The sequence below is a fragment of the Chrysemys picta genome, chromosome 14, assembly GCF_011386835.1.
Source record: "Chrysemys picta bellii isolate R12L10 chromosome 14, ASM1138683v2, whole genome shotgun sequence".
Taxonomy (NCBI): domain Eukaryota; kingdom Metazoa; phylum Chordata; order Testudines; family Emydidae; genus Chrysemys; species Chrysemys picta.
Genome location: NC_088804.1, coordinates 30,172,963 through 30,749,678, shown reverse-complemented (window position 1 = coordinate 30,749,678; position 576,716 = coordinate 30,172,963). Strand labels below are relative to the sequence as shown.

Here is a 576,716-nt window from a genome sequence, read left to right as displayed (position 1 = left end):
ACCTGAAGGCTGTGTGATTAAATCCAAAACCAGTTGGAAAGGGATCGTTTTTTCCAGACATAGTCCATAAGTGGTAAGCACAGAAATGTAGTTTGAGAGGCATTAGTAATTGGCACTGCTAGTAAATCTGGAGAGAAATCATGTTTATACCAATGAAGGACTTTCAAGTTGCATTTCAATTTTTTCATTCTATTCTACCCGCTAGCGCTCCCCTCACCCATAACTGCAAGGGTAATTTTTTTCAGGCTTTTACAGGGGTCCCAGGCCATTCTCCCTGACCATGCAGCTCCATTGATTTCAGTGGCATTTGTCATGGGAGCAGAAGTTCCATATACATGGAACAGTTTGCAGGATTGGGACCTAGAACCAGGAGCAAAAGATGTGAACATTTTGGTACTTTCTAAAGCGTAATTTAGTCAGTCTTCACACCATAATTGTAGGCTTTAACTTAATTTTCCTTATCTTGTAAATATCACATTTTCACATCATAAATGATACTTATGCATAGCTTTGTCTACCAGTACTAATTGCAACCACTGATAACATTGTACCAGATCTTATTCCTCCATCAGTGGGGTCTACCCACAGATGCTAGGATTAACATGATTTCTAAAAGTTTGACCTTAACTTTTTACACAAAACACCAGGATTCAGAGCACAAATCCTTGCCTCATATAGACAAGAAAGACAAAAACAATACCAAGTAATCTGCAGCAGCTTGATGTAAGGGTTACTGCACTGGAAAATACCTCGTCAAGGCTTAGGAGCATGACAGCTGCTCTTAGAAAACACTATATGCCAGGGTGGATGAACAGAAAATAAAGCCCTTGTTAAAAATGTAAGCTTCATTGATGTATGAGAAATGATAAACAAAATGGGCATTTTTTTCCCTCAGAAAGACTTTCTGAGCTTTAATGGAATGACTCAGTCTCCAGACTGCAGTTTACCTCTTGTCCTCACCACCAAGGGGACTTGCAGCTTCTGGCTGCTAAAACCAGGGACATCAAATGTAAATATTCTATCTTGGTATATTTCAACGAGGTCTGTTTTCTGCCACCCTTACTCTGACTGAGCAGTTCCATTGATTTCAATTTGATTAGTAATCAATGATTACTCATAGAGTAAGGTACTATGCAGTGGGAGTAAGAACAGCTGAAAATAGCTCTGAGTGGCTTTAACATAGCATTCTTAAAGGAAATATTAGACTCTATCCTGTTACCATTGAAATCAATGGGAGATTTGCCAAGCATTTCAATGGATTGGACCTCTAATGAGAAATTCTAAAGAAATATGATAAATCTTTGACATAAAAGGTGCCAGATTCTGCCTTTGGAAGCTAATGCACAACTCTGTTTAAAATCACTTAGAACTGAGCGAGTACATCCAAGACCAGAATGTTGTTTATATGACTAGCTTAATTAAGGGCTTGATCCTGTGGCCACTGTGCATGTGTAATTAACAATGGAGGTGGTTACCACTGAATAATGCACAGAGGAGTTTATATGCCTAAAACCTAAAAATATATTAATCAGGAAAGTCTTTCAAATAATACATAAATTGATGCGTTTAATGTTTTATATTGTAATTTTATTTATGAAAGGGTGTGGGGGCCAGATTAGGATCTCAAAGCACCCCAAAGAGGTAAGGGCTATAATCTGATATTTTAAAGTACCTTGATATCAGCAGAAATTTTGGATATGTAGGGAACAAAGCCTTAAAACAATGTGCATTGATTAGGGCTAGTCAAAAATACCAGGTTGTTGTCTGTGGGAAATTTTGGGAAAATATATTTTAAAACAAAATCTAGCAAAAAATAATAAACCATAAATACATGTTTTCAAAATCTTTGAGAAAAACACAAAATTCTCCATTTCTATTAAGAGATTTCAATTTTCATTTAAAAAAAATGTATTTTGTTTATTGAAACACACATATATGTGTTTGGGCTGTTTTTTCAACAACAAAAATTCAGGCAAACTTTCCCATTAAAAATGGCTTTTCAACCAAGGTTAAAATGTTAATTGAAAAAAAAATTATATTAGAAAAAATGCAGGTCTGGGCTATAGCTGGTAGAAAGAAATCTTCTCCACATGCTTAATTTTAAGCACATGTGTAGTCCTAATGAAGTTAAGCACAGGCATATATCTTTCCAAGATCAGGGTCATAGTGAATCCCTACAGGATACTCTAACCAATCTTCTTAGCATGATCAGAAGAAAAAAGTGTTACAATAGAAACTACATGGAATTTTTTTTGGGGGGAAGTATGTAAGGTATGGAGATAAAGTAAGCAAAAGTTCTGAGAAATACTTGGCAATTATCATAAAACGACAGTGCTGAAAGGAGGCCAAGGTGGGCGAGAATGCAAATCCATGATTAGTCAGAATGTGGATATTGTATCACTCTAGTGTAATACAACAGAAAAGCTTATAGGTAATGTTACATCTTATTACAATTTTCCTCATTCTACTAGTAATATGCATTAATATGAGAAATAAAAGGCACATTACTATGACAGTGACATGATGTGAGCAATTTTATTGAAGTAGAAAGCGAAGAATGATAATATACAATAATTATTTTATTGATGTGCAGGAAATGAATTATTCATGGCTTCAAAGTATCTGTGGATAATTCTAATTACCTGCTTTTAAAGTATATGAGATCCACTGAAAATACATTAACAACTTTGATTGAACACCTGCTATCTTATAGCAGCTAGCAGGTACCATACCCCAAACCATTTGACACTGAGGTCAATGGGATTGGGCCTTCTGTGCATATATTTTTAATTTACTGTTGGACTATGAACTCATAATGTGATGTAATCAAACTAATACAATAATGTAGAGTAAGCAATACTCATAAAAGTTCAGGCTGGGATTTTCAAATGATCGTAAGGGCAGTTAAGCTCTTACTTTCATTGTCCGGCTATGCTGGAAAGAAGGCTGGGGATACTGGATGTGGTTTAATTAGGCTTCGACTTTATTAACTCTCTGGGAGTACGTGGCACAGGTAACTCCACGATCATTTCAATATCTACCCAGAGTCTCTATCAACCCCCTTTTCCATCCTGGTCCCCAGCCAACACTGTCACAGTCAGGTTGTGGGCAGCCAGGCCTAGTGGTCAGAGATAGGGTCCACAGTCACAGGACAGGAGTCAAGAGTCAGCTGGGTCAGGATTCTGGGAGATCACAAGCAGGAGACAAACTGGAGATCAGAACCACAAGAAGTCACTAGAAGGCAAGCTGGGTTGGGATGCCAAAAATTCAAGACACAGGAGCAGGGTGGATCCCAGGTGCATGGGCAACTTCCTGTTCCAGTACTGGGTTTATATAGAAGCTATGGACCCCCAGCATTCTGCCAATCAGGTTTCAGAACTGGAGTCTTTTGCCAGGGTTCAGCTTGTGCCCTTGCAACTGTTAGCAGGTCCCTGGGTGACAGGTTGGCGCTTACTAACTCCTATGTGTCCTATAGATCAAAGTTGAAGAACTGTGATTCCTGACAAACCTGATTCTGGGACCTTATCATCTTCACCCACTCAAAATGATAGTTAAGGGGGAGGTTGATTCCCTGGCATGTCAGTCAGAGGAGCCTCAACCTTCCCTGTTTCTGCTCCTTTAAATTCTTTATCAAACAATTTATCTGATCACTGTATCCCTTCCCTATGGAATACCTGCACTGGACACCCACCTCACTTGCATAATGAGTTGCAACATCATGGCCTTGTTCTATGCTCCCCCAGCTAATCCTCTCCTCCCAAATCCACTGTGGGGAAGACAAAAAAAAAACATGTTACCAATCTGGCAGTGAGGGAAAAATTCCTTTCCCCCTGCACCATTCTTATTTTCTGCTGACTCTTAAACCTTTGCTCCTCCTTCTTTTCTTCCTCCTGCACCTCATTTGACTACCACCATGTTTCCCTGCCAGGACAGTTCCCATCTTTTGTTTCCACACAGGCATTTTGTGCACTTTCTGAAGTATGTTTTCCCCAATTTTTTCCTCCAAATTTCATTAGTATCATCATGGTTGGCTTGGTCCAAGCCCCATTTAACCTTGTCCTTAAATCTCAGGCTAACTTCCCTACCTGTGAGGCTCCACTACTTTATTATTTGTTCCACAACCCATATTTTGTCCCCACATTGGACTTTTCACCCAGATGTCTATTACAAGCAAACTACGTTGTTACGCAATCTGCTCTCCCGGGATCACTTTACAGTCTCTTCCTTTTTTAGATCTCTTCCTCTTGTCAGGAAGTAATTGATCTGGGACCTGTTAGCACAGCTCTTGTATATAATTAAGTGCTCCTCGCTCTTTACAAAAGTATATGTTAGTCAGAGTCCATGGCCCGATAGTAGATAACTAAAATATCTTCACCAGCCTAATTTCTGGTTTCAAAGCCGCACCCTCTATGACAATTATCATAGCCCTCACCTTGTTCTCCCACATCTTTATTAAAATCTGCTCTGATAATATAGTACTCAGCTTGTGTTACTTCACTTATTACTGGAATTCCCCCTTCTCAATCGTACAACGAACTTGTGGCATGTATTCACATATAACTTTAAATATTTGTTCTCTGCTCAGTACTAGTCTAAGTTTCATCAGCTGGTCACTCTTCCCTTGGATGTCCACTATCTTATCTTGTAATATTTCTGCTACGATTATTCCTAATCCATCCCTCATTTCTACTGAGCTATGATATATTATCTTGCAACTCTTCCTTATGTTCATGAATTTTGATCCCTTTTATTTTGTTTATGTATCTAGTCAATGTGCACTCTTTCTTTTCAGTGTCTCACCCTCCTCTCTTGATTTCCCAGTCATTGTTCCCACTTTCAGGGACACTAAACCTAGTTCGTGGGCTTGCTTCTTTAGCCGTATTCACCTAGAACACAGTAGCCTTTTCCCATTTTCCACAGCGGTCAGGCAAATTAGTCACATGTCACTTCCGGGGGAATACCCTGGCACTGTAGTGGTATACTCCCTAAAGATGAAGGCCCATAAAGCATGTGTGACTGGCACACTTTTACAAACCAGCTGGCCAGGCCTGATGTTCTTGGTTTGAAATCAGAGATCTTTCTCCTATATGGACTGCATACCATGGCTAATGAGCCCCATCTGCCCAGGATAATCTGGTTATAAGGCACCAGACAACCACTTTTTACACTTCTACTTTCCGTTAAAGAAACCTCTACCACAAGAAGGCAAGTGGTAGTTTGTCTATCAGAGGCTATATATTATGCTGGCCACATAATGAGGCATTTTCTAGGGTGTGAGATCTCTTCCTCAAACCCGCCTTGTCCATGACAATTTTATAGGAGGCCACACTGAAGCTATACATTTTCTTTTTAAAGTATCTTACGGGCTTCACAGGGGATAGAGAAAACCGCAGGACTCCTAGCCCAATGAAAAGGGATGGAATAAAAGGATCAGACCCCAGGGTAGGAAATTGCAGTTTGCAAGCAGGTCTTCAGCAATTCAGCATGGAGCCAGTTTGTTTGCTTTGGCTTTGTGCAGAAGACGGCTTTTTTTCTTTCTTGTGCAGCGGGAATATATGGGCTGTCAGGGCTCATTTATGTTCCACACTTAATAATAAATATTGACAGCATCTCTTCTCAAGAAGCAGCAGCTTTCTACCTCCTGTCTCGATCCAAAATTCTTAAATTTGAAATCGTTATAATTACAGAGATTTTCAAGCCACCAGCCTCTGCTATTATGTGGCTGCCATGGAGGAAAAAAGTTCCCCCTTGTTCTCCGGTGTTATTTATTCTGTTTCTCTCTCTTTGTTTGTGTTCCTTACAGGAGAACTTCACAGTTAAAAACATTTTAAATGACTCATTTATGCTTACTCTAACTTTTTTGTATGCAGAAATGAGAAGTTAAATCCATGCCTGAAAACAAGATGCCTTTTTCCCCATCTGCCTCTTAGCACTGCTTGCTTAATGGTCTAAAATCACCTTCCTGGGCATGATTCTCCACTCAGTTCTACCAGCGTAAATCAGAATTAAACACCATTTTAATGAATGGGAGCTGTGGGCGCTCCATCCCTGAGAATCCAGCCACCTGATTCTGAGCACAGTTTTCAAAGTGCACCCTGTTAAGACCTGATGGGAAAAATATGTGCCAGAGAATGTCATTTGCACTGCACAGCAAGAAGTTTCATTTGTCCTAAAAAAAACCAGATTATACTATATATTCTTGAGAAGCAACTACTGACACTCTATTAACTATTTACATATACAGAATCTAACTTTCCAGAGTCATAGAGTTAATCAAGTTGCATTCTCATCAGTCATACATCCCCATTATTAACATCTTTAACTTGAATTGGTATTTTCATTTCCCCAAGCTATTACATATGCTCAAGAAGACACATACTCTTTGTTTCTAGATAGATCGTTTGTTTCCTGCGCATCCTGAAAATTCCAGTATAGGGCTGCTCTATATTGGACATAAACATCTAATCATAAATTACCATTAAAGAAGCAACACACTATGGATATGACAGTCTAAATCAGACAACACTTGCTGTTCCTACAGTATGTTCAATCTCCACTAAATCAAATAATTTTAGTTTTATAGGGAACGGTTTCATTTATCATTTTATTTGGTTAATTAAATATTGGCTTCCTTGTGAAGGTACCTTTAAAAGTATTTGCTAAGCCAGATGGTAATAGCTCAAAATATGGTAAATGTCAAGAGATACTAAAGCTTTTGAATGAAAGGTCAGATAACTTTTCTGTGTATACTTGCTTTATTCAATGATTGTTTAACCATTCAGTAATGAAGCTGAACTCAAGCTTCTCTTTTATTTACGTGTTTAATCAAGCAGGCAAAATAGAATTATTAAACAAACATAAAACTATCCAAGAGTTTTGATACAGAGACAACAAAATCATAGTTTAAAAAATACCAAATCAAGTTAATATTTGCAAGACTCGATGGAGTAACCCTGAAAATTGCAGTCTTCTACATTAGTGCCATCTCAGTACAGCTCTAGCAGTAACAATTCAAGCTTCCATACATCCACACTCAGATATATTTGAGAGGGTTAAAGACATTTCTGTCTTTAAACCCAGTTCTTGGTCTTTCTGCTCCCAAACAAGAGTGAACTTTAGTGTGAATTGTGATAGAGGAGCTTTTGGAATACGGATATTAATCCACTAGAAAATAGGCTGAGACCATCAATCCATGTCATCTAAACCATCAAGAAGCCATCAGGAGATAATTATTTTCTCCACTACCTATCAGTGCTGTATTTCAACTGATGACCCAGACATAGAAAATTATATATCTTATCAATCCATGAGCAATACACTCACCCACTCTTTAAAAAAAAAATCACAGTTGACAAATATGCTTCCTTACCTAATTTACTAAATATAAAAGTTAAGGAGAGGGTTAAATCTTACCCTTTTTTCTAAAAAACACACTTACCCAAAAATACATACAGCTTTTGAGAAGCCCTTCTTTACTTAAGGGACCACCAGCAATCTGAAAACATTATATAGGAAAGGGGGAGCAACAATAACATGAAACAGGTGTGCATACGCTTGGCAAATAATGACCAAGCATTTTAGCACACATAACCATAATAGTGATTACGGCCCGTTCAGTGGGGCTCAAGGCCAGAAGTCTGCTTGCACACAGCCAATTGCAGACCAGGGCCTAATTCCATAGCTCAACAGGGTGATGTTAGAGTCTATAAACAAAAGACGACTCATGCCACCTGCCTTCCATCAGCAATTACTGACTAATATTTGTTATGTGTAATCAGAAAAATGGTGTGATTTTTGTGGCAAAAAAGAAAAGAAAAAAATATTAAAAAACAGCCTTCCTTTCTAAAGCTGGAATATCTTAAGTGATATTTTCAAATGATTAATATAACCATCTGTTTTTTGGAATGGAAGAGGGTTCACAAATTAAATTACTATCAACTTTGTATACACACACATCAGTATTAAAAAAAGAGAGATACATAAATTGTATTGCTACAGGAATTATACCTTTGCTTTGATTAGAGTCCAGAACATATAAAGGGGTTGAATGGGCAGACTGAGGGAAGCCCCAGGCTGTACTAATAAAAGGGTTATGGTGATTGCCTTAGTTCATATGAGCTAAAGCAAATGAATTATATTACAGAAGCCATATAGCTGAGAGATGACAATTAATCTATAGCAGCTATTTGCTTAACACAACCTGTAGCTTGGTATAACTCATTGAAAATTATATTTCAACAGCATAAAATGTCAGAGAAATATAATTTAGCCACCTTCTGTAAACATTCTTTATTGCCTGTGGGCTCTAAACTGCATTTGTAAGTCCAACTGTTTTTTTCTATAAAATTCTCATAGTTCAGTTAATGTGAAAATATAAACATTTACTCATTTATGGGATTCAGAATTGAATAGAACAAGTTTCCAAATATTACAGATGGAACATCACAGAGAGGTAGTACCGCTGGAAGTGACCATTCAGAATACAGTGGGGGAATAAGGCAGATTGTCCTCGCGGTCATGTTCCAATGACCTGCACATCTGTATTAACAGGTATATAGAGTGTACCACTTTGCATCTTTTGCACATGGTTTCTATTGCTTCTGTCTAGTTTATCCACATTTTGTTTTGCAGGAGTCTTTAATTTATTATTACAGGCCAGTCTTATCTTATGCTGGGGTTACGTTCCGCTGTCAGCACGTAAAGCGAAAATCGCGTATAGTCATTGAGTGTAATGGCGGGCGAAATCGCCCGCACTAAAGGTACAATATTTAAATTGTTCTTTTTCTCTTTTTGTTTGTTTTTTGTTTTTTTTTTCCGACCGTGCAAAGCTGAATTTGTGCATGTTAAATGCGTGTAAGATGAGACTCACCTGTATAATAGTTAAAGATAGTGGTTTGGGTATTTTTGTGTGTATATGGACCATAGGGGAAGGACAGCTAAAGTCTGAAAACAAAAATTTTGATAGATGGTAGGCATTAAAGCTTAGCTTTACAAGAACGTTAAAATCTATTTCATCTTCCTGACACTGAATTAAAAATGAGGTTGGAGCAGGACCATAAGTGTTGAGAGGAGTGAAGCAATTTAATGTGGCAGAGTTCAAAGGAAGTGGTTATGCATTTATAAATTGGCACAGAATATCCTTTGGAGATATTTTGCACTTAGTAAGGTGGATATCATAAATTAGCTCTATTTCTTTATTGAGGGTATGTTCCATGTGAATGGACCTGCTAGTTTACTAAAATGTATATATACACTATTATAAAGGTATTCTGACTACAACTTCCATTCATAAATTGACCATTCGGCTTAATTTTGGATATGACACGAACATGATACCTTTGTTAAAACGGAAATAACCCAGCCGATTGTACAATATTCCATTAGAGTAAAATACATAGGTTGGTTGAGCAGAAAGGAAATTCTACTCAGGAATTGCACAACAAATTCTTCTAATCTAATTGCAGTGGCATAAAACTGAATATAGATTAAATGGAAAATGCTCAACTCTTAATATCAGCATAGTCTGATAGTGTAGGACTGTTTTTGTTAACTTTTCCCATCTTTCAATTTTGCAGGTTCTGGAAAGATATCTGGAAAAATAATAGAAGAAAATAATACCAAAGGAATAAATTGTCCCAAACAACTTGTCATGTTGTGGTGACTAGAATGTGGTGACTGCAAAAACTTTGGGATCTATGAACTCCCCAAAAGTAGGTGACTCATTTAAACACTTTATTCTGCAGTTACCCTGATTTGGAAAAGTCTATCAGAAGCCCCACTAATGGAGATTTCCTTTTAGTGCAAGAGCTATAGCACCACCCACATTTTTGGAGCATGAGTTCTATCCCTCCTTGAGACTGAAGTCCTAGAGGTTTATTACAGTAGCAAACACAAAGTCCTATATTGACATAGATATGTTATAATAAGGGGAAATGAAAAGAGAGTGAAGTTGGTAGAGGCCAGAGTGAAGTTTCATTGTACATAGAGGACAGTTCAGTTGGAGCCAACACATGGGAGTTCCAGCATGAAGCTGTGCTTCATGAGACCCCATCTGCAATGATGTGAAGTAGATTTGGGCAGGCACTAGGGAAGGGTCTAGTCAATGTACTATGACTATTACAAGTGGTTGACATATTTTAAAATTGAAAACATAAATGGGAAAATAAAATCTCCATCTTTTAACCAACTGTAGCGCTGGTCATTTTTTTTCTAAAATTGGAATTTTGATTTTAAAAAACAAACAAACATAAAAACAACAACAAAATTTGAAGGAAGTGTAAGTTTCATCTTTTTTTCCCCTTGTATACAGCTCTAGAAACTATGGCAATCAACAGGTCAATCCCAATGAGAGTTGGGACAGCAAAGTACTAATATAGCCTATGTTTGCAATAAAGATTGCACGGGCATCAATAAATACCTCAACTGTGTTCTTTTGTCAAGTGGTCATACCAGGCTGAGGTTTTCATTGTCCCAACCTCTATGGAGAATGGCTACCAAAAACTAATTTACTCAGATTTCCTGGAGGATTTGGACATTAGAGAATAAAGACACAAGTATTTTCTATTGTAGTCTATATCATGGACCAAACTGTTTTTCTATATACCTGGACAACACCACAGAAATCACAGAGGTTGCCTGGAGGTAACTGAGGACAGAAATTGGCCCCATGTCTCTCTCTATAATATATCCAATCATATATATAATGTGGACTGGTAAATCTTATTGTGCAGAGGACTAAAAAATATACATCTGTGATATGCCCAAGATTAGAAAACTCTTTCATGTATGTGGCCCTTCACACATTACACCACTGCTCTGGTATCTGCACTAGCTTCCAGTTATGTTCCAAGTGGAAATAAGTGTTAGTTTTGACTGTGAAAGTCCTTTTATGGTACCAGAGCAATTGCACTCTGCAGAAAACAAGTTGTTTAAGCTAACAGACCCAGGGTTTACAATGGAAAGGGCAGCTGGCAAATAATTTTCATGATGAGTCTTTGACAGGATCCATCACACGCACATTTGTTGACCTTCAGTGACCACTCGCTTTTTCAGGCTTTTCTTGGAAGGGTAGGTTGAGGGAGAATTTTAATTTATTTTTTGGTGGAATTTTAATTGTCAAATATCCTTTATATGATAAATTAGCACTGGGAAATAAATATTTACTCTTCTTTATGACCTCAATAGAACATAGATGGATATCTTCAATAAACACAATTTATATATATATATGGATAGAAATGAAAAAAAGTATTACTATAGATCTTTAAAGGCATCCCCCTGTACATGCTATCTCCCTAAAGAGGACATATCAACTATTTGACAGTAAAACAGATTATATTAATCTATGCACTAGAGGAATTAGATGTAAATCAAATTTTTGGAAAATATTGAAGTCAATCATACTCAGATCTGGATCAAGAATCAAGCATCGGGGACATAAATTAAGGCAACAAAAAGATAAAAATATAGAACTACAGTTTAGAACTGGTGGAATTACTTTATAGATCTATACCTCTAAAACCTTCTACCAAGGGACTGACAGAGCATCATTTTCTCTGATTCAGGAAGTGAGTCAAATGGCCTTCTAGGAGAATGATATTCCTGGCTCATGGATTAGACAGCAGGTGGCATCTCTAGACACAACTAGGGTTACCTTTCCTTTCAGAACCCGACCATATCACCGTCTTGATACAAACTCCACAGCTCATGGAGTGAAAGAATCCCCCAATGTGGCAGCACATTGCACTACAACCAAATCCTGCTTACAGAAAAGCCATGGCTAAATAAAGGAACACATTATTGCTTTGTGTACATTAGATTACAGAACAACTTTCTCAATTTAAAAGATATATATAATTATAGAATAGAATCCAAGATATCTATTTCCCTTGTTATCTTAATAAATAGCACAAAAAGGTATCTTCTACATTTAACCTCAAAGATAGACCACAATTACCTTAATTCTGTAGAGGAAAAAATGGTGCCTGTGTGTGCATATTATATAACGTGTGTGCATATCTCACACACACACACACACACCAGTATCAAAGCTCATACAGATCACCTTGAGAACTGTAATGGAAATCCTAATTATTTAACTTTGGTTGAAGAATAACTTTAAATTTCAATCTGAACAATGTAAGGTTCATTTTAGAAAATAGAGAGTAAGTGATTTTTTTATATACACAGATTTATCATCAATTGCATTATGAAACTGCCACCCCTGGAGTTTATTTGTTCTAAAATTGAAGATGTTTGTTTTGTAAGAAGCACTAGGAAGTATTGTTTTCTGAAAATATTGTTAAGGGAAAATATGTATCAAATATGTAGAATGTGCAAAATATATACACACATAATATATAAGAATAATATAATAATTAACAATAAATCTAAATTTGTTTAACATGAAATGAAGGCCTGCTCCAGAAGTCATTTCCAAGACCAGCTTCTGAACAGAGGGAGTTTTTCCTGAATGAGTGCAGTTTTAGGCTAAGTGAATGCCTTACACATTCTGGTACCCACTAACCCACAGGCAGATTGTATACCTTCATGTCTTTGCAGTACTTTGCCAGAGGATGACTTTATTGTTTCAGAATCACTGATACGTTGCTGATACTACATCATTCCCAAGACTACCACCCCTTGAGGCAGACATTTTAGGAATTAAATGAACACATGTGAAAATCAGCAGATCTGGGAGATTTACCTGGTTAAGTGTGGGTGAGTAGCCACAATGGGGATGTAATATTGGGTATCATCAACCTCCTGAGGACAACTTTCCCATTTAATTCATATGTTACACAAGTATAAACAGTAGGGGCAACAAAATTGAAGTCTGCAGTACCCCACATGACAAAGCTGATAGGTGAGATGAGCAATTGTACAAATCTACCTCATATCTCTCACACAAAAAGCAACTCCAACCACTCCCCATCATTAGTTACTGCCAAAGGATTCCATAACACATCATGGTACCAAAACCACAGAGATCTAAAATAATTTTCATGGAGCTTTTATCCTCATCTGTTGGCAAGAGGGGTTCATCAACCAATGCAGTTGCTGTCACTGTACCCTTCTTAACTCAGGGAGGGTTCCACAAATGCTTCTACAGTTAACCTGTCATAACCTTTTGAAGCAGCTTGCCCCCCAAAATAGGAAGATCTTAGACATGGGATGGTAACTAGTGATATAATGCACATTCTTGAGCAGAGACCTCACAAACCCTTTAAGAATTGGTGGTGCTCTTCCCCAGACAGGGAAATGTTGACAATCCCAGCTAGCAATGTACATGGTGCCTCTTCACTGACTGTCACAAGCCTATCATCAGGACATAGGTTTAATCCCCATGTTGCAGCTTGAAGCAACCACTGCACTTCCAGAACCTCAGTGATCAACACCAGCCAAAACTTACACACAAAAGACTTGGTGTTTGTCAGGAGTTATATATTTATGATCTAACAACTAGAGCTTTATGTTCTGCTTTGCCATCTAAAACTGGAGTCATTTTGAAATAAGAATTTATAGCCCTTGCAAGTAATGCAACCAGAAAATGTCATACCATAATCATGATAGATTATTTTGTTCAAAAGATGATCCTGAGAATTATTAGTACTCTTATAGTCCTATGCCTATCTATACCTTGTTTCTTTCAGCGCCCAATTATAACAAAAGTTGAAGGAGTATGGAGCATTTTTTTTCTCTCCCCCCATTGTTTGGCCTTCTGAATCTATATTTAGCAGGATTAGTCTTCATTCACATAATTCAAATGATACTTAAGATTGTTCTCATAAATTATATGAAGTTTAAAGCTGATATTTCCTCTAGGTAGACAACAAAATATATGTTTGCATGCATTTGGTATTCTCCTAGCATATTCTCCTTGATAATGGCTTCTTTTTACTATTGAAAATCATTAATATCAATCTTCTGCAAAATCAGCAGACAGCTTATCAATTTTCCCCATTGAATTTCATTCAATTTTAGTAGTTCCCAATTAAATCTCAATTAAATCCAATTTATTTCCATTAATTTAATTACTTCTCATCTCTATCAATAGCCTTTGTTAATTTCAATTACTTTCAATAAACCTTCAATTAAATCCTTTTACCTCTAATTCATTTCCATAAATTTCAATCAGCTTTTTCTGAATTAATTTGATAGCCGTAAAACCAATGTCACAGATATGGTGTCAGACAGACTCTTTTCACTCAACTATGTAGATATTTAAACTTATTGAAAAAGTTGCAAAGAATAGAATTTAATGGGTCCATGAAATGTAATAGGGTTCTCTAGAATGACTTGCAACATCTGTAGAACGTAATAACGAATATTTGTTATCTCTTTTTGAACGATCAGTTAGAATTCTAGGTGGAAAGGTCATGCCCCTCCAGATTTACACATCGAGAGTACCAACTACTTGTGGATTTCTCCATCTCATTCAAACAGTTGTCTCAGTGGCACAGTCCCATCTCCCAACCTCAGTGTCAGGAACTCAGTTGGCTCTGGCAGCAGTTTCCTAGCAACCCAGTGAGCTTGACTGGGCCCATTCCCCTCACTAAGTGACTGTGCTCTCTGATTGGATAGAAGGGCCACCTGATCCCTATTTAAGACTAGCAGCAACAGCAGCACTGTGGCTGCTCAGTGTGGTCCATGCCTGCAGCTGTGCCAGACTTGCTTCCTCTCCAGCCTTTGCTCCATTCTTTGCCTGATCTGCTCCAGTCCTAGCCATCCCTGCCTCCTCTAAACCCCTGATTCCTAACTCCTGGCTCTGACTTTTGGCTTGCCTCCTGACCATGCCTCCAGTTCTGCCCTCTGATTCTGTTCTTACTGCTAGGCCAGACTCCCACTCCAACCACTAGGTTGCATCACCTACACCTTGTTGTGTGACACCCAGATGCCATGCAGACTCGCCCATGTGTCCAGGGACCTGTTATGGGAAAAGAGAAGGGACTGGGTGGGCTGAGGATAGACAGACTGGTACTGTATTGGATGGGGTATATATTTGTCCCACCACACCCCTGGCCCTGTAGTAATTAGGGAAAGATAACATATGGTGATTTAAGGATCCACCCCCCTCCCCACCCCTGAGAGCAAATGGAATTAAGATTCCCTGAAAAGGCACATTCCCAGGGTGCAGTGATCACAGTGCAGCGACAAAAGTCCTTTGTGCTAGGTTCTACATCCCTGGGATCTAGGCAAATCATCTGAGCCTTGGATGCTATGTTGACAGCAACTCTTTCCCTCAGCCTCCCCCTCTGAAACCATGGAGGGAGTCCATAGTCACCCCTACTTCCATGAGACTTATCCACAAGTTACAATAGGGAGGGGTGATCTAACAACAGGCTTATCGTGCTCAATTCAATTCTATTGAATGGAGGGGAGAAAAAAAAACTAAACAAATCTGAAACTTTTCAAAGGATATAATTTTCTAATAAATAACATAGGATGTCTCCAGAAAAGTAATTTATCCCGTTCAAATCAATGGGAAACTGTGCACCTTACATCACTAGGCAATTGGACAAATCAACAACCATAAATACACATTAAGAATTGTATCTCCTTTGAAGTGATGTATAATTTAGGGATCTGGCTTCCTCCTCTCCACCCAACCCCCCTACGCCCCATTGAACTTTTTATAGTTTACCTTGATGGTGTTTTGGAAATTTTGGACTCACCCTTATGGAAAAAGCCTCATCAATTTTAAAAGAATGTGTTAAATCTTCTATAGAAACATCACATAAAATTAAATAGAAAATTATATTCCTGATACAGAGTAATATGGAACACAATTATAGAAAGATGCTCTTTCTCTATTAAATTGTGTAAGTTTTTAGAGTCATTTCTATAACCACCCTACTGAGTCCCACCAGACCCCCACCAAACCCTGAGTTCCACAGGTATTCTATAGAAGGGGGCAGGTGGCCTTGTGGATCATGTTAGAAAATATTTTGGGTAGAAAACTTTTCCTTCCTGCAGGATCTCCCCATGGTTTTCTCTACGGCTTTCCTTCTTTCCAGAGAGAGAATACAAACCTATGGATTTTAAGATGGCAAGATCTACCACATTTCCATATTAAGATGAGGAATTTGCATTTCATTTGTTAATTTTCTGCACTGAAAGAGATTTCTTATGCTCTGTATTTCAGGGAAAGTATCATTTGAACTAGGAATAACATGTATAACAAAATGTGCTCCAGGCAAAGTGTCACATGACATAAGAACATGTATACCATATGCAGCCCCTGGGAGAGACTGAGATGTGATGGTCTATGATACCTTCAGCATATGAATGACATCCAGAACTAGGTCACCTTCTAAATAATATGCACAAAGCACATCTCCTTGCTGAGCACAACACTTGGGTGAATTTGCATGAAAAGCAGTTGGCTCAAGGTCAGCCCATGTAAGAGCAAGGTAGTAGAGGGAGAAGCACTTAGACCAGTGTTTCCCAAACTTGTTCCGCCGCTTGTGCAGGGAAAGCCCCTGGCGGGCCGGGCCGGTTTGTTTATCTGCCGCGTCCGCAGGTTTGGCTGATCGCGGGGTCCCAGTGGCCACGGTTCGCTGCTCCAGGCCAATGGGAGCTGCTGCAAGCAGCGCAGGCCGAGGGACGTACTGGCCACTCCTTCCAGCAGCTCCCATTGGCCTAGAGCAGCAAACTGCAGCCATTGGGAGCTGCGATCAGCCAAACCTGCAGATGCGGCAGGTAAACAAACCGGCCCGGCCCACCAGGGGCTTTCCTTGCACAAGCAGCGGAACAAGTTTGGGAACCACTGATTTAGACAAATTCCCCCATTGAAAGTCTCTCTCCTTTAGTGGTCAAAGGGATGGGCAATCTCAGGGTCCTATTGAATTATTTGGTATTGCTGTTATTAGATGCTTAAATTGCAACAGAATTGCTGTTATTAGATGCTTAAATTGCCAGAAAAAAAAAAAACTTTATCTATCTCTGCCTAGCTGCATAACCATTCCCTTTCTCTACTGATGTCACCAATAGCCATGATGTTCCATGTGTTGGTCATCTTCTGGCTAGACTATCACAGTGGTGCAAACTATGGTGATCACCTAAAAATTAAAGCTGGTATAACTTACATTAACCTGCTTCCTATATGTATAAGGCTGAGGAGAATGTATTACAGCAGTGCTCTCCACTACCAGTTCCAGGTCTATTTCAAGATCTCAGTTCTTACATGTACTAGGGCCTAGTTATCTCAGAGGTTGTGTCTTTCATAGCTTCTTCTATGACCAAGAAGGGATCCATTGCTAATAAAACCCAGATTTGAATATATATGGTGCTAAGAGCAGGTGTCCTCTCCTCAGAAGACCCATGACTATGGAATTCATTAATATACCAGTGTCTTCCAATTTTTAGAGTGCAATGAAATCTTCACCTATGTACAGTCTGAGAATCTTAAAAATTCATCTGTTCTGCTGGGGAATTCTTACCCATAAATGATTTCCTGAAAACCCTTTTTTCCTGCCAGACATCTGGAAATTTAAAGCTCCAAGACATATGCAGGAGTTTCCCAAATAACTGTAGTGAGTCTCCTGAGGACACACTGTTAGGCTATATTAAAAGTCTGTTGAAGCCAGTGAATATTTTTTCCACTGACTTGAATGGGAGTTGGATCGTACCCTCCTCAATTATACACTGGGATTTGTCAACTATAAAAATCAGACTTTAATTGAGGTTGGCGGTGGTTGCAGGACAATTCTTCCTTTCAGAGGAATGATATATTTCTTAATTTTTAGGGTGCCCAGATACTACAACGAGGGACTTATTAGAAACCATTTATAACACTAATAATGAACTGAGGTAAAGCAGTAATAGGATTGTGAATCATGAGGTCTGGGTTCTTTTCCTGGCTCTGCTCCAGACTTCCTGATTGCCCTTACACAGGGAAACTATATTTTTGGGTGCCCAACTTTTTAAAGAGGCACCCAAAATTGCTGTCCTCTTTTTAAAATGGCATCTTTAATCTCTGTTAACTTTCATTTTCCCATCTGTAAAATAAGGACAATCATTCTTTGATACCTCACAGGGATGTTTTGAGGCTTATTCATCAATGTTTGTGAAGCCCTCTGATAGAACAGTGATAAATAAATAGAGAAGTATAACAAATTGTGTTCCAGTAAATGTTCCCCGTGATTTAGGCCATATACCATAGTACTAGTATTGAAGGTGCACTCTCCCAGATTTTTTAAAATGGTGCTTGTAAGCTATGCTTTTAATCTGTGAGCCTCCTCATATTATAATTTAGCTACAAATAGTGTGGGTGATAAAGTTTTAAATAAGAACATTAACCATGACAAAGAAAGAAATGAAAAAGAAACAAAGACATTGCCCCATGTGTACTGTATAATGAGTTGCTGTCCTCATTTTTCACCTGAAACTAATCGTTACAGTGCTGCAGTGAACAGTGCCTCATCTATACATATATATCATTTCTCCAAAGGATGCTCTAGAGAGGATGTAGATCAATATGAATTCATTTTTTCTGGTAATGGAAAATATTTGAACTGTTCAGTTATCAGATGCCAAAGAGGACTACAGGGGGTATCATGCTTGTGTTTCTCCCTATTGCCCTGACAATTTCAGGTGCATGTAAACCTCCAGCTTCACATACACTCTTGACAGGTGTGCTAAAGAGACCTGAATTATTTACACTGTTGAGCAGGTAAAATGATATGTGATTAGCAAGTGAGCAAAAATTCTCATTAAATACAACCCGCTCCTGCCAAAAAGCATTCTACTGAACGTAGTGCATGTATCTGAAAACACCCACAACTCTGAGACAAGGAAATAAAGCTAAAAAAATATGAAGTTTAAAATGTTCTCTCTCCTTTATTTCACATTATAAACATATCAGAAATGTTCTCACGATTACATAGGAATCAATGGTAAAATAATCCATACTATTTTATTTTAAACATTATCAAGCACCCAAGGTAGGTAACTTGTCAGCAGAATTATTAAAAATGGCTGGTAACCACACTATTGATCTCCTGTGGAAAATTAGCAGTGATGTACGAATGACTAGAAATTGACTAGACAACTGGATGAAAGGAATCTTTCTACCCTTACCAAAGAAAGGAGACATAACAGAGTGTAATAATAGTCATATCATCTCGCTGATATCACATGTGGGCAAAGTTTGCTCTACATAATCCAGGATTGCATGAAGTGAATGATAGAAGCAGAACTACCAACACAACAAGTAGGTTTCAGAGCAGGATGAGGTCCTTGCGATTAATTTAGTAATGACCATCCATCACATCATTCAAAAATGCAGAGTATAATCACCCGTTTCACTGACTACTCCAAAACGTTTGATACCATCCAACATGACTATCTTTGGAGGATGCTGTCAGACATGGGGATTCCAAAGTACCTCATTTAATTCATTGCAAATCTCTACCATCAACAGCAGACCCAGATGCAAGCAACAGCAGGTGACAGTGAGTGGTTTGTCACTGGGCAGGGTGAGACAAGACAACTGTATTCTCTCCCCTAAGCCTTTTCAATATTCACACAGAATTTAGTATGAGACAAACTCTGGAAGGTGTTGACAAAGTGGAAGGAGTTGAGATTTCCATAGATTGATGCCTCTTAACTGACCACACATACATTGATGACACAACACTTTTTGCTACAAACACTGGTGCAATGCAACAAATATTAGAGTCTGTAAAAAACATTAGTAAGAAATATGGACTGTTCCTCACTGTGGCTAAAACTAAGTGCATGCTTGTTGACACCGTTAACAAAAATATGATACAAGTAGTCATCATGATTCATGGTCAAGCTGTAGAGGCAGTAGATTAGTTTAATTTTCTGGGTTTATACCTAGCCTAGCTGTTCCAAAGAAATCTGAAGAACACTAGGAATGGCTCACTCACCCATGGCCTGTCTTTCAAAAGTTTGGGAAAAACATGGAATCTCATAATGTATGAAGGTTTGACAGGCAAAAAGCTTAATTTTTTCCATAGTGATTTATGGATGTGTATCATAGGAAATGAATGCTGCTGATAAGAAAATTGAAGCATTTGAGATGTGGTGCTGGCAAAGAATCTTGCCCATCCCCTGGATGGAAAAGAAGATGAATGTTTATATTAGAAATGTTATAGGAAAGAGGCAGACCATGCTGTCAGAAATCAACAGGAGCAAACTTATGTACCTCGGGGATATCAGTTGCAGGGGTGGACATAACTTCAAGAAAATTATCATGGAAGGAATGGTGGCAGGTCATCATAGTGGAAGATGACCAGTGAGGAGATGGATTGATGGTGTGTGGCAGATAATAGGACATCAGAAGCTGAGTGCTTCAACCTAGTGATGGGCCAAGAAGGCTTCCAAAAATTCTGCTACGATATCACCAATAATCAATATATGTATTTTACTTCTCAGGAATCAGATTGTTAATAAGAACTTATAAGTGCCTTAATAAGTTTGGGAAAGGTTGAGTTCTAATCATATCATATGTTATTTGCTAACTCACAATATTATCTTATTAATTATAAATATCCAGAAATAGACACATTTACTGGAAGATATTTCTCTTTGTGAGACACTTTCAAGACTTTAAAACCATCATAATGGGGAATGAAGCAATAATACAATATTTATACAAATGGAAACGCCAAGAAAATCTGCAGTACATTAAAGTAGCACTAACATTTGCCACAACTATGAGCCACAAATATCAGCTGTATTGCTATTAGAAGGCTTAGACAATTAGAATACTGAATGAGAAACAAAAACAGGATAGAATAGAATTAAGTACCTTTCTGTTCCCAGTATCATGTACATACTTTATGAAACAAATCAGTAGTGCAACTCCAGCATAGACATATGAAAGAGTAGTCTACAGAGTTGCACACACTAATCTCATTAGAAGTCAATGGGAATTAGGGTGGGGTGCCCAAGTCTCTTAAGCCCCTTTGAAAATTCCAGAAAAGAATAACTCAGACATATGTCTATGCCATATACAAATGGCTGTTACATATCCTATTGATATTCGTTTACACCATTTTGAACACACAGTCCTGGATGCAGGAATGTTTTAAAGGAAGAAAGAGTATTGGCCATAACACTTTTTTTGGTCTAAACTTCTTCTGGGACACGAACAGCAGGAGTAGACAAACTCCTCAAAAGATTTTCATGACAAACAGCCTGTAGTAAAGTATAGATACAGGTCTGAGCCAAAAGGCTGGGTTCAAATACCCTCAGTTTTGAATGTGTTAATATCTAGACCCAAACTCTGATTTTAGTAATGAAATGGGGGGGGGGGGGGTAGAATAATTATATAGCATATATTTAATGGGAGCAGAATTGTCTGCAAATAGGATTTTATGGGGCATATTTATGGTTTAAATTGTAATCATTTTAATCTGTTCATATATATTTTATTCCTAACTAACACTCTGCATTCATGTACCTCCTTCAGCAAATCAGAAATAATTATCTGTGATTTCCAAAAGTCTATTTTATACACCTGGACTCATCTTCTCTATAGCAGAGCTTAAAATATGAAGATATGTTTATGAAATGACAATTTATTGGATTTGAATCATTGAAGTTGAAAATTAGCTTGGACCTACCTCAATGCAATGTCATATGGTAGAGGGGGCTACTTATTAAATGTTGGAGTACTTCAGATTCAGTTTTAGCAACTTGAATATCAGTTTTAAATTATCTAAATGAAAGGAAAGGTTGGTAACTCAATTTGAATAGTAACATTTCACTTCCCTTGGGGAAAGGCCTATGGAAATGTATAGAGATGAAACAAAAAAATGGTTTCTAGAAATTATTGTAAAAGCTTGAGGAATGTTTTACCCATAGTTGTTGGGGTTTTTTGTTGTTGTTGTTGTGTTGTGGGGGTTTGTTTTGTTTTGTTAATCATCCCAGAGAAATTCTGTAGAGGAATAAAATACTCTACTAGTTACATGCTACGTTTGGTTCAAAAAGCCCAGAGGGGAGATATCAATATCATTCTATGTTAAATTCTACAGGATTTTTCCATACATTGGGAAAAGAAAAACAAATCTTGTTTTTGAACAGATGTTTTATCAAAAAACGCTTAGTCTCAAAAATGGCTAAATTCTTGCTTCATTTACATGCATGCAACAAGCCAGAAAGGACTCTGGGGCATTTAGGGCCTAATCCAAACCCTAATAGAAAGAATCCCTTATTGCCTAATTATCAGTAGTTCTAAGCATCCAGAGTTCCCACTGAAGTCCATAGGTTTGTATTCCTATGGAAGGAAAGCCGCAGAGAAAACCATGGGGAGATCCGGCAGGAAGGAAAAGTTTTCTACCCAAAATATTTTCTAACATGATCCACAAGGCCACCTGCTCCCTTCTATAGAATACCTGTGGAACTCAGGGTTTGGCAGGAGTAATGTTGTGCAGGAGGAGCTACGTTAAATGGTATCTCCCCTTCAAAACTGCAGTGGAGTGTTAGTGTTGTCTAAGGCAACATTAACCCCCACAAATTGCTCCCCTCCACAGAGTCTGAGTGCAGTAGGTTCAGCAAGCCAGCATCAGTACATCCAACCAGGCTCATGGTGGGATCTGCAGGGCAATGTGGAAAGAAGGCATCTCTCCCCAGCTGGGCACACTTCATGGGATTTGGGAGTAGGAACCCCTCAGAAACTTTATGGCCCTACTCCCCTTCCCCATGGTAATCTTGGTAATCCCCCATGTATATAAATTTAACTAACACTATATGCATTTTTAATGGCAATGTGGAGTCATATCAGAAGCAGGCACCATTGTATTTAAAATAAACGGTAAGTACAATAGAATTATAAAACAAATTAGAATAATTTACAAGGAATGTAGGGGGAATAAGCAAGGTGAAAAACTCTCTGAAGAGAGGGACTGGATTACAGTTTAGAAAAGGTAGCTGTGTAATCAGTAAAAAATGTTTTATTTGCATTGTACAGTCTTTTGGTTTCTTTTGAATCACAAACTCCAAAGTAAAAGCACGAGTCTCATCACGTTGCTTCGTTTTAGCAATCAGGATTGTAGGTCAATGAAGAACGAAGTAGAACAACATTATGTGACAAATGTAATGCGACAGGAAAATTTTAAAGGAGAACCTACTAATTTGGAATCACTAATTGCTACCATTCAAAAAGCCCCATTACTTTAATAGTGGATTTTCAAATCTGAATTTTAGGCATATTTTTTAACCAGATTGAGTGTCAACTTCAAATGAGTAATTTGCATTTTTAAAAAATATTTCTCATCAACATAGAGTACTATTTATCACCTGGCAGGTAATAATTTATTACCCCTACCTTTAGTACTGCTGAATATTTTATCCCAAAGAATATATTAAATCAAAAGAACACAACATTTTATGTTAATGCAATCTTTGTAAGGCTTTAGCTAAAATTTCAAGTGCTGATAATTACAAACAAACGTCTGCAACAGGATTCCTGAAAATTTGGATTTTATTTATTTAGTTACATTTCCCCCCCCCCCCCCAGGGTCTGAACTTGTCCCAGTGAACAGAAGGATGTTCAGCGGCATGTAACACTTGGGGTATTTTGACTATATGAGCTAAATCACTAGCCTGGATTCTTGAAAATACCTCTGGAAAAAATTGGTCAATATGCATATGCACCAAATGCAAACATTTTACAAAACGTTTCCATTTGCAGGTAACTTTAAACTCAAACTCTCTAGTTTATAGACTAAAGTGGTCACTTTTCAATCACGCAGTTTTTTAATAAAACATTAGTATTTTAAAATGAGAAGAAGCAAAAGTTTTATAGGGTCACAGAAATTGCTCTGTGAAAGTTAATGCAAGGTGCTAATAAGCTCATTCTCTCTGTGTCAGCCCTGGAAGGGCTCTTGGAATGGGAATGATTAAAATGTTTGGATGAAGCAGTAGCATGTGCATACAATAAGTGGAATAGGAAGTGCAAATGCAACTGACTATGAAGCAGTACGAATTCACAAAACCACAGAGATAACAGAAAATAGTATCAGACAGGGGCTGGCAGTGAGGAACAATTAATTTAGAAAGGACTTTATGAAATATATTACTTTATCATCAGAGCCGTTAAAAACATGGAATTTTTAAGTTACCATCTTGTCCTGCGATGCTCAGCGACCTCTCATAAGTGCTCAACTTCCACATACAAATAATGTGTGCCTGTATACATACTCCTCCCAGAATATTAATGTCAAAGTTCATATGACATTGCTAACAATGCATAGAGGACATATTTGTGTGAGTAACAAACAAAAAAAAAAAGATGTTAACGCTCATCTTTCTCATTCTGATCCCTGTGGAAATGGAAACCATTGAAGAATCATATTTCTCTATTTTTTGTTATCTAAAAGGAGAACACATGCTCAGGAGACATGGGAAATTTATGTTTTTGTCTTGGCAGTCCTTCAGAAAACAGAGTGATTACACAATTCAAACTGGATTTGTTATAAGCTACATTTTTTTGACTCCTCCAAACTTACCGAAACTCTCTATCATTAATAACTGTGATTTAAAATATGGACATTCTATGGCTCTCGTTTGCTGCTAGGACAAGTGCATACATTTAATACAATGAACACTTTAATAGTCAGAATTATATGTACAAATTAATTTTTTTTTCCCAATGATATTTGTTCAGTTTTGAGTTTGTGAAAAATCATGACATAGTAGTATCAGCCCACAGCGGCACAACCACTTGGCATAGTTTGTAGCAGTCCTGTGAGTCTGAACTATATTGGGGACTGAGATGATACTGAAACTGGATCAAGTTATCACAAGTGGCCAGTGCTGAACACATTGTGGTCAAAACTGAGAATCTGTACCCTGGTCTTACTTTTAGATGTCCTTTCTTCATTGTGTGTGTTACAGATGTCGGTCTAACACACTAAAAATTAGCACTTCAGTTATTTTTTTAAAGTGTGTGTCAGTACTATGACACTGGCTGCATATATGCAGCACCTTCAAAGAAACACTCAAATATAACCTCATAAAAACACGATTAACACACAAACATATTCTGCACTTTTTTCAAATTGTTATCATAGTTTTAATTGGAAAGAAGATAACTGAACACCAGTCAGCAATGGCTGACAGTCATCTTCCTTCCAATTAAAACTGAAAAAATCACTTGGAAAAGATGATTGATGCAACACTTATGGATGTTACACATTCATATGAAATTGATTTTTTCTTCTTTTTTAGTAGAACATTTTCCTTGGGGGATATGGGGAAATCATTTCCTGATCAGCTCCGCTCTCAGGTAGTAATGAACTTGGACTCACAATACCCTTTGTGAGTTAGTTGAATCTTATCTCCATTTACAGAAAGACCAAGTGAGGAACAGGGGAGCTGCAACCAATATTTTCAAAAGTTGTCTCTGAATTTGGTTGCTTATGTTTCTGGATGCCCCCAAAGGTGTCTCAAGTTGTGAAACAAACAAAAAAATAAAAATGAGGCACCAAACTCAGCACCTGGCTGATTGTGACTTGCCAAAGTCATTCAACTGGACTATGGTAGAACCACAAAGGATGCAAATTCCATGACTCTAAGCAGTTCTGTACCTTTCCCATGACACTATCCGCTCTCTCTATTAGATGGTGTATTATGTCTTTTCCATCTTCAATTTATATAATGACAATCCTAAAACAGAAAAAGGATATTCAATCTCACTTCAGTTAAGATATGCTTATGGATCAAATTCTTCTCCAAGGAGAGATGCCTCCAAAACAGGAGGTCAAATCAAAACTCTGTTAAAGTGTGCATATTTTTCTGGTAATCACATATTTCCCCACCTCCTAACTTTACCTTCCCCTGTACAATCAATTATGCCAAGAGCTGGATTAATCCATACCGGGGTGTGCACACACATGTATGTTTTGGACCCATTGCCAGATCATTGCGTGCCTGTTTAAAAACATAGAACTTATGCCCCTTGACCTTGGTTTAGGTTTCCAGGCAGAAGCCTACACACACACAGTGCACTGACAATTTTGGTTATGTGTATATACATTACTTAAGCACATTTTCCCCCTTAAATCCAACTCTTCTCCCCCTCCCCCCCCGAAGAGATTTCCTAAAGGATTTAGTCAAGATTCAAGTACCATCACAATCCAAGTACCTTCACTATGTATAATTTTCATTTTCTTTTTGCCCTGAACTTTGAATGATAAATAGATTCTGAGAATTTTATTTTTTGTGGATAGTTGGTTTGGAACATTTTTAAAGCTAGAAATATTAGAAGCCCTCAAATCCCTCACTTCAACACCACCGTATGTTATCAGCTCTATTTTTCAGAACATCATACAGCGGCTTTCAATTCTCTGGGCTGATGTGCTAATGTTATCATGCATCACCCAGCTTCCGTGGAGTACATAACCATTTCTAATCTCGCACATCTTTAGGTTTGTCATAGTCAATATATGTGATGTTTGCTTCAATATTAATTGCACAAATTTCAGGCAGGATTAGGCAGCATAAGAAAAAAAACCAGACAAACCGAGAGGAAAAGGTTTCTTAAGCTCTTTTAGCAGCTTAGAAGTAAATCATAAAATGTCAAGCTACAGAAATTGGCTCAGATAAATATGATTTTTCCTGAATTAGTTCACTAAGCTTTTATCCTTCCTGAACATTTTCAGTCAATCCTAAATGCTTTAAGTGCCTGCTTTAATATTGAACAGTTATGCTACGACACATACAAAAGATTGAAGGTAGCAGTTATTCTAGATGTGAAAGAGGTTTTGTTTGTCTTCGTTTAGACTAGGAAAGTAAAGAATTTATCTGGCATTTGGAAGGAAAAAAAGCTAGAGAATTTATTTTATGAATTTGTTCCATTCAGACCCTTAAGTGATTGCATTAGATGCAGTCTTCTGTTATTTACATATTTCTAGAGCTTTATATCTTAAATATCATGGCTATTTAATTGTACATTTTTGCATTTTACCACAATATAGTTAAGTTTATGTTAGGAATTTAATTATAGACCCATGTTTTCAGGGGGTTAGAACTTACAGCAGCTTCAAAAATTCCACACCAGCTGTCACTTGGCATTCAAAAAGGAATTTTTTTCCTCTTGATGCACATGGGTAAGTCGCATTAATGCTTAGGTGAGCTATGCACATGCATCTAGAGGAGACTATATCCCTAAGACTTAGAAGGCAAGTGTTACAAACCAAATAGTCAAAAAATAATAATTAAAAAAAATCCTAATAGAAAATACAAAGTTAATTGACAACTTTCCTTCAGTGTTCTGATTTTTTAAAAATAAATGTTAAAATAAATGTCATATTTGTCTCATCCTTACTCAGGCAAAATGCCCATAGACTTTTGCATTCAGTGGAAGTTTGATCTAAATAAGGACTGCAAGTCTGGGCTCCAAATTTGGAAACTCAGTTCAGTCCCCTGGGGATAAAGGTCCACATCACAGAAACCTCTTCCACAATTGGCCCCGATGCTGCATGCTGGCCCATATAGAATGCTGTGCCGAGCATTGCTGAATTGGGGCCTTAGAGGGCAATCTCAGCAAGGAAATCAAGGATTGAAGGGCATGGGGACAGAGTTCTTCTTTCTTCAAGAAGAGGTCAAGTCAAGGTTAAGGTTGTTGGAAGGGTATGTGAGGAAAGTTATTTCGCTCATGGGTAGGGTACTCCAGCTTATGTTCTCTAACCCTGCAGGTTCATCATCATCTGCAGCACCACAAATGCTCTCAGAGATCAAGGCCTCTTAGGGTATGTCTACACTACGGGATTAATCCGAATTTATATCATTCGAATTTGGGAAACGGATTGTATAAAGTCGAATGTATGCGACCACACTAAGCACATTAATTCGGCGGGTGTGCGTCCATGTACTGGGGCTAGCGTCGATTTCTGGAGCGTTGCACTGTGGGTAGCTATCCCATAGTTCCCGCAGTCTCCCCCGCCCATTGGAATTCTGGGTTGAGATCCCAGTGCCTGATGGGACAAAAAACATTGTCGCAGGTGGTTCTGGGTACAGCCTCACCCCTCCCTCCCTCCCTGCATGAAAGCAACGGACGGCAGACAACCATTTCGCGCTTTTTTTCCTGGGTGAACACTGCAGACTCCATACCACGGCAAGCATGGAGTCCGCTCAGCTCAAGACAGCAGTCATGAACATTGTAAACACCTCGCGCGTTCTCGTGGAGTTTATGCTGAGCCAGGACCAGAAAAACGAGGCGAGGAGGCAGCGGCGGCGGCAGCGCAGTGACAAGCGTGATGAGGACATGGACATGGACACAGAATTTTCTCAAACCGCAGGCCCTGGTGCTTTGGAGATCATGTTGTTAATGGGGCAGGTTCTATCCATGGAACGCCGATTCTGGGCAAGGGAAAGTACAGACTGGTGGGCCCGCATAGTGTTGCAGGTGTGGGATGATTCCCAGTGGCTGCGGAACTTTCGCATGCATAAGGGCACTTTCATGGAACTTTGTGACTTGCTGTCCCCTGCTCTGAAACGCCAGAATACCAAGATGAGAGCAGCCCTCACAGTTGAGAAGCGAGTGGCGATAGCCCTGTGGAAGCTTGCAATGCCAGACAGCTACCGGTCAGTCGGGAATCAATTTGGAGTGGGCAAATCTACTGTGGGGGCTGCTGTGATGCAAGTAGCCAAAGCAATCACTCAGGTGCTGCTACGAAAGGTAGTGACTCTGGGAAATGTGCAGGTCATAGTGGATGGCTTTGCTGCAATGGGATTCCCTAACTGTGGTGAGGCGATAGATGGAACCCATATCCCTATCTTGGCACCGGAGCACCAGGGTACCCAGTACATAAACCGCAAGGGGTACTTTTCAATGGTGCTGCAAGCACTTGTGGATCACAAGGGACGTTTCACCAACATCAACGTGGGCTGGCCGGGAAGGGTTCATGACGCTCGCGTCTTCAGGAACACTACTCTGTTTAAAGGGCTGCAGCAAGGGACTTACTTTCCGGACCAGAAAATAACCATTGGGGATGTTGAAATGCCAATAGTTATTCTTGGGGACCCAGCCTACCCCTTAATGCCATGGCTCATGAAGCCATACACAGGCAGCCTGGACAGGAGTCAGGAGCTGTTCAACTACAGGCTGAGCAAGTGCAGAATGGTGGTAGAATGTACATTTGGCCGTTTAAAAGGTCACTGGCGATTGTTACTGACTCGCTCAGACCTCAGCCAAACCAATCTCCCCATTGTTATTTCTGCTTGCTGTGTGCTCCACAATCTCTGTGAAAGTAAGGGTGAGACCTTTATGGCGGGGTGGGAGGCTGAGGCAAATCGCCTGGCTGCTGATTATGCGCAGCCAGACACCAGGGCGATTAGAAGAGCACACCAGGAAGCGCTGTGCATCAGAGAAGCTTTGAAAACCAGTTTCATGACTGGCCAGGCTACAGTGTGAAATATCTGTTTGTTTCTCCTTCATGAAAACCCGCCCCCTTTATTGACTCATTCTCTGTAAGGAACCCACCCTCCCCCTTCCCCCAGCTTGCTTTCAAACCAAATAAAGTCATTATTGTTTAAAAATCATTTATTCTTTATTAATAGATTATAAAAAGAGGGAGGGAACCCTGGTGGGGTTCGGGAGGAGGATCGGCGGGAAGGAAAAGGCCACTAAAAAAACATTAAAAAACGTACAGCCTTTTGCTTGGGCTGTCCACTGGGGTGGAATGGGAAGGTGTACGGAGCCTCCCCCCACCGCGTTCTTACACGTCTGGGTGAGGAGGCTATGGAACATGGTGGGGGGGGAGGGTGGTTATACAGAGGCTGTAGTGGCACTCTGTTATCCTGCTGCCGTTCCTGAAGCTCCACCAGATGCCGGAGCATGTCTGTTTGCTCACGCAGCAGCCCCAGCGTTGCATCCTGCCTTCTCTGATCTTCCTGCCGCCACCTCTCATCTCGAGCATCTCTCCTCTCCTCACGTTGGTCCCTCCTGTCCTCACGTTCACTGGCTTCTTTCCTATACTTTGAAACCGTGTCCTTCCACTCATTCAGATGAGCTCTGTCACTGCGGGTGGATTCCATGATTTCTGCAAACATCTCGTCTCGCGTCTTCTTTTTCTGACGCCTTATCTGCGATAGCCTTCGGGACGGAGGAGGGAGGCTTGAAGAATTTGCAGCTGCTGGGAGGGAAAAAGGAGAGAATTTTTTTAAAAGATACATTTTGCAGAACAATGCTTATACTCTTTCACGGTGCCCAACACTATTCACATTACATAGCACATGTGATTTCTGTGCAAGGTCACATTTTGCCTCTTAATATTGAGTGCCTGTGGCTTTGCTGCTAGAGATCACAGATGCAGGTCCGGGCAACAGAATTCGTCTTGCATGCGGCCATGGTAAGCCATTGTCTTTCGGCTTCTGCGCCCTCCTTTCCCACATACCAAGCAAAGCCCGTTGAGTGCTGTGGTTTTCCTGTTAACATTCAGCAGCAGAAAACAAACTAACCCCCCCCCCAATCCAATTCTCTGGATGATCGCTTTATCCGCCCCCCCCGCCCCCCACCGCGTGGCTGGTATCAGGGAAGATCCCTGCAGGAACCAAACTAACACGCCTCACCCCGCCATGAATTCTCTGGGATGATCGCTTTACCCCTCCCCCCACCGCGTGGCTGGTATCAGGGAAGATCCCTGCTAGCCAAACGCGAAAAGCTCTGGGCCAATTCCCCACTCCCTGCACTTGGCTAACTGCAGGGAAGGATTTCTTTTCAGCCACAGGCAAACAGCCCAGTAGGAACTGCCACCTCTGTCCCCTTAATTAAATTCCCATATTTCAACCAGGTTACCATGAGCGATATCACTCTCCTGAGGATTACACAGCAAGATAAAGAACGGATGTTGCTTGAATGCCAGCAAACACCGGGACCCTGCCAGGCTTTGTCATGCAATGATACCAGATTACTTGCTGCAAGCATGGCGCGGGTCAAGTGTCCTACCATAGAGGACGGAATAAGGCTGCACTGCCCAGAAACCTTGTGCCAAGGCTTTTGGAGTACCTCCAGGAGAGCTTCATGGAGATGTCCCTGGAGGATTTCCGCTCCATCCCCAGACACGTTAACAGACTTTTCCAGTAGCTGTACTGGCTGTGAATGCATCCCAAGTCCTCAGGGCAAAGTAATCATTAAAAACCCTTGCTTTTAAAACAAGATTTATATTTTAAAAGGTAAACTCACCTCAGATCCCTTCCATGGGGTCGTGGTCTTGGATACTGGGTTAGGAGGGTTGGGAGGGTACTTCAGTCAGGCTGAGAAAAAGATCCTGGCTGTTGGGGAGAATGGAGTGCTGGGTGCTCTCTGCAAGCTCGTCCTCCTCCTCCTCCTCCTCCTCTTCCCCGTCCGCAGAATCCTCAGGTGTAGCTGATGAGATTATCCTCGCCTCGGAATCCACGGTCAGAGGTGGGGTAGTGATGGCGGCCCCCCCTAGAACTGCATGCAGCTCGTCGTAGAAGCGGCATGTCCGTGGCTCTGACCCGGAGCGACCGTTTGCCTCCTTTGTTTTTTGATAGGCTTGTCTGAGCTCCTTGACTTTCACGTGGCACTGATCTGAGTCCCTATTGTGGCCTCTCTCCATCATGCCATTGGAGATTTTTTCAAAAGTTTTTGCATTTCGTCTTTTTGAATGAAGTTCTGCTAGCACTGAATTCTCTCCCCATATAGCGATCAGATCCAGTACCTCCCGTACGGTCCATGCTGGTGCTCTTTTTCGATTATCGGCCTGCATGGTTACCTGTGCTGATGAGCTATCTGTGGTCACCTGTGCTCTCCACGCTGGGCAAACAGGAAATGAAATTCAAATGTTCGCAGGGCTTTTCCTGTCTACCTGGCCAGTGCATCCGAGTTCAGATTGCTGTCCAGAGCGGTCACAATGGTGCACTGTGGGATAGCTCCCGGAGGCCAATACCATTGAATTGCAGCCACACAAACCCTAATTCAAAATGATAAAATCGATTTTGGCGCTACTCCGCTCGTCGGGGTGGAGTACAGAAATCGATTTAAAGAGCCCTTTATTTCGAATTAAATGGCTTCGTTGTGTGGACGGGTGCAGGGTTAATTCGATTTAACGCTGCTAAATCCGAATTAAAGTCGTAGTGTAGACCAGGCCTCAGTCATGTTTGCCTCCCTCTGCTAAGGCCTACCACCAAGGGTAACTAGTGCAGGGTCAGTGCCTCCTATATCTCTACTCTCAACTGTCAGATCCTTTCCACAGCTCTGAATAAAGTCTGGAGCTGACAGTGGGGAGAGAAGCCATTGATTAGGCCAATAGATTCATACTATTCATAATATGTATGTTCAATCCCGCCTTGATTCAATGGGTGTATATGTGAATCACTGTACATGGCATGATGTGTGTGTGTAGGATGGGGATCCCACTTCTATTTAGTGCTTTGAGGCCCATCCAAAAGTCATTATTCCTCAACTAAATTTACCCATATTGTGCCTGCAGTGTGAAAAGATTTCCATGGCTGGTAGCCCATTACTACACCCTTCACCAGCAATACATTCACACAGAGAAAAACAACTATAGTAGCAAAGTAGTCGTTACACACAGATATAGAACTCTGGTGCCACACACAGAAATATTAGTTATACTGTATAGGTATTTGAAGTGGGAAGCCAGTCATCTTACTCAACATGGTCTGCTTTGCAGCTCTGTTTGCTTTTATGGAGTACAGAGGTCTCTAAGAGGTGGGGCCCAGGGAGCTTTCCCCTCCTCCCCTATCCCCTGGCTCCTCTAATAGTGACCAAATATAACCCCAGTCCTTTTGTTTTTATGGAGTCAATGGCAGGTCCAGGCTACCCTCTTTAATGGCTACAGACTCTCAGAAGAAATTGAGGCAAGTCCATATCCCTGCTCCTTTTCTGTACAATTAGCAGAGGTTGGCCCATTGCCACACCCGATTAAAGATGTATCTAGGTCCTTTGAGGCACTACAATCCCCCAGAACTCATGGGGGCATTGCATCTCAGGTATGTCATCTCCAGGAGCTTGTACAGGGTCAGTGTGCTTCCAATACCCCACACTACAGGGCTGTTTTAAAGTCACAACCTAGATCTGGGTTACAAATTTAGCCCAAATTGTAATCATTTGTGAAATTCTGAAATCAAACAAAAATGGAAAGGCTAAGATATTAAACTATGAATGAGAATGTGTTACTTGTACATGTGGATTATATTTATAATCCCATACACGTCTTTTCATGTGTACATGAGTACTCCATTTATATTTCTCCAAAAAGCTGAACTCCTCATTGGAGACAAAATATTAAGGGTATTAAAATTTTTATTTAATGGTCAAACCCCTGTTCAGCGTTCCTAAGAATAAAATTTAAGATTTGTAGAAAATAGAATGTTTTCTTCAAACTTCAAATGCTCAGTTTTAAATTCCTGGATTTAATTTGTAATCCAAACCCATTTTTTTCCTAAAACTTAAAAGAAAAATAAACACAAGCCCCCTGGATTAAAACCTTTTGTATTCAAAATACATCTTGCTTTGTTTTGTGGATTCTAATAGTCCCTGGATTCTCTTTCTGGAACTTTGAAATGATCTATTTTTCATAGGTATTTAGTGAACATTCCATCACATGTCAACTTATTTTCTTGAACAGGTTTTCTTTCTTAAAAATAAAATCTCTTCCAAAATTTAATGAAAAAAATAAGAAAAAATAATATTTAAAGGAATGCTTAACTCCGTATATCTAACATGTTCTGGTGTCTCCTTTGGCTAACAAATGAAAAAACAGCCCTGATCCAAAGTCCATTTGAGTCAATAAAAAGACTCTCATTGAATCAGGCTCAGGGGGAAAACATATGAGACTCTAAGAAACTACATTTCACATAACATAGTAATTTACTCACTGGACCAAACATAATGAATATAATGGGCAAAATCAGAAGCAAGCTGAATCTAAAGCTGATCCCGTAAGTTTGAATTTCTATTCTTTTTTAGCATTTTAGCAGTTTATCACTCAACATGAATGTCATTATACTGAATATAATAGAAATAGATCTCTTTTCAAGCGCATGAGGAGAGGATGGAAAAATATAGTATTTTTTCTGTTTTATCTGACAGGTTTAGAAACAAGGGTTCTCAACTGTTTTATTGTACTTTAACAATAAAATTGTTAGCAATAAATCACTTTTTAGAAATCATAGATAGATAGACTTTTTGAAATAATATCTAATATTTTGCTGTAGATCATTCCTTTGGGAAGATGCCTTTGCCATTAGCTATCAACTAGAATAAAGTTCAAGAATCAATTTGCATAGATCTCCAAGACACTCTATTATCATTCCCTGCATCGCTAACAGTTTTATAAAAGGAAAGGCATGAGATTCATAAACAGAAAATCCCTTGTGATGTCATAAGAATTTCATTTATTTTGTGGCAGAAATATTCTATTGAGTGTGCTTTGGAACTCATCCACTGGGATGTGCAGATAAACATTCATATAATGCTTCGAGAAGAGACTTGTTGTGATTAGCCTTTACCATGATAATACTGAATCAACATGGTCTATTACGTTTGTGAACTACAGAATAAAAGCTCCCAAGTCATCTTGTGCTATGAGGAGATTAATGGAAGTATTGGCCCAGCTAACTTGACCGGCTGCTTTTTTCTGCTTATATTTCTAATAGGAGAAAGCACACATTAAAGAAATGGAATAAGTCAGCAGTGAGCAAACCGTTTTTTCCAGATGCCTCAGAATTTCAGAAACATGCCTCTCCCCTAAACATCTGGACAATCACAGATGTTAAATGAATGGATGCCTTCTGAGCATTAATGAAAGAAACAAGATTTTTTTTTCTGATCCTACCTCAAAATGAAACACGTTGCAGATAATAAGGCAGAAATGTCAAGTAGAGGGGACAACTATGCAATATTTGCAGTTTGCTGGGACTAGGACAAGAAACAAAAATAATGGGGTGAGTGGTGGGGAGAATGAGTCATAAAAGACACAAGCTCCAAAAGCGTAGCTCAGTAATTGCAGCACTCCAGGGCTAGAATGGGAAGAATTTACCTCTATCGGAACCACACCACAAGTAGTATCCTGGTGTGTGCTATTAAGATACACATCTGGGACCTCCTCCTGTTGAAGTCAGTGGGAGTTTTGTAATGGATTTAAAATGAAGAAAGACAAGGTTCCTAAACAAGGGGCCTGCTCCAATTTCTCCAAATCCCTTGTATAAGATACTGTTTTCAGTACACATAATGTAAAAAGTGATTTGAATATAGAAGACTATTAGGAAACATCAAATACATGGTGATTATAAAAAGGACAATATCTGCCAATAGTTGCTACAAATAGTATTTACTATTGTTATAGATACCTGTGTAAATCATCTTCTTGCAACTGTTTGCAAATTCTGTCTTTCATAAAAGCAAGCCAATAGACTTTTTCAAAATCAAGTCTGGAGAGTAGGCTGACTTTATGACATGGAATGTAATACTTTTCTTTGCCATTTTTCATATTGTTCTATATTCTTTGGAAGATATGGACACAGTGACAACTCACTTTAGTCACAATCAGATAAAATGTCATAAAAATAAAAAATCATGATAAAAATTTAAAGAGAAGATGGGTGAGGTAATATCTTTGAGTTGAAGAAGAGCTCTGTGTAAGCTTGAAAGCTTGTCTCGTTCACCAACAAAAGTTGGTCTAACTAAAGATATGACCCACCTTGTCTCCATCCTGGGACCAACATGGCTACAACAATGCTGCATAATACAAATTTGACACAACTATGTGACAGACCAGGAAATGGAACTCAGAATCCTGAACCCCATTCTCTTGTTGTGACCACTTACTGAAAAGAATTGCATTGGTGGCTTTCTGATGAAGGAAGGGTATGACAATTTGGGAATTTGTCCTTACAACTTATGTATTGTAGTTGATATCATAAAGATATCATGAAGTGTTACTATCTTAACTACTTCATCATGAAAGCCTCTTTGTATGTATCTCCCCCTCACACATCCCATCTCAGACTGGGGACAATAGGAAGGTACTTAACTTTTAATGATGGTACTTGGTCAAAATAACATGCTACAGAGTAGCTGCATGCTTGGAAATCAGTTTTATCTTACCCCTCTAAAGAGAGGGAGGGAAAGGGTTTTTTTTTTAGTTAGTTTGTGTCACAACATGAATGTGATCGTATTAAATAAAATAGAAATGGATCTCTCTTTCAAGTGCGTAAGAAGAGGATGGATAAAATATAGGGTGTTTTTTTCTGATTTACTTGACAGATTTAAAGACCAGGGTTCTCAAGGCAGCCCTGTTTTATTGTACTTTAACAGCAATGAAAATGTTAGCAATAAATCATCTATCACTTGTTATAAATAATCATGTATATGTTAAGTAAAATAACTTTAGTTTTCATTTCAAAAGGGGTTAACTATTTCACTGTAGATCAGCCCTGTTGGAAGGGCTTGATCCAGACAGACTGAACAAAGGTAGCCAGATGTTGGAAAGGGAAGCCTATAAACCCAAGAAAAGGGTTTATAGGAAAGTCAGATAGGAAAAGGAAGCACTGGGCAAGAGCTGAATAAGAGAAGTCCATGAAGGCCAAACAACCTAGTATGTAGCAGCTGCATGAGGCAGGAGACCCTGCCCAAGGGGAGGATGAGCTAATGAGAGGCATTGGGTTTAGATTGTGTTTTATGTTCTATATGATCTGTATTCTCTTGTGATTTATATAATTATGTAAAAGAACAGCTGTTGGACCATGGGTAAAGTGTGTCATGTGTTAAATGCTTCTGCCTCTGGAAATAGTTCAGCTATTAACCAGAAGTTTCACACCTTTAGGGTGGAGTTGTGGGAGAGGGTGTTTTTAAATACAGGGAAGCCTGAAGGATCAGCAATGTGTCCAGAGGGGCGAGGCAGCTGGACAATGGGTAACACTTCTCAAAAGGGAGTGCAAGACAGAAAGTCTGTGCCCCGAGCGTGTGCCTAGGGACGCCAAGTCGGAACTCGGTTCGGGTTCTGGTGGCTTAAAACACCCAGCGATCCAGGGACTCAGAGGCTTGGGTTCCCCTTACAGCAGTCTGGTGGGGAGTGAGCAAGGGGGTGTCCTCTCCGATCTGTGATCCTTTCCTACTTCCTCTTCTAATCTCCACATTGCTACTCTGCTTCACAATTCCTAGCACTTGCTCTGAAGGGATTTCAAAAGATCGTTTCAAATATATGACTTTTAATATTGCAGACTTTTGGATGTCTTTTGGAAAGAAAATGAGAACTCTGAAAAGTTCATCAAATGGTACGAAAAACAGCCACCAAAACAATTATCTATATGTATTCTAATTCTACAGATCAATCCATGATGTCCTTGTAAAGATCATCCTAGTCTTCTATCCTTCTTTCAGATTTGTGTAATAGAATGAAACGGTAGCTCACATTGCTTTTCAAGCACAACCATGCCAATTAAGGTATCTAAATTACTGGATAATTGATTGCATTTTGACCTTTGAGAACTAATTTAGGGAATAAAATGGCAGCTCATTAAGGGCTCAAGAAAAACAATCCTTGTCTAAAAGTTACATTAATCCTTCACACAGAACAAGTATAAAAATTTCCATATAATTGCAGACATCACACTTTACTTATCAACATTTGTTCATTTTTCAAATCTTAAATTCAAAAATGTAAAATCCTAAAAATCCCATTCTTTTAACTGAAGATAGACATTTTAATATCAGCCTAATTTACTATGATATTCAGGGGTCCTCCAAGGCAAAGGTATATTTATATACCTTTTAGACGATCAATTTATATGATCCAAATTAGATATACCAAGAATATTGAATAACAAAAGTTAGAGACAGAAAAGACCAACTCAGTCACTTTAAATATCATTACATTGTCCAAAGGCAGTGTTGATTCCTAAAGTATATTTTTGGGTATTTTGTCCTATCTGGTTTTAAAAGACCCCAAAATGGAGCTTCCACTATTTTCAATGGGGGCAGTATTCTACAATCTCATATTTAGCAACATTCCATCCCATAGCTTTCAGTTATTTCCCCCCTGATGCAAACAAAATTGTTATCATTCCTTGAAGTTTGCAGTCTTCACATAGTAGGTGGGCAGAAATTCTGCAGTCAGTATAGTGTGATTCAAGTCTAGCTGCTGACGGACCCCCATAAGTTCAAGTGCTATCTCAGAACCCCCAAAACATACCATACTCAGCATCCAGTGCAAACAATTAGAGAGGTAGTAACACCGTGTTTAGAAGTAGAACTAGGCAAACTATTTGCAAACAGTGTATTCAATAATTTATATATCTATGATAAACAGATAGGAAAGAGGTTGCAAATGCCAGTAGAGTGAGTGTGAGTGTTATTTAGAAGAAAGCAACAGAGGGTCCTGTGGCACCTTTAAGACTAACAGAAGTATTGGGAGCATAAGCTTTTGTGGGTAAGAACCTCACTTCTTCAGATGCAAGTGAGGTTCTTACCCACGAAAGCTTATGCTCCCAATACTTCTGTTAGTCTTAAAGGTGCCATAGGACCCTCTGTTGCTTTTTACAGATTCAGACTAACACGGCTACCCCTCTGATACTTTATTTAGAAGACTGTTTATATCAAATTCACCCCAGAATAAAGGACACAGAAAAGCTGTATGCGCCAAAACAGGTTACCGTGCAAGGCTTCTGCAAGTAGTGAATTTCACTAGTTGTGAATTCTGTGCTGCTGCATTCATCCATCTGTTTAGAAGCACACAATGTTTTCTGAAATGTCTGAAACTTTCAAAAGTGAATAAATACTGACCACTGAAGCTAATTCTGGTTAAGTCCATGTGTCATCTAGCACATTCATGTATTCTTCAAATGAGTGCTGAAATAATTTTGAACATCTGAGAAAGATTTAAAATGGAACCTATCATGTGCATACAGTGCATCATGAGGTGTGGTATGATTTTTATAGAATATAATTTCAATACAACTAATTTATTACAGCTTCATATTATAAAATCCTCAAGTGGAAAAAAAACTTTTTTTTTTTAAAGCAAAGGCAAAGGCCATTTAGGTGCCATACAATACACTTCAGGCAGATACATTTTAAATCACAGATAATGAAAAAGAAAAGTGTTCTAGTGTCTAATATCTACAAGCCATTGAAAGCCTCATTTCACGTCTGTTAAATTAAAACAATATTTTCCTCTCTTACCATTAAATAATACTGTAGATCTTTAACATGCACATTCTTGTAATGCATTGGCTTTTGGCCACTGTAGCTTTTTGGTATATACTTAATGCTTTCAGCTATATTGAATCTGAAATGTACATAGACTGCTGTGATTGACCAAACACATGTATATTGCGGTTGTGTGAAAAGTAAATGACATTGTCCGTTATATTACCTCCTACTCAGTTTCCTTACATTTTGAAATACAAAAAACCCACAACCTCATTAATAATAAAGACACTGAAAACAGCCCATGAATATCTGAATAACTGATATGAAGTAAAAACTCCAAAAGGAGGAAAACTTGGGAGAAGATAGATTTCCCTCCCCTTATATGGGCAGGGATTTGGTCCTCAGAATTTGAATATCTTAGGGGATCTTCTGAAAGCAAATGACCATCTGTGTGGATTTCAGAGGGGTAGCCGTGTTACTCTGTATCAGCAAAAGCAACGAGAAGTCCTTGTGGCACCTTAGAGACTAACACATTTATTTGCGCATAAGCTTTTGTGGGCTATAACCCACTTTATCAGATGCAGGGAGTAGAAAATACAGTAGGCAGGTACATATACACAGCACATGAAAAGATGGGAGTTGCCTTACCAAGTGTGTGGGGGGGTCAGTGCTAACGAGGCCAATTCAATTAGGGTGGATGTGGCCCATTTCCAACAGTTGACAAGTTGATATTCACCCCTTCTTATCAACTGTTGGAAATGGGCCACATCCACTCTAATTGAATTGGCCTCATAAGCACTGACCATCCCCCCCACACACTTGGTAAGGCAACTCCCATCTTTTCATGTGCTGTGTATATATACCTGCTACTGTATTTTCCATTCCATGCATCTGATGAAGTGGGTTATAGCCCATGAAAGCTTATGTCCAAACAAATGTGTTAGTCTCTAAGGTGCCACAAGGACTCGTTGTTTCATCTGTGCAGAGGCAGCGTTCATCCAACAAGCTCTAGAATCCTCTGTGTCCCCTCAACTGCAGCTTCTTGGGAGTTCAACTCCAATATGCTGTGGTCCAGGGACTAAACAGCCGGAGTCTGCTTCTGGAATCACCTTTAAGGCTGTAGTAACTTACTGGAATATTCTCTGTGGAGCTGATAGGGTAGGAGGGGATGATGCAAGGCCCCTCCTGTTACATGAATTTTCCATGTCTGTATATATGTGGTTAATGGACAAGGTGCCAGTAGATGGTACTGAAGAATATGCAGAGTATCTGTGTCCTGAGTTTTGTAGTAACAGTTAAACTTTGTGGTTGTATACTGCAGATGGCTTCCACTGTGGAGTTCTTTGCATGTCTGACCCATCCCACTCCAGAATTTTGCAGCGTCTTTCATCTTGGCACTCTCCCATATTTACACAAACACACAGAGGTAGGCAGGGTCAGATTCATGAACAACAGGTCCCATCTGCACATGAATCCCAAGGATATTGTCCAGTCCAAAATAATTGACCTTAACACTTTCATTTTCAGCCAATAATAGCAAACACTTTCATGTTTATCGAGTATATCAGAATTCATACAGCTCATGAACTCCAATGACATACATCAAGTGATGGAAAATTTTACAAGAGTCTGAGACATTTCAGTATTGCTGTAGTGTTTCCTGTCACAGAGCCAAACTTTATAAATGATTACCATAATTGTAAAATATTCACCTTCCAGATTCAATGCAAACAGAATTAATGTTGTAAACTCAGAAGGATGAAGAATGTTGTAAACTCTCTTAGGGGTGAGAAGAGAACTTCTTGGTACAGAAGATGCCTGCAGAACATGTTTGTTAGATTGTAACAATTTATCATACCTGTTTATTTTATGCTTACCAAAACTAGCATGATCTTGAGGTATTCACCACATCAACTCCGCAAATATAAAAGATTCCACTTGTACTGGACAGTAAGCATCTCTTCACCTTGTTAGAAATTTATGATATGTTACAAGCAGAGATTTCAACACAATTAAAGCCATTTTGACAATTTCAACTCCATCTTCCTTCTTTCTTTTTTTTTAAACTATTTTCTTCAGTCTTCATCATCTCATGAAATGAAGTTCTTTAAATGTATTTCTATACTTTGCTTCAATGGACCTTCCAGGTCTGATCCTGCTCCCCTGGAAGCCAATGTTAAAACTCTCATTGATTTCAAAGCAGCATGAATAAGTTCCTCATTCAATTTAGCCATTCCTCCCATCCTTAAGTTCCTGTACCAATTGGTAAATGGGGAATTTTTTAATCTTTCTCAATTCAGTCCATATTGCTGCAAATTTTTGTAGTCACATTTAACTTATTTTCTTTCCCCCATAAACGGGGGAAAAAAATCAGCATTTACTGTATTAAAATCTCCAGGAGTTAGGGGTTCCTTTAGGGTTCCCTATGCTAGACCTTTCCCAAGGCAATAATATCCTTCCTGTGTTAGGACGACTAGTAACTGCACTTCAGAAGGGGACATACATAGGCCTTCAACAGTACAACTAAAATCCCTCTATGTGAAATTCCTTCCCATTTGCAGAGCTTCCTAAGTCTTCAAAATATCTGAGGAATCTGCAATCTTCTTGAGGACATGCAATAAGCAGAGACAGAGGATAAAGTGGAAGTTAAGTGGCAAATAAGCATCAGGGACTGTTGGGTTCTTAGTACTTCTGAAAAGCTGATACTTTAGGTGCTTTAGTAAGAATTTGAGTCTAAGGCCTTGGCTACACTTGCAGATGTACAGCGCTGTGAGTTAAACCTGACTTCGTGCAGCTGAGTAGTGAGAGCGCTGCAGTCTGTCCACACTGACAGCTGCCCAGCGCACTATCGTGGCCACATTTGCGGCAATTGCAGCGCTACTGGGAGCGGTGCATTATGGGCAGCTATCCCACAGAGCACCTTTTCCCATTCTGGCGCCGTGGGTTGTGGGAAGGGGGCGTGGCTGTGGGGGATTCTGGGTCCTGTCCCAATGCCCCATGATGCATCGCTTCGCATCCCAGAAATCCCTTTGTTTCTGTCCACCTTTGGCGCCATCTTTCAACGGTTTCTGTGCAGCGTGATCTGTCTGCGGGAAATGGAGTCCGAACTGCTGAGGCATATGCTGACGAGTCTCGCCAGCACGTCACGTTTGGCTATCGAACTATTCCTTAAGATCCAAAGTGACAGTGAGAGTGAGGGTGAGGATTCCGACGATGCTATCGAGACGCGTAAAGCGTACGACACAAAATTGCTTGTGGCATTCACGGACATGCTTAGCACCGTGGAACGCTGCTTTTGGGTTCGGGAAACAAGCACCGAGTGGTGGGATCACATCGTCATGGAAGTCTGGGATGAGGAGCAGTGGCTGAAGAACTTTCGGATGAGAAAAGCCACTTTCATGGGACTATGTGAGGAGCTTGCCCCCACCCTGCGGCGCAAGGACACGAGATTGAGAGCTGCCCTGCCAGTGGAGAAGCGGGTGGCTATTGCAGTCTGGAAGCTGGCAACTCCAGACAGCTACCGGTCAGTTGCAAATCAGTGGGAGTGGGAAAGTCGACTATTGGAATCGTGTTGATGCAAGTTTTCAAGGCCATTAATCGCATCCTACTCAGAAGAACCGTGACTCTGGGTAACGCGCAGGAAATAGTGGATGGCTTTGCACAAATGGGGTTCCCTAACTGTGGAGGGGCGATAGATGGAACGCACATTCCTATTCTGGCACCATCCCACCTAGGATCCGAGTACGTTAATCGGAAGGGGTATTTCTCTATGGTTCTCCAGGTGCTTGTGGATCACCATGGGCGTTTCATTGACATTAACACAGGCTGGCCTGGAAAGATGCATGATGCATGCATCTTTCAGAACACTTGGCTGTTCAGGAAGATGCAGGCCAGGACTTTTTTCCCAGAGCGGAAGATCACAGTAGGGAAAGTTGAAAGGCCCATTGTGATCCTTGGAGATCCCGCTTATGCCGTGGCTCATGAAACCATACACAGGGAGCCTTGACAGCAGCAAGGAATGGTTCAACTACAGGCTGAGCCGGTGCCGAATGACTGTGGAGTGTGCCTTTGGCCATTTAAAGGCCCGCTGGCGATCTCTGTATGGGAAGCTGGACTTGGCTGAAAGCAGCATCCCCGCGGTTATATCCGCGTGCTGTGCCCTCCATAATATTTGTGAAGGGAGGGGTGAAAGCTTCACTCAGGCATGGACCTCCGAGGTTCAACACCTGGAGGCTGAAATTGCACAGCCAGAGAGCAGGGCTATTACAGGGGCCCAGCACGGGGCTGCAAGGATTAGGGATGCCTTGAGGGAGCAATTTGAGGCTGAAAACCAGCAGTGATATCTGGTGCCCTGCACAGGAGTGAAGTGCAGTAGTTCCAATCTTTAGGAATTAGTGTCTGCTTAGCAGACAAGCAGACTTGCAGTGCCTGTTTATTTTCTGGGCTAAGGAGTCTTTTACTTTATGCAATAATAAAGAATGTTTTCAAAGCCAAAGAATCCATTTATTGAAAAGAAAAAAGGGGTGAAGTGGGGAACAGTGCAATCACAGATTCGTGTATGTCCTGTCTGGTGTGCTGTGCAGTGAGTGCTGCACTTCAGGGCAGCTATACTGCATAGTGATGGGGGTTGAGTGCAGAGGATAAGTGTCGTGGTCTTCAGGGTTGGATGGTGAAGATACTGGTGTTGGAGGCAGCGGGTGGCGTGAAGAACACGGAAGTTGGGGAAAGTGGGTTGGAGGTGACAGTGGGGGCACAACGGAAAGAGTTTTGGGACAAGGGCTGTAGGGGGGGTGGCGTTTGCATTTTCGGTACTGCTCCTCTTTCTGCATGGCTACCAGCTCCTGGATAGCATCTGCTTGGTGCTCCAGCATGCTGATGAGCCTATCAGTGCTTTGCTGCCGGTGCATGGTGCTTTGCCACCAGTGCGCTGCATTTTCCTGGCGGATCCTGCTTTCTCTCTCCCTCCAGTTCTGTACCTTCTCGTTCCCTTTAATAGATTGCCGCATCACTTCTTGCGGCATATCTTCTTTGCTTTTTCGCGGTCTCTTCCTGAGTCTTTGCAGTCTCCGAGCAGGTGATAAGAGGGACGGCTGAAGTCTCAAGGTTGATGCAGCTGTATAGGCAAAACATAACATTTAACAGAGGCAGCATTGTTTATACCAGACAGAGTAATGATTCCCCCCGCACTTACGGAGTAGAAAACACACAGGGTCTACACAATAGCATAATTTTCCCGTCCGAAACAGAGCACACATATCCCACGGGAGCCTCAAATGGTGAGTAGTGGGGACTGATTGTTTCAGGGCTGCACTGTCCTCTGGGTTTCTATGCCTTGGGGAGAGCCAACAGCTTCAGGGGGCACCTACACTGAACACTGTCCCAACATTTTCCACAGGAGTTCGTCCTGGACGATATCTCGCTGCTGAGGGTGATCTGGGAAGCAAGGGAGGGTCTTCTACTGCAATGCGGCTTCTGCCCTGGCCCATATGCAGCTTGCCTGTGTGCAGCAATGGTCCCCCCACCCCTCGTGGCACAGTAGAACGGACACGTTAGCCTGGCTGGGACAAGGATCATGGTGGCTCTCCCTATAAACCTGCGCAAGCGCATTGCACACGTTCTGGATGAGACATTCGAAGAGATTACCGAGGCTGATTACCGCGATGTGATAAACCACATCAATGCACTGTTCCGCATCTAGGCATGCATGCTTAACCCTCCACTCCCAAAGAGCCCGCACCGAAAAAATTCCTTCCCGAAAAAACAAACAAACACTTACCGGGAACCTGCTCTTGTGTTTGTCCTCCACCAAGTACCGGCCGCTGCGACTGGTTACCATCCTGGCTCGAGAAGAGCTCCTGGCTGCATGGCTCCGGCCCACCACCATCACTCCCGTTTTCCTCCTCCTCCTCCTCCTCCTCTTCCCCCCCCCACCGGCTCTGAAGTGTCCATGGTGGTGCTCGGAGTGGAGGTGGGGTTAATCCCAAGTATCGCATCCAGCTCCTTGTAGAATCTGCAGGTCGCAGGGGGAGCACCCGAGCGGCCGTTTGCGTCACGGGCTTGGCGGTAGGCACTCCGCAGCTCCTTGACTTTAATCCTGCACTGCAGGGCGTCACGGTCATGGCCCCTTTCCATCATGTCCTTTGATACCTTCCCGAAGGTATCATAATTCCTATGGCTGGAGCGCAGCTGGGACTGGACAGTTTCCTCCCCCCAAACACTGATGAGGTCCAGCAACTCGCCATTGCTCCATGCTGGGGCTCGCTTGGTGCGTGGAGGCATGGTCACCTGGAAAGATTTGCTGATAGCACTCCACGCCACACCGGGCTGAGCAAATAGGAAGGGGATTTTTAAAATTCCCGGGGAATGTAAAGGGTCGGTTACATGGTTGGTTACCTGAGGCCAGGGCAGTAGAGTTTGAACTGATGACCAGAGTGGCTAGAACAGGCATTGTGGGATACTGTCGAATAATTCTGGAGGCCATTCACAGCGCATTGGGTGGCCACACTGGCGCTGCAGCAGCAGCGCTGCACTCACTATTCCTTTTGGAGAGGTAGAGTACATGCAGCGCTGCAACCAAGGAGATACAGCGCTGCAAATGCCTTGCCAGTGTGGACGGGGAGTGAGTTACAGCGCTGGGGGCGGCTTTAGAACGCTGCAACTCGCAAGTGTAGCCAAGGCCTAAATCTATGCTCCAGGGTTTTTTTTTAAATCTTGGTAAATGTTTTGAAAAACATCCATATAAATACTTTCTGCCACTGACAGACCAATAAATGCAACTTGGTGGTTTTTTGTTTTGTTTTTTTTATGGATTGGTCCACTGATTGTGAACACAGCTAGGGGACAGCATTCCCCAAATATTCATGTAAATCTTAACATAAAAGCAAATTAAGAGAGCCAGAGAGAAAGCCAGACACCCTTCACAACCAGAAGTGAACACGAACACAAACTTCGTGAGGAAACTTAAATGTTGCTAACCAAAACTAGCATGATCTTGTGATTTTGAGGAATGATGTCTGAGAAGACAAGGTCAGCATAGCTCAAGAAGGAAAAGATTCACAATTTTCTAGCATCGCTTATCTGCTATCATCCCCTAATTGCTGTGCCTTGATCAAGGCCGGCTCCAGCATTTCATCCAAGCAATCGCGATCAACAGCGGCAATTGGAAAAAATAAAAAGCCATGATCAGCAGCGGCAGTTCAGCGGCAGGTCCTTCGCTCCTAGAGGGAGTGAGGGACCTGCCACCCCCAAATTGCCGCAGGTGCCGCCCCTCTCTCTTGGCCACCCCAAGCACCTGCTTGTTAAGCTGGTGCCTGGAGCCGGCCCTGGCCTTGATGTGAGGTGCAGAGGCCCTGTGGCTTCTTTAGTTCCCTTCTTGATTACAAGAGTTGTGCTCATCCAATTAGGGAACAGAAACTTCATATTACATGACCAATCACAACTAAACTAACACAATTTGAAGTTTAATCAAGTCCTGGCAGATACTGCATCCCCATGCAATATCTTTGGGGACCATATTGTATTAAGTTTATGCATCACTCTATGCCAGGGACTGTATGCAAGGTTACCACAGCTCCTCCAGGAACCCAAAACAGTATGGGGTGATTAAGGTGAATCACTTAAGTTGTAAACACTATAGATAGTTACTGCCCCTGGGGACACTTGTATATACTGGCTCAAAATAGGTTTTTCAGAGACCGACAGAAAAGGAAGGGGCTTTTGGCATGAAAAGGCTGTGTTTAGACTTATTCAGGGTCTTCCCGATCCAGCAAAAGTACAGGGCTATCTGACCAAGGGGGAACCCATCCCTTGTGGAAGGACTGGAAAGACTTTGGCCTACTAGGTTTCCATAAGGCTGATGTTCTTATACGTAGGGCTTTCATCGTTTTGAATACGTTTTCTCTATAATGCTTTTAGCTTAACAATAAAGGTGTTTGCACAGAAACAGCTGTGCAGTAATTTGTAATTACTGGCAACACACTGTTCATAGCCCTCAGAGAGAAAGCAAAGCACAGGTGCCAGACATTAAACTGGCTGGATTGCAGGGGATATTGCAGCATAAGAGTCGTGTAGCCTTAAAGCCCCCAGTCAGGAGAAAAAGAGATGTAGATCTCCACCCAAGAGAGGTGAGGGCTGGGAACTATAAGTGGGTGCCCTCGAGGGACTATGGAGCAGGAATACTGGTACAGTTACTCTGATACAAGTAATAAAAACTTGCAAACTGAATATTCCAGAGAATAAAACATTCTAATTGGAAATTCAAACAATAAATATATCCAAAGAATCTGCAGTCTCCTCAGTAAAGTATTCACTACCAGTAATTCACTCTGATCTAATAGTTATATGCCACATATGATGAAGATAGCGAAGAACTAAGAATGAATACCATAGACAATGAAAGATACTGTACCTCCTGTATTTCAGGGCATGTTAGAAAAATCAGACACATTGGAAGAAGCTCAAACCACCATTATGAATAAGACAAGCTCTACAAATATCTACAAAGCCAGTACATTCTTCTCCTTTGGGACTCACCTCTGCCACAGGGACTACAAAGCGCCACCAGCTTACAAAGACTGAGCAGGTTGTGAGCTGAGACCTCTTCCTTATTGTATATTGAGTTTTTTGTTTTACTATTAACTTGACCTTCTCTGCATCTCATCATGAATTAGAACGGGGTCGGCAACGTTTGGCACGCGGTTCGCCAGGGTAAGCACCCTAGCGGGCCGGGCCAGTTTATTTACCTGCTGACACGGCAGGTTCGGCCGATCACGGACCCCACTCGCCGGGGTTCGCCATCCCGGGCCAATGGGGGCAGCGGGAAGCCGCGGCCAGCACCTTCCTCGCCCGCGCCGTTTCCCGCCGCCCCCATTGACCCAGGACGGCGAACCGCGGCAAGTGGGGGCCGCGATCGGCCGAACCTGCCGCGTCAGCAGGTAAATAAACTGGCCCGGCCCGCTAGGGTGCTTACCCTGGCGAGCCGCGTGCCAAATGTTGCCGACCCCTGGCCTAAACCATTGAAGTGTTAATAAGTTGAAGAAACAATTACTCTTTGGTCAGAAAATAAAATAAATGAAAATCAGAAAACCAATATTTATACACTCTAATGCTGGGTACACCTAAGGCTAGCTCAGCCAGTATGGGAGAAAAGCTGCCAAGTTGATTCAGCAACTACATAGGTTTGTTATCTTCTGTGGTTGAAATCAAAGGACACGTCAGCACCTGAAAAAGTATTACAGAGGCTTAAACAAATCTTTATTCACAACAAGAGACAAACAATCCTTTAGCAGAGTTTTCTATAGGAACTGTAAATAATCTTATACCCATCATATAAGGGGAGCTTTTCTAACAAAGGATATTTTTTGTAAGGAGTAGACTCATGATACGTTTGTTTGAAGCCCAGGACAAAGAGAATGGCCCCTTAACCATTTGCTTCTAACTATATACAACCTGTAAGCTGGAAAGCTTCTCTTTTCATCCCAGAATGCAATACACGACTTTGATAGGCATTAGAGTATACATGCAGGGCCTCGTAATCTTAAATCCACAAACATTACAATACTGCCAGCCTTTTATTCACATTTGCTTACACAATATAGATAGAGAAAAATTAAAATGATCTGTTCTTCTCATGATACGCAGCTGCAGCTTCCCATCAGCATTATTTGCCATTACTAGTACACATTGGGGACAGGCTAAAGTCCCACTTCTGCTTCCACTGAAGTTTCTGAGAGTTTTGTCTTTGTTTTTAGTAGGATCTCAGTATGCCCCTTACATCCTCAAACTTCATTTTGAAACTCACATTAACCAGTTTGTCATTTACATTTTTGCATAGAATATATACTCTCTCCATTTACTATTCTGATAATAGTGCAAGTTCTTTGAATACCCGATTCAGTCTATAGACGCGATTTAAATGAACTACGGTACAAGTGTTTTCTTGTGTGCAGCTGCCCAGATGCATGTTACATATTACAAAATTTGGGAATCTCTAAAGCCAAATGTTATGGATAAAGAATCCATCCAAATGTTATTAAAATCATGAACATAAAAGAGAAAAAAAATATTATTTCTTGTGCCCAAACTTCAACACAATGGTTCTATAGAGTGGGGAGACAGTACAGTAACTGCTGTCAAACCTATAATGTCCTTTTTTTAAAAAATTATTAAAGAACTATAGCCCTCTCCGCTAGCTGGGTTGCATAAAAGAGCAATACCAATTTTATAGCATTTCCATCAAAGGCTTATTTTAAGCACAGCAGTTCATATGATGTGTTACTAATCTAATTGCTAGCTTCAGCAGTTGCAACAAGACTTTAAGTGGAAATTTGTAATAATTCACACACCCACACGTGCCTACCTTATTCCATCTATAAAAAAAAGACTAACATGGCTTCGTTTTATATATATGTGACTATAGTATCTCTTTTGTTTCCATTTTGAGTTATGAATGTCAAGGGACATAGTTGTTAGTGAGCTAGCCTCTGGGTCAGAGAAGCAAACACAATTGCTGACATGGTTTTGCAGTATTAAGTGGTGCTGCACTGCTATGGAGAGAACTGGGCAAAATCTACCAGAAAAACAAAACAAAACAAAACAAAACCAGACATAAACATTCACATTTACACTATTCACAAGATTTTTTCATTCACTTTCTACAAACAGATGCATGAGGGAACTTCAGTTTGGAAGAACTTGCTGACCATGCCTCCAAACTAAAGGTCTGAAAACTTGTGTGATTACATGTTAACATGAATATTGTGTTAGTAGTGTTTGGTGGCCATCTTGAAAACACTGCGTGTGTTTGGCAGTTATTGAATCAGAGATCAGAAACAATAACATTTCACCAACCATACAGCATATATAGTGAATGTGAAATAGCAAATACTCAAACCAATAGAGCTCCACACAAGAGTCCATTTTCAGTGCATAACAAGAAGCAATTTTACTGATCCTACAAAAAAGCTGCATATTGTTGAATGCAAACTACTGACATCTTATCTATTAACTATTTGCATATATACAGAAATTCCTTTTTCATGGAGTAGTCCTGTAACACTTCTAACAGTTCAAGGCTGAAATATGCTAATAAATTTTAATGCAGAAGGGATCCTTATGATCATTTAGTCTGACATCTTGCATAACACAGGCCAAAAAACCTCACCTAGTAATTTCAGCATCGAGCCCATAATTTCTGTTTGAGTATAGCATATTTTTAAAAAAAACAGATATCCAGTCTTGACTGAAAGTGATGGAGAATTCACCACACCCCTAGGTAAATTGTTCCAAAGATTACACATCCTCAGTGTTAAAAAAATGTGTTTTATTTCTAGTCTGAATGTGTCTAGTGCAGAGCATCCAACCATTGGATCTCATATTTATTCTGCCCTCTACTATCAGTAATCTCTTCCCTGTGTAGGTACTTGTAGACATCATTGACAAACTGTTTATTAAATCATTTCAAATAACTAACAATTTAAAACCTGGAATCTATATATGGTTAATTTGTTACCAGAAAAAGGGGGAACTTCCTAGAAGAAATTGTTCGTTACAGTCAATTCACCGAGATCCAGTTGGAGAGGCTATCCTTTGGATGAGAAGTTAAACTGAGATATCTTGGGTCCTGCTCTGGTAGCTGGAAACACACAGTCCCATGACATATTTAGAGAAGTTAAAAATTCAAGTATTCTGTAAAACTTGTTTTATAAGAGAAGGAACAAGAGTGTGAAGACTCAGCTGGCTTTATGCACAGTACCTCACCAGAAGTAAAGGAGATGCGTACGCCTGTTAGAGTAGGAACTGGTGTCAAGGTATGGCCAGCTCTTCCTAGTTGCACAACCGGTTAGCCTGAACTGGTCCTATGTATATGATCAGAGCATGGATTCTCAATGCATAGGACCTCCAGACATAGTGCCTATTGCTTTTGGAACTCTTTACATAGAGCCTTGTCTTCCAAAATCTCTTTCATCTCTGATACTGTAGCTTCGTTTTTTGAAACATGGGTGATGTCAAGCTGATAGTTGTGGATTTAAGAAAGGACTGCAATCCCTCCCCTTCATACCCATCTGCAGCATTGCACTATTGGATTGCTGCATTTTCTTTGACTTCCTGTTAAGATTTCAAAGTACGGCCAGAAACAGTCCATTGGTCATTCTAATGCTCCCTCCTAATTTAATATGGCAGCCCTTATGTGCCCAATGGGAGATTACTGGTAATTAAATTGAGAAGGTAATCGGAATTACTTTTGACGGCACACAAGTCACCATACTCCTCCTGAATAGGGAAGAATCCCTGTTGTTTGAAGATGCCCAATGGTTTTTGGCTTATCTTTACTAGAGTATTGTAAGCTTATGTTGACCCAAAACTGACTTTTGAATAGTTGTCATGTTTTTCAAGAAAATTATATGATTTTCATAAGGGGTTAAGCAGAAATGCTAGTCTGGGCTTCCTCTTTCAGTTCCTGTGTGATCTAAACGTTGAAAATTCTCATCAATATATGGTTGTCAGTGCCTAGAATAATCAGTGTTAGTTACCATATGATAATGGTAAAATAGAGTCAACAAAACTGACTGTAAGGTTCACTCAAGACTAGAGAACAGCTGTGGAACAATGACGTACACTGGGGATGGTGCAGAGCTGCTGGGGGAGCACGGGAAAGTACCATCGCTCCCCAGTCGGCCCACTTTCCAGAGGGATTATGTAGGCTGCCTTCAGGCTAGTGAAGCCTGCTCTCTCCAGTGCACCTAGGCCATTCCACAGGCTAGATCCAAAAAGGGGGTGCGAAGCCATAACCCTGCAGACTTACCCTCACTGAGGAGATGTTCACCCTCCTGAGGCATTTCCCCAAACACAGTGGTGGCAATTATAAACTGTCCCTTTAACATGCACAAGGTAAGAGAGAGGTTCCTTGAGCCCTCCCCATCCCATACACCTAGACAAGCACCAATCGCAATCTAGCCAATTGTGAATGGCATGTGGAGGGAACATCTAGATAGCATATAAACTTGTATTTGCTGTGGGTACATTACAGCATGACACTGGTTCAAATATAGCAGAGTATTTTTAATATTCAGATTAATTTTCATAACTGCTATGTGTTTGTAATGCAATTAGGTGTGGAAGCAGAGAAAGAACTGACAGGAAGGGGATTGCAATGCATGACAGTTTGTTAGCAAGAGTCAGGCTAATTGTAACCCTAATAACGCGAGATTTGTAGAAGCGAGTGTGTGAGGCGAGTGGGAAAGAACAGTGTGAGAAGTTGTCGCGACCTTGTGTAGATAATGTGTAGATAATATGGAATGTAGACTAAGAGTCTACATTAGTAAGCAAAACAAGATATCAGAATGACCTATGTATAAACAAAATGCAGCTGTTGCTCATTATTGTCTGTAACAAAAAGTATAAATGCTTGCTGTAGTTGTTTACCTGTTGAGAGATCTCTATGCAATTAATAGAAAGAAAATAAAGTATCTGACTTGCTGTACCCAAACAAAAAGTGAGAACTCTGTTATTCTCCGACATAGGGATAGCTAAATTATTGGCTCCTCTCTTGGGTTTTGTTACTTTGCTTGAGGGGACCAACATAACAGTAAGTGAGAATATAGGATATCTCAGCTCTAAGAAGAACAATGTTTTCTCTCATACACTGAGCTCAGAAGGCTATAGGAGCACCAGAAACTCTAATCACTGTGGTTGTGCTTAGTGCAAAACACAGCGTCTCCCTTGTTTTTCTATCTTGAAGTTTGCCTAATAGTCTGAGAACAGAGTCTTATTAATGTAAATGAAGTTCAAATAGTATATTGCATGAAATTCTTTTTAGTACTGCATTTCTTTGGAAAACAGCCTACAAACTGGATTAATCCACTGCACTGTATTTTCTGTAAGCATCTACCCAAAGTGACTTTTTAAACAGATTGCTGAGTAAACTTTAAATGAAAGCAGCCAATAAAGATACTTCTGCTGTAAAAAATGTGTTTCGTATGTAGTTAATTTCACACTTATTTGCACTGGAAAATTAAATTTTTACTTATCAACGTACCACAGAAATACTGGGGGAAACTCCACTCTGATGTTCAGAGAAGACTTTTTTGTGACTGCTTTAGGCAAACTATATTAAAATTAATTGATAATTAGGAAACTGGCATCCTAATTCCAGCAAAGTTGTCCATTATTGTAACTGTATGGTCCATCACAGGTCTGTTTCATCACAAAGGAACCAAGCAACTATTCCTTTTTAAAAAAAAAAATTAGACTTAGGAGCCTAAGTCACTTAGGCACTTTTCAAAATGTTACCTTAGTCTACTTTCCTGGAAGATCGAAAACTTCCTTTGACTGCAATGAGAAAGCGAGAATAATTTGTGGGTGCATAGAAAACAAAAAATGAATTATCTGTAATTTAAAACAAAATAATCAGGACTGTCTCTTGGAAGAATTAAATGGCTATAAGTATTGATAGGAAATTTGCTTCATTTTTAGCTAGCTTTAAAACCAAGAGACACTCCTGATAATTCTGTTTTGAAATTCTAAGTATGTTTTCAATTCTAAATATTACTGACAGGGATGCTATTCTACCTACTGTTTTCAGGACCTTCGCATAAAACATGTCTGATATTTAATACATAATAAATGAATTTTTGCTGGCATAACTTGAGGTTCATGTTGCAGATCAATTAGGTTTAAGCATTGCTGGCAGTCGTGCAAATTCTGATTAATTTTTAAATGCCGATCAACAACTTCTTGTGCATATCTTTTTCTGAATATGGTGGAATTTAATGTTGACATTGGCTTAATAGTTTTGCTCTTGATTCTCCTAAATACCCTATTGGTTTGAGGCCACAATGAGAATGTAATTATCAGTTCTTAAGGGACTGCCTACAGGCCAACAGGAAGATTCTACCCCAGAAACATTCACTCAAAACTTAGTTTTTGGATTAATTTTTATGGAAATGTATCTGTGTGTGGTTGGGAGATGGAAGTGGTTGCTGTTTTGTTTGTAAGATATTTTCTAGGTTTAAGGCCCTGGTTTTCTGTGTGGATACCTTTTCCTTTTGGATTTGTGTTGCCCTATGATTTTAAACTACTGTGGGAAGGAGGGATGAGAATGCAGAGAGAGAGAGAGAGAGAGAGAGAAAAGAGAGCGCATGTGTATTAAAAAAATAAAAATAAAAAGCCCTGGTAGTGAAAAAATTATTTTGCTATGCCATACGACCTTTGATGAGATTGTGAGATGGGGACCACTTGTTTGCACAATACTTAGCACAAATAATAAGACATGGGGAATAAGAAAGCCAGAAAGTGCAGGCAAAGTGACATAAATTAAATAATAAATTAATTATTATACATGAACAGCCCTCCACAAAGACCTTTAAATACATAGTTCCATATATAGTCATCCCTATAACTAGTGGAGACTGAAAGACATTCTCAGCTACATTCTGATGATTCTTAGTCCTACATCAAATGCTTTGGTGTCATTACTCTCCCAGTGCATGATAGAGATAAAAAATGTGGATGATGAACACCAAAAGCTGGATGAAGATCAAGTGGCTTGGGTGCAGTCCAGTTAAATAGAAAGCAATACTTGTTTACAAGGGAAGCATTTGTAGGAATGGACAGAAGCAGCTTGGGTGAGCTCTCTCTATTGAGCATGTAGATGGAGCATTTTGGTGAAAGCTCAATGGTTTCAATATCCCAGGAGATTCATCCTTGACCTGGGTGGCTTGTTCAGCCCCTCTTCTCCTTAGATGTCACATTCCCCAGCAATAGATAGAGGATGGGCTTTGCCTTAGCATATTTCTGAAGAACCCGTGTGTTCAGGGAATGACATATTCCTTGGGATCAGAGTACAGTATGTGGTCCGCTCACCTTATCCAATAATACTTAAAGCTTCTTCCTCCTCCACCTCTCCAGTGAAATTCAGGACATCATCAGCGAAAGAGAGGAAAGGTTCTTTACAAAGACTTCTCAACTAGAGATGGGTGAAATTATTTTTTAACAAAATACTAAATTAATCAAAAAGTGCTGGGGGGGGGCACAAAGCATTTGTGGATTTGGGTCGAATTTGACTAATAGTTTCAACCAGTTTTTTTTTTTTTCCAGAAATGAAGAGTTTGAAATTTTCAAAATGATGATTTTGAATTAAAAAACCCATCATTTTAAATCAATATTTTGTTTCAGAAAAGTCATTTTGAATCAGTGCTTGAAGTGTTGAACCTAGCAAAAAAAATTTGTTTTGGCAAAAAAATTGAATCGATTCCGTTTCTGTTTGAAACTAATCATTTTTTCCCCCTGATTTTTCAGTTTGGCAACCAAAAATAAAAATAAAAATCAATTATACACTCTCTTCTTGATGCTTTTCAAAGAGGAAGCAGCATCTCCTTCCTTAAAGTCAGGTTTGACAAAGCCCTGTCTGGGATGATTTAGTTGGAGATTGGTCCTGCTTTGAGCAGGGGGTTGGACTAGATGACCTCCTGAGGTCCCTTCCATCCCTGATATTCTATGATTCTATGAATCTGATGAAATAGACAACCAGCCTGGAAGAGCCCATCACAGTGTTAAAAAGCTTAGCAGATCTCAACAACAAAGATGCAAGATTCTGTAAGCCTATAGTTATTCTGGCAAACCAGTTTGCTCTCTCGTTTCTTACCATTTATACATATATCTAATGGACTGCCTAAAGGATATATTATTCATTTTCATTTGTTACTGATGCCCGTATTGCTCCATGAGGGGCAGTGAAATGGAAGTTATGAAAGATAATCGATAACAAGCAACTAATGTACCCACAGTGTTGCCATTAGATATATTTCTTCTGCAACATCAGTTCTCTTATATAATTTAAAGAATTTTTTGTTGTTGTTTTGCTAAGCAGAGCTGCTGACCTAACCACAGCACTCAATATCACTTTACTAGCAAGTGGTCAGGTTTGATTATTTATTATTACTTTATATTTAAGGCCTTACCAAGTTCACGGTCCATTTTGGTCAATTTCATGGTCATAAGATTTTTAAAATTCTAAATGTCATGATTTCAGCTATTTAAATCTGAAATTTCATGGTGTTGTAATTCTAGGGGTCCTGACCCAAAAAAGGAGTTGTTCAGGGGTCACAAGTTTACTGTAGGGAGATTGTGGTACTGCTACCCTGACTTCTGCGCAGCTGCTGGCATCAGTGCTGCCTCCAGAACTGGGTGCCCGGCCAACAGTTGCTGCCCTCCGGCCGCCCAGCTCTGAAGGCAGCACAGAAATATGGACCCCCCCTAAAATAACCTTGTGGCCCTGCTGCAACTCCTTTTTGGGTCAGGACCCCCAATTTGAGAAACGCAGGTTTCGCCTGTGAAATCTGTATAGTATAGGGCAGGGGTCGGCAACATTTGGCACGCGGCTCGCCAAGGTAAGCACATCCCTCGGCCCACGCCGCTTCCCGCCGCCCCCATTGGCCTGGGACGGTGAACCGCGGCGAGTGGGGGCCGCGATCGGCTGAACCTGCCACGTCAGCAGGTAAATAAACTGGCCCGGCCCGCTAGGTTGCTTACCCTGGCGAGCCGCGTGCCGAACGTTGCCGACCCCTGGTATAGGGTAAAAACACACAAAGGACCAGATTTTACAGGGGGGAGGGAGAGACCAGATTTCACGGTCCATGATGCATTTTTCATGGCTGTGAATTTGGTAGGGCCCTATCTATATTAAAGGCCTGCGCGCACACGCACACGCACACAAAAAAGAGGTTAGGGCAATGCCCAAATGGACGGAAAATTATCAGTGTAGGAGAGAAGACAATCATGAGTGATTTCTAACTTTACCTGTAGAAGCATATATTGACACTGCAATTGTATGTGTGATTGCAGCACTTGTAGACATATTCAAGCTAGCTTTAGATAGCATGAGTAACAATATCAGTGAAACTGAGCAGCACGGGATTCAGTATGGGCTAAACAAGCCCAAGTGGAACCACAGGCACTCACTCCCATGGCTAGCCCAAGTTGAATTCTGTGCTGGTCCGATTTCACTGCTATTGGTCCTTGTGATAGCTAAATTAAAGCTAGCTTGGGTACATCTACAGATGCTCCAATCACATCTCCAATTAAAGTATAGATATGCTATAGTAGCACTGTTGTAAGACCTAATCATTAATGTCTGTAAATACTATGAGACCTGGAGATAGAAAGATGCAGTAGAAATGCAAATAATTATTAGTACTAGCCAAGAAAATCAATGATGCTATGAGAATATTGTTTATAAGCATGCTTATACAGGTTGAATGTTATCTTCATATCTTGTGAGATTTTACTTAAGTCTTTTTCCAATTTGCAAGGCAGTAATTTTTCTTCCTTTTCCACAGGGCCACAGCAGGTTAAATACTGAAGAAGCTTCCACGTTGAAAATGTTTTGAGGAAAATGCATCCTAGATGTAAATTCCACTAGAATTCCAGTGGAATTACTCAAGCGATTAAATTTGATCCTATATCTACATCAAACTACAAATTAATATTTTATGGGGTTTTTTTTTTTTGGTTAACCTTTGTTTGCGAACATATATCCTTACCTTTTTTAAAAAAAAATATTTATTTTAAATAACTACAGCTTTTTTGATGTGGAACCTGGTGAATGTTTTCAAATTTGGCACTGCTTAAATTTTACTTTATGGTCTCCATGCCCAAGTAGTCCATGGCAGAGCCTTCCTCCAAGATTCTCTGTAGGTATCTCACCAACAAATATAGATCTACGGGAAAAGTCTTTACTGGTGCTTTTATAGTAGTCAGCCCTCAAAGCAGATCCAGGAATTTGCACGGCCCATTCTCACCCTCTACTACCTTGCACTTGTTATTTCCACCTGATTCAAATGATGCTATGATCATGTTGTTTATAAGCATGCTTATACAGATTGTCTCATCATGAATGTTACCTTCATGTCTTGTGAGATTTACTTAAGTCTCTCCCCTATGAGGGATGATTTTTTAAAAATGGGTTTGTTTAGTCTGGAGAAGAGAAGACTAAGTGGGGGACATGATAACAGTTTTCAAGTACATAAAAGGTTGTTACATGGAGGAGGGAGAAAAAATGTTCTCTTTAACCTCTGAGGATAGGACAAGAAGCAATAGGCATAAAATGCAGCAAGGGCGGTTTAGGTTGGACATTAGGAAAAACTTCCTTTCAGGGTGGTTAAGCACTGGAATAAATTGCTTACAGAGGTTGTGGAATTTCTGTCATTCGAGATTTTTTAAGAGCAGGTTAGACAAAGATCTATCGGGGACGATCTAGATCAGGGATCGGCAACCTTTGGCACGTGGTTCGCCAGAGTAAGCACCCTGGCAGGTCGGGCCGGTTTGTTTACCTGCCACGTCCACAGGTTCGGCCGATCATGGCTCCCATTGGCTGTGGTTCTCCGCTCCAGGCCATTGGAGACGGCGGGAAGCAGCGGCCAGCACATCCCTCAGCCCACGCCGCTTCCTATGCCAAAGGTTGCCGGCCCCTCATCTAGATAATACCGAGTGCAGGTGACTGGACTAGAAGACCTCTCGAGGTCCCTTCCCGGTTCCCTCCAGTCCTACAGTTCTATTGTTCTATGATTAATCCCCACTACAGTAAACATGGCACAATACCCAAATTAACATATCCACTACTCAGAGAGGCGGTGAATCCTACCAGGGCCGGCTCTGGCTTTTTTGCCGCCCTAGGCAAAAAAGCCACCCGCCGTGCCCCCCCCTCCACCCACCCCAGTGCGGCAGGGGAGGGCGCCGAGCCTGGCCACGGGCCCGCAATCCCCACCCGGCTGGAGCGCCGGGGGGAGGGCGGCGAGCCCGCCGCGGCCCCGCTCTTCCCGACCGGCCGGAGTGCCGGGTGGAGGGCGGTGAGCCCGGCCGGGTCCCCGCTCTTCCCGACCGGCCGGAGCGCCGGGGGGAGGGCGGCGAGCCTGGCCGGGGGCCCCGCTCTCCCCGACCGGAGCGCCGGGGGAGGGCGGTGAGCCCGCTGCGGCTCCGCTCTCCCTGGCGGCCGGAGCGCCGCGGGGAGGGCGGCGAGCCGAGTCGCAGCCCCACTCTTGGGCCAGGGCGCCCCGCCGTGCCGCCCCCCTCCAGGCGCCACCCCAAGCACATGCTTGGTGGGCTGGTGCCTGGGGCCGGCCCTGAATCCTACAGAGTTTTGAATATGTGGTTCCAGCATGGCTAGATATTGCTACCTGGGGGTTAGACTCATAAACCATACTTTCCAGCTTTTATTGGCTTGTTTATTTATGCTGCCCTGGGTCACAAGCATCTAGCATAGAATTTAATTATACATAAAATCAGATTAAACTTCATATCATCTCAGGCAATAAAAACAAAACAGAGAACAACTGCATACTCTATATGATCTATACTAAGACAAAGTAAGAGTACTAAGAAGTCTAAGGCCTGTAAAATCAAGGCTATAAAATGACTGCCTAAATGGCAGGGAAGCAATTTGTATGAAAAAGTACAATCCCTTTGCGTAAGTTTTTATACCAGTGCATTACTATATACAAATGACACTGTGGTATTTGCAACACTAAAAGCTGTAGAAAAACATAAAATAGGAGCAAGTAAAAAGAAAGATGTTAAAACTACCTAGTTTCCACAGTTCCCTAAGATGATTAGTAAACAAATGCCCAGCCTGTGGTACTTATTTTTAATAATGTTTTTGTTATTATTAATCATTTACATTATAGTAGTATCCAGAACTGCCAGTCTGGATACTACTATCCGGTCACAACAGTAGGATCGCATTGTGCTGGACACTGTACAAACAGACATGAAAAGACATCAATTACAGATCTTTGTAGTCCCTGATTGCTATCTGTCACTACATACATTATTTTATTATATACAAAGTAAAAGTTCTAGTGAGAATAAGAGCCAAAGCCAGTAATTTTTAATACAATCATTGTTCATTGCTACATAAAACTTGAGCCGTGCACTTCCCGGGGGTTACAGTAAAAGCCAGGAGACTGCAACTGTCTAGTTTCAACCCTTAGTGGGTTTAACAAGAAACTCAGTGAGCAGCTTAATGTATTCTCTTCAGGCAAGGTGGAACAATGCTGAGTAAAGTCAAAGAGTCAGAACATTTTCCATTACGCCCTATTTGCCAACTGGTTATGGTGAGTAGAGTCTGGTGCTTCTCGAAAAATAAAAGAATTTTTAAAATGTTCTGTATAGTGGTTGCACTTTGGTGTCAGTTTCCCTGGATTATAGCAGAGCAGTAGCTCTGCTTTAGTTAAGGTTGAGTATCACTTTCTATTTAAAAAAAACTATTAACTAAATAACTTGATCTTGGCAAACGCAATAGCCCCTAGGCATGGCCTGAAATATAGGGAACAATATAAATGCTGTGGGAAACTCAGCTACTAGCATGTTTTTAAGGAAATGGCCAGTGTATAAAGAAAACTCATGGAAGTCACCAGATTGAGAAATCTGGAATTCACACACCCCTATCCTTGGTCAATATAAGGAGCTGCAATGCTGATGCTCCAACACATAACTTAGAACAGTGGCCACTGCTGCTCTGCACCCCTGTATGGAGTGCTAGGTCCACTTGATCCATGTAGTTGTGAACCTAAAGGGTCCACCCAAAGTTAAGCCTCAAACCTTCCGTTCATGCCTACCTCTTTAGGACCATCTCTCACAGTGCAGGAAGGATGCAGAGAGCTCTCCACCAGGGTATTCCTCTTTCAGCCATTGCATAATGCCCCCTCTATGGGGCTTGAGTTGTGCTGAGGGCCAAGTCTGGTCTCTCCACTTTCATACTCATCTCACACACAGCTAATTAGAAAAATACAAAATATGACTACTCTATATAATGAATTAGAAGCCAAATAAGTTCATCCCTGGTGTAACAATAAAATGTGAGAGGAGGGAAGGAGGGAGAGAGAGACAAGGTCAACCCTTTACAAGTTGAACCAGGGAGATATATATGATCTCTGCATCTCTGTCCAGGACTGAGTTCTGACTCCATTTCAGTTTACAAGTTCTCCCACTCTAGCTATTCTGATTGTAGTCTTAGAGGTAGTAAATTCTTCTAATATTTTGGTCACATAAAAGTTATGGCAAAGGATTTCAAAATATATACAGATTTTTAGATGCCCAACTTAAAGAAGTCTGCTTTTCAAAAGTTTTAAAAGTAGCTAGTCATTTTAGATGCCTCTATTTTGGAGCATTCCAAGTTGGCATCAAAAAATGAAGGTACCTTAAATCACTACTCACTTTTGACAATATTGTCTTACAAACAGATTTGGAAAAATGAAGGGCAGCTGAAAACCCCTGTGTTAAGAGACAGGAGGATGGATATTTTACTGAACACTGCTGCTTAACTGGGACAATTGTAACATTCAGATATATCACTAAAAATCCCAACAAAACATATAAGAGGTTTAGAAAACCTGATCTATAAGGAATAACTGAGGGAACTGGGCATGTCTAGCTGACAGAAGAGAAAGATGACGGGAACATAATAGTCTTCAAATATATGAGGTTGTTACAAAAATGACAGTAAGCAATTGAGAGGCTAGGACAAGAAGTAATCAGCTTAATTTGTACCAAAGGAGATTTAGGTACAGTTAGAAATATCTTCCTAATAAGGATAGTTAATCACTGGAACAGGTTACGTAGGGAGGCTGTGGATCCTCATCCTCGGAGATTTTTAAGAACAGGTTAGACCAGGGGTCGGCAACGTTTGGCACGTGGCTCGCCAGGGTAAGCACCCTAGCGGGCTGGGCCAGTTTATTTACCTGCTGACATGGCAGGTTCGGCCGATTGCGGCCCCCAGTCGCCACGGTTTGCCGTCCTGGGCCAATGGGGGCGGCGGAAAGCCATGGCCAGCACATCCCTCGCCCGCGCCGCTTCCGCCGCCCCCATTGGCCCGGGACGGCGAACCACAGCGAGTGGGGGCCGCAATTGGCTGAACCTGCCGTGTCAGCAGGTAAATAAACTGGCCCGGCCCACTAGGGTGCTTACCCTGGCGATCAGCGTGCCAAACGTTGCCGACCCCGGGGTTAGGCAAACATCTGTCAGGATGGTCTAATTATACTTAATTCTGTCTCAGCCCAGGAAGGGGTGGCGAAGGGGTGGGATGGGGACTAGTTGACTTTTGAGGCCATCTCCCAGCCCTATGTTTCTACGATTCTATAACTTCTAATGATAATCAACCGACACATATGACAATTTCTGGACTATTGTCTCTGTAGGCTGACAATACAATATGGCTTTTTTGTATTTGAGAAAGTGATGTGGAAAAGCAGAGGTATGTTGATTAGCCAGTTTCTAACATGCTGCTACGGGAGCTCTGCCAAGTATCAAGTTTTGTGTGACACAGCTTCTGTCACCCACTCACAAACTATAGTATTTCAGTCACATTGCCAATGGGCTTGTTTGCTGCTCTCAATCAGACGTAACTAACCTGGTACTGGATTGTAAGTAACTTTCCTACTGCATGGTAATAATCACAACAATGAGGTATACACAAAATGAACAACAGTGATGGTGTATAGAAAAACAAAGTAACAATGCTGACATACACTGAAATGAGGGGGAGACTTTTCTGTGGTAGAGAGTAAGAGCATCTTTTAAGTTTCTACATATTTTGATTCTTCCTTGTGTTGTCAAAGAAGATGTAAAATGCTACCAAACCAGTTCAGTGAAAGGGAGTGGAGAATCAGGGCCTAAATAGGTATGTTTTACTAGAAAAAAAGTAATCCTAGAGCAAAGCCACAAACAGTGATCAATATAAGGTCTGAACAGAGCACCATCAAGTTGAGAAATCATTAATAAAGATCTTAATGGTTCAAACTTTTTATACTGGTTCCTGCCTCCAGACTGCACATTTTTGAATCTACTAGATAAGCTGGGAGGATGTCTACAGTGTCTGAAACAGTAAGTGTCTGGAAACAGTAAGACTTCCGTTGTGATTTAAACATAAATAAATAAATAAGCCTGATACTGCAGCTCTTGCTCACGTGAGTAGATTGGGTCAATTATGCTCTCAATTTACTCTGGATTTAGACCATTGTAATTTTATTTAAATCAATTGAGTAACTATTATTAGACTGAATTAAGTCAGTCCTTAGGTATTAGAATGATGCATGATAAGGAAACACTAGAGACAGACAGACTGGAATTAGGCTCATTTAATTGTGATCAGAATCTGGCACAAAGGGCTGTAACATCAGACTCTAAAGAGATATAAAATACATACCAATATTATCTTTGTTCATATACTATACATCAAATGCAACACTTTAAATAAAAAAAGAAAATAACTGTACATGACACACTGTTCTACAGAAACAACAGTGAGGCACCAAAATTGCTATATTTTCTTGCAAAGGTTTAAACACATTTTTAACTCTATGCGCTGAATGAATTCAATGGGACTGCTCACCGTACATAAAGTTAAGACCATACAAGACTGGGGCGTTAATCTGCATTCCAGTATCTAATTTCATAGCAATATAAAAAGAAATACCAGACATAATTACACGAGATCTTGTTTTCATTGATGTCAGTGGGAGATATTGATTTCAATGCTGGGTGTATTGGGCCCAGTATGAACACCAGTGCATGGATTTATGCAGTGATCACTAGTATTTGCTTAGTAGGGGAGATTTTGAAAAACTTGAAATAGCTAAGCAATTTTTGTGCCTATATTTGAGTTTTAAAACCATGGATATCGCACTATGTGGCAAATGAGGAGTGAGGGGAGGAATACATAAAAGGAACATCCATAGGATTTGTAAGCAAAAGTAAAAGTTTCCCCTGTCAGGGGCTTTATCTCAGTTTGCCTAAACTAGTGATAAAGCCGCCACAGTCTTTCAAACTCTCATCAGAGGTAGCTGCCTCAAAATCTTCACAAAGAAAACAGTGGCATAAACAGCTTTCTGGAGAGGGACAATGTGAAATCTCCCCCAATGGGAGTTTTGCCTTTGACTTCTATGGGGCCAGAATTTCACCCATAGGCCCTATGTGCTTCCCTCTTGGTCTCTCTCTACTTTATGGGAAGGGAGCTCTTTTTGTAGTACACCCACAAATTGGTTGTGAATCAGCTAAGGTTGCTACCTATCTGGTATAGCTGAGCCGAAACCCACAAAAACAAGGAAATGGAAAGCCATGCCACTGAAGAATACTTACCCACCACCCACAGGCATGCACCTCACATAAGGTGAGTAGGATTTGGCATATTTTCATTTTCATTTTTCTTGACTATAAGGACTAAGAATTATCCAGCATCTGTTTCTTTCTACCCACTGAGTCAATCCTATCTTACATGCATTTTATAGGTCTCTATTTAGACTCTGTCCCCAAAACACTGAGGTGATGAGGGTAGTTTGTGGGAAGGAGCCAGATGATATGGCAAAGTTTATATCAGCCACTTTGTCACTCACGTGTTAGGATCTCAATTGCTCCTAGATGATCAACTGGCAACTGTGGTGTTCAGTGATCACCTCAGTGCTTAAGGTGCTTGCAAGAGATCTCCTTTACTTTGTGTCCAGTTCCCAGTGGCTGAGTGTAACAGTAACAAGAGCTTCAGTGTCTCTCTGTCTGGGAAGATCAGTCCTTAAAGGAACAATCCCCAGTACCACATCTTCCCTGGCACCAATGCCACAGAAGTGACCTGAACTGCTTTTTTTCCATAGAAGAGTGATCAGGAGAATGCAACTCTCTCTTTCATTTTGAACCTCATTACCATTTTAGTTTGTCATCTCTAGAGTGGAAAACTGCAGTATCCTCTATATGGGGCTACCCCTTAAATCCTTTTAGAGGATGAAGCTAGTCCACAATGCAACACCTGGCTTCTTAAATGAATCTCATTGAAAGCACATGATATACATTGGCTGTTTGTAGACTTCCGATAAAGTCAACCTGGAAAATCTGGTTTTGGCTTATAAAGGCCTAAATTAATTTCTAAAAGACCTCCTCTCTCCCCAAATCATAGCACTGCTATTCCCAAAACAGGAGTTCCCTGAGCTGTAGCCTCCTTGGTTTGAAGAAAAGGGGCTACTGGCAGGAGATTCTCACTAAGGGCCTCTTGACTTTGGACCTTGCTCCCTCTTCATGGCCAAAATAGCCTGAACCTATTGATCTCAGAACGTGCTGCAAAGCTCAGACTTGTGCCTGGACATTAGAAGAGGGCTGAGGTGTGCTGAAGGTAGGGCTGTTTTGGAGGAGCTGAAAGATGGGGATTTCTTGGTGTTTCTGGCTGAAGGGCTGTATGGTGTAGGAGGTGCTGCCCTTTTCTACAGGTTTTTTTGTTTGGGTGCTTTTGGTTAAACAGATTGTGCCCATGATTGACATCCTTCATACAAGTTAAAGCAAAATAATAAAAGCCAGGAATTGCAAAAATGATCACTGATTTTTGGTGCCTCATATTGGACCCCAAATTTCTCTTCTGCACTACTGGGGTTTAGAATACTAAACAGTTAGCCTAGGACACGTATTACTTATGTCATACAATATTATGTCATTGTTTCGCATTGTGAACATCTACCAAGGACTATGCTTAATTCAACAAACTCATTTTGTAAGAGACCCAGGATTATTTGAATTCATTTTTCCAAAAATGAAAGGCTAAGCAGGTTTCCCAACCATCCCCCTTTGTCCCTAACATATTTAATCTTTTCTGAACTCAAGTTTACCTTTTATATTGTTTTACAAAAACTGAAATAATTCTTACTTTTCAGAAGAAAACAGTTTCACTCACAAAGAACAAGTTAACGTTTCTCTCCTGCTTTTTTTATTTCAAAAGGTGGCTGAGATGATTATAATTTGGCAGTTTCTTTAACTACTTCAAATGTTTCATTGTTTAAAGAAAGTTTCAATCTGCCTTCACAATTCCACCGCTGCTTATGCGCAAGTGCAGTGTCTTTAATGTGGCTGCTGAGACAGTATATGCTGTTCCTGCATCTTTTGTCAGCATTTGACACCACAGATCACCCATAAATTCCTTTTATTTTATTTGGAATTTTGCATTGGTATCAGTCACGGCCTATGACATTGGTGTCAGTCACGGCCGATTGCGGCCCCCACTCGCCGCAGTTCACCGTCCCGGGCCAATGGGGGTGGCTGGAAGCAGCAGCCAGCACATCTCTAGCCCGGGCCACTTCCCGCCGCCCCCATTGGCCCGGGACGGTGAACCGCGGCCAGTGGGGGCTGCGATCGGCCAAACCTGCTGTGTCAGCAGGTAAATAAACTGGTCCGGCCTGCTAGGGTGCTTACCCTGGCGAGCCATGTGCCAAACGTTGCCGACCCCTGTTATAGATCCTTTAAATCAATTATATTGACTGTATGCACAACTGTCTTTCAGCTTATTCACTTATGGATATCTTTATAGTTTCTTAAGCCTAAAACAGACAAAATCTGAGGTTGTCTTGGTTCATTCCTGATGCAGAAATTTCATCCTAATCTGCAAGGTTTGCCTCTGAAATTACTAGTCTACTCCTTTGTACCTTAGAGGTACAAAGACATTCACAACCTTGTATATTACTGTAGATTTTCATGGGGATTTTGTGAAATTCCATATTTCAACCCCATAGCCCTTCTCTTCCCCTGCCCCCTAAGTACCAGCACTACTATGATAACATTGCCAGCCAAAAAATATCATACAATTCCTTTAAACACAGGAAAGCAGACTAATATCAGGACCAAAACTTGCATCTCTTTATGGCCAACACATGAGGCTGCTGTTACAGGACAGTGCCTCTGCTGATTCTGAAAATCAGGCTCCTTTAAAATGTCTCTCTTTGAAGGCATCTCAGATTTGAACAACTTGGCCACTGTGTTCTGTCCTGTTCTGAACTTGCATATTCCCCAAGTTAGCACCTCTACCATGCTAGCTCTAATAGTCAAAGATGTCATCCACTGGAAGAAGCAACACAAATATTTGTGGTTTTGGCAAATTAATTCAATTGAATTTCTTCAACTTGCTTCCAGATGCAAAGACAAAACAGTAAAGGGGTTACTTTTTTAAAAAGTAATTTTATAGAGGGCTCAATCGTAGAGTCTATATCCAATCCTTACTTAGGAAATGCAATTTCCTTCAAAGAAGGCCCTGAACATTTAATTAAAGTAATAATAAAATAATAATAATAAAAGACAGAGGCAGGAAATTAGGCTGATTTTTCATAGATTTTAAAACCTGAGGGACTACTATCATCATCATCATCATCATCTAGTTACACTGCATAGCACAGACCACAGGTTTTCATCCAGTAACTCCTGCATCCAGGGTCGGTGCTACTATTTAGGCCAACTAGGCAGTTGCCTAGGGCGCCAAGATTTGGGGGTGCCAAAAAGTGGCGCCCCCAATTTTTTTTAAAGTGTTCCAGCGGCCGCTGCACTGGGAGGGAAAGGGACTCTGAGCCGCCGCCAGCAGCCCAGGGGTTCCCCTGGGTCTGCGAGCCGCCGGCAGCATTCCCCTGGTCGGGGGGTGGGCGAGGTGGAAGTTTCGCCTAGGGCGCAAAATATCCTTGCACCAGCCCTGCCTGCATCGAGTCCTGTAACTTGTGGTCATACTAGAGTATCTTTTAGAAAGGTTATTGAAATTCCATTGAATGTCAACAGAATTAGATGCTTTATTCTCTTTGGCCGCTTTGAAAATCCGAGCTTTCATGTTTAAAAGTTCTTTGCTGAACAGGAATTTCTATCTTAGGTAAATTTCCCATTGATATCACTGGAGTTTTGCTTAGAAATGTTATATATCAATTCCCTCTCTTCTTACTCATACACAGTCTCTAATGTGTCTCTTATTTCTTAACAGAAATGGAAAGTTTCCATTTGACATATAATTATTGTTAGATTTAATATTTTATGGTTATATTCCTAAAAAAAAAGCACAGCCACAAATTCCCATTAAAGTCAGGATGCATGGAGCATTTAAATGGTAATCTGGGAGACTAGCCTGGCCAATAGCCCCATTTAACCTGATCAGATGCACACAATGACCAGAATGGGAGTGGTTGACTGGACAAGGGGAATGACACTTCTGCAGTCAAGTAAGTACGCATATTACCATCCACCTGTACAGGGATATTTTGTCAGACCAGCAAAATGCCTGGACCACTATCAATAATTGGGATATCAATTATTATGCTTATGGTCAAAAACAGCTAAATCAGTAGGTCTTAGTAGGACTCTGCAATGGCCTTAGCATAACTAAGCAAGCAGCATGGGGGAGGGAGGTTGGGGGAGACCCTGACCTTCTCTTTCTTGATAAGATCTCTGTTGAAATTGCTGAGGCATGTGTTTTAGAAAAACAGGAAGCTTATTTATATCTGCCATTTGGGATGTGTTTGTCAGGGCACTCAAGAAATGCGGGCTGTGCAAAAACTCATCTGTCTAATTAATGGTTTGAGGAAACCTCTTGTTTAAACTTTGAAATTGTTTGCTTAACACATTTTTTTTTATTGACATATTATTACACTAACCGAAATAAATAAGGAGAGAAAGTATTGGGTAGTTGGATTCTTCAGGAACACTTTGTAGACATATCAGAAGGACCCCAAAGGCAGCTGAAAGACTGGCCAGTCAGACAGCTGTCGTACCACTTGAAGACCACTCCAGACTTTGGTAATTATTGATTTTGGGGTGTTTTACTAACCTGTTCTGGATGTGTATAAATCCTGGACACTAAATTAAGTGAAATCTTGTAGTGTACTGTTGTGCCAGTTATCTATCGATCGGACGGCCTTGTCCCCATTGATTTATTTCCTCCCTTGCCTCACCAAGAGTAATAGTTACCAAGAGCTTTGGGTTTTTAGAACCACAGTAGCACACCAGGCAAGTACTAGTTATCACTAGCTTTATACTTAGTGTTTTTCATCCCAAGGGATGTCTCCAAGGATATGTCTACACTTCAGTGTAAACCCTGGATTAGTAGACCTCTAGTTAGCAGACCTGGATTTATGAACCTAGGGCTTGAGGGCCTACACTCATTTGTAATCCTAGGTTAGCAATTGTTGAACCCTGCATTGCAACCTGGGGCTTCTGCATCTACATTACATTATGCGGGCCTGAGTCAAACCACCCATATCCTAGCCTTATGAATATCATGAGCTTCAGTACTGAGATAGAAGTTATTATCTCCATTACATCTGGGAAAAGTCAGGAAGGGGAAAATTAATGGACTTGGCAAAGGTAACAGAATAAGTCAACGGCAGCACCAGATACAAGAAATAGTTCTTAGAGCAGCTGGAAATCAGTAGACTTAATATAGAACACACTAATTCCATTGCATGTTGCAATAACCTGCAGCATGCTGGGTTGACCCCACCTACCACACCCTGACATTGTATGGAAAGAGGCAGATGGAGACAACTGACATGGTCTATCAGAGTACATTGTGCCTTGCCAATGTGCTCATAGGTGGGGACTGAGCCAAAAGTTTAGCCTTTAGAATTTAAATCCTGAAAACAAAATATATATTGCTGTTGTTTTGGGGGGATGATTGTGTTCAAAGCTGTAATAAATCCTTAGGGAAAGTTTACCAGATAAGGACACTGACTCTTTTACAACATTCTTACTCTGAATTGTACACCTGCTGTACACCACAACTATGGTGCAACAGCACCACAGTTATGTGGTGGAAATAAATAAATACAAGTTTTGTAGGTTTTCCTACTACCTGGTTATATGTGAGCAGCCTTATAATTTTTGTCAAGAAAAGGTCTTAAAAGTCTAAAAAAATAGTGGATCTTTTAATAATTTGGCAAATTTATTCCTCCTTTCTATATGGGGCACCTTCCCTAGCAGAGTCAGCTGGTGCTCTGCCTGTCTTATGTATACTTGTATATTCCAATTTAGGGCAAATATTAGTGCACTCATTTTAACATGTACATCTCATGTTAAAAACATGAGTGTCTGTGGGCTCAATTCACTCCTGATTTGGGCAGGGAATGCAAATGCCACCCCTATGCACCAACAGGGGCACACTCTCCCACAGGAAGTCAGGTGGTGCTTAACTAACGGTCCCTCTCCTCCTCATCTCCCCCTGACATTCCACTGGGGGAAGCATGTTAAACATTGTCTCAGTGGAAGCTATGGAACAATGAGAGGCAGAATTATGACTCGCTCTTACAAGTGTGTACTACCTGGCTCACCAGTCACAGCACAGTGGGGAGAGCCGGCACCACACGGCTCATGCAGTGCATCACTTCTGCTATAATGAACATATATAACTTCAATTTCAGAGCAGCTAGGCAGGCTGAGAGTTGTGATGACTGTTCCTTATTGGCTCAGAATAACTCACATCCTACTACTTTTGTTACCCCAGCCCCTCCCCTCATGTTCTGATCCACTTGTCATATCTAACCTATTGACTGTAAGCTCTTTGGGGGTGGCACTATCATTCCGTCTGTGTTTGAACAGAACAAGGCAGGAAATCAGGCAGTGAAATAGGGCCCAGAGTCGCAATCCCCTTCCTGATCTGCTGCTGGGGGAAGCTCCTTAACTCAGGGCAGACTGTAATGCTGGCCTTGGTAAGAATGACCAGCTGGTTGTTGCCTTGGATGAAATGGGTTTCAGGCACTTTTTGCAAAAATCGTGCTCGTGTCATTGATGGTTTCTCCTTTTATGCGAAGTGCCAAGTGACTTGGATTTTTTGTAAGTCATACTTTTTGTAGTATAAGTTTCTCTCCTGTGATTTAAGAGATTTTACTGAGATGGGTTAGAAATAAAATAAACTTGTCGCTATTGTTTGGAAATATAATATAGTTATTTTGACTAAAACAACAACAACAACAACCCTTAAATTTGTTTTAAGATCAGATTGCAAAAATCTCACTGTTCTTATCAAATCATTTGCTCTTTGTACCGGGATGCGTCTTACCCACAAAATGGATACTTCTGCACATAATTAGCCATTGTACATGCAAATATAGGATATTTTGTGTGCACAAGTGGATGTGTTGTGCATGTGCTTTGAGATCCTTTGAAAATCTGGACAACCATTTCTTTTGTTTTTGGTAGTATTTTGAATTAATTCTTCTACACATAAAAAAATTCAGCACTATATAATTGTTTGATAAAGTTACTGAGCCAGATTCTGCCCCCTACTCACTCCTATGGAAACTTCAGTATTTAGGCCAATTTACCTTCAAGGCTACCACTTCTGTGGTGGTGTCTTCAGTTCAGTAAAGGAATGAAACATGTTAAAGTTTAAGCATGTGCTTAAGTCAGTGGTGCTTAATTATGTGCTTAAATGTTCTGCTGAATCGAGGGCAGGTGCATTCCACTCTGATAAACTTCAAATTTTAAAAATATCAAGTTTTCTAACACTTAAATATAGTTTCAGATTTGCTGAAAGAGCTAACACTTGTTTGATAAAGCATAGTGATAAAAAGTAGAAAATTGGTATTTATAAAGTGAAATGTCTATGAACTGAATCATAGTGATACTTCAAATTAAAGAATAACTCCAAACAGCCTATTTTGGAGGGGAAAAAATCTGTAAAAAGTAATATTACTGTACAGAGAGTGAAAGCTGAGATACTAAACCAAAGTAAAAAGAAAAATATTGAGGAGTTCTACAAGAATTAATAAAAAGAGAAATACCAATCTCAAAAGTTGTGCCATCATAAACTCCTTCATATCTAGGATACTTAGTTTTTATTTGATCTCTAGGCCTGCATGCTTCCTGAAATGTTTTCTAGAGTTCAGTTATATTGGAAAGTAAGATTATATGGCTATTGAGTTCATTTTCCTAGTACAGAATACCAAACTGAGTTGCAATATTTGACAGATTTATGACTATTTGCTGAGATATTTTTGCAAAATTGCAGAATAGCAGGCATTTTAATCTACTCTGTGGCAAGCCCTCATAAAGTAAACAGTTTAAGAACTGGAGTATATTACAAAGAGGCGTTTAATTTTTATTTTATGCCTTACTCTATCTACCAAAAGGTATATTTGAATAAAATTTTAAAATAATATAGCGTACTGTCCATTGGTTATCCTACAGAAAATGACTAGCCCTCACCGTACCTAAGTCTAACTGCATGAATGCATCAGTAAATAAAAGCAAAACATTCACTGGCTGTTCTACTATGTGTGGACACTCGTGAAGACACAGATTGATGGTTTGTTATTATGAAAAAATTGACATTTACCAAGGGATTACAGCATGATATTTCAGAGTTTTCCAGCATGTGCTCAGTACATAGTGATAGCAAGTCATAGATCTGAAGAGAAAGAAAATATTGCATTTCTATATAATATTGTGTGGGCCTGCAACTGCACATGCAAAAATCAATGAGCAACATGATGGCTGTTTGTTGGCCATCTCAGTTCCGTTTGTAACAGAAGGATGTCCGCATAACAAAACCACCATCATGACTTGCTCTAAATTATACCCTTGCTGGCAATCTCAGCAGAAAAAATGAGGACTGTAGAGGAACGGAAGTTGAACTAATCACTGATCGCTTGAGGTGATTGCCTCCCTATCCATTTTGAGACACACCAAAAGCTTTAGGTAACTATTCCTTAGAGAAATATAGTTGTTTTCCAGTGAAATGCCACTGGTGCCTTCATGAGGACTAAATTCATTTGTGTTCTTTAAGTAGTGGTAATAGTAGAAGTAGTAAAGCCAAACAAAACAATTCAATCTTTACATACATCCCAAAACACTACATTAAAAGAATATTAAGGTTGCAAACTCAAGCACTGAAAAGTTAACCTTAATTTTGACATTTCCTATCCATGCACACCTAATTTGTCCCATACACTTTATGACACAGGGTTGTTGTTTTTTTTAAAACCACATACCATTGTTTCCCACAAAACCCTGTCTCATTCAGTGCACAGGATGGACTATTCTCTGAGAATGAATCAATTATGTAGTGAATGATGCTGTTGTCTACAAGACCCCTGTTCTCGGTTCTGGTATTTGGCACTTCAGCAGCCTCTAGGAGGAGTAATTGCAAGCAAAGTCCTGCTCTATCTCTGTAAGACTTAGTTGGACCATGCTCAGTGACTCTGTACAAATGACACATGCACAATTCATTTGACACATAAGAGTTGTCGGGGAATGGAGCATTGCTCAATGAAGACAGAATCTTCAAAGTATTTAGCTGTCAAATAACAAGTATCTACTAAACAAGTGCAAAACACAATTTTTTTCAGAAGTTATAACTTGTCCAAATTTGGGTGATTATTGTGGGGGTAGCAAAAGGAACATCCCTTCCACTAAGATGAGCATCTGCCAAATTTCAAGTCCCTACTATAAAAGCATAGGAGCAATCTGAGCTTCGTAAATAAACTATTATAAGATTTATTTTTAACATGGGCAAAACAACATATTTTCTCTAATTTGATCTTGGAAAAGATTGAAAGGTCCCCAAAAAGTTTCAGCCTGAGGCAGACACCTGGCATAGAAAATTTGAGGCCAAATAGTAAGTTTGGTGAAGTTATACGTAACTGAAAACAGGGGCCAACAATGAAAAATATTGGGCAACCTTAACTATAGACATTACTGTCTGTATCTCGGCCCCAATCTCATAAGTGTTTATACACCTTCTTATCATGAGCCTCTGGTATTAAGTGCAATGGGAGTATTTATGTGTACATAGGTACTTTACTTTATAAGCGTTTGCTGTTCTTTAGAGCATTGATTACCTTTTGCACTAAGGTTCATTCCTTTGAGTGGAACAAAGTACTTGTTGGTATATTTTATAGATAAAAATCTATCTGTCCCCAACCGTATTCCCTCTTTTTAAGGTTTACAACCATTGACTAAAGAGGCTTATTGAAATAATAAAATATAATGATGATAATTAATAAATAATTTAGATCATAAAGATGCTCTTTTGCTGTATAGGCATGCAGGCATGCGTGGCTGTCCTTCACTGTCAATATCTGAAGGCGGCCATGCCTCTTTGCTGTCAAGCACCTGGAACAGAAGTCTGTACAAGGGGGAAATTAGCTGTCTCTAGGGTTCAAACCCTCAGGCAAGGTAGAGCAGCAAACAATTCAGGGGCCCAGGCCCTTAGGTAGGGTGGGGCACCAAGCAGTCTAGAGCTCCAGCCCTCAAGCAGGGTAGAGCAGGTAAGCATCTAGGAGCCCAGCCTTCAGGCAGGGGTGAGCACCAAACACCATATAGGGTTCAGGCAGTAGAATGACACAGGCCTCCTGACCTATGGTGGGGTGGCAGAGGGTAGGGGGAAAACAGGCCCACCTGACTCCACCGTGTCCCAACCCAGGGCCCTAAGAGTGTCGGAATGGTCCACCACTGGATCAGAGGAGATCTGCCCGCAACACACTGACCAAGCCAGCACTCAACCAGATAGTTGTCTAGTTTCCCTGAGCTACTTCCTACTCTCCCCAGGTTTGATTCCTCAGTGCGGTGAGTGTCTCGTGTCTCCTCAGGGTATACCACTAGTGGCAACCCCAGCAGCTCCTCAGTGTTGGTTGAGTCTGGCAGTTCTGGTAGCTCAGTCGAGTCCTCAGGATAACTGAAGTCTTCAACAGGCTCCTGCATCAGCAGCGGGGAGCACACATCCATCTCCTTTGGCAGCTGCTACTCAACTGAGCTACAGGGTCAGGGCCGGCTCCAGGCACCAGTGCAGCAAGCAAGTGCTTGGGACAGCCAAGGGGAAGGGACGGCATGTCCGGCTCTTCAGCGGCAATTCGGCGGTGGGTCCCTCGGTCCCTCTCAGAGGGAAGGACCTGCTACCGAAGTGCCGCCGAAGAAGAAAGCAATCGCGGCTTTCCCCACCCCCCGCCGCTTGGGGCGACAAAAACCCTGGAGCCAGCCCTGTACAGGGTCAGCCTTTTATACTTCCTGTTCCTGTCCCACCCCTCTGCTTATGGCATGGTGAGTATGTCCTTCCTTGTTCCAACCACCAGAGGGTACCCGGCCATCCCTCACTGTCAATCTCCAAGGGCGGCCACACCTCTTTGTTACATTCTGATATGTCTTAAATACTTGGTATGAATGGTCTGAAATGTTTAGGGAATAAAAAGACCTATTGCTCTGTTAAGACCATTTCAAACCATTCAGTCTGGCTCTAAATGTTCATAACTGGCTGCATATGCTTTACATCTTTGTGAAGTTCTAATGATTTCAATAAATACATCTAGTGATTTAACTACATCATGGTTATAAAGATCTGCCAATGTGGCTCCCTTTGCAGATTTGGAGCTATATTTTATGCTGTAGCTGGGATCCAAGTATCTTGTTTTAGAAACACCCTGGGTAACATCTCCCTTGTAAAAAAACACCACCATGCATAGGGAAAGTCAATGGGACTTGTGCTCTTAAGTCACTTACATGATTTTGAAAATTCCACTCCAACTAATTCAGCCTCACACAATCACCATATGTTGTTTTGGCAAGTCTGTTTATTTTGCAGTTAGAGGAATTCCAGCCTTCATTCAAACCGTGGGTGACTGGTGTTCACATCACAAAAGTTATGGGTACAATCAGCACCCTTGTTGTCAGACTCAGGACCAAGAACAAGGACTAACATGACATGGAGACTAAATTACCTTTTTAGCTCTCTAGTGGTCCTTTCTAGGTCAGATTTAGTTAGAATTGATGTTCAGCCTGGGAAAGCTCATTCTACAGTTTGGGCAGTATGGTACATGGCTCAATGGATTATCAGAATTTCTTTTACCAGGGCTATCACAAACACTACATTCGCCTTAAAAAATCAATCAATCAATCAATCAACCAACCAACCAAAACCCCTTAATATGTTCTTGAAACATTGAAAATACTAGGTCACCCATCTCTCTTAAATAACTCTCCCCAGGAACATTTAGATCAGTGGTTCCCAAACTTGTTCCGCCGCTTGTGCAGGGAAAGACCCTGGTGGTCCAGGCAGGTTTGTGTACCCACCACATCCGCATGTTTGGCCGATCGCAGCTCCCAGTGGCCGCGGTTCGCTGCTCCAGGCCATTGGGAGCTGCTGGAAGCGGTGCGGGCCGAGGAACATACTGGCTGCTTCTAGCAGCTCCCATTGGCCTGGAGCAGCAAACCGTGGCCAGTGGGAGCAGCGATCAGCTGAACCTGCAGATGCAGCAGGTACACAAACCGGCCTGGACTACCAGGGGCTTTCCCGGCACAAGTGGCGGAACAAGTTTGGGAACCACTGATTTAGATAATAATGATCAGGAGTATAACCAAGTTACTAAATACAGTCATGCAAGAATAAATATTGATGTGCCTTATATTATTAAAACACAAATCCTGCATATGGTTTACTACAGCCATTATCAACAGTGAAACAGCTCTGTTTTGTACGGTAAGAATGCTTCATTTGACTGAAGTTATATGGAGCTTAATGGAATCCAATGTCACTTTTTCAATGCTTGACCATAAAGCTGTTATATATTATTTTTGTCAGGAATGTCAATTAATCTCCAGGACCATATACTTAATTTGTGTGTGTTAACTCCAAGTTACATCTTCTCAGTCAATTTCCAGTATATCTTTCTCTGTACAATAAGTCAGTGTACTGAAAAGGGATATATATTAAATAATTCCACTATAAAGTAGCAATCTTTATCATTTTCATGCAGTTCACTTGTTTCTTAGTGCCTTCTTTTTTCTTATTATCTCTTGTGTGTGATTTTTCTCCTTTAGCATTTTGAATAAAATGAAAGGAAAATAACAATCCCAAAAAGCTCACGCCAGTTGGCAGGAAAATTAAAAATCGCAGATTCAAAAGTACTTTCTCAGTTCATGAAAACATCTCTAATGAGACAGATGAAAATATGAATTGCTCCTAATGAGCTCAAAATTGCACACACTTTCCTTAGTTTAATTTTGTAAGCCTTTACAGATATTTTGTGCTATGCTTATTATAAAACAAGAAGTGGCCACAAGGCTGTGATAAACCAATTTGTGAGATTAAAGTACTGAACTTGAATGGTTTTCATTAACTTCTAAGTCATAAGTTGAAGTTAGTATAAAATATAATTCCTTTTGTATTCAGAGGAGGCCTAATTCTCCACTGCATTCCACCTTTTGGAGTCATTTGCACCTGTTCAGCGTGAATGCAAAGAGGATGTAAGATGCTACCATTCTGACTTGCCAGCATTTTACTTTCACTTGATAAAGGTGTAAAGGCAGGGGAGAATAACACCTTACATGCAGTGGGAATTTCCATAATTAGTGGCCAGCTGTATGCATTGCAGACCCAGCGCAAACCCTTACAGCACACGGGCCAAACCAAACTAAACTATGGCATGGAGTGTGACACCTTAATCTGGTTTCAAGGAGGCTTAAACTGCATTGGTGCAAATTGTGGCTTTTATCAGCTTTGTCTGTGAATACTAGGGGTCTGTACCATTGGCAGCAACCAGGGCAAATAGGCAGTATAGACAAAACTTAATAATCAGAGCACCTGATTCTCCGGCTGTAATACTCTAGCACTGCTCCAAAATAACACCACTGATGTCAATGGAGTTGCACCTACATAACAATGGTTGACACAGTGAAGAATAAGGTCTGTTGGTCTGTTGACATCACACCCGCAAGGAGTGTTAATGAATATCCGATGTGTGGAGTTTATGATAAGGCATAGAGAGAGAAAAAATATGTGAGAGAGAAGCTTACAGCAAAGTACACATCATACACAGTACTTGAAATCTAATTCCCAGTGCAGTTCCAAAAAAAACTTTGAAAAGTAGTTCAGTGGGTCTTATTTTAACCACGCATTTGTTAGAAATGTCCTATTAAATTGACAGAATTGGCAATTGTAATTTGCTACATTTTTTAGATAAAGCTTAATTTATTACTAAACACTAGGAATTGCTAATTAGTGGAAGTAGTTAGAAATTATGGGTTTCAATAAAAATCTGCATTTTATTATAAAGCAGTCACATAAGATCATTACATTAGCCTGATCAGAGAGAGCAAACTAAAGAGCTGAATCATTTTAACAGTGAACAACAAAATTATCAGATGATTTTTAAAATCTACTTAACCTTTGAATCTTAACTGACATATTATATGTCTAGTAATCCAGTACACTCTCAAAAAATTCCTCAGATGACCTTCTGGATGTCAGCCAATTATCACTTGCATATTGAACTCTGGCTTCTGTTCTCAATCTCCTGTGACATTGATCCAGATTCTCATTATGTTCTCATTCTCCTGAAGATGCACTCAAAAACCTCAGGGAATCACTTCCATTCCTCTTCCATGGAAAGCAAAAGAATGTTGTACTATTATCTCACCAAGTATTAGAACATCATTTTGCCATAATAAGGTAAAATCCTGCCCATAGTGAAGTCAATACAAAACCCCCATTGACTTCAATGAGGCCAGGATTTCACACCTGTAGTTTCCGGACCACAAAAATCTTGCGTCAGCTGCTGCAGCTTCACTGGTGCTGGTACCCAAATTAGCTATATTAAAGCTAGCTCAGGTATGTCTACACTAGCTGTAATCACACTACCAGGCTGCAGTGCAGACAAACCCTCAGAGTCCAATGGACAGCAAATTATCCTTTAGTAGGGCTGTCAGAAATAAATGTTACAATCAGCCTGGAAACAATGGCTTTAAATTACAAACAAAAGATGAATCAAGAGTCCTAACTTAACCTGAAAGGGCAGTCCAGTATAGGGGTATGAAGGTCCACTACAGGGATGCTTCACCTCAGCATCAAGGGAACTCTTCAGGCCATCTGCAGCATCCTCCACCACAGCTCAGTCCTTTTATCATCTTGTTTCGACTCATCCACATGGCCCCTTGTTTGCAGGCCAATCCCAAATATCTGCCTGCCAGAGCCACTGCCGCACCCATGCCAGCTAAAGGCTCCTTCCTAGCCTGGCACTCAGCCTTTCAGTCCTAGCTCCCAGCTGCTGGGCCTTCTCTCCAACACCAATTCCCAGGCTGCTGCCTCTGGCTTGTTGCTCGTACTCACAAGCCTACTCCTCAGACAGTTCTCTTCTGACCTCTAGCAGACCTTCTCTTTTCTAAAATGGAGGAATTATGGAGCCCTTTACTGCATGAATATTGCACTGGGGTTAACAGAGTGCCCAGTAATGAGCCAGTACTAGAGGCCTACCACTGACATCAGGACATCATTTTGCTAGGTAATGAACAAACAGTCCATGAGACAATTCCTGCCATGAAGAGTTTACAGTCTACATAGAAGAGACAGAGGAAATACTATTATTCCCATTTTGTGATGAAGAACAGAGGCATAGAGAAATAAGGGCTAAACTGTGGTTTTGCCACAAGCCCTGAGTAAGAGAAGGAGCAGACCAGGCATCATATTGTGACTCAAGGAATTAAAATAAAAATCTGTTTTATGATCATATTTGACAAGAAATTTCAAATACAGGAATTGATATTTTGCCTTTGAAAACAGATAATGCTGTCGCATTTGTAGCATTCCTTACAATTAGCGCAAGGAATATGGTGCTCCAGTTAGTTGATTCCATAGACATTTACAAATATTTTAATGGCAACCATGACACTCAGCTTTTTCTTTTAATTTAAAGTCTCAAGCACTTTTTATACTTTGTATAGTGCTATCTATCTCCTTCATGAAAAGGATGTACAAGCTTTAATAAAGGCCTACAACACACTGAAGAAACTTAGAGCTGAAGACGATGAATAGAAAGTAACATTTAACAGGGCAAATATTTTCTAATGTCATTGGACATTAAGTGTGCTGTCTTGACAGTGGTTTACGAGTTCCCCCAGTGCCAAAGTGTTTCTTTTTAAATGTTACTGAGTTAGGTATCAGGTCCACTCTCTGAGGACTTACACTTGTTCTCTCTAAGTTCACAGTAAGAAAAATCTCATGGACATACTCAATTTCTAGAAGCCTAAAAATATTTCACAGGCTAAAACTTGTGTGAATATTAGAAATATTTAACAACTTAGGAATAATCTTTTATAAAATCTATTAAAAATAAGAGAAATATAAAACAAACAAGCAACAAATGAGTGATGTCAAACAACTTCAGTAATATTGTAGGAGGTGCAATATGTGTCATTGAGAAACAGAGGAGTCCATACATATTACACAGGACATGTAGTTCCCTGTTCCAAATAAACACATTCATCCAAGCAAAAAATTCCAAACCTAAATGGAATTACACACTAACTTCAGAAGGTTAGTGAAATGGCTTCAGCTTGACTCTGGTTGCTACTGAAAAAGCAAACCCAGAACAATACCCATACTTTGCATATGATTTTCTTTTTCTAATGAGTAGTTATATTTGTTAATTGGTTTCAGGAAAAATATGTCTGCCAATTGCATTAAATGGCATCTATGTTTGGCCTTTAAAAGCCTCGTAAATGAATACTGTTGGCAGAACAATTAGCATTTAAAATCTAGAATGACCTTAAATCTGTACATCTTTGTGATTAGTTTGGACTTTAATATCAGGTATAGGACCAAAAACTGCCTTAGTTGCCAAGATTAAAAGCTTCCAGCACCAGCAAAAGGACATTGGGTAATAGGGTGAAACATGTGCAATGAAACATAAAGGACAAACTTGTATGATTATGTTTGATTTGTGTTGACTTAGCAACCAAGCAGAAGGGCCTTCTTGAGCAATGAGCATGGGAAATGAGAGTAGAAATTGACTTTTTTGGTATCATATGGAGTTACTAGAATGTTTGGAGAAGGGGCCTAAATGACTTAGCCCCAGAAGGTATTTTAAGCTACAGTATATGAATAAACCTACTGTAGATACATTTATTCACACAACCTATTTGGTATGTTGATACATTCTGTTTCCAAGGAAATCACTGGGGTGTTGTTTTTTAAATCCCCCAAACAAATCTGTATTGCAAATGAAACAGCTGGTAGACAAAACAAGATGGTATGCTTGAATTCTTTGAAAGCTCACCCAAAGAAAATAGCTGCAATACACTACGCTAATCACAAATATGCAGATATGCAATCTAATCAAAATCATATTGTGAGGTGATTTTGTTTTAAGTGACACGAATTGGTTGTATTGTAGATCATCTATATTTATTGTATAAAATTTTCTAATTTTGTAATAAAGGGCTCAATTAAACTATCATATTGCCAGAAAAATGAGAGATTTTATTGTAACTTTCTGATCATATTAAAATGAACTATCCTTTCAACAAAAGCTGCACACATCAAATATAGGGCACAATTCCAAAGGTGAATTCTGTTACCTAATTTTCAGTCTTCTAGACCTATCTTTGTTGATTATTTACAGTAAAACAAGAAGTGTTAAAATACTACCAGGCAGATATAACTTGGTCACTCCATAGAGATGTTCTCAGTTTGTATATATCTGTATATTTCGATCACACCATTTGGTTTAGTGCAGGGGTCGGCAATGTTTGGCACGCGGCTCGCCAGGGTAAGCACCCTAGCAGGCCGGGCCAGTTTATTTACCTGCTGACGTGGCAGGTTCGGCCGATCCCGGCCCCCACTCGCCGCGGTTCGCCGTCCTGGGCCAATGGGGGCAGCGGGAAGCGGCGCGGGCCGAGGGATGTGCTGGCCGAGGCTTCCCCCATTGGCCCGGGATGGCGAACCGCGGCAAGTGGGGGCCGTGATCGGCCGAACCTGCCGCATCAGCAGGTAAATAAACTGTCCCGGCCCGCATGGGTGCTTACCCTGGCGGGCCGTGTGCCGAACGTTGCCGACCCCTCGTTTAGTGTTTTGTATTTGATGTGTCTCATTTTCTGTTTTTAAAGAATATAAAATAGCTGCTAGTTAACATGAACTAATCACTTGCAAACACTTTAATACAATGCCCAATATGCACAAATTACTCATGCTACCACCAACCCTATTTCTTACATTGCAGCAACTATAAAAGAAAGTGAGCAAGTCTTTAAAATCACACACAAAAAAAGAAGAGAATATTTTGATTCAGATTGGTGGATACAATGATCCTTTCTATCCATCCATAAAGACTAGTTTCTGCCACCTTTTTTTCAGCAAGTATTCCTACCAAAACCAGAAGGCTGAGTCCTAATAGTCTTGTGATTATTTGTACTGCTGTTGCACCCAGGAATCCCAGTCATTGAGCAGGACAACACTGTGCTAGGTGCTGTACAAACACAAAACTAGTATTATACATGATACCTCCCTCTGACAAAGGAGGATTGTTACGCAATATGTTTTGTAGTGCTTGATCCAGTCTAGTATCGCACAAGTTATGACCAGTGTATTAATCGACCCTCTTTTCTACCTTAGTATATATGCAGAACAATCTTAGCCCAGCTAGGGAGAGAGGATTATGTCTAACATCATGTTTGTGCATTAACTAGTTTATGCAACCATGACAAGTGCTACATATATATTTTTCAGGTAGTAACTGTTTCTATCTAGCTGATATAAATACTAAAAAATAGAAAACCAACAGATACACAGCAACAGCCCAGCCAGATATGCCAGTTTAATATAAATAGAGATTATGAAGGTGACTGTGCACAACTTCAGAATGCTAAAATATTTAAGGACTCCTGGGGAGATTAAGGGTCAGCCGACGTCCAGTCTGACAGACATAAAAATATTGAACTCACAAGTTTGACGGATCACAGTATTATATTCTTCTGTCACATACCAGGCAAATCCCAATCTCATACGAGACTTTACCTGCCTATATGGAAGATGCCCTTTAGCAGCCTACAGTACCGATGTTCTCGGTTAGCCTCCTTTGAACCTGATAAAATTTTGGATGTGTTAGGCTGAGATCTCATAACATATTTTCTCATCAGACCTGGTCAGTTTTTGGATTGGAAACCGCAAAAGAAAACAGACACTGCTGAATTCTCAGGGAGTCAATGCTTTCAGGTTTTGCAAGGCTCTAGTATTAGCAGGGCCGGCTCTGGCGTTTTTGCCGCCCTAGGCAAAAAAGCCACCCGCCGCCCTTCCCCCCCCCCCCCAGCGCGGCAGGGGAGGGCACTGAGCCCGGACGTGGGCCCGCAATCCCCGACCAGCCGGAGCGCTGGAGGGAGGGCGGCGAGCCCGGCCGGGGCTCTCCACTCTCCCCAGTGGCCAGAGTGCCGGAAGCAGGGCAGAGAGCCCCCAACCGGCCGGAGCGCCGGGGGGAGGGCGGTGAGCCTGCCACGGCCGGAGCGCCGGGGCGAGGGCGGCGAGCCCGCCACAGCTGGAGCGCTGGGGCGAGGGCGGCGAGCCCGGCCACGGCATTCCGCTCTCCCCGACCGGCCGGAGCCCCGGGGCGAGGGCGGCGAGCCCGGCCAGGGCCCCGCCGCGCCACCCCCGGCCAGGTGCCGCCCCAAGCACATGCTTGGTGGGCAGGTGCCTGGAGCCGGCCCTGAGTATTAAAACAAGTGTCCTGGCTAAATTCCAACATAGAAAAATCAAATCCTGCCTACCTAAATCTCTTCTGTAACTGAAGAAGTTATTCAGTTACAGAAGGGATTTAGTGTAGATTTGTTGTTACAGATTCACCTTTCATCACAGAAGTGAATGAAGCGATTCAGAGGCAGATTCAATCCACTGAAGTCAATAGCCATAGCATTTGTGTAACTGAAAGAAGAGTTTAGAGTCCATTGTAAAATATTTTGAAATCATTTAAAATAAATGTTTTATTTACGTGTGGTGTCATTTCTGATTGATTTAGTAATATTATGTTCATCATTTGCTGGCTCAATGTGGTGTTGTACTCAGTCACTATCATCTTCACAATCTGTCAGTTCTACTTCCTTTGTTTACCTGTCTCAGACTGGAACTAAAGTAGCAATGGGGTGAGGGGAGAAGAGATTTGTTCCATTACATCATGAACATACTCAGTCTTCCAAACAGAATGAATATGTTAAGGTCCATAAGGTTCCCCAGGAGAGTGGGTGTTTGAATAGATAGTTCTTATACACCCTGGGGAGCCAAACAGATTGAAAGTGGTGGGCTGAATAGTAAGAGTTCAGTATGAAAAAGGAGAGGAAGAGTTAGCAAACAGAGCTGATGCTGAGAAGCTAGAAAGAGGCACGTGTTGTGATGGTTTCAGGGGAATTGAAAGACAACTTCATCAAGTCAAACGGCTATCGTCAGGGATTCATTTGTGCCAGGACTTGCCAAGGCTGAGCTCCAGCACCTTTATGCTTGGCAGTTCATAGCCCGTGCCCCTCTGCGCTTGCTGCATCGATTATGAATGTAAACCAAAAAATTGTTTGTGCCCCGACACCTCGTTCATTACAAATCAATCACTTGCTATAATATTTGTAGTGTTGGTACTGCAGTCAAGCAACAAACAAGATAGGGGAAGAGATCTTAGATCAGAAAACCTAGGCTTGAAATAAAGTGAAAGGCCAAGTTATGGAGGAGGCAAGGGAGAGAACAACTAGGCAACTGAGTCTAGAAGAAAACAGAGGATTTTATGCAAGAAAGCCTAGCATCCTAGAAGCACAAGAACTGGCAACAATCAAGCCACAGGAACTTAGCCAAAGAAAGACAAAGAAAGCACCCAGCAGAGAAGAGAGCTGAGGAAGGCAAGACAGCTGCAAAGAAGATCATTTAGAGCTGATATACTCCCTCCAATCATAATTACATATCTGGTGAGCACAGAAGCCCAATGGCTTTTTTCATTCCTGGGAGCTGTTAAAATTCCATCTGTGCAGAATATATGTAGGCAGGACTGCAATGTTATGGAAAACCATGCCTGGACAAGACGAGAGGAACCAAATGAACAGAATTCCATTTGTCAGTTAAAGCTGCTAGAAGTGAAACCATATTATACATTTTAAATTATAGTTAATGAAAGACGAGGAAAAAATTGTGTAACTTTGGTCAAAGTTGTCTTGCTTTTTGTTTTTGGTAGTGTAAATTTCTAAAGTTAACAATTAAGAAAATAAAAACAATTGAAGCATCTCTATATAAAGATGGATAGAAATTTCTTTGAAGATTTCAACACCCCTATACCTTCATCTCTCAATTTTGGCTGAAATATACATATATTAAACAGGGATTGTGTAAGGAGGTTATAATATTGTCCAAGGAAATCATTGTTTCTTTTCAGGAACCTGTTATAGATTTAAGTCCATGTATCTATAAATTGTATACCTAGAACTCTTCAAAAAATGGTGTGCCCAGATAAGCAATCTTCATTGCCATCAATTTACGCAATATTATTGTATTTCCTAAAGTTGAATTTCATCACATTTGATTCTGATTGTCCATCTCTTTGCAAATTGGAACAATATCTCATTTTTAATTACAAAGAGCCAGGATGTTTTTAAGTGCTTGGAACCCAAAGTTAGGGCCAGATTTTCAGAAGTGCCCAGGACTCAGCAATTCCCATTGAGAACACTAATTTAAATGGTGCCTAAACTGGAACTCAGCCCCTCAGAAAATTTGGCCTCTCTTTTCTATTGCTCAGATAGTGGTTAAATGCACTAGTTTACTGAATTTCACTATATTTTATGCTTGCGTAAAATAGGTTTAAAAATACTTTTCCCTATCCCTGTTGATTTTGTGACAATCCTCCATATGGCACTATTTTGGAAAAGCTCAGCAGAAAGATGAAAATAACATAAAATACCAAAAGGAGGCATATGTTTTTTTTTAATGGAACTTTCAGGAAATTGTTTTTATTTTGACTTGTGTTTAAATTAGATTCTTAGGAGCTCAAAAATGCAAGCCCCTCAAATTTCTTGATTAAGGTATAATCAAGTCCCAGACTGCAGAGAAACATTTTTCACACCGCAATACAATAATGATAATAAAAAGTAAGTAAAAATATTTTGCGGTCCATTCAAAAGCATCTGGCGGACCAGATTTGGCCCATGGTCCACCTATTGCTTCAGGAAGAGGTAGTCAATGTCTGATAGCAAGGGAAGGATTCAGATTATTATTGAAATAATAGCTGTGACGGTTCTCAGGATACCCAGTACTGAAAGTCACCTTGCTCTCTCCCCCCCCACCCCGCCTCCAGTGGGAGAGAGATCTACTTTTGCTTAACTGGGCATCAATTCCCTGACATCCCCAGCCTGCTAGCCACACAATCACTCTCCTCTGGCTCTGCCAGCCTTATTTTGCCTTGCAGGTTAACAATAGATACACCAAGTCTCCAAGTTCCTTTGAAGTGTTCACCTGTAGTGTCCAGCCCCTTATCCACTGAACACTCAGTGGATACCAGGTCTGCTGTCCTCAAGGGAACAGTGTGCACATCAGCTTGTATGATTCAACTCAGGATCAGCACCTTGCTTAATAACACAGCACTTACCTATATTCATAGTAAAAACAAGGATAAATTTATTCCCAAATATTCAAGAGCTAGTGAAAAAGGATATAAAACAAAGTCATAACATGCTTTCTGGAGACTAAACTTAACTTACACTAACCTTCTGTCTAAAGAAGTCTTGTCACACTCAAAGTCTTCTGCAGAGTTTCCAACCAAGGCCGGTTGCGATCCTTTTTCATTAATGTAATTGCGCTGCTCATTTACTTTCTAGGTTCAGGATGGAGGGTTGTATCTAGTGTGTGTAAATACTGAAAATATGTCTTAGTCTGTATCGAGGCAGGGTTAACAGACAGACAGGTTTTCTGTCAGGCAAGTAATGTTTATTCCCCTGTCTGCCTGTTGAGATGTAAATTAAGAATTGTAAATTACCACAACTATCCATTTACATAATAAGTCAACGGGGGGTGGGGGGCTGAGTGATGGGGCTTATATTGTCTCTGAGTACAGACAATGAAATTTGGGGATAAAAGAAGACAACCCCCCAGCCTTTCAGAAGTGGTGTGCTGAGTCTTCATTTATTCACTCTAATTTAAGGTTTCGTGTGCCAGTAATACATTTCAACACTTTTAGAAGGTCTCTTTCTATAAGTCTATAATATATAACTAAACTATTGTATGTAAAGTAAATAAGGTTTTTAAAAATTTTAAGAAGCTTCATTTAAAATTAAATCAAAATGCAGAGCCTCCCGGACCGGTGGCCAGGACCTGGGCAGTGAGAGTGCCACTGAAAATCAGCTCGTGTGCTGCCTTCGACACGCGTGCCATAGGTTGCCTACCCCTGCACTAGACAATATATATACATACGATTTGTTACAATATTAAAGATCAGTGTGATCCTGGCTTTTATTTAAGACCTAACGTGACATCCTCTGGTGAACCAGAGCATACATACAAGAACTAGGATATTTTTGTAACCATTTTGCTACTTGGCATTAAGGGGTTCTTGGGACTCAATACCACAGGCTGAAAAAGGCACTTCCATTATTTTTAGGTACTTACCGCATTTTGGAAAGTTGTCTTTTGGTAAGCATAGTTATATTCTTAACATAAGCCTGAGAGTAAATTTTTTGGAAAGTTTAATAAATCAATTTGTTAAGCTTAGAATTAACTAAATATAGGAAGAGAGGCTTTGTCTCCTCCCTCACCCATCCTAAGATATTGTACAGATATGTTTCGCATTTTAAGCACAAACCATCCCTTTTTACCTTTCAAAGTAGAAGAGCAATCTATAATTTTTTTTCTGCTTTCAGGCCTCAAAGAACCTCACCACAAGACTTCATTTTTGAAAAATTTCTCACCTTTACTAAGACTGCTGCTGCTCTCCCAATGCTAGCAATGGTGAAAGCACTAACATAGGCTAGGCTCCAGGCAACCATTGATATTTTTAAGTACTGTATCATCTAAATCTGCTAGAATCAGATACACACCACACAGTAATGGCCACTGGCATCTTATTGAGCCTGCTAATACTGGTGGAGCTTCAAGAAAACCTAGGATAGACAGGATCAAGTACAGTTAAGAACTGAAAAGGCAGATTCGGCCCTCGCCCCAAAGGGTTGGGCAATTTTTTGCTGCAGAATTCCAGAGTTACCTCACAGATTAGGATAAAATCCTGAATTTTATGCATGCGCAAGCGCGCGCACACACACACACACACACACACACACACACACACACACACACACACACACACACACACACTTATTTGATTTATTTATTCTCAACTTTCTGCCTCAGGCATTTGTGGGATTTTATTCCTTCCTTCTTAGTATAACTTTTGTTCATTAGTAGAGCAGGTCAACATTTTTTTTCCCCAGTGTAAACGCTTTGTGGCAGAAAATGCAGTTTCATTAAAATTGAAATGTTTAGCAGGAACATGTTTCTTATGACAATTTTAGCCTGAAAAATGTTAAAATTATTAGTTTCAACTTCTTCTTTTTAATAATGTCAAAATGTTTTAGATTAACATAAGAATTTTTTTGTTTTGACATTATCATTTTGATTCATTTTTTTATATTATACTGTAGGAAAATACACATTATATATGTAATATTTTATAGTATAACATTTTGATATCAAAACAAATCATTTTGATTGTTTGAAATCAAAAGTTCAAAATTCCAGCACATAGAAAATTCTGACTTTTTGTTCTAATTCAGAATGAAAACACATTTCACAGTGCAGGAGTTTCCCACAGAATGGAATGTCCATTTTCTGATCACCTCTACTCATTAATAATTCATTGTTGTTGCTGAAACATCACTTCAAATCTTAGCTCCTGAATGAGCCTATTGTGGCTGGTTATATTCTAGAACTATGAAATTTATAGTGGAGCTGAGGAGCTTGTATGTTTGCATGTCATAACATTTGGTGATAAATGTGAATTAAGATTGGTTTGGATGTCAGTGTTGGCTTAAGTGTCAATTTTCTTTAATTTTACTAACTATTAACAAAAGGAGGAGTACAGCACACTTCACTCTAGGTTCACAATGATTTGGGTTTATAAATAGGGCACTACCAAATTCACGGTCATAGGATTTTTAAAATAATAAATTTCATGATATTAGCTATTTAAATCTGAAATTTCACAGTGTTGTAATTGTAGGGGTTCTGACCCAAAAAGGAGTTGTTTGTGTGTATGGGGGGGGGGTGTCAACGTTATGGGGGGGGTCCTACCCTTACATTTGCACTGCTGCTGGCAGCGGCACTGCCTTCAGAGCTGGGTAGCTGGAGAGCAGTGGCAGCTGCAAGTCGGGAGCCCAGCTCCGAAAGCAGAGCCACCAGCAACAGTGCAGATGTAATGGTGGCATGGTATTGTATAGCCACCCTTACTTCTGCACTGCTGCTGATCGGGTACCGCCTTCAGAGCTGTATACCCAGCCAACAGCCGCTACTCTCCCGTTACCCAGCTCTGAAGTCAGTGCAGAAGAATACTGTGACCCCCCTAAAATAACCTTGTGATCCCCCTGCAACTCCCTTTTGGGTCAGGATCCCCAATTTGAGAAATGTTGGTCTCCCCCATGAAATCTGTATAGTATAGGGTAAAAGCAAACAAAAGACCATATTTCACGGTCCGTGATGCATTTTTCATGGCCGTGAATTTGGTAGTGTCCTATTTATAAATCCTGGAAGTATCAGAGTAAAGTTTGCAACAGTTCTGTTACAACTGTGTAAAAAAAGTGCAGTTCAATTATATTAGATATTCTGTGCTGGGCTGCCCAAAATTAAGGTTGCTTTCTGAACTTTAACTGAATTTTCTGATTTAAGTGCAAATCAAATCTCATTTTTAATATTGCATTAACATAGCTCTCTGAATTTAATCCATAATATATTCTATGTGGTAACTTGAGCACTTCTATAATCAATGCCATTTAGCATAGTGAATTGATACAATTTCATTACTTATTAATAGTGGGAAAAGTGCTGGGATGAAATATTCCTTACACAGGCCTTTTAGCAAAACCAACTTTTATTATGAGTTAATTCGCTAGAGTATGTGGGTTTCATTAAGAATTTCTCTTCACAGCCCAGAGCCAAATTCTGCTCAGTTACACCAGAACACCACTATTAACATTAGCTTAATTATTTCAGATTTGCACCAGTGTAACTGAAGCACAGTGGGATATAAATGGCAGAAGAAGAGGGGGGTGCTCTGAGCTGTGATACAGTTTAGCTTTGGCTCAGTTTCACAATTCCTACAGCACTGTCTCCTAATTAACGTGGGACATGACACTGCATCCCTCTCACAAGTCTTATGCACATTTCATGTTATATGATCACTCAGTGGGCACGTGTGTTTCTTGGAGAGCCACAATGTCAATGTGATGGTCTTGAGAGTCCTCGAGACGTAATCTGCTTTTTCCCTGGACATCCCTTCTACATTAAATTGGTATATTCAGAGGACTGGCCCAACTGTTCTTTTTTGGTCCTGGAAAGGGCAGTTTGAAGAAGTATAATAATTGCTACTTTCACTGGAAGGTCGGTAAAATGATGTCCTGGGGCCAATTGATGATATTGGTATGTTGGTGGATGTGCACAAAACACAGAGCACAAAAAAACACCACACTTAACAGAAGCACATGAAGGTTGTAGTCTTGATCCCACTTAACATGTGGCCTGATCCCATCTTCCCTTCCCTTCCTCATCTGCCCATCTACATAGGTGACTTTAACAGCCAACACGAGGACTGGGGATACTGCTCAAATGACACAGCCAGGGAGCAGATCACAGAATGAGTCTCCCTTGAAGACCTCCACCTGCTCTATGATCCGAAGCAACCTGGATCTTTTTGGTCTGCGAGGTGGACAACGGATCACAACTCTGACTTCTGTTTTGTAACCTGTAATAGTGCAGGTGTCCCACTGGCCACAACAAGAACCATCTTGAGTCACTTCCCGCATAGCCAACATTGCCCAATCATCCTACACTTCAGAAACAGAAACTCTGAGCCCACAGCTCAAACAGATGCCTAAAAACTTTGGTCGTTTTACAAACATCCTAAAATCGACCACTAAGAAGTACATCCCTCATGGCCACCACCAGGTTTTCACCCCCTGCTGAACAAAGAAATCCAAGTCTCTCCTGAGGGAATATGGAAAGGGTGACAACTCAGATAAAGCCACTGCGCTGCTTGAGTCCTTGAATTCGGCGTGCCTGGAAAGGTGAAAAGAAACTGTTGAAAGCCTGGCTTTCACCCATTCGAGTCATAAGGCATGGGCTCTTTTGTGGCAACTTGGAGGATCCCAGCCAGTAATAAGATGCTCAGCAAAGGGACAGCAAATGCTGTTGCCTCTCATCTTCTTTCTAACGGAAAGACTTCAACAGACAAGATTACACGCCAGCAGGAACTTTACAGAAACCTTCAACAATGCCCAGAGGAATCCCCACTCTCTTCCCCATATTCTGTTGAGGAGATCAATGATGGAAACCAAAAGCCAGAAAGTTGCAGGGGTTGATGGCATTCCTCCAGAGTTTCTCAAGAATCTGGGGAGATGGGGACGGGAATTGTTGGTGGAGCTTTTTACTGCCGTGCATAGAACCGGAGAAATGCCAACAAGCTGGAAAAAGGCAATAGTGGCTGCCCTACTGAAGCCTGGGAAACCCCCAGAGGATGCAGTCAGCTACCACCCCATCTCTCTCCTCTCAACCACCAGCAAGCTCATGGAACGGGTGCTGCTCCACCATCTATCTGATATTATTGAAGATGTCCTTCCAGCGGAGCAGGCAGGATTTTGCCTGAAGAGGAACTTCTGTGACCAAGTAGCTTCACTTACTAACCACATTGAGGCAGGATTCCAACATAAGTTGAAGACCGGAATCGCCCTTGTTGATCTATCCTCGGCATACGACACTGTCTCGAGACAGGGCCTCCTCCTCAAGGTCTCCCACATCATTCACTGCCGCCGAACGATCTGCCACTTGGTGGCAATGACTGCCGCTTTAAGGTACACATTAATGGCCAGATCAGTAGAACAAGAACTCTTACCTCGGGCATCCCTCAGGGCCCTGTCCTGGCCCCAATACTTTTTAATCTATACATTGCAGATATACCAGGGACGGAGTCAAGGAAATTAATGTATGCAGATGATATTGCTCTAGCTGTTCAGCATACAAGCCTCCATACCATCGGCTGCACCCTAACCCAAAATCTTAGCACAACGGCTGATTATTTCCCATGCTGGAAACTTAGGCCTAATCCAAAAAAACCCCATGGTAACTGCTTTCCATCTGAACAATAAATTGGCTAATACCAAACTTGATGTGCAGTTCTGCAGTGAGAACATCAGCCACGAAGCTAATCCAAAGTATCTTGGCATTACACTGGATAAGAGTCTGACCTTTCAACAACATCTCAAGAACACCCGCGATCAGGTCTCATGTCATGCTTATCAGAAAACTGGCCGGAACATCATGGGGCTCCAGTCCACGGACCTTATGAACCACAACAATTGGTATATTCTGCAGCTGAATATCATGCACCAGTGTGCTCTCATAGCAGTCACACTAAACTCCTTGACACTCAACTCAATAATGATATGTGAATAGTATCAGGGATGCTCAAATCTACTCCAGTTGACTGGCTCCCGGTCCTATCGCACATCCAGCCTCTTCAGATTAGAAGAGCTGCTCAGACCTCTCGCTGTCTTAATCATGTCAATGCAAATACAACGATCCCACTGCACCATGACCCACAGAACCTTCCAATGATGAGATTAAAATCCCGCAACCCTCTATGGAACCGTATCAAGGTCCTTACACCCAACTTTGATGCTGAGGCTCAATGGAGAGTCACATGGAGCACTTCAACCACTCAAAACAAACAGCTCGTCATTGATCCTGTTGCGGAACCACCGGGTTTTGATTTGTATCAGAAAGACTGGTGCAGATGGGAGATGTGGACAAACCCTGTGTAAATGGAAAATGATGCAATCACCTGTATGCGACTGTGGTCACCAGGCACAAATGATAGAGCACATCATATCTGAATGTCCCCTTCGTTCTTTTGCCAGGGGCCTAAAGACATTCACCAGCTCACTGCTGTGGCAATGTGCTGGCTATCAAACTTAGATATATATTTGTAGTTGTTGCTACCTACCCAAAGCCATACAAAAGAAGAAGTTGACTTAGTGGGCAATATGGCATATATGACACAGAACATGTGTGTGTGTGTGTGTGTGTGTGTGTACACTGCTTGTCACAATGACTTCAGCAATCCTGTTTGCAAGTGTTGAAAAAACTTATGTGAGTGAAGCCTGTAGAACTGGGTCTTGAGGTAGAGGTTCTGAGTTTTGGGGGCCAGGACCTTGGTTGGTACAAAATCTGCTGACCTCAAAGCCTCGTCAATAATTAATACCAAGTGAGAATCTTGTCCTTTATACTCATGTTTTGCAAAATGAGTCTCAGGGAATTGATGCTCTGAACTGAATTTTTCCTCTCAATTTGTTGATCAATCATATTGCCAATGTTACATGGATATATGCAGTTCCCACTGGGGAGCTATGAAATACATTTTTGGTCACCAAACATACTAGATCATTAGATATTTTATTTTTTTCTTAAGAACCAAATTTAGGTCCAAAAATAGCTTGAAAGCAAGACCCAAGCATGAAAGTATAAAAAGTTTTGTTCATAGGAACTACATATGGATTAGGGAACACAATTATCTCCCACGGGTTATCTCTGTTACTGAAGAAATATATCCCCTCCAAGCAATTTTGTGTCACAAGGGATCAGTGGTACAGACTACACAAGTCAACAGAACTAAGGACTTAATAAGTATTATATAATAAACCCCATCACTGTAGTATTGAGCACTTCATCAAGAATCTCTCCTCACAATGCTCCTGTGACCCACATTTCTCATATGGGGGATCGAGGCACAGAAAAAGTAAATTACTTGCTAAAATATATATATCTATATATCGCTCAATGTTCGACCGGGGAACTAAACCCCAGTTACTTGACTCCCAGTCCAGTCACGGACTGCCTTGACAAAGCTATTTGTCCTCACTACAGGATTGTGCTTGTGCTAGCTCGTTCGCGAGCTCCAAGCTTTTCATAGCATTTAGGGCCAGGCCTACTTTTTATAAATATGCATAATACAGATTCAGTTTGCAGTTAAAAACAGGATGTTGCGGGTTTTAATTGTTAATTTCAAACACTTCCTATATGCAAAGTTTAAGCAAATTAAATTAAATCAAGATTTACTTATGCAAACATAGAAAGAAAATAGAATTTCATTATGCTATAGAGAATGATTAAAAAACACTTTAATTCTCAGAAAGGCCTTCATGTTTAAAAATGGATATTCAGTACCAATGGGGAAGGCAGATCCTAAGGTCTGTGAGAATATTTGCATGACAAAAAGGTATACTTTCCTGCCTAGAGATCTCATGAGGGATTTGTGTGGGATTTCATTCATGAACTCCTCAGACACTAAGGTGAGTACAAAGAAAATATTATGCAGCATAATAAGGCAGCTATAAAAGCCTATCAGCAGCCTTCGTACGTGATACCTCCTCTACCTTTGCCAACACAGCTGCTTGAGAAGTCTGCCAAGGAGAGATAGAAAGGAAGTGGGAGAGACATGACAATGCTGCTGGGGAAATATATATATTTCTATGTCTTGGCATCTCTAATCTGCATTTGGCAAAGAGAATTTTTTTAAAAAAGGACAAGTGAGAATGCACAGAGGCAGACAGGCTTTTGGCAGTTAATTTAGAAAGTTAAGATATTTAATTAAAAAGCATGACTATTTCAAATGAGCAACATTTAGCAGGCAATAGAATGCAAAATTTTGGTTGCATTAAAAACAAAGTTATAACGGTCACTGATTTCAATGGGACCAAGGATTTGGCCCATCATTTGTAGGCCTGCATATATACCCTTTTAAAATGAAATAGGATGTTTCAAATCTGGGGGGTGTGGTAGTTCAGGACAAAATATGACTCTGTCCCTTTTTCTGGCAGAAACCTAGTGCAAATGTAACACTGACAGACCCCGGTCATCTCTGGGCGGGATCGAACCTGGGGCCTCTGTAGCTTAGAGCATGAGCCTCTACTACAGGGATCGGCAACCTTTGGCACACGACTCACCAGGGTAAGCACCCTGGCGGGCCGGGCTGGTTTGTTTACCTGCCGCATCTGCAGGTTCAGCCGATCGCGGCTCCCACTGGCCGTGGTTCACCACTTCAGGCCAATGGGAGCGGCGGGAAATGGTGGCCAGCACATCCCTCGGCCTGCGCCGCTTCCCACAGCCCCCATTGTCCTGGGACAGCAAACCGCAGCCAGTTGGAGCCGCGATCGGCTGAACCTGTGGACACAGCAGGTAAACAAACCAGCCCGGTCCACCAGGGTACTTTCCCTGGCGAGCTGCGTGCTAAAAGTTGCCAATCCCTGCTTTACTGCATGAGCTAAAAGCCATATGGCCCTTAGCTAAGACTGTAGAGCAAACTCATTAATATCTCTCTCTAAGTAGTCTCAGTGCCGCTAGATGGGACAGAACACTACACCCAGGAGATGTATGGTTACACAAAGAGACCTTTAAAAGGAAGTGGCATTGTAAAGTTCAAGAGAGTTGCTAGAATACGCCGGTGATACAAATATAGAACCCAGTTCACCTGGGACTTTCACATATGAATTTACAGTACATCTCCCAACTTCCTCTAATGATCTCTATGCAGATTCTAATTCAAAGCCAAATTCTGCTGCTCCTGCACAGCAAGGGATCAGGGGAGAAGACTGCAGAATCCTAAATTCACATTGTGCAAACTCCACATAAGAGCATACGTATATACTGGGGGCCTCCAGTGGTGCACTTTGTACCAGTTGAGCAAGGTAATTTTCCTTCTGTACCTGGCACTGGTGAGGTCACTGGAGTACTGTGTCCAGTTCTGAGCACCATACTTTAGGAAGATTGTGAACAAATTTGAGAGAGTCCAGAGAAGAGCAAACAACACGATCGAAGGATCAAACGGTCAGTTTTTCTAAACCTATGAGGGAAGGTTAAAAGCTGGGCATATTTAGTCTTGAGAAAAGAAGACAGAGAGGACCTGATGCATCAAAGAGGACTGTAATCAGTTGTTCTCCATGTCCACTCAAGGGAGAACAAGTACTATTGGGTTTAACCTGGAGTGTGAGAGATTTAGATTAGGTATTAGGAAAAATCTTTCCAACTATAAGGATATTTAAATTCTGGAAAAAGGCTTCCAAGGGAGGTTGTATTTGGACAAACACCTGTCAAGGATGATCCGTGCTGGGGGCTGGACTTGATGGCCTCATGAGGTCCCTTCCATATCTACAGTTCTATAATTAATATTATCTACCCTATATAATAAAATTTTCAGTGGAGAAGCTTAATACGATGGTTGTATAATTCACAAGATTAATATTTGTATTATGTTTCTAAGTTTCATATTATAAATTTGCATCTCTTACCTGATATGATACTTTGTCTCCAAATCCAGAAATAAATATTAAATGTGCAACCATCTAATTATTAGTCCACACTGAATACAAGATCATTCCAATTTGAAGGTTTTAGGCTCTTTGCTATGGTAAGAGATATTCTCCCTATCCATAACGCTTTAATATGTTTTACATCAAGGATTTGTAATATGACTTTTTCCCTTTGAGATAGTGAATTTAATTGATTTATTCATCCAATTTAAATGCTTTAGCAATTCTTTTGTCCTATCATCTTTTTAATATTTGCAAAGGCTCCATAAACCTACCCACTATAAACTCTGGGTTATAGTCACTCATCTCTGGACATTTTCTATCAAATATTTCATAAAACACTAGCCAACTTTAAATAAAAAATAAACTCCACAGTTGCACTTTTTCTTTTGTCATAACGTGATTTTTCCTAAAAATTAAAAAGAGTAGGCATTCTTTTGAATGTCATTAACTGTCAAATTACTGCATTCTATGAAGCTTTTATCTTGTTTAAATTTTTGCTTCTGCATATAATTGAAATCTCATTCATTGAAACTTTGTTGTAATGAATAAACATTACACGTTCAGAAACATCTCTAAACACATCTACTCTGATTAGTTTTCTTTGTTTACTAAATGCTAAGGAAGCTTAATCTAGTGTGTTAAAATACCAGTTATTTAGCATCAAAATCTTCATGATATATTTTGCTGTACATTAATACATGCATGCCAGGTGCCTAATCCAAAGCCCTGAAATCACCAGGATTTTTTTTCCATTTATCTTAATGGGTTTGGAACAGATCCTAATCTTGAACTTGATACAAACTACTATTGAACCAGTAGCAGCCAGCCTGGAGCAAAGCAGACCTAGAGACAGGATTCCCCACACTGCTACATATTATGGGTACATGTTTTGTCCGAGAATACTTCATATTGGGCTCAGGGTTGAAGTATTTACTGTGTAAAACCATACTGATGCCAATGGAATCTTTGAGATAGACATTCAGGACAAATACACAGAGGAGAGAGATGGGATGGAGCCACAGATGTCTCCTTGTAGGGATGAGAGTTTGGCAATGGGAAAATGGAGGGACCATTCTTTCCACCTCACTGTTATGGGGGTAGAAAAGAGGGTATTTTCCCATCACTGTGAGCCCCATACTCTTCTGTATAACAACAGTTTTGGAGCTGACAGAGACACTATCTTGAGTAATACAACTCAGACAGTCTCCTGACTGAAAGCCAACCAGACAGGACGATTAAAAAACTGGCATGTCTGATAGTGTCTACTCCAGGGGTCGGCAATGTTTAGCACGCGGCTCGCCAGGGTAAGCACTCTGGTGGGCCAGGCCAGTTTATTTACCTGCTGACGTGGAAGTTCGGCCAATTGCAGCCCCCACTGGCCGCGGTTCGCTGCCCCAGGCCAATGGGGGTGGCGAAAAGGCCAGCACATTTCTCGCGCGTGCCATTTCTCGCCGCCCTCATTAGCCCGGGACGGTGAACTGCGGCGAGTGGGTGTCGCGATCGGCCGAACCTGCCGTATCAGCAGGTAAATAAACTGGCCCCGTCCCGTCAGGGTGCTTACCCTGGCGAGCCACGTGCCAAACGTTGCCGACCCCTTGTCTACTCTGACATCATTCTTCTATCCTATGACTAAAGGACAGTTAGGGGGAGGGGCAGGATCCTAGTTCTCTGGGAAGGAAATCCTGGGCTAGTGTTATTCTTCCAAAACATAGGTTACCCTCCAGATTTGCATTCTCCCTTGTGCCCAGAGAGCTGAACTGTATTGTGTAGCTCCAGCAGGCTCCATGAATTTCTTATACCAGAGCTAGAATTCTTGCTTCTCACATTGTTGTTAGAGTACTTCAGTTGCAAATATTTACTCAGTCAATGTCATACAAGCTCTTCAATTCGATCACATTGAAGAGTGCCAGGTGATTCATGTGGTACACTCATGTACAGTGCCTCAGAACAAAAAAATCTGTCTAGTGTTCTGAAGTCTAATCCCAGATTGAATATTTGCCACTAACATGGAGATTTCAGTAATGTGAGTCAGATCAAAGATGTGTGACTGCTTCTGGATTTATCAACCTTTGGAGGGTCTAGGTACCAATTTTTTAGACAGGCTTCCAAAAACATTAATGCAATATTTGCAAACACGACATCGAGGTCGCAAAAGTACGTGTGCACATGTGTGCCCACACACAACGGCCACTTGTACATATAAAGGATCACTTAGGTTTGTACAGTGGGGCATCGTGTATATCGGTGTCCATTTGCATGCATAAAAATGAGACTCTGCATGTACAAATAGGTATGAAAATGCATCAGCAGAATATGAATTCAAAGACCCTTCACAATGTGGGATTCTAACCATCTGATTTATCAACTAGTTGTTCTGTGTTACTTTCATAAGTTGGAGAAAGGGATGAACCAAGTACATTATATATGAAACTTGTAGGCACACAGTGTGACGCTATACCCCATAATGCTTTATGGGAATATGACATAACTGGAATATGTTTTGTGCTGCCTGTTCCATGTAGCATATCTCTGTAAAGGTTATGGTCTAGTATATCTATTCATCCTATTTGTACACATATATCATTTTGTACTTGAGGTTAAGAATATGGGCTGTATACTTGCTTGATTTCTAAGTAAGCTTTGTGAGGCATTTGGTCAGCTTCTTTAGGAAGGAATTCGCAAGGTTAAGTACCCAATCAGGAAGCACTTGGGGAACAATGCAACTTGGAATGCTCCAATCCATATAAGAAGTCTTCCTGCAGACATACAAGATACCATGTAAACAATGGCTTCTGCCTGTAAAGACTGAGTCATGCATGGACATGTGACTTGCCCAGGTGACTCCAGAACTCCATCTTGGAGCTGGACTTTGCATAGGAGTGAGGAGGGGGTCTCCACCCACAAGAGAAAGTCTATTTAAACCCCTGGCAGACCCCATCCATTTGTCTTCAGCTGGCTAAAGAGAGAGCCTCTCCACCCCCCAGGATACTTGAAAGAAACTGGAACAAAGGACAGTGTGCAAGGGGTGTGAGTGATTGCTGGACCCAGGCTAAAAGGAGATTAGTCTGTAAAAGGGAGCATTCTGGAACTGGTGAGGATCTTATCTGTATTCAGTTTGATTAGACATAGATTTGCACATTTTATTTTATTTTGCTTGGTGACTTACTTTGTTCTGTCTGTTACTACTTGGAACCACTTAAATCCTATTTTCTGTATTTAATACAATCACTTTTTACTTATTAATTAACTCAGAGTATGTATTAATACCTGGGAGAGCAAACAACTGTGCATCTCTCTCTATCAGTGTTATAGAGGGCGAACAATTTATGAGTTTACCCCATATAAGATTTATACAGGGTAAACCGGATTTATTTGGGTTTAGACCCCATTGGGTGTTGGGCATCTGAGTGTTAAAGACAGGAACACTTCTGTTAGCTTCTTTCAGGTAAACCTGCAGCTTTGGGGCAAGTAATTCAGACCCTGGATCTGTGTTGGAGCAGACGAGTGTGTCTGGCTCGGCAAGACAGGGTACTGGGGTCCCAAGCTGGCAGGGAAAGCAGGGGTAGAAGTAGTCTTGGCAAATCAGGTGACAACTCCCAGGGTGTTTCTGTGATCCAACCCATCACACACAGATACTACTTTAACGTTACATAAATGTTACCAAGTACCAGATTTTAATTTACAACCTATATGCTGAAAACAACTACATTTTATAACACACAGTATTCAGAGATATTTTTCAAGTGTTAGGATTATACCTGGTCAGGAATTTTTTTTTAAATTGATCTCATGATGCCAATTTGTTGAAAACAAATCTCTTCTCAAGAAGACACCAATTTCAATGAAAGTTTTGTCAGGGAGCATTTCTCAGGCCCAGAATGTAACTTCTGGTCAATGTAAGAGAATCAGTCATTCTGGCCCAATGAATATTAAACAAATTGGAACAGCTGTACTGGGCAAGAGAAAGAGAGTGAGAGATTGACTCTGCATCCCAGAAGGCAGCCCAGAATAGCTTAGTGGTTAGGTAAAGTTCAAGTCCCTGCTGTGCCTGATTCATTCCGGGACTTGAACATGGGGAACCCACGGCTTAGGTAAGTGCCCCAACAATATTCTAGGGTCTCTTTCTTTGTTGTTTTGTCAAAAATATCTCAATTTTGTCCCAATGTGGAACAGGAAAAATTTTTTAGTCACAACAATTATCATGGAACAGGTAAACCATTTCCTGCCCAGCTCTTGTTCAGATTTGTTAAGAGAATTTTAAAAAAATGCCATGTGCAGATTAGTAGTTGACTTTTCAAAGTCAGCTATTGGGCAATACCTACTTTTCATTTCTTCACATAACCACCATTGAAGCCTTTTAAGTGTACAGTAATGCCTATTATCCATTATCCAGGTTTTCAGTGTGTAATAATTATGTCATCACAAGTTGCTTTGATCTGAAACATACGTTAACAACTGAAAGCAATTTCAAAAACCTGATTTTAGCCTATTAAGCTATTTTAAAGTTGCATGACCGCTAATGAAACTGAACAGAAGAACTTTTTAAGTGAAATATTTATTGTCATAATATTATCTAACTTGTCATAAAAATAATTGAGATGTTTGGCTTCAATGAGACTTGGAATGCTGTGCGGTACTAATATACAGTTGTCTTACGGAATATTGCACAGAGAGAGAGCATAAAATAGTGCAATGATGTTCACTAGTCCTTTACCCTAATGTGAACTTTGAAGGAAAGATCAAAAGAACAGTTTATGCCCTTCATTCCTTCTTTGAGATGCATAAAAAAGCAATAATTTTTGTGCTACTTAATTTCTGCACGAGAAAACACAGTTAAATTGACGGTACTAGGAGAGTTACGACTCAAGCTTCACTTCACTTCCTATGGTCTTACCAAAGTCCTCCAACAAAAAACAGGAAGCCAAGAACTGGGGCCAGATCCTCACTGGTTTGAATCTGTATAACTCCATGGAAGTCACAATGTATCCTAGTTCAGGTTGTGCCCTCTGCATTTCTAACATTAAAAAAATCAGTATTGCTACTTTTTAAAAATTATCTATGAAACATAAGGATTTGATCCTGTGTACTGATGAGAATCACCAAATCCTCTTGTACTCAGTACCTTTTAGAACTGTGGCATTGAGTAGTATGTCTTTAAGGGCTGAGCTTCCCAGACTGTGTCTGGGTGAGGCACTGAAAAAGCTCATGCAGTTATGCATAATCTCTTTTCAGCACCTTAAATAGTGATTGCTGAACACCATATGGTATCAGGAGTGAAAAGCAACTAAGAAAAACAACCTGAGTGGAAGAGTGGAACAGTTAAAAGACCCACTAGAGTTGACATATCCTGGAAACATGGAAGGTAACTGAAGACTGTTTAAACAGCGCTTCTCTCTGTATGTGTCGGCAAAAAAGAAGGCAGCCAGAAGCCCTACTTCTGACTAGACCTAGTGAAAAAATGATCAACCTGAAACGATTTACTAATTTGACATAAATTTGACAATCATTTCAGCCAATTTTTGGAGTGGAGGGGATGGGAAGCAGAGACTTCATTATAATCTTTAGCCCAGTAGTTAGGAAACTCACCTGAGCCATGGTAGACCCAGGTTCAAACCCCCATCCACCCCAGCCCTTGCCTGATGTAGAAAAGGGATTTGATTTGGGGACTCCCATATTGCAAGAGAGTGCTCTAGCTACCAGACTAAGAAATATTCTGGGTCAGTCTCAAACTCTCCTGTTGAAGCTGTTCCATTCCGTTAAAATATATACCTATAAGAGCAGAGATATGAAATTCTCTGTCCCTCTAACCATCAGGCTACAGGGCCAGGGATAGAATGACTCAATGACTATTCAAGTATTTTACACGAAGTGGAACAATGTCAACATGAGGTATTCAGAGAACCTTTCTCCACTCCACCCCGTAACTCAGAGGGCTAGGCACTCTTCTGCCATGTTGGAAACCCTAGTTCACAGCCTCCCCTCTCCCTCATCATTTATACCAAACAGAGTGCTAGCTCCAGTATCCCAGCTGATCTCAACTGTGACAGGAACAGGAACAGAGGTGGTTTCAGGTAGGTAGCCATTTAGAGCTTTAACGGTCAAAGCCAATCCCTTAAAACCTCACTTGGAAATTCATAGGACTGGAGTACAACATTTTGTCAGAGTATGTTCCAGGAATATTTCACTACATAGCTTCTTTGGCTTTTTGCTACATCCATTACTAAATAAATCACCCATCCCCCACCTCTCTTCCCTGCAAGAGAGATCCATTACTCTGCACTGTACACTCTCAGTCTCCTCTATAGATATTACTGTCAGCACTGAGCCCAGGCCTGAACTCCTTACTAAGGCAGTAGGACTTTACTCAGAAAACGAAGGTATGTGGTACCACATTGGACTTAGCATGAACAACAAACCTTATATAGCTGTGATATGGTAAGATCACTTTTCATTTTCTCAGTAATTAAATTGCTTGTTAAGAAGTCTTGGCAGCTAGTTCATTATGAATTCTCCTCACTATATATGATTTTTACTATACAAAGTCACATTGAAGTGAAACAGATACATGCACCATTGATTTTAATAGGACTTTGTACTGTAAGAATAATATGCAGGTACAGTATATTACACTGAAAAAAAACAAGAAAAACACCACATATTAACCCTGCTAATGTGGTAAGAGTATCATATAACCCTGAAGGCCAAAAGTTTTAATGCCTATAGGCATCAGGGTGACCAGATAGAAAGTATGAAAAATCAGGACAGGAGGTGGAGGGTAATAGGTGCCTATATAAAAAAAAGCCCAGAATATCGGGACTGTGCCTATAAAATCGGGACATCTGGTCACTTTAATAGGCATCCAAAATATGCACTAATTGCCCAGAAAGTTATTATGTGGGCAGTTTAATTGATATTAGAAGACAGACCCCAAAAAAGCCAGATCTGACACTTAACACTTAAATTCAGCTCTAACAGCAAATTAACAGCAATTAACCGCAGATGTACACCTATACTCAGGTCCGGCTCCAGGCACCAGCCCACCAAGCATGTGCTTGGGGCGGCGCCTGGAAGGGGGCGGCGCGACGGGGCCCCAGCCAGGCTCGCCGCCCTCCCCCCGGCGCTTCAGCCGGTCGGGGAGAGCGGGGCCCCGGCCGGGCTCTCCGCCCTCCTCCCAGCGCTCTGGCTGCCGGGGGCTCTCCACCATCCCCCCGGCACTCTGGCCGCCGGGGAGAGCGGAGAGCCCCAGCCGGGCTCTCCGCCCTGCTCCCGGCACTCTGGCCGCCGGGGAGAGCGGAGAGCCCCGGCTGGGCTCTCCACCCTCGTCCCGGTGCTCTGGCCGGTCGGGGATTGCGGGCCCGCGGCTGGGCTCGGCACCCTCCCCGGCCGCGCTGGGGGGGGGGAGCGGCGGGTGGCTGCGGGTGGCTTTTTTGTCTAGGGCAGCAAAAAAGCCAGAGCCGGCCCTGCCTATACTTGCAGGGAGTCCCACTGAAAGTTAATGAAAACTCCCTGTCTGCACAACACTCCACTCCCATTGTGCGGTTTCAGGATTTGGTCCTAAAATAATATCTTCAGTTCAATCCAGAATGAAGAATGCTGCATCCAAGTGAAACTCAATTTTTATTACCGAAACTTAAGAGATTCTCTCTATTTCACAAAAGATGGAGCCTTTACTGGTTCTACTATGATAAAAAAAATAAAAACATATATACCCTTTCTTTGGAGGAAAAAACAACTACTTGACATAAATGTTCTATGTCCAAATTATATATGTGTAACACATACATAATTTGATCTAATTTCAGCAGGGTTCTTTGCATCATTATACATTGTACAGTACACTGTATTTTTCCTTCCGCTAATGGACATTGCTAATAAATCAATGGGACAATGTGTATGATGTGTTTGCAAATCTGACAGTTATTTGAACTTTAGTGAATTTTCTCAAGAGACTAATTACTATTTAGGCACTCAGAAGTACCTCCCAGGGAGCTTAACTGGCTGTTGTAAATTAAACTAGAAGGCCATATCATATTAATTGGAGTGGAAGTGCAAATAATTGACCTTATCTTTTGCTGAAGTAAGGGCATATAGTGTGACTTCATCCCTGGAAGGAGAAGACCCTAATGATGACTAGACACACGAGGAGGCAGTACATGTATGTTGCCCAAAGTATGATAAAATAATTATAGCCTGGAATGACTGGACCAGGGGTAATTTGATAGTTCAACTGATTTTTATCTTTGCAGATGTGGCTTCTCATTTCTGAAACTGTTGACCTCCAAACTGTTACATTTTTAAAAAAACTCTTTCCCAAAGCATCTCCCTCCATTATGGTCTCTGCTGAACATGGCTCCATGGGGATGTTTAACATTATTTCTTTTAAAGATCAAAAGAAAGAATTACATTTCACCCTGGCAACATCCATCTCAATTGATCCAGGTAGAATCCAGTACTCTGCATCCAATCCTCTCCTGTATCAAAAACATCACAGATATCATCATGTCTACAAATAAGAGTGTTCTGCACCTCTTTACTGGATTCCATCTTCAGCTTCTTTCCTCTGTATCTCAACTAGAAATAACTGAAATCATCAACAATTCAGGGCCAGATCCATCCCTGGTATAAGCAGAAGTCTACTGAGGAGGGTTTCTGTGTAATGTGGAGAGAGATTGAGTTCTGCTCCCTCAAATGCCTTGGGAGCAAACCAGGGAAAAGGTCTTAGGATCTATGACTACATACAAATGGTGTCCAGACTCCCCATGTTGGGAGAAACAGTCTCTATTCCTGGCCATGGACTAGCTGTATGGCAGCTCTACTGCCTGTCTCTGGGCTGAATTCCATACCCCCAAATCTGGCAAAGTAACCCATATATGATCCTTTATGTGTTCCCTTCACCTGCTGCAGATGACTAGGCACACGAGGAGAACTTGGCCAGATCCTGGGAAAGAGGTGTGACACTACTGCCGAAGCAGCTGAGCTGCTCTTCCACATTGAATAAGCAAGATCTATACACAGATCCAACAGGCCACCTCACCCTCATTTGAAAACACATCTCCTAGTAACAGTCCTAGGTTATTGTGGTGTTTGTTGCCTAACTTCCTGTGTGAGCCTGTGGTAAATGTGACTTTTGAAAAACATTCCTAGTTAAGTTACAGCACCAGCTGTTCTGCTACAGCAGTAGGGCCTTTGCCACTGCCCTATAATTGGTGTCAACTGATGAGCAATTAAAGGTGCAGCAGCAGAGGCCTTCTCAGAAGGAAAAAAAACCTCCAATATTCAAGCTTAACTGCCCAAATAGGCTTTGAGGCCAAGCTCAGCATCCAAAGGGAGCTCTTTCCCACAGCTGATTTAGGCAGCCCGCAGTGAATCTATCATACGAAATTCGCCTGCCACAGCTAATGAACCCATTCTAGCAAGTATAAAATAAATTGGCATGCTGTCTCCGCAGACAATGTTTTAACTTGGGTCTGTCCCTTCTGAAGGATAATGGTTCACTATGATAGCAATAGGTTTAGAAAATGAAATTCACAACCCTAATACATATTTAAATATAAACATTCCTGAGAAAATACCCTACATAGGACTAAAAATAAGTCCTCAATCTATGGTGGGGACAAATCAAAGAAGCAAAGCATTCTATTATGCAAATCGCTGTAATTTATCGTGTCATGATTTTCCTAATCTCCCAAAAATAAACAGCATTTGTGATTAATTAATAAGTGAGGTGAATCAGCATTTGCATCCAGGTTTGAGTTTCTCCATAACCTGATTCTCTACTTCGTTACATAAGCTTTGTCATGCTGCAAGTCCCACTGACATCAATGGAGTTACAATGATGTAAAGTAGATGAGAGTCAGGCCCTGTATTTCAAAGACCATTCAATTTTTTTCTGCAGTAATTATGTCTTTGTTGATTTTTTTTTGTTGTCCTCTAGACATCTTTGAATGGCCGCTGTGTTACATTTCAGCAGTAGCTCCATTTCAGTGGTGTATGAAGCATGTATCCTTGAAAGGTCTGATCTTAATCCTATTGAAAAAACATAAATCAAAGTTCCTAATTTACTAAAGCCAGGGTCAAATATGCAACTTATTTGCAAACTAGGAGTTTGTTATAAGCTGGATTCATTGCAGTTTATTAATATTTCTGGGTTTGGTTTGCTGCTATTAGAACCTTCCCGCAGAAGCCAATTCTGATAGCCAGCTTTGCCTCTCTTGTGTACAACCATAATAGCTAATTCAGACCACTTTCTAAGAGGAAGGCAAGACTACTAGCCTATTCTCTCACATCCATGTAAATCAATGGAGTTACAACTATAGGAACAAGGAGAATTCAGCCTTACATTTCTGCATTTGTTTCCTAATCAATGAGCATGCTTTCCAAGTAAAGTCCAATGTACAAGGTCCTACGGGAGAATTTGTATCCTCGAGTGTCATGCCATTCCCATATTGCTACACATATAACTGATGATATGGGATTGAAGACTTCAAAACTGGACCAGAGCCTTAGTTCTACTGAAGTTCATAAACTATGCCATTTATACCAGCAGAGAATATGACCCTCAAAGCCAGATTCTGATTAAAGTTAAAACTCATGTAAATCATAAGTGACTCTATTGTAGTCAATGAAGTCACATAGGGCATGATTCTCTTCTTATTCTCCACAATCATCAGGGGAGAGGTAGGAGCTTGGTATGTCATCTCTCTAAATGCACTACTACAAGAAGTAAGCTAATTTTTAAACAATGACAATCTTCAGCAAGATTTATGTCAAAAGTGTCAGCTCTCTTTTAGAGGATCAAATTCTATTTGCACTCCTCATAGTGAGGGCTACTAATTTGTTTGGCATGATATGTTATGTCAAGTTATTACTTCTTCCTTATACCAGATAGTTTGAAAACACTTGCCAGCAGTTAGTGATTTTAATACTCTATATTTTTCAGTTTGTCCTCTCTTGCATCTGAATTTCTATACACCATGGGAGAGGATAAACAGTTATGTGGGGTAAAGCTGGGATCAGCTCTTCCTCCAAATCAGTGTAAAACTACAAATGGAAAAAAAGAGTAACTTATGACCAATGCAGTTTTTTCCTCCTACACATCAGTGTGCATCCGGGGAAATCATTTTAGATCTCCATCGAGGAAGAAAAAATGCAGCTAAATGCTTTATATACTGTATGAGTACATTACTTTTACTACAACTAATGTGATTCTGCATCATTTCCTCAAATCAAAAATAGTACATTTATTCACTGAAATGTCACACACGAGGCCAGCAAACTCTGCCCATAATCAGCAATGAGAGGATGTATTTGAGTAACTTCCAAGTTTTGAAATTCACTTTCAGATACATATTTTTGAAAGATTATATGTTCTGTGAATGTGCCTTTTTTTCTTCTTTCTATTACCTCTGGTTATCGAGCTAGACAAGAAGAAATTGTCAAGCTATGTGGCCTCACTAGAGAGAGGGGAAAAAATAATATGGAGTAATTCAAGCACCAGATTGTTCTGCAGGGATCCACACATGAAGAAAGCTATTCAAATGCTGCTCTCCTCCTTCTTATAATGAAGCATATTTGTGCATACAGGACCAGCCTTTTCAAAGCACCTTTCTGCCCATCTCTGGACACCATTGCAAACTCTGCAAGGTTGCAAATGGGCTCTATTTAAAGGGTTGAAGCAGAGGGCTTTTGGATGCATTCAACTCTACTCCCTGGGCAAAAGCAGGAAATTCTCCAAAAAGTTACAACTTCAGGCTAAAGTATTACCTTTTCTGCCAAGCACCTTTTTAGAATCAATCCCATGTGCAAGGTGAGATGGCAGAGTCCCTGGCAGTATCGTTTCTTTCTTTTTCTGTCTGAGGGAGACATGGCTGCCTATCATGTAAGATATCCACACTATGTGATTGTTGTGACTGTTGCTATGTTCTCCCATTCCGCCCTGACTGGCAATCCCACTTGCTGGTTCTCTGTTGATGGTGACTAAATTGATGGCTCTCTATCTGTCAACACCAGTTTAATGTCAGGCTAGTGAGAGCTCATGGATCATATAGAAGGTCTAGTCCTGTATAAGTTTCAGATGGTGATTGTCCCTAGATATTGATTCTTCTTTGTTTCCACCTCAAAAGCTGGTGTAAGCTCAAAAGCTTGTCTCGCTCACCACCAGATGTTGGTCCAATGAAAAATATGTCCTCATTAACCTTGTCCCTTTAATACCCTGAGACCAATACATCTACAACAACACTGCATTAAATGAATACAATGTTGTTTGTTTATATTAATTAGAAGAGGGTAACTGAGCAATATTTAAGTAGAACACCACATTTTTAATGTGACTGCAGGAGAAAGTTTTTGGTTGTAGGTTGCAATAGTGATGAAGAGAGGTTGCCGTGATCTTTGAAAATATAATCTCAAACTACAATGCTACATCTAGAGTCAATGCCAATCTTATTTATTTAGTGAACAGCTAATTGGATTCACAGCATAAACCAGTACTGTAAATAAAGCAGAAAAAAGGTACTTTTTTATTAGAGGTGAATCAAACCAAATTGGACACGTTTGTGTAGTTCAGTTGATTTAGAAACCAGATATTCACAAAATGTCTAATAAAATGAATGGAGAAAATACATTTAGAGGGAAATTTTGAAAGAGGGAGCACCTATCATCTCAGCATTTCAGAATGTGCTTTCCACAGCTCTAATCACTGTAAGTTGTACTAAGGAATGACCCTCTCAAGATGGGAGAAAGCAACTCACTGCACTACTGCTAATTTTGGAATCATTCTACCAGCTAGGTATAGGGTCACTTGTTACCATTCCCCCCCCCCCGCCCCCAATTCAATTAATCAAACTGTTTAAGCAGCAAAGCAAACCATTATTAGATACCACAGCACACCCTTTGAACACTGGTGGAAAGCACACGTCTGCATAAACAAATCTGTGCATCACTCTGATAATGAAGTATGGAAATCCATTATTTCAATATACAGTAATATATTCCAATACACTTAAATAAATAAACAAAGAAACCTCTTATACGTGTCTGAAACTGGGTTTTGGAACAACATGGCAAAAGAAACTCAGCTGAGAGAGATGGAATAGTTACAGAAGTTAATAAAGATTGTCCTTTTAACCTACTGAATACTTTTATAAGATCTAATCCGACATGAGGAACAAAACAGTAAATGTTTGCAGGATCCAGATGATAAGATTATGTATGTTTTAATTTTGCCCTAAGGTAGGAATTTTTTTAAAAAGTTATCCGGGACTCAGACTTGCTGGAGACAAATACACAGTCTGAAACTATCAAAGTGAAAGGCAACAAAAAAGCTTTCAAAACAGAAACAAAAAACAAACAAACAAAGGAGCCAATGCTTTATAAAACTGTCATGAAACACAGACATATTGACAATGATCTTTTTTGTACGTTTAAATTTCCCCATAGTCTTATATCTTTCATCTGCACTGTTGGAATATGTAATTTCATAACCATTTTCACTGCTGGTGAATAAAAATGTATCCAACATAGTAGTAATTAATTCAGAAAACCCCACATTTAGCACCAACAATCTGACATTCTCCTGTGTGTCATGCTGTTCTGACAAACTTGATTTCTACAGTATGCCAGACTATAGGCTGTTTTAAGAGCTGATAAAATTTCTCTGCATTTTATAGATCTTGGTGTGTTTTTTCTCCCTCTCTAAACAAAATAAATATTTCAATGGGGAGGCAAAATAGGGTTATTTTTGAATGTGGAAACCAACTACATTTAAACAGCTGCATTCTCATTCCACAGATTCAGAACTAGTTGCATATTAATAAGATAGTGATTGAGATTTTGACCATATGATTCACAATTTCTGGGGTGCTCTTATTACATATGTCACCATTCTGTAATTCTTTAGACATATTCAGCCATGTATATATCATCAAGAAGATCAGATATTTATAATATCTTTTAGTATGAAAATACTCTACAAACTTCAGCCCCTTTCCTGTAAAGACTTATGCACAATACCACTGAAGCTAAAGGCCAACTCACACTGCACAAAGTTAAGGATATAAACAAGTCTTTGCAAGATCAGTGTTTTCACTACTGAAGTTCAACCACCTTGAGGTAGAAACCAGTATCTGGTGAATAGGACATAGTAATACTTTCCAGCAGTTAAGGAACAGAAAAGTAATCTATCCAACAAAACAATAGGGTGAGAATTTAGATTGGAAGAAGGTAATGGTTCAATTTGAAATTTCACCATGAGAGCAGGATTAACATTCCTACTTCAATGAAGAGGGATTCAAGTACCAAATGTGCAACTATCACTTTTTCATGTAGCAGGTGGATCAAAATTACCCGTGCCCCATAGCTAGCCATTTAGGAAAGGCAATTTAATATCTAAGTAATCTTGCATACATAAATAGACATTGCAGAGTTATTGGCAGTTATTACATGATATATACAATTAAAAAGAAATAAACATCTCCTACCTTTTTACTTAGGAAACTATTAAGAAGTTGTTGCAACAGCTGTTGCATATTAATCCATCATAATCCCTCTACATTCTGTCATTAGTTACACAATAAAATCAGAGCTTCTTGAAAGCTAAAAGTAAAGATGTGTGAAATGGTTCTGATTATGCATTTAGTTTATGACAAATGATGCTGTTTATTTCATTCTCCCTGATTCTATTCACACCTGGCAAATTCAAACCTGATATTAGATTAAAGTGTTTCCCTTTGAACATCTCTAACTTAAGGATCTTTTCACAGAGAGGCCCTATACTGAAGTACTGATGGTCCTTGATATCAGGAAATTCACTTCTCTCTTCATCTAATGTGTTAAGAACATATCCTGGACAGCAGCAGGGCAACAAACCTACTCTCTATAGAAAGGACTGTGTGGTGAAGTCAGATTGCAGTATGAGTTCTCATGGCCTTTTAATACCTCACGCCTATGTTACTAAAAAAGGGAGCAATCTCCTTCTTTACTTTTCTCTTCATTCTACGTGCTTTAATGACATGCTTCACCTAGATCATTCACTATTCTAGTATCAAAAAGATCTTTCCATGCCAATGTCTATTGTAGAATTGTTTAAACTGGAACTGGTTGATGCTCCTATAGACCTTCCCAGATCCACAGCTAATGTAAATCAGTATAGTTCCATTGACCTGAATGCTGTCACTCCAATTTACTTCAGGATGAGAATCTGGCCCCCATACACAGCTGGTGTAAGTCAGCATAGCTCCATTGACTTTAATAGATAGGTGCCAATTTACATCAGGCTGAGAATATGACCCCACATGCAGATGGAACCCGAAGAAAGGCAGACCAGTTGTTCTCTAAGCAGAAAGGTGGGTCACATGGAAACCTAAGTGGGGGACAGTGATGGACTGTGGGGGTGTATGCCCTATCACCCACTAGTTAGAGTCAACTTAAACAGGAAGGGGGAGTACCTCATTGTACAAGTCAAGAAGAAGGGAAGCACTACTGACGCAAGTCAAAGCCACTTTTTTTTTTTTTTTTTTTTTTTTTTTAAACTCCTGCCCTTAGTTCCAACTACAAAAGTTTGAACACAAGTCTGCAGTGGCATGAACCATACCAGCTGCATCTTCTTTATGGCTTCCCATCAGTTAAGATTCAGCTGGCCAAAACGTAATGTTACTATATTAGACTTTTGGTATCACCCTGGAAGAGAAACAGAAAAGGGTAGCTGCTGAGGACTCCCTCTAACTCCACAATTCGTGATTATCAGACAGACTAGGCAACAAAGGTAGAAAGAACCAAGGGGAAGTAGAGAGACTGGAGGACAAGCAGAGCAAGAAGAGGGGTTTTGATCCTTGTAAGGCTGAAGATCAGAGGGATGGGGAACTAGTGAAAGGAAAGGAGGGTAGGCGAGAGCTCAGGAGGAGTGGAAGTTGGGAAGAGAGGGAAGAGAAAAAGACAATCTGTTGCATTTCCTGAAGAGAGAGCTTGAAAGATCAGCTGTTAAACCCAGATGTCTTTATATGAAGAACTGGATATCCAGAATCCCCATTAGATATTTGAGAGACACAGGCCCAGAAAAAGGTGACAAAAGAGATTTTTTCTATATAAAGGAGAAAGAAATTATGGTGACAGACACCCAGTTTAGGGAAGAGTGGTCTGACTGACTCTGGCTCACCTAGTAGCTAATCCTTCTTCAGCTTTGTAAGGGAGGAGGTGTGATCCTAAAAGCATCCCAGTGCCAGAGGGCAAGGGACTTACCTATCAGGGAATGAGTTCCAACTGGCCTAATTCAGTGTACCCCAAATCATGATAACTATAATCTGTGTCTAAAAGATGTCCTGTAAAATATCACTGGAAAACTACCGTAATAATTCTCTGATCATTAATATTCTTGCATGAGGCATACACAGGGTATGTACAAGTTACAAATAATTGCTGGAATTATGACTAAAATGTGTTTAAACTAGGCATGTCTGGAGGAGTTGCTAAACAGGTCTGCCTTAGACAACGGAATACGTATCTGACTGGCTGACCAGCCCTATCTTCAGGCAAAGACAACGAAGGTCAATTTTTACATAGTAGGTAACAAAGCTATTAAGTTAACAAGTGGGGGAAGAAAGACCATGGAGATTCCTTCACCACTAGACTCCAGGTTGAGTACCTTGCAACTTGAATAAACTTTACTTCGGGGGGAGGAGGGGGGAAGAAGAGTAACCCTCAGAAGAATATATTGCAAAGGTTTATTGGTCTATAGTGACATAGGGGGTTGAACCTCAACTGAAAAAGCAATTGAATCAACTGATTTTACACAATATTACTGTATAATAACAGTGTCTAGAGTGAAGTCTTTTTCTGAAAGCTAATGACATACTGGTAATTAAGATCATTGTGAAATGTATGTATTGTGAAGGGGTGTACAAACCCCACAGCTGGCAACAAAGGGTTAAGGAAGTGCTCTGGGCTCAGCCAGCCCACCCCACTACACCTGTAGGAAATGTTCCAAATGGAGGAAGAGTTAAAAGGCAAGGGAACAGCTCATCTGGGAGCAGACAAGGGAATAGAGCAGACCTGCAACCTGCAGTTCCAGCAGAGAAGAGCTGAGCTGAGGAAAAGATAGAATCTCTCTCCACAACAACTGCCCAACGGTCCCTCCCTCAGGGAAAGGAGGACCTGTTACAGAGAAAGCCTGAGACAGAAGCATTCCCATCTCCCTCACATACGGAGTCTGAGTTTTGTTAATTCCCCTTTACTTTGTTTGGAGTACCCCAGAAGCGGAAGGTCCTTGGACTGATCTGTCCTAGGAGGGTGGGCTGTACCATGGGAAGAGGTAGATACCACCCAAGAGCTACCACACTACACACAGCTGCCAGAAAGTGCCTTGTGATGACCAGATGCTCTTCATGCTGCCGAAACACAGATGGAGACTTTGACAATCTGGGAGCACGGGGAGGGAGAGGACGTTGATAGGAAGTGGCAGAGAAAGGGCAGCCTTAAGCAGCCCCGGCTGTCAGATCACAGATAGCCCTCAAAGGGCCATGGGTCAGAGCCCGGTGGAGTGGGAGGGCCCAGGCTCCCCTACCAACAACCCCCTTGCAAGTCACGGGTTTAAGCCGTGACCAATAGGCGATGCTCCCCTACCAACCAACTCCTGATTGAGGACTGTCACTGTATGAACAATATATGAGGAAATATGGCTACTTAATGATATTGTGCTTTAAGCCCACGGGCCCTTCCCTACCTGTCCCCAATGAGATTAAGCAAGGTAAAACAATGGAAGCCTGATTAACATAGAAATCAGCAACATGATGGGAAATCCACAGGAAAGGAAGAACAGGATGAGATCATCCTGCCTATTGAAACAAAGTCATTGAAATTTGGATGATATAAGCAAGGAGAGAAGTCATCTTTGGCATCCATCACTAGACAGACACAAGAGGCCAGAGCTCTTGCAATCTGAGAAAGCTGAGTTCTTCAACCAAGTCTCTAGAAACTGAATATAGATGAGAGATCTTTTACTTAGGAAGAAAAGAGAAACCAGAATCTTGTACTTGTGGAATGTTCTGTCTGAGGAAAAGTCAACATCATCCCTGTTACAGAGATGCTAAGGAAGCAAATCTTACTTGAGAGGAATAGTACAGAGGAAAATGGGGAATTCTTAACCTTGTGTTGTACTCCTTTTTATATATCGTGCAGTAACTTTTTTTAATATACAGATTACACTGATTTATTGTGTTCTTAATCAATTGCCGGAGGCACCTTGAGTTTAAGATATAGAAAGACAAGAGGCATCTAACTCAAAAAAAAAAAAAAATCCGGGCTTTTGAAAACATAGCTCTAAGCACTTTCTCTCACAAGGCATCAAGAAGACATGAACAATATTTTCTATATTGTCAGACAGCCATCATTTAGCTTAATCCTTCAACATACAGTGAAGTATAACCGCCTTGCTTTCCCATCAACAGGTCAACTAAGGATCGGGAGAAGGGTTCATAGTATGGGTCTTGATCAATCAAGCCAGGTATTGTCCACCTCCTTTGTGGCACCATCCCACCTGAACCCACCCTAGGTTACAGCGTTCGGGAACAGTGGCAGATTCCTTTGGAATAATGCTGTCATGAAGCAGGAACGGAAGGTTTCTGTGTGATGGCCTAGTTCCCTTCGGGCGCTCTGTGGTCTGATTTCTTTTGCATATATTGGTTGGAGGAGAAATCTCACCTCCTCTGTCAGAAGAAAGTGTAGGTATGAAACCCCAATTAATTTTTCTTTCTACTGGTTCACTCTCCTGCCCCACTCCTGAATAAAGTCTCTGGTAGAGGCACAGTGGTCGGTCGTTTCTGTTTATATTTTGCTAAAAGAAGATACCGATGCTAATTAAAATACTTATCAAACACAGTCATTAAAGTGTACAAGGTGTTGGTTCTTAGTGCAAATCTATAGGGGAGTGTGCTACCTATACCCTACTGGCAGGAACAGTACATTTATTTCCATCCAACATTTAGAAACACTTCCCCACTTAGATCTGTTTTGTATTGTTGTGCTTAGTTTATCAGATGCTGCAGTATCAATGTTATGGTTGCTAATAAATACAACAAAATCCCACAAAAACAAACTATGTTATGAGAATATTAAAGTTGCAAAGTTAAGCACTCCAAAGTCAAGAGTCTCAACATTAAAAAAGCACCTTTGCCCCTTTTCACGTATGTGTAATATAGATTTTAAAGTTCTATTTCTTAATTTTATGCAATAATATCACACAGCTTTTTCTACAACAGTATGTTTGGACTCTCCCATTATTGCATACTACTCTATGCAGAGCAGGCAACGCTGTCAGGTGTAAGTGTACTTGATGTGCCATGAAAACCCAATTCAACTCCCACTTAAATGAAATATGGCCATTGACATCAATGGGTATTGGATTGGGCCAGGCCTGAAAAAGGATTGTTTGTCACTAAAGCATAAAAGTGCATAATTGCTTGTTTGCTCTTATTAATATGCCAGGTATAAACCTCTTCAGAAGCAGTATTAAAAATGTTAGTTTTATTATATTATTGGCTAAATTATTAAATATTAGTTTTATTACTTATTGGCTAAATTATTTACCAAGCCATATTTTTAAAAACAACAAAAGTCAATTAAAATACATTTTTAAAAATAAACAAGAGGTGAATATTCATAACAAGATGTGTTATATAGAAACAGCTGAATGCCCTAAAATGTGTATTTGTTTATATATGTATATACTTTTATGACTTGAAAGTAAGAACATAAAAAGCAAAGATATTGAATCCTCAAGATGGAGAGGAACTGTTTTCAGGTTCACTATAATCTTTTTCTGATAAATTTAAGACTTTTCAGCAGCATTTTCACTTTATTCACACTGTGCTGCCTCAATGCACTTCCATCCCAATCTGGAAAATAGATCCCATGCTGGTGCCATTTAGACAATTACATTTTTCATCTTGTCAGACTGGAAGTTCATTGGTTTAGATTTCTGAATTCATGCCAAATCAGAGGGATTTCATGGAAAACATTGATGCTTTTGTAGTAATCAGAACAGAATATAGCTTCACGTTCATGTTTTTGCTGAAGGTTTGGCAGTAATCTTCTTTTCAGAAATCCAATTATTTTCATTCATGTGTAAAGAAAGAGATACACAGAGTGGATTGCCAAGACAAAAATAAAAAATAAAAATAAAAATCCTGGATTAGTATCACTGGCCTTTCAGATTTAGGACTGCATTTTACATCCGCCTATGAGAAGATTAACCATACTTCCTCTGATTAAATGGGGTCTGTTTTTTAAATGTATGTGCACACCCGGATTGTCTACACTGCAATCATGTGGTGTAGCTGCAGCTCAGATAGACATACCCAAGATGAGCTAGCTTTAACCTAGCTAGCTTGGGTACCAATAACAATGAAGCTGTGGCAGTGCACACCTATGCAGAGGCTATACTATTATTTATGGGGCTAGCTCGTGCGTGTGGTTTCCATTGCTCCAGTACCTGAGCTAGCTAGGTTAAAGCTATCTCAGGTGTGGCCACATGAGCTACAATCACATACATATAGACAAACCAAGATAATGTTAATCAAATAATATTTGTTTAGGGGAAAGAGACATGGTTATATGATTGACCACAAAAAAATTTAATCTATTAATAGCATATTTCTATGCTTAAAATCAATACACAGAGATTATAAACTGTAAGAAATTATAAAATGTAACATTAGTCTCATGCACCCATCTATCTAGGCATTTATGGTAGGTTCATTACCATGGTATCTGAAAATCAAATATCTCCATATACAACTAAACTGATATACAAATACCAGGGTATATTATTCAGTTAAATACAGATATGGAGGTATTGTTCAGCTTTACATTTATATTCTTCCCTCCCCTTCCCCCCCATATCAGCTTTCTTTGCATCATTTTATTATTTATAAAGCTGAAGGTAATCCATTTCAAAAGTGACTAATGCTGACCATCCATCTTCTGGAATTCAGGCCCTCTAAGGGGTCAAGGTGGGCACCCAAAAATTAAGACTCCCAAATCACTTGACACTTTGAAATATCTTGGCCAATGTGGACGTAGTGTGACAAGACCAAATCTTGTGGTATTGGGGCCTGAGGCATAAAGAAAGCCAGATTGATCGGAAAAAAAAATGTATTTGGTGTATTGGTTCTACTCTGGTTAGGACTTAGGTGGAACATTAATCTTCATTTCATAATTACATAGACAGTCATCTCAAGCACCATTTTTAAATGTCATAGCTCCCTGTCCTAGAACAGGAAAGCTATAATAAGAAAATTGTACTACTAATAATGGCCTGCATCATGTCCCAGAATTCCACCTATGCAGATTGGACCCTCCATAGAGAGATCTACCTCTTTCCATACAGAGGTAGGACCAAGCCACCTCCACACCACTGTTCTCCTGACCTTATGCCCAAAAGATTTCTTGGCACTCTGGGAACATGGCCACTGTTGCCAGGTCCATTCTTTAGGCACAATGGAATTTTCTATCACAAGGCTAGAGGCTCACTTGTTCAGGAGACAGAGCTTTCCCAGGACTGGTCCAAAGCTGTAGAACTCTTTCTTGAAGCAACTAAGAAATACCTCAAAAATTTCATCACTATCCTGTTGAAGTCCAATGGACACTTCTTTGACCTGGCCTTCAGAAATCACAGAACAAAATGCATTCAAAAGAAAACACTACATGCAGTTTCTCACAGGGAAGAGGAATGAAGAAGAATCTACTCAGGACAGATGCTAATCACATTGTTTAATGTATCTTTGGAAAGTGCTAATACACCATGGTGATGGGTATGGAATAAAGACTAGAACAGAAGCCTAACTTAGGACACGTTTGAAAATATTGGCCTAAGTGATTTGCCCAAGGTCAAAGATCAAGGGCAATTTAGATGCCCTGACTTAGACAACTGTCAGATGGTAGCCAAAAGCACTCAAAACATACAGTATTTCTTAAGTACTGACTTCCTTTCAGTGAGTTACTGCTTCATTCTTTTATTAGGAAACAGTATAATTAATCACTTCCTTTATGAGATGGTGTAGAACCAGAGCTATTGTTTTAATTGTTTTCAGCTGTCGGAAGAAATTCTTCCCCATTATAGAGAACATGAATAAAGCTAGACAATTTTATGCATGTTTTTATAATGTGTTTTCATAAAATATTGTATATATTCAAGTAATAACCTCCCAGTGGCATTTCATCTACAAAGTATAAACATATTTAATGTTTGTTGACTATTACTATTCAATGCCACGTTAATAAAAAACAAATCAAAACACAGGAATGAGCATCGAATAATGTTAATTATGTCAAGTATACATTTATTGGGAAATAAACATCTAGTAAATGAGTTGAGCTGGTCCAAAGGTTTCAACTGTAGCATAATACCAGGTAATTCAAATCCTGAGTACGTTGTTAGGACACATCAACTTAATGTATACTTCAAATTCATTTATACTGGCATAAGATATTACAAAACTATTTCTAAAAACACTCAGCTTAGAGAATTGTTGTAATACGTTTTACTGCAACTGCCGTAGGATATAAAATACACACAAATGCTCAAGAAAAGATGATTGAACTAAAGTCTAGTGGTATTTGAAAAAAATATACTGGGCACTGGCTGACAATGTTTGTACAGAAGTACCCATAAGGTAACAAAAATAAATATGTGGATGATACTATCTAATATTTGGCACTGGTATCTATTATTGATGGACAAATCTCAGCAAGTTTTATGTTTTGCAAACTTCTAAAAACATTTCTAACAGTTTGAACTTGTAAAATGCACTCACAATTTTGTCAGCCCATACACTGGGCTTCCAGAATGTAAAACACAGCGACAGACTTTCTTTATATGCCCCAAACTCTTATTCTATATGCATTTGGTAATGGTGGAGGGATGGGAGAGGTTAGATCTTAGAAAGGGTAGTGAAGGAGTTGTTCAGAACTGGTTTGGGAGATAGGGACTAGCAAATGGATATTTCAGATAAGGAAAACTGCTGTTTCCCCAGCCATAACATGATAAGTGTGCCTTGGGTACACAATATGCTTCTCCAAAAAATTCAAGCTGTCACCACTAAATCCATGCACCATACTGTGGCTGGATCAGTAAACATCAGATACTATAAGCACTGTGATTTGTGGAGCCCTCTAGTGCCTGGTTTAGGTAAGGTAGCCTGATCAAGCCTCTGTAAAGACCTTTACAGAATTCTTTGACAACTCTATATTCAGAAAGAAATGTCCCTACATGCAGAAGACAAACACAATGCCTATGTACCACTTAAGTCCTAATGATGTCCTAATCTGCAGGCTTAAGAGGGATTTAAGTGGAGTTTAGGGTATTCTGCACAGGGATAAACTTCACTCTCAGTGCCTTTGCTTAGCCTAAACTGGAAATCTATCATAGGACTATCCCATCCTAAAACCCACATTCTCATTACATGGCTAAGCACTCAACACACAGTCAAGAAATGAAGGTTGTACAGTACGTGCAAGTTTGACTCAACTCTCTTGTGCATAATCATTACAGTGTTTAATTGCATGAAAATATTTCTTGAATAAAGCCATTATCATTATCTAAGCCCTGTCTTATTAAATATGATCTTCACATGATGTGTATGTTCACTATACAGCTACATTAGTCATGCACACATGTGCAACATAGCCTACTTTGCTTCCAATCGTTGTCAAAACATGCTATCACCTAGATCCAAAAAAGAAAGCTACTCTTCCAAAGCGACACCTAACCCGGCCAAGCCAAGAAATAATGGAAACTCACTATAAAACCCATTGCCCTAATACTGTTAGGACAGTAGACTACAGCCTGCACATACAGAAAGGAGAGGGAGAAGAGACTGACATCTGAGATTTGTATGGTCATCAATACTGATTACTGATTCACATTAATTGAAAGCAGAGTGCAATTGGCAGCACAAGGATTAGGAAGAGATTAAGGCAAATCCTGAGCGATCCTATCTTCTATTCCAACTCTCCCCCCCGCCCCCCCCAAAAAAAACCTTAAAGAACTCCAACCCCAAAAATATTTCAGAGGGTAAAACGGTGGTGGGCAAATTAATTTTTTTATTCTTTGTGGTGTTCCCATTGTAAACAAGTTGGGCTGCTTCTGTTTCACGGGGATCCAATTTGGGGTTGAATTAGGCTGGGGGTTGTGCTTAGCAAATTGACTAGGATCTCTTCTAAATTTTCTCTCATGCCCAAGTTAATACGTTGGACAATATTAAGTCTTTATTAGCACAATAGTGCTTGTTGGCAGCCATCTATCCATTTAGGAACAAGATTAGCAATTAGTTACTGTTACACATATAGCAACACATTTCAGTCACTACTAGACAATGCTAGATATGGACCATTGAGAGGAATGAAAGCATACCTGTTTTCCAATGTCCTTGAATAAAAATACTGTTACATCTGTCTAGGGAATGAAGCAGGATATAATGTTTACAATATTTTCCACAGTGGCCCCACTGAGTTGTCTTTTTCAGCATGATAGCGGGTGCCAATACTACATTAAGTAATGTTAATTTCTGTTGATATTTGTATCTTAAACAAGTTTCAATGGCAAGAATTTTGTGGTAGTAGCAGGTCTGAGCAAAATAAGTGCAATTTCCTTTTAAATCCACTTTATATTCAATTTAATCTTCCAGTACTGTCTTTTTCTGTTCCAATTTAATTTTAATATTGAGACATACAATGATTCAGTAGTAAACATGACTGCCTGACTTTATGATATTATATGAATTGTCATAAAGAATGCTTTCTAGTTTAATTGAAGTGACAGGTATGTAACAGATTCTGTAAAAAATAAAGTCACAATATGCCATAATATTTCACAATGTTCTACAACTGACAAGTGGTACACTAATTACTGCTCACACTGAAACACTAAATACCATTTTCGTATATTTACTCTGCTAAGCAATCTATTATTTCGATGCATCCTTTGCCGGAAATGGAATTGCCTAGATAGAGAGCAACAGAGTGATGGATTTATTAATCTTCTGTACACACACACACACACACACACACACACAAAAAATGTTGAGCTAATGTGATAAATTAAGCCGCCGATGCCTCATGGAACAGATTCTATTTAGAAACAATTCTACTTATATATTTGTTGGTGTTTCTCTTTCCAATTTTTTTATCATCATCATCACCACCACCACCACAGACTCTAACCTGGAAACATTATCTTTGCTTCTAGAGGGCTCATCTATTCCAGTTGCTTATTTGCCAAATGAAATCATAATCGACTGGCTAAATGAAATTCAGCCCTTTGCAGAAAGCTTTGAGGCCTGTGAACCACATAAGTCTCATTGAAGAGATTAAAAAAAAAAACAACCCAAAAAACAGTTGTTTCAGGGGCACATATGTGGTGCATAGGTTTACGCAGGTTGTCTGCAGAGGGCTGAATTTAATTCTTGGGTGATTTGCTCAATATGCAATTTTCAGATGTGCCTAACTTTGTAATATCAAAGCCAATATTTTACAAATTGAGCAAAGGCACTTATCTTCAGTTAGGATCATATGCATGCCAAGTTTAAATTCTGCACACCCCCAGAAAAAGTGTTTCTCTTTGTGTAGTGGACATAAGTAGACCTACATGATTCATACTCCTTTTACAGCCTCTGGAGTGAATTTCACATCCTTTATTTTTCAACTGAGCCATTTTCAATAACTTTCCAACACGTCTCTCTTCGTAGTTATTAGAACTGTATTTGGCAGAAGGAAATGTATTCATTTTTCTTTTAAAATAATAAATTGTTTTGTTTTCTGGTTCTCTTTTCTTTTCCTTTTGTTATTATTATTATAATATTTGCTATTATTCAGACCATAAACTCTTTGGGACAGAGTCAGTCTCTTGCTATGTATATGTGCACTGCATAACGAGGTTCTGATCCAGTGCTTCCATAATACAAAATAATAAATCATGTTTCTTTTATCAATGAGAGTAATCTTTATTAGAGCAGGATGAAAATTATATTTTCCAGTAACATTTTTAAATAGTTTGTTTTGTTTGTTTTAGTCAAAAATTTCCATGACATTTTTCAGATTTACATGAAAAATTGAATATTGACACAAAATTCAATTTTGGGATGGTCAATTTTCGATTCATACAGAAACTTTGAGAGAAATTTAGTTAATTAGACGAGTGGGTCTAGCAAAATGCTTCATAAAAATATAAAGAGTATGTACTGATTATTTTAGAACTATATACCTGTAAACATAAAAAGTGTTTACTGATGAAGTCAACGTGGATGAGAAGCAATGTTACCATGTTTCCAAACAAACAAAAGAGAAATGCTGCAGGGACTACACTCCCTTTTCTGTTTAGTTACAGCAGTTAGTTTTAACCCCCCAAATATAGAAATAAATCTGTTTCTGATATTCTGGTCTATAAAGTGAACAGTATCCATTTAAATTAAAAAAAAAATTCCTAACAGCATCTTTGCTTTAGAGGCTGAACTGGTCTGGTGACAAAACATACCAGGAAGAGGTTTCACAGAAGAATTAAAACAAGCACAGATTTATGTTTTAAAAGGAAATTGAATGCAAGAATACACTTATGGAGTGTGTAATTATGGAGCTGGAGGATGAAGTTTTTATTCCCCCCCCCCCCTTTAAATGCAAAGGAAACTCCATGCCAGGGAAAGCTGGAAGTAGCTGCCATTTTGTGTTTCAATTCAGAAGGAGAATGTTCGAGATTTGCCATCTTTTAGGATGATTTTATATATTATTCCTTCTCTTTCTCACTACATCTGAAAATAAAATGTCAGCTAGATGGCAAAAGAGGGTTCTTTTGTGTAAAGAAAAAAATCAAATTAAGCCAGACCTTTTATCCTATTTTCTTTAAACCTGCAATGCTTAGGAACATGTGTTTGGAATTTATCATTTTGCACCTAAACACATCATCACCTTTGTAGCTGACTCTTTCTAACTCTGAAGGCAGATCAGGGATATTTCGTTTCTAGCAGTATCTCAATTTAACATTGTCCCACCATGCTTCCAATTTGTCCCTATGTTTTCATTGCTGGCAGCCTTTGTAGCTCCTACTATAAACTTTTAGTCCCCATTCTAGTGCAACTGCATCCTCTTTCTTCTTGCAAAATAGAGAGCTTTCTTCTTAGTATCATTCAATTCTTTGCAGGCTTCAGGATGTTATTTGTATTGGTCTGTTTGCTTTGCTTTATAATCTCCAATTCATTTACTGAAGAGACTGAGTCTTTCTTCATGCCATTCTGCCAAAGTTTAGGCCAGCAGAGCTGCCTGAGCAAAAGCTCTATCACTGTAAGACAGAGGAGGAGCCAAATGACAGGGCAGTCTCCTTCCTCCCCAGGTCATCAACATCCTGAGTGTGTTAGTCTTCAGGATATATTGCAAGAAGCACCTTTTCTCCTTGTCTATGAGGAGATGGGTATGGGACTCTGGGGACTGTGTCTGGTGGATCAAATCATTTCTGTTACATTTATGTTGTCACTGGGTTGATTTGGTCTAGAGAAATTGACAGGTCTAGTAATTTAAGGTATTTTTAAAAGCTTTGTCAAGCATTGGATGGCTGCTTTAACAGAAAAAAAATGCAAACAAAAAATATCTTTCAGCAGGATACCTACATGTCTATCTATCATTTGTCCAGTTTGTATTATACTTTATTTTACTTCAGCCATCTGGTCCTGACTGTTCAGCTCTGAGTAGAACACAGTTTTTAGTTTAAAATAGCCTCTTAATATTAAGTCATTCCATAAACAGCTGAAGTACTGACTTTTCACTGAGAAAACCCTACTCATACTGTGCGTTCGGTGACACATTGGATGCATTCTGACAAATGTGTCTAGCATGACAAACCATAGTGAAGTGGCAAACCTGTAGTTCAGAGGGCTTTTCAAAATGCATTACACTTTCTTTAAATATACAGCATCTAAAAGATTGTCTTCACCTTTCCAGTATCTTTCCATGATACAGTGAATTCCACCACCATTTGTGCAGTGCGTTACTTGTAATTATTGTTATATGCACAGTCTTATTAAGTACTATATTGCCCCTTTACACATGTGTTTCACATGGTCTGCATATTTTACTTTATTCTGCAACTGAAACAAGTGTGTGTACTTTATAGGCCTCATCAGGGTATGTCTGGTTAAAGAATGGCTTAGAAACCTCAAACCTTTAACTTCAACAACATAAGCTGTGTGCTCATTTTGAAAAATAATGTATTGGTCAAGTTATATGAATACAGTGTCTTATTTTTAAGTGAGCAAAGCCTATTTGAAACTATCAAATGGAATTGCACATATCAATATCTATTCTCTGGTTCAGGAAATTGGATACTTGAGTGTGATCTATATTGTTCACAATGGATGCACTGAAATCACTAGCATTAAGAGGAGAAATAGTTTTTTTTTTAAAACTACTGGACTCTGTACACTTGATACTCTTGTTTTCCTTCTCTGTATTTATGCTACTCTTCATTCAACTTTCTAGCTAGCATGTATTCCTTCTGTTAGGAGGAGCACGAGAAAACACGCATCAACTGGACATTTTAATTCACGTATTGCTAGAAGAAAGTTCTAGATACCTGAGCCTAATATCACATTTATGGTGTTGTAGAATGATGGTTCAAGAGTAGCAATTATGGATGTTTGATATATTTCTATTATGGTAAAAGTAATATTCATGCATGCTATAGAAAAATTTGTAAGAGTGTATAAATGATCTTGGTATTGTGAAAGCAGCAGCCAAGCATCCATATAGGCGGCTGTAACACGTCTTTCTTTGGAATCTAAACCTCAGCTGTATTCAAACTCCTGGACTCAATTTCCATATTCTTCATATGACACTGATCATTACTAGTCTAAGTAAATAATCAGACTGATTGACTCAGCAGGCATTCTCAGTGGCAATACTCCAGCTGCTGATACAGAGATAGGGAAATTCTTTGATGGATGTTTTTGACACTTTATGGCACTGGAATCTATTTTGATTTTGTTACAGAATCTATTCTGATGTTTGTGCTTGTGGGATCCATGAAACTTTTTGGTCCGTTTACTGGATAGAAACCTTTCCAGATGCAGGTATCCTTCTGTTATCTCTTCAATAAGAAAATGTTAGCTGGTCAAACGGAGAGGTGAGTTTGATTTTTTTTTTAAATATTATTTGTTTGGTTGAGGAGGATACTCCTGTTCAACCTACTTCAGAAAACTTCACATTGCCATTGAAGAGGGTGTATCTGTAGCATATAATTCTGTACTTGATACAGTGATTTATATTCTGATGGCTCTCAGTTTCTCTGACCAAACTGAAAAGTATTGAATTTGGTTACAGGCAGTACTAATTTGGAGAAGTCAGATAAGCTGATGCATGATCATATCAGAGGGATGTATGTTGTTCATCTTGGATATCATCCACACTTTGTCCAGCTGAGGCTACTATGATGGATATATCAAAATTGAATACAATAAAGCAGAACATACCTATCTTTTCCTTTTCTACAGCTGTATGGTGTATGTTAACTGTAGCTCCTACAATGAAATGCTGCATCTTGTTCTGAACATTATTTCACTCCTACTACACTGAGTGTAGGGGAGGAGGTGGCTAGGCAGACCTGTTCCCCAAATCCTTCCCAGATAGCTGATTTAATTATTTCTACCCCTTTCTTATTACCATTCAGCAGCAGGAACAAATAGGCTCCTGCTCCCACTGCTGCTGTAACTTGTGTACTGGCATTTAATCTAAAGGGTTCAGAAGTAACCCAGAGAGCACTGATCCCAAAGAAATATACATTACCCCTTGAAAGGCCATCAGATTGCCTTTACCACTCCCAAGAAATTGGTCCAGGAAAGAAGGGAAGTCCAGATCACGTACAGAAAAAAAAAATCACGGGGGCCAGTGTGAGTGAGTGAGAGAGAAAGAGACACACGAGAGTGATATGCTCAATATTCAATCATCAGTCAATATACATATTTGTGGGTCCAAATGTCATCCACATATTAAGATTCTCAAATACAAGCATCAAGGTATCAGCCTTTGCCCATAGACAATATGTGGTTCTGTTTTTCATCTCATCAGCTCATGGAACTCCTACTGATCGCAATAAAGGCCATGTATCTAGACTAAGAGGAGCATTTTGGACAAAGTAAGAATCAATCTGAACCTTCAACTAAACTTTCCAAATTTGCCATGTCCATCACCACCAATAATTACATCTCCTTTACTCCCCTCTGAAATTACATCCCCCATCTATGACCAAATTTATCCCTATAACTGTAAACTGGTGCTCTTCATTTTAGCATTATAGATTATTTACATTAGAGACACAATTATGACACTTATTTTATAGAAAATGTTATTTCTAGGGTAAAGTTCTGAATTTTGTATGTCATTTTGTGAACTATTTTCCTCTGCATCTTTGATTTGGGGTTCTCATCACACATTTCAAATTTCACAGGTGGCGGAATACTATAGGTATATTTATTGTATAGAAATCAAACTATTACCTTCATGACAAAATATCACTAAGTTGTAGTGTTAATATTTTTCCTGATATTCATAATATTTTGAATGAGGAAAATAACAGCATGTGATCTAGAATTTAATCACTGAAGAATTTGTAGCCTTTCCATAGTCAAGTGATCTCTGTCACATTAGAACAATGACAAGAATGATGAACTTCAAAGGGTTACATACTTTGAATGGAAATGGAAAGGGCAAAAAGAGAACCCTCAATCTAGAAAGACCTAAGAAATTTTATAAATCTACTCACAACTGAATGGATTTAGAATTTCAAGCTACAAGAATGTTGTATGCAGTGTGCAACACTCCCCCTCCCCCTCTTTGACAAAACAGTGTTTCATATATGTTCTCACATATATGGAAAAATACACTCTAAAAAAAGTAGCATTAAGAAGACTTCAGCTTGTGGAGGCTATTAGGACTAATTGATCGATATTTCCAAAATCTGAGTGTTTGTTCCAATACCACACATTCTTGCATTTAAAACAATATAGAAAAGTTGTAATAACTTTTGTCATCACTAGGGGCTGATTGAAAAAAGTTGCACTGGGTATTTCCCTCCCTGGATTTCTTTTTAACTGTGTGTTTGTTTGTTTGTTTAGCAGCACCAGTTATCACCATCTGAACAGAAACAATGAAACATTTTGTCTAGGAGAGAAAGATTCTAAGGAAGGTGAAGTCAATAAGACTACTCACTGTGCATAAAGTTAAGCAAATGCATACGTTTTTTGTAGGATCAGGGACCAATTCATTTCTATTTCTGTAAAAGTAGCATTCCCTCCTCCCAGAGTTTTAAGTCAGCAGCATACATTGGGTATAAGCATAACGCCGCGGTTGAATAAGATTTTGGAGCTAAAAAGAAATTAAACACTTTTCTTCCATTTAAGTAGGATTGATCAAATGTTTGAGTCAGCCTGTTAACATCTAGCCAATATTTTAGAAATAAGTTAAAAGTAAGGTTAATATCTATACTTGTCCAGAACCCTCTGCCTACGTATGTGTTCTTATAATTACATTTACCTATTTTTAAAAAAAATTATGTTTACTTCTGCCGTTGCTGTACGAAAATCACACAGAAACTGATACACAGTATAAAGTCTGTTCCCTGCAGTGTATTAGTATTTTGTTGCAATTATTGAAAATTTGTAAAACAAGGTGGGTTAACTAGTTTTTAATGAGAAACATGCCATATAATCTGGTAGTATTTTTTTAATATTACCTAATTGGATGAAAGTAATTCCTAAAATTAAGTTTATAGTCCAAATACTCATTCATGAAGGTAAAATTGGGAGTTTAGAATTTATTATCCAATAGTCATGTTTCCACAAACTGTTTCCATCAGTCAAGTCACTCACTAGACTATTCATGGGAAATGAAAACAAAAGGAGCACCAATATGTGCTAAGCAAATTCAGCTTTTTATTCGAGTTCAGACTGACTTGGCATTTCTGAGCTATTTCACCCAGTTCCATTCTCTGTATACTTTTATGGAGGTTGTGATTCATATGCATATCACTAATTTAAGTGAAGGTTATGTGAATGTCTCATCTCCACATGGTCTGCATATGGATTTACATTGAGGATAAAGCATTTATGTATTCACGCAGACAAATGCATATACACACTGTAACTGCCTCTCTTACACAAATTGTTCCTATTTTCTTAACTCAGTTACTTAAGGCCATAGATTGATTTCAATGGGACTACTGAGGAAAAGTTAACAGAATATAGCCTTTACTAATTTATAGTGCAGCCCTTGATATATTCTTGATAATTTCACTCCTTGAGTTATTAAGCCTAATGACCATCTAAATAATCCCATGAAGTGTTGCATTCTGGCTAACTTGGTAATAAAGCATTTTAAACTATGCCAATTAAAATTCACATCTCTTGAATTATAAATTCTCCATGTGAACAATGAGTTTAAGCGGCATTGTTACAAAGTAAATTAATCTCAGAAGTGGTTTATATATCATCCAATTGTCTTATTTTCTTTTTTGTTTCTACTCTTTTATTTGTTATAATTTAGATAATACATGTTTGCATGTAATAATCCTTTGAAAGGAGAATTGTTTTTGTTCTAGACTAGCACCACTAATGAACAAAGTCAAATGTCAAAACAGGTGCTGAAGTCCCCAACCTTGCAAACACTTAATTCACATAAGTAATTCTAGGTACATGCATCAGTGTTTAAGCAGACTAAACAATTGCTTAGGACCCCGAGCAGCTCAATGGGCCTCCCATTCACTTTTTTAGTATGTGTTGGTGGGGCATCCCAAAATATTTATGTTTAGGGCCTCCAATGGGCTAGCACCACCTCTTGCAGGATCCTGGTTAAAACTATGTAAAAAGATTCACAGTAAACATAAATGTTATAAAGGCACAAACCAGACTATTGGGATTATATTTTGTTATATTAATAGTTATACATGATGAATATCTCCCCTCATGTCACAGGGACAAATGTTCCTCAAGATCACTGTTAGAGGTGAGTGAAATTTTCTCAACAAATTGTTTTTCCATCAAAAATGCATTTTTTGGGGGGGGATCCTTCAGCAAATACTTTTGGTTGAAAACAAATTTAAGGAGAGTCAAAACATTTTATTTTGACTTTGACTTGAAAATGGTGTTTCAATTTCAAATGTGGCCAACACGAAAAGGTGAAATACTCAGAATGGCCCAATCAAAATTGAAACCAGGGGGAAAAAAAGTTTTGAGTCTACCCAGAATGGTTTGGTCAATTTTAAATGATTTTTTTTTTAGTTTTCCAATTCAACCAAAAAGCTAAAAAAAAAAGATTTGTTTCAGTTTCAACAAAATCAGAATTTCTGGGTGGATGTTTTAGTGCAGCCTCTGAACTGAAAACCCCCATTATTCACTCATGTCTATTCACTGTATACTCAAAAGAATTAGGAGGACGATTTTTGAAAGCACCTGAATGATTTAGGAGAACAAGTTGATGGGTCTTTTGCTTTTAACACTGCTAGACACTATTTTTGAAAATCCTACCCTACATATGAGTGGGATTATCAAAAGTGCCCCCAATGAGTTAGGCACTTAACTCTTTTTGACTTTCAATACTAGTTGGGTGCCCAACTCCTTTGGGGCTTCTGATTTCTCACCTATTTCCCCCACCCCACCCACTCCATCGTATTAAAAGATAGCACTTATTGAAGGCCTGATATGTCCTGTGATGTTTTCTTACATTGGGAGTGGCTGAGAAAACAAATCTCCTTACAAGTCAGATTAGTCAATTTGTATTCACACCTCTGGCCACAAGTTGTAGATTTCACCCTCTTTCAGTAACAGGAAAACACATCCCTCACCCATTCGTTTACATATAGAAAATTAAAATTCCTTCGGTGCTAGCTAGAATATAGAATTTCCTCACTACACTGAGCAATAAAGAATCCATTCCTACATGTGCAGCTTTTCATCCAACAAGAGAAATTCAGAAGATCAGCAACACTTTCTGGTGACTGACATCTCAAATTCATAAGCTCACAAGTCAAAAACCATGATCACTGGAAATGTGTTACTGTAGTTGACATGAGATTCCCTATGTGCTGGCCATTTAGAAGACATGTGGAGAAACAGATATTTGCCACCTCGTGTTAGGTGTAATGAGTGTGTCAGGCCCAACAGGAGTTACAGAAGGGTGGGTCCTCTGCCAGCTGACACGGAGGGGCTCTGAGGGTCACAATTTCCTATAAGCAAATAAATGCAAAGGAGTACTGCACATAATGCAATAAACCTACTTATCTGTCTTAGGTAAAGTTAGCAAAACTTTATATGGCCACTGCTTATACTGTAAAGTAAAGTAAAGTACATTGGGAAATACTAGCTAAATGAGAAAAATGGTAGGGGTTGTAGTTATGCCTATCAACATCTTAGTAACAACTCATCAATATTAGTTAATTGCACGCACCCTTCTCTGCCTTTTTATTTTTAAAACAGAAGACTACATTTAAAACGAAAAATAGATAAAAAAGGAAAGTGAAAAACAACCCATCATTGACATATTTATGACATTGATTACTGCACACAGAGAGGTAAACAACCAACAAGGAATCCAGTAAAATGGGATATGTTATTGCTCCAAGTGAAATACTTAGTTAGTTCACTGCTATTTTTGCCTGTTTATTATTTATGGCCTTTGGGCAATTGACACAATATGATGTTTCTGACAGAAGGAAGCCAGCAGGTATGATTCTGTGTTAAGCTGCAAGGAGCTATCTGTAGATGTGCTTTTAAAAGTTACAATTTCATCTAAATGATCACAGGTCGTGCATTTCTTTGAATTATTCTGGTGAGCCCTGCATTGATAATAAGATGGCTTGATGCAGCTCTTACAAACAACTTGTAAGGATTAGGAAGTTGTCAAAAAGATATCATTAGAGGCTTAGTGATTACTTTCCTACAGTAAGTCACTTTAAATTAGAAACTAATGTGTTTCTTTCTTTGATGGCTTTTCTAGTTATCTGCAGGTGAAAGAATATCATCCACAAAAGAAATTTGATTTTGTTTGTCATTACTTTTTAATTTGTTTTTGAAACCTCTTCCAGACATCTTCACAGGTTTTCTAATTCATCTTGTAGGCTTTAAAGCACACAGATGGAAAAGTGATTTCAAATGTTAAATCCTAGGAGTGATCCTGAATATACATAGTATTGCTTTTTGTGTAGTACCAAGTTGAGTGTTTACTAGACACTACAGTCAGTCTACTGGCCCTACAGGAATAATACATAAAATAAACTGTTTTAAATTTAAACACAAAAAAGTAGATTTATTCTTTTATGAGAAGAAAAAAACCAAGTCAAAACACAGCTACCATCATTTCTGCCCCACAGATTTCCTTGGGTGTAAGTACTCATGTTAGAGGGCGGGGAACAGCATATTTAGTGTCCCTACTGAAGCGAAACCAGAAAGCTTATTAAAAATGTTTATTTTGGTAAAGAATGAAGAGAACTAGTCTGTTCTTTCCCCCACAGAAGTCAATGGCCAATCTCCCATGGAACCCATCAGGAGAAGGAGCAAGTCCACTAGGCAGCTGCATTTACAGTTACAAACCATAACATTTTGAAACTAAAACGTTTTTAAATTAGTTCTCAGCCTGCCAAGATGAAGCATCAGGATTTGTGTTTCCCTAACATGAGTTAGTGACATCACATATACCTGATCCAAATGAGGACCACTTTTCTGTTTTCAGTACTTGTGATGCCACTGGCTCCTGCTGGGGAAACACAAAACATTACCTGTAAGTTGACCCCTTTACTTTTGTTTCATGATAGCATCTTTCCTGCTTTACTCCATTGTGTTCTGTGTGTCCCCCTCAGAAATCACAAAAGACAAAGAAACAAAGAAATCCTCCTGGTGAGGATTTGTACCGCCAGGAAAGAGGGTAACGTGGACACTCACAGCCGATTTAATTGCTGCGGTGGCTGTAGGTCGACCTAACTTAAGTCACCTTAATTTTGTAGTGTATTCAAGCCCTCAGAGTGTCACAGCTAAATGCACGGTGATAAATAGTTAACACAAATGTCAAGGGACCATTCGAGATGAGGTGGCCCAATACCACCCTCCAGTCACAGGGGGGTGTTAACAAGCTGCTTCACCTTGAATAGTCCTTTGAAACATGTGTTAACTACTTATGCTAAACAATCGGATCCACCTTGCATTTTGCGGTGACACTCCGAGTACCCTTCCCAGACTTGAAGAAGGGCTCAGTGTGAGCTCAAAAGCTTGTCTCTCTCTTTCTCTTTCTCCAACAAAAGTTGTTCCAATAAAAGATGTTACCTCGCCTATCTTGTGTCTCTAATATCCTGGGACCAACACTGCTACAACTACACTGCACACAAACAAAAATCTTGGCCTGTCTAACATCTCATTGAAATCTATCTACCAAGTCAAGCTAAACATGGCTAAAACAGAGCTCCTAATCTCCCTTCCTGCAAGAAGAAAAGACCTCCCCCTCACTATCCTTTCTCAATCCCTGTGGATAACTTCCTGTCCTAGGACCAGGACCTGAGTATCATCTTTGAGTTAGACCTCTCTCTCTCTCTAGGTCCTCACATCTAAGCTCTAACTAAGTCTTGCTGATCCTTTCTGCATAATCTCTCTATAGCCATCCTATCTGTCCACATGGCTAAAACTCTTATCCAGGCTCTCCATCTTGCATCTTGATTACTGCTACATCTCTCTCTCTGGCCTTCACAAATGCAATCTTGCCCCACTCATGTCCAGTCAGAATGCTTTTGAAAAGATCATTTCCCAAGCCTGATACTTTGACCATGACACAAGGGGCAGATTAACTCTTCACTGGGCCCTACCCAAATACATACAGTCTGGTGTATCTCTGTCCTATCCAGGGCAATCGGTGACTGGCTCCTGCTGCAACTCTGAAAGGACTTCAAATCTATTCCAAGGAAGCTAAATAATATTTTTTCATGCTTTGGCTCATATCATTCATATTCAAGTCTTTCAAAAAGCTATAGCTCCCCTAGTGAAGTATTTTCTAGGAATTGACTATTATTAAACCAGCAGAAGACACTGCTATGACAGTATACCAGAGGTTAGCTTTCTGTCCTGTCAGACTTTGTTGGGGAAATAAAGGAAAGAAAAATATCAATACACAGAGAATAGCTGAAAATTAAACTGTTTCATGTGACATGGTCTAATTACTACTAGGCTCAAAGGTATTGTCTTTGTACAAGATGTGGTGTGCTGTACTCATTTTAAAAAAACAAAATATCTGCTAAAGTCTTTCCGGGTTATTGAAAATAGCAGAGAATAAAGACAGCTTGCATTGGTAGTTCTATGATATTATTAAACTTTACAACAAACAACAAGAAAACAAAGAACCCACTCTTTCTGGGAATCTAATTTGCTGTGTTTCTCTGAAATGTAAGAGGAAATCAAATGTCCTGAGTATGAACAGAAAAAAGGAAAAAACAAACAAACAAAAGAAAAAAAAATAAACACTCAACTTTGTGCCTGTATGTAATCTAGTCACAGACAGAATTTGATTTTTTTTAAATAATTTTGACAGCTACCGCTATTGCTTTTCATTTTAAGCATTTTCTATTTTTTTCTATGTACATCTTCACAATTGTGTAAAATTATGCATTTTGAGATTTTTTCTATTTTTATTAATTTACATTTTTACAATTGCAGGAAATTATGGGGGGGGGGGCGGGACAGACAACTATTCAATGACAGTGGACATTGAGATTCAAATTGTTAAAGCTTTATAACCTTTAAAACACAAGTCAATCACCACACAAAATATACAAAGTAAAAAATCCTTAAATCAAATTATAATAAGTTGTCTAGCAGCATTTTTCTTACTTTGCCTGTCTGTACATTTTGATAATCATCCATGGAAATATTTGTAATCAATTTGAGCGTATATTGTGAAATCAACGTTTACTGATGATCTAACCCTTCCAAGCCTTATCACAGAGCTGATAGTCAGTTACCATTATGGTAACCACATGTCCGCCATCTTGCTTGAGCTTCACGCACAACCCTGTAACTAATAATGAAATGAAGCTTTTTGATAACATTAGCAAGTCACTCAGTGCTGTACATAGCAAAACGTTTCCTTCCTCACTCCCACAATTTTTAAGTCTCATGACAAATCCACCTGGGGCATGTTCTAAGGCTCATGAGCCATAGGACTAGGTCAAAATCTGGACCACATTTATCATCGTCATAGGTTCCCATTGCATAGGGCAGTCAAAGTTGTCCACTTCCCTCACTGCGGCAATACCCTGGTACAAAGGGCAGAAAAGCAGCCCTGCAACAGTCCTGGGAAAGTAGCAGGGCATGGGCAAGCCAGAAGAGACATGGAAGGGGTCCCCTACAATGTCCATGATGACCATTGCAACGAGGGGCACAAGTAAAGGTAGCCCCCAAGTCCAAACCTCTTTGAGCTAGTGCAAGGATGAATTACCCCCTCCCCCCCACCCCACCCCACTGAATGTGAATCATTGTCACCACATCCTGGCACTTTCACTTGCATGTAGAGAGCGTGACAACCACACTTTCTCTTCGCACAGAAAGAGTTTAAGGTGTGGGGGAGGATACATGGGTGATTGAATGCATGAGTCAGTGTGTATGTTTCTTCTTCCTGGCTGGCCAGTCTCTCTCTTTTCTGCCTGGCTGGGGGTGGGGGGCGGGGGACATCTGTTCCTGAATCTCCAAAGATTACTGTAGGATTACTGGGTTCTCTGCAGAGGAGGATTGATTCCATTGTATAAAAAAGTAAGTGCCATTAGCTGGTGTTTAAAACCTCACAGCTGAAAACAGAGCAGATGGGAGATAGGAAGGGGAAAACCAGACAGAAGCTGTTCTCTGGAGAAGCTTTTCCAAAGAAGCTATATCCTGAGTAGTTTTGGAAGCTTAGAATAAAATGCAAAGAGACAAACCACATGGGTAGGGGGAGGGGAAGAGCTGCAAAGGCTTCTGGGAAGCCTGCAGCGCTATAAAAGCGGATCACAAATGCAGAGTAAATGAAAGAAGGCTGCTGGTGTCTCAAGGCCACAAAACTGGCCAAGCTCGAGTGTGGGATTGAAGAACCTGACCACAGGAAAACCCCATCCATGAGAAAACAAGCAGTTTAAATGTACATTACATTCGTGCGTAACCAGCAGCCAGAGCGTGAGGATTAGGGTGTTTGATTAACCTCTCAGTTATCCTGCTGTAAGTCACTGAAGTCCACACAGAGTTATATTGCAAAGTCGAAATCTAAAATATTCTTCGCAGCATGCGTTTCCCCTCTCCTCTTTCCCTTGCAGGGTTCCTCTGTCATTCAGGGGAGAAATTATACTTCACTTACTTTGAGTGAATTCACACAATGATGGCGTTTAAGGATGTCCTCAGTGGACCTGCCTGGAAGGGAATCATCTCTACAGACAACATTTCTTTCCCCTTGCACTGCCTGCAGCTAAGACTCTGACGGCTGCTGCACTTGACAGAAATTGTAAAATTCAAGGCAATATTGAGTGCCTTAGCAATTCCTGCCAAAATTTCAGTCTTCAGCTAAAATATTTTGGCTAGGCATGTGTACGTTCAGGCCTGTTTTATCCTCAAGATGCATATACTCAGGATGGAGGTAACTTGTACATATGTCATGATTTGCCTTTTGGGAACTGTAAGTGTCTAGAAGTGCAATAGCTGCAGGCAATCTTTTTAACAGGCAGAATTCAGCACAGTGTGCCATGGGAGATGTGTGCACACACACCACTCTCATGGAGACTTCACATTTGTTCCTTTTTGTTTTGTTGTTTTCTTAATCCAAAACAAAAGTCAGACTGGAGGAAAGTGTCTGTTTGGTCTTTAGTATCGGGGGTAGCTGTGTTAGTCTGTATCCACAAAAAACAACAAGGAGTCCGGTGGCACCTTAAACACTAACAGATTTATTTGGGCATAAGCTTTTGTGGGTAAAAAAAAACTCACTTCTTCGGATGCATGGAGTGAAAATTACAAATGCAGGTATTTGGTCTTTGTGCGAGCAAACACACAGCAGTTCCCCAATAGCATCTCCCAGAATATTGAAGAGCAATGTTCTATTTGATCTTTGACACCTAGAACCCCCAAACATGTCCTCAAGCTTCATACTCCCTTCGGGCCCAACCCCATTCTCGTTATAGTCAACAAGACTCTAAGGTACTTATATGGCCTCCATTACCATTATAATCTTTAATGTATTTATCCTTTCCACTCTCCTGTAAGGTAGGAAATGAGGGTTGTTCCTGCAACACTTACTGCTGGAGTATCTCACTACCTCTACAAAGACTAATCATGATAGCAGACACCACTTCCAATCTCGCACTCCTTGCACATCCAAGACTCTATCTTCAACAGGGAGTTCTGGTCATGCACAGAATGGAGAATCATGACTTCATTGCCAAAAAATATAGGGTTTAATTTGCAATAAACAAGACAGCTTCTGTATGTTAAATACGCATTGATTTTTTAAAATTGATTTATCATGCATTAATAGCAACACAGTACACATTTACTCATAAAAAAGGTTTAATGCCCCGATTTTTCCTTAATAAATTGGTATTTCATTAACATAAAACAATCATTTTAACCTAGATTAAAATTAATACACTGAATGCATTTGGATCATTTAATTAAATCTGTTACCCAAATCCCACTCTTGTCCCCTCGCCAAAGTGAGCAGTACTACTTAACTGATCATGTCACCTCTTTCACTCTTCCCCTCCACCAGCTTTGGCAATGCTTTTTGGCTATGCTGCATGTTTAGCTCTTCAAACTTAATGAATTTCTGACAAAAATGTCAAGGTTTCAGATTCCAAAGACTGGGGTTACTTGCCCAACTCACAGGCTCTTGCCTCGACGAGAGGTGGTCTGATCTTAGTAAGAAATAAACACAAGTTTGAAAGCTGCATACAGGGTTTGTGTGATTAAATACGTTTACTGACCAGCAGACTCAATTGCTGTGACTATCCTCTACATACCACCTGGAAAAAATATACCCTGTAGTCTAAACAGCTGGCAGCATTCTATAGAACTCCAACTACTGAATAGACTTGTGTGTGTGTTATTGACAAACTGTTGCCACTTCGCTTCACTGGAACCTAGAAATAAATTGCACACGGTGCACTATAAGCTTCTGTCTCTCAGTGCCATTTGTACTAAATCAACACTCAGGTTCTCATTACAACAATATGTTTTTCCTTAGGGTGGAAAATATCTACAGCCATTATATCAGGTTTATCCACAGCCTGTCCCACAGGTAGGTGGATACCATGTAGATTGGGTTAATTGCAAGATTGTCACCGTTTCTGGATCAACAGCTGTAGCAAATGGAGACATTACAATTAGCTAGATCAATCTGCAAAAGTAGATTTAGCATCAGGAAATTAATGTACTGGCAGGATAAAAATATAATGGATTGTGTGGGTGGTAACTTTGCTGTGTGTCTTAAACTGTAAATATTTGAATATAAGTTATCCTGTTAATTTGTTTTTTCCATCATTAACAAGATAAACACATTGCCTAAGATACATTGCCGGTATTGAAATCATATAAATCAGAAGAACACATAAGTGATCAACACTTGAGTCAGATGTGGGTACAGAATTCACATTACACTCAACAAGAACTGCCCTAAATTAATAAATACAAAGTGCTACAATATTCTAGAGTAATGGTATAAAGCGCCACATCTTACACGAGCAATAATGCAATGCTTTGGTGCTATCACTGTACCATATTCTTTTTATTAAGTGTGTGTTCATAAAAAACTGTCTATTTCCTTTTCAAAGTACACATATATATGAATCAGAATTTTTAGCAGTAACACTAGTTTCAATGGAGCCAGAATTTCACTGTTAGTCTAAACTACCGTATCTGTTGGTGACAAGCAGAACCTCTGAATATCCTTAGATTTAAAGGTTCTAAAGTATTTTCTAAATGGTTTGGCATATCATTATGGGATTTCATCATCTGTCAAGTGTTCAAATCTCCATTTAATCTGATACCCACATCTATTAATCAGCTGGCACACTTCAGTAAACATGGCTCTTATCACTGTCACCCTTTCTAGTTAGCTATACCCACTGGATTTATTTTGATCATTAGCTTTTTACAAAAGCAAGTCAAAGCATGATTTCTTTATAGATATTGATGTGTTCAGTTTCTTGATGCCAATTACTTTAGACATTCGGAGTATTTAACTGATGCTTAGAAATAACTCAGTTTTAAGCACCAATATCCAGGATAGTAATGACTAGCAAAATACATTACACATTAGTGTGATCAAAATTATACCATAAATATAGTAAAATATTTAGACATTTATTAGAACTATCTTAAATCCACCTGTTAACAAATGTAGGTTGAAGATTCGAGTAGAAAATAGTGAATTAATGAAATCCCACCCACAGGCCAAAAACCTGCTTACTAATTGAGCCATGGCAAATAGATTCCTTGAAGTTTACACCCTCCAAAGGTGGTGGTTCTAGGAATGTTAATGTAGCATCCTCCCCAAAGATATCTGTTTCTAGCACTTTTGAAGTACAGTTCTTTTCTGAAAAGTGATTTTCTATATGGCATAGTGTTGTTTCCAAAGGGGACTTTTCAAAGCAGCCAGGATGTGTGCACTGATTCCCAAGGGTAAGGAGAGATCAGAATTGAATCTGTTTGCTTATTGTATACCTATATAAAAGAGACTATTTCATACTCACAAGTAGTTTTGAAAGCAATTATTCATTTTTTTCCAAGTTAGGGAAGGGGCATGATAATTTTTTTGTTTAGATAACACATTGCTGGATGCATTAAAAATGCAATAGAGTTTTGTCCAACTTACAAATGGCACATGAAACAATTCACTCAGTTCTAGACTAAATTTTTTCTTTCCATTTCACACTGTAAGTCATCTGTACTATGGCTCTCTGATGCCTATCCTGAACTCATCTCACAAAGGAACAATGGGATTTCTACATGTGATTGAGTGTAATGACGACTGTAGAAGAGAATTTTGCCAAAGGTTAGAAGATCAGTTACTTTACTTCATATTTTGCTTCATACCAATTGGTATGAAGCTTCAAAACATTCCAGAAGGAAGTATCATTTCACAGCAATTTCTCTCTTAAGTGAAAATAAAATTGCTAGGAAGATATTCAGAAAACCTGAGAGGTCAATGCATATTATGTTTCAATACTAAGAGAAACCAGTGCTGAGAGTTACAGACCTTGTAGGTGTGTAGATCCTGGTGTGTGCTGGTAATAATTGTGAAACACAACCCTAGATACTGGTGTTTTTTCTGGACTGATTTAACTTAAAAAAATATCACCACAGTGTTGATGTTCTTATGACTATCACAATGGGAAGATAGTGTTGTATATAACACTATCAAACTGGTGAAAAGCAGTGTCTTCCCCCTGTGATAGTATATCATAAATACATTAATGGAGTTGACATAATACCTAAATATAAAAATACATATTTTTAATGCGTTAAACCTGAGGAGTGTTTAGACTTGTTATTGGCACAAAGTATTTAGATATGTAAGATTTATTTAACAAGCAATCCATATAGCAAGTTAATTAGATAGCATGCTTAATATCTAATTTTCTGTAGTTGTGTGGTTAAATGCTAATTAAATTGCTAAGCATTCCTCACAAGTGTAATGTAATAATAGGAATATAGTCACACACTTATTGGTTCTGCAGATTTGAATTAATTACATGACAAGTAGATTTATCTTTTATATACTTATACCTCAATAGGTACCTCTTCCAACAATCAACTGGGATTTAATTTCCACACAACTACCTTATTAGTTCTAAATTAAATATGTTTAGGACAGTAGCACTTCAGACTTGCAGATTCTCTAGTTAATGGTAACTTGCTTTTGTTTCTCATTTTTTATTCAGCCTTTTGATTCTGAGAAGGGATTAAAATTAGGAATAGCAAATGAACCTCAAAAGGTTTAATTCCTATAAGCACCCCAAAAGCATGAATGCTTACTCAGGGCCAAATTAAGAAACTCTGGGACCTAAGCACACCTGAACTGCCATCCCCCTGGTTCCCCTCTATGTCAAAGCTCCACCCAAAGCTTTTTCGATTGGCATCAGATTTCAGAGTTAAGATGAATGAGGCAGTTCACACCTCTTTCAGATGTTTCACACCATCTTCAGGGTACATCTACACTGCAATTGGAGATATAGCTGCAGCTTTAGGCATCTGGTGCTAGCATTAATCGAGCTAGCACAACTAAAAACAGCAGTGAAGATATGGCACCATCGACCTGAACATAGTATACAAAGGATCTCACACAAATGGATTACTGGGCAACAAAATGGCAGATGAAATTCAATGTTGATAAATGCAAAGTAATGAACATTGGAAAACATAATCCCAACTATACACATAAAATGATCAGGCCTAAATTAGCTGTTGCCACTCAAGAACGAGATCTTGGCGTCATTGTGGATAGTTCTCTTGAAACATCCACTAAATGGCAACTACAACAGTAGTCAAAAAGGTGAACAGAATGTTGGGAATCATTAAGAAAGGGATAGATAATAAGACAGAAAATATCATATTGTCTCTATATTCATCCATGGTACACCAACATTTTGAATACTGCATGCAGATCTGATCACCTATCTCAAAAAAAAAAAAGATATACAGGAATTGGAAAAGGTACAGAAAGGAGCAACAAAAATTATTAGGGGTATGGAACAGCATCCATTTGAGGAAAGATTAAAGAGACTGGGATTTTTCATCTTGGAAAAGAAACGACTAAGGGGGGATATGATAGAGGTCTATAAAATCATGACTGGTGTGGAGAAAATAATACTTCCTTATTTTATTTATTCCTCATAACACAAGAGCTAGGGTTCACCAAATGTAATTAATAGGCAGCAGGTTTAAAACAAACAAAAGGAAGTATTTCTTCATACAACACAGTCAACCTGTGGAACTCTTTGCTGGAGGATGTTGTGAAGGCAAAGACTATAACAGGGTTCAACAAAAGAACTAGATAAGTTCATGGAGGATAGGTCCATCAATGGCTATTAGTCAGGATGGGCAGGGATGCAAACCCATGCTCTGAAGTGTCCCAATCTCTGTTTGCCAGAAGGTGGGAATGGCCGACAGGCTTGATGATTACCTGTTCTGTTTATTCCCTCTGAAACATCTTAGCATTGGCCACTGTTGGACGACAAGATACTGGGCTAGACTGACCATTGGTCTGAGCCAGTATGGCTATTCTTATGTTCTTATGTTCAATAATGTGAATAAATACACAAGGTTCCAATCCATGCAGATGCATCTTCATTGCTATTTTTAGCTTTGGTAGCTAGATTAAAGCTAGCATGGGTATGCCAAACTGAAATCACACCTCTGATTACAGTGTACCCATACCCTCAGACAGGCATCAGTTACACCTGTTGTATACCTATATAAAGATACTATTTTATACTCAAGTAGTTTTGAAAGAAATGATTCTCTTTTTTCCAAGTTGGGGAAGGAGCATGATAATTCTTTTGTTTAGATAACCCATTGTTGAATGCATTAAAAAGGCAATAGAGTTTTGGCCAACTTCAAATGGAACATGAAACTATTCACTCAGTCCTAGACTAATTTTTTCTTTCCAATTCACACTGTAAGTCATCTGTACTATGGCTCTCTGATGCCTATCCTGAATTCATCCCATAAAGGAACAATGGGATTTCTACATGTGATTAAGTGTAATGAAGACTGTAGAGGAGAATTTTGCCGAAAGGTTAGAAGATCAGTTTCTTTGCTTCATACCAATTGATATGAAGCTTCAAAACATTCCAGAAGGAAGTATCATACACCTGGGTCATATGTTCAAGCTTTTCTTTGCATCCATGAGAGCTAGATACACACATACACATTTTTAAATGAGAGGAGATTCTAATCTAAACCTGTGACTCCAAGCGCTGTAGTCCTAGGCACAAGACTACAATGGCTATGCTTTAATTTGGCCCTGGGCTTACCTGAACCATCCAAGTCCACTGGTGCGGGAAGTAAGGGTGCAGAGGGTAAGGGGTGCTGCACCCCAGATTTTGAGCCCGGGGGCCCAGCCACCAGCCCCATGCCCTTGCCACTGACCCCAGTCGGCCACTGGCCCACTCGGCCACAGGTCCCATTCGGCTGCCAGCCCCATGGCCAGGGGCTCCATGGCCGACCTGGGGTCTAGCTTGGTTGCTAGCCCTGGGGACTCTTATGCCAGCCCTGGGGGCTCTTATGCCAGCCCATGGCTGGACGGGACCATGTGGAGTCCTGGCTGCCAGCCCCACGCCTGGGGCTCTGCACCCACCCCTAGCTGTGGCCCCAGACTCCGCCACCTTACCCCAGTCTGCATCACCGCTCCTGGAGCCACAGCCCTGCTCCTGACCCCTGGTGTAGTGGTGGTGGTGAAGGGCATGGACAGGGGTATGAGGGGTGTAGCTCTGCACCCCCAGTCCAAAAACTGTTCCAGTGCCACTGTCCAAGTTATCTGCATTTGAAAAATTGTGGTGCTGATCTCATAAGAATAGGCTTTTGGTGCTTTTGATCCTGATGGGATAGACAGTGCTAGGAGATAGTCTCATTTCAGACACCTCATCCCACAGTTGAAACCACTATGATGCCTCCCAGGGGCACGGGGTTCTGAGACACTGCACTAGCACCTGCTCTGGGCATGAGGAAGCCTTGTCTGTGCCTTCCGGGGGCTCAGTTCCCTGACTCCACTGGCCACAGCAACACAAGCACTCTCCTCTAGATCTCCCAGGCCCCACTGTCATTGTACAGGTTAGTGATTGGCACATCCTAAACCTGAAGCCGTCCAAGAGTCTCCTTGGAATGTCTAGCCCCTGTCCACTAGACACTCATATTTGCAGATTCACTGCTTCCAACAAAACAGTACACCCCAGCTTACCAGTTTCACCTCAGTCCACCTCTCTGCTTAATACACAGCACTTAGATATGTTTACAGTAAATTCAAGAATAATTTGTATTAACAAAAGCATTGAGATTCAAGTAAAAGTATTGGAAACAAATGGTTATATATACAATAAAATTATAACACTCATTCTAGAGCCTAGACTTAATTAACAAGGTACTCATGTCTTGTAGAGTATTGCTCGCCCAAAATCCTTGCAGCATTTTACAGCCAGGTGGGCTGTGATGCTCCTTTCATAAGACAAGCATGCTGTCAGTTTGCCTCCTAGGTGAAAGATTCAGTGTCTTTTTGTATTACCAGATAGACCAAGCCAATCCTTTGTCTTTATTCATAATCAGGACCCGCCTCCCGGCTATTTATTCCTGTAGATTTCCTCTCTTTTAGATTTTGCCATCTCTTAATTTGCATCTGACTCAGTATACAAATAGACATACTTTGTGAGAAGCAACAGAGAGTCCTGTGGCACCTTTAAGACTAACAGATGTGTTGGAGCATAAGCTTTCGTGGGTGAATACCCACTTCGTCAGACGCATAGGTCTGACGAAGTGGGTATTCACCCACGAAAGCTTATGCTCCAACACATCTGTTAGTCTTAAAGGTGCCACAGGACTCTCTGTTGCTTTTTACAGATCCAGACTAACATGGCTACCCCTCTGATACTTCGTGAGGTATATGATACACAAATGGCCAAACAGGGAGATAGATGTCATTTACCTCTTGGTAACCTGCCTCAACTCCAAGACTTTAAGAACATATTTTTTAGTATAGATACATAATTTTTTTAAATACTATCTCTGCATACATTTTGCAATGATTATGACAACCAGTGGACCACTGGCTCTTGGTACAGACCTCAAATGAGACCCTCTGGTGAACTATTATGCAGATATCCAACTCAGAGGATCCCTTTAAAACTCTATTCACCCCTTATCCTCTGCCTGTTGGCACCAGTGGGTCCCTGGCTCACAACCACATACTGTATTTGGAGGAGTGGTTTCTAATATGGTAATTTATAAATTGAATTAGGAGGCCTAACTTGCTCTTTTGCAGAATGTGAAGAACTGAGAAGGATTAAATATGGTACCCTAAGAACCATTAGTCACACTGAAAAAGGATGTGGTACTTTTCAGTCAAGCAGAGCCTGTTTCAAAGGTCTGTCAAGTAGGTGCTACTGATCTGGTGGGTAGGCAGCTATCCTGTCAAGTTTAATCTCATTTATTTCTTCTTCTTTTTTTTTAAAAAAAAGAGTATAGTTTAGTCTAGTTTGTTATGACAGAACCTTGAAAATTTTAACCCATCATTAGTATTAAAGGAAAAATCACAAAGAATCCTTCAGAAATTTCAGGTTCAGCATGATTAACTCACAGCTCCCAGGCTTGGGTTCATGAAACCCATGACCAGGGATCCCTTGATGTCTACAAGGACCCCAGGCCAATTTAAGGCTATAATGGTGGTGCTGCCAACACTGCCACCAAAAATATTTTCTCCAAGCTTCCTGGCTCAGCAGCCTGAGGAGCTGTTGTGTGTAGTCAGGGCCGGCTCTAACTTTTTTGCTGCCCCAAGCAGCAAAAAAAGCGCCGCCCCGCCGTAACACCCCCCCCCACCGAGTGCCGCGCCGCCAAATCCCCCCCCACTGAGTGCCGCGCTGCCGAAACCCCCCCGCCGAGCGCCGCCGAACAACCACCGCCCCCCTGCCGAACGGCCCCCCCACCCCCGCCACGCTGCTGAACACCCCCTGCCAAGCGCCACACCGCCGAACAGCCCCCGCCCCCCTGCCGCACTGCTGAACATCCCTCCCCTGCGCGGAGCGCCACCGAACACCCCTCGCCCCCCGCCGAGCGCCGCCGAACGCCCCCACCCCCCGCGGAGTGCCACACCGCCAAAACCCCCGCCGAGCACTGCGCCACCGAACAGCCCCCGCCCCACCCGCCGCACTGCCAAACACCCCCGCCCCCCGTGGAGCACCGCGCTGCCGAACACCTCCACCCCCCGCGCAGTGCTGCACTCCTGAAGCCCCCCCCCATGCGGAGCACCGCCAAACACACCACGCCGCGTTGCCCCCGCCACCCCAAAATTGGCCGCCCCTTACCAGGTGCCGCCCCAAGCACGTGCTTGGTTGCCTGGTGCCTGGAGCCGGCCCTGTGTGTAGTGAACTAAGAGCAAGAGACTCTCACCAGTCCAATCCGAGATCTGACTCACTTGATTTTAGTCAAGTTATTTACCCTATTTTCTTTATCTGTAAGAGAGAGAGAAAATGTATTGCCAACCTCCCAACTGGGCTTCCGATCCCAACTGGGGTTGGGATGATCAGAGTTTCCAAATTATTACAAATTCTAAAACTCATCAGAACACGAATACAACTATCTGAGAACTGGGAATCTATGTACGGACATCAGAAGGAGAACGTTGGCTGTAGTCCTGCAGCAGGAGGCTGGTGGTTACCTGAGCATCCTTTCTCTCCAGTTTTAGTATAATGCAGACCGTTTAATTTTGGGAAAGCCCCAGATTATTACATTTATCATATTCAAAACTCTGAGGCCCTATGCACAATACCAGGGTAAAGACTGGGTTACACTGAGAGTCAGGAGATAAACACTGTTTCATGGGCCCACCCAAAATTGTTAAAGACAACTCTGCAGTCGAACTGGCATGCAGTGTTTGGATCTGAGTCTGATCCTGAACAACACAACGTCTATTCCTTAACTTCAGTGAAAGCACGTTTGATACACACACACACACACACACACACACGTCCAGAAAGAACTACCACTTTCAAAAAAGTCCATTTTTAAAGGTATGATCCTCCAGCAGCATGAACTCGGAACTGAATCAAATGATAGAAGTTAGAGATATCTTGAATCTTCAGGGGAAAGAGCAGATAGAACAAGGCGGCCAAACTGTGGCTTATGAGCTGCACTCGGCTCTTTTACAGTTAAAGTGTGGCTCACAGAGGCCCCCACGCCGCCCCCATTCTCTGCCTACCAGAGTGATGGGAGGGGAAGGGGGGGGAAGAGCTCAGGTCTTCTGTCCTGCAGGGAGGTTGGTCTCAGGGCTTTAGCCCCACAGGGTTGGGTGGGGGCAATAGACTCGAGGCAAAAGCCCCAAGCCCCAGCAGGCGTCGCCTTGGAGGGGGGCACGTTGTGCATCTCTCGAGGTTCTCAAACTCCTGAAGAGTATCTTATTCAACTTGGAGGGTCAGTAAGTTTGGCCACCTGTCAGATAGAGGAAGCATCAGACCCTAAAACTGATAGCGCTCTTTATCTTGGCCAAGAAGAAATGAGCTTCCTGCAGCTCAAAGTCAGAACAGGAACCTCTGGTCTCTAAACATTCTGTTAGATCTTCTATTGCTACTTATTCATATCATCCACCCTCAGGGAAAAATCAGTTACCTGATGCTATTTAACCTCATTGCTGGGACCTGCTGTAGAGTTACTGGTTGCCTTGCATACGATTTTAACCTTGTGCTTGCCAGGCATTGTGCAGGGATCATATACTTCATAATGCTAATATATTTTGTGTGTTTGATAAGATATGCATTTTTGATCACATAGTGCATAAAGTGCTTTGGAAAATGGGGGAGTTTACTGATGACTTCCAACTAAAATTTGCTATCATTAATCTGCAGCAATGACATCTTTCTGGGGATCTAGCAAAAAGTAAGATGCATTAGATATGGTACTAGATTTGGTGGGGGGAGAGAGGAGTTATCTAGCAACTTGCATCCATGATTGGAGGCTAGAATCTAACCTTGGTATTCCAAAGGGAACATTTTCCCTGAAATGCTACTTCTCAAAGGTTAACAATTAGAGTAGAAAATGTATTCTATTGGATGGAATTTTAAAAAATACAAACATACCCTATGTTCACATTACTTGGGAGTACATATTTCTGTTAAATTTCCTGTAAAGGAAGTTCAATATATCATAACATTTGTAATTAGTTATTTCAACAAAGCATGCCCAGTATGTTAAATATTTATTATTTTATTATATCAAAAGCAGAGATTTGTATAGTATAGGAGATAATCGCATCCCCATGTGATTAATCCATGATTATTTAAGCAACAATAACATTCCATATAGGCTGTTCGACTTTTAAGTCATGTTTATATTTTTAATAGGCATACAGCTAGATTTAACAAGAAGAATATCAAATTAATGCACTGTGTTTGATTGCTTAGTGAAGATATAGCCTGTTTAAAGCAGATTTCACTAATTTATCTGCATACTGTAAGATCACATTTCCTTTGCTACTAATTACCACCTTTTTTTGTTTGATTTTTATGGTGTGTGGATGGCCCTTGCCTCCTATTTGATAAATGCTGTCTTCTCACCATTTAAACCATGGAGATTAAAGACAATTATATTCTCCATGTCACAAAGACAACAAGCAGACATTTTAGATATTAAAAAGTTATTCTCGTAGTATGCTATGATCTGATTGGGTCAGGCAATTACAGCCTTAGATAATTAAAATTCCTACTTGCCAGGGGAGCAGTCTTCCCGCCCAGAAGCTGAATAACCACTGACTACTACTAAATTTCCATTAAAAAACAAAAGACATTGCCTTCCCGCAGAACAAGAAGAAAATTAAGGCTCTGGGATTATATCTAAAAGGCTTGTAAAATGTAGCCCTTATGTTACACATTATACAATATGGATTTTTTTCCCCCTGCAGTGTTTGGGGCAGAGTGAACCAATGCTGAAGGGAGCAGGAGCCTCCAACTAAAAAAAAAAAAAAAAGCTGCTTCAAATACAAATTCACACATCTCCTCACTCATTAATTAATAATTTTGCACAGCACAGGTGATTGGAAGAAGATTCCAAACATAGAAAGACTGAGCCAAAACAGTTATAGAGGGAAAAAATCCTTATAGATTTGCTTGCAAGGATGATCAAGACTCATAGAAATAAGAGATAGAAAAGACCTCCTGGTAGTAGGTTATATATTCCATTCCTCTGAAGTTACAAAAGATTATGAAATATAGGCTATATTTTCTAGTACTTCATCCAGTCTGGTTATAATTATCTCAAGTGATGGGTCTTGCATCATTCCCTTTTGAAGTCTGCTCTGTAATCTAATAAATTAATAGAAATTAATAATTAATATGTAGCACTTACATACCACTTTACATGCTCAAAGAGTTCTACAAATCTGACCATTCTCTGTTTGAGACAATATGTTCCTGCTATGATCCTGTTTACACTAGGGAAGTTTTCTACAAACCTCATCAGGTCCAGTCGATATGGTATTAAAATGTCTGCAGCATAAGCCAATTTATCTGCCCCAGGGTTCCCAATGTTACTAACACCAAGGGAGGTTGAACCAGTGATAGCCTCATTGGGTGCAGAGTTGGAATGTAGACAGGGTCCATGGGGTGAGAGATACTTTGTATAAAGTTTTATCTTATTTATTTTTATTTCAACACAGCCAACAAAGCTATAATCTGTGGTTTTATCAGGGCTCTTAAAAACAGAAATAACTAATCAGGTCTTTTTGGAATACTGGCTCTATGCTGCCCCACTTGGCCAGTACATGACTGCCACCATCTTACCTATGACTTACTATTTTAGACACACCCTTCTGTAATTCCATTTGTTAAGAAACTCCCTCACCCTGGATGAAAATTCTTCAAGGGGAATTTCCTCCAACCGAAATGCTCTTATCCCATCAGATTGAGTCCCATGTATTATTTCAGGATGAGCAAGCATGGCACGTTTTACTAGCAACAGTGCCAGTTACCATATGACATCATGTTCTTTTTCTCACACATACTTTTGTTTGTAACAGAACAGCAGTCGTTTTTGGCTCCTCCTATATATGTAAAACACCTCTTCACATGAGGTGATTGGCATAATGACCCATTTTTCCACTGACGTTTCCTATTGTTTTTATTTTCATATGCCATGTTTCACTAAATCAAATTTTAATCTCTGAACACGCTGTTTTGGAGAAGGCCTAATTTTTTTCTATAACTCTGATTTGATCACTTTCAATCCTGTGCTGTCTGTGTGCATGCAACAGTCAGCTTTAATTCTGTGGGCTACAGTTTAACAGTAGGATCCTGAAAACTCATGCAAATTCAAATTCACAGGCAGGGTTTATATATCAGATTAGTAAAGGAGTTGGGGCTCATGTGAAGGTGAACACAGGATTTTGTGCATACAAACTACTTACAAATTTAGGATGCAGTCTATAGATACACACAACTTTAAACACATGAGTAATACCACTGTAGGACCACTTGTGTGTTTAAAGTGCGGATTTATGCCCTAAACCTTGCAATTCATGCCTTAAGTGCAAGGTTAGGTATAAGGTTTTTGAAAGGAAGCCTTTCTTCTTTCCGAAAAGAAAGTCCATGATACATTATGTGAACTGGAAATGGATTTGTACAGCTGTAGTCAGGAAGATATAAGATGTTTGTTTATAGCCTTCTTTTATTCCTGTTTTGAAAAGATAAACTATGATTTGCCAAAGGAGAACCCCCTTTTAACCATCTGAGAGTTTTTAATCTCATAGACATATCTAACTAACCTTACTTTTCACACTTCTCACATTACTTTTACAGTGATAAGTGTTTAGAATAATCATTGTCTCCGTTGTGTAACTGTACACAACAAACAAGCATATAAAATTCAAAGAGTTCCAAATTATTTTGTTCCTGTGAGATTCCTCGTTTAGACTAGAAAGAAACAATTCATATTTTCATAGACTATCTATACATCTACAATTATCTATCGATAAAAACCATGAATTAATTCCTACCCCCCACCAAATATAACTATATTAGTAAATGCAGCTGTTAAGTCCCTCCCCTCCCCCCCCCACTTGAAGTTTTAGCAAAAAATTGAAACATTTCAAATTTTGACAACCAGGTCATGTAACTGTTAGCCATGATCTAGTCAGTTACAAAAGGCATTCTCCATTCCTTATCTTCACAATTTTGCTACAGAGTTTGTTCTTCATAGCCACTATAAGTGCCATCATATGTGTATAGAATACAGAGCTCAAAAGAGAGGGGACATCCAGGAATGGACTTCCAGCTATCTCAACTTAGAATCATACCACTTGAATTCAAGCTTTATGTAGAGAGAATGTAGTCTATGAATAGAGTTTCACAAAAGGCTCATGGGACATATTACAGGGAGTTCGCCAGATAGATTTGGCTTCACTGCATGGAGGTATTATCTTTAGACTCCAGCAAGCAAGCTGGTTGAAGCAGTTCTGCTTTGCATAAATAATTAAATAGTCAGCGGAGCAGGGACTTGAGTCTGCCCTCTCCCACTTGAGTGCCTTACCCACTGGACTAGAGTGCCATTCTCTGACACAACTTTCAGGCTAGATTCACAAAGGGACTTTGACGCCACACATACAACCAGAGGTGGAGGAGCCCCAGCCCCTTTTAACCATTAGTCTAGTGGTTAAGGCACTCACCTGGTAGGGGGAAGCCCCAAATTCTAATCCGTGCTCCACATCAGGCAGAGGGGGAAAGTCAACCCCTCTCACACATCCTGGGTGAGTACCCTAACCACTGGGCTAATAGTTATATTTACGGGCTCCTCCACCTCCTGTTTTGTATCGGGGGTAGCCGTGTTAGTCTGTATCTACAAAAACAACAAGGAGTCTGGTGGCACCTTAAAGACTAACAGATTTATTTGGGCATAAGCTTTCGTAGGTAAAAACCTCACTTCTTCGGATGCATAGAGTGAAAGTTACAGATGCAGGCATTATATACTGGCACATGGAGAGCAGGGAATTACTTCGCAAGTGGAGAACCAGTGTTGACAGGGCCAATTCAATCAGGGTGGATGTAGTCCACTCCCAATAATAGATGAGGAGGTGTCAATCCAGGAGAGGAAAAGCTGCTTCTGTAATGAGCCAGCCACTCCCAGACCCTATTCAAGCCCAGATTAATGGTGTTAAATTTGCAAATGAATTTTAGTTCTGCTGTTTCTCTTTAAGTGTTTTGTGTATATCAAAGTCCCCTTGTGAATCTAGCCTGGTTTTGTTTTCTGTCTGAAACTATTTTGCGAATTTGCCAATAGTTTTGGGTCAACTGAATCTGCATTTTTCAAGTAATAAACTTTTCACACACACACACACACACACACACACACACACACACACACACACACACACACACACACACACACACACACACAAATAATCACCCAGTTCTATGCATGGAGTGAGGGCTACAGTGTGACTCATCACAAGCTAGATAAATCAGTTTCCGAGTGTCATAACACACCAGCTGTTGCTTGCATTTATTAAAAGCAATGTCTCACTTCCCTGAGCATTTCCTAGGCTCATTTCCGAGTTGCAATTTATGCAATTACTTTAACTTAATTTTTTTTTAAATGACCATAATAATTTTACAAACCTAAAAGAACTTCTGGAGTTCAGAAGTACTTTGAGGTTGGGATCCTGGCATTATATTTTCAAACTTTCCTAGAGGTGTGAGATCCTATATTATCCATGCTGTGTCCAGATAGGGTGAGTTTTAACAGCTCGACGTGGGCTAAGACTGCTTCTCTTAGGGCTTATTTGCCTTGAATAGTATGACGTCTTTCTCCCCAGAGACTGTAGGTGTTTCTTGTATAGTGACCCCAATGATTAATATTTCATCAAGTGCAAAAAAGACTTAAAAAATAATAGTAAGGGCAAGATCTTTTGACCTGCAGCCAGCCATTAGATATGAAAGAGGTATGTGTATTGTAAATGGATGTAAAAGTAATTTGCATAGAATCATATCTTCTCATCTGAATGTACCTGAAGCCCTAGATCTCTACCTTTGAGTCACAGTTATGATTCTCAATGACTTTGTTGGCAACAAGGCAAATAAAATTTGCACTACACTTTGCATTATGAAATCGCACAATACAAACTTGAGGTGTATAACTGATTGTTACATATATCAAATTACAAATGCACAGTTCTCTCTAAATTTTTCACAAGGGTGACCTTGCATAATTTCTTATGCATTCTGGAGCTGGGTTAAATATAAATTTATCATTTTACATTCAGATGGTAACAGTTACAAAGCTGCTGACTCATAAAAATTGCAAATATAGCAAGAGACCTGGATCTTAACTTGATTCATGATTTAGTGAACTTTTATGATAATTCATATAAGTTATTGAATTACTCTGTACTTTATATGTAGACTTGAACATACCTCCACTGGTTTGACCAGTGAATATTACTTTCTGAGATTGGCCTGCTTTATAATAATATTCCTCATTTAACTATCACCTTTCATCTAAAGATCTCAAAGCTCTGTACAAACATCAATCATTTAAATACTCCTCACACTTTTGCAAGGAAGTAATATATCATTATCGTCATTTTAGAGATGGATAGATTATGCCAGAGAAGTTAAATGACACACTGAGTGAGTGCAAAAAGCCAAGAATAGAATCTGGGAGTCCACAACCACAAGACATGCACTCCCTTTGGAAAATTTGTTTCAGCATCCAGACAAATTCATATTGACCTGCACATCAATAAAATTCATTTAAATACTAACAAGGACTGCTATAATTCTAGTCCTTAAACCACTATATTATGTAGGAACTTAAATGTCTCATTTCATTATTATAGGAATATAGATACTGCGATGCCAGATCAGATCAATGGTACATCTAGTCCAGCATCTTGTCCAAGTCCTTGTCTAAACTAGAAAAGTTAGAATCCATATTAAAACAAGTGCCAGCAATAATGCAGCTCATGGTAGATTTTTGTGGCAGGGCACTAAAAACACCTAAAGATTGCCTATACTAGTGCCTTAGCATTGATTCTACTACATCAGGGGCTCTCAACCTTTCAAAACTACTGTACCTCTTTCAGGAGTCTGATTTGTCTTATGTACCCCAAGCTTACAAAATCAGACATAAAAATATGGTGTTATAGCACACTATTACTGAAAAATCACTTCCTTTCTCATTTTACTATATAATTATAAAATAAATCAACTGGAAAATAAATATTGTACTTACATTTCACTGTATAGTATACAGAACAGTATAAACAAGTCATTGTCTGAATGCAATTTTAGTTTGTACTGACTTCGCTAGTGCTTTTTACTTGCCTAGTTTTACAACAGGCTACACATCTAGATGAGTTAATGTACCTCCTGGAAAGCCTTTGCATGTACATGAACCCCTGATGGAGAACCACTGTACTACATCATTGCTGGCTTTTGCTGCACTATGGATACTATTTGTTTTCAAATGGAGTAACCTCACCCTACTACCTATCAATTAATGGCTGGCTGATGCCTGACCCTTGAGTGTTATATCTCTTACAATTTTCAGTCATAACTCTGGATATTTACACAATCCATATAAAGTGCCCAATATGTGTTGTCTTAAACAAAAAGTAACTAGCCTCTGGACCTCACTGCTATAACATATCATTGAGACCAAGAGGTTAGCAGAAATCAAAAAAGTATTTCCTTTTATCAGTAATGAAAGGTATCAAATTTCAAAAGTGTCTCTTTATTCTTGTGTCATGAGGAATACTGAACAGGAGCAGGGCCAGCCCACAACATTTTGCACCTGAGGCAGGGAGCTAAAATGACACTCCCATACCCCCTCGCTTGGGCCAAACTTTGAAAGGTCTCATTTCTGCCTTCTTCCTGTTCTGCTCCTCTCATGGTACTGCTCTGCTATCTACCCCAATAAAGGAGAACTAACAACTTAAAATGCCTTGTTCAAAAATTGTAAGTAACACTTAACTTTCAAACGCCTGAACAGCAAATGTAACTTTTCTTGTCTGCATAGTAAACACTGGCATTTTTATCTGTTTGAATAATCAAAGTGGTGCTTCTTGGTTGCAAAGATTTGAATTGCTTTGTGAAGGTCCACATCTAGGCTAGCTCATGCTCTATTGAGACTGTTGCAAGGCCGACCAGCCTCTCCTGTGTCATTGTGGAGCGTAGAGGTGTTTTTATTAACTTCATCTTGGAGAAGCTGCGTTCTCCACTGGCAACTGTTACGGGAAGTGTTAGAAGTATGCACAGAGCAACAAAAGCATTTGGAAAGAGGGTGGTCATCTTATTTGTGCACATATATTCCAGAACAGCCTTTGGAGTTGAAATGTATCTTGAAAGGGCTTTCAGTTCATCACTCGCATCAATATTGCGCATGTCATCATGTGTCAACGCTGTCTCTAGTGCCCTGCATTGCTTGTGTAGGTCTTCTTCAGGTATAGTGAGGAGTTTGGGAATAGCATACAACATCCCAAATATACTGCTGTGTTCCTTAAGCTGCATGAAACATTCTTCAACTGACTGTATTGCACAATCTAGCACCTGGTTAAAGAATTCAACTTTGGATTGTTGTTTTGGGGTCTCTTATGGGATTATCCCGTGCCTCGTAATCAAAATGTCTTCTTCGGTGACTCTTGTATTCCTGAATGAGTGGGAAAATAGCTTCAGTGTGAAGTTCCTCTGCCAACTTCTGTGCACTCTTCAGAACGTTTTGAAATCCCTAATCTGACCAGTAAGACTGTATGTATGACTTTGCTTTGTCCAGTTGTTCCATTGCTCCAGATATATCAAGGTCAACAGCTTGGAGTCTCTTGCTTACAACATTTATTTCAAACAGTATGTCATGCCACAACACTAAGCCACACAGAAATTTGAAGTTATGTATGTATCTGGTGATTCCATTTCCCTCTGCCACTGTTCTCCCATGAACAGTTCCTGTCATAGCATTATCCTCCATAATGGCAACTATGGCATCATCTATTTTCTCAATTTGATGTTTGATAGGCTTTATCGCCTCCACTCGACTTTCCCATCATGTGGCATTCAGTGGTTTCAGTGTCACAGTGGATGTTCCCAGATGTTGCTTCAAAATTTGCCATCGATAAGATGATGCAGAGAAAAATACATAGATGCTTTGAATTACATTAAAAAATTCAGCAGCCTCACTGGAAGCTGATGCTGCCTCACTGACCACCAAGTTCAATGAATGAGAACCACATCGGACAAAAAAAAGCTTGAGGGTGTAACTCTCGGATCCGTATCTGCACTCCTCTGTTCTTTCCTCTCATGTTGGCACCATTATCGTAGCCCTGACCTTTCATGTCAGCTATCGGAATTCCCATATCTTCCAGCTTTTTAAGAAGCACATTTGTCATACCAGCTCCTGTAGTATCATCAGTGTCAATAAATTCTAGAAAAGGTTCTCTGACAGTCACCATTGCAGGGACATTTTCACTAGGTTCTGTTGTTGTTACAAAACACACCATTAAAGTCATTTGTTCCATATGGCTGATGTCAGATGTGCAGTCCAGAATAACAAAGTAATATCTTGTTGACTTCAGATCTGCCACAATCTTCTGTTTGACTTTTGTTGCCAGTAACTGTATGATCTCATTTTGAATTGTTTTTCCAAGGTAGTGGTGTGTGTACATTTCTTGGGTGGTGACTCTTCTTAGATGCTTCTGGAGTACAACATCAAACTCAGCCATCAGCTCCACAATTTTAAGGAAGTTTCCATTGTTTGGCACATACAGCTGATCTGAAGTGCCATGCAGTGCTAGGTTTTGGGTAGCAAGCATTCTCACAATGGCAATGAGCCTTTTCAGAATATTTTGCCAGTAAAGAGACACTGATGCAATCTTCTGTTGATACTGGTCATCTATGGTGGCCTTTAACCTTAGTCTCATCTCAAGCTCTTTCCACCTATGAAATGCTGTCTGATGAATGCCTTCTCATGGCATGCCAGATTTCTAGCCAGATTTTTCCAGTCTTTTGTTCCTGTAGAATCTAATGTGGCTGGAACATTAGACTGGAAGAGTTTACAACAAACACAGTATGCAGCATTCTGGGTTTTTGAGTACATAAACCACGGCCTCTCCACTTTGTCACCATTGGGGATTTCACGCCAGTAATGTGTTGGATGGAAACTTCTATTTTCATTGTCTTTAGGGAACATGAAGTTTTTCACTTGCTGTGGCCCACGCAGTACAAGGAAGTCCCTCAGGCGACTGCTCAGGTGGGTCCACAGTCCTGGATCATCTAGACTTAAGGAACTAAACTCAGCAGCAGCTGTTTCTTGCACCTTCACCACACTCTTCTCTGATCTACACTTTTCTTCAGGAATGTGCATGGTTACATCCATTTGAGATGGAGATATGGATGCTGCAGTAGCTGTCAGGTCACCTGCACTCTAACCTGAAGATCAGGCATCTCCTCACTACTCACATCCTCACTGGGACCAGAAGGCTCACCGTGAACATTTGTGTCTATGTATCTCAGGGGAGCTCCTTCCTGTTTAGATAGAAAAGCTTCTTTTGCTTTCTTTCTTTTTCTGAATGCTGCCCCAGAGGGGCGTTTTCTTCTTTCACTCATGACTGAGGCCTTGTCTACACTACGAGAGTAGTTCGATTTTACTTGCATCGAATTTTTGGAATCGATATTGCAAAGTCGAACGTGTGTGTCCACACTAAGGACAGTAATTCGACTTTGTGAGTCCACACTAACGGTGAAAGCGTCGACATTCGAAGCGGTGCACTGTGGTCAGCTATCCCACAGTTCCCGCAGTCCCCTCTGCCCATTGGAATTCTGGGTGTAGCCGCAAAAGCCTTCTGGGTAACAAAATGTGTCCAGGGTGCTTTTGGGTAACTGTCGTCATCCGTCCATCACTCCCGCCCTCCCTCCCTGAAAGCGCCGGTGGGAAATCAGTTTGCGCACTTTTCCAGTCATTGACAGCGCGGACGCCACAGCACTGCGAGCATGGAGCATGCTGCGACCATCGCTGCAGTTGTGGCCGCTCTCAACGCCTCGCAGCTTATCATACAGGTTTCCCTGAGGCAGATGCAGAAAAGTCAGGCGAGGAGGCTACGGCACCGCGGTGATGGCCTGAAGTCTGAGAGTAGCACAGACCTCTCAGAAAGCACGGGACCCAGCGCCGAGAACATCACGGTGGCAATGGGTCATGTTGATGCTGTGGAACGGCGATTCTGGGCACGGGAAACAAGCACTGAGTGGTGGGACCGCATAGTGCTGCAGGTCTGGGATGAATCCCAGTGGCTGCGAAACTTTCGCATGCGGAAGGGAACTTTCCTGGAACTTTGTGAGTTGCTGTCCCCTGCCCTGAAGCGCAATGACACCCGGTTGCGAGCTGCACTGACTGTCCAGAAGCGAGTGGCCATAGCCCTCTGGAAGCTTGCAACGCCAGACAGCTACCGGTCAGTGTCAAACCAGTTTGGGGTGGGCAAATCTACCGTGGGGGTGGTTGTGATGCAAGTAGCAAAGGCAATCGTTGATGTACTGCTGCCAAAGGTAGTGACCCTGGGAAACGTGGAGGCGATCATAGATGGCTTCGCAGCGACGGGATTCCCAAATTGTGGTGGGGCCATAGATGGAACTCACATCCCTATTCTGGCACCGGACCACCAGGCCACCCAGTACATTAACTGAAAGGGCTACTTTTCCATGGTGCTGCAAGCACTGGTGGACCACAGGGGACGTTTTACCAACATCTACGTGGGATGGCCGGGCAAGGTTCATGACGCTCGTGTTTTCAGGAACTCTGGTCTGTTTAGACGGCTGCAGCAAGGTATTTACTTCCCGGACCACAAAATAACTGTTGGGGATGTGGAGATGCCTATAGTCATCCTCGGGGACCCAGCCTACCCGCTAATGCCCTGGCTCATGAAGCCCTATACTGGCACCCTGGACACTGAAAAAGAACTCTTCAACTACCGGCTGAGCAAGTGCAGAATGGTGGTGGAGTGTGCTTTTGGCCGTCTCAAGGGGAGATGGAGAAGCTTACTGACTCGCTGTGATCTCAGCGAAACCAATATCCCCATTGTTATAGCAGCCTGCTGTGTGCTCCACAATCTCTGTGAGAGCAAGGGGGAGACCTTTATGGCGGGGTGGGAGGTTGAGGAAAATAGCCTGGCTGCTGATTATGCACAGCCAGACAGCCGGGCGATTAGAAGAGACCAGCGGGAAGCGCTGTGCATCCGGGAGGCTTTGAAAGCTAAGTTCCTGAATGAGCAGGGTAACCTGTGACTTTAAAGTTTGTGTACAGAGAAGCTGAACCTGCCCCCGTTTCTTTACCCAGTTAATGTTGACTATCCTATCCAGTTACATACCCCCTTCACCCCCCTTCCAACACACGTTTCGAAATAAAAATAGTTCTACTTTGTTAATGCACACCGTTTTCTTTAATACTGTTTTTGCGGGAATTTTTTAAAACTCGGACGCAGACTGTGGTGCGGAGCGGGTGTAGTATAGTGACGCGAATGAAGCTTCTAAACTCAAGGATTGACAGGCTCCGCTGCGGTGGGATGGTTGTTTCAACGGAGCCTGTCACCCCTCCTGATCGGGACTGTGTGTATGGGGGGGGCTATGTGACTTTGTGGCAGGGGGAGGACGGTTACAGATCCCCTGCTGCATGGCTCTGTGATCCTGCATAAGGACCGCTGCTTAAGATCTGTAACTGCCCTCCCCCACCACAAAGTCACAGAGCAACCCACCCCCCACCACATAACATGAAAACCACCTCCCAGACTAACCAGGGTAACTAGTCACTGCATCACTGCACTGTGTATGTGCCCTGCTGCTGTACCTGCCCCCGACTATGTACCCTGCCAAAGGAGACTGTCCTGTCCAATTACCAACCCCCTTTCCCCTCCTCCTCCAAAAGAACATGATTGAAACAGTAGTTAACAGAAACGTATTTTTTATTATCAACTACACATGGAACTGGGAGGTGAAACTTGGACGGGGGCTTGTGTCAGGCGGGAAGGAAAGAACTTTTCAAATTTTGGGGAATGAGAGCCTTCTGCTACTAGAGCTCTCTGCAGGGGTGGAGTGACAGTTAGCACGGACTCTGCCGCCTCTCCTTCTTTGCACTTTGGGTGAGGTGGGTATGGGACTTGGTGGCGGGGGAGGGCGGTTAGAGATAGACTGCAGCAGGGCTCTGTCCTCCTGCCTCCGTTCCTGCAGAACATCCACAAGGCGCCGGAGCGTGTCTGTTTGCTCCCTCAGTAGTCCAAGCAGCATTTGAGTCGCCTGCTGGTCTTCCTGCCGCCACCTCTCCTCCCGATCCATGTTGGCTTGGTGCATTTGGGTCAAGTTCTCCCGCCACTGGGTCTCCTGTGCTGCCTGGGCTCGGGAACAGGCCATAAGCTCCGAGAACATGTCCTCCCGTGTCCTCTTCTTCCTACGCCTAATCTGCGCTAGCCTCTGGGAGTGTGATGCCAGGCTAGGTTGTGAGACAGTCGCAGATGGGGCTGTGGAAATGGGAAAAAGGGAGTGAATTCCTCAGAAAGATAAATGTAGTTGTGAACAAAGAACATAGTCTTTCTTGTGAACAAGACCATGCACAGCACCTATCACATGCGCACTCAGCACAAGGTCGAATTCTCGGCCTTCGCATTCAGTGCCTGGGGTCTTGCACAGCACATTTGAGAAGCGGGGCAGCACAATGGAATTTCTGTTGCAGGCAGACATGGTAGGCCGTAGACTTGTGGCAGTGTAAAACTTTTATATTACCACTGGCCTCATTTCACATTTAAAGCAATGTCAGTCCCTGCTGCCAGCAATCCGGCAAGCGGGAACTCTGCCCCTGTCCCACCCCCTCGCAGCTGTCCCCGGGAACGATCCCTTTCGGCTGCCCCTCTCCCGCCTCCACCGCGTGGCTGCAAACCAGCGGTTACAGTTCTGTAAAGGAACGGGCAAGCAGTCCCAACACTAACATTCCCCTACCTAATTCAAAGCAGGTCACCATGAGCGACATCACCCTGATGAGGATCTCTGAGAGCGAGAGAGAGAGAATGCTCCGGGAAAAGCTCCAAAGACCAGGGCCGTATGCCGCCCTGCTGTGCAGAGCAATGATTCCCGAGTACTTGATAGTCTTGTGGCGCGGCAACGTGTCGTACTTCGGAGGACCCAATAAGGCCGCTCTCCCCAGGAACCTCATGCAACGGCTTTCCAATTACCTCCAGGAGAGCTTCATCGAGATGTCCCAGGAGGATTACTGCTCTATCCCCGGACATATAGACCGCATTTTACTGTAGCTGCAGTAGCAGGGACTAAACAGTTGAGCGGCTTGGGCAGGACAATCACGGAAAACCGGACATTGCTAGATTTTTTTTCAAAACTTGCACTGCCCATGACTGAACCGTTAAGCGCCTAGGGCAAAGTAATCATGAACAACCCATTGTTTTAATTGTTAATATTCCTGTTCTGTTAAAAATAAATGTTTAGATGTTTACAACACTTACTGGCTGATCCTTCCCCAGATTCTGTGTCCGGGGTAACGGCTGGGGACGTTTGGTAGGGGATCTCTGTAAGGGTGATGAAGAGATCCTGGCTGTCGGGGAAATCAGCGTTGTGAGCGCTGCCGACTGCCTCGCCCTCCTCATCTCCTTCCTCATCTTCCCAGTCCCCTAACATGTCCGAGGAACCGGCCGTGGACACTATCCCATCCTCAGAGTCCACGGTCACTGGTGGGGTAGTGGTGGCGGCCGCACCGAGGATGGAATGCAGTGCCTCGTAGAAACGGGATGTCTGGGGATGGGATCCGGAGCGTCCGTTTGCCTCTTTGGTCTTCTGGTAGCCTTGTCTCAGCTCCTTGATTTTCACGCGGCACTGCGTTGCATCCCGGCTGTATCCTCTCTCTGACATGTCTTTAGAGATCTTCTCATAGATCTTTGCATTCCGTTTCTTGGAGCGCAGCTCAGAAAGCACGGACTCATCGCCCCACACAGCGATGAGATCCAAGACTTCCCGATCAGTCCATGCTGGGGCCCTCTTTCTATTCACAGACTGCACGGCCATCACTGCTGGAGAGCTCTGCATCGTTGCCAGTGCTGCTGTGATCACCACGATGTCCAGACAGGAAATGAGATTCAAACTGGCCAGACAGGAAAAGGAATTCAAATTCAAATTTTCCCGGGGCTTTTCCTGTGTGGCTGGTCAGAGCATCCGAGCTCGTACTGCTGTCCAGAGCATCAACAGAGTGGTGCACTGTGGGATAGCTCCCGGAGCTATTAGCGTCGATTTCCATCCACACCTAGCCTAATTCGACATGGCCATGTCGAATTTAGCGCTACTCCCCTCGTCGGGGAGAAGTACAGAAGTCGAATTAAAGAGACCTCTATGTCGAACTAAATAGCATCGGAGTGTGGACGGGTGCAGGGTTAATTCGATGTAATGGCGCTAACTTCGACATAAACGCCTAGTGTAGACCAGGCCTGATGTTCTGTGCCAGCTATAGTGCCTCTCAACACTCAATTGAAGGGGAAAAATAAGCAGGCTGGTACCAGGGCCTGAGTGAGGGAAGATATCAGCGTCTTAAGGGCCTAACTGTCTCCTACTACTTCTGTTGACTGCCTGTTCTCAAGTGGGTTGAGGGAAGCTGCAGGAAAAAGGAAGCTCCCTGAGAAGCTGGTGTTAATCAGTCCAGGCTCCTGGGGGTGCTGGAGAAGTACATAAGAGGCTCCTCCTCCTCTCTCTCCCTGCAGCTCCTGCTGCTTTCTGTTATTCCCTCTCTCCTTTTCTCCTGCCTGCCTGTTATGTCTCTTGTGCCTTCGTTCGTCCAGCACAGCACTCCACCATCTCTGTGCATCTAGAGCAGAGAGAATACATATGCACCAGGAGCAGACATAATTTTCTACCCTCTGGGTCCTAGTGGCGCTTCCCCACAGTCTGGCACCTGAGGCGGACGCCTCAGTTCGCCGCATGGTAAGGCCAGCCCTGAACCGGAGCAACTTATTTGCCTTCTGTTTCTTATTGCTACACCATATACCTTAACCATAGTCACTCATCACAGCTGGGATTTTCAAAAGAAAATAAGTCTCCTTTCAAAGTCCTAGGACTCCTCTCCAAACTAAAAACAAATCTTTGTCCTAATCTTTTCAGACACTCCTCAAACAAAGTTTCTTTGTGCATCTAATCAAAGGGACGCCTGTCTCCCAAACCCTTCTATTTCCAACATAGTTTCCCGAGATAAGGTGACAAGAAAGACCATATTTCAGGTGTACGCTCAGTTTATAAATATACACCAAACAAAAAAACAAAAACAAAAGAATCACCACCCCACACATACACCAACTATGTTGTGACGCAGACAGGTGTGCTACACTGTGTAACATTGACAAACTACATAAGTAAGGAAATGGATTCATGTACATACTCTCGTCTTTCATCCACAGGCACACGCCTCTCCATAACCACAGTTACCAGACATCAAAGCCCACACACCCTAACCTTAACTCTACTCCCTAAACCTTCCCTTTCTACCCAGCTTTTTACCAAATGAACCTCTTAATATTCCTAAATGGTGGATGTTTTATGCATGTGTGAGTTGATTTGGGAGAAGATCATTTGGTAAAAGGTGTGATGGAAGTCTGGTATCCCGGGGGCAGAGTTAAGGTTGTGGTGTATGGGTTATGTTAGTTGTGGTAATAGGGTACATATCAATACATATGTACAAATGATAAATATATATCTATGTACCTGTATATATACATATAAAACTATTAACTTTGAAAGTTTTAGGTCAATAGTGAAAGAATGCTAAATTTGGATGCTTATCTAGAGGCACCTTAAAAGGGTCTGATTTTATGAAAGTGCTAAGTGCCTGCTTTCTGAAACCAAGTTCATTCTAAAGTGTATCAAATTAGGCACCAAAAATTTGAGCCATCCAAAAATCACTAGTCACTTTTGAAAGTGTTTTATCACTACATATTGAACACACAGACAATATAAAGTGGTCACCCATTTTAAAAATCCAACTAGTTCTACAGTTCATTTTGCACATATCCTATGCAAAAGGCAGGGAGAAACTGTGGTCTCTCAGATACAAATATGTGGTGACTTTAGAATATTGCCCACTATATTTGTAAAACCCATTGATATTAGTTCTATAAATAATTCTAAAAATGTAACAAAAGTTACCCCGAAACAAAATATAATGAGGGCAAACAACCAAGGAAAGGATAATTGGATTTTTCTCAGGCTATGCTCATCTGCAGACTATAAATGCTGTCTGGTTACACTTGAATATTGTCAATTTGCATGTAGCTAGGAGCACCACGAACATATTAGATCATGACTCCTGACACTAAGTGCTCTTTTAGACTTCTAGCATTTCATACTGGAATTAGTTGACTGGGCATACTTAAACACATAAAACTATCATTTTGTAGGGCTATAAATCAGAGGAAATTATTCCTAATACACTTTTAAATTTGAGTGTATATGTATTTGATCAAGTGTTTTCAGTAAGCAAAAGCTAACTACACGCTATATGTGCAATAGATGCTTATGCCTTGCCTGGTGACAAACAATCACTGAGACATTGGTATTCAGACAGTAAAGTGCTTGTCAAGATCAAAATGCTAATCATTGCTTGCTGGGAAATTCAGTTGCTCCCAGCTGTAGTGAAAGCAGCATGTAGCTAGGAGCAGCTGCAGCATATTATTAGTACCTAAGTCTTAACTGGAGTAGTATCCCTGTGCAAGATATATCAGAAAATGGTCACCAATGAGTCCAGGAAAATGTACAGACCACGTAAATACAGTGCTTGTACTAACCATTAAAAATATCCAGAACTGGTATCAGAAGTCCTGTAATTCTTAAATTAGATCATAGTTTCATCCAGCAGCAAAACTAATGCATTTTCTGGGATTTCCTGTAATGCTTCCCCCTCCTTATCTCCCCCGCCCCCAATAAACCTACTGCATCCATCGAAGATAAAAGTCATAAATGCCATTCAGTTAGCTGGTTTAAGGTTTGGAAGGTAAATTATAATAAAACAAATGCCTTTCTCATCTTTGTATTTTGCATGATATTCTTCCCACGGGGGGTGAGGAGGAGAGAGAGCAAAATTACATTTTCATTAAATCTCTGCCTCTTTAGAAATAATATATAAAATTAAAATCTATAAATATTTAATCAAAAAATGAATATGTGAAAATGCTTTGTATGTCAGAACATAGCCAGAAATGAGTCCAGGGATACAAAAACTGTTCTCATAAAATTTCTAGCAATGTTAGACACTGAAACAATCATAAGAAAAAAATAGATGATGTACCACAGGATACAAACTATGGCCCTTTTCCACAGTCAGAGCTATGCAGGTGGATCCATGTGCCAGTGTGAAGCTCCATTGACTTTAATGGCACTCCATACAGGTATAACTCTGCCTGCATGGCACTGGCTGCAGAATCAGGGACTAAAACATCACTCACACTATCATGCAAAACAGGAATTGCTTGGACACACTAAACTACCATACACATTACCTCCAGATCGGCAATTATGTTTATTATGTAATTGTGTTGAAATCAGTCTATTCTAATCCTAGCTACCTGTCAGAAAGTCATTGTGGCCACAAAGACCTAATAAAAGGCTTTTTTATTAAAAAACATTCTTATAAACATGTAACTTTTAAATGTACAATAAAATATTGCATCAAATCCCAACTCTCACAGAACTGATCAGGTCAGCCAAGCATATTGCCTCCACCAGCCTCCCCTCCTCTGAGTACCAGCCACTATCTGCCAGAATTGTGGGGAAATCTGCCTCCTCAATCAAAGCTAACCACAGGAAGGAGCCTTTTCACCTGCAGAGGGATGTCACATTATCCCCCACAAACTTAGCATCCCATGCCTAGTCGAGATCCAAGATGATAATACTTTTCCCTAGCTAAACTCATTTATTAGAGAGATGCTGCTCAGGAATCTAACATTAGGAGTGTCATGTGATATTTGGTTGGGTCCACAAGCAAAAGTTAGATGAGAGTTCCCTGCCACACACAGTCTGCCCCTTTAGCCTCATGAACCCCAAATATCCAACCAGTCTATGCCACACTTCCATTGTGGTGCTGACTCCCTCCAGAATCTGAGTTCAAAACTGTGCCCATCATGCCATTAGACACTTTGTAGGCAATATCTCTGTTTCAGTTTGATGGGTTTTCTACAATGTGATAGTGAATTATACTTAACTGGATTGAAATATTAGAATACTTTATCTTTCCATATTCTGTATTCATTTGTACTTCGAGGCATTTTCATAGAATCATAGAATAGCAGGGTTGGAAGGGACCTCAGGAGGTCATCTAGTCCAACCTCCAGCTCAAAGCAGGATCAATTCCCAACTAAATCATCCAGGCGAGGGCTTTCTCAAGCCTGACCTTAAAAACCTCTAAGGAAGGAGATTCCACCACCTCCCTAGATAACCCATTCCAGTGCTTCACCACCCTCCTAGTGAAAAAGTTTTTCCTAATATCCAACCTAAACCTCCCCTGCTGCAACTTGAGACCATTACTCCTTGTTCTGTCATCAGGTACCACTGATATGTTCATGTTCATGTTCAAGGCTGATGGCATATCACTGATATGACACAAATCTGCCCTTCATACAGAGGGAGGAGGGGAGAAAAGAAAAGAAAACTAGTTGCAAAGGAACAGAGAAAATCTGAATGTAACATCAATGAAACTTATTATACCTGCAGGACCAAAAAGTTATTCCCACCCCACAACCCCAGTGACACACCATAAGAATGTCTAATAGCAAGAAAAAAATAACACTTCTTCTGGAAAATTATGGTTAGTGTCTACTAAACAAGTATCACAAACACGAGGAAAGGGAACTATCTATATTCATCTAGAACACTTTTGTTCCCATCATGGTGGAATTAGGCATTTACAGTAATGGTAATCCCTCATGAAGAAAGAAAGTTTTCACTAACAAAGTACCCAATAATACTTCTAATCATTCACCCAATAAAATAATTAAGACTACATGTGGGCCAGAGAGAGAATAATCAAGTAACACCACCTAATGCAGATTTTCTAAGTAATCAAGCAACATCTAAAATGAGTTATACTTATAATATTGAATATTTTAAGAGAGAAAAAAATTGCGTAACTATGATGGTCTACTCTGTTGCTAGAGACATGTTTCCAGGACACACTGAGCTTACCTTTTCAAGTATTTAATATTAAAGACAGTTGCATTAAACAATGGAGAAGATTGTTTCAAAATTATCTGTTATTCCATCTCAGAGTTAATTCACAGCATGCTTATTAATTGCTGATAATAAATGGTTTCTTTGGGATTGTTATTTGATCTGCAAAGAATGGAAATATAGTTAGATGGATATAAGACCCAGTTCAGTCTACCTTGAATAGGAAGACTGAAGTCAGACTGAAGTTAGTGGATTCTCTTGTTTAAGGAGCACCAATCTGGGCTTGTACAAAATACTGTAATTATCACAGTCGCTATTCTGTAGTTATGTTTACAAAAATTGATTATACTCACTGTTTTATGTGCTTTAACTTCCCAACACATTGACCTTTGGGGCTGACTTACTATTCTCTCTCTCTCTCTCCCCCTTTTGAGTTGGCTTCAAGGGAAGTATATAAAGGAGTTAGTCATACTAGTGGGAATAGAGATTGGGCAACTTGAATCGTGCAATTGAAGTAAAGCACTCCCGCTGAGTTTAGCCCCGGAGTAACCACACATCTCTGTTATTTCTCCTACACTTACATTATATAATGTATTTTTTTCCCTTTAAGTACTTAAAGAAAAAAAAAAGTGGTCTTGCACTCATAATAAAATCAACGGGACTTCTATATAGAAAAGCCTTGAAGGATCAGGCCCTTAATTTTGTCAGACTCTCTAACAGTGTTACTACTCAACATTGTAATGTAGGGAGATAATTGTATTGCAACTAAATTTTCTATCGCTCCCTAATTTTGAGTGTGGTAGTTGAAGAACATCCATCCCAGAGGACATGCTTGTTCTTGCACTTTAAATAAGCCATTTCGCAAATTAATTTTCTACATAATTCTCAATAAATGCATGCTAACTAGATGCTATAAACATGTTCCATTGAGCTTCAGTGCATCTACTGTATATCTTTATACACAGTGTTTTTCCATATAAGTTCCATGATGAACTATATTGTCCCTTGAAGTAGTCTAAATATCAGATATTATACCTCTAAAATGTTTCTTTATAGATTAACATCTATATCATTCTGATGTTATTTCTGAAAGGAACATCAAGTATGTTTTCAAAGACAGCGTTACATTTCCTTGGGTATTTGCATGTTGAATTCAAAGACTAAAACTGACATGTTATTCTGGCAACAGGCAATTTTTTGAATAATCAGATCTTGAGCGCCATTCTGAGCTGCTTGAACAGTAATATGTTATAGCAGAATTGCTCAGTGTCAACTACTACAAAATTTATAACTCATTCTATGAAGGTGAAGTCACTTGTTTTCCTCTCTTGTTTACGTGAAGAGATGCATCCAATTTTTTCTTTAATTTTATTTTAAGTTAGCCCAGTCATTTGACTGTTTTAGAGCAGCAAAGCACTTTTATGACAAAGCAAATAAGCAATTCCAACAAACAGATTTTAAACTAGATTTGGATGGTTCTTTTGACACTATATAGTTTTGCAGGTCCAATAAGTCACCAGAATTATCTGGAAGAGACTAGAACTATTAAGCAGCCTCAGTAATATTATGTAGGAATAACAAATATATAACTGCTAATTAAATCTACTAAATGTCTTTCTTTTGACCTTGTCCCGAAGTTCAAATACAGACTTGAAAACCTCTGAAGCTGTGAAGCAGGGAGTAATTTTGGATTTGAGATTGGGGGCAAACCCTTCTCTAAACAAGTTTCAAATCCCTTAATAGTTTAGGACTAGTCTATGACCCTGATCCAGTAACATACTTAATGAGATTAAGTACATGCTTACATTTAAGCATGTACTTATGCCTTGATGGACTGGTGTCTAGGGAACCACCAGTTGACCTCTGTCCATTAAGGAAATTAAGATCAGTAGCTTTGAATCTGATGACTACATCTCAAGAAAGCTCATGACCAGGGGCAGCTCTATGTATTTTGCTGCCCCAAGCATGGCAGTCAGGCGGCTTTCGGCGGCGCACCTGCAGGAGACTGCTGGTAACGCGGATTTGGCGCCATGCCTGCCGGGGGTCCCGCAGCTTCGGTGTACCCACCGCCGAAGCCGCGGGACTGGTGGACCTCCCACAGGCATGCCGCCAAAGGGTTCCTAACTGCCGCCCTCACAGCGACCGGCAGGCCGCCCCCGGCACGCACTTGGTGCGCTGGTGCCCGGAGCCACCCCTGACCATGACCCACGCTTTGATCACTTGAAGATTATGATTCAAATCCTTCACTGTAGTGCAGCCATTTTGTGCTGTACTGTCAGTGGGATCTGGCTTTAAAGCTGGTTTAACCAGTCCATGGAGGTTCATATAAGGGGCTAAAGGAAATCCTCCCACAGGACAGAGCTAATGAAAAGACTGTTATGCCACTTCCCTGCTGCCAGTATACCAGGGAAAAGGTGTTGAGGCCTGGGAGCCTATGCAGATGGTGATCCTTGCTACATTTTTGGTCCCCATGGGCATTGCAGCCCAATGTAAGTGAGAGGAGTATGCAAGTTGCTTTAGCAGAAAACACGGGAATTCAGTTGCACAAGGGTCAGTAGAGAGAAATATTAAAAAAAAAGACTTAAGGTGTTGGAGGGAGGAAAAGTTTTGGTTTGGTCACATGTGTTGGCTGACAGGCTTGTGTGCGCTAGGATGGAATTTGGTGCTATTTTTCTTTAATAAGGTCTACATTTGCATGTAACAGAAAAACCTTAGGATACACATCTTTGTGTGTGCTTTAAAAAGTCAAACTAGGATTTCTTTGAAACACAGGATGTTTATTCATGAATATAAATTCCACTCAGTAAGGAACTGACTGCATTCATTAACAGATTTGCATAAAATGCTCAGATTTTGTGGTGAATACACTGATTTTCCAAGATGTTTTGCAGAAGGAAATTTGAAATATTAATATATTGTGCCTGGCAGGGAGGAATACATCAAATTTTGCAGTATTAAAGTTTAAGAAAATACAAATAAAAAGGTATTCTATTTCCTTGTAGTTTATATGTGAATGGACAAAGTGCACAGAAAAGGTAAGTATTTTATGAGTTAGGAATTTCCAGACAGTAAAAAACAAACACCACCATCCTTCTCCCTACTCACCAAGTATTCTGAAAAGGTCCTTACAGTTTTTGTCATCAACCAGATTTAATTTCAGCTCTGACTAATGTTCCCAGATTATAATACAGAAATTTCCTCCTATTTCAATGATCGCTGACAATCACAAAATAAATTGATGTTGGAACACAGTTCATTTTTATCATCTGAATAGGTTTTCCTCTCTTTCAGGGAAGAAGGTGTTATTCTCGTTTGATACAAAGGATTTCCTCCCCACCCCCAAAAGTGTTAGTGATGTTTGTATATTAAAAGGGACCAGATCCCTCGCTTTTTAAACTATATGTGTACTAATATATATGATTTAAAAAACAAACAAAAGTAAGTATTTTTCCCCACACAACGCAGTAAACCTGTGGAACTCCTTGTCAGAGGATGTTGTGAAGGCCAAGACTATCAGGGTTAAAAAAAGAACTAGATAAGTTAATGGAGGATAGGTCTATCAATGCCTATTAACCAGGAATGGTGTCTCTAGCCTCTATTTGCCAGAAGCTGGTAATGGACAACAGAGGATGGATCACTTCATGATTACCTGTTCTGTTCATTCCCTCTGGGACACATGGCATTGGTCACTGTTGGAAGACGGGCTACTGGGCAGGATGGACCTTTGGTCTGACCCAGTATGGCCTTTCTTATGTTATGTACTAATGAATTACTGTGATAAAGTTTTAACAGACAATGTAAATCAGTGAAAGCTCATAAGTGATCAAATAGGAGATAGGATTTCAGAATAAGTAATGATTATGCTAACAAATGGAATGAGCTATCAGGTAATGCTTTTTTTAAATGTAAGAAAAATGTTACATCAACCAGTGACGTTAAAAGAAAATGGTGCCGTACAGAATACGAAACAGCATGCATCTGAATGGTTAACAATTCATCCTACATTTAGCAGTTTACAAATAGGTCTTTGTAGCTTATTTTCTGAAATAACAGTTCACACACACAAAACTTGATAGACCAGAAGAAAAAAAAAATTCCATAACTAGAACTGTTTGGGAATTTTTTGGTGAAATGCTTTTCCACTTGAACATGCTGATTAAGCAAAACTGAACAACTTTTTTTGCAAATATATATTGGTTTTCACAAAAGGTTTCTCAGGTCCAGATTGGAATTACTTTTCAAAGTGGAAGAGAACCATCCCAGAATAGCCAGTAGACCAATGGTCTTCCTCATCCCAGCTGAATGCCCTAACAACCAGAATAGTGTCAGTGTCTCTCTGGTCCATTTAGTTATTAATGTGGAACAGCTTCAACAGGAGAGACTGAACCTGGAGCCTGGTGATTAGGGCATTTGTGAGACCGAGATTTGTGAGACCCAGAGTCTAGCTCCTGCTTCAAATCAGTCAGAGCAGTGACTTGGTCTTTGAATGTTTCAGTTAGCTGAAATTTTTTTTTGCTTTGGAACAACCCAAAATTTGTTCATAATTATTATTATTAGGTTCACCAAGTGACCAACTATGAACAGTTATTTGCATAGCTCTACTTTGGAGCATGTTAGTCAATTCAGACTCCTTCAAGTTCAGAATCTACTGAGTCTGTCCTCCTCCAAGTACAGATGATCAGTTGATACTGTTGACATTTTTAGTTAAGCATCTGCCTAAATGCCTTGTGGAGGGGGGAAAAACGTCTAAAGAACAAACAAGAAAATAGCTCTATGCAAAATATGTTTCACTTGAAAGATATGTACATATTTATAAAAGTGCAATTTTTCCATAACAATCAGGCATGGGAAGGTAAGAGCATCAGCTGAAAAATACAAGCAGATGGTAATTAAGATGCACAAGCAATGAAAACATCTAAAAGTAATAACACCAGTACCAGAACCAGGATGATATTCAATGAAACTGTCACATCAAGAGTTAGAGGAAAGGAAGGATTGACCAGTGGCTAGGGTGCTAGTCTGGGATTCAGAAAACAAAGCTTTAACTCCCTGTTCTGTCAGACTTCCTGTGTGATCTTTAGCAAGTGACTTGAAATTGCAAGTTAGGCAATAAGGCACTTTTGAAAATCCCACTAACTTAGCTCCATTTTTAGGCACCAAAATACCTTTAAGAATCTGGCCTTTAATCTCTCTCTGTCCCTCACTCCCCTATCTGTAAAATGGGAATAGTAGCACTTCACTTCTTTACAAGGGTGTTAGGATGATAAACACAAAGTTTGTGAGGGTCTCAGATACTTACATGTCCCTGATTACCATTGTATCTTAGGGCTTGGCTACACTTGTGAGTTAGAGAGCATTAAAGCAGCCCCAGGCGCCCTAACTCACTACCCGTCCACACTGGCAAGGCACGTAGAACACTCTGACTCCAGGGCTAGAGCGCTCCTGGTACTCCACCTCAGCAAGAAGATTAACATTTGGTGCGCATTGGCTGAAACGCTCGGGCATCAGTGTAAAGAAGGTGTTGCATTACTGCGCTCTGATCAGCCTCCGGAAACATCTCATAATCTCCTTAAGTCAAGTGGCCACTCTTGTCATTGTTTTGGAATCCCTGCAGGCATGCCAATATGCCCTTTGGAAGCTCTGTTTCTGACAGTCGGCATGCTTATCTGCTCCAAGACAAAGCAACCATTACTGTGGAATGCTGTGTGAGAGAGAGAGAGAGAGAAAGCCTGGGGGGCGGGGGGGGGGAAGAGGAGGGTCTGTTGCTGTCTGAACTTACAAGACAGCATGCTGACAACCCCTCAGCCCCCCACCCCAAAAAAACCCCACTCTTTCCCCCCACATTACACACAACACACTCCCTGTCACACTCCACCGCACCCACCTCATTTGAAAACCACAATGCACTGCTCTCTATGGCCATTGCAAGAGCTGCTAATGTGGCTCTGCCAGTGTGCTTGCAGCTGTCAGTGTGGACAGATTGCAGCACTTTCCCTACATGCTCTATGAAGGCTGGTTTAACTCAAATCGCTCTACATCTGCAAGTGTAGCCATACCTTTAGACAGAAGTTTTGGAATAGAATTTCAAATCTCGATAATCTTTGTTGTTTAATTTTTAAAACCACTAACAGAGTGGCCCTTTAAGGGTAATGTTGAATAGCTTGTAGCATTAAGGATTTGACATCCTCATTTTCAGAAAGCATCTTTCACCATACTTAGTTTGATGAGACAAGCGATTTGAAAAAAGAGTTGTGTGGACCATTAGGTGAGAAGGTTCAATATTCTTACTCATTTTAATTAAAAAGACCTAATCTAAAGTTACAAAGAAAACAATGGGTGTTCTCCTTCTATCAAAGAAAGTTAGATTCTTTTGATCCAAAGTTAAAAAAATAATAAAACGCTGTCTTCTAAGCTGCCAATTGCAGGTGTTATTTTAACGTTTGTTTGCACATTTCCATCTTGAAGTTAGTTTGTCACACTTGACACTACAGGCTGCTGCTATCACTACTTTAATGCTCCAATGGAGCCCAGTTGGATCCATTTCTTGGAAGTGGATGAAACTTCTTTTTAGTCAGTAAATGCACTGCTATTTTTCTAGCTCTCCTTTTGTTTTATACTATATATCATATGCCTCATGACTGGTACATCTTCTACATCCAATAATTCTATTATGTGCCCCAATGTAGAATTATAAATTTTGTCACACTAGTTAATTTGAATACCCAAGGGTCCTGTAGAGCAGTGGTTCCCAAACTTGTTGTTCTGCTTGTGCAGGGAAAGCCCCTGGCGGGCCGGGCTGGTTTGTTTACCTGCCGCATCTGCAAGTTCGGCTGATCAGGGCTCCCGGTGGGTGCGGTTCGCCGCTCCAGGCCAATGGGGGCTGCGGGAAGCAGCACGGGCCGAGGGACGTATTGGCTGCTGCTTCCCGTAGCTCCCATTGGCCTGGAGCAGCAAACCGCGGCCAATGGGAGCCACGATCGGCTGAACCTGCAGGTGCAGCAGGTAAACAAACTGGCCCGGCCCACGAGGGGTTTTCCCTGCACAAGCAGTGGAACAAGTTTGGGAAACACTGCTGTAGAGAATTAGACAAGAGTTAAGTTCTCAGTACTTATCCCCTCATCTTTTCATTTTAGTTCCTGTGTTGCACTTGTACAGCAGCCCTGGCCAGTCCTCTGATCCATCGCCTCTTTTTTTTGATAGAGGTTCTATTGGTTTCTCATGAAGGATCAGGACAGCTGGAGATTGCTTTACATTTCCCCTCCTTCATGATAACTTTGGTGTTCCTAAGACCATTTAGGCTGTGACCATGTGAGTCCCAAGCAGCATAGATCCAATGAAGCTGCACTGTCAGGGCCAAGAGCAAGATCCACATTGAACTAGGGCTGAGGATCCTCCACTGCCTAGCACTAGATATAGTCATTTAACACCTGTGCAAGGTGAGGGTTATGCGTGCAAAGCACTAGAGAATCAGGGGCAGTGAGTCTGTTTGCAGTGCAGTTGTCTGCACATAGTTGTGGCACATTGACTCATTACATTATGCAGAATTAGCAGTAGGAGTGCAGAAATCCAGTGTAATTCAATCCCAATAATTTTATGCCTGTATAAAGGTTTAAAGTGACAAAGGACAATTTGATAGCGATAGAGAACGTAATTCCGCATGCACTCAGAACCTCAGGAAACCATTGAGAGCCCACTGATGCTATAATTGGTGATGAATGCTGATGCATTAGAACTAGAGCTCAAAAAAGGAGAGTGGCAAAGGGACTAGATGGGGATTGAGGAGATTTGGGTTCAACTTCCTGCTGGGCCACAGACTCCCTGTATGACCTGAGCAAATAAGAGCTTGCCTACACTGCAGGTTATGTCGGTATAATTCATATGTCACTCGGGAGGTGCAGCTGCACCACTGTAGTACTTTAGTGTAGACTAGCCCTTTAAACACTTAAATCCCATCCCAGCAAAGCACTTAATCATGTGCTTAACTGTAAATATGTGAATGGCACTACTGCAGTCAACCATGTGACTAAGTGCTTTGATAGAGTGGAACTTTATTTGCCTTTGGAAACAGAGGCATAATCTGTATATTTCCTTTCTTCAACCCTCTCTTTTTCTTTTGATTGTAAATTATTCCAAGCAGAGACCTTCAAAATGTTGATAGCAATGGAATTGTGTGGGGAGTAAGGAACCATTCAAAGCAAATCAAGTAGCCATGGTGCTAATCCCCAGAGTGGGGCTTCTTGCCATAACAGAAATAATAATAATAATAATAAAAAACTATAGTGAAACTCTGGAAAATATATAGGCTGAAGGTAAGAAGTCAAGTGAATATGCCTATTTTATTAGTGTGAGCTTCAAGCCAGGTGGAGCTGACCTTCCTGTCTTTTATATATGGTGGTAGAACGTTTCATTGGCTGAATCCTTGAGTTCTATACCTTTAATATACCCCATATTTTTGATTTACTTAACTGAAGCTGCTACTATTCTCTTAAATACATGATGTGAGGCAAATGGTCACTAAAAAAAACACAAACCCACCCCCCTCCACCACAGTGGGACACTTTCACTAATGCTTTCCAACTGGAATTGAACAGGAGAGCAGAGAAAAAATGCTGGCACCTCATACAGGAAATCTGTGCCAACCATTCGTTTGAACAAGATGAAGTCCATGTGCTATTCATTTTACGACAATATTTATACACAAATTTCCCATAGGGATTATTCCCTCCCCTTTTACTCAATTGTAAAATCCACGTTATGTGGCTACATATACCTGCCATCATGTAAGTATTTGAGGGGAGAGGAAGAGAATCAGGACTGGATTACTTTTCCCAAAGTAATATTTGTTAATGTTGCATTGTGCCAATATTATGGAACAGTGCCTATATTCACTGTGACAAGTGATGTAATCACAAAGCTACGTCTTTAGGGAATGATAGTTTTGCCCATCTGTCCAGGACTAGAAAATAGACAATACTTATGGCACAGTATTTCATTTCCCATGTGTTAGCTGCTCAATTTTAGCATTAACAGACTATCACATTCCATGGTAAGACTATTTTATGAGGTGTACACTGCACTGAGGACATGCAAAATCATGGCCAAAGAATACATGTTTAATACAGATGTAATCAGGACACCCAGAACTATTTATGGTTTGGCCTAGTTCTAAGGTTGCTATTAGTCTGCTTAGCGTGCAGTACGTTGCATGTAAAAGCAAAGCAGAATTCAATCTCGATATTTGGATACCAAATTGTAATGTGCTTCTCTGGCAAATCTGAAACTAGAGTAGAGTTCATGCCACAAACTCCAACTGAAACTTTCCTAGCATTCAAGGGATTTGGGAGCCAGGGTTTTGGTTTGGGTACCACTCTACAAGAAAAAACATTGTATTAAGGGGCTTTCTGCTCTGGTAGTACATAAAATAGTGTCTTCGGTGATTGTAGCAATCACCATTAAATAAGATGTCATGTTCTAATCAGGGTATTTTCTTCAGCAAGGAATGATTAGTTATAGATGAAACTCAAAAAGGTTTGAGGATAAGTTCAGCTAAAAAAAAAAAAAACCAAAACACACACCCCACAAGTATATGGCTTATGCAAAAGTTATCAGAAATAAGCATTCTGAATCTAGCCCCCTCCCCCGTCTCCCTGTCCTCACCCCCACAAAATTTCACTTTGTATCTCATCTATTTTATTTGACCTATTCATAAGAAATTATTACAGTAGTGCTCATTTTCACCATAACTACCAGAGGTCCTTGGCCAACAACTATTCCCCTAGAAGAGTAAATGTGAGTCCCAAACAGTGCTGCAATATCCATTATAAACCTCATTGGTAAAGTGTAATCTCAGCCATTTTTATACTAGGCTAAAACTGGCATAAGTTGCAAAGCCCAGGCGACACACACACGAGGCAGAGAAAAAAAAAAACAACGAACTTCATGGGAAGACAGTAAGCATGGTCTCTTTTGCACTTAACACAACATACAAGAAATCACAGGTCTGGTGAGATCCAAAAGAACATGTTTAATGAACATTAATATGTAAGGCTTAGCTACACTGTTTCAGGGTACAAATCAACAGGGAATAGGAAGGAATGCTGTGTCGAGTAGACCATACAGCCTTGCAGAATTGACTAGCTGAACCACAAGGAGTTTCAACTTCTCCTGAAGAATCAGATACTGGTAGAATACTCAATGGGGAACACTAGACTTAAAGCCATAGTCGGAAGCTGCTGTGGGAAATCCTGTACAGGCATTCCTTAAAACATGTTCCCATATTTGTGAAACTGAAGACAGACAATTCACATTATTTTTCAAACTTGGATCCATTAGTATTTTATTGTAGAGATGATATGCCAATCACTTACATTCTAAAAAGTCCTTCAAGAAGCTCCATTTTGAATAATATATGTAAGAGCATTTTACCTGTACTACTCATATTATTGATCTAACACCATTAAGGTTTACAGCATTTTTTAAAATCCATTACCTTCCTGTGTATTAGCTCTCACTAGCAAAAAGCACACCACTTTCTCTGTTAAAGCTGGGCAGACATCAACACAAAAGGCAATTCTATCTGCTGTAGTGTCTGCCTGACGGCTTGATAATGTCAATCAATAAGTAAATTCACTTTCTTACAGTTACTTGTAAAAAAGAAGTCTGCTATTGATTCATATGCAAATAGAGAGATACAAAAATCAGAAATGAAAAGTATTCTGACATTAATGCTTGGAATAGAAATACATTTATTAAAGTGTACTTTACAAAGGACACGGTGGCTGGAGAATACCAGTGTGGATTTACTACACTGCCCCCTTTCCTGTATGAGCAGCAGGTCACCACAAACACTGGCGAATCATGGAAGAAAGGCCTGTCGAGTTTCAGATAAGGCTGGCACTTGATGATGATAAATTACTTACTAAGTGCTTTTGTTGAACCATTAGGGAAATCCTTTCCTCTTGCCTCCCTTTCCATTCACCCAGCAGGGAACACTAAATCCTTATTTTAAAAATCTCACACACAATTTTAAAAGGACCACAGTTAAATAGCAGTCAGGTCAATATATGGATACAAGCTCGGGATGAATTGCTCTGCAAAAAAAAAAAAAAAAAAAAAAAAAATCCACACACAAAATCACTGTTACAAGCATGAAAGTGCTTGGACCTTCTTCAGCATTTGATTGCCATGAGCAATTTTGCTGTCTGAGTGGAAGTTTGCAGTTAAACTATTACAGCAAAATGGGTGAACCTCAAAGTATTCAGAGTTCAAGAGCTATGAGTTAAGTTTAGAGGCCTATCTGAACCTCCTGTGAGAGCTCTTGTGGTGTTTCCAGGAAATATTGGAAATTCCTAAGTCTACTCTTTTGGGGAATGTCTGCCTGATATCCTGAGGAGAAAGACCAGAGAATGTGAAAAATGGGAAGAAAGCAAACTAAATATTTCCAAACTCTCAAATTGCAATTCAGTTCTCATTCAATTCAAGCTTTGAGTAGAGGCAAAGAACAGTAAGTCTAATGATTTGGGATTCTGGTTAAGATAAATAAGTATCTGCCTAGTTAGGATGGAAGTCTCATAAGAATAGGGTCTCCCCTAAGATCACCTGCAATTTTACTACTTGTCCAAGGTGGAAGTTGTACAGAAAGCAGCCTTGCTTATGGCATTTCCACAATTCCAGCTGGAAACCAGAAGTGCAATTACACTTATCTGAAACTTTCAGATACCTCCAAAGGACTCACTTAAATCCATACTCTCAACCTTCTCTGTCCAGCTCTTCTGTGTAGCCCCAAATGGTGCCATTAAGAGCAATTCAGATTAGCTCCACAGTGAAGAACTTTTTTCTACTGCCTTCCTAACTCAGACCCAGGACATCAAATAGCTATACAGTCCACTCCCCCGCCCCCCACTGAAAAACCACCTGTAGCATCTGGTCTGGGCAATGGCCTCTCTGCAGGGCTTTGGACAGTGGACTTGCATAGTTATTGGAATCACTGATCACAATGCTAGTTTCCACTGCATAAGAAATGGATAGTATTGAGCCCTATGTGAAAGACATTTGCAAAAAATGAGTGACTGACTGTTCTTCAGAACTAAATATAGCAATTCAATGCAATACAAAAAATTGTATTACATAGCAGTTTTCTCTTTAGTATAGTCAAATATCAAACCAACATAACAGAGCACATATGTAGCAGTAAACTTCAAAATGGAGGATAATATACACTCTAACCCATTAAAGATGAAATGTACTATCAGCTTGAATGACAATGGGAGTATGGCATACAGTATCCATTAGTGCATTAATACTACATGAAGCCATTACATTGTTTCCACCTATTAACATAACTGGTGATAATATTGGGGGTGGGGAATCAATATTTTTGACATCTCAAGGGGGAGAGGAAGCTGTACATGTACTTTTAGAATATTTCACACTATGGCATGACTGCAAGACCTATAATGATGCAAAAATACAGAACAAGGTTACATATGTTGGTGTCCAGGGGTCTATTTGAGGAATAAGGCAGTATTCAGAATAAATAGGAGTATCACAATCCAGCCCTACATTTTTCAGCGGTACAAAGCTGTGAGCGCACATGCATACACATGTCTGAATATGTACAGACAGGGTGACAATATCTTTGTCTTCAGACTGTAAAGTGCCTTGAACAATAAAAAAGGCCAAGATTTTCAAACATAGCTGCCTAAAGCACCGTATGAATTCAAATACAGATGCCTTAGTTGTCAGTCCTTAATAGGGAGATCAGCTAAAGTTATCAAAGCTTAAAGACCGATTATTAGTCTAGCACAACAATATGTATATTCAAATATGCTTTTAATGCATCTTCATACGGACATAAGAGAACAACAAGGTTAGTTCCCCCTGGTGCTGTAAGACTATTGTATGGTATCATGATGTGGCGAAGGTTGTCAATTTCTGAAACTGTGTCTGGGCACAATTGCCACAATTATGCATGCAAACATGTGTGCATACAAATAGGAAAATATGGACTGCTACTTTAACACCAGGCATTCCAGCTGTCACTTCAAATTTGATTGGCATGTGCATATCAATTTGATATTTTCAAGACCAGAAAATCATTAGAACTACCCTATCTTAAGACACTCTGTGATAAGTCGAGTTTTTAGTTTGAGAATGCCATTTTGCAGCTGGTGTTATGTCAACTGAAGGTTGACCGAGGGAAAAAAAAAAAAAAAAAAAACAACACACAACCAACCAGACATGATTGGTTCTTTTCTGACTTCAGTAGGCTTTGTGTGAGGCTTTTACTGCCCTGTTGCTTAATTACATAATTGGAGGTTATTAGGAGTAGGTTTTCCTTTTTAATGGTATGAACTGTGCTCCATGAGATCACAGTGTAACGCCCATTTAGAATACTGTAAAAAGACAGGATTCCTTGCAACCCTGAAAAATATATTTGGTTACATTGCCATAGTGTGAATTTATATTCTAGACTAGACTGGGCTCCCATTAAATTCAATGGATGTTTCACTATCGCCTTCAATGGCAACAGAATTGGGCCAGACACTAGTAAGTAAAATGTTAATTTTAAAAGGTTTATAAAAAAAACAGAGTGACTCCACAGACTTTATTTTAAAAGGTCATCAAGTACCATTGTGGCACATTTAGTATTACCTCTGTGCTCTATGAGAGAAAGTAGGTTTTTACACAATCTGGATAGAACCTATAATGCTGATTTCACAGGGCAAGACAATACTTTTTAAACCAAGATGACAGATGCTTGGGTGAAATCCTGGCCTGTGTGTACTCAAATGGCTAATCTCCCATGACTTCACAAAGGCCATTATTTCACCTCTTAACCTTACCTATTTGATTGCAGTGCTGGGGGTGGGAAGGGGAAAAGAAAAGGCAGGGAAGGGCCAGTGTGTAGAGGGACAGCTTAGAATCACAACTCATTAAAATGTCAGGGTAAAATCCATACAGCTAATTTGGACATTTGCCCTGATATTTAGTATTTCAAACATTTTTGTTAATTTAGACTCCTAGAATAGAAACATTTCAAAAAGCAATATTGAATACAGGAGAAAACCCAACAGTTTAGCAAATTCAAAACCAATAATTTCTGCTTAGGATAATGCTGACCACCCTAACTGCTTCAGCTACTGAGGAAGAAATAGTCTAGATGCAAAATAATATTCATCAGTCATTATGTTGCACACATGTCATCAACACTATTGAACTCTTAGGGCAATAAATGTTTTCCCCTGTGTTATTTTAATGTATGTACACCCATAATCTATATTCAGACAATTTACTGCTACTTTATACTTGCATAATGATAATATTCAAGTATATTGGAATCTAGCTCCAGATAGTTCAACTTTCTAGTGCTGTTTCCCTGCTATATCATAAACATTATTCCCTCATCACCTCCTTCAGATGAAAAAGAAAAAACACATTGTTGATCAATTCTCGGTAAGTAATGGAATGAAGCCATTGTTAAGTGTTTGGCAACTAGGACTATCGTGAATTAGTATGCTCCATTTGGAAAGTTTTCCATTACCAAGGTAGAAATTTAAAACTAGATTGTCCATAAATAACAGATTGGAAATCTTTCTGCATTTTTCAGGACACAGGGCGAGAGCCTACACTGAAAAGTTCTCATCAGTTAAGGTTTCAAAACAGTTAACACTTAATGTTCTTATTTATGGTGAGGTTGAGATTTTACGCTCAGCTCATACCAAGGGCAGCACCCAGCTCCAGGAGCAGACCAGGGAATGAACTGTGATCAGGTGTCAGAACTTGCTCCTAGCTTCAAGCATGAGACAATTCAGAGATTTTGAAGTCAGGAATTTCATTCGATCATCTAGTCTGACCTCCTGTAGAGAACAGGTTCTAGAATTTCATCAAATTATTCCTGTGCTGAATCCACAGAGGGATCCACTGTTGAATGCCAGAATCTGGCTGTCCCTAACACACACATACACAGCTAGGGCTAGACATCTGGGAGGGAAGTGTTTTATGCACCCTCCTAACCCACTATAGCAGCCAAGCAAGATGGAAAAAAGTGACCAAGCAGCACGGCAATGGGGCCAGGCCAGTGCCCAGGGCAACTGCCCAGCTCACCTGCCTCTAAACCAGCCCTGTGAATTGCCCTACAAGTGATGCTCCCTTGAAGGCATGTAACATAGTATATAATCTTGCCCCAAATTTGTTTAGAAATACAAATTATACAATCTTACTTTGCCCTTACCCTTTAGAAGGGTGTGCAGTGTTTCTGGGCCAGATCACGCAGAGAGAAGATTTGAGGAAGATCAATTGAATGAAAAACCCAGTCACAACTAAACCCCTTCTCTAAAAGAGAGGTGAAATGGGTCAGAGCCTCCTGACAGACCCTTCTGGCAGGAATACACCCCTGCAGACCCCATCAGCCATTCCAAAGTCACTCACCAAGACTTCCATCACCAAATAACCCCAAAACCTCCTCCTTTTTTCCATACCGAGGCTTCAGCCTCACCCAACTATAGCATTGAAGACAAGTCCAAATATAACTTTAAAAGTTCTCACATGACTCTTGTGATTTGCAGTCCACCTAGTCTTTTCTTACTTCTCTCACAGCTCACCCTTCTGGTTAGGGACCAGTGGATTTCCCCAGCATCACCTGATAAATTCAGAAAGACAAACAAGCAATCCTGGGGTTAGACAATAGTCACACATAATTAGTATCTATCTCATCTCTCTTTAAATCTAACCTAGGCTTCCTTCCACCCCACTATTGAGTCCCTCAGATAGAGCAGTAGACTTCAGGGCAATTCCTCAGAGCATCTCTCAGTTTCTCCCAGGAGCACTTTTCCGTTCCTTTATTAGGGAACTCTCAGCCCCCCCAGGGAACATGCAGCAGACTGCTTTAAAGCTTTTCTTCATTTGAGGACTCTAGCAGTCCTTTATGGTTGACCCTGCCTGAGCTTCCCTACTGCAGGAAACTTCCCTTCTCTAATACAGGTGATCCTACCAAGAAATGCCCCTTTCCCACTATGGTTTCCTCTTTACTTTACTCTGAGCTCCTTTATTTATGAGAAGCTCCTACTCCCAACCCAGCTGGGACTGACAACAAACTGAGCTGGCTCCAGGTGGGACCAAATGAGCTAAATAGGCTCTAGTGGGAGGCAGCTAATTAGTCACAGAGGGCTGCTGTGGTTCCCTCTTAAAGGGGCAAGGCACCCTGTAACAAGAGAAATGAAAACCTCTGGTGCAGTGGTGGGCAACCTGCAGCCCACAGGCCACATGCAGCCCATCAGGGTAATCTGATTGCAGTCTGTGAGACATTTTGTTGACATTGACTATGCACAGGCATGCCCCCCACCTCACCCCCGAGCTCCTGGTGACTGCAGTTCACTGTTCCTGGCCAATGGGAGCTGCGTGAAGTGGCGGGCAGCATGAGAGCCTCTTAGGCCTCACCTAAAATCTTTTCAAAAATAAATACTTGTTTTTTTCCCCCCATGCATGCATTCTAAATATAAAGCATTTTTTAATGAAATGTACGGTCTGGTCCTCTGTTTTGCACGCATGCGCATATGGCAGAGCCTGGTCCTGAGAGGGGCTGAATGCTTTTTTTGCAAGGTCAGTAGGAGTTGAGGGCACTCGTCACCTCCTTAGGAGCCTGATCCAAAGCCCACTTAAGTCATTGTAAAGACTCCAGTTGGCTTCAACAATTTTTGGATCAGGCCTAGCCCATAACTAATGGTATTTTCCATGAAACCAGCTAAGGCTAGTAGGCAAGGAGCAGTAAACCTGGAAATCTAAGCTCACTACTTTCAAGAGATAGTTTGCTTTCAATCACTGATAGGCCAAATAAAATTTCCAGCTCCAACAACAATGCATTCACTGGTTCACTAAATGTGGGCCTTTTATAATGAATAAACCTCTAATTAGATTTATTTTCAGTATCTAATTTACATTGTAGGATGTTTGTTTTTTGAGTTCCTGAATTTAAGCAATGGAAGAAAAAGGAAACTTTGATACATTTTTAATTAAACTGATAGTATCTTTTTAAAGGCTAAAATACCTATAGTAAAAAGGACCCAAGTAATAATAGACAGGTTGTATAAGGCTTAGCAGGAAGGCTATTATAGCATTCCTTCTTAAGCACATTGCTTGCTTTGTGAAAGAGCCAGACTGCTTTTGTAAAGATGTGTATTTGGTATCTGATTGCTTCTGTGAAGAACATTTAAAGAAGGTTAGTCACCTCTGGCGCTAAAAAGCATTGTGTGTTAAAAGTTCCACAATACACCGCTGATCTATGCTTCAAAATGGGAGAGCTGTAAACCTTTTCTACTGCATTAAATAGCTTGCCATCTCATGCTCTGTCTCTGAACCTGGGCTTTGCCCCCGCACGCACTAACTTCTGTACTATCAAATATGACTTTACTGTTCAATAACATTATAATTCCAGTGTACCAGTCAGTCTATTATAAAATATTAGCAATATCCCACAAACGGCCATATTTTCGGAGTGGCTCTTAATCCTGTTCATGGAAAACTTAGTTATGTTAGTCACTGCACGTGTGTACAGAAATAGGTTTGTGTGGGTAAACTAGGTAGCAAATAAGGGGGCAAAGGGGAGTGGGAGTCAGGCACCTTTCAGTGGAAGCTGACACATAATTCCCCTTTAGCCAGCCCCTTTGAAAACTTCACACTATGTGACCAGCCAGCGGTAAATATTTTGTTTCATGCATACAAACTTTGACTCTGCCATCAGAGCCACACCCAAAGATCCTTATACCCACATGGAGCATGCCTGCAGTTACTGCAGCTTTTCATGGGTGCAGGGGTCTGCCCACCCAGCCCCGATCTCAGGATCAAGCCCTCAGAGATGAGGATGGGATCATTTGAACTATTCTAAAGGGTCCAATCGTCAGCTAGTGTAAATCAGGATTCTGACAGACACTGCAACCACATGCAGCATCTTTGAGGACCAAATTGTATTTTAAGTTTAAGTTTAAAGCATGAAACCCTCAAAACGCCATTACATTAGATAGGCTTTGGAATATTCATAGCCCTGTATATCAATACAGGTGATGTGTAGCTGTGTGTTCCTGGCCTACTGGGGGTGGTTTTCCTGCAGAATCCGGAATGCATATTCTCCAACTTTGGTTATGCAGCCTTTTTAAGTTTTACTCTAAGGAGAAGACCATTGACTGGTGATTACCTGTTACAGGAAGCCAGAGATCAAAAGCAGAGGCTCTATACAGAAATGGCTGAACTGACCTAAGGGAATTCTTGTTCTTGATCTGAAACCTGACATGAACTAGTAACCAAGAGAGCAAACCCTGCTGAGAGTTTTGAAAGACTGACACACCCGCAGAGTCCTGTGCTGGAACTGAAGAGTGGTAGCTTCTGGTAAGTCTTTAGCATGCATGTGACATGTTTATTGTTTTTTATGTTTTCTCTGTAATGCTTTTGTCCTATAAATAAATGTACTTTGCTTTGGAAGAGCTGTATGGTAACATGGAACTGCTGTCACATGCTGGTCATTGTCCACAAAGTGATAATTTTTAGACAGACTGGCTTGCAGGAGCTGTCTCATATCTGGTAGGGTTCTGCACAGCCTTTAAATCCCTGGTCCGAAGGAAGCGTGACACAGATCTCTGCCCAGAAACTGGTGACTGCTGGAGGTCTCAGACCTGACTGGGCATTCCTGGAGTGGACTACGGTGGAGGAATACAGGTGCAGTTACTTTGAAACTGTGACAATCATAGCTCCATTGAAGTCCATTTAGCTACCCCAGCTGAGTATCTAGCCCAGGGGTCGGCAACGTTTGGCACGCGGCTTGCCAGGGTAAGCACCCTGGCAGGCCGGGCCAGTTTATTTACCTGCTGACGCAGCAGGTTCAGCGGATCGTGGCCCCCACGGGCCGCGGTTCACCGTCCCGGGCCAATGGGGGCGGCGGGAAGTCACAGCCCAGCACATCCCTCACTCGTGCCGTTTCCCGCCGCCCCCATTGGCCCGGGACGGTGAACCACGGCCAGTGGGGGCCGCAATTGGCCGAACCTGCTGCGTCAGCAGGTAAATAAACTGGCCCGGCCTGCCAGGGTGCTGACCCTGGCAAGCCGCGTGTCAAACATTGCTGACTCCGATCTAGCCCAAAGTCTTTGTTTCTTTACATAATAAGGGAAAACTTCCCCTTCACCCATACGGTGAATCTGTATTGTTAATTCTGTGCAGAGAAAAATCTACTGGCATCAGTGTGAGTTCTGTGCATGGATCAAGTGCAGAACATACAATAGTGAACCACAATGCAGAATGAAAAGGAAGATTTTTCAATAATTTTCCTTTTGCCACCTTTCTCTCCCTGGTTGCATGAAATAGTCCAATGATCAGTGCCAAAAGAAGCCATCACAATAGTCCATGTAATATTTATTTACCACTCATCCAGCATGGTCTGAGTGTCAGAGCCTAACTCCCATTCAACACAATGGGAGTTTGATGTATGGAGGGGCTGTGAGATATTGTTTATTATGTCACTAGAAAGCAAATCACTATTGATTTTGTATTTTCACTGGGATTATTCTTTCTATGACAGTTTTCCACTAACTTGATATTTTGGAGGAAGTACCCTAAGACTAAATAACTGAGTGCTTTATGTTATAAGTAATTGCAAAGAAAAGAAAGTCATTTATTTCCAGGCCTGTCATTTCTTATCTTAATGAGCCATAAATTGATAGATTAAGCAAGCTAAAATTATGAGTAAGAGCTGGTTTCAAAGATATTTTCCCATTTATGGAGCTTAATAAAAAAAAATTCAAGTGCAAATTTATTCATCGTGACCTTCAGTTCGAGGACTAACCTGAGATTCTTCTACGAGAAGCAAAAAGGAGTGATGATTTCAAACAACATTCAAACAATTGAGATGTTGTGTATAATCCATGGTGCAATGCCTAAGAATGATTTTATCTTTACTTACCCTGCGGCTCTCACATTACCATATAGGTGTGAATGATGGGAGAAGTGTATGAAAGCCATAAGATGGGAGGCTCCTGAAACTGCCCTCTACTGCTAGGAACTGCAGTAATATCTCACAACTGAAGGAATTATTTGTACCTGAAGGCAAGTTTCTTGCCCTGCTCTTGATCCTGATGGTAGTCAGTACTAGTATTTATAAAACAATGAGGTACTTTCCACATTAATACTAACACTGTCCCTACCATCTGGCCATCTTCACTATCTCTCCCTCAACCTCCTTGCAAAATACTTATCTGGAGTGGCTGTTGAGGAAGAGTACAGACAAAAATGCTCTTCTGCTAGGAACACGAGAGAGAGAGAGAAGGCTGTTATGGGTGTCCGTCCCCCCCCCCCAACCTTCTGGCCTCTGATGCTGCCAACACCAGCTTTATCTTCCTGCAAGCATCCATTCTTTGATGCTGCTAGCATCTTCTCTCTCCTACTCTAGTTTAGCTGATTCCCACTGCAAACACTAGCTCCAATCAACTGACCTCATTGGACATCATTGGACCTTCTGACATGGCCTAATGTTTTTTAATGTGACCAAATATTAAGCAATAATATATTAAGGGGGGAAAACAAAACAAACAAAATAGAGGTAAATGTGTTTTAATACATAACAGATATAGGGCTATTCCAGATTTTTCAGTAATTTTATATTGTATTAAGGATATTTTTGACATTTTAAAAATTCTATTTCATACATTTTATGTTTCAAGAACATGATACTAATACAGACAGCATATTTTCTCACATGACCGGTATGTACACAGGTTTGAAGAGGGCACTAACAGGAAAATTCCTTTGTTTTTGTAGTGTGTTGAAAATGGTGTTAAATTGTAATCTATTACTTTACATTTCAGGGGTTTCCCTGGTCTTCGTTGCAGTGTAAGGGGCTCTGTAGGGAAGGGTGAAATGCGGCTCTAGTAGCAGTCATTTTGCCAATAGCCAGCCTATGGTAAGATGATGTGAGTTTTGCCTTTCTGTCTTAGGGAGCAGCCTTCTTTGTGTCTCTCTCTATGTTTTTGGGGTTCTTATGTGTTATCATTCTGAACTCTAAGAATGAAAGTAGCATTACTAGCGACCTTCCAGCAAGAGTACTTTGTTTTTATCTAATGTCTCTGTGTGTTTGCCATGAACATAACAGCTTTGTTTAAAACAAAAACCAATCACTCTCTAGGGTCATACTGCTATCTGGTTCCTACTATCAGTTCAGAACCAGGCAAAAAGGTATACAAAAGTGGTGAATTTATTACAAACATTGATTTCAAAAGCCATCATATTTTCCCCACACTGTAGTGTTAGCTTAGGAAAACATAAGTAAGCCAATTTGGGCAAAGCAGGGCACACTTTTTCCATCCTTGACAGCACGCACAGCCAATTCCCCATCCTTCAGAGCACACAACACATTTGTCCCATTATCGGCAGTAATAAAGTCAATATACAGAGACCAAACAGTAAGCTACTCAGCAAGCATGTCAATGCTTTTACAAAGCATTTACTTTAGAGTTTTTCAACCCTGTACATGTAGCATGTTGTTGTGACTGCTGTAGAATGAGAAGAAACTAACACATGTTGAGTCATACCAGGGGTAGGCAACCTATGGCACGCATGCCGAAGGCGGCACGCAAGCTGATTTTCAGTGGCACTCACACTGCCCGGATCCTGGCTTCTGGCCCAGGCGGCTCTGCATTTTAATTTAATTTTAAATGAAGCTTCTTAAACATTTTAAAAACCTTATTTACTTTACATACAACAATAGTTTAGTTATATATTATAGACTTATAGAAAGAGACCTTCTAAAAACGTTAAAATGTATTACTGGCACGCAAAACCTTAAATTAGAGTGAATAAATGAAGACTCGGCACACCACTTCTGAAATGTTGCCGACCCCTGAGTCATACATATGAAGTGAGAAGCTTTTCTCCGTGGTCAGACACGTCTGATGCTTTTACACATCAGCGGCTCTGAAAACCATGAACAATGCTCAGCAGAGTTTTACCCATCTATTTATTATGTGGAAGTTTGGACCCGAATATGCCATGAATTGAAGAGTTCTGTTATCCTTCACCAACACCACTGCCAGTCACCATTTAAGTACTCCACTTCCAGCATTATACATTTTATATGCAGTGTCCAAACTTCAGACAGATTTGTGCTGTATTGGTTATTTATTATTTTAAATATTTTGATTCAGTTTTAGAGCAGATGAAGTAAGAATGTACAAAGCCTTCTCACACCTAAGCTCTGATCTGGCAACGGAACTCACCCTGCCCCAATTAAGTTAATGGGGCCCTATAAGGGTACAGGAGTCCACCCATGCAGAGCTCATTACATTTTAAGGACTGATATTTGTATAACTGTAAGAATAGTGGATCAAATGATTTAAACACATTTTTTTTTGCAATTTTGGAAGGGATTTTTATTTTGGAATGGCTTACTTTTCCTTAACATTGGCGCATATTGGTTACTATTTGTCCAGACATTTGGGAAGGAACCTTTATTTGCGTGAATGAGGGGGGATGTTTGTCTGGCTGCCCTATATATGGCTGTGTGTTTGGGACTGGTAAGCATGGGGTAGAAAGGTATGGGGGAAGGAATAGACTAGAAGAGTGGTTTAGGATTCACTCACTCTCTCGATTAAATCCATACAACATTTGCGTGAACAGCACTGTGTACGAGGAGGGAAGATACGGTCAGGAGGGATGCCTGAGCTGCACAGATGATTCCTTCCACACACCCATCATGATTACCGTACTGTAGGTAAGGTAAAGGGAGTGAGGAAGAACAATCAAACTGGGGGGGCAGAGGGCTGTTTCCTGCAACCTTCTAAATCAGCAAGAGGAGAAAAGGAGATGGGTGACATTTGGCTAATAGGTGATATACCATCATAAAATCCTTAGATTATGACTTGCAAGGCATTTTAAGTAGATGAATGTGGGCGTACTTTATTTTTTTTCCAGACTGAATGACAGAAGCATCTTACACAAGGATGAAATTTCTCAGGCAGTTTCCTGCTGTTGATGAATACCAAATATAGCTAGGCATGAGGCACGCTTTACAGCTTGTTAGGAACTTTGTCAATAATAAAGTTCTTTGGCTTTTCTCAGGCCTTGGCTACATTGGCGCTTTACAGTGCTGCAACTTGCTGCGCTCAGGGGTGTGAAAACGTCCCCCCTCCCCCCCCGAGCACAGAGAGTGCAGCGCTGTAAAGTGCCAGTGTAATAGTGTAATCAGAGCCTGCAGCACCGCACGCTCGCTCGCAGCGCTGCAAGCTACTCCCCTCGGAGAGATGGAGTACATATAGCGCTGCGAGAGTTCTGTCGCAGCGCTGGCGGCGCGACTACACTCACGCTTCACAGCACTGCCACGGCAGCGCTGTGAATTCCCGAGTGTAGCCAAGGCCTCAGTCGTCAGATACCTTGTAGGGAGGCTAGCCTTTCATTGTCCCCTTTGCCAAACAAGTCTTTCCCAATACAGCCAACTACTGCACCAAGCATTCACAATTACTAATGTATAACAAAAAACTCCAAACAAACAGTAAGGGATGTGGGCAGAATGACAAAACAGGAACAGAATTAAAGCTATATGTGGTATATGGTACTTGTAATGATAAAGTGCATGTCTGATGGCAAAGGAGTGGCTTAACTTTTCATTTCCTTGCTTTAATGTATTTGTATTACGTATGTGTTACATAGCAAATTTAAGTGATTCACAACTTTTAAAAAAAATTAATTGAACTTTGAATGTGTGTGTGTCTCTCTCTCTCTCTCTCTGAAGGAGTCAAGTAATTATAACAAAGTATATGCAATATGTGAAGACAAGAGATTTGTTCTACATAAACATATTTTATTGAGAAACAGGCTGAATAATTTATTTTCATTGGTCCCTCCAAAGGGTTTTCACAGTCTGTATTAAGTGTGGAGAGGAAAGAGTGACAATTTACTTCTTATGGCTCTTTAAAGTGAACAATGATCATCATTACAGCTAGTGAAATTTTAACAGCTATTTCTCTTCTTTAGTATTTGTTGTTTACAGCTGGCTTTAAGATTAAGGGGAATAAAAAGTAAAAATAAATAAGTGCTTAAATTCACAAGGCTAATATAGATACATAAGTCAAAGTGACAGGTCATGTGATGTCTTCTGATACCTTAGGCTTCTTTAGGTTGCTCCATTGGTCAGTAAACAGCAGTGCAGTAAGGCATATATTTTTCACTTAGGTTGCCAATATTTTATCCAAACAATGAGTTGATAACATTCAGAATTACTCTGCTGTTCATTTGTATCACTGACTGTGCTACACTTTAGTTAAAGCCAGCTTAACAAAACAGCAACAGCATGATTAAGTAAGGTGCATGATATTTTCAGCTGTTTACATCTTGTCAGTTTCTGATGTGTAATACATAAATCTTAATGTCTAATAAATTATCACCTGTGCTTAATTGTTTTTTTGGAAAACAGTCAACTTTTACGTTTGGGAATTTTTTTCTGGGTTATTTATTTCATTTTTCCAGTGAAAAATTGTGTAATGAGCTGGTGTCGAGAAAATGACATCTATAGGGAAACATATTTTATATATTCTTATGTTAACCAAAAGATGTAACTAGATAATATTATTCCACTGTGTATTAGAAATTATATAACAAGGACATTAAGGGTTAGATCGTGTCCTTAGGTACAGCCCTGGAAATCAGTTGATGTGTAAACTGTGCCATCCCAAAAATAGCCTTCGGAGGCATTAGGACCCGGAGTTAAATCAAAACTTCTCTCCTGCATCTTCCTTGCTCTAGCAAATTCAATGTGCTGCTGGACTTTGCCAGAAGCCACTTAATATGCCCACCTTGCACTGGATCATCTGCACTGACCAGTAGATCCCTAGGGTGAAGCTCAGGCTCTGTCTATTCTTCACCCCTCCCACTTTCTGCCCTGGAGAAGGACTAAGTCGGTGCACGATTTGATTTGGCAATCTCAGATGGCCTATGCATCTTTGGGACCAAAACTGGCTCCCTGATCAACTACCCCCCAACCCCACCAGTTCACCAAGCTAAAAGTATATACAGCAAATAAAATAACCCATATTCTTCACTTCTCCCCCATCAGAGGCCCTGTGCTGTGGTAGTCTTCTCTCAATCTGAGTAGAGCTGGACATTGTCCACTCTGAGGTTCATCAATAACATATCATAAACCAGAGAAAGATAGCTTGAGAAGGGTTGTTGGTTGTTTTAATGTCTCTTCCAATGATTAGTCTTACTAGTTTCTTTCTGATAACATTTAAATACATAACTTGTGTTCTGTCTTCCCTGCTTTTCTATCTTTCTAACACCACGCTGAAGCCTAATCTCAAACTCCTTCTTTACACTTACACACACAATGTAATCTTACAACAAACACTACCTTCTATTTTAAGCATCTGTTATCCCTCACGTTAGTGTTTATGGGCCTGATGCCCAACTGGTGTATACTGACATAACTCCATGTCAATGGAGTCGTGTTGATTTGCACTCAATGAGGATCCGAGCCAATATTTTTAACCTAGGTTTAGTTCTCATTCCATCTTCATTTTGGATCTATTAGATGTGGTTTAGAATAAGCGCTACAGGTGAAAGTAAATTCACAAGTTGAATTACATCTGCACAAAATTGCTATTTTACCTATGTCCTCTAAAGAGTGTACTGTGGGTTTAATCTGATTATATATATATATATATATATAAAAAAACTGTAGTAAGAACATGTGACAAAGCTGGAAATGTATTACAGCAAGAAAACTAAGTCCAAAGCAGGCTTCACTTGAGTCAGACAAACACATTGCCTTCAGTTACTACTGCTTCATGATAGTTTTTACTTTTCAACTAAAAATGTGAATCATAGTTAGAAAGCAAAAGACGACATCAAAAGCATCAATCATTTCTAATAGTTCAGATCTGAGTGGTAATTGTGGCAACAAAATAACAATCTCTACATAAAACTCAACAATTTTAACCCTCATTACATCTATTTTTCCGGAAAAAGACTGGGGAAACCCAGTGGTGAGATACAAGCCTGCTCTATTCCAGCTGAAGAAAACATGATGACTATATCGAAATTGTCTCCCCTGGCTATGCTGAGAGCTAATCATCCATAAGACTAGATTTGTCAGAAAAAGGCAATCCGTTGAAGAAAGTTGAAAGTAAGATCCAATCTTCAAAATTTGAGTTGCATTAGGTTTGCACTGAGTCCCAGTGGAGATAATTAGGTCTGCAAGTGTAATCATCCGATGCAATATAACAGCCTTTGTTCTCTCCAGGCAGTACTTATTTCAGTTCACTATCTGAGAAATGGGAATATTCAATGTCAATAATCAATTGACCTAAATAAAGAAATATCTTGAAATTCAAGGACTTCAGAGGCTTTGTAAAAATCTGGTAGTCTGGGAACAGGTGAAACAGATTCTTTTGGCCATAATAATTTGATTGTATCATATCAGTAATTAAAAGTGTAAAGTGTGGTGCGTTACACAGTCTCTGCTTATATGAGATGTAAACAGAATCCCAAGGGTAGACTTACTGTGAAACTTACTTTAAAATGTCTTTTTTTTTTTGGTAAGATCTAGTATAAGCAATATTTATTCATGAAATTTATTGCTAAAAAAAAGAGCCAGACGTTGGCTTTTTCAAGCTACGGGTTTCATGCAGCCTGGGGAGAGAATATGTAGTTCTTCAGGCCTTTGAAAGGATGGTCTCCCTGACGACAGACCAACTCCTCTGGTTGACCCAGAAGAAGAGAGGGAGGAAAGTTTTGTCATCATCTCTCCCTTCCCTTCCTCTTTCAAACTGCTAGCACAAGCAGGAAATCATGTTTCATTTCCCCAAAGGCTTCTTAGCCCCTAATGAAGGGGAAATTTAATCTGAAAGCAAAGGATTATGTTTCTGGAAAATCTGAAGAAGTTTCAAACTGGTCATTTTTTTCCATTACACCGTACATAAATCATTAAGAACATCATAATTCTTACAATGATCATTGTGATGAAGTTCCTCCTCTACCTTAGTGGGTCCTACACTTATTGGCGGATTTGCTCATCTCACAGATTCACCCTGTGGGTCGGGAAACAGCCCAGAGATCTTCCCCTCTGGTAGAAGCCACAGTCCAGGTCAATTCCTCCTGTGTCTGAACAGGAGTTGGAAGGTTTGAGGGGAACCCGGGCCTGCCCGCTACTCTGGGTTCCAGCCCAGGGCCCTGTGGACTGCAGCTGTCTAGAGTGCCTCCTGGTACAGCTACGCGATAGCTACAACTCCCTGGGCTACTTCCCCATGGCCTCTTCCCAACACTTTCTTTATCGTCACCACAGGACCTTTCTACTGGTGTCTGATAATGCTTGTACTCCTCAATCCTCCAGCAATACACCTTCTCACTCTCAGCTCGTAGTGCCTCTTGCTCCCAGCTCTTTGCATGCACGCTACAAACTGATGTGAGGTCCTTTTTAACTCAGATGCCCTGATTATCCAGCCTGTGCTAATTGATTCTACCAGTTTCTTCTTAATTGGCTTCAGGTGTCCTAATTAGCCTGCCTGCCTTAATTGGTTCCAGCAAGTTCCTGCTTCTTCTGGAACTGCCCCTGTTACCTTACTCAGGGAAAAGGGATCTACTTAATCTGGGACTAATATATCTGCCTTCTAACATTCTCCTGTAGCCATCTGGCCTGACCCTGTCACAACATGTAATTAGACTCAGCTCAAGTTTTCAAACTTTGTGTAGGTACTTAGCTTCAGGCACTTAAATAAACAAGGCACTTAAACTGATTTTTCAAGGTGCTGAACACTGAACTCCCTTTAAAGTTCATGGGAGTTGGGTGCCTTCCCAGGGGCTGTATGAGTGTATTTGTGCACATAAGAATTTCCCTTCCCCTCTCCTTCCACTTGTGTATTTGCAAACCACTGGGCTCATATTGCTATTATCAATCCTTGTGCAATGCAACAAACATGTGGGGTTTCACTGGCAGCAGCAATTGAACCAGGGAACTCAATCTAAAAACATTTGCCTAATCTAAAAGACCTAGGTTTATTATTTCAAAGACTGTAGATGCATAGTCCTTCATGTAGTACAGCCACTAGAAGGAGACAGAGTTACACTTTGAAAGCATTAGTTACATGAGAAAAAATGTCAACAACATGTATAGTGTGCAGCAATTTGTTTAGGAAATTCAAAAGATTAAAATGGTGAGAATCTTTGAGGCTGCTGCTCACTTGCATTGTCTGAGTTAATAGTTTTTCCTATGAAATAGAAGTGGAACATGCAGTATTTTTTCCATGGGGTCTAATCATGATTTGTAGAGCTGCCATTTAACATTTCTGATTCAGATTCTTTCTATTGATTCATCTTAATACCATATTTACCTTTTTACTATAGTCACAAACTGAGTTGATAATCCTTCCGTTTGATATATAATTCATGACTCTCATTGGTTATTTTGCTATGGACTTCAAAGGGAGGAGGGCTAGCCTGGATTTTTAGTTGTGCTCTAAATGCATTCCATAGGGTCTGATCCTACATGCTTTGCGTGCCCATAACTCCCATTGAATTCCAGCTGGGAGTGATGGGTGCACAAGGAAGGCAGGACTGGGCTCTGTATTACTGATTCTGCTTCCCTGAAACTTGTTTCTTGAGGCAAATCTCCCTTTCCCAGTTACATCAAGCAGAGTTTTGCCTGAAAAGGTCTCCAACACTGGGCCTGTGTAATCTAGGGGGAGGGACAGCTCAGTGGTTTGAGCATTGGCTTGCTAAACCCAGGATTGTGAGTTCAATCCTTGAGGGGGCAATTTGGGGATTGGTCCTGCTTTGAGCAGGAGGTTGGACTAGATGATCTCCTGAGGTCCCTTCCAACCCTGATATTCTATGAATAACTATATATTCTAATAATTTAGTCTCCAATCCCACCAATGTAACCCACTGGTGAGTGTGTGTTACAGGTATCCCCTCAGTGTCAATTTTCAGAGGATATGAGTTGTTATAATACACAACTCCAGAGCTTGGGTCTTTAGCTCAAACTGTAGTATCTTGTGCTTTTAGTTTAGAGCATGCCCAGTTCAATCCCTAGTGTGTCAGCCCAGCACATGGGGCGGCTGTTGCACCAGAACTTATGCAACGTATGCTTAACTTTACTCACATGCATAGTCCCACCGAAATCAAGATAACTACTCACATGCTTAAAATCTAGCACGTGTAAATATTTGTAGGATCAGGCCTTCACAGTCATAATCATCTTATCTCTCAGTCAAGGAGAATTTGGCTAGAATTCAGATGAGACTAGTAAAATGCATTTCAATTAAAGCTAGGGGAAAGAAAGTTTGCCCATTAGAGTATCAGTGTCTTCTTGCTTTATATTTCTTAAATTGCAGTCTGACAGTTTTGCTTGTTGTTCCTGGAATGGCCCAAATTCATCTCAGGTTAATTTGATCCAAGAAATTAATAGCAAAATAATTGATCTGGAAAAATAAAATAACTGTTGCACAGAAGTGTTTTATTTAATAGCATTCTTTGTTTCTTTAAATAGTCTCTGCCACTGCCTTAAGAAATATATCACTTATCGATAGTATGCTGATCACGCACAGGAATTTCTTTAAACAATGCATTATTTTAGTAAATGTTCTAATTCATTGTAAACGGCACTGTATATTTACACACTTGCCAAATTATATTAAAAAATAGCTTGGTCTTTCCTATCAGCTGAGTATGTTTGCAGAAAACCAAACATGACTAAAAATGGCTGGTATGCATGACACCCCTCTTTACTTTACCTACTTTTGTTGTAGCAATGGATTTTCTTAAACCATTTACCAAAGAGACTAATCTTACGTATAAGAGGAAACAGAAGATGTATTCAAGCAAAGAAAATAGCAGTGCAGAGCAATGACCTGAAGTTTTTGTTTTAATTATTAATAGCACTAGCTTCACCTCTTCTCACAGCACATCAGTTTCATCTCAGTTACTATTCATCTGCAGTGCAAATCCTAAATCACACTACCAACCATGACTGGTATGTATTTTTAACTAGCATTTCACTTTGTAAAAAGAATCTATTTCCTGTTTGGGAGGTACCATGGTGATTGACATGGTGTAAAAAGAAAGAGGAATGGTGTCTTTGCATTACCAAATTCTTATAACCTGAGATATGGTGGAGTAGCTGCCCAAAATGAATGCTTAATTGGACTTCAGAAAGAGGAACCCCCGCATTACTGACCCCTTATCTCATTCTCCAGGCAAAGCACGGCTGCATAAGTCACTGGATACTGTGTGATAAGGAAAGGAATAAAAATATTCTTACCAGGAAACTTCCTGAAGTTGTGAACATCCAGCAGGCAGGCCTTACTCATTACACTTGTTTTTTCCAATTTCCATCTGTGTTAAAATCATTGCACCAAGTTCACCCATGCCATATAATAAATTGTATTTGGGAAGGGAGGCAACTGTGACCTCACAGCTAGGATCAAAATCTCACACAATGCTAAAAGCTATTTCACATAATGGAGGGCTGAAGATCACATAATGTTTAAGATCATTGCTGGTTTAAATAGAATATGAGCAAATGTTGCTCTTTCTATGCACCAACACCTCACAAAGAGACATTAAAATAGGAGGCCTTTTGATAATTAGGGGCACATATAAATTTCAGTGCCTACTGTAGCTGCTATAGAGGCCCACAGCTGCTGTTTTGCAAAGATTCTTTTGTATGCTTATGACATTTTAGATTGTTACTACTCGATTAGCAGCAAATATGTGATGATTCATATTGTAAAAATCACATACAAAATAATCCACGGAAAATCTTGAAAATTCTTTGCTACTTTCCACAAACTTCGCATTTTTTTCCTGTAATTTTCTATTGGTTCTGCTTACTTCTCAGTTCTTAAAGTAATTTTGTACCTAGTGACCTAAGTAATTCTACTATACAAAGCAGTGGGAAATGGACATTAAGAAAAAACTAAATACCTACTTCATTCTTGTTATTAGCAAAAGTTTCAAGACAACACCACTGAAACAACACTACCACTAAATGAGTTGGAAACCAAATTAATTTGCAAACAAAAGGTATTTAATATCAGACTCTCTTTTCATAAACATATAATATCACCTTGCCAATATCTCGGTTTTCCCAGGCTAGATATGTTGCACAGTTACTAAGAAAAACAAAGGATAATCCTCATTTGTGCCTGGTGCACTAAGCAGGATGATCTAGCTTGGCTGAGGGAAAGCCACTCAGGTTGCAGATGGTAGAGGAAGGTCTTTTCTCTAAGCACCCACTTGACCTGCCTTGTCCCCCAAATTCTGAAATTTCTGACAGACTGAAGGACGTGTTGAGTGACCTATGGTATTTCCTTACAAAACAGCTTCAACACGTGTTACCCAGTCCTGCGCCCACTGATTTCCCTGGGCGCAGAGGCAAGCCCATAGAATATTAATATGTACAACAGTGGTTCTCAAACTTTTGTACTGGTGACCCCTTTCACATAGCAAGCCTCTGAATGTGACCCCCCCCCTTATAATTTAAAAACACCTTTTTATATATTGAACACCATTATAAATGCTGGAAGCAAAGTGGGGTTTTGGGTGGAGGCTGACAGCTTGCGACTCCCCATGTAATAACCTCGCGACTCTCAGAGGGGTCCTGACCTCCAGTTTGAGAACCCCTGATGTACAACATATTATATATAAAGGCTTCTGCCAAGCCAAATACTTTGGGCTACTGGAGATTTAGAACCTGGCGTCATGTCTATCAGAGTTTAGTCTGAATATATATTTGTTTCATTGATTTGTATACAACAATCACCCTAGCAGCTGATTGCTTATACAGCTGTAAACCATTACTTAACAAATGGGGTTGAGTGGGGAGAAGGGGAAGAAATAACACCAAAGCCAAACCAAATAAATATGTCTGTATCATAGTTGAATGAAAATACCAGTGAACAGCGAAGGGGAGTGAATTCCAAAAGTGAGGTTCCTAAAATGACAAAGTGCCAAACCAGGAGAGCTTTGCAAGTCAATGGGAGTTAGACGCCTATCTCACTTAGCAGCTTTTGCAAAATCCCACTCTGCCCCTGTCTGCAACTTTAGGCATCTAAATACTTTTGTGAATCTGGCTCTAGGAACCTAAGCTTCATTAACAGCCAATGGGATTTATTGTTCTTAATGCCTCAGTTGCTTTTGAAAATTGTATGGGTCTTGCTATGAATTATTTTTACATCAGCTTCAGAGGTGTTGGTAATTTTGCACAGCTCTTATTAGTTATGCATTTTTTGGCTTTCTTCTAATTCACATGACATATTTATTAGGTATAACATCTAGACTCTGATCACAAGTATACCTCATATTTCAGATACAAGAGAGACTAACTTACTGTTTCGAGCTTAGGGGAGTATATAGTGATGCTTGTTTATAAAATGAGTATTTGAGTAAGTGTTGTATGCTATAGTTAGCCAGGGAAAAAACAAACAACATTAGACTTCTTCTTTGACAAATATTGATATATATAATGAAACATGAAAAATACCCAAAGATGTGGGAGCTTTAAAAAAAGATTTTGTCTATCCTCTCCCTTTTACATTACGTAGCGGTCTTTCAGCTTGTGAACCTACAGGGAATTTAATTATAGTTAATTACTGTTATTTTAAAATATGTCTGTTCCCACTAATCAGCATTATTTCCAGTGGGTCTTGCTGTGATTTTTCATAAAGGCAGGAACTGAGAGATTTTAAAGTGACAGGCCTGTAAAACAAACCGTTCTTTTGTTTTTCCTACACACAGTGGGGAACTTCCCATAGTCAATGGAAAAAAAATATTCATTTTATTTTGCTTTCCTCACATTTCCATCGTGCAGCCTGTTTCGAACCAGAATGCATGGCACAGCACAGCAGTTCCTTCTGGGTCAGGCCAGAGGCGGGAGGGGTGGGGGAGAAAAGGTGGGGAGGTAAGAGGAGAAAGGCCTCTCAGCTGTCCATCATCTGCTCTCAGCCAGAACACAAAGTGATTTCCCCTCGTGGCTGAGAACTCTTTGGTTGAGAAGTGCAAAAAAGAGGGCATGCTAGGGTTCAAATGTCACCCTACCCAAAGAGGGTATAGAATGTGGCGTGTCTCAGAGAAGTAAAAGGGATTGGGGAATGAGAGGGTAATGCACAATGACATTGCAGAGGAAGAAAAGCATTGCAAATAGAAAGAAAGGAAGAGCCATTAGTGTGAAGAACAGAAAGAAAGACAGGCTAAGAAAAGGCAAGAGAAAGGGAAGGATGGGAGGAGAGGAGAGTCACAAAAATTAGATTTTTGTCAAGGGCCTGCAACCATATTTTAAGCTAAAAGAATAAAGATAACACCCAAAAGCAACATATCCTGGTAGCAAGAGACAGATATCCAGAGTTCTCACTGACCCACTACTACTCTTTCAACAGCCTAACTGTACCAGGTCTAGACATCTTATGTAAACCAAGACTCTGCCAGGACCCCACAATTCCAAGGCCTATGATCCCAAGTAGGGGAAAAAAAGACTAGGAAAGGGGGGCAATGTTAAAAAGAGAGAGGGGGGAGAATGGGATATTACACTAAAATGAAAACAATTTTGGAGAAATTTTTCTTTTGTTTCAAAATATTTGGGGAAAACAGAGAAAACCAACAACAACAAGTTTTCACACCTGCATTTCTGGTTCATTGAAAGGCCATTTTACCATCAAAAAAGAAACTGATAAAAATTTCAGCCAGTTCTAAGTCCCATAGGATGGCTCACAGGGGCAAGGCTTTGCAGAATTGGACCTATAGGATTGATTTATGCTCAGTCTCACACCCAGAGACACCTGGGAGCATTACATTGGACCCTTTCAGATCCTAGGGCAAGGGTGGAGCATGATGTTTTTCCACAATGACATCTTTTGGCTGATCCAAAACACTCTATTTTTGCTTCTCTAGCTCAGACACTGTCTGACAGAAGAGGGAAAGCTATTAAAATCCCTGCTTCCTTTCTCTTTCCTTTTCCTCTTCTCACATCCTCTATCACATATGTCATCAGTTTGGCTTCCATCTTACTCCTTCCCAAGTCACTTTCAGCTGAAAAATCAAGCTGCAGAGCTAGTGAGATCATTCTGTCATGAGTCCTTAATGGCATTATTGGGTTCAAAACCCACTCAATGAACTTCCACCTAGGATTTAGAGATTTCAGCTCTGGCTGATGTGATTTTCTTTCAACACTGAACACATAACAAGGATACCACTCATAGCAGCAGACACTCTATCTAGAGTCTAATTAAACAGCCACCAACAAAAGATTTCAAAAAGATGTCAAAGACTACAAGTCAAAGACTTGTTCTGGCAACAATTTCAGCATCTGCCAGCTGTCTTCAGCAGATTACAGATGAACAACTAAAGGATGAGACTTGCTAAAAACTTACTCAACTCTGCCAAAGAAGTTCAGGTTAAAGCAATCAACTTCCAAAAGACATAATACCATATGGACTGAAATGAACTTCACATTGTTGATGGCCTGCTTCTGAAAGAATAACACACTCTTATCCCAATGGTACTTCAGAAAGAGATGCTCTCCAATCCCTGAGGGACATTCAAGGTATAAACAAGTGCAGCACATGAACACAACAAGTCATATAGTGGCTCAGTCTGAGTAGGCAAATTCAGACCTCAGTAAAGGGTTGTGAGATATGTAACCAGGGAAAAAGGGAGCAGAGAACTAACACCTGAACTACTACTCTCTACAAAGCTACCTGGCAGACCTTGGCAGCAGATAGCCACAGATATATTTTTTTCCCTGGAAAAGACCCACATACATTATAGTAGTCAATTATTTCACCCATAACATCAATAGAGCTTAAAACTAGGTAGCCCAACAGGAAAAAAAGCTTAAAAACAGGAGGCTGAAATAATAATTCCTCAGCAAAAAGAAAGAAAAAATGCAATGATCCACACCGAACAAAAAGCACTACCTGAACTGAGATCAGGGAACAAAGTTTGGCTCAGAAGCTCCCAAACACTAAGCACTGTTCAAAGTATAGTATATCCCATTGGCCCGGGATGGCGAACTGCGGCCAGTGGGGGCCGCGATTGGCCAAACCTGCCACGTAAGCAGGTAAATAAAACTGGCCCGGCCCGCCAGGTTGCTTACCCTGGTGAGCTGCATGCCGAACGTTGCCGACCCCTGTTCTACAGTCTCAGCGGTAGAAATTTAAACATTATCTTTAGATGCCCTAATAAATGGATTCAGGTTCATGATGAAAAGGAGGTCTAGAAGGCCAAACAGAAGACAGCTCCCAAGTTAAAACTGGCAAGCTTAGATGAGTGCTGTTTGCCTGAGGATGCAGCTGAAGTGAACAGTTTGATATAGCTCTACGTAGTTCCAGCTCAAGTATGTTTCACTGGAAACAATTCCTAGGAATTATGTAAACAAAACTAATATTATTCATTCCACTCCATCCTCCCCATTTTTGAGCATGAAAGTTCATCTCTAAATTTACTGAAAATTCTGTAGTCTGCCTGGCAAAATGTTACAGTGATAAATTCATCATTTCATGTTTGGGAGCTAAAATAAAACACAGCTTTTGAGATAAGAAAATTATCAGATCAAAAATGGTTTTCAGGCTAAAGGTTCAGTGACAATGCTGCTTGTCATACATAGGTAAGTGATCCCATTGGGACTGACCCTATACATTTACCTACTGAACTCAACGGGGGTTACAAACACTGTAGCATCAGGGCCATTCACTTTGATGGGATTACTCACATAAGTAAGGCAAAGCACAATTTGCCCCCAAATTAGAAAGATGAATCATACCTCAGGAAAGATGAAGGTCGTGAAATAATTTTTTAAAAGGAGGGAAGAAACCTTTTATTTCTATAGAAAAGAGGCCCGAGTTTAGCTTGTAATGGTTCCTTATCATCAAAATAATAATAATTTAAAAAAGTGGGAGTTTTATACGGTTTCAGAAACAAATATTGAAGGAAAATGTTATATGATTGAAAAGAGGGGGGTACTGATTTAAAATGTTTCCACCTTCACTATCATTATGCCTTTCTCTTTCTTTTTTAAAATAAAAATAAAAACCACTTTCCTATTTTAATAATAAGAAGAAACATTTTAAGAGCATACGGAGAGCCTAGCATACAATGCTTATTTTTTAAGAAGCTAAAAAGTAGCAGTAATCAGTTCTCCTGTTTCAAAGACAGTAGTAAATAAAGAATTTCTCCATATATGAAATTGAAAAATCACTTTCCTTACTAACACACGCATGTATTTTAGACTACTTCCATCTATAGTGTTTCAAAGTAAATGCCAGATTTGTTTACTTTTGCTGGAACTTTATGTATTAATGAACAACTCAGTTTCTCAGGAACTTTTTGTTAAGATCAAACAAAACTGTTAACCCCCAAGTTTAGCTCTAAATGAACAGTCCCACTGAAGTCAATGGGACTACTTGTGAGAGTAGCTGTGAATTCCTTATTCACATTGGTAATCCTGTGGTCCATATTATTCAGCAAAGCGTGCTGCATTCAACATTTCTCAAATTGGTCATACTTCCATGACTTTAAATAAGAGGCATTTATTATCCAGTAGAGTGAGGGTCAGGAAAAGCAGACACTGTAAGGAGGTATTTGAAAAGCCACTCTAGGATTTGCAATCTATTGATTTCCTTTTTTCTTTTTTGCCATGACCTGGCAATCTATGATTTTATCAATTTGACCTGCTTTAAATTCAACTGACAGTATAGCAGAGAAGAAGGGTGATTGAAAGGTATAAGTTTGACCTCATAGATTTGAAATGAAGACCATAGGCCACTTGCTGAATTGAGCCAATTCTAGAAATGTTGGTGTGGGCAGAGTTTTAAACCCAGAGTGGCTTGCTGAAAGAGTCACAATTGTTAGGACTTTGGATAGACTTCAAAAAGTTCTCAGAAGAGAAAAAGGCAGACATATGTAGGGTTTGGCCCACAATACCTTAGTGGTGCTCTGTGGCCCAGACCTGGTACTAAGTATCCACAAAGCAGCCTCATGGCCCCTCTGGGTAAGACTCTGAGTATAGCAGGCCTCCCCAGTAAGTGCAGAGCTGCCTGTGTAGCTTCCCTCGCAGGGCTCCCTGCCACAGGGCTGTCATGCCCAGTGCAACTTCATGTGTGACATTTTATCCAAATTGTGCCATGAGATAGATTGCATCATTTGAAAGGTTTTGGAGTGACAACAGTGATGACAGGTGACCAGTTTCCCTCACATGCTTCCCTACATGTGGGAACAGTTGTAGGGTGGCAGGACTTGATTTCTCATATCCATCAGAAACAGGATGGGAAGAAGGGTGGATAAAGGGAGCCAGAGAAAGTCTGAGGGTAGACAACTGGGGGAGCCTGGGTGAGAGGACTATTAGAGTAAATCTGGGAGGGATTCCTAGGTGGTGGTATTGACCCCAGTCCCTCGTAAGCCCCTGCACCCAGGCTGTTCCACCTTTAGATCCTGACATCCCCCTGAGCTCCTGACCCCTCCCCCAATCCTTCAGCTGTTGTTCCCCCTCTTTTCCCCTGATCGGACCTTGCTTTCCACTCATTAACGCCTGTTCCTTCTTACCATTAGCTTCTCAACGGCCCTATTTATGAAACATTGGCAACTATGCTGTGGCCTTCCCTCTCATAGAATCATAGAATATCAGGGTTGGAAGGGACCTCAAGAGGTCATCTAGTCCAACTCCCTGCTCAAAGCAGGACCAATTCCCAACTAAATCATCCCAGCCAGGGCTTTGTCAAGCTGGGCCTTAAAAACCTCCAAGGAAGGAGACTCCACCACCTCCCTAGGTAACGCATTCCAGTGTTTCACCACCCTCCTAGTGAAATAGTTTTTCCTAATATCCAACCTGGACCTTCCCCACTGCAACTTGAGACCATTGCTCCTTGTTCTGTCATCTGCCACCACTGAGAACAGCCGAGCTCCATCCTCTTTGGAACCCCCCTTCAGGTAGTTGAAGGCTGCTATCAAATCCCCCCTCATTCTTCTCTTCTGGAGACTAAACAATCCCAGTTCCCTCAGCCTCTCCTCATAAGTCATGTGCTCCAGCCCCCTAATCATTTTTGTTGCCCTCCGTTGGACTCTTTCCAATTTTTCCACATCCTTCTTGTAGTGTGGGGCCCAAAACTGGACACAGTATTCCAGATGAGGCCTCACCAATGTCGAATAAAGGGGAACGATCACGTTCCTCGATCTGCTGGCAATGCTCCTACTTATACAGCCCAAAATGCCGTTAGCCTTCTTGGCAACAAGAGCACACTGTTGACTCATATCCAGCTTCTCGTCCACTGTGACCCCTAGGTCCTTTTCTGCAGAACTGCTACCTAGCCATTCGGTCCCTAGTCTGTAGCAGTGCATGGGATTCTTCCGTCCTAAGTGCAGGACTCTGCACTTGTCCTTGTTGAACCTCAACAGGTTTTTTTTGGCCCAATCCTCTAATTTGTCTAGGTCCCTCTGTATCTGATCCCTACCCTCTAGTGTATCTACCACGCCTCCTAGTTTAGTGTCATCTGCAAACTTGCTGAGAGTGCAGTCCACACCATCCTCCAGATCATTAATAAAGATATTAAACAAAACCGGCCCCAGGACCGACCCTTGGGGCACTCCGCTTGAAACCGGCTGCCAACTAGACATGGAGCCATTGATCACTACCCGTTGAGCCCGACGATCTAGCCAGCTTTCTATCCACCTTACAGTCCATTCATCCAGCCCATACTTCTTTAACTTGGCGGCAAGAATACTGTGGGAGACCGTATCAAAAGCTTTGCTAAAGTCAAGGAATAACACATCCACTGCTTTCCCCTCATCCACAGAGCCAGTTATCTCATCATAGAAGGCAATTAGGTTAGTCAGGCACGACTTCCCCTTCGTGAATCCATGCTGACTGTTCCTGATCACTTTCCTCTCCTCTAAATGTTTCATAATTGATTCCTTTTGGACCTGCTCCATGATTTTTCCAGGGACTGAGGTGAGGCTGACTGGCCTGTAGTTCCCCAGATCCTCCTTCTTCCCTTTTTTAAAGATGTGCACTACATTAGCCTTTTTCCAGTCATCTGGGACCTCCCCCAATCGCCATGAGTTTTCAAAAATAATGGCTAATGGCTCTGCAATCTCACCCGCCAACTCCTTTAGCACCCTCGGATGCAGCGCATCCGGCCCCATGGACTTGTGCACGTCCAGTTTTTCTAAATAGTCCCGAACCACTTCTTTCTCCACAGAGGGCTGGCCACCTTCTCCCCATACTGTACTGCCCAGTGCAGCAATCTGGGAGCTGACCTTGTTCATGAAGACAGAGGCAAAAAAAGCATTGAGTACATTAGCTTTTTCCACATCCTTGGTCACTAGGTTGCCTCCCTTATTCAGTAAGGGGCCCACACTTTCCTTGACTTTCTTCTTGTTGCTAACATACCTGAAGAAACCCTTCTTGTTACTCTTAACATCTCTTGCTAACTGCAACTCCAAGTGTGATTTGGCCTTCCTGATTTCACTCCTGCATGCCTGAGCAATATTTTTATACTCCTCCCTGGTCATTTGTCCAATCTTCCACTTCTTGTAAGCTTCTTTTTTGCGTTTAAGATCAGCAAGGATTTCACTGTTTAGCCAAGCTGGTCGCCTGCCATATTTACTATTCTTTCTACACATCGGGATGGTTTGTTCCTGCAACCGCAATAAGGATTCTTTAAAATACAGCCAGCTCTCCTGGACCCCTTTGCCCTTCATGTTATTCTCCCAGGGGATCCTGCCCATCTGTTCCCTGAGGGAGTCTCCACATAGCTAAGAACAGACAATGGAGTAGAGAGCAGACGGAAGGAGAGGCAAGTATGCTTTCTTCTCAGCTGTAGCAGTCCCTGGCTTTGGCCAAGATCAAATGCAGCTCAAATGTTCCTGTCTGTCCAGATGACAGCTGCATCCATGGCATTGACAGTGGGCTGTGGGTATGCATGAGAGTGGAGGAGCCTGCGTGTTAGGGTGACCAGATGTCCTGTTTTTATAGGGATAGTCCCATTTTGGGGGACTTTTTCTTATATAGGCACCTATTACCCCCCATCCCCTGTCCTGTTTTTTTCACAGTTGCTATCTGGTCACCCTACTGTAGGTGGAAGTGTCACACAAGATACATGATACCTGGCAGGTCTGCTGGATGTTTGGGGCATTCTAGTGTGTATCTGGGAGCAGGCAAGGGGGGTGGTTGTGAGGTGAGAAGAGGTGTAGCTAGGACATGCCTACTGCCTGGCTGCCATAAGGACCACAGGGACCATGAGAGCTGGGTGCAAGTTATGACAACCCTCAGAACTGCTCTAACCTGCACCATGGATTGAACTGCCCTAAGGATGGGGGCAGTGTAATCTGCCTCCCTTCAATTACTGCACGGGGCTCTGCAGTGGCACAGGAGTGCATCAGGCCTAGAAGCTTGTTGTAGGCATGCCTCTTCTCCTCATATATCCATCCCCTCAATTACTTATTTCAAAGCCCTTCCTAGTAGGAAAGGGCTCAGATTCATCACCGGTAGATTTTTTTCTAAATTAACAGGGCTTAAGCAATGCTAATAAACAGGTAATTCTATAGTTACAATGGGATCAGCTAATTAAAGTGGTGCCAAATGGGAAATATCCACAGCTCTGTTCTGGCAAAGAACACAGGAAAATTATCCGCTTCTAGTATGCAGCTTGAGCCAGTAATGTCTCTCAGTAATTCCAGATTTCTTCCCTTTCTGATTTAAGGATTAAAACTACTTGTGACAGGGTTGCTAATAAGAGAGGAGCAAAAAGGAAAGTTTAGGGACATTTTTAGGGTGAGATTCTGCTTTGAAATTTGATTGTGTAAAAAATGGCACCTTTACCCTTTTTCATCAGATCTGATCCCTGTATGTCATCAGTTTTATTTCAGTTCTTGACAAACCCAGGCTTTCACCTCAGGGAGGCAACCAAACAACAGCAGCAAACTGGAACAAGTTTCCTTGTTTGTTTAATACCAGCAGCCCTCCACAGTCAAAGCAGGAGGGGGCTGCATTCTGCTCTTTCTTGTGAATCAGCAAGATCATTGTTTACTGAATTCTCGTCAATTACACTTGTGCAACTCCACTGAAGACAATGGGGGTTGGCAAGGTGTAATGGAGGGCCAAATTCATCCTGCAGAACTTTTACATACTCTTTTAACTCCCAAAGCATATTTGATATGAAAATCATTGACAAAAACATAGCCTCCCACGATGCCATTTTAGTTTTCAGACAAGAACTGAAACGTTCAATTGGATCTGTGCTTCCACTTGCAGACCGTAACTCCCATACACATCTGTTGTGATGGACGACAGTGGCAAAGGCCAAAAAAATATGAGAGAATAGGAAGATGAGGAATGTATTAAATGTATACATCTATTTTTATGAAGAGATATGGTATCCTTAGTGTGCACTGGCTATGTAAAGCAACTTGGTATATGAGGTATAAAGCTTGTTAAATCAGCACATAAATAACGGTGAAGGGGAACAACCATAGTCTGTATTTATCTGAAGGCTCTTAACAGCAAGAAGGATGATTTTTTAAGGCAGTATAACTAGGGGGATGGGATGAAATTGATAAAAGAAAAAAAAAATAATGGAAGTGGGTGAGTATTGGAATCACCTAAGGGCAGGGGTCGGCAACGTTTGGCACGGGGCTCGCCAGGGCAAGCACCCTAGTGGGCCGGCCAGTTTATTTACCTGCTGACACGGCAGGTTTGGCCGATCACGGCCCCCACTCGCCGCGGTTCACCGTCCTGAGCCAATGGGGGTGGCGGGAAGCCACGGCCAGCACATCCCTCGGCCCGCGCCGCTTCCTGCCGCCCCCATTGGCCTGGGACGGCGAACCGCGGCCAGTGGGGGCCACGATCAGCCAAACCTGCCGCATCAGCAGGTAAATAAACTGGCCCAGCCCGCTAGGGTGCTTACCCTGGCGAGCCGCGTGCCAAACATTGCCAACCCCTGCCTAAGGGAAAGACAGGGCCGGCTCCAGGAACCAGCCGAGCAAGCTGGTGCTTGGGGCGGCAGCTTGTAGGAGGTGGTATTCCACCCAATCCTAGGGCAGCATGGCCGCTTTTTTTTTTTGGTGGTGTTCCATTCCGTCCGCCCTGTAGGGGGTGGTGGCACGGAGGACAGGAGCGTCCTGCAGCAAGCCTGGCAGGGCAGCCCGTGTCCTTCCCTCCCAGCCGACCGAAGCAGCGCAGAGCCCTCCTGGCAGGTGGCGGGACCGCGCGGCAGCGCCCCGCTGAAGCCCTGGCCGCCCCCCTTCTCTCCCTCCCCACACTCCCTCCATCCTCCCCCCGCTAGCCGGGGCACATCTGCAGCGCAGGGAGTCCCCCTGCACCCTGGCTCCGGCCGCGCCGCAGTTTTTTGTTTTTTGTTTTTTTTTTCCCTTTGCCATTCTGGCCGCCCCCTTTTTTTTTTTTTTTTTTCGCTTGGGGCGGCCAAAAAGCCAGAGCCGGCCCTGGGAAAAGAGGATGGATCTAGACTGTTCTCAGTGTTAGCAGATGATAGAACAAGGAGTAATGGTCTCAAGTGCAGTGGGGGAGGTTTAGGTTGGATATTAGGAAAAACTTTTTCACTAGGAGGGTGGTGAAACACTGGAATGGGTTACCTAGGGAGGTGGTGGAATCTCCTTCCTTAGAGGTTTACGGTCAGGCTTGAGAAAGCCCTGGCCTGGATGATTTAGTTGGGGATTGGTCCTGCTTTGAACAGGGGGTTGGACTATTTGACCTCCTGAGGTCCCTTCCAACCCTGATATTCTATGAAATAATGGAAGTCTCATCCCTTGGGTACTTTAGAAATAGGCTAGACAAAGCACTAGTAAAGAAGCTGCATGGAATAATCCTGCAGTACCAACATTGATACATGACCTAGCACATCTTTTCCATGTCTATCTTCTGCAGTTCTAAGATTTTTATAAAATACTATTATTGTGCAACAACCATTCTCTATCTGAAGCTATGGTTACACATTCTTTGTTCATTTTTAAATTGTCACCATTGACAGCCGCCATGTTTCCATCTTTCTGACTCATTCTTTTAAATACAACTGGAAGTAAAAGGCAGAAAATGGAGGAATTATGATATTTAATTTGCAGGAAAAGCAAGTGCTGAAAAATATCTAATTTGAATTTTCTTTTGTTAGTAATAATGGCTATATGCTATCCAATATGAAGTTCTACATGCTGAATAGTGAACAGCAGAAGGATAAAAACAACAAATTATTTCAATACCAGACAGATCCCATAGATGTTTTCCTGTTACTGTATATTTGCCAGAAAAAGGGTCTGCCACTGGGTTTACAGCTTTGTTAGGATGGAAATACTCAGTATACAGCCCCATTAGGTTTTTATTTATGTTTTCAATAGCATTGCCACACTCTACTAAGGACCTAGTCCTAGAAGAATGATCCTGGCAGTTGCCTGTCATTGGATCCAGTTGAGACGGGGTGTAATTAAATGCAACTACATTAACTTCAATCCTAGTTTCTATGAAGTCAACGGCAACAAAAAAAACCCCACCAGCAACTCAAATGCAACTGACATCCAGGGGAGTAGCACCCAAACCGTACAGGATAAAGGAAGCATGAAGAATAATGCCTGTCTCTTATATAGCCCTTTTCATACATAGATCTTAAAGTGCTTTACAAATGCAGTCAGTATCCTTATCCCCATTTTACAGATCAGGAGCTGAGGCAGTGAGGAAAGTAATGGTCCCCAGCAAAGCTGTGGCAGAGCTGGGACTAGAACCTAGATTTGAGTCCCAGTCCAGTGCTCTATTAGGTCATGATGCCTCCCCATTAACGGTATGCATTTGTAAAGATCAAAGCTTGCACAATGAACTTTACTGCTCTTTTGTTTTTGATGAGATTACAAAATGAATAGATGGAGGAGATAAAATGACCTGTCTGAAGAGCAATAGGCACAGCTGAAGAGTGAGGACATAGAGGTGGCATTAACCCACTTTTGCAGCCACTCCTGGGGCTAGCCCCGCAGCACAAATTAGAGCAGCCTTAAGGCTACTTTAATTTTTGTCCATAGACCAGGGGTCGGCAAAGTTCAGCACGCGGCTCGCCAGGGAAAGCACCCTGGTGGGCCGGGCCAGTTTATTTACCTGCTGACGCGGCAGGTTCGGCCGATCGCGGCCCCTACTGGCCGCGGTTCGCCGTCCCGGGCCAAGGGATGTGCTGGCCGCGGCTTCCCACCACCCCAATTGGCCTGGGACGGCGAACCGCGGTGAGTGGGGGGCTGCGATCGGCCGAACCTGCCGCATCAGCAGGTAAATAAACTGGCCCGGTCCGCTAGGGTGCTTACCCTGGCGAGCCGCGTGACGAACATTGCCGACTCCTGCCATAGACTCAAGGAGTCATTCTGGCAGCTAAGGAATGCTGGGACAACCCAGCCATGCCCCAGTTACTGGGAGAAGGTATCATGAGAGCTGTTTCAATGCCTCCGTGCCATCTGGAGACTCCTCCAATAGCTTGATAAATTCATTTCAAGGCTGCTTTGCACCAGAGATGTAACAAATGGCCTCTCAGAGAGGCGGATCTCTATGGTAGTAAATTATTAGACATGTCTTACACAATCTTCCAAAAAGCAATTTGAAATGGTCTGGACGCAAGCCAGTTGGACTGAAAACTGACTAAAGAACTTCAAGCAAATGGTAAAGTTAAACAGCAATGCATTGAGTTGTCCACTCAGACACCAGAAGGAGCAGTGTTCTGTCAGCTCTTATTTAAAGTGCAGCTGTGCACTGGAAAATGGCTTGATAAAATGACACCTTCCTCAACAAATCTGTTTCTTGCGTGTACCCAGTCATGTCTGATTAGTGATAAAAGTTTATTCCTATTATCCTTCAGAGCCAAAATACTTGAGAGTGAGCTGGGATGAATTAATGATAGAACATCATCAGAATGGTTTACTAGGTTCCAATCAGTTATACCTGTGCCATTCCGTGGTTGCACAGATGTCACTAAGAGACTCATCGGCCATGTAGAACCTTTATAACTGGTGAAAATGCCAAAGATGGAAAGAATCCTGCTTGACTCTCCGGGCACAGGCTGAGTTTGCAGGGGTAGCAGGCAGACATCTTTTTACTTGTAAGCTGAGCACATTCCAGGTAGATCCATAAAGGGACAATAAGCATGGAGCCCTGCACCACCCTGTTCACAGAGTCACTTTTTAGAGTTGATACACGCACTTAACATATTTGTTAATGATCTGAAAAAGGTAGGAAAGAGCCTGCTAATGAAGATCACAAGCGATACAGAAATGAAGGCTGAAAAAGAACAGAAAGGAACCTTTAAAGGTTTAAAATACAGTGCACAAAATAAGCCTTTAAAATAATGGATCTTTAATGTGTAATTATTTTAGTATTTCTGCTCTGGCTATCTCTTAAAATACTTATGTATTCAGTGTCTTAAAGTGTACATAAGCTGATTGTACTGGAATTGCCTTTAGTTCTGAAGCCAGGATCCGTGCTGTGACTAGATACTCCTTTTCCTAGCTGCAATTCTAGTGAATGTCTGGGAAATGGTACCAAAGCCAGCAGGTGTTATCGATTATTTTAAAATAAACTAAGCTAAACGTGTACAATATACTACAATGTTAAGGGTTGCAGCATACGGCACATAATGGATTTCTTGTGGTTCATAAGTAAGCCTCAAGTATTGACTTGATGTAATAGGAGCTAGTACAAATTGGGAGGGGGGAGGGAGAGAGAGAGAGAACTTAGACTAAATTCTAAAGAACTGTGGGACTTTAAAAAAAAGTTCTAAGTAAACAAGAACATCTGTTAAAAGGAAATAGAAAGACCCCTGCATGGAATGGGAAACAATAGTGGAAATTTGGATGTTGCTCTGCTGCAAATTTTGAATTAATGGTGACCATTGCAGAAGCATTAATCAGAAGAACAGAGTGACCTAAAAATTTCTGAAAGTTTCCTTCCTAGTTTATAAAATACTCTTCCTTCAGGTTTTCCAGGAAACAAGAATGCACTACAATGTTTTTTTCCTGTATCATATTCCTACTGTAGGGTAAGCCATGAGTAATTCCTTGCTGCAGTATGTCTGCTGTAAGGATTTGTCTACTTACCGTTTCCAACTTGAAATGGACATTTCCCTAGAGAGGGCTTCACAAGACGATATCTCCTGTAACCAACAATGAGAGAGAGAGAGAGAACTTTCCCCCCAAAATGAAACAAGCTGTTTCTACAGCAACCAAATACAAATCTCAGAGTAGCAAAATAATAAGCACCCCCTCTGCTCCATATAATCCTAATAATATAACAGAGTTCTTCCTAGGCTGTATAAGTTCCACAGTAGAATCATCTTCATCCCAGACTTCATGAGGAGGGGACACTTTGGACACAAGTTTTTACCCATCCTGCACAGAAGGGAGTAGGGTTAGTTGTTTCATGTGCTACCATCCAGCCCTTCTCTGTACCCCACTGAGGGGTCTCTACTGGTCCAGAGTCTGTGCTGGGGAAGGCACAGTGAGACAGAGTGTAGCGGTGAGCAAATTAGGAGGTTAATTAGTGGGGAAAGTGGTGAGGAACAACCATCACTGGAGGAGCCCTTGGTTGAATGGGTCCAATGACCCTGGTCTTCCACAGATTCACCTGGAAGAATGATGATTCCTCAGTTTTGGAAGGGATGGTCCTGCAAAGTATTTGCAATGAAGAAATCCCTCTAGCCTCTGACAGAATGATTGGGGAAGAATTCCAAAAGGTAATCTTCATAGTGATTTCCTTCCAGTATTACTCCTACCCCACATTAGGGGGAATTATTTAGGAGTTCTGGATTGACATCAGCAGAACTTTGTCACAGTTTCCAACACTCAGAATTGATATTACATTTGACCCCCAATTGTATACAGTAGAGAATTTTCCCAATGTTAGCCTTTCCACATAGTTAACTATGTCTAGAAACGGCTGAAACAAAACCCCAGGTCTGAACACCCCAGCCTTCTCAAAGACTGGATCCAAACTTTATGACTCATTCCATTTATAATTATGTTCAATATCCTCTTTCTGCTTGATGTTATACTTTTTAAAGGTTGGCTCTCTCTGAAAAGTGACTGTGTGAAAATAACTGTTACTTTACATTACAAACAGAATGATGCATTGTCTAACAGCCAGCCTTGCAAATTTAAGCCTTAAATCAGAACATCTGCCTCATATTTCACCAAAACCAAACATTCTGCAATTGGATCTTAGTAAACAATCCTGATGATTATGTTTGAGTCCCAGTAGAATTGTGCTCCTTCTCCTCTCACTGTAGTTGCTTTGCAGTGCCAGTAAGAAAACAGAGTTGTAGAAAAGCAAGTTGTCACTCCAAATCAGCAAATGTGACTATATAAATAGAACAGATCAGATGGGTGAGAAACTGCCATTTTTAGAGTCACTTGTCAATTAGAATTATACTGCAGAACACCTTTAGTAGTAGTACCTCAAATATCTCCCTAGCTATATGCTTCCATTGCCTAATTTCCCTTATTGTTAAGGATTTTTTCTTAATGTCTAACTTAAACGTTTCTTTTCATACAGTCGTTTCACATTATTGCTCCTTATTATGCCATTCTCAGCCACTGTCAATAACACAACAGGGATTCTTGCTATTCAATTATTTGTAGACAGTTATGTCCCTATCATATTATCCTGTTATTTCCTTTTTTCCTGGTTCTGCATATCAAAGTGTGGTACTAGTTGGAAAGTGACTAAAGCTGAGATCATGGGATGCAGTATTTATCCTCCATCATTAGCATTTATCATCATATAAAAATGGTACAGTTTGCATATATAAAGAAACTCCCATACCCAATGCATCAAACTCAGTCTATGCTCTGCAAGTCCAGCTGTGCTCCTTTTGCCTCATACACCATCATTTATAATAAAAATCCTGCAGTGGGACTCAGCAGGCAGTTCTGCCGATGACGCATGAGGATAAATATGGGGCTAAACATAAACCCATTGACTCTTCCATTGGCTCTGCAGTTCTAATAGCAGTAGAAATTGGTTGTCACTCAAGCATAAGTGACTTAATCTGGGGCAAAGCTATGCTGTCAGCATTTTATGTTTAACCTGTCATAGAAGTCCTTACTTTGGTGGATTCGAGTTCTGAAGCTTAACATCGAGAATGTTGTGACAATATGTTCTGTAGGATAGAAACCTACATCTCTTTTAACTAGGTAATTTCACATGCATTAAATACTATTTCATTTTGCTCTTTTCTATTGAACGATTTGCTTTCCCACCACTCCTAAATTGTTATTAAATGTAGTACTTTTTCTAATATGAATTCATGGATTTAGATAGTGTTTGTTTTGTGTGATGTATTAGTGAAAGTATACATGGATTTTATAGAATATTACATATCCTTTAGAATAACAATGTATACTTTTGAGTTTATTGTGCACCAATGTCAAATTGTTGTTTAAATTGTTACTCATGCAGTTTTTATTTTCCTTTTAGTGACCAAATTCTCAAACTATTGACTACATTGTTGTGAAGTTAACCTGGCAGTGCCTAAGGTTGCCAAGGAAGTACATAATACATGCCTTGCCACCTTTACTGGACTATGATATTGACATCTTTACAAAGCACCATTTGTTGTCTGTGATCCGTGAAATATAGTGTCACATTCACATGCAATAGTTGGCTTTTCAAATAGTAATAAATCAGAGTGCTTGTTCATTTTGTATCAATGCCTCATATATACACTGGGCATTGGTTGAATCTAGAGGAATTTTTAATCTGATACTTTTCTATAACTCTCCAGGAACAATTAATTCTTAGATGAATTCTGAAGTCTGGAAACAACTTTCTACTACTCTGCATAACAATTTTTACATTTGGTACACAGTAAGGAGTCAGGACGAACATTCAGAGATCAGCAAACAACAAGAGAGACCATCTTAAATACTTTGAGGAGATTATGCATCCGAAGAAGTGGGTTGTAGCCCACGAAAGCTTATGCTCTAATAAATTTGTTAGTCTCTAAGGTGCCACAAGTACTCCTGTTCTTTTTGAGGAGATTAGCATTTATATCATCAGACCATTTTGGGGGACAAAACATTTGTCAAAAAAATTCAGATTCAGGTCTATAAAAATGATTTGTGAATTTGTGTTGAATGTTATTATTTTTGGTTGACCCCCCCCTCCAAATTCCAAAAAAGTAAAAAAAAATTAGAAAATATCAAAATGAAACATTACAGCTCAAAATGACATTTTTTTCAAATTGTACTTCAATTTTGTAACAAATTTTTTTAAAAAAATTGAAAATGCAAAAACTAAACAAAAACATTTTGTTTTGGGTTAAAAAACGTGTTTAGATGACCCAAAATGGCTTTAAAAGAAATACAAATTGGTTTGGCCACTGAACTGGAAAAATCATGTATCTGCATAACTATAGTCATGTTGTATTTTTAGCTGCAGAGCTAATGTATTAGAACATGATAACTGAACCTCATTGCTTTTGTAAGAACAAGAGAAAATAACATATATGGCAAAATACAATAAGGTAGTACACGGTGCAGCAATATTTTGAAATTACTTGCCTGTTAGCAAATTGAGCACACATTTTTTCATAAAGCTTTTTGTACAGAGAGCATTACAATTCAGAGGGATGTGTAGCAGCTGCAGAGACACAGGCCTAAATGTCAGACCCTGATCTATCAAAGCACTTAGGCATGTGAGTAGTCCACTAATGTCAATGGGAGTGGTCACATGCTTAATGTTAGGCATGTTCTTCAGTTCTTTGCTGAATCAGAGCCTAAATCTGCACTTGATTAGGAACAATGTTGTTAATGATGTGTACCCAGTTATCATAGTCATTGATAAGGTGCATGTGAGATGTAATGCAACCACAAGACATCTTCTATATCATAGTTGTACTGATAATATACTTAAAGTGATGCAGTCATTTTCTATGTAGAATACAGATGTAGAAACCATTCCTAAACCTTAGCTATACTCTTAGATTTTAATAAATAATAATTACTGTTATTACTAAATAAAATCTGCTAGTTAGAGGAGAATGCAAATTCCCTAATGGACTACTTCTCTATTTATGGTATTTTAAATTTGTTTGGAAACAATTAGGAGATAGAGAGATGCCTATGAGCATTCATTATAATAGGGCATGTGGATTGTGACTGTTGATTTTTTTGCTGTGCATCTAGAGCTGTTTACAGTGATGGCACAGTTTTGTCATAATAAAAATAACTGTTTCCTATAAAGGTTATCCTGGCACAAAATCATATTAAAATATATTAAATTTTTGAGAAACTTTCCAGTGAGAAGCAGCATCTTGTTACCCGAGGGAAATTTCTATCAGATGACAACCGCTCACGGACAATTTAATTTGCTGTTTAGTTTAACAGCTTGTAAGTCTCTCTCCTATAAATAACATGCAGTTGTAAAAGCTGACTGCTAATGAGATGATTGACCCTAAAAGTCATACTAGCAGAATCCCCCATTGTTTGCTTAAGGATATAATTTTCATTTTGTCTAACTGAAAATTGACATTCAAGCATACTGTGATGAGGAATTAGACCAAAAAAACAAAAACAAACTATGTGCATCATCAGGACTCTCATCTGCTATGGAATTTTCTTTGAGAAACATTTTCACTTGGGGACTAGCTTGGATTGAAATGCTTCTAAAGTTACCCATAGTTAATCAGATGACCCAACAAACAGGGTTCTCCAAAGGCTGTAGGGAGAAGACAGGGAGATAATGCTTTGAAAAATATTCAGTGATTTAAGAAAGTCTCAGAAATGTGTACATACGGATTTCTTTTTACTCAATTCATCACCAGAACATTTTAAAAACTACATTGAAATGTAGACATGGACAGAGGGCCTCTGAGGTTTGTATTGACATATACTTTAGAATTCATTTTTAGCTTCTGTACTTGAAAGTATTATTGTTACTGTTTAAAATTTTTAATCTTTATCGATTTATTTGTATATGCGTCTGTTGGGCTGGTAGAATCCTTGGGCCAAATTCAAATGAGATGTGTAATAGGATATAAATTAGACTTTTACACCAACCTAAGCTGCTATGCATTCAGTAAGACTTCCTTAGAGCTACTTGAACCTATTCCAGTGTTGTGCAAGGCAGCCTAATGACTTGTCTACATAGCCCCACAGTGCAGACTACAAGGGTAACATGCAACTTGCATTAAAGTGTTGCATTGTAACTGCCCTGTGTAGAACCTGCTAGTGCAAACTAAAAGGTACCTAGTTCTCTTAAACACAGTTTAGAGCCATTTAGACACTCTTAACACATTGATAGAGTTATATAAGTCAATCTAAGGGACTCTAAATTAGTATCACCTGACATATTTTGAGATTACAAGCAAGACTAATTTATCAGAAGTAAGGGTCTCCCATCCATCACTCACTGAAAACAGTAGCAAAACTACCACTTATTTTTATGGGAGCAGCATCAGGCCCCAAATATTCTTAACAGGATTTTATCATGATGCATAATGAGGGTAGATAGTGCTCAGTTTTCTGATTTGGTTCCATTAACTAGCTTGGGAAAAATCTGGTTCATGATCTAAACTTCATTGCATAGACCCATCACTAGCTCTCATTTAGTTTAGTAGGCATCTATTGGGCTTCTATGTCAATGTGCGCATTGACATACAGAATTACCTAATTAATAACTATCATGCAGTAAATCCAGGAGAGACAGAAAAGAGCACTAATCATTCAGATGAACTGGTCCAATAATACTCATGAATAATGTTTACAACAAATGTTTTCCTGTCACCTGTCAAGATATATTTGTGAATAATTTTGCTGGTTATTTGACCAACCATCAGGGAGAGAGGAGTATGTAAGCGGGCTTGTAGTATCACAGATAGAACAGATATAGATAACATATCTCAGTACCTTGACCTCCTCGATAAAATGCTTGGAGATATACTGATAAAAGCACTATATATGAGGCAGGCATCACATACAGGGTTTTTATATCATGATATTAGTCATGTAGAATGCAAAACTGTCCACTCATTAAAAATAATTACGGATTTCAAAAAAAGGAACACTTTTGTACATTCTGGAGCAATCTTCCAGCTTTAGGATTTAAATGAATTACAACAAAATTACTTCAGATGGGCAGTCCCTGGCATTTAGTTCACAGAAACATACACCAGCAGGGTGATTAAGATTAGCGTTAATGCTCATAGATCAATCCACAGGAAAATTATAGGCTGTGGGTAGGTGGACGGTACCTCATTTTTAAAGTCATGCATATTCACTAACCTAACAGGAGCTGTGTTGTTTGTATGGCTAAAATAGCTGGCCCATTTACATTTCTAAAGGTTTGACAGCATGGCACAAGGAATTCAAAGTCTCCATAGCAATTCTGTAGGTTGAACATCTGTTTTCATGAATCAAAAGTGATCTCCATGTTTTCATTCTACTTATGATGGCATGCAGGCTTGCTGAGCTTGAGTACAGCCCAGCTTTCATTTTGAGTTCTTCTACTTTCTAACACACTTTTCAGTGGTTACACGCTCTTTTAGGGGCAGGAAGACAAAAAGTGTCACACTGTCTGGATAGGAAGAAAGAGGAAGAACTGCTTCACTGTAGTGGGTGGAAGGAGGGGTGGGGATTGCTATGGTTTGGAGCTAAGCAGTAGAACTTTCTGATTTTATCTGAACCAAATCTCCAAACCTCTTATCATTTTGCCAGCCCTGACTCTCCATTTATTCACTGGTTAGAAAGGCAGAATATACAGTCTCCTCAAAGGCCAGGATTACCATCAAACAACTAACCATCACCTCTGTGATATGACCAGTCCTTCAGCGTCACAACTCTTGCCTACACTGGAAAAACTATATTGTGTTAAATACAGCCTACAGTTCTGTGTAATCAGCGACTGTCATGATTATCCTAGCATCAGCTGGCTGTGTTTATCTCTAGGATTCAGGACAGTCCAGTCTACAATGAGTGTTATTAATGTTATTTATATTAGTTAACCTGATGTAATGGGGTCAGTACCCACCTCTCGCAAGCACTCCCTGTGGGTGGGTGTGTCTGTATTCTTTCAGTTCTGGTGACCCCTTTCACTGGTTCTCAGGTGTTGTTTTCAGCATTTCAGCCCTCTGGCCTCACAAGTCAGCATGTGAATTAGAATAGACCCCTTCCAGGGTATACAGTCCACCAGGGCTTATCTCAGTACCTCTCTGATGATGTCTCTCTAGCCCTCCCTGGGCTCAGTCTTTAAGTAGTCCTGGCCCTGATATGGGGCCAAATCCCAGGGCTTCCTCTCTGGACACTATCTTCCTGCAGCCCTGCTTGGGATCAGTCCCTACTCAGTCCTAGCAGCCAGCCAGGAGCTCTCCTAGTCCCTGCCAGCAGACTGTCTTTGGCTCAGTCCTAGCAGCCAGCCAGAAGCCTTTCACTCCCCCAGTCTCTGTCCACACTGTGCTGTCTGTGGTCCTGCTGCTCTTCCTTCTTTAGTCCTTTCTTGTCCAGCTCCAAGCAGCAACTAACTGCTGCTCTGTTCTGCACACCCCCCTCCTTTATAGGGTCCTCCTGGGCCCTGATTGGCTGTTTCCCCTGCAGCCACTCTAGCCTGCTCGGAGGACCTCTCCACTGCTCCTTACCTGGGATGAGTGTGGCAGGACACTGAGTCCTCCAAAAGGGGGCCTTTGGATCTAGTACACATTTTCCAGTGTATAGAAACCATCAAGGGATAATGAGTCCAAACATCACCTATGCTGCCATTACATACAGCTGACTCCAAATGAAAGAAGAACATTTTCAAACAGATGTAAGAAATAGAGCTATGTGATAAACAATTTTTTAAAACCAGCATGCATTAAGCGCTGAAAAGAAAGAAAAAAGTGACAAAGCAAGAGAAAGACAATTCTGGTAGGAATACTTCAGGGCTTTGTCAGATGTCTGCATAAAAATACGGTGTGCAGAGATTATCCATCTATCATTGCTTTAGCAACATCAGAAGTGTAATTTTCACTTATTCCCTCAATTTCTTTCTCTGCTGACCCCTCTCTGTTTGGTTGTTGATTTCCATTGGTGCTGTTCCTAAAGTAGCATCTTTTAATATCTCTACAGAGGCGCCGTGGATGATGGTAAGGCTATTACATTAAAAGCAATTTCTAGACCCTCTCAACAATTTGCTTCTTAGCATGTTGGTGACATTCACAGCCTACGTTAGTCAGCATCACTTTTGTGTTAGGGAAATTATGATTCCCACAGAAAACTGATCTTTGAGCTTGGCTATATAATTAGAGCTGGGCAAATTTTTTTCAGACTAATTTTTTATTGACCAAAAATAAAATTTCAAGTCTACCATGAATTTGTGTCGAATTAGCTGAATATTTGCAGCCAAAAATAAAATACAATAAAGAAAAATCACGTTAGATTCACAAGGGGACTTCAGTACCACTTACAAAGAAGGAGAAAAAGTTGCTTTTATACCTTAGTGACTAGAGCATTCACCTAGGATGGGGGAGACCCAGGTTCAAGTCTCCGCTCTGCCTGATTTGGTGAAGGGATTTGAATTTGGGTCTAACCTCTCCTAGGTGAGTGCCCTAAACCTAAGTACTGGGCTGTAGCAGCGTATTCTGGGGTTGGGGCTCTCTTAAACTCTTCTGTTGAAGCTGTTCCACCTTGTATAAAATACATAAATATTCACTGGAGCAGTGAATAGAACCCTCCCCCCCCCAGGGAATATGTTAACCACCTTAGTGCATACTATTCCTCCAAGCCACATATGACAATCTTCAGAAGTCCCATTCCTGCTGAAGCCCCGAGCCCCGGCAGGTGCGCCGTGCAGAGCTGAAGCCCCAAGACCCTCTCCCCGCTGGACAGAAGCCCCTACCCCACTGCAAGACAGAGGTCCTGAGCTCCCCCTCCCAGTCTGGTAGGCAGAGAACGGGAGAATGCTGGGGGGAGGGGGCTTGCGAGCCACATTTTAATGGTAAAAGAACCACAGTGTGGCCACCCCTGCCTTAGAGTGTCACACTCTCCCCTCAATGAATATTTGAGTATTTAAATAAAGTGGAGCAGCTTCAACAGAAGATACTGAGCGAGACATACCCTGTTGCCCTGTGGTTAGGGCTCATCTGCTGTGTAGGAGACAGAAGTTCAAAGCCCGGCTAAATTAGGCAGAGTGGACTTGAATCCCATGTAGCATGTGAGTGCTCTAGTCTCCAGGAAGGGAGCCAGCACCCATTTCCCCCTTTGGCTTTGTGAACATCATTTCCAAATTTCCTTTGCTTTTAATAAAAAGCAGTGGTTAAAAATGCCCCAAAAGCAAAACAAAATGTTCCATTTCAGGTCAAACAACATGCTTTGTTAGACCCAAAATAAAAATCAATTCAGTCAGCAAGCCAAAAAAATTGATAATTTGCACAGCACTATATCTAACACCGAGGAGCAATCAGGGGTATTTTTCCATAAAAGAGGTGATTTCTGACTTCCTCCCTCCTCCTGAAACTCATGCTTTGCATAGAGACCCATTGGATTCATGGCTGTGTTTTTAACAGCCAAACAGGTTGCAAGAGAAACATCATGCCATCTACACAAAGCTAAAGCTAATTGAGGTGCTGGTTGTCAAAGCAACACTCCATTTTACCACTTGGATGCACCCAGAGTTCACGTACAATTACTTCAGTGAAACTGTAGGTAACTTTTGGTTAAAAAAAGATAAACCGAGATGAGTCTAGATGGTGTGTCACTCCTTAATAGTTCTGAGCATAAAAGTGTTGAAAGGCATATAATGGAGTGAGACTTCTTACTCCCTATAGTTTTTCACTGTTTACATTTTCACTGTTGTCAAAAGTGTAAAAGTGAAGCCTCATGTGTGTGATTTTGTGTGTGCATTTGTAAATGAAAAGTAGCTTTTACAGGTAAAAAAAAATAGATGCTGCTTGAGAAAGGGCAATATTTCACTCCCTTCCCTTCCCGCCTCCCCAAGAAAAAAATGTATTTCCTAACAAAGATGACAAAATTACAACTTGAACCAAATTTGTGACCTTTGGCTTATGGTTTTTAAATTAAAAGCTCAGGTTTTTGTTCCCCCATAATTTACTCTGGATAAAATCTCCATTACTGTATTTTGCTAAAATAAATGTTATGCTTTTTTCTATACATATATAATTTTTCTCAAACTATAATACATATCCCTAGTATATCCAGTATTCTATGTACTTATGCATCTCCCATTTAGATCTCTTTTGTATTCATGTAGCTTTAAAGCCACTTCATAAAGTGACTATCTAGAACGATAAGCATAGAGGACTGAATTTACACAATCTGATATTTCCAGGATATTGTGTGCTTCTTTTCAGTGGGAGAAACACGTAATCCAACAAAATGCATGCAAGACTGTTTGTAGGCCTCCATTACTTTTCAATAAATAACACTTACAGTTTACAATCATGAAATGACAATAATTAACTATTATTTAATGTAATCCATGGCCCCCAAAGAATTTACAATCAAGTAGGTGGAAAGAAAGGAAAAAAGGATAGGGAGAAGACAGAATACACTGGACAACTGGGATGAAGGAAAGAACAGTGGATGGGTAGTATATTTGATTTGCTTCACAGTCCTACATGACATCCATGTGGGATGGAATTTATACGTAGGCCTCCAAAATCAACTGAAACATTCACACAATGGCTTAAGGTTGAGATTTCCATATGTACCATGCATCTGAAAAGACTCCTATGCATTGTTCAGGCCAACAACTTCCTGAAGTACCTTTTGCTTGTGCAAGGTCATACATCAGAGGGGTAGCCGTGTTAGTCTGAATCTGTAAAAAGCAACAGAGGGTCCTGTGGCACCTTTAAGACTAACAGAAGGGTCATACAGCAACACTTGTTGTTGACAGCAGTATGAAAACAACTGAAACAGACCTGAAACAGTTAGGGAATCACAAATTTTTAGTGAATTATGTGAATTCCCTAGCTGAGCTAATAACTTTGGGAAATCAAGACTATCCTGCTGTGGCTAAATAGATTATGTCATATAAGGGGAAGGAGTTTATGAACATGCCTATCACTCTCAGTTTAGAGATGAGCTTTTTAAATCCGTCTCCAAAAATGAATCCTCGGAAATCTAGCCGAATAGAATAAAAGCATTTAAGATTTAAGCATTGTTTATCCAGGAGAGAATAAGTGTCCCAGGTTTGAAGAGTTGTACTTTATTCATAGCCTGGCAACACAAGGTAATATTCTGTCTGAAAGAATTGTACAAAGGAGTTTATTGGACTCATCTCAACCCCTGGTGAACAAACCTAATTACTAAACTGCCATGGAAACATCAGCACAGTTCCAGTTGATTGATAGCCTTTGTTATCTTCTAAAACACAGAGAGCGAGGAGGAGGAAGTATTTAAGTAAATGAACAATGCTTAAATGGGGGGGGGGAAATGTTGCCATATTACTAAAGAACATTGCTGTTTTAAGAGAGTGGTGTGCTTATCCAAACAGCATACATTATCTCTTCCCTTTATCCATAATCACATAATAATAAAACTCCACAGCATTGTTTTGCAGAGAGTCTCCCCAAGTCCACCAAATTTGCTGAACCTCCAGAGCAAGAATACAAAGGATCTTCAGATATCTGGAGCTAAAGCAACACTTGGCAATATGAAAAATACACACAATCAGAGCAAAAAAGTTAACAGAGATCATGGGCCAATCTCTGCTCTCAGTTACACCAAGATACAACCGCAAGGGTCTAATCCAAACACTACTGAAGTCAGTGGAACTCTTTCTGTTGACTTTAGTGTGGACGGTGGATTACACTGTAGCAACACTGGAGTTACCATGGTATCAATAAGAGCAGAATTTGGCCTTGTAGCTTAGAGGATAATTTTATTACCCAAAGCCTCCTCGATCAGGCCTTTTACAACATCTCTTGTCTGTCTAGAGAGGGGTTGTTGCAGCCACTCTGTTTACTTAGCTGACAGCCTGACAACCTCATTATGTTGTAATGAAAAGGAAAGTAACAAGGTTGTCAAGCACACACTGTTACATGGATTTAAATAAGAATTCTTCAAAATCCACAAATTTTACTCCAGTTTTACATGGAATAAGTTTCCATTTCCTTTAGCAACATCTGTGCCTGCATATCTTTATTTGCAATTTGGATCAATGGCTATTTTCACCTCAGAAGCCTGCAAAAATTTAATGAGAAATACATTCTCGCTCAAAAACAGGCAACTTCCATTGAAAAATGTGCATACCCAGGGCCTCCACACAGCTGATCAGCCCCTCTGTATTGCTTTTTAGGTCCCCCCCACCCATTCCCAGCAGTACAGCTCATACAGGAGCAAGGAGACCAATTTGCCCATAATAAATATATTTACTCCTCAAATTATGGGCAGTGCATTCTGGATTCATGGCATAAGCCAATCACCCATTATTTCTATATCTCCTTAGGTAGGTAGAGAGAGAAAGAGAGAGAGAGAGAGAGATGAATACATTATTGAAATGTACAATTCCCAAGCATGGAAACAATAGTCCTTGCCACATAATCTCCATTGAAATTACTTTAGAGAGACTAGAAGCCAAATGCAAACTAACATTAGAAATAAATATTATAAATAGTTAAATAGTTTTGTACAGAGCAAACTTTCACCCTTACCCCTTGCTTCTCCCCAGACTTTGTGTTTCCTTTGGCAAGTCATTAAGCCTCTTTCTGCCTCACTTCCCCACCTGTAACATGGGGTAATATTACTTCCTGACTTTACTGGGATGTTTTGAGGATAAATACATTAAACATTGACACATTCAGCTACATGATAATGGAGATCATATAAGTACTTGGAGAGAGAGAGAAATAATTAGTAGTACATAGAGATAGTTATCCCTCATTTTTCTGAAAAGACACGTCCGATGGCATCAAACTCTCTAAAGATACATTTCTTAAAGGATTTTGAAATCCCAAAGTCGCCCGAGTCCAACCCCTAATGTGTGTCCTCCCACACCCCCATGGGAGTGAATAGCCACTCTAATATTTCAAACACCAAATTTAAAAAAGAACCCCTGAAACATCTTTGATTTAAATTACCGTATTTTTTGCGTGTCTTTTCCAATCCAGATAGCTACATACTGTGGCCTCCTTTCATATTCTGACAGCCAGTACCTTTCCACTAACCTCAGACAATGTGAGGGCAAACCGTTCACATTTTTCTTTATTGATGAGACAGACTCCAGACATTAATTGACTTGAATGTTCCATTTTAATTTATCTTTGGAGACTTTATAATTCAAAATGTAATTGTCTTTGGTCAAGTTGATAAAGATACACATACAAATGGCACCAGTTCCTAACACAGACACAATTTTGGCAGATGAAATTCTTGTTTAAAGGAATTAGGCTTATTTTTAGCTGTTATATCCATCCAAAAGCCAGGCTAGTCTTAGAAGGAGCTGGAAACAGCTCAGATATACTACACTAAACGAGTCTATTATTACAAGAAATAATAGACTAAGTGATTTCTGTACTACTGAGGTGCATCTACTTTGAGTGTTTGCCATTAAGGGCCTTACATGTCACTCTTCTAAATGAAAAAAAAAATAGATTACTTGAAGGATCAGCAATAAAGAGGGAAAATATGTTTCGTAATAGAACCATGTACTAACCCACACTAAGTAGAACAATTGACGAGTGGCGTATTTCACAGAAACATCATCGGTGGCACACAACCATCAATAGATAAAAGTAATGAATAGCACATAAAATAAGAGACAAGAATAGTGTAATGACTAATGAGGAACTGACCACTGTTCTAAAGCATCTTCTTGGGAGCAAACCATCTTTACTGTTCCCTGTATTATGACAATTCCTATCCAAAACCTTAAATTATTTATAGTGTTATATACTTTATTGATGCTTATTGTATATTTTGACAAAACAAGATACTGATGAGGCCTTCTTTTAAGTTCTTGAGACAGCTTTTCTTCAATAAAATATGATGGATAGGATATAGCTACCTCACTGTTAGAGACTAAAGGCAAACTAAAATGGCTACCAGGTAAACTGTAAGTTCTGGTGTATTCTAGAGGTCTCAAAAGGCCAACATATGGGATAATAGATAACAAACTAGATAATTCATCTGGTCATTTCCACCCCTGTGTCTTTTGTAGGCCAGATTCTGATACTATTAAATATGAAAAAGGTATGTTACTCAAATCCTACTCAAAGTGAGTAAAGGAATCAGAATCTGACCCTATGATACATCATTTATGAGACAGGAAATTATTTTCAGAGGAAGCTGAAATCATCTGAGTCTTCTTCCAAGCTTTTCTTTTTGAAATATATAGATAATGGCAGGCATGTTGTCTGGATACACATGGCTTATCCAGAGATACCCAAGCTGATGTTTATTTGTGGAATCCAAACAGCCTAAACTGAGCTGGACTATCATAATCAAACATACACTGGTTATGTCAAAACGATACATGTGTTCTATGATTGTTGTATAGTTCATGATTTCTGTGTTCAAGCCTGAGATTTTGCTATCCATCCTGAGCCTTGACACTCCATGAACTTTATCAGCAGAAAGTCTGTGAATATGGAAGTTGGTGGTGGTGGTGGGAAATGGATGGCAACAGTCATGTTGCTCTTGTGAGGGTCACTGTTTTTTAGGTGGCTTTGCAGTGTGTACACTTGTTCACTATCTGTCTTCAGCTCATTCTACATTGTCCACTCTAACAATTATGATTCAGTCTGGTTGGGATTTAAATTTGTTGCTTAAAGATGAAATTTTCTTAGCCATCCACTCCTCCTTCAGTGGCTATGTTTACTCAATGTGCTCAAGGTAATTGTACACATTTTTGTTTCTTCTTCTCCCTAATGTACTGTATTGGGATAGTGGGGAGAATCCATCTTTTTTGGAGGGTGGGGGGTAAGGTTGTTTCCAAAGAGGAAGTTCTATCCTATCTCCCTGTAACTTCAAATTATATTGCATCAGATAGAAAAATTACTTTTCTTTGAGTGGCTAACAAAAACATCCCCCTCCCTCCCTGTTTCCTATGTATCTTTGCCTCCCTCCAGCTTGTAATAGGACAAAAGGAACTATACAAATATTGTCAAAGAAATGAAACACCAAAACATCATACAAATATATTGTAAAATATGTAATTATCTTTCATCTTAAAGCAAAAGGGAATCTGGTGCAAGAAAGTCTGTTTAAATGTAGTGAGGTCAGGCAACATTATTTTATACCCCACATTGTGTGGCTCAGATGATCATTTATTTCATAAGAAGGGAGAGTAAATAATAATAGTCTGGTTTGGAGATTAAGTGAGGAAAGAACATAATGAAAATAGAATAGAAGTGTTTTCCAGTAAGTAACTGAGCAGACTAGAAATGACTGAGAATTGAGAAAAGTTGCAATAATTACTCAATGGGAGACTAAATTTGGACATTTTATTCCCAGAGTCTGAATATAAGAATATTAAATATTCATTGTGTGTGTTTGGAAAATTTGATCATTCTATTGCATAAAAGTTGCAACCATGCATGAGACTGCCAAGATAATGGCAATATCCTGTAAATTGGAGCTTATCCTCAATCTTTGGGTCCTGGGAGAAAATCACTCCTGTAAAAAGGGCCCTATTGTAAGGGTTTAAGTGGTAATTAAGTGGTGCATAAACTTCGCTCTGGTTTTGCACAGAAGTAGATGCCACCCTTTGTGCTGGGTGAACTATTTACAGTAATCAAGGTATTCTTCTAGTGCAGGGGTTGGCAACGTTTGGCATGCGGCTCACCAGGGTAAGCACCCTGACGGGACGGGCCAGTTTATTTACCTGCTGACGCGGCAGGTTCGGCCGATCACGGCCCCCACTGGCCGCAGTTCGCCGTCCCGGGCGAATGGGGGCGGCGAGAAGCGGCGCGGGATGTGCTGGCCGCAGCTTCCCGCCGACTCCATTGGCCCGGAATGGTGAACCGCGGACAGTGGGGGCCGCGATTGGCCGAACCTGCCACGTCAGCAGGTAAATAAACTGGCCCGGCCCGCCAGGGTGCTTACCCTGGTGAGTCGCGTACCAAACATTGCCGACCCCTGATCTAGTGTAATCCTATTTTTTTCTGTTCACAAATTATCTGAGTTCAACTCATGACTTCTGGTAAATTATTTCAGTGTTTTATGCTAACATAGCCAAGTCTATGAACTGCATATCAACTGTGCTGCAAGCACTGCTTAGCCCTCCTTCGACCACCGCTTTCACACTTGGCGCAGAGCTCCACCAACCATCTTCAGCCTCCTCAGGCTAAACAGTTAAATGTTCCTTTACTCTTCTGAGAAGAGCTCACAATACTCTTCACCCTTCAGCCATATAAGTTCCACAGCACCACTATGCACTGTAGTGGGGCCTGTGCCCTCCAAAGGCCCTGGGGCACTACATCACAAAGGGGCTGTCTGCATTCCACCTCAAGCCCCCAGCTTTGTTTTTCAAGGGCTGCTCCCCACAATGCCTTTTTAGCCCAAAGCCTGTGGCTGCCAAAGAGTGGAAAGGACATGGAAGATTAAGAAGAGTATGCCTTTAACAGCAATCATTGAAGGCGGTGGTGGGGGAAATGATTGTTTCATTGTCCAGCTTTCAGATGTATGGAGAATAATTGCTTAAGGTCTTTTTTTAGTCCCTTCCCAGGTTATTTCAGCTCAACCCTCCTAGGCTATTTCCAAGAGGTTCTGGCACCCATACCTCCTCCAAGCTGCTTGCTTAGAGGCTGTACCATCACTGCTACTACTCCTTTCCCTGCTCCCTTAGCAGGGAGTCCCACACCAGATTTTACTTCAATCAAAGCCTTGCCTCAACACTTCCTACTCCCTCCAAGTCTCACTCTTTTAAATGAAGCCACTTCCTTTGTTCCCTGATATTCCTTCCAAGAATGTCTTGCAACACCCTACACTGCCCAGAACTCCTTTTTACTACGCTGCATGGGACCAACCATGTTAACCTGTATTAAAAGGTCAGTTCTTGAACAGGGATGTGCTAGCTAGAGCTGTGCAATTTTTTGTTTGGATGAATAATGTATTCATTAAAAAAATGCACTTTGGGGCAACCTTAAACTATTTGCAAATTTTACGTGATTAGTTTCAGCTGGGAAAAACCTTTTTCCAGGCCATCAAAAAAATTCCTGTGTGTATGTGTGTTCACATGCGCACATCCCTTTAACCCAGTAGTTAGGGCACTTGCCTATGATGTGGGAAAAATGGGTTTGAATCCTTATTGTGGAACAGGCACTTGATTTGAGATGACCAGCCTAACCACTAAGCCAGTGTTTCTCAAACTGGGGTTGCCGCTTGTGTAGGGAAAGTTCCTGGCGGGCCGGGCCTGTTTTTTACCTGCCCTGTCTGCAGGTCCGGCCGATCGCAGCTCCCACTGGCCGCAGTTCGCCGCTGCAGGCCAATGGGAGCTGCTGGAAGTGGCAGCCAGTACGTCCCTCAGCCCGCTTGCAGCTGCGAACCGTGGCCAGTGGGAGCTGCGATTGGCCAGACCTGTGGACGAGGCAGGTAAACAAACTGGCCCGGCCCGCCAGGGGCTTTCCCTACACAAGCGGCGACCCCAGTTTGAGAAACACTGCACTAAGCTATCAGGGTGAGGGAGAAAGCTGCTCTCAGTCTCTCCTGTTGAAGCTGTTCCAGAGTGTATAAATACTTATATAATCATCAGAGCAGGGACTTATTTTCACCCCACCCCTTGCCAGGTGAGTGTCTTAACCCCTAGGCTATTCTGCTCTGAAGCTGTCCTATTGATGATGTTCCATTTTGTATAAAAACTTAAATATTCAGAGGGCTAAAGTGAATGAGAATAGCTTTCTAGCCCAGTGATTAAGGCACTTATTAGGGAGATAGGAGATGTGTTCAAATCCCTCTAAATCAGGCAGAGACAATTTGCCTTTTAAATCTCCTGCTTCACAGGCGAGTGTCTTAATCAGCAGCCTATGAAGTAATGCTCACTCTCTTGCTTTGGCCTACTGAATAATCAAGTATTTATACAAAGTGGAGCAGCTTCTACAGGTGAGATTTAGAGCAACCAACCCACTTCAGAATAGCATCTTGCCTGGTGGTTAAGCTGCTCGGCCAGGAAAATGGGAAGATAAATTTGAGTCCTTGCTCCCCACTAAGGATTCAAAGCTGGATCTCTCAAATCCCCTGGAAGCGCTCTAATTGCTGGGCTAATGGTTATAAGACATGTAATGGCCTGAAAAAGAGTTTCCATTTGCTGACAAATTCCAAACATTTTTGGAACAGAACCAAATATTTTTTTCTGATTTTTATGTTTGCTTGTCAACCCTGAAATATCAATTATTCATCCAGCTCAAGTTCTGGCCTATTCTTAAAAGGGGACAGAACTCCTTGTATCAATTGCTGATTTATATATTGCTTTCCACATATATTCTACAATAGTCACTTAAAGTTCAAAATAGTTATGGGGATTCCTTTGTATTTGCTCAGGGTATGAAAGATTCATGTTAAAGTTTATCTCCTCCAACTGGGGTACCAGTGTACCATGCTCACTTCTAGTTTCCCTCTATCAAACCGTAACATAAAGAATTTATCTATGTTGGTTTTACAAAAACAAACAAAACAACCAAAAAAACCAAACAACACACCATCTGGGGGAAAATCCTGCAGTCCGTAGTCAGTTCTGCTTGGACAAAACACCCATGCACGTCATTGGGAATGTTTTCTTGATTAAAGATTGACAAATAGACTCTAGCTTGCAAATACTTTCCTCCTTTAAAAATATAATTTTGTGTGTCCACACATGGAATTTTAGACTCTAATGAAAACCCTACATGAACAATCCAGAGACCCCAAGAGTATTCAGCAATAGAAGAGTAGCTGCTTGAAAGTAAAATAATGCTTCCTACCAATAACGTTACTTTAGCTTTCGGTATGTGTTCTCTTGGGATCCGGGAGAGGATTTTCCCTGTGAACCCTCTCTCAATATCTGAACATTTTGGTAAGCATTCCCTGGAGCTATATCCTGCTCCCCTCCATCATGCAAAACTAACTGGAAGACATTGACTCCCGTGAGCTGTGAGTAGGGTAACCAGGATCCAATGCTTAAGTGTCAATGGAGCCAATAGCTATAAAATGAAAATTGAACCGACCATTTCCAAGGTTAAAAAACAACAACAACAACCACCTCCAAGTATCATCTTTTCCTTGTTATTTTACAATTTTGTGTGTGTTTGCATGACTGCTTTCTGCTCTTAACTAGAAGGGGATAGTGACAAGTACTCATTCAGTATCAGTCTGTGCTGGTTTGGCCATGTAGATAATGTAGGAGGATTTAGTTTCATATCATTGTTAAGAAGATGCTCAAAAAAGTTAATTAATTCTTTGTTGTGCTCTTAACTGACAAAATATATATATAGAAAAGGCAACTGCAGAAAAGACTGAAAAGCAGTTATTAAGGCAATCACCGGTTCTTAAGATATTACTTTCTGTCCCTATCTAGTATTAGCAGTATGAGAGAAAGGGAATAATTCCTAATAGAGCTGAATCAAACAGCTCTCAAATGAGCTCTTATGTGGATGAGAGATGATAAACATAATGAATGGTTAAACAAGCAAAGTACATTCATGAGCATAGGATAGAGAGAAGCCACTAATGTCATCTGCCTCTCTGTTCCGATACCAACCTGTTATTATGGAATTCAGGCCGGGTTAAAAATGTCCTCTTGATTTAGCTACGTGAGATGTAAGAAACATAAAGGATCTGTGTTTACACTGTAGAATACTGTAACACTTTGAAGGGAAGGATTTCTGTTATGCAATAGTGGTGATAACAGGTCTTTGGCATGAAATAGGGAGCTTGGAAAATATCAGTTTTAAATAATACAAAGTGTAGAGCAGGGGTCGGCAACGTTCGGCATGCGGCTCGCCAGGGTAAGCACCCTAGCGGGCCGGGCCAGTTTATTTACCTGCTGACGCGGCAGGTTCGGCTGATCGCGGCCCCCACACCCAAGGGATGTGCTGGCCGCAGCTTTCCACCGCCCCCATTGGCTCGGAACGGCTAACCTCCGCGTCAGCAGGTAAATAAACTGGCCCAGCCTGCTAGGGTGCTTACCCTGGCGAGCCGCATGCCGAACGTTGCCGACCCCTGGTGTAGAGAGTCATGCTTGACCTTTTTCTGCAAAGATTAGTTATTTCTCTTGCTATATATTTTGATGACCTTATATCTAACAATGACCTGCCTTCTTTTGGCCTAATATGCTATATTTTCCATGAGACAAACCTAGTTGTGGCTGCAAAGGTTGAAAGGATGGCAATGTTGGTTGGAGCTTGAAAAAGTTTACATGACATGATGTGTAATTGCAAAAAAAAACAAACCTCTAGGATTATTTAGTCTTCCAAGGAAGAGTAAGAGAAGGTTTGTTGAGATCTATAAGATTATGAAGGGTATACTCAAACCTGCTAAGTTCCTCCTTTTGACTGTCCTGTTATGTGGTGACACAGGATCAGTTGGTAGAGTTAATAGCTGGGGAATTAAAATAAGTTAATACATGGAAATATCACCTTCTACGGTGTGTGTAATTCTAGAGGAGGTCATAGGGTCAAGGGTCCTCATTCTCCTCTCACTGGCCGAAGACTAGTCTATAAAGGGAGGATGGTCTCATGGTTAAGTCACTGGACCAGGAGATTTGAGTTCAGGTCTTGGCTCTGCCACAGCCTGTGTGAAGTTGGACTATAAGTCAGTATAGATTTTGGCTCCAGGCGTAAGTAGTCCTTTTCTCATCCATTTTTTAGGTCATGGCATGTCCCTGGGATAAATCATCAGCAAAGGAAATATGGAAGTATTAATTAATTAATTAATGGAGATATCCCATCTCCTAGAACTGGAAGGGACCTTGAAAGGTCATTGAGTCCAGCCCCCTGCCTTCACTAGAAGGACCAAGTACTGATTTTTGCCCCAGATCCCTAAGTGGCCCCCCTCAAGGATTGAACTCACAACCCTGGGTTTAGCAGGCCAATGCTCAAACCACTGAGCTATCCCTCCCCCCCAAGTAAAGCCCCAAGATAAGCATTTTGGCTCCATTGTTTAAAGATCTGTTTTTCAAAGACCAGCTACCCATTGGAATGAGCAAAATTGCATTAACATTTGCACAATCAAGCTGCATGCTAAATGCATATGTAAAACAGATACAAATTCCCAAATGGGCATTCATTTATATGAAAAGCACTGTATTCCCTTACGAAGTCACAGTAATTGCACAATCATACAAGCATACCTAGCTGTTTGAAAAACCGGGCCAGAAGTGATTGCGTATTTATGTGGAATTTATGACTTCTAGAATGTTGAATCTTTGTAAAGGGGATTTGACTCTCCCTGTATTGCCACTGCAGCAGCATGTGCAGATATGTTGGTTTTTCATATGAACATCTAAAAGTATCTGTAACCTATGAAAAAAACTATGCCAGGGCCCAGCCCAGGGACCCTGTAGATAGCAGCCAAGTACTTCATCCACTCCAACCTCTCAGTCTACTTCCCTAGGCCGCTTCCCCACAGCCCCAGCACCTTCTTTGCCCTTGTCTCAGGGCCTCAGCATGCCAGTCTTAGCAGTCAGCCAGGAGCTCACTCTGACTCCCCTGATTCTGCCCAGCACTGCTCTGTCCAAGGTGTTAGTGTTCTTTCTCCTGCAAGGCAGCCAGACTTCCATCCTCAAGCTCCATGGAGCAACTGAATCTGCTCTGCTCTGCAGCTCTTCTTATATGGGCCAGTCCAGCCCTGATTGGCTGCTCCTCACAGCCGCTCTGCTTACAGGCCAGTTTGGGTTGGACGCCCCATCACAGAGGTAATGAGCAGACCTCACACTTTTTGGATAGGAGAGGAATCTCTAGTCAAGGAGTATTCGTGTATATTTAGAAGGCTTCATTTTCTCCATATGTTTTTCAGGTGCCCTTCATCCATGCATTAGACAAGGATGTCATTGTCACACTGAGCATACTAGTGTGGGGCAAAGTCCACAGTAGTGTAAGGGAAAGGGAACATGGCTTTGTAAGTTATGTTTCCCCCAAATATGATGTCTAAAGCTGCAGCCTTCTCTTCATTTTGTTCATTTTTATTGGATTAATTCTGGTAAAAAGTGAGAGAGAGGCTGAGGAAGAAGTAGGTGTGTTGCAATGCTAATGAGCACATTTGCCAGCCTCTGCCAGAAACTGACTGCCTCCGCTTGCCTTTATTAACCATTTTGGAAAATGTCTCAGTTGCAGATGCACAATAGCAATTGTCAGAGCTTTTATAATTTCTCATTTAGAACACTAGGACATTATTTGGAGTAGGACTAGTTCTGCAGCACTCAAGCCTATATCAGTATTTTATAATAGAGCAGCTAGACTCATTTTGCAGTGTGATTACAAAACCCATCAATGTGAATTATACAGCAAGCTAAATTGGTTTCCAACTTCTGCAAAGCCAGAATATTATCTTGCACAAATAGAGTACAAATGTAGAAATAATATGAGTCCGACTTATCTGAATGATAGACTACAGAAAGCTTCTACTGTTCGCTCCATCAGTGCTGTGTCTGCTGCTAATGACACCTACCACATTCTGAAAGTAAATTCTAATAATGCCGAATACTCTTGCTTATTTCCCCCCTACAAAGGCTCCGTTTACTGCACCATTCTGCTGATTGCTGAAACATTCTCCCAAACTGAAAATTAATTTTTCAAGTAACATTTCTCTGGGTCAGAAATACTTGTGAACATATTTGATTCTAATGCACATACATTCTGTTAATTGAACATTACTAAGAATGTTTTGATGTATTTTCTGTATCATTTTACATATAAAACTCTATCATTTTTGATAAACTGTAGTTTTGTATCATTTTACATGTATTATTTAACAATAAATAACCCAGATTGTTCACCGCAGTTTCCCCTCCATTTCTTTGTGTGGTTTTCCATTAATGTGTTTTATTTTTCATACTGTGTTTGATCCATGTATGTTTATGCTATAGTTCTGGTGCTATATCTGGACGAGCAAGCTGACTGCATGAGGATTTTTTTATGTAACTGCATAAATAAGCTAGTGTAGAAGAGGCTGGATGAACTGAGATATGCTGCCAGTACAGGCTGTCTCCTGGTTCTGAGCAGCAACAGGATGTGGCAATGTCAACACCACCTTGGGAGAGGACCATGGGGGAACAATATGTGAGCAGGGAAAAGGAAACCTGGGTAGATTAAGACCTAGTTGTGTTAGTTGTTTACAGTTTTTTGATGTAAGAAACAATTTCTGGATTGCAGAAACAGGGTTGGGAAGGAAGGAGGACCAGTATGGATCAGGAGAGCGAGTTGAAGGAGATGGATGTCTGGGGAAATAGAGGACAACGGATGGGTGACAGGGCTAAAAGGAACTAGAAGAGCCAGGAAGAAAGAAACAGCCGGGAAAAAACAATGAAGATAAAAATAGGGGCCAGGTGAAAGAGAAGAAACTCACCTCATTTGCTCACATGGATGTAAAGAATTTCTCTGTGTAGAAACTTGCAGCTAATGAGTGGCATGCAGGGGCAGAAATGACTGGTAGAAATGAGGAGGTGTGGTGAGCTACAGCAGCATGTGGTGTGAAAAGTGGCTGGGCGAGACAACAGCAAGAAGTTTGGAGTCCTTGATAATCAGGGGAAACAGCTGTGAGTGGAGCACTCAGGGAGTTAGAACATGGACTAGGTGGGAGGAGGATGAGAGGCAGCTAGATCAGCTGCTGGAAAGGAAATAGGTTACTTGGGGCACAGACATCAAAAGGAGCATGTTCTAATTTTTGCACTGGGCCCAGAGTCTGCACTTTGGCCAGCCCTACATTATGTTTATACACTATGCCGTGTATGCTAGGCCAGTGGTCTTCAATCTGTTCCAGGCTGAGTCTCCCTTTTCCAAACCAGGACCCTTCCACTGGACTCCCCCCACCCCCATGTTGTAATACAGTGTTTCTCAAACTGGGTTCGCCACTTGTGTAGGGAAAGCCCCTGGCGGGCCGGGCCGTTTACCTGCCCTGTCCGCAGGTCCGGCCGATCGCGGCTCCCACTGGCCGCGGTTCGTCACTGCAGGCCAATGGAAGCTGCTGGAAGCAGCGCCCAGTAAGTCCCTCGGCCCACAAGGCTTCCAGCAGCTCCCATTGGCCTGCAGCGATGAACTGTGGCCTGTGGGAGCCATGATCGGCCAGACCTGTGGAGGGGGCAGGTAAAAAAAACGGCCCAGCCCACCAGGAGCTTTCCCTACACAAGCGGCGACCCCAGTTTGAGAAACACTGTTGTAATAGGGGAATGGCAGGTTGCCAAAAGTCAGGTTCTGCAATGCCTAAATCTCCCGTGTGAATCTATACTTTCTTGCCTCCTCTGTGCTTTCACCCATGGGATGATTTACTTATGTATCCCAAATGAATGAGGTAGCATAGTGGGTCAGGGAGGAAAAGGCAGAATCTAAGGTAGCTGAGCTCTAGGCCATTTAGGGCTTTTAAGGGATTTGGGGAATTTACCTTAGGAATTTGTAAATGTTATTAATTCTAATATAACCCATTTTACTTGTCATTTAAGTTGATCCAACAGCCAAATCAACCTCATAAAAAGGACAATAATTATTTTATGTGATTAAAAAGACCATTTAGATAAAAATGTCTAAATCCAACTGCAAAATGAGAGTTGGTATGATTCTAATCCCAAGGATTATAAACCATCAACATGGCACACAAATCATGCAGCACAATTCCTATCCAAAACAATTTCACACTGAACTAATTTCATCCACACACAATGAGCAAGTACTGAAAACTAGAGATCAACATTTCACTTCCTAAACGTGTGAGGTTCCACAATGCCATAAATCATCCATTCAAAGAATTCCGAGTTTACTTGTTTGCCGACTGAATCTTTTTGCCATTAATATTATCAGATTTAAGAAGAAAACGTTGCACGTTACCATTGGTAGATACAACGGTTCCATTGCTTTTTTGCCCCCTCCTTTTCATTGGTGATATTTATGTTTAGAAGCTATATGGAAGCACAATTTAAAGCAATACCTACCAGTAGTGGTTACCTTATCTTTTTGACTGACAACGATGAGATTTCTGTCATGCTTTACCTCTCCTATAGTGCTAGTGATGGGATTTTTTGGAAATCTTATTACTAGGGTCACAGTCGTGGTCTCCGACGGAGCTTTCAATCAAAAAGGCAATCAGAAGGTTATACATTCGTGAGTTTCCCTACAAAGGATCCCTGCAAAGAGCCACAGTGAACAATATAACACCTACTCAGGAGCTATTTGTGTTATATCTGTGTGTGGATATAAACAATAATCTTATCCATATCTTACATCACCTTCCTTTGCTCCAAGGAGTGTGGTCTAGATTAGAACTTGGTCTAACATCAGATGGAAATCAGATCTTAACACTTGTGTTACTGTAAGATGGCACATTACACTACACAATACCCTTTCACTTTGGCCAAATGATTAATAGAGGCTTCACAAGAACACATTTGACTATTATTGAAATCTATTACAAAATGTGTTGAGTTTTATTTGAAACTCTGATGAATGCAACTTTTCTATCTTTAGATGACTCCACTGTTTAGTGTACGTTGCTGAGAGAGTTGTGTAAAGCTATTCAGATGGAACTTGTGAATACAGCCTAATTTAAATAAATTGGAGACTTCATTAATTTCATTAAAACCTTTACAATGCATTTAGAAGTGGTGTTAGCATATTAGTTATCTGCAAACTGCAGTCATTAAAGGCAGCTGCGGCATAGCTAAAGCAAATGTCAATGTTTCCATTTTGAAATGCATGCAGAGTTGGGGATGATGCGTCAAGCTATTTTTGTTTATAGAGGAAACATAACAGAATCCTAGAGACAATAATTTCTTTTTATTAGCAACATTCAAAAAAGGTTGGGAGGTTAATTTTCAGCATGGCACACAGAAAATTAGACATATGCATAAATCCTCTTGCGGTATGAGGTTGCTGCATGTTCAATTCTCCAGGCACTGTCCCAGAATTGCCCCCAACATCTTTTTCTTTTGTTATTCTCACTTTATCCCCCATTTTAAACAGTGTATTGATGTGATTGCCAATAGTGAACCATTTAATGGATTAATAAATGACTGAAGAAACTGTAGCAGTCAGAGGTTTATAAAGAACCTTTTAGCTATTCACAGCTGATGATTCCTCTCTATAGGGTACAGGTTAAACTGAAAAGAAACAGCAATCACAAGAAAGGTATTTATAAAAATATATTTCACAAAGTAGGAAACAATACAGGAGTTTCTCTGAATACAATACATGAAGTAAATAAACAAATGATAATATAGCATCAAAACAAAGTAGAAAATTAAAATGATTTGCATGTAATACTCAGTTTTATTATACAATCGCTACTTCTAAATGGCAAGTTTGCATTACAAATTGAATATGCTTGCAGCTCCTAGTGCTGTTTTCGGTGTGTGCAAGAGCCCTGGTGCATCACCATGAATATTATATAAAAGAAATGCTAATAACATAAGCAGTAAAATTATGTACATACTGGTTCCTGCTCTAATACAGTGGAGAACTATAAGCATTGTTTTACTGTACTGTGTAATGTGTGGATTTCTAAAAGTCTACAGTTTAAATATTCACATGAACCAGTTTACTTCCAGCTGTTTGTGCTTGTATTAAAAACGCCAGTTACTAGATTTATGAAGAAAATATAAAACTGTCAAAAGTTTTATCTGGGAAAGTTTTATTCCTGCCAGCATTCACTTAAAACTCAGCTACTGCAAATGGATAGGTTACTGCTTTAACCTGCAACAAATTGTCATTTTCTTTTCAAAATGTACATGTATTAAACATTCATTTTATATATAGAAAAAACTCTAAAGGTTTATTAATGGATATAATTTAGTTTTCTTTATAATCTTACTCTATAGATTATTACCCTTAATAAATAAAAGCAGTAATGGACATCAATAAAATATTTATTTCAAGGATTAAACAAATAAATTCAATCTTTAGCAATAAAATCATTGTTTCATATATGTAAGTCCATCTCCTTTCACAGTTTCTTTTTCTTTCCCCTTTCAGAAGATGGAGTAGGAGTTCCTTCTTCTAGAAAACAATCCTCTTTTAAAGTAGGGTTTTGAACCCCCCACTCTTGAACCTCTGCACATTGGTAGGGTTTATAATCCCATCACTGGAATGGATTAAGAACATGTGAATATTTTAAGGCTTGACACAATATTTAAAGATGACGTTCAGTCTGTGGTTATGTGGCCAACAATTACTGTATGTACAATGTATGGTCACTGCACAGTAGAAGCCAGTAGGGATTTACAGTGCTGTTTCCATTCAGCATTGCAAAGAAGACCAGATATTGCTTTTAACATTTTTGTGGTAGGATCTTTGTTGGCAATGCGGAAACAAACCATTAGCTTTACATACTGACAGCCAATTCTGTTCAATAGCAGAATCACTGCAGGTCCATTATCTAGAAAAGCACTTTTTTCTTTCCATTCCTTTCATTTCACTGAAGATTATCAAAGATCCAAATCTCCATCTTCAGAGTGGTCAAGTGAATATCGAATATCCAAAGACTTCTAGACACTCCACATACTTTACTTCACACTCCACAAGACTTATACCTCCTAACATATACTTTTTTTTTTATTCAACATTACAATGAAGGTGATTTTATGATTTTTTAGATGACTGGCGCTAAACTTGCCTCTAAAACAAAAAGCCACATTAGTCATAACTAACAGCAGTGGCCCTAGAATATTACATGATCCTTAAGTCAAGAGTGAAAAAGTTTGTAATCCACTGTCAAGTTTCTTTGTCACTTTCTCCAACTGAGTAGAGTTCTCCAAGTCTTTTAAAGCGGGGACCCCATTCACTGAGGTAGTCAAAATTCTGATCTGAGTCTGATGTAGAGGACTCCAAAGAACTAAGGGAACCAGCCACTGAGCCTCTTCCTTCATAGCCATAAATCTGGATGGAGTCATAAGGTGGAGCCGTGGGATCATTATCAGCTTCATGAAGCCTTACGTTAATAAATTCATCAACGTCAACACCATTAGGAACAGGTGCAAGCCCCTGCCTGGGCATAAACTGAAGATCAGGCTTAATATCCTTACGGGGTAAAAATCCATTAATTCCATCTGGATTTTGCAAAGTCGCAATGTCAAAAGCTTCTGTATCTTCTTCGCCACCTCCTTCATCATCATAACGGATTATATTTTCCCTCACGTCTTCCTCATCTTTGATAATCAGAGGCTCATTTTTATGTCTTCTCAATGTTACAAACAGCACCACAATAACTGTAAAAAAGCATCACAGGCTGATTACTTAAGAAAACATCTAATCAAAGCAGCTGTAAACTAGATTTTTTTTTGTAGAGGGCTGCAGACAGTATCCTTCTACAAGAGTAATAAAGCCATAATAAAAGCTGAAAGAGCTAGAAATGTAACACGCTGGTGGAATGGCAAAAATTTGATCAGGAGTTAGGGGAAGGAGCTCTACCTTCCTATTACCGTAACCCTATATGTATAAAATAGCTTATTTAGGCCCAATTTTTTTTAAAGAGTCAGAATTTTGAATGTCTCCATTTCTAAGCTTCACTTCAGACAGGTTTGGCCTGATTTTCAGATGGCTGATTTCTGAGAATTCACAATCCCAACCAAAATCAATAGGAACTGTTCAGCATCTCTGAAAATGAAACCCTAGTGCCCAGATGCATAAAGGTATTTAGGTACTTAACTCTCATTGATGTATCTTTGTGAATATGGGCCTATGTGTCTAAAGCTGGGCATGCAAAAATGGGGACAACCAAAATTAGGTGACACTTTTTGAAAATATGGCTCTGATCATAGTCACAGGAAGAAATCTTTTGTTGACCTGTTGCTCCAAGGCCATACAGTACTACAGTAAGGAGAGTGAAACTGTGATGGAGGGGGTGGGGGAGAAGAGGCTAGGTCATACTAATTTTAGAATTATGGGTAGGTGCACAAAGAGTTGTTTGTGTTACTTTAGTTACTATTTGTGGTTTCTGCAGCTTAATTCTGAAACCTGTTACTCAGCAGAGCAACAGGGCTCTTCCATCACTGTTCTCTCTTGCTTGCTGATGTCACATACTACTTTTTTATGTGTTTGATTCAAATATACTGTGCTTTTTATCTTGTAAAACTGCAATCTCTCTAAAGCCAGTACAATCCGGAATAAACTCATACAAGTCTTGGAAAAAATAGCATATAACAAATCATTCAGTTTCCAACATCCACGGTATAGTCTCAGTTCTCCTTCTTACTCAACATTTCTAAAGCCTGATATGAATTGGTAGATTTGATTTCATAATACAACTTTTATTTAAATGCAATTTCTATGTAAGGATCTTTCGAATAGGGACTGTGCTTTCTGTTTTTGTACATCATTTAGTACAATAGGGCTCATCATGACTGGGTCTTAGGGCACTAATATAATTCATATATATTCTTTTTCTTCTTCTAGCCTTAGACTCATCTATATGCAGTTGAAGCAATTACTCCAAAACTCCACAGCTACTCAAATTTATATATATTAACACTAATAATTAGATAATATTTTTCCAGATAGCATCACCTTTACCATTTGGTTTCTTTGTTTATTTATAGTCATTTATGAACCAGAAAAATGTTGAACAGCAGGCTGTAAATGAATACATACCTAGCAGCAAAATGATGCATGCTAATATGGCAATTAAGGCTCCCATACTGAGTCCAATAGGAAGTACATAAGCTTCAACGTTACAGGACTGAACAACACCATCACTGCTGCAACCGCAGACCCGAATTGTAAGGGTGCTGGTGCTGCTCATGGGAGGATTTCCACTATCACTTATTATGATTGGTAAAAGATACACTTCTTGCTTCTGACGGCTGAATCCACTGTGCTTTGCCAAAATGCTGAGTGTATTACCTGGAAAAGTGAACATTTAAACAGCTGGATCATTTCAAAATAGCTGCTGAAAACAATTTTTCCCTAGTTCATAAATCCCACACACAAGCACATACATACTGTGTCACGCACAGCAGCCCCCTTCACCAGCCCCAGCCCCACTTACTAGATACATAAGGCACTGACCTTCTCAGCTTGCACATTCATAAAAACTAACTTCATGAAACCAGTGTATGGAAAAGTATTATTTTTTAAAGTAATCCCACCTGCTATTAGTTCATTTAATAAAGTACACCCATCAGTCAAAATAAATTGTGTTTTGTATTTTACATTGAAGCTACGTAGTATTGCTCCCACAGTAAAAGAAATATTTTTGTTGTTTAAAGTGGCAGAATTGTATAGAAGAAAACCAAAAGGAAGTGCTAGATTGGGTTAAAAGCTGTGGGCCTGATTTTCAAAGGTGATGAACATTTTTATTTGAAAGGTAGTTATTGGTACCTTGAAAACTAAACCCTATTTTCTTTTGAAAAAGTAAGAGAAACTGATTCCAGAGCATCCTAGCCCTCAATCTTGTGAAGACTTATGAACATGCTTTAATTCTATGCATGATAGTTGCCCCATTGACTTCAGTGGGATCACTCATGTGTAAAGCTACCCTTTACCAATGCCTGACTTCTGCCATTGGCAGCATATCCAGCCTTGTGCACTGGAACTGAGCACAGTCGCCAATGCGAGGAGAGTGACAAGGGAAGAAAAGGGATTTGCCACAATTACAGTTGGAAGAACTGCCTTCACTTTGGCAACTTTTTTTCCGGTGGTGTTTTAAACACAATTTTGGCAGGTTGTTGGTTAGGAAATTCTAGGAAGTCACCATCAAGAAATCAGTTTTGGCCATCAGCTGCCTATTTGTTGGCTTTGTGCTTTAAAGAGATATATGTGGTAATGAAGTTGTGCTAATATCAAGGATCACTCAGCTAGATGGTATACATGGGCATTTGCATTACCCATGTGGTTAGGGTGAATATTTGATTTACGAATCACACGTACTGTTCTCTCACACATAGTTAAATCTCTTGTATTCTCACAGCTTTCAACCATAGTGGACACAATTAAAACAATCCAGATTTAACGCCTGCGGTAGTTAAGTTTACTGTGCCAGTTGTGATATTTTCAAAAATTGGCAATACTGTAAATACTATGGTGTGGCAAATGTCAATTTTGTTTAATGGTACCTAATATGTGTAGCTGTACATCAAATAACTGACTCAGATTCTCACAGGTAATTATTGAATTTAGTTCCTCACTTAACGTAAGAGATTTTCTATTGCCTTTAGGTAACCATAGAATCCAAACATTTACCAGCCCACTCCTTTCTAATATAAATGATTTTGTATGTGGCAGAATGTTCATGTTTTAACGACTGTAAGTAAGCACTTAAAATATACAAGACACTTTGATTTATTTACATGCTTAATGATTCATCTCAGCTTTTAACTGCTTGATTCAGAGGAACAAATAATAAAACTCAGTGTTTTGAGTCATGCCCTAACAGAGTGCATGTTGATTCATGTTAACTTGTTTTGTATATTCCTTCACAAAATAATAATAATAATTATTAATAAAATAATTACCCAGACCCCTACATACAAGTATTGTGATGTTTATGTGTCTTTCTGAAAACCCTATAATAAGTGATGGAAAATGGAAAGATAAAGCTATACATCACGTTTGGGGCTGAAGGGTTAGATTGCAGCTCTTTTCAGTAACCTCTTTTCTCCTGTATTCCCAGAGTAAATGTGCTTGAAATGCTATGAAAAAAGCAGTCTCCTCATATTGTGTTATGAAATGGTTTTGACTTAATCGCTAAATGACATTTCATGGAAAGCAGGAAATTGAAGAGGGAGGGTTGTGTGGCTGGAAGGGAGAGAAAATTGAAAGATAGGCAAAGTTCATACAACAGACAGATAGCACAAAGGCCCCTCTCCTGAGATGTGGCTGAAAAACACTCAGTGCAGCTCAGGAGGTTGTTGGTGTGTGGGGGAGGAGGGGCACAAAGGAACCTCTGAGATACCTTTGTGCTCCCTTGATCCTGGTGCCATTCAGGTTTCTGATGTACACTGAAACTCCCTTAGGGCTGTTCTATGTATACCAACTTTTCATGGCCCCAGGGGCCATTCCAACAGCAATAGATCATGGGGGCAGTGACCACTAGCATTAGACCAACATTAAAGAAAGCATGCTCGGTGCCCCCAAAGAGCTTGCAGTCTGTAAAATACAACATACACAGGAAGAGAGAGATGGAAGGTAGGGGTATGGGTCGGGGGGGGGGGGGAGGGAAGCTATTCAGGTGGTTGGTCACACTCTGATAAAGTTTTAACAACATAGTGCGTTGTTCTTGGTGTGTGTGTGTGTGTGTGTGTGTGTTCATTTAGGTGAGGGTAGATACAGAATACAGACAACTCCATACTACCCAACAAGAATACCCTAGGAGATACTTACCAGTAGATGTGGTATTACTGATATAATAATAGTAATTTCTATAATTGATTGAGCCTGTAGCAGAGTATTAGAAAATGGACAGGTTCTTGTAGCTGACTAATTAGTTTTAGAGTGACCAGATGTACTGATTTTATAGGGACAGTCCCGATATTTGGGGTTTTATCTAATATATAGGCTCCTGTTACCCCCCACTCCCTGTCCCAATTTTTCACACTTGCTATCTGGTCATCCTAATTAGTTCCATAAACAGAAGAAGAAAAGAGGGAGTTGGCTGAAGAAAAGAGGGAGTTGGCTGTTGCATAAAGCAGGGAATGAAGATTAGGATTTCTAGGAACCTAATTCTCCACTCACATACACCAGTTTCATGATGGTGTAGCCACAAGGACTGGGTGACAAATGGTTTTCCCATCCCATGAGAACTTAAGAGTTCAATAAATGCTCCCATCCCAAATTGGGACAAAAAGTCAAATTCTAAAAAAAAAATTGTGGTCCAGAACCGCCCTCTCCCCCCACCCCCATCAGTTCAGGTCATTCAACACATTTTGTTTCAATAATTTCAAAACATTGTTTTTTAGATTTTGACCTTGTTTTCCTCTTTTTTTGATTTTTTTTTCATATAAATTAAGTTACATTTCTAACTGGTCATTTTGAACCAAAACAAAAACCAACCCCCCTTTTTGTTTAGAAATTGTCAAAATGATACATTTAAACAATTTAAAAACTTTTAATCGCCATTTTTCACGTCAGGAAACTTATCTAAAACAACCCTTTCCTGTGAACAGTTTCAGTTTCAATAAATCAATATTTTTGGCAAAAAAAAAAAAAAATTCCCAATCAGCTCTAATAATCACGTGGGGTGTCTACACTGCAGCTGGTAATGAGTTTCCCAGCCTGGGTAGACAAGCTCCCACTAGCTTGAGTCAAGTGAGCACACTAAAAATAGCAATATGGCTGCTGCAGCTTGGGCTCCCAAGTCCATCTGACCCTCTGGATCTGAGCTCAGGTGGTAAGCCTCTGCCAGGGGCTGCTATTTTTAGCATGTGAGCTTGAGCCACGCTAATGAGTCCATCTAGCAAGGTGGGAGGCGTGCTCCCACCTGCAGTGTAGATTCACCTCTAGTGTAGCAGAGGAGAGAACCAGGCCTGGTTCTACCAGATTTGATTTTAAACATCCCTCCTCGCAAAATTCAGAGGTGCTTGGTTTCACAGTTCTAATTTAACTGACTATATCTAAAGCGGACCTAATTATTTAGATCTGAGTTTGAGTTTGTATTTTAGACATATTTAGAATAGACATTCAAACAAAGACCACCATACATTAAAATAGTGATATTATAAAGCAACATTTTTGAAGTTGAAGCTGATTAGAGCTGAATACCTCTCTAGTACAGAAAGGATTCTCCTTCACTTTTCAGCTGTGGGAATCAGATTTTCCTTATGTCTTTTCAAGTTAGCAACAGTCACATCACAATTGATGGCACCATGGAGCTAAATAGATAGTCTAGTCCTTTCTCATGTCCTTTTTGGGATTATAGGAAGTGTGCCTGTTTATTAAAGCTAAATTTCAGGTGTGAGTTCTCAAGGATTTAGACAACCCAAACAGCATCAAACTCCTTAATTATACCCCTTATTCTGCGTGCCACTCTGATGTAATGGAGAAGATGTGTGTATGGAATCAATGATTAGTACATCTTCAGAATGAAGCACAATTGCACTTCTTTACAGTGCTTAAAAATGTCAGAGGTGACACTGAAATGCACATATAGCAACAAAATCTCCCTCCTATCTCATACACGCTCACCAGCTGAATTGCCTGGTATCAAACATCCAAATGTAAAGAAAAAAGGTACATTACTAAAATTATGCTGTAGTTCAATTTATTTAAGGGTTATTTTTAAAATGAACCTAATTTATTTTGCGGGTATAATCTTGGAATATCCCAGCAGGGCATGTTCAGCAAATTGTGTTTCCCCCCTCCTAGTCCCAGTCACTATTTTGGTGAGATTTTTTTTATTTTTTTTTTAAACACACATGTCTGTACTTTTTTTTTTTGCAATGACCATTTAAAGAGATTTTAGCATGAGTTAAATCCATAATCCTTTTCTTTTGAGCTTCCAAAGGAGGGGTCAGATAAAACTAAACTCCAATCCTCCACAGAGAACCACACCCCTGTGTTGAAGTCCATGGGACTGCACAAAGTTCTCAAGGAGCAGGACCATATATGGTTGTTTTGTCCACTTTGTTCCTATGCTCTTTTCTTTCTCCACACCTGATTCTTAACAGAAAAAGAAAAAAAAGCAGCTGAACTTCTGGGGCTCAGTCCCTACCCTCTCACTATCTTGTATCTAAGACATAGTCCTGCATGGGATAGCATCATTCATGGGGTCATTTTCCCATTGGGAGCTCCAGGTGTGCTTGTGCATGAAACACATACAATGATTTCCAGTTACAGAGACCCTCCCTCGAAGAAGCTACTTGCCTGTATGACTAGCCAGCTCTGCTAAACCTGGCCCGGTCTGTACCCTTTGGAAAGGCTAGCACTACTGTGAGTGGGATCTTTTCACAGTCTTTATGCTGCTGGAGCACAAAGCCCTCTTGGGAAGGCTCCTTGCATTCCATTCCTGGCCTCCTCCTCCTGTTACATATAGGAAGGGTCAAACACTTGCTTTGACATGAAAACATATTTTTTGTTTGCAGCTCCTTCTTCTTTCTGACGCAGTCACCCTATTTCTGTTCACCCCGGTGTAACGTGTTGAGGGTGTAGAACAGGCAGATGCAGACGAGTCATGAACAAAACGGGCAGGCTGTGCAAAGAGAAATTCTCTTTACTGGGCCCTGCTTGCACAATGAGCTTCATAAACAGAACTACTGCTCCCATGCTGCCCTTCACCTATTACCCTTTCACACACAAGGGTGCATCTAAACCATTCAGCCAATAGGTGACTCCACTGAAACCTCCATGAGAAAGAACACTGACAGCTGCCATTGCACGAAGAGGGGATTCTTGTATGTTTAAAGATGTTTACAAACAATGGATGACAACAGATCTTTCAGTTACAGCACAAGGAAGAGGGGGAAGAGAGGAAGAACTGGAGAGTGACGTAAGAGGGAGGAATTGGATGCTCTGGGGATAAAGTGGAAAGGCAGAGTGTGTGTGGGGGGAAGAATTGGGAAAAACACATGGGAAAAGGGCTGGAGAAAATGGGACGGAGGAGAACTGGGATGGAGACAATGAAGGATGCATTTCTTCCACCCTTGCTCATGCTGGGTGGTATGTTACTTTGCAAATAGTCTTATTGATTTCAGGAGGTCTACTTCTCACAGAGTGAGGTACTACTCAGCATGAGTAATCTGGCCCAAAAGAAGGGGAAAAGAGAGGACTAAACTTGCTCTTTGGGCAGTGACTGTCATTTATTACATATTGATACAGCTAGCACCAGGTGAGCTCAACCTGGCTGGCCTGTAGGTACCAACGTGATATTAGAAGAGGCAGTAGACAACAAGAGGAGAGAAAGAGCTTTGTCAGCTAGAAGAAGACTACTGTTGAGCTAAATGATAATGAACCTTAAATATGGTGCAGTAGATATCGAGGAGACACAAGGGTGGGGCTCAATCAGATGTTCCCACAGTGGCAACCTGAACCTGTCCTCAAGAAAAAAAGCAGTGGGTGACATTGAGAAAATTGTTTTGACAACGGATAGAAACTGCTCACTGCTGCTGTAGGAATCATGTTAGCAAGAGCCTCTAATTTGCCCCCTCAAAGTAAAAAAGGAAGAAAATGTCACCTAGTGCTGCTGGAAATATGGCCTGTACATGAAGAGCAACAGCCACCAGCTTGCCTTTTATTTAGTTCCTAAAACTTGAAACTTGCAAATAAATCACACCAGCTGATTAGTAATAAATTCAATTTATCTGATTTGCTTTCCCCTCCCTGTGGACACTTTCTTTATAGTACTTGTAGCTGGAAAAGCAGCAGGCAGCTCCTCCAGGAACAGACACCAATGCTGCTGCATGAATTAACTTGGCAGCAGATGCTCAGCAGGGTAGAGGATGATCACTCTCCACTCATCTCTCTAATTAACCTGCTGATCCTTCATTATAGCGCTGTCCGTGTTATTTATTCATGCTACTTTTATCATAACAAAGAAAATTACGGGGGGAGGAGGGGAGACAAAAAAACAAAACCCCTCCATGTATTAATAAAGCTCTGACTGAAGCTGACAGAAGCAGAGACATTCAAAACTCAGGCTCCTAGATGCACAGAGGATTGAGACACACTGTTCAGAGAGTCCACTAACATCCATAATAGTCACAGTGACAAAATGTAACACCCTTGCTGCTGAATTCTGTTATGAACTATAGGACATTGATGGAATTCATTGGAATACCCGAGTTTCGTTAAATATCAGTTGTTCACTGGGGAGGGAACGGGAGATGCATTTTATCCTGAGGCCTGGAGAATGGTGTGAGACGAGTATGGTAGCTCAGTCAGCATAGTGGTCAAGAAATTTGCCTTGATTCAAGCCAAATTCTGCTGTTATTTACAGAGATGTAAATCCAGCGTAACTTCATGGACTCCAATAATTATGGTTTCTGTAGCTCAGAACAGAATTTTGCTTTGGGCGTTTATTTTAACCCAAAATGTGTTTATTTAAACACAAAATCGGTAATTTAAGTCTGAGAATGAGTTTCAGTTTCTTGACATGTCTCAGTACAATGTACTTCAGTGGAGGCACAAAAATGAGAGCACTGGCACAATGAAATATTAAGCATTAAGACTGTGTCGTAAGATAGTGTAGTGAAAGCATCATTTTGATAAATAGTTTGGCAATGTCAAATAAATCTGACATCCTATTGAATCGCATTGTTTTGATTTCATTTGTGCAGGCTGACACCTTATGTTTTTCTTGGAGTTTTTAAGATGTTTTCCCCCTTTCACACTCCTTGTGCTCAAAACTGGCTGAATCATTCTTGCTCAGACTTCCACACACACACACAAATATCCACAACTTTGGACAGATACCAATCCTAGAATATCTGAGCCAAAATGATGAAAGTTTCAAAAATTACAAGGGACTAAAAAACAGGAGGATAGATTGGATATTGTGCAACTTTATTTATGCCAGTTGCTGCTGCTCCTACTATCACGAAACAAGGACCAACCTTGTATGTCCAAGTATGTCCAAAGCTTGAACATGAGCTTTCTAACTATTCAAAAGCAGTTCACTGAAAATATTTTAAAATGATGAGCTTTGTGGCTGTCTCTGTTCTTACAACGTTTGTTTACAAGTGGATTTGCCAAATTCCCATAAAATAGATAGCTATGGAAATATTTCCAGCACAACTGAAACCAAGAAGTGACAATGGAGCCAGTACTTGTGAGATGGCCAGTGTGATTTCTAGACCCAATGGCTTGTAAAAGCACCACTTAGGACTTGTTCCTGCACAGGGCTGAGTGCTTCCTGAAGGCTTCCAAGTACCCTCAGCTCTCACTGAGCTGTTCCGAGATAGCTGGATGAAAGGTTACAAGGGCAAGTGAAAAGTGTTATGATCACAATGCCCCAAAGTCTCAAAGTAAAAAGCCATGTTCATGATAAAGTATGTTGATTTTACTAAGCAAAATGCTAACCCTGAAACATATGTACATAAAAGTGTGGGTATACATGCAGTAGACATGAGTGGCTTTATCACACTGGCATCAACCTTGATTAACTTGCATGTGAAAATAAAAAGCTGGTCCTCAAAATGGAAAGACACATACAGAAAATGTGATTGACATTTTGTAAGCGTTAAAAAAAAAAGAAAAGAAAAAAAAAACACCAGCAGTCAGTTTACATTCAAGTGTAACTTTGTGTATGCACCTCATCTTGCTTCTTTAATTCCTTGACACACTCTATTTACAGATCACTAGATTTTCCTGCTGGGTAAGCTTCCACCTACCTAGCTCTTTTTCTGTCTCTCTCTTTCTCTCCCTTTTGTAGTGCTCTCAGAAAGATCAAATCATTAATGGTATTAAAGACTTTGTGGTAGAAATTATTATCTATGCTGGATATATTACTTACATGAAGAAAGAGTTTTTAATTGGAAATTTTACAGCTGGAAACCTCAGCACTGCAGAGCTGTGTATTTCTTCATGTTTATTGGAGCTAATACGTATTGTACAGAGTTTGAATAAACACTGTTATCATAGGTGGCTTTTTATATGCACTTTGGAGAGCTAAAAAGCAGTTTCTCCATAATACAAAGAGCCGTCAGATAATATGGAGAGAAGTAAGGATATCCTTATTAAGATGTTCCGTGCATTTTAGAAGTGAAAATATGAGGACATTTCATTCATTTCTTATCTCATTCCGTAAGTGATAGGAGTTCTCCTGGAGAGTTTTAAATAATTTAATAATAAAGTCATCAGTAAGTATGTTTGAGTGGGAATGGTCACAAAACAAGCACAGAATCAAAACTTTGTTGTATTTAAAGAAATGAGAGTCATACATTTGGTAGCCAAATATAAGTCTGTAGAGGGGAAAAATACCAGACAAATACTTGGAGAACATTTCAGCTCTTTACGTGACTACTAATCCACTTTAATCCACGTGAATATTAATCCATTATGCCTCCTTACTACTATTAACTATGATAAGCAAATGTTTTCAGATCATCTAGCAATACTTTGTTCATGTATTAACTTGCTCATTGGCAATTATGGTCAAATTTTCAACCCCCAATACATGCACATTGAAAGAACTCTAACTTAAATTGTTAGCTCTTTGAGGAAGAGACCATCTTTTTTCTCTGTGTTTGTACAGCACCTAGCACAACAGAGTCCTGCTCCTTGATTAGGGCTCCCGAGCACTATAGTAATACAAATAATAATAACAAATGAACAATTGGTGCCCCGTTGTTCTACACACTGTACATACACATTAAGAGACTGTATGCATTGGAGATCTGACAGTGTTAGGTTGGGGTATTAAGGTAACCTAAAACACAAAATAGATACACAGTGGGAGGAAAGAAAGATTATGATCCCTATTTTACAGTATAGAAAACGAGGCAAAGAGATTAAATTGCTTTTCTAAGCTCACACAGTAAGGCTGCTGTAGACCCAGGGGTTGAACCCAGAGCGTGTCAGTTCCACTCTAGTGCCTCAATCTCAGGACTACCTTGCTTTCTCGTATGCCTCTATGTTAACACCTATACAGTGACAATAAAAAAATCAAATGGACGCCAAAACTGTAAAGTTCTTATCTGTAGAGCCAGGACCAAAATTAAGTACACACCAAACCAGTCACTCTCACAGTCCTGTACATTTGCGAACCCTTTGTGAGCTCAGCTATTCAGGAACGCATTTCCCTTTTCTGGTTCTAGCAGACCCAGAGAAAAAGAAAATTCACAGATCAATCTCTCTTCTAGCATCAAGAATTTAGGAGACAACTCAAAGCCCAGTCCCTTCACCACCCACAATGTAACAGGACATACAAATCATAAGAAAGGCTACGCTTATGTCATGGAGGTCACAGAAGACGTGCCTTCCAGAGACCTCTGTGGCATTTTCTGTTTCAGCCCCTGGTCTGTGGGGCCCAGGCAGGATTCCAGAAGGGCGACAGCCTCCTCAGGGTCCCCGTGCAGATTTCCAGCAACAGCTCATAGCCTCCTCAGGGTCCCCCTACAGGAGACAGCCTCTTCAGGGGGTCCTCCCTGGTTTCCAGCCACCAGGGACAGCCTTGCGCGGGGGGGGGGGGGGGGGGTTGGGGAGGAACCCTGCAGCTCCCAGACACCAGGGTGGCAGGGGAAACCATGGAGCCGCAGAAGATAGGTCATGGCTTCCGTGAATTTTTGTTTATTGCCTGTGACCTGTCCTTGACTTTTACTAAAAATAACCGTGACAGAATCTTAGTCTTAATCATAAGGCTAGCCCTGCATTGCAAAACTGGGCTATGAGTCCTAGTCTAGGCTAGAATACAAAGCACAGACACTACTTCGTTGCTCCTGAAAGGATTCCATTCACACTGCTTTGAAAGATACATCTGAGGTTCTTTTACTTAACAATGTTCTTTAGTCTGTAGCACGTTTAAAAATACGTAAAAGGGGAACACAGAACAGGACAACTTTTGATTATGCAAGTCACCATTGCAAACCATATGAGCAAGTGAACAGTGATTAATTTCACTGTGGGAGAGGTGAGACAGCATTTTTTTTCTAGAGTAAATTGAATGCTTTGGAATACCTACTTGTATGCAGTGTAGTTGTAGCTGTGTCAGTCCTGGGATATTAATGAGACAAGGTGGGTGTGGTAATACCTTTTATTGGACCAACTTCTGTGGGAGACCTGAGTTCAGTTCCTGCTCTGCCCTAGCTTGTCTCTCTCATCAACAGAAGTTGGTCCAATAAAAGAGATTATCCCACCCATCCTGGAATATCTGGTGCATCACACATATATAACACCGGATACTGTAGGTAGGTTCACATGCAAGGTCTGCTTTGAAAAAGGATTTTTTATTAAAAACAAAACAAAGTCTTGCTGATCATGAGAACAATATTGCTTGAGTAAGGCCCTTTGCATAATCTTTTACAATAAAGATAAAAATGTCCCATTGAACCAGAAGGCTTATTAAAATAATCTGAAACTAAATTATGTAGTTTTTATGGTACTTTTGGGGGGATTTATGATAATAAATCTTACAGGCTCTGAAGCATTCATGGATATTTCAAAATGACTTGCTTTTCATGAAAACCAACATTCATGAAAACAGATTGATAGCTGCTATCAAATTTGATAGCAGATACCAGATATGAAGAAAAAAACTTGCACTGTAAAATTTTAGCTGGCTGATCAAATTATGTCATTTACATCCTATTATGTCACATGTCATGCTGACACATGGCAGCGGAGTATAATTTAAGTGACATAATAGATGGCTGCCATACGTAATGTAACTTCCTAATTGTGAGCTCTATTAGTCTGGAGAAATAGCCTTCCAAGAGAAGTATGGAAGACCTAAATTTCTTGAATCATTTAAAATACTGAATAAAATACCAGAGAACATAGCAGAGAGAACAATAGTGCACAGATGGGGAGATGGACTAGATCATTTCATAAATCTTTTACATCCCTAAATTTATGGTTCTTTGCCAACGGCTTAAATAATACTTGTTTATAACATAAATTAACCACTGGATCAACTGATGGATAATCAGCCTAACGTGTTTACAGAGTATCTATTCCTATGCTGAGATTAAAGTGTACCATGGAGAATTTCAAAATAATGAACAAACTATTTTCTGGTTTATTGTTATCATTCTTATAGGTTAAAATTTCCCAGAAATGAAAAATAATATTTATTCTGCTCTAGTGCAGCATTGACATAAAAAGGGATTATTTAAGTAATAAAAAATAGAGGCAAACAATGCCAAGGTGAAGGAATGGACATTTTTTCCTCCCTTTTGAAAAATGTGAACTTTAAATAATTGTCTGAATAATTTCTAGTTCTATGCCTTTGGAAAAGTCAGAACTTTAGATAATTGTCTCTTAAGTATTCTAAAACTTTCCTGTGACCTTTAGTCCAGCAGAGCTGTAATCAAACATACCTGTATGGTCATTTCCAGTCTAGAGGCAACTATTATATTTTACACTTGGGTCTGCTAACCCTTTAAAAGCTGGATAGAAATTTCTTTGTCCATGAGGTGATCATACAGAAAATTTGTACTGACAGTATGAGACTGTATTTGTTTTATCTTTAACAGGAAGGTAAAAAAACAAGTCAATAATTCAGATGCAGAATCTCTACTTTTTTTTTTTTTACACTTACATGCAACTATGAATGTGGGGAATGGGGGGAGGGGGCACAGAGGACAGCAGCTTTGGTTTCCAGATCTATCTCATGTACTTATATGGTCCCCATCACCACACAGTCTTTAACTTATTTATCCTCCCAAAACCCAACGTGAGGGAGGGAAATGCTACCATCCCCATTACAGATGGGGAATTGAGGCAGAGTGACTTGCTCAGGGTCACACAGGAAGTTTAGGGTAGAGCAGGAACTGAACACAGTTCAAGTTAGTGCTCTAGCCACTGGAACAGCCTTCTTCTCTAAACTCCTATTGACATCAATGGGGTCAGGTTTTCACCTGAGTTTCTTAATTTTGTTCTGTGCTGCCTACAGTCATCAGACAGTTTCAAGGTACAACTTTCCCTACCATCCTGATGTATATTTGTACCCTTGTTTCTGTTATTTCTCTATTCCATAGTTGCCTGGTTTAAAAAAATCACTGCTAAAGATAAATAAATAAATTAATGGAGATATCCTATCTCCTAGAGCTGGAAGGGACCTTGAAAGATCATTGAGGTCCAGCCCCCTGCCTTCACTAACAGGACCAAGTACTGATTTTGCCCCAGATCCCAGGCCAATGCTCAAACTCTCTATTGTGTCTTCAGCACACTTGTGTTGTTAGCTGAAATGGCAGAATATTCACCTGGGATGCTTGCAAATTTAGGGGCAATTTCTGCTCTCAGTTACACTGTTGGAAATCCAGAGTGACTCCATTAATTTCAATGACCCTTGGATTTTGGTCCTCCCTGTAATTTCTGTATGTTTTCTCAGTATTAATTGCCACGTATGTCTTTTTCTTAAAGAAAGGATGTAGCAGACTTCAGATGAACCCAGAGGACTCCAACCTGCAAGTGGAACATTCCTTGCCACATAATATTTTGTGTATGAATTATCACAATTTTCACTGAATTGCATCCTGTACAACTTCATTACAGTCAATAGCTTGATTCTGATCTCACTCACACTGATTTATGTCCACTGACTCCAGTGGAGCTTCTTCTGATTTATATCCTTGTAAAATGGAATTGGAGTCAGACCAATGGAATTGCAAGAGTCATTAAGTTAGCACAAAATTTGGCTCCTCAGTTTTGCCCAATGTACTCAGCTAGCCAGACACCTTGTTTACTTGTAATCATATTGTTCTGACATGATGTACATTTCATTCGGATCACATCACCACATATCATGTGTGTTGAATGTTGCAGCTGTAAACTATGAGAATTAATGCAAGATGCCAAGCTCTAGTACGGAAAAGAGATGAAATGGTTGTCAAATGTGCTTAGCATTAAACATACATTATTAACATGGTAATTTGCGTAGACTAATGGATCATTTTCAGCATCTACAGATTATATTTAATTCTATTATGTTGTTCATTTAATCAAAAGTTTCAAAAAGTAAGAATGTACTCCATTGGTCATTATTTTAAACTGCTTTGGTAAAACTAGTGGCTATATTCTGACCTGGAGCCATGAACTTCCAATTAATTAGTATTTATATTTTGCCAAATTTGGGCCAGGTGCTATGGGAGTAAATGAAAAGCTAACAACCCCATCCAGAGGGCCTTGCAACCTGAATTTTACTTAAAATAGGATGAAATGTCATAGTATTGATGACTTTGCTACAGGTATTGACATGTGAGATTTAGACATTGAAAATAATGGAAGATATATATCTAACCCCCCTAAATCATTTTGAAAGTTTCAATTGAGAGTATCTTTCAATGCTCAGCCTCAAATGACATGAGTTTTAGTGTATGTATATATCACGCAGGTTCAATGAAATTCATGAACCTTTCATCAAACAAAGGATGAGTTTCAAGAATCCCTTCCCTAGCCCCATCTCCTTCCCTCACCCAAGCTATTTTCACACAGGTTCTGGGAAGGGTTTCTTAGCTTAAATCAAAACCATGAGAAAATATGAAATTACTCTTGCTTTCTAAAAATCAAATGGAACTAAAAAATTTGAACCCCATGCTATGAAAAAATAAAATAAAACCAGAGACAATTTAAAATATATCCATTTATAAAAGGTGCATATGGGGAGCTTAAGGATCAGGAATTTTTTATATTGGCATTAATCAAATATTAGACAAATAACTTAGCATCTCACTGTCAATGCTGAAATGACTCTTAGGATATGTCTACACTGCAAAGAAAAACCTATGTGACAGGGCTTTGCAGGACTCAGGCTGTGGGGCTAAAAATAACAGGGTAGACATACCTACTCAGAAGAGCTCAGACTCTGAGACTGTTCCCCCTCACCGGGTTTCAGAGCCTGGACTCCAGCCGAGGGAATGTCTATGCTGCTATTTTTAACTCTGCAGGCTGAGCCAATTGACCCAAGCTCAAGACTTTGTGCCAGTGGTTTTTCCTTGCAGTGTAGACATACCCTTGTTCACACAGATGCTGACTCTACACACATATAGAATTTTAAATGATTTACCAACAGATCATACAGCACTCCAATAGAGTTGACCTGGGATCAACCATATCAACCATATCAAATTTCTATTAGAACATTTAAAAGGGCAAATATAGGCCATGGTATTTTAGTACTGCCGTACCATTAATTCTTATAATGTGCACTTTGAGATAGTGGCCACCTTACTATAAAAAGTGACTAGAATTTATCGGAGAAGTGCCTGTTGGTACTGTTGTAATAAAGGTTCTGTCAGCACTTCCATTACAAACTCTTATTTTCAGGGGTTTATAACTCAGCTGTAACTTGCTATGAGAAATTTTTTAGCACGCATACTCTTTGCCAAAGATCATTCCAAGCTAAATGTGGCTTAAATTATGAGACATTTTAAGAAAAAAAAATATCACTTGAAATTTCCTTGGAGCTGCTGCAACTCAAAAATTGTGTCTTTGGTTTCAACAGTGTCTGATCCTGCAGTCTTTCAAAATGCAAAAGTCCATTTGATTTCCGTGAGACTAAGGTGTGTGTGTGACTGCAAAAACATGCTCTTACATATATTTTTAAATGTAATCCATAATATAAACTAGTGACATAATGTGTTATATTTGCTTTTAAAATTTTAAAGTCTGAGATATTGAGGTGTATAAATACTCCTTAATGTATGTGCAGTATGGACAAAGGTCATAACTGGAAGACCCACACACATTAAGGTCATGGATCCCAACATATCTAGCTTGGAAAGATGAAGGGTTGTCAGCATATGACACTTTGCTTCTGGGCAGTATAGTTATTTCAAACCTGATGACTAAGCCATGTAAATGCTATAGGCATGCAAACTAATTTGCACCACTATCAAAACTGGCAGATAAAGTGCTGAACAGTTTTACAAAAACTGAAATACTTGGCAGGTACAATTCATTTGTGTGTGAGAGGAAACAAAAAGGCTATTTATTTATTTAGTTAGTTAGTTATGAATCACTTTTGTACCAAGCCAAGAACACGTGAGGCAGAAATCAAATATGGAATCCTTCCCACTGCCTCTTTCCTAAGGGGTCTCACTCCATTGATTTTGCGGCTTCTGGGTAAATTGTCCCTTTTTCGGAATTGCACAGAATTTTAGATTTGTGCCACAATTGGCCAGTGAGATGCCTCAATTGTTTATGGAAATTAAGTACATTTTTGCAGTTGCTGTTCTGACCTCTAAATCTCTGGGGCACAGCCTGCACTAGTGTTACTGGTAGCCATATATCTTGCTTGCCACACTGGATTTTCTCCCTCTATCATCTGTAATTCATGGATGAAGAATCTGTAACAGTACAGACAGTAGCTGTGATAATACAAGGTGAGACGAGCATAGTAAAACTATTAAAAATAATAAGAATCTCAAGTGATTCTATTGGCCCAGATTAGGGACATGAGAAGATTTTAACAATAATCCAACAAATAATTTCGATCACGGCAAGAAGGCTGAATTAGCTGAGCAGTGAATCAGAAGAGCAGAGGGAAATAAACTTGGAATAGCATGAGAAATTCTGAAGGAGAATGTTAGGTACTCTGAGAAAGATATCAGTTTCCTTACTGGATGAACTAGAAGATCAGAAGGCCAGACTAAAGGAATCCCAGAAGAAGATGAGTGTAAGAATTCTTTATACAAAGTTTTCTGAAGGAACTTCTTCTGATAGAAAGAAGGCCATAGAATTCTCAACAACAAACAAACAAAAAAGGAAAGGCGTATTTGCTGGTAGCTTTCTGTGTGTCAGGAGACAATCATGAGAGAAGCACAAAAGAAGAGTGTGGATTTTTCATGAAAAAAATCGACTGGAATCTTTACTGATTTAAAATTTGAGATGTTACTAGAGAAATGGGACTAGTACCACTTCTGGAATAGACTAAGCAGATGCAGAGTGATATCTGAAGTGTGGTATCCATCCCCAAACTACCCTCCGTTATTTTTTAATACTAGAGATCAGCACAAAGATTGCATCCAGATGAACAAGGAATTGGAGAACTTGCTGGTATGAGTTATACCCACCAGCGAGAACAACAGTATTTCTTGAGACTAGTCCCTCCATGTAGTTCACTTGGTTGAGACCTAGAAGCATTTACTTATTTATTTTTACGAGAATTTTCTAAAGAATCAAAGGGTAGTTAGGGATTTCGTTTGTGGCTCTTACGAAAAATCACAATTTTTATTGATTTATAGGCTGTTATGGTCCCCATCATCATCTGAGCACTAAGCACACATTAAAAAAAATGTACCCATACAGCCCTTCTGGGAGATGAGTATTCTATATATGGGGAAATGACACACACACCATGATTAAGTGACTTATCCAAAGCCAGATAAGAAGCTTGTAGCATTTCTAGGGAAAAACACTCTAAATCCCAGTCCAGTTCCATAATTGCAAGCCATCCTTTGGAGTGAGGCTTGCTCACAAGTAATAAGGTTTAAAGTTCTACTGGAATGACTTCCATGTCAGTTATAGATGGATAGAAAATGGCTACATCAAAGATTATTGTTTATTATTTGTATGGTTGTAGCACCTAGAATCCTTAGAGTGAAACTTAGGCATGGCAGTTCACAACAAAACATTTTTATTTCAGTTCTTATGAGTTACCACCTCCTATATTTTGCTTTGAGTTTAGGGTTAGGTTGAACCAAAGTCTCCAAGAGAAACTCAGAAAAAATCATCAAATTCTACCTGGTTTTAGGTGAAAACCATATAAAACCACCAAGTCATTAGTTATATCCTAAGGAAAAAAATAACCAGCTCCCATGTGTGAGACAGGCAAAAATCTGCCTAAATGTGCAAATATCAGAAAAGATTGCTCAAGTGACCACCTGATTTTTCTCTTGAACAGCCTGAAAATTCTATAAGCACTGTGATAAAATGGCTGATGTTGATATGGTGGGTCCCACACTTTTCTTGGCAGGGGGGCTAAGATGCCACCCCTTGCCCCTGCTCCTGGGTGCCAAGGGCCCCGCTAGTGGCCAGGGAAGGTGGTAGAGGAGGGAAGCGGGGGAGGGGTCTGGGTTTGTTCCTCACTCTGAGCCCCAGCCCCTCTCAAACTCTGCAGGTTTCTTGCCCTCTTCCCCCTTGGGTAGGGTTACCCTCAGTCCTTAATGCTAGGAGAGGGAGTCTCCCTTCCTTCGGTTCTCTGGTCTTTCAGGTCTCAGCAACACACCTCCAAACTCCAGTCCTCTCTCCTTCCTCACGCACACTAACTGCCTGAAGCAGGGTTTTTTTATTAGGTTCCTGACAAGGCCTTAATTGACTACAAGTGCTCCAATTAACCTGTAGCAACCCTCCCTAGTCTACAGGGAACCACACCTTAATTAGCCTAGAGCTTATATATCTCCCCTCTCCCACTCCTCCCTGGCCCTGCTGTATCACAGCACTCAATGGCCTACAATCTTGCCAATTTTACTGAGATGGTCATAAGCACCACATGGTAGTATTCTCATTGAAACTCCTCCTGATCTCAGTCTTGCATCCCTGGTCCCCATCAATTCAAAATACGAGAGCCAGATCTTCCTCCTGGCTTATCCTTCTGACCATCCTCCTCCTCAATTGGCTCCCCTGTTTCCACAGCACCAAATACAACCCTTTTGTCTTTTCCTCCAATTCCCTTCATAACTTAGTCCCACCCTACCTATCTGACTTGTTATCTTAAGGCTGACTCCCATCTTCACTCTACCAATAATGTAAGCCACAGTCTCCCAATGTATCGCTTCTCCAACAAGCATTTTCGTGCTTTCTCCTATCCTGGCCCTTATGAGTGGAAATAGCCCCCAGTCTAAATCTATACAATCAGCATTTTGTTCCCCTCCAAATCCCTCCTCAAAATTCACCTTTTCTGTAATTCATACCAAAAACTGGCATCTGAATACACCTAAACTGGCTGGAACTGCTCATCTCCTATTATGTTACCCTGGCTCCCCAACCCCAAGCCTGGCCTGCGAATTTGTCTCATCCACCTATCATGCCTTGTCTTCTAGGCTATAAATTCTTTGAAGTAGGGATTGTCATTTATCTCACAATACGGGGACCAGACCTGGTTGCCCTTTAGGTGCTACCATGATAGAAAATAATAATAATTACTCATGAAAAGAGTGACTAGCAGAAATGTGGTTGCTTGAGAGAATACTAACCCTGATAAGTTGAATTTTAACAATTAGGTACAGGTTGGAGACTCATACCGCATTGTATTTTATGCATACACATGCCGCTGTGTCTGTTATGGCCAGAGGAATCCACTATGTCTGTGAATGAAATTTGCTTGCTTATGACTAGTGAGGAGGGATTCAGGTTTTTAGGGATATATTTGACACCCTCCCCACAGCCAGCCAGTCTCTGCAGCACAGAAAGTGTTCACATTAAGATTGATGGAATGGTCATCTGGCTAGGAAGAATTACTGTATTTCAAATGGATAAGAAGAGGAGCTCCGTGTAAGCTCAAAAACTTGTCTCTCTTGCCAACAGACGCTGGTCTGATAAAAGATATTATCTCACCCACCTTGCCTCTCTGTACTTCAAATGATAATTTATTACTTCCTCAACACCACTTGTATACTTGGCACTGTATGGGAGGTACAATCTATGTAAACCAACCCCATAGTCTTGCTTTACACTGTATGTTGTCTGCAAACCAGATTCTCTCCCTAGAAGAGGTGTATTTATCTGTTTAACTGTACTACAACTTCAGGCAGTGGGAATATCCGCTAATTCTCATCTACTGAGACCCAGTGGTTAGAAGAGACAAAAATACAACTGAGGGGGTAGAAGAATTAATTGATATTCTTCCTGACAGCCATTGGAGGATGATTAAAACAGACCAGGTATGCAGAAACCTTACAAAATAAAATGCAAAACCAGTGACTAAAAATGGACTTATGCAATAATTGCCAATTAGCTGCTCAAAACTACAAAACCAAACACATGCACACACTCCCCCAGCCAATAACGAGGTTGGGGAGAGGGTAGGGAGCGTTTGTTAAAATATCATGTTTGTCCTGACCTGTGACCAGATTAGGGACAAAAATCAATGGCGATTTCCCCTCCTACCAACACCTCCACTTCTGAGACATTATTCCTCCTACTCAGTGAATAAATGCCACTTAACAAAATATCCAGCATGGATAGAAACCATATTGTCCATGAGTACCTCTACTAAGGGATCTGCTTTTGAGTGCAGAAAATGTGGAGGGATTCATTCCAAATAAGAAACCAGAAGCATCTTATATTCTGACAGAGGCATCTAAGCTACATGTTTGCAGAAGACTCTCTCCTGAAAATCTGGAAAAAATATGTCCAAGTGCTCTGATGTACATTTGGTAAAAGAAGCCAAGGCAAAGATAGCCACTCTGCTTATATACATGATTCGAGGCAGGAAGCAACAACCTGTGAAAGTTGTGCGGGAATAGTTTCTTTCTTTTGCTCCCATATAGGTTGAGTTCTGAATGAGACGTGGTGATCCAGTACATTGTGAACATTGTAAAGCTACAATTGGAGAGATGCAGAGATCTTCTTCTTGGAAGAACATTCCCCCTTTATAAACACCTTATACTTCTGGTGCAAACTATCAGATGTTAGAGTAGAAATACTCCACCATGCACAACAACCGAATGAGACTGGCAAACCTGACAAATAATGGTGAGGAACAGATTGTGAAAAGTTTTCCTCTCAAATACACTGATTCTAAGCCCCAAACCTATACAGTGAAGTTCCCATGCTGTTTTCAAGGAGAATATGGCCCACTGTCTTTATTATTGAAAGACAATTTATTTTATAAGTCTTAGCATTTTGCATAAACAGTCAGCACACTAATCTGCATGCACAGCCGAACCAACATGTGACAGAACACTTAAGCAATTTGTAACAAGGAAGGAACAGGAGGACAAGTAGAGTTACTGTCACTAAAGTTTGCTTATTTATAGATAAGTTCATTGGTTTAGACATCAGAAAGATACTATCAGGATACACAAAAATCTGAAACACAGACAAACCTACAAGTGTCCAAGCAGATGTTGCCAGATAAGAAAGAGGAATCATCTCTCGAAACGCCTATAAATGTTAAGGTTTATTTTTCTCTGGTTTTCTTTTGCTCACTTTCTTTATTTTAATCATGATTAATGATTATATTAAAGTGACAAAATGGGAGGAAATGTGTATGTATGAGGGGTAGAATATAGTTTAATAGTTTGTGTGAACTGAGGAACTTTTGGTTAAGAGATACAATATTGCTGCTATGTTTGACTACACGTTGGCCTCCCATTAAAAGACAAGTGGAAACTGAAATGATACAGAAAATAAACATGATGAAGGAAACATTTAAGTCCTCTCACCAAATTATCATGTATGTGCTGAGGCTTCATTAATTTATGTTTGTAAAGCACTTTGAGATCCTACAAGGTACTACATACTATCAAGACATTGCTGTACATCTGAAAACACTTCTAAAATTTCTGAGGGATCCAACTTTGGATTCCTTTATTGCCGAGATGCTCCTGGATGTGAAATTAGCACACTTGCTACCATCAAGGCCCGAGGTCCATTGTTTAGCTGAAATTATGTCAGACTGAAGCTTTAATTTAATTTAATTTAATTTAATGTTCTTATCTCTATGTGTCTACCTGGTATTTTATCTGCATTCCAGATTTTCTTTGCTAAGATGTATTTATTCTTTCATGGTGATTGCCTGGCCCGTTTTTTTTTCTGTTTTGTTTTCTTAATCTTTTTTTCCCTTATGTGCTGTTTTAAAATGATGCCACTGTTACTTACTTTACTGTACTTCTATTGACAAGTTAATGAAATAATTATTGGAAAAAGAAATAAAACTATATTAAACTATTAGATCTGGCAAACACTACAGCAGGAAAATTCGCAATGTTTTCCATTGTAGTGCATTTGATGCTCAACACTGACCTCAGATCTTTTTCACTTAGACTGCATCTGGTTCTTAATTAGTTTGATTTATAAAATGAAACATAATTGACTCCTTGTCAACATTATGTTGCTAGCAGCACAAATCATAAATTATAAATAAGTGAAGTAAAAGCCTTTTATGATCATGTATGCATAATGGCATGCTGTACATATACAATATTATCCCTTCCTTTATTGCTCTCCTTTCATATTTGCTTGTACTGGTTCATGTTCACATAAATGTTCTGAAATAAACTGTCATTGTGACTGATAATTCACGTGGAAAAAAGGGCTCTCTCAGGAGGGATATGATGCTGTGGAAGTGAGCCCTCCATTTGAGTATATGGATTCCCTGACTATTGGCTGGATACTTTCATCTGTGGGGGTGATGGAGAAGCCAACACAACAGAGATAGGATGAAGACAGGACTGAAAAGGTTAAAAGAGTATCTGGAACAAAAATGCTCCAGTAGATGCACTTTGCTAGCTAAAAAAGAGCAGGAAAAATAATAATAATAAAAACAAAACAAAACAAAAAAAACCCCAAACCACAGCACAGCTGAAGAAGAGCCTAAGGATGCCTAAAAGAGGACAATCAGCTTACCAGGTGGCCCCCTCCTTGCTGGCTGGAACATCAGGTTGGCCTATCCGGTCCAATGAAGACTTGATTGATCACATCTGGCTTATGGCGGAGGAGAGAGGGGATCTGTCTGGCTGGAGCCCTGCATCCTGAATACAGGAGAGGAGTGAATAAGGTTTCAGCTGGACAGAATAGACAGCATGGTCAAAATGTGGAGGAGGTTGGTAGCTGTGTTAGAATTTGTGGATCTGGTCCTGTTCTCTGGCATTGGGTTTCAGCTAGAACAGAGGAAGTTCATTGTCAAGCTGCCAAAAGGAGGCCACCTCTTCAGCCTACAGAGGTGGCAAAAGCTGCATCAATCATTGAAAGAAAGCGTAGACAGCAGCCAGGTAGCGTTAAAAGATATGTTTGAAGAAGAAATTGCACGCAGTCCTCACCTGTTCCGTGGCTCTAATGAGAGGTGAGCCTGGAAAGAGTAACTGCCTACACGTGAAAAGAAAGATGGGGCAGGTGGCAGAGCACCAGGTATTGGTGGAAGAAGCAGAACAAGATTAAATGTCCAACGTGGAGGGATTACATGCCCAATATACACTTTGCTACAGTGGTGGCACTGGGAAAATGCAGGTTTCCCCCTGTATTTCTGTAGTCCTCACTACAGACAATAATGGAAACTTCTTCTCTACAAGACAGCCCATTCAAATATCACTCAGGTGACAGCATGGGGGCATTACAGAAAATAGCTTATAGATGAGGTAGTAGAGGAGGATAGGAAAAGGGAAGAAGGAAGGTCTCAGACATGAAGGATATATGCTGAGTGAAAGAAACAAATGCTGGCTTTTCATTGTTACTGGGGTTCTAAGTAGATGGTGCACATGCAAAGCAGCATGTTCTAAAAAGTGAAATATGTTATTTACATTACAATATAAGACAACACAACGGACACTGAAACACAAGTGTATTTGTACAGTGTCTAGCAATATGGGACCTCTTGGCATTTCTGCAGTGTAACAGAGACTCCTTTGTAAAAAAAGGGGGAAAAATCATTTACTTGAAACCCTAGTGGCCTGTCTCTGATTTAGAGTAATCGTCAAGAAGAGCGTGAACACTATGAAAAAAACAAAATCAAATCAGATGTTCCTGATCCCTCACTCATCATCAATACAAAGAAACATCATGTGCCATCATGTTGCTGTTCATCTCATGGAGCAACAAACACATCCAACACACTTGCAGGATGGCGTCATGTTTCAGAACTTCTTCAGTTATATGACTGAATAGGTTTAAGTCTAATTGCCTACTTAGTGCTAAGAATGAAAATGTCCACCACAGCAACTGATCCCTGGCCATTCCCATCAGATCAATCATCTAGGGACTAAGAATGGGTGAACCAATGCAGAACAAACAGATAACTCCACTCCATTCTCCATGTCCATTTCTACAAGTGAACCTTTTCGAGACTTTACAAATGTCATCCCTCAAAGACACCCCTGAAACTCAAGTTCCTCCCAGTCTTTTTCTTGTTCCAGAGACAATAATTTTCTGCTGGTTTTGATAGGCAGCAAATTACCACACCCTCTGTACTGGCTACCTTCCACTTTTTGACACGTTGAGGGGCAGAGCTTAGGCATCATCCACATTCCCAGTCTAGCACTGACCACACTCCACCCACCTGCTACAGTGGTGGTTAAGAGTAAGATGGTGGCAATATCTGCTTACCTGTGTGACTCTAGACCCAGGGTGCTTACTTCTTCTTTTCTCCCCTGCACTGGCGCAAAGTACAACTCACAAAGCTAGGCCTCCCCCCAACCCTTTTTTTTTAAAAGAGTTGACCATGAAAAATCACCGAAATCTAAACACCCCTGAATTTTGCAAATCTTCTGGCTCAAAATCTGAATTTTGTGAATCTGTAGACCTATACCTAGAATATAATCTTTTAACTAGAACTGGTCAGAAAATGCTGATTTGATTAAATTGAAAAGTTTCATGAGAACATATCTATTCTATTGATTATTTGCAGGAAATTAGTGAAACCTTTTGTTTCGATAAGGTCATAACATTTAATTTTGACTAATCATTTTGACATTTATATTATAATACAAATGTCAAAATAATAAAGTTGAAACAAAATGGTTTAACCTTCTTGAAATGAAATGTTTCAACCTTATCAAAATGTATCATTTTGATAAGATTAAAATGAAGTATTTTTGGAATGTTTTGCGAAAAATTCTGAGTTTTTGACTTTTTGGCCTGATTTGGGACAAAATGAAGTTGATGGAAGTTCCAAATTTTGATCATCTCTACTTTTAATCCGGTACAACATTACTAATATGATATTGATAACATGATTTATAGGCCTAGGCCCAGACACTGCCACGATTTGTGTTTTTGGAGGAAGGTGCCACTTCTGTCAGTGGGTGGCAGATTGTCTCACACATGTTACCCAATAACCCTGATGTCCATGAAGTATTTTCAGATGTTCAATTATTTAAATACATAAGCATCCAGTCTACTTAGGGCCAAATACTGGCATCTGCCCAGCGACTAGCACCTCATTATGCAAGTAGACCCATTGATTTGAGATATCATAATGGTGCCCATAGCAATTAAAGAAATTCTGACCAGTGGCCTTTCTAGGGCTTAGCAATTTATTTTTTTTCATTAATAAAATTCAACTCATATTTTAAGTGCATGTACACACTGCCAGTGCTGTAGATAGGGTGGCAAAATGTTTACTTATAGGCATCAGGACTTGCAGTAACTGCTTTGCAATCACATCAGTGATTTTTAAATAAAAGCATGACTTCAGATGTGATTTGGTACATTTCAGAAATGCACTTTGAAAAATATGCAAACCACCTTAATTACTATGGATAAAAATGAGTATAATAGTTAAACACATTAGAAATATGGAAGCATGTGCTTCCCCTGGAGAACTGCCACTGTTAAATGAAATCTGAGCCAGGGTGGATGACAGCTGGCCACAAAGATTCCTGATGCTCATGTAACACTGCATGAAATGGCAATGGAATATGAGGATTTATAGCACATGTGCATAAGACAATAGGAGTGCTCACATTCTGGACATGCATTGTACATCCATAGGCAGTGATGGGTTTAATGGTGTCGTTGGTAAAGCAATTTGTACTAGAGGTTGTCTTTCAAACTGGGCAGAGCAAAGGAAGAGCATTCAGCTAACATATTTTAACTCTCCAAGCTATCTATATCTTATATCTATCTATCTATATCTATCTGTATATGAACATCAATCAAAAACACAGTAGGGACTTTTAAAGGCGATGACAGACAGACAGACCAACCAAGGAAAGGAAAGGGAGCATGATACTCAGTGACAGAATCCTGTATTAGCACAACCAGAGTTACTATGGTGGGAGCAAAAGCTATTTTGCCATAGATTACCCTGTGAGTATGCATGTGAGAGATGCTGCTAAAGAAAATATCTGACAATTGGAATATTTATATATTTTTCTCTTTTTGTTTTTATAAAACTGAAGGCAGAGAGTTAACAGAAACATTTTCTGATTTCATATATGTTCTGGACATTGGCTTTTAGCATTTTCATTTTGGACAGTAAAATGAGGGGAAACAATCCCCAAAGGTGTTGCATACTTTTTTCAGATCATTCATATAGTTTGGAAACAATTGCTTATAAATGGAAAGGAGGTGATTTGGAAAGCAAATTTTAAATAAGGTGAGTAATTCAAGCATAGGATGTCATGTAATCCAACTAGTGCTTGGGTGATATATACGGTATGATTATAACAACAGGCTATCTTACTTTAACCACATGGCACATTGCCTACCAGTTTCAAGTCACCCCACTGAGGAAATAACTGACAGATTAAAATTGTTCAATCCAAGGAGCAAAATATTGCACTTTTAAGCATGAATATTTTGGAAAATATTATGTACATGTACAGACACACACATTGATAAGTGTGTGTGTGTGTGTGTGTGTGTGTGAGCAGAGAAAATGGTGCATGTAGTCATAAGTGTGAGAGTCTAGATACAATATTGATTATATATATAATAAGTATTGTACCCAGGCTACCCAGAAATTGAGAATGACATTTATAACATTTAATTTTACTAGGAATAAGCTACACCACAGAAAGGTTTCTCATTAGAGTACATATGATGCTTCAATTTAAAAGCAAAGTAAATAAATATATACTCTTGGTTTTATTCACTACACCTGCACCAATATTCACTTTGGTCCAGATTCTGGGCTTCTCATCAAGAGCATGGAATGTCTGTTGAGCTTTTTCAGGAGTATTAATGTATGCCCCTAATGTGGTCCCCTCTGTGCTTAGAGGGGCAGGTTTTCCCTTATCTTGCCCATTCTCTTCACTACTGCCCCTTGATGGGTCCCAGCAGAGTTTAGCACTATGTACTCTCTCATTGATGCAGTGAAAATGTACCATTTTCTCTGCCAGGAGAGCTTCTGCAGCCCTGGACATCTGGGGACTATTTGATCCAGGGCATATTTTCAATACACAACAAATTTGCCATTTGAGGAAAATTTTTAAGTTTTATCTGTTAATGGCAAACATACATTTGCTAGTTTTAGAATGAAAATTGCAATTTGCATTTGCAAACAATACTTGAATGCGTGGGAAAACTGTCTTTTTTCATAAGGCTCTGCTCTTGACTGATCAAACAATAGGGACAATGAGAACAGGGTTTGCTTAATGGCATATACAATACACTATGTTATAAATACAAGAGAAAGTTATATATGATATACTATGTTATAAATACAAGAAAAAGTTCATGTGCTAGCACTAGGCTTCTAGTTACATTTTTCATGTCACGCTTTTATCAGAATACTATAAATCAAATTCCAAAGCCTCATTTTCACAGGTCTCATTTCAGTTTAGTGGTGCCGCAAGGCTACAAAATTCCTTCTCAGTTTCCTAAATAATTGGTGGCATTTCGTTATCCACCTCTGTGCCAGAATTAGTGAGTGGTGACCCATTATATGTTGAGAGATTGGCCCTAAATGGATAACCATTCTAAGGGTTGAGATACATTGTCAGAGTTTATCCAAATCTATCTGAACATCTTTGTTTGCTTGGACATCTTACAAAATCAGGTTTTCACCTGAGATTATTTTCAGCATTTCTTGCTTTGGAGGCAGTGAGAAGTAATGCAAGAACAGCATTACTCACGGTATTTCGTTCATCCATCCAAAACCAGATACAAAGACATGCAAAAATTAGATAATCAATCACTTCACTCATAATTAGCAACTGTGCGGCCATATAGCTCCAGGTAGCCAAATATGGGATCTGTCCTTGACTCACATGGTTGGGTACCTGGACTGATGTTGCCATATGGTTTATAAGATTGGGTGACCTGATTATGTGTTAACTAGGTAGGATTTTCAAGTCCCAATCTGATGGAGAGAGAAGGGTTTAATACATCTGGTCAGTTAACAGAATGATCAACTCTGCTTGCATCACAGTTCTAGAGAGTGAGCCTATCTTTCAGTAGGTTTTCTGTGACCAGCAGCAGCACATTTTGCTAAATTTAAAAATTATCAACCCATTCAGTGACACAGGAGATACAGGAACTGAAGTTTTGGGCTCAGATAGAACGGAAGAAAATCATGGCATATTGTTTTCTGAGAGATGTTCTATGGGCTTTAGCAAGATGCATGAGGTTCCTGATGATGTTCAAGATTACTTTGCTAGTCTAGCCATCAAAAAGGCAGTAGAGGTCCCAGTGAGTTATTTCAGGATGTCTTGTCTATGGAAGAGATTGTAAATATGCAAATTTACCAGATAGAAAATACAAAAAAATCTTGTCATGGTGCCTGTAAATCATTTCACGGGAACAGAATGTAGCTAGGAACACTGGCCAATTTCTGTAACACATAATGTATTCTTGTTGGGGGAAAAGTGTTTTGCGGCGTGCAAATGAAGGCCCAACATTATGTCAAAAGGTCAATTAAAAACATTTAGTAAAGGCAGGTTTTAGCCTATTAGAATATCACTCGTCACCTGTGCAGCACAGTTAAGACAGCTCACAAATTGTTAGATCACCTGGTGACAGTCTGGAAGGCTTAAAAGGCATATTAGCCCAAAGGGGATGAATTAAAGTGAATTGATAGTCAGAGGTTTTTGTAAGTATGTTACAAGAACAAACTCAAGCCGGTACTAGTATGTAGCCTTTCTTTATTATTTGGGCCAGAAAATATGCCCGTCAGAAACAAAACCACTCAGCTTTGATTTCCACAACAGATGTCAAACTGCATTGGTTGAGTGCTAGTGCCAAGAGAAAAGATCAATTAAAACTACTGCTCCTTCAAGTACAAAGGTGTCTGCCAATCCCAAAAATGCCAGTGCAGCACAAAGGAAGCAATATTAGAGAGTAAGACAGTTTCAGAAAAACCCTAGAAAAGTGGTGGTTTTGCACAGCATTGTGCTTCACAGAGTATGGAGAAAGGCAAGAACTGTTCAAAAAGAAATTATATAAGCATAAAGAAAAGGAAAGGAAAACACAATGTCGTAACTTCATAATTTAAAAAAATGCATTTGTAGTTTTAGAAGTCACTGAGACACTGGGCTTAATTCCACATTCAGTAATGCTCGGGAAATACTCTAACAGCCACCAAAGCTATTCCTGACTTGCACTATTATACCAAAAGCAGAATTTGGACCAATGAGTTGAATTTTACAGGAACAATAGAATAAATTCATCAGGCATAATCAGTCATGCTGATTGTGAAGATAGAGAACATTTTATAAGTCATCCTTAAGCATCGATGATTCAGTGGCTTGACTATGTAAGGAGCCTTTATGGCTCTGTCCACATAGATGCTGGGAGTGAGTTTCGCAGCCTGGGTGGACAGAGTTGTGTTTATGGAGCTCACACTAACATGCTAAAAATTTTTTCCAGCTCATGCTGGTGCTCAGGCTCTGAAGCCAAGGGAAGGGGGTGGACTTCAGAACCCAAGAGCCAAAGCAATGTCTACACTTCTATTTTTAGCATGCTAGCCTGAACCCCACTAACATGAGTCTGTATAGACATATCCTCTGTGACATGACACCTTGCCTCGCCTCAGCTATATTATCCCAATTTTGGATTTGGCAAGAATCCTTCCTATACAAGGGAAGATTTGTTCTAGCAGACAAAAATTGGACTGTTTTAAACAGCATAAGAGTCTTGATAAAACATGCTTAAAGGGTGTATGTTATAAGTATGTTTAAAGGGAATAATGTTATTAGGCAGAAAAAGATGGATGTAACTATATATCCTCACATGGAATTTGCGAACGTTTATTCCTTAATGGGTGTGGATTTGTTATAGAAAGAAAAAGTGTAGTGGATTTATTATGATGATTATCATTAAAATGTTAATTATAAAACAGTATCTCTATTGTACACAAGAGTGGGATGTCAAAAAGAATATTAAGGCTCCACTCCTTCTCCCACGCTAGTCAATGGGAATTTTGCCATTGACTTCAGTTGGGAGTAAGAGTGAATATTAAAAGGGTAATAGATTGGAGCAGGAAGGTTAATTAGTGGTATGAGTGGATAGTCTACACTCCAAAAAAGAAATGTAAAAACCTTTGTTTATTCTGTCGTGCTGTGGAAGGTAATTCACTGTTTATGGGAGCTTCATATTTAGGGCACTTAATTCAAATTGTGTTCTATGATTTTTGGATTATGAAGAAGGTTTTTTTAGTCACTTTATTTTCTATAATGAATGTACTAATTAAGAATACAGTCCTATAAAGACTCTTTAATTTCCTTTGTAAAGATACATTCATAAGAATATATATAAATTTAGAGTGAATAATGCTACAATAAACATATCCAAAAAGCGAAAACCATGATATTTTTAAATAGGTTCAGAAATTTATTTTTTATAAGGCCATATTTATCAAAGCAGTACCAACATACTTCACTGGCTGCTACAGCTAGAATAACAATTGGTATGAAAATGGTGTTTTCTTCTTAAATGCTTAAATATTTCCTTTATACACACAAATAAAATTTCATATTAATACTAACAAGGCTGACTAGCATATTTTGATTTCCTTCGTAATCATTGCACAAACATGATATAAGAGACTGAAATACAGGATGCAATGTTATGAGAAAGAAAACCCTTATCTGACATACAAATACCTAGGAATGCACTGTTTATAGAATTATTGTGATCATTTCCAGCTCTCTCACTATATGACCTTCAGGTATAGCTGTGTGCCAAGAACAAGGATCAGACTAAATTTATTACTCAAAAAAAGCAAAATGGATTGAATTTTCTTCTTTTTTCCCCCCCACCATGAATGAATTCCACTTCCATAGTATTACACAATGAGACTATGCCCTTCCAGAAGTGCTATAAAACAGCAATTCTAAAACAAAGTGCCCTTCAAGACTTTGCTGACCGAATAGTTTTCTCATCCTAGTTAGAACGCGTTTAACTTTAGTACTTCAGAATCTGTACACAGACACCAAGATGGCTTAAAATGTGTTTCCCTTTGGGGATTTAGTAAACATTTAGTTAGATGTTCTTGACTAGATGTGAGCCAATGTGTGTTCAATATTTATTTATCAACATAGCTTTAACCATTTATTTTACAATCTCTGTCTCTCTCTGCTATCTCAAAATCAATAGAAGCATAGTACAAATTAAATCCCTCTGTTCAAGTTTTATGTAACCCAATGAGTTATTTTCTGGATCTAAATTCTGTTTTCATTTTAGTTTTCTTCTTATCTATTGTACAGATATTGGAAATAGATGTGTAATTATGGTACCATTACACAGATAAACCACATTCTAATTGCTCAAGTGACAGATTGGTAAAGTAAATGGAAGTCAACCAAGCAATGCAAAAGAGAAATAAAATAAGTTATACAGTGCCACACTATATACGTTTTATGTTTACCTTCATTTTTCTTGATGGTGAAATTTGGATTGTTGACCATTTCAGGAAGAAGACTATATAGAAAAAAATGTCCATTTTTAGGATCATCTTTGTCAATGGCACTGACAGTCTGAATTACCTGCAATAGAAAAAGATTACATAAAATGTACAGCCTCAACGTAAGTTCTGTTGATCACCAACACCAGGTTTTATAAATTAACCTGCTATATATATATAAAGATACTGAAAAATTTGCATTCACTGATGAAAAGGACATTCTTTTATTATATAGGATACATTCTGATTTCTACTTTCACAAGTGTAAGAACCCTCCCATACACATACCTAAACTTCTATGTGGATTGCCCAGATCCTATAGAAATGTAGGGCTGGAAGGGACCTCGAGAAGTGATCAAGTCCAGCCCACTGTGATAAGGGAGGACCTAGTAAACCTAGATCACCTCTAACAGGTGATTGTCCCACATATTCTTAAAAACCTCCAATGATGGGTCTTCCGAAACCTCCCGTGGAAGCATATTCCAGAACCTAACTACCCTTAAAATTAGAAAGATTTTCCTAATATGTAACCTAAATTTCCTTTGCTGTAGATTAAGCCCATTACTTCTTGTCCTACCTTCAGTGGATATGGAGAACAAATTGATCACATTCCTTTTTATAACAGCCCTTCACATATTTGAAGACTGTTTTCAGATGCCCCCGCAGTCTTCTTTTCTCAAGACTAAGCATGCCCATTTTTTGTAACCTTTCCTCATACATGGTAGCCTCTGAGGCACAGTGCCTCCTGGGCTACTCATGGTTTGATATAGCTTTGCACAGAAATGTGCCTTTAGAACAGTCCAGCCATAAAACTCCCTCCACCACCATTCTCTGCCCCCTGAGCTGAACAAAGTTCTTAAAAATGTACCTTTTTTGTGTGGAATTGTGCATGTCTAATATCAACCTAACAGTGATACTCTGTTTTTAAGTTAGAATAAAATTTGACCAGCCATTTCAGAATGTATGGAATTGCAAAAAACAATCAAAACCTTTTCTTCTTTTAATAAAATGCTTAACAATTCTTGCGCAAAAATCCCCACAAAACTAGGTTTGATTTAACACATTCAACTTAGGATGCTTTGCACATTGTCCAGAATATGGTGCTATTTTAGCTATGTTTGGTGGGGAGGGTTGTTTTTAAATACCAAAGTTAGGAAAATTTGAAAATCAACTGCACTTATTCTGCACAACATCCATATTCAGTGGTGTATATGGAATGCTAGCACTGCAGGTACAGTTGCTGATCTTCCTCCAGGCCAAATGGGATTGCAAAGGACAGGGGAGAATAATATAAGAATAGAACACTTCCAGAAAAGTAGGAGAGGAATTTAATGGGGTTTAAAGTTTGGGACAGATTTACTTGATTCCAAATATTTCCCCATCAGAAGAAGTGGAGAGAGGGAGAGATAGGAACCTAGACACAGGTCTCAGGGCCTGATACTGCACTCTTGAACTCAATAGGAATTTTGCAGTTAGATTCAATTATGTAGGATCAGAAACTTAATGAGTATTATTTAAATTTTCTCCACTGAAGTCAATAAAACTTTTCTCTTATTGCTTTATTGCCAAAAGCATCAGACCCTAAAACAAACAAACAAACAAACAAACAAACAAACAAACAAACAAACAAACAAAACCCTCATAATAACAACTAACAATGTGAAACTCCATCCTGAGACAAATATATTTAAGAGTAACAGGATTGTGGCAAGAGGAGCCATCACAATGAAGTGAGATGCTCCTCCAGTCCAGCAATTTTCAGGGCTGGGTACACAGGCAAGGCTCTCTGCAAGCGTCTTGGGGCTAAGGACACAGACCTACCCCACCACTGAGCATTGTCTTCACGTATGGCCCTAGAGCAGAGAGAGTGTCCGCAGCAGTAAGAGGCAGGGGACGGAGGAGTTGGGGAAGACGTGCTGCTGGGACTTGCGCAAAAGAGAAGGCCCCAAGCAGCAGCAAGCAGCAGAGTGGTGCTAGGTCCAAACAACTGAGAGGGAGAATGGTATGTCTGAGCTAGGTGATATAAGCCATAGTTCTCACATGTGCTTACATTGTAATTTGACGGTGTGCACATTTTATAATTGTATACTTTGTTAGTTTCCTAATATTTTCTTCCAGTACTCACTGTGGCTTCACTGGACTTGACGAAGGCTTTCAGCTAATTTTATTTATTTTATATATAGGCCTAACTTTTACATTCCTCCACTTGCAAAGATTTAGCTGCCATAACTTCAAATATATAGTGGTTAAGGGGAAACAAAAATACCTATAAAATAACCTAAAGTAGTTTTTCACTACATAAAAAGTCTCCCAATTAAATAATTGTATCAGGGGATCTTCAAGGCTAGAAGCAAGTGTTGCCTGTCCCACTGCAAATATGGGATTTTCCCTTTTCAGAGGTGTTCAGTTCCAATTTCTATCTCTGTAGGTTTGTAAAATATCAGACCATGTTTCTAGCTCAGGACTGAATATTGCTGATCATGGGTCTTAAAGCAGTGCAGGCTGGAATGGAATTCCAATTTTTGGAGGAAACAAAACATTGTTGTGCGAGGGTTTTTTTTTAAACTGTGACTTTTTGAAACTTGGAGGTTTAGAATGTTATTGGAAGACATAATGGGGAGATCTATTTGTGGGCAGAGTGAAATTTAGGTGCTCAAGTGTGCATGATAAATGCAATTTATCACATGGGTATGCAATTTAAATATCTTGCTGGTTGCTTAACTGTAGTTCTTTCCAGTGTTATGTGGGAGAATTGGTTCTAATTATTTCTCTCCTATTCCAGGGTTTCAATGAACTAAAAGTCACTAGCCAGCCACCATAGTGCCATGAACTTTTCAGATCCCAGAAACTATGCAAGATAGTTCAGGTCATTATTTAGATTGGAAATATTTAAGAAGTGGAATCTGTGGGCACATACATTGTTTTTTGTGCACAGATTTAATGCTTCTCAATCTCCTGTGAAACGTATTCCTTACATTGAAATTATTCTCACCCATATGTTATCAATTATTTTTTATAAATACACACAAAAATATAGTCAAAACTTAGCATTAATAAAATGTTACATTTGTTATTTTACTAGCACAAGCCAAGAATTTAGGAGTTAGCATTCCCATAGCAACCTTACTCTACTCCTTTCTGTGTATGCATTACAAAAGGATTTTCTTCAGCATATAACATATGTGCAGTAATATTAACAATTGACCCGTCCTCCTGTTTCCTCACAGGATTTTCAAATGATTCTGAACAGCACAATAAGGAGCTCCACAGAATAAAATTGGTTCATAAAGGATAGTTTTAAAACCTCTGACTTATTGATGCATATATGTCAGGTTTCAGAGGGGTAGCCGTGTTAGTCTGAATCTGTAAAAAGCAACAGAGGGTCCTGTGGCACCTTTGAGACTAACAGAAGTACTGGGAGCATAAGCTTTCGTGGGTCAGAACCTCACTTCTTCAGATGCAAGACTTCTTCTTCTTGCATCTGAAGAAGTGAGGTTCTGACCCACGAAAGCTTATGCTCCCAGTACTTCTGTTAGTCTCAAAGGTGCCACAGGACCCTCTGTTGCTTTTTACATATGTCAGGTTGCTACCCTTAAGGTTGCTGAATTCCTCAACATTTTTCCACATAAAATTTCAACCTTGATTTTCTGTTAACAAAGTTTGTGCATGTAATTGAGTATGTATATGTTTTAAGGAAGAGAGCACTAAATTAACATCTTACCTAACAGGCATATCTGAATTGAAATTAATAGCATAGGTATCCCAGAGGACCGCATATCGTTATATTCTGCAACCTTGTATTACATTCCTGCAAAGCCACAGATGCCTAAAATTATAGCATTCCTAGAAGAATATCAGTATAGTAATAGTGAATGCTACTGAAAGGTATATAGCAAAATCTTGCAAATATAATGTACCTATCTCTGTATGATTTTAATGCACAGCATAGTTTTAATATACTCAAAACATACCAGAGCAGAGCAGCATTATAGAGTATGGTTTTATGCGATTACAAAACTTTGCATTGGTAGAAAATGGAAGGAAAGGCATTCTCAAAATTAAAGTCTAGTTTCTACTATTTGTAACCCTCCCCGTGACTAGAATATCACAGACTACAAAACTTTCCCAGAAAGTGTGCTGTGCAGGCACACTATGAGTTACAACTGAACTATCCTGCAGATTCTCAGAAACGTAGAAGTGGACCCCGGTCTTTGCAATTGTCTCCATGACTATGCAGCTAGAACCCACCTTCACCAGTAGCATGGTCTTCCCCCTCCCTCACATGGGACTGGTTGACACTGCACACTATTAGTACAACTAAGTAGAATCAAGTTAGAGACAAAATGTCTGAGAAAGTTGTATTCTATTTTAAACTAGCCTGGCCCTAAGGCCTATGGGCTTGCTGGGTCTACAGTAATTTGAACTTTGTAGCTAGCAAGGGATAATATTAAAGGCAAAAACTGCTTTTCATCAAGTTGGAAAATGCCTTGACAATAAATCAGATTTTTCCCCTCAAAAAGACATTTTTAGTATTTTCCTATTGTATGTAAAATGTACAAAGAGCTACACGTATACATGTGCGCACACACTTTTTCTATCAGGTTTGAGTTTTGTGTTTTGCTGTTACAGATTCTGAATAAAAAGCAAAGAAAATTCATCTGGCAATATTATACATCAACAGGTTTTAATACATTCTGTCACGTCACCAGCAGCCGCGCTTGCCACTCTCAATTGTATCAGGACCCAAAATAGAACACTTGGAAAACTGAACTGTAATAGATGGTTCAGTCAATATATTTAGGGACTGCAAATAAGGTTTGGTAAAAGGTTCAGATGTAATCTTTTCCCTTAAGGTGATTCAAATTCAATTTGAACTTAGGTTTAAGTTAAACTGCAAATGTAAATATACTGATGTAGCATAAAGCTATTGACCCTTTCTTCACATGCAACGATGCTGCTTTAAAATTTTAAACACCCAGCTAAATTAGGATTTAGATACTACGTATTACAGCATCACTTTCTCATGTTAACCTTCTTATGGCTTGGAGATGTAGCATTATTTCAACTTCAGTTTCTTTAAAAAAAAAATGAAAACCTTGACTTGTCCATATGTTTACTTGCAAAATTTTAACACAGAATACTAAAAGAAGTGAAATAACAGCCAGTGTATTTGCTGAGATTTTGCAATGAGCTGTGTGCTGCATAGTATGACTGCTAATTTAGACCCTGCTCCTGTAAGTTACAGTGCAATGGTGGATACTTGCACCTGTCCTGGGGCAAAAAATGGAGACTAAGTTGCAGAATCAGGGCCACATGCCCCAGTGTGGGAATTAGGACGATCCGCTATTTCATAGGATTCTCTGTCTCTTCTCTTACTAATGTTTGTGGTAGTCTGATACTACGGTGATTAGGGTAGTATAGAGCTGGTTACATTTTTCTGATAACATTTTAAAGTGTTCATGAAAAAATTTTAAGTGATTTTGTCAGTGTTGTTACTGGTTTTCCATCAGCTGTTTGAGTTTTTTAATTTAAAAATTTGGAAAAAAAAGAAATTGTGATTTTTTTTTCACCCAACTCTAATGTGGTACAAATGCTGAGATAGATGGATACTAAAATCAATTCAGAATCTCTCTCTCTCATTTCAAGCTACATCTAGTACATGCTCACATTTTGAGAACAGTCACTGAGCCTTAGATGTGGATGTAATCATTAGCATAATACAATATTGGAAACAGAGATTATGGAGATCTAAAATCCACTCTGAAATTTGGGAGTATAAATATCAATATATTCTCTGGAAAGAAAATACCCTCTAAAAGGAGACTACAATAAGCTTATTTTCAATGGTTATAAAGAATGTTTACTACTCAAATGATGCATTTGTGACAGTAAGGGAAAAAAGTAGCTGGAAGGTCAATCAAATCAAATCTTGGCACAAAAAGGTTCTCAAACAGTACTACTAAAATAAAACAATTTCTGATTCTATTGTCAGGTAAGATATTTTGGCAAATAGTGAGTTTAACGCCTAACACCCACATGAGGCACAAGAATAGTCATATTAACAACTCTAGTGTCATGCTGTCAGCTGCTGTTTATTTAAAATTAAAATGTCACTACTCAGAATAAATTATGTAGTTGAAAAACAGTGGATTTCTACAACACAAGCTGGACAAAATGATTATATTTCATCCGTTCTGTATTGCTTTATGTAAGGTTATGTCATATCACTGAAATTGCATGTGATGTACTCACCCTTAACTCTCTATACTTCTGCCTAATGAAGGACACATTTGAAAATGCTTGGAGGTTTGGTTTACTTTGAAGAAGATTCTAAAAGTTAGAATCCACTTCTTAAACATAACCAAATTTATCTGACCTTTTTGAAGTCTCTTATCCCTTCCTGGCGTGTATCCTTCTTCTTTCCTCAATCCATAGTCCATTTCACCAAAATCACAAGATGCACATCACCCACCAAGTGTCTCTCTGAGACTACATTCCTGAACCAAAACCTTCCAAAACTCTATCCATACCCATTGTTAAGGTCCATGCTTTTGGTGCCAGTGTGACATACACTTTGGTGTTTTATTATATATTCAGAGGTTTCTCCTTCCGCCCCATAATAAATCGCTTCCAGACACACGTGAAACCTGAGAACTCTAGAGCAATAGAAGAAAGCAACTTGCTCAGAAAAGACTGCCAAACTACATGAGATGGATATTTATCATAGCTGAGAATCAGGAAGAGGGAAGGTCTTCTTAAATGACCTCTTTTCACCTAACATACGGTTTGAGTTAGGCCCACCATAGTTTGACATTTGAACAGAGATTCAGGCAGGTTCATAATTTTCTCCTAATCAAGGACATGATCTTGTTAGGTGCTGTTGATCTCCCTGAACTCCTACTGAAGTCAATGGGAGTTTAAGGAACTCATCACCTTACAGGATCATGCCCCAAGCTACTTATCTTTAGTTCAAACCTCATCATTTTGATAAATAAAGTAATTAGGTTTCTCCTAAGCGGTGACTAATAATAGCTCATACGTCTGCAAAGGCAAATATTTTGAGATAAAGGGCGTATTAGCTCAACATTACATTCCAGACAAAATCTACCTAATTTGGAGATACGATACAACTCACATTTGCTGACAGATTACTGGGAGAATTTACAAAAATTACACAGCATCAACAACATGGAGATATTTACTTGTCCAGGCTTCCCATTCTCACATAAAAAGGCTTCATGCTCTGATGCAAACTCAGGAGCGTTGTCATTTACATCAAGAACTTTGATAGCAACAGGCACTCGGGATACTTGACTGTGGTTCCCTAAGAGAAGAAAACATAGCATAAAAGGTAAGAATATTTCATTTGGGATTGATGCCATAAAGGGCCCAAGATATAAACGCTTCCATGTCGAAAGTGTACTGTGCCCATTCTCAATTTTTGCTTAATTGGGGTGCTTTCTTCGCAATGGATTATATAATTGGAGCAAAAGATAAAGATGAATAGTCAGTATTTACTGAAGGGAGGAAAAAGCAAATAAATCCTTACTGCAAACAGCATTTGTCGTTAGACCTTCTCAGCCTAAATTGCTAGATTTTTCTCTGATGAAGTTTGTATTGTTTTATTGATAAAGTCCATTATACCATGGAAAGAGAAGGCTGTAAACAACATAGATTTATTTCTTTGTTTATCTTTGGCAGAGCACAGTGCATTTTACTCTATTAGTAGTTTTGAGTGCACATCTATTATTTCTTCATTGCAAATACGATTAATGTTGAGACCGAATTGGGAGAGAGATGGGTTGCAGGCTTGACGTTGACGATACTGGATATTACTTGAGATTATTAAAGCACTCTGATTCATTTATTGTTGACCAGAAAAGTGGCCTATGAACTTCTTAGTTTTCTGAAATAAAGCCCCATCATTTTTAATATTAAACTATTTTGCATAAGGTTCATCAGTGTACATTGCAAAATAACCTTGTTAAGCTCTTTGGAAAGCTGAGCTAAAGCAACAATTGGAGTTTTACTTTGACCGAAATTTACAGACAGATTTTATTGTCCTCACTGAATTAGAGTGTGTGTGTGTGTGTGTGTATTTTAGAGACAATTAATAACTTTGAATATCTGATCTTATGACTATTTCCCCTAACTAGCAAATATATGATTTTTTTTAAAAGCCTCAAATATCAGGGGGTAGCCATGTTAGTCTGTATCTACAAAAACAACAAGGAGTCTAGTGGCACTTTAATGACTAACAGATTTATTTGGGCATAAGCTTTCGTGGGTAAAAACCTCACCTCTTCAGATGCATCTGAAGAAGTGAGGTTTTTACCCACGAAAGCTTGTGCCCAAATAAATCTGTTAGTCTTTAAGGTGCCACCAGACTCCTTGTTGTTTTTATTTAAAAGAGTGATTGTCCAAATGGTTAATAGAAAAATATGTTATAAACCATAATAGTATGTCAGTAGCCTAATGCTAGCTTCATAATCCAGCTATGAATCATAGAATCATGGAAGTGTAGGACTGGAAGGGACTTTGATATGTCTTCTAGTCCAGTCCCCTGTTCTCAAGACAGGACTAAGTATTATCTACACTATCCCTGACAAGTGTTTGTTTAACCTGTTTAACTCTTAAATACCTCCAATGATGGCGATTCCACAACCTCCCTAGGCAATTTAATCCAGTGCTTAACTGCCCAGTGGGAGCTGCGATCGGCCTAACCTGTGGACGCAGCAGGTAAACAAACCAGCCCGGCCCGCCAGGGTGCTTACCCTGACGGGCCGCATGCCAACGGTCGCCGATCCCTGTTTAAACCCATTGCTTCTTGTTCTATCCGCAGAGATTAACAAGAATGACTGCCCTGCACCTTTAAGCGGGGGGGGATAGTAGGGGGCTGAGGGGTGGGGGGAGCACTGTGTCTGGCTGGCCGAATGAAGGGAAAAGTACTTTATGGCTGGTGGGGGAGGGGGAGATGAAAACTGCTGCAAAAAGCATGGTCGCTGACTCATCTTCTGGGAATGTAGGGTTTAAAAGGGGCAGCTCTGCACCTGAAGCCTTCCTTTTTACATGGACCAGGCTGAAGCAGGACCCACCCGCCCTCCCTTTTAGGTGGTAAAATACCAGGTTTTTACTGATGGGGTGCATTACACTAGCCGCCTCTTTCTTAGGGGGACTGGGAAGGAATTTTTGCTTTACCACCAGATTGGCTTGGGTGCGGTTGGGTTTTTTTTTTTGCCTTCCCCACAGTGGATTCAGCAAGGGCTCTGTTCATGCATGGCATGATGGGCAGTAGGCTATATGTTGCAACTCATTATTTAAGTGTAGGGCGGATGTCCAGTGCAGGTACTCCACAGGAAAGGTATACAGTGACTGGATAAATGGCTTGGAAAAGGACTTAAAAAGAGGTGTTCCTTAAAGGAATGAACGGGGAGCGGCTGGGGACTCCTATGATTGGTATGACAGGGAGCCAACCTCCCATTCTTATAGCTCATCTTAACCCTCTTACAAGGAGGGGGGAGTGGATGATAAGTTCCCAGCAATGGATTTGCTGGAGGGACCTGGGTGGAAAAAAAGGGGGAGCTGGTAAAAGCCCCCTGGGTAATTACGGAATAAACATGGATTTGCCTACACTGTACACTTTTATCTGCCGGATAGTCCCAGACATCTAATAATAAAGTTGCGGCCTGATTAAACCCATGTCAAATATCTCCTGTCCTTCTTTCAGCATAGCCACACAATAATTATTCTCCCTCCTCCTTGTAAAAACTTTTTATGTACTTGAAAACCATTATCATGTCCCCCTCAGTCTTCTCTCCTCCAGACTAAAGAAACCCAATTTTTTCAGTCTTTCCTCTGAGGTCATATTTTCTTGATCTTTAATAATTTTTGTTGCTTTCCTCATGGCTTTCTCCAATTTCTTTACATCTTTCCTAAAATGTGTCACCCAAGACTAGAGGTGATATCAGTGCAGAGTAGTGCAGAAGAATTACTTCTCATGTCCTGCTTATAACACTCTTGCTAATACATCCCAGAATGATGTTTGCATTTTTTGCAAAAGTGTTACACTGTTGACTCATATTCAGCTTCTGATCCACTATGATACTTAGATTCCCTGCTGCAGTACTTCTTCCTAGGCAATCATTTCTCATTTTGTATGTGTACAACTGATTGTTCCTTCTTAAGTGGAGTACTTTGCATTTGTCCTTATTAAACTTCATCCTATTATTATATTACCTTATTTTACATCATTTTTCCCAATTAAGTATCAACACTCTGAAGAACTGCCTACTACATGAGTTCAATTCAGAGCCTGTCTCAGGTAAAACTAATTATCCAGAGCAGAAGTTTTGCCTGAGTAAGTACTGCAGAATCAGTTCCTGTCAGGAAATTGCAGGTTAAAGAACAGGCAGGTTTTCATAATAATGATGGAACCTTCATGAATAACTATATCAGACACCACAATAGTAATATTTCCTCTTTTTAGCACCAGTTATTCAAGAATCTCTAAGGATGTCAGAAATGCTATTTAATTATCAGAACATCTCTGTGAAGTACAAGTATTATTATACCCATTATAGGGCAGGTAAACTGAGCCACAGAGAGTACATCTCCACAGTGAGCCTCAGCTCACTCAGTAAGCCACAGAGCCTGGGTCTACAGATCCGGGCTCGTGGGAGTTGGGCTACTGTGCTAAAACTAGATGTGCAGATGTTATAGCTTGGGCTAGAGTTTGGTCTTTGAAGCCCAGGGAGGGGATTTTTGTCCTCTGAATAAGTGTCTCTAAACATAAACTCCAGGCAGGCATTTCCAAACAAATGTCAATAAAACCTTTACACTACACCACAGTACAACCCATTCTAGAAATGCCATATATTTTATGAAGGAGAGGGGGGAGAATTACTGTACACAAGTTTTACGGAGTTTAAAAAATAAATACTGGGATTATCTTTTATGTCCCACCACCTGTAACCCCAGCTGCCTTAGTTACTATGATTCTCAATGTACATTGCTCAAAAGGAAGAGAAATTACCCTAAATACATTCACAACATTTCTAAAAATTATCTGAAATAACATAAAAGTGTTTACTTAAAGATTCAAAACTATGATATCAGCAAATCTTGCAGGGTTAGAAGCAAATGCTTGGTGTCCATTGGAAAGCTTGGAACATTCCATTTCTAGTTATATAAGGTATGTGAGTTTACCAGATATAATATCTGTTAAACGCTTAATGCTTGAAGCTGCTCAGAGTTAGATAGCCTAAGAAAAGTTCTAGGGGCGATTGTCTCTGGACAGGATAAACTTGTTCCATCAAAAGGTGCATGATAAATGCAATGAATCATAAAGTTTCATAATTTATCACATTAATAACAACATTGCATTGATAATAAGTACACATTCAAAAAGGTTAATATGCAATTCACAAAGCCAAAACATTTTAAGCACATTTTCTTTATCTTAACTTGATAATACATAAACAATGAATGTATTGGCTTTTCAGAATTCTCAGCACTAGTGTCACATTTAAACACTAAAGATTTGCTTTTATCTAAATGAAAGAAACAATGACAGTTCAAATTTTAAAGATATTACAGAGAAATGTAATTAATTAGAAAAGCTTCTAAAGAAATTATTCATGTCCCTTGCGATTGTCCCCAAAATGTTTGTCTTTCAAGTGAAATATAAACATTATATTTAAATATATTATAATTAGAAACTTGATGACAATTCATTAAAAAAATTAATTTACTAAACACGACAGAGAGACCCAACTGGTTTGGAAATCTCCAGACAAGGGGATAGCCCCTGCTTGCTATTTGGGTTTTTCAGACTACAATGAAAAAAACTGTCATTTAAGAGAAAGAGAGAGAGGTTTACATATTGTTTACATTGATCACCAATTTTTGACATTATTACTCTGAGCTTCCTTGTTATCACCTCAAACACTGCATTGTCTTTTCACTTATGTATAGTGCTGTCTATATAAGTATAATTCAGAAGAAATAACTATTAAAATAGTGAAAAACTAAGAAATACTAAGCAGACACATAGATCTACACTAGGATGAATACATTATGAATATAAAATAGTTAACATTTCTTTCATATTCCTGTTTTGGCACTTCCAGTGTACACCTCTTTCTCTATGGCAAAGCACTTGTATGCCATTTATCAGACTCTCAACTTCAAACCTGTCTGTTAGCTATAGCCCTATATTCTTAGAATCCTCATTCCCTGTTACATATTAGAAAAGCTGTACAGAGTATGATGGGGGCTATTCCTCCAATGCAGCTAATGGATTGTTCCAATCAGTTACTCTGGTGCAAAACTATTAAAGGCAATGAAGTTGCACTGGTGTCATAGAACATCATAAGATAATGGGATAGAACAGTTTTCACAATGGGCCTAATTTGGCTTCTAAAGGTTTTATTACTGATGATGATGATTATGCACAACAATTAAAGGCCCAGCTTGATTCTCACACCCTAAGGGAGTTTGCAGGGCTGTCACTTAAAATAAAAGAAATAAAATCATGACTTTATAAATTAAGTATAATTGATAGGGATATCAATGATGTGAACAAGGACTCCCACAATGCCATTTTTAGCAAGTCTTTTTTAAGAGACACCTTAAAGACCTCATTTTCAGTCCTGGTAAGGTCACACCCACTTGGTCATCTGCAGGCACAATTGCCACAAACATGTAATCACAATAATTGCACTGCACTTGCAAATTAGGTGCATACACATGCACATGTTGCCTCTATATAATTACTGAAGTCACCATTGCTGCCTATGATTTGCGGACCCTGAACACTTCTGAATTGGCACTGGTGAAAGCAACCTGACTTCCCATTGTCTAACAAGGTAGACATCAGGAAAGGATGCAACAGTATAAAGGAGCTAGAGGAATCAATTAGTGATAAGTGAACCTGAAAATATGAGAAGGCTCAGCTGGGTTCAGATCCATAAGTTTAAAGGTTTACTTGAACCACATGTGTCTGAAAAAAGTTCCACTAGAAATTTAATGCAATGTTACTTTATTTCAGCACTCTCTGGACGTGAACCTGGAAATAAAGGTCAAATCTGGCAGTCCTTGCTCAGGCAAACTATCCATTGATTTTAATGGCAAACGTGCTCAAGGAAGGACTAAAAAGGGCTTCAGCATTTGACACAAAGTACAAAGAGATGAGAAAATCAGAACATGCCAAATGACCTAATCAAACTTTTCCAAACCTCCAAACATGATCTTTTAGATTTATTTGAGGACTGCGAGTTGGTTGTTATAGCCAAACAAGTTTGCTGACACCTTGAAAAAAATAGATATAACATTTGAATTTAAAATATTACAGTTCAGTTATTACTATTGTTGTTGTTTATTAGTATTTATATCTCTGGAGCACATAAGGGACCTAACCAAAATACAGAATAGAAGACAGCCCCTGTCCTGAAGACCATACAATCAACAAGACAAAATGAACAATGAAAAGCAATTTGCTAAAAGTGCAACATTTGGTTCTGAGTGTAGTGGGTAGTACCATGAGTTATTATTCCCTCTGAAGCATTATAAGCCAAGTTTTCAGCCTTCACTATGTAACTTACAGAGTAGTGCAAAGCAGCTGTAAAGCTGCCATAAAGGGACTAGCCAAGGATTCCCCCACTACTGGAACAGCAGCCTTCATTGAAAGTCCGAATTTAATGCATAGAGATGTACACTTTAATATTTCCTTTATCCAAGTCTATTTTTCTTTGTTTAAATAGACGATCAGAAATTACATTGCTGTTCTGCTTAAATAGTAGTAAGCTGTGTTGTTTTTAACTAAAATCAAGCAATATCTAAATACAAAGTAGAATCCTGGAAAACTACAAGCTTTGTGTCATCCTGTAGCTTGGAAATGGCTATTTCATACTTCTCTGGCTCAGTGAACTTTCAAGTATAATAAGATTTGAAATTAGAAATAGGAGAACCGAGAGACGTTCCAGTTCTAATAGAGAAATCAAAAACACACTAAATCTAAACTACTGATTAATGAATAAACAAACAACTCCCTCAAAACAAAACAAACACCAGAAACAGAGTTTGTTTCACATATCTATTTTTTCAAGCTCAACAAGTTGTATTTAACAGATTGTTTCCTACACCTTATTATGATTGTATCTGATGGGTCTCAGAAGATAATCTACACATATGATAAATTTATTCTGTTTGACTTTACACTCCCCACTCTGTGTATTCCTTTATCTGTATAACACTGCACCCGATAACAACTCTTTGCCAAATAAAACTGACAGAGCAAATCTTGATAAAGAGGGATGCAATTATGAAGCTGAATTTTTATTTAGATGGTACGTTCCAACTGTGGAAATATTACAGCATAGAGTATGTGTCCATTTGTCTTAAGTACTGCATAATTCCCCACCTGAGACTAACTTTGAACTAATTAAGGTTAAGACCTATCAGTCTACAACTTTCCTATTAAAAATAATGGACCACAATGAATTCTGAATTGAAAAAAAAGTCATATTAAGGAGTGGTAATTTTTGAAGGATTAATACTACAGGAAAAGATTCCCTATTTGAAAAGTATGGGGAGATACTGGCATTGAGGAATCACCATGAATCAGTGTAAGTGTACCAGCACATAGGGAAAAGGCTGCTAGAACATGCTGTTCAGGAAAAAGAACATTGGTTCCCAATTAATGTTCCAATGGTATTTACCTTCAGCACACCTGAAGAGATGTATTATCGGAATACAGATTGGAGAGAGTATGTGGAAAAGAAGAATGCTGAGCACATTTTTTGAGCCTGTCCCTTAAATCATTCTTTGTGGGGAAAAATAAGGGTGATTGAAAGCATTGTCTGCTCCCAATAGGTCCTTTAGTCATTTTCCAGGTGAAGGAGATAAATAACTCAAAAGCAAACTTATTTTAAATTTTCTATTTATAATAACACATTGACATGATGCCAATTTTTTTTAACTGTTGACTTTTTCAAATATTTCCCAGTGATGCTCACTAGATAAAATATTCTCCCTTCTGTTCCTCATCACCACCACATATCCCAGATTCTTGCCAAACCTGTGTCAACCCTGATAGTGGTATGTCAGGGACAGCATTATTTCCTGGCTGATAAGTGAGGCAGAGTTGGGCTGCGGGAGTAGCCTTGGCTTTTAGTGAAAGCAGTTCCAGCAGGGTGGATGGGTTATGTTTTAAGGGTAACTTACTTTGTAACTAACATTTTTCTTCACAGGATCCAGCTGCCAGCTCTACTAGTAACGTGGTTAATGTTTACATAGGAGCTGGAAGGTGTTAATTTCAGTTTAATGAGGCATACCTGTGCTAGCATTGTGAGTGTGCAAAAAAAAAAAAAGTGCAACTGTGGCAGTGCAAGCAGCAGGATGAGCTAGCCACCCCAAGAACGGTATCTATGGTCTCAGACAGATTCGTATTCGGCGCAGCTACACTTTCCAACTCTATCATAGACATACCCTAAGACAGGCCGATGTCAGCTAAGCAGTGTACAAGACTTGTGAATGATGATGGAACAGTACCTAATACTTTTTCTTCACTTTACCTTCCTCACACCCATTCTTTTCACTGCTGATATAAGAAGAATTTGAGAAATTTTAGACGTGGAAAATGCAAGCTGCTCCAGAAGATTTTAATTAATTAGTGCCATATCCTTCAGGCTTGTGTTCAGGCAAAAATCTCAGCAACTTCAATTTTTGCTTGAGTTTTGTAAAGCATAACAATTGCTGAATTTGGCCCAGCACTATTATGAAATACGGATTTCCTCTTCTTCTTCTTCTTCTTCTTCAAGTGACATATCTGATATGGAAGTTATCAGCCACCACCTTCCATCTTTCACAGTCCTGACAGAGTTGTAAAACATCCACTCTCCTTTGGATACCAGTCCATCTGGAGATGTTTCTGACATAGTTGGTTCTCTTTCTTTAACTGCAATCTTGCCTGATAGTATAAGTGCTGAATTTAAGTCACTCTGCACTCAACCTGCATGTTCACAAAAATATGTTATTCTCTGACCTAGGGTCTCAAGCAATTGTGTTCTTTTTAATTTCATCCTTCTCATCACCTCATTTTTTCATAGTTTTAGTTACCTAGCTAATTTTAAAAATTATTCCATAACATCAAAACTCAAATACTATAAGTCATTTCTCAGTGCCTTTTTTAAGCGTCCATGTCTCGCATCCATACAGTGAACACATGTAGTACTTCAGCAATCTCGTGCAGATGTGCAGTTGTAACTTTCGACAACACAGAAGTCTTTGGAAGTTGCTGAATACATTTTTGAAAGCTGTATCCTTAGCTCTGCAAAATTACACAGAAATGTAAATACCCTAAAGTTACATGACCAAGCAGATTAATTTTATTGCTGATATTCTACCCATCCTGTATACCTCCCTTTCCTGGTGTAACATTAATGGATTATATCTTTCACATACTTTTTATTTTTCCTTTAAGGCCTGATTCAGCTCTCTTTTAAGTCAATGAGAGTCTTTCTACTAACTTCAAAGGAAGTTTGATTTAGTCCTTACTCTTGATATTGTATTGTCCAATTTAATTTCTTTGAAAATATAACAGTATTCTCAGCTGGCGTAAATCAGCTCCATTAATTTCAATGGATCGTCACGGATTTACACCAGCTCACAATCAGATCCACAATATTTAAAAATTAAACCAGCGTATTCTGTACAGATATACACACGCACTCCTCTTGGAGTCAAAGAGATGTGAGTTTGAATATCTCAGGGCAGAATGTAGCTCAGTATTTATATGCAACCTCTTTGCTACTTTTCCTGTAATTAAGCTGTGTATTGCATTACTTTGCAGTTATTCAGCAACCTAGTAAATAGTTACTGTGTAATTACCTCTGATCCTCTGTGAATTAAGAAATCCATTTTGTTAGTGCCCTTCAAATCTGCTGAGCAGTAATTAGGGGTGTTTGTTTCTTTGCAGAACTCTCTGATTGCAAACATAGCAAAGTCCCTAGAAACTATTGTTCTGTATATTTCATTTTGACTACAGTGAGCTTCATATTCATTGCGACTCATAACCAAGATATATGTGACACATCAATATGAGTAAACAAATAGATAATTCAAAATAAATTACCAGTATACCTCCTTGGATAACTGTATTGCAACCTGCTATCTCAGTGTCAAGCTTTTGGAAATCTTTTTTAAAAAGATCCTGCTTTTGTTGTAACTCCCACTGCACATACTTAAAAAAATGTATGGAACAAACATTCTCCCAGCAACCCTTCCATCCTAGTACCACATTACATACAAATCTGGGAATTATCTGGCAATAACTCATACAGTGTAGATCACTTTCCTTCCTCGCTCATTCCCACCTATTTGGGGAGGGCTGCTGTCAGTTCTCCACCCCTCCAAACTTGATCCCAGCCCACTGCTGGAATCCCACCTCTGTCTCCTTGCATGAGGGCTAAGGGCTGACTCTGCTGTGCCAGACATTAGGAGCCCCAACCCCATTCACAGCTTCTTTAGGGGCTGCCTTCCCCTAGGTCCACTTCTGACTCCTGTTTACCAGGAAACCAGGCCACCTTTGGACTGACTATCTGCACTGGACATCGATTACCTGCTAAGTTGTGACAGCGTGAACTGTACCTCCTGAATTACCCAAACAGGTCCTGGAGCTTCTATGGAGAAGATGAACTCCAATCCCATTCCCACCCAATCTCAGTACTGAGGGAGAAATTCCTTCCCAGTCCTGAAAACCGCAATTAGAACAATGCTCACATCAGACCAAAAAACACCAGTCCTACACTGATTCCATGGGTGAGAAAGTGGGAGCTGCTGGTCTGGACAGGAGAGAGATCTCCATCAAGCAGGACAGGGCAGGGGGGAAATGGCAAACCTGAATCTCTTCAACCTGCCCTCAGCTCGGGTGATGCCCCCATCTCCTGCTTCCCCAACCCAAAGGAGGAAGGGAACACATCAAGGAGCTATGACCCCTTTCTTTCCCCTTGATCAGAAAAAGCCTCCTGCCATTGAGGTTGTAGGTATTGTATTCTGTGAGCCTTTCTGTTAACTGGAGTTAGAATCTGTTTACGGCTTCTTAGTAATTTCCGCTCAATCCTTGTGGCAGCTGCCACTTGTTAACTCTCCCAGTATGTGAAAGAGATGTCCCTACAGGTCAGATGGAAGTAAGAGACAGGGAGATATTTCAGGGAATCCAAAGAACAGCTGGGATTTAGGAGACACCTTTGGCTGTGATTTGATAAATCCAAACCCCAGAAGTGGTAAGTTTGTCTTTACGCAATGTGTGTTGTAAACTTAATTTGGAACAGACTTGGATGACAATGCTACCAGCACACAGCAACATAAGCACTTTGATGCATTTCTTATAATTTCAGAGGCTATATGCAATATCATAATCATTGTTAGGAAGTAATGGGTTCTTATTTCTACACATTACCATGAGTTATTTCCAGAAAATAATGTGGCACCATTATATGACTTGAAACAAACACATAATAAAAGCACTAGAACAAATCTACTCTATAGGATAAAGAGATTAAGGCGCCAGTCACAAAACATCTAGCAGGTAAATTCACAGGGCTTGAGTCACCATTGTGTTGCTCCTGTTTTAGGTTGGAGTAACTCCATGTTAATCAATGGAGCTTCAGTAGTATAAAGTTGGAGTAGCACAGTCAGGAATCAAGCCCACAGTTCAGAGCAATTACAATGTTAATATGGTGATTGTGTATCATGCATATTAAAAATGCAATAAAATATTGACTCATACAAAACAACTTCTTATCAATTATAATTAGCTTTGAAATTGTATAATGAATAGCAGCAATACTAAATAAATTTTATTGATGACACCTTTGGTGTCTGGGATGTTTTAAATTTTTAATTTAAAAATCATTTAATGAATAACAAAATAAATAACCCAGAAGAAAACTGACCCAAAACATTTCAGTAAAACTTTTTACATCTAAAATTATTATAAAATATGTGTCTTGTATTTATTTATTTAATAAGTGGGCAGATTTTAAAATATGCTCAGCACCTGGCAGTTCCCATTATTCTCAACTGTGCATGTTGAGCACTTGGGAAAATCTGCCCCTTTACCTCTAAACATGAAGGTACTGTAACTTCTCGCCCACAACTACCTTTGTTAAAACTCACAGTATGCTCCTCTGAATAGCTTCATTATTTAAGATGGACATTCTATCCACAAAAGTGTTCCAGGGAGACTGACTATCATGGTGTTCAATTATAGATATATCTCCACCCTGTTCCATTCCCAAGCTATGGCCTGCAGTCAACCACACACAATTTTCAAGGTACTGGATCACATATTGCCCAGAATAATAAGTGTACTCACATCAAAATAGCCGAGTACTCTGCACTACTGTTCTTTGGGGGGGAGAGATCCTTCAGAAATCATAAAATCCAAGGTGCAAATGCCCATTTGGCAATTGTCTAGTTTAGGAACCCGCTTCACTTCAGTCTCACCTTTATTTTGCTAATGCAATAATGAAATATTGTCAGTTTGTACTTTCCTCCATTTCTTTTGTGGCAATTCACAAATCAGTCAAGCACATTCAGTCCTTTAGCTAACAAACCTGCTCGCATTTGTACTTATTTTAGTCCCTATCATTTCTGGGTCTCATAACACCTTATATGCTATCCCTTTCTCTCAAACAATCCGTCCCCTTTATGCCCATTTTTATAGTGTAAATTTTGATCAGTGTTGTCAGTCTTCAAAGTTCTTTAGCAAAATCAGATTTTTGCAAAATGTAGAGCTTTACAGACTAACATGGCTCCATAAACTTCTGAAACCAGGGATGATGGTTCTTAGGCAGCTGATCCAATCACTCTCCCCATTAGGTATGGTACCACCTCCTACAAAGTATGCTTCTTGCATTTTTTTTCCTTCAGCTAAGCATTCATTTTTATAGTTGTCTTGTGATTTTTCCTTACCAGATAACTGGAAACATAATTTCCTTGCCCACTTATTCCCTTCTCTTCAGTGCCCTCACCTGCCTGTTTGCATTCCAGTTCTCAAAGTATGGAGCACATCTTACTATTGAGATCTCTATTCCATTCTATATAGGCTTTTATACTACACTCCTAACTATAATAGGTGAGCACCTTTCTAACAATGTGACTACGTAATCTGTCATGTGTTTCTTCTCTCATCTTTACACAGGGAGTGGATTGTTTTCCACTCCCATTAGCATCCATGTGGGCCACTTCCCCTCAGAGGAATTCCTGAGGTAAATACATCAATTGCTCACATGGAAAGCAATACAGACTTTGGAAAGTAGGCAATGCATTTTAGTGCATCTTTTAGTGCAATTTAGTAGACGGAAGCAAGGAGAGCCAGGATCATGTGATCAAACAACGCCTCAAGGACCTCCAGCACTTGCTTTGTGGTCTATAAAAGGTAAGCCTCTAGCCTGTAGTTATGACCAAATAAACAAGAAACCTAGCTTAGTAAATTCAGGTAGAGCAAAAATTATGGGTTATATAATTTCTATCATGCTGCTCAGAAAAGAAAGTGTCTGGTGAAAAGGTTAAGCAGTTCTGAGTTCCTGTTTAAACCTTCTCTGATGCTTCTTTCCTTTTTAAATTTTACTGAAATTTATTCAGCCCTAAATGAAAGATAATTACATAGTATACCAAAGTAATTCCCTAAAACATTATAATTATTCTTAATAATGTCAATAGTAGTTTTACAATAAAAGACAAAATAAAATTAAGAAATTAAAAGTATTAACAAAAGAATTCATGACACTAAAATGTAGTTTTCAAGTACATAAAAGGTTGTTACAAGGAGGAGGGAGAAAAATTGTTCTTCTTAACCTCTGAGGATAGGACAAGAAGCGATGGGCTTAAATTTCAGCAAGGGCGATTTAGGTTGGACATTAGGAAAAACTTCCTAACTGTCAGAGTGGTTAAGCACTGGAATAAATTGCCTAGGGAGGTTCTGGAATTTCCATCATTGGGGATTTTTAAGAGCAGGTTGGACAAACACCTGTCAGGGATGGTCAAGATAATACTTAGTCCTGCCTTGAGTGCAGGGACTGGACTAGATGACCTCTTGAGGTCTCATCCAGTTCTATGATTCTTTGTGTTTGCTGAATGCACCAAACATTAATATGAAGAATATTTTTACTACATATCTTTCTTCCTTTTTAACTTGTGTCCCTGCATCCTAAAAAGCCCAGCTGTAATATATAATAAAGATAGTTTAACATAGAATGCACTGTGTGATGATTCATAATTGTATTTATATTCATGGTAAATCATACAGAGTCTTTTTGGATTTATGCCTTTTGGATTTATGGATTTTTTCCACTAGGTGACAGAAAGGGAAAAAATTGCCCCATATTTCTTTATTTCTAAAGGATGCAGCAAGTATGGTTAATTGACTTTTTTGGTTACATGCCATAGTTTTGTCCTCGAGATTCCTATGTTCTATGTCTGGAAAACATTTTTGTAGTCACATCACCATTTTCATTTCAATATCTCTTCTATTTTCTCATCTAGTGCTTTGACTAATGATCCATCAGAATTTATACTAGTTGTGGTACTTTGCCAAACATCATCAGGAATATTAATATGATTGTTACGATAACTGTATTGTACTGCAAAAATGATGTTACTTAATTTTACGCAGAAATGAGTGACGGTGATTTCTACTTTACTGTGTCAGAAAATAATCTTTTTTCAAATAAGCTTGGTTCATGAGCTATTTATTTCAGATCACTTCTTAGCTAAAATGAATATTTTACTTTCTCAAGCATCGCTAAACAATTTCATTATCAATATTTGGTAATCCAACTAATAAGCTTAATATTAGTTTAAAAAGTAGAGCTGTGAAGAGAAGGAAAATTCTTTCATGGAGGATTCTGAATTTTCAAAATTTGTTTTTATTCCAATATGGAAAAAAAACCCACAATTTGAACACTCTCCACAAATGAATTTCCATCCATCCAGGATTGATTAAAATGTTTAATTTAAAGTTTGACTTTTTAAATTTATAATACATAATACAATAAAATAAAAAAAATCAAAATGCAAAGTCTTAAGAAAATAACAAAATGCATTCTGAAAATGTCAGAATATAATGTGTTGACATTTTTTGGAACTATTCTTTACCCTTTTGTCCCCAAAATGATTTTTTGTCAAAATCAACATGCCTCCCTTGCTAGACTTCAGATAGAGAGGTGCAGTGTCCATTCATTCCACCCAGTTCCTTCTTTGGGGGCTGCCAGGCGAGGTCACACCAGCATCCCTAACCCAGTCTGGGGAAATCTTCTGAGGGTGGTATCTTCTACTCCTTGGGCATACTTGTTCCCCACTCACACTGCCACTCCCTTCTAGCAGCCAGCTCTCCCTTCACAGCAAGCTGCAGCGCCTGGGATCTCACCTTCCCCACTCGCTCCCCCTCCCTTTCCTGTTGATAGTGGCCAAGGGAATGCTGGGAAATGTAGTTCCTTCCCTGCTCCAGGGCAGGCTCTCTGGGCAGGGAGCTGCCAAGGAACTACAGCTCCCAGGGCCCCTTGGGTTCTGAGCTCCCATGCCGGATCCTGCTGCTTGGAAGCTTGTGCAGCACTGAGAGAGGGGTGGAAGAGAGTGTTATGGGCCGCCTTCTGAGCTTGGGCCTGGCGCTAGGAGCACTAGGTCAGCAAAAAGAGTATGTTTCCACTTAAGTCATAGGTGGGACTGCAGCTCAGGTAGAATTCCGAGCAGGCTTGTATAGCCCATCCTGAAGCTTAGGCTGTCTTGATTGCTATTTTTAGCTGAGCTAGTTAGATTAACACTAGCCTGGGTATGCCAACCTGTGCTGCAGTGAAACCTCCAATTCAGTGTAGACACATACCCTAAAGGTGTTGCTGCACCCATGCTAGAGCAAGAGTGGGAGGTTTTCTTGTGTTTTTTAACATAGCTGCACCATGTTAGAAAAAACAAATCCTTTCATCTATGGAAGAGAGAAAATAGCAGGAGAAGCTCAAGCCGTGGTGGAATTTGTCACTGGTAGAAGTGAGGTTGAAGTAAAAGAGGAAACCTGCAAGAGGTGGAGCCAATGGGAAAAAAAATATATCTTTACAGAGATAGCTCAGTAGTCTCCCAGTCGAAGAGGAAAGAGAAACACCACCCATTGTGTTCTGCTGCCTTCGTATTGATCGAGAACACCAAGCATTCTGATAAAAGCAAGTAAGAAATGTGGATGGAAACCAAATCATAGAATCATAGACTTTAAGGTCAGAAGGGACCATTATGATCATCTAGTCTCACCTCCTGCACAATGCAGGCCACAGAATCTCACCCACCCACTCCTGTATAAAACCTATGTCTGAGCCATTGAAGTCCTCAAATCATGGTTTAAAGATTTCAAAGTGCAGAGAATCTTCCAGCAAGTGACCCAGGCCCCACACTGCAGAGGAAGGTGAAAAATTGCCAATCTGCCCTGGAGGAAAATTCCTTCCTGACCCCAAATATGGCAGTCAGCTAAACCCTGATCATGTGGGCAAGACTCACCAGCCACACACCCAGGAAAGAATTCTCTGTAGTAACTCAGATCACACCCCATCTAACATCCCATCACAGGCCATTGGGCATATTTACTGCTAATAGTCAAAGACCAATTAATTGCCAAAATTAGGCGATCCCATTATACCATCCTTTCCATAAATTTATCAAGCTTAGTCTTGAAGCCAGATATATCTTTTGCCCCCACCGCTCCCCTTGGAAGGCTGTTCCAGAACTTCACTCTTCTGATGGTTAGAAACCTTCATCTAATTTCAAGTCTAAACTTCCTGATGACCAGTTTATATCCATTTGTTCTTGTGTCCACATTGGTACTGAGCTTAAATAACTCCTCTCCCTCCCTGGTATTTATCCCTCTGATATATTTATAGAGAGCAATCATATCTCCCCTCAGCCTTCTTTTGGTTAGGCTAAACAAGCCAAGCTCTTTGAGTCTCCTTTCATAAGACAGGTTTTCCATTCCTCGGGTCATCCGAGTAGCCCTTCTCTGTACCTGGTCCAGTTTGAATTCATCCTTCTTAAACATGGGAGACCAGAACTGCACACAGTATTCCAGATGAGGTCTCACCAGTGCCTTGTATAATGGTGCTAACACCTCCTTATCTCTACTAGAAATACCTCACCCGATGCATCCCATTAGGCATTGGGAGCTCAACCCAGAATTCCAATGGGTGGCGGAGACTGCGGGAACTGTGGGATAGCTACCACAGTGCAATGCTCCAGAAGTCGACGCTAGCCTCGGTACTGTGGACGCACTCCGCCGAGTTAATGGTCTTAATGGTCTTGGAGTGGGGACACACACAATCGACTGTATAAAATCGATTTCTAAAAAATTGACTTCTATAAATTCGACCTAATTTCGTAGTGTAGACATACCCTTAGTCACATGCTTCCACTGTCCACTTTCCTCACCCAGCAGTCTCCCCTCAGAGTTCTTTGGTCCTGCTTCCATCTGCAAGTCTAAGCTTTTCCCTTCAGACTCCTCATGTCTTTGCTCCATCATCTGCTCGAACCCCCTTCTCAACTCAACCAGAGTTTCCACCTGCATCTCCAATCCTCGGATCTTTTCCTCCATCAGCTCTATCAGGCGGCACTTCATGCAGACAAAACTTTTTTCAGGTACCCTCTCCAGGATCATGTACATGCCGCAGCTTCCATATCCAGTCATCTTCACTGTGTCTTCCACTGCTTGGGTCACTGTCACTGCTACCTCTGTATCTGTCATAGGCTTCCCACCTAAATCCTGTAAATCTGGGAAACAAACCAAACCATACCACCACCACCCACAGCAAAACAAACTCCCAACGAGCACCAAAACACTGCTAGAACACCACACACTCCCTTCACTAGCCTGTCTGTTCCTCTGCCTGCCTCTTGATCTTCCCCCCAAACTTCCCTTGCAAACTCCCACTCAAACTTCCCTGTTCACAGTTGGATAGTAGGGACTTCAGGAATTAATCTTATTTATGTGTTCTAAAATAAATAATATCTGAATTTAAATGATCTTGCTGTGCAGAGTGGTCCTACGCAAGGATTTGATTACTATTTTTCTCCTCCTCCTTCGCATCATTTATTACACTCATGTTTCATCCTAACAGACTGTAAATTCTCTGGGGCAGGGACTGTCCTGTCGCTCTGTGTCTGAACAGCACAGAGCACAATGAGGCCCTGTTCCTGGCTGATGCCAGTATGTCAGTAGCCTAAAGAATAGGGTGTAAGTTACATGTGAGCAACTGGTTATTTATGCGTTTCTCAACTGCTGAAAGTTACATGCCGTAAAACTGATTAAAGGTGTAAATTATGATTCAGAGTCACACAGACTGAATTTGGGACACAATAAAACATTATGAGAACAAATATACCACAGAATAATTAACTCCTGATAAATCTCTCTCTGTGCTCTTATATACAGTGTGCATACAAGAAGGGTGTGTATTTTTAAATCTAGGGCTGGACTGGCACATTGCAATCCACCCTGAGGGGCAGCATGTTGCTGCACTGTGGCAGGCTCAGCACAGGCCAACCATTGTGAACTTTGCTCCAAGGCAGATGTAAGCCAAACCTGCCCCTTTCCTAGCTCAACTTACTTCCCCCTCTACAGCTATGTTGATGGATCTGCTGTGTGGTAGGGAGGAGCCATCCCACTACTGGCATCACCTTCACCCACATATGCAAGAGGAGGAGTAGCAGCCCAGGAGAAGAGGCTCCATGTTGTAACCCATAACATAGGTGGCCAACACTGGGAAAGGAAGGAGATATCTTTTGCCTCTTTACTCCCCAGTGTGGAGGTGTAGGCTGGCTCAACACTGAGCCCATAGAATGCAAGCAGAACATTCCACTTATTTAAGTCTCAGCATCCTCATTGCCATAAGATCATATGTCACAAACCATAACTGAGATCCACTTGAAATATGGAGTTTGTGGAATCCAAATAAATAAAAAAGAATAAATAAATAAGCGACACAGCTACAAACACTCACAAAGAGGATATATGTTAATCTTGAGTGGCAATTTTTAATGAGCACAGTAGTTCTCTCACAGTCAGGTGAGAGAAAGCTTGTGTATTTTAAAGGGATCATCACTTAATCACCTTTAAAGCTTACCATGTTTTCTTGACTCTTGCTGATCTGAGTCTTTACAAAGAGACAGCTTAGAAAATGGAATTTTTTAGAAGTTTTTAATGTTGGAATTTATGACATAATTTTATACTGTTGTGCGCATATTTCTGAAACACACTGCATCACCTTTTGCAAGGCCAATTCCAGACAGGCATAGTTAGTAAGGAGCCCATGTCTTATAATAAACCAGGCATTTCTTTTAAGATTCACCAGAGCCCCATAATTCAAGTGGGCCTCACTTATGGTCTATGAGATATGAGCATGCAAATATCAGCATGTTCAGCCTCGGATTAGTGAAATGTTCTGCAGTCATACTATGTGATTAATGCACCCCTTCCGTGCCTAAGTTATAATACTGTCTCTGATATAAGCCTTTGCCTTGGCTCCCAGGTACATTAAACCTCCATTTATTATTAGTCTTGTTATATCAGTTAATCAGTAATGATTGAAATGCTGGGCATTTCCTTAGCACTAATGACAGGCTGGGAGGAATAGATGGCATGAAGAACAGATGAGGAAATAGCCTCTTATTGCTATTATAAGATGGAGATGGAAAATCACAGAAGAGGAATATGAAGGCAGAGGGAAGATAGAAATGTCCTACATATAACAGTGAAAACTAAAAATGTAATGCCTGATACATAAAGCAGTCTGATTTCTCGAGTCATGAAATTCTACTCAGCTTACAATATTTGGATAACATTAGTGAGAATGGTGTAATAAATAATAAATAGTGCACATTTTACTTTTGATGTTAGAGGTGCAGATACAGTAATTACTGTGTCATCTTAATTGTGTATTGATAGATAAGGCAAAGCTTTCTTTACCCATTTACATGTCATCAGTGAGACTAGGGACAGGATGGACCAATAGATTAGCCACTCAGTGGTAGAAGTTATCACAATTTCCATCTATTCACAGCCTATTTCAGTCATTGTTTAATGTATTTTTCTATTTTCATAGGCACATTGTAAATCATTAATTTCTAGTACCATTATACCATATCACATTCCCTTTCACAGGATACTGAGTTTCCAGTCACAATGTAAAACCATGTGCTACTATTCATTATGCTACCATGTGACCGGTTGTAGGGCTGTGGGAGAATGAAGCCATACTTTTGACATTGGTGTGTGTTTTGGTAGAGTAGAGTGATATTTATATCCTAAGTGCATGTTTTGTTCAAAGGGCAATTCAAATGGGAGGTATAGTTCAAACCTGGACCAATTAGGACAGAGTTTAAACCTGGACCAATTAGGGCACAACTCTGAGAAGCATGGAAACTGGGGAGGGGTAGGAAAAATGGACTGGGAAGGTAAGTGAGATGTAGGTGCAAGGAAGGATGTGAGCAGATGACTGGGAATTACAAATGACTGGGGGACTTTTCCCTTATAATGGGTATAGCTGAGCAGTCAGAAAACCGCATTTCGAAGATAGTACCAGGCAAATCAAGGATAGAAGGAACACTGCACAGAAGAAAGTGGGAAGATAAAGGTACACTAGGAGAAGTTACTGAGAATGTCGATTTCATTCTTATTGCAAGGAAGTTCTGCTCAGTATCTCAAGCAAGTGTTTTTATGCCTATATATTTCCACAACCCTTTCTCCTCTTCAGACTGCAACACAGGAAAATAAAACTATGTCAAGTCCCCAGCCACCTGGTGAATTCTCCCAAGCTTCTAATCACAATAAAAAGTCTCCATTCTCAGAATACATTATGAAGTTCTTTAGATCTCAGTCACAGATTACCTTGTGATACAACAAAACAATGTGAAATTCCATTACTCCAGTATCTAAAGTCCAGAGTCACTGACAGGAAACAAAGTTCACCTTTTATATTTAAAGAACAAAAAGGCATGTTCCTGGTAGGAAAAGGTCACTTGGCCAACAAGACTGCTCCCTTTAGATTTTAATCAACTTCATGTTCTTACTTTATATTCTTCTTGACTCACAAAAGATTCTCTCTCTCTGGAGCAAACTTGGCAGGGGGCGAGGGGAAGGAAACACAAGAATCAATTCATGTCACTAGTCATTTTTGGTATCCCTCTTGCTGTACTTTAATAAGTGAGTGTCTGCCTCGCACTCCAAGCTTCTATTTCAGTGTGATTTTGCAGTAAGGTAAAAATCCTTTGTTTTATTCTGTTATCTTAAAAATTAATGTGACATAATATATCAGCGTAACAGGGTCACTACATGGCAGAATAGAAAATATGTTTAATTGTAAAGGAGCAAACTTTTGTTTAAATACAAATATTTTCAATGGAAAGAAAATATTTAGTAGAATAAATAAGGGGTGACTTGATTTATGTTTTAAGACTAATGCTTGATCTTCTCAAAGCAGTGCAAGAAACTTATCCACACATCTTTCCATTAAAATTAATGATACATGGCAATATCTCCTGCACTGGTTTGAAAATCTCACCTGATGTAGCTGAAGCTGTTGTGCAGTGTTTAAGATTACTTTCAGCCCCACATTTTGCATTGATGTCTCTCTGTATAAACACTGAAGCATACCGTATCTTCAGCATTGTGACAATAAATCCAGGCTGAAGACTTGTCTGAGAATCACCACTGTGGGACATTCACTTTGTTGGTGAAGACTGTATGCTATTTAGTTATTGCAATTTAGGAATGAGCTTGCAAATCATCACCTGTCTATATTTCACACAGATTTAAGACAGACAATGGTGATAATTCTGTTAACCATTTATAACATGTCATATCTGCTGCTCTGATCTAAAAAAAATCCAAACAGATTCCTTTCTATTGCTAGAAAGAGGTAATCTACCAATGTGACCAGCACAATATCCATATCCAGTCCTAAAGCCAGAATGAAAGGTGTAAAGGAAGTCAAGGCCTTCATGTGCTTTCATAACATCTGCTCAATAAGTTTTTAAATAAAGACGGTTAGAAGACATACTGGTAGTTGGTGAGATGGTCAGGATCAAGACACAAATTCTTGAGCATGAGCCTAATTACTTCTCACTTGAATGAAACTGGCCCCCTGCCTTCTCAAAGGAATATATTAACAGTTTCCACCAACTAAGGACATCATATTCTTGACCAGCTAATTTTACCAGCTGTGAAAGGTATTGATCCATCTTGTATATAGCTCTGCAACTACATCTTGAAACTGTTTGAAACTCAGAAAAAATACAATGTTTCAGTTCCCCACACGTATTCCCAAACACAGATATTCTACCAGAAAGGCAGCCAAAGGCTGTCTGAAGCTAATTAATTGTGTTCACCACAAGTTAAATAGAAAGTTTACAGCAAGAAATATTGAATTCTGCTTCTGAGAGAATGCAGCTCAGATTCACCATACAATCTACCACCTAAAAAGAATACCACTTTTTTAGACTTCATGTCCGGGTGATGGACCAAAATACTTCCTCTGTCTTCATCATTGCAGAAGATTGCCAAAATTTATTTACATCACAACTGAAAAGAATCAGAGATCAGTTTCGACTCGAAACATGACAGCCAGCCAGTGGAGAAGGCTATCACGTGAGGATATTGCAAAAGGAGGAGACTCTTAGTAGTCACTTTTTTTATAGTCAAGGACGGGGCCGGCTCCAGGGTTTTGGCCGCCCCAAGCAGCCAAACAAACAAAAAAAAAGACAAAAACAAACAAACAAAAAAAGCCGCGATCGCGATCTGCGGCGGCAATTCGGCAGGAGGTCCTTCACTCCGAGCAGGAGTGAGGGACCGCCTGCCGAATTGCCGCCGAACAGCTGGACATGCCGCCCCTCTCTGAAGTGGCCGCCCCAAGCACCTGCTTGGTAAGCTGGTGCCTGGAGCCGGCCCTGGTCAAGGAAAAAAAACTGTCCTACAGTTGACCACTGATTAAGAGAACTCTGGAACCCAAACAAGTCAACTTATCTCTATCCCAGCCCACAATAAGAGTAAAAGTGGGCCCTGAACAGAGCCTGTGAAGTAATGGCCAAGGACTAGACTAGTGATAGACTAGGACAGAATGAGCTCTTCAATATCCATTTGAACCCCATATTGAATATTCTACATATCTGTTAACTCTATTCTTATGTAAAAGATCATAAATTCATTGATATTATCATCAGACAATTATATTGATAATGTTTTTGAATTTCCCTTCATAGTTAGTGCCTGAGAGACAGTACACCGTCTCTATTAGATTTTCAAGGCACATACTGTCTCATAACAAAAACCAAACTTAAAGTAACAACAAAATAAAATATGTTCCCTCCCCATGACAACTCACCAAACACACTTAGTTCTGTCTTAGAAGCTTTTAAAAATATTTCCTCAAATAAAAAAAAAAAGGAGGTTTCTATGGTATTCTGAGAAATTCAGCCTTTGTTTCATTGTAAATGCCACATAATTACACTGGAAATGTAAAAAAGCCATCAGCAGGAACTCTAATGCTAGGTGCAAACTATGAATTATTTTTTTTCATAGCCACCCTGTAGGCAGCAGTTTCACAATAGTAATGGATGCTGTGGCTCACATAAGGCCTAATGACAAGGCTTATTATTAAAAATACTTATGTATAATTATATATTTTTTTAAAGCTGGGGAGGGCAGGGACTTGATTCTGATGTCAATGTAATTCGATTGACTTCGTGGAGCTTCTCCTGATACACACTGGTAGAAGCAAATCAGAAACAAGTCAGTTAAAGCAGTTTCTTGAAAAAAAAAATTTTTCCTTTAGCTTTTAGAGAGGAAATGGAAAGTGAAATTCTTCTGCATTATGGCAAGCCACATCAGACACCACATGACAAAACGAAGGTAAGAGAGAAGGCACATTTGGATTATACACTCAATTTAATCAGTTAAAGGTAACAGTCTTTTATACAAAAACTCTTCTTTTTAAATCAGTCACCTCACCAAACAGCAATGATATTAATGCTACCAGATTCTAATATATTTACGCCAGTGCAGGTCAAAGTATTTGGGGGAGGACGACCAAAACAAAATCATGGAAATGTCTGTAAAATATCTTCCCACTTTTCTGACACAATTTTGTTTTTGTAGAAAATTTCCAACCAGCTCTAATTACTATAGAGCAGGAGTCTGCAACGTTTGGCACGTGGCTCGCCAGGGTAAGCACCCTGGTGGGCCGGGCCAGTTTATTTACCTGCTGATGTGGCAGGTTCGGCCGATCGCGGCCCCCACTGGCCGCGGTTCGCCGTCCCGGGCCAATGGGGGCGACGAGAAGCCGCGGCCAGCACATCGCTCACCTGTGCCGCTTCCTGCTGCCCCCATTGGCCGGGACGGCGAATCGCGGCCAGTGGGGGCCGCGATCGGCCGAACCTGCTGCATCAGCAGGTAAATAAACTGGCCCGGCCCGCTAGGGTGCTTACCCTGGGCGAGCCGCGTGCCAAACGTTGCCGACCCCTGCTATAGAGCTTAGATGCCTTACAGATCAGATTCCAAAGCAAGCAGCCTCTCTGGCTGGCAGCCCACAGCACCTCTGAGGGTTTCCTAATAAACCTCTCCTTATTCTGCAGTATTACTGTCGCCTGGCTTCTACCTATTCTGGGGGATTACTGGTGACAGGGCAAATGTATTCTACACACATATACCCAGAAAACACATTAATTCCACTCTGGTGATGACAGGGGACTTTCCACACCCAATGCCAAGTATTGCTTTTGGAAGTTACAAGAAAACCATATATTCACAAAAAAGGACCATGGGAAAGTCTTACAATATCACCGCAGTGCCTTTTCTGCATATTGTGCAACTACACCAGTAGTGAAACAGACTAACGGAGGAAAGCAGATAGCTCTTTTGCGTGAGATGCGTTCTTTCATGGGAGGGTTTGTTATATTTTATTTTTGGCCTTATTCAGCAGATCAGCTTTTCTCCTGAACAATTCAGCCCGCTGTCCTTCCACTGTCAATACCTTTCTTTAGCTCAGAAGCCTATAGATGTGCTATGCTGGATGAGGCTCAGTGAGTAATGAAAAACAACCATTTTGCTTCATTTAGCTAGTCAACGTTGGTGCATTTCTTTTATGGCTGGACTCAGTATTCAATGTCAGTAAAGTTCTGGGTGAAGATATAATGACATAGGTTTTAATCCTTGTGGTGAACCTCATAATTATAGAATCATAGAATATCAGAGTTGGAAGGAACCTCAGGAGGTCATCTAGTGCAACCCCCTGCTCAAAGCACGACCAATTCCCAACTAAATCATCCCAGCCAGGGCTTTGTCAAGCCTGACCTTAAAAACCTCTAAGGAAGGAGATTCCACCACCTCCCTAGGTAACCCATTCCAGTGCTTCACCACGCTCCTACTGAAAAAGTTTTTCCTAATATCCAACCTAAACCTCCCCACGGCAACTTGAGACCATTACTCCTTGTTCTGTCATCTGGTACCACTGAGAACAGTCTAGATTCATCTTCTCTGGAACCGCCTCAGGTAGTTGAAAGCAGCTATCAAATCCCCCCTCATTCGTCTCTTCTCTTCTGGACTAAACAATCCCAGTTCCCTCAGCCTCTCCTCATAAGTCATGTGCTCCAGCCCCCTAATCATTTTTGTTGCCCTCCGCTGGACTCTTTCCAATTTTTCCACATTCTTCTTTTAGTGTGGGGCACAAAACTGTACACACTACTCCAGATGAGGCCTCACCAATGTCGAATAAAGGGGAACAATCACGTCCCTCGATCTGCTGGCAATGCCCCTACTTATACAGCCCAAAATGCCGTTAGCCTTCTTGGCAACAAGGGCACACTGTTGACTCATATCCAGCTTTTCGTCCACTGTAACCCCTATGTCCTTTTCTGCAGAACTGCTTCCTAGCCATTCGGTCCCTAGTCTGTAACAGTGAATAGGATTCTTCCATCGTAAGTGCAGGACTCTGCTCTTGTCCTTGTTGAACCCCATCAGGCTTCTTGTGGCGCAATCCTCTAATTTGTCTAGGTCCCTCTGTATCCTATCCCTACCCTCCAGCATATCTACCACTCCTTCCAGTTTAGTGTCATCTGCAAACTTGCTGAGAGTGCAGTCCACGCCATCCTCCAGATCATTAATGAAGATATTGAACAAAACCGGCCCCAGGACCGACTCTTGGGGCACTCCGCTTGAAACTAGCTGCCAACTAGACATAGAGCCATTGATAACTACCCGTTGAGCCCGATGATCTAGCCAGCTTTCTATCCACCTTATAGTCCATTCATCCAGCCTATACTTCTTTAACTTGCTGGCAAGAATACTGTGGGAGACCATATCAAAAGCTTTGCTAAAGTCAAGGAATAACACATCCATTGCTTTCCCCTCATCCACAGACCCAGTTATCTCCTCATAGAAGGCAATTAGGTTAATCAGGCACGACTTGCCCTTGGTGAATCCATGCTGACTGTTCCTGATCACTTTCCTCTCCTCTAAGTGCTTCAGAATTGATTCCTTGAGGACCTGCTCCATGATTTTTCCACGAATTGAGATGAGGCTGACTGGCCTGTAGTTCCCCGGATCCTCCTTCTTCCCTTTTTTTTTTTTTAAAGATGGGCACTACATTAGCCTTTTTCCAGTCATCCGGGACCTCCCCCGATCGCCATGATTTTTCAAAGATAATGGTCAATGGCTCTGCAATCACATCCACCAACTCCTTTAGCACCCTCGGATGTAGCGCATCCGGCCCCATGGACTTGTGCTCGTCCAGTTTTTCTAAATAGTCCCGAACCACTTCTTTCTCCACAGAGGGCTGGTCACCTCCTCCCCATACTGTGCTGCCCAGTGCAGCAGTCTGGGAGCTGACCTTGTTTGTGAATACAGAGGCAAAAAAAGCATTGAGTACATTAGCTTTTTCCACATCCTCTGTCACTAGGTTGCTTCCCTCATTCAGTAAGGGGCCCACACTTTCCTTGACTTTCTTCTTGTTGTTAACATACCTGAAGAAACCCTTCTTGTTACTCTTAACATCTCTTGCTAGCTTCAACTCCAAGTGATTTGGCCTTCCTGATTTCACTCCTGCATGCCTGAGCAATATTTTTATACTCCTCCCTGGTCATTTGTCCAATCTTCCACTTCTTGTAAGCTTATTTTTTGTGTTTAAGATCAGCAAGGATTTCACTGTTAAGCCAAGCTGGTCTCCTGCCATATTTACTATTCTTTCTACACATCGGGATGGTTTTTTTCTGCAACCTCAATAAAGATTCTTTAAAATATAGCCAGCTCTCTTGTACTCCTTTCCCCTTCATGTTATTCTCCCAGGGGATCCTGCCCATCAGTTCCCTGAGGGAGTCAAAGTCTGCTTTTCTGAAGTCCAGGGTCCATATTCTGCTGCTCTCCTTTCTTCCTTGTGTCAGGATCCTGAACTCGACCATCTTATGGTCACTGCCTCCCAGATTCCCATCCACTTTTGCTTCCCCTATTAATTCTTCCTGGTTTGGGAGCAGCAGGTCTAGAAGAGGTCTGCCCGTAGTTGGTTCCTCCAGCACTTGCACCAGGAAATTGTCCCCTACACTTTCCAAAAACGTCCTGGATTGTCTGTGCACCGCTGTATTGCTCTCCCAGCAGATATCAGGGTGATTAAAGTCTCCCATGAGAACCAGGGCCCGCGATCTAGTAACTTCTGCTAGTTGCCGGAAGAAAGCCTCATCCACCTCATCCCCCTGGTCTGGTGGTCTATAGCAGACTCCCACCACGACATCACCCTTATTTCTCACACTTCTAAACTTAATCCAGAGACTCTCACAGTATTATGTGATAGAAGTAACGATGCCTTGAGGAAAACTAGTATGGAAAATTTCCTTAGAATCAATGTTTCTACATCCACAAAAATCTAACCATTACACTTTGCAGCTTTCTCCACTAGAGATGGTGGTATTGCTCACTGGCTGATATTAACGTGGGCAAAAGATGCTCCCTAGAATAGACTTGCACTTCTGTCCCTGTAAATGATTGTTTCCATAGTTTAGGGCTTCTCCAATATAAAGCACTCAGGCCATGCTATCAAACTAGTGTTAGCCCACAAGGTTTAGCAGTAATTTACTGGGCAAGTTTTATTTATAGTACTACACACAAATCACAATGGTAGGTCATATTAATACAGTTTACTATGCATGTAACTCATAGATTCCAAGATAGAAGGAACCATTGTAAGCATCTAGTCTGACCACCCATAGAAGGAACCATTGTAAGCATCTAGTCTGACCACCCATATATCACAGGCCATAGAACTTTCCCAAAATAATTCCTAGAACATCATATCTTTTAGAAAAACATCCAATCTTGATTTTAAAATCATCACTGATGGAGAATCCATCATGACTCTTGATAAATTGTTCCAGTGATTAATTACCTTTACTGTTAAAAATTGACACCTTATTTCCAGTCTGAATTTGTCTACTTTCAACTTCCAACCATTGGATCATGTTATACCTTTCTCTGCTAGATTGAAGAACCTGTTATTAAATATTTGTTTCCCAAATAAGACTGCATTTCCCATTAACCTTTTCTTTGATAAGCTAAATAGATTGAGCTTCTTCAGTCTGTAAGTATAAGCCATGTTTTCGAATCCTTTAATCATTCTTGCTGCTCTTCTCTGATCCCTCTCCAATGTATCAACATCGTTCTTGAATTGTGGACACAGAACTGGATACAGTATTCCAGCTGTTGTTGTACCACTGCCAACTAGAGAGAGAAAATATTTTTTCTACTCCTACTGGAAATTCCACTCTTTATGATTTGAAGGATTGTATTAACCCTTTTGGTCACAACCTTGCAATGGGAGCCCACATTCAGCAGATTATTTACCACAACCCCTAACTTTTTTTCAGTCACTGCTTCCCAGGATAGTCACCCATTGTATAAGTATGGCCTATGTTCTTTGTTCCCAGATGTCTACATTTACCTTCAGACATATTAAGATTGCTCTGTATCAGTGACCAGTCCTGTTCATTATTTACCACACCCCCAATTGTTATGTCATCTGCAAATCATGTCAGTGATCATATTTTGTTTTCTTCCAGGTCATTCATAAAAATGTTAAATAGTGTGGGGAAAACTTGAGATTTTATTTTATATTCAATTATATCTTTCTTGTTTATTCACACACTCCTGTTACCACTCATGGCTTGCACTTTCAAATATAAATACTATGAGGAAAATTGACTACAAAAAATATCGTAACATCCAAGTAAAAACCTTGTATTCTGTCATTCATTCTCATGTTGGAAGATGATGGTGTTATGAGCTTCATAATTAAAAGTAGCAGTCATTACAGCACCAAATATTTAAATCAGATGGTTGAGAAAGGGTGGGAGAAGAAAAGCTGAAAATCAGTAGAGATCATGAACATGGTTAGTGTGGTTATGGTTATCATATCATTAGAAAATTAGTATGGTTTCTTCAACATAATACAATATTCTTAGGACAGTGTGGGAAGAGCGCATCTACTAATAGAAATTGTGTATACACATTGATGGCAGAATAAATATATTAGCAAGAACACATATGTATCTAAACTGAACCTGTAAAAGATGGGAAAACCACTCAGCAACATCATTAAAAAATAAAAGACCAACTTTCCTAAGATTTCTTTACTGCAATAGGTTCTTTATGTCAAGTTTCTTTTCTGAAATAATAATAATTAAACTTGTTTAATCCCTAAATCCCCAAAATTGAACTAATTGAGAATTTTGCCTGGTTATGGCCTAAGGCCCATATTTTTAATGGTATTTAGGCATTACTGTGCTCAGTGTTGTAATGCCTAATTGATTTAGGACCCTAAGCCTAATTCAAAGTCTAGATCTCTTTCAGTCTCAATGGAACTTAGATTTTAGAAACCTGGCCTAAGACCCTGAATCCTGTGGATACTTAAACACGTATGTAACTTTGATCATGTGCAAAGTTACATACATGCTTAACCATTTATGGGACTGGAACAAAGTAAATACATAGAGTAAAGACCTCAGGGTTTGGCCCACAGTTGACTTCAATGGTGTGAGGATTTCACGCTCCTTCTATTAGATTCTCACCAGGTATTCCTCCTCTCTTACATTTACAGTTTTTCCTGCACAAACATATCCATATTCTCTTTTACAACTATATGTTACTTTCCTCACTTATAATACACATTTCTGAAAATAGACATGATAGGAGAACGTCATATAAAATTAGCTTAGCTTTCACAACCTTGTTATTTTAAAATCTAAACCACGTATACTGTAGAATATCTTTCACAATCTATACAATCTCTAATAGTTATTCAAACATTTGAAACTACAACAGACAATATTACAAGACAAACAGAACCAAAAGTAAAGCATAGACAAATGCATAAGCACTTACTAGTTTCCGTAGCTACAATAGTTATGTTGTGCCACGTGTTTGTTTCTCTGTCGAGTGGTGTTGCCAAAGTTATTTTTCCATCATCTGCATTAATGTTGAACTGTCTCTCAAGGTCAGTATGTCGATCAATGGAAAACCTACAAAATGGACATCCCTGTAATCTACTCAGATAAATTTGTATGATCTGTTCATACTGTAGGAGAATTTAAGTAATCTTCTGAGAACTGCAGTTTTCTAGCCAAATGGATTGAGCAGCTCAATAGCATAATAATTTATAAGACAAAATGAGTGACTGTGTCTCAAGAAACTTAATTATTGTCCAAGGAGTAATTAGCTGAATATTCAACATGAAGGTCATAAACTGCCATCAGGTTCAGTAGGTAACATCTTTAAAAACTGCTGCTGATCAAGAGTTAATTAGACAATCCATCACATTTATTAGACAGCTTATGTAGTATTTCATAGTATCTGTTTATAATTTCAACACCAATATATTAAACACACACAAAAATATTGAGCTTCATGGTTATTTTAAAGGAGTACTGAAAAACATTCTTTTACTAATATTTTTCAGTTTTAATGAAGCATGAAATATTAACCAAGCACGTTACCTGCTTAGTTTTCAAGCAATTCAATGGACAATAGGTGGTTAATGAATCACCATTTATCAGTAAAGCACTTAAAAAAAACCAAAACCCAACAACACAGGGATTGACTGTTATATGGATTGACATAATTGGTTTCTAACAAAATAACTTTGATCTGACAGCTAGTCAGAGCTTGCAAATGAGAATATACAGGTAAATTATGCAGCCTAAACATAGCCAGCTTGACTAACAAGAATGAGCTGCAGTAGATTGCTCCAACAGTGCATTAAGCAGAATGATGATTTAGGGCTCAGCACAAGAAAGCTTTTATATAGGTTCATTTTCATAGAGTTGTTTTATTAATGTATTACTTGTAAAAAGAAACTAAACTGAAAAATTAAGTCTTCCAATTTTTTTGACGAGTGAGGTACAAAAAGAATTTATCACAAACTACTGATATGGTACAACAGTCACTGGCTTCAGGGGGTTTTACTGAATCTGAACTGTGGATTTATATAAGAGACTGTAATGCTTTTGTGTCTAGGTATTATAGAGAATAACAGCATGCACTGATGGTTCTGCATCTGTTCTGCATTATACCTAGGCATAATGGGGTGAGCTAGGATGGAGTGTCAGAGTGGATTACACACTTTCTATTGTGGTTATGGTCTGGAGAGTGACTAAAAAATGGCAGTGTCTTATTACACATCTGTTTCTTACTAACACTCTGCACTATATCTGCTTAGTTCATTGATGAAAAACTAACATATTTCACTACAGTCGACAAGACAGTTATTAAGATACCAGCTTATTCTATTCCTCCTCATGCATCATCATCAACTTCCATCAACATTCTGGTTCCAGAGCCTTTCTTTGTCATGATGACATACAGTGGGAATTGATTTAGGATTAAACAAAACTTGATTAACCTGAACTAATTCCTTGTGTAACTCCACTGATGTCAACAAAATACACCCGGAAAGATCTTGACCCATCAGACTGACCTACCTAGCTTTAGTATATGAATCTTAAATCTCACTGTTACAACAGTTTTTTTCAGTATTTGAATAGTAAATCATTTGTTCATATTTAGAAGTAGATAAGTGTTAACTATGTTGCTCATAAATTTAGTAAATATATTGCCCATTTTAAAAGTTTTAGTTCACTGCAAATGTTTATTGGGGAAGCTCTGCTGTACAAACATAGCTCTAGGAAAATCTAGTGTAGGTCATAATATTGCTAGATTGAATAACAACTAATGGACTTAAATTTAAAATGTTTCTTTGACCCAAAAGACATTTTATACTTGATTTATTCCATCTTCAAGGTGTTATTAGTTGTGTGCAGAACTACGGTAGCTAAAAAGAATAGCAAAGAAGGATCCACCGCCAAATTTTCATAAATGGTTGCTTAGGGCAAGGCACCTACATTCATATTTGGACCTGTAAGTAAAGTGATTTTCAGGTGAGCTGAGCACACTCAGTTCCTATTGGCTTGAATGAGAATGCAAACCTTTCCATTTGTCCGAGGCTGCCTCTGTATTATAATTCAATTCCTGGTTCTGTACCAACAGTATATATATTTTTAAAGTTATATAACTGGGGATTTAACATGAGTGAGTTTATTGTATTGACTTTAATCCTAACAATATTTATTCAGAATGCAAAAAATGCATTAAAAATAAAACATTACTTAACACAAGTTACATGGGTTTACAAGGTTGCCAAGAGGCAAAAATCCCCTCTTGACTATAAATTAAGAAATATCTTGTACAAAGTAAAAAATATAAAATCTGCAGTGCCATAAACTTGGGGCGACTAATAGCATATATGAAGCTATCTTTTCATGATAATGATATTATAGCTCTTTTTAATGGGGATGCATTGTCAAATATATACACGATACATAAAATGTACATTTCTATAAAAATGGAAAAGAATACCTCAGAAAATAATATCCCTTGAAATTGCCATAGTAACACCACAGGTTATTTGGACTTTTTTTTTGTTAGTTTATTAAACTGTGCAGGAGAAAATAGGTGGTGTGATCATACATTCTTTTAGCTAAAGACTTTGGGCCTGATTCTGATTGCTCTCACTAGATTTACCTTGATGCATTTCCACTGACTTAATATGAGTTATTCTTGATTTACATCATGGTAAATGAGAACAGAATGCAACCTTCATTGTTGAAAACTCTCCTTTGCTGATCCTGCTGAGATCTGAATCACAATATTGATGCTATAAATCACCCTATCTCAGTGATGCCAGGCAAAGAGGGCATGTTACTTGGTGACTGAGATAAACAGCTGTACCTTAGGAAGGCAAAAAAATATTGTATTGAGGTTTTTAAGGCCTGCTGTGAATTAAGAAAATGATCTATTGCTACCAAAGATGAAATCTCTCCAGTATGAATTTGAGGGAAAACTTCTACAATGAAGCTTACTTCTCTCACAGAGAGAGACTGAAGGGCAGTGATCATCTCTGAACTTATACGAAGGCAGAGAGTGTACAGAAAGCACAAATTATTGTGCATGTTTTTTGCTATGCACTTGGACCAAGACTTGGCCAAGGCAATAAAATAACAGAAATATGAAATGAGCAGCACTGGAACAAGTCAAAACAGACTTGAAGAGGAACTTAGAATGATAAAAGATGCTGATCTGATACATTGAACCACTACAGAGCAGTTTGACTACCTTTACTCAAGTTCAGCAATGGAGTAAGGTGCTATTCGTTGTGATTAAGAGTGTCCCTAGCCACAAGTCTAGAACTATAAACTACACATTTACGAAAGTTGTAATGGAATTTGGTAACTGCCTGATTAGCACATGTTTGAAAAAAGTCTGTTCAAATTTGTGACTATTTTATATCAGCAAAGTTTAAAAGTGAACTAGTGACTTAAATAATTTGGAACAGAGAAATTGTAAATGTAGAGAAAGGAAGCAGAATTGATCCTTATAAAAAACAACACTGGATTATGAGACGCAGACATCCTACAAGATTCACAAAGAAAATAGTTTTGCTTGGCCATATATTTTTCCATATGGACATACTTTAGAATGGATATAAACAAATAAATCATAATTAAGACAGAATCAATAGCTAGATCTTACATAACTTTTTCCCTACTTCACAGAGCACTAGTATCCCTCCATTCCCAGACCTACAGCCAGACAGAGGTAGTGAGAGAACCGCCACATTACACATACACACAAAGTCTCATCCTTCAGTCTGTCCTGGCACAACTCCCTTTGAATTTAAATGGGAATTTTCCTGGTATGAAGATTGCAGGATTCAAGATTGAGCAATCTGTTTGCTATAGGTTATTGCTGTCCCTTATTACCCTTCCTAACAAACAATCACTCATAACCAGACTGGGACCAAATTGTGAGGCTATGAAGTGAAGTAAGACACCCTCTGCCACCATTTAGACCAGGGTTTCTCAAACTGTGGGTCAGTACCCAAACTGGGTCATCAGAATGTTTCAAAGGGTCATGTGGCAGTTCCTGTGGCTCCTATTCCCGGGGCTGGCTGGGCTCACCCCCCTTCTCCGGGCACTGCAACCTTTGGGGTCCCAGAGCCATTCAAGTTTAGGATAGCCTGGATGATGGGAGTCCAGGCATAGGCACTGACTCCGTGGGTGCTTCAGGGCTGGAGCACCCATGGGGAAAAAATGGTGGATGCTGAGCACCCACCGGCAACCCCCCTAACAGAACCACCTCCAACCCCCATCTCCTCCTGCCTGCTGGTGGGCCCTGCTGATCAGCACCTCCCCCACCCTCCCTGCACCTCCTGCTCATGGCAATCTGTTGTTTTGCAGCATGCAGGAAGATGGGGGAGCAAAGGGGGAGGAGCAGCAAGAACGCGGCGCACTTGGGGGAGGGGCACAGAAAGGGGTGGGAAGAAGAGGGGCGGGGTGGAGTGGTGGCAAGAAGAGGTAGGGTGGAGGCAGGGCAAGGGTGGGGAGAGGCGGGTGGGGGTGGGGCCTTGGGGGAAGGGGTGGGAGTGGGGGCAGCACCTGGGGCAGAGCTGGGGGCCGAGCAACCCCAGGCACTTTGGAAAGTCGGCACCTGTGAGTCCAGCTGGCCAAATTCCACTGAGTGGCACTGCAACCCCATGAGCCAGGTCAGAACCCCACTCACAAATTTGGTCCGGTCAGGTGGGTTGGGCCAAAGTTTAGCTGGACTGCAAATCCGGAGCCAAGAGCCAAGCCCAGACAGTCCCAAAGCACAGGAACTGCAGAAGCCACCACTGTGGGGTGAATACTAGGCAGGACACAACCCCAGGAGGGGGGCAGCCCTCCAGGGCACAAAGACATGGGTGGGTCTCAGGGTGGGAGTGCCACCCCACCCCCTGACTCACCTCAGTGGGCCACCCAGACTGTCTGGGTTAGGGGGGCACAGCCCAAAACACTGGGGAGCATGTGACCCCACGTGTCCCCCCTGCACAGGTCACCTCTGGTAGGGGAGGAAATATGCTTGCTCATCCCAGGTGCTAAAATGCCTAGTCTGCCACAGGGCCTCCATGCCAGACTATTTACTGGGTTGTGACAGGCCATAAACATTTACAAATGGGTCCTGAGCTGGAAAAGTTTGAGAGAAACTGATTTAGATGATGATCTCTGCATCTCAGCTGAAGTGATCGGAGAGAGCAAGGATTAAAACAGAGTGATTCACAAAATCATATTAATCTCCCTGAAATTTTGTTTGGGAGAAAATGAATAGAAAAACATCCTATTTTGATATCTTTGGAATAAAATGTTTTGATTTTTCCTTTCAAAACAACTTTGTTTCCATTTAAGAAAAATGTATAATATACAATTTTTGAAATGTCAAAATCAAAACAAAATATTTTGTTTCACCCAAAATGATTTATTTTTATTTTTTAAATTGTCTTTCAGACTATTTTAAATGTGTGGGTTTTGTTCCAAATGGTGACAAAAACAAATATTGAAATCTCGAAATCTTCCACAAAATGGATTTTCAATTTTATGCCCCGCTCTAGTATACAGTAGTGCTATTGTAGAGATGCAAAATCTCATGACCTTCTTTTATCTTTTAAAATAATTCATCCAAGAGATAAAAATATATTTATATTCACTAGGCCTGTCTGGAACCAATTAGTACTGTACTAGCTAGTGCCAGAATTAACCGGTTGTATGCCAAGAATAAGAATGAAAATGCAGAAAATTACACTTTGTACTTTTCTCATTTAGTTAACAAGAAAATACTGTGGAAAGATGCCAACTTTTTTTTAAATTAGTCCGATCATCTAGTGTATTTATTTTTTTAAAGAAAAAATAATTGAATTTACACTAAAAAATTCGGCATTTCTCATTTTAATAGGCTCAGTTCTGTCCTTTCTTATATCAAGGGCATATGTGGATTCTATATAATTTGATCAAGAAATAGCATTAGCTGGTTCTGCCATTCAGTTTGTATAAGATTTTGGAGAACATCATGAGAGATGTACCATGTGCACATAAGGTGAAGAAAGGGAAGAGTTAACGACGTTACATATCCAGAGGGGAATAAAGCAAGGAAGTGGTTCAGATGTCAGGGCTGGGGCCTGGGCAACCTGGCCTAAGGGTTAGCATTAGGCATGGACTGACAGTCCAGAAGCCAATTACCAGGAATCAGGCTGGGTTGGAACACCAGGAGATCAGAATCGGGAGAAACCAGAAACAGGTAAACACCAGTGGCCAATGGCAGGATGAATCCCACTTGTACAGACAATTTCCTGTTTCCTCCTCTGGCTTAAATAGGGGCTGCAGCCCAGTCAGGACCCTTGGAGCTCTCCCAATCAGAGTGTAGAGGCAGATCATGTGTCCCAGTTAGGCTTCATGGACCTTAGGCCTAACTGCTGTCTGTGAGCTGCCAGATGGAGGATTGGCGGGTGATGAATCCACAGAATTAGGGTTGAAGGCCCATGGGCCCTGACATCAGGCAGATCAAGATGTGTGTATTTTTTCTTTCCTTTTTTTCTGCTATTTTTTTAATCCTGAGAAAATATGCTGTGCTGTTCAAAATAAAGATGTGTCAGTAATTTTTAATTGACTCGATCAGCACTTCTCAGAGTCCCTCTGTTGAGAATGACAAAAGGGGTGCCAATTAACACTAATTTGAATGTGCCCATTAGGAACTAGGCTGTAATCATCCATTAATTTCACAAAAGAACCTGAACAGTTATTAGATGTTAACAATCTTTGGTCACTACTAAACTTAACTAGATTTTAATTGATGACCTAGAGGTGAAAGGCTCTCTACTAATGGTAATCTTCCAAACAAACCAGTCCTACAGGAGTTAACTTTTCCGATTCTGCTGAGGAAACAATAATTTCCTGTTACCATGAGCTAGTCAAACTTAGGGTACGTCTATACCCAGCCGCTAGTTCGGCGGCTGGCAATCGAACTTCTGGGTTCGACTTATCGCGTCTTGTCTGGATGCGATAAGTCGAACCCGGAAGTGCTCGCCGTCGACTGCGGTACTCCAGCTCGGCGAGAGGAGTACCGCGGAGTCGACGGGGGAGCCTGCCTGCCGCGTGTGGACCAAGGTAAGTTCGAACTAAGGTACTTCGAACTTCAGCTACGTTATTCACTGTTTCCTTGGCCACATTTTTTAAATGATGTAAGTAATGGTGGTCAGAAAATGGGTGTAAGTGGTAAAATAAAGTGATTAGCATCATTTTCTCATCCTTATGTGTGCAAAATGGGTACAACTTACACATCATGAGGGCAGAAAGGTGGGGTGGTGGATAATCTTATCAGAAGTCATATGGCTTCAACTTTAACAATTCTTTCAAAATATACCCGCACTGTGGGACTGACTCTGCAATCTATTTTAATAAGATTTTTATTGACTTTAAAAGGAGTTTTGCCTGAACAAAGTGTTCGGCATTGGGCTCAGAATTCCTTCACACAGCAAACAAAGTGTTCTTTTGGAACTTTCTGATGTTATCACATAAGAGATTAGCAAAGGGAAAAGATGTGTGTGAATAAAAATCAGACAGAAATAATCCTAATTTGCATAAAACCTTAATAGTGGATTTTATCTAATTTGGGTCAGATCAAAGAGGGACAAAATTTAAATGAAAGAAAAGAAGCAAAATTCTTCCCTGGTGCAAACACTGCTCTTTTCATTGGCATTAAATCAGGGATGAGTTTGGTTTAAGAAATTCAGTACAGACTATAAAAGAAATATTTCCAGCATTACCGCCAGTTATGTGGAATTGCCTTGTACTCAGTATTGTTAACAAGGAAGCTGGAGGATTATTTCAAACTAAACACAGTAAGTAAAATAAACATTAATGTGTCAAATGCTGCACTCAGATTTCTTATATCCCTATACGTCTTATATCCATTTCATTCCCATTGTTGGACAAGACAATGAATTGGGAAAGAAACAAAGCAGCTTATGTTTTTTAATTATGAAAATTATTTGATTAGAAGTGTGACATCTAACACTGCAAAGATGTTTTTCAAGTGAAACACAGAAAGACAATGCTTTCTCAAAAATGTAACATGGATAGTGAGAACAAACTGCTCTCCACTCCATTGCATTAACAATATACTTAGAATTCTGACAGCAGCTTCTTTAATGATAACTTTAAAGCATCACTACCTTATAGGACTAGAAGACACATCAGGGTCATGAGCGGTCACCTGACCAATCACAGAATTAATAGCAGCATTTTCATGCACTTCCAGTAGATAAGTAGGTGATGAAAAGACTGGTGGTTCATCAGCATCCTCCACTACAATTTTTACTGTTGCTGTATCCTTGAATGGTCCTCCACTGATGAAGCGAGGATCAATATGAACGTTGGCTGCTTCTACCTTCAGAGTATAGGATTTTTTGGTCTCAAAGTCCAGGGGCTGTTAAGAATGACAAAGATAAATGACTTGCACTAATGACCAGAGAAGCCAGAACAAATAAATATAATGCTGATGGATGAAAGTTACATGCATTTAAGTACATTCACTGAGTTTTCATGCAATCACTTCCCATTCCCTGAAATCCAACCTGTAAATTATCTGGGCATTTATTGATATGTTTAGTATTTAGTCTCAGTGAAAGCAGTCCCTCGTCCTTTTTTCTTCTGCATTATTTCACTAGAAATTCACAATGATATATTCTCTCTCATGAATTTTACAATCATAATTTCATGTTAGATTCACGATAAAATTTTACTGGTGATTACCTGATGTGCATGCATTTAATCAGTGTTAGTTGGAGATAAGGAGAAATCTTATACAAGCTCCATGTGGAATAAATATATTATTATTTTTTAGAACAGTATGAAAAATGTAAAGAACTAGCAATTATTGTTCTTTAGGCAGAAAAGGCATTATGCAGAGTAATTTAGAGATAATCATATAAAAATATTTTAATATTACTACACCTCAAATAACTCTTTGCATCAGTATTTATAGGGATAAAAGAGGCAGATCTCGCTCAGGAATTCCTTATAACTACTGCAGTTTATATTGCTGTATCCTTCTTTAATTTCAGACAGATAAATATGGAGCCAATTACTCTAATCCACCAATGTAACTTCACCATCATTCCCATTGTTTTTGATATTTTATTGCTGTACATCAAAATGTAAGATTTGGAAAAAAATGTTATTGATGTAAAGAAATGAGTCATATAGTAAAAAACAAGTCTATGATATCTTCAAATGTGAGAATTTATGAGCATCTAAGATTCAGGTCTGCAGTTTCATGCACATCTGCATCAGTATATTCACAATATAATTCTCATGTCTCAGAATGATTCAAATTTCAAAAACGCAAATTTGTTAAGCTTTGAAAGATTTGCATTACAATGTTCAATGGAAAAAAGAAAAGGACAGAGAAGTCTCAAATCTGCAATGCAAATACAAGCAAGAACACAAGCAGGCATTACAAAACTCTTTCAGGAACTCTCTGAAAGCTTTAAATATATATTCTTACTTTGAAAAATTGTGTTGATTTTTAGATATGAATCCAGCTCTAATTGGACTTTGCTCTTTCTCAACAATTTCTAGTAAACATGACAAGCACTTGCTTCTCTGTCTACTCAGAAATTACTAAGCTTTTGTACTTATGAATAGGTGATTGTAGATCAGCATATTCACAATTTGCCAATCACACCTTCTGTATCATTTTTAGCAATTTCAAATTCTTCATGATAATGACTGCATCCCATAGAATTTGTCACACCTAGTCCCCAGAGTACCGTATTCAAAATTTATTCTACATTGTCTAAAATGTGATGAATTTAAAACTGCAGAGGGATGGGGAGAAATAAAAGAAGAAAAGAAAGAAAACCCCACACCTTTGGTGAATGTCTCCTTACATATATTTTCTGCTACAGAGAACAAAAGTGGTTATTGCTGTCAGGATGAATATGCGAAACAACAGTATGTTAGAGGCTCAGTTATGAAATAATTGGTGAGGGAAACGGGGCAAAAGGCTAATTGCTTTAGTTTGTAAAGTAGGCCCACAGCATACAATAATTAACAGAGTATAGGAGCCTGTATCATGTCTTTAACCTGTGGAAAAGAGAATCTAAAGCACAGATGCATACATAGTTTTTCTTTTCTTTATATATTTCTTATGAATAGGTCTGCACTGTAAAAGTATATTAAACCATTTTCATTCTGAACTTTTTAATTTAATAACAGCCACAAAGTTGAATGTTAACTATCTATTCATATTGGATTCTTATTTTCCAGCTAGAATGTCATGTGGAAATTTATTATATTTGTTTAATTACAAAAGACTATTAGAGTGCTTTATGGCAGGCATGGAATTCAAACACTTTCATGATCACTTTTATAATGTTATAATTTATAGTCATATTTAGAGTCAGGTTTCTAAAAGACCTGAGTTTTGCCATTGACTTCAGTGGGACCAGGATTTCACCCCAGATGTCTTCTGTATGTACATGGCTAAATGGGTGCCTCTTGAGATAGGCACGTACACAACCCTCCATGTTGTATACAAACATGCAGTAAATACACACACAAAAAGGAGTAGTGGACCTGCAGCTTTACCTTGGGTCTGAATTTGCCACCTTTACTCATGCTGAGTACGTCCTTATGCCATGAAAAGGTCCACTTAGATCACTACTCATGGAGTAAAGTGGTGTTCTACTTGAGTAGGGGTGGCAGAATTTGGTCTCTCTGGATTACAGATACTTTATTACTCAATAAATACTCATGAAATTATATATTAACTGATCAGGATTCAACTAGCCAGACAGCTGGCCAAATACCATAAAAAATTATTTGACCAATGGCGAAACTGAATAATTGTATATGGATGATTTTACACAGTTTTCATTTACCTTTCTCAGTCTAATAATACCATCCTGAGTCTGAACATCTGATGTGATTTCAAATATATCCATTCCATCTCCTTCAATGATGTCATAGGATGATTTAGCATTTTCTCCAATATCCAGGTCATTTGCTTTAACCCTTCCTATTGGCTCCCCAAGAGCAATGTCTTCCATTACTGAGAAGTGATACAGACCTTACAAACAAGAGGAAAAGACTAAACATTAAGCCTGATTCTAGTTTCCCTTTCATGCTCTTTATTCATCTCTGTTTCCCCAAAGTAAATGCTTGAGATGTGCAACCGATACAAACCACATTTAAACAAATTATTTACTTAAAGCTGCATAATGTGCTCCATACAGGGGAATGCTCTGTTGACTTGATGTGAATGTTCTTCTTTTCACTTACTATATTATCCCATCTCCTGCCTGCGGGGATGTTCAGTGTTGCCAAACATAAAATATTAAGCTATTTTCAGCACAGAAAGATGCAATGTGTAATTTACTGCAAGGCACTTTTGAACTTACCTTTGTATTTACAGACTTGTAGACCATTTTTGATAAAATCCAATTACTAAATTTCAGCTTGTGCCCTGCAGCAAACTGATCAGATACACTGAAGCTGTCTCTTGTGACTTAAAATCTTCACTGCTCTGTTGACCATAAACTTTACCTTCTACTACTTTCTGGTCAGAATCTAATTGGTCTGTATATTTTCTTCTGTGAGGTAAAAAACTCACTAATTAGGAGAGAGGCAGGAAATGTCCCCCAACTCATGTTTCAAAGGAAATAATACCTACTTCATAATGAGGGATTACCATCTTTACAATTTTGCCAAGGGATGACTTAATCCCAATGGAAAGCTCTATATGTGCCCTGCATTGTGTGAAAATTCAGTAATTGTATTTTATTTCTTATTTTAATCAGTTACGGTACTTCAGACACCTTTATATTCAAATGGGATTTATTTAAAGGAGATGCAAAGTCTGTTTTTATTGAAATTCCATGTTTTATCCCTCAGATTACTAGTTTGTTAAGAAAAGAATCAAAACACCCATTTTGATTAAATATATTCCTGGCTTTAGCAAAGACCTGGAGGCCAGCAGATGCATACAAAGCATGCATGGCCTCTGCTTTCTGAAATCCTCTACAGATGGCCTAATTATTGCAGCTTCTTAATAATCTCTACCCATTGTAGCTACAGGTAAGGGCTGAGCATGTCACCTTCAGGACTGTTTGTTAGTTGAAAGAATTCAAGCTTTGCAGACAAGTATGTTACAAACATCCTGTGGTACAGGATCTGGACCTGTTCTTTTCATTCCCTCTCAATGAGAGTTTGCTCCACCACAGTGTGTAATTTTTAGCCTAATATGCTGCTTTTTGTTTTCTGAAACCATGATTTGCTGATGAAAAGCTTGCTAGTGTAACTAATAAGTGTATTAACTACACTGACACCATTCAAAACTGAGTAAGAAAAGGGGCAAATATACAAAATACATAAATATATACATTGGATATCAAAAAGCATATATACATAATCTGCCCTAAAATTAACTGGATTCCTTCCCAAATTTTTCCTCTTCACTTTACACCAACTCTCTCTAGAGGAGTTCTTCTCTTTTGATGTCATTAGCATTTGTGTCACTGTGTTTGCTGTATAAAACTGACATTTGTATGGGGCAGGAAAGTAATAGCAGTTTAATCTATAATTTAGTTTTTCTTTAATGTTTCCCAGGCTGAAGACATAATTTGGAGATCATTGAGAATCCTCAAACACATAAAAGCTCAGAAACAATGAGCAGCCATAGCAATCAGTTTCCTCCAGAGACTAAATTATGTATTCATGATTTATACTGCTGTCCACACATCATGGTTTGTCTCTCTACACAGTTGATTGAAATTCTTTAAGGAGGTATTTTTTCTCTGATTTACAAAGAAGATATACAGAATTAACATTTATTTTTCCACGTTGTTGACTAATGGATAAAAATAGTCCCTAAGACTTATGAAGAAGTCTGCCATGACATCATAGTTCAGACTGTGACCAGCAGTCCATTCTAAGCTTACTTTAAAGCAGTCTAACTTTTCACAGCAGTGAGCTGTTCTTCTGAATATAATCTTATGGTAAACTGTTGGGTTAAAAACTTCAATGTTTTAGAAAATGCCTCTAAAATGATTTCAAAGAGAGCACAGAAGTAGTGAAAGTTCATCTTTTTCATTTCTAAAACCCGGGAGGCTCTTTCAAATCTAACCATAAACACACATTTGTGTCCTGCCTGGAAACAATAAACCGATAAAACACACTGGGTTCATTACAATTTATTGTGAAAGCAGCATGTATTACATCTTATGAATTTCCATTTCATTCTGGTAAGGCTCCATTGTAAGCATGATCCTTTCTTATTTTGGCTTACCAGGCAAATGCAAACTGTGCTTTAACAAAGGTGTCCTAACAAGTGTCAAAGAATTGAACGATGATTGTATAAGATTAGAGCCATGACTAATCTGCAATATTAGCCAGCCTGGCTATGAATACTCATTTCTAAAAGGCCATATTGACAATAGTGTCCAGATACAATATTTAACAATGTGCATCCTCTTTATAAGGGGTTTCTTTTTCTTTTATTGCTTTATATAAATAAAAAAGAAATATCTATATATGAATTTTTGCACTGATGAAAAGTGCTGGACATTACAACCCGGTCTGTATTTATGTTTAGATCTGAAAGAGTGTTAGTCCACATTAATTGTCCACCTAGTCGGTACATCACAAGGAGTGGTGGTGCAGGCTTCCTCATACTGCCCTGTCAATGTATTTCAAAATCCAAAGCTGGAGAGACCACATGGAGATACATGTGAGGTGTTTATAGGGTAAAAGTACATCTTAGGTCTTGTCTACTCTACGGGGGAGGAGATGGATCTAAGTTACACAACTTCAGCTATGTGAATAACATAGCTGAAATTGACGTACTTAGATCTACTTACCGCAGGGTCCACATTACGCTATGTCGACTGGAGATGCTCTCCGGTCAACTCCCCTTGTGCTTCTCATTCAGGAGGAGTACAGGAGTCAACGGGAGAATGATCTGCAGTCGATTTAGCAGGTCTTCTCTACACCCGCTAAATTGACCACTAATGCATCAATCACCGCGCGTCGATCCCCCGGTAAGTGTAGACAAGCCCTTAGTCTCCATATCCATTCAGTCCTTGATCTCCAGGCTGAGACTCCCAACAAGACAAGACAATCAGTACCAGCTATGTAATGATTTTCTGATATGCTCATCTGTTTCCTAGGTCCGGGACAGACACTATCAAATCATTTCATATTGGCATTAAAGCCCTTTGACAAAGGTATGACTAATTCTGATGTAAGTACAAAAGCTAGGTATCTGGCCAAAGTAGCCCTATATTTACAGATTTAGAACTACTGTACATTGCACATATACAAAATAAATGTCTCTGAATTATGATGATACAGCTCATATATTACCTTCATCTATAGATGTTTGCATTGTTAAGGGACATGTCACCTTACATTGTATAACACTGATGCACAAGGCCATGTGACACAATGTGAGGTGAAGTAAGAAACTCAGGGATTTCATCATATAATATAACAGGAGAAATAAGGGGGGAAAAGATTGTGCACTTATCACTTATAGACCTCAATGAAATTAGGTATTAAAATAACTTTGTTCAGAAGTAACCCCTTATAGCTGCTTAATTATTTTATTATATTTTCTTCCTCTGCCTCCACTTATATGTGTCTGTCCTAAACTCTAGGGATTAAATTTACTCTGTGTAGGGGTCTGGCATAAGACACTATTTAAATCCTCAAAAAAGTGGAAAGTGGCGCTTAAAATGGTACATAGGTATCTCCATCTTGATGGGATGAATTTCACCTTGGACACACAAATAATTTGCTTTAAAATCACATATGTAGAGAAGTATAGATGACCCAATGTCAACATTAAAATATTTCCCAGCCCTAACTTTCCATCCACTTAACCCCTCAGAAAAAAGCCTGGATGATTAGATAAGATTACACATTAGAGGAATATATTCTATCATGACATTAAAATACACTATTCCAAATAAAATCAAACCAGTTATGTTCCTTTTTTTAAACTTTGAAACAGATTAAAAAGCACTGCAGAGAAGCTTAGCAGGATGCCAAATCATTTTAACCTAACCCAGCAAGACATGCATTGGAACCATAGCAGTAAATATGGATTTTGAATTAAAGGTCAACAATTAACTAGACTCATCATTTAAAAAAATATATTTTCTCCTCTCATACTCAGTCAAACCTTTATTTCTTTTATCTACTATGTATGTCTTTTAAAACTAGTATTACTGTACCTACCTTCACATAAGGCAGGAATGCATCTAAAAGTAACTAGTACCTTAGAAACAATAACACAATAAACACATTTTCCCCTCCTCCTTCTGCATGTGTGTGTGCGTGTGTGTTTGCTCATCAATGTACACCTCTACCCCTATATAACGCTGTTCTCGGGAGCCAACAAATCTTACCGTGTTATAGGTGAAACAGCATTATAGGTGAAACCGCGTTATATCGAACTTGCTTTGATCCGCCGGAGTGTGCAGCCCCGCTCCCCCCCAGATCATTGCTTTACCACGTTATATCTGAATTTGTGTTATATCAGGTCGTGTTATATCGGGGTAGAGGTGTATATGGGCACAACTCTCTTTCCAAAAGCTCTTAATCAGTCAGTGATCCAGGTTACTTTATATAGTCCTTGCTACATTTCTGCAGTAAGCAAATGCAATATAATGTTAAAATACAAAGAGGTGCACTACATACTCAATCAGGAAAACATACACACTTACTCTGTGCAAATTTGGGAGGGTTGTCATTAACATCAGTGAGTGTAATTGTCACTGTTGTGGTTCCAGACAGTCCGCCCATATGTCCACCCATGTCCTTTGCTTGGATGACCACAAAGTATTCTTCTTTGGCTTCCCTGTCCATGTTAGGGAGGGCAGTTTTAATTATAGCTGGGGGGAAAAAAGAAGGGGGAGGGAATCATGAGGATGGTTAGATTCATACCCAATTTACAATAAAGAAAAGAAAAGAAAAATACATGGTTAAGAACAGAGAAACTTTTTCATGTCATTTCTATTTAGGCAAATATCAGTATAAAAAGTGTACTCTTATCTGCCCAGTTGAAGTTGGCACTTGTTGATACTAGGGCGGAAAGAACTTGCAGATGTCCAGTAAAGTGTATGAGAGGTCTTCTGCCTTTTATCTCATTAAAAATACAATGAAATTACAAACCACCAGAGCAAAATCAATCAAACCTCTGATATATTTTCATTTCTACAACTTACTTTCTGACATAAACTTAGATTCTTTCCACATTGAGGTCAATAGAAGTTCTGCCGTTAACTTCACAAACAGGAGCAAGTTACATAGTGCAAACAGCTTTTTTTCAGAACTCCATAATCCAACAATTTCATAGATTTCAAAGCCAAAAGGGCCATTTTTTAATCTGACCTCATGCACAGCACAGGTGATGGAACCTCCCACTGTTATTCCTGCATCAAACCCATAACTTCTGTTTGAGCTATACACTATCTTTGAGAAAGATCTCCAATACAGGGCCCCAACCAGCAGTCATTCATGTAGTCCTTGCTCAGGCACAGCTCCCATTGCAAGTGTAGGGCAAGATTGGGTTCATATATCTAAGAGGGTTTTGATGAAGTGAAACAGCTTTGTGATTCTCAAAAGTGTGATTTGGAAGTCTGAAAACAATATGGTTAATGGCCAAACTAAAAATCCTATCTTGCAAGGAGATCCATGCAGGTAGACTCCTCCCCCGGTCCTTCACCCCACCATAAAGCCCTATTAAAGTCACGGTGCTTACATGATTCTCATTGCTTTATTGGGACCTGCAATGGGAAAAAAAATAAACTTACACAAAATTAAAGACCAAGATCTTGCTTACAACAGCTGCAATATCATGCTATGCCTTGAAATTCACAACTTACAATCATATAGAACAGGCATCATTTAAAAAAAAATAATTAGCCATATCACCACCCTTAAATTACTGCCATATTCACAGCATTCACTCTACTTAGAATGGGAAATACAACACCAAATATGCAATAACAAATTCAGCCATGTCCACCATAACAAAAAGAACCCCTATAACGGGAGCCTCTATAAATGTTAAAACAAAATACAGTATAAAGTAGTTTCTCTGGGAAGGTTCCTCCCTGCCCCATTAATCCTGGTTTTGAATCATACTTTTTAATGAAATCATCTGTCTGTGAAAAGAGAGCAAGGAGTTCAAGTTACTGAATCATCTTAGTAGTAAGTGAAGCGTAAGAGTGCCAAGGGAAATCTAATCCACCAGTGCAGTGGTCTTTTTAAACCACGATGCTCTAGGGCTCTTATCAGGCATAGAAAAGAATGTCTCTTTCTAAGGGCCCATATTTCCAGAGCTCTCAGCTGCAAGATACTGCTTATGTGGAAACACTTACACTAACTCTGTAAGACCTCAGGATTCATTTTTGTTTTAAAAGGGCTGCAATTGTAACACATGGCATAAAAATAGAGTCATATGACAGATCACACATCTGTTTTCATTATCTTTTAACAAAATATTTATTTCGATTATGTGCTAATCTAAGAATTGCTTGGGTTATGTTATCTGATAATCAAGATTTCTTTAAAACAAAATCACTGGATGATTTACCTATTGGGAATAGTACAATCCCGGAGCCTTCAAAAGCCTCCTGCTCTGACATGAAGGCTGATTTCCATTAATAAGAATGAGCTCTGGGGAAAAAGATACTCTTTTCTGGCAGGGGAGCAGGAAGGCTGAGGCTCCAGGATTATATGTATCCAGATATTTACAGTAAATATTATGGACCAAATTTGAAATAGAAGTATGCAGCTAGTCGAGACTGGATGTTTTACTAAAAGATCTGCTCTAGAAGTTTTTTGGGGGGGAAGTTCTATGGCTTGTGTTATACAGTAGGTCAGACTAGATGATCTGGCCTTGGAATCTATGAACCCTGCCAACGTCAATGGATTGCATTTGTTTATACCAGCTCTGAATTTTTGCCCCATTTCTATCCCAATTAGAGAGGGGCCTGATTCAGAACTCTGAATTCAATTATCCTTGAACTTCAGTGGTGGCTGGAATTCAAACCCAGAGCTAAATGTTATGGCTGAATATATGGCTAAACCAAAGCCATAATGGTGGGGGAAGAGGAGGCATTCTTATAAATAATGAATACACTACCCTGCAGTAATCACATAGATCATTGCAGTAGTACTATTATAAGCTACACTGTTGTCAAGAGCTAATCGTGATTTTCTAACTAAATATTTAGTCAAAACTGGAATAGTTCAAGGGAAAGGGTCTGTTTAGATGACTCTCCTGATTCAAAAATAAAATAAAAAAAACCTGAAAATTGTCAAGATTGGATGTTTTAATATTTTGGAAACAAAAAATGTTTTTAAATGAGTTGTGTTTCAGATTTGAGTTAATTTGTACTAAAAAGATTACAAATATGAAATGAAACATTTTGAAATTATCAAAACAAAACATTTCCATTGACCCAATCTATTTTCCCCCCAGGATTCCTGGTTCATGAAAATTTGAGATTTAGACTTTTTGTGATGATTTGGGAAAACATCTCAAAATCTCTGACAAGATGGTAAAACCGTTTCCAACCCAATTCTGTTGTGGACCATTATTCTAAAATAGCGTGGGTTTTCTTAATATAATATAATCAGAATTTTGCCCTATGTTGACATGGGGCAGTCCTAAATTATATAACACATTAGGGAGTGGGTGGGTTCTTAATACTGCATGTTCGTTTTAGTGTTACAGTGGGTCTTGAAAATCACCAAAAACTGTATTATGTAATTTATGGACAGCCCTACGTTCTGAATCAAATCCATCCCTAGTTCCTAAACCTTGCAAATCAAAAAGGCAGGATCTGAATTCTTATCTCTGTTTTTTCAACTCAGGCCCATCTCTCTGATGGCAATGCTAACCACCTGCAGTAAGTGGGATTAGGAAATGGTTAATAAAATCTAATATTTCCTCATAAGTGTTAGAAAAATAGCCCTGCAGCACTATGTACTCATATTGTAACTGCTATTTTTACTGCTAGAACCAGCAGCAACCTATCAACAGGGAACATAAATTGTCCTTGTTACTCAGGCAAAAAGTCCTATTGACATCCATTGGAATTCTACGTGCTGAATAAGGGTCAATTGTGGTCCACTGCTTGAAAGAAAAGAGGGAGCAGAAAACCCACTGAAGGAAATGGAAAATAATTTCTGAGAGACACAAAGTACACTAAATATGTCACAGGTGAAAAGAGCAGGGCCTTTTACTGCATGGGGAATTCCCACTGAACTCAATGGCAGCTCTCTCAAAAACAGCCAGTAAGTTACAACTGACACACATTTGGTTACAGGGCCAGATTCTATTCCTTTATTCATGCTTAATAGAACTTTATGCCATAAACACCTCTCTTGAAATCAGTGGGACCACTCATGAAATAAGAGTCTACTAATCTTGAGTAAAGATATCAGAAATATGGTCCATTATGAGTTTTTTTCTCATATTAGGCCTGATCCAAAGATCATTAAAGCCAACCCTCTGCATTGACTTCAATCAGTTTTGGATCAGGCCCACTATGAAAAAGACATTGATTATTGAATTTTCTTGGGATAATTCTTGCTCACACTGTTTTCCTTCTTACTCACACAGTTAATCCAGATTTCTGGCACCTATTTCCATTTGTTTCTGATTGGATGAAATTGGCAACACTGTGTTTGTGAAATTGACAACAAGGGGTGTTGTGGGGTGGAGATTTAAATACTCCAAAAACTTTCTATACCATAATAAAGGTCCAAGTTTCTGATTTTTAAAGCATGAGATTTCATTTTGCTGTGTTACCAACACAACCATGTCATTTCAATGGTTTTAGACATATCCCAACATGAAGTCTCAGTTCATAAACCTTTTGCCATGGGCTGCAAGTCACAGACAAAGGTCAATCTCAATTTGAAACAAAATAAAAAGGTAAAAAGAAAAAGTTAATTGCCTCTGTTACTATCACCAGGTCTGAAGGTTCTGTAACATCAAACAAGTCTGAATTACAAGGGTTTACTGTCACCACCACTACTGCTATGCTCAATATCAATGATATGCTGTCCAGCAAAAGAACAGATGTGTCAGCATCTGCTAACAACCAGATTAATGAACACAAAAGTCCCCCCCCCCCTTTTCTGCATCCTCAGCTAAATAAGTAATGTGATTAAGACAGGCGAAGATAAGAGTTGAACACAGAGGGTTTCAGCACTGAGTCACTGAAACTTATTTATTCTTTCACCTCAAACACTGTATCGATCTTCAAGCTCTAGTCACAGGAATTACTCAAACTTGCAAACTTCTCTTAGAAAGCAATTGAAGCTCATCTAATATTAGTGCTAATGCACTCCTTAGCACAATTAAGAGCCTGTTCATTCAACCTACTCGATCCCAACTCAACTCAGGAAAAAACCTTGAATAAATAATCTTTGCAATATGCCCTGAAATGTGGGTTCTGAAGAACCAAAATGGGAAAGGAGTAAGTCCCAGAGTAAAGAATTTATGGCAGATAGAGACATAAACTAACAGAGAGTAGAAAAAAAATTATGAGAGTGGCTTAAAGCTAGGGAGAAGAATAGTAAAGGCTGTGTCAATGAGCTTTTAGAGAATATTTCAGAGAGTCTAGATCTGAGAAGAGAGCTTTTTTGGACTGTAGTCAATAAATAGATATCTAAAAAGATATCCTATCTATGGAATCTATCTTCAAAGACAGAGAAAAGAAAGGAAATGTGCTGACAAGCAAAAAAAAAAAAAAAAAAAAAATCAAGGGGTAAACCACACTTTAAAGTCTCCCGTAAAAATGTCCCCAGTATAGGAATCACAATGCTTAGGCTATGTTACTTTCCCTAAACGGCTATTGGTGTCACACTGCTCCATAGCAAATAAAACCGCTGCAGGATGGGATTTTCTTTTACAGTGGCCCTAAATGCATTCACTGAGTAATTTGCACAATCTGCCTCACGACTTGAATCAGTTAATATACATCTCTGTGGACTACTTTCAGAAACCTGTTTGGAAGAGTGTACAGTGTCTGACACTGGAAAAGATCAGGGAATAAGAACTGAGGCATCAGAGGCTGCAGATAGTCAGGAGGAAGAGGAGGAGCAAGCAGCACAAAAGTACTTGAGCATTTTTTTCCCTTTGCCATTCCCCACTCTTTCTATTCTCTTTTTTAAATGTCTGTTAATATAGTTCTATAAAACAATACACAGCAGTGCATATGTGGGGAAGGAGCAAAACACAAGCAAACACTTTACAAAACCAACTTGGAATGGTTCATTATCTCACCAATACACCACCTCCCAAGTGATCTCCTGTGTCTCATATTCCAATGGAGAAATTTCTGCCATATCTGTTGAAAGTAGGATATCAGAATTTTTCAGTTTTCTAAAGATCAGTCTCTGAGGGATTTACAGTTATGTCTGTTTTGTCTCCATCCTAATGCTAAGATCTTGGCACAGATTTTTACTTCTACGTGTAGTGGTAATTTAGGACCTGATCCAACTCAATGGGAGTCTTTCAAAATTTTCAGTAAGGGAGGTTTGATTGAGCCCTGAGGCTGAGCCATGTACCTACATGGAGTCCCACAAACTTCTACAGACCTCTAAGCAGTACAGGGACTCTGCCCTCTTGGAGTCACTTGTGGGATCTGGGCCAAGATCTCAGTGCTCATACAAACTAGTGGGATTCTACATTTCTTGAACACAAAAGAAATTATAGCCTTGTTAAGATGAGTGCAAAACTTTCCCTCAGATTCCACTAGGACTAAATTTCATATTGGTTGCAATAATTTTAATAACATTCAGCTATCAAACTATCCTCCCTGGATATTTACCTACTTTTAAGTGCTCTCTTGGATATTTTTTGTATGTTTGTTTTAGTTTATAACAAGAGAAGGAACTTTTAATGTTGTCAATCAGGATCTGCTAATTTTACTCTAATTCTCTCTCTCTCTGTGTATATATATATTCATTAAATAGTAGCATTGAGTTACAAGCTTGTTTAAGCTTCAAATGAAAGAGGGTACAATTCTACTTGCTTGCTAAACAAACATTTTAAATCTCTTAAGACCTTAAGTGTTGGCAACTCTATAAGAACCTAGAAACTGCTGTACTTTATTTTTCTAGATCTACCACATTTTGAATATTTTTTTGTGACTGCTTACGTATTAGGCTTCCTTTTAAATAGACCTTGCAGGTTTCCCATTGTGTATGAATTAACAGCATCTACATTTTCTGCCATATATGCGTCTCTCTGTCATTTAATAAAATCTTTTGAGCTAGAAGCTGGTATGTTTTAGTAGACCCTATCTGGGTTTCATAGTTATGGGGGAAATGCTCTTTTCATCTGTTCTTACCAACTATTCAGTTTATTCACTGAAGCATACATTTTCAAAGGTACACACAAAATGTGAGAATAGATGTGATGGTTTTATGAGTGCAAAAGGAAGATGAACATTTTCCACTGCATATCACATATGTAAACCCTGCATCCTTAGGATTTCATTTTATTTCTAATAGTACTCTGTCTCTATATAGAGACTATAATTGCCCTTGATATTGCAGGAAGAAGGACCATACCATGCACTGAATGAGGCAGGGATCCTGTGGAAAAAAATAGTAGGCAGGTTATTTGCTACGATCATCTGGGTGCATCTCACCAAATAAATTTGCTGCTATCGCAGGGACCTCATGCACTGGTATGCCTCATTCCCTCCTATTCTCTGCCTGCGATACACAGTGGTTTAGTCTCCTAAAGTATGAATACTTTGGTCTAATCCAGATAATTGGGATCAATACAGGTATAACTGAATGGGATTAGTAACCTCTGATGTGCAAAAGGTCAGACTAGATCAGGGGTCGGCAACGTTTGGCACGCGGCTCACCAGGGTAAGCACCCTAGCGGGCCGGGCCAGTTTATTTACCTGCTGACGTGGCACATCCCTCGCCCGCGCCGCTTCCCTACGCCCCCATTGGCCCGGGATGGCGAACCGCGGCCGGTGGGGGCCGCGATCGGCCGAACCTGCCGTGTCAGCAGGTAAATAAACTGGCCCGGCCTGCTAGGGTGCTTACCCTGGCGAGCAGCGTGCCAAACGTTACCGACCCCTGGACGAGATGATCTGGTGGTCCCTCTGGCCTTAAACATTATGGTTATTTGGAATTAGAAACTTTGTATCATAATGCATATATGCAAGGGGGTCGGAATAAGGTTGCACAAGAAACCTTATATTCAGGTATTTCCGAACTTTTTGCTGCTTGCCTTTGCAATCTTGATGTTCTTTTAATGTAGATGTTTGAATATATTATAGAAGTAATGACACTTGCTATAGAGATTGGCTGAGCCAGTGGGGTTCTCTCGATGGGTCTTCAGTGACTCAGCCCTCTGGCCAAGCCGCATACGCTGTCTTCCCTTCTGGATATACAGTCCCAAGTTCTTATCTTGGTACTGGTAAGGGGCCATAGCTCTTAGTCTTCTTCATAGAGGCACTGCCTTCTTCAACCACCCAGTTGGGGCCCGTCTCAGTACCCTCAGCTGCTGTCCTTTTCAGCAGCCCTCCCTGGGCTCAGTCTGCAACCAGACCAGCAGGGCCCATCTCGGTATCCTTGTCTGGTCTAGCCGGGTTCTGTGCTCAGTCCCCTGGACTCAGCCTGCCTGCACTGACCTTTCCTTGGTTCTGCTGTTCATCCAGCCAGTCAGGAACCCGGTCTTTGGCAGTCTTCCCTGGGCTTGGATCTGTCTGGTGAGCTCTCTGCAGTGACCTGTCTGCAGTCCTGCTGTTCATCTAGCCAGCCTGGCACTGGGTACTCCCTCATCGAGCTCCACACAGCAGCTGAAGGCTCTGTTCTGATGCTTGCCTTTTATCTGGCCCTTCTGGCCCTTTACTGGTCGCTCCAGCAGCCCCTTCTCTGCAGCCACTCTAGTCTGCCTGGAGGACTTCTCAGTGCTCTATTCTGGGGCAGGGTGACACAGGGCCATGAGAACTCCGGATCTAGTCCATCCTGCCACACAGGGGTCATCAATAGGTGGACTGCAGGCCAAATCCAGACCACCAGATGCTTTTGAACCGACTGTGACATCTTTTTATTCTCTTATTATTATTATTATCATCATTATCGTTATTGCAGTGTGAAAAATGTTTCTCTGGAGTCTGGACCTTGACTATACCTTGACAAAAAATAATTCATTCTATCAAAGTAAAAAATTAATCAGACAGATATATCAAAAGTCTATGCTTCATACTTCATATCAAGAAGATACCTCAGCCTAAAATAATCCACTAGCATTGTGATGTGATATAGGTATTGATCTGCAGTGTTAGAAGTACCAATATTATTACTACTGGGTAAATTCTAGACTCAGAAATCATCCCTTTAGAGTCCAGACTCCTCTGTTCATAATTCATTCCTCTTTTCCAACCAGAAATCATTGTAATTATTTTCAAATCTCCACAATGGTTAAATCTTTTCCTTATGAATATGAAAAAAAACAACTCTTCTCTTGTTGTTATCAAGGGGCCCGATCCTACAGCTTTTACTCACAAGAATTACCCTTTTGACTTTCAAATGAAAACAAGGACTGCAGAATTTAGCCCCAGGGCTGCAGCACAAGCAATCTCTCTGCAAAAGACTCTCCCTACTGGGTCATCACCAAGACAACTCACAGGATCTACTAAGGACAGTTAGCCTTATAAATGCCTTAACGCATCTCCTAAGGATAGAGGGAGCTTAGTATACAGTGACAGGAAAAACTGCACACTTGCTTTGAAAATGTGGCCTTCTGAATGCTTCTTCAGCACTGCTTCTAGCACTGTCAAACAAAAAAAAATCCTATTTAGTGAAGCCAAAAATGAATCATTGCTCCCTAGATTTTGAAACAGGAACCAGATTCTGACTGGACACACCGATGATTTAAATGGAGGTACTCCACAGTTACACCAATATAATTGTGATCAGAACCTGGCCTGACATTTTCCATTCAAACACTAGGAAGAGCAAGAAGAGAGGGCTGGGAAGAGTCTCTGTTTGAGGCATGACAGACTTGCCCCACACCAGTGTAGATTCAAAGATAACGACACTGGAAAATTCCTCTTGAGCGATCTAGTCCAGCAATAGTCGGTAGGAAAGGTGAAAAAAGGTAGTATTCGGCTCAACCCCACTTATGCTGTGCCCATAATCCTATGTGTGGCTAACAATCTTAAGGGATCTACTAAACTATCAGCTATAAGTCTGTCAACAGCTCTAACATTGAAATTGTCACCATTGGGGTTCAGATTTTAACAGCCCTTGTTGATAAATGAGGGTTAGTTTAATTTATTTTAGAACTAAGGGGCCAAATTCTGCTTTCAGCTGGAGCTGGGTGAATTTTTTCAGATGAATAGTTTATTTGCCAAAAAAACAGTTTTGGTTGACCTGAAACTGTTCACAAATTTGACATGAATTCACCAAATACTCTCAGACAATTTTTTTCTCCCCCTCTTTCAGCTAGATTCACAAGTGGACTTAGGTGTCATTCACAAAACATAGAAGATGGTGATGATCCTCCATTTTAACAACCAGCCCAGTGGCTAGGCTACTCACTTGGGATACATATGGGAGAACAAGGTTCAATGCTCCGCTTTGCCTGAAGTGGAGCAGGGATTTGAACTTGGGTGTCCCAGGTGACAGCCCTATTCACTGAGCAATAGGGTATTTAGAAGTAAGTCTTTCTCAGGGCTTGTCTACAACTTACAGGGGGATCGATGCATGGCAATCAATGCATCGGCAGTAGATTTAGTGGGTCTAGTGAAGACCCACTAAACCAACTGCAGATTGCTCTCCTGTCAACTCCTGTACTCTACCAGATCGAGAAGAGTAAGGGGAGTCGATGGGAGGGTGTCTCCCATCGACATTGCAGAGTGTGAACTCTGCGATAAGTAGATCTAAGCTACATTGACTTGAGTTACGCTATTCACGTAACTCAAATTGCGTAGCTTAGATCGACTTTTCCTTGTAGTGTAGACAAGGCCTCAGTCTCTCCTGTTGAAGCTGTTCTACTTTGTATATAATATTTGAATAGTCTTTGGGCCAGAGAGAAATGGAATTGAACTCGAATCTCCCACATCCCAGATGAATGCCTTAACCACTGGGCTAAAAGTTGTACAGGGGAAACAACCCTCTTCTCTAGCTAGTGTGTGAATCTAGCCCTTTAAAAACACTAGGAAACCAAATGTTTTGGGTGGAACAAAATGTTTTATTTGACCCAAAATTGACTTATTCAATTAACTGAAAATTCCAAAAGTGCTTGGATTCAGTTTGACTTCAACCTTTTTTCTTTTCAATTTTTCAGAACTGCTGGCAAAGCACCCCCACCCCCCAAAACCAGTTATTCACCCAGATATACTCTCATTTACATAGGTGCAAATCCTATTATTTTCAACAGGTGTTACACCTATTTAACAGAACAGAATTTAAACCACAGGTTCACTCTGTCTGCATACTTATTAAGACAGAACAACATTCAATACACAATCAAAAGAGCTAGAAAGTTACAAAAAAGTATTTTAAATGAAAGCTTAAATCTGCAATAACTAGTGCTGCTCCCACAGCAGCATTAACTGGTAAAGTGAGCCACAGAGCCATGACTCAATCAAAGCCCAGAAGAACACAAAGCAGATTCTCCCTCTGTACTAATCCCACTAGGGTTTAATTCTAAACTATTTAGAAAGCCTCTAGAGAAAATGGTTCATCTCCCTTCCTAGGCAGTTCATTACATAGCTCCAGATTGCATTTCTTGTATCAAAGCTCAATTTTTCCCATCTCTCTTTCCAGTCTGAGGATGTTACCTCTCCATTTTACCACACATAATTACAGTAATAGTCCCTTCCCCTCCCTCTTATTAACACCTGTCTAATATTTGTGCAATGATTTCATAGCCTCCCTTAATCACATTTTAATCAGTTTATACAAATTAAGTTCAGTCAATCTCTCATCACATCATATTCTTTCATCACTCTCACCTTAGTTGGCCACCTATGAACTTTCTCCAGTTTTTCCGATAGCCTTTTTATAATGAAGAGCTTTATATCTGTTTGCAGTACTCCTAGGGCATTTTTTCTAAGGCTATATAGAATGTAGCATTTATTAATAAACTAGGTAATTTCCCAGCTAGACAGAGGAAATCAATTGTGCCAGAAATGTTTGGAATGTATTTTATCCTGTTTATGATATTTTGTTTGTACTCTATTCCAAGCACGGTTGTGAAATGAGAGGGAGCACATAAAGACTGAAGATCAGATAATCAGAGTTAAAATACAAAACTCAGATATGCCTGTTTGCAGGTGCAATTTCTACCATTAGATTGATTTACTCATGTATGTTCCAGCTTGAGAGCCATCAGGTATCTCAACTTCAGCAATATGGCCCTGGGAGAGAGGTCAGACCAAGTCCCAAACCATTTAGGCCTTTGTAGCTTAAAACCAGACACCTCAAATTCCACCTAGAAACTCATGATGAGAAGCACATCACACAGTGATTACTCCCATTCAAATCAGTAGGCAATGGCTTCAATTCAGCCTTTGCTTTGCTCACCAGAAATGAATGGGACCAGTCAATGGCTAAGGTACTTCTCAACACAAGTAACAGTGGCGGGATATAGCTTTTATTTTGTAGACTTCCAACATGAATTAGTCATGGAGGTCATGTGTGTGATATGAAATCTGTCAACTCTCACTTGAATTTGTTTCCTACAGATGTCCAAAACATCTGTGTCATGGAAACTCTTCAGTCACTAACAAACAGGGCTGAATTCAAGTCAATGGCCTAGGTGTGAAAGTCTCCGTATTCCTCTGACAAGTGACCTCAGCTCTCTAGATCTCCTGATTTGCATGTTTTTATCTCAGTTTTATTGAATCTGTGCTGCTTGTAGTACCATAGCACAGACATTTCCTACATCGATAGAAGGGGCTTTTCCATCACTGTAGTTAATCCATCTCTCCAAGTGTTGGTAAAAATTCTTCCGTTGACCTAGCCATGTCTACCCCAGGGATTAGGTCATCCCAACTGCAGCACTCAGGGCACAAAATTTTTCACGGCTCTGAGCCACATACCTAGGTTGATCTAATTTTTCAGTGTAGACAGGGCCCCAGTGAGCAGTTCCAAGGCAGCCTCTTTTAAAATGTAAAACATTTACTGCTTTATAAACAATCAGGGTTTCTGTTTGAATAATATACTGTGCCTTCTAGTATAATAAAGCAATATGTTAAACTGCAGCCTTCATGGAACTTTATTTCAAAGACAGTGTAGGAGTTACAGAATTTTAGTAAGTTCATATGAAATGTAAATAAGTCAGACAGTTGAAAATGTATTTTCTCTGACACCTCTATATTGTAGAACACCGTGTCACTTCAGATTATGTTCCATTATGATAATCATATTGTAAAACTGACTGTTGTGATTTAATATCCTAGGAAAAGCTGAAAAATGAGAACTATTCTTGAACTTCTTCTTGGGAAAAAATTGCAGCATGAATGTAAGTGTGTGAGTTATTTGAGAATAAATGCAGTTTGCAATCCTGTCTTAATACCGAACATTGGAAAAATTAAGCCATAGCTCCATATCTGTCTGACATGCTATAGTTATGATTTATGGAGGTTACAGTTATTTAGTCCAGTGAGAATAACATCACTAATTTGGTGTCATAACTTGGTATCATACAAAATCTTCATTTTTTAAAATTTTTATTTTTCCTCTCTAACTTATGAATTAACAGCCCTGTTAAAACTCATCTGTAGCAGAAACCATGCAGGTGAAAGGTGGAGAGAATTATATCCAGAAAGTATTCTCCTCAAACTGTGACAATGACATTTAATGGAAAGATAATTACTGGATTACTTTCTGGGATGTGCACTATAACCTATATAGCAGAGTTTGAAAATCATAACTTGAGAAATACTACATGTATATGCATTTTTCATAAAAGGTAATGGGAAATGACTGTTTTAAGCATGGGTCCTCTACCAATACTTGTGACTGTACATGCCGCGACACAGAAGTGTGCCAAACAAACTGAAAACCACTGTCAGAGTCTTAACTAAGAATCTGACTCAACAAGATCCTGTAGCCCATTTATGGCAGCTAGGCAGGTGCAAAGAGGAAGCAAGGCAGCCCTAAGGCTCCCCAAAGACTATCCGCAGGCACAGCAGGACTCTACAATGTACCCCAGGCAAAGAGCCAAGTCTCCCCATGCTTAAGCATCTTTGCTGCGGTATTCCAGGGCTGGGCTGGGCCAGAGGAAGAAGGAAGCAGGAGATGATGTGGCTAGGGAAGGTCCTATCAGTTCCATGCTTTTCTAATAACTATAGGGGTCATTGTAACATAGGCATTAATTTAGCCTGGGCCAGAAATTGAACCTGCATAGAGGAGGCACAAGCCACCTTCATTCTACCACTGCACTAGTTGCTGGCATCACCAGAGGGATGAATCTGGACTAAACTTTTCAAAAGAGAGTCATCTCAGAACATAGTGGGCCTGCTCTAAAATATTGTACTGCAACGTCTGAGGGACGGAAAATATAAATATGGATTTTTAAGTAGTTCACACTTTTATATGCATCCATTCATCCAGGAATGCTTTTATTTGTGGCACAGAATTGTAGACATAATACGAGTGCATAAATATCTGTATTATATGTGGAAAGCTCCTGCACTTCATATGGATGTGTGAAAATGGAATCACAGAGGGAAAAAAAAGAAATCAGCTACGCTACTTGAAATTGCCTCCTTCTGAAGATTTTCCTTCATTTTTACAGCTGTTTCTGACAAGATCCTAGTCTAACTATTCTAAGTTGTTATATTAGTGCCTATCACCATTGCATCTGAACACCTCTCAGGAGTTAAACTACCACAAATATTCCCACGCTTAGGGTATTAGGAGTACATTGTCCTAGCCTATTCAGCAAGGGAAAAAATACTAGTTGTGAAGCACTCACATTGCTAAGATTAGACACATATAAGAATGGGCCCAGTATGTCTACTTTAATTCTGCTTGCTCCTCTGAAGACCCAGACATTTTGTCTTTGTTAAAATGCAACCTCCCCCCACTCCACCTGCTAATGTTAATACTATTTTAAGCTTTACTATTCAAATTGTAAAGTTGCTGAACTCCAGAAATGCACAGAGAATACTGTCATTTGCATGTTTTATGTGTCACTACCCCGAGAAGGTGAAATTTACAATGCCACAAACTGCTAGGAAATTGTAACTATATTTGATCTATGACTATTGGCTTTCCAAGACTGAATGTAACAACCCATAAAAGTGTCCCTGGTACGTATCAGGCATTATCATTTCTATTTCTCCCAGATGCCCAGATTATCAGGAAAACTTGCTGCATATTTCCTTATCAGTTTCTGAAAATAATGCAACTCTTTGGAAGCGCCTTGACTGTAAACCTATAGTCTACCTGAACAATCCATTTCATGCAGTAACAGTGCAAGGCTGCAGTTTCTACAAGGCTAGTACTCACTTTTGATGTGCCAGATAAATTTTCTGTCAAAGAGTATTTGTTTAACCATTTTATATTCTAGACAACAGGGTTATGCAGATGTCATCTCTATGATTTAATATTCAGTATGGCTCATGGTTCCTCTAGGATCTACCCCCAATAACTCCCCAGCATGACACTGCAATTTGTTTTAAAATTTAAAGACAGGATTATCTGACTGCTATGCCCTGGTGCACAGGAGTAGAAAGGAACCCTCTCACTCCTCTGTGCTGACAGCCCATATTATACATAGCCACATGAGTCACAGAGCAGCATCCATGGGGTCACTCCCCTTCCCACACAGGTGAGGAGGAAGTGAGCAGGGAAAGCATAGAGTTTTGGCTCCTCCCCCACAACCTGTGAGCCAGATCTGATGTCCTGGTGATGAAGAGGATATAATCTGCGCCAAACTTAAATCTGGGGCAGATTATTTCTCCCCCAGAGTAAGCAGGAATCCTGGACCCAGACTGCGGGTCACAATGTGGTCCCTGTCACAACTGAACCCTATATGAGTTAATACATTTAGAGAACTGATTTATCACCTTTTTATGCTCACTGAACTGCTACTGATAGCACTGTTGATGAGTGGAAATGAGGTGGGAAAATGTAACACTAGGAGAAAACTCATGATTTGTAGGTTCACAAAAAATCCTAAGAGTTTTTATTGGCTTTCATGAAAATAAATATCTGCTTTCCTGGGAGATAAATTGTGATTTCTTGTATTAAGCAGTTTTCCCAGAAAAAAAGAAGCCAATATTGGTAAAAAATAATAATAATAATAATTGAAATAAAAATAATAAACCGAGGGCAAATTCACAAAATTGTAGGTTTGGGATTTTTTCCATGAAGGACATTTGAATGAAATAAATGAAAAAGCTTCACCTTGGACAAACAAAACACTTTTCAGTTCTTCTGTGAAAGCTGCTAGTTTTGCACAGCTCTTGAGAACAGCTAAAGGAATTATAAACATGTGCATTAGGAGCTGCCCCTTGGAGAATCCAAGAAATTGGTGATCAGAAAGCCCTATTAAGTCTTCTAATGCATCCTCTGACTAAAGCTATATTGTTCTGTACAGTTTATTTTCTAGTGCTTTACCAGATCTTGTTTCAAATATTTTCAGCAATGGGAATTCTACTACTTCAGTTTGATAATAATTTCGCAGTATAAAAGATCTCACTGTGAGGTGTGGGTTCCCACCCCTCCGCCCCCCAATATTCAAACTAAGTTTTCCTTTATTTCATTTTATTCTATTAGCCTATGGATATTACCTCCTGGACCACTTTAAACAATTTTTCTTCCTAAAAGATTCTGGTGTCTGAAGCACAGAACACGCTGAATACTACATTTGTTGCACTACCAATATATCTAACTAGTCATTACTCTATATAATATTTTTTATATCTTATGTTTGAAAGGTATTATAGATAATATGTTAAATAATATGTTCTAAGGCCCCAAAAGGGACTCTGCAAGGTCAGGCCTCTGCCTACATGTATGCTGATGCACTATACAGGGCCTAAGTGGTATTTCAACTAGGATGAGAAAGTTCTTCCATGGGAAGAGGGGACTGCCCTATGCCATTTAATGGACGTGTTTCTCTCTGGCAACAAGAAATCACTATAATTTCATTGCGCTGCATTCAGAAGAGATTTTCATAGATCTGAGATTCACGTAAGGCATGCAATGCATTAATAAACCACACCGCAAAAGGACATTTCCACAGCCATGGTTGCTTTTTATTTTTCTTCAGACCACATGAAAACATGTTCTCAGAGTAATCTCTGTCATATTATCTGCATAACACACTATTATAGACTCACAGATGACTCTGTTAATTTTATTATAGCCAATGAACAACCAGTTTTCCTTGTGCAACTCAGCTGAAGCCAAGAGGAATTTATTGGTGTGTCAAGCAAGGTAAAAATTGGGCTCATTTTAACTGACTTAGGAGCATCATCTAATAATTTCTTCTGACCAAATCTTTTTGGTGTTGACAAAAGATTTAATCTGCATAAGCATGAGATGGCTGCTTTACTTATGAATGGCAAAAGTTATTTTCAGGTAACTTTAGTTATACTTTTCTTCTCCTTCTGAGGCCAGCACAACTGACTTACAGTAACTAACATGAAAAATATAAAAATTAATACTGGAAGAAAGACAACAGAACAAATCTCTCTCAAACATTTCTAAATAGCTTTTTTGTTTTAAATGTGGCGTAAGCAGAATAAACAATGTGGGGTTGGCTTTATTAGCACTTCTTTGAAATGACCTACATTATCAGACACTTACTAATGGCTTTGCAAATGGTGAGAAATAAAGCCATCTCAAATTCATGCAAATAAAACACATTCTTTCCCCAGATCCATCCAATCCAGGAATACAAATATTTCTTAATGAAAGCACACAATATATTAATTAAAATGCCCATGCCAAACCCTACAGTCTTTAGCCAGAAATAATAAAATCTTTTATTAAAAAATATAATATATTCATTACAATCCCCAGGCCAAATCATACAGTCCCTAACCAGTTGTTAGTCATACAGTAATGGGAGTTTTGCTTCAGTAACTTCTACAGTATTGGCCTTGGCATTATTGTCAGCATCACTAATAGAGGGTCTTTTTTTTTTTTTTTTTTTTTTTTTTTTTTGTTTTTACACATCATCACATCACGATTGGCAACAAATCAGATACTCATGGATTACAGTCTGACTAATGCTGACAGACATCTACTTAAACATCATGTTTAAGTGAAGTGAGTGAAATATTCAGGAAATGCTGTTTCTTGTGTATATTGTTACCTGGAGAGTCCTAATTCAGGGTCACCTACCTGTATGTGGTTCAATGGAGAAGTAAGGCTGTCCTTCCAAAATGCTGTAAACCAGTTTTGCACTGTTTCCATAAACTGGATCATCTGCATCCGTGGCCGTTACTTTAGTAACAAAGGTACCTAGTTTAAAAGAATATTTAATTAACATTTCAGTTCTTGCCAGAGATTTGTATGTTTCTTTGTGAAAAAAAATCAATTTGTTTAAATCTATACAGAAATTCATGAGGGGAGAGATGTTAGTAAAATGAAAAAGTAATCAGTTATGATTTAAAACATTATTTAGAGAGCACAGACAAAACATTATGCTTTGAGAAGAAATATGCCACCAGCCTAATGTTCTAGATAAAGAAAAACCTTTTTAGTAGCTGTATTATTTAAGGTTCCTTTATAGAATGCATTTTAAAGTTACCTGTTAGATCTATGCAGACTTCAAGCATTTGCAAAGGGAATCATATCAAAGGGATATGAAATACAAGGTTAATAATACAATATAATATGTTGCACTTAAGTTTTAAAAAAGCACATTTGAAAGAACCTTGCCAACTTACAGTGACTGCATAGAAAAGTAATAATATAAAGGATTTTTCTCTCTTTTTCTTTGGCTTCCAGCTACAATAATGGTTTGATGTGGCCAAAGTCAAGGCATTATCTCTCGTCTCTGAAATGACTCCCCATCACTGAGGGGATCCACTGCCCAGCTGCCATTGTACCTTCACTGGGCTGTCCAGAAAAGAAAATAAACAAAGACATGACAAGAAATTGTTCATTTTCCTTCTCAGACCACACTCTGGCTTCTGATTGTGTAGAAAGCCACATCAAATCAAACTCAAGTGTGCTTCATGGTTTTGTTGCAGCGACTTCTTTTGAATGACTTTAAAAAAATAACGATGACACTAATTAAGCTAATTCATATGCAAAAAAGACAATATCTAGCGAGGAAGAGAAAGAGAGAATGAGGCAGTGTTTGAGGGCTGAATTATGCTTCTTGTGAGCTGAGATATGCTTGGCAAGGGAAAGAATAACAGCATCCACCAAGATGTGCCCTCTCTCTGGGCTTGCTGGCATTGCTAGAAATGATGGCTCACTCCTGCTCCTTGTCCCTTTGTCCTGCTGAACCCAGATTATGCCTGACTCCTGTTTGGGAACACTAAATGCAGGGTCTCCCTTTGCTCTCTCCATCCCTTTTGCTCCCCTTTACTGCCCCATATGGGGAGATTCTTAGTGGCCAAGTTTTGTGCAATTCTGTTTATGACATTTTATGCAAATTACATAGGGGGCTTACATACATTTGCATGTTTGTAATTTACATATATCTACCCTCTTCAGTGTCTACACCTTAACTCAGGCAGTGGCAGGGGTAGAAAATGGAGCTGCAAAAAATATTGGCAGCTGGGGCTAGGATATGGTGCAACCAGGAGCGGGCGCTGGGTGTTTGATGGCTATCTGGCAGGCTAGCTTAATGGGGGTATTTGCGAGGGAAAGTGGTGGCTGGATATAGGGACGAGTTCAGGGGAAAATGATGATTCCCTGGGAAATAGCCGGGTTGCCTGGGGTAAATGGAGATGCATGGGTGGGTCCCAGAGAATATGGGAGTGTTGTGATGCCTGGAGTTGCTGGGGATGGATGAGCATGGAGGGGAGGGGGATGTAGGATGAGGGTGACCCTGGTGCAGCTTACTGGAAGTGAAGGAGCTTGTGGCCTGCCTTGAGTCTCTTGCCTTGTGCCTGCGCTGAATCCCCCACAACCTCTTACTATTGCTCAATCCAACAAGGTGGGCACCACTAGGAAAAATAGAGCGGCTGCTTGCTCAGCAGGCTCCCCTGGGGCCCTGGCACAGGGCACTCCCCTCCAGCACCCCCCGTCCCACTGTAGGTTGGATCAAAATGCACACACCCCTTCTTGGGGTCTGATTTATGATGTCATTCTACAAAGTGTAACTCACTTTTTTCATTGCCCCAGATCACCCCGCACTGGGTCCAAATGAGAATCCTGGCCAGCTCTCGTCCCAGTGCATGAGACCTTCTGCAGTTCCCATCCTGTTGTGCTTCAAATGGTCACTCCCTTGGGACAAGAGTCTGCAGCTCTCCTCCTGGAGCTAGGTTTAGGGCCTTAGACCACTTCTCCCTCACTAGCCCATTTTCTCCAATCAGTTCTCAAAGAGTTCAGCAGGCCAGCTTTCTCTGGTTAGCGTCTGCCCTGGTGCTCTTCTCCCAGCTCTTCCCCAACTGGATGGGTGAGAAGAGCCTTGCCCCACCCTCTTTGCAATGTTCCTGGCCCCAGTCACAGAATTTCCCACCACTACCCTGAGGAAGGCAGACTACCTCGTGACAGGCCCCATCAGGCACCACCACAGGCAAATGCCTGCAGCTTTCCCAAAGCTCAACTGTTTGCACAGGAATCCATCTGATCTGTGGCAATGCATGACATGGCAGAGAAATACAGAAGTGTAAAAATGTATTACATGACACTTGGCAGCCATAGGAGGGAGAACTTTATCTGACCTATGTTATATAGGAAGTCAGCTAATCACAGTGGTCCCTTCTGGCCTTGGAATCTACGAGCAATTATTCCTCATTGAAATATCATTTCCTATGAAGGAACAACACCATTTTCCTGAACCCTTTTGCCCCAAACAAAACCAACCAACAAACCAAACAATCACATTTGGACCCAGTGTTCCATATGATAATTATTTACTGAATTTGGCAATCGCTATCCCCATGTGGTTAAACTCCTGTAGCATAACACCCCCCTCCCTCCCATGGAAGAAGAATGGATGACAATGACATGGGGAAAGGCAGACATGGGGGACACACAGAGCCCCTGGAATGTGGTGGAGGAAGAAATGGGAAGCACAAATGATAAAAAAGTGGGGAAAGGCAGGGAGAAGGGGCATGAGAGGGCCCACAGAATCCCTAGCCTGGGAAGAGAGTCATGGCCCTGTCTGGTGGGGAGGGAAGAATGGGGAACATGGGTGCAGAGTCGTCCCTTGGGTACAGCAAATTGGGGCAACCACTCCGGACCCTGTGCTTTGGGGGGCCCCACAGGCCGGTGCGATTGGCTGGCATGTCCCAGAAATTATGGGTCAGTCCCAAAAGTGATGGATACGTCACTTCCGCCCCAAACCCCGCACCCACTGAGGAACAGCCCTGCATGGGTGAAAGGGTAATGGGAGGTACCCAAAGCCCCTAGCATGGGAGGGGTTGCGAGGAGAGTTGCATGTTATCCCTGAAATAGAGGGGGATGGGAGAGTGGCAAATGGAGCTTGTGTAAGGGGCTACGGGGAATGGGGTAGAGGAATGCAAGGATCCCCTGGTGTGTTCAGGGAATTCAGTTTACAAAGGCAATGATGTGTGTAACCCTCTAGTTATTTTAATCGAGAATCATTTCATATATTTAAAAGTGATATTGGCTTTCTTTTATAGTTCAAACGCTAGCTATAATTTACCCAGTGCTTATCAGCTTTGCCATTTTGAAGGATAGGGAGTCTTGCAAGCTTGTCTGATCTACTTCTGCCCTCTTGCACAGTCCTGGCCACAGCCCCACCCTCCCAATAGGTTACATTCTGCAGCTGCTCCCCCCTGGCTGACAACTGAGAGAGTGAGAGAGAGATCAATGCACACCCCAATTGTATTCAGGCTAAAATAGCAGAAAAGATATTTTCAGTTTCTAGGGGCGTGGCAGAAGCTGCAAAATGTAACCTGCTTGCTAGGTCAGTAGGGATGTGGTCAGACTCTTAGAGGATGTGGCTAGGGCAGGGATAAGATGAAGCTCATTCAGAAAGCAGTTGGAACTTTCACAGGTGCTTCTGACCTCGTGGTTGTTCCTTTTGACTATTTCTTTAAAATAGTTTTTCTATTGCTCATTTAGGAATATTTGGCATGTCAAGTCTGTTTTTTCCTTTTTCAGCTGAGGATCCTTTTTCAGGGATCTTAGAAATATTTGTTCTGAGCTCTCACACCTTACTTGGAAGGTGCACATGTTAAATCTTTTACAAAGGCAGCCTTTGCCCCAAGTGATCATTAGGTAGTGGAGTTAAGTATGTCATAACAAAAACAATCCATCCAGTTGCAAAATTGCTTCCCTACTCTGTTGATCAGCCTCCAGCCTCCTTTCTCTTGTGATATCATAATTCTCCAATCACCAGCTAGACCTATATTTCTTAAATAAAAAAGTAAAACAATAAATAAAAACAAGCCATTTTCTCATAGCCCTTATTTATACATCATAAAGAAATAAAAAAGGTCATTCGCCTATTTGATTTTCTTTGCACATGATTTTAAAGTCAATATCTTTTTACCTAATAAAACTAATACAACTAATGGCAGGATTGGAAAGGCAGAATATTTTCCAGTCACACGATCTATTCTCTACTCCATACCTCATATTTCCTGAGCCACATCTCAAGGGTTACCACTTCCTTTTAGTTCCATGATGACCTCTGTTCGATAGAAATGTGGTGGCCCATCCCCAACATTTTTATTGTTGAAAATGATTTACACAAATTGTTATATACACTAATAGAGTGAATCACACAGCAGTTAGTGTCCCTCGTTTCGGATCCTTGTCTCACATTGCATCCTATATCTGGGCCTTGGCAGTTGTGAGGCATGCCACACCCATACATATAGCTCAAATTGACACTAATTGGAGATACATGTGCTTACCAAAGCAAATCTTGTCCCATCTATGGTTGTGGAGGACTCCCTTCCTCAGAACTGGGACAGGCAGATGTTAGGATCCTAGCAGAACTCACAAGCCACCGACTCTACCTTCCTCCACACCCCATATGTTATGGAGCCCAACTCCATGTGGTTTCCTTCCACGCAAACATGAAGGCAGGACTATGAAATTCACCCGCCCCCACAGTTGGGGAAGTGCTACAAGCACACGGGGTTACTACTGCTCTGTGCTGTGGAATCCACAGAGCTCTCCCCACTCAGGTCTCAGCAGAATTCTCCAGGTCTCAGACTAGAAACTTAGACTATGAACTTTGCAATAGGATTTGCTCCGCAATTGGCAGGCAGTTACATGCTAAATATACCTAAATATTGCTATATACATGTACAATGGATGCCTTTGTGTATGTTTTTTCCCTTTAAAAAACCCTAGCACCACGTTGAGAAAATGGCAAGGTTGCATGGCTAAGCACTCCATGTTTGTCATTTGAAAATTAGTGTCCCAGAATCTATCCAGAAAACAAAAGACCAGGATTTTCCATTAGTGTTTAATTTTGACTGCATTTGGCACATTTGTTCCTTTGTCAATGTTACAACAAACTCATTTAGCTAGAGACTATAAATTTGACATGGTGCCATTTTCACAAGAAAGCCACTGTTATAGTCCAACTTGCTGTTGTCCTAATTATCATAATATAGCAGTTTTATATAATCTAGTCCAACAACATAATCACTGTTTCTCCTTTTTGTGTTCATACCTAATACCGCTGTATGTAATACAAAAACATTTTTAGATAGATGTGTGGGCAAATATTAGTATGTTAATTTTAAAACTTTCTGCGTCTTTCCTGAGACACATTTCTGCAATGCTAATGACACTGTGATTAAATGTGGACTGCAAAGAGGTTCGACAGATTTTAATTAATGAACACTTCTAATGTGATTTAACTGTTAACCATGGCTGATTGTTTCGCTCTGTTAGTGTCAGGTTTCATAGGTTCCCGTTGCCACATGCTAACAACCAGAGACACTGTTAATAATAAAAGTATTTTTATACGGCTAGGTAAGGAGGCTTCTGTTTGCTGACAAACTAAGATTAAAAGCCTCCATAAAAATAAGATGTGTGTGCTCGGGTAGTGTTGTTCTATTGTTTTGGCTACGCTTTTTATGTGCAAGTCAAGGTGCAGATTCTGCACATTAGTCAGAAAGAAAAATGCACACACTGCCATGGGGAGTAAGAAAGCAAAGATTTTGGTGTGGCAGTGAAATGTGTGTATTGGAAAAAAATAAAACTTGTATGTCCTGGAGGATTGAACAAATAGCATCTGAAATTTACATGAATCCATATTCAATGAAGCAACCATTTTGTTGAAAGATTGTAATGGCTAGGGAAATAAAAAAATGTGACCATATTGTAGTCTAGTGGGACTGTGCTTTCTTGATTTCTCTGGGACTTAAAAAAAAAAACAACCCAAACCAAAACATCCTGTGTAGTTTTTCCTCTCCCCAAATCGGGCAGGCTGAAATCTCCAGCTGATTAGGAGATCCAATCACCATTCTAGCTGAGCATTAACAGTATACTTGCATAAAGAAAGTACTTGCCACTATTTACCAACAGATATGTTTTCTATGAGATTCACTATGCTTAAATATCTGCAGCTAGAATTTTAGTCTGGCTGATGATGGCTGTGTAGTCAACGATGGTCAAAACAACATGCTGTTTGTATTCACGAGGTCAGATAAGCGGTCGTTCCCAAATAAACCCTTTGCCTGATTGTCCTTCTTTTCTATAATCTCACAGATAGCATGACAGTTGTTGTCATGGTAACTATTTTTTATTGAATAACACTGCAATAATCTCATAAAAACCTGTATAACTTCTTGACATGTAAATTATTGCTGCCTTGAAGCTGAAGGAATTTACTCTTCTTTTTTTCTCCTTGAAATTTTTAATGTGCCACCATGAATGCAGTATGTTTAATTCATATATGTAAACTTCCTTATTTTTACTATACTTTGAATTCATGCTAAATGGAATTGTGTGTCCAACAATTTACAGCAAAGGACTAGAAATCAGGACTCCCGAGTTCCATTCATTGTGCTGTTCATACCCTTACTGCTTATATGCACAACACCTCTCTGCATCTCAGTTTCCCTGTCTGTGAAATGGGTAAAAAATACTTGCAATGTAAAGAAACTCAGTTAATTAATGTTTGATTTGTTTGTAAGTTCTCAGATATAAGGAATGTTAAATGCAATGTATTGTTAGTATTAAGGAAATATCCTAAACTGAGAAAAGCCAGATGGGTGAAACATACAGAAGTGCACACAGACCACCTGCCATGAGGGAAAATGGAGGGCCCTGGTATGAGGGAAGAAGAGAATGCGGGCACACACAGCCTCTGTCACAGGGAGAATAGAGGACTCTGAAAGGAGGGGAAGAGGGAATGGAGACACACAGAATCCTCGTTGGGGGATATTGGGGAACACAGGAATAGGGGAAGGGGATACCCTAAGCCCCTGACATGGGGTGAAGGTAAGAATAGGGCACATACAGAGTCTTTGCCATTGGAGTGAAGGGGGGACCTGGAATGGAGGGAGGGGGGAAACAGGGGCACACAGAACACTGGTAGGGTCAGATTGAGAACCCTGGTATCAGAGGAAGGGAGAAATTGGGGGCACAAAGAACCCCTGACAGGGGAGAGACTGGGGATGTTTCTGAAATAGAAGGGGTGGGAAGGTAGCTCACAGGGAGCATGTGGAGTGGAATAGAGGAACATACAAAGCCCCTGGTGTGTGCAATAACTTCTGCCTACAGAAGCTATGAAGCAGGTGACCACCTAATTATTTATTATTTGTTTTTCCATAGAGCCTAGAGGCCCTAGTTCTGGACCAGGACCTAATGCTGCCAGGCGCAGTACAAATAGAACAAAAAGATGGTCCCTGCACCAAGTAGCTTACATTCTAAATACAAGAAGAAAGACAACAGATGGACACAGACAGTACAGAGGAGCACAAGGAAACAAGGAGACAGTATTGGTCAGGATAATAGGCTGTGGTTTCAGCACACCAGTGGCCTAACCATTTTTTCTCTTTTTTTGTAAGCAAAGAATTGTAAAGAATGATTTGAAGAAGGATAATGAGGGAGCTTTGTGGGTATTTACAGGAAACTCCACCAAGCATGAGGGACAGCCTGGGAGAAAAACACCAAGATAGTTGTTAGAAAAATTTAAAAATGAAGGATGCATCGGCCCAATTGAAAGTGGGGGTTGCCATCTCAAAAGCAAGTAAGAGATGACAGGTAGGGTAGGGGCTGACTGTGAAAGGTCCTAGAAAGAGAATACAAGCAGCTAAGGTGTTTATACTAATACTGTGTGCAGAATCTTGCACCAAGCTACCCCTAGAGAGGGGGAATCAAAAGAGAGTTTGTTTATTCTTCTTTGCCACCAAGAGACAAATCAGATACAGATGATGGCTTTATAAATACCTTGCTCAAGAGATGAAGAGGAGGCATAATTCAGTTGCCTATAAGGAGGTAAAACTAGGGGAATAACATGCCAGAGGGAAGGGGTGATCTACCTCACAACAATATCTAACAGTATGTGGAATAGTACCTCAAGGGAAATAGCAGAAGCCTTTTCACTTGAGATATTTCACACTACTGCATGAAGCATTAGATAGTGTATTGTAAGGAAAACCCCTATATTGACAGGAAGATGAAGTAATGAGCATGAGGTTTTTTGCAGCTGTAATTTGGTGGCACTATTATGCTTTTTATATTTGTTTGATAAGAATAAGGTAGAGAATATGAAACATATCCATTTCAGAATATCTGCTTCGTCCAAAATATATTGTGTATGTATGGGCACATGTATATTATATACATTGTACAAGTACATTGTATACCTACCCACACTATATATATATATATATATGGTGGAAGAAGCAGACATTCTGAAACTGGTATGTTTCATATTCATTAATTTTTATAGCAAAATTGAAATATACAGGTGACAAAGGTGTAAAATTTTAACAGTGAGTAATTAACCATTTGGACAACTTATCAGGGTGACAGACAATTTTTAAAATCAAGATTGGATTTTTTTCCCTAGAAGATATGGTCTAGGAATTATTTGGGGGAAGTTCTATGGCCTGTGCTATACAGGGTGTCAGACTTGGTCACAATTGGCCATTATGGCCTTGAAATTTATAAAAACTATTAAACTATTGCTCTTGGTTTTTGATAGTATGTGTGAAATTTCGTATTATTATTAATATTATTTACCATCTGTACTGCAGAAGCACCTAAAAACCTGTGATATCAGAATTCCCTTGTACTAGGAGCTTTACAAACCTATAGAAAATGACAGAACCTGTCCCAAACAACTTACAAATTAAAAACAAACAAACACTTTTATTGCTAACATTTTTTAAAAATGGTCTTATCATGGAAACTCAAGAGAGTCATAAGAGCAGCTGCATGGACATCACCATAAGTTATTCTGATAAACCCTAGCTTCATGGTTTCTTTAAAGTAAATGAAAGGAATACAAATGTTGGGCCAAATTCTTTTCAAACTGCATCAGCAGAATTTTGCTGCTCAGAGGTCCTGATCTCAAAGTAGTCATGCCAGATTTACACCAGTATAGCAGAGTAGAATTTGGATTTCTGTTTCCAAATGTTCAATGTAATTTATTTTAATATACTTGAAGTGTACATAGTTTAGAAAGCTAATGACACTGGAAGAAATGTTAATAGAATGAACAAAACCTGAATGAGTCAAAAACTTTCTTTGAACAATTAAATACCCCGGAAAACACACTGCAACAAAGCAATGTTTTCAGACTGCTCATCTGTCATTCTAATGAGCCTTTATAATGTGAAGCAAATGGAAAATACATATATTGTCTGGAAAAGTGTAACTAAGAATCCGGAAGGTGCTTGCTATGCATAGAAGAAAACTGTCTTCTGCACAGCACATAGACAATAGAGCAAGCTGGCAGCCTTCAGCATTTTACAACTGTATAATGAGGAGCATTGGAAGCAGGGTTGTGAAATCTAATAAGCTGCATATTTTACCATTTCATGTGCATAAACTAATTGTTTTAGAATTGTGATGCTTCCTTCCTAGAGTGGTGATTTTAAGAAAAGTAAAATGTTTCATACTGAGATAGATAAAGCTCTCTCTTTGGAAATTGTCCTCATTGATGTTACCTACTGTTTGGATTGGACTCCTGTGAAAGTAATAAGAAGGGACATCGTCTTTTTAGTTTTAAGGTTGGCAGTTCTCTCCGACTGCAACTTATAAGATGATGCCATTAAAAAGCCTGCATGTGCTGCTTTATAAATTCCCCAGAGTGACCATTTGTTAGCATTAGAATACAGTTTGTAGCATCATAGGCAGCAGCACTAGGGTTCACCATATTTTATGTTTCTCTTAAAAAGAACTCTGTTTTTTTTCCCTTTTAGATATAGCTGTTATTATAGAACATTAATAATATTTGTGAGGGAGGAAGAAAACATTTGCTCTATTGTTCAGGACTTTCTAAAAGATGGCATTTGTCTAATCAATTGACTATTTCATCAGCACTCGTACAAAACAAGGTGAATTGCCTATTTTATATAGAACTACTAAGGCATAGAAATTGCAAGGTCCCCAGGCAAAGAAAGTAAAATTGGACAATCACTACACAGTTATACTTCCATGAAGAGAAAAATTACTGTATTGTTTGTTGACTTACAAAGGAAGCTTCACGTAGGTGCAGTGTAGAAATTTATTTATTTATTAGATATACACACACACACTTACATGTATAAACAATAGTAAAAAAGTCCTTGCTGAGTGCACAAGGAATTCACCGATTTATAATTTTACATTATAAAAATAAGAGATTTTCTACAACCTTGCAGTTTCAATTTGGTGTTTTCTTTGTGTGTGCATGTGCATGTGCCCGTGCGTGCGTGTGTGTGTGTGTCTTTTACAAAGGCTGATAACGCCAGCAAATATGAGCCAGGTTGCAGGAGCAGATTCAGAACTCTTGCTCCCTCAGGCCAGCAGAGAGCAAACATATGGCAGCAGAGACCATTGGCCTCCAGGGAAAGGGTACCGTCAAATCATCCAGCCAGCAGTCCTCTACAGGCTGATTCATGAGAAAGTAGCATTGACATCAGCTCCACAGGCAACAGCTCATGTGTATTCACAGAGAAACATGAAGTGTTGCAGATTCAGCAGTTAAACAAAGGCAGAGGTACCGATTCCTAAAGAAAATAATAATATTAAAATAAACTTGGACTGAGGCACAAAGATTGGATTCTGAATTGAGTCTGAATCTGACTTCTCCAAATTTCAAATGTGTCAATTACAGAATGACCTGAGTTGTAAAATGTGTATCTACTTCTGAATTAAAGGCTGGTCTTCCACAAAGTTTGGGGAGGAGGAAGTTCTGAGGTCTATCACCAATGAGTTAAAAAAAGTAGCAGGTAGAATTAAATTACATTAATATAAGCTTCTGTGAGAATATTATCACACAATGAGATTATTTTTCTGATACAAGACAAACTTTGGATGTGGTGCCTCGTGACTAGAATTTGTCAAAACTTTCCAAAATTTGAAAACACAAAATATAGTCAGGTCTCTTGTCGTGTGGTGCTTATCAGTGTCTCAATATTTGGGCAGTAATGTAGATTGACTTACTACCTCTCATCTGTGTCTTCTCCAAATAAGCTCTGGCCATGCATCAGTGCCTAGTGCCACAAGCAGAGGTGTTTGAAAAATTAGATGGAATTTTTGCAAACATTTCGGTCACAAATTTTGACCGCCTTTCGGTCAAAATTTGACATTTGGAAAAATGTTGAAAAAACTTTGTGAAGAGTGAACTTAGAATTGCTAAACACAGGTATTTGTACCAGAAATGTGAATTAAGGATATGTCTACGCTGCAATCAGAGGAGTGATTGCAGCAGATGTCGACAAAACCGAGCTAGCTTTAATCTAGCTAAAATGAGTACCAACAGCAGCGAAGCTGTCGCCGCATGGGCTGTACAAGCTTGCCAGGGACATGTACAAGGTTGCTTAGGTGACTAGTCTGCACTGAAGTCTGTGTTGCTGCAGTTTCACTGACATTGGTATTTGTGCTAGCTAGATTAAAGCTAACTCACGTATGTTTACATGTCCTGCAACCACACCTGCAACTGCAAAGTAGAGATACCTGAAAAGTTATGTTCACACAGTCCAGAATAAAAACAATATCATGTGACCTAGGCATGCAAAAACAACTAACACACACAGCTCAACTTCAAATGCAGAATACTGGCAACAAACTGCCTGTGATTGATCTAGAGACAAGAATCTCTGCAGAAATTATTCTGGGCACAGATTCTGATAGGCCTGTACATAGGGGCACAGAATCAGGAAAGAACACAAGCAGCCCTGCCAACAATGCAGTCTCTGTGCAGAAGTGCATATTGCCTCAAAGAGTGTGTGGCTGAGCCCCTCCCCCAGCCTGCGGGGAAGGACCAGTATGCAGGGAGAAGTAGGCAGCACCCAATGGGAAGATGTAGCAGCAGCATTCCAAGGAACTCTGGGAGGCAATTTCTCCTCCAACTCCTGCAAGTGTAGTGTGGCTCTGCTCTGACCCCTTATTCTAGTGTGTAGGCAGTTTGCACAGTGTACCCTCCTCGAAGGACAAATACATCCGAGAGACTGCAGACCATACGCAGACAGGAAGAGAGGCAACTTTTCCCTAATAAATCATTATAAATCATTCACCCAGTTCTTTGCATAGTTAATTTAGGGCTCAATTCTGCACCCATTTATATCAGTGAGAGTTTTCGCATTGACTGAGATCAAGACTAAGGGCTTGTCTAGACTTGGCAGTGCAGCTTTAGCACTTCAGCGAAGACACTACCTACATGGATGGGGCACTCTTTTCAGCATAGGTAATCCACCTCTTTGAGAGGTGGTAGCTTGGTCGACAGGAGAATTCTTCCCTTGACCTAATGCTGTTTACACTGGAGTTTAGGTCAGTTTAATTGCATTGCTCAGGGGTGTGGATTTTTCACACTCCTGAATGACATAGTTATACTGACCTAATTTCCTAGTGTAGACCAGGCCTAAGGGCATGATACTGCAAATACCAGCAGCGTTAGCTACTTTGAGGCATGCCCTTGATTGCAGCAGCTCTCTTTGAAGTTAGTGGGACTACTTGCAGTAGTTTGCTGTATATTCTCTAGTCAAAATGTTGGTAGGACTACTCCCTCAGATAATAACCTCCTTGGAAACAGTGACACGACTTTCTATATACACAATGCCAAGCATACTTCAGCCATTTAGCAAACAATTTTTTTTAAATTGCCAATTCGGATGCTGATTGAAACCAAGATGCAAAACCAAAGGTGAAAAAAAAATTACAAAGTTTAAAAAAAAAGAGGTGATCAATAGTTACCTCCCTCCTCCCCCTGCAAAAAAAACCAAAAAACAAAAAAAACAAAAAAAAAACCTTAATAAAAGTTAAAATTTTGGTCAAGAATGTGTTTTTTTCCCCTTCTGTATCCTAACTGATTCTCTCACGCTTATTATTGCCTATCTACCTTTCATTCTCATAAGCTCCATTGAGGTCATTCACAATGTACATGAAAGATACATATAATTTCCATGTCTGAAAAAAAAATCCCTTATTTAAATGGCTCCTCGGTGCCAGAGTTCAAGAAGTTGATTATGCACAAGATGAACAAGTAGTGGAACAAGAGAAAGTGATGATATACATTTTCTAACAGCTGTTACATTGTAGCCATATTTTACAACATCTGCTATTTTTTTTCCCCCTGATCTTTTGCACTACCTTGGAGTTTACCCTTTGGGCTAATTTGTAGTTGACCCTAGTAATACAGTCCTTTTAGTCAACATTTTTGTGACAGACTATCATTGATTTAACAGTCATGCACAGTGTCTTAAAAATCAATATATACGGGGGGAGAGGGGAGCGAAGAGCAAGAGAGTGTGGTGGGACTTGATAATATTACATCTTGGGTTTTTATCACAACTTTACAATTTACCAAGTTACTCCATCATTATTTATACCAGACTTGGGATGTTGATGACATACAGCAGATTTTGTCCCTTTTGGCAAACAATATGTAACTGGAGTAGAATTAATACCTTTGGGAGAAAGGGAAACACACTTTTTATATGTGTGTTTATGTGAAATATGTCTGTTTTGTATATGTGAAATAACAGATGGCCAAATTAATTGGAATTACTCCTGATATACAGTAGTGCAACTGGGGCCAGATTTTGGCCCATAGAATGCAGATATATTCAGATTAAAACTGCAATAATAGCAAATACTAACCTGAAAATCCAATTTCTTTTCCAAGAACGAAATCTTTGATGTTTAGAAACATCATAATAAAGAGAAGTTGAATTATTCTAAAATAATTCACCCACTCAATTTTTTGACGCATTGCAGGTGCAATTTATTTTTAGTGCACTGCCATGCTGCATCACACCATGTACTGTGTTTTATTTTGACAAGTGATGGGGAACTTTCGAATAGTTGGAGGTTTAGGTCAGATAATCCATGAAACATTTGGATGTTTGTCTGAAATTAGTCAAAAATTGTGAATATTCACTTTTCCAATCTTCCTCTTTCTTCTGTCTCACCTTCTTCCCTGCACCAGCACATCTGTCATTCTATTCAATGCATCTTTCTAGTCTCCTGAACCTCTGCTGCTGACCACTAGCAGAACCATAGACCTCTAAGCACCCTTTGCTCAAAACAGAACTATGGAGTCTACCTCGCTGTTCCTTCCCTGAATACCACCACAGAACTGACAACATTTGAAGACCACATCCATAACAGGGCACATTATCAGACCTGCAGCAACCTAACCAAAAGTAAGGAATCTGTGAACAGTTGAGGAGAAGGAAGCACAGAAGGGAGACTTATCCAGGCATTTTCAAAGATACACTATGGGATCAGTTCAGTTTGACCTGGTTCTTCTAATGTTTTTTTTAAGCTGGCTCACTCATCTGTATATTATGACATCATTATTGGCTGTTACACAAAGGATGCAAGTTCAGGAACAAGTTTAAAAACAAGTGAACCACTGGGTACTCCACCTTTCTTCCCCATACTTATCTGGATCTCTTTCTAGGGGGTTCTCACCTGGTCCTCTTCCAAAATGTGTCCCTTTAGGTCTCATGATGCTTAAACATATTTGTACAGATTGCAGCTTAAATGCCTTCGAAAGCAAGTTATTTCCTACTTCCCAAGTGCACTTCTGTGAGCAGCCCTGCTAACATATGCTGCTACACAGGAGACAGGCATTCAGATTTGACTTCCTCCCTCCTTCTCAACCCTGGGCTCCTCAGGAGATCAGAGCAGTATTAAAACTGTACAGAACATTCAGTCTCACCAAAGAGGGAGGGGGACTGAGATGGACTAGAAGAATGATTATTGTGACAGAGCTGAAAGGAAGGAAACTGAGGGTTGAGGTAAGGGTGAATTGTGTGTGCTCCTCAGGGCTTTTTCTGGAGCATGAAGCCCACTCCTTCCTCAGAAAAAAGAGAATGATTTCAAATTATCCCTGAATACTGTGACTGTGCACACCATTCAGTGTGTGTTCGTGCGGATGCAAGAGTATGCAGTCAAGACGGCTAAAAAGTCAGCATCATTCCTGCAAGAAATAACGCTGGAATAGAGATTGCCTTGGCACCATTTGCTGGAGGAAGATCCTGCAAACAGTCTTTGCAGGGAATCAGGATTTTCCAGCAACAGTCATATACAACATGTGGCGTATGTTCATACTGATTACATATGTAAATGCATGTATACATGTGGAGTACATGCTGTCTAGAGAGGGTTTGCACCTGAAAAGCTACAGCTTCCCCAAAAACATGATATAGTATCCATGTTGTAGATATACATATACAAGAGTGCATGTCAACTGTACTATCCACGTACTTATTCATACAGTTAGCACCTTGGGACACTGTTTTGTACAGTGCCCACCACATTGCTGTCAAACAAGAAATTATAACATGCAACAGTATAGGCTATATCAGCTGCATATATTATGTTTGAAAAGCTACACTATGTCAGAATCTCAATGAAAGAGGGATGTGTTAGTTTTGGAATGCTAGAGAAATTAATGTGTATTCATTTATATCTTGTATATTACGTTTTCCAGCTATCCAGAAATGAAATGACTTGTATAGTATTTTCATTGCATAAGCACTACACATACCATATGAGTTCCTCTCCAGTCTCACACACACCAGTCCCAAGTTTTCCACACTTACTATCTGGGCACCCTAAGAAAACCCTGCCTTAATGAAGACTGTGTTAGTGGAAAGTATCACACAGTTGAAATAGAAAAGCATTGGTGGGTGGAGTTCTCTTAAAAGGGGAATGAAGTGGATAACGGAAGCAAAATACTGAGAGCACAGAAAAAAAAAACCCTCTAACTCTGGCAGAAGAAGTCAATCTTTCCCCTACATATTGATAGATGACGGAAACTGACTTTAAAATAAACATGACAATACCTAAAAAAAGTTAAAATAATTTATATTTAATATAGCCATTGATATAGCTTCTAGTTGGTTAGAAGGAGGGAGAATAGCCAAAGAACTCACAGTAAAATTGGTAAAACAGCAATATTCTCGCCTTCAAAATGTCAGCCTTGACTTTTACTCATATTACAGGTTAACAGGAAGAACTGCATATGCTGCATTGATTTTATAGTTATTCATCATACACATAGTTCAGTGAGATACATGCTCTGTGTCCAGGAGTGGCAGCTCAGAATTAGCGTTTGTATTTGCTGTTGGTGCTTTTTTGGAGTAATAGGTTGAAAATAAAGTACATCAGATGGAATGCTACATAAAGAAAAAATATAAGGTGTAGGGATATTTAGACACATACGCTGTCCTCCTGTCTGCTTCATTCAATAACATTGGAGTGCAAAAATCATACTGTAATTCTTCTTTTGAGATGACTTATGACTTGTTTTCACCTTGGTTGTTGTTTTTCTTATTAAGGGTTTGAATATTAACTATAGCATTTGAAAATAAAATGTTTATGGGCCATGTTGTACCAAACCAGGGGTCGGCAACATTCGACACGTGGCTCGCCAGGGTAAGCACCCTAGCGGGCCAGGCCAGTTTATTTACCTGCTGAACGGCAGGTTCGTCCGATTGCGGCCCCCACTCGCTGTGGTTCACCGTCCCGGGCCAATGGGGGCGGCGAGAAGCGGCGCGGGCCGAGAGATGTGCTTCCCGCCGCCCCCATTGGCCCGGGATGGCGAACCGCGGCGAGTAGGGGCCGCGATCGGCTGAACCTGCCACGTCAGCAGGTAAATAAACTGGCCCGGCCCACCAGGGTGCTTACCCTGGCAAGCCGTGTGCCGAATGTTGCCGACCCCTGTACCAGACAGAAGAGGCACAGGCCTGGTAGGTTCAGGGGCAGAGCTGACCCACCTCAATGGGAATTTCAGGAGCAATTGTGCTTCCCTGTGCTTCTAGCACACATGGGGAATAAGACACTGTACCATCCCTACTCTATCTTCATTGATAACTCTCTTCTCCTTCATGTCTCCAAGGTTAACATTCTTGATACCAATGTTTGTCTCATCTCCTATACCCCCCATATATAATCTTTTGCAAAGTCCTATCACATCTTCTTTAACATCCCCCCAAAACATCCTTTTTTCATTATCCCATCTGCTAAAACTCTTGTCCATATCCTGGCCACCTTTTGCTTTGATTACTGTAGACTTCTACTGTCCAGATTTCTTGCCTCTCACCTTTCCCTCCTCAAGTCTGTCCAAAACTCACTGCTGATTTCATTTACCACTCCTGTCATTCTCACCACATGCTCTTTTCTCTTGCCATTAATGATATGTCCTTTCCATATCACTAGTTTCATTTGTATCTAATCCCATACTCATTCCATATGCTTTTCCCATCCTTTCACTTTACTGCTCCTTCATTGCCTTTCTCATTCTCAGTTTCTTCCCTTCCTCTGCTCTTATCCACCATCTCTTTCCTCCTCAGTTGCCTCATTAAAGATCATCTCTTTCAACAAAGCCTGCTCCTTCTCATCAGTAACCCCTATGTTTTCCTCCACCTGATCTGCTACTCAGTGCCCTGTCTATGATTTGCCTTGTCTTACTTAGATTGAAGCATCCTTAAGCAGGAATCATGTGATGTCTTAATCTATGTTTCTAAAGTGCTGCATACCATTTTGGGCTATATAAATTATTCTTAATAATAGAATTAATGCTCAGAAAGCATTTTCTCTTAGCACACATCTTTGTATTTCCCTTCTAGTTTTTCCTTCGGAATGCCCAGTCAGTCCAGTTCATATAAGGATTAGCCTACAATTTCTTTCTTGCCCCCTCCCCCTTTTAATTTAATTAAGCCATTTTCTTGCCTAGATCTTGGCAAAAATATCATCTGAAACCAGGTCCACATTATGTTTGAGCTACTATACAATTAAAACAGCTTAGCATATTAAACATGTGTTTTGGTAAAGGCATTGACATTCAGGCTGAAAATGTATATACCAATTCCAGTAGAAGTGATTCAAAGCAACCAAGACATCAAATCTGGAGAAGAATTATAATTGACAAACCCTACCGTAACTATGCTAGTGCTACTGGGTCTGCTACAGTTAGATTTGAAAAGGTCCTCATACAACTCATTGTACTGAATTGCAGGAAGATGACAGTTCTAGCCCCATATATTGTCTGTGTGTATGTATGTTTCACTGCAATAGAACAGAATGCTGTTTCCAAACTCTTTGACAGGGCACTATTATGTTTGTAAAGAGGCTTGGCATGCCTTCAAGTGAGCGTCTATGTATATCTTGCCTTGACAGCCATAGAGTACAAGAATTGCTGAAAACCACATTACTTTCAGTTTAACATTGGTAAACCTTAGAAATCATTCTTTACTTTCTATGGCCCGATTCTGATGTCCTCACTCACACTGAGTGCTCTGCAATTAATCACATTGGTTTCAATGGGCCTCCTCTGAGAGTAAGATACTACATACTGAATTTCAATATATTCCTAGGTGTCTGTATCTTTCTACCTATATGTATAGGTATATGTCTAGACAGCTGCAGATATAGATATATAAAATAAAATGTGCACCAGAATTGCACAATGAAACAAACATATGCCCATCCAAGACACACACAAAAAAACATATGAAGAAATGAACACATTACCAATACAATCTATTAACAAGTACATTTTGCATATATTTTCTTATTTTCCTTTCCTTCAGCCACATTCACTCCCTTCATCTTCTTCTTCTTCTTCCCAGCTTTCTCTCTTTGCCCATTCTAATGCCCTCATTTTCAGATCATATGCCTAAGTGGTTAAGCCGACCATCAGTTTCCAGACATAACATCTTTCATTTTCATGTTTTTGGCTGATTATAGTTATACGTGGAGGAAAATAAATGAGTATGTGTCCACATATTGTAGTGCTACATCTGTGTACAAATACACACAAACAGATAATTAAACAACAAAATATCAATAGGATTAGAGTGGCATGTTGGAACAAATCTCGTTAAATCCTCCTCAATAACAACACTCCACAGCATCAGAAACAGACTATAAATTTGGGCCACAGAAGTATTATTGTGCAAAGAATGCCAATTGAATATAACTGATAGTCATTTTCTTATTACTGAGGGTCTCAACCTATTGTACTGCAGTTGAGCACTTTGGTCAAGAAGGGATTTAAAAAAATGAAATAGAAATGAAATAAATATTTTTCCATCATTGGTGTTCTGGGCTATTTTAAAGGCTGACTTTTCAAAGCTCTTTATATGTTTAGGTGTACATACCCACAATGGACATTTCTGGAACAGTGGCATGATATGGGCCATCAAGAAACTCTGGTGCATTGTCATTGATGTCTTGAACCTTAATAATGAATTCTGAAGGCGGTTCCAGAGGTTTGTTTGTATCCCCATCGACTGCTTGCGCTGTTAGCGTGTACTCTGCCTTTTCCTCACGGTCAAGTCTTTTCATAGCATGAATATCTCCAGTCTTGTCATTGATCACAAAGATTGTCCCAGCTCCATCTCCTGACAGGATATACTTGATTTTGCTGCTTCCAGGGTCCAAGTCTGTGTGTAGCTAAAATGACAAATAAGCATTTTAGTGATAAAACCCAGCATTTACTTTTCACATTGGTCTAGCCATGCATTTCTCGAGTTATTCTTTTGTACTTTAATCTTAGCTCCAGCGATCCATATCTCAGCTTGAATATGCAAGGAGAGTAAGGACTTGTATGCATACTAATCAAAATTGAATGTAATCATAGGCATAATTAGACTTTCTATTTAAAAAGCAGCTGTTTTATATATTTAAATCCCTATTTCTAAATGTAAATGTCTTCAGATCTATTATGAGCCAAAATGAACAAACACTAAATGTCCTTAACCAATTAGATCAAAGAGCAAATGAAGGATAAGCAATAATATATTTTTAAATCTAGCTACTTATTTTCATGCATTACTTCCTTTCAGCTTATTTTCAGAAAGTGATGGGTGTTTAAAAATGACTTAAACACATTTGGCAAGTTTCATCTGAGTTAATGTTTTTAATTGACAGCATTACCCAAAATCTTACAACTGCATTTTAACTCAGTTGTTGAACTGAACTAAAAAGACTCTTAAATCCTTATTCCCAAAGGGTTATTCATGAAAGAGTGTTTTGTGAAAGCAAGCTACCAGAAAAATGGAGAACGATTATTTTCCTTGGGCACACTTTTCTTCACAATTTCTTCCCATCAGAAAACTGATTTTTAAATTGTATTTAGTGCTTCAACAAAATGAGAAGATAAGATTAAAAAACCCTGAAATAATATAGAAAAAAATCCAAATTCAAGCAGCTCTTCTCGTATACTTTTCAGCTAAGTGCTTGAACCAAATCCCACTGGGGTGGGCTCTGGATCAACCCTAAAATGCCAGGTGAAATCAAATAATCAATTAATCTTCAAGTGTAAGATGTGCTTTTTATTATACCAAGTTTATTAATGTCAATATATATTGAAATGAATGAATATATTATTATAATTCATTTATAGTGATATTAAGCCCACTGGAAGATTACTTTAGTTTATGTACATATTTAACATTTTTTGAAAACATTTAGTAAGAGAAATTGTATAAAATATAATTTTAAAAGAGTATCATTTGCATTAAATATCTTGCACATCATCTTCACAAAAGATGTTTTGATAGAGGTTTGTATAACCTGGTAACCAGGAACAATCACCTAACTGATTTTGCTTTCACAATGGTCTTCATTAGAGGATAAAATGAGATGGAAAAAATTCTTACAGTATTTGCTGTCATCCTATCCTGTAATTGATGCACCTAAATGATCTTGCAGACACGTTCTTTCATAGATATTTTTTCAAGTTTGGATCAAATGTTGTTAAGTTAGCCCATACTCTTGCTTTGGGGGGAGGGATAGCTCAGTGGTTTGAGCATTGGCCTGCTAAACCCAGGGTTGTGAGTTTAATCCTTGAGGGGGCCACTTGGGGAATCTGGGGCAAAATCAGTATATGGTCCTGCTAGTGAAGGCAGGGGGCTGGACTTAATGACCTTTCAAGGTCCCTTCCAGTTCTAGGAGATGGGATATCTCCATTAATTATAGGTACTTGGGCTCCAGTAATGATGAGACAGTTTACATAACAATGTTGGAGCACCTTGTCTAGCATCATCTCTAGATGTTGCAATAAGCACAGCAGATAACCGCAGTCAAGTTTGGTCTTCTGGAGTTGGATTTAAGATTTATACAGTAGTTTGAATTTTGGACAATCAGTTTGAATCTTGGGAGGAGTTGGAGCTGGCATCTGTTATTTGACTTCCAAATAACTTAGTTGTCCCATGAAGATCTTCTGGGTGAAATCCTGGCTCCATTAACTCAATCTATCTCCACCCACCCTTCATCCCTTCTTTCTTCCTCCCTTCCATCTTCTCTGTTGCCCTGTCCTCCTCCAATCAAAACCCCACCTAAACCAAACAAAAACTACAAAACTAGCATGATGTTCACAAACCAACACTCTGTTTGTAGGTTCTCTCTCTTTCCCTTATCTTTGTCTGTCTTCTTAAGAGTGTAAACTCTTTCAGACAGGGAACAGTCTACTATTCTGTATTTGTACAGTGCCTAGCACAACAGAGGCTTGTTCCTGATTAGCCTGTAGTCACGGTTTTAATAAACACAACAAACAACTATGTTGATCTCAATAGCAAAATCCGCAGTGATGTCAAATGTGCCAGGATTTCATCCCTGTGTTTTGATGGGCAATCTACCATGCATTGATGATTTATGTCTTAGTATGGTAAGCCCTTAAAAATTATTAGATTTTTTTTTAAAGTAGAAAGAGGCTCATATCGAAACTTCAGATGCTGTGAATAGTCTGATTCTCCACCCTGCTATTAACCCAGGGGATGGCAGCGATTTTTTTGAGAAACTGCTTAGTTAAGAGTAACTAACCATTGAGAGAAGTATGTGCCATCAATAACCTCACAAGACCTGTCACCAAGGTAGATACTGAGTCTGTGCTAAAGAAGATGAAACATGGGAAGGCAATGGGACCATACAGTGTACCAATTGTGGCATTTAAAGCATTAGGCCTTGAGGGGGCATGATGATGATAAACTTCAACCATTTAGTCCCCCAAAATGAGCAGCAGAAGACCATGCTGGTATCTATCTTCAAGTGTGAAATGTATGGGAAGAGGAATTACAGACTCATAAGGTTAATGAGTTATACAATTAAATGGTTGGAAAGAATTATCAGGAAAAGAAGTTGTAAATGACTAAAGCATCAAATAAATGACAGTCAATTCGGGTTTATGGCAAGAGGGTAAACAATAGAATTACAGGGAGAATCATAATGAATAGCATTTTGTGTACACTGCGAGAAGGCTTATAACAGAGTTTCTAGAGAATTGATATGGTGGTCTATGGCCACGCAATCTACCAGAGACATATGTTCAGGCTATCATGGACATGTAGGAGGGCAGTAAAACACCACTGAGAAGCAGCTGCAGCTACAGTGATCCATTCACAGTGAGGGTGGGTCTATATCCAAAATCAGTCGTAAGTCCATTCCTATTTGTGATTGCAAGGGATACTTTCATTCAGGGGATTAGGAAAGAGGATTCATGCAGTATGCATTGTGCTTATGATATTAGATTGTGTTGCAAAGATAAATACAAACTGGAAAGGGATCTAGAATGATGGAGGAGTGCATGAGAAGAAAATAGTTTATGGATTAGCCAACAAAAAATGAAATACATGCAATGCTTCATTGAGAGGGACAATGAGAAACCAGTAAAACTAGGTCATATAGAGTTAACCTCTGTGCAACAATTCAAATACCTCAGTTCCGTAATGATGATAGGCATGTGGATGTGAACATTAGGAGTCTCATGAAGAGCGCTTGGTGCAAATGTAGGGAGTTGGTGGGAATTCTCTGCAATAAGAATATGTTAATTAAAGTGTATAAAACCATGATTAGGCCATCCATAATGTAAGGATTGGAATGCTACCCAATGAAGAAGAGAGAAGAATAACTACTTCAGACTGCTGACTGAGAATGCTCAGGTGAATGCTGTGTGAGATGAGAGCTGACAGCCAACAGAGAAATGATACAAGCCAAGATATAAGTAGCCCCCATCATGAAAAAGCCAACAGAGCATGGACTGAGATGGTTGGGTCATGTGAGATGAGACATAGGATTTCTTGGCCAGAGATTACAAGAGCTATCACAAGGCAAATACAGCTAGGATGACTCAGAAAATGGTTGTAAGAGATGCTGAAGGAGTCCATGAAGATCAGTGTCACCGGGAATGCTTGGACATAAAGGGTATGTCTACACTACGAGAGTAGTTTGATTTTACTTAAATCGAATTTGTGGAACCGATATTACAAAGTCGAGCATGTGTATCCACACTAAGGACAGTAATTCGACTTTGTGAGTCCACGCTAACAGGGCAAGCGTCGACATTGGAAGCGGTGCACTGTGGGCAGCTATCCCACAGTTCCCGCAGTCCCCGCTGCCCATTGGAATTCTGGATTGAGCCCCCAATGCCTGCTGGGGCAAAAAATGTGTCAACGGTGGTTTTGGGTAACTGTTGTCATCCAACCGTCACTCCCACCCTCCCTCCCTGAAAGCGCCGGCGAGAAATCAGTTCGCGCACTTTTCTGGTGAGTGACAGTGCGGACACCACAGCACTGCGAGCATGGAGCATGCTGTGACCATCGCTGCGGTTATGGCCGTTGTCAACACCTCGTACCTTATCATCCACCTTTTCCAGAGGCAGATGCTGAGAAATCGGGGGAGGAGGCTATGGCAGCACGGTGAGGACATTAAGTCTGAGAGGGGCACAGACCTCTCACAAAGCATGGGACCCCGCGCCGTGAACATCGTGGTGTCAATGGGTCATGTTGATGCTGTGGAACGGGGATTCTGGGCCTGGGAAACAAGCACAGACTGGTGGGACTGCATAGTGCTGCAGGTCTGGGATGAATCACAGTGGTTGCGAAACTTTCGGATGTGGAAGGGAACTTTCCTGGAACTTTGTGAGTTGCTGTCCCCTGCCCTGAAGTGCAAGGACACCCGGATGTGAGCAGCCCTGACTGTCCAGAAGTGAGTGGCCATAGCCCTCTGGAAGCTTGCAACGCCACACAGCTACCGGTCAGTCGCGACCCACTTTGGCGTGGGCAAATCTACCATGGGGGTTGCTGTGATGCAAGTAGCCAACGCAATCATTGAGCTACTGCTGTCAAAGGTAGTGACCCTGGGAAACATGCAGGTCATCATAGATGGCTTCACCGCGATGGGATTCCCAAACTGCGGTGGGGCTATAGATGGAACTCACATCCCTATCCTGGGACTGGACCACCAGGCCAGCGAGTACATTAACAGAAAGGGCTACTTTTCAATGGTGCTGCAAGCACTGGTGGACCATAGGGGACATTTTACCAACATCAACGTCGGATGGCCGGGCAAGGTTCATGATGCTCATGTTTTCAGGAACTCTGGTCTGTTTAGACAGCTGCAGGAAGGTATTTACTTCCCGGACCACAAAATAACTGTTGGGGATGTGGAGATGCCTATAGTGATCCTCGGGGACCCAGCCTACCCGCTAATGCCCTGGCTCATGAAGCCCTATACAGGCACCCTGGACACTGAAAAAGAACTCTTCAACTACCGGCTGAGCAAGTGCAGAATGGTGGTGGAGTGTGCTTTTGGACGTCTCAAGGGGAGATGGAGAAGCTTACTGACTCGCTCTGATCTCAGCAAAACCAATATCCCCATTGTTATTGCAGCTTGCTGTGTGCTCCACAATCTCTGTGAGAGCAAGGGGGAGACCTTTATGGCGGGGTGGGAGGTTGAGGCGAATAGCCTGGCTGCTGATTACGCCCAGCCAGACAGCCGTGCGATTAGAAGAGCCCAGCGGGACCCGCTGTGCATCCGGGAGGCTTTGAAAGCTAGGTTCCTCAGTGAGCAGAGTAACCTGTGACTATTACATTTGTTTAGGGGGGAGGGATAGCTCAGTGGTTTGAGCATTGGCCTGCTAAACCCAGGGTTGTGAGATCAATCCTTGAGGGGGCCACTTAGGAATCTGGGGCAAAATCAGTACTTGGTCCTGCTAGTGAAGGCAGGGGGCTGGACTTGATGACCTTTCAAGGTCCCTTCCAGTTCTAGGAGATAGGATATCTCCATTTTTTTTTTAAAGAGAAGCTGAATCTGCCCCCGTTTCTTTACCCAGTTAATGTTGACTATCCTCTCCAGTTTCCAACCACCTTCCCCCCTTCCAACACACCTTTAAAAATAAAATAAACAAAACTTTGTTCATTAACACCGTTTTCTTTATTACTTTTCGGGACTCTGTGTGGGGGGGCTATGTGACTTTGTGGCGGGGGAGGATGGTTACAGATCTCCTGCTGCATGGCTCTGTGATCCAGGCTAAGGACCGCTGCAAAAGATCTCTAACCGCCCTCCCCCACCACAAAGTCACCCCCCCCACACACACACACAGAACTTGAAAACCACCTCCCAGACTGACCAGGGTGCCTAGTGACTGCAATGTGTGTGTGACCTTCTGCTGAACCTGCCCCCGTGTCTGTACCCTGGTAAAGGTGACTGTCCTCTCCAGTTACCAACCCCCTCCCCTCCTTCAACACACTCTCCTCTAAAAGAACCTGACGGAAACAGTAATTAACAGAAACATATTTTTTATTAGCAACTACACAGCTAGGGGATGACACTGGGACGGGTGCTTGGGTAAGGTGTTTTTGGAGTGAAGGAAAGGACTTATCAAAACTTTGGGAATGAGAGCCATCTGGTACTTGAGCGGTCTGCAGGGGTGGAGTGACAGTTTTCACGGCCCCTGCCGCCCCATCTTCTTGGGACTTTGGGTGAGGGGGGTATGGGACTTTGTGGCGGGGGAGGGCGGTTAGAGATAGACTGCAGCGGGGCTCTGTCCTCCTGCCTCCGGTCCTGCAGAACATCCACAAGGCGCCGGAGCGTGTTCGTTTGCTCCCTCATTAGTCCAAGCAGCGTTTGAGTCTCCTGCTGGTCTTCCTGCCGCCACCTCTCCTCCTCTCCTCCCGTTCGCTGTGTGCATGCTGGTATTGCGACATGTTCTCCCTTCACTGGGTCTGCTGGGCCACCTCAGCTCAGGAGCAGCCCATAAGTTCCGAGAACATGTCGTCCCGTGTCCTTTTCTTTCTCCGCCTAATCTGTGCCAGCCTCTGGGAGGGGATGCCGGGGTAGGTCGAGAGACAGTCGCAGCTGTGGGATGGGAAAAAGGGAGTGAATTCCTCACAAAGATAAATTTTTGTGAACAATGAACATAGTCTTTCTCTGTGAACAAGACCATGCACAGAACCTATCACATGCGCACTCATTACAAGGTCGAATTTTCGGCCTTCGCATTCAGTGCCTGGGGTCTTGCAGTGGAGATCAGACAAGCGGGGCAGGACAGCGGAATTCGGGTAGCAGGCTGACATGGTAAGCTGTAGACTTTTGGCTGCTTAAAAAACTTAAATTATAGAAGTGCCCTCCTGTCACTTTCAAAGCAATGCTCCTAGCATTGGCCAGTTCCTGCTGCCGGCAATCCGGCAAGCATGAACTCTGCCCCTGTCGCACCCCCTTGCGGCTGTCCCCGGTAAAGATCCCTGTATGCTGCCCCTCTCCCGTCTCCACCGCGTGGCTGTAAACCGCCGGTTACAGTTATGTAAAGGAGCAGGCAAGCAGTCCCAATACTAACATTCCCCTAATTCAAAGCAGGTCACCATGAGCGACATCACTCTGATGAGGATTTCTGAAACAGAGAAAGACCACATGCTGCGTGAAAGCCAGCAAAAACCAGGGCCGTATGCCGCCATGCTCTGCAAGGCAATGATCCCAGAGTACTTGATGATAGCCTGGCGCGGAAAAGTTTCCTACCACGGAGGACACAATAAGGCCGCTCTCCCCAGGAACCTCATGCAAAGGCTTTCCAATTACCTCCAGGACAGCTTCGTGGAGATGTCCCATGAGGATTTCAGCTCTATCCCCGGACATATAGACCTTATTTTCCAGTAGCTGCACTGGCAAGGACTACAAAGTAGAGCGCCTAGGGCAAAGTAATCATGATAAACTGGACATTGTTAGATTCTTTTGCAGTAGTTGCACAGCCAAAGACTAAAACGTTAAGTGCCTAGGGCAAACCAATCATGAAAAACCCACTGTTAATGTTCCTGTTCTGTTCAAAATAAATGTTTACATGTTTAACACACTTACCGACTGATCCTTCCCCTGATTCAGGGTCCGGGTTAATGCGTGGGGAGGGTTGGTAGGGGATCTCTGTGAGGGTGATGAAGAGATCCTGGCTGTCAGGGAAATCAGCGTTGTAAGCGCTGTCGACTGCCTCGTCCTCCTCATCTCCTTCCTCATCTTCCCCGTCTGCTAACAGCTCCGAGGAAGCGGCCATCGACAATACCCCATCGTCAGAGTCCACGGACAGTGGTGGGGTAGTGGTGGCGGCCGCACCTAGAATGGAATGCAGTGCCTCGTAGAAACGGCATGTCTGGGGCTGGGATCTGGAGTGTCCGTTTGCCGCTCTGGTCTTCTGGTACCCTTGTCTCAGCTCCTTGATTTTCACGCGGCACTGCGTTGCATCCCGGCTGTATCCTCTCTCTGTCATGGCTTTGGAGATCTTCTCGTAGATCTTCGCATTCCGTTTCTTGGAGCGCAGCTCCGAAAGCATGGACTCATCGCCCCACACAGCGATCAGATCCAAGACTTCCCGATCAGTCCATGCTGGAGCCCTTTTTCTATTCTGAGATTGCATCTCTCTCTGCTGGAGAGCTCTGCATCGTTGCCAGTGCTGCTGAGCTCGCCACGATGTCCAAACAGGAAATGAGATTCAAACTGCCCAGACAGGAAAAGGAATTCAAATTTTCCTGGGGCTTTTCCTGTGTGGCTGGTCAGAGCATCTGAGCTCGGACTGCTGTCCAGAGCATCAACAGAGTGGTGCACTGTGGGATAGCTCCCGGAGCTATTAGCGTCGAATTCTAGCCACACCTAGCCTAATTCGACATGGCCATGTCGAATTTAGCGCTACTCCCTTCGTTGGAGAGGAGTACAGAAATCGAATTTAAGAGACCTCTATGTTGAACTAAATAGCTTCGTTGTGTGGACGGGTGCAGGGTTAATTCGATTTAACGCTGCTAAATTCGACATAACCTCCTAGTGTAGACCAGGCCAAAGAACAGGAATCACTGACTCTGACTAACAGGACAAGGTGAAGGCAACGAAATATAGAGCCATGGAAGATTGGCAGAAGTTCTTTAATCACAAACTAGTGAGACATTGATATTTGGACTAAATACAGCTCATGGTTAATATTAGCACATTGGAAACGTGCCTAAAAGAGGTAGGAGTGCCCAGAAGCATTTTATAACCTTTAAGCTGCAATTGATTAGGATCAATGGAAAATACATTTAACTTTCCCCCCCCAAAGATTAATCTGGGCCAAAAACAATAGTGTCAGGCACCAGCCTGCAGCAGAGCCAGTCTCCTGGCAACCCAGTGAACACAGCTTTAGATATAAGTTGTCTGATAGACTGTGGCACCTGATTGGTTGCAGGAGTCAGCAGGCTGGCTGGTACTTAAACTCAATAGCACCAGCAGTCCAGCAGCTGCTTAGTATAGTCCTAGTCTGCAGCTGTGCTTTATACTATCCCTGCCTCTGCCCTCTGTAGCCTTGCTTCAGCCCCAGCCTGTACCAGCTCCTGCTCCAGCCTCAGACTGTACCTGTTCTAGCCCCCAGCTTCCTCCTGACTTCTGATTCCTGGCTTAGATCCTCTTCTCCTTCTGACTGCAACTCCAGTTAACCCTTGGCTTTAGGGCTTTGGATTCTGACTCCTGACTCTGACCCTTGGCTTTGCTCCCATGCCTACCCCAGCCTGGATCCAGCTCTAATAGGTAGACCAGACTCTTGCTCCAATCTGGTCACTGACAGTCATATGTTCCAAGCCCTTTAATATAAAGCAAATAATAAATGTTACATTTATTCATCCTTTATGGTGAGTATCCAAAGTCAAAGGTCAAAACAGCTTTCTGAGATATTAAAGTGCTTGAATATGGAAACATTATAATAAATGACCTACATAGGTACCAATGTTTCTAAATCATTATATTGTTTTGATTTAGGATCTAACTGACATCATCACCTTATAGCTTCAAAGCACAAAATTAAGTGATGTTCAAAGTCAGAGAGCATATTATTTTTCCCAACTAACATTCCCTCTGTTGTACGAGATGTGAATGATAATAAAAAGCAATTGTCAAGCTTCAGCAGGCTGCATTCATGTGAAGGTTCAAGATCATTACACTCATAATTATATAAGGTCTAGGTGAATTGATAGAGAGGCATAATCAAGAGGATAAACGAATCTGAGTTTCTGCTGAAAAGTCTTCACAAATGTTAGAAATATGAAACTGCTTTCCACACCTGTACCTTTATCCATTACATTTGTGCCTGGAACCTGGCCTCCTAGTTTTCAGAGTGGTATTGAGAATTGTAACAAAAACATATATTTAACAAAGGAAACATTAATATTTACCACCTAGATTCCAGTACTAGACATGATCCCAGAATTAAGAGGAACATACAGAAATGGTGGCCTTTACTTCCCTTGCATGAGACCCAATTAGACTTTCTGACAGAGAAGTCCCAGAGCAGTGAAATTGCTCTCAACTCGTGGCCAGGCTGTAGAGTTGTAAATGCAAACATCTCCTTCCCTTGAAGTAGCAACCACACAGTTCCTCTATCCAACATATTCATGCGCTAATTGCCATTCGATTGTCCTTGCATCCTCCCCATAGCATACCTCTGGTCCCAATGGTGATACAGATGTCTTGTGTTAATACTCTGAAACCCCCATATGGCCTTAACACAGGTCTTAAGTAGCACAGAGGGCCTTACAGTACTTCTCCACATCAAGACAAATTTCACCCAACAATGAACTCTGAATCCCACAATAACTAATATTCATTGGTATAATACAGCTGGTGATCAGTGACTTCAATATTATTAATATCATGCATTGTACTGCCACAATACTAACTTTATTATTCATCAATTAATGAACACATACAAAAGAGTGTTGCCAACACATTTAGTCAGATATATAGCATATATTTATAGTCTTCCACATACATACCTTACAAACACACAATTACCATCAATGCAGCAGAGAAATTGCAGAGACAAATACTTGCTCTAAGGACTTTTCTATTTTGAAGATTTAAAAGTACCACTGTACAATAAAAAAAGGTAATACACTGGAATGCTGATTATTCAATTCATATTAAATGGTCATAGCCTATAGGAGTTCAACTTCTTGGCTAAATCTGTATAATTTTATAAATCCTTTGTGTGTTTGTGGTTTTTGAACTAGACGTGTGGTAACCTACTGCAGCACAACCAAGGGAGAAATCAACCATAATAGTTCTTGAGTCTCTAGCTTCAGTTCTGTGATCCAGTGGGAGAGCCACTGTGCTTTTGGCAGATGGTAAAATGTACTCCCTTTTGCTTTCAGTCACCTCATCTGCCCAGTGTGAGGATGGATGTGGCCATGACTCTTCTCTCAAGAGTATCCTCCCTGCCTTAGAGGCTATACGCTCTTGGGAGCACTAGCCTGGAGCAGCAACTGTGCTCCCTAACCACATTGTGACTGCAAGCTGTGCGGCTGTACAGAATGGGGGGAGAAGGAAATAATGCTCTTAGGGTCTGACCCAGCTCTACTGAAGTCAATGGGAATCTTTCCATTGACTTCAGCAAAAGTAGGATTGGGCCCTTAGAGCCATCTCTGACCCTGGTGCCCAGGTACTGGATGAGACATAATCCAGCTTGTAATGAGCTGGATTGTCTAAACAGAGGCTCTGCCAACCCAATGTCAACATATTAGAGGTGAAACAAGCATAACTGCAGCAATAATCCAAAAGAGAAAAATCACAGCCTATTAGAAATATGCTCTTGGATATTTTTAATTAAGAAAAGAAAAGACTGCACCATGAAATGAAGTTTTATTTGAGTTCATTAGAGAATAATTAATTCATCCATGTATAATTACAAAGGAATTACCCATCACTTCTTTCAAAGGAAATTACACAATCTGCATTTTAAACTTCATTTTAAAGCCTTGCATCATTCTTCCGAGAAAGCACCACATGCTGCTCTCAATTTTAGAATTTCTAAGTATATTTCGTAAAGGGATCACTGGTAAATCATTGATTCCATTCACTTCTCTGAAACTTTACATATTATCCTAATGCTCTTTCTTTCCCCCTTTTCTGTGCCTGGTATGGAAATCCTGAAGGGGAATCCTTCATTTCAGAGGCAGATCACATTTAACGAACCCAGAGATAGTTTCTTTCTGGACTTTTTCACAAGTCCCTATGGGTTCTAAGGTGCTCTAGCTCGTTCTGTAAAACATACTGAAAGATTTCAGTGGCTTCTGCATTCATTTATATACATCACTGCTTCCAATCATTGTAACACCTTTCTCCTGCTGTGATCCTTTTCCTAGTTATCTGTCTATTCTTCCTGTGTGTCTTCTGGTTTTGCTAGATATATGAAAACAATTAGGTGGTAAGAAAAAATTTGCTTTGTATTTTTGGTGAGTTGTGACACAAGATGATGTGTGTGCTCATCAACGACCCAAGGTATAAAGGATCATTCAGCATTAAAGTCCATAAGACAGGCTGCAATTCATTTGTACACAATGTGGAATTAATAAAGTGATTGTAATTTCAATTCAATAGAATCTATTATTTTCTTCATGGATGTGCTGGTCCCTTTAATAGTAATGGGAATTATATCGGCATAGTAGGGGGAGGAAAACCAAATATTCTGCATTACCATAGAGAGTAATGACAAACATGGGGCACAGCCTTGTTCTCACTGAAGTTAACATCAGTCCTTCCAACTATTTTAACAGGAGAAGGAAAATGCCCATGGGGTATTTATGGTTTCGCTTAAGATATTAGGATCATGTAACTAAAGTATTTGTCAATGGACTTTCCTGTTCAGCTGCAGTTTCATAACCATATTCAAAGAGAAGTAAAGCAATAATACCCCTAATACTTTCATCCAATAGTGTAATCATTGGTTTTGTCTGCCTCCATTTCCTACACTGTCAATTACAACATCTTTGATTCTGGATGCCTTCTTTTTTGTTTCAATTTATTCTTTGCCATTGCTTTTTTATTTCATTTGATTTGCTAATTCAGTGTGTGTTTAGATTCATGCCTCAACTGTGCACAAACATCTTTTTACCATTTACCTCTCGCTATCTCCTTATGAGGTATCAGAGTGACCTGTGGGCTAAAAATAGAGCAAGGACTGGGAGCCAAGTAACATTGACTGGCTCTATGGCCTTGGGCAAATCGCATAGGGCTGAATTAATTCCTGTGCCATGCTTGAACCCCTCATACTATCATCACACACACACACACACACACACACGTTACTGGGCCTGCCAAGGGCTGCTTCAGTCCCCGCTGATGGTTAGGGCATCAAGTGGTTCCCTAATTTGCTCCTGGCTACTCTGTATCAGCCAGAGAATAGCCAGGTCATGGGACACACTGACCAGACACACTGTCATTACAAGACCATTCCCAACTTACCCTAGGATTCCCCTTTTGAAGGGGGCTTCTGGGAGGGTGAGGATTTGGCATCACCAGTCCTGCACCTAGCAGAGAAGACCTCCTCTGCCAGGGGTATTTGGCTTCACCACCTCTGGCTCCTGACACAGACCCTAACCGCACATTTCCATGGCAGCTATGGAACCCAGGTTACAGCTGTCCCCAGAACTCCTGGGGACAGAGAGCAGAAAAGATAGTACAGCCTCATATTGGTTGTATTTATTTATTTCAGCTAAACTAAGGGTTGGAGCCCCAACCTTTACTTGCCTACTCCCATCCCCAACCTGGCCAGCTGTTGTCTCTCTTTCCTACTATGAACCTGGACCCAGACTGAGACCCAGACTTCTGGAACACATCCTATGACATCCAGAGGATAAGATTTGGAGTGTCGCAGAGACCTCTTAGCGCTCTCCATTTAGGAGAAACAAAGGTCAATGTGTACAGGAATGCCCCTATGCACCGCTCTAGGAGGAGTTTGGACAGTCCCATCCAATGTGCCCCTTTTTTTAGTTTCTTATTTTTGAGCTGTATTTTTATTTTCCTCTTCTAAAAGTCTTATTATAACTTGCTACTCTATATACTCAGGAAGAGAGAATCTCTGACTTGAACACTAAGACCTTTTTGTGTTTTTCAAATGATTTTCTCAAGTGAACGTCATAGTAATATCTAATAATACACACTCTTAGGATTGCAGAATAGAATATAAAGTTAATCACTGTGTACCCACAGCAGTAATTTGAAGGGTGCTTACTAAATCTGTCAAACCAGACAAGCTGTAGCCTAGATCAGCAAAGACAGAAAAACACAATAGGCCAGTTAGGTCAAAGGTGACAGAATGTTTCTATTTACTTAAGCATATTTAAGTTGTCATGATTTTACAGTTCTGCATTATCCTGCTGAACCCATTGCCAAAATGCTATGCTTTTAGCTGCTTTCACCACACTGACTTCTGCACACCATGACTGGTAGTTTGCCAGAGATAATATATCAATGTGTCTTCCTTCTTAGTATCAGAATTTCCATACAGGTAGAATGTGTTTTGTTATTTCCTAATATTACAAAATTAACCTGCAAATGGAAAAGTACAATTGTGTGAAAGTAACAATTGTTCAGACATAAGGTCACATTTCAGTGTTTGAACATCTGGGAGGTGAGTGCTCTGTTTAAGGCCACAGAATGTGCAAAACTGACAGTCTGAATAGAAAGCTCTCTTCCAGCAATTGGCTGTCAAACACATCCTGAATTTAAAAATGTAAACATCAGCTATGCAGCCAGCCAAAATCGAAAGCCGTTGGGAAGGTGACTGCTTTATCAGTAGGAGGAAGAGGACTAAAATATGCATTGTGAAGAGGATTTAAATATTGATTATAATATAATTATGCTGGTATAATATCACTATTTTAAAGCAGACTTACCCTAACCTGTGACCCACATGCCTGGACATAGTAAAATGAAATTTTAAACAGCTAGTGTAGAATTTTAAAGTTAGATAAAGTAGGACAAAAACAGACATATGACAAATTCCTGTGTAGGTCCTGAACCAAGCATTAATCCTAACGGAATATTGTTGTATTTACAGTTATACAACATTAAGAGCCTCACATTTCACTGCCAAGTAGCCATGTGTGAGGGCATACTTAATTTTTCCATTCTCTCTCAGTTAGAAAAACACCATGATAGATAGCTGTACAATGATAATCCATTAGAGAAAGTGTTGGTTGAAACCAGTTAATATGTTTTTGTGCAAGTTAAGATGAAAATCTTTACCAGTTCATTTGCATGGCTTTCAAGTTTTCCAGAAATAATTTTCCATGAATTTCCACAGCCTTATGCATTCCTGAAAATCTCTTGCAGATCAACTTGTAACATTGATGTCTAGCATAATACAGAATGATTTTGCAATTTCATGCATTTGAAATTTGTCATGATAGTATTACGGCTGCTGTCTTTGACAATATTGTCCTGGGGAAGGATAGGAGAACACAAACAACCACATACACACACCCCTATATTATATGTGCAGACATACAAACACCGGTGAGGGAGGGTTGAGGTACACTTAATCCTGCCTCAACATGGAGGAATGGACTAGATGACTTCTTGAGGTCCCTTCCAGCCCTACATTTATAGGATTCTATGCCGACACACAAATACGCATGGGCACATATGTGCTGACCTGGTCAGATGAGAATGAATGTATACACGTATGTACATGGCGGTTCCACAGGAAGCAATATTGGATCCTGTAGCCAGCATTTGAGTGAATATTGAAACTGATGGCATAATGATACTCATTATTCTCTATATATGGTATGAGCCATAAGCTAGCCTGTTTCCCAATAGTGTATCCATATGAGTTGCTGATTTTTAAGATACGGACTATGGGCTTGATTCTCATTTATACTAAAGTGTTCTGGCCTATGAAAACCAGGGAATAATGTTAAGAAAGATACAAACCCTAGTACGGATTCAGCCATTCTACGTATAACAGCAAATTACAAACTATTGGAATGGCCAAACTATAAAAGCATGATATAAACCAGCTTCAAGAGAGTCATGCTCCATATAAATCTGGGGAGGGTAGTTACCTAATAAGGTTTAGTCTGGATGTTTATCCAAACTATAAAAACTCATAGAGATCACTACCAAAGCGTATTACCCTTTCCTCAACCACAGTTCTCCTTAAAGCTTGGCTGGAGGTGTATTCTTGTGTGAAATGACAGCCAAGTTGCTATTCCACTCCAGGGTCTTTCAGGGGTGTAGGTGTGAAGTCCATGCAATGCCACATAGGGCCACTAACATTATAATTGTCATTATAGAGTCAGAAGGGGGAATCTTGAATTCTTACGAGCCCATGATGATACTTGGATTTAGTCAGCTTCTCATAACTGGCCAACACCTGGGCCACTCAGGGATGTTTTATTTGGCTGCCCATGTCAGTGAATATTAACAAAGCTTTCTACTGTGTCCAAAAGGAGCACTGAAGGGAAAGAAACAGTCAGACAGAAGAGATTGGAGTGTTACAGCCCCTTCCTCCAGATGACATCAACTGATTGTGTTGGGGGCTGTCTAGGAGACGGAGTACTGGGAACCTGTCAGAAAGGGATATGGGAGGGCATAGGAGAGAGGGAGAAGTCTTGCAAAGGGGAGAAGGAGGGATAATTGATTATTTTAAATTGGGGGCTCTGAATATGATCCAAACATCAGGCTACCCAAATCTAAGTAATGTTCAAATCTTAATATTATATTATTTGCGTGTTCCTAATATAATCTGAAAATACCTCAACAAAGATTACGAGACCCTCCAAATGGTTTTGGACAGCTGGTGTGACCACTGTAGGATCAGTATTCATCTTATTAGTATTTGCATTATGGAAGCACCTGGAGGTCACAGTTGACATCAGGGCTCCATAATGCTGGATGATATTCATACATATAAAAAGTCCCTGCCTAGATGAGCTTATTTCACTATCTCTGATTAGGGTGAAGCTACTTTTTCACAGCATTGCACTGCTTTTCCCACAATTACAGTAAATCCAGAACAAACACTTGTAGTAGTAGCTAATCAGAAACTGACGAACTTCTAGAAATATCACCTACTGATTCAACATGACTCAAATTTATGGACAAGAGATGTGTTTTGTTTCTGAAATAAATTTATATTTGTAAAAGGAAAGATGAACTATTTCCTTTGCAGCCCAGAGATTCTGGGATCTGAACTCAGTGGGACTCTCTCTGGACTTCGGTGGACACTGGACCAGGCCCAAATTCTCTATATTTATTTCATATATACACATATAAACTACATCCAAAGCACATTATTATGGTTGCAAAGACAAGTACTCAGAAATTAGGAAATGCTAGAATTAAGGGTGTTTGTGCAACCTTAACTTAGCCTCATTGTGCATATGCATTATGATACAGTCTCTAGTTACCTGATCACATGATATTTTTTCAACAGCTTTAGTGAGCAGACTTTTCTGCCCATTCTTCCCAAGCACGGTCCCTTTTGACCCCTCTCCAACCCGTTCCTGTCCCAATCCTGTTTCTTCTCCACTCCTGGCTCCTCATTCCAGTCCTATTTGCCTCACCTATCAAGTCCTGGCCTCTACTATTCTGTATTCTCATCCCAGGCCCAGTCTCTTTGCTCAGCAAGTCTTAATCTCACCCCTCCAGACTCTGTGTCCCAGTCTCCCCCTCCCCACCCCACAGTCCCAGTTCCAATCTCCTTGTCCAGCCATTCCCAGTCTCCCTCTCCCAGTCTATTCCCCAACTCCTTGTCCTCAGTCTCCTTGCTAAGCCAGTCTCAGATTCCCCTACTCCTGACTCCTCAACCAAACTATTTCCTCCACCCTTGCCTCTAGTCACTCTCCCAACCTCAAATCACTGACACCTAGTCCCAATCTCCTTCCCCAGGTTCCTCATCCAATCTCAATGCCCCTACCCTGGGCTCTATGTCCTAGTCTCATTGTCAAGACAGTCCCTGTCTCCACCCAAACTCCTCATCTCAATCTACTCTCACCACTCCCAAACAGGTCCAACACTTGTCCCCTCTGCATCTGAGTCAGGCAATTTCCTCCTCCATGCTGCCTGAGCCCAGCAGGGGTGAATCACTGAGAGCACTAGAGAGACAGGCTCCCTGCTTTCAGATTCAGTTGCTTGGCCTTGGCCCCAGCCCAAGCTAGCCCACCATAGCCCTGAGCTACAATTGCAGGGAAAGTAATGCTCACCTTCAGCTCAAGCATGCTCAGTAGGGAACCTTTAGGGAATTTAGCTGCTAAAATCTAAGTCTCTAATGAGCATCTCTGAACTGCAATTTTTCAAATACTTATAAGTAGGCCAAATTCAGGCAGATTTTCATGGGAACTGCAAAAGGCACATCTGTGACACATACCCCACATCCCTGTCAAATTTCAAGTACTTGCTTCAAAACATGGAGGTGCTAGAGGGATTCAAAGAAAAGGCCGCCAGATTTTTTTAACATGGGAAAAACAATGTACTTTTCCCTGGCTTCATTCCTGGAAGTGGCTAGACTATTTAGGATGGAATTTTCCAGAAGGATTACACCTGAGACAGACACCCAGCATGGAAAATTTCAGCCTGAACAGCTAAAGTTTAGCAAAGTTATAAGCAATTTAAACCTGGGTTTTAGAATGGGAAATGACAGATTACTTGAATAATAGGCAGTGCTATCAACCCCACCTATATTAATATGGCCGGCATGTTCAGGAGGTGAGTTTTACTATGGTATATTATTTCTTATATCTAATTATGCATTCATTGTATGAAAATTTATTGGAAGTCCAATTAAAATGCTAATTTACCACTAGCCTACAAGTTTATTATTTATACCTTTCTAATAACTAATAAATCACATGTAATTGACTTTAATAAAGCAAGATAAACAACAAGACCAACAATTATCTGATTATGAGATAATAAAGTCTTGACTACAGCAACAAATTGAAGTAAAGTAAAATATTTGAGATAATTTATGGTCAGAAAAGCTTCCTTTCTACATTTACTTAGTATATAAGAGGTAGCACACTTTGTCTACCTAAGCAGATAAGCATGTCACCATCCTTATGCAAACTGGTATTGATGTAAAAGTTAGATGAAAAGATAATCTACAGCAGGGGTCGGCAACGTTCGGCACGCGGCTCGCCAGGGTAAGCACCCTAGCGGGCCGGGACAGTTTATTTACCTGCTGACGCAGCAGGTTCGGCCGGCCGCGGTTCGCTGTCCTGGGCCAATGGGGGCGGCGGGAAGCGGCGTGGACCGAGGGATGTGCTGGCCGCAGCTTCCCGCCGCCCTCATTGGCCCGGGACAGCGAACTGTGGCCAGTGGGGGCTGCGATCGGCCGAACTTGCCGCGTCAGCAGGTAAATAAACTGGCCCGGCCCGCCAGGGTGCTTACCTTGGCGAGCCGCGTGCCGAACGTTGCCGACCCCTGATCTACAGTCTGATGCTTCCTCAGCAAAATATTATTAGTTCAAATGCTCTGTTAGTTGTGTTAGGGCAGTTCTCGCCACAAACAAAAGCCACGTGTAGATAATGAATTTGTCATGGATTATAAAATGCAGTTCTTCTGTCCTGACTCAAATTGGAACCATGAAGGCAGTCAAAATATGAAACAAACTACAACAAAACTAAATCTTTTATTTTCCCTGCATATTATCAAATATTTATTGACATAGTAAATGTTTCATTATTGACCACAACTGGTTTCTGAGCGTCTATGTGCTTTTCAGGCACACTATAGTTCCCTGTCTCTGCTGTCTCTCCTTAGCTTTTGCACAGCTTTTCTCAGAGAAAGAGAGAAGCCTATAGGATGAGAACGCTGGAAGCCAAAATCTTCTTCAATGTAGCGCATAACTGCTGCTGATTATAGAGCAACATGTTAGCAAGAAGGCTCAACAGGGAAACCCCATCGGGTTTCCATTCTCTGCTTCTTTTCAGTGTGTGTGTTCTGAGAGAGTATGACACAGTGGTAGAACAAGCTTAAGTAATATTTATAAGAGAAAAATAATTAGCAAGAATATAACTGTCCTTTTAACTAGTGTGATCAATCCCAATCTGACAACAACAACAACAAAAGAAAAGAAAATATTCAGTAATTTCATTCATGGGAATGCAAGACTATTTTCATATAATTAGATAGCAATCTGCCCCCCCCCCTCATAAAAACAGAGAGAACTATAGATTATTCTTTTATTTCACATATTATTGATAAACAGGCTTAACAAACAAGTTCTTGTCTATGATGAAATTTTCATAAAGATAAACTGGAAAGGCAGGAAATCCTTATTTAAAAAAAATAATCACAAATAGCTCAAAGAAAAAATGCCTAATGATGAACTTTAATAAATAATAATAATACATTATACTGACCAAGCTATACAAAAACATTAACAGAAGCCATTTTTAAAAAGATTGATTTCTATTGTTTAGTAAATCCTAGAAAATTTACTCCCCCCCCCCCTTAACTAGGCGACTCTGCCCTTTCACAGCAGGTTTCATGATTCAAGTTTGATGGTTTCAATTCAACCTATATCTCAAAATCTCCCCACGCAGTTTGACAATATAACCACTCTCTGCTTTGTCAAAGCCAAGCTGCTAACATGAATACTAAATTACTTCTTACCCCCCTCTGGACCAGGGCTGAACTTATTCAAAAAATAGAACATAGTGGAAAAGCCAGAATCATAGCTCGTGTGTAAATAAGAAAAAGTGAGAGGGAGAACTTCAAGATAAAAGGGATCATGATGGTTACCCTTTTCTAGCAGGAGGGAGTGAAGTGATGCAAATTAAGTGATTATATATGTAACCCTTCTGCCCCTCTGAGTTGGCAGCAACAAGGGCTGGGTTCAGTATCTAGGGGTTCCATTTCAATAACACAATGCAAAACCGGCTTGAGCCCCACCCAATGACCTGGGACAATTACATACCACCCCCCTCGGCGCCTCTAGGAGGCAATACTTCCCCTCTCGCAAGCATGGAGTCTGAGTGTAGCAAAAGCCTTTTAATAAAGGAGGGAAACAATGCGGCATTATGTTGGGGAAACACCACAAACAGGATTCATAACACAAACCATGAGCAAAAGACCCACCTCCAAGTAAGTTTGGCAGTGTCCTTCTCCCCTCAGGGTCCCTAAGTCCAATCACCCCAAAGTCCAACAACCCCAAAGTCTCTGTCCCTGGTCAGTGCCACCCCAGAGTTCAAAAGTTTGTCTGCAGAGTTTTACCCCCCCCCCCAGCCTGGGCGGAAATGGGGGGGGGGGGCGGGCACACGGGATGTTAAGGAGCACCTTATGTGGTCCGAGGCCGACTGCCCCACCTCTCCGTGGAGTTCTGCTGCAGCCTTTACCACGAATGGCTCCGCTCTACCAGCTGCTCCACTCCGCTCCGCTCCTCCAGCCATCCCCATAAACTGCTCCACTCTGCTCCCTGTTCCGTGGGCCGCTCCAACCATCCCACAAACTGCTCAGCTCTGCCAGCCGCTCCACTCCACCAGCCGTCCCATGAACTGCTCCAGCTGCCCCCGCAAGTGGCTCAGCTCCGCTCTGTGCCACTCCACTCGCTGTTCCATGGGCCGCTCCAACCATCCCACAAACTGCTCGGCTCTGCCAGCTGCTTAGCGATATATCTTCAGGCTCCCCCACTGGTTAACACAGCACTCAATGATCTCAGCTCAGCAATTTTAGTGATTTCAGCTTGTAGTAGAGGAGCCCCAGTGCTGGTGCACCATTGGACCAAGGTGAATTCAATTCAGCAACTTCTTGCTAGACTCCTAATGGAAGCAAACTTAGCTCTGCTATTCAACAGTGGAGAGAGGGGGGGTAGTGCAATTGGTGTTCCAGGCCCTCAAAAAGGGGCCCATACCATCAGATAGACATACCTGTCCCCAACTTCTCTCAATTCACTGGGTTTTGTAACCCATGCCCCTTGTCTAGCGAGTGCTACTTAGTTACTGGTGAGTCCCTCTGTCATACAACAGTTCCACTGGCCTTGATTCACAGAATCAGAGTAACACTTTATTCTTCCTGCCCCAATAACAGAGAAACTGGGGATCCCACACCAGCCAAAGTAACTACTTTCAGTTGTTGTTGTCCCAGGCTAGGCGGGTGGGTGTGCCTATGCAAACAAGATCAGCCCCTGAAGTTCTTTTCCACCCTCGCCATAATTCACCAACAGATGTCAGGGTAGAGCTTATCCTGACTCTGCTTACATATATAGGGACAGAAGATAGTGAAAGCCTGGATAAAAGTGTCGGTCTAAGGGCTGCAGTATTTTCACAGGTAATGGGGAGACTCCATTTGCTGAAATCTGGTTCCAAGAGGGATGGAAACAATGAGGGGGAAACAACAACAACAACACAGCAATAAAACAGTGAGGGAATAAAGTGAAAACAACAAAAATAGCAGCAGCAATTGGAAAAGCACGACAAAGGACTAAACAAAAAGCAATGTGGAAACAATGGGATGGGACAGAAAGGTAGCTACAAATGCCATTCAGAAGAAAGTTACAAGAATCTTTGGCAATTTTAATCCTGAATAGAAAATGAAGCTGAGAAACTAAACTGCCAGATGCCAGTTTATTGATTACAGGATGTCATCTGGTTATATAAACAAAGACCCTCCAAATACCTAAAAACTAGAAAGAAACAAGCTATCTACACTTGTGATAATGCTTACCTTAAGGGTTATCCAGAGAGCTTTACATTTGCTTAAGGATTTTTATGTTTAAAGAGAAAAGACAAGACAGAACAGACTAGATTACACAGTAAATGCACTTCTTAAGCCAACTGTAGATATGCAGGGGAGTGTAGACACAATCAGAAGGATGAAAGAGTAGCTTGAAGAGAAGTAGTTATTCCAAGAGCCCCATACAAGGAAAAATTAGAAACTAGCAGCCAGATGATATCAAGGAAAATATGTTACTGAAATGTGGGCAAAAAAGGCTGAACTTGATAGGTTTATGGAGGGGATGGTACCATGATATTGCCATCTGCGACTGCTATTAGCAAATATTTCCAATGTCCAGAGATTGGACACTAGATGAGGAAGTTTCTAAGTTACTACAGAGAAATTCATTCCCAGGTGTCACGCTGGTAGGTCTTGCCCACATGTTCAGGGTCTAACTTATCATCATATTTGGGGTCAGGAAGGAATTTTTTTCCAGGGCAGATTGGCAAAAACCTGGGGTGAGGGGGTTGCCTTCTTCTGCAATGTGGGACCTGGGTCTCTTGCTGGTTTGAACTAGAGTAAATGGTGGATTATCTGTAACTTGAAGTCTTTAAACAAGATATGAGGACTTCAGTAACTCAGCCAGAGGTTATGGGCCTACTACAGGAGGGAGTGGATGAGATTTTGTGGCCTGGAATGTGCCAGAGGTTAGTATAGATTATCAGGATAGTCTCTAATGGCCTTAAAGTCCATGAGTATCAGTGCACCTCAGAAAAAATTAGTTAATTTAGCCCCACAACACCATTATGAGGCAAAGAATAATCTTTACTCCCATTTTGCAGATTGGGAAACTGAGGCACAGAGCAGTATTAGGCCTAGAGCTAGTCTGGAATATTTTTGCTGAAAAATGAGGATTCACTGAAACTGAAATTGTATGAGAAATATGACTGGTTTTGATTAATCTCCCAATTCAAAAAATGTTTGGGAAAAAACATTTTGAAACAGTCAAAACACCCCGTTTTGACATTTTGAAGCAGGAAGTTTCCAGTTTTTTAGTAGAAACAATTTTTGTTTTGAAATTTTAGTAGATTTAGACTAAGGGAAGTTAAAAAAAAAAGGGGGGGGGGATGTCAAAATTGAAATTAAAGTTTTTGATTGACCCGAACAGAATAAAAAGATTTTAACTTTTCTTCCTGATTTGGGATGGAGGTTTTTTTTTGTTTTAATCTCAACATGTTTTGCTAGACAGGAAAACCATTTCCTGCCAAGCTTTAATTAGATCTGATTCTCAGAGGAGCTAACCATCTCTATCTCCCTTTGACTTCAATTCCTGCTGTAGCTGCTAAGCACTTCTGAAAATCAGACTCTAAATGGCACGCCCAAAGTCACACAAGAAGCCTGTAACTGAGCTGGTTGATATAATGGTCCCTTCTGGCCTTAAAAATCCATCAGAATCCAGATCTCCTCATTCCTATTCAAATGCCTTAACAGCAAGACCTAAACTAAGCTAATCTCCCAGCAATGTCACTGCTTCTAACAAAAATGAAGCAATTTCTTTTCCTTTATTTACTGCACTGTGAGTAAAATGTAGCTTCAGTATTTCACTTGTTAGAATCAGACTCTTTTTAAAAAAAATATGCCATGACTCGCTCTGCACATTTAAGATGCCTTTTTGTTGTGCCTTGAAATTCATTCTAATCACAAAAATAGTTCAAAATATGTTGCCTAGGCTTATATTTTAACATATACATATCAAGCTACATTTTGCTTTAGCTAGACGATCCTTACTGTTCATGTAATTACTATCAAGAAATAATGCAAATGGACTTCATGTATTTATTTTGTCTACTGGACACAATTATTGGGCTCTCTTTTTAAGTTTATAATGACAGCAATGAGAATTGACATTCCACTCATGGATGTACAGCAAACACCCATTTTATTGAATGCTTTAAAGACTTTAAATTAACAAGCTAAGCGGCTCTTGTTGGCATTCATCTAGCATGTATTTATATCTCTAAAGTCCAGTCTCAGATTGGATTTCAGCATCATATAAATTAAGTTATCTCAGATTAGTATATCTCACCCATGAAAAATAAGTATTGTTCTTCAGTGACATACCTATAACCCAGTAGCTATATGTACAGTATGAATAAGTAATCATAGTGGGATGAGTTGAGGCTAGAGTTCAATCCACATTTACAAGACTCCCCTGAGAGCATTTAACTAGGGTAGGATTTAGAAAGCCCTTCCTAATTATTTAAACTTTTATTTGTAGTGAGTAACAGAAGTTATTGAATATCAAAGAATAAATCTTTGCATTTGCTCCTCTTAACTAAGCTTCCCTTGCCATTTCCCACTGGTAGAATTTCCTCGAATGCCCAATAATTTAAAAATAAAGCAAAATTAATCTAGCTACAATATATAAAACGATCATATTTGAATACAAGGCTTTTTCCCCCGAGTTGTGAAAATAATCTCAATTACTTACAGAGACTGTGTTAGGAAGCCTCAGGGAATGAGGAGAGATCAGGAACTCCAGGAATCCACCCCTGGAATTAACATTCAATTCTGACTCCAGATAGCTCTCCTCAACCTACCAGTCCAGGTAAATGAGACACAAGGAACTGATAAGGCCAGCCCAGAATTCCTGAGCCTCAGACCTTCTTCCAGTCCAAACTCCCTAATATCTTCTCTCCATTCCCTCACCCCCCTTTTCTTTCTCAAGCAGCCCTTTTTTGCTAATGAAGTATCTGTTTCCTGCTCCTCCCATGCATAGGTGCTGCATGCAAGAACATAAAAATGGCCATACTGGGTCAGACAAAAGGTCCATATAGCCCAGTATCATATCTTCCGACAGTTTCCAATGCCAGGTGCTTCAGAGGGAATTAACAGAACAGGTAATCATCAAATGATCCATCCCCTGTCACCCATTCCCAGTTTCTGGCAAACAGAGGCTAGGGATACCATCCCTGCCCATCTTGGCTAATAGCTATTGATGGATCTATCTTCCAATGAACTTATCTAGTTTTTTGAACCCTGTTATAGTCTTGGTCTTCACAACATCCTCCGGCAAAGAGTTCCACAGGTTGACTGTGTGTTGTGTGAAGAAATACTTCCTTTTGTTTGTTTTAAACCTGCTGCCTATTCATTTCATTTGGTGACCCCTCATTCTTGTGTTATGAGAAGGATTAAATAGCACGTCCTTATTTACTTTTTACACACCATTCATGATTGTATAGACATCTATCATATCCTGCCTTAGAGAGAGAGTTTACTGCTGCTCTGTCAAGGGCCAATCTAAAATATTTAATAAGCCCTCAGGAGCCAAGTTGGTCAAGAGAAAGTGCAGTGCTTGAATTTATTACACTTGCACTTGACTCAGGCTGAGCCTGCCCAAGCCTTTGGAACCATCCAGCCTGCACTGCTTCCCACAGCTCCCATTGGATGGGAACAGTGAACTGTGGGTGGCCGTGCCTGCGGACGGTCAATGTAAACAAACTGTCTTGTGGCCCGCCTGCGGATTACCCTGATGGGCCATGTGCGGCCCACAGGCTGCAGGTTGCCCACCACTGCCTTACAGCCTCCTCCCTACTGGATAAAACAAGGAGATGAGTTGGGGAAGCTAGAAGAGGAGAAAGACCAGACGACAGAAGTGGCATAAACATTTTTGGAGTCCAGCAAAAATTGTTGCTAAAGATGTCCTCTTTTTCATTTGTACCAACAATGATATCACTGGTTTATCCTATACACTTTTAAATGGTCACATTGCCTAGTGGAGGCCAGTAAAATACAAAAGCTCTAAACGAAGGGGCTTATAAGATCCTGCAGACAATCAAGGTCAAGAGTACAATGCACTGTTTCCTCTGAAGTCATCTCACTGTCCTTCTGTGAGTGTTAAACTGAAAACAAACTAAAAGAACCCCCTGAGCTTAAAACAGCATTAATGTGCTCTGCCATCATTTCAGATGTATGAAATGTACTTAGATGCCACATTTCATTGATGAGCAGAGAATTTCTTGTATGTGTATATACTGAATGAAAACCATACATTGTTACCCTTATACGAATTCCAATAGGCATTTGGCTGGGAATGTGTAAATTGAAAGACTTGTGCTTGAATATACAATAGCCCACTGAAATTTAGCTGTTTTATTTCATTATGCGTGAATAGGGGGAGAAATCAATATATATTTTCCATGGAAAATAAAGTAAAAGACTCTGGAGCTCAGGCATGTTTTGTTTTTCTTTTTGGCATTTCCTTGTACAGTAAAAATGGAAGGGAATTTTTATTTATTATAGATCCCAGCAAGGTCTATAATGCCTGAGCCTGTATTAAGCTGGCATTATTTCTTGAAAGGCCAAGAAAGTGCAACCACACTTTGACTCTGTTCAACCAAGCAGTGTCTGTGCTTTGAACTGTTAGAAGCCTTTCTAAGGGCAAAAGCTTAGACAAGCTTATAAAGATGAAACCACATCGTCTGTGGTTGCTTAGATTTAATTCAATTCAGCTCTATGCACCAAAAGGTTCTTTTACATTTAAAAAACCTCAAAAACATTGTTTTAAACAACAGAAAAATATATATAACTCAGTTTCCATCGCAGTAAAACTAGGAACTTGGCTATTTTATGAAGACAAGAAACCCTGAACAATTTGTCTAAGTTATTAGAGTTTCTAATAGGAAAGAAGCTTCCCATTTCTAATTTAAACAGAGCAACACAAAATATTTCATACAGTCTCACTCCACTGTTGTATTTATTTGCCCCAGATCATCTAGATTAGTTGAGTTACACTTGACACAACACTGGATGGAATGAAGGCAGAAGTAGCTTTAACTGCCCTTTACACCCCCCTTTACTTGGGGCCAGGAAGGGATATGGCGCTTGGGCTGCTTGAAATTACATCCTGCTGCCCATGGCTAAGGCTACAGTTTTGGCCTGGATATTTTAGTACATTTTATTGCAGAGATGTGAGCAAAATAATAAATGAGTCATGCAAAAGGGGAGGAGGGTTGGTGAGCAAGGCTGCACTACACTCACCCCACTCCTGTCCCGCTGTGGCTCAGGGTGATGCAACTTAGTGCAAGGTGTCACAGCACAAGTTTGGCCTGTCTGCCCCTCCATCTACGGAGGTATGATCATGCCGTACCTGAATAGTGCCATGACCACGTGTGCCAGGTCTCAGACGTTTGGAGCAGGAGCCAGGCTGTGGTTTGAAAGTGAAGTGGGCACAGTGGGTTGAGACTCCACTGGGGGTTGAGTGTGAAGTGAGCTCATCACAAACTTTATTCAAAGTCACAATTACCATGAATTCCATGACCTCCAAGCCATGGCCTCAAAGGGTCATTTCAGAAGTTAAGTGTCACTGAGTGGAGATCCCCTGGTTATACATCTTTCCCTCTAAGCACAGTGCCAGGAGGAAGGTGGGTGTAGGACTGTGACAGCTGCTCTCTGAAAACTGAGGAGTCCCAAACACAGGGAAAGTCCTCATGTAAATGAATCCAGAGTGGTGCAAAGTGGCTGGAGTGGAGACCCAGACCTGGCTCATTTCATTTTTATTATTTAGCATCAAGATTAACAGTTCAGTGAATGACTTGAACAGTCTCTTTAGGATAAAAAACCTTGAGCTTCAGACTTACTGACAGCTTGCCTTTTTTTCTTCCTTGAACAGACAAGTAAGTGAATGATGTAAATGCAAAACTGCCATCAACTTCAGTGGTAGCAGGGAAGGTTTTGTGACAGCTTTTGTTAAAATGCAGTGAGATTAAAAATGCAGAACCCCAAACAACACTTCGGTAATTCCATGTTGGTTAAACTTTTTCTATGTGGCCACCAGGAGTGCACAAAGCAACAGAGGGTCCTGTGGCACCTTTGAGACTAACAGAAGTACTGGGAGCATAAGCTTTCGTGGGTAAGAACCTCACTTCTTCAGATGCAAGATGCAGAAGTGAGGTTCTTACCCACGAAAGCTTATGCTCCCAGTACTTCTGTTAGTCTCAAAGGTGCCACAGGACCCTCTGTTGCTTTTTACAGATTCAGACTAACACGGCTACCCCTCTGATACAGGAGTGCACAGTTAATTTACTATTTCAAACTGATTTTGAAAGTAGATTAGCTGTTAATGTAAAATTGCTAGGCAAATCATTTCAGCACAAAGTTGTTATGGGAAGCCATTATGAGAAGAGGTCATATATGCAAAACTGGGTTTTGCCCAATTGATTTCTAATTACAAAATCAGAGACTCTAGAGTTCATGCTTAATATGCCTTTCCCTCCACCATGAAATACAAACATACTGCATGCACTCATATACACTCATATATACACAAAATGTCTCTCGTGATTTTAGCAGACAACTACAGTAGGCCATATTTATCTAAGAATGAAGCCTACAATGTCTAGTTGAAGATGTGATAGAGCCAATTGTTCCTTACATTAAAGCTAGAAAGATAATGTTGTTTAAAAAAATGGGGAGGTTCTACTGGCAGTGAATATATTAGAAATTCTATAATTCTACATTTTCCTTTGTGATAAAGATACTGGTTCACAATTGGGCATGATTAGTTATTTAATTCTCAACACCAAGTGTAGACTTCTAGGACATTTGAGTCTCTTGTCTCATTTAATCATTGCAATAAATTGGACAGTTCTTTGGATGAAAGATAGCTGAACAGTACAGGCCTACTTATTAAGTACTCTTAATGTAAGGATTTTTTGGGAGATACATTATGTATCTCTAGTGTAGAGTGTAGTGGCATGAAAGTGAACATGGCTTGTCTGTAAAGCAGAAACAACTTCAGAAAATCTTTAGTTAACTTATTTTGTTCAAGAACATTTTATTTGCAAGTGTAACAGTCTATGGAAGTAATGCTTTCTACTAATTAAGTTTATCCTTGTACAGTAAATCTATAAATATTGTAGGCCATTTTCTGGGCTGACTTAAATCCAGTGTCTTTGCATGCAATTGTTTGAATAATAAAGTACTACTTAACATGAGCAAGTGCTGCAGACCTTAAGGCCTTGTCTACACTACAGGGAAAATTCAAACTAAGCTACACAATTTGAGTTACGTGAATAGCGTAACTCAAATCTACTTACCGCGGGATCCACACTACACAATATCGACAGGAGACGCTCTCCCGTTGACTCCCCCTACTCTTCTTGAGCCGGTACAGTACAGGAGGTGATGGGAGAATGATCTGCAGTCGATTTAGCAGGTCTTCACTAGACCTGCTGAATCGACCGCCGATGCATCGATCGCCACTCATCGATCCTCTGGTACGTGTAGACAAGTCCTAAGTTTCTTGTTATCCCTACCCCTGATTTTCACAAAAGTATAGTTCTGATGTTTGATAGCTGTAAATGTTATTTCATAATGGCTGCTAAAATTTGGTCTTATTCATAATTTCTTCTCTAGCATCAAAGGAAAGGAAACAAACAAACAATACTTTATACAGTGAGATATAATAATTTTCTTAAGACATAAATAATTTCTACTCACTACAGACTTCAGGCTTGATTCTCTACTACATTATACTAGTTCTAAGTCTATGGGATTCCATTATTAGTGATGCTCAACCAGTGTAAAAGTGGTGAAACTTAGTGGAGAATCAGGCCCTCTCTCTCTTTCTATACTCATGTCTCCTTACTACTTATCCAATGTCATATGAAGTATTCTGCAAACAGATATTCAGTGCCATGAACACAGTAGTGCATATATGAGTAACAGGTTTTTAATCGTGTACTGCTAGCATACCAGCTTGCAAGCCAGCAGTCAAATTTTGTGGTGGCATCACCCACAGATGTTTCACAGAAAGTGAGACACAGGGAGTTGTCAACCCACTGTGAATCAATTTATTTGTTCTCACCATCTCTTGAGTCCATTTCACCCATCAAAGTGCAAATTAGAAATACAGATGTATGCTCTGAAAAGCTTTCCAGATTCAGCTGTTAAAAGGTGAGATCAGAGACTTTTGGCTCCAGTCCAGCATAGTACTAGCTTAATATATCATGTGTCTTTTCCTGGGGAACTATAACCCAAACTTAGAGGTAAATGAACTTTATGAACTAATAATTTTCGTATCAATCTGTAACTACAGCTCTGGAACCTTAAGACTCTGCCCCCCGTACCCCACCCTGGCAGAAGGTATTCCATCTAATTGTACTGAGTTCCTCAGGGCAGGAGTGTGCTAAGATCTTTAACTAAATGCTGATGTTATGACAGATCCCATCATAGCTGAACCATGGAAGTTCAAGGAGAAGCAGGAACCTAAGTAAAAGTGGGTCCTCTGAAGTTCTGGAATTGATTTAGAACACTATTTAAAGAAAGGTACTTCTGTCTCTAACACCACAAAAACAGTAACAAAGATATGTTATGACTGTTATTTAGATTGTAAACTCTTCCAAAAGCGACTATCTTTTTGTTGTGCATTTGTCCAGTGCCTAGCACAATGGGGCCCTGATTCTGGGTTCATAGAATCACAGAATTGTAGGACTGGAAGGGACCTTCAATGGTCTTCTAGTCCAGTCCCCTGCACTCAAGGCAGGACTAAGTATTATTTAGACCAGGGGTCGGCAACGTTTGGCACGCGGCTCGCCAGGGTAAGCACCCTAGCAGGCTGGGCCAGTTTATTTACCTGCTGACGTGGCAGGTTCAGCCGATCGCGGCCCCCACTGGCCGCGGTTCACCGTCCCGGGCCAATGGGGGCGGTGGGAAGCCACGGCCAGCACATCCCTCGCCCGCGCCGCTTCCCGTCGCCCCCATTGGCCCGGGACGGCAAACCGCGGCCAGTGGGGGCCGTGATCGGCCGAACCTGCCACATCAGCAGGTAAATAAACTTGCCCGGCCTGTTAGGGTGCTTACCCTGGCAAGCCGCATGCCAAACGTTGCCGACCCCTGATTTAGACCATCCCTGACAGGTGTTGGTCTAACCTGCTCTTAAAAATCTCCAATGATAAAGATTCCACAACCTCCCTAGGCAATTTAATCCAGTGCTTAACTACCCTGACAGTTAGGAAGTTTTTCCGAACGTCCAACCTAAACTGCCCCTTGCTGCAATTTAAGCCCATTACTTCTTGTCCTATCGTCGGAGGTTAAGGAGAACAATATTTCTCCCTCCTCCTTCTAACAACCTTTTATGTACTTGAAAACTGTTATGTCTCCCCTCAGTCTTCTCTTTTCAGACTAAACAAACCTATTTTTTTCAATCTTCCCTCATAGGTCATGTCTTCTAAACCTTTAATCATTTTTGTTACTCTTCTCTGGACTTTCTCTGGTTTGTCCACATCTTTCCTAAATATAGAATCCAGAACTGGACACAATACTCCAGCTGAGGCCTAAACAGCATGAAGTAGAGTGGAAGAACTACTTCTTTTGTCTTGCTTACAACACTGTTGTTAATACATCCCAGAATGATGTTTGCTTTTTTTTCCCAACAGTGTTACACTGTTGACTCATATTTAGCTTCTGATTCACTGTCACACCCAGATCCCTTTCCACAGTACTCTTTCCTAGGCAGTCATTTCCCATTTTGTATGTGTGCAACTGATCATTTCTTCCTAAATGGAGTACTTTGCATTTGTCCTTATTGAATTTCATCCTATTTATTTCAGACCATTTCTCCAGTCTCTCTGGATCATTTTGAGTTTTAACCCTATCCTCCAAAGAGCTTGCAACCCCTCCCAGTTTTGCAACTGCATTTTGTGCTGATTCCAAGAGTCACACCTGTCCAAATGGGGTGCAGTAGTATTTTGTTTATTAGTTATGGTGTTTATTAAGGTTTGCTCTCTGGTATTTTGTTTCAAAATTTGTGCAACAGATGCCAATAGGAGGCAGGAAGAAGTGAGAAGCGGAAAAGTCTCACCAATTATGTGTAAGCCACTCCTTTTTCTATTCAGCTAAGACTGGATAGGGCAACAAATGTTTGATTCTAACCTGGAGACATAAATAAAATAATGCTATCAATATGCAAAGTTCTTCCTTTATTGAACGTTCTAGACCTGAACTCTATCCAGATCCAGATCCTGGACTATAAATACAGCTTAGAAGCCAGGGCACCAGAACCTTTGTAGAAGTCAGGGGGAGGGCAAGGCCAAAGTGGATTCCTGCACCCATCTCCCCTAACCCCAGCACAACATTCCTGTGCCCCCTTCTCCCCTAACCCTGCACTCTCTTGTGGTCCTAGTCCCCTGTACCCTGCCCCCTCCCCTCAGGCACTTGGTGCAGCTGGTCTCCTGCGTCTCACAGCTGCCTGTAGCTCTGGTGGAGTTAGAATACCTGTATGAAATGATAGTTTGTTTTCTAAAGAGAAAGGCTAAAACAAGTATCAAAGTATGGACAGATTTTCAAAAATATTTTATGGCGTGAAATTCTTGGGATAGCCACCAATCTTTCCAGCACAGTTTATATTCAAGCTTTTTCTAAAACAATTACATCAATATTCAGAGTATTGGAAGAGTAAACTATAATCCAAACTGATGCGGCAATTCATGTGGCAGATTGACTTGCTGCTAGTGAGGTACTTTTCAAAGCTTTTAACACCCTTTGCTGATTGTTTGCTCAAGACATATGGTTTGGATGAGCTGGGCAGTGTACAGTACAGCTGGCAGACTGGATATCAAAATCTGGCATTAAGCCTTAGAATTATTTGGGTCTATGTATTGTAACACATATGGAGGAAAATTCTGCTGTCATTTATACAAAGATAAAGCTTTAAAACACACACACACACACACTCATTTGAGTTACTTCTGATTTACACCGGTGTAGCCAATGTCAGTAGTTGTGCAAAAGTATATATTCTTATAGGGGTCTGTAATGGGGTTGGCACCTTGCCTCTGGTGAGTGCCCACTTTCTTTGTCCAATAGTGCCCGCAATCACAGACTTTTCACAGGGCAGCACCCACCTCTTGCGGTTGGTTGGGTGTGAGCCAGCTTTTGATTTTAGTTCTTTCAATGTGGTGGCACCTGCCCCTCGCAAGCGTGACCTGCCCCCTGGTACTCTTGATGGGTCTTCAGTGACTCAGCCCGCCGGCTTGGCTGCACAAACTGTCCCCACTTCTGGGGTATACAGTCCTGAGTTCTTATCACAGTCTTGGTATGGGGCCATAGCTCTTATGTTTCTTCCCAGAGGCACTGCCTTCTTCAACCACTCATCCGGGACCCATCTTGGTATCCTCAGCTGGTGTCCTTTTCAGTAGCCCTCCCTGGGCTCAGTCTGCAATCAGACGAGCAGGGCCCATCTCAGTACCCTCGCCTGGTCTAGCCAGGTTCTTTGCTCAGTCTGCCAGGCTCAGCCTGCCTGCATCAATCTTTTGATGGTCCTGGTGCTCATCCAGGCAACCAAGCATTAGGTCTTTCGTAGCCTTCCCTGGGCTCAGTTCTGCCTGGTGAGCTCTTGGCGATGAACTGTCCATGATCCTGTGGCTCATCTAGCCAACCAGGCACTGGGTCCTCCCTCATTAAGCTCCACGCAGCAACTGATGGCTCTGTTCTGCTGCTTGTCTTTTTTTTTTTTTTTTGGCCCTTCTGGCCCCTTATTGGTTGCTCCAGCAGCTCCTCTGATTGGCTGCTCCTGTTCAGCCATTCAAGGCTGCCTGGAGGGCCTCTCGCTGCTCTATTCTGGTGCAAGGTGACACAGGGAGCCAGGCTTCCAGCAGGGGCCTCCTACCTAGCCACAGGGTCCAGCAATGAGCAGTGATTATAATTCTTTCCAGTTACAAAATATTTTTCATTCAATGATCTCAATGAGCTTTTATTTTTATTAAATTATTACATTTTGTTATCCCCATTTTATGGTTTAAGAAGCTGGAAGAGAGGTGAAGTCCATATACAGAATTGACTGCAGAAGTGTGAAGAGAATAAAAGTTCCGTGTCACCCAGTCATTTGCTGAAACTACTGCCTGTCAAGGGTTGAGTGAAGAATAGAATTTCAACCTTAACTCTGAAATTCCTCTCTCTCAAAGGTCTACGCAAGCCTCCAACATTCTCTGAATAAAATTTTTGTGGTTTAATTTAATAAGTGAAGCATCATTTTTAGACTCTCAGCATAATAAACTCTCATTTGCACTGAGTAGATTCATAAATTCATGCTGTTAAAAAACTGTTTTCATCAGAGATGGGCCAGCCTCCTATGGTTTTCGTTCAAATTCCAGTTCTGAACAGCAGGAGGGAATTTGCCCGTCACAAACATTCAGTTATCATTAGAGAATTTCCTTTTGTGCTTCTTGAGAAGCCAATACAGATACCAAGAGTAACACTCTCATCTCAAACAAAGTACACAACTGGAAATTTCTGAGTATACACTCCCAGTTTTTCAAGGAAGTGTATCACATTTTTATGCTATACGAGGTCAACATAATGAGTTGAGATGAATAATAGCACAAGTGGAGAAACATGAAACTGTCTGGCACAGATGTGTGAGACTAAGTATGGGAGGTATGCTCATAGTAACTAGTACTGTACTTAAAAAAATGTGTTGCAGAGCAAAGGGTTCACCTAACTATAACATGCATATTCTTACAAAAACATTGTTTAAATATGTGCATCTCTTCCGAAAAAAAACAAAAGAGACAGAAGAGCAGATAGCAGCAGTCTAGCTCAAATATTCTTTGCTTTACACTAGAAAGGAGCAAAACCTTAACATTCCTGGGTCAGCATGTGCTAGATAGCAATACCTAGCAGATACAACACCATTCCCAGTATTATAATTTTATGGATAGTGATTTTGGTTAACATCCAATACGATAACTAGAGCTGCTTAGATAATTTCAGCAAAAACTGAAAATTAATGTTTTTTTTCTTCCCTCATCTTCTGACCAGCTCTAATGATGAAACCCCTACATTTAAGCTCAGGGTCAATACACCTAAAGTTGTGTTCATTGTTTGGACAAATAGCAAAGAGCAATTCCAGGCATCTCCCAATCCTTCCTAGATACCCCACCAGTGTATTACCTTCCCAGTAGAAATATAAAAATAAAAAGTATGAGAAAAGAAGATTGTATATTTTTTCCGAGTGAATGTTGACAATAGGTATGAGTCTTTTCAACATGAACTTAAGAATAATGAATAAACGTTCATAAAACTAGTCCTTTTATAGGAAGAAAGATGTGCATGACCTGAGCACAATAAAATAGGTCAAGTATATTGAAGAGGAGTACAGAGAAGTTCATTTTACTGGAAGAGAAGCAGGACACAGCCTGGAAAAGCTATTCAGTACATAAGTTTTTCTTTACTGAGATCATCAAGGGGAAGAGTCAATGTTTCTTGTGTCTGTACAGCTTTGTGCAGAATGCTTTATTTGTAAAAAATCTCTCCCTTTTGAAAGAAGACGTGGCATATACTGTCACACAGGTAAGTGAGAACTCCACAGACCCCTGACTTCAGTGCTGCTGTGGCATTTAGTGTGCCTGTAATGGAAGGTTCTGTAGAGAAAGTGAAAGGACTATATACTGTTGAAAGAAACTATGTAGAAAATTTAAGATGCTGAAGTGTGGTTTAAAGAGTATAGAGGAGAGTAAAATATGTTTTTTTTCATTTGTGCTCTTATCTAAGTGCAGTAAGAGGTTGCATTGGAGGATTAGAACATTTAGAGAAGAATGTCAGATGTTTCTTAATAGGCTTTCAGGTTTCTTTATCTAGCACTAATTTGGAACTGTACTGGCCAAGATGAACAGGCAAACATTATTAGGGATTCAGATGTTTGGGCCCACACCAATTAAAGTAAAAATGTTCAGTTGCTTCCAGTTAGGCCCCAGATCTACTTACAAGTATAAGCTATACAAATTTAGGAGAGTTTAAAACAAAGTTGAACTTATAAGGCAGTTACAAATAAATTCTTAGTGTACAATAATGTTTGCCTTGTTTTTCTGCCGCTAACCACAATACATAAGATTGGGATGAAGTTCTATTCCCGATCTGCCACAAATTCCTTTGTGCTTCTGTTCCCCTTTTTGTAAAATGCTCACAGTGAGAAATAACTACTTCACAGGAGTGTTACATGAATTGCCTGGACAATTATGGTAACTGCCCATGCAAATTAAGCAGGGAAGAGAGCATGCATTATTGTGCATGCACACTTCTAAAAAGCTAGCCCCAAGTATAGGCAGAATCAAAAGTAAATATTTTGAATAAATAGTACATTTTTAAGAGAACAGAAGATAATTTCATTTTCTTCAGTCAGTTATGCTATAGTCACACAGATCAATATACTGCATGTGTTCTTGACATACTACATGAGATATGGGAAATCCTTGTTGTAAACATAAGTGAAAAACATAAAAGACTGAAAAGGAATGTGTGTTAGGAATTATTAATACTACATTATGTTATTCATGCACATGATATCTCATTGCGGGCAAGTTCAGATTCAAGCAAACCAGAATTCTAGCACATTACTCATATACTGTGTCTGGTACATAGAAATGTTTTGTGAATTCATTATAATTGTTATATTTACCATTCACAATCATTAACGTTACTGCAGGTCAGCATAATATTCCTCATGTTAGTAGCTCCTAACTACTGCACGACCTCCCTAAGTACTGAAGTGTGGGGGGAGATATCTCCTGTAATAGGATCATTGCCTCCGAGTACTCCCTCAGGGCCTAAGACGACTATGTAGTAGCCCCTGCTTCTATTTCTCCTCCCCAGGGTTTCCATCTCTCCTGGGGATTCATGAGGCTCAGCCCTCCAGCTGTTTCACTCTCAGTCAGGGTACTCAAAGTCCAAAATAAACACCAGCTTCAACAATAGTCCCAAGTTAACATAAACCGAAGGTTTGTGGCTCTTCCTGGGCTCAGATCACAGCTCTTCTCACTATTATCAGAGTGCAGACTCTTCTGTTTTTACCCCACTGGGAGTCCAAGTAGAGCACAAACCAAAATGGTCTTCCACCCATCCTGGGGTTCCCAGTCTACTCAAAGTCTTTCACACTCTACCAGAGCACTGACTCCCAGAACTTTACCTGGAGTTTGGCCTCTTCTCTATCTTGACAGGCCAGTTTCAGCTCTACCTAGCTAGATTCCTTTCTCCCATGCTTTCTCGGGGTTTTCTGCAGGAGCCTTATTGCTCTCTACAGCTACAGCCATCTCCTCCTCCACTTCTCCCTTTCTACTCAGCCCTCAGGGCTAAGTAAGGTATTGGCTTGATTGAGTCACAGGACCTTTATTCTCCCCAACTGGGGAGGCAAGCTAATTGTGACTCAGGTATGGCTGGGACCCATCTTTCTTTTAAGATCCAGCCACCTTGTGACATCCCCCACATCCTCTTCTATAATTATGACCAGACTACATTGTGAAGTGCTAGGAAATTGAAAACAAACTTAAATAATTCAAAAATAGACAGGCAATGCTACAGATACGGATCCAGATTCTTCAGTCTGGAGTCGTACAAGTGAATATGCAGATACCTTGAAGACAGTGAGCTTTATTCTCCTCTTGCTTACGCTGATTTAAATCAGTAGTGATCCCATGTAACTTAGTTAAGTTAGAGGAATGTGCGAGAAGACACATACCATTATGTTCTACAGCATGATATCCTCTGATCTTGTCCTGAGTATGAAGTGACTATATCTGCTCATAATTCTCCCATGAAAGAGAAAATTTTTCAGCTACGTTTTTGTATTCTATTCAGCTATGCACCAAGTGTTGTGTACAAATATGGCTTGCAATCCTTGATTAAACAGGTGCTCTTTGAATCAACCATCCTTGCTTTTTAATGTAAATAAACTATTACTAATTTTAAACCACAGTGACTGTGATTACCTGTACCAGTAAGTCATGGTGCCAAGGACTTTCTTAGATCTCTCTTAATAAACTATAAGTAAGTGCTCAAAGAAAGCAACTTCCTAGATGGAAAACTATCTTCTGTGGATGAAAGCTTTAATCAAAGGTGATATAGGTGGGCTGTTAACTATAGCACAAAGAAACTAGAGCTGCAGCCAGCTGTTTGTAGACCCCAGAACTGCAGTGATCAAACTCGTAAATTTTAGACAGAAATTCTTCACTTGCTCCAAGAGGAAGATTAAAGGGATCTGCTGAAAATGTAAAGGGTAATATTCACCATGAAATAACTGCATTAGCACAATCTTATTCAGAATGGACATTAGGTGCACCAATGTGAAACAAGATGATTGAGAGGATCAAAGATCTGTCTGGCTTGACTGAGCTCCTGGAAAGCAAAGATGAACTTGTACCAAAATCACAGTGCAAAACCCTTCCAAATATTTTTAAAAGTTCATCTCAGTATCCAAAAATTGCAGCTTGGACCCTTCTCAAGAAAATTTTTAAGTGTCTGATATTTCTTTTTTCTGGGGTGGGGGTTCATGTGGGGTATGCGCAACTGAACTTTAGCTATACCACAGTAGATAAATCAAGACAGATGTTAGCTGAGTTCTTGTTAGGCCTACAAGTTTGGAGACTTTGAAAAGGCTTTGTGCTGAATGACCAGGTTTTCCCACTGCTTTCTTAGCAAATCAAAGAGAAGGTTTCAACTATCAGGTAGATAGACAGACAGACAAAACTAGGCGAGATCATACATACTGAAACTAGGCTATTATTTGCAAAGTCTTACAAGATAGGGAGAGCTTTAGATGAGATCCAAATTCTGCCCTCAGTTAATCCCATGAAACACCAGTGAAATCCCTGGGGTTGCATGTATATATCTATGAGCAGATTTTGGCCAAACTGAAAATAGGATTTTTTTTTAAATTAATCATCAAGACTATAACAAGGTTAAAAAAAGAACTAGATAAGTTCACGGAGGATAGGTCCATTAATGGCTATTAGCCAGAGCCAGGTTGGGCATGGATTTGCCAGAAGCTGGGAATGGGCGACAGGGGATGGATCACTTCATGATTACCTGTTCTGTTCATTCCCCCAGGGTACCTGGCATTGGCATCGGAAGACAGAACACGGGGATAGATGGACCTTTGGTCTGACCCAATATGGCTGTTCTTATGGTTAGTAAAAAAAATGGGCTTAGGCAATTACTACCCACTCCCTGCTGTAGTCTAATGTCCAATAATAGTAAAGTATAAGATTTATATTTGAAGACAATAAAGACAACAAACCACACTTCATCTATCATCAAAAATATTCCTGCTCATTCTGAAAAATTTAGTGATTTCTTTAAAACCAGAGCTGCGACATTCGTAAATGACAGCTACTCTGTTGGATGACCCTCCATCAGCAAACCCATAGGGGTGCTGGATCTGTTTATGATCAGTAGGATCAAATCATTCATCCATTCTGACTCTCTGATCTGTTATTGTGAGTAGGCATGATGTTGAAAATTACAAGAATTGGGCTTTCTAAGATCAAGCAGGCAGAGCACTGAAATATGGAGATATGAGTGTTCAAGCCCACAAACCAAACCAAAGCTCAGAGGTTTCATTTTAGGCCTACCATGCCAGCCTTGACAGTGTTGTTTTAACAGATCTGTTTTGCCTAAAACTATTCCTTTAGCTTTGCATCTGCAATTTAGCCAAGGCTTTCATCCTCACTTCAGCACATGATTTATTTGGGAAGGGATGAAATAAATTAACTCTTCTGTACTGTGTTGCAACCCAGAAAATGCTAAATACTTGCCTATTTCTTCCCTGCCCTTTGTATTCCTCTTGTTCAACCTTATAAGTTGAACTGAAAATTCATGTATGTTTTGGAATCTGCAAGTATCAAGCTGACAAAAAATACAAAATAACAAATTACAAAACAGTCCATAAGCCAGTGCTTCAAGCCAAAGTTTAAATAATACATACTTTAGACAAACTATATTCATTCCACTGCAGTGCTGTATTAATCAAATAAGGTGGCCCGTAGGGGAAAATACAAAGTACTGGTAACTCAAATAACAACACTTCTGTTCATGTTTCCTTCTACAGGCTTATAAGGAGTCCTAATTGTATCCTCAAATTCTTTTTTTAATGGCTAGGTCTGTTTGAAGGTTAACATTTTGTCCCACTGAAATTAAAGAAAATATGCCAATGTTTGAGTGATTTGATTACCTGTATGAAATTATGCTCACTTGGTTGTTCCTAGGTAAGGCACTCCTGGGTAAAGGTATATTAAAAAGGGAATAGGAATAGTGTGCATAAAAAGAAAATATTTTCCAATTATGCTTCACAAGATGCTGAAAATATGACTTGTGACAGAGGATTATGAATAAGATAATTACTGAGAGCCTAATTTACCTAAAGCTACAATAAAGGAAAGAGAAAAACATTATTAAGTGGTTATTGACTGTTGCTACTGCGCTTTGTAACAAAAGGCCAACACAGTAGCAAGGACAAAGCTGTGCATAGTTTAGGTGTAATGCATTATATACAAGGATACCGCTTTACCACATATATTGCCCATCATTAATTCAGATAAATGAAAATTTATCAGTGTTTATTTGACAGCCTGACTGCTTTATGTCACTCCAAACAAGCTTAATAGGAATTTTTTTTTCTATTAAGAGTCAGGTGAAAAGAAGAGCGATTTAGAAATATATAGGATAAATGTTCCCTAGTAAAAATGCTTTCATTTCTCTTCTTACATAACCAGGGCAAGTGTAATGCATTCCCAGTGAGCAAAGCTACATTTCTGAAGGAATCCAGGTTAAACTAAGGTGTGCAAAGCACTGAAACATGATAGAATTTGATTTCTGGAAATTAAACTCTCTCTTTTTACCCCATTTTTGATAATTCAGTCAATGAAAAGATATTCTAATTATTCAAATGTCAAGATCTTTATTATCCTAAACAATTAAATCACAAGCATAAAGACACAAGGAAACAATATTAAATTCAGTTATTTTTAAAGTATTTTGATCCAAAAAAGGTTATGGCATAAATTGCATTGTGTATTACTGAAAAGCCAAAATGTCTCTACTTCAGACAAGGTGGGTGAGGTACACAGAACACTGTAAGCTCAAAAGCTTGTCTCTATCACCAACAGAAGTTGGTCCAATAAAAGATATTACCTCACCCTCCTTGTCTCTCTAATATCCTGGGACCGACACGGGCTACAACTCTACTTCAAACTCAACTTCAACAGTTATTGTAAAGTTAGGGTGATATTACCTTAAAATTACTCCATAATTTACTCTGTGTGGGAGGAAGAATGGTCTTGTGGTTACAGCATGGGACTGAGAGCTAGGAGCTTTGGGTTCTACGGGCCTACAGCTCTGATGATTCAATGAGCTGTCCTCATAGTCCAACTACCTAAAGTCTCACAACAGTCATTGGCGCCGTAGGTGGCCATGGGTCCAATTTTGGGACTGGAGATTTAATATGCAACCTTGGACAATTCACATTACCTCTCCGTGCCTCCATTTTTCCATCTACAATATGATGAGGTCTTCTGTCTGGTCCTTTATTCTACCCATTGAGTTATTCAGGAACAGTTATTGCACTTTAAATTCACACCTTATCTTAATATGAAATTAACTTGCAAGTGTAAACAAGCAGTAACATTTGTAAAGTGCTTTGAGTGCCTCAGATGGAAAGTGTTAAAAAGTGGAAATAATTTTATGTAGTGAATGTGAGGTTTTGAATGCGTGTGTGAGAGCAACAGGAAGGTTGTAAAACGCTGACATTGGGAATTTAGTGACTTTCTTGCTACATAACAGATTTTGTCTGTGATGCAAAATGGTCTCATAACCACTACATTCCTTTTGAGATGCCAGAACACATCATTGCCACACAGGGTTTTAAGCAGCAATCCTCACAAAAATCATTAATATTTGTAAATGTATTACATAGGGTACCCCAGTCACAAGGTTCCAATCCACCATGGACAAGTTGCAGTGCGAATGAGAGTAATATTGGATGCTTATGCTCCTTTGCTTAATTCTCTTTGGCAATTACTCAATCCCACTCATAAAACAAGATGTCCTCCCAATTATTGTGGCCCCTCCTGATTAACAAGAATCCTTCCACTAAACCCTTCCAAAAATATACACACCAGTCGTCATCAAGTTCCCTATTGTTTTCATGCCTGTTTTATGTCTCCACACTATCCCCAATACCAACTAGCATGGAAGAGCTGAAGAAGGTCACACATTACATCTTGGAGCTTGTAGTGGCAGGGATTAGGAAGGGTCAGTCAAACTGGCTCTGCAGCAGTGCTCAGATTTGCTGAACAGATCTTGGATTGAGTTCAACCTGCTGGATTTAAAGAAGGATATTTTAAAATTCTTGGAACCCCCAAGCCCAGGCAATTTGATGAGCTACAAGCTGTGATTGAAATCACATTCCAAGGATATTTTGGAGGGGAGACACTGTAGAGCAGAAAGTTTCCCTAAAGGAAATTAAGGGTCTAAGATATAACATATTAGAAAGGCTTAATAAGGACAAGAGATTTACTAGGGGACTTGCTGTGGAAAGTATTTAATCCTTGATTTATTCTATCGGATTATTGGTGTCCCTAAGAATTCTGAAACAAATGTCCCTTAAATATTTCCCCAGTCAGTGGCTCATGGGGACATCAGGTCAAATGAATTTCCAGACTATTATATCTTGGTTATTACAGTGAGAAAGTTACCAAGAGGACAGAATTCTTCTACATTTATTTTGGCATGTACCAGTCTAGATTCTAGTGGATTATTGAAGTTTTGAAAGCTTCTAAAAGTGAAATGGAATTTCAAGGGAATCAACATTTATATTCTTCTAGTGTACAAGCCTACCCTGTTGAAATATCAGAGCTTTTCTCTGACAAAGGAAGTATCTTAGAGAATAAGTCTTAAAGATAAAGTGATGCATCTCTAGGTTGTTCTTCTTAAAATGGTGAGAGTAATTCTTATATTTTCTGATCTTTGGAGGAATCCTTGAAATTTTCAGTGACTAAGAAAGACATCTGCATTGGAGACATCAGTTGGCATGAAAATGGACTTAACTTTATTAATATTCTTCTCTTTTCAAATATTGAAGATAAACATTTCAGCAACACTTCTGAAAATGATTGTATTGAACCTACAGGTTCATCACTAGATATGGTTGTAAGCTGCAATTCAACATTTAGCCAGAAAAGGACTCCATAATCTCCAGCTGAGTAAACTAAAGAATTTCAATACCACATGAAATTCCAGTATTTCAACATTTATTTTCATCCCAAAATAGGCCAAAAAGTTGAAATATTGAAAATTTTGCCAGAATGAAATTGTCGGAAAAATATTCAATCCAGAAATGTCAAAACATTTTTGCTTTTATTGTAAAAAAAAAAACCAACATTTTGGTATTCCCCAAATTGAAAAGTGATATTTTAGTTTATTGAACTGAACTGAAACTCTTCATTTGGATAAAAACTCAACTGCATTTCCCTATTGTGCTTAGTATATGATGGGAGCTGTAGTTTGGGTGCCTGATGCCCCCGTTTTCTACTATGGCCAGGCTCTCTAACTAGACTACATCTTCCATTATGCACCCACCTTGCTGCTTGGTAAGAGGGTAGGCCACATTGCATCCTGGAACATGTAGTTCTCCATGGAGCCCAGGACACAGGAGAGAATGGGGGCCCTGAATTACATCTCCCATTGTGCCATCTGATTGTAGTTTAATGTTGAACTGACTCAGAATTAAATGTTTTGGGTCACTTAATAAAATGAAATATTCCATTCAAATCAAGCCCACCCAAATCAATATATTTTGGCTTGATTTTCCCCAAAGGGAAAGAAATCAATTTTTTTTCCACAACCATGTTTTCCATCAAATATTATTTTGATGGAAAATTCCTGATCAACTCTACTGCAGGGTGCAGCAAAAAAGAAATACAACTCAGAGTTCAATGGGAAGGAGCCCGAGGCCATGCATGAGGCAGGTTGCCAACTTTCTAACCGAACAAAACTGAACACCCTTGCCCCACCCCTTCTCTGAAGCCCCACCCTGCTCACTACATCCCCCCTCTCTCCATCGCTCGCTCTCCCCCACCCTCATTCACTCGCTCATTTTCCCTGGGCTGGGGAGGGTCTCTTTTCGACTGGGTGTTCCGGTGGAAAACTGGACCCCTGGCAAGAAGCAGCAGGCGGGAAGAAGCAGCCTTGTAGCTTTCTGCAGAGGAAAGGCTGGATAACAGACAGCCTGGAAGGCAGGGCCAGCGAGTTGGCCAGAGACACAGCCTGTTGTTAGGAGGGAATCTGTGGGAGGGAGGATAACACAGGGCTGCAGTCAGGAGAATGGTGCACCGGGGCCGTACTGTGAACTTGCTACTTTCATATCCCTGAACTGTACTGCACCTCCCCTCGGCATGGGTTGGGAATTGTGTGGCTTTTTGTTTTGTTTTGATTAGTTTAAAACAGAGGTTCCCAAAGTGGGCGATACCGCCCCCTGGGGGACGCTGGAAAGATCCAGGGGGGCAGTAGTAGCCTCGGGTGCAATTGGGGGGCGTTGAATAAAAATAAGGGGGCGGTGGAAGCATAAAGAAAGAAGAGAATATAAGAAAATTTCGAAAAACCGTTTGTACATGTTTCATCTGTTGTGTAACATAGAGTTAAAGTTGTAGTGATTACTTTATTTTCCAAATAAATTCACAAATTATAACCGATCAGGTGTCAAGTCCACCAACAGCTCTTAACAAGCAAGTGTTGGCAGGCAAGCATGTCGCGCATTGTCGGGAAGTCCAGCATGCATCGGCAGGAATATGTGCGTGTAATGACTTGTTTACAATACGATACTATAAATAGGCGACATGTATGAAATCTAATTTAGATTGTTTCTGAATTGTGTAAAAAGCAGTTAACAATCATGCAATAAGTATTTAAAAATTTTTATTCATATTCGATACCTTCGATCTTTACGGATTACGGATCACATACAAAGCAAATTGTATTATTGTTGTTTCAATAAAACAGCAATTTACACGTGAGTATTTTTATAAATTTTCTTACATATCTACCGTACGTTTCTGTGTCTCTAGTGCTTATTAATAATAAAATTGTAGCAGGCTTGTGTCGGTACAGTACTATTTGAAGTGTACAGTCAATATATTTGTCATATTTTTATTACAATATTAACGAAAACGGGAATGAAATCGTAAAAAACTGTTAACTATTAACATTTATTTATATCTATCGAATCATCTGTGTTAATTGATAAATAAGGCGTGTGTTAATAAGGAACAATTATTTAAATAAGGGCAAACTAAATTAAAACTATTAACTGATTTTTAATTGCATATTGATTATTTTTTAAATTAATTATTTCTTGATAAATTTAGTTTGATATTTGACAATTTAATATCAAATACATAAATCTAATGCTGAGCAAAGAACAAAACCCAGTTTATTAGATTCATTAGTATTTTAGTTTGGTTGTCTTTTGCCGTCTTACGCAAAAGCCACTGTATACCTGCTGTTGTGGGCGATAATCTAATAACACATCTTTCTTTACTATATTGTAGGACGTAGGTAGAAATATAGATACATAAAAGAACGCAAATTTGTCACTGCATCTTTCTGTTTGTTCACTTAAAGAAGGTAGATTTCCAGGGGGGCGCTGAGTAATTTTTTTTCTGAAAAGGGGGGCGCTGAGTAATTTTTTTTCTGAAAAGGGGGCGGTAGGCCAAATAAGTTTGGGAACCTCTGGTTTAAAAGCAAGTATGCCTAGGATATTTTCATCTTTGATTGCTGGCAGCCCTAGTAAAGGAATCCTCTATGTTATTCAAAGTGTGCGAGTGTTTATGTGAACCCAGTGAGGACTAGAACCTGGAAGGCCTACTGCTTGGAGAGGTTGCAACTGAACTCATAGAGACACAACATGCTACCTGACATTTAGCACAACATACTGCAGAGAGGTTGGCTACTGCATCTTGTGGCCATGTTTGTAATGTTTATATGGTGCACGGGATGTACCTTTAGTACGTGATTATTTAGTTCAGATGGGTGTCCTCACAGAGGTGAAAATCTGGCTCTTCACAATTTGCTAATTTTAAAAAATCCTTTAAATCTCAAAGCATTTGTTAACATATATTCTACTTCTCTTATTTTCTGTAGAATTCTGGCAGCATCCCTCCCTTTCAGCCAAGAGTAGTAGACGTGGTTAAAACTTTTTAAACACTTTTTTTTTTACCTGAACAGTTTTAGTTTTGACAAATCTCCTAGACTCACAAAATTTTAGGGAATAAGTTTTGAATTTGTCTGATTTTGATATTTTCAGAACAAAAAGGGTTGGGGACATTTTTTAGTCGAAGTGACTTTTCATGTCAACATGTTAGTAAATTTAAACTAAAAAAAGGTTTAAAAATAAAGAAGGTCAATTTTTGGGGGGGGGGGGGGGGGGAGTGAAATTATCCAAACACAACATTTCAATTGACCTGAACCTACAAAAGAAGAAAAATGGTTTGTTCATTCATGCACATTTTCAAGATTTAGACTATTCCTCCCAATTTGGGATACAAAACATTTCAAAATTTCAAAAATTCTCATGGGATGTGAAAATTATTTCCTGTCTAGATGTAACTTGTGAGCGGCCATCTGGTGGGGATTCAAGTCTTTGGCAGGCTGATTGATCAAAGAGACTACAAATGCTGCTGCACCTGAGAAGGATGCTAGAAACCCAGCTCTGCAAAGCATGAACTATTTCCCTCTAATCATTTTCAAGGTGTGATAACACCACAGATACAATGATCCTTAGGTACAATCAGTTTAGAAATGTGCATTCGTCTTATTATAGGAGCTTTTAACTTGTTAATATATGCTGTTTTACACTTATTATTACCCTATCTTATCTTATTTCTCACTCACACCGGAAAAAAAATATCAATCATATTGATTCCTGTAAGAGTGCCATATAGTATTATGTCCAGATATATTGTGAAAACATTGTTCCCATTAGTGATCCAATGGGAGGCAGCATGAGCTCCTGGATGGAGCACTGTACTGAGAGTCAGGAGCCCTGGGTTTTGTTCTCAGGTAGATTTGCTGTGTGACATGGGGCAAGTCACTTCACCTCTCTCTGCCTCCCAACTGTTGTCTGTTTGGTCCATTTTGATTGTAAACTCTTGGTGGCAGGGATTATGTGTCTGAACAGTGGAAGCAAAATGGGGCACTAATCTTGGTTGGTACCTCTACAAATAATAATATTAACAACATTAACATGTATGGATGGTTCTTATTTGAGAAGATTTAGGATTTATTTTATTTCACCACCTCAGTGTTCTGGGAGTAAATACAAGGGTTAGAAAAACTACACACTGCAGTGGTAAGGTCTAAAGCAGGGGTCAGCAACGTTCGGCACGCGGCTCGCCAGGATAAGCACCCTAGTGGGCCGGGCCAGTTTATTTACCTGCTGACGCGGCAGTTTTGGCCAATCGCGGCCCCCACTCACTGTGGTTTGCCGTCCCGGGCCAATGGGGGTGGCGGGAAGCCGCAGCCAGCACATCCCTCGGCCCGCGCCACTTCCCGCCGCCCCCATTGGCCCAGGACTGCGAACCGCGGCGAGTGGGGGCGGCAATCGGCCGAACCTGCCACGTCAGCAGGTAAATAAACTGGCCCAGCCCGCTAGGGTGCTTACCCAGGTGAGCCGCGTGCCAAACGTTGCTGACCCCTGGTCTAAAGAGAAAACCCAGCCAAATTCACCATAGGCTAAAACTCACCCCCACCTATCTATGCATCCCCTCCTGCCAAGTGAAATTTTACTATACACTTTAAATTGTTTATATAGCATCTGTTTACTCATATGAAAACTCAATAAAATGTAAGTTTAAGTCCAATGCATACATGTTTATTTAGATCAGCGCCTGCTTTCAGTTCATCTAATAGTCTAGCAATTATGTAGCACCTCCAATAAAATCATCAAGATCCATTAATAACAAAAATAAGTTAAAGCCAATACAATAGTCCACATTTGTTAAGTCTTCCTTCTGATTTTTGATGAAGGAAGAAACAAACACTTTGCCTCTGGCCTTCTTTTTGTGTGTGTGTGTGTCTGTATGATACAGCAACAGTGGGAAATGCAAAACATGCCAATGATCTACATTCAGTGCCTTATACTGCATAAGTAATGAGAAAGCACATTTGCCTAATAGACAGATGCTTTTAAAAAAGACAGCATGGAATGCATATAACAAATATACTAATAATTATATTAAAATACTATGTTAAAAGACTGCTTGTTAGGTTGCAAAGTCAAACTCTCGAAAGTCTGAAAATACCAGATTTAGGATTGTCTGTTCAATTTTAAGTCAGCCCCCTTATGAGTTCACCCTGTGCACTGAATGAGGCAGGGTCTTGTGGAAAAAAATGGTATGTGGTCATGTAATTAAAGAATGCATACACACAAGGGGGCCAAATTAACGTTGCTCCAGCAACTGCAGATCTGATGTTTCCTAGCTCTTGAGTACTCAACTATACAACCTAAATAACACTCTTTTAATGTAATATATTGTGGGGATGTATCATCCCTACACCAACCTAATGGAAAGTTCCATGAGGAGGTAAGGGTCACGATGGGACACTTGCCAGGCAACAGCCCATGGCCTTATGTAAGGCCCCCTGGTGGTCTAGGATTATATAAGATGAGGTAAACAAATCATGGCCTTATGTAAGGAACGGTTGAACCAATCGGTGTGGGGCTATACATGTGATAAACACATGATTCTCCTTCTTGTCCAATCCGTAGATGTGTTATTATAGCCTAATTGTGTTATGTAACGTAGAGAAAAACTATAAAAGAAAGCTTGCAATAAACAGAATTCGGATTCAGCCTGCAACCACAGTGGTCGTGTGCTTTATCTGCTCCGCATGGAACCCCACAATATATTTTATATAGTTTCCTAGATTTTTGTTAAAGGGAAAAGGTAGATCCAATTATATTATTCACAACAGTAACAGCACCCATATCTCACATCATCATCAGGGTTTGAACCTTGAACTTCAACACTGCAGCAAAGACTGGGTCTGTGTACTGGTTCCAGAGAGTATTTGGGGAAATCTGGCCTGTCTCTCTCCCCTCTCCTCAGAATTGGGGGAACGGCATCTCCTATATGGGCTCTTAAGGAGAGGAGGATGGGCCAATGAAACCATGTTCTGAATTTGGAAGGGTTTATGGGCGGCGCCAGGGGTGGAGGAGTCCAGCCTGGCTCTCTCTCCCCATCCAACCAGGAGGTGTGGGGAGGTTCATGACACATGTTGTGATCCAGAGGGGTATTTGGGCCATGAACCAAGTCTGGAAGTGAGAGCAACCTGGCTTCCTTCCCCCTTTTGATGCATCTGCACCAGCAGTCCCCATGTGTTTCCACTGCAGAGCATGCTGCTGCTACTTTGGCAGAATCAGGAGCCTGGCTTTAGAATGTTTGTGTTTAGTTATTATTTTGGCAAGCTGCAATAATTTTCCTGAGGAACAAAAGTGAGAGAGGGGAAATGGCAATTTTTAACACTTTATATCTCAGTAAAAGATCAATGGAATTTCACAGGATACAGACAAGGTACCTCTCTGTCCTGAAGGCTATCCCCTGCTGACTATCAAATATTTGCTGCAAACAATGTAAATGTGAGAGCTTCTCCCTCATATAATAAGGACATTTAATCCTTCATAAGCCTGATTGAAAGCCCACTGAAATCAAGGGAAGGATTCTTAACAGTTAGATAGATGGTCTGTGGATCAGGGCCATATAGCAGGTGTCTGATGTATGAATCCAATTCAAAATGTAATTCTATTTATCCATATTATCTGTCCATAATCCATAGTATCTATATTTCATATTTTCCACAATTAATCTAAAATAGAATTTTTCTTCCATGGCATTTACTATCCTGATTTCTCATGTTAAGTCATTACAATAGGTTAGCATTTTTTTTTCATTAAGCTTGACATTAGAAATAAAGTTATATCCATTCTGATGAAAGATTTAAAGGTTGAGTTAAAGGTTGGGACTGTTTCCTTTTTCTCCAATGCCCAGGGTACATCATACCCTAGATGTTTAGTGCCACTTGGTGGGATTCTCAGAATAAGAATACGCAGTGTTCTGTGTATGCTACTCTCTCAGCAAAGGGAAATAAATGAGACAAGACAGTTGGTGGATTGAAAAGAGAAGATGATTGGGGCACTCTCTCCTGCTAAGAAATGTCTGTTTAAATAAAGTACCTTTTGTTGGTTTTACCTGCAACTGGGCTCTTTGTCTCAATTAGGTGGAATATGATGAAATAAAAGACTGTCTCAGAAAGGATTGCTGGAGGCAATCTAGCAGCAATGCAGAGCACACCAAGTTTGAAATACTAGCTCAGGGCTTCACTCTCTTTTCACAAGGGGCTGGATGTGCTACAAAGCTAGCAAACACTAGCACCAGAATGAGGGAAGGGATTTCTTATGTTGCTCCTAATAATTCCTCTGGTTAATTCAGGAATAGCATGGATACTCTCCATGGGAAACCACACAAAGCTCTTTTTAGCAGCTGATGTGGTGGCCATGAAATAAGGGCCTTGATGGAAATAGTGGAATGGGAATCTTTTTGGTCATGAGAGATGCTCAGCTGTTCCCCCAGGAGAGAGGAAAGGTATAGCTATACATTTGCTATTAATGGCCCCAACTCAACCAGGTACTTCACAGGAGCTAATGATATGCTTAAAGTTAGGCACATAATTAAATAACTTGATGAAACAGGGCCTACATGTATGATTTTCTAAAATAGTTTACTTAATTTTCCCTGAAAACATACTTCAACTTCCTCCAGATTTTAGTGCCTTTAAACACTGCCTAAACTATTTACTGCAGTGCTGTTTGGTCCATGACTTTATTTTTGCAGCTAAGCTGAGTGACTGCTTCACATCCAAAGATTAAACTGTGAAGTCTCTTATGGCCCATTAACTGGAGAACAAACATCAGCAGTCTCAGATTTGTAGTCTTTGGGTCTGTCACACAATGCTATGCAGCACATGAGGTACCAACCAGCTGGATACAACCAAGACATTTTAAATAAGTCTCCCATGCAGAAAAAAGAGATTGTGCAAACCCTTTCTTGTTATTTTCACACAGAGGCTGATTTTCTTCATGACAGTTGTCATACATGTAGGTATTCTAGTCTACAAATTGAAAACTGGGTGTCTTAAGCATACCTCTCAAATGTCCTTCATTCCAACATATGTCACTCATTAGTCCCAAAGTTACTTCTGTGTCCCACCTTTCTGATGTTCCCTCTCTTTTGCTGTCAAAAGTTATTTACCTCAGGAACAAGGAAACATGAAACTGTGATGACACAGAGTCCAGCTTACACTAAAGGACTGAATCCTGTTGTATTTCATGTTTCTTGCCTGAATAATTTTTGTGTCTTTGTCACACATTGCAGCCCACATTTGGGCCTTGGCAGATTGAGAGAGATATTTCTCAGGGCTTGACAATGATATATTCAGTCCTTCACCTTAATGGTTTGACTCCGACCTGCGTTGTCAGCTATGCTAACTCACTACCAACTGATGGCTCTTCAGTGGCCTATGGAAAATAAGCTACTTGCCAAACCAGTTCATAATGGTCAGGTGTCTGTTTAAAAAAAAACTACCTGCACAATTGGCACTAATTGGTACCCATGTTGACAAGAGGAACTGAGTCGTCCTGACAGCACTAGAGGTGGTCCCTCCAGGTAGAATCTGAAACCCATTTGAAGAGCAGTGTGGGGAAGTTTACACTATTATGTCATATCTGTTACATGGTCACAGAGGACTCCACTCAATTTTTCATACTGTCACTCTAGCACTTTGCATGAACATTTGAAAACCATTAAAGTTCATTACGAGAAAAATAAAAAGTTTGGCTCAGTGTATTGATTAGAACAAGCACCTAATTTCCCCCTATAGAGAATTAAGCTCAATCGGATCTACCAATCTTCTGGGGGGAAAAATCATTTGTGAGGCTTCAGCAAAACATGTTAAGGAACAAATGCAAAGTAATAATAATATGAATGGGGCACCAAAATACCTGAATTCCTAAACCGAGTCACTGTGTAATCAGACCCACAATATGGATGTCCTTCCTCACCCCTCTCCTTCCTCGTGTGTTATTATATACACCCTTGTCTGTCAAGTCTAAAAGTTAGGGCCCAATCCTGGAAGGTGCCAAGCACATCAGAGAAGTGCTCTGCATCCCTAACTTCATTAAAGGGCACACACCTTGTCTCAGAGGGTGCTCGGCACATTGCAGGACTGAGCCCTTCATGTGTATTCTGCAAAGCGCCTTACACACTACTAGGTGCTAGACAATAATGGGCCACATCCCAGACCCATCATTCTGCCTTGCTTTCTGCCACTCTAGCAGAATAAAGCAGAATTGATCGAATGGTGGGAGGGAGTCAGGGTGGGCATGGCAGAGTTCTGCTGCACTCAAGGACTACCCAACTGGCAGAACAGCCCTTTAAGGCCATTTTTAGCCAGTGCACCTGAGGCTGCACTAAATTGTACTGGGGTCTAAATTGGCTCCAGGATTGGAGGGAGGGGAACATGAAAGTGGCTAAAAGCAGCCTTTGACTCCCCTCGTTCAGCTGTACTTACAGCAATACATAGGAATAAGAAGGTCTGAGTTCTGCACCTAGCTATGTGGTGTTTTAACTAAAGCCATGAGATCTCAATAATATGATTTTTAAACTGCCTACACTTTGAAGAGACACTTCCAGGTACTTTACTGAAACAGTTTGTTCTTGTTTAACATTACATTCTAGTAAGGAATCTTTTCTCGGTTGTATCTACTTGAATACCAATTTTAAAAGAAACCAGCACTGTCTACACTGACACTGGAAAATTAATTAAAACCGTACCATTTTTATCAGGCTCATATAAAATATTGTATGCTCCATTTGTTGTTTTGTAGCAATATTTACCTAAGAAAAGCTATTCTCGGAGCTGCGTATATACTTCTGTATTGATACTGGGACACATTAACAAGGAAATAACCGAAACAGGAGAACTACTGTACACTGTGATCCATTAATAATAAGCAAAAAAAGATGGGGGATACGGCATAAAAATAGGTAAGAAAATAAATTGTATTTTTTTTTTTTTTACTTCTGAGTGTTTATTAACAAATAACTAGGAAAAAAGCCCTACATGAATGCACTATTAAGCTTGCACAGGAAATGAAAAAGCTAAAACTCCAACAGCAATGGCAGCATTTCAAATCCTGAATGTTTCATGATGCACATTTTAGGTCATAAATAATAAAATACAAAGATAAGCAGAAAACAGGACTAGAAATACTACATGTATGTAATATGACTGGCCCTTTCTACAGTCCTTTAGCTGTAAAAACCTTAATGGTGCATTAACACAGGACCGCATCATCCCCTGAAAAGGATGCAAACTTTTCACTCCTTAACATTGATTTCCCCCATTCAGGCAAGAAGCATGTAGTTCAACCCCTCTTAGATACAGATCCCTTTTGCAACATTAATGAGAACAGCATTAACAGGCAGCCACAAAAAATAATGGAACTAACTAGTTAATTAAATAAATAAAAAAGGACATAAGAATAAATTAAATTTTACATGCAAATACTTCGTATGACGCACTGATCACATGAACATGCACAATGCAGAACCCATAGCTCAGCGCTATACTCTTCCATTCATGATGCTATTTTCATTTTAAGGCTCAATGCATTGTCTTTTCAGCACACCAGCCCAAGACCCAACCTGGGAACACATCATGTCCCTCTGTACTGTTCACCTCTGAGAGGCTCATAGGAAAGTATTGACAGGTTCTCACACCTCTAAGAGCCTGATCCAAAAACCATTGAAATCAGTGGAAAGACTCTCATTTACTTTATTGATCATGCTCAGAGAAAGATACACACAACATACACGGAAAAGGCGATTGCAACACATGGCTTTGGAGGTAGAAAGAAGTAAAGTGGAAGAAATCAGAGTGGGATCCTGAGAAGAATTGGGAGGGTCTGTGGGGACCGGAGGAGCAGCCTATTGAAAGAGCATCAATCTGACTGTTTGTCAGTACAGCTCCTTTGAGTCAGGGGTTTATTATTGAATTATTCAATATTGACACCAGGAATGAAAAATAAAAGGCTTCTGTCATTTTCAAATCCCTTCTATGTGTTTCTACTGTTTTTTTGTCTCCTGTACTGTACCCATAAATCATAACTGTAACACATAAACTAAACAACCTAGGTTTTGCCTGAAAATATCTGTCTACTACACTGTAGACTACCTATGCCATTTCACACATCACAAGTTACATGTACTATATATTTATCTTGGGCTCCATAAGACTGGTAAATGGGAGCTGTGATAACATGTTCCACATATTTTATTACATTGTGCAGTTGCTTAATATTTCCTAACTTTATTTTCTACTTCATTGTGAATTCTGCTGTTGTCTCCAATGAAAGAACAGTGACATCTGATACACCACAGAGCTCATGGTACATCTGCCATGGAGTTGTAAATGCATGCGGAAAAGGCTAAGAACATACAGCAGTATATACCAAGTAAAAGTTCTAGCTAAGTAATCAAATCTTCGAGAACAGCAGGCAGTGTCATCAGACATATCACTCCACAGTTGAATGAGATTGTCAATCGCTGGAAGGCTGTCTGAAAAACACAGTTTGCAGGTCTTCCAAAGCTGAAAGTACTACCTTTGGAAGGTAATCTAGACTTACCCTATTGCAGGTCGACATATACGTGTGAATCAAATGGAACAGATCATGGGAAATAAAAAAGACCGAAAGAAGATTATTTGTAAGTATCCTGTTTCTGTACTGTTTTAAACAACATATTTAAACTTGTGCAGGAGGGTAGTTCCATTTAGCACAGGGCTTATGTGAACTTGAAAGTGAATGATTAGTGTCCATATAGGTTTTTAAAATTGTATTTACATACGTACAGTATTGGAACAATGACATTTCTTATGATGTTAATAATCCAATAACTAAATATAGATAGGTAAATAATAAGCATTTATGTAGTATTTTATGGGCATTATCTAATTAATCCTCCCAACAACCCTGACACAATATTTATATCCTCATCTTAAAGATGGGGAAATGGAGGCAGCAGAGTTTATGGCATGATTTTGCTCATACGGAAGTAAATGGCAAAATTCCCATTACTTCAGCAGGGCATCCTGTTGACTTCAACAAAGTCAGGGGCAAAGTTAGAACCAAGCACTCCTCCTTCCCAGTCCTTTACTCATTTCACTCAACCACCATACCTACCTTGTTGTCTGACTGTCTATTTCATTTGAAAGAAGAAGCTTTCAATTCTTCTGTTAATTTCATCCTCCAATTATTGTCATATGCTAGAGAGACCACATCGAGAGCATAATTCTTTATGTACCTTGTAGTCCCCAAGGATAATGCACAATAGTACTAGATAAGTATGCAGCTGTACTGCATCAGTTAAAAGTTCTGTCAGCATTTTAAAAGCTCTGTTTTAAGGTAGCTAACATTTATGTTTCCTAACTCATACACTCTGCATGTGTGTTTTTACCTCAGATAGAACTATATTTTAGAAAAGGTTATTTGAACCCGTGTATGTGTTTTTCCAAAGGGTTTCAGTATTCTATTTCATTTTATATACAGGCTTAAGTGCCAATGTCATGAGGGGCTGAACACTTCCTGAAAGGTAATCAGTGGCCTCAGCACCCACTGGAGTGCATGACCCTTATCTTGAGAAGTGCTGATTCTTTAGGGATGAGTTCTCAAAGGGCCCTATATTGGCCTTAGAAATTGTGTGCCAACTTTTTCCTTGTACATGTGTGATTATCTAAGTATGCAAACCCTGTGTTTGTATTTGCATATCAGAGCAAAGACCTAAAGACCTGATTTGCACACATGGCAGGTCCTTGGTGCATATTAGCACAGTAACTGTGCATGCACTCAGATAGTAAGGTGATGAGAGCCATATAAGAACTGATATAAATGGAATAGAAATAGCTCTACATGAAATTTAGCTTTTGTTTAACTAGAATCACTTTTGGAGTTTGGCTCTTACGTTCACAGCACTTTCCGCCTTGTGATAGAATTGAGTATGTTCAGAGCATTCTGTACAAGTACAGGTGTCTTGTGAATATAAACAGTACTCGTAACATGTAGCAAATGCAACATGTAAACAACATTGGCTATGCACGCAGTAGAACACACATGTACAAGTGCAGCAAATGTAACAGCCTGTCAGTGTTTTACTTTCTTATTCTGAGACAGTCTACAATAACTCACTAAAGCGTACCTTATAGAGCGCCTTTCATCCAAAAAGCTTTAGGGTCAATCATAAGCTAAAAATGTTCTTGACAAAGGAAGCAACAGAAGTGAAGGAGCAACCTCCAACTGTGCAAACTCGTGGTTAGGAGAAAGACTGGAGGAACAGAATAAGCAGAAAAGGGACTTGCAGAATATTGGTAAAATAGGGAGAGTGAATCCACTGAAAGCTCTGAAGACCAAGACGCTAATTTTAAATTGGAATCTGGGATGGGTAGTTAAACCAAGGAGGGTGACAGAGAACAGAGATGCCATACCTCCACTTTCTGGAGGGCTAAAAAAAGCAGTTGCTATTTTAAAGTTGGGAAGAGAGTTATAACCTGACTTTGAAAAGTGTTGAGCACCTGCAACTCCCATTGACTACAATGGAACTTATGGGGGCTCACATCTCTCAGGATCAGGCCTTAAAAAAGCAGAAGTAAAGGTGATTTTCTGGAGATAGCAATAGACACAGACAAGAATTACTAGGAAATATTAAGTTTAACTTCAGAAATAAACCCCAAATTTCTGCCCTTTAGAACATGTTCCACTTTTCACTCTCTTTCATCTCTATCATGCCATATACTAATTATGCAGCAGTCCCAGCAAATGGGATATCATGGCATTGTAATAATAAGTACTATTCAAAAGACCTAGCAGAAGATGAGTATAATGTCTTTATTAGTTTTGCCTGAGGTCCCGTCTCCCCTCCTTTTCTCTTCATTAATGAATTTAAAACAATGCAGGAAATTAAATCCAAAAACTACTGAGCATTACAGCAAAGTTAAGGCTATGATTTCACTGAAAAATTAACTCCCACAAAACTGAGATGCAGTGCTCTCTCTCTCTCTGTCCTTCTGAGTAGCCTTAAATGCTTGGGCATTGCTGCACATATGGTACATAAGATCACAAACTCTTCTGATAACTCTGCTATGAAAGGATTAACTAAGGAGTGGCTGCCTTGATTCAAAATCTTCTTGTTTGTCATCTTACGTACACTACAAAAAAACGCTCTCCTCATTGTTTTAAATGCAACTGGGAATATTGTATATTAATAAACGTGTTGCGGCCCCATTGATATTGGGATAGTTTACTGACTGCAACAAAGCATATTAAGATAAATCTTCCATTGGTATAAATCAACATTAGTTTACATTGAAAGTCAATGGAGCTGTGCCTGTTTGCACCATCTGGCCCCAGATTTGGAGTCCAAACTGATCATTTCACAAAATCAATTTAAAATAGCAATGGGTGACAATTGCTATTAGCATATTGGTCCAGGAACAAATATCAAATCTATACTTTCTCTGTCTTTTCTTCAGTAACATGCATAACTATTGAAATTCCCTGTAGTACACTGCAACATGTACAGAATGCTTTAACATGAAATTATCCATGTTTTAACCCATTGTCTTCCTACATTTTAGATACATTTTAGGAGCCAATGTAATGTGGTAATAAGGTGTCTAATTATTCAGAGGAAACAGAAAGTTAATGATATGTTACAGTTTTTGACTATTCTGATATAAATCAAACATCCAACAAGGAGAAGACATTTATTTGCTAGTCAAGCTTTATGATGAATGCAGATGGCATGATCTCTTTCCAAGGCAAGTGTGATTCGAAATTACTGATTGAGAGAAATGAACAGAGCTGTAAAAATAAACAAGGGGTTGGTAATAGACAAGGTAGAGTATATGTCAAGGCAAGCATGTGCTATTTTACTCATGCTCTCCATCTTCCTGTTACAAAATACTATGCCTATGATGTTATATTGTCTGGCATGTACATCAGGGTCAGTCTACAAATATATCTTATATAGCCTGGTGTCTTCTGTTGTATAAGGTGCACTTTCATCCTTGTGTTTAGGCTTGCTCAAACGTGCATCTCTGAGAAATGTCAGAGCATTTTAAAGCTTTGTGTAGCAGGACAGCAGGTGAAAAGTGACCATAAAATATAAAAACTTTTGAATACTGTATGTAAATATAAGCATGTAACAAATAGCAGCTTTTTGAAAAGTCTTAAGATGAGAAAGTCTAAGCATGCTGGCTAATGACATTTAAAAATATGTGCATCTGTTTCCCTTTATCACCAAAAATAAAAGATGCTTTCTATCTTGAAAATACAAGTTAGAACAGGCTGTCTGTACCCTGAAATCTCCAGTCCACTAAAAAGATCATTCTACTTTCTCCTATCAGATGATCATATAATTTATGTTAGTTGCATAATTACAAAAGGAGTAAATATCTATAAAACATAAATTTACAGGCATCAGGGAAGACTCAGAATGACCAAGAGCTGTAAACTTGAGCTTGATAGGAAAGTCTAAGCCAACATCTACTCTACATTTTCGTAGTGAAAGAAAAAAAAAATCTTTACTTACCCGGCCAACTAATATTGGTTCAGGTCCAGAAAATTCTTCTAATACAAACATTTGGTTCCAAACCCAGCCCCTCTTCGAACGGTTCAAAACCTTCTGTTCTCCACTGAGCCCACTTAGTCCCATACTGGATCCACTTGGTAATATTTGAGATTGATTCAATGGAGCCATATAAATGGAAGGAAGGACAGTAATCCATAATATTATTAATGGAGTCCATACATCCATAAGCATCTCCGTTAGTCTTTCTGGCATTGTACCACAAGCTTAGCAAATCACCACAGAACTGAAACAATTATTTTGCTTTCCTCCAGACGATAGCCATCCAGTTCATCATGCAGTAAAGTACATTTACTTACAGCTCCTCCATATGTTTGCAGCACAGTGAACATAAACAAAAATTGCTTAGCTTATAAAAACATGATCCACTGGGTTTTCCTGTCATCCAAGATTCCTGCAAAAATAAGAGTAATACAAAGTTAGCTATAAAGTGCTTGGGGATATATTTTATAAAATCTTAGTTATTTTCATGTCAGAAACAAGCCAAAGTCCAGTTTTATATTTATAGTAGATGATATGTGTGTCTAGGAAATGAATTTTAATTCCCATTTTAAAGGGGGAGGGCAAATAAGGGACAGATACTTCTGTCAATGTTGGTAGCACCTTCCTGCACTACTAGTTCCTTTGATTTCAGGTCAGAACTACTCAGTGTGAGCCAGCATATTAGAATTTGACCCTGTATAAACCTTTCAGTAAAAGCTAACCACAAATAACTCTGAAGCTGAGCAATAATACAGCGGTGGGTAACTCATTTTTCTTTTTTTAGTCTACGTGTCCTCTGCTCGCTTTGAAGTCAATGGAGCGTACTCAGTACCTCAAAGGATTGAATCCATTTTTTCCCCAGGCATTCATAACAGCCAGGGCAAGAACATTTTTTTTTATTCATGTATGGCCACAAGAAAAAAATAGTTCAGCTTTAGTAAATATTGTAACTTTAAGAAAGAAAATATTAATTTCATTTATGTAGAGGCAGGCAGGAACCAGATTTCTCATTTTGCAAGACTTTCTACCATTTCTATTTTTTTTTTCCTTTCCAAAACAGCACAAAATCCAAAATAGTTTGAAATTTTATCACAAAATGACCGCCCCCCCCCCCCCCCACACACACACACTTACACAAAATAAATGTTTTTGGTCAATCAACACTGTTTTGTTCCTATAACATCAATGTCATTCTACTTTTTTATTTTTTTCAATTATATTTTAGCAAAAAAAAAAATTAAAAATGCAATAGAAAGTCATTTTGAAATGGAAAATCAAAATATTCCATTCCAAAAAGGTCAAAATGGAATGTTTACACCTCATTGAAATGTTCTGTTTCTGTGTTTTTGTTGTTTTCCAAAATTTTATAAAAAACATAATTCTCCAAAACATTTCACTTTTGATTCACCAGAATTTTTAAATGAAAAACACATCAAATTTCTGATCAACTCTATTTACAAGTCACTTTCCCCTACCTCTGTTTATACAACATAGTAAAACCATAAAAAACAACAAAAACATAATTTGGCAAAAAAATAAGACCTTAACAAATAAGGCAAATAAAACCTGATATGGAGATCTCGTATAACATGATGAGGGGAAAGGAAGAGGACAGAAGAAAATAAAAGGCTCAGCAGTGGCCAATTTAAAAAAAAACCAAACCCTTTAAAATAAGATCTTGAAGTGTTTGTTTCCCCTAAGAGATGTACTGAGATGAAGAAGCTAGTTTAACAACTTAAAGTCTGCTACAGTATAGCCACAATGCTCTACAAACCTTAAATGCAACCGTAGGTTACTTAAAAAGATGTCTGGGATATAACTCAAAGAGGATAATAGCATGGCTGGAGTTTTGTAAAAGGCTTCCTGATATATAATCATTGGCTGGTTCAGAACCAAATGTAATCTTATGGAAAACTACAGTGTAGGAGGATAGGTACACGGCTGTCAACTCATGATTTTTTGTGTGTGTGGCTCAGAGCTGTACAAATCACTGATTGTTTTGGTTAGCTAGTAGTTCTGAATTTTTTTTTAATTTGTTTCATATAGGCCCAAACCAATTTTTTTTCCCGAAATTGTGTGCAGGATGTGGTATTACGAAGAGTTACTATGGCACTTCAAACCCAACACAGTTTGGTCACACAAAGTATTTCATTCAACTTGAAACTAAACATTTAATTTAAATTTTGAGCTTTTTTAAAAAAAAGTAATTTTTGTTTTCAACCAAAATAATTCAGAAATATCAACATGAATTTACATAACGTTTCACTCAACTTGAATCTGCATTTTTCTGTGAGAAAAAAGTTTTGGCCAAAATAATGTCATCCAGCTCTACTGTCTGATGATATTCAGTGTTTATCTTGAAGCCTAAACTTCGAGTCATATGATATGGGAGACTCACAACTTTCATTTTTGTATACATATTGTACGGTTCTAGTATTCCTGTTTGTGAAGGAAAAACTTGAAAACATGAACATGATGTTTAAAGGCTAATAAAACAAACAAACAGAAAACAAGTAAAAAGGCACAAACTGTGGGGTTTGTTCTGTTTAATATAAGAATGGCCTAATGGATCAGACCAATGGTCCATCTACCCCAGTATTCTGTCTTCCAACAGCGGCTGGTCCCAGGTGCTTCAAAAGGAGTGAACAGAACAGGCAATCATCGAAGACCCATTTCCTATCACCCACTCCCAGCTTCTGGTAATCAGAGACTAGGGATACCCAGAGCATGGGGTTGCATCCCTGACCATCTTCACTAATAGCTATTGATGGACCTATTCTCCATTAACTTATTTAGTTCTTTTAGGAGCCCAATTATAGTTTTGGCCTTCGCAACATCTCTTGGCAACAAGTTCCCAGGTTTGTTTGTATTTCAGTAACTGACAACATAGCTGTGGAAACCTCTTGCAAGAAATTCTAAAGCCATGAGAGACTCATCTTTTTAAGAAGGTGAGAAGAGCTGTTATGAACTAAAACTCAGTCCAAGTACCTCTGGACCTCGAAGTGTGATACTTTCAATAATGCAACAAGAATGAGGTAAGTGCCCATTCCAGTAACTGTTATGGGTCTCAGTGCTGAAGATTGAGTGAGAGGGAGAGGGCTGGAAGGTAATGCAACCTAATTCTCTGAAGAGATTTTTCTATGAAATGTGGAGGGAAGAGATGTAACCTGACTTTCCATATCCCCTAAGCCCCCCACGGAGTGATGAGGAACAGAATGGAAGGACAGTTCTCTCTTAAGAGCTTGGGGAGGGGTGGGGACAACCAACTTCACTCTGAAGACAATGAAGGTATGGGGGTTTGTAGCTACTGCCCTCTAGACCAGGGGTCGGCAACGTTTGACACGCGGCTTGCCAGGGTAAGCACCCTGGCGGGCCGGGCCAGTTTATTTACCTGCTGATGTGACAGGTTCGGCCGATCGCGGCCCCCACTGGCTGCGGTTCGCCGTCCCAGGCCAATGGGGGCAGCGGGAAGCTGCAGCCAGCACATCCCTCGGCCCGCGCCGCTTCTCGCTCGGGACGGCAAACCGCGGCGAGTGGGGGCCGCGGTTGGCCGAACCTGCCGCATCAGCAGGCAAATAAACTGACTCGGCCCGCCAGGGTGCTTACCCTGGCGAACTGCGTGCCAAACATTGCCGACCCCTGCTGTAGACCTTAAAAGGGAGAGGAACCCAGAATGTGTTAAGGTAGGTAGGAGGTAATTAGAGGGAGAAGGAACGTTCAAGCTTAGATGGAAACAATACACAACTTGGTAGCTTGGGATAAGGTTTTTCATATTTTTCTGTCCATGTGAATCAAAAGCAAAGGAAACCTCAGGGTAGCATGAACCACCATGAAGTGTAAAGGTCACCATCTTGGCTGACACTAGGGATCAAATCAGGGACATCCAGAGTTAGAAGCATAAGTCTTTCCAGCTTGAGTAAAACTCTGTAGGTGGGTAGGTAGCTGTAACACTCAGAACCACTGTGAATTTAACACAGAAGGGGCACATAACACACACACCCTAACCTGTGAGTTACACGTGCACCAGAGAAATCTTTCAGATGAACCCACCCTGAGATTGCTGCTGATTTGGACACAGCTCTAATTGGCACTTTTTTGCCATTCCCAGGACTGAATAATAATAAAACACAGCACTTTTCATATTCAAAGGGCTTTTAAAAACATCAACTAATTAATCTAATTAAGACTGAACTGCTGTCCCCTTTCACTCAAAGGGGGCTCCCTCCTGAACAGAGCTGAAGCAAATTGGTGGGATAGTGTGACACTTGTACTGCTATTGCATATGCTGTATCTTTTTGTTATATAGGGTAGAGAAGGGACATAAGACTTTAGTTACCTGAACTGCCAATCTGCAAGAACTAAATTCGCTTAGATGTATGTTAAAAGAAATACAGGAAGCTCAGATCCATTACTTTTCACGCAGTACAGCCGGATTAAATCCCATCTAGCCACTGCTAATACATCAACATTCTTTAGCCACGATTGGATCCGATCTCAGTGTAACTCCATGGGAGAGGCTTCAGTAATACTTCAAGCAAACAAAAACAGCAGCAACAACAACGTTCACATAACACGTTTCATTAAACCGAACTCAGTAAAACAACCTGGCAAAAAGCACAGTTAACTTGAGCACTGTGATCATAAATGTGCAATAAGTTCTCCAGCACCAGTGAGAAAGGAAAGTTGCAGCATGTGTTAGGCATTGCAGGCTACAGAACAAATCCCCCTCTTACCTGCACAGATTTTTGCTTTTAGCACGGTTATGCATGTGAATATGCACAGTTCTCAATGAAGGAGACTCATTAGTATCTCCACAATGAAGGCTGATCTTCTGGAACCCTTCACTGCAAACCTCATTTGAACCGATTACTCTGACTTTGCCAGTAGTAAGTCAATCCATCTGGAGCTGAGGGGCCTAGGCCTGTTTTAAGGGAGAGGCCTTTGACCAACACACAGAGAATGGGCTGTCTCCAGAGTCCTGGGCAGTTGTGGCAATGGGTTGTTCTTGCCACTCTAGTTGCTGCATTTCATGTGCAGGATGTATTACGGAGAGGTACTATGGCACTTTCCCTGTCCCCATGATCACTATTGGTCCATTTGACAGACAGGTGGTCCTTTCTGGTCAGGAAGGGGAAAAGATTTTGTTTCTCCAATTCTGGCACCAGCCAGAGACTGCCCCAGTCCCTAAGTTAAGTTGTTCTAATTTATTCCTGGCTGCACACTGCACAGGAAGCTATTTTGTGGTCAGAGATTGCTGTGAAATAGATGCATCCGACGAAGTGGGCATTCACCCACGAAAGCTTATGCTCCAATACATCTGTTAGTCTTAAAGGTGCCACAGGACTCTCTGTTGCTGTGAAATAGAGACACTGCAGCCATGCTCCCCTTTTCCTTGATATTCAGTGTGTACCAGGGCCTAAGGAAGTGGTGTGGAGCTTGGGTAGTGGCTCTCTGCCATCTGAGGATCCTCTCATGAGGCCAGATCTGCAGGCTCTCCAGCTACTTTGTGCCATCAGGACAGCACAAAATCCCTACAGCAGGAACAGAATCTGGCCCTTAAACTGTTATTTCCATTATTTCCAATTATTTGGTTTGCTTGTGAAAGTGTAACATTAATGTTTGCAGTTTTCTCAAAAGCCACAATATTCTTTTTAGGTTCCATGTCTGATAGGTATTTACTTACAAGCCTAATTCTAATTCAATAAAGTTTTTTGCCTGAGAGTATGTATTCTCTTGATTCTCTGAATGGCCCTGCGAGATGAGGGTGGGGATGATTATTTTAAACAGTCTAGGAGTCCAGATTTTGGGTAAAATAAAGGGATTTTAAATATAACAAATAGAGCTAGGGAGATGTGACCCTTTTTCAGATAACAGAGTGTTCTGGATAACAGTTTCAGCTAATCAAAGTTTAATCAAATATTTGTAAAATGGTTGGTTTCCCAGAGCAAAACCTGTAGAGAATCAAATCACAGGTAAAGCTGAATAGTTTGTTTTCTGTAACAGGATCTACCTGCTGTATGTGTTGATATGCTTTTGGACAGGCAGCACCAAACCATGATTATTGTTTGGAATCTGGCAGAACCAAGGAGTCCCCGGCATGGACCAAAGTCCCATTGTGCTAGGTGCTGTACAAATACAGAACAAAGAGCTTACAACCATGCTGAGTTTACAAGTTAGGTGATGCCCCCGCAGCAAGCACCACTTGTTGGAATTATGTTGCAGCATTATAAACAGTGTAATATTGTTTCCAGATGTTGCACCATCATTACTTGATATCATATACATTACAATTACTTTAAGGGCCAAATCCTAGTCAACTGAGACAAGTAGTCCCATTGACTTTGTGGGGGACTAGAATAAGTATGGCAATAAGCAATGATATTAAGTTCACTATATAATTACTTTAATTTTCATCTTTTGTATAACATACCTGTGGGTTATGGTTATTTGGCAGCTGACGTATTGGTAACAACCAGTACTATTTTCATTATGGCTATTTTGCAATCATATTGTAACTTTTAAAAGGTACTAGAGAGATGATGGAATGCAATAGAACTGTTATAAAGATTAATAAAGTTAGTAAAAATTGTTAACACAAACTGCTTACTAAGAAAGAAAATGGAGTAAGGTCATAAAAGCTTGAAAAATCAATTTATTTTTAGATTTGTCAAACCACAGAATGTCTTTCTGGCCAAGTAATCCACTTTATTATATTGCTAGTGCATTGATTTACACCATGATCTCCAGTCAAGGAGATTTTACATCCTCTCTAGAGTTTCTTCACATTAAGAAATGTTGAGGATCCTCTTGCAAACTGCTGCATCTTCAGGGCAATCCACTTCTAATTTCATTCTGCATTCATTGCTGCCTTGTTGATCATTGTGATTACAAGCTACAGATAAGTGTCTGACCTCACCGTTTCATTAAGGAGGATTTTGTCAATTTTTAAATGATTGGTTCAGTTACGTTAAAAATCTAGCAGTATTGATTTATTTAAATAAATTACACTGGAAATGCCAGACAATTAAAAGTGTGAGATATATATTTGTCTAAAGTAGGATTTTTTCAGATACTTCAGCATACATTAAAACAGTCTGTCAGAATGGACAGGACATTATCCTTTCATCATGCACTGGGAAGACTGCCTGTGATATAAAATACTAATAACATGGTGAGAGAGATGGGACATAACAGCATCAAAGGTCCAGTAAAGAAGTTTAGGTAGTGTAGAGTCATAGAGCTAAAGACCAGAAGGGACATCAGATCACTTAGTCTGGCCCTCTCTATATCCACAGGATACCAACACCACCTAGCACCTGCACACCAAGCCCAACAACTGAAATTAGATCAAAATACTACAGGCCACAGCAGACCAGTCTATTATGTGCCATTAATATACTCCATCTTGGCACCCTGATTCAATACAGGCAAATGTGCATTAAACGTAGGCAGCACAGAACTAGTGAGATGTATGTTCACCAAGTCATTTAAACCTTTGGTTAGCACTAGTTGACTTGAGCATGGTGTTCTTTGTATTGTATACACTCCTGAAGTCTCAAAGTTCCATCAGACTCACATGGGAGTTCTTGCCCTGCAGGGAAAACTCCATTAAACAACCTTGAGTCCCTGCTATAAATAAATTAAAGATCCTCCCTTCCTGCAGGACAGGTAGAGCTTTAGATGACAACTTTCACTCAAGTTAGGAAAACACATCAGGACAGTTAATCAGAAGCCTTTAACAATAACTAATATCCTCGGATTGGCTCCCTTTATTTGGAACATACTCATCAACAATGACACTTTCTTCCTATTATCTTGATGTTCCCTTGGCCCATGATCAGAAACTAAACATGCCGTCTACATGGGTACAAAATCTGCAACCGCCCCTGGTTTTTTTAAATAGCCAACATTCACTTTTGTACCTTGCAGTGCCTCCTTTGTCAACATCTGGAAGCCTCTTCTTCCTCACTATTTATTCATTTATTTTTCTCTTAGCCCTTTCTTACCTACTTTCCACAGTAGCTAGAATATCATTCCTGTCTTCTTTGGCTTCATTCTTTTCTATCTGTTCTTTAAACTCAATCCTTTTTAGTTTTACATTTGCCACTGCAGGTATTGGTTACACTGCAACACTTCCACCCATACTTACTAGTCCATTTTTTCAGGGTTCTAACAGGGTTCCCCAGTAATGGCAGCAACATGATGCAGACCCTTCCCACTGTGGGAAGCAGAATCTTTCTCTGCTAATCCTCTCCTGGCAGCTCAGTAAACCCTGAAGTTTTCTACTCCACTCCTCATTCATGTGGGTAATCCTTGCTCACATGAGCTGTCCTACAATATTCAGCATGATAATTTGCCATTGAAAAACACAGAAAAATAAATAGCTTTAATAGAGCCATCAAGACACAAAAACTGACCATGCCAGTAAAATTGGAGCATCCTCATCACACATTCCCCATGCTCTTTGCTGCTCTCAGTGATTGCATTGTATCTGAAATTTGATTGTAAGCTCCTAGGGGCAAAGTCTTGTGTTCGGCTCAGTGTGCTTTTTGTCACTGCATAAGTAATGAAGAATAATGATAAATAATAGAATCCAATAGTGTGACCCTCCCATTGCCAGCTACACAGAATATTGCAAAGCAGTGTCATAAGGGAGGAGAGAATCTGGTCAAATATATTTGCAAATCATTTGTCCAAGTTTACTGTTTTATATTGTCAGTGGCAACTTGCTCCCATTCACGTTTGCATCAAAAACTGAAACAGAGCAAGACTAAAAAAGAACTACTTATTTTGATGTCAGGCCAAGAGACACCGTGTTAAAGCTTTCTTCTTAACTGCTCTGTCCCACGCACACACTAACACTCTCAGTGAGAGTGCAAGGATATGCTACCTTAATTTTTAAGCTTAGTCATGCACTGCAGCTTTTTTATAGTTAGAAGAGGTGAACAATTCTCCCAGCTCTTATACAAAGGAGCATTTTAAGCACAAAAGTTCTTCAGACTTTCCTTCCACTATATTGTAGGTAGAATTTACACATGCATGCACATAGAGAGACAGGCCCATGCACACACGTACACACAAACAATCATTTCTTTAGGATAGCCTCTGGAGGTTTTTTTTTTTTTTCTTTAAACATTGGAGGACGTGGTTATTCAACAGCCTACAAGCTTACAACTGCCTAAAATAATGCCACCTTGTTCTTTCAAAAAAATAAATAAAACTAACATCTGGGAGATTCATAATCTACACCATTTGTCTGCCTCACTTTCCCTTCCGCTTTTTCCTCAGTGAGAAAACATACAGTCAGTGCTCTGGTGGGGAGAGGAGGCTTCTCCAGGAATCAGGTCATTCCACATCTCATTGATAAGTCAGGATGAAAGGAGAATGATACACTTTATCATTTCCCTGCCATTGTGGGGACTTCAGGCACTGGTGCACCTCCGTCCCTCCTATGCCCTGCCTGTGGCATATAACAGTCTAATCTCTTGTGGGCTGTAATACTTCAGTCTAATTTCAGTTGTTGGGTTTAGTAGGCAGGTGCTGGATAGTGTAGATGTCCTGTGACATATAGAAGGTCATACTAGATGATCTAGTGCTCCCTTCTGTCCTTAAACTCTATAACTCAATAAATCAAACTTACCTATTCCAAGCCAATGACAACATCATAGCAAACTATCCATTGTTATTCACTTAGTTGCATAATGTGAAGACCTGTGATATCGACACACCACTCTAACTCTTCTTGTTTGCATAATTCTTCCAAATGTTTACATTCAGAAAACCCCTTCTGAAGGAACCTATAGTTTGCCTTTGAAGGAGGGGAGGGGTAGAATCAGCTTGGGATCTAGGAGTTATTCCCTATCTCTAACTGATACGATGATCCTGTCCTATATAATATATTACTGGGACTATTATTTGAATCCTTTGCCAAAGCCATAGGCTCCAATTCAGCAAGTGTGAACTTTAAGCACATGAGTATCAGGACTCCCACTGATCCGTAGAAGTGCCCCTCATCTCCCAGAACTAGCCTCTAAATGCCTCATCAAAATCAGTTAATTTTGTATTGTTCTTAGCACTTCAAAACTATTTATGTTTTCCTAATGTATTCTTTGCATTTCAATGGTGCCTAGAACCCCCACACATGGCCCAGGATCCTACTGTGCTAGGCACTATTCAAACAAAGACAGCTCCTTCCCCACAGAGTTTACAAGCTCAGTAATACAACTTGCTTGATCGTACTTCATTTCCAATGAAATGACTATATCATTCTTGCTCCTTCATGTAATATAAATACTAAAGAAACTATGCATTAAAATAAACAGATACTGTAGAGCATGTGCCACGTTTATGCCTTTTAGAATGTCACACATAGCTTAAAAAAAAAAAATTATTTGCCAGAGCATGAGGGTCAGATTTCCCACTGATCTGTGTCAGAGCATCAGTTCACCTCCACATTGCCTTGCTTAGAAGCTGATGGTGCCAGCTCAAAACAGAGAGAAGGAGAAATGTCATATTTCATTTGAACCACCAAAACAGTCTAGCAGATTATAACACTGAAATGTAATATAGTCACATCTGCCTCAGTTTGTTTATACAGTAAAGGGAAGAATATGACTGAACTCAATTTTTTATTTTCTGCAGTCCGGTGATTAAAGCACTTTTCCTTCCACCGAAATAGAATTCTAGACTAGGTATAGATTTAATAGTGCTAGCCGGTGCCAATCTCATCTCTCAGACCAATGCTAATTTTTATGAGGGTGTATTACATAATTTGAAAGACCTAAAACACTTTTAAAAGTGAGAGGGGAAAATGCAAGTTGTGCATACCATATTGAGAGCTCTTAAAAGGCAAACAGATTGGCCTGTAACTGAGAATTAGGTGTTAACCATCCTCTGTCTAGGGCATCATTTATCATCAGATGTTCAGCAATTGAGATGTGCTTATCCTGTTCTTATTGAAAATTGTTTAAATATTAATGGAGGCCATAAATATGTTTTCTCATTCTTTTTCAGTAATCCATTGACATACGACAGAAACTATTATTGTTCTTTCCTTGATTTTCTTTAGAGAATGTCATCTATTGTGCACAATTAAGCAAAGTAGCATAAATAACCTTCTTTTGTATCAACCTGAAATCTGACTAAAATGACCCTTGGTCTTTGTGGTTTAAAGACTGCATATGTATGAAGTTTCCCTTGAAATAAATGCCAAAAAAATGAAAATCTATACAAAAAAGGAAACATTGCCGGGCTTTGCCAACAGTACACAGTAATTATGGTAGTTATGCTAAGGTTTGGTTAATATCCTCTAACAGCACCATATGAAATTAGGACTTAAGATCTTGATTCTGCACCACTGAAGTCAGTGGAAATTTTCTCATTGACTTTAATGGCAGTAGAATCAGGCCCTATATTTATTTTTGACATTTGCATTTGCCAGGCTGAACTAAATTTCTTCCTATTGGATATATTTGAAGCATACTCCCCAAGATTAAAGCCCACAGGGTCACTGGCTTTATATGACTCATTTCAAGTTCAGTCAGGGTAGAAATTAAGGTCCAATGATGATTTGGTTAAATGAAAGGAAATAATAAGCAGATATATTCAATCCATAATACTGATGTTCACTGTCAGAAATGTGTATTTGCCTGCAAAACTAATGAATTGCATTCTTCTTTTAGAAGTCCACAATTTGCTCAGCACATTAGCATTTAGTTTATACATATATGTTTGTATGATTAAACATTAGTGATAGCAAAGAGAAAGTGATTACAAATGGATTTAAACTGCAAGCTGAGTTCCTTAAAGTAGGCTGTTTAGCGTCTCTTAGAATTAACCTGTTTGGATTTAATACACACCACTACGTTTGAAAACTACAAGCAAGCTGGTGAACTAAAAATTTCTGACATATTATTTTTAACAAAATACACAGATGCTTCTACTAGGAATAGAAGCCTGAACAAAACATACTGAGAGGCATTTTTCCCTTGGGCACGTTTAACATTTTTCGGGGGGAAAGTTGGCTTTAGACACCCATACATGCAGTGGAGGCTCCTCATGAAAAGCAATACATAGGTTTTGCATATCCTGAGCCAAATCCTGCTCATTTAATTCATTCTGAGCCCAACCCACCAAGATGCTGAACGTCCTAACTCCCGTTGGCTACAGTGTTAATAAATAGTAATTAGCATCTTGTTGGACCAGTTCCTCAAGTAGAACCATTGCCATCAATCGGTAATTGATAGTAATGGACTACTCACGAGTAAGGCAAGCAGGAATTGGTCCTCTCCTTGGAGTCAACTGCTAGTAAACTAATTCTGAGGGCACCTTTCCATGTCAGCTCTTCTTTCCACTTTCAGATGTCATCTGCTCCCACTGCATTTTCAGAGAGAAATCCTGAAAAGTTAAAATTGCATCTGTAGTTGAAATGCCACAGTGCTGGTGCTGTTTACTTGATTTATCAAACTAAGAAATTTAATGAAAGTGTTCAAGAACGGGGGGAAATAATTGAAAATGTAAACTGTATTGGCACTTCTGTTCAATTTCTAAAAGGGTAAATTTTCTCAAATAGTTATGTTTAGAAAGCTATGAAGTGTACCACTTTTTCTATGGCAACAAGGCTAAGAAAAAATGTTGAGTTTACATCATCTAATTGAATTCTATTCATGCAGACTTATGGTAGCAATGATGCTTAAAATATTTCAACGCAAAAGTCTTAGAGTTCTCCTCCCACCGGTAAAATTTGATTTGTGTTATTTTTAAACTCACAGCTCACAAAGTCTTATATGGTTTTCTGAAATGCAGATATAATCAAGGTGCACACAATTGTTATTATTAAAAGTTAGTCCAAAAGGTCAGCCTTTATATGGTGTTACAATGAGGCAGCTTTAAAATGGAAAATGCAATACAATATACATGTGGGTTGTATATATAATAATATATGGTTGGTTATACAAAATGCTGTGAGTAGACATTAACATTTATATTATGTAGCATTAGGAGTTACTTTCTTATAAGTATTGTTTATAGATACTCTATCTTGTCATAACTGTTAAAGATTTGCAGCACCATGTGCTTTCAATATGCACTTTGTGTTGACTCTGTCTCTTGTCAAAGATCCATTCTTGTTCATAAATATCTATATATAGATAGCGTCTCTTAGAATCAACCTGTTTTATATATCTATATCTATATCTATAGATATATATCATATCCTTCCCCCGTACCCTGTGTTCATGATGGGAACTAAAACAATTTTACTGTTAGCTGAAGTAATAGCACAAGGTCTTTACTTACTTGTATATATCAGGGGTCATATGGGTGAGCCCCATGCCCTTAATTCCAACCACTGACTAAAAGTCCCAGGAAGAGTACATAGGGCACTGAGACCTTCAGAAATCAATATCTTTACTAGAGAATTGACAATTGTGTGGTGAAAAAGAGACAGAGCTTCTCTAGAAACCATCTCTAAAAGTAATAAGCAAATTTATATCTGGTCTGTGACCGTGGACACCCTCTTATAAGCTTTTTGGGAGGGAGAGTGAGTATGGGCTGGCACGACTGAAGTGATCTGTGGAGGATTCCCTCCCATAGTGCTATAAAGCTTTTTTATTATTATTATTTAAATGAAAGATGCTTTAATGAATGTCATATTACAACATTAACATATAAACAACATCAACATTTGTTAAGCAGCCCAAACATATTATTTTATTTAATGACTTTTTATAAGATAAGAAACCTCGCAGGTAGCTTTTTGTGACTAACACCACATTTCAATTAACAATAAATTATTCACCTGTATATCGTAATGTACCTATGCCCACAAAATACAGCTTCCAGGTAGCATAGCCTCTGCTGCAAGAGGCCCTCAACTTACAAACAGCAATAGAAACTGAAATCCTTTAAAGCCTATGATATTATAAAATAAGTATTGCAGAAAGATTGAAAATTGCTTCAATAAATAGCAATATTAAAAAGCAAACAGCAGTATTTAGAGGGGAAGATTATGGGCAATTCTGCATTCAGTGAGGCACAACTGCAAGGTTGAATGGATGGAAAACCCTAGACTAGAATATTATATAAGAATCAGTTCCCCTCATACAGCTTTGAGGTTGAAATGGTCACACAATTAGGCCAGGAGGGTTACACTGTAGAGAGCTTTGGGGTTTTAATGTTATCAGATTTTATATTTGTGGATTTGATGAGTAATGTTTTAACGTGTGTGGAAAATACCATCAATGCTTTTAGACATTTTGATAATTTCTCTTTGATTAAGACAGCTGAAAAAGTACATTAGGCTCATTTGCTTGTTTTTATTTATTTGCTTTTTTAATATTTTCAGTAAACCCACATTTCCTGAGAAACCAATTGTGAAATATCATCTTGTTCCTAACAATGGACTGTAGAGAAATATCTTCAGATTGCAATCATATGGAAGTATCACATATTTCTCTTGATCCTTATTGCAAAGAAACTCCTCAGGAATTTACAAAAGAGGATGAGTAAAGTTAAGAGGATTCTTTATCTATAGCTTTGTTACTTATCAGCTATATTCTTTAATTGAAACTGAAGTGAGCAGCTGTTAGCCGGTTTTCTATTAAACACTAATGTTGTAGATTTGAAAACAATAGACAGTTAATGTTATTTGATTTCTTACATTCAGCAGTCCAAGGAAACATCTGGCAATGATGCCCATGAAGACAAATGGCTAGTCATTGATGAGCTCATCAAGTTGGCTGTTTAAACGTGTCAGCTTTTATTAAAGTTTACATTCTTATATTCTTATAGGAAGGGAGAAGTACAGAAGATTTGGGGAGGGGGATTGGGGGTAGCAGGAGCATGGAGCGTTTGATACCTGTTGGTAAACAGAGCCCTGCTTTATAATGCTATTATGTGCCAGTTTGGATAGATTCAATGCCGTTTAGTCTGGTACTTAACGTAAACTGTTTAAATTGAGAAAGGGTCTAGACATGACTGAATGGCCATCAATCACAAAGGAATCCCTGCTTGTGTTAAGTGGTGGCATCTTCATGGCGGTAGCCAATGCCTAAATAAGGACTTGAGTTAATCTCCTCTATATTATCCACCGAGAAATTGCCATGGGTTTTCTATACTGAAGCTTTGCAGTGCTATAGTCTGATCCGGTGCCTTCTATGCTCCACAGCTGAACACAATGTTCTTGTAGATCTGATACAAGCTAGCAGGGATGCTATCTGACAGCTTGGGTCTCCCGGTTGGGATGTTACCACCAAGCAGATGCGATATCCAAGCAGAATGTAAGAACATGCTATTCCTCTTGCCTTTCTCAGCCAGAGGATGAAACGCGTAGTGGAACAGCCCGCGTTAGGGGTCGACAGTCTTGCATTCTTCTCTAGAAGCCTCCGTAATGATGCAACTAACAAGCAACTGGAGCTAAGGGGTTTGCGCCCTCTCCTAAGTTTCAGCCGGGTTCATTCACTATTTAGTCAACAAGGACAGGGAAAGAAAACAACTTATGGGAAAGGGATGGCTCTCTTGGCTACTTATAGCTAACGCGTCCTTGCCACCCCAGCTTAGAGAAAGATAGAGCAGAACTGACGGGATACTTTCCTTTCTGAAAGGGGGAGAAGGATAAATCAGTCCAATTCCATCCATGGCTTTATTTGAGAGGTTTGGGGGGGACCACGGGGTCGGCAGTGATAAATAGGGGAACCCCCCCCCCCCTTATGATTCTACCAGCCTCCAACTCCACCATTTACATATCTGGCTGGTGGCTGATTTTTATTCTCAGCACGAAAACTGCAATCTACTTCAATGCATGAATGCAGCCCTGCATCTATTCACCACAGTACAACAGTCCAGAGATTTATTGTACTAAAAAAAAAAAAAAAAAAAAAAAAAAAAACCACCAACCACCACGGAGAAGAAACGGGCTCTCCAGCCCAGTGAACAGCTCACTGTGATACAAAACTCCTTCTGAACCTTAAAAAAACAAAACAAAAAAACCCACACACCCAACCTGGCATTCCCCATTATCAGGGAATTTCAAAGAATCCGAATTAATGAGCCACTACACTTCAGTCTAATAATGCATCTGTTTATAAGGAAACAGACAGATAGTGTCTGTGACAGTGTATGCAAGGTGCACCAAGTCAAAGACAAATCCACAGAGAGAAACCCTTCTACCAGTGAGAAATAAATAACTAGCTAACAATAAAAACAGATACTCACTCTTTCAATGACCCAGGAAACGTCTTGCGAAGACCACTTTACAAATGGATTTAAAGGGTCTACTTCAGGGAGAGGAAAATATTAACCAGTCCGTCTGAATGGGCAGGATTCTCCGGATTTCTTTCATGCTTTTTGATGCTGCTGGAGGAGAAGCTGGTTACTTAGACTCTCAGGTTTCTGTGCCTGCATAGTAAAGTGCAGTTAGTAATTTCTCCCTTTGCACAAATCAGCGGCAGCAGCACATCGCCGGGAAAGCAGGGATATTCCAAATAAATCCACTCATTCAGGGGCTGAGCGCTCCAATGTGCCTGCCTGCCAGATGTAACTGTGAAGTGATGTGGAAAAGTGAGCTGGGAGCCTCCCCTGACAGCTCTTATTGGGCTGATCTCGGAGGCAGGTCTTGCGCTTGGAAATTCAAGTAAGCAATTTTTTTTTTTCAATCTAGTAAGCACACAACTTTTCTACAAATTTCAGAGCCATTCATTCCCGAGCTCCTTGCCAGGTGCCTTTCCAGCCTGAGGCTGGTGTATTTCACCCAAACACGCGGGAGGAGGAGAAGCGGAATGGGAGCGGGGGGAGGCTAAGGTGGGACTGAGGACTGATGGAGATGGCGGGCAGGGGGGCTCCGATCAGAGAAGAGAAAGGGGGAGCAGTGGGGTCTGTGGAGCAGCAGCCAGCGACAGGGGCAGTCCAGGGGGAGCAGGGAAGTTGCGGGAGCGGTGGTGGCTAGAAGCGAAGGGGGTGGAAGGACAGCTGGTGGCAGAGGATGCTAATTCTTAGGGGTCCTGGACACAAAGGGGTGGAGGGGATGGCAGAGGGGACTGGGCGGTGGTAGGGTACAAGATTTCCATGAGAGGTCCTGTGAGAGAATGTGGAGGCTATAAGCCAGGGGCAGCGGGTGCTGAGAAGGGTCAGGGTGCTACAACCCCCAAGGTTCAGGGAAGGGAGTGGGTGGGAGGGGAGATAAGGGAGAAGTCACAAGAGGAGAAGGGTGGGGAGACACGCATCCCAGGGGCAGGGAGGGAGAAACACCCTGGGAGCAAAAGAGGAGGGGAGCCTCCCAGTGGGAAGATCAAAGGATCCTAGGAGAGAAATAGAAAGTCCCCAGGAGGCAGAGACACCCCAAAGTGTGTGTGGGGAGGTGGGGGGGAGAATGAGGAGAAAGAGTTTAGGACACAGTGTGGTAGACCCCGCACTTAGTGCCCCTCTGGAAAGGCGCAGAGATACCAAGGTAATAGGTGTGATATAAGAAACTGAATGGAAGAAGATGGGGGAGAGCAGGGGATTGGAGGGGAGGGAAGGGAGACACAAGCAGGCTGGAGCCAAAGGAAGAGGAGGGTTTGGGTGGACGGGAGAAATGTGAGTGAAATGAGATGGTGGGGGAGGACTCAGGACAGGAATGGTAAGGAGTTGGTGGCAGGTGCAGGAATAGGTGGAAGAGGAATAAGGGGTGATGGTGACGGGAAGAAGGAGAGAAAAGGAAGGGGGAAATGCGGAGAGTGAAAGAGGGATTGGGGGATAGAGACCACATAGAAGGAATGAGGGGATATTTTTAATCAGTATTATGAAATCAGACCCTGCAGAAGGAAAATTCAACCAAAATGTTCAGTAGAAGGCTTTGGGAAGAAAGGACAGAGGCCAGGGAGTCATGCTAAGGGAGCTATTTTAAAATCATTTATATATAAAAATAAATAAGGCATATGCATGTGTGCATGAGAGAGTCAGGTTTCTCCCCTATCACTGTAAGCCCTTATCCAGTGTGCTACAAGTATAGCTGTGCTGGGTGACCCAATTTTAGAGCTTTAGCATGGGGTGGAACAAGGCTAGGTCCCTTCAGTACAACAAGATGTGGCAGCACTAAGGGACAACTGTGTTGTCAGAAGTTCTCTTGATGTGGTTGGGCCTCTTGGGATTACAACGGACCTTATGGCTCCTAGTTTCTAGTTCCTGTTTGTGATCACTGATTACCTGTTGTGGTTTTATATAGTGCAGTCCCCCAGCATGCTGAATGCTTCTGAGAGGTACCGAGTACGCTCAGCTCCCTTTTCACTTTAGTAAGAGGTGAGGGTGCTCAGCACCTATTTGAAGCATTCAACACTTATAGAAAGGGACCATAATGAAGTTCCTGTGCAAAGGATCTAAAGAATTCTGTTATGCAGGACAGACTAGGTGATAATAATGATCCCTTCTGGCCCTAAAAATCTATTAACTGAGTTTGTGTTTTTCCTCCCCCCCCCCCCCCCCCCACATTGGAAGAGGTGTGCCTGAATATTGTTTTCACTCTGGAAGATATATACATATGTGAGTGTGTATGTAATACTCACATGTTTGTGTCAATATATACTTATGTCTGTGTTGTGTTGAGAGAGTTACAGGTTTTTTGGTTTGTAATTCTTCATATCATGGTTCTGAAGGTTAGTTTTATAAAGGAGTATAGTCTGGCACATTTCTGTTGCAAGTCCTTTAGTGCACTGTGACAGAGGAGGGGAAGGGATGTGGGGTAGGACTATAGGGAATGATCTCTTTTACTAAGGAAATGTTTCATTTGGGGATAGTGCTTAACATCTTTTTGCAATGCTGAGGCTAGCTTGTTGTTTTTGAAGGAGTTATGCTTGTTATTTATTTAATTGATTTATTTTTATAGTGACATCATTGGAGGCCTCAAACTTATTCTTTTAAGGGGAACCTCTGTAAACCTCAAACTTGCCTGGGTGTCATGACTGTGTAGGAACAAAGAGTCTTTGAAGACTTGATTATGAATGGGAGGTGAACAATGGAGACCCCTATTCCTACATAGCAGGAGGCAATATGCTGGCTTGGCTTTATATTTATTAGCTCTTTTTAAATGCCAATGACAACTATTGAATGTTTTTATATCTGTTTGTCTAGCTCTGATGGAAAATGCACATCTGCATTGGGGGCTCTGTGACTTTGATGTGTGGCATTTGTTATTATAACAGAATGTAATTTTCCCTGGCAAGTTATTCCAGATAACAGGTGTTTCCCTTTTTGCCCAAAATTTTAAGTTTGAAAATCCATAAAATCATCAAAAGGAAACAGTACCTGGCATTTTGAAATGTGAACTTTCCAGGGGCTGGAGGAGGGATACCTGAATTCAATTTTTTCTTCAGTTGCTTCCCCACAGAGTCCAAATGGTTACTTACCTAGCTATAGCTCTGGGCTGACTCCTATTGTCTTGGAAAAGTAATTGCATACAATACTTGACAATGTTATTTTTGTTTGTTGGAGCAGGGAATGATGAGACATCTTGCAGTGCAATAGATAACATCAGCAATGTGGCTTCACTTTATTCAGATTTGCATTCAAACAAAAAGGTATCTTCCCTCTCCCCTTTGCTTCCACCAACTGAACAATAATATAAGAATATAGATAATGTCACGGTGAGGGATGAGGATGTTTTGTCTGTACTTCTTTACTTCTGGGTATTAATGACAGTTTCCCAAACACTTTCACTTATATTTAGAAAGCCTTCACATACCTGAAGTTTAATACATGTTATTTATATTGAAAAACAGGAGATTTCTTCATCTTCTAATGTGTGTGTGGGGGGGAGGGGGTTGAAAGAAAAAATATATCTAATAATTCATAGATTCCAAGGCCAGAAGGGACCTTTGTGATCCTCCAGTTTGACCCCCTGTGTAACACAGGCTGTAGAACATCCACAAAATAATGCCTAGGCGCTTTTCTTGGAGCTGGAGATCACCGAGGTATAGGCCAGACCCCTTTTCCTTGGTCTCTAGCTAGGAAGAGGGATAACATGGACTGAATAAGATAGCTCTCTGCTATTTATGGATTCCCCTCTAGTGGCAAATCCTCATATGTCAGGTTAAGACTTAGCAGACCAGAGGATCTTGCCCCATATTTCTAAACTAAAAATTTTATTGTGGGGGAGAAGGAAAGGTGAGAGTTAGGGGATGGGATTTTTTTACTTCAAGAATTCCACCTATGCTAATACACTCTTGTTAAAATCCTGTGGTGCTGATGAGTATGCTAGCTATAGATTGTTTCCCCTTTAAAAAATAAATTCTAAATGTTGTGGTTACATTCCATACCCAAAGGAAAGCAGTGGCAACTAAAAAGGGAATATGCTTTTTAAATTAATAACTGCAATCAAGGAAGAATAAAGAGCATCCGATGTGAAATGTAGGTGAATAATTAAAGAATCATTTTAAAATGTGGGTGCCTCCTGAATACACATACTATTCCACAGTTTTATGTTTGAAAATTAGATCTCTGTGCCAGGACATTTCACACAGAACCAGCTTTGGACTGATCAGGATCCCCAGGAAATAGAAGTTATTTACTTTTCTTTGTCAGGAAAAGATTTTTTTCCCCCTCCATAATATTTTGTTCTTATCATGAATAAGGAGGATGGTAAACCTAATGGAACTTCTCATGGTCACAGAGGCAGAAACTGTCTGGTTTCCTTCTAAAACTGTATGGAATATAATAGACTACAAATAGCTTTTCATTCTTTTCAGCTTTTGAAAAAGGGGTTGTTGATTATTTATTGTATATTTGCCTGCTTTTCAACATTAAAAGAAGTGCCGCAAACTGTTTTCTGTGGAGAAGACAGCCGAGAGCTCAGGCCTTATTGAAAAAAAAAATCAATAGAAATGGCTTGAAGTGAACTCATAGGGGGGTAACTCAACAAACAATCAAGTCTCACAAGGACTGGCCGGTGATGAAAATGATGAACATCATATCATTAATAATAATACAAAAGTCAAGAACCTGAAACTGGAGGGAGGGGGAAGAGAGGGGAACCCACTATGTTAATTAATTCCTGATACTCAGAGTTTAACCCATGAGATCTCTCAGTGAAAGATTACTTCCTTCAGCACAATATTTGAAATGTCAGTGACTGAAGTTAGTTGTGGATATGTTATGTGGGCCTGATCCAGAGTCCACTGAGGCTCCCATTGAATTCAGTGGGCTTTTGATCAGATCCCATGTTTATTCATCCTAAATACTGCACATGAATTCCCACAAGCAATACCACTTAAAAAATAAGCAAGTATTAAAATAAAAGTTATGCAATTGTTTGTTATGATTGTTTATTTCACCATTTCTCTAATGTCTCAGAGAGCTGCCTCCTTTTCTCAGGCAATACTCAGATTTTACACATAATTTTGAGTAAAAAGTAAGAACTATGTGCAGCATCAAGCCCTCCTTTGATTTTCTTCAAAGATTCATTTCATAGGATATTATTTGTTCCTTGGCTTTTCGGTATAAAACAGGCAAACTTTTACCTATAAATGGAACTCCACATGGACATAAGGATCTGATTGCAGCACGAAGGCCAAAGGAATTTGAAGTAACTTAGTCAAAACCAACATGCTTCTTGCTTTCATGTGCATTTGGTAACAAGGGAATAGAATTTGTATTCGATGAGACCACTTATAAAAGTCAAAGACTGAGAAAAGAAAAGAAGAAAGGTATGCAATGTTTCTGAATGAGATGTGCACTTTTAGTGGTTCACAGAGCTAATGCAAACATAACTAATGGTGCAAACAGTTTCTTATCACCTTCCTGCACCTTTCAAAATATACTTGCAAATGGTTTGCATTCCTGAGTAATTTACTATGAGAAACAGTGATCACTAAGTGCTTGGAAAATTATTGAAAGACAGCCGATACTTGTAAAAGCATTATTAAATGATACTTACAGCAGGCACTAGGGAAAAAAGCAAAATATGCAAGAGGCCTTTGATACTAGGTCTTTGTCTTTATGCATTGACTGCAGTTCCTGATTTATTTAAGCTGGTACAGCTATAAATAATCTTTCTTTCTGAGAATACTATCTAAGTGAATGGTTTTTACAGGAGTATATTTTCATAATGGTCAGGTGTCAGAAGTGATAAGATTCAGCCACCACCACAAAAACTTGAGAGTGGCAGACTTTAGAAAAACACTCTCCCAGTGACCAAATAAGGGGATTCTTTCTTATTTAAAAGTACTCTTTTTGAACTCTAGTCTTCTGTCACAGAGGTCTCAGCAAATAGCAGTTCTATTTCCTTGTTACCAAAGGCATGTGAAAGCAAGAAGCATGTTGGTTCTGACTGAAGTTACTTCAGATTATCCTGTTCTTCTTTTTTCAGATTATTTGGGTTCTGATGCTGCAATCAGATCCGTATGTTCATGTGGAGTACCATTTATAGTCTCTGGTATGGCACACAGGTGCAAAGGGTGAATTCAACTGCAGGACTGGCACCTCTGTATCCTTAGTGAATTATTTTCCTTTCACCTAAATTCCTCCATTTAGTTTGTTCAAACATACATATTTCTGAATCCGCTCCACTGTCTGTTGGATTTCAATGTCAAAATATGGAAGAAAAAATAACGATTAATTTGCACACCAGAAGGTTTTCAGATTCACCAATTATATTATAGAATGTATATAAATACAATAATATATTAGCAAGTTTCTTATTATTCCTAGGGTACTGTTTGGAATTTTGATTAGTTGTCAGATTGACTATTAGGAAAACAGACATTGTTTTTATGTAGAAACACTAAAGATCAAGACAAAATAAAAAGAAAGTTGTATTAAACAAAGCAATCAACTTACCTATTTTTTGTTGATTAATGCTTTGGATGCGATTTGAGCATCCTAATTCTTTGCTTTTAGCTTCCAATGTATAAGCAAGATACAGGTAACTTGTTCCTTTTCAGTGGCTACAGAAATATCTTTTGCTCTACTCCAAGTGCCCTCTAGCGTGCAGTAACTAAGCAAGTTGCAATCTAAAGGAAGGATTTTTTTCTAACAGTCACTCTTCCAAATCCCAGAGTAATTTGTAACACTGTTTTCCCTCCTCAGAGGACATATAAACTAAGTTTTCACTGTATTAACTGTTTGTGTTTATATAAACATATTGTCTCTTTTATATAAGCAGAGCACTGGGTGACTCTCTCAGTTTGCTCTGACATACTTTTCAGTCACATAGAATTCAATAATCTTTTAAACCAAATATGCAAGGGTGCCTTAGGAGTATGTTTCCTAGTTACACAGCAAAACCAGAACCAACTCTTCCCCTCCCCCACATGCAGGTTATATAACCAGCAGCAAAATACACTCATAAGCCAAGATTTTCAAAAATAGGAGCCTAAAGTTAGGCTCCTGAGTCTATTGATTTTCGTAAGTGCTGAGCACCAACTGATGCTTCTACTTTTGAAAATGTCTTTAATTTTTAAGAGGCTGCAGGCAAAAAGGACTTTTATAAAACATATCCTGTAATACATAAAAGGATACATCTAAAACTACACTACTATTGTCCAACTACGTACAACCCTAATTCTGATTAGCGTGTTTGGATAATACCATAATACACAAATAATAAATAGGTATTGTTTTAGAATGTGTTTCAGGCTTTTTTTAAATTGCTATCTATGCTATACAAACAAAGGGACAGCCAAAGAATTACTGATATACACATACAGTGAGGGAGCACCATGGGACTGCATCCTTCCTCAAATCCAAGTCACTAGTTCAGGTACCTGTTCAGATCATGCGCTGGTTCAAAATACCAAAGTTACTTGGCTGAACATGTTGTGTTGTGTCAGCCGGTGACAGGAAGTACTGCACTGAGTCCAGACACAATGCTTCTTCTCCACAACAGGAGGCAATCAATGCAGCTAAGCTGTTTAACGGCCACATCAGCAGGATGGAGAGGAGAGAGGTGCCTGACAAGAGATAGAGAGGAAATAGAGGATGCAAAGAAAGAACGTTGAGAGGCAACAGGCAGTGAGATGCTAAAGAAAGAACAGGAAGGAACACTGAAAATGAAGAGTGAAAAAAAGGTGTAGTTTAATATGTGGGAAGAAAAGTGAAAAGGACAAAACTTCAGTAAGAAGCAAAGCATCCATATTTCTTGTTTGAAAATATTGTCATTTCACAAACATGTTTTTCAGACTTTTTCTATGGACAGTCACCATAAACCTGACCCTGAAAAGGTATTTAGGCACTTAACTTCCACTCTCTCAGCCACATACAGATGCTCACATACAGATCTGAAATTCAGTTTCTTAAGAGTTCATGAATCTATGAAATTAATATTTTATTCTAACTTCCCTTCCCCATTTTTCACTCTGAAATGACTGCAGTGCCAGTGTCCTGCTATAGTTAACAAGAAGGACTTTGCCATGGATTTCCATGAAGTTTCTAAATAAAGCTACTTTTTTATGGACCTGAAAACCACAGTTGGCCTGTGAGCACAGATGCAGCCACCATGTTATGGGGACATGCTCCTTTAAGACTAGAGGTTGCTGGAGTTGTGATGAAGAGTGGTCACTTGACTAAGTATCATATGACTACTTGCTGGAGACTAAACAGAGCAATTCTCCTTGATCAGATTCTGAGTGTAGTGCCTCCGTGAGGACCTGGCAGGAGGCCTAGGAGATAGGCAGGAATGGCTACTCCAGGAGAAGAGCATGTCCTCTCCCTCTTCCTGCTTTCTGGAAGCTGGAAGGTCCTCTCTTGGCTGTTACTTTGATCCTGTTTTGGAAATATCCTTAAGTTAACATAGACTCATAGATTTTAAGGTCAGAAGGACCATCATGATCATCTAGCCTGACCTCCTGCACATTGCAAGACACAGAACTTCATCCATCCACTCCTGTAATAAGCCCTTAATCTTTGGCTGAGTTACTGAAGTCATGAAATCAGGATTTAAAGACTTTAAGTTATAGAGAATCCACCATTTACACTGGTTCAAACCTGCAAGTGAACTGAAGGGGACCAGAAATGGCACTGTATTTTACCTCTTCAGTTGGTGTGCCTGGCCCCTCACCTATGTGTAGTAAGGCATGCAAGAATGTACAGCCTGAAGATAGAGGTGAAAACAACAATAGCAACAGTTACTGATAGAAGGGGATGGAAAATGAACGATAGATAGCATGTGCTTATAGGCCAGTAGTCTATTACAAGGCCCCTCTAGGATCCCAGCCTGCATGTACTGTGTATTTACCTGAGTAACTCACCTTAAGGATAAAGGGAATTGCATGCATACATTGAAGAGAACTGAAAACGTATGACAACACAGACAAACCTAAATTTGGCTACTAGTCTTTTTACTAGTTGGACTATAATTCCCGAAGGTTGTTACACCCATCAGAAGTATATTCCTATTTAGCAAAGTATTGTTAGCAGGGCTTTTATTTTTATTTGTTTAAAAAAAAAAAGTTGAAAAAGGAAGTCAACATATCGCCCATAAAGTGATTGCCCCTATGAATTGCTAATATTGAAGCTCCCAAGCTGATACTGTAATAAGGATTAAGAGGTGATATTGTGGTGAAAATAAAATATCCACTTCCTCTAAATATCACTTTATAATACCTGTACAACAAATATCACTGATGAAAGAGAAAATACATTATTTAAATCCCCCATGGCTTAATGCTAAAGTACAGGACTTTTTTCTTTTTCAATAAACGGCTAACAGTGTACAGTGTAGAGAAACAATCACTTGACTATTCAATACAAATTTAAATGCCTATTATGGAGGCAACTGAGTAAAATCTCCATATAGCCCTTACAAACTGATGTTCTAAGGTCATTTCAGAGCTTAGTAGGTTGCATGTATTATAATATTATTAAATGCTTGGTATCGCAATAAAACAAAACGCCTAAGAGCTGTGGACAAGATACTGTGGATAATAGGACTAGTTCAGCTTAGACGGGAGAATGATCTGACCCAATGTAATATTACTTCTTGTGAGACTAACATAAGTTGTAATACATGCCAGGAGAAGAAACAAAAGATGTGGGAATCCTTCACTACCTTCCTCAAACCCTCAGCTTCAGCAAACTTGCTATTCTACCTTCAGTTCTAATCCTGCATATATTCATCCATATCTGTCTGTCTGTCTACCCTGTCATATCTGTCAACACCTTCATGGCCTAATCCAAAACTCATTGGCGTGAATGGAAAGACTCTGATTTCTCTTCATTAGGCTTTGGATCAGGCTCCATGAGATGGTCTTTCATCTAAACAATAAACAGTGTGACATACAATTTATAGCAGGGATGCTTTACAAATTTTGGTAAGACAAGTGGAGCTATTCAAATAGTAAAAACAACGAGGAGTCCTTGTGGCACCTTAGAGACTAACCAATTTATTTGGGCATGCCACAAGGACTCCTCGTTGTTTTTGCTGATACAGAGTAACATGGCTACCACTCTGAAACCTGTATGCAAATAGTGTTTATTAAGGGCCTGATCTCTCAATTCTAGTGCACTCCAAACTACCACCAACTTAAATCAGAATGTGTAAGTAAACTGATACATTAATAATTATTTGTACTGTGGTTGCAGCTTGGAGTTCCAGTCATGGACCAGAACCCTGTTGTACTAGGTGCTGTACAAACGGAACAAAGAGACAGTTCCTGCCCCAAAAATGCTTGTAATCTAAGTCTAGGACAAGAAACAACAGGTGATACAGCTAGAGGACCACATAGACCTAATGAGACAATATCAATCAGCGTGACAGCCAGAAGACTGGGCAGTTGTGGGATGAAAACAAAACAAAAATCTTAGTGATTCAGAGTAAAAGTTAGAAGATAAAATCATTTTCACATATAGAAAATAATGTAACCAGTCCTGAAGCTGCTAAACGGAAGTAAATGGGAATTACTTATGGATTGGGGCTGCAAGATTGTGCCCTGAATTAGAATATTAAATATAGCAAAATTATTTGCATATGATGTGCACTACAACTCAGTATCCTCATACAGGGCCTAATTCGACTCCCATGGAAGTCAATGAAAAAGCTCCCAATGAATTGCTTGGGAATCAGATCAGGCCTTCTGTCATTATAACTAAAGTAAAACATACAGGGCCTGATTCACCATTGTGGCAGCTCCAGTTTTATATTGGTGTAACTCCATTATAATTCACTACAATTGGAGTAACACAGTGATGAATAAGACGCCCCTTTTTGAAATTAAAATATCTAATATTCATCAAATATTTAGAAGAATATAAAACAAATAATTGTGGCAAACATTGCATAATAAAGATGAAAGAGAAAATTATCCTTTTGAATTGTTAAGCTGATGAATAAAGACTATTACATTAATAAGACTTAATTGTATCATTAAATATTTAAAATTACTTCCTCTAATAAATGTTTTTATTTAACATATTTCCTTTTTTATCTATTACTTTCGTAACAATCCTATAGAATGTGAGCCAAAAAACCCACAAAAAACCCCAGCAGAACTGTTTGCATGTCTACCAAAAAGGGTTGCTTATTTCATTGTGCTTCTAGAGGTAATGGGCAAAAAAGGAGACATATGTTACCATCCCCAAGTCCAGGTAAACTGCAGGAGAGTACAATATTACACTTCCATTAAACTGAACTCTCTGGCTGCATGTGGCAGGTAGGTGCTGCTCTTACACTGAGGATTTTCTGACATTCTCCCACTCTTGCTCTAGCTCCAGCTTGGCTCCACAGATGGTAATAACTAGCATAAGTAAGTCTCCTATGGCAACCTGTGTTTCTACTTCCCTATCGTAGCTGTAATAGTGGGTCTGATCTAGTACTCCCTCTCTTGTTACCACCGGTACAGAAGCACTAGTACTAGAACAAGAATTGGGAAATTTCAGAAATCATCAGTCTACATTCAAGACAATAGAGGGGGGAGTCTGTGGAGAGAAACAGCAGTCCATCCCTGCAGATCCAGGCCAGCCCTACAAAATGCCTGCCTCTTTCTCGCTCACCAATTCCCTCCCTTGAACAATCTCTGTCTTGATTCATCTCCCTGCATCTGTGTCCTAGCCTTCTCGGAATTGGGGATGGGGTAGGGAATAGAAGTCTGAAGCAGCATTACTGCAATGTGTCCCCAAAGCTGTTGAGGTTTGTCCATCCTTGTAGAATTAAAAAGTCTACTTACCTTCAATATCTTCTGATTTTTTTCTCTCTATCTTCATTCTACATATGTACATATATCCAGATAACCTATGTATATCATAATTTTCCTTTGAAAAGCTATGCATTATAATATATATCTGCAGAAATAGTGATTAAAACCAACAAAAGCTAACAAATCAAACCATAACATTTTTTCTCAATGGACTTATCATAAAGAGATGCTGATATGTGTCCTTCACTGAACATTGTAAGAGTTAAGGTCTACACAAATAGAATATCCTACCTCTTTAGCTGCTGTACTGTCATGACTCATTCTTTCAGTTTTATCATCTTCTTAGAATGCTTCGCTTCTCTATCCCCCTCCCCCCCCACACACACTTTATTTCTCTAACATCTTTTAATATCTCTCTCCTCATTTTTCCCCATTCACCTTCCTTCTATACCCTGGCCTTCTTTGAGATAATATCCTCCCTCTCTCCCCGCCCCACCCCCTTTGTTTCATCTTATTTATTGTGATCACAGAAAACTGTTTTCTGGCACACAAAAGAACAGGGCTGCTTGCAGAAGTACTGTCATTATGCACTGCAGGTAGTGTGTAGAATATTAAGGAATCATGTAAATCAACTCCCTCAGTCCAATCTTGCATGCTTTTGAAAACTCTGAAGAATATTCTTCTTTTGCTGAGATCAGTTTACTTGTTTGCACATTGGACAACTGTCATCTGCAACAAAATAACATTTATTTTCACTTGGCAGCTGTAGAGTGCACTGGAGATGTAGAATCTTCTAATTAACATGTATGATGCTGCAAATATAAAAGGGGCCATCAACACATATTCTATTACCTATAGCTGACAGTCACACTGTAAAATATCTTTTTTCCTTTCACTGCACAAGTAAAACATAGAACTACAAAGGAGGAAATAGAGTATCAAGTTTTAACTCCAGTACCTTTCTCTTACCATTCTTCCAAGAACCTATTTATCAGGTTACTTTTCTGTAACAGTTCCAATTAAATCTGCCAGTCGTGACAAATGCCGGGTTACGTCATGGAACTAAGACTCAAATGACAGCAGAAATACTGAATGAATATTCACCTGCATTTTGTTTTAAGGAATCATTCCTTTCAAGCTACAAAAGTAACAATGTTAGGATTTTTGTTTCCATTTGGAGAAGCTCATAAAAATGGCAGTGTCCCTGACTTTATAATTAAAATGCTCATTAACATCATCATGAGTGGAGGTTTCTCAGGTAAGGCACTCAGGCCCACCCAAAAATTGGTCCCTTACTTGATAAATATTTGCATACACATACAATATAGGCAGTATTATGGAGTGTAGTGGGTTAGCGGTGGTCCCTCCTCCTCTGGTTCAGTGGGAGGCCACTCTGCCTCACTATGTCAGGCATTGCCCACAGGAATTAGCAGAGCAGTAAACAGTCTAAGGCTCTGGCCCTTAGGCAGGGCAGAGCTGCAAAGATATATGGCAGAGCCCCAAACAGTCTAAAAGTTTCCAGCCCTCAGGCTAGGGCAGGGCAAATGAGCAGTTTGAGCTCTGGCCCTCAGAAAGGGGCAGAGCTACAATTAGTCTCCAAGCTCTCAATGAGGGTGGGGCACCAAATAGTCTAGGAACTCAAGCCTCCAGCAAGGCAGAGCACCAGCAGTCTAGGGCATGGGTGGGCAAACTTTTTGGCCCGAGGGCCACATTGGGGTTGCAAAACTGGATGGAGGGCCAGGTAGGGAAGGCTGTGCCTCCCCAAACAGCCTGGCCCCCTCCTACTTTCTGCCCCCTGACTGCCCCCCTCAGAACCCCCGACCCATCCAACCCCCCCCCCCACTCCTTGTCCCCTAACTGCCCCCTCCCGGGACCCCACCCCATATCCAACCCCCATGCTCCCTGTCCCCTGACTGCCCCCCTCAGAATCTCTGCCCCATTCAACCGCCCCCTGCTCCCTGTCCCCTTACTGCCCTGAGGCCATCCACACCCCAACTCCCAGACAGGCCCCCTAGGACCCCACACATATCCAACCCCCCGTTCCCTGTCCCCTGACTGCCCCCCTCAGAACCTCCGCCCCATTCAACCACCCCCTGCTCCCTGACAGCCCCCGGCGGCCCCCCAGCCCTTATACAACCCCCTGGCCCACTTACCATGCTGAGCAGAGCAGCATGTCTGGCTGCTGCGCCGGCTGGAGTCAGACACGCTGCTTCTCTGCTTGGCAGGAGCACACAGCTCCGCCGCCCAGAACATTGCCTGTGCAGTAATATGGCTCTGCAGGGGAGGGGTTACCTGACATCTTGTCTCAGGTGGACAGCAGACAAACACAGGCCTCACAGCCTAAAGTGGGGAGGCGGCCACCCCAGGGGTGGGGTTGCCGGGGACCCGGACCCACCTGACTCCACCAGTCCCAGCCCAGGGCCCTAATAGCAGTGGAGTATTCCGCCACTGGGTCAGTGGGGAACCCAGCCGCAACACGGTGACCGGGTTTCCAGCAGCAATGCAGCCAGACTGGGGTCAGCTGTCCCTGGGCCACTTCCTCCCCTCCCCTTGGGGTGCACCTGGATCTGGGGGGGGGTCCTCTGTTTCCTGAGGGTAGATGGCCAGCAGTATTTCTAGCAAGTCCTCAGTGCCTAGGTCGGCTGGCAGCTACAGAAGTTCTGGCCAATCTTAAGCTTGGCAGGGCTTCTCTATGGTCTCCAGGAGTGGGCAGAAAGTATCTATATCCTTCGGCGGCTGCAGCACAACCCACTCTTTATATTTCCTGTCCCGCCTCCTGACTTCTGGTGGGAGAGATAGGCACAGCCTGTATCTCCTCACCTGGGCTTAGAGAGGGGCCCCTCTCCCACTCTGGATCAGTGGGAGGCCACTCCGCCTCACTACAGGGAGATAGGAATACGTCACATCTTGCAGGATTGCTTCCTAAAACACAAATTACACTGACTTCAATGGGACTAAAGTAGTAGTTATCCACATTGTTTGCTGTATAGTTCAATATAGATATATATTTGGCTTAGTGTATGGTTTTCACACCAAACTCTCTGTGAAAATGCCCTCAGACAGACTTTTAGTCTCCAAACCACAAATTGTTGCACACCCTCACCCGGAGTTGTCTCATACATAATTTAAAAATAAATGCAAAAGTGAAGCTAATGTTAACAATGCAATATCGAAGACTGACAGTGTAATAATTTGTTTCCTAATGGAATAAGTAGAGTTATCCATAAGGAAATATAAATATGAACTCATGAGATTACTTGTGATGAGTAGAAACAATCTCAGTGGCCTGCAGAAGTGACTTCTTTCACAGCACTTGCAGATAAATATGCTTGACACCATGGACTTGACATGTTTAAATCACTCACGGAAGTGGTACTTTTGATAATGGCATTGTTAAAATACTCAAATTAAAAAAAAATCTTAAATTAATATTGCAAATGAAAATGGGATTAGCAGCAACATTTTGACCGCAAGGCTTTCTTTGGAAATGATCCCTAAAGAGAAAACAAAGAAAACTGAAAGACTATTCTTTGGTATGTCTGTTTCTTAGCTTGTGGTTCACCCTGTTGTATATCATATTTGTGCTTTATTTAAAGGCAGAGAAAGGACTCCCAATCTGTTTCATCTTTCCCTTGTCTGTTCCTTTTACCAGACCAGCAATAACTCAAGATAACTTTGCACAAGAGCAACCCCATGTTCTGCTACACATTTTTCATTACCATAGCTGAGGTGTGAGCAGTCTGTAGAAACAAACAGGCTAGAGATACAGCAAAAGAAGTTGGCTGAAGGGTGAGAAAATGAGATGGTCATTAGTGACAAAACTCTTAACATCTCACTACTATTTGATGCTCATTGTAAAGTGAGTTGGTGGTCTCAGTCCTTTGTCCTAGAGATGAGCTGTTCACATCACCAAACCACTGCCACACTGGCACTGAGTGTTAACCATTTTGGCAGCTTCAGCTGAGAGAATATGGATTGAATTGGAACAGAGACTGAACTCCGCTGTCCCCAGAAGCAGCCTCTCTAGGTCAGGATTGAGGCACACTAGCAGGGCTACATTAACAAGCGTTCACTGCTGCTACCCACACTGAACCTGTTCTATGAATAGACAACTCCATTCTCCAGGCCTGTCAATCTGTCACCAAGAGACAATGGAAAGGAAAATTAAAAGGTTGTGATGTTTTCTTCTCCAAAAATAGGATTTAAGTCATCTCTAAAAAGTGCAGTTGCTTCGATGCTTTCACTCAGATTCCAAAGCCTGTTGATATCTCCCTATTTCTCACTAGTACCGAGCTTCCTGTTGGGAATGCTAAAACCACATAAGCAAATCAGAATAAGTACCTCTATTATAGCCCAGGATATAAAGATGCAGAGGTGATAAAGATATTAATACAGAGATGAAAAGAAGAAAACACAGATGTAATTTTACCTTTTTGTTTTTCCCTTTGCTGTTGTTGATGGCATTAAAAATGCTAATGGCTCTGGTTCTCCACCTCTGGCTCAGATCTGTCAATGAAGAGAGCAAGGGTTAGTTCCTCTGTCAGTGGCACTGCTGTCTGGAATGACAATTCAGGTAAGCCAATCTCAAATTTTGTCATGCAACTGTATAAACCAAAGGATCTTAAATTCCACTGGAAAAGAGGGCTTGTGGAAAGTATCCTAAAGCAGACAAATGGATGGCCCAGTAAGTCTTGAATGTTTCCATCTGTACTCTTTATCTGTAAGGGTGGAAAGAAATTAGTGAATGCCACTGTCCACTTTACCCGCAATAACACAGCCCGATGGCATCAATATAAATGGAAAGAAGATCCTGCTGTATTAAAGCAGAATAAACGATTTAATCAGCTGTGTGAGCGGCGTGGTGCTTAGTAACTGTAGGCCTGACCCTGTGAGGTGCTGAGGGCCTCTGGGAAGCCAGGGAGTGGAGAGTGCTCAGTACCTCCCAAGCTCAAGCCCTTTGCACTGCGACATTTGCAATTCAGTCCCTCTGTAGATTAGGATTGATTTTCCTTGTCTCAGAATGCAAAAACCCAAACTGTAACCTTGAAATTGTCATCCAGCCCTCGAATACGGCCATCGAAGTAGTGGATGCAGCATACTCTTGAGAAGCTGCAGAAGGAAAACCAGAGGTTCTGTACCAACATACTATACCACATGCTATATTTACCAACATAGTATATAACAACAGTGGATTGAGGTGTAGCAAGGTAGTGCATATATATGTATGTAATTTGCTTTTTCTTTATGAATTAAGAGTATAGTGTATTCATAATTTTTTTTGGAAATACATACTGTTTGCATATGCATTTTTAAATGAATTTAAATAGACACTCCAGGGTGCAAGTAGCTAGAAAAACTTCATGGGAATAATCAGGTTACCCTCCCAGGGTTGGAAATGCATCAAGCCTTGCTAGGGAGCAGTGCGGCACCAGCAGCCGCCACCTTACCTATCTTGTTGTAACATAAATGATGATCATGCTCCTTCTTCCCATGGGGCAGCTGGGGCTTGTTGGTGGGAGGAGTGATATAGTAGTTGGCCAAGTTTGCTGGTTTCATTACAGACATGGTGAGTTTTTACGGAAGTTATTAGAGTTTTTGTGATCAAATGAATCAAGAACTCAAAGTACGCCACAGGAGGTGTGCTCCCTGGGGACTCCAGAAACTTCTGTTTAGAGTTCACTGAAACCATAGTAACTTAAAATGACAAAGATCATATAACCATACTCAGACTTTTGAAACAGACTTAGCATAGCTTTGATATGCATCTATATCTTTAATACCGATTGAGCGCTTTAGGATTTGCTATTATTTATTTATTCTTCATTTATAATGTAGCAGCACCCACTATACACTTGGTTCTGTGCAAATATATAGGAAGACAAGGTCCCTGGCCCAAAGAATTTACAATCTGAGGCCCAATTCTGAAGACGCAGATCCCTGCATCCACGAGGAATCAGTTACAGGATTAGTGTCTAAAAATATGAAGAAGAAGAAGAAAAGAACAGGCAAAGGGGGATGAACAATAGAGAATCCTGCTGCAGTATAGAAAGTCTCTCATTTGTAGCTACTGTTCTGTTGTTTTATACTAAGGAAGAGAACATGAAAGTCAAACTGAATCTCTTAGCCCTCCTGGGGGAAAATAGTATGAATAAGATTAAAATGGAAAGAAGTATGGATGTGGTGGGGCAAACCCCTTCCTGTGACTATGTTAGTTCTAGTTATTTAGCTAGCATACAAAACCCAGCGAACTAACAGAGGTTCGTGCGCACCCTTATGATTTAGTGTTTGTCACTTCTGATAGCCACAGGTGTTCTTTCTTCAAGAGGATTTTAGCAAATGTGCCTGACTCTGTGACATCTGAATGTTGTCCCCAGACTAACAAGAGGTAGCTTTTGCCACTAGGCTATTTTCTGGCAGATGCATTTATTAGCACTGTTTATTTCCCTCCCTGTAAAACTGCAAACTATTACCTTCCATTTACAAAAAAAGTATAATCTCATCTCTCTGCATTTAGACCCTTACGTTAGCCAGACTCTGATTTACTGCTTCTCCCCACAGAAAGTTGTTCATAAATATTCTTACCTAGTAAGATTGTAGGGCCAAATCATATAAATCAGTGTAGCTCCCCAGAAATCAATAAAGAAGCGTTCTATACCCCACTAACTCAGGACACTGGGGCAGGAAGAAGAGATTGTGTTTTAAGCAGTGAGGAGAGAGTGTGAGGTGCAAGGCAGCTGTTTCTGGAGGGCAGAGGTATCTGACCACAGATTGCTGAAAAAGAGATTTGCCCATGTGTATTTTGCTACCACCCTCATTAGAAGAAACAGAACTTGTGCGCAGTATTTAAAGAAAAAAATTCCACTAGGAAAACACTGGACTCCACAGCACTGATTTCCACTCCACAAGGGACACTGAACTGATAGCCCCAAAATTCTACCACCACTCAGCAAAGGGGTGGCAATACTTTTTTATCTGCTGACCTTGATGAGACCACACGTACGATTTCATACACAGTTTTTGTTACCTGAGTGTCAGAAAGATTAACAAAAGCTAGAGTGAAGAGAGCCCCACAAAATGTTATTTTTTCCACTTCTATCATTTTCTCTAGCCCATTAAGTGGATAAAATAGGTGTAGTTTGGCAAACAGCTAACAGTTACTAAAGGTGGCCACAATAACTGCATGCATTTTAAAAAGTGTGAACGCCAAGGATTGCAGGGGGAGATGGCAGGGAGGTGGGGATGGTGGACATCCGGTGCAAGGGGGTAGAGCTAGGAACAGTGAAATGGAAACATTGAACATTCCAAATTAAACAATAATGTATTAACAGGGGGATCTGATGATTAAATATGTCCTGTCCATTTCTAATTTCTCTCATTTCTTTTATGTGTCTTCATCATGAAGTCCATGTACATTTTATATTGATAACCAATTTTTACAAGACATTTTTAACCATTTTCACTATTTTTGTAATATAACCAAAAGTTAGATTTTTCAAAGCTTCAATTAACAGCCAGACTGTATCTTGTAACTTGGCTGAGAAATACTTTCTAGAAAACAATCCAGTTTTTTGGCAGACCATCTGACGAGTTCACAACTTTTGATCAAGCCTTACATTATGTATCATCAGTATTCTTTTGTTCATCTAGTACCTACCAATTTTGCTCATCAAAACCTAGTACTGTTTAAAATGTGGAAGAAGGTTGGCATGCTTTGTGGGCCATTTATGGAAATCAAGAACAGGATTTAGCATTAATATACATAAAATGACTAGATATTATGCACCACAGATCCAGATCAGGTTTAGCTTTTTAAACCCCATTGTATAACGTAAAGCATTCTCTCACTGAGGGACAGAAAAAAAATCAAGTGAAGAAATAATTACAAAATGAAAATCTAGTTCAGTTGAGGATACATAGTATATTAACATTCTCATCACAGCAGGACGTTGGTAAATAAGGCTTACATCTATTAATACTAATTTTTAAAAAAACAAAAAGTAACATTCAGACTGTAAATGTAAAATAGCAAATGTACTTTATTTCTAGTGCTAAGTACTAGAGGACTGTAGCCTTAACCCTTCTTATGCAGTGGTACTTTCAGAATTCACCTGCTAAAATGAGGGACTGGGTCACTATATAGACTTCAGAACACAGGAAAGACTACAGAATGTGATTTCGGTAGTACTGGGCCAGTAAGTAGGACTATTTGCAAAGCAACCAACTACTCATGAGGATGGATGTGAGAATCTGGCTGATAATAGAGCAGGTTATTCCCTTTTCATCATTATAAACCAATGTCCTAAAATTAGCTTAGGATGTACTATGCCACTGGAGGGTGTCTTTTAAAAGAGAGGTTTCAGAGTACCAGCCGTGTTAGTCTGTATTTGCAAAAAGAACAGGAGTACTTGTGGCACCTTAGAGACTAACAAATTTATCATCCAAAGAAGTGGGCAGTAGCCCACGAAAGCTTATGCTCTAATAAATTTGTTAGTCTCTAAGGTGCCACAAGTACTCCTGTTCTTTTTAAAAGAGAGAGCTAAAAATCAAGGTCCTGATTGCCTGTGATAATTAAAGATCCCATGACACTCTATAAGTATACAAAGATACTAACCCAGTGCCATTGCCAAAATCCAACATGTGATTACATCCTGTCTAGTTAAATTCCTTTTGAGGCGTCAAATGGAAAAAAAATGTTTTCACTTCCTGTCCTAAACTTGTACTGGATCCTTGAGCTCTTGAACAGCTGTGTTTTATCCCATAAATTATCTTGTGTATAGTTTGCATATCAATTTGTTATAATTATGCAGTGTTTATGGATCATATGGGATGACGTGTAAGGTCATTACTGTAACGAGTCTGCTGGCTTGTGTTACTGGTCAATAAGTTTCTGAGAACTGAAGTTCCCACATGATCTGAAGATTCCTCTTTTCCAGAGAATTTTTTTCATGCTTGGGTTATTGGAGGAAAAATGCTCATTGAGTATTCAGCAAGTTTTATAGCTGTGCTGGAACAAGTCTGAGAGTCTTTCTAATTATTGGGGTTCAGTATCTTACTATGGTGATACTGGCTGTTGCCATAACTACGTCAATCATTACTACTTTTCTAGGATGATTTGCAGATGGCAATTTTTCTCCACAGCTAAGGTGCTATGATCAGTGTGCAGCTGTGAGCCAGTGAAATGCATTCAAAAGAGGCACATCCAGGATCAACACTCCGTTGGGTGAGAGTTTTCTATTTATTAATTTCTCTTGGATGCAGTGACATTGATTTTAACGGAGCTATGCCAATCCACACTGTCTGGGGATTGGAACCAATGTTTTCAGAGTTCACCACAAATGTTCCTTTAACAGGATGTCATTCTGTTGTCGTTAGGCCCACATCAGGAGTACAGTCAGTTCTCTCCTGCTTGTTCTTCTCCCTATTCTTTCTTTTCAGCTGGCCACCTGCAATGTCAATATACCTGGAAAGGGGAAGGAAGGGAAAAAACAACATAAAATCAATCCACCGGGGAAGTTTTTTTTCGTCTGCTGTGCATTGATCTCCCAGAGTTATTTATAGATTGTGACATTCTTAACCAATGCAGTCTTTGTGTTCTTGCCTTTGCTTTGATGTCATCATCATGAAGCAGACCTCTATAGTGAACAAAGGAATACTTCATAAAGGCATCATCAAGTGGGAAAAAATTCTCCCTCCTGCCCCCTCCACCATGCAGGATTAGTCAGTCCTGTCACACAACAGAAATAGCACTTGAGTGATAGCATAAACTCTGATGCTGGATAGACCTAGTAGAGACAATAATGATAACAACATATACCACTTCCCTTAGTTATCAAGTATTTAAGGCAGACGATTAAATGATTGTTCTCTGAATAAACAGAAAAGCATGAGTGTGCTTAGTACAATTCCCCAGCTCCTATCTAGTGGATTGCCTGCTTCAGATATGTCTCTTTTATCCAAAGAGATCCATTGCTCAACTATTGCACCAACAATGTGTAACTAGGGTTTTACAGACCCTCAGACCATCTGCACTGCTTGGCCCTGAGCTCTCAGCATGATTAATATGCAGTGCCATATCCCCGGATGTGTGGATGTCTGTCTGACTACACCTCATTGATTCACAAGCAGTAGCCAACAGGCAGCATCATGGTTAAAAAGGAATAGTGGGGGTGCAGCTCTTGCATAATGAAGTGAATAGGGCATCAGTCCTTACATACAGACAGTCGTGCACTAGATTTTTTTATTCTGAGTTTTTAAAAACAATACAATTTTAAAGTCTCTCACTTTATATTTTTGGTTTGAAATTTAGTCAAGCATTAGTTCTCTTCCCCCCCAAAAAATCGCTGCTGCAGTGGAGCCCCAGGCTATAAAGAGATTGCTAAGGAAGTGAAAACACACTCTCTTGCAACACTGCTATTACATAAGGACTGTCAAAGCAAGCCTAGAACTTTTAAGAGATTCTTATGAATATGCTTGGAGTTAGAAGGTAGCAGGCTGTGAGGTGGCTGTGACTGACTTGCACTGACATGGGACTTCTCAGACATTTTCTGGAATGAAATGGTGGCACTTACACTTTACATGTTATTTAGCATTAGCAGTAAATTGAAATAGTCTTGCCCCCTAGTGGGTGAAAGTCTGCAAAGAGATTATGCTGCAGGTTCAGTATAATTATTTACTCCAGTTGTAAAGTTACTGTTTGGGATTCAAAGATTATTGACTCAGGACCTAACAGGAGTATACTCCCCACAGCCTGAAAGGTAATTATTCCGATTAATGGGACTGATTTAATACTACTAAAAAATCTAATAAAGTTCTTATCTGAGAACATCCTTTGTCTTGCTAAAATTTTCAAATCTTTCTGCACCATGCTGCATCAGAACATTTCGTTTCTGAATGCTTATTGATATAGGGTTACATCTCAATTTAGCCATAAGTAGGTCTTAGGGCTTGCTTCCATCTATGTCAAGAAAAGTTTTGCCATCAATGGGAGTGGGATCAGGCCCTAACTGACTCATGGTATAAGAGTTTGTTCCAGCCTCTGCCCACCCTTGTGTACAGAAGCAGACTTCCTTTACACTTCCTTAAATTTGCTAGTCAATGTGTAACTTACATTATCTTTACATACCACCTCTCAATTTGCCCCAATAAGCCAAACTCTCTGTTGTGGGGAGAGGGATCATCATAGAATATCAGGGTTGGAAGGGACCTCAGGAGGTCATCTAGTCCAACCCGCTGCTCAAAGCGGGACCAATCCCCATACCTATTTTTTCCCCAGATCCCTAAATGGTCCCCTCAAGGATTGAACTCACAACCCTGGGTTTAGCAGGCCAAAGCTCAAACCACTGAGCTATCCCTCCCCCCATAAGTCAATGTAGCCCACAGAGGGGGCCAGAAGAAAGGAATGCGGGGGGGGAGGGGGGGAGAGGGGAACGATAATGAGACAGTGTATAGGTAAAAACAACAAGGAGTCCAGTGGCACCTTAAAAACTAACACATTTATTTGGGCATAAGCTTTCGTGGATAAAAAAACCACTTCTTCAGATGCATATATAGGTAGAGTTCTATCTTCTTACATCCTCTGGCTACTGGCTTTTCCTAATATATTCTTCACTTCTTGCTCCTTGGCAAATATGTTACATTAACTTTGACTCTCTTAAACTCAGAGATTTACATTCAGATGTGATATGGAAAGTGGTGAAAATTACAGGTCAGTAAATGGATGCAAATCTAAATTGGTTTAACCTATCCCCTGAGGGTGCCAAGAGAAAGCCTATGCTATGCAGTATCAACTTGGGCCATATCTATACTACAAACGTCAGACAACGCAAGTTATGTTGTCGTACATACCCCAAAGTCTATATATTGCTCAGGTGTATACATAATTGTCTGCCTACACTGGTGCTGTGCATACTCCCCACAATTGCATTGATGTAAAGCAGGATTCACCACAGGTAGGCATCCCATGCATCATTGTCCATGCCAATACTCTTTGGGACATTTTTGCAGTTTTTGTGGTGATAGTAATGATTCACCCAACGATTTCTGGGAGCTATGGGTCTAGCTCCCAGGGTGCAACATTCTCCACCCCGTAATACATTCCAAATCCTGTAATTTGTGCCATTTTTTGAAAATCCACAAAACCTGTGCATTGCTTTTCAGTCTCTGCCATGTCTGACAGAAAGATGGAGCCCACAGAGCTCAGCATTATTCTCATGAATATTATAAGTGCAGCATGAATGATTCACCTGGATTTGCAGACCTGGAGGAAGTACCAAAACCATTGGGATCATAATGAGGAAGATGAGGATATCTTTGAGGAGAGTTTGTTGATGGACATAGTGAGAAAAAAAATCCAGGTTGCTCATAGCATTCATGAAATAGCTGAAGATGGTGGCAAATTATTTCTGGGCCCAAGAACAAGCACTGACTGATGGGACTGCATTGTAATGCAGGTTTGGGATGATGAGCAGTGCCTGCAGAACTTTCAGATGCAAATGGCCACATACCTGGATCTGTGCACAGAACTCACCTCAGCCTTTCAGTGCAGGGACACCAAAATAAAAGTTGCATTGACCGTGAAGAAGCAAGTGGAACCACGGTTTGGAAGCTTGCAATGCTGGCTTGTTACTAATCAGTGGGAAATCATTTTGGAGTTGGAAAATCCAAAGTGGGGGCCATTGTCACGAGAGCATATAGAACCATTAATCATCTCCTGCTGTGTAGGACTGTGATACTTGGCAATGTGAAAGAAATAGTGAATAGATTTGCAGCAATTAAGTTCCTGAATTCCAGTGGGGCAATAGGCAGAACAAGGATTCCTATTTTGGCAGTAGCCCACCGTGCTACTGAGTATATCAACAGCACAGGGATATTTTCCTATGGTTACCCAAGTACTAGTGAATCACCAGGGGATACATCACGGATATTCGTGTGGGTTGTCCAGGGAAGGTGTGTGATGCGTGCATCTTTGAGAATACAGGACTGTTCAGAAAGCTGCACGCAGGGACATTCTTTCCTAAATGGCAGATTACCACTGGCAATGTAAAAATGCCAATAGTGATTCTGAGGAACCTACCCGAACCTTTGCTTATGAAGCTCACCATGGGCCATCAGGTCAGCACTACGGAAAGAGTCAACTACTGCTTCAGTAGGTGCAGAATAACTCTGGAATGTGCTTTGGTAGATTGATGGGTTGCTGGCATTTTTTACTCACTAGATAAGACCTCAGTGAGAAAAAACAACATCCCAATGGTTGTAGCTGCATGTTGTATACTGCATAATATATGTGAGGGAAAGCAGGGGAAGCTGCCGCTAGAGTGGAGGGGCGAGATGAAGTGGACGTCTGCTGAATTTGAACAGCCAGACGCCAGGGCTATGATGTGGAGTTAGGAATTTGAGTGGGGGAAGGTGTTTAAAGGTTCGTTTTCACTGTGAGCCACAGTAGTGTTCTGTCTTGAGATAATGTATGTCTTATGTCATTTAAATTATGTATTTTTTTGGTTTTTGTTTGCTGGTATCTATTATGTTGTGCCTGCTGCAAATTATAAAGACTTCTGGGCCTAGGGCTTTGCCTGCCACTATGAATTGTGTGGTGCTTATTGTACATTTATAAGTATGGGGGTGTTTTCCTCACGCTATGAATTCAGCGGTGCGTGGTGAGCATTTATAAGTAGTGTTTGATTTCTTGACTGCCTCTATGCATACTGTAATGTTTGTTGAGAACTAATCAAGATACTCTGAGTGCAAAAATTCAATGCACAAAATCAAAGTGCAAACACACGTACTGTGTCATACCATTTTCATAATGGGGTGAAATATTTAAAATTCCTTTTTAAAAGGAAGCAAACCTTTATATCCATTTGTGTAAACAAAACCGTTGTTCATGGTAGTGCATTGTGGCTATCAGTCTGTAGTTTTCACAGGTCAGAGTATTTGAAGCTGTGGTTTTCCTTGCTGGCCTCTGGCATGGAGCTGTAGGTCTGTGATGCCATATCCATGTGATGCTGAAACTCTTGGGTCTTTTTGCCTTCCCCCCCGTGAATGATGAAGAGCATGGAGAAATATTGGCCCTCCAAGTTGTGTGTCCATGACCCAAATCTCGCAAAATATGTCCACCGTAGTCCTCTTTCTCCTCCTCCTCCTCTAGGTCAGTCTTTCTCTGGGCGTGAAGGGGACACTCCTCAAAGCCACCACTCAAGAATCTGCTGATAAAGCAGACACAAGTACAGTCAGATTTACCATCATAGCAGAAAGGGAAAGGTAAGTCTCAAAACATCCCTATATTATTCCCATAAATACTTACAGTAAGAAAGCCTTATTGACACTTCAGCTTTGGTGCACTTTGGTAGAGCAGAGGTCTCCAGCTCCAACCATGGTGGGGCAGTCTGCCAGGGGTGTGGGGGTGGGCGGTGGGGGGGTGGGGGGATTGGTGATATTCTATTGCATGAAGCTATATGATTCTGGCCCCTTTGCACAAGTCAGAGAACAGGGTCAGGGCTGTGAACATTGGCACTATTTTTCACTGGTAGTGTTGATTTTTGGCTGATACCTCACTCCTCAGGGTTATAAAGGCCAGAACCCAGCTGTTACTGGTGTCCTGAAGCAAACTGGGCCTGTATGCCACTAGCTGGTTTGGTGCCAACTGAACTCAAAGAATGGCATGGGTAAGTGTCCTACCACCGAGGAAGAAATAAGGCTGCCATCCCTAGAAACCTTCTAGAGAGGATTGCAGAATCTCTCTATAAAACGTTTTATCCTCCTGAGAGATCTCGATGAAAGGGACATTGTTATTCACATAAACAGACATATTTCACCCTTCCCCAACGGGAATGGAAAGGAGAGGCTGTCTCTATTTCTGTTTGTTCTACCTCTGCCCAAGCACAGGACACCGAATTGATGTGTATTGTGTATTCAGACTGCCACGGTAGTGTTGAAGAATTTGTTTTGAATTTACTTCCTAATTTTTAATTTTCTCACAATATACTAGTAAAGCAATGAAAAGTTGATATCTTTGTTTCATAAACTTGAGGATAGGCCAAGTGCCATCTTTAAATGGGGGTGGGGGAAAGAGATGGGAAAGGGGAAAGAGAGAGGGAGGAAAAGCAAATAAAACATTGTAAAGGAAAATGCATGCACACACTTACCCAAGCTCCTTTTCCCTTCATCACTGGGCTCATCCACACTTGCCTTGTGGGAATAGCTAGACTCCTGCTGAGATTCAAATAGGTCCTGGCTCGCGGCATTGTTGGAGTCTCCTACTGTGTCTCTCTCCTCAACTTCTGCCTCCTCACTATTCACTGCAGGAGTCTGTGTCTTGGGCTCCTCTATTGTATCCATGGTGGTGTGGGGTCTCCTCCAAGTATGGCATGCAGTTCATTCTAAAAGCAAGTCTGTGGGACAACACCAGATTTTTTTGCCTTCCCTCACTTTATGGTATCCCTGATGATGCTCCTTTGCTTTTCCATGGCACTGCTGCTGATCCCTATTGTACCCCTTTGCCTGCATCCCCCCTGCAATCTGCTTGCAGATGTCCATGTTTCTATGGCTGTTCTGCAGTTGTGCTTCCACAACCTCTTCTTCCTACACGCCCAGGAAATCCAACGCTGCTTCTCTGCTCCAGGCAGGAGCGTGCCTCGAATTGCTGTGTGTGCATGGAACCCTGGTTAGTTGGACATAAATAACAAAGATGAGCTGCTAGGTATGCTTACCAAAGTGGGCAACCAGGAAAGGGCATTTCAAAAACACACCAGGTTTTAAGGACGGGGGGAGGGAGGGAGGGACGGGCTTCCAGTCTCTGTAACCCCTAGTCAGTAGAGTTTTAAAATGTGAGCAGAGTGGTCACTGTTGGAAATGGGGTTTTGTGGCACAGTGGCTGGAGGACTATTAGGGACAACACAGGTCAGGCATTGTCTACACTTGCATTGAGTCAACCAAAATAGTTTGACCATGGTCATAGAGGTGGTTTTAGAATGTCGCTGTAACAGGACACTTACACTGGCCAGAGACAAATTTGAATGCAAACATGCATAAATAGGCCAACGGTGACTTATATTGACCTAACTTTGTAGTATAGAAGAGGCTTAGAATTACTTTCAAATATGCCCTAGGATTTCAGCACTTTTGAAGTTGTTTCAGAAGAGGTGGATTATATGCATTACTCACCTGCAAGTATGGTTTCATTCTGAGAGTTCTTAGAGACTCAGGGAGATGTAAATGTCACTATGAGAGCTGGACAACTAATTTTTATTTTAAAAATAAGTGAAATTTATCAATGAAAATATTTGACAAATAATTGTGGATTGTTTGACTGGCTCGAAACCCTGGGCAATACTGGAAAAATAGATTTTAGGATTTTTTTTAAAGAACTGATTCTGTAGAATAACATCTATCTGAACAATATAAATTCAATTGCTCTATCCAGTAATATTGTGTACTTCTGAAGCATTCTTTCACCGATATGTCAGTATGCACATATGCAAAATATTTTGGAAAAGTTAAGGAAAAACCATAACAAACTTATACTTTCTTCAAAGTTTCCTCCCTATTGGCTAAAGCGTGATCTCTGATCTGCCAAACACAAGCTTTCTTTGTGCCAATACCCTGTGGAAAGTCTGGAATGTTTACCCCTTTGACTCAATGTCAGGATGTATTATACTACTCTAACAGGGGTTATACAATTTCCCTCTCTTCTCTGTAAAATCATAACAACTCTTTTGACATGTGTTATAATGGTGTGTGGTAGTGAAGGGTGGGGAGAATGTAAAGATTAAAAAAAAAGATATATTTCTCATCTTGTTTCATAACTAACAAAATGTGTAAATGAAAAATAACCCTGTAGTTTGCTATGTTGGCTCTTTTCTTGCTATCTGTGCTTGTTGACGTTGTGTTGAAAACAACATCTTCCATCGGGGTAAGGAATTCTGTTTCATTTGTTTGCTTATTAAGAACTAGAAAGTGCATAATCCAGAAGGGCATGATATATAGCTGAAGTTGTCAAGAGCAATTCAAATACTCAGAGTAGTTTCTCAAATGTGATAATTACTATTTATTTTATAGTCAGGCACATGATATCCCATCATTAAAGTATCTTCTCATTTAGCTTTCATTATTAACCACAATTTTCTATCTTATTGACTCCAGGCAAGACCATATTCTACTACATAGCAACAATAGGAAAACTAGCACATGTTTACTTTATTAGAAATTTAACTCAAATCTATTTCCACATTTCTAAAAGGTGCCTCATTTGAAAATACTGATGGCATCAATTAGGGATTGAAATTGCCCTTTAGCACATGTTAGTAAATCTTCATACCATACCTTGGGGAAAAAAAATAAATCAGACAAGATGGGTAGGATTTTCAAAAGTTCTCAGAATTGGTTTAACTCTGCTCCCATTAAAATCCATGGAGGTTTACCACTAATTTCAATGGGAGCAGTTAGGCCAGTGCTGATCATTTATGAAGATTCCATCCTTTGTGTACATTCAGTACCCAAATACCCTCTATTCCAACATTTTGGATAGTTAGATTTCAGCTTCTCTCCAGCCATACATGTCTCAAGTACCAGAGCCTTAGTTCTCCCCTCCGGCCTCTGAGTAGCTAGTCTCGGTTTTGTCTTCTCCTTACGTTATTCACTCAGTTCCACCTTCTGGCTTCAGTAGGCAGGAAATCACATCCAGCAGCAGCTTGAGCTCAGTTCTGCTCAGCAGATAGAGTGGAACAGGGGAAATCAAATAGGTAGAAGGGAAAACTCAGAGTTGAAGGCATTGGGCAGGAATGGGGACAGAAGAAGGTGGAAGAAGGAGACCTAGAAAGTGGAGAAGAACAGGTTGACCACTCTTGGGGTGGGGGGGGGGGGGGGGGGAAAGCAGGGAGAAGAAGGGCAATTATTACCAGTGGCAGAGAGAGTTGAAGAGGGGACACTGCACTGAGGAGACTGCAAGGGACAGAAACTCAAAGGTGGGCAACAGAAAGATGGCAGAAGGAGAAGCAGGCTAACAGGCCACACGCAGTTCCCTCCAAGCTAAGCTGCCATTAACCCTTTGAACAAGACCAATGAGTATTCTTATCAGGGTTCTCAGTAGAGAGAGGGATTCTTTTTTTTTGTCCTCCTTCCATCTTCCTTGCCCTCTCCATTCTGAGCTCAGTCTTTTGGAACAGCTTCTAATGCTGATGTTCCCACTTTTCAGTTCCGAATTTTCTGTTTTGTCTCCATCCTTGCCCTGCCACACATATGTATGTTGCCTCCTTCAGCCTGTTGAACAGTCAGTAGTTCGAAACAATGGGACAAAGGGCTCAGCAGAAGAGTGGACCAAGATATTTAGGGGGGTTCTCAGCCATACAGATGGATCAAAGCAGTAGTCACCATCTATCTGGAATAGAAGTACCTTTAACTCCAAAACACTGGTTAATCCTTTAGGGGTAAACCACCTGACCGTTAACCAGCCTTTTAAAGCATTACTAAGCATTGACTAAATAAATTCTGAAGCTACCCTATTTCTTGAAAAGTTGTAGGAATTAAGGGGAAAGTATTTACACATACATCACACACTACTCACTACACTGAGCCAGGCATGTAGGAATTCTAGCAACATTGCAAAGCCCCACTATCACAGCACTGCCCACCTGGAGTGTCTTCCTCTGTAGACCGTGGTATGATAGGCATGCCTGCCTCAGTGTCTCTTCTTCAGAGTCCCCAGAACTAGTGCAAAGAGTCTTTCTGAGAGCCAATAGCCCTTTGCGGGGTAATTTATTACAAAAGAAAGCCCCCTGGGCACATAACGAGCTCCAACACCATAGTCCAGAGTTCCTCCTATATAATCCAAATAGTACATACAACATGCAGTCCTGGCATCCCTCACCACAACTGGGCTCACCAGCACAGATTTGGGACGCTCCCTGGTTCTCAAGAGTAGCTCCTTCCTGTCTTTGTAGCAGGACAGTCAACCCAGCTGGATTGCAATTTCACTCATTCTACCATTTCTTCTGGGGAGCATCCCTCACTCCCCCACTGCCCGGACCTCTTATGTTTCCTCGGGATCCAGTTCTCTGGCCCTGGATATATCAGCAGGTAAACTCCTCCTCTCCTCTCCTGCCTTTCGCCTGTGGCTCCAACTTTCCAAGTTAAAGCCACTAGGCAACTCCCTCTGCTGTTCCTCCTGTCTTCAGTCCTCTCTCGCCCTCCAATCCTGGCTTTGTGGTTTGGGGACACTGGCCAGCAAACCCATCTGCTGCTCTCCTGCCTTCAGCCTTCTCCAGGAACCACATTCTGCTTCTTTCTGGGATTCCTCCAATCTCCTGGTCTCTAGCAGCTCTCAACTGCCCTTCCTGACTCAGCCTGCTCTGACTCAGTGGATCTCTCTCTCTCTCTCTCTCATTTGTTGGGTCTGCTCTTCTTCTTATCTTTGATCCTTCATAGCACCCAGGTGCTGCTCAGTCATCTTAATTGACCAAATGTGGGGACCTGCTCTGGCACAGGGGAGCTGGAACTACTTTGTTCAGGGCCAGTCACCGACACCCACACACTTCAACAAAGAGATTTAACTCTTTTGAAACAGCGTACTAGTAACGTTACATGGATGCCTCCATGTGTTTAGTTATCATGAACAGCATGAGATGTAAGAGCAGAATCCTGCCATAGATGTTTAATACTTACTTGTTCATTTTCTTCCTTTTGAAGATTTCTCCGGTACATTTTTGTTTTGATATACTTTTCATCTAGTGAATTTCATTGCTTTTTTATAATTGAAAATCATACTGGGATTTTTTTAACCTAATGTTAATTTTTACGGAAATAACACTTTTTGTCTAAATTACTATAATTATATTCAATATACTTTTTTATTGCAGCCTATCATCTAGACGCTCTGATGAAGAAATAGAGAAGCTAATTTAATGTACAAAGATAGAAATTACCAGTAGAGCCGATGTTTAAGTGACTGAAAAGATATTCTTTTTAGCAGACAATCCACCATTCTCAAAAGTAGTGTCCATATTCTAGGATATTGAAGCAAGAAGAAATTTGCAAACTCTTAAAAAACATCTTTGATGTTTAGTTTTTTTTTTTTAAATGTTCTTTTGATCTGAGATAAGCTGTTAAAATGCTCAAGAATATGTGGGATTTCAAGATGTGCAAAAAGATTTCCAAAAGCACAAATCAGACATTTGTCACTGGGGCTGAAATGCGACTCCATTTTTAAGTGTGAATTCATCTATGCATTCATCTATAATATCACCCAAGACATTCCTCAATAGATATAATTTTTAACTGAAGGGAATATGACAAAGCAGTCTCAAATGAGCTTGGGCATGTTGTTCTATATGAATTTCATTATACTATTGAATTCTTGTGTTTCAGGATAGTTGTCCCATAGAACTTAATTAATATTAACCAAAAATGGCACCACAATTACATACACAATGTAATGCAAGATCCACATATCTTAGCACATCTTTTAGACTATATTGTCATGCAGTTTAGAAAAAAAACTGAAAAGTAGTATCAGTATGGCAATAAGATACATAGTATTCTACAAAAGACAGTATCTACAGCCTTAACTTTGCATAATTTCCAGCAATTAGGGGGGAAAAGTGTAACAAATCCAGACACACACGCTCATCAAAAGCGAAAGACATTTTAGATCATCAAGATCATCTCTCCACCTTCCTTGCTACTCCAACTAAGGCACGATATTGTTCCTTTCCCCGAGATCCTGCAAAGTGGGTATATGAACAGTAGGTTGGATTCTTGTCTCTGGGTCCATGCTGAACTAGTTTCCCAGCATAGTGTTATAAAGGGTGATCTGCTGGTGAAAGTGTGCTATTAGTTGCACAAGATAATATTAGTTTGTATATCTATAGCATCTGAAGAGTTCAAAGTACTTTACAAACATGAATGAATTAAACTTCACATGAGTTAGTTAAGAATTTTTATCCACATTTTAAAGATAGGAAAAAGCTACAGAGGAGTTAAGTGACTTGCTCAAGGTCACTCAGGAAGACTGTGGTAGGAGTAGAACGGAGCATAGGTCTCCTGACTCCAAGTTCTATGCCTTTCATGTTGTAGTTCTTAAATATCCCATAAAAAAAGAGTAGAGATGTTAATGCCAGTGTCCCAACTACATTCCAGTTTGGACAATTACATCCTGCCTGTCTACATTCGCCTGCTGTTTAGCTGGATATGGTATTCTTCTTCACTTCCTTCTCTACACTGCCATGTGGTGCTGCCTCGTTTCATCCTAGTGGTGAGACAAAGTGATCCTTTGCTATCCCTTTCTTCCCTCACAAGGGTCTCGTGAGCCTTACTTCATTACGGTTGGTAAAGCACTTTAATTTCCTGGGTGAAAGCTGCTGAAGTAGTGCAAATAATTTGTATTTGTAAAATACATTTAACTCAGAAACCTCTAAGCTTGTGTGACATAACTGTGAGGTATGAAAGAGAAAAAAAATGGCATTTAAATACTATCACTAGAGTAGTCTGAGGAAAATTTTGGATTTTATCTTAATTAGTGATTGATGTATCTTAAAGACTTCATTGGTCTGAGTCAGTGGGAATAAGCATCAAACTCCGGATGCTTAACTGAATTTATTCACACATTTTGAGGATACTACTTATGATACTTTCTGGAGACAATACAATTACACGCTCACTCTCTTAGTGATGCTCCCTCCTGCTCCAGGTTGAAGCACACTGGTGGGACATTTTGAGAAGTACACACTGCTTACACTGGCACTCTAATGCAGTGTTTGTTTTCTGGAAATTGGTGCTGCATTGCTTCCACCGATCTTGCTGTACTTGTTTTATGGATAAACAGAGCACTCCTTTCCCTAGGGATGTCAACTTGACCTCTTTCACATCCACTAAAATGTCCCTTAATAAGTTTTTAAAAGTTATGAAAAGGCTCAGGCCAGTTATTTTATCCACACTTTGTATCAACAGAAGCTGAAGACAAGATACAGGTCTGTAAAGCAAATTAGTTACAGTATTTACATTTAAGCTAATTATGCTATTTTGTCAAGTGGATCTCATCTAGTCTGAACCAAGGGATGTTGCCCCACATCCTTCTTCTCCATGCTAGCTTGATATCCAACTTTGTATAGCATAACAAGGTAACATGTTTATGAACAAGCCTAGTGTCTGTGATCTGCCTTCGTATGAAATTAGTTTCTTCCCAAATGCCTGTTATTCCAGTTGTTAAATTACTTTAAGTCATGCTCCAAGGCATATATAGTATACTACAATCAAATGCGAACAACACTTTGCATATCATTAAATGCCAAATTCTCTCTGACACTGTAGAAGCAGAACTGCAGCCAGAAATGTGTGTTTTTTGTGCTTGCTATTCTGATTGCCAAGTGAACACAGGCTGGGGGGAAGCAATGCTGCCAAGTGTCAGGGCTGCATTAATATTGTTATTATTCTCTGGGAATGAAGTATACAATGCTATTTTCTCCAAAGGTATTATTGATACTGAGGATTAGCTATAAAATTTGTATAATTATTGCAGTACCCATGCCATCATATATTATACAACCCAGGATGCTTCAAGATAAGGGATTTTACACATCTTTTTGCACTTTTTGCAGAGCAAAGGAAAGGTTATATGGAATCAATGAAATCAGTTGGTTAAAACAAAGGAAAAGCATACAACAATAATTATATCACTCTGTTGAGAGATGTTTTGTCAAAATCTCTTCAAACTCCTCTTCTCTTTGTCTACAAATAACCCTTCTGCCTCTTCTTTCAAATCCTCTTAAAATTCCCTTCTTTCAAGAATCCTTCCAATATTGTGTTTCTAATCAATGAAATCTCTAGCGCCCTCCTTTACATTAGCTGTTATCCAGTATCCAGTCTTTCTTGGCTGTCTCTGCCTTAGGGCCTTCTCCTACAAATACTTGATGTTTATTGCTGAGAGTAATAGTGCTTATTGTTGTGAGTAATCTCACTGATACTACCTGAAAGGATAATAATAGAACTCAGTCTCTTAGCCTGATCTATGAAAACACCACTTATTTTTTGAGATATCCATTGACTTGGGATAATTTGTTCTCCAATTAACAGAATGGCATTTTACAAACATACAAGCATATGTTCAAACCCTACAAAATTTGAAGTAAATGGCAAAACTCCCACTGATTTCAACGGAAGCTAGATCCAGCCTTGAGTTGCAAAATTAGTATATTTTATCTGGGCAAATGAGACAAACATTCTTTCAAGGTATGAAAGAGGGAACAGAAATAAGATAAAGGAATAAGTGTAATTCCCCCACCAATCCCCCAACTTTTTCTCAATAGTAGTCTCATGATCATCCATAGGGCTACTTAGGAGCTAGACTGAAAGTCCCCACACACTACTCACATGAGAAACTGCTCACCAGTATCCCCGATAATGTCATGGCAAACCTGGTGGATGAACTTTGTAACTATGTCCTCACCCATAACTATTTCACATTTGGGGACAATGTATACCTTCAAATCAGCAGCACTGCTATGGGTACCCGCATGACCCCCACAGTATGCCAACATTTTTATGGCTGACTTAGAAAAACGCTTCCTCAGCTCTCGTCCCCTAATGCCCCTACTCTATTTGTGCTACATTGATGACACCCATGCAAAAGAAGCCCTTGAGGAATTCCACCATGATTTCAACAATTTTCACCCCACCATCCACCTCAGCCTGGACCAGTCCACACAAGAGATGCATTTCCTGGACATTACAATACTAATAAGCAATGGTCACATAAACACCACCCTCTACCGGAAACCTACTGACCGCTATACTTACCTACATGCCTCCAGCTTTCATCCAGACCACACCAATCGATCCATTGTCTACAGCCAAGCTCTACGATACAATCGCATTTGCTCCAAACCCTCAGACAGAGACAAACATCTACAAGATCTCTATCAAGCATTCTTACAACTACAATACCGACCTGCTGAAGTGAAGAAACAGATTGACAGTGCCAGAAGAATACCCAGAAATCACCTACTACAGGACAGGCCCAACAAAGAAAATAACAGAACGCCACTAGCCGTCACCTTCAGCCCCCAACTAAAACCTCTCCAGCGCATCATCAAGGATCTACAACCTATCCTGAAGGACGATCCCTCACTCTCACAGATCTTGGGAGACAGGCCAGTCCTTGCTTACAGACAGCCCCCAAACCTGAAGCAAATACTCACCAGCAACCACACACACCACACAACAAAAATACTAACCCAGGAACCTATCCTTGCAACAAAGCCCGTTGCCAACTCTGTCCACATATCTATTCAAAGGACACCATCATAGGACCTAATCACATCACCCACACTATCAAAGGCTCGTTCACCTGCACATCTACCAATGTGATATATGCCATCATGTGCCAGCAATGCCCCTCGGCCATGTACATTGGCCAAACCGGACAGTCTCTATGTAAAAGAATAAATGGACACAAATCAGATGTCAAGAATTATAACATTCAAAAACCAGTTGGAGAACACTTCAATCTCCCTGGTCACTCGATTACAGACCTAAAAGTCACAATATTACAACAAAAAAACTTCAAAAATAGACTCCAAGGAGAGACTGCTGAATTGGAATTAATTTGCAAATTGGACACCATTAAATAAGGCTTGAATAAAGACTGGGAGTGGATGGGTCATTACACAAAGTACAACTATTTCCCCATGTTTATTCCTGCCCCCCTACAGTTCCTCACACCTTCTTGTCAACTGCTGGAAATGGGCCCTTTTGATTACCACTAAAAAAAGTTTTTTTTTTCTCTCTGGCTGGTAATAGCTCACCTTAACTGATCACTCTCATTGTAGTGTGTATGGTAACACCCATTGTTTCATGTTCTCTGTGTATATACACCTCTACCCCGATATAACGCTGTCCTCGGGAGCCAAAAATCTAACTGAGTTATAGGTGAAACCGGGTTATATCGAACTTGCTTTGATCCACCAGAGTGCGCAGCCCCGCCCCCCTGGAGCACTGCTTTACCGCGTTATATCCGAATTTGTGTTATATCAGGTCACATTATATCGGGGTAGAGGTGTATACATCTTCCTACTGTATTTTCCACTGCATGCATCCAATGAAGTGGGTTTTAGCCCACGAAAGCTTATGCTCAAATAAAGTCGCTAGTTTCTAAGGTGCCACAAGTACTCCTGTTCTTTTTGTTCACCAGTGTGACTAAGGGACACACAATCTGGCCTTAGGTGACGAAGGGTTGCAGGATCAATTCCTAACTCAGCAACAAATTCAAAGCACATAAGAAAAGACCCATACTACATATTTAATACTCACATTTTAGCAGGTTTAATTTATTTTTCATTTGCCCCCTTATTTTTGTAAATTTAGAAGAAAGCTAATTGTAGAGAACCTTAGTCGAAGAGATGAGATTTCAAATCACAATATGTTTACTAGTTCTTATTGGTTGTCAAATGGCTACAACATGGACAAATCTTGGTTAATTAACTAAATTATCATCAATTTAAACTGCCTTGACATCTAAAGACATTTAACAGAGTACACTAAATTACACTGTATTCATCTAATGATAATGCATTTGTAATGCAGTCTTTTCAGTTCATTTCAATTCTTGGATTGTAAGAAAAAGAAGAATATGCTTCTTCAGAGCAGCTGGCTTACAACTATTTAATAAATAAATTTTTCTCTGTCCATAATTATTGCTGATATTGGTAGTTAATAGTGAATTATCATAAAGCTGCTCTTGAGAGGTGAAGAACATGTGTTACAAACCTTTATACTGTTAAGAAGGGGTTTTGCATAGCTGCACTGCTCTAGGAGCAGATCACTGAATGAACTGCGACTCAGAATCAGTATTTTTCACCTGCTCCCACTTACTACCTCTTACTCCCAGGGGAATAGTAATTTACTTCACTTTTTTCCATGGAGCAGCTCCCACACACATACACATGCTCCAGGTCATCTAGCCTGGTCAGCAAATGGTGAAAGTGCAGGCAGGCCTCTTCCCAATGCAAGCCCTTCTCTGTCTTCCTCTCTGCCCCCTTACTTGGAGTGGGGAGTAGTGGACAAGTAGCTCCTGCTCTTCTTCCCATGACTAGAGTCACAAGCTGAGCAAGGCTGAGCAGAAAGAATAATGGGGGTTGCGACATGAGTCTGAAGTAGCCCCTATCAAAGTGAAAAAAAGGACTCCTCAGATGAATAAAAGTTTGGAGTCTCTAGGTTTTTATAGACCTATGTGAGAAATACTTACAAAAATCAAAACTTTCCTTCTGAAGATCAACACAACTGTCACCCACTGTGTGTACAAATATATGGAATGCAGGATATTTTCATGGGGTTTTAGAAGCACTCATTTGGGATCCCGCATTACTCATGAGTGGCCAGCCTGCAAGGGAGTAGTGCAGGTTATCCCAAATGAGTGTTGAGACCCCATCATTATGGATTCTAAATATGTCAGATATATTACAGGAAAAACCATGCTAGGAATGTTTTATCAAGTTTTTACTAAATTGATTGGAATATTTTTTGAATCCCTCAACCTGTAAAGCCAGGAGACTTAATTGTCCAAATGTACATGGATCAACAGGAGCCAAAAAATCCCCACAAAATTGACCTTAAATAGTTTTTCCTTACATACCAATGTCACAGTATTAAAGTTTGTTGTTCCATCCCACTCCATGGCTAAAAGCAAGTGTTTCCCAGCGATGGTAGAATAATTTTGCGGAAAGGATAATTGAGTAAAGGACAAATGAGGTATTCAGAGGTGAAGGGAACATTTTATTCATCATGAAGTATAGCAATTTAATAAGTGGACTTCATCTCCACATACATAATCCATCCCCTATGGAAAGCTGCAGTAATAATCCAGTCTCTAAAGAGTCAGTTAACATTCTTGAACAAAATAAACCAAAAGCCAAACAAACAAGAACAAAAACAAAATGAGAGTCTGACCTGGTAAAATTACTCCTTGGCTTGAATAGATGACCCTGGAAAGGCTAAGTCTATGACCTAATCTGTAGCAGTTCACTGGAGACATGAACTAATTAGAAGCAAACATCAGCAAGACAGCCTGCAATTACATGCTATTTTAATATTAACATTTTACCGAAAATAATATAATTGTAGGTGGGGCAGATTGTGCCTCCTATAGGTCAGGTTTCCCAGCATTTCCCTTTATAGCACCATGTTTCCAATTGCTAGTCACTTTGCCAGACTTTAAGTATTTGGGATAAAATTTGGTATGCTGGATGTCTGTGTCAGACTACAGTTTTGGTTAAAGTTTCAGCAAAAATGGTGCAGCTGTTTCTGAGAACGAGATTAGGAGGAAAATGTGTTTTGTCCACATTAAAAAAATTTGTATAGACAATTCATGAAGACACTAGAGTTGCTCAGTGCTTTGGAGGAGGAACTTGAAATCTGGCATGAAAGGAAGAGGAGTCACCTTGGTGTCAGGGATGTGCATTTTGCTATTCCCATCAGAAAACATCCAAATTTGGCCAAGTTATAAGCATAAAAAATTGCAGTTTTCACATGCTCAGTATATATGTAGCATTTGGCAGCTAAGTTCTCTGAAGGGTCTATCCTCACTGAGCATGCTCCAGCCCCTCACAGCTCCTCTGTGCTGTCCAGAGTGCGCATACACAGACTCACTCAGCATGCTCCATCCCAGGGCTTCAGGAGATGAGCAGGACTTTCCCTGAAGTTGCTTTTCATGGTGGCTGTGGACCTCTGTTGCACCACGCACCATAACTGAGAGCTAGGGAGTTCTCTCCTGTGTTCTCAGCAGCATGAAGGAGAACACCTCCTGAAAAATGTAGAAGAGACAAAATCTGGACTTGGGGTGAGGGATGTAGGTGTAGAAGATTGGGACAAGTAGTCTGGCAGGGAGAGACTAATATTGGGAGCTCCTGGGAGAATAAGACTCAGATTGGACAAGGAGCCAGTAAGCAGGGAGGGAGGGTGAAGAGGGAGATAGATCAGTCAAGGATCTGTGTGGAGGAGGATGGAACTGAGCACAGTGGGAGGGGGTTCTGAGATCAGATGAGGAACCTCAGGGTGCAAGATAGACTGGCTGGGCAAGAAGGGTGGAGACTCAGGTGGGACTGAGATGAGAATCTGGGATGGGGGATCGGATACAAGACTAGGACAGATGGGAGGGGATAGGGCAGAAGGGATCAGGTTTGGGGGCACAGAGCCGTCCCTAGGGGATGGCGAATCGGGGCAACCGCTCCAGGCCCAGCACTTTGGGGGGCCCCGTGGGCCGGCGCAATTGGCTGGCACCACATGGGAGACGGGGGAACCGCTGGCTGGGGGAGACTACCCCCAGGCCTGCCCCTTCCACCCAAGGGAGAGCATGCTGGGAGGGTGGCACGTGGTGGTGCTGTTGCAGCCTCCCCAGTCCTGGAGTGCTGGAAGGGAGAGCGTGTGGTGCTGCCATAGCCTCCCCAGCCCCGGGAAGACAGGTGGTGTGGCCCCAGCCCCCTGGATCCCAATGGTGCTGCCGAAGCGGAGCCCTGGGGGGCAAAGTGTTGGCAGGGCCACGCCTGGCTGTTTGGGGAGGCACCGCCTTGCCCAGCCTCTCCTACCCGCCCCTGGCGAGGTCGGTCCCGGAAATGATGTCAGTTCCACCCTGGGCCCCATATCCTCCTAGTGATGGCCCTGTGTGGGGGAACAGAGGCAGAAGGGTCTGTGGCCTCTAACGCACAATCCTCTCCAGAAACTGTTCAGGAACTTAAGATTCCTGAGTTTCAGCATTCCTCTGCTGTCCTCAAATTTCTGTGAAACCTACAACAGCAAAGTGTGTGTTGCATCCCCTTCTAATGCTGGTCCACATAGATGGCAACCTATTACTGGTATAAGTTACTTCATTAGGTCAAGTGGCAAAGGTTTATGCTCTGGGCCTACGAGTTCCAGTTCTGCTGATGAACCACATGAGTACCGATATCATCCCACATGACAGACTTTTGATTGTTGTTTTAAAGTTTGCTTTGAAAACCTAAACCTGCATTAAAAAGTCCAACATTAAAAGTCCTACAGAAAAAAATAATATATGACCATGTAATTAAAGACTGTGGCTGGATTTTAAAAGGTGTTTCAGTGCCTAATATGCAGATAGATTTCTAGGGGAATTTCCAAAAGCACTTGAAAAGTCATTGGGCCAAAGAGAGAAAATGAGAATGATTCTATAGCCCCAGGTTACAGCACTTACATGAGAGACTTGAGTTCATGCTGCTGCTCCACAGCAGAACGATGGGGAAATTGAACTCAGTTTTCCCATGTGAGCATCCAAGCCACTGAGCTAGCGGTTAGGCAGCACCACCTCCCCCCTCTGGCCATTTTGTGAATCTAGCCCTTAATTTCCTTTGCTTTTATGTTAAAAACTGCCTGGAAAATAAATGACTTTTTGGTCATTTTTTTTCAATTTACCAGAAATTTTTCTGAATTTTTGGGTTTGGTTCCAATAAAACAATTGTGTTTATTATTTTTCAGAACTGTCAGTGAATTGAAACATCAGTTATTCAACCAGCTATAGCCCAGTGCCCCTTAGTGCCTATAGAAGTCATTTTATTATCCATCACAGAATGTCCTAAGTGTTGCCCCTTCTTCCTACAAGGACCAGAAAGTATCATCTACTTAGAAACAGGAGTTCTAGAAATGATATTTCAGCAGTGGAAGTGCCAGTTTACTGCCCCCACTGAAAATGTCCTTTGAAGAAATAGGCTCAAATTACAAGCCCAATCTGTCAGGTAGGGCGTATATGCAAAACAAATCTGAACGTTAAGGTCCATCTTTAATCATTTGCAAAAGTAACTGCTCTCTGTGGGAGCACATTTGGAAATAGGGGGTCAGAACTTCAACTAGTATAAATTGGCATAGTTTCATGGAAAGTCAACACAGTACATTGTCAGGATACAGGGGGTAACCTATGTCAGAAGACCCTACCCATAGTGATTTCATTACCTGCTAATCTCTATAAACATCTGAACTATTACCCAGAAATGTCTCAAAAATACCCTCGAAATAAAGTACCTGAATAAAAGCTGTTAGTAGTAAGGATAGGACAACTAGTATCTGTCACGCTGTCTGCAGTGGCTCACAACTGTGAATGCTTACCTCAGGGCAGACTGCCAGAAAAGAGAGCAGACACCCCCAAACTAATGGTGTATTCTATAATTAGATTTCACCAAACCAACAACAAGTGTAAACTCCTAGATCACTATACCAATCTTACCATGAAGTCAGACAGTCACTGAAGACTCTCCAGTCTATCTTGCCACTGAGATAAACAGGACTTTGTGATAAAATGGTTGCTTACACGAAAAATCACATTTATGTTGCTTCTAGTTCCAAGAGACCAGTCACTTACTCCGTATCATTTGGTACTCTAGAGCAGAGATCGGCAACCTTTGGCCCGTGGCCTGCCAGGATAAGCCCCTGGCGGGCCAGGCTTGTTTGTTTACCTGCTGCGTCCACAGGTTCAGTCAATCACGGCTCCCACTGGCCACGGTTTGTTGCTCCAGGCCAATGGGTGCTGCGGGAAGCGGCAGCCAGCACATCCCTTGGCCTGCGCCACTTCCTGTAGCCCCCATTGGCCTGGAGTGGCGAACCGCAGCCAGTGGGAGCTGCGATCAGCCGAACCTGCGGACGTGGCAGGTAAACAAACTGGCCCGGCCCTCTAGGGGGTTTACCCTGGGGGGCCACGTGCCAAAGGTTGCCGATCCCTGCTCTAGAGCTAGACAATGCTAGCACCCAATTCTATAGTAAACTAAATAAAGTTTTATTAGCTAAGATAAGGAAATGACAGTTATTGAGAGGTTAAAGCAGGTAAAATATATGCACAGGTGAGCTACAATTTGTAATTCCAAATGGTGGCAATGATATAGTAAACTGCCAGTGTCCCAAAAGTCCTTTCAGGATAGCTTTGTATAAATATCTGAACTATTACTCAGAAATGTCTCAAAAATGCCCTCAAAATAAATTACCGGTACCTTAATAAAAGCTGCTAGTAGTAAGGACAGGACAACTAATATCTAAGTTGGGTCTTCTTTTGCCATCTTGTCTTAACCAACACAGTATCACAGTAATTGTAAATGACTTGACTACTATTAACATTACTAAAAACTTTATTGAGAGCAGCTTGCAAGGGCATTAAAATAAAATAAACTTTGCAAAATTAAAAGACTGAAAAACTCTCATCTTTGAAGCATTGTGCTACTAATTAACCAAAATTGCTTTCTGGTTGAGGAAATCTCTTGGCTGTAAATCAGGGAAGATGCTACAGGTTGAGCAATAGCAGGCAAATCATCAACCAGTTTTGGCTTGAAGAAGAAATCAAAGGATGGTAAACAGTGCAATTCAAGCAAAAGAAGATAATGAAGAGTAGACATTTTTTTTAATCCAGCAGACTGTACTGAGATTAAGTATTCAGTTACTATGTAGTAGCAGTTAAGGAAGGAAACTGCATGCTTCCCAGGCATCACTACCAATTTCTAGTTTCCTTTCTAGTTTCCCTTGGTGCTTTTCCCCATGGAACAAGATGTTTGGCTTTTACATGGCACATTGTTACTGATGTCAAGTTGTTTTTCCTTTCCATGAACGATCATGATTGTGCACAGAATGAATGCTCTTAGTTTGATACCCGTCATTACTCACATCGGGCAGGGATTGGGAGTAACTCTACATTGCAAATTTGACATCTTACATTGCTTGGCCCTAGTGCACTTACTCCTCAGTGCAGAAGAGTCACTAGTGGTGACTTCAATAGTTGCCCTTTTATAGAGGAATAACTGGCCCACTATTTTAGGGGAAGGTTCCTTTTCCTAAAGTCGCCTCCCCCTTTTCTTATTACAAGCAAATATTTCATCCTTCTTCAGTACACCCAGACTCCTTAATGCCACAAGAATGTAGAAAATCCAAATGACCTCTTGGTAACCTGGACTATCCCTGTAATTTCTCCTGCCTAATATGAATAACAGCCCCACAAAGATACTAGAGCTATAGAAGGTTGTTATTGACACACATGGAAATAGGTTGCGTGAACTATCAGAGCTGTCAATACCCTCGTAAGTAGACAGAATGAACAGCAGGAAGTATCACAGCCTAGCTACAATGCCTAGCAGGAAGTATGTGCCTTTAAATCTGTTTAAATTAATCAAAGAAATGGGACTACTCAAAGTAGGGTACTATTCAACATGAGTAAAGGCTTTAGGAGAGGGATTAATATTAGTGGAGTTATTCACAGTATGACAAATTTTAACCTTTATATACAAAATTGGGGATTAGGAAAAGTAATGGGGTTATTATATTCACAATTTCATTGCATTTTTTTTTTTTTAATATCTCAATCTATATTTAAGGGGGATGTGTGGAATTCATAGACCAGCAAGCAAAGCACAAATACTTTACACTACACAATCATTATAAAACATCAAATTACATTAAATTCCAACTAATCCACCATGACCTTAACAGCTTTTATTACTCAGGTATGTGGATAAAATGCAAATATTAATACAAGAACTGCAGAAAACACTTCACAATAAATATTAGTAGCATGTAGCTGTTTTTAGATCCTCCAAATGAGAGGTAAACAAGGCTTAAACAAACCTCACTTGCATTAAAGATGAGTAAAACTAAGTACAGGAAAATGTGATTACTAACATGGTGCACTGGCACACTGCCGGGGGCAGGGGGTAATTTTACTATCTACAGTATGTGAAAACAGCAGTAAGTACTACCAACTTTATATTAGAAAACTGGTTGATAGAAATGTTTGACTGGCTGATGCTGTCATTCCATATGGGAGCAGATTGGTCACCTTTCCTCATTAGAGGGAGTATCTCATCTCCTCCAGAATCCTACTCATTTCAATGGGACTCAGACATATATTAAAGCATAGGTGCTATAGGTTTATGCTTAGGACTCCAGCTCCTTGGACTCACAGGATGAAATCACAATCTCATCCTCTGTTTAAAAAAAAAAAAACAGTTTCTTCCCCTCATGATTTCAAAGAAAAACTTGAAAAAAATTACCTGAGTGTGACAGATGACTGCCGGAGTATGCAGACAGCCTAAACCAATAACTCCAAGAGGTGGGAAATGCCCTGTTAATTTTAACTCTGGGAGACAGTGCCTCACCAACACCATCCCAGCACAAGACTCTGGGGGACCCTCGCTGCTGCAATCCCACCACAGCTCTGATGGAGTATTATTGGAAGGGGCCCACCCTCAACATTACTACTGGGGGTGTAGACTGAGTCTTCCAGGACACACCTTAGGTTGCCTTAAGACAGAAAGCAGTAGTCAACAAAGTTGAGGGGAGAGGAGGAGACAGCCTACCCAAACAGAAGTGGATGGCAGGTCCCCTAGGAGCCTAGCAGAAAGCTTTTGTGAGAGTGGCCCCTGCTGCTGCCACACCAAGGGGGGTCAGGGCCATAGTGTGAGAGTGAAATATGGGTAGGCCACATACAGAATGGTCCGGTCTTTCCTTAAGGGGACTATCTGAGGAGTAAGATGCTATTCAATGTGAATAAGGGTGGCATAATCTAGCCCTTAATGGGAGTTTTGAATAAGTAAAGTGAACAAGATTTGCTCCAGAATTTGCACCTGCTCCTTAATAGACAGGACTTGTTCTTGTAGGTCCGCATCTAGCATTCTTTGCAGATTAAAGCCTCATACAAACTATATGTTTGCGGCTTCACCTTGAAAGTGCCCCCCTTGTTTCCCAGAAAATCCTATGAAACTGAAGCCCAGCTTTCGTGGTCTGCCCAGCTGCTGCTAAACTGTGTGCTACTTTCCACACCCCATCATATGGGATTGAGATAACTAGACAGACTTATTCTGTCTTGCATGCAGATGATAACAAGCTGGGAGGGTTGCAAGCACTTTAGAGGATAGGATTAAAATTCAAAATGATCTGGACAAACTGGAGAAAGGATCTAAAGTAAATAGAATGAAATGCAATACGGACAAATGCAAAGTACTTGACTTAGGAGGGAACAATCAATTACACACACAGAAAATGGGAAATGCCTGACTAGGAAGGTGTACTGCGGAAAGTGATCTGGTGGTCTTAGTGGATCACAAGCTAAATATAAAAGTCATCAGCATAATACTGTTGCCAAAAAAAAAAAAAAAAAAAGCAAACATCATTCTGGGATGTTTTAGCTGGAGTGTTGTAAGCAAGACAAAAGTAGTTATCCTTCCGCTCTACTCCGCACTGATTAGATTTCAACTGGAGTATTGTGTCCAGTTCTAGGCACCACATTTCAGGAAAGATGTGGACAAACTGGAGACAATTCAAAGAAGAGCAGCAAAAAATATTAAAGGTCTAGAAAACATGGCCTATGAGGGAAGATTGGAAAAATTGGAGAAGAGAAGAATTAGAGGGGGGATGGACATGATAATAGTTTTCAAGTACATAAAAGATTGTTACAAGTTGGAGGGACAAAAAATTGTTCTCTTTAACCTCTGAGGATACAACAAGAAGCAAAGGGTGTAAATTGCAGCATGGGCGGTTTAGATTAGATATTAGGAAAAACTTCCTAACTGTCAGGGTGGTTAGGCACTGGAATAAATTGCCTAGGGAAGTTGTGGAAAGTCTGGGTTTTTTAAAGATTTTTAAGAGCAGAGTAGACAAACACCCGTCAGGGATGGTCTAGATCAGGGGTCGGCAACGTTTGGCATGCGGCTTGCCAGGGTAAGCACCCTAGCGGGCCGGGCCAGTTTATTTACCTGCTGACACGACAGATTTGGCCAATCGCAGCCCCCACTAGCTGCGGTTCGCCGTCCCGGGCCAATGGGGGCGGCAGGAAGCTGCAGCCAGCACGTCCCTCGCCCGCGCCACATTGAATGAAAGGGGAATGGACTAGAAGATCTCTTGAGGTCCTTTCCAGTCCTATGATTCTGTACAATGGATAGACAGCTTGAGAGATTGGGTCAGCCCCCAATGATAAGGGAACATAACATATCACCACTGAATGTTGTTAAGAAGAATTATGCAAAATGAGGATGCTAAACTTTGAAAAAAAAATTCTGTCTTAGAAAACTATTAGACTAATAGACTAATTGTGTGAAAATGTTTACTTGCTATGGAGTCACAGTTATTAAACAAATTGCTCCATGCTTTTGTACTATTATATCCTCCCACTATGGTGCAATTTTTCTTAAAGGTTTTGTTGAGAAAGATGCACTCAGTTAATGAAGTTAATGAGCTTTAATGCTTCCTTGATGTACAGGTTTTCAGCACAAAATTGCTTCATTATCACAGCTTTGTAAGCCATGTAATGCATAATGGTCACTGTTCCTATTGAGAACACAGTGAAACATAGCAAAAGTTTAATTGTACATGCACCTACTCTTTAAAGCAAACAGGCAGTCTCCAGGGCTATTAATGTAGCAGATGCCCTCTATAATTGGAGGGTTATTGCCCAAAAATTAGCTGACGATCATTTTAATTAAAGTTAGTAAATGACTGTTGAAGTCATCATAATATAGAAATATGATTAACATCAAATGCTTAATTTTCACGTGTGTCGACAACAGTAAGTTGTCCCCAACATTACTATTTTTTAAAATTCTTGCACAAATAGAAGTCTACAATGTGTTATCATAATAAAGGGCTAGGTCATAAAGTCCTTACTTGAACAAATAGTCCCCATTTACTTCACATGCATAACAGCTGAATGAATGGGGCCCAGATACATGTGGTACATTGTGGTACAAATTACACAATATTTTTCTGGTTATGTAGCATAAACAATGCCTTTTTTAAACTTCAGCCCAATTTAATCTTTGAATTTTGTTAGTAGAGAAAATAATTTTGTTTCAATTTATAAAGCCAATTGTAGAATAATGAAAAGAACAGTCATTATTTCGCTGTCAAAATCAGTATTCCATATCCCCTTCCATTCTGAACAGACTTTGGGCTAGTTTCTTCAGTCTCAGTAGAATATAATAAACACTTGGCACAAAACAATGACCAAAACTGGATTTCCGGAACCTCCCAATGACATTAGGTTGAACATCTGTTGCAGCTCTCAAACCTCATTTAACATATTTACAAACCACAGTAGAGTGAAGTAAACCTTTGTAAGTTTCAGAAAATTGCACGAAAGCTTACAAGTGCTAAGACCGTTGACATGAAATGCTGCTTGGTTTAAAAAAAAAAATCAATGTGCCAGAATATCTCTGAGAACACAGAATATTCTGGCTGACAGAAACAGTGTGGGCCAGTCTGAACCCTTAAACAGTAGTCCCAAGGTAAGGGGTAAGTAGAGTCACACTATCCCAACAGAAGAAGTTTTGTAAGGTTTTCAAAGCTCAGTGTCTTCCAGAGCTCCTGGAGTGCTCAGATGATGTGCTACATTTTAGGAATATTCAGCACAAGGACTGGCTGCAATCCAATCTTAACTATCCTGTAGAATTTTTTAGGCTTCAGTTTCATATTCCCAGATGTTGTTTTCTATACCTTCCTTTAGTTTTGAAAACTGTAAGGGTACAAAATAAAACACAAACTAAATCAAGGACAAGCCTGATTCAAAACTGAATTGGAACCTCACCAGAATTGTTTGAAATGGCATCTTTCCTTGTAATGTAATGTAACTCACAGAAATGAATCATCACAATCTTTGGGAAATTAAGAGGGATGTGTCTATGTGGAAACTATTGTGTCTTTTGAATCTAGAAACAGTATCTATTAATATGGTGGATTATTACAAATAGTGTATTTCTATTAATAATTAGGACTTCTCCACTGCTTTTCATTCAAAGATATAACAGAATTTTTAAAACATTAATAAACCTTAGACCACCTGAAATATTGTGGGGACTATTTCAGGGACAAGTAAACAGCCACTGAGACCTTTGTCAATGTGTTGACAGCAGAGATGGAAATTGATATCAGCAGTCCTATTTACGAAAGAGAAGGTATTGTGATAAGTAATGAAATCCAGTCCCTAACCTAGGCCTGAGAGCCCTATCCATAGGTAACCTAACCTTGGGGTGGGGAGCCCTACCAGAGGAACCCTAACCATAGTTCCAAGTGCCCTATCCATAGGAACCCTACCACTGGGGTGGGGTGACCTCTGCATAGGAATGTTTACACTAGCTATTAGTCCCCTCCCCAAAGGAACCCTAAACCTATGGTGGGCACCCTGGCCAGAAGAACCCTAACCGTAGCACCAAGTATCCTCCCCATATGAACCCTAGCCCTAGCCCCAAGTCCTCTTCCCAGAGGAACCTTAACCCTAGCCCCAAGTCCTCTTCCCAGAGGAACCTTAACCCTAGCCCCAAGTCCCATCATCATAGGAACGATAACTCTAGCCCCAAGTCACAAACCCATACAAACCCTAACCCCAAGACCACTCCCCATAGGAACACTCACACTAGGGTGCGGCACCCTTCCCATGGGAACCCTAACCCTAGCCCCAAGTAACCTCGACATATGAACCCCAGCCCTAGACCCAAGACCTCTCCCCCAGAGGAACCCTAACCCTAGGGCAGGGCATCCTCCTCACAGGAACCCTAACCCTAGCCCCAAATCCCCTACCCATAGGTACCCTAATCTTATCCCCAAGTCCCGTCCCCATATGAACCCTAACACTAGCCCATAGTCCCCTCTCCATAGGAACCCTAACGCTACCCCCACATCCCCTATCAATAGGTACCCTAATGCTATCGCCAAGTCCCCTACACATAGGAACCCTAGCCCTAGCCCCAAGTAACCTCGACATATGAACCCTAGCCCTAGACCTAAGACCCATCCCCCATTGGAACCCTAACCCTAGGGTGTGGCGCTCTTACCACAGGAAACCTAACACTAGCCCCAAGTCCCCTTACCAGAGGAACCCTAATCCTAGCCCCAAATCCCTACACATAGGTAACCTAACCCGCACCCCAAGTCCCTTCCTCATGGGAACCCTAATCCTAGCTTGAAGTCCCCTCCCATAGGAACCCAAACCCGAACCCCAGATCCCCTCTGCATAGGAACTCCTATGCTAGCACCAAGACCCCTCCCCCATAGGAACCCAAACCCTAGGGCTGGGCACGCTTCCCATAGGAACCCTAACCGCAGCTCCAAGTTCCCTATGCAGGGGAAAGGCTAGGTTTTAGTCATGGGCATTTTTAATAAAAGTCATAGACAGGTCACAGGCTGTAAACAAAAATTCACGGCCTATGACTTTTACTAAAAATACCATTGACTAAAACTTGGGTGGCTGCCCGGGGGCCCTGTGGGTACTGGGAGAGGGCAGCCTGGGCGCTGAGGGGGCGGGCGGCACCGCTTGGCCTGGGACCCCCACTGGTGCTGGGGGGGGGGAGAGGGGCTGGCAGCACGACCCCCATTTCTGGGGGGGGCAGCTGGTAGAGACAGCAGGCTCCCTACCTGGTTCCACACTCCTTCCCCCCACCCCAGCAGCAGGGTGTTGGAGAGGGCAGGGAACTGGGGCATGGGACGAGGTCAGGCGGGCTCTGGGTGGCGCTTACCTAGGGGGCTCCCCAGAAGCAGTGACATCCCCCTCACTCAGCTGCTTGGCGGAGGCGTGGCCAGGCAGCTCTGCTGCCTGCCTCTGCCAATGGGAGCTGCGGGGGCGGTGACCTGGGCAGAGGCAGGAAACCTACCCCTTTCCATGTTTTCCATATATTTAACGGAATGATGCTCTTCATTTCATCTACCTTGCTACATGTAAGTTACTCCACTGTAATACTTGATTTCTCTCTCTCTCTCTCTCTCTCTCTCTCTCACACACACACACACAGACGTACGTCTTATTCTTGCTAACCTGTCTGTTATCCTCCTCCTTGTATTCTCTGTGTGAGACCTGAGGAATACGAATAGACAAAAAACAGCGAGAGAGAAAGTTTAAGAAAACAGCTGCATGGATATAGCTTTTAAAAGCACCAGAGGTAAAAGCCCTGAATGATCAATGACCATTTATATACCCATTGTTCACTAGAAGCCTAAAATTAGATAAGTAGGTGGTCCCTCCTTAGGAGGTAGTAAGTGTCCATGTTTCTGTGCTATTAGTCTGGATAAGTGACAAGAGAGAAAGGGCTTAGGAAAGTAATAATGTGCTTGCCCAGTTAACGTATAGCAAGTCAGAAACCTAATGTTCAGGAGGATTATTCTCTCTGCTTGTTAGATAGGACCCCCAGGGAAAGACAGTAAATTTTCTTTAAGAGGCGGGAGCAAAGACACTAAAACAGATTGGAATCACAGGGAGGACACCTCATGCCAATGTTAAGTTACAGGGGGAAATAAGCTAGCTGAGGTGCAACTGGAACAGGGAAATATATTCCTTATATTACTATGGTTGAAGAAAATGAACTACTAAAAGGTGGAAATACTGTGCTGACTTTGTAAATCAAGACCAATTGTACTTAAGTAAATAGGGAAAGAAAAAGATGAAGAACAAAAGGAACCTGAGCTCTATCGAAAGCATTTTTCAGTGTAGAAAACAATGAAAAAGTGCTGAGTCTCCTGGGAATATCAGACACAAAGAAGCAGAGCCAGCAAGCAATTGCTAACTGTGACGGGGCAGTACTGCTTACTGATCAGTCCTCCTTGTCACCTGCAATGGCGCTTTTAAACATTTTGGGTGGTCTGATACACAAGATCTGAGACGATATAGGGAGAGAGGAAAGGGGTCCCAGCAAGAAATAGCATTTAGAAGGGTCCCTGTTGCTGTATCTTTAAGGGCCTGGAGCCCCAAAGAGGGTGGAGCACCACTCCCCACTCTCCCGGCCAATAAAGAATGAGCTAGGAACAGAGGTCATCATAAATGCTGCCTTCTCCATCATAGGTGTCTGCAGACAGTGTAGGGCAGTGTTTCTCAAACTTTTGTACTGGTGACCCCTTTCACATAGCAAGCCTCTGAGTGCACCCCCCCCCTTATAAATTAAAAACATTTTTAAAATATATTTAATACCATTATAAATGCTAGAGGCAAAGTGGGATTTGAAGTGGAGGCTGACAGCTTGCAAACCCCCATGTAATAACCTTGCAACCCCCTGAGGGGTCCTGACCCCCAGTTTGAGAACCCCTGGTGTAGGGAATAAGGCGGCTCCTGTATGGCCCTGAGTTAAAAGGGAGCAGACACCAGCACTGTGGATTAAATGAGGCCAGGGAGATAAATTGCAGTTCAGCTGGAGGTCCTGCCATGAGGAGAGACTTATAGACAGAGAGAACCCTGAGGGGACTGGGAACAGAGCGTAGATGGCAGGCTTCAGAGGAACCGTGAAAGCCAGAAGTACCTTTTATTTATTTGGAACTTTTTTGTTGTGGCCCCTTTTGTAGGAGATTTTGTACTAAACAAGTCCTAATAAGGGTATTAGCAAATCAAATGTCAAGAGTGCTTGAAATTGAATTACTGAGAAAGGAAACTGAGGCAGGGACTACATACAGCTCCATATGAACTCAGTAGAGGGTCCTACTGGACAGGCACACCTCAGAACACTAGCTATATTTTGGGTTAGGTAGACTCACACCTATAGCGAATAAAGAATGGAGAAGTTCAAGTCTGGGGTGTAGCCACAAAGTCCGGCAAACTCTCAATCTGATATACTGACAGTGGTATAAATATCACACAAGCTGAGAAAAGACTCCTGCTTAACATGCAAGTGACAGGCAAGAAGGCAACTCATCCTCTGGTTATCCCTGCACTCTGGAAAGACTTGGCAAGCTGTGGGGCTCATATTGGCCTACCAGTTCCCAATACCATCAGCACTGACAAAAATCTTGTGTCTATGTTTTCGCTATGAGGATGACCTGCATTTCTGGTTACCTTGAGTCCCACTGTGCAGGATTCAGAGGGTGAGAACAGTTATGAGGACTATATTTTAAATACTTCTCAAACACACCTATAATAATTTTCTAGACATAAAAACGGCACCCTTTCAACGGTAGTTTAGAAATTTTCAAAGCTGGAAGCAAATTCTGTGTTTGCCATTGGAAAGCTCAATCTCCCCTTTCCAATATAATGACAACATCTACAGACACCAACTGAGATCACAATTTCATTGAGCTAGGCTCTGTCCATACACATAGCAAGACAATCTCCGCCCTGAAGAGCTTACAGAGCAGACAAGACAGACAAAATGTAGAAGGGAAAATGGAAGCATAAACAGGTGAAGTGACTTATCATAGGTCACATGGACAAATCAGTGGCAGAACCAAGAATAAAACTCAGATCTCCAGAATCCTAGCTTAAGGTCCCTGTCAACTAGAGATACCACAAAGGAAAAATCTCCTGTGTCTAGATTGAAAAGGTTTGCATTATCAGACCTTAAATATTCCACTAGGGCAGGATTGAATGCTTTCGCTCTTTCACTGTGGTAGGGGATCGGCGGGGTGGGGGCGGAAGCAAGCAGGAAGAAATATAGTTGTGGCAGGTTGACATGTGGTGGCTGTTTGAAGCTACATTAAGACTAAAATTTTACAATAGGTCCCAGGGAGATGCACTGACAGCCTAAATTTCACTCTGCCTGCTAAAGTTGGATGATGTATGCAATTTATCTAATGGCTCTGCAATTTATTGTATGAATTCAGGGCTTTGGAGCTGTGCTCCGGCTCCACTCCAGCTCCAGGTAAAAACCTGCATCTCCACTGCTCGAGAGCTGCTCCGCGCTCCAGCTCCGGGCTCCACTCCAAAGCCCTGAATATCATCTCCGCATGCAAACTGTATGAACACTATGGCATGGATCTCTCACACTGCATCATGAGCTGAAGGCTGAGCTATACTAGGGAGAAATGCACATATCTAAGTGCAGGGTCTGACTGAAGCATTATTGTGTTTTAGAGCTAGTCAGAAGCTTTCCCCACAAAATGAAGATTTTACTGACTTTGGGACTAGTTGCATCAATTTCATTCCTACAGGGAGCTGCATTCCAGAGTGAAGTTTTGTGGGAAAGAGGAAGGGTGGGAATTCATTTGAAAACAGTGTGAATGAAAAACACATGATCATAAGAAAAAAAAAAAGAGCATGGCATGGAGCATGCTGAAATTGCATACTTTCCAGCATCTGTCTGCTCTTGACCTCTGTTGTGTGTTCAGCAATCCTGAAATACTAGTATTGCCTCAGTTCCAACCAGCTCAGCAGTACATGAATGTCAAAAGTGTTTCTCCCCCTTTCCCCCTACCTTTATTTGACTTGCCTGAAACCAATGCCAACAAGATTTTATAGTCTCTTGTTACCCAGTGACTTTTCCCCCTACCTTTGTCATACCATTCTCAGCTGAGACCAGGAATATATGAATTTCCTTTCAGCTTGAAGTCATTCTCTCATGAGGGTGGTAGATTCATTGCCTTTCCAATAGTTAAATGCTAATTAATATTTATGATTTAGTATTTAATATATTCTATTAAAGTGAAATGAGTTCAAAACTATTAATTTTTGCATGAAAATATGACACTATGGATTCAAACACTGAATATATATTTTTGATATTCCTATGGTATTGGTTTGCTTATGATTCTGCTATCTTTTCCTCATACTGTGATAATGATTCTACTAAATTGCTATCTGCAATAAATTTCTTGTGAAATTGTTCAGTTCTCTCTCTCTCTCATTATTATTTTCTACTCTGAATGGAGGACCCTATAGAGAGATACAGATTGCAGGAGTGGGGGGAGGGGAAGCAATCCAGAGAAAACAAATCTCTAGGGTGCTTGGAAGAGGACAAAATTGGCAGGTTCAAGGATTATAAATGTACCTGTTGGCCATCTCAGCTGTATGCACACCAAGTCTTATTCAGAAATAAATATGGTAACTTTGTCAATAACATCATTATCTGTAGCAGAATTGTTTTGCTACTTTCGGGGCTTGAATCGAGCTGATGTGTCCTACAGGCACTTTTTGTCTGCAGAGCACACTACCTATTCCAGAAACACGATCCTAGCCTAGCTCTTTGGCTCCTGGCTTGTTTTCTTATTCCCTAGCCTCTCCCCACTTTCCCACTGCAGCACCTGTCTGGGAGCTTCCCCTCTCTTCATGGATAGTGGAGCCGTTCTGTTCAGGGTTGAAAGAAACTTACCAGTATGGGGCTAGGGCGGCTCTGGCCCCTGGAAGGGGCGGGGCCTGAGACAGAAGGGGCGGGGCTAGGGGTCCGCATCCCCCAGCCAGCCCTTCCAGACCACCTGCCCCGTGCCACCCAGGGCTCCCGTGTTGATTTAAAGGGCCTGGGGCTCCAGATGCCGCTGCTGCCATAGCGTCGTCCGGAGCCCCGGGCCCTTTTAAACCGCCGGCCCCAGGGCAGCTGCTCCCTTTGCCATCCCCCCGCCTGTCAGTGGCTGGGGGGCGCAAAAGGGGTAGGAACGTTAAAGCGCTGCAGGGTCCTTGGCCGCGGCAGCACTTTAACAGTAGCTGCCCCCCTCCCCCCCCTGGCGGCGGCCTTGCCGGTATGGACAATACCAGCAGGGCCGCTGACAGGGGAGGCAAAGGGGGTAGGACATTAAAGTGCTGCTGCGGCAGCCCACATTAATGTGGGCTGGGTATGAGCTGGTGCAGGTTCTTACCGGTTGGCAGTCCCGGCCCGAACCGGCTCACTTTCACCTCTGATTCTGTTACACTGCTGGAAGTCACCTCCTTGTGTAACCCTTCTACCAGATGGGGTCAGTGGCAACAAGGGCTATGTTTAATAGCTAAAGGTTCCTCCTAACATCACAAAACAAAACCAGCTCGAGTCCCACCTTTGTAATCTGGGGAAACTAATCATCAACCCTAGGCTCCTCTAAGAATTAATACTTCCCCACTCGCAAGCACTGAATCTGGTACCACAAAAGAGAATTTTTAATACAAGGGAAAGAGAACTCAGCATTCATTTGAGAAAACACCGCAATGATTATTAAAAGCATGGAAACCATAAGGGAACACCTACCCCACAGTCTCTTGGGCAGTGTCTTTTACCTCAGTTTCCCAGCTTCGGATGTGAAAATCCAGCTGATTAATATCTGTGTGTGTCACTCCCCTTTTCCCTCCACTGCACCCCACTGATGGTTTGTCGTCTCAGACCAGCAACATCCCAGAGTGCATTCACCTCCTGCCCTGATGGGAAGCTTCACCTTTGCTCACTGCTGCTGCCATTTGTCACGGTCTCTGCCACTGCTGCCTCTAGCTGTGATGCTATATTCTGTGATTTCAGCTCCTTGGTGATTTCACTGGGTAGTGGGGAAAGGCTTCTGCTGATGCTTTTCCATCACAATATTGTCTCCATGCAAGGTCTAAGGTTCAGCCCCCTTAGATCAGCTTATTTGTGATTTCAGCTCTATTAATCACTGTGCAGAAACAAAAATCTCTACACTGAGTCTGATCAGTGCCATTTTTAAACACTAGAGGGGGAGGGGTCAAATGGTTACTAAGATTCTTTAAATAGAGCCTACAACACCAGGTAAAAACATCTTTCCCGACCCCTCTGAGCTTTACTTGGATTTGGCATCACTACCCCCTGTTTGGAGACTGAGGTTACAGTTAGCATGCCCTAACTTAAGGGGTCACCCTAAGTACAGTTCTGCTGCCTCCTTCTTAGCATATGGACAACATGCCTCAGGGGTGGCACGAGACCAAGATTCATTACCAAATTTGGTCTCCCAGTTGGATCATGCACTTCCCTTGTTCAGTCCGGGTACTGACGGGGAACACATGTGAACACTGATCCATGCTCCCTCTTCTGCTGCCTTTTACTCATACAATAAGACCAACATTCCATTAATCCTACATTAAACAGTAAAGTTAAATTTTGACTCGTTTGGGTTAAAATTATCCTTTTTATAAGGCAGGTCTGTCTGCTAGTCATATAGGCATAGAAGGTGTGTCTATACATATACAGTTTGCTCCTGAAGTCTTTCCCCTCACAGCTCATCACTAGATGTCAAAAGATAGACCCTAGTTACACTTATTTCAATACCCTACAGGCAGCACAAGGCAACGGGGGATGCACTATATTCTGGCAAGTCCCATCCACTCTTGCTGTAATAGGAGTTATTAAAAGGGGTAGAAGGCAGCACTAGGGGCCAGCTCTGCTATAGAGAAGGGAGAGGAAGCTGAAAAATTGGAGAGGAGAGCCTTCCAAACTTGCTCAAGCCTCCCCTCTCTCATAGCTAGGTGGGGACAGGGTTAAGGAACTGGAGGTTTGATGGGAAGGAAGGAAACTGGGGATGATACCTGAGGTGGCAGAGACAAGGGCTAGGCTTTAAAGCATATTTACAGTTGATGTGGAAATGAAATAATGTTAAGAGTGTGAAAAAGTTATAATAAATGGGGGGGGGGGAGGAGGAGAGGGGGTAAAGAGAGATGGAGAGAAAATCCAGAAAAAAAAAGGAAGAAATAATGCAAAGTTTTAGGACATCATTAAAAATATTGTGAATTACAATTTAAAGTGCTTACCTTTGATTTTAGTAGAATGTAGTTTTTTTGAAAGGAAGACTGAAAAAAATAGTTTTCTACTCTTGGGTAATAACCTTGCTTTTCAAGACTGGTAGGGGCAGACTAGCAGTATGCTGGGATAGGGCCTGGTCTCATTTACTCCAATGCACATCGAATCAAGTCCCTAGTTACAATCACATGCATGTTTCCTCCACTGCAGGCCCTTGGCTCCACACACTAACTCTCCTTCCCCATGCCCTCTCAGTGCAGGTAAACATCTGCCCACCCTTTCCCATTCCTCCCCCATCACCTGGGAGCATAGAGAGACATTCACCCACATGTCTTCATCACCTTTAGTTTGACAGTCTGCTTCTGAAATGCTGGGTTCCCTGACAGAAATGCAATCAGAGACTCATTAGCTGCACAGTTGTCTCTCCGTTCCCCCACCATATCCAGCTTTCCCATAACTACACTAATTGTAGGATCTGGACTGTCAAAGAGCAGGATCAGAAGGCACCATTCAGGGTGGGTTGTGTACTGCCTTTGCCACCAGTTTGATTAATGGGAAGGTGATGGCACAGGGTCTGTAGTGGCACAGTCCAGAGTCATCCCAAGGTAGATGGCATAGGTGATTGGCGCAGGCCTGAGGGTATAGGAGGCATTTGCTGTGAGGAAAAATTCAATCCTTTTGATGTTTTTTGTATCAAGAGAAAAGGTTTCCTGCAAAAGGAAGATATCCTGTAATTATTTGTGCCGATAAGCTAATGGCACAAAGTGACGTTCACAAGTGCCAGGCTTAAAAATAATAGACAAGCACTTAAGCACTGTGCACCAGCTTGTTAGCTGTTGTAAACTGGCATGTCGCCACTGACTTTTGGAGCTATGTGGATTTACACCAGCTGAGAAGAGAGTGATCCTGTTAGTCTGAGGGTGAGTTTTTTGTTGTGCAGAGTGCTTTGGAATGTTTTCATGAAGACTGCTGTATAAATACAGGTGGCTGATGAACACAACAACATTGATCAAACTGGCTGTAATGAAATTTTAGCTTAATCCTCCTAGACTCCTCTAGTTCAAGGCAACCTGTTTTTTCCTTTTCTGATCTAGCTTTTCCCTCAGCCCCTGCTTGTAGTGGCTGAGGGCCTACATGCTGTGGTGCAATTAAGTTAATAGTTGCATATGTATAAAATAGTTTAATGGAATGAGAAATCAGACCCAAGATCAGGTTAATTTCTTTAGTATTGTGAGTCACTTTGTGTAGGAGGCTGTAAATTCAGAAAAAAATAGCATTTATTCAATGTTTACCTGCAACTCATTTTGTTATACACATCTTTAATATTAAAGGAAAAAATTGAATAAGTCATATGGCCCTTACACCTGAGACAATTATAAGACTAGTCATAAATCTTCCAGCAAGTATCTGTAATAGAGTATGCTGAAGGTTTATCCTTGCTCATTAATAACCAGCGTCTAAAGCTAACAAGTCACCAATTTATGTTGGTGTCCTTTAAAGTGCATAGCTTTCTGCTGAATTCATAATGAAACCACTCAGGAAATAGACTACCAACTTTTGTTTCTTTCCTTTTCTAATCCAAAATGTGTTTCTGAAACTGGCTTTGAAAAGTATGTCACATTTTACTGTATTTTCCCACCAAACAACATTGTCCAAACACAATCCCACAATGTCAAATATGTATTAAAAATGACATAAGAAAAAAGATTCACTTGATCAGAGCAGGATACAGAACCAGTCTAGCTGCTTATAAATTCAAGTGTTACTATTCCCAAGAGAGTTCAGATGAAAGTTCTTAAGCTGTTGTTCACACAGTCTGATAGATTCCTGGGTATATAATGACTTGCAGCTCTAAGTGTAAATGATTGGCCCTTAATTTTCTTTTTCCTCTCCTCTTATTGTAGTTTTAAAGATAATTACCCATATAAACTTGTTTGGTGATGTTCATTTTAGTGATGTAGCTCATCTCCCAAACACTGCTAATGTTCCTGAACAGATGTTTTATTTTTCACCTTTGAGTAAACTTTTTCAAATGATGTTTTCTACAACTCCGCCACTAAAAGGCAAATGTACAAAGCATGCTGGAATACCCTCATTTCAGTAGAGATTATTTTGCCAGTAGCATCTTTGATACAGGAGATCATTTGTCAGTTCAGGTAAAAAAAAAAATCATCTTTTCAATTTTAACCCCCTTCTGATAAACAGAGAACAAGTTATTGAGACAGACAGAAGCTTCTCGGTTGGGTGTGGAAATATGGATGTATGTCCAAAAGAGGCAATTTCAGGCCTGTGGAAATGATGAGAGTTGAATTGATTTTTCTGAATAATTTATTTTACCATATCTCCAAGTCCTGCTTTTTGAGCACTAATGCCAGAAATGGCATTGCATTTTTCAGAAACCTTCAGTGACTGGTGGCAAGATGCAAGTACTCCAAATGTCACCATTTAAAGGTAATGTTTGAGATTTTAAAAGAAAAGTAGTACAGGTGATTTATTGCACACATCTTCCATTATTGATTGATTGATATATTTATTGCATTAAAATTGATGGAAGATGTGTGGCTAAACATCCTGCAGAACTCTGAAGATCTTAGTCAATATCCAGGAAAGGACGTTGTTTTTATTAATATCACAATAGTACCTAAACATTCCCATTGTTCTAGACATCATAGTATGAGCACAGAGTGAGAGTCAGTCCCTCCTCCAAAGAATTTACATCTTAGTCACTCTACTTATGACCTAAGCCTTATTGAAGATCAGTGTTTGAAACAACCTTATTTGTTAATGTAATAATAAAGGGTAGTGGTGGAAACAAACATGGATCTGCCAAAGGTCTCACACAGCAGGTTAGTGAAAGAGCAGGGGACAGAGCCAAGTTATTGAGATGCAGTCTAGTGTCCTATCCATCAAGCCACAGATATCGTGAGATATTTTGGATGAAACCCCATATATTCATGTTTATGTAAAACTGATCTCAAACATCGAGATCTCAAGTCTGCAACAAACATCAGGATTTCATTTTGTGTCAACTTCTACAAGAAAGATAGATATTTTGGGAAAGTGGGCTATGGTCTTCTCATTGGGTAATTGATGACACAAACTTCCTGAGACTAAATAGCATTAAAATATGTCAATGCATTTATTACACTTGGACTTAGGCTCTAAATATTGTCTAATGTAAAAGTCGCCCCAGTTACTAGTAGCTATGTTTGTTTGGTTTGGGGTGGTTTTTGTTTTTTTTTAAACTTTGTAGAGAAAAATCAAGGACATATCAGTAAATGTACATCAAGTAATGGTAGCTTTATTATCCAGATATGCAGAAATCTTAATGGGAGTCATTTTCCACTACGTGACCTTGTATAGTAATTCACACTTGTATGAAGTTAAGTGCTAGGTGGGTATAGAATTAGGGTGAGCAGATGTCCCATTTTTAAAGGGACAGTCCCGTTTTGGGGGACTTTTTCTTATATAGGCACCAATTTCCCCCCACCCCCTGTCCCATTTTTTTCCACAGTTGCTATCTGGCAACTGTATGTAGAATGCTACTAAATCAGACAACTACTGCCATAGACACGGAGTTAACATTCACTTTGTCAAGGTATAAATGCCTACAGGTGTTCAAGGCAATGGAAAATCAGGTCTAATGGCTTTTGGCCACTTCAGTAAACCAGATGATTGTCCGCTATTACTCCAGTTTCTCTACTAAGCTCTAAATGCATAAATAACTTGAGAATTGACAACTTTTAAACTCATACCCCCACCCCATCTTGGCTCTGATGTTGCAATGGAGCTGAGAGTTACCAGTGTGAGGGAACAACAATAAAGTGTCTCTGAATCAGAGGGTCATTAGAATATTTTCAGCATAGAAATCTTCAGGAGCTTCCTCCTCCCTTCCCCATCTTGCCTACAGAGAAGATAGAAGGTTGTTAAGGGGAGATCCTTCTGAGAACACTTCAATAGTCATATCTAAGGATGGCTCTTAATAATTCACTGTGATAGTTATTTCTGCTCTTTACTCGTGGCAAGCAGTCTTTCGTAAAGTTGTACACTCTCAAATTATTACATTAATAAATAAGGTTATTTCAAACCCTGATCTTCAATAAGGCTTAGTTGATAAGTAGAGTGACTAAGATGAATGATCTCAGCTTAACTCTTTAAAGATAAGAAGGATCTACATTTGATTGCATAGCCAAAGCAGGGTGATTTTCTCCCGCCCCCAGAAAATGAGAAGGATTAAACAAGTATGAAATCTCTTTGTATCAAAGACTATGTATATTCCAGGTCAACACTGTAGATCACTAAGAGCACTCAACAGATCAAAGTGTCTTTCTTAATCCATATTCCTTTTTGCTTATTTGATTTAAGAAGATTCACTTTCAACTTATTATATTTTCAAGGTTCATCATCATTTGGCTCCTCTTCTGTTTTTTTGCTTTTGTTTCTTTGCTGAGCTAAGGGATCAGTATCAATATAGACTGATTTTTAATTAACAAGATGATGCTATGTATGCTTCGTTAAGGTGTAGTCATGCATGACGGCCTACTCCAAAGCCTACTGAAGCGAAAGGAAAGAATCCCATTGACCCTGTGGGTTAAATCATCCCATTTAACCCCGGTGGGTTAAATCATCACAGCTCTTACTCAGACAAGCAGGGGAATAAGAGGGATTAATGCTCCTCTTTACTCTCCTTCTTGAGCCTATCATATTGACTCTGATTGCAGTGGGGAGAGAGAAATTGCTGGGGACGCAGGTGCCCCAACTCATTCAATGAGCGCTTCATAAAATATATCCATCCAAGTCCCTGGACAGTGTAATTGAGTGGTCCAAGACAAATCATTTTATACCTGATTGTTTTGGGGATTGTTTTTAAAGCAACTGTTTGAAGATGGTCAAAAATCTGTAACTTTAGAAATTATTCCCATCAGAGATGGATCAGTGTGCAGGGGAAGCAATCAAGAGACCCTGATAAATGTAATTACAGCTATAAGAGACTTAATCAAGAATGCGCTATAAGTTCACATCATTTTTTAAAATTTCCTTTTGTGTGATGAACATCACATTACATGACATAATGGGTTCTCAATAGAGGCTGTGACCAGATGAAGCTCTGAACATGTGTGTACTTAAGGACACACCTGAAAGTCAATACTTTAAATAAATAACGCTTTTGCAACACATCTTACTTTGAAGACTGATGTTACTTGACAACGCTAATGCAAGAACAGCAAGGCTTCTCACTGATTGCACTGCAGAAGTAAGTTATACACTAAACACTTATTCATCCACAGCATTTCAACAGATGGATCTTTCAATAAATATTTGGATTATCCTTCTGGAAAAGTCCTGTGGAATTTAATACGAAAAAATATGAACAAATTACTTGATATACCTATTGTGACCATTTGGGAAATGTGTCAATTCCTTTAGGTTTTGTGAAATATCATATATGACTAACCATCAGTATGGATTAGAATATCCACCTGTAGCAAGAACAGACTATTCCTGGAAAGCTAAAACAGGACAATCACAGGAGCCATCAACACCGAATAGTTCTACCTTTGTAGGACAATGGGGTTGCTACCAGCAGAGCTATTGACTTTTAAGAGCTCTCTGTCCAACAAGCCACAGGGAGTTTGGAACATGGAAAATCTCCAGCAGAAGAACAGGAATAGGAAAGGTCCCAGAGCCTGCTTTTAAAAGCAGGGAGGCAGTCCATTGCCAAAAACAGCAGACTCAACTGGAGGAGTAGGGACAGGAGGGCTTTGTCTTCCCCCCCAAGGATACCAACCAAAGCCAAGAACTCTTAGGAGTGGAGAGGACTCCGAGGAGAGATTGAGTCAGGTAATTATTGTTTTCTATGGACCTGTAACTCTCCTGTGTGCTCTGCAAGTAAAGTGTGTGCATTTAAGAAGCTCCTTAGCAATGTCTGGGTTCCTAACTTTACCTGCCCTGTGCCCCCAGAGAGTTAAATTATAAGTCAGAGGACCTACACTGATGAATTCTAGAGGAGTGTGCATAAGCACTTGTGGAGGCTCAGGATGTCTCAGCACTGGTTTGGGAGCTTAGAGCATTTGGATTGTGGAGTTCCATGGCCTAAGGAAGGATTTCAAACAGGAGAGTCTGCACCTGGGAGCATGCCCTAGATGCCAAGAGCTAATGAGTGTCTGGACTCTAACCAGGCCCAACGGGGTTGGACGCACATAGGATCTAAAGTTTGGTCCAATTAGTAGTGACTGTCCATTATGGGGACTCAGCCAGACCTGTGATACCTATAGAATTTAATAAAGAATGATATTCTTTCTATAGGTTTTTTTCTTAAAATATCCTATAGAATTCTATAGCAGGTATACAATTTTATATTAAAATTACATACAATGGTCCCTACAGAAAGGTTATTTTTTATTCAATTCTGTAGGACTTTTCCATAATTAGGAGTCTTATTAACTGAAGATATAATATGTCCCCAAACCCAACTCTTTTCTTTTCAAGTGATATAATTTATACAAGAAGCAAGTTAGATCAAGTTCTTTTGAATGTAATTTTAGTCAGCTCTTAAGTATATTACTAAGATAAAAAACCATCAGAAGAAAGATTAGAAATTCAACATAGATTCAGTCTGTGTTCAAAGAAACATTCTGCATACAAGAAACATAGCACAGGCAGGTAGCATAGTACCTTAGAGTAGGGGCTCTCAACCTTTTTCTTTCTGAGACCCCCCCACCCACATGCTATAAAAACTCTATGGCCCACCTGTGCTGCAACAACTGGTTTTCTGCATATAAAACCCAGGGCTAGCATTAGCGGGTAGCAAACAGGGCAATTGCCCAGGGCCCTACGCCACAGGGGCCACCTTGAAGTTAAGTTGCTCAGGCTTTGGGTACGTCTTCACTACCCACTGGATTGGCGGGTAGTAATCAATCCCCGAACGCGCTCCCCATCGACTCTGGAACTCCACCAGGGCGAGAGGCGGAAGTGGAGTCAACAGGGGAGACACGGCTGTCGATCCCGTGCCGTGAGGACGCGAGGTAAGTCGATCTAAGATACGTCGACTTCAGGTACGCTATTCTCATAGCTGAAGTTGCGTATCTTAGATCGACCCCCCTCCTAGTGTAGGCCAGCCCTTTGGCTTCAGCCCCGAGTGGCAGGACTCAGAGACCCGGCCTTCAGCCCCATGTGGTGGGGCTTTGACTTTCTGCCCTGGGCTCCAACAAGTCTAATGCTGGTTCTGTTTGGTGTCCCCCTTGAAACTTGCTCGATGCCCCTTAGGGGGCCCCAGATCCCTGGTTGAGAACCACTGCCTTAGACTAGAGTATATAGATTTTAAATTCTTGGATGGGAGTACTGCATGTAGAAAATTACATGTAGAAATTATGTTTAATTTACAGTTTTGTAAAGAAATAAAATATAAATACCAGGAAATAAACATAGTTGCTCCTTCAGAAATATTCAGTGATTAACATCTAGAAAATTTTCCCAAGGGACTGCCAGGAAAACCAATTTCTCTCAGAGAAATCACTCTCAAAAGGTCCCAAACTCAACTGAGTGAGAAAAAAAGACTATGTATATTTGCATCGGTTGATAGTTTGAAAAGCATTGCACATTAAGTAATGTGTTTAAGCATATTGGGCCAAATTCTGCTGTCTTGTGCCAGAATTATACCAATGTAATTCTGCACTATTTTTAGACTAACTCCACTGTAGCCAGTAGAAATACTCCAGAATTAAACTGGTATAATTCTAAAGAGCAGGAGTAGGCTCTTGACTTTTAAACTTTTAATCTGCAGCAACATTATATACTTCATATACTTACACTGCTATTTTCAAATTTAATACTAAAAAAGTCCTACGTGTTACTGTGCCTGATCCTGTATGTGCACAATTAGCAGGAAAGGTATCAAGACCCTTTCTAGCCTATGTAAAGGTCATACATAATTCCCATTCCCGTGTTCCTGTGAGAACTGAGAATGCTGCCCACCACATACAAAACACCTCAAAGGGGTGGGGACAAGGCAGGGTCCTGGCACTGCCCTAAATTTGCACTGGTTAGCAGAGTATGCTATACTCTGTAAGAGATATAATAGCAGATTATATGCATCTACTGCACAACTGGGAACACCAAAAATCATTCTACTTCCCTGAGGCATAATGCTGGTCCATAATAACCCTCATTCTGAGCAGATCCTAAATGTACAATCTAGCTTCGAGTCACTTAGCACCTGAATCTACACTCATTAAAACTCATCAGCAAAGCTCACATTGACAGAAATGATGAAGGATCAGGACCTTAATGAGATGCAAAAATAGTTCAGATAAAAAAAAAGTTGGGGATTTTCCTAAATTAGATAACATTTTAGGGTTCAGTTGTATGTGGACTTTCTATGATTGCTGTTATATTTTTATAATGGATTTGGAAATGTATAGTAGGGATGTATTTTCAAAGGCAGTTCTGGGAGATATAACCATATGACCATGCAAAGGCAAACAGGTCCAGATATGAAAAGGATATCTCCCAGATACACAACCAAAGCCTTCATCTACTTTTATGCCCAAACTGAACTTTTATAAGGTCAAAAAAATTCAGATTAAATTTCTTTTTTCACTAAGGGTTTTCAGTAGGGACCAGACCAGAAATGCTGAAATATTGCAAGAAAGGCTGTTCTTATGAGATTTCCACCTTGATTTTGCAGAGGTCCAGAAAGTTGTAGTGAGTTCTCAGCAAAGCATCTGAACTTCTGGATGCTTATCCAAGCTGAACCCAAACTCCAGATATTTTGAGGTTTGTTAAGATCAGAGATATATTTCACTCTTAAGGGTCTAGGAAATGTTCCCTATGCTTTTAGTGGGCTGAACAGAACACTCAGCTGTAAATGTGGAGTGGTCAAGATCTGAATCCAATTTCTGCAGCTTGAGAGCCGCTGTGACACTTGAGTCTGTTATAATCCTGTTCTTGTTGCTTAATGTGATTTGCTAGGGTGCCTTTTATTGCCTTTATCCTCAGGTCAGTTTACTCTCTTAAAATAGATATAACTCTTTATAAATAAGGCAGTATGAAGTGTTTCTTCTGTGCCCACTGTGTCAACAATAAGTGTATTAATAGCTTTCTTGTTGGCTAGTTTTACATCTTCATCACACAGCAGAGGGAAAAATAATTACTCAAATAAAACCAAAAACCAGTAGCTGTTCATCCTTTAACCACATTGGAACTTGAGTCTTCCTGATTTAAATAAATAACAAAATTCATAGCAGGATTAAGAAATGTAGAAGTTTACTAGTAATCTTGGCATACACTTTGCAAGTAGAAAAGCTGTTATATTATTGCCTTTTAAAATGTCTTTTGAAATGCTTGAGCTGTCTATCAATCCTCACTATGACTATCTGCCTTCAATTGCACCTCAGAAGGGAATACACTACGTGGATTAGTTTTGCACATACTAGACAAGAAGTGTGTAGGTTTCAAATACATACATGCATTTTTATGCTGGCTAATTCAAAGTATCATCAGAGTGAATGAAGGGGAGAAAAAAAGGTAAATTAATTCCTTTCTATCAGAAAGCCAACTTTTAGTCAGCTTTTCCCTGGGTGTTTGTATCTGCAAACCCGCTGAGGATTCCCGCAGAAGAAAGTCTATTAATTTTCCATGTACTTGTTGACGAAAAAGCTATCAGGATTATGGGCTGAATATTTCTAGTGTAGGGAAAGTAAGGGATGCAATTAATCTCTGTGAACTAAAATATACCTCTTTTCATTAATCTTTTATTGTAAATGAGCAAAGTAATTGAACCAGTACCACACTGTCAGAATGAATGCAATGCCAGTGGGATATGCATGAGAGAGCACATACTGATTGGGTATTAAATATCTAACGGCAATAATTTATGGTTCATTACCTCTTTTTGGAGTTTCTCAGTTGCATAGTGCTTGAATTTTAAGTAGTCTGACTTTCAGGAGAAACGGCTTTCAAATGCTGAAGACAGCAAATGTGCGAAACCCTCAGACAATCTACTTAATTTGGATAGTTTCATACTTAGTTGAGCCAGGCTCTTTAGCCTGCCAGAAACACGTTAGATATTTGCAACTTGGATTAATACAATTAAAGATCTAGTGATGAATATTTCAGGGATCATCATCAGCTCTAAGTTTCATTTAACCTATGAACAGAAAGATGTGTGTGAGCATGAGCCGTGTGCAGAAGAGGGTCAACTGTCTGGGTTATTTATATGTGCAAAGGTCCAAATTTCAAAAATGGACACCTCAATAGGATGTCCAGATCCTCTGTGTAGGTACTGATCTTGGCACTTAAATGCCTGTTTCATTGCTTCCTTCATTCCAACATACAGTAGGACATTGTGTAGAATAATTTAGCTATGAAGTGGAAATAAAGGATAATTGTTCCCATTGTTCAGAAACATTGTCAATGGGACTATTCACAAGCTTAAAGTGAAGCATGTGCTTAAATACTTCGCTCGCGTGGGGCTGGTAGGCAACCTGACCTACTCAGGGTATGGTGCAATGCCCCTGAAGTAGGAAATCCAACCAGAATAGTGTTGCAATGGTGCAAGGCACTTAGAACTTTGCCCTCTGTAGGAGGCCTACAGCCAGCTACAGAAGCTCCAAAAGTAACAGTCACTGACTGGAGGGTATTGTGAGGGGCAAGATGCCTATTCCTCTTGCTGAATCAGCACTTCCTCATCCTATCCTCCATCAGTGGGTCACATTCCAGCTGTGCTTCTCTGGTGAAACCTCTGGGGAAGAGTGATCACAGAAACTGAGCAAATTCAAAGTGGGAGGAAAATGCCACCAAATGAGAGAGAGTATTTTACACCTTCTTTATACAAGTGTAAATGACTGCATATGGTGCAAGGCAGCAGAGAATCAGTCCCAATAGTTCCACTCTTGAATTGCTTCCGAGTTTTACCGTTTGCTGTTTAGATAATTATCTGCATGGATTGTTCCTGTAACACCTACAAAGCTCTTTGAACCCTTGAACTCATCTTTCCCTTGTAAATTCAGCTCATCTATTAAAATTATTAAACTGTCCTCCTAATCAGATATTGCTCATTTGGCCAGAGACAACTCTGTATTTACTATTTATTGATTTTTGTTAACTGGGCTCTGACTGTGGAGAAGAAATATTTCATTTTCAAAGTCGTCCCAGAGGACACTGGCAGGTTACAATCATTTGTACTGTAAAATTACTCCATGTTAATTGATTCTATATTTACATATTATGAATGCATATTTTAATCTGTTTTACATGAATAAGCCTGCTACAATGAAGATTTCATTTCCTTTTTTAAAACATTATAAGTACCTTGCCTTATTTGAAGAGGCAAATCTCTTTCAAATTGTTTTGACCTTTGCAGGAAAAAAAAAATATTTTACCCAATATCCTTTTTTAAGCAGAAGTTTTTGTCTTCTCTGAACTTTAAGAGCTTGTCATAGGTTGGCTGGTCCTTTAAGGCAAGGGAGGCTGAACTTTGGCTGTGACCTACCAGCTAGCCCCCATCTGATGGTGACATGGTAATTTAATGATAACTAGGCACCCCAGCTCCAGGAAATGAGGAAGGACTCCTTAAATAGAGCTGGGAATTCAGTCTAGAGGGAGAGACTGCAGACAAGGCAGGACTCTGTTACAGGGAGCAGCACCCACAGGGTGAAGCATGGGGGTGGGAGGAAGCCCTAAGCTAGGGCCAGCAAGTTGTGGGGAGAACCCTAAGGGAAGCTGTCAGAGTCCCTGTGGAAGGGGGACAATGAGGGGAAACCTGCAAAGACAAGAAGTAACAAAGGAAGAACTTGGCAGGAGCAGGTCAGGCTCCTACGGAAGAGGCCCTGAGGTAAGGCCACATCAGTGGAGACTGAGAAGGATAGAAGAATTCTTAGTTCAGCAGAGAAGGGAAAAGCCAGAGGCCTGAGAACCAAAGGGAGGCTGTGTTAAAATGCAGGGTATGAGGAAGCAGCACAAGGGGACTTAGAGGTAGGAAGTGGCCCAGGGAAACAGCAGTATATCTAAGAAGCAGACCTAGCTGCCTAATACAGAGTCCCTGGGCCAGAATCCATGGTAAAGGGTGGGCTTTACCATTCCTCAGAAGAAGGGGCATGTAAGCCCAATGCAAGAACTATTGAAACTGGAGTGAGTCTGAAGACTGACCCTAAAGGATGATAATAGCCCAAGATAGGAATGAAAGGCTCTTATTATTTGGATGTTTCTATTGAATTTTCAATTGATCTTCTTGTTACCCCAGAAGGAGACTGAACTTTATGTGACTTGGCCAGAGGGCTAAACCCTGGAAGACACAGTGAGAAGTACATGGTTAGCAGGAGGTACCGGAGAGAAGGACCCCCTGCAGCATCACACCCTGATACAATGGGGCAATGACAAGGTGAATATGATACTTTATAGAACCTCTTTTTTATACCAAGATTTAGGGGATGAACCCACCCTCAAACTCAGACCCTTTCACCACATTCTTACTAGACTGCTAAGTGACCCTATGGAAAAGTTCTGTGAATCACACCTTTCATCTGAGGCATTCAAAGCTCTTTAATGCAGTGGTTCCCAAACTTGTTCCACTGCCTGTGCAGGGAAAGCCCCTGGCGGGCCGGGCTGGTTTGTTTACCTGCCGTGTCTGCAGGTTCGGCTGATTTTGGCTCCCAGTGGCCGTGGTTCGCTGCTCCAGGCCAATGGGAGCTGTTGGAAGTGGCGGCCAGTACGTCCCTCGGCCCGCACTGCTTCCAGCAGCTCCCATTGACCTGGAGCAGCGAACCACGGCCACTGGGAGCCGCGATCGGCTGAACCTGCGGACGCGGCAGGTAAACCAACTGGCCCGGACTGCCAGGGGCTTTCCCTGCACAAGCGGCGGAACAAGTTTGGGAACCACTGCTTTAATGAAATGGTTGCACACTCGTATCCATATTTTACAGATGGGAAAACTAACCAGGTTAAGTTCCTTATCCAGAGTCCAACTACTCTAACAAGTCTGTTTGACTATTACAAGTATCTGAATGTTAGGGTGTTTATCCATCAGTATTCTGTATCCTTACAGCATCTATGTATCAATGTGCTTTGAATTCTATCCTGCAGAAATCTCTTCCTGCTAATATCAGACAGACCAATTCATTTTCTAATTATAAATCTATATTAATGTCTTATCTTTTCTATAGTACATTAAAGCTGTGAGCACTTCCATTTTGTACTGCAAAGCATATTGAGGCCTGTATTTATGTGGTGAACTGCATATGCATTAAAGTTAATAGCAGGTTTTATTCCAATGAACGGCTATTTTATATACATATGGTCAATACATTTTAAGAAAATAAAATGTTGCACACATTAATACCTATATTTAACACTTTATTATAGACAGAAAATCATAGTCTCAAATAAAACACAATGAAATAGCTTTAAAACACTAGCTGTAGTCTATATTTTGCCCCTAAAAGTCTGTCTTGCAATAGAGTAACCTCAGAAAGAGATATGGTAGAAGAGTGGATACAGAATATAATTCTGAATGATATTGAAAGGTCAGTGCAGAAATGTGCAGCTCATATTTTTGTGAAGATAACATGTGTGAACGAGTTATTTCCTCCTTTTAACATATAATGACCTTGCCCATTGATTTAATGAAGAAATTATACATGCTGTACTCAGATTTAACAAACTCCTCAGAATTAAAGATATACCAAAGGGGTGGGAGGGGAAAGACAGACACAGACCTCACAATAGAAGCCTAGCCATCTGGCAAAGGAAAGCCCAGAGATATCAACACAAGGACCTGTGGAGCCTCACTTGTGGCATGCGCTGTAGAGGGCTGGGGGAGGGGAAGCTGTGAGATGGCTAAGCATACCTCAGGTGTGCTGACGTTGTTAATGTTATCTATGGTGAACACTAGATACTGTAAGAATATCAAACAATCCATGCACTCTTTTTATTAGTAGCAAAATATTAACAATATGTTTTCATAATACACAGAAAAATAATTAAAGCAGGAAAAGGCCACTGTTTTCTTAATTAGTCAGACTTGCTTAATTTGTGCTTGGTGTAGCCATATGGCTGGGTATTCAAAAAGTTTCACTAGGCTTAGAGCCACTTAGAGAAAACAATATTAATTTGTTACTAAAAAGGACTTCAATTTCTGCAGAATTTGGAACCCTATTCAAATTAACCCTTCTGAGTGTAAACATTGATATTATAAATGGATATTGAGAGAAGGGATTGTTCAGTAGTCTTATTCGGTGCTAAGTTAATAGAAGGGAAGTGGGTATTAGGGCTAGTGGGTTCTCTTTCTGGGTCTACCACAGACATTGAAAAAAGGCATGTTCTTAATGCAGGTTAGCTAACTTGCATTACAGTGGCAGTGAAGACACTGTTTCAGAGTGGTAGCCATGTTATTCTGTATCAGCAAAAACAACGAGGAGTCCTTGTGGCACCTTAGAGACTAACAAATTTATTTGGGCATAAGCTTTTGTGGGCTAGAACCCACTTCCTCTTTTAACTTGGGTAGCATTCGAGTGAAATCCCATAGGGGAACCTTGGGTTGAACTCCAGCAGATAACCCAGTTAAAAGCTCTATCCTCACTGCTATTATAACCTGGATTAGCGAACCCAAGTTAAGACTGCTTCCCCTCCCGCCCCCAAAGCCTGGCCTAAGTGACCTTGACCAAGTTACTTCATCCTTATTGCTTCTTTACCTGCGTACAAAGTGAAACATAATGGACTAGTAATTGGAAAACTAACAGGGTCTTATCTGAAAGTGCAAAGTAGCCATAACAAAGAGCAACGACCTGCACTGACTTCCAAGTGCAGATTAGGGAGTTCGTTTTAAGATATAAAAGCCTAAGGGTCTATCTACACTGCAACTGGAACCAAGCTTCCCAGCCTAGGTAAACACTCATGCTCGCAAGGCTCAAGCTAGCATGCTAAAAATAGCAGTGTGGATGTTGCTGCACCGGTAGAGGCTCAGACTGGCCGCTCAAGTAGGACTCAGGGGATCAGGCTGTTCTGCGCTAGAGTGTTTAGCCTGAGCCCCCGCCAGCAACATCCACACTATTTTTGGTGTGCTAACTTGAGCCCTGCTAGTGTGAATCTGGCTCTTTCCCAGATGCAGTGGAGACATACCCTCAATGGCTTGAGTTCTAGTTGCCTAGTCCCTCTCCCCACCTTCCCAACCCTAACCTCCGGGGTTACAACATGGCAGTTAAGATAAGTGGACGTGCTCAAGATAGCCCGCACATGTATTAAAGGGAGAACTGAAGAACATGCTTTGGAATTCCCTTTCTTGCTGGGCTTGTTTTGGACGAAGGCCTCTTGATGGAGACTATTTTAAAAAAGTTTGTTTGGTGGTTTGCTCTTAAGGTGTTTAAATTTTGCAAACATTCAGAGAAGGGATTAGCAGAAGTTGGGGGAGTGGTTATTGGGGGGAGTTTGTTTTTAGAGCTTCAGAGGTTCCTTGATGGGAATCCACTATAGGGCTTTGAGGGTTTTTTTTTTTTAAATAAGGGACTAGGGAACTGGTTAATAGACATAGTTATTAGTCTAAATAAATGTAGTCTGAACCCTCAGTAAAATAATAAAGAGTTTGATGATGCTTTCTAGTTTTGGAGAATTTTGAGAATTAGGATGAAAGCAAAATGAGCGAATTTGTATAGTCATCGTAGTGATCCTTCCCCCTGCTGAATTCAGAAGGAGAAACTGCTCATTATTAAGAGCCTAAAGCCACTGAGTGCTATAGCCAATAAAGGGGATAATGCAATTGGAAAGAGGAGCAAAAATCTAGAGGAGTATCAGCAGACTATCAGCCTCAAGCAAACCTTTCTCACTACAGTGTAAAACGCAAGTGGCTCTCTTTATTCTACTCAATGGTTTTAATAGACTCAGGTGAGTTAACAGCTTGTGTTATATCTTCCAAACTACCACAGTGTGGCAGTGTTTTAGAGCATAACTTAGGACTGCACTGCTAACTTACATTTCCTTACTTGATACTTCCTTTAGCTTTACTGATGAAGTCCATTTAAAAAGAAAACCAGTGATGTTCTGTGTTTTTTCTTCTTCCTTTAAAGGATTCATAGTGTGACTAAAAGCTTCCTTCCTTTGGTAACTGCCACTTATCTATCATTCACTTCAGTCATCATAACACCCACACAAAAATAAGAGACTTGGGCATCATCACACCAAACTTCCTTTCCTGAACCACAGCCTAAGTATTTTCATGATCATTCTGCTTCATCTCTATTGATATTCACTTGGCAGACGTTTGCTTTCAAAATATTGAGGACACATGTAAGAAAGCCTTTTTGCCTACTGGTTAACACTGGAAGGTTACAAAATATCCCATGGGCTGAGCACCATAGAAACATATTGCACAATTAGACAGTCAGCATGGATTCAGCACAGATTGCCTACCTCACTGTAGTATGTGGTTTCAACTCTTTGTAACCAACTCTTTACCTCATTACACAACAGCCTTGAGAATATTACCTGCTCTGTGCAGTTGACCTGGTGTCAGTCCATGTCTGTGATTATGATTACATCTGCATCCTTCTAACCAAAGCATTTTACACACTATGGCTTCAATTTTGATTGAAATAAAACTCCAGCTGACATCGAGGAATGAAACACAGCAGTTGTGTAAAACTACACAATAGTTCAGGTTAGAAGAAGTATACCATAGCCAGTAAAAACTGCAGGGCACTTGAGATATGCAAAATGTAATTACTCAATTACATTGGCCAGGATACCAAGTCTAGCCCTCCAATCCATTATAAAAGTATTATGGGATCTTGTAAAACTGAGGTCCTGAACCATGGTGGCCTTTCATCTCATTCAAGAGATAGCTTAATATCCATTAACACTATCCTGGGGCACTGGTACAGTGCCATCTGCTGTGTCACCAACTCCACTTCCTGCTGCTCTTGTGGTTTTCAAACCAAGGACTGACCAAGCCTGACCCTACTTATCTTATAAAATCTGATAAGACGACCGCTCAAGGCAGTATGGCATAACATTTAAGCATAGGTTTCATTTGTCCTTCATTAATAAGCAACCTTAGAGTCAAACATCCATTAACATACTGTATAATAAAAACCCAACAACAATTTCAAATGAATTCCCATATGAGCAACACATTTCAAATGCTTAAATATTTCACAATCCACTTAGATACTGTCTCAGCAGCACGCTTACTTTTTGAAATCTTAACACCACTTTCAATCTTTTCAAATGAAACATTTTCTTTCTAGTTTCGTTATTAAGTTATGTCAGTTCCAGGCCAATTCCCTTTCTGGACTATATCCATTCTCTGGTGCATCTTTTGTCCTTTTAGCAAACAAAATCCTTGCTCTGGCTCTTTATGTATTTTACCCTCTGCAAAAAGTCTTTGTTCTAAACCAAATTAACAGAATCATATGCCAGAGGCAGTCTTTCCTCTGTTGCATAAACTTTTTCTTAAATGCATACTAAGTAATTCAGAGCAACAATTACATATCTGCTTTAAAACCATTCTTTAACTCTAATATTTATATAGGCTTTGTTATCTCTAGTTTGATTTGGGAACAGAGTCTCTCTTTAGTTATCACTACTTGTGTGTATGGCAGTATTATGAAAATAATCCCCATACAATCTTTAATGTAATTTCCTTTTCTATTTTACTGTTCTGTTCTTTATGCTTAGCAATACTTAGCTTGCTATGTGCAAGTAAATCGGTTTTGTGGCCCATTTCGGTGACATGATATTATCTCCAAAGAATAAACTTTCAAACTATTATCATCATCATGAGCCAAGACAATTTTACCTATAGTCACTTAACCTCTTTTAAGTTTCAAGTTTGATTACTCTTATTTGATTTCAACCACGTGGTTTCCTCTATTCCACAGAACAGAGACATTTTATTGCAACAAGGTGTGTTTTTTACACTGAGATACCTAAGTTGATGTAAAATCATAATGGCACTGTAGTTTTTCAAGGCACTGTAGTTTTTAACTCAATGTAGATAGGTGAGGTCAACCTCGATGGGGGAGGGTGTGTGTGTAAAAAGTTGACCTTGACTAGTTCCATCATGCTAAAAACTAACTATGCCTCATCTTTGTTCGGATCTCACCTCTTTTGAAGTTAAGACAACCTGAGTCTAATCACACATCAGATATTCCTTAACTAGTCCACATGAAAGTTCCAGGTTCCAAAAATTTATTTAGTACAATTAAATTGTAAGCTCTCTGGGTCAGGGACCCTATGTTCACTTCATTCTCATCTGTAACATGCCTAGCACGCTATTGGTGAAATAATTGTAATTAATCAAAAGCAAGTGGTTGCTAGCAATAGGGATGTTGGGGTGGGGACATACTTTGAGTCACATTCACTACTGCATTGTTGCAGTTTTTTTGCTAGTGTAACTAACTGAGTTCAGTGGAGTTACATTGCTGTAGAACTAGAATAATGCAGCATCCCTACCTGTTGTTCTTACTTTTTGTTCTTGATTTATGCATTCTTCCATGAGGAATCCTGCTAAGAAATGGCAAAATCCTTGTTGTAGGGAATATACTTGTAACTGCCCTGTGAATTCTCCCTGCATTTGCTACCTCTACCGGGATATGGATTAACTGTAAACAAGTATTATAAAGTGTTCTCCAATGCTTGTATATTCCCAACATTCAAATGCACAAATATGTTAACTGGAAAACCAAATTTGTTATATATATATATACACATTCACATATTTGTGCATTTGAATGTATAATATAAATACACACACACACTATTATATATATATTAGAATATATATATAATAGTGTGTGCATATGTATGTGTGTGGACATATAAAAAAAATTGGTTTTCTAGTTAACATACTTGTGCATTTGAATGTTGGAAATTATATACAAAGTACTTTATCTCTAAATATTACGGTAAGTGTACTGGTTCCACCCACCGACTCATCAGCCTGCATGGGGAAAAATGCTATTTGATGGTCAGTACTTATTCCACCAGAATAATTATGGATCTACTTTGATTATGTGCAAAGGAACAAAAAACTCATTGTAGAAATCCATTCTGAATAGACGACTTTCAAGCTGCCTGTTTCATAAACAGCTGCAGCAAAATAAAGATGTAGTCACTGTGATATTTTGTGTGGGTAAGCATGTTGAACAAAAATTGGGTAGTGGTGCTTTTATCCTGCACATATATATATATATATATATATTCCTGAGGTATATAAACATACTGGTTTGCTGCTGTTACTAAATCTGTTTCCTTTGAGCACTACTACCTTAAAACACCTTCTGGAGAGCACCATTGTTGATCATCAAATAGAGCAGCACATTCCAACATCAGCAGTGTAGGAGGAAAGATTAATCCTCTGAGAATATTGTATTCAAGAGAAGTGATAAAAATCACACAAAGTAGGCAAGTTGCATTTAAAATGAAATAACATAACACACCATAGAGACTTCACCTACTAATGCCTGTATTCTAGTCTCAAAATTTGTCTCTTCCTGTATCATAGTATAGTGTTTCATTAGAATAACCCTTTTGGTACTCAATCAGAAAGCAGCCAGAGAGGCTCACTTGACAGAAGAACTGGTGGTGTTTTACTGTGTGAGGGTAGGGCAGTGTAGTAGGTCCTAGCCGGGGCTCGACCCTTCCGGGCAGGAGGGGAGCCACACCGACTCCCTACTGTGGGAACAAGCAGTCAGTTAGTCCCGAAACTCCGGCTCTTTGGTGCAGAGTCGGAGCAACCACAGTTAAAGCTCAGGCCCTTGACTGCAGGGGCTAAGCGAGCAAGCAGTTCAGAACCCAGGCCCTGGGTCAGGGCGGGGCAAACACAGTTAGCTCAGGCCCTTGGTTGCAGGGGCTGAGCAAGCAGACAGTTCAGAGCCCAGGCCCTGGGTCAGGGCGGGGCAAACACAGTTAGCTCAGGCCCTTGTTTGCAGGGAGCTGAGTCAGCAAGCAGTTTAAAGCCCAGGCCCTGGATCAGGGCGGGGCAAACACAGGTAGCTCAGGCCCTTGGTTGCAGGGGCTGAGCGAGCAAATAGTTCAAAGCCCAGGCCCTGGATCAGGGCGGGGCAAACACAGTTAGGCTCAGGCCCTTGTTTGCAGGGGCTGAGCGAGCAAATAGTTCAGAGCCCAGGCCCTGGATCAGGGCGGGGCAAACACAGTAGGCTCAGGCCCTTGTTGCAGGGGCTGAGCGAGCAAATAGTTCAAATAAGGTACGCCTAGGCTTTCTGTAGCCGAGCGTTGGGTGAGGGGGAAGCCTGCCACCCGTGCGGAGGGTGGCAGAGGGGAACGCAGGCCCACCCACTCCACTGCGTTCCAGCCCGGGGCCCTAACAGCGGTTGCTGCCGCTGCTGGTCAGTGGGGTATCCAGACTGCAACACACTGACATAGGCTCACACTCAGTTGCAGCCGGACCGGGGTCGGCTACCCCCGGGCTACTTCCGTGATCCCCCTCAAAGCCTACCTCGTTCGTAGCGCCGGGATCGGGCCAGTCCACCTGCATGGGCTCCTCTCTGCCCGGGCTCGGCGGCAAGTCGGGTAGCTCTGCTGGGAAGTCCGGCCAATGGTCCTCAGGCGGCTCCTCTGGATAGCAGCAGGGGCGAAGGGGTTCGGGTCCAGTCTCACCCTCAGGGTTAGTGGGGTGCGGTTCCCAGGGATTCTCCCAGTAGCGGGCGTGAACGGGCTCCGGCGGCTCCTCCTCGTAGCGGGCCCGGGGTAGCTCGGGCCAGCTAGGGTCCAGGCCTCGGTCTTCTACGGTCTCCTGGCCGGGAGCTCCCGGCCGCACGTCTGCTCCCTGTGGTGGCTGGCCGCAAACTGAGCTCTGGCGGCCGGCCTTTATACTTCCTGTCCCGCCCCTTGACTTCCGGGGGGGCGGGGACAGGCGGTGGTGGTCCCACCCACTCTGGTGCCTGCACGTGGGCTCCCTCTTCCGGGCAGGAGGGGAGCCACACCGACTCCCTACAGGCAGGATTCCAGGCAGCCACTCAGAAGATAAGCAAGCCCTGCACAGAGCTCATAGGTACTGGCAATCCAGGGGAGAGGCAGGGAATCCATAGTCTTGTCATTGTGTGCGCATGCACACAGGAGCTGCATTGGGGTCACAGAGCCTATAACTCCAGCACCTGGAACAAAGTAAATCCATGAATGATTCCATAGCTACTCCATTGCCTGGAGAGGGGAGGAAAAAGAGCAACTGCTCCTTTGACACTCACTGCACATCTGCACAATGACCACCCAACCAACTCTATCTTGTGTCAGATTATATACAGGTCTCTCTCAAATATCTGTACTTCTAAACAGCAGGTTATTTGCTCTTCCACAGTAAGTCAGGTGTGCACTTTGCTACACCACTTTTATAGATGGCAACTATTCTATGAGCCAGGTAGCTTGCAGTGCCTCACTTCTACTGTGGGGCTCTCAAGGAGTCTGCTAGGACTCCCTGAGTCCCTGCCCCAGCCTCCACCCGAGCACAAATTAAATGAACTTAGGATCTGCTCTAACTTGGACCATCTGTCTTTGACCCCTAAGGGATCATAGGTCAGCCAGAGATAGCATCTAGCTACTCCTCTCCCTACAGAAGAAAAGTTCCTTTCTTCTACTGACATACTTTCTGAGCTAGGGCTGATGGAGGGAGAGATGTTGGAACTGGCTGTGATAACTGAGCTATGGGTGTATAACTTTTGAATTCTGATTGATATTGTGTAATTGTATTATGAAAAACTATTGTATAATGAGTGCCTATATGTATTTAGATACAACAGTGAGGACAGGGCCTGTAGCATGTACACCCAAGACAGATACAAGGGGAAATATGTAAAGTTAATTATGGTACTTAAGCCTCACAAAACGTTATGCAAAAAAGCAGCTGCAACTTTAGAGAAAAGAAGCAGTTTAGCTGATTTCTCTGAAGGAAGAGCAATGGAGTTAACAGGAGGAGAGGACAAAGGTAGCCAGGTGACCAGGAGGAGTTTAAATAAGGTAACCCACAGGAACAGGAACAGACAGGAAGCAAAAGCATGAGCAAGGTCACAGAAGCTGGGTTAGGTTCACCCAGCAAGTAGAAGCCTCATGGTGCAGTGGGGCCCTGCCTACTTCCTTGAACCCAAATGTCCCCAAGAACACTGGACAACCCAAAGGTCCCTTCTGGCCTTGGAATCTAGGAAATGAATGCCCTGGAGTTGTGAGGAAACTGAGGCCAAGACATGTGTTTAATATGTGTTTTGTATGATCTGTACTCCCCTGTGCTTTGCATGATTAAATATAAAAGTGTTAGTCTGTCCAAAATGTGTTTGTGTTGACCACTTCACAACTGCTGCTTACCCAAGAGGGTTACTCTGAAACCAAAAATGTTATACTTTTAGGATGGAGTTCTGGGAGAGGGGTTTTATTTAAGTAATGGGATATCTCAGGGTCAGCATTATTCTTAGGGCCTAGGACAGGTGGGCTGAGGAGCCCCATTTGGAAGAAGGGGAAACAGCGTCAGTGCCCAGGAAACGTGCCAGAGAGGCCAAGGGAGTAGGGTTACCAACCATCCAGGATTGTTCTGGAGTCTCCAGGAATTAAAAATTAATCTTTAATGAAAGATTATGTCATGTGATAAAACCCCCAGGAATACATCCAACCAAAATTGGCAACCCTACAAGGGAGGACCCAGGGCTGTAGCCTGCTGAGACTCTAGAAGCTTAGTACACCCCAGGAGATCCAGAGCACAGAGGCTCAGATTTGTCTTACAGCAGTCCTAGCGGATAGGCAGCAGGGAGAGCTTTTAGGATCTGTGACACTGGCTTAGGGTGACCAGACAGCAAATGTGAAAAATTGGGACAGGGGATGGGGAGTAATAGGAGCCTATATAAGAAAAAGATCCAAAAATCGGGACTGTCCCTATAAAATCAGGACATCTGGGCACACCAGCTCTACACCTACTAGAGACCATTCCAACCCATAGTGTACTCTGACATATACCACAGCTCCAGGAACAATATCTTGGAATTGTATCATCATCCTGGAGTCTGCTTGTCTCCACTTACTGGACGATCGATGCTGCGGTGATCAATCCACCGGGGGTCGATTTAGTGGGTCTAGTAAAGACACACTAAATCGACCACAGATCACTCTCCCGTTGACTCTGGTCCTCCACCAGAATGAGAGGAGTAAAGGGAGTCAATGGGAGAGCAGCTCCCATTGACAGTGTGGACTCCGCGGTAAGTAGATCTAAGCTACGTCGACTTGAGTTACGCTACTAATGTAACTCAAATTGCGTAGCTTAGATCAACTTTAGACCTGCCCTCAGAGAGGTACTATACATGATGCACAGGCATTATGGGGGTCTCTAAGTGAATGGCATTTTAATATTCATATAGCTCTAGAATGAGTTTAACTTTTACTTACAGTATTACTTAAGATTAGTGCAGTGCTTTGAAAACATAAAAGGACTATATAAGGGCCTAGAGTGATAAGACATAATGTATATAATACATATTTTTTAAACTCCTTAATAAAGAGATTGTTATAGCTACTACCTTCAGCTATGGAGCATATTTTACGATAAAAACCTATCAGTGATAAACACCAAACTACTAGCATTTTAAAGTATAGGAAAGCTAATTTTGGAATGATGTTCTACAAAAAACCTACATAAGCACTTTTTCATACTAGTTGTTGATGCTATAAAACTTGTAATTTCCCAGATGCACCTAAAAAAAAAAAAAAAAAAAAAGGCTAACTTGATGAAGCTTTTTACAGAAGATACGGCACTGTGATATAGTGAATTCAGGGAATCATTATTTATCATCCATAAATTTGCTTGCAATGAGAAAAAACACAAGAACTACTCCATGTTTTCCCATAAACAGTTCAGTCCCAGGGAAAGGACATTAAACATTGCAGTGAAGCATTTATCTTTCTGGAAGTAAACACTGGCAGAGTCAAAAAAACAGACATTAACCCAATACCTGTTCATGATGCCTATCTTTTTTGCTTCATTTAGTTTGGCCTTGCTTATGATATAACACTGGCATTAAATAATTTCTTTGCATACCTTAATATGTCACATATTAAGACGAGCATATATATTTTCTTTAAAAAGAGGGTAGGGGATACAACAGCTTCTAAGTACATTTTGATAGTTTTTGTTTGAAAGTGGGAGGGGAATATACAGAAGCACCACAGGGACGACATGAGGGACAGGGGGAAAAAAATAAATGTCACCATATTAAGATAGTAAGGCAAAAGTGAGTATATCAAATGGGCATTGCCATTTCAAGACAGTCACAAGGGAAATTATTCTTAGTCCCATATCCTGAGCTGCAGCAAGGTATTCGAGAGATCCCAAACACTTCTGAACTAGGCCCCTTAGGCTGGTTTGGAAAAGCGTGTAAACTCCCAACCATTTCCTGAATGGGCAACCCACAAGAAATATAAAAGTTGCCAATATTTACTAAGACTGAAGAGAGAAAACAGCACTTCTATGAGGTTTTTTTCCCCCTTCATCATGGGCCTAATGCCCATCAAACTCAATGGGAAAACTTCCATTGAAGTCAATAGGAATGGGATTGTGACGCATGGAGATTTCTCCATTAACTTTTTTTCTTCTTTTCATCACCAGATCAGAAACTTAAACAAACAAACAAACAAACAAGACTGGCTTACTTGACAATTTCTCACTTTTTCCTTTCTTATGTTTTTGTTTTCTCCCTGAATTGCCTTCATTTTGTGATCAAATTTGTTTTGGCAGGTGGATCCATTTGCAACTTTTGCAAATTGACTAGCTTGTATTGCACTGTTCTCTTTTTCCAGGTATGAGATGAAAGGTTTGTCTATTTTTAAACGGCCCATTTATGACTGCTTAAAATGGTGACTGTGTTCTAACATTCAAAAGGGATGAAAGATTAAGAACACAGATCATCTTTCAACTGTAAAGCAGCATAAAAAAAGACCTGAACAATATATCTCAAATCAGGAGAAATCTAGGCTCTTGTCAGTTTCTCTTCACATCCATTTGTTCTTTGTTTTCCATCTGTTTTTGTTGAGAAATGCAAAAACATGAGAGTAATGCAAAGACTCTGCTCAACATATGTCCCATGCTATTGGCAAGAACACAAAATGGTCTTAAGGTCCACTTGGACTGTCAACCACATTTTTTTGTGTGCGCAAGAGCTAAGGACTTGTCTACAAGACAAGTTAGTGTGCAGCAAGTCAAGGTGCGAATCTAGAGCACATTAGATTGCTGTGCACTAAGTTACCGTGTAGACAAGCCCGGTGAGTCATGAATTAATATTTAATATTAATTCATTTTCAAACACTAGAGAGTGTCCACTGGAGATAATAAAGCCTATATGAAGGGTGGGAGATGTTTTAGCTGTATTTAAAGGTTTACTTCCTTCCCTTAAGGAATCAGGGAAGACAGTGAATTGCTGCGAACAATAGTTTTCTGGTTTGGTATGTACTGTAGGACTCCAGAGTACAAGACAAACCCATAGTCTTGTAGTAGCATCCTGTGTCAAAGCCAAGTAGGTCTCCAAATAGACTTCCAAAACCGCATAGCTCAAGGAAGACATCCTGGTTTGGCAGAAGGTTGGGGTGGGAGGATTTTGGCTGCTGTAGAGGGTGTCAGGGCATTTCTTGGGAAGTAAGAAGTCTGCTCAGAAGTGAAATATTCAAAAGTCACAAGGGCTCAACACAAATGAAAACTATTTCCAAAACCAATGCTGTCTCAAACAGCAGACTTGCCCAGTACTGGAAAAGGAGTCTCATAGATAAGGTCAGCAAAATCGATTATATTAGGGTATTAAGGGGAGTATTTCATAACTCCATCCTAATATACCAAAATATTCTAGGCAATGCAGATTGCCCTCCAAACTTGTAGCAACTCTTTCCAGCCATTAGGAAATGATGCCAATTTACCAGTACCCCAATTTACCACCACACACGCAATGAAAGATGCTCAGTAAATTTTTCAAAAGCACCTAAATCTCCTTTTCAACAGTGATTTATGCATTTAGATGATTTAGTTGGGAATTGGTCCTGCTTTGAGCAGGGGGTTGGACTAGATGACCTCCTGAGGTCCCTTCCAACCCTGATATTCTATGATTCTATGAAAACTAATTCCATTGGGAAAAAAAAATCAATGGGACTTAGACTTCTAAGTTTTGAAAAAGGGATTTAGGCCCAGATCCTCAATGGGAGTTATGCACCTTTGAGAATCTTGGCCTTAGACACTTGTGCAAATTGTACCACATGCTTTTAGTTACTTGTGAGGGTACCTATGGGCATCATTACTATGACTATAGTAATGAGAAACTGGGATATCTGCCATCCTATCAAGAAAACACACTTTTTAGTGTTTGTGTGATAATTTAGTTGCAAAATATGACATAATGGGTTGTGAATTAAATCAGTTTTCAGATCCATTTCACCGGTGTTGTTAATGACTGATCTTCATTAGAGTATATCTTTGGGTAACATTCATAAAACAACTCACAGCCATAGAGCTATGCTTAGCACTGTTGCAGTTTCTAGAAAATGTAGCAACAGTACAGATTTATGACAGTGTTATTTGAGGCTTATTACATGTATGTTTATTTCAGATGAAGGATAAAGTATATCTGTAATTTTAAATCAATAGTGTTTTTCTCTTTAAAATATGAAATGTGCTGTTCCTTTGACTACAGAACTGCAGCATATGACAAGAGAAAAATATTCCATTTTAATAATTTGTTCAGCACAAAGAAATCCCTACTGAACAATTTATACTGTAGTTCCCCTGTATATTTAGTATACCTGTAGATCACTTGGAAGGTCTGAATAGCTAAGTGATTTTAACTATTAGTATTGGAAAAGAGTCAGTGGGGGGAATATACTTTGATTTTGCTTGCCAATTTATTGAAAGAACAGTGGCACTTTATAATGTAATACTGTCTTATTAGTCTTTATTGGACGTCAAAAGGAAAAATCTTAATCTCCATTTTCCTAGCCCATTGCTTTGATCATATCATCCCTCTCTTTGAAACCCTCCACTGGTTCCTCCACTTTCTACTGCATCAAACACAAGTAGCTAGGTTTCACTTTCAAGGCCCTTCATGGCCTAACACTACCCTACCTATCAACTCTCATTCATTACCAGAATTACTTCTGCCTTCGATCAGCTCATAATGCCAGCCTCCATCACCTACTTGTTAAATTTTCAAAGAAGCACTTTCATGCTTTCTCCCATGTGGCTCCTCCCACTTGGGAGGAGCGCCCCATTATCCTCCTTCAAACTCTCCTCTGCTTACAAGAACTTGACAATGGTTAGGCTGCTGGTATTCTGAGACCACAGCCTGTCATGCTGACCAGTATTGTCTTATAGTTTCCTTGTACTCCCCCTGTGTGTCTGCATCTCTCCCTTGTTTCATATTTAGATTGTAAGCTCTTAGGAACACTGACTTTTTTATTTTCAGCACCTAGCACAATGGGGTCCTGGTTCTTGATAGCAGCTCCTAGGCACTATGGTAATACTGCTAATAAATAATTCTAGTAAACCTTTATGCACATATTGTATTGACATTAGTTGTCTGGTTTTAGTAATATAATGAATTCACTGTGATACTAAGGAAAAGGATTTTAGCTTTCAAAACAGATGGAATTACTAAAATAAACTTAATACTTTTAAATGCAAAATTGTTATGCATTCTTAAGCTTTAGCCTGTCAAAATCTAATTTATTTTTATCTTAAATATACCTCTCTGCCACACATGTAGCATTCTAGAAGCCCCTTAAATTTCAATTGTGATGCTGGCAGACCAGGTGCCAGCTCATGCCAAGGCCCCTAGACCTCACTGAACACTGACAAATGCAGAGCTGGAAACGAATCTGGCTCACCTGCGAGTTAGTGTTGTTAAAATAGAGATTAGAGTTTGAGAGATGTGTTTAGTGTTTGGACTTTATGAAATGCTTTTGGGTTGCTTGCTTCATGCATTAATCTCACTTATAATATCTGTATCCCATGTTATAAGCTAATGTTTAAGTGTTTTCTTTGTAACTATAAAAGTATTTGCTATGAAACTAGAAATCTCCCCCAATCAGAAAAGAAGCTTTACCAAGTGTGAAATATTAATTTACCACAAGAAGTGTCATCTCCTGCACAACAACAGAATGCCAACAGACAATTGTGGAACATCAGTGCACCGAAGACTTTTTTGATTGCTTCCCCCACATCCTTGAAGAGGGGATGTGCACAAACCCTCATCCCATCACAGTTTGAACTCTGAGGGAAGGTAATAAAAATTCCTGACCAAAAGGATCCATATTACTATGCTGCTTGGAATTTGAAGAGGGCAACATTTCTAAGCATAAGCAAGGGATCCCCAAGCTGCAATGCAGAGCTTGAATTATCCACAAACAAGGTTAAGATTTTATCATGGTTATTTTTAGTAAAAGTCATGTGAACTATGACCTGAGACTTCTACTTAAAAAAAAGGGGGGGTGGGGGGGTGGGGGGGCAGGGAGGGAAAGGAATGACAGCTGGAGCCTCTCCACCAGAGGGGGACACAGCCCTGGCTCCAGACCCTGCTGCAGCCATGGGGGGAGAGCAGGAGGCGGACAGCCCCAGCTGAAGCCACAGGGGCGGGAGCACAGAACAGCGACTTCAGCTCAGCCCTGGCCCAGGCCATGCCCACAGAGGGCAGGAGGGGCCCTGGCCCCAATCCCGGATCGGGGTCACCTGTCCCCAGCTCCAGCCTCAGCCGTGAGGGAAGGAGGGAGGAGTGGAGTACCATTTGCAGAGAGGGGTACAATTCAAAGGGAGAAAGGATAGCAGAATCTGGTCCTTAACTAAAATTATAGAATAGTGGACAACGTTAGGAGGTGCAAAAGTTGGCTGTGCTCCTTTGCATGTAGCACTAATACAGCCTTTAATCCACATACTATTACAAAGCTTGTTTATATAGGTCTAAGTAATAGCTGTCTCAGCAAGGGTACATAAGAGAAGCAGCGGGGAAAGGTTCACAGAAATGTTATGGAGAAGGGGACACCTAGCTAGGTAGTGCAGCCCTTATGTGGCTCCTTGTGTTCCCTAAGCATGGAGGGAGGGGAGGGAGACAGCAAATTAGCCACAGAAGGGCTCACACAGCCATAATGCCTCCTTCCACCACCACTCCATTATTACTGGTCACCACTCTTTCCCTATTTTAGCTTCCCCCGAAACACTCCTATACTCACTATGATCCGCTGGCTTTGAGACACATCATGTGGTCTCTGTCACTCTGCAGTACATGAATCTTGTCACGGGGTACCAGTAACATTTTTACTTAATCATTTAACTTCTTTATTGCCGGATTTCTTTCCCCTAGTCTGGACAAGACAGTAGAAAATGCAATAGGGAGCTATACTGGATGATGAAATTTGCCTCGTCTATTTCAAGCTTCTGTGATAGTCAAATATCCACTTCCGCTATTTAACTGTGGGTGCATCCAAAGTACCCTACTTATATACCTGCTATATTATGGATTCATGAAAGCAGCATCTTCTAGAAGTAATATTTGAAAACATGGTATTTTTTAAGAACACTGTTTAACCACAGAGATTTCTAATATAGGTGTCCAAAACCAAAATGTACTGATCCAGATGCTAGCTACCTGTTGATTCCTAGAAGTACCACCATCTCTTTTTATTCCTTTTCTCGGTAGTTAGGCTCAAACTCTCTCAAGCAGGGTTGTAAACAATGTATTTCTAGAAACATTGTCATTGCCACTGTCTTGTAGGATGTTTCCTCATTTGACTTTTATAAGAAGTGCAGATAGTTTATAATATATTTTGATTATTAGTCATCATGGACTACCCTCAGAAGATTCAGAAGTTTAGTTTTGGTACTTCAAGTTCCAATCTCTCCTGAAATACAGAGCTGTGCAATAATGAACCTAGCAAAACAAATTCCCGGAACTTTTTCAAAGCTTAAAAAAAGTTCTGTTTGGCTGAAGTTTTTGGCAGTCAATGTTTTAGTCTAACCTGTTTACCCATGCCTATTTATAATGCAATTACCGTCCAAGTTGGAAGTAAATCTTCCATTCATTAAAGAAGGCTTGTCTAGTCTCTTTTACAAGTACTTTGTCCTCTTGTCCACTGAGTCCTCCCTCCAATTACCTTCAGTTTTATGTTTTCCACAGATCCAGAGCAGCTCAAGAAACTCAAAAAGACTTTTTTTATCCAGATTTCAAACTCCCAATGGTTCAAGGATGTTAAGATCCATACTTTTTGTTCAGAGCTCTATCTGATTAACTACTGCTTGTGTGTGTCTCATCAATAGCTTTTTGTTCTTAGCCACTGCACTCACATAGCAGCAATTTCTTCCCTCATTTTTTTTTCCATTTCAGAAACTGACCATCTGTAAGATGGACTAGTGTGTCTTTGATCTGATGATTTTTGAACTTACGTTGCTGATACAGTCTCAAAGTTGGAAAAATGACATAGCTAGTGCTGCAGACATAATGTCAGTGTATAATAGCACTGATCTTTGTGACCATTCATGTGCAATGTGCATTGCTATAGCACGAACAGTGGAAACAATTGTCAAATATTTTTCAGCAAACTACTATTTCATTTTTGCCAGGTGCATTTGATTACCCTGTTTCATTCACTTCCATTTTTAAAAAAGAGGAAGGATAGTACAGTGGATATGATACTAAGTTGGGACTTGGGAGATCAGGATTTATTTCCCTGCTTTACCACACTTCCTATGTGACATTGGCAGGTCCCTTAACCTCTCTGTGCCTAAGTTCCCATCTGTAAAATGGGGTTACAACACTGCCCAACTTCATAGGAGTATTGAGAGACTAAGGGCTAGTCTCCTTGAAGGTCTTTGGACAAAGCAGGTACAAGGCTGACCTCTGAGCTACTAAATTCGGTCCAATCAAGTTTGAAATAGGTCATCATTAGCAAGCATCATCTTGGAAAAGCCCCACTTAAGTCAACAATTAAAAAAATATATTTTGCATAGCACAGACAGCTGTTCTGGGATCCCCAAAAGTTTCAAAAATCTAGATACAAGGCCACTTTTGAGGAAGCTGCATAGTATTTACTGGACTAAACGTCTTTAAAAGATGTTACCAGTTATGGAATTTTTTATGTGAAATCCATACAAAATAGAAAAACTGCGAGCACTTCAAAGCCAGTCTGTCAAACACTCATCCATCAGCAACATAAAAATGAATTCTGACTTATGATAAAAGTAATCATCACAACTTTCGCCTCTGACATTTTGGAAAACAGACACTTTCTTATCCTTTTTGCAAACTAAGCAATTACAATAAACTTCCTAGTTTGGAACCGGGCTATCAAACAGCTTTTCTTCTGAAATCTATATCTCAACAGAGAAAAATTACTTAAGGGATCAGCTTACAATATATAGATTTATAAGGTCCACCTGCCTATACAATCTATTCTCATTGCATCAAAAGGTACTGTTTGAATCCTTCAAAGAACTCCCTATGTCACCATATCAAGTTTGAGTTGCCTATCATCACCTCAAAGTCCTTTTACAACTCTGCCCCCCCTACTTGCTTACTCCCATCTCCTATTTTATCACCTTCTGCCTCGGTCAGCTTTTCATACCAGCAGCTCTGTGTCTTCTATCATGCTGTCCCTTCTGCATAGAACACCTTTCTGAACTCATCTATGAGATCCAGCTCTACCAACATGCCTACAAAGTCAGTCATCGTTAATTGACTTGAGGGACCAATGGGTTTACTTGGCACTTCGTCTAATAGTAGTTCTTTAAAAAGTGCCATTTTTCATGTAGATAAATATTTGATTGTATCCTGCTCTTCAAGGTACAGATTGTTTTCAAATGTTTGTACAATACCTGGCAAAATGGGGCCCCAGTCCTAGTTGTAACCTCTGAGTGCTACTGCAACGTAAGTGTAACAGCAGGCAGGATCGAACCTGGGACCTCTGGATCATTATCCTCTACTGCTTGAGTTAAAAGACACATGGATCTTAGCTAAGGCTGTAGCAGACTCAATCTTTAAGTGGGTCTTGGTGCCAGTAAAGGGGGACAGCGCACCACACCCAAGAGGTGTGTGGGTTACATAAGCACATACATTATAATTAGTAGGTGAGCCTATTAATAATAATAATACAGTATCAGCCGTGCTTTCTGCTGTTGTCCTTAGTAACAGTGATAGGAATAATTGTAAAGGTTTTGAATTTGGATTGAGTTCAGATAAGCAGTGTGAAGTTTGGATGCTTAACCAACGCGTATCAGAATTTACCAAACCTCCCAAATCTGCCAAACTGGGTTGGCAATTTTATAAGAACAGGCATTTCTGAGTTCTGGCACTCATCCTAGACAGAGGAGAAATACCATAACAGACTTTCTCATGGCAAGATGACCCTTCTTGGTTACAGTTCCAATTAAAAACAGAGTTCCAATTAAAAACATTTCAGAAACTTCAGCTTAATTTTTGAATTGTATTCTTGGGGATGCAGGGAAGGGAGAGGGTGAAGGTTTTTGTTTTGTTTTGTTTTGAAAAAGAAGATCAAGTCTTCTGAAGAAGTACAGTTGCAGGGATAGTTCTTCCTCAACAATAGTAAAAAAGGGCCCTGATTCTGCACTGTTACACTGACATAAATAATAATTCCATACTGGTAGAAAAATAATGCATGCAAGTTCAGAATCTTGCCCAATGGATCTAACCGCTGGGAAGCAGGGAATGCTAATATTACAATTCTCCTTTTATCCCTTCCTTTGAGAAATCTTCCAACTTCTTTTGTAGATTGATATCAGTTATTAAAATATTAAGTGTCAGAGCTCCTAGGACCACAACACAAGACAATTCAGCTTTTATGACTGGATTTTCAGAATGTACAGTGCATTTATAAAAACTGGCAAATCCTCCTTAAACAGGATTTCTTACAGAATTGGGCCCCAAATCCATATATGTGCTCCTTAATGAAGTGTATCACGCCCTTAGGCTCAAAAGGAGTTGAGCTCAAACCTCGGCAGGCTTTCTGAAGCCCAGATATGTTTTAGAGACAGTTATATGGAAAGAAAAATTGCTTTCATGAACTCTGTTCTCTGTGGTCAACTTTTTTACTGCAGAAGTGTCTATCTGTTAATAGATATCAGCAATGAATTATAAATTTGACGAAATTCTAATGAAGATGAATCTTCCTCTTCTCTCAAAGAGGCTTTTTGGATGCAATCCCTGCTTCCACAGTTAAAACTGGTTGCCAAGATTGTGTCACAAATTAGACATCTGAGAAGCAGGCAGCAAGTTTGTTAATTATTGGGATTAATTTAATGAACTTATTCTCATTAGGCTTTATGAGCCATGCTGCATACAGGAAAGTGTGAAAGTCTACAACAGCAAGAACTAGTGATGTCATTAGGCAATTAAGGACACTGATGAGAAACGTTGCAGGGTGGGGGGCGGGAGGGAGACGCCAGGCAAATGTTTTGTGTAGAACAGCATTATTAGACAGAATTAAGGGGAGCTAATTAAACAATCAAATGGAGATCATTTTAGTCTCAACAAATTACTAGAAAAGTCAGTTTGGTTCTAAACACAAACACTGAGTAGAAACATAAATCATAATGTTCTCCGGCAGGCTCTACCACTCTGGGTGATAAGCTATCTAATAGAATTTTACCAAAACTTGAGCTATTTATTTCTGAAATTTTGCCTACTGTGTTTCCTTTGGGCATCTAAACAAATATAATTTTTCATTAAAACTGTAAAGAAAAAAGTATCAAGAGAAGATTATTTAAAGCTCAATGACTAAACAGTTCTCTTTAGCATTCCAATTTTTCTACAGAAAGAAAATTGGGAACTTATAAAAACCATTTACTGTCATTTATAACACAGATCCCATTCACAGTTTACTGCATCTGTGTCAGTATGTACCATACTAGAAAATTAATACATGGCATTGATACAAATTAATTAGGGATTATCTGCATTTTCCCCCCACATGACTGGCCCCCAACTTCAAAAAATTCACCCCCCATCACCACATATCTAGATTTCCCACTAGGGTATTAACAATAAAAGACTGCCAGCTTTCCCCTCACTGAAGAAGCTGTTGCTTCTGGATATAATGACATTCTACTGCTATCTCTAGAATGTCCTTCCAGCAGTACTACTTCAGTAGATGACTCTTAAAAATAATAACTTTCAGCACAGTGATACTCACGGTTTGGAAGGTGCTTGAATTAGAAAAATACCCAGCATGAGTATAAGTTCTTCCAGTACCAGTTTGGGCTCCCACAAAGCAACTAAACCTCAGCTGGTGCAAATTGGCATAGCTTTACTAATTTACATGGAGCTTTTCTAGCTGACACCAGCTGAGAATCTGGCCTTAAATTAGCTTCTAAAGTAACAGATTAATTCAAACATATATTATGCATTATTGCTTGTGAGGCAATATTTTCTTACACACAGGTTATGCAATTGCATATGCAAATGTATGGGTTTTACATATATAACTTACATATGCACTTACCATAACATGTTAATGCCAGGTAATTCTGTGCATAAAAGTAGTTAACATCTGCATGTGAAACAGTGATCTAAAGTAGAAATTAATCACAAATGCAAATGATTTTGCATCTAAACTGTCTGAAAATCCCTTTATAGCACTAAAACTGTTTGGGGTGTCTAGTGTCCTTCCAACCTGAAAAAAAAAAAGTCAGATCTGACACTCAGATGGGAGATAACATATATATAATTTCTACGGCTTCTTTAGAGAGCTTGTGATTTGGGTTCCATTGCTGCTACTTATGTTGAACATAGCAATGATAGTAACCAGCAGTGTTCTACTTGCTGTGAACAAAATAAGAAAGTGAGTTGGTGGTGGTGGATAAATCTTCAGAATAGATATTCTTTAGGAAAAGACTAGAAGAACCTTTCACTAGCTGTACAGCATATGCTATAGAGGGAATTAGTGCAATTTCACTATCTCTGGTTTTTGATTAGTAAACAAATACTAAGCTGCTAAATACTGACAAGAAAAAAAAGTACATGAAATATGCTGACCTATATGCTATTTAAATGCACAATTTCATAAAGTGAAACAACTTCAAACAGAACATTTTCTATTCTTTATACTTACCTATAAACTTAATAATTATCTTTTCAAATATACTTTAAAAGCATGATTTTTACTCCATAAATGTATGGAGTACATACATTTATGGAGTAAAAAAAAAATACCATGATTTTTACACTAAAATGCATCTTCATTTGAGTTGGAACCTTACTGCAATAATTCACAGTAACAATACACAATGATTGATTTTTTTTATTTGTAGTATTATTTTAAATGTAACATATCCAACTGAAAGTGTAGGTGGAATTTAGGCAGACAGATGCAAAAGAAGAGTTAATACCTGGTATTTTGTGTTACCAGATATCAATAACAGGAAATATAAAAGCCCTTTTATGTACTTAAATGACCAGCTATTAACCTCTCTTACACTGGGCTCAAATAAACTGCAGCCATATTTAGCACAACCATTTGTTAAGTTGCAATACTGAAATCAACGTTTAAAGGGTTAACATACCATCTGAATATATTCTCTGGTAAAAATATAGATCAGAGCTTGGAGAATTGCTTGTGGTTAACAGTGAGAGACTATTTCAAATTTAAACTCTCTGTCCTGTCCCTTCTATCCATGACCAGGTTGGCTTGAAAAGCATGGATGGACTATCAAAGGCATTTTGCATATTGCTTCCAGGAGCATTTCTGAAAACTCTGACCAGTTTTCACGGCTCTTTGTTTATACACTTGAACAGAACCTCTGACTTCCCCTGCTTTATGAGAGGAGTTGGCACTTTGTGGTAACTCACCTCCCACTCCAGAATGTGTTACATTATTGTTTAATGAAGCAAAAAGCATGAAACAAGCAAGTGAAATTAATCAACACCAGCTTAGCACATTTACGTTTCTGGGGTGAAATCCTAGCCTCATTGAACTGAAGGATAGTTTTGTCATTGACTTCACTGGGGCCAGGATATCAACCCTGGGTTTCCAGCCCAGGTGATTCTCTGGCTGCCCATGTGTAGATATGCATTGAGAAGATCACACAGGCATCCCTTTCTACTCTTCTATTATGCACCTGAGCAGGCATTCCTAGTACTCAACACTCTTGAGAGCAAGATGCAAGCAGGGGCGGCAATATGTTTTTTGCCGCCCCAAGCACGGTAGTCAGGCGGCTTTCGGCGGCGCGCCTGCGGGCGGTCCGCTGGTCATGCAGATTCAGTAGCATGCCCGCAGGAGGTCCGCCGGTGCCGCGCCTTTGGCGTCTCCACCACCGAATTGCCGCTGAAACTGCGGGTCTAGCGGACCTCCCGCAGGCATGTCGCCGAAGGCTGCCTTTCTGCCGCCCTCACAGCGACCAGCAGGCCACCCCCCCGCGGCTTGCCACGCCAGGCACAAGCTTGCTGTGCTGGCGCCTGGAGCCGCCCCTGGATGCAAGGGAGTCATAAAACTGGTAGCAGCACTGGGCACTCCAAACGGAACATGACAATGAATCCATGGCCATGACTCCATCTTACTTCTGGAATCTGCACTGGTCTGAGATCTGGAGCCAATGCTAGAGGAAACAGATGCCGTACACATTTAAAGGATGTAGCAGTTTCTGCTCCTGCTTAGAATCCCATTTGAGAATCCAGGAGGCATGATGACTACCTTTGTCATATGCAGGTAGAATGCCTTCAGCTATTATTGCTGATGTGGTGCCCTTCTGCAGAATAAAACAATGACTGGTAAAGCCACAATACAGTTTCAGTGTCTATAGTAACATTTTAAAAAACAGATTAACAAAATGCCGCTTGACATACAATATTTACATCCATAGTAACAATCGCCAGATATTATAAACAATCCCCTGTTGGTTTAAAGTTTTAACAAATAAGAACAAATTGCTTCAACAATATTATGTTGCTATGTTCCACAGAGGCTAGTTTCTCAAAGACACACAAATCATTCCTTACACATCATGTTTTCAGCTTGGAATGAAGCTAGGGAAATCAGGAAAATTTCAACAAAGCACAAAAAGAAATTGTCTCTCACAAGTTAATGGCTTCACTTGCTGGAAGACAGATAGTATTGGAATAACTTCTTATCTGGAAATTACAACAGAGAACAGACGCAACAGGAAGAATCTCCTGTTACGCTTATCCACCACAGCAGTGGCCAAGGACCAGCCACACTTTAGAAAGCAGAGCTGATCGAATAATAAATGAATATAGAGATTTGTGAATACTTTCCCAAAAATAAAGACCACCACACAAAGATTTTCACCAATTTCAATGGGTTTTGGATTAGGGCCTTGGATTGCTATGATTTGGGGGTTTGTACTGCTGACCAGTATGGATATCTGGACAATTCCTGGTTTATTACTGCAAATGCTCACAGTTCATAGGTTTGATTGTTACTGTGTTTAATATAAAAAGAAGAACAGGAATACTTGTGGCACCTTAGAGACTAACAAATTTATTAGAGCATAAGCTTTCGTGGACTACAGCCCACTTCTTCGGATGCATATAGAATGGAACATATATTGAGGAGATATATATACACACATACAGAGAGCATAAACAGGTGGGAGTTGTCTTACCAACTCTGAGAGGCCAATTAATTAAGAGAAAAAAAACTTTTGAAGTGGTAATCAAGCTAGCCCAGTACAGACAGTTTGATAATAAGTGTGAGAGTACTTACAAGGGGAGATAGAGTCAATGTTTGTAATGGCTCAGCCATTCCCAGTCCTTATTCAAACCGGAGTTGATTGTGTTTAATATATGATTACAAAGGGTTAATACTAGCAGGAGCTATCATCAAGGATAATCAGGAAAGGGGAGAAAAGCTTCAGATGGTCCATTTACTGGTACTTAAAGAGACAATGCAGGTTTATTTGCTGTGAAGTTTCATTTCAGTCTATGCTGAGTTCAACTAACTGGTTTAGGACACCAGATGGAGGTGTGGGAAGAACAGGTGAGAGAGACAAAGAGTTCTGGGAACTCCAGTTCCTGGATGCGGGGTATCTGGGTTAAGCTAGCCTACCTAAACTTTAGGTCAGATATGAGTGTAAACCTCTGATTGTGGTAAAATCCATTCTTTCTGGTTATGCTTTGTTCCTACTGTTAAGACAGAACAGTATTTTGTTTAGGAAAGGCTGTTTTGTGGTCTCTATTCATCACTGGTTACAGTTTCTAAAGGGAAGTCTTGCCAGTAGCCAACCCATTGGGCCTACTGAGTAATCAAGGTGGTACCCAGGGTGCTGTGGCCCCACTCTAAAAAGTAGGAGGATAACTATGGGATTCCCTCCCAGGGAAGGTGAAGCAAAGAGGCCTAACACTTTAACAGGCACAATTGGAAAGACTGAGAGGGGTCAGAAGTGCAGCTAACCCTGAACCATGACAGATTATTCATCCAAAATTTCTCACTGGACGTGAATTACTTACTTGTTATTAACTAGTTTTTGTTTCACACTTTTTATTCTTCCAGCGAGGGAACAGAAATAAAAACATGTGATTTATATTAACATCCATTAATAATGAACAGGAATTAATCAAAAGGAAGAGTTTGTGAACAACCCAGAAACTGATGAAATCAGATGAAATTTAATGTTCACAAATGCAAAGTAATGCACATTATAAAGCATAATCCCAACTATACATATATAATGATGGGGTCTAAATTAGCTGTTAGCACTCAAGAAAGAGATTTTGGAGTCACTGTGGATAGTTCTCTGGAAACATCCACTCAATGTGCAGCATCAGTCAAAAAAGCTAACAGAATGCTGGGAATAATTAAGAAAGGGATAGATAATAGGACAGGAAATATCATGTTGCCTCTATATATATCCATGGTATGCCCACATCTTGAATACTGTGTGCAGATGTGGTCGCCCCATCTCAAAAAAGATATATTGGAATTGGAAAAGGTTCAGAAAAGGGCTACAAAAATGATTAGGGGTATGGAACGGCTTCTGTATGAGGAGAGATTAATAAGACTGGGACTTTTCAGCTTGGAAAAGAGAAGGCTAAGGGGAGATATGATTGAGGTCTATAAAATCATGACTTGTGTAGAGAAAGTAGATAAGGAAATGTTGTTTACTACTTCTCATAACACAAGAACTAGGGGTCACCAAATGAAATTAATAGGCAGCAGGTTTAAAACAAAGAAAAGGAAGTATTTCTTCACACAATGCATAGTCAATCTGTGGAATTCCTTGCCAGAGGATGTTGTAAAGGCCAAGACCATAACAGGGTTCAAAAAAGAACTAGATAAATTCATGGAGGATAGGTCCATCAATGGCTATCTGCCAGGATGGGCCGAAATGGTGTCCCTAGCCTCTGTTTGCCAGAAGAAAAGCAAGTATTTCTTCACACAACAAAATATCAGGAGTAACGCACTATCAGAGTTGCTGTAAATGTACGCACTCATGCTCCACACCTTTCATTTCCTCACCCTCGTATCCCACCCCAACACCAAGTGGTAGGACCTTTTACAAGCTGTGGCGGATAAGGAACCCCAGTGGGCCAGTCTGTATTCCACTTTGGTTCCACAACCCACCAGGGACATTAGTTGACAGCTCCTTCAAGGAACTGTGAGCATGGGCATGTACCTGGCATGGTTCACTCCCCTCCCTTACACTTGCCCCTTCTGCAGAGTGAGGGAGATCCTGGGACACATTTACATCAAGTGCGCCAGGTGACAGCCCTTTTTACGGCTCCTCCAGAACCTTCTCCTTAGGTTATGGCCACACTTCTCCCCACACCTTGTGATATATGCATGTCCTATCCATGGTCCTATGAAGTACCAAGATCACCTCATCAACCTCCTTCAGGCGATGGCCAAGGTGGCCATCCACTGTACCAGGAGGAGGATGCTGGATGGGATGTGCTCTGCGACTGTGGGCCCTATTTCCGTTCTTCTCTCAGATCACATATCTGGGCAGAGTTCCTCTGGGCCACGTCCGCTGGCTCCCTAGACACCTTTGAGGAGCAGTGGTTGCTGTCCAGGTTTTCTGCTCGGTGTCCCTCTCTGGCTCCTTGTTTATGATCCTGTGATTCTCATGCCCGTTCTTGTTTTATCATTTGTTGTCCCATGGAATTACTTGGGATATGGGTCTGGTAGCTCCTTCCCTTAGGCGGGGGGAGAGAGGGGAGAAGACTTTAGCTGTGGGTGGGCTTGCACCCACCCATCCCCGGATTCCCAAAAGGTGCTAGCTCCCAGCACTCAGTCACACTTCCTTTAATCAAGACAACAGTGAGTTACTTGTCATTTAACTTACTAGGGAAAGATATTTAGCATCTATCCCAGTAATATGCTTCTGGGCATTGGGTCTTTTGGTTTAGCTCTTAATGTATAGTCATTGCCTAGCACATTGGGCACAAAACATCCATGGGGAGGGAATTTTACAAACCATGCAAATTACTCTGTGTGGGCACATCTCTATGCCCCCTGGAGTCCCATTAACTTCAACAGGGCTCTACACAGGCATAGGGGTCCATTAACATGGAGTAACTGGCATGTGTTTTCCCCCTTCATAACAGCTGTCAGCTGCAGAGCGCTGTCAGTGTCTGCTTTGGGAAGAAATAAGGAAAAATACCATTAAGGTTTTTAATGCTTCACCTTCTCTAGCAGAGGAAAAGAGTAGGAAACCAGCAGGATACCCAACTGTGCAGCCTCAAGTGCATATACCTGCTCTCCACTGAAACTAAAAGTTTTATATAGCACTAATTACCATATGTACTAGCATTTCTGTGTTGCTCACAGGTACAGTAAAAAGTTCTTCATGCTTCATATCAGCATCTGCAATACGTTATTTATCTTTTTCATGAAAATCCCCTCCCTCTAATAAAAAATAATGATATCTATGTATTTAATGAGACATGCCAATCCTGTTAATCATCTCAGTAAAAGGTTATATTGGTGATTTATTTCTATCAGTCAGTTTTTATGGCAGGCCTGAAACATAGATGTGTTGCAAATGTTTGATTACAGCAATTCATTTAAAAAACAGAAACCCTCATTTTTTTTTACAGATGCTGTGAGAAGTAATAGCAAAGGACTTTGTTACTGAAGGGCTATCTTACACCTGTATGTTGCATATCCCATCTAGGGTGACCAGATGTCCTGATTTTATAGGGACAGTCCTGATATTTGGGGCTTTTTCTTATATAGGTGCCTGTTACCTCGACCCCCGTCCCGATTTTTCACCCCAATATCATCATATTTGCAGGTGTCATGCTGCTTCTTACAACTTTCCACATTATGACTAACACTATAATTTCACTTGGGGAGGGAAATTCCTGTTTGTTGTTGCACCAAAAAGATTCCAAATATAAAATGAAGAGATGTAAGACACTGTGAGCTTCTTTACTTATTATATTATAGCAGTTCTTCTCATCTCCCCCAAAAAACAGAATTATGCTTTAAAATCCAATATAAAAGTGTCTAATAGAAGCAAAACCTACTTTGAATACTGTATAATTAGCGTCTAAGTGTCTCAGAGTAAGCCCTGCATCTATGGACATAAATCTTTTTCAAAAGTGGAAAAATTATGATCTCTAAGAATGGTACAAGCAACCTTAGAGACCTTGGTCTTTGTATTTAAGGAGTTCAAGGCCTGAACCTGTGAAGTACTGAGCACAACTCCCATTGAATATAGGATTTGAACATGCTCAGTTCTACGTGGGAGGTACTCAGCATTTTTCAAGATATCTCTGTGGAAGATGGAAAAAATGATAGTTGTAAAATGAAAATGTAAGTAGGACATAGGCAGTGCCATATGAGTTATTCCAATACATTCACTAGGAAGAAAGCTGGCAAAATTGGAACTTACATGTTACATTTTAAAACAAGATACTTTTTTGGGGAAAGCAGATCTTACCTGACTCTTCTGCCTAATTTACTCAATACCTGAGTTCAGGATTTTTTATTCCTTCTGTTTGAGTTTTTGTACTACTAACACCTAAAGCAGTGATGGGTGTCTGGCATGCAACTCCCTACTCTGTTTCAATGTTAGCTATGTGTCAGCTATTACAGGCAGAGGAAAAAACATAGGACCCCAAGCACAGCTCTAATGGAGTAGAACACTTCTGTATTCACCTTGATGTGAGTTTTTTCTTTTCTAAAAATGTATTTTTTTGTCCAGAACTATTTAATGGCATTGGCAATGGTGCCATTAAGCCTGACACACACCTCCCGAAATTTTCTGCTTTAGAAACCATTAATATAATAGCCAAGCAGACCAAAAAGAAAAATATTGCAACCTTTATCTATCTTGTTTTATTGTAGTTTGCACTGACATAAGCAGAGTATTTTTAAAGTGTCAGTAGAGTAAAACATGAGACTTGTTATCAAAGATATCCACAGAAAATGAATATCATGATGTGTACAAAGCACTTAATTTAAAATGATGCCAGGGTGTCTTGCACAAATTGTAAGTGACAAGGAAAAGGATCTGCATGGTGGTCAGATTTGAATTAGACCCAACAGATTAAGAACAAAACATCCATGATCCTGCTTCCAGTGAAGTCAATGGGAACATTTCCATTATGTTCAGTGAGAGCAGGAGAAACTGAAGGAATCTGCTCATGAGAGGCTCAGAGATATTTTCATATCCATACTGATGCCTAATCATCATAAATGTAGTCATAAATTAACTTATGATTCCTATGAGTGCAATCTGTGAAAGATAGTACTGCCGTGGAAAGGCTGAACAGTTGGTGCTACACTGTTGTTCCTGGAGACACAGGACAACACTACCATTAATTAAGTCAGTGACTTGTTTTTGGGTCCCTATGGATCTGTTGGTATATTATAGGAATGACATCTTCCAACAGTATGCAAAAGAGAGAGGTGGATTTTATCAGAAAGAGGGTTACACTAATAAGAGCCAGAAACTAGAAATCTGTTGTTACAAAGGGGACACAAATAATAACTATGCAAATAATTAGAAGAAAGTTTTATAAAAGGAATAGGAGAAACATTTTATAAGGAAGAAAGAGAGTCAACAACAACAACAACAAAAATTAGCATTAAATGAATGAAATCTCCGAGTTGAATGCTGAGCTTTATACCAACAAGTGTACCAAGAAATGAATTTATTTACTATGCTATTTTGGAACAGAGCAGATCTGGAGTTTTCAGTTTGTATAATTTTCCCGTATCTTAGTTATAAATAGGAGGGTGAATTGAAACAAAAAAACCTCTGATTGGTATTTTCCCCCTCAATAGCCTTTCCTCTCCCCACACCCACACCAACACCCTTACTTTTATGTTTCTCTTTATCTAGTTCCTACAATAACACTGTCAACTTATTGATTTGTGTAACGTGGCATGATCCTACTCCCACTGATTTCAATGGAAGCAGAAGCAAGTCTATGGTACATAGGGATTGAAAGGCTTTTACTGTGAGGTTCTGAACACTTCACTGAGGCACTCACAGGATCCTTCACAGGATCAGGCCCTAAGTATGGATAGGAGGATTTGGCCCCTACATTTTGACAGTATTTAAAATTGGTTTCTTATTTGTGCCTTGGGAATAACTGAGCCATATTTCTTTGCTTGATAACATTAATTTAAATTAACATTTCTCAATGCACTCTAATTCTATGAGAGTCATATTATTTTTTTCCATATAACCATTAACACAAACTAATTAGACACTGACAATAAGGTAAAAGTATACTGAGATCCCATTTTCCTTTCTGAAGTTCTATTTTGTTACTTATACTCCAATGTGAATAGCAAATGGTTCATCATATATCTTTATTAAAAGGCTTTGAAGTGTGGAGACTATAGCCAGAGGGTCATAGTTTATGAATTGCACCTTTTCAAACCCTTCCTAGTCCTCAATCAACAGAACACTTAAAAAAAAAGAAAGAAGCAGCAGCTTTTTTCTAGTTTATGTATCAGTGTAACTAGCTATCTTTGTGGCACTTACAGCCTGGCTGAGAACAAGAAGTGTAATAAATCAACGGAATCCTAGGAGAAAATCGATACTTGTAAGATTTCTAGCCTAGTTTTGCAGAGCCAAGAATTTGGTTAAGGTTTGAACAATCATCTGAACTTTCGGGGGCCTATATGAACCGAACCTGCAAACCTTCTGGGGTTCATTCATGACTAACTGATATACTCTGACATGAGCTCATTTAGTCCCATTAGTTTGTTGTTATACAGCCCTTTGTATTGATCAACACTCCCCAACTTTATCTCCTCAGCACATTTCTTCCCCTTACTACCTGTTTCTTTTTCCAACTTATTTATGAAGGCAATCAGCCAATAAATCTGAAAATAAGTCTGAAACCTGATCATTGCTGCCCTCCAGCAATGCATATCTCCAACCTGAACTCTTGTTATTCACATTTGGCCTCTGTCATCGACTTCCAATCAAGTTCTACATCCATTTAAGCAGCTCATCTTTTGTGACACTTGGTGGTCTTGCTGATTAGTCTTTGTATTTTCAGTAGAGGTAGATTAGTCTTTTGTGAACTTCCACTGAGTATAAAGATTTCTTAAATGTCCTGGTAAATTGCAACTACAACTTTCCCAGTCAGCTCTTTCTGATACATTTTTAAGAATGAATGAATAAAATTAATTAATTAAATAAAATCCAATGATGTATGTTGGATATGATTGCTCTTTTGTAAATGTATCCTGACTATCCATAATCAAATTATACCTTCCAAGGGTTTCCCTATCATAGCTTTGACAATTTTTTCCATCCTTTAGCAGAAACTTACCTTTACACTTTTTTAGATCTCTCTGATACTGCTTTGTAAAACACAAATGTACATCTTTCCAACCCATTGGTATTTTCCCTGTTTTCTATGTGGCATCCGCTAACAATTTGTTTTACCCTTTTGTGGCTTCCTGGAGACAGATGGATCCTATCTGATCTTGAAGTTTTGTCTATCCAAAGACAAGGACCTCAATCTTGCACTGGGATCCTCTATCATGGATCCCTGTGCCTATATAGACTTCAATTGATTTCAGTGTGATCTGCACAGGCATAGGAGGTCCATGCTAGCAAATCCCTAATGACCTAGATTTTGCATCTGGATTTCTACTTCTATTCTGATATGATCTAAATCTTCAAGTGACAGTAACTTGTTTCTGAGATGATGCTTCAAGTGTCCTCCAATTTTACCCTCACATAAGAAGCTGTGATAGTCACATCCTTCGGGGTGGTTGTTCTGGACTCAACCTGATGTTTCTGATAGCATCACTTGCCCAGTCTTTATGAAGGCGGCCTGGAAAGAAGGAGTCCTGCCAACCATTTTAGCCTCAGCAGTGTGCTGATCTTTCAAATGCTCCTGGCTCTCTCTCTGCTGCTTCATCTGTCACTCCCCAACATGGTTGTGAGGGGCTCATTTACAGAGGACTTCTGACAACTGTATAAAGTGGCTTTTAAATGGAGCTCTTAACCAGCTCCCAGACTACTGCTGTTCTCAGCGGTAAGGACAAATCCTGCTGTGATGGGGGCTAGATTATAGTAGATTATACTAGCAGCTCCTTTCCATTTCCAACTTTCTGTGACTCTACAATGCTGGGCTTTTAGTTACGACGGATTTAAAGTCAAGTACGTTAGACTTCCATCCTCAGCAATCAAAGCAATGGTGACTCAAGGACCCATCTAACTTTAGGCACCCAAGATTGAAATGTGGCCCTCAAAATTATTAAAGCTTTGTAAAGGATGCCTGCGTCAAAATGGGCTTCACTTTAGGATTTTTGGTGCCCTAAAAAGGCTAAACAACATAAACATGGACCAAAAAAGGAGAGAAAGCAGAGACTTCAGTTAGAAATTGAGGAGAGGGAGAAAAAAGCAATTCAGAGCTATTGTAGCAGGAGTCCATTCAGCCATTCCTGTTACTGTTGATGGTAAATTTAAAAAAATGAAAAGGGAATAAAATGTAAATGGAATAAAACAAAGTAAAGAAAGCCAAAAACAGTGCTGACTGCACTGTCCCCTCTCATTGCAAGCTCCAAAAAATATTAAGGAAAAATTCAGTGTCAGCACCAGCTGTAACCCAATTAAACCGAATAGTCCCTGGTGCTTACAGAAAAACAGTTACTAGCAATTACCCAAACAAATCCACCCACTTAAAAACCAAAGGACTTTAAAACAATGCATACTTCCCTCTAGGACCTTTCAAACCATTTTTATCACTGCTCACATTTTTTACCCCAGCAACTCCAATTCTGCATATGAGAAACACCAACACTAGGTTCCCCCCCCCCCCCATCTAGTTTGTTTTAAAAAATCCAGCCAACAAGTCAAATTTGAGATTGCTTTGAAAAGGGAGAGTTTGGGAGGTAATCTCTAACCCTCTTGTGAATCTTGTCATCTCTAAAATGAAAGAAATAGAAATCTATCATTTTCCAGCTGTGGGCTGCATGTTACTACAACATAAACAAAACAAATCCCTCTCCTATAGGGACTAATTCTGCAAAGTGATTTGGCAGGCAACTTCTTTTGCCCACGTGCAGCCTATTGACTTCAATGGGGCTCACTGCGCAAGACGTGGTGCAAGATCTGGACAGTAGAGATGCTTGTCCTAACTTCTTTCTATAGCCAGAAACGTAATTAGTTAATGGTATTCCATATATGGGCTTGCTCTCCGCCCTTTGATATCAATGGAAATTGTGCAAGGGAAAGGCCTGCCCAATGCTCATGAAGTGCTTTCCAGATGAAAAGCAGTATGAGTGTTAAGTATTACTATTGTCTCATGTAAAAGGGACTCCCAGTCAGTCCCAGTAGAACAGCCCAGGGAAACCCACTCACCCCAACTTATCTGCTTCTGCCCTCAGTTACATCAGTACTCACCAGGATTCTGCACCACAGGAGTTTAACTTAGTGGGAGTAGGACCAAGCCCCAGAACTCTACAGAAGTCAGTGGAGTTACACTGGTGTAAATCTGGTGTCAGTGAGCTCCGAAGCAGACTTCTAGTGTTCAGTTCTGAAGAGTGAAAGAAATTAAGAAAGAAAAACGAAGTCAATGGATTTGGAATTGAAAGAAGCAAAACTTTACAGTGTTTTCTTGTGAAAGCAGCAGGGGTATAATGAGAATACCAGAATCAGATTTCAAACCCGTGGTTTCCCTTAGCATCATCCTTCTCTCCCTGTCCTGCTTCTTCTTCTGTATAGCCCTCATTTACTTTCTCTGTCCTTCTCCATCAAAGAAGCCATTTAATTAAAACATTCAAATAAAAAATGCACCCTTTGTAATTAGTACTATTCCCCTCTTGATACTCAATTTTAATGTTGAGATCACTAGGTGCTCCCCTGCCAATGCCAATTCATTTCTACTATACTTTGTGTGCTATTTGCTATGTGTTCTTGATTCTGCAAAGTGATAACACTCCTCACTAAAAGTTTCCTGGAAAGAAAAGTATAGAGTATCAGCACCAGGACAGGACAATAGACTAGTACCACTGACTTCCTCAACACTCAGGTAAGTATCAGGAGAAAACAGGGAAACACTACTGAAGGTGCCCTTAAAAGTTTTTAAATGGTGTTTATAGCAGTTTTCATAACAGGGGAAAGATTTCACACTTTTGGTACTCAGGAGTTGTTCTTACATACCTTTCTCTTGGAAGTTATTCCAAATACAGTATAGTTAAACTTAGCACTTAAAGTACATTCTACTGAATATTTCAACAGTGCTTGGAAAATATAAACTAATTAGCATGTTTCTTATTTTAGATGTGAGGGCAGCAAGACATAGGGATGTTGAGAGACTTGCCCATGGCCACGCAGCAAGTCTGTGTCAGACCAAGAGTTTGGAACCAGGAATTCCTGGCTCCTAGTTCTACTTCCAGTCTACTAGATTTCACTAGCTCGCAGAATAGACCCAAAACAAGGATATTGTAGGCTGTAATTAAATAATAGACACCACCTAAGAAGACAAGCTAAGGTGAGCACACTCATCAGTTGACAGAGGGAGAAATTAACTGTGTGTCACTATTAGACTCCGAAGTCAGTGCAGTAAGACCAAGTAGAGGGACAAGGGCTTCCTAATAAGGAATGGAACTGTCAAGTTTTGTTTCTTTGTTTTCTCTAATTACTCTGCACTTCAGGAACAAAATTTCTCAACAACATTTCCATGCTATGTTCATGTTTCACTAGTGAAGTTTGTTGTAATGAAAAGCTAGGGGTGAATATTTGGCTGTCAATTACGGAAGAGCAATTCCATTATTTCATTCACCAGTGTAAATAAGAACAAAGTCTGGCTCCTGTAACATTGGGTAGCTTTACTGGGAAACCCATACTTATCCATATCCTGAGCTACTTTGGCTTTTTGTGCTGCCATAAGCCATGTGCTGAGGATGCTTCATGCCGTACCCAGGCACTATTCAAGTTGTTTGTTTAGTTTTAGCAGATTACTCTGGTATTCGCTACACCTTTTCGCTTGTGTCATTATCAAATAGAATAATGACAACACAGTGTTTCAAAGATGATCATTGTGGGCCTCAAATCATAAAAATGTAGAGCTGGAAGTGACCTCTAAGGTCACGTAGTCCATCCCCCTAAGCCAAGGCCAGACCAAGTATACCTAGGTCATCCCTGACAGGTGTTTGCCTGTCTCAAAATCCTCCAATAATGGGAATTTGGCAACCTCCCTTAGCAACCTGTTCCAGTGCTTAATTATCCTTAAAATTAGGTTTTTCCTAATATCTAAACTGTCTCTGGTTGTGTGGTACAAATTTAGACTACAGTTTCTTGGACTCCCTTTGACTATTGACTATTTTTCAGTTAAATAATTCCAGTAATGAAGCCACTCCAGTATACGAGACACTGAACATCAGATAAAGTTTAGTACTTCAGAAGATGACTTCACACCTCTTGATGCTTCCCCATGTCCTTTTGTCCTTTATAAAATATCTGGGAACCTATATTACCAAGATTTTTTTTCTTGCCCAATTTTTCCAGTACATTTGTTTCCACTGAGCTAGCACTGATGTCCATTTTTATTGCAATTTCAGCCATTGCAGCCTGTCTGTTTTCTAATACCAAATATTCAACTACAGCAGATATTTTAAGTTTCAACAAAACTGTCCTAGGCAGGATCCTTTTGCTCCTGGGCTCCCAAAAATGTTATTCTGTGCCTGTCTCCTATCTGGACAATATTGTGGTATTTAACATCTGACCCTTAATTCTGCAAGCAAAAGCAATAATAATAAGGAAGTTATATTTTAGCTTGATTTTCCACTGTGAGAGACAGCACTTTTTGCTTTTGGAGTCCTTTTCTATTCCATTCTAATAAAAGAATAGGCTTATTCTTAAACAAATAATCAGATGAGTTCTGACACATTTTACCCTGAGCTGACCTAGCAGTTCATCTAATTAACCATGTAATAAACTGTTCCACGGCAAATACACTGCCGTACAGCATCTTTTTCTAACCCTTTTCAGTAAAAATCTTTCTGAAAACAATATAATATAGGCAAGAAAAAAACCCTTTTATTATTAGCTTTTTGTTGCAATCATTCCACCGTTATGCATGTTACAGTTAAGAACATAAAAATGGTCATACTGGGTCAGACCAATGGTCCATCTTGCCCAGTATTCTGTCTTTAGACATTGACAGAATAGGGCAATTTATGGAGTGATCCATACCCAGTCTTCTGTCCCTTCTTAGATCTCTCTGAGTGTACCCCATCAGGTGTAAAGCTTTGTGCCTCTATAGGCAATCCAGAAGGCAAACCAAATTCAAGTCACAAGCCTTCTGAAAGGTGATAAGATAGGCATCAATACTTCTCTCCTTCAACTGGGACGACCAATTAGTATCTATACTTTCTGCTTACTGAGTCATCAGGTCCCTGGCTCCTCAGTTATGTGAGGTCCAGTTCATGCTGATGCTTCCATTCTCACTCTGCCTCCCTGTGCCAGAGGTGCTGGACTCGGTCTGCTCTCTCCTGATTCCAGTCTGAGAACTTCTGTCTCTCCAGGTGTAAATTTTCTCTGTCATCTGCAGTTTTTGTCCTCCACCTGCAGCCTCCTCCACTCCATGCTCTGCTGATTTGAGGAGATGAGTCTGGATAGGACCCAGTTGCTCTTCCAGTCATTATATACATTCCTATAATCCTCCACGCCTTTCTGGGAACTTCTTATTTTCAGACTGTCCCAGTTCTGCTCGTCCATTCTGATCTCTGACTCTTGGGGCACCTGCATGCCCTATGGGAGAACTGGGACTCTCCTTTGAGGCCGATACTCAGTTCTGCCTCCAGTCAGATTCATAAAGTCAAGGCAGAAGATCAGATCACTCAAGTTTTTTACAGTTTAGCTCTTTGTACAATTCTACTCGCTGATCCTTCTTGGACCTGTTAATAATTCTTTTTTTCCTGTCTGTCTTTTTCTACTTTCATCCCCAAAAGAATACAAGGCCCTCTTTTATCTCTTCCTCCTTCTTCAAGACTTATTTTTCTGTCTGTTGCCACTTATTGGAAATCCACCCCATCTCAAAACCATCCTACGTGCTGCCATCAATATATTATTATTAGAATTGGGTGCCAAAGTGATTTTTTTTTCAGTTGGGCCTGCAAACTAAAAAAAAAAAAAAAAACCAGAAAAAAATATTTGATTTGGTTCTGAAAATGTTTGGTAGTTGTAAAAGTCTGATGCCTAAGTGCTTTGCTGGATTAGGACCTAGGGGAGTTAGGTAATATGATCTACCAGCAGACAGAGATAGGAAATTTTCATACGAGCGTCACTTCCATCTAAGCAACCCACTTTTCTTCTTCTCTCAGCAGGGAGAAACAGTTTTGTCCGTTAATTGGGGAATTTAGCTCTATTTTTCTTTGAAGTTTCTTTCCCTCTTTTTTTCCTCTGTCTTAAGATTTTGCAGCATTTTAGCTTTTTTCTAGAAATGGAGTAATTCTCTTACTTCTCTTTCAACTAATATAAGTGGTCATAGAATCATAGAATCATAGAATCATAGATTATAGGACTGGAAGGGACCTCGAGAGGTCATCGAGTCCAGTCCCCTGCCCGCATGGCAGGACCAAATACTGTCTAGACCATCCCTGATAGACATGTATCTAACCTACTCTTAAATATCTCCAGAGACGGAGATTCCACAACCTCCCTAGGCAATTTATTCCAGTGTTTAACCACCCTGACAGTTAGGAACTTTTTCCTAATGTCCAACCTAGACCTCCCTTGCTGCAGTTTAAACCCATTGTTTCTGGTTCTATCCTTACAGGCTAAGGTGAACAAGTTCTCTCCCTCCTCCTCATGACACCCTTTTAGATACCTGTAAACTGCTATCATGTCCCCTCTCAGTCTTCTCTTCTCCAAACTAAACAAACCCAGTTCTTTCAGCCTTCCTTCATAGGTCATGTTCTCAAGACCTTTAATCATTCTTGTTGCTCTTCTTTGGACCCTTTCCAATTTCTCCACATCTTTTTTAAAATGCGGCGCCCAGAACTGGACACAATACTCCAGCTGAGGCCTAACCAGAGCAGAGTAGAGCGGAAGAATGACTTCTCGTGTCTTGCTCACAACACACCTGTTAATGCATCCCAGAATCATGTTTGCTTTTTTTGCAACAGCATCACACTGTTGACTCATATTTAGCTTGTGGTCCACTATAACCCCTAGATCCCTTTCTGCCGTACTCCTTCCTAGACAGTCTTTTCCCATTCTGTATGTGTGAAATTGATTTTTCCTTCCTAAGTGGAGCACTTTGCATTTGTCTTTGTTAAACTTCATCCTGTTTAACTCAGACCATTTCTCCAATTTGTCCAGATCATTTTGAATTATGACCCTGTCCTCCAAAGTAGTTGCAATCCCTCCCAGTTTGGTATCATCCGCAAACTTAATAAGCGTACTTTCTATGCCAATATCTAAGTCGTTGATGAAGATATTGAACAGAGCCGGTCCCAAAACAGACCCCTGCGGAACCCCACTCGTTATGCCTTTCCAGCAGGATTGGGAACCATTAATAACAACTCTCTGAGTACGGTTATCCAGCCAGTTATGCACCCACCTTATAGTAGCCCCATCTAATTTGTATTTGCCTAGTTTATCGATAAGAATATCATGCGAGACCGTATCATGCGCTCAAACTAGCTACGGGAATAAAAGGAAACAAGAAGACTTTTTATCAATACATTAGAAGCAAGAGGAAGACCAAAGACAGGGTAGGCTCACTGCTTAGTGAAGAGGGAGAAACAGTAACACTTGGTCACTTGGTTGTTTTTAATTCTTTTTATCCTTTTGTAGGAAAAGTTTTTATTCCAGTGTGCTGACTTCCTTTTAGCAGGAAATGTTCACAAATGACACTCAAAACTGAAATAAATATTATTCATTATCTTCAACTGGCTTTGAATTGGGCCCATAGTAGTTTTCAGAGCTGGAAGCTGACATTTTTCATTATCCCAATTACTAAAGTAAAAATAAACAAAAAGAGAACATATTACACCTTTAAACCATTTCAGGATATGCCAGAGAGCTTAATAACTTGACTTTTATTCAATAAAGCATGAAATTTGTCAATGACAGAGCATGGCATATAGTGACAGAAGGTACAGTGACAATGCTAACGATATTCCTCTTGCATAATCGGAGAGTGAGATGTCTGCATCCCTTATCTACCCATGACTATCATTTGGTCAATAAAAATGCCTCCCTTCAGCAGGGGAAAACAAGAAAGTATTTTTGTTAAGAGTTTGCCATAAGGTAAGTTGAAGGGTAAACGTGACATTGTGTCCTATTCAGTAATGTCAGTGCTCTAAAGCACTATTGTTGTGTGAAGGGGTTCTTGTTCACTACATTTTATTTGAAACAATGTTAGAGGTTCAAGATGGGGTGCTAGAGACAATTAAGAGTTGTCTACACTTCTGCACAAAACACATCCGGAATTTATCTTTTAAAATAGTGGCTGTTCTACATTTGCTACACAGTCTTGCATCTGTATTTCCATCTTCATTGAAAATGTGGTTTGAATCAACATGGGAAGGTGGAAAATGTAAATACTGCACAATACCATAATTGTATGTGTTCCACCAGGCCAAAGTATTACCTCAAAAAACAGTACACAAGGGTATTCACACAGGGTGGCATTGGTCCTTTAAGAGGAAAGAAGCCAGTGCAACTGTGACTGGTCAACTTACTTCAGGTGGGCTTAAGAGAAGACACATGGGTCCCAGAGGGAAGGAGATTGGGTGAATCAGTCAAGAAAGGAAGAAAGAGGTAGAGAGTAGATGTGGGGCTCTCACTGCCTGAGGGAGGACTCTTGCACAAGAGGAAGGCCCAGGGCAGTGGTCCCATGGACACTGTCCTATACAAGGGGTAGGGAGCTGGGAAAAGCACAGGACAGCTGTGAGACTCTTGTTAAGCCCAGGATGGGTGGATATTGTTTGTGTTATTGTTTCTTTTGAGCTTTTGAATTCTAGTAGGAGACTCTGGGAGCAAGCCCAAAAGCCCTATAGTCTGAAGGAATCTTGAGACAGAGGAAGAGCCTAGAGTCAAAGAAAGCAGCAAAGCCAGAACCTTTTGAGTGATGGTATTGACCGTCATTTTGTGATATGAGGTCTGTATTAATAAATTAAGACATCACATATTCCAGTCTGTGTTGGAGAACTGTTTCTGAGGAGCTCTGAGAAGGAGAAACAGAGGGTTGGGGGCACATACAGGACCACCCCCTGCCAGGAATTGTGCTCTAGGATGGTGACCCTATGACAGGTATCTTCCTATACAGTAGGGTTTGATTGTTGGGAGTTAAGTACTTTTGCCTACAGATTTAGGTGGGAACAAATCTCCACAATGCTTCAGGAAGTCTAACTAGCCAGAGGCCTCCAGCAATGTAAGTTCCCTATGCCACTGCCTCTTAGGCCAGGTCTACACTACCCCCCTAATTCGAACTAAGGTACGCAACTTCAGCTACGTGAATAACGTAGCTGAAGTTCGAAGTACCTTAGTTCGAACTTACCTTGGTCCACACTCGGCAGGCAGGCTCCCCCGTCGACTCCGCGGTACTCCTCTCGCCGAGCTGGAGTACCGCAGTCGACGGCGAGCACTTCCGGGTTCGACTTATCGCGTCCAGACTAGACGCGATAAGTCGAACCCAGAAGTTCGATTGCCAGCCGCCGAACTAGCGGGTAAGTGTAGCCAAGGCCTTAGTCTTCCTCCTCCCTCCCGCATAACCCCACATTCTCTATTCCCACTCACACAAGCACTTCCCTCTCCCAAATACCCCCTTCCCAAATCTCATCCCCCTATCCCACTTCTCCCCTCTTTCCACTCCTTCACAAGCCCCTAATTTTCACCACTCCTTTACTCTCTGAAAGTCCCAAGTGATCACTACACAAAGTCACTCAGCTATCATCCCTGGGGAGATCCCCTTCTAATTGTTCCGTCTTCATCCCTCTTCCTTCTGCCTCTCCTAGACACCCTCTCCCACAAGTGCCCCCCAAGGCTCTATCACCTGAGTTTCCCTGGTTATGTTAGTTCTACCTAAGACCGCTTCTGTGCCAGCACCTGCCCTTTTCAGCTCTCCTTCCCAATAGCCCCCGTTTCTACACCTGTCCCTTCAGATCAAACATCTACCTTTTCCAGATGGCCACATAAAAATCAAGGCATTGTAGCAGGTGTTCCAGAAGGTGAGGGAGGCCAATAGTTGCTCTGGTGCAGAGCTGCAGGCGTCTACAAGGAGCTGCATGCCATCCTCAGTGGCGACCCCACTTCTAACACCAAGAGCCATTGTGGATACTTCGGGACGCGGGGAGGGGGCTGGAATCACAGGCTACTGGAATGAACCCTGAGGATGAGGGGCAGGCGACAGGGAGATTCAGTGGTGTGATAAGCCAGGACTTCTTTTGGACTCCTCAGCAGTCTGGCCACTCCCAGGAGTACAGCTCTGCCATCGCCTGATGCAGCGGAGGGAACTTCTGGTAATCCTCAGCTTGATTCAATACTGCAGGGACACTCTGCTCATGTACTACTTTTTTAATCAGGCTAGAAGAGTTAGGGAAATAACCAATACAAGTACAGTTGTCCTCTGCTTTTCATTCCCTTGTACATCTAGGGCCTTGAGCACACCAGCAGAGCGGCTCGGGCCAGATAAGAAGGAGAAATAAGAGGACTAAGGAAGATGTATTCCAAGAGGTCCTGCAAGCCTCTGATGCTTCAGATTGTGAGTAGAGGGCAGAAATCAACAGGAAATACTGGCAGCAAGAGATGACAGTGCTGCTGAGGAAGCAAACAGACATGCTGCAGTCTCTAATGGATCTTCAGGATGAGCACATCTGTGCTCACCTCCCTCTGCAGCCCATAGAGGACTTCATTCCAGGACCTAACTACACTCCCCAGCAGCACCCAAGCCCCAGGGAGAGCTCTATAGCCACTGCTCGTCATCACATACCTGCATAATGATGCAATCCCACCAGTCAGTTCTTAAGTATCAGAGGGGTAGCCATGTTAGTCTGAATCTGTAAAAAGCAACAGAGGGTCCTGTGGCACCTTTGAGACTAACAGAAGTACTGGGAGCATAAGCTTTCGTGGGTAAGAACGTCACTTCTTCAGATGCAAGTGGAATGGAATGGAAATGGAAATCTCCAGAGGCAGGTATAAATCAGTGTGGAGAGAACGAGGTTAGTTCAATCAGGGAGGGTGAGGTGCTCTGCTAGCAGTTGAGGTGTGAACACCAAGGGAGGAGAAACTGTTTCTGTAGTTGGATAGCCATTCACAGTCTTTGTTTAATCCTGATCTGATGGTGTCAAATTTGCAAATGAACTGGAGCTCAGCAGTTTCTCTTTGGAGTCTGGTCCTGAAGTTTTTTCGCTGTAAGATGGCAACCTTTACATCTGCTATTGTGTGGCCAGGGAGGTTGAAGTGTTCTCCTACAGGTTTTTGTATATTGCCATTCCTGATATCTGACTTGTGTCCATTTATCCTCTTGCGTAGTGACTGTCCAGTTTGGCCAATGTACATAGCAGAGGGGCATTGCTGGCATATGATGGCATATATAACATTGGTGGACGTGCAGGTGAATGAGCCGGTGATGTTGTAGCTGATCTGGTTAGGTCCTGTGATGGTGTTGCTGGTGTAGATATGTGGGCAGAGTTGGCATCGAGGTTTTTTGCATGGGTTGGTTCCTGAGTTAGAGTTGTTATGGTGCGGTGCGTGGTTGCTGGTGAGAATATGCTTAAGGTTGGCAGGTTGTCTGTGGGCGAGGACTGGCCTGCCTCCCAAGGTCTGTGAAAGTGAGGGATCATTGTCCAGGATGGGTTGTAGATCACTGATGATGCGTTGGAGAGGTTTAAGCTGAGGACTGTAGGTGATGGCCAGTGGAGTTCTGTTGGTTTCTCTTCTGGGCCTGTCTTGTAGCAGGAGGCTTCTGGGTACACGTCTGGCTCTGTTGATTTGTTTCTTTATTTCCTTGTGTGGGTATCGTAGTTTTGAGAATGCTTGGTGAAGATCTTGTAGGTGTTGATCTCTGTCTGAGGGGTTGGAGCAGATGCGATTGTACCTCAGTGCTTGGCTGTAGACGATGGATCGTGTGGTGTGACCGGGGTGGAAGCTGGAGGCATGAAGGTAGGCGTAGCGGTCGGTGGGTTTTCGGTATAGGGTGGTGTTAATGTGGCCATCACTTATTTGTACGGTGGTGTCTAGGAAGTGGACCTCCCGTGTAGATTGGTCCAGGCTGAGGTTGATGGTGGGGTGGAAGCTGTTGAAAGCATGGTGGAATTCTTCCAGGGTCTCCTTCCCATGGGTCCAGATGATGAAGATGTCATCAATATAGCGTAGGTAGAGAAGGGGCATGAGTGGACGAGAGCTGAGGAAGCGTTGTTCCAGGTCAGCCATAAAAATGTTGGCATATTGTGGGGCCATGCGGGTGCCCATAGCGGTGCCACTGGTCTGGAGGTATATATTGTCACCAAATTTGAAATAATTGTGCGTGAGGATAAAGTCACAGAGCTCAGCAATAAGTTGTGCTGTGTCATCATCAGGGATACTGTTCCTGACAGCTTGTATTCCATCTGTATGTGGGATGTTTGTGTAGAGAGCCTCTACATCCATGGTGGCTAGGATGGTGTTTTCTGGGAGGTCACCAATGCATTGTAGTTTTCTCAGGAAATCTGTGGTGTCACGGAGATAGCTGGGAGTGCTGGTGGCGTAGGGTCTGAGTAGGGAGTCCACATATCCAGACAGTCCTTCAGTGAGAGTGCCAATGCCCGAGATGATGGGGAGTCCAGGATTTCCAGGTTTGTGGATCTTAGGTAGTAGATAGAATAACCCCGGTTGGGGCTCCAAGGGTATGTTGATTTGTTCCTGTGTTAGTGTAGGGAGTGTCCTGAGTAGATGGTGCAGTTTCTTAGTGTATTCCTCAGTGGGATCTGAGGAAAGTGGCCTGTAGAATTTGGTATTGGAGAGTTGTCTGGCAGCCTCCTTCTGGTAGTCAGACCTGTTCATGATGACAACAGCACCTCCTTTATCAGCCTCTTTGATGATAATGTCAGGGTGGTTTCTGAGGCTGTGGATGGCATTGTGTTCTGCACGACTTAGGTTATGAGGCAAGCAATGTTGTTTTTCCACAATTTCTGCCTGTGCACGTTGGCGGAAGCATTCTATGTATAGGTCCAGACTGTCATTTCGACCCTCAGGAGGAGTCCATGTGGAGTTCTTCTTCCTGTGTTCTTGGTGAGAGGATATCTGTGTATCAGTGCGCTGTTCAGTATTATCATGAAAGTATTCTTTGAGTCGGAGGCGGTGAAAATAGGCTTCCAGATCACCACAGAACTGTATCATGTTCGTGGGGGTGCTGGGGCAAAAGGAGAGTCCCCAAGATAGGACAGACTCTTCTGCTGTCCTTCTGCTGAAACAAGTCAGTTCTTGTTTCTCAAACCCAGAGCCGATGGTCCACCGTGTGCAGCTGCTCCGTGAATGCCAACAGTAATCTTGAATTGTTTCTTTCCATGGCACACAGCAAGGTAGACACCAAGTCATCGTCATCAGATTCACAGCTCAGGAAATACTGCAGGATCAGGTATGTAGTGTTCATAACATTCAGCACAATAATGGAGAACAGTGCAGGATCCATGCTTTCTGACAAAGCTGGCAGGCACGCAGGCTACAGGGGTTGTTGAAAAGTGATGTGAAACATACTAGGATGCCTAGAGAATGATGGGATGGAGAAAACTGCATCATGGCACACTGAACCTGCCCCTATAAGGCATTGCTAATAATTTCCAAAACACTGTGCGGCAGATGGTGGCAAGTTGCACGGTGGGATAGCTACTCACGGAGCACTGCTCTCTGTATTGATGCAAGAGCTATTACAATGGATCTGCTCAGCCAACACAAGGAGCATAGTGATGAAATAGTGATTTAATTATGTACGTCGACATAATTTAAGTCAACTTAACTTTGTAGTGCAGACAAGCCCTGAAAGTTGATCAAAGTTTGCAGGAGTTCTGGTTGAGTAGCTTTAAAGTTATTATAAATGTTTCTATTTGCAGTAGGATGGGGATATTTTTAACAAATGTATCTTAAGTGGAACTTAAATGCCAACAGAAAGCAAACAGGCTAGAAAACTTGTTTGCATGGGAATTCAATTTACATGTTCCTTTAAATTAATATTTGATAAGGTGATCCAAACATTTCCATGTAATGGCGTTATGCTTAAATACAACTCCCATGTACACCAACTGTAAGGGAAACACAATACGAATTATTCTGTATAGTCATGCGCACACAACGCCACTACGTTTACAAAAGTGCTGGACCTGCCGCAGCTTCCATTCAAATCAAAGGGTGCTTAGCATTTTTGAAAATCTGGCTACTTTATTTAGATTCGGGAGTCTAACTTTTGACTTCTGTTTGTGACAATTTTAGTGTAATTTTTTAAATTTATTATTAATTTATTTATTAAAAGAACCTATAGAAAAAAACAAAAATCAGAATGGAGATTCTTAGATGATTAATACATAGAATGGTGCAAAAAGCCAGTAAAGATATCTATAAAGCACGCTCCATGCTTAACAAGAAGCCACAAGCAAGCTTTGAGTGCAAATCCTCTAATCCTATTGATCCTGCTTATGAAAAGAAGTGAAGCTCTTCGGTGACACAGAAGGGTGGCAATATACTGTAAGTGCACACGGCAGGCAATGTATGCTTCAGGAAACTTAATCACTTAACCTTCTTCGTTACTCGAAAAATCACTCCTGTCAATACTCCAGCCACATCCTCACTGACTGCAGCTGTTTAAGATGCCGTCAATCTTCCCGTATGATTTTGTGAACCGAATACATTCCAAGCCATTTAAAGGTGTTATTATCTCTGCTGATAACATCACCCCATTCATGAGTCTCAGAAATAGGAAAACAAAACTCATTTCAGTCCTTTGTTCTGGCAGTTTCTCAATCTCTCAACATAAAAACATGGGGTCTCAACCCAGAATCTGAGACTGAGTAAGCATTTAAATGTATTCTTATAGCCATAAACCTGTTCATAAACCGAGAATAGATTGCTATTATAATTCAAAGCAGAGGTTATTTTTTTCTTTATAGATATGCTTACCCTTGAAAGCACATGTTCATGACTACCTGAGATGTTTAAATAACCTGTCTGCCCAATTTTAGTATAGATCATATTGCCCAGGATTGTTCACATTGCCCAATAAAGGGGATTTTATCTCCCTAAACTGATGATTATTCATGTGTCAATGAACTAGATGAATGAATTAGATGCACAGCTCAAACTACATAGCTCAAAATAGGCAGCATCATTTACCACTGATTTGGATGTGATAAAAGGGATGGATTTTTTTTTAATTTGAACTTTTGCAAGGGTTTTCTACACAGTTCTAGCAAAAACTGCATTCTTGTAGGTGGGGAGAAATCTCATTCAAATTTTGGTTGAAGGTTGAAGCTGATGTTTGAATGGTAAATTCCACTCACTGACTTACTCAATATGCAAGTGATCAGCGCTACTTTAGACTCATAAATGACAGTGCTTAGAGAGAGAGAAGGGACTCTTATTCATGGATTAAAACCGTGAAATCCGGTCCCTGGCACAAATATAAAATACTTCTTAGGTGGATTTAGGAGGAGCTACAGCAGTTGACATCTGAGAGACTCAGCCCCAGTGTTGACTCACCAGTAGCATTAGAAGAAGTACCAGTGAGACAGCCTGAGAGAGTCAACACACAAAGTCGTAAGGGAACAGAAGTGCTTTTGCAGCAGTAGAAAGTGATTAGATGGTTGCTGGTGACACAATCACTCTATTTCTTTCCTTTCTTCTTTATGGAGTTTGTGTGCACGTGAAAAGGATGCAGAAACATAATAAAAATATTCTGCATATGTTCAGAGTGCCTTTTATGTAAGCATTTTGGAATGCTTTACAAAAACAATTTTACTAAGTCTCACAACACCACTGAGAGGGGGTGAGGCTTATATATAAGGACCATTTCACTCACCACTGAAATGCAGTCTCCACTAGAGTGGAAGACAGCAGCTGTTTAACTACAGGATAGAAAGTAATATCTAAAAGAAATGTCAGGCAATTACTAGAGCTGAGGGAAAAAATTGCAACAAATAATTCAATAGGCAAATTTTCACTTCTTTTTCAGGGCCCCATATTCTTAAATTCCTTTGTTCATAATTGTCCATGAATTTCTTCAGTGGGAATTACAAATTATATTTGAAGATACAGTTTAATTTGAAATTGCCTTTTGGGGAATATTAAACATTAACATTTGCTTCTCATGAGCATCCATGCTAGTAAATTCTGAGTTCTCAAATATGCATAGAAACCAACTCAAAAGAGGTCATAAATATGGTCAAATTGAAAGTCACTTTGAAGTTCAAATGAAAATTCCTAGACTCTTTTTCTCCACTGAATTAGTAGGAGTTAGGGAGGGCCAGGGTGAAGAAGACAAGCCATAAGGGCTGCGGGAACAATGTACATCATCTCTCTCTGGCTCCACAGAAATTAGACAAAAAGATAAAACAGACCCAAGATTTATTAGCTTTTCTGCAGAGCTCCCACATGGTCCCAAGTAGCTGCTGTAACCATATGGGAGTCCCTGGCAGTGTAGCTCCAATGCACCTGTAGTAGAATCCCATCAATCATGCATGTTCAGTAACTTTATGCTACAATACTTCAGATGTGAAACATCCGCATGAGCATTTCAAAATACTTCATTAACTGCAAAATGTCCTTTATGTTAAACAAGACAACCATGCCAGGTTGGAGAAGAAAAACAAAGTGGAAAAACAACCCACCACCATGAAGCTGAAGATGTTTTTTCTTTTATTTGCTTAACTCTTGTTAAAAAAAAAATCACTCCCTTGCTGAGTCTTTCTATGCCAAATGTCAGCCCTGAGTGCATCTTTCCGGGAAAGTTATAGACCCCTGAAAAACGGAGTTTATAATGGAAATGCTGACAGCTGGTTAGCAGTGTTACTTGACACTGCAATAATACACTCTAACTACTCTAATTCTGATGAACAAGTTACTGTAATGGAACTCCCAATCTATAGTAGGCAACAAATTTTTCTTGTTTATGGGCCTCATTGTGGGAAGAAAAGTGCAAGTCCCACTAGAGAAGGCTGGCAGAAGGAAGTTCTATGTAACTATGCTTCTGTTTCACCATTGCACGAATGTGGGGCTGAAAGAGCTAATGTGCTAACTTGTAATGAACAACATTATCAACACTCCTTAGCAAATGCATTCAGAGATGAGGCACAAAGGTCTAGCTCTAAATCTAATCAATAGTGCCTTCCATCTTAAGGTTTTCTGTATAAGGGGAATATCACCCGATGCCAGAACTAAAACCACCTCTGATGGAACACAATGGTCATTCTGCACCTGTAATAATAATACTCTTTATATGCAGGGGCAAAAAAAGAAGGTAGTGAAGAATAATTTCTCAGTTGAAACCTTTACACAGAGTTTATTTCTAAATTTAATAAGTGGAAAGAAGACAGCTTTAGATTGAATGCTCTCCAGAGTCATGTACCTTCCACATGTGCAGCAAAGAATTCATAAGCTTGTTGTAGTGAGGTAAGTGGATGTTTGTTATTATGAGAAAACAGAATTCTAAGTGTTCATTCTATTATTCTTGTTCTAGAATGGCACTGGAGTCACACAATGCCTCTTTTCCCCTCTAACTGTGGGGTTGCACTTGCTACAGTTTGTGCTACTAGAAAAGAAAGGGAAAACAAATGAAAGTATGCTTGAATTATTTTATAAAGAGCAAAATAAAAATACATCTTTTCACAAGCTTTTCTAAAATATATAAATACCTTTTACTCACAACCTATTTCTGCAATATTAAATTATAGCCTTTTGGTTTTTAATAAGTGTTTAAGTTCAGAAAAAGTGTGTGTGTTTATGAGAGAGGTTATATATAAACTACATCATTTCAAGAATGGATAGTGAAAAGCAATTGCTATTAATTATAGTAAATAACCAAAGTAGATAAATATGGGTAGCTTTTAGCAAATGGGCAGCTTATATCACTGAAGATTAAAAAAAAAATGAAGAGAAAAACTTTTGGAATGGAATAGTAAATAGCAGCAGAAGCAGGGCAAACGCTACAATCAAACTGCACCGATTTGATGATTTTTTAAAAAAGGAATCAGAAGATTATGACTCTCTGCTTTGTTTTACCCGGGAAATTACTCAAAGCCCTTCTTGAAACCCCAAGGATCCTGCACCCCCAACATATTTCCCTTTTATTTCACATTCCATGTCAACCTTATGTGGGGTTGATCTTACTTTCAACAGAGTACACATTTCCCAGAAGATCCCAGCAATGTCAATCCACAGTCAGAGAGAAATTAATAAAAGGAGGTATAGAGTTCTGTCCTTCCATGATAACTCACTGCACGCCCAGCCCAAAACCTCCATTCCCATGGCATCAGGCTTGACTCCTAAATGAGGATTCCCTTGCCTGATAACACATTGTGTAAATACTAGACCTCTGCTCTGGTCCAATCAAACTCTGTTAGTAATTGTCAGTTAATATCCCAACATTTATACCTAACAGAGAGTGTGTTAACACCAGTACAATGCAAACGGAATGAGAGGATTATAAATGTAATATCAACTGCAGTCATCATCTGCGCTCAATTTGGCCCCCACTTGCACTCCACTTACATGAGTAAATGGCCTTTGCATGTGAAAATTATATTGTTTGCATTTACGAGTGACAATACTCAACAATCACATTCACAAATGGATTTTATGCACAAACGGGCTATATTTTGAAAATGTTTCCTACAGCCACTTTAAAGCAGTAAAAAGTGCCAGACTGATAGGTCACTGTTAGTTTCCAAAACTATCTACAAATGTGACCATTTGGGGGTACTCTTGAGGAACACTGATATTTATTGCTATTGCAGAATGTGGCTGCCTATTTGGAGTTGGTAACTAAAAGGGACATACAAAATACCAGTTCTTCTGGAACTGCAGTACCTGGCTATTTACTTCTGGATGTAATTCAAAGTATTGACTTTGATGTGTAATGAGCTATATGACCATCTAATGCTTTACCTCCCTATACATGTCCTGTTAAGGTCAGCAGGGTACTCATGCTCACACGTCTTAGATTTAATAATTGGTGAGCTTTTGTCAAGACATTCTAAGTGCAGGGTTCTTGACTCTAATTAACTCCCTTGGCTTGTCTAACAGAGCCTTAGTCTGCTGGTCTTCAAGTCACAGTGTAGGGTCCTTCACTTTCCCAGCAGTTTGTCAGAGAGAAGGTTTGGTGGTAGGGGAAGAATGGCTTATCTAGGAGAATGCCTCTTTCTATGCCTCCACAAGAGGCAAATGTGTATGCATTTTCCATTAAATTGCATATACTGGCCTTGAATATGTGTATGCCTATCTTTGTGGTTTGTCACAATGATTACACTGCTAGACCAGGAGTGGGCAAACCTTTTGGCCTGAGGGCCACATCGGGATTGCGAAACGGTATGGAGGGCCACCTAGGGAAGGCTGTGCCGCCCCAAACAGCCTGGCCCCTGCCCCCTATCTGTCCCCAACTTCCCGCCCCCTGACTGCCCCCTTAGAGCCCCCAAACCCATCCAACCCCCCGCTCCTTGTCCCCTGACCCACCCACTCCTAACAGCCCCCCCAGATCCCGCCCACTATCCAACCCCCCCACACTCCCTGTCCCCTGACCGCCCCCCCCCCCCTCCGAACCGCCGCTGCATCCAACTGCTCCCTGTCCCCTGACCACCTCCCGGGACCTCCCACCCCTAACCGCCGCCCGGGACCCCACCCCCTACCCAACTGCACCTTGCTCCCTGTCCCCTGACTGCCCCCCAGGACTCCCTGCCCCTTATCCAATCCCCTTGGTCCCTGCCCCCTTACCATGCCGCTCAGAGTGGCAGGACTGGCTTATTGGAAAGCCTGGGAGGTGGACGGGCGCAAACTGCACAATCTGGCAGGAGCGGAGGGCCAGAGTGCTCCATGTGCAGTAGCGGGAGAGGGGAACAGCGGGGGAGGGGCCAGGGCTAGCCTCCCCAGCCGGGAGCTCAGGGGCCAGTTAGGATGGTCCCACAGGCTGGATGTGGCCCGCGGGCCGTAGTTTGCCCACCTCTGTGCTAGACTGAAAAACTCATTATTAAATATTTCTTCCCCATGCAGATATTTATAGACTAATCAAGCCACCTCCTTCTCTGTTAAACTAAATAGACTGAGTTTCTTGTGTCTCGTACTGTAAGATATGTTTTCTAATCCTTTAAACATCCTCATGGCTTTTCTCTAAACCCTCTCCAACTTTACATTCTTGGACACACTATTCCAACAGTGGTCACACCAGTGCCAAATAGAAAGGTAAAATAACCTCTCTTCTTCTACACGAGCAAGTATATGACCAAGCAAGTACAACTCTGTTCATTTTATGTTGTGTTAGGATGACACTTCATGCCATCAAATATAGGTAAAATATAACACTTGCACAATGTGATGTAGCAAAAAGTAGGTTTAATATATACATTTCTTTTTTCCAACTCAGACACTGTGTGGAGCAATATGAATATGTGTAGCAAAGCAACTGCCCTCCATTCCTTCAGTTTATTTTCCTAGTTTTTGATCACATGAAAGCATTATTTCTGTTGATACACCTGAAGGTCCCAGTTAGTCCATGCTGGAGCATCTACAAGACCTTTTATTCATGATTGTAAACTATGTATTTTGTGTTGCACTGCATATCAATACTTATGCTATGCCAGAATATTTGTATTCATTATATGGTCTGATGAACTCTGTTTCATATGCTAGGTATTAAAAATAACCCTAATACTTAACTCTTCTATAGAACTTCCCTCATTCTCAAAGCACTTTTCAAAAGAAATTCATTATCATTATCCCCCTTTTACAGACAAGGAAACTGACATGGAGAGGTGAATAACTGGCCAGGAATAGAACCCAAGTCCTTTGACTCTCAGTATCCACACTGGTCCATGCTGCTTGGAAAATGCTTGCTACACAATGTATGGGAAGATGGATAAAGAAAAAAAAAACCTTATAAATTATATTTTACACCTGCAGTATATGATGGATAAGCAAGATTTTCTTGCAGTCTGTACTAGATCCAATTACCACAATCATCATACCTAAATTTTCTCAATAACATAAGTACGGCCATATTGGGTCAGACCAACGGTTTGTCTAGCCCAGTATCCTGTCTTCCAACAGCAGCCAATGCCAGGTGACCCAGAGGGAATGAACAGAACAGCTAGTCACCAAGTAATCCATCACCTGTGGCCCATTCCCAGCTTCTGGCAAACAAATGGTAGGGACACTTCGGAGCATGGTTTTGCACCCTATTCTCCATGAACTTATCTAGTTTTTTGAACCCTGTTATAGTCTTGGCCTTCACAACATCCTCTGGCAAAGAGTTCCACAGGTTGATTCTACGCTGTGTGAAGAAATACTTCCTTTTGTTTGTTTTAAACCTGCTGCCAATTAATTTCATTTGGTGACCCCTAGTTCTTGTGTTATTAGAAGGAGTAAATAATACTTCCTTATGTACTTTCTCCACACCCGTCATGATTTTATATACCTCTAACATATCCCCCCTTAATCGTCTCTTTTCCAAGCCAAAAAGTCCCATTCTTATTAATCTCTCCTCATATGGAAGCTTTTCCATACACCTAAAAAACATTGTTGCCCTTCTCTGTACCTTTTCCAATATATCTTTTTTTTGAGATGGGGTGAGCAGGTCTGCATGCGATATTCAAGATGTGGGCATACCATGGATTTATATAAAGACAATATGACATTTTCGGTCTTATTTTCTATCCCTTTCTTAATGATTCCCAACATTCTGTTCACCTTTTTGATGGCTGCTGCACATTGAGTGGATGGTTTCAGAGAACTATCCACAATGACTCCAAGATCTATTTTGTGAGTGGTAACAACTAATTTAGACTCCATCATTTTATATGTATAATTGGGATTATGTTTTCTTGTGCACATGACTTTGCATTTATCAATATTGAATTTCATCTGTCATTTTGTTGCCCATTCAGCCAGTTTTGTGAGATCCCTTTGTAACTCTTTGCAGTCTGCTTTGTATCATTTGCAAATTCTGCCACCTCACTATTTACCTCTTTTTCCCTTATGAATATGTTGAACAGTACTGGTCCTAGTACAGACCCCTGGGGGACACCATTTTTTACCTTTATCCATTCTGAAATTAACCATTTGTTCCTACCCATTTTTTCCTATCTTTTAATCAGCTACTGATTTTTTGCAGTTTCAATTAGGTACAGCACTGTTCTTCACTTCCTGCCTTTTCCTAATCTGAAACCTCATCCTGCAATCTTTTCCGCAAATTATCATCCATGAGACCACTTGCATAAATAAGGAAAAAAGTTTGTACACTCAGCACATTGGATATAAGATTAGGACTTTTTCCAAGATCTGGACCTTGCAGTTATACAGTGTGATCCTGCACCATTTGGTCTTTGATTTATTGGGTATAGGATCAAACCCTTAAATATTTGTCATCCTATAACTGACTGCATTTCAATGGTATGTTAACTGATTTGTATTTTCATATAGGGTCCAATCCTGCATTTGTTTTGGCAGGTATGTAACACAGCACAAAACACTTGAAGACCATGAGTTCCACCTGTGGATGATGTTAATAGACTTTATTACACTGCTGCCCAAATTACAACCCTTTTTTTTTTTAAATTGGGGCATCTTTTTGTAATGAGGATGGAGTTAGTACAATGTGATGTTTAATACATGCCCAATGTAATGGGATCTTGAAGAGATCATAAAAGATCAAATACTAGTTTAAATTCTTACAATAGGATTGCTTCCTTCCTATAGAAGGAAAAACAAAGTCACAAACAATTTACTGAAAACTTGGTCAGCAGGTCACATAAAAATATTTTTGCTCTTAAATAATTTCATGCCAAAAACATTTTAGGTGCTGTATACTTTACATTTCTTAATAAATATTTTATGAGATTCAATGACAGATGCTATTTAAACATGTGATAAACCTGAATAATAATTTGTTGGCGACACTTATCAGCACAAAAAAAGGATCACTAGGAAAAAAAGGTAAAAGTGCAAACCTTGCATAAGATCTGAAACTAAAATCTTAGATGAGGCACAGAATCCATAATAACCTTCATTAAGGTTACTACTGAAAATTGACTGGCAACCTGGGGTCTTTCAATGCCCTATTTTTACTACTGCTGTCCTTTCATCTTAATTTGAATGAAATCTTCATGTGCTTCCCCCACCCACACTGATAATTATATGAAGAAAGAATGTGTCAGGTTCACACATAAACTCCTCACATGATAATTTTCTCCCTGCATTGTTCTCCCTTCTGAATTGGTTTTCTTCCATTAAAGCAGATTCTGCCCATAACTGTCAGGCTACTTACAAAACAATTTCAGGAAAGAGTTTTTGGGTCAGTCAGCTTTGACCATCTTGATTTTTGTTGTTTTGAGTGAGAGCTGGGTATGTGACAGGCTGACATGATTACTGCTGTGTTTTTTCCTGTCTTTTTAAGCTTATCTGCAAGACACACTGACTCTGAGACCCTGCACTGCTAAGAGACTGACAAAACCCATCCTGTTAGTGACTGATTACTCTCACAACCAGGAGGTAGAACTGATCAATGAATGGATAGACTTGTCAGAGAATTCTTTTTGGGATCTCTTTGGTATGGTATGCAGCAGGTGTAACAGCAGAAAGAAAAGCATTGTAGGACTCTATTCCTACTTCTTTTATGTGCATATCCAGGCTTTTATTTTCTGCTGTTGGTGGCTTTTCACCGTGGCTTGATAAGTAGATCATTCTTTTTCTTGAAAATTAAATTTAAAGTGATGCAGTAATTTCATTGATACCAGCCTGAACCTTATGATATTTACTCTTAATCCTAATAAACTTTATTATGTAATTACCTAAAAACAGTATTTCACCATATTGAACAGAAAGGAGTTCTTGTAAGAGTTAAATTTCATGGTGAACTTAGTAGTGCCTGGTTAATCACAATATTTTTAATGATGCTAGGGGTCATTACTGGAAGGAAGAACTAGGAGATTTCCATTTACTTAGATGGGCTTTAATTCAGGCCCTAGGACTCATTGTAGACTAAAGCACAGGATGGGACCTCAGGTGATCTGGATCTTTTACAGGTTCTGCTCCAGATTTCCTGCATAACCTTGGGTAAATCCCAGATTAACTACAGTGTGGCCAGCTATCTAGATAGTATTGTGAATCTCATGCTATTTGGTGAGAGATTGCATGCAAATCTCAGCTTTAATTTTTTAGAGTAATTTTTGAGTCCTCATGGTTGTTGGTCTATGCATGCACTCAGGATCACCTCTTGCTTCTGTCCAAGGAGATAAAGGGCGGACCTACCACCTCTCCAGTTTTTTCTCTATGAATCAGATAAGATCCAAAGCAGAGGGGAAAGAAGGCAATTTGTGGAATAGTGATAGGGACCACACATTTTGAAGAACCTTCAGTCACAGATCAGTAACCTCCTCTTCTTCAAGTGATGGTCCCTATTGTATTCCACAGTGGGTATTTGACAAGCTGTACCTAAGTAAGAGAAAGGCAGAGGAGGTAGAGTATAGGCTGAATGGAGGACAGATGTCCCAAAGGGGATATCAGCAGAGGAGTACTGCACCAAGGCATAATGTTTCACAAATGTGTGAATGGAGCCCCATGTGGCTGTTTTACTGACATTAAGGAGGGGTACCTCCTGATGTGATGCCATAGTTGTTGTTTGTGCTTTAGTGGAATGAGCGGGGGAAGGAGGGGACAGGGAAAGTTTGATAGCTGATAGAGTAGAATGCAGCCAGAGATCTATTTGAAGATTCTGAGTTGATATGGCATGCCCTCTGATTCTTTCTGCTATACTGACTAATAGTCTTGTGGATTTCCTGATTGGTTTTGTTCTCCACAGGTAAAAGCCCAAAGCAGCCTTCATGGAAAGAAGCTAAGAGGTTCAAAGAGGGCCTTGTGAGTACTGAGAGAACAGTGTTCAAGCCCCACTGGGGAGCAGACTTCTGAATAGGAGGGAAGATTCTGAATAGGCTTTTCCAGAATCTATTGGTCAGTAGATGTGCAAAGACTGAATAGCCCTGAGAAGGTGGAGGGTATGCACTGATTGCCACCTAGGGTGACCAGACAGCAAGTGTGAAAAATCGGGACAGGGGGTGGGGTGAGGTGGGGAGGGGACAATAGGAACCTATATAAGAAAAAGACCCAAAAATCAGGACTGTCCCTATAAAATTGGGATATCTGGTCACCCTGTTGCCACCAAGTGGACTCATAAGGAGTCGATGGGCAAGCCTCATGTCTTCAAAGAGAGGATATAGTCCAAGATGAGAGGAATAGCTGCAGTTTCTGGGAGAATGCCTCTGATGTGCCCAAGAAGAAAAGCACTTCCATTTAGATAGGTAACATTTTCTAGTAGAGTTCTTTTTTATTGTTAGAAAGGAAGTCTCACATGGCTGTGGAGCATGAAAATTCTAAGGACAATGTCCATCCAAATACCAAGATGGAGTAGATGCAGATCAGGATGCTTGATCTTGCTGTTCCACTGGGTCAGCAGCTTGGGAAACATTGGGAGGGTGATTGACATGCTCTGCCAGGATGACCTGTGCTCTGTCCTGATGGATTTTGCATAGAACTCGTGGCAGGAGTGGTAACAGAGGGGAGGCTTACTTGAAGTGTTTTGACCAAGGAAGGAGAATGGCAATCTAGGAGTCCTCTGGAGCAATATGTGGTGTATTTCCTCTTTGCTTGAGAAGTGAACAGATCTCTGGTTGGGGTTCACCACAGATTGAAAATATCGCAGAATACCAAGTCATGGAGTTGTCAGCTGTGGTCGATTGTGAAATGTCTGCTGAGGGAGTCTGCAAGTACATTTTGCTTCCCTAGAAGATAGACTGCCTATCGAGTGATGAGATTGCTGATACACCAGTTCCAGAGGCTGACTGCTTCTGCACACAGGGAAATGGATCTCATTCATCCCTGCTTGTTTATGTACAAGACCATCAGTGTTGTCTGACATTATAAGGACATGGTGAGTGAGAAAGTACTCGCATTCCTTCAGCATTGCTTGCAACTCCAGGATATTGGCATGCAGCCTGGTCTCTTGAGACATCCAGGTTCTGTCTGCTCTGTGGCTGTTCATGTGGGCTCCCCAACCTAATAGGGATGTGTCTGTAATAAAGGTGCTGTCCAGATAAGAAGGGAGAAAGGAAACATCCAAGCATACCTGATGAGGATTTGTCCACCATAGCAGGGAAGGTGCTATCTTGGTCAGAATTGTTACCATGAGGTTAATGGAATGGCAGATTGCTGAGTATACCAACTGCAGCCACATTTGAAGGCAATGAAAGTGGAATCTTGTGAACATGGTGATGAGACCATGTGACCTAGGAGAGAGCCATGTCCTGATCGGTACTCAACGGTTGCTTGTGATCTGAGTTAGGATATTGTTTATGGTCTGGAACCTGTCCTTGGTCTGATATGCTTATGCTTTTACAGTGATAAAAAATATCAAGGTGGCCCCGATGAAGTCCAGAGGTTGTGTGGCAGTGAGAACAGATTTTTTTTTTTGAGTTTTGGTGACTCCCAGTGAGGACAGGTGGTGTATTATCATAGAAGTTGATCTGTAGATTTCCTGGTGGGACATGGTGAAACTAGTTGTCAAGGTATGGGAAGACAATGAGACTTTCATGTCTGATGTGAGCTGCTACTACTGAGAAAATCTGGGTAAACACTCCGGGGGTGGGCACTATTCCAAAAAGGAGCACCCTGTGCTGAAAATGGTTGGAGCGCATCATAACTCTGAGGAAGTGCCTCTGAGCAGGATAAATGTCTATGTGAAAGTAGGTGTCCTTCATGTCGAGAGCCATAAACCACATGCCATTTTCTAAAGATGGTATTTATAGATGCCAACGTAACCATGCAAATGAAGCGGTCGAGATGGGAGGTTGAGGATTGGTCTCCAACCACCCTTCTTTTTGGGTACCAGGAAATAAGTAGAGTAAAACCCTCTCCTCCATTGTTATCGAGGAGGGACATGTTCTATTGCTCCTCACAGCTGTAAGGAGTTCAACACTTGTTTGAGAATACTCTTGTGAGAGTGGCCTCTGAAAGGGTATGGGGAGGGGCATTTTGGAGAAGCTAGACATGCAAACTCTATCAAATAACCAGAGCATAAGACGTTCAGCCCCCATTTGTCCATTGTTATTGCACTCCAGGTGTTGAGAGACTTCTTGACAATCCACAAATGGTGTGTGTGTGGGGGGGGGGGGGAGAATTCAGGAGGTGTTTGGCTTTCAAGTGCCTGTCAAAAATAATGCCTAGCCAGGGGCTGAAACTGAGAGTCAGAGCCTGTTGCAGAGGGTGAGGGAAGTGGGACTTTTGAACCATCTGTCTTTTGTGCAATAGTTCATAGGGCCTGTGATGGAAAAACTGCTGAGCCATACCTTTAGGTCTGAATGATGAGCAGTGACACTTCCTCTTAGGGACAGGCGTATATATCTCCAGTGAGCAGATAGTAGTCCTAGAATCCTTCAGGATATGGAGGGACTTGGTCTTCTGGTTGAAGAGGGAGATTCATTAAAGGGGAGGTCCTCGATGGTGTTCTGGACTACTTGAGAATCCTGATGCATACAGCCATGACTCCCTGCACATGATGATGGCGGTAGCCGTATCTCTAGAGGAAGTATCTGTGGCACCAGTGACAGATTGGAGAGCAGTCTTGGCTATCAGTTTGCCTTCGTATATCAGATTTTGGAAACAAGCTCTGTCCTGTTGAGTAAGTCTGACAGTAAACTCTGCAAAGTTGGCATAGTTCAGAAAATCATATTTAGACATTAGTGCCTGATAATTGGCTATCCTGAACTGGAGGCTGGATGATGAGAAGACCTTTCTCCTCAAACCGATCCAAGTGTTTGCCTTCTTTATTGGTAGTAGACTAGGGATGTTGCTGTTAAGCCCTTTCAGACATGGCTGAATGAGATGGGAGAGGGGTGAGAAAACAAAAATTCTGCTCCTTTGGTTAGCACATAGTAACACTTCTCCCCTCTTTTTTGGGGAGAAAATACAGGTAGCTCCTGGCTCCAGTATGGCTTCATTAACAGGGAGAGCTATTGTGTTGGATCCAGATGACTGGAGGATATTTAAGAGTTTGTGCTGGGAGTCCTGGATTTGTTCAAGAAGTATCTGAAGTTCTCCAGCAACCCTGTGAAAAAGGTCCTGGAACTGTATGAAGTAATTGGTGGGGGTGGAGATGTAAGAATCACTGCTTCGTCCTGAAGACAGCAGTCTCACTGGTTCCAGTGGAATTGCTGGCTCTGGTGCATAATGTTCATCCTCCTCTTTTGTCAGATCCAGGGGCAGATCTGAGCATTTTGCCTTAGAGGGGAGGCAAGGGGTGACTCCTTAACAGATTGGATCGACTCTGGTCCCAAGGCCCCCAAAATGGCCAGTAGGAGGTCTCAATAGGTGATCCTAGAAGGCCCCCATGTCATAGGATATCAGTGGTTCCAGGTTAGATGAGGCAGAAGTTGGTCCCAAACTGGTGCAGGTCTTTTGGGCACTGGAGGACAGGGAAAAAAGGTTCATGTGGTGGTTCAGAATCTCCTGATGAAGAGAAGGCTGATTCCAGTTCCAGTAGTAGTACTGGTTGGAGGGGAGTTGTATTCTGAGTGTGGGACAGGTGACAATCTCCTTCCAGCAGTTGACTCCTTCCATGGCATTATCTCTCTGGAGACAGAGGGACCTGATGGAGGCGGGGGCATACCAAATCCTGGAGAGCAAAAATGTCCTGTGGAGTGGCAACTGATCCAGATTTCCCCTGTGTGAGAGAGGTTCTACTTGTTCCAGCTGCCAGAACCAATGAGGAGGGCAGTGACCAAAGTTGATGGTGATCAGACTTTGTTGGTGCTGGTGTATTCTGGGGTTTGGGAGAATGATGGCACCAATAGAACATGGTCCGGTATTGATGGAGTTCAATGCTTTTTGTCATGCCTCTGGGACTTACAACATACTAAGTCTTCATGGGCCAAGCTGATGGGCTTGCTTACAGTCAAATCTGACTCTTTGAAGTGGATTTAGAGGGACACAGTCTCATTCTTATGAGAGTGCTTCCTAGCTTCCCAACAAGACCCCACAGTGGAGTCTGTGGAGGTAGATTCTCCTGCACCAGAGTTGCACTTCACAGCAGGAGGCGCACTCCTTGCTGAATCAGGCAATGCACAGAGGTGGGGGGTTCCCCAGCTTGGGTCCCATTGCAGCCTTCTCCATGAGGTATTTGCGGAGATGAAGTTCCCGTCTTCTCAGATACAGTTTTGAAACAATAGGCAGATACTGCACGTTGCTGCAATGTGGGCTTCCCCAAGGCAGTACAGGCAGCTCTGGTGGTTGCTACTGAACAAGAAGGATTGTAGGAAGCACTGAGTTTAAAGCCCAAGTCCACAGCATAGTCTGGTACCCAAAGCACGGTGGAGGGGGATGGTCCCCTCAGAAGACTAATCTAAGCACTAAAGCTAAAAGCTATTAAAACTCTTTACAAATGAGATAATTTTTATAGGACAAAGACTAAGCTGCAAATACTGAAGTTTCCGACCTAGACCATGTGACAGTGAGAAGGAACTGGAGAGGCGGTCAGTCCACCCTGCTCTTTATCCCCTTGGAGGGAGCCATGAGGTGAGCCAGGGTGCAGGCGTGGACCAACAGACACTACTTTCAAATTCTCTCGCTCCAGATGAATGTGTAATTTACACTAGGGACCATCACTCAAAGAAGAACCATTGATATCTAAAAAAAATAAGGTCATGATTTGTGTGTGTGTTGGGAGGGCGGGGGGTGGCTCCTGATTTTTGAATGCCTGAAGCTGGCAAAACTGCAACTCATTAGTTGAGATGGATCGGAACCAAAACACTGCCTCTGAATCACATGTATTTTCTGGAAGGCTGGGATCCAGGTCCACACTTCATGGCTCAAGACCATCTCTACTCAAGCTGTGCGAAGAAAGGTAATTCTGGTTTGTGGAGGATTTAGACATATGAAATTTGGTTTCATTCCAATTCAGAATGTAAAAAAACAAAAATGTTGAAATTCACCTTGATAAGGAAAGAGGCTTTGATTCCCCATATGAGGGCTACTAGTGCTTCTGAAGCTCGCCAGGTGGAATGGTAGGGAGCTGGGACCCTGGAAGCCCTGGGAGCACAGGCTGCCAAGAGACTATGTGGCTGAGAGCTTGGGAGCCAGTGCTCCCAGGGTCCGGCTCTCTATCATTCCACCTGGCAAGCTTTGGAAGCACTAGTAGCCCTGGTATCTCTGGAAACTAGCTCTATGGCAGCCTGCCAGATAAGCTGTGGAGGTGCCAAAAAGCCTGGGAGCTTAGAAGCTGGTGTCCCCTGCGTTCCAAGCCCTTGGCGCCCTATCAGTGCACCTGGCAGGCTGCTGAGGAGCTGTACAAGCAAGCAGGAAAGAAACCAGGCTGATATCTGACAGAAACCTTCCTGCTTTCCATTGGACTTTCATCTAAACAGAACTGCCTCTGTGGAATATTTCAGTTTTGATGAATCAGCTTTCTCAAGTGGAAAAACATTCCATTGGAGAACATCTGGCCAGCTCTTCTCTCTACTCACTAGGAGCAAAATCCATGCCACACCCCCACTAATCTTGAGAAATGTGTTTGCAGCAGTGGGGCTGCCCACCAGCTGGAGTTGTGTATAAGACACACTCTCTCTCCCAAGCTGCAAAGTGCAGCATTTGACAACCACCACTACAGCCCTAGAGCTGGCCCCACTGTGCCAGGGATGCTTCTCTTCAGGAGAAGATTAGTTAGCGGATCCACTGTGTGGCAGATCTAGTCTTCCTCCTATTACTCCCCAAGGCCAGTACAGACCTGCCCTGAACAAACATCACTAGCCCCTGCAGAGCTGAACCAATGAGGGTGTATGTGAATCATTTGTTAGTGTGCTCAAATCCCATCAGCCTCATAGACAGTGGAGACACATCACTTCCAAAGTCCTGTCTAAAGGTATGTCTACACTGCAATTGGAGTGTGACTGTAGCACAAGTGGACATACCCATGTTAGCTTTAATTCAGCTACCTCCACTAACACAGCAGTGAAGCTGCCACACCACAAGTAGCAGCATGGGCTGTACAAGCTTGCCCAGGACCAAAAACATGTACACAAGCAGCTAACCAATGCTACCACATGAACTGCCTCGGCTTGAACTCACTATATCCAAGTTAGTTCAGGTATGTCTACACATGCTGCAATCTCACTTATGATCACGTGTGGACATACCTTCAATTACCTATAGAGGTGAATGGGAGTTGGCTTGCAATGTACCACACCTGTTCTGTAGGATAAATAGAAGTCTGTGCTCTATAAATAAAACAGAGGCTTTCTTATCCCAGAGCTGTCAACATGACATCTTCCACAAGCACTGAATTCATGATATACTTATTTTAAAAAGTGCAAGTAAATGAGAATGAATGGGACTGAAGTATGTGATAATTACCTTTCCTGTTCTCTTCTTATTCTTCAGTGTTTGAGGTAACAAAGCAGATCCTGGCAGTTCATTAAATTGTGGGGGTTATACTACAGCTCTCAGATAAGGATTCAGATTGGGATTCCAGTGTTGATGTCACTCAAGCAAATCCTAATGAAGGGGAAAAAAGAATGGATAAATTAAAGAAATTGAGTGATCCAAGGTAATGTTTTCTGCAAACAGCTTTTTAACAGACTAAGCACTCCCCACTTCTCTCTTAACCAATAGAATTTCAAAATAAGCACAGCAATGTTTACTATTGTTGATTTCATGTGTATGGTCCTAGAGCCTTAGGGTATATCTGCACTGCGGTTAAAAACCTGCAGCTGGGCTCACACTAAAGGGGCGGTTTAATTGCCATGTAGACATTTGCGCTTGGCCTAGACCCTGGGCTCTAGGACCCTGCAAGGTGGGTGGAATTCAGTGTTAATCAATGGAGTGCAGGGCAGGAAATCCTCTTCAGGACAGGGATCCAGGACTTCGTCTACAACTCTATACAAATTAATGTCCTCCTCAGACAGGGTGAAAAGCCACATAGAACCTGCAAATTTAAATTTTGCTGTTTGTCATCCCGAGTGATAATATATGGACCGGAGCCTCTTTCTCTCTAAAGGGTGAGCACTCTGGAAGCAAAGGGAGGAGGCAGGAAAGGCGGGGCAAAACAGCAGAGAGAGAGGGTTAAAGGTGACTTAATGGGAGCTTCAGTTGAAGGAGAGGGACCATCGCCAGCAGTCTGGATGTGCTGTGCCTAAATATATTGGTGAGCCAAGAGAATTGATCCAGAGAGGCAACAACTTAGGGGATGGGGAGGGATATGTCGCTCCACATGGCTGTAGGAGTAGTGCATTTTCACACTCTGTGCCCCAAATTTTAACATTTCTGTGAACTGAAGTCTAGTTACAGGTAAAATGAATTTAGTTAGATCTATCTGGTCTGGCCACCCATCATCAAGCCAGCAGAGTATGTGTTACACCTTCTGACCTAGAGACCAAATAGGGAAAGAACAGAGAGGAAGAAAGTGTGACCTGTTCATGCACATGAAATGTTTAGTAACTCACTATAGAGATTTTTAGATAGAACATCAATTTCCCAATGACCTAAGAGCAAAAAGCACTAGCTATCACAAAATATGAAATGTGTTTTAGTTGGATGTAGAATGGACAAATGTACATAAAGGTGATATTATGCAGCAAAACATAGACATAATTCTCATAATAGGGAATCCAAGTAGGATATTATCAAATCATCTAGTGCCATCCTAGTGTAATAGTTAGCAGCCAAGGACTTGAACAATTTTCTTGATGTAGATGAATAATGACCCCAATTAATTTTGTTTTTATAATTATTGATCATATATCAGCTTTTTTTGGCTATATTAGCTTAGATAAACAGAAAAGAAACCTATGAGTATCTGTGTAACCCTACAGGCTACAGATCTGTCATAAGCTACAATGAGGTTTCCTTATGGCTAAGGAAAGGATGGAGAACGTATTGTGGTCTCCTTACTGCTGATATTGTTTGTTTATATTTTGATAACACCAAGAGGCCTCAGCTAACATTGGTGCCCCATTTTAATGGGCAGTATGCAAACAGAGTAGGAGTTGGAGTGAGACTATGCCAACACTATGAGCTGGGGATGTGATTCCCAGCTCAAGTAGACATACTCGAGCTAGCTCTCCTTTGAGCTAGGATGCTAAATGGTAGCGTAACTGCAGTGAGATGGGCAGCAGCAGTAACGGCACCATGCTAGCATCCTTAGTCTGCCTGAACTCTGTGGGTATGTATTCAGGGCTGCTAGCACACACAGCCACGGTCACTGCCTGTGCTACCACAGCTACACTACTATTTTCAATGTGCTAGCTTAGATGAGAGCTAGAACAACTATGTCTATGCCAGGGGTCGGCAACATTGGCATGTGGCTCGCCAGGATAAGCACCGACGAGAAGCCGCGGCCAGCACATCCCTCGCCCGCGCCGCTTCCTGCCGCCCCCATTGGCCCGGGACGGCGAACCGCGGCCAGTGGGAGCTGCGATCGGCCGAACCTGCCACATCAGCAGGTAAATAAAACTGGCCCGGTCCGCCAGGGTGCTTACCATGGCAAGCTGCGTGCCAACGTTGCCGACCCCTGGTCTACGCAAACTGGGAATCACACTCTTAGCTCTGGTATACATGGGGGGGGGGGGGGAAATCGATCTAAGTTACACAACTTCAGCTACGTGAATAACATAGTTGAAGTCGACATAGTTAGATCGACTTACCGCGGTGTCTTCACCGCGGTGAGTCGACTGCTGCCACTCCCCCATCAACTCTTCCTGTGTCTCTCGCAGTGATGGAATACAGGAGTTGATGGGAGAGGGCTTGGGGGTCGATTTATCACATCTAGACTAGACATGATAAATCAATCCCCGCTGGATTAATTGCTGCCTGCCAATCCGGCGGGTAGTGTAGACATATCCTTAGTTTTAACGTACTAAGAGTAAGACAGTCCCTGCTCCCAGGACCCTACAGTGTAAATAGACAAGTGGTAGGAGAGAGGTGGCATTATTATCCCCATTTTATGGAGAACAGAGGCACAGAGAAATCAAGTGACTTGGTCAAGGTCACACAGAAGATCTGTAGTAGAATCAGGCCTCCCGTGCCAGAACCGTAACCACAAGACCAGGGACAGAAACAAACTCTGGTCTGATGGAAGCGGAATATCAACTCTATATTTTGCTAGGGTTTATGCCATTGACTTTATATCTTTATGATCCTGAGCACAAAAATCAATGCATCCAGATAGTGAAAATGGTATAATACAACCATGGGGAATCATTAGCTTTGTTAACAAGAACACTCTAAATACTAGGACTGATGAAATACAATTGTGTCCTCAGATCTCCAGTGCAAACCTCACAGGTAATTTCACAAAGAAATAGTAAGGGCTAAACGATCATAATGGTACATTAAAGACATATGTTTTAAGAATCAAAATATATCCTTTCAGACATTTTGGTGTTTACCATTTAATGGACCGTCGAGCAGTTATTTACAGGACCATCGAGGCAACAAATTCAATATCTTTTAATACTAAATGTAAGTGAAATGATTTCTGCCATTAAAGCCACACATGACTGATTGCTAAATGGTACATGCTTTTCCTCAGTAGTATATAATGACCTCCACATAATACAACAACTATGTAATAACAAATGGTCAAGTCGGATTTCCAACTGGGGATGGGGATGCTGATGCTGAATGACTAGCTATAGAAATCTTAGTGTAAAGAAGAACTGTATCAAAGCCAGATAAGAATATTGAAAAGCACAACAATAAAACTGAACAACACTATTTTTACATCCATAGAGGTTGTCACTTAGATATGCTTAAGATATTTCATTGTAAATGGTTGCAGAACTATAGCAACACAGAAGGTATAGCACTGCCAAATGTTGATAAAAAGGAAGGCACATACAAGAGTGAGATCAAGGACATATTAATTGCAGTTAGAGTGAGGAAACCAAACAGTGAAAGGATTAGATTTGACTTTGTGATGAATAATGAAATCTTAAAGACTGGCAGCACTGCACAAATAGTATGGTAAATTGGGCATATTTTTACAAAACATAAGGCTTTCTCTGAAAGGATGACTGACGGTATGTGATTTTCTTTTATGGACAAAATGTAAAAGCTATTAGAAGAAAACATGCTTTTTAAAAACAATCATCTTAGAAAGAAAAAAAGGATACAATTTAGTATCTGTCCCTTTTCAAGAAGGATCTCTTGAATCATCATTAAGAACCATCAAACTTGCACTAATATACAGTACATAGATATGGAAATGTCCTATTTTTTCTTTTGTTACAATGCAGTGCCGAGGACCAGTACAGAACTCATGCACCATTTAAATCCCAGTTAAGCCCCCAAAATACAACATAAGTGGAATGCAACCCCTATGTTGGCTCTCTTCACAGGTAAGAACTCATTCTAAATGATCTCTTAACCACAAAGGAAACAAACAATGAATATTGAAGTTTAATAAGTTATTTGAATTATACTTTATTCAACAAATTTAGCTTCTCTCTTAGAGCAATGTCCTCAAACAGATCTCAGATTTGTTAAGTGCAATAGCTAGAGGACTTATTTCAATAGTATTTACTTTCAGGCTTGCTAGTCACTATTTGATATGTCAAATTTGAGATGCATTGCTTGATTGCAATTGGTCACAGAAGTCAGAAGGCATATTTTCCTGTTGTGTAATTGGATAAATATATTAGATAGAAGCAATGCAGTTAGAAGCTTATGAGGTGTTATGCTGGTGCCAGGAATCAGTGGGTCCCAAATAACTAAATATTTCTTAAAAGTTTTTACTTTTAATATCTTAATGTCTGCCTCTCAGTTACCTATTACCTCTGGCTTTTCTAAAGCAATTTAAGATGATTCTACCAGTTTGGAAAGTCTGAGCATCTCTAACCATGAAGACAGGTTGGTATTAGATCTATAGCATGATCAGTATTTGACCTACTGTGATG

General features: G+C 40.5%; 1 protein-coding gene and 2 long non-coding RNA genes across 5 annotated transcripts in view; all 3 read right to left on the bottom strand.

The window, feature by feature from the left end:
- Positions 1 to 219,632, bottom strand: part of LOC135975630 (uncharacterized) — a 233,881-nt gene extending 14,249 nt beyond the window's left edge. The window contains exons 1-2 of the long non-coding RNA XR_010592606.1: positions 219,154 to 219,632; positions 181,695 to 181,788 (exon numbers count right to left, since the gene is read on the bottom strand). This is a non-coding gene — a long non-coding RNA (uncharacterized LOC135975630). The remainder of the gene's footprint in view (positions 1 to 181,694; positions 181,789 to 219,153) is intronic.
- Positions 219,633 to 238,360: 18,728 nt separating this feature from the next.
- On the bottom strand, positions 238,361 to 439,322 carry CDH8 (cadherin 8). Of its 3 annotated transcripts, XM_005300574.4 has the most exons (12): positions 438,983 to 439,322; positions 422,732 to 423,182; positions 363,647 to 363,941; positions 344,106 to 344,225; positions 326,465 to 326,632; positions 321,620 to 321,807; positions 318,908 to 319,161; positions 310,699 to 310,835; positions 280,457 to 280,578; positions 273,219 to 273,336; positions 241,817 to 242,068; positions 238,361 to 240,435 (listed from the first exon to the last, which is right to left on the bottom strand). In XM_005300574.4, exons 2-12 carry the CDS (start codon positions 422,981 to 422,983, stop codon positions 239,942 to 239,944), a joined length of 2,400 nt encoding a protein of 799 aa, XP_005300631.1. In that variant the 5' UTR covers positions 422,984 to 423,182; positions 438,983 to 439,322; the 3' UTR covers positions 238,361 to 239,941. The 3 variants fall into 3 exon arrangements, with proteins under 3 accessions (XP_005300631.1, XP_065423328.1, XP_065423329.1); XM_065567256.1 differs by lacking the exons at positions 273,219 to 273,336; positions 280,457 to 280,578; positions 310,699 to 310,835; ... (5 more) ...; positions 422,732 to 423,182; positions 438,983 to 439,322 and adding an exon at positions 259,906 to 260,007; XM_065567257.1 differs by lacking the exons at positions 273,219 to 273,336; positions 280,457 to 280,578; positions 310,699 to 310,835; ... (5 more) ...; positions 422,732 to 423,182; positions 438,983 to 439,322 and adding an exon at positions 259,980 to 259,999.
- Positions 439,323 to 455,293: 15,971 nt separating this feature from the next.
- Positions 455,294 to 530,481, bottom strand: LOC135975629 (uncharacterized). Its single transcript, XR_010592605.1, has 5 exons — positions 530,355 to 530,481; positions 466,005 to 466,519; positions 464,709 to 465,065; positions 459,476 to 460,324; positions 455,294 to 455,370 (listed from the first exon to the last, which is right to left on the bottom strand). It is a non-coding gene; the product is annotated as an uncharacterized LOC135975629 (long non-coding RNA).
- Positions 530,482 to 576,716: the final 46,235 nt, after the last annotated feature.

What these genes read in the sequence shown, in the direction of transcription:
- CDH8 (XM_005300574.4), bottom strand. Translation starts at nt 422,983, where the DNA reads ATGCCAGAAAGACTAACGGAGATGCTTATGGATGTATGGACTCCATTA. An exon ending in CTCCATTGAACCACATACAG is followed by an intron (nt 326,633 to 344,105) that starts GTAGGTGACCCT and finishes TTTTCCCCCCAG; the next exon opens with CTATAATTAAAACTGCCCTC. An exon ending in AGAATGGGAAGCCTGGACAA is followed by an intron (nt 273,337 to 280,456) that starts GTAAATATCTCC and finishes TTTCTATTGCAG; the next exon opens with GTAATTCAGACTGTCAGTGC.